Source organism: Loxodonta africana, chromosome 9, assembly GCF_030014295.1.
Source record: "Loxodonta africana isolate mLoxAfr1 chromosome 9, mLoxAfr1.hap2, whole genome shotgun sequence".
Classification (NCBI taxonomy): Eukaryota; Metazoa; Chordata; class Mammalia; order Proboscidea; family Elephantidae; genus Loxodonta; species Loxodonta africana.
This window is the reverse complement of record NC_087350.1, coordinates 116672591-117160177: the sequence shown is the minus strand read 5'-3', so window position 1 is coordinate 117160177 and position 487587 is coordinate 116672591. Positions and strand designations below refer to the sequence as shown.

Genomic DNA, 487587 nt, shown 5'->3' with positions numbered 1-487587 from the left:
CTGTTACTTTGTCTTCTAGATGGGTCGGGATCATTCACCAGACCTGGTAGCTCTCCAAGCACGTGTGATTTCTTTTTTATGGGCCTCTCCACTTGAATATGCCTCTGAAGTTTGCACATTTATGAAAAAGAGCTCATTATTCTCTTCTCCCCTCTCTAAATGTTCTCTTTAGAGTAAGTATAATACTACCCTTTTCTTATAGTCATACCTGAACTCATCATCTCAAGGTAGTAGTTTCTGATTTTCCTCTGTCTGTCTGCTTCAATGAGTCTGTGAGCTTATTTGATGTCATCGAGGTCCCAACAGGAAACAGATGGTGCACTGGAAACAGGGTAATTCGAGGTGAGTTAAAATACAAAGGATTATTTACTAAAATGTGCGTGCAGGGAGTCACAAAGACTGGTACAACAGCCTAGAGAGCAGCTGAGCTGTTCTCCTCGAAGGCGAAAGGGAAGAGAGGAAGGAGCCTTTACCAGAATCTTTAGCAAACGACAGAGCTAAAGCAGCTTTCCAGAGATGGTCAGGGAAGGCAACACCCTGACTTCCCTCCCCACCTCCAATCTTCTGCCAGTGCTGCCCCTAATGGAAACCAGCTGGCAGCCAGAGGCCATGGGAACGTAGTCATGTGGCCCATGGAGGTCAGCCTTCTAGAAAGAAGGATAAGGGAGAGCAGAGAGTGAGTATGGAGAGATAGGTGGAAGATACCTAGCACAAAGAGGGGCTTTGACTTTTCTTTTTTTATCTTTCTCTCCTCCTTGTTCCTCCCTCCCCCATGTTTCCAAAATAACTAAACCAAAGGAAAAAACCAAACCCGTTGATGTGGAGTCCATCCTGACTCCTAGCGACCCTACAGGACAGAGTAGAATTGCCCCATAGGGTTTCCAAGGCTGTAGTCTCTATGGGAGCAGATTGCCACATCTTTCTCCTGTGGAGTGACTGGTGGGCTTGAACTGCCGATCTTTCCTTTAGTGGCCAAACGCTTAACCGCTGTGTCACCGGGGCTTCTTCCATAATAACTAGTTGAGCACATATAACATGTGCTCAACAAATATTTGGAAATTGAGTCTTTTTTGTGCTTGGTAATTTCTAAATATTGTCACTATTTCCTCCATACTATTTCTCAGAATGTTCTCACTGTTCCTGGTTGTAGCTTAATCCAAGTCTTAACCATTACTTCCCTCTAAGACCATTTCTCTCATATTTTCTTGTTGGTTCATTTTCCACAGAGGAAAAAAACAAGCAAAACAACCCACGAATACAAATACTTAAAAAGAAAAAAAAATCTATAGACCACAGTGAGGGTCCCTGGATGGCACAGATAGTTTGCACTCTACTGCTAACCAAAAGGGTTCAAACCCGCCCAGTAGCACCAGAGAAAAAAGTCCTGGCTGTCTGCTTCTGTAAAGATTGTTGCTGTTGTTAGGTGCCATTGAGTTGGTTCCAACTTGTAGCAACCCTATGTACCACAGAATGAAACACTGCCCAGTCCTGTGCCATGCTCACAATAGCTTTTATGCTTAAGCCCATTGGTGCAGCCACTGTGTCTATCCATCTCTTTGAGGGTCGTCCTCTTTTCTGCTGACCCTCTACCTTACCAAGAATGATGTCCTTCTCCAGGGAATGATCCCTCCTGGCAACGTGTCCAAAGTATGTAAGACGCAGTCTCGCCATCCTTGCTTCTAAGGAGCATTCTGGTTGTACTTCTTCTAAAACAGATTTGTTCAATCTTTTGGCAGTCCATGGGATATTCAATATTCTTTGCCTACACCGCAATGCAAAGGCGTTAATTCTTCTTCAGTTTTCCCTATTCATCATCCAGCTTTCACATGCATATGATGTGATTGAAAATATATGGTTTGGGTCGGGTGCACCTTAGTCTTCAAGGTGACATCTTTGCTTTTCAACACTTTAAAGAGGTCCTTTGCAGCAAATTTGACCAACGCGTCTTTTGATTTCTCGACTTCTGCTTCCATGGGTGTTGGTTGCGGATCCAAGTAAAATGAAATCCTTGACAACTTCAATCTTTTCTCCATTTATCATGATGCTGCTTATTGGTCCAGTGGTGCGGATTTTTGTTTTTTTTATGCTGAGGTGCAATCCATGCTGAAGCTATGGTCTTTGATCTTCATTAGTGAATCCTTCAAGTCCTTTGCACTTTAAGCAAGAAAAGTTGTGTCATCTGCATAACGCAGGTTGTTAATGAATCTTCCTCCAAACCTGATACCCTGTTCTTCATATAGTCCAGCTTCTCATATTATTTGCTCAGCATAGGGACTGAATAGGTATGGTGAAGGAATACAACCCTGACACACACCTTTCCTGACTTTAAACCTTGTATCCTGCTGTACTGTCTGAACAACTGCCTCTTGGTCTATGTAAAGGTTCCTCATGAGCACAATTAAGTGTTCCAGAATTCCCACTCTTTGCAATGTTATGTATGATTTGTTATGATCCACACGGTCGAATGCCTTTGCATAGTCAGTAAAACACAGGTAAACATCCTTCTGATATTCTCTGCTTTCAGCCAGGATCCGTCTGACATCAGCAATGATATCCCTGGTTCCATGTCTTCTTCTGAATCCAATCTGAATTTTTGGCAGTTCCTTGTCAATATATGGCTGCAGCCACTTTCAAGTGATCTTCAGCAAAATTTTGCTTGCACGTGACATTAATGATATTGTTGAATAATTTCCACATTCGGTTGGATCACCTTTCTTGGGAATAGGCATAAATATGGATCTCTTCCAGTTGGTTGGCCAGGTAGCTGTTTTCCAAATTTCTTGGCATAGAAGAGTGAGCACTTCCAGCACTGCATCCGTTTGTTGAAACATCTCAATTGATATTCCCTTAATTCCTGGAGGCTTGTTTTTCGCCAATGCCTTCAGTGCAGCTTGGACTTCTCCCTTCAGTACCATCGGTTCCTATGCTACTTCTTGAAATGGGTGAACGTTGACTAATTCTTTATGGTATAATGACTCTGTGTATTCCTTCCATCTTCTTTTGATGCTTTCCCCATAGAATCCTTCACTATTGCAACTCGAGGCTTAAATTTTTTCTTTGGTTCTTTCAGCTTTAGAAATGCTGAACCTGTTCTTCCCTTTCCGTTTTCTATCTCCAGCTCTTTGCATGTGTCATTATAATACTTTACTTTGTCTTCTTGAGCCACCCTTTGAAATCCTCCGTTCAGTTCTTTTACTTTATCAATTCTTCCTTTTGTTTTAGCTGCTTGACATTCGAAAGCAAGTTTCAGAGACTCTTCTGACATCCATCTTGGTCTTTTCCTTCTTTTCTGTCTTTTCAATGACCTCTTGCTTTCTTCATGTATGATGTCCTTGATGTCATTCCACAACTTGTCTGGTTTTCGGTCATTAGTGTTCAACGTGTCAAATTTATTCTTGACATGGTCTCTAAATTCAGGTAGGATATACTCAAGTTTGTACTTTGGCTCTGGTGTACTTGTTCTAATTTTCTTCAGCTTCAACTTGGACTTGCATATGAGCAATTGATGGTCTGTTCCACAGTCGGCCCTGGCCTTGTTCGGTCTGAGAATATTGAGCTTTTCCATCATAAAGATTACAACCAAGAAAGCTCTGTGGAACAATTCTACTCTGTAACCCATGAGGTTACCATCAGTTGGAATGGACTTGATGGACATGTTTTTTGTTTGTTTCACTCTGTCTCCTTCTTTCACCTTTATATTACTTCATTACAGCTGACATCAGATTAAGATTATTTGTGGACACTTAAGTAAGGTTCCTGCCAATTTCCTTTCCAAAACTGTTACAGCTTCTGGTCTACCCTGTTTCTGACAAGTTAGTATTGTATCTTTTGAAGTCTACAATAAACTTTCAGGATTATATTTCTTTTCCAAAGATGATTGCCAAATAGGGGTATGGCTTTTGCAAGAGATGCCAATATTTGTAATGTTTTGATTACAACCAACTTAACTAAAAATAATCCCCTAAAGACTCTTGGCTTTATCGGATACTGCCTTGGCTTACTGTCAGTGGTGAGAGCGCCCACTCAGATCAAGCTCCATTTTAGGTTCGACTTATTTATACACTATTCCGCTCTGCCACCTCTGTTGCGGGCTCCTTAGAAGCTGATGGAATTTCTAGCTTATCTAGAAACAATGGGATACTCTGTATCCCATTATTGAATCATTGAGTCAATGCCGACTCCAAAGAAAACGATACAGGTTATTTTACATGATTTTACTTCACTTTTTTTTTTTTTAATTTCAGGAAGATTTTCATCTTAAAAGTTATTATTCACTTTCAAAAATAGGCATGTTTAACCATATGAAAAACCCTTTGTCAAAGACTATCTTATATATCATTTTTATTATCCACATTAACATTTCGTGTCTTTCATCAGTCTTCTACACAAATTAGTGTTCTTTCTTTCAGGGTTATTTCTTCTGGGTGAAGAACGATATCACATTTAACAAGGAGTCTATAATTATCGTGTCACAAATTTGAATCTACAAATAGGGTATTCCTGTAATGCAGATCCAATTGTCTTTGTTTTGATAATGTGTAATTTTATAATGAAGTAAAGATTGTAGTGCCAAATTAGGGTACTGAGTTCAAGTGCACTTAAGCAATTCTCTCAGAAAATAATTTTTCTATTTCTTTGTTACTTTTTTTTCCTAATCTTTGTGAAACTAGTATCCAAAGTTCACAGTAATTTTGTCTCAGTGGATTACTGCATTTTCTGGTTAATTTATCCCCCTCTTTTTTTTTTTTTTATAGCAAGAAGGAAAGAGCCTTGGTGGTTCAGTGGCTAAAATGCTCCACTGTAACCAAAAAAGGTCGGTGGTTCAAACCCACCAATCGCTCCTCAGGAGAAAGACCTGGTGATCTGCTTCTATAAATATAACAGCCTAGGAAGCCCTATGGGACAGTTCTACTCTGTCATATAGGGTTGCTATGAGTTGGAATCAACTCTATGGCACACGACAACAACATAGGAAGAAAGGAAAATAAACTATTTGAAATAAATAATTTTAAATTCAGTTTTTCTACTACATCTCAGGGTTATTTGATCCTGTTTACAATGTTTAGGGATTATACATTTCTCAAGGTCCTTTGGAAATGTTGAGGATTTGAAAAAAAAAAAAAAAAACAGTTCGAAATATGAAAAGAAAGCTGCAAATCAAAATGACCAAATATTTAATGAGGTCTACAAAACTTACCATGTTATCATTTGTAACTCAGTTCTTACTTTTGTACATTTTATGTGGAATGTGGTACATTTTAATACATTTGATATGATGTTGGATGGGAGGTCTCCAAAACCAAATTCTAGTCAGTGCTTTTACATTAAGTCAGATCTCTGAAAGCCTTAACAATGACCTTACTCTCTTTTATCGAAGAAAGTACTAGATAAAATTTCACACAGTGCTTGAAGGCAAGTGTTTTAAACATTCCACTGTAGCACATATATTTTTGTGTTCCATGTCCCTCAACATAAAAATGTTAGTAAGCAAAACAAAATCTGTGGAAAAATATTCCATGCACATAAACTCCCTCTTTTAAAACGAAAGCAAAAAAGGCATGAAAAGAGACAAGTACATGTAATCTGAATCAGTGATCTCTATTTTTTCTTCATTAGTGACTCTGGTAAGTTGGTAAAAAAATATTTATGAATGAAATAAAAATCAGTTATATGTTGCAGTGGTTGACCTAAATATTCAGAACAGTTTAAATGTAGGATTTACATATAATTTTTATCTTTTGGAGAGGAGGAAGAGTGGAGATGTCTGACATGTTTCAGTAGGAAGATATTTTTAGTATAATATATAAAACAGGAATAATAGCCCTACAGGAACCTGGGAAATGTATTTCCAGACTCTAAATAACATTTAAAAAAAAGTAGAGAGAGAGAGCAAACTTCAGAAGAATACTTTCCAACATATATTATTCACATCAATTGCTTTTTCAATTAGAATTACACTCTCACACAATTCAAATTCATTATCTTATAAAAATCTACTTAAACCCCATTGCCATGGAGTTGATTCCGACTCATAGCGACCCTATAGAACAGAGTAGTACTGCCCCATAGTGTTTCCAAGGTTGTAATCTTTTTGGAAGTGGACTGCCACGTCTTTCTCCCCAGGAGTGGCTGGTGGGTTTGAACTGCTGACGGAAAGGTCAGCAGTTGAGTGCCTAACCACTGCACCACAAGGACTCCTTAAAAAACCTACTTAGGGTTCACGAATTTCTTAAATGCTGGTAGAAATACTCACTAATTTTAACTATATAAGTAGTTCACAAAAAAACCTTCCTAATTTCCCAAAATTATTACATATCTGTTTAGTATTTTGAATAAACTCACCTAGTATTTCCTCTTTAAAAATCCATGAAAATTAGAATTTTAGAATTGAGACCACTAAGGCTGTTCAATTCTTGATTTACAAACTTGGTTTACTTATACCTCCAAAAGCCTTTAATCCTGTTACTTCAAGAGATTACTTGATTTTCTCAACGTGGTCATAGAATTCGTATCAAAGTCTCTGAAATGTTATCTCAGAATAAGGTTATATTATTCCACAGTGTCTAATATACTGGAATTCCAATAGGTGAATAGGAAAAATTTCTCCTTGATCATCTAGTTCACTTTAAACTCTCAAAAGCAAAGTCTTTTTTTGTTCGTTTGTTTAGATGCATCAGGAGCATAAAGTAGGAGGGTGCCAATCAACATTATATGGTCACGCTTAATAAATACATATTTGAAAATTTGCCAAGGATACTTTTACTATGTATTATTTTTTCCTTTGCAGTGTTGAATAAAAGTATTAAGGAAAAAGTGAGTTAATTAGGTAAGTAAATATAAAAATAAATATTTCTTTTTGTTTATTAATAATTTCTAGGGTTTAGAAGCATGTATTGTTTACATATAATGCATATGTAATGTGAATTATAATTTTGTTGACTGTAAAAAAACACCTATGTAAATAGTACCCAAACAAGTCTACACTAGCACTGTCCAGTAGAACTTTCTTTCCTGATGGAAATGCTCTGTATTTGCAGGGTCCATTTTGGTAGACACCAGCCACATAGAGCTGCTGAGCACTTACAATGTGGGTAGTGTGACTGTGGAGAAGAATTTTAAATTAATTTACAATTAAATTTTAATAGCCACCTGTGCAGAACATGTCCCTAATGCTGGGAAGCTCTCTCATGCTGCATTCTGCTAAATCCCAACCCACCACCTCCACCATCACAGGGAAATACTGAACAGAGATTGGTGCTGCCTGTTCTTGGTCTTTATATAATGGACTCACATGGTATAGGGGATATACTCTTATTGTTTGGCTCCGTATACCGAACGGAATGTGTTTGAGATTCATCCATGTAGTTGTGTGGATCACGGGTTCATTCCTTTTAATTGCTCAGTAGCATTCCGTTGTGTGAATGTATCACAGCTTGTTTATCCATCCTCTATTGAGGGGCAGTTGTTTCCAGTCATTTGGATTTAATGCCGAACACCTATATTGTGTTCGACACTCTGCATTAATTGAAGGCAAAAAGCTGCATGTACTGCTGGTGTGTGTAAAGACAATTCATCTTTGGTTTTGAGCAAAAATAGTCAACTTAATGATTCTGTTACCATCCTTCCGTGCAGGGGTAAAGTTTTAATTCCAGGTTATGTTTAAGGTTAGACATATCTCAGGACTGCTGAGTAATGAGTTATTTTATATTATTTAAAGAAAACACAATTAGCAAGATAAATCTACCAGAAAAAAAAATGCAATGCTTTCAAAACCAAAATATACTTTGTGTGGAGGCAGGCAGGGTTGGCAGAGGGCTCCAGAGAAGAGTGGCAAGTTATGGGTAGTTCTGCATTATCTTGGCCTCTGTCACCCTTTATTTTTATTAGATAATTTTCACATATCCGCAAGATTTCAGGTCCAGTAAAAGAGGTTAGTTGGTCTAATTCCACAGTGCTCTGCATATTCATAAACGCTCAGTAAAAACTGGTTGACATGAAACCACTCATTGTACATGAGAACTTAGACTCCACGTCTATCTCAGTTGAAGAAAACCAGATATTGTAACAAAATGAAAACTTTAAAGAGAGGTTTATAAAAGGATTAACCACAAATTCAGTAGTAAGTTCCCACAGAACAATAATTTTCAAAACTCTCATTCATGTAATTTTTCAAAAGCTTACCTCATGTCAGTATTTTATCTATTCATATGCAGCTTTTCCTTTTTCCAGCATTAATATTAAAATAATTTATTCTTTTTGAATTTGCAGTGTTGAATAAAAATATTAAGGAAAAAGTGAGCTAATTAGGTAAGTAAATACAATAAATATTTCTATTAATAATTTCTGGGGTTTCGAAGCATGTATTGTTTACGTACAATGCATATGTAATGTGAATTATAATTTTGCTGACGGTAAACACCTGTGTAAATAGTATCCAAACAAGTCTACACTAGCACTGTCCAGTAGCGCTTTCTGGGCTGATGGAAATGCTCTGTATTTGCACTGTATGATATCAATGCTCTAGATATGAATAGGAGGAAGTAACTTAATGGATAATACTGAAAATGAAATGTATCAATAAAGATGTGCTGAAGTAATTTATAACTGTGTAATCCATACATTACCAGGAGTTCATATTTTCCTTCAAGTGGTTTGGATATAAATATGCTAATTTGTATCGATATCTGCCGATCATGCTAATCTGAGAGCAAAAACACTCCCAAGTTCAAAGGATACAATATTTTAAATACATTGAGCATTTTACAGACAGAACTGTTTGGTCCATTTTAAGTACTCAACAAGTTATTATCGCATTGACAATTTATTCACTTTGCCAAGAAATATAAGACCTTTTTTTTAAAGTGCCTCCTGGGCCCACAGTGTACATTGCACTGTATTGTTCTTGTTAGGTGCCATCGAGTTGGTTCCGAGTCATAGTAACCCCATGTACGACAGAACAAAACACTGCCTGGTCCTGTGCCATCGTCACAATCGTTGTTAGGCTTGAGCCCATTGTTGCAGCCACTGTGTCAATCCATCTCATTGAGGGTCTTCCTCTTTTTCCCTGACCCTCTTCTTTAGCAAGTGTGATGTCCTTCTCACTGTTGCACTGTAATAGGTGATAACTATTAGGAAACTGCTGGGTCTTTTCTCTGGCTTCTCAATGAATTATTCATTTATGAAATATATGTACAAAATATGTGAAGAGCATATGCAGCTTAAAAAAAAAAAAGACCAAAAAGGAAATCCTATCAGAACTGACTTATAGGCAAAAGGATTTCTGGGTCCTTTTATAACTAACAATAGTATAAAACAATACATGCATATATAATTTAGTATGTTTTTTCACGCTATAGCTTGAACTGGTTAGTTGATTCAGTGGGGTGGTAACACTGAAAATTTCATGTTAGTCTCTTACCATGGTTAGAAGTCATATCACCAATTATCCTTAAGTAGGGGAAAATATTCAGAATCCTAACTCTTTAATAATTCACTCACAGAAATTTATCTGTTCCTAACTCAGGAATAGGCCAAACCATGGAGCAGCAAAAGAAATTGTAAGCTTTTGAAACTGATGTTACAATGTCCTCACCCAAAAAAAAAAAAAAAAAAAAAATTCACCCAAAGGTCATACACTTTTTCTAAAGCAGAGTCCCTCATAGTGCCTATTGATACCCTTGAGACAGTTTTGAACAAGCTTCATTATGTGGTTTGTTTGCCTGCAGATTAAAAGCAGTAAATTAAAAGGATGGGAAGGATAATAGAACTATGTTCACTGACAGCAGTAAGAAGCAACAGCTGATGGTAAGCGAAGGGACAGGCAAACTGTAACAGACAATGAAACTAAAAAAGCAAAGCTATTCACAGCTATGTGGTGTGAGCCAACAACCCTTCCCACCATGACAGGAATAATTGAGAACTTTATCTGTAAATGTAATGAAATGAATATTCATAATGACTACCAGTTTTCATATAGCTGGAATGCATGCATACCTTATTTCCCAAGTGTACATCAAAGTTATATGGAATTTGAAGAGTTTTAAGTGCCGCTGGTCACCACACTGTCATCTCACTCACTAGAAGGCTCTACCAGTGGGTCCTGAAACCTTGTAGTGTTAGCACTGTGCCCTGCTCATCACTGCTCACTACTGCATTATACAAAGGCAACAACGACTTTCTTTCCTACTGTTGAAATAGTTGGTTCCTAAAATGCCCTTACCTAATATTCAAGGGCACAAAGCTAGAAAATAACACCAGCTTTAGGATTCTCTTGCCTATTTTGGAAAGATCCCTGGTGGAGCAGTAGTTAAACGGTGGTTGGTAATGGAAAGGTCAATTGTTTGAACCCACCAGTTGCTCTAGGGGAGAAAGATATGGCAGTCTGCTTCCATTAAGATCTTTGTTGTTGTGTGCCCTTGAGTAGATTCCCACGAGTCTGTAAAGACTTACAGTCTTGGAAACCCTATGGGGCAGTTCTACTCTGTCCTACAGGGTTGCTAGCAGTCTAAACTGACTTAACAGCAGTGGGTTTGGTTTAATAGGGGTGTTGTGACGATTAAATGAGATAATGCATGTAAAACCCTTAGCACAGTGTTTGGGACACCGAATAAGAGCTAAGGAATAGTCGCTAGAATTATTTTTCAGCTCTGGTGAACTCCTGATGGCCCAAATCCTTTCTTTTGCAGGTGCAAAAATTAAGCCTCAAGAGAACTGACTTCCTAAGTCTGTCCTAATGGTATTGTCTCGATAAGCAGCTTAGCTGCGCGCATTAGGTATCTGGGGTATTGGCAGGGCCCGGGGGCATGAACCCGCTGACTCTGGTCTGCAGAGAACTGGACGAGGTTTGAACCGCAAGGTATTAAAGGCTGCGCTCCACCAACGGGGCTGGAGATGGCCGGTTGTGTGCTAACAGCACGCATCACAGACAGAAGCCGTTCGTCTACCTCTATTCTGCTGGAAGCAGCAAGACCCCGACACGCAGTGGGTTGTCAACTCTAGGCTGAGGGCGAGGCAAATAAGGGTTGAGCGCAAATCCCGGCTAGATCCATTTCATACTTTTATTCTTCTCCAAAGGGGTCGAGCTTCTTCTTCAGGGCTGAAGACAGCGAGGCATTAAAACCTAACGGGGTGCCTCGGGCAGGAGTAGAGTACCCCCCCGCCCCAGGCCACTGAGGCCGCCATGCGTTTTCCCGGGCTCCGGGGACGCCCATTTCTCGCTCCAAACTAGTACGAGCTCCCGGCCCTGCAGGCAGGAGTGAGGGCGGCCACGCTCGGCCCCTCACTGCTTCCCGCCACGCCGCTGTGGGACCCGCAGGCAGCCCGCTGCGCACAGCTACGGGGCTAGTCTCCCTAAGATGGCGGCGAGGCAGCCCCTTCCCGCCCGCCATCGCGCTCCTCCGCGCAGTGACCTCAAGGCACGCGCGGGACCAAGGACGGAGAGCAAGGCGCGAAGGCGGCGCGGACCCTCCGGCCCGCCGCGGGCCCAGGAGCCCTGAATCGCCCACCAGGGACGCGACAATCGAGAAGGCAGCCGCCACCCGGGACACCACCGTTTCCTCAGGAGCGAAACAGCAGCGGCACATCCGGGTCCCTCGGCTCGCCCCGCCCCGGAAGTGACGCTCAGGCAGGGGGGGCGGAGGCCTCTCTTCAAAGTGAAGCCTTCCTCCGCCATGGCTCGTCTACCTACAAAGTGTCTGGGAGCGCCCTCACTGGCTCAGCCGTTACTCTCTCGCGCTCGGGGGCTTCTTTGCGCAAAGCTGGCTGCCGGGACGCCCAGCTCTCGTCTCACAAAGGAAAAATGCCCGTCGCGCCCACCGCTACCCTGAACTCCCCGCCAGCCTCAGCAGCGCGCGTTTAGCATCCCTCCGCGGGGACGCTCCATAACCTGGGCCGCCGAGGCGCCTCTCTGCGGAACCACTCCGCGGGTCCAGCCCTCCCGCCGGGCCTGTCAGTCAGCGCCGGGCCCGCCCCTTCCGGCGGCCGCGGGCCCGCCTCCTGCCCGCTCCTCCCCGCCCCTCCCGTGCGAGTGTCTCCCTCTCCCTCTCGCTCCCTCTCTCTCTCCCTCTCTCTCTCTTTTGTGAGTTATAGCAACCGTTGCCTTGTGAATCAAGCGCCATAGTCACCGTAGTCCTGGCGACTGTTACCCATCAACAACAACTACTCCTCTCCTCCTCCTCCTCCTCCTCCTCTTCCTCCTCCTCCTCCTCCCCACCACCACCATCTCCATCACCCACCAACAACACCACAGTAATCCACAGCCGAGGTGAATATGCCGCCGTGTCTACATGTGTGTGCGGGCGCGGGGGCCGTGTGGACGCGTGTGTGTGTGTCCGTGGGGCGAGCCGAGCGCCGCGCGGGGCCGCTCCTGACGCCGGGCCCGCGGCTCGGCCGGCGTGTTTACAGCGGACCGGGCGGCGGGCACCGGGCTGCCCGGCCCCGGGGCGCCCCCAGGCCGCTGCGGCCGCGGCGCCGCCGGAGGGACGGGGCGTTCGTCCTTTCTTTCTTTGCTGCTCCTCTTTCTGCCCGCGGCGGGCTTCGTGCTCCCCTGCAAGGCGCAGGAGGCGACAGTGTGCAGGGGAGACCCGGGAGCCGGGGGGTGGTGGCGGTGCTGTCGGTCACTTGTAGGGCCTGCCGATGGGTTTTGTTATCTTCCTCCTCGTCCAGGGGTGAACTTTTCCCACCGCCCGTTGCCTGCCTGCCTTGTTGTTTTGGGGCCCCTCTTTGCCTTGTGCTCAGTGGGCTGGCTCTGCTGTGAGCATCACCAGCTTTTCCTTTTTATTTTTATTTATTTTTTATCTTTTTTAACATGTATTTTCTTTGTGCTGCTGCAAGGAGTCTTCCTATCCATGCAACTCTCTGCCCTCCCCGCCTTTCTGCCCCCCCACAGCCCGTGCACACACTGGAACCGGGGGCCTCTGGCTTGGCTGGGCTCTTCAGGCTGCGCTGGGAAAGAGGTGGCTTTTTTTTTTTTTTTGAAGTCCCTCTCTTTTTGGGGTGTGTGTGCTTGTGACTTGAACCGGATGCAGGGCATCTGTGATAGTTGGACTCGTAGCTCTTGACAGTGCTTTATCCGTGCTGGGGAGATGGGGGTGGGAGGGGTGGCCGTGAGGTTCCCACCGTGGAGTGTTGGCAATTTTCATTGTGTTTATGAGACTTTGTGCGTGGTCAACAGGGAGAGGACATGAGAACGCGTTGTGAGAACTCCGTTTACAGTGTTATTCGTGACAGTTATGGTACTTTCAGACTTTTTTCCCTCTCTCTTTCTCTTTTTTTTTCTTTTTCGTACTCTCTCTTCCTTTTCCTTTGAGAGTTGAAATTGAAGTCAAGTTGTTCATAAAGAATGTATGAAGCTTCTCAACTTGAAACGTGTGTGTATTTCACTTTCTTTGTGTCTGTTGAGATCTAGGCATGAGTGTACTTAACGTATTCTTTTTTATTTACTTTTTGATTTTCTTTGGATGGTGACTTAAACCTGCCCAGGACAGAGAACTTTTTTTTCCTTTTAAGTTTTTCTTTTAAAAAATTATTTTCCTCTGTGGGTTTGAATACCTATGAGTACGGTTTATGGTTAGAGTTAACCTCGTTTTACGGGTTTCCTAAATTTGTTCACATTGCTGTCTAATTTTTAGTTAATGGATTATCAGCAAAGCGTTTTGAAAATGAATGTGTGCTAAAACAAATACAGTGTACAGTTCTAGTTTCACATATTGAAGCTTCCAATTTGGGATTTAACAATATTAAATAGCCTTTCTAACAGCAAACATGTATTGGTTTAAGTGACAGCAGCTTTTGAATAATATGACAGTATTAATACTTTTTGAGATTGTCAGCGAGCAAGTTGGGTAATTGTAATGCTATTAAGGCTAATATTTTGTAAAATGAGAGTTTGGAGCTTTAATAAAAACTTTTAATTCGTTTCTTTACGGATGATATTTTAGACGAAGATGATATTTGTTCTGAAAGGAATCTTAGCGCATTCAGACTCCTTTATCCACTCCCTCCCCAACCGGGGTTTCCTGCAAATCTCTAATACTAACTTGTGTTTTTTTTCCTGTTCAGATGAGTGTCAAATGCCTGCACACTTTGGATGGCGAAGCTACTGGGTCCCATAAACTCTCTGAAGTTAATAAGAGTTTTGCTGTCTTGAGAGAGTTTCAGAGCTTATGCTATCTAATAGCATAACGGGCTTCTAGTTAAATAGATTATATTGTATCATGTGATTGTTTAATGTTTTTATTTGCAGCGTCCAAGAAATTTTGTGAGGCATTTCACTCATTACACACACTGCGGGTTTCCTATAAATGTAGATTTTCATTCCCAGGTTGATTTGAGGGCAGAACGTAAATGGAATTCGCTTACTTACCCGTTTTCAAAAGCATACGTGTGGGATGAAAGTTGCCGTGAAGCTGCTCTGGGAGCCAGTCGGCATTATGTATATGGATTGATTGATTAGGTAGTAACCAGAAATACTCACAAATGGTGATGGGAGAGATTAAACACAACGGCAGACAGTTAGCATTTTTCGGCATTATGTATATGGATTGATCGGCATTATGTATATGGATTGATTGATTAGGTAATAACCAGAAATACTCACAAATGGTGATGGGAGAGATTAAACACAACGGCAGACAGTTAGCATTTAGTTTATTCTTTCTTTAAATTTTTTCCTGGGAGGGACTGTATTGGGTGTCGATAATCTCCTGTGCTCTCAGTTTTGAGACTAATAGAAGTCCGTGAGAATGACCGTGCTTTGAAACTAAAACTATGAGATGGGAGTCACCTGGAACTTGTGGAGATGAGGATTGTGACTCAGTGTATGCCATGATGCCTACCTCAGTCTTTTGGGGATTGTTCTGCCTGTGAATTGAGCTAAAGGGTATAGGCACATTTATGTAACACCTTTGTGAGTGTGGAATAAACTAACATGCATTACTAGCAGTTTTTGCATTGTTGCACACTGTTTTTGTTATATGGGGCAGTTATACCTAAAAACAGTATATTATTCCTCCAGGATTCGCATAGCCTCATACTCTCCTTAGGTATGCAAACAAGCTTTATAGACTTACAAAGTTTAATATACTTTAAACAATTTTTTTTTTGCCCTAAACAAATTTAGTGTGGTAATTTTGTTTTAGCCGTTAAGAAAACCCAGTGAATCTCAAATTGAGATAGATGCAATGCTTTATTTAACTATTGATTCCTGTTACTTTTTGGTAACATTTTTCATTATTCTTGAGAAAGTTGGCAAGGTGTATGCTTTCCTCTCAGCTTTCAACTGAAAAATCAGTAAGTGGATGGTAATGATTTTTGCTATTCAAATTTTGAAGTGTGTGTGTGTGTGTGAGAGAGAGAGAGTATTTAAGAGAGTGGATATGGTATCAAATGTGTGGGAAGAGTTTAAAAAAAAAGCTTTCCTGAACAATCTAATCTGAATGTTCCTTTGTTCCTGGTGTCTGTAGTAAGAATATGTTACAAAAAATGAGACCACCAAAGGAGTAAACTTTTACACGAGGAAGAGCCTGCTAGTTATTTTGTTTTCATACTGTTAGACTAAAAAAAAAAAAAAAAAAATCCTCCAGTGACTCTGTTACTTTAAAAATAAATACTTAGTTTCCCTAACTGAATTATTTGCCTTTAACTCTGTTTGGTATATGCTCCCAGAGGCCATCACAAAAGGGATTTTAAATTCCTCTCTGTTCACAGGTGCATAGTGTTCCCATATTTTGGAAATCCAAGATGAAGTGGATGTGACTAAACCTAGCTTGTAAGGGACAGATGGCTGCTTTAACACGTGTCACTTTCGTTTCTAGTGCATTGTGTTGGCACCTCCAGTGGTTCACAAAAGGGCTCTCTAAAGCAGGTGGCATCCTTTCCTTTTGTCGTTTTAGTATAATCTACTTTTAGAGTTTATCATTTTCCTAGGAAGAGGGGCCTTTTTTTTTTTTTTTTTTTTAAGTAAAAGTTGAACTACCGAAATCAAGATTAGTCACTTAACATAACTTTTGCTTTTTAGCATCATTCTATTTTCAAGCTACATAAGCTGTGGATCTTTTTCCAAAAACACTTACTGGTTCTTAGTGGTAATGGTAAATTCTTTTCGAATCTAGAAAAAGCACCCAGGAGCACCGTATACACTCAGGAAACGAATCAAATTAATCTGAAGCAAAAAAACCAGAGCAGATTTAAATAAGCCTGAACATGCCAAGTTAACTTTTCCAATTTTTTTTTTTTTTGAACAACAGTGTTATTTTAGCTTGAATGCTATATGTGGAAAATGGGTGCTCTTTCCGTTGTTTGAATATTTGAAATATTTTCAAGCCAGAACATTTTCTTGACCCACTTCAGATGGCTGCTCTATAGTTTTTAATGGTCTTTTAAAATGAAACTTGTTTTTAAGCACAGATGTTTAAAAACATGTACTGCAGTCAATGAAACAGTGTCACCCTGTTGGTTTCTAAGGCTCGTTTTTGCTCTGTGATTCCGTCCTTTTGTGGGAATTTTATAGATCTTATCACAGATGCACCAGAGGGTGCTGTGCTGTTGGCAGCGTGAGACTATTATCACTGAGAATGTGAATTGATGAGAAGTTTTACTTAAATAAAAGTTTTTAGTTATATATGCATTCAAGCATATAATAGCCTTGTTTCTGTGGAGCTTAAAATTTAATGTCTTTATTGGAAGTTTTATATCAAGCCCTATTTCTCTCTTGTACTAATATATATTAAAAAAATATATATATTTTTTACTGATATGTATTAGCACACCATATTACAGTATCAAGATTGAGATCTGTGGCATTGTTTGAATGCTCACGCTAGTCCCTTAGGCATGTATATCGATCATCTTCTTAAGCTGGTATTTCAATCTATATCTCAAAAATTTAGTAACTTGAGAATCTTAATATTTAGGCAATAAGGCTTTGTCATCTGAGTTTATTATTGGCGCATAGCAATATCTTGTACATTCTTGTAACATTTTTATATGGCATAATTAAATGGTGATATGCTTTTTTTATGGTATAATCTAAAAACTGCACCTGAAAAGTATAGGTGGTTTTAATAGTTATTAATAAAAAGAAAATAATAAAGTTAGAGAATTTGGTTCCCAAATTGCATGTGAATGTACAGTTTGTTGTTATTAGAGTAGTTTGGTTATTTAATTTGGCTTTGTCCAGACTGTCTGCCTCGCTGTGTCATATACTTCTGCTGGGAGTGATCAGACATGGCCTCCTGAATCCGAATGATTGTTCGGTGATGGTTTATTGACGAGGACTGTTGAATCCAATCTTCTGAGCTTCTGGCATCTTTGACTTTCGTTCCTCAGCAATATGTACTCTAACAGACAAATGCTGGAACTGTGATAGTATCTTCTTTAAGTAAGCTTAGGAAAGATGGGGTTTCCCAGCTATATCATATAAACTTTTTTGTCCTGATAATGGATGTACCTATACTGTTATCCCACCCAGATTTAACTACAGTCAGCTAATGGTAATATTTTGTAAAAGTAACTTCCTGTGGAGGCATGGCACTTGGGTCGTGATGCTGCGAGCACAGCGTCACTGGAGAATAACATTATTTTGAAATACCAGTCTTGCTAAAGTAGATTAAGCATTTTTCTTTTTAAGAAAATTCCTGCTTTTCTAATATAATCCTACAGTTTATCAGGTAGTTTGTGCCATTGAGATTTTAAAAGCATGTTATGTACCAAGTTGTGTTGCTTGAAAAGCTTTACCTTGTCTTTGACGTTTTATGTTTCATGTTAAGGAACGAGATGTACTTAATGAAAATGAACCTGTTAAACAATTGAATTGTATTTAGAGTATCTGTAAGTAAGTGGGTGTACGTTTTGCTCTTTAAATGGATGGAGTAAGTATGTTAGTTAAGAACACAGGCTCTGGAGTTACATCCCAGATGGGCTTACAAACAGTGTGACCTTGGAAAAGTTATTTACCCTCACTGCACCTCAGTTTTCTCATCTGAAAAATAGGATCAGTAGTTCCTGCCTTATGGCGTTTTGTGAGGATAAAAGGAGATATTCCATGTAATGTGCTTTGCTCAGTATTTGACACAGAATACATGCTAACTACATGTTAGCTGTTATCCTTTAGGGAATACTGAGAAGATACCTGTTCTATTCTCCTTGCCACCCAGGAATCCTTTTAATATATTCCTCTGGCCATCTCCTTTCTAAATGGACTCAAAGTTTTGAAAGACTTTGCCCACTAATTTATATTCATTACGTAGTCATCCCCCACCCCCCCTTTAAAACTGTATCAAAGACTTGAAGCTATCAGTCATAGATTGGGATTACCATTTGATGTAACTGGTCTTGTGAGCACGCTGAGTTAAAAGAGTGCAAGCGCAGAGTTGTGGTTTAGTTTTATTCTGCATTATAATGGACTCCTTTTACAACTTTTGAAAAACTCGCCTGGTCCAGGGATCTCAGACCAAGAACTAATGACGCAACATTTCATAAACTCTTACACTTTCCATTGTCCCTTTCAGTGTTTAATTTACGTTTCTTTTTTCACCTCTGCTATACATGAATTACTCTGAAAACATTTTGAACCATATTTGTAAACTTTATGCTAAATGCTGTCGTATGTATATTGTATCTAATATATATACTTAGTATGTATTATATGTAATAGTCCAGTCATTTGTGTAAAAATGAGTTCATTAAGAAATTATTCAATAATTTTGTAATACACTGCTTAAACCAAAACCAAACCAAGCCCAGTGCCGTTGAGTAGATTCCAACTCCTAGCGACTCTATAGGACAGAGTAGAGCTGCCCCATAGAGTATCCAAGGAGTGCCTGGCGGATTTGAACTGCCGACCCTTTGGTTAGCAGCCGTAGCACTTAACCACTACACCAAATACACTGCTTAGAACTATTATTATTTAACCCAAAGGGTAGAAAAACACGTGAAGTTACTTCTTGTATATCTGCAGCAATAAGTAATTTTGGAATAATTTGCAAACACCAGTTTTGGGTTTTGTCAGAGAGCTTTGGGGCATTTTTTTTTAACATGCTAACATGCAGTATGAAAATAGGGAAAAGTCAACTTTGGCTCCCTTCTTTCAAGTTAAAAATGTTTAAAGGAACACTTTCATGTTGTCTATTATATCTAAAGTTGCTATTCAGTGATTTCTGTTTGTTTATGAGCATTTTGATTAAGAATGAAGTATTTTGTCCTCATTTTAGAGTGACCTGAAAAGCCCTCATCTTTCTCCAACTGGACATGTGCTCTTTGTATTTCAGCTGAAGATTGACCTGATCCTGTACATCGTGGTTTTTGCTGAGAGCGCTGTGTGTTGTACAGACTTTTAGCCTGCCTCACTCACTTTGCATGCCCCCATCCTCCCCACTCCTGTTTAGTGTTTACTGAATTATGTGACTCTCCTTACCTGATTTTTATACAGAATTACCCCCAGCATGTAAATTAAGCCAAGGCTCAGCTCAGCCATCTCCTCTGCTTCCTTTCTCCGGTGAATCTGACAAATGTTCTTAACAGTGGGTAAACCAAACAAAAGCCAAACCCAGTGCCGTCGAGTCGATTCTGACTCATAGCGACCCTATAAGGCAGAGTGGAACTGCCCTGTAGAGTTTCCAAGGAGCACCTGGCGGATTCGAACTGCCGACCCTTTGGTTAGCAGCCGTGGCACTTAACCACTACGCCAGCAGTGGGTAAGGCTGTTAAATGTGATGTAGATGATCAGGTCTGTGATACTCTTACCATTTCCAGTCATCTCTTGTTTTCTTGTGAGTTCTATCCCTCTGACTGCCCTGCGGGACGGATACAGAGCCTTGTTCCAGTAGTGATGTAACCTGAGCATGTTTTGGATCCAGAAGGTTCTCTTCCTAGTCCTGGCTTCTGACTAAGCACTTCAGGGTTAACCTTCTAGTTGAGTACAACACTGTTGTCAGTCTCATATGCCTGCTTACTGCTCATGCTTAGCTTCTGGATTGTTTTTTTCTCACTACATTCACTAGAAGCTGTAATACGTAGTCAGAACTCCTTGACTTTGCTTTACAGTGTCTGGTCAAGGTTACCCGAGGTCCCTGGTGCTTCCTGTATAGGCAGAAATGGGGGAAGGAATCACAGGAGCCAAGTCCAAGAAACCAAAGAGAGTGAGGCAGTAGGCCTGAAAATAAAAGTGTGTTAGTTGGTGAGAGAAGAGAGATGATGTGGAAGGAGAGAAGGGAACTAGCCGAGAAAGAACGGACCTCGGAAGTACTATCCAAAGGAAGATTGTTGTTGGGTGCTGTGGAGTCAATTCCAATTCATAGCGAGTCTATGTGACAGAGTAGAGCTGCCCCACAAGATTTCTTAGCTGTAATATTTACAGAGGCAGATCCCCAGGTCTTTCTTCCGCGAAACCACTGGGTAGATTCTAACTGCCAGCCTTTCAGTTAACAGCCAAGCACTTAACAGTTGCACCACCGGGGTCCTTCAAAGGAGGGTAAAGAGAAAACAAAGGTCCTGTTCTGGTACTCTGTATTCCACTAACTTTAAACCCTTAGGCTAGTCACTCGAGCTCTAAGTCTCAGGTTCTCCATCTGTGAAATGGGTCAATAGGGTTATATGACCTCCGAAACTCTTCCCAGCTCTTGTCTATGTTTCCGTGGCAAGATTGACCCCAGGGAAAGGGAAGCATGCCAGTAACACGGAGCTAGAAATTAATATTTACCGTTGGTGTCAAAGGTTAGCATGTTGCTTGCCACTTCTAACGGAAACAACAAAGAAAACCTAGAGCCTGGGTCTAGAGTAGTGGCCATCCATACCTATGACAAAGTCTCAGAAGGTTCCACCATTCCAGTGGCCCCTTTGGGGGAGCTGTGGCCAGGTGCCCTGATTTCTTCACCCATGTGGGAATTAGCTGACTGTCACAGTTGAGTTCCTGCCTGAGCCAGCTCCTCCACGTGTGTGTGCCAGACAAGTGTCTGACAGTTGGGGCTTCTGCCTGTTGCTCACTAATGAGATATTTAAAACAGGACATGATTTCCTAAGTATGTGGATATGCAGTTGGTCAGAGAGAGAGACCAAGACAACCTAGCAAGCGACTGTCTCTCACCTCAGAAACAGTCAACATTTAGGTTTATGTTGATCTCATTTGTCAACATTTCTTCCCAGTTATTAAATCCTTGACTTTTTCTCTCCCTTCATGCTCTTCAGCTGGTTTTTGAAAAGACCTGAAATCCTGCTCAGGAGTCTGAGCAAGTTCCCAGAGCCTTTGGACTCCGCTGGGGCCCTGCTCTGGGAAGGATGGCTCTGGTCCACACTCTTAGTGTTTTTCCATCAGTTACATTGTTGCTTTTCTTTCCTGAATTTCGTTTATACTCAGATAAGCATGATTTTTATTCAAGTTTGGTAGCAGAAAATTTATAGTGCCTTTTGGGCAAGAAGTAGGCATTTTCACACTAGATAGTGTTAATTTGGTAAGTTTAGACTTACCAAGGTTTTAGAGTGTGGCAGGCTAGGAGAGGAAGCCTTTTTTGCCTTAGTTCAGGATAAATTATACATTCTGCTTATCTCTGCTCTTCTAGCAGTCCACTTGGGGAGTTTATAAAACTCCCCAAATACTGTTGCTTTTTCTAATTATTTTTGAGTGATACTTTTTATTGAGTAATATATTTTCTGAGCTACCTTTCAAATGTGACTACTTGATAGCATTCATACAGTGCAGTGTAATAACCACCATCCTCAAAAATGTATCTGGTCCTCTGTAGTGATCATCACTAACATGCAAAGCCATTTGAGAAACTCTGCTTGGTAGTTCAGTTTCTTCTCTGCTTTAGTTGGGGTGGAGAGAAGGTTTGCTGGAGAAGGGCAGCAGAAGCAGACACCTTTAGAAATTGTACCCTTTTCCCATGGTAAGATGCATTGCATGCTGTCCCCAGCTCCTTCTCTTGGAATATGGATTTTTTTTTTGGGTGGGGGGAGGAGGGGAGCGAGGTGGGGGACTGGGACATGGGGATGAGAGACAGAAGTCACTCAGGTGATCGAGCCTTTGTCCAGGTCCGTTTCCTTTTGTGGTATGGAATTGTGCAGAGTACATATACTTTTGTGGGGATAGGCATATTTTACTTTATCTTTGTCAGTGATTCCTTTTCTCCTAAAGGATGAGTGTATTTCTATGTGTCCGGCCCTTATATTAGTGGCTGAGAAATCTTCTCTTTTGAGGCTCCAATTTGTAATTTAGTTATGCACAAATATTTAAAAGTAGGAGTAAAAGAAAGCAGTACTGAGAAAATCTAGTTCATATGCCAAGTAATGGAAGCAATGCCTTAATAAATCCACCTCTACGTTTTGCTTTGGGTAGATGGTTTTGTGGATATATTTTTGCAGTAGAACCTAGGTTTTTCCTCTGCTCCTATTGATGCCAACATTTTAAAGATCCAGAGAGGGTAATCTGTCAAATCCGGGCTTCACTGATTGGCATCTGATTATATCTGATGACAGTCTTAGAGATGGGTTTTAATGAAGTGTCAACTTAAGGGCCAGTAATAAAAAAGCATGTGAAAAGATATCAAGTGATCTGAAAATCAGCTGTACCATTTTAAATGTACAATATTTATTTGATGTGCCCCAATGAAAACCCAGAATGAAAAATTCACACCCAGAACGAGATAAACTTAAAGATTCTTAGGTTTGCAGCCTGCTTATATTGCATGCTTCTGAAGGGCTTTCAAAAACATTTTGTTAAAAAAGTCACCTTAACATATTCTCAGGGTGAATTTATAGTAAGAAAAATAGAATTTAGCTTAGATTTGTGTGTGTGTGTGTGTGTGTGTAGACCTTTAGAAGGTCATTCTAATTTCTGTTTTGCGTGGTGCTGTAGAATCTTCACCAGTATCATTTTGTTGACTAGTTATTGCGTTGTACATATCCTGGGACAGTACTTGGAACATTTGACATTCCTGCCCTGGTCCGGTTTTCTTTAAAGAGGGGCAGATAATTAGAGAAAATGTTTGATTCAAGTTCTGTGGATGACCTTCATGTGATTTTGGGAACAGTTTTTGATAGTCCCTCATATGATGGTTTTGAGGCCACCTTTAGTTAATAAAGACCATGAATACTGACATTGAATTAAATGTTAAAAACAAAAATCACAGTTTGTTCCAATTATAGTAGGTTAAGATTCTGTGCTCCCGGGTCAACATTTGCTCTGTTCCTTTATTTTTAGAAGTCTGCCAAGTCTGAAATATAAAACCTTTCAAATAATGTCGAATGAGTAGAGCTGGATAATAGATGTGGATTTAGGTTTCAGCCAGGGTTTGAGAGCCATATGGCTTGGAGATGAGGTGAGATTTTTCTGTCTTTGAACTTGGAAGGAGACGTGTTTCAGCGTTGTGATTGGATTAGGCTTGCCTGAGCATGTGTTGGGGTGGATGGAAGTGTGAGTGACCGTGAACAGGAGCTGCAGGTCAGTCATCGGTGAGAGAGGTTGCTGTGTGATGCTCACACTCTGCCCACCTCCAGTCCTGCTGCCTGGGGTCAGCTTTGAAGGAAATGTTTTTCTTGGGTGCTGTAAGCCTCTTGATTAAATTCTGCTTTTGTTACTGTCCATTGAACTCTTGAATTCTCCAAGCCCTATAGCATGGTCTTGTGCAAGGTGAGCTTTGGGAGTTCTGGTTTACAGACCTTGGAAAGAGTGCCAATAGATGTCACACCATGCCTAGAACAGCACCCTAATCTGAAGCAGTGGGGTAAACCCAAACCAAACTCACTGCTGTCTAGTCCATTCTGACTCATAGCCACCCTGTACGACAGAGGAGAACTATCCCGTAGGGTTTCCAAGGCTGTAATCTTTACAGAAGCAGACTGTCACATCTTTCTCCTGTGGAGCAGCTGGTGGGTTCAAACTGCCAACCTTTTGGTTGGCAACCGAGTGCTTAACCACTGTGCCACCAGGGTTCCTTGGAGGGGGGTAAGAGTGAGGGAAAATAGGGGCCCGATCAGCAAAAACAGTTAGAAAAACTGGAGTCTGAAAAGTGACTAGCATGACGTGGAGAAAACGAAGGGTCATTTTAGGGGCTGGATGAGAAAGCTTGTTCACCATAATCATATCTATAATATTACCACGACTGCCGTTAACGGCATTATTTCTAATATTTTGCTTCAAAAACATTCTGGTGGAGGCCTAAGAAATAATTGAAAACATTAGTCTATAAGCCTGTACTTTAAAAATCATTGCCCTTAAGCTTTATTTTTGAACAGAGAATTAGAAGATTTAAATCAATGTATATTTATGGCCAATACAATTTTGGTTAATTTAGGAATCTTGAAATGGCTCAGATTTTCATTGGGATTTAAGGAGTATCTTGAAAGAAAATAGAGAAAAGAGGCATTAGATACGAATCACATATTTCTAGCTATGTGGGCGTATTTTTTAAGGTTTCAAATTGTAGATGGCTACAAGAGTGACAGAGATGATATTTGTGTATCAATGAGGATAAAAAAGAAGGTAGGAAGAGATACTGAAAAATGGATTTGGGTGAAATTAGTGGAGAATTTGGAAATAAAGATAACGATGAGGTAAGGTGTTAAAGTAGACTGGTGAAATAATTTGTTGGATGATGAACCATCTTTTTCTTTCTTTCTTTTTTTAACCTTACTGTTACTTTTAACTAGTAGGGGAACCTGATGAACAGATTGTAGTTAATTCCTTTATGGGTACCCAATTTGTTCCTTTATTTGTTGGAAATATTTACAGTAAGGCTCTGGGAACTTCCACTATAGTATGTGGGGTTTGGCTATTATTAAATATATACAGGAAAACATTAAATTGAGATGTTGCAGTAGGTTTTCTTGTAGTTATTTTATTATTATAAAATAATACAATATTAGCATACAAAATAGACAAAATTGATACATTTAATTGAGATAGCTTATTGAGATAACTTATCTGTTAGCTGGAAACCCTGGTGGCATAGTGGTTAAGTGCTACAGCTGCTAACCAAAACGTCAGTAGTTTGAGTCCACCAGGCGCTCCTTGGAACCTTGATGGGGCAGTTCCACTTGTCCTACAGGGTCACTATGAGTTGGCATCAACTTGTCACACAGCATTTTAGATCAGGAAGCTTGTTCTCAGTTGCTGGTCAAGTCTTTTGTTTAATAATTCCAGGCTCGTCTACTTACTGACTTAAAAAGGGAAGCAGGCAAAAGGACAGCAGCCGATGTTTGCAGGACACAGGGCAAAACCTGGATTTGCACCTCACAGCTGAAGCGGGGTTCATCTTTGTACTTCATTGTCTTCACTTGTTTGTGGGTAAATTTAGGTAAATAGGTAAGAGCCATTTTGTGAGTTGATAAGGGAAGAGAACCAACTGGCTTCTGGAATATTCCCTTCAAAGTTAGCTATTCGGTTGGTGGGATCTACCAAAGTCATTTGTAATAAAACGTGAAGAGCAAGCCATTGGCAAGGGCTAAAAAACGATTTACAGCACCATTCAGTGCCATGGCATGTTTCCTATTCGTTATCTTCAGGGAGTAAGGAGGTGCCCTTAGTTTCTTTCTTTGATTGAGACCAGACAGGTGTGAAAGAAGCTCATGTTCAAGGCTAAAGTCTAAGGCAAAAACCAAACCCCAAAGCCCCAAACAAACCTGTATTCGTGTTGGAAACTGTTCTGTAATGAGCAAACTAATATGTATAGCAAAGAGGGATTAATGGTATTTTAATACACAACACAAGACTTAGACCAAAATATCCTTATTTAAAAGCTGGCGTTTCCTTGTTCTTTTAATCTAATTAAATGATTAAGGCATGAAGAAGTAAATACATTAAATAGGGTCTGCATTTTCTAGTTTATGCAACTTAATTGTTAAACTTACTTCTCTCTTATCCAAAAGGTTCAATAGAAATGCAAAAGTCTTCATAAAATATTTTACGGCAGTCTCTTAAAATATTTCTACTACAGGGTAACCAGCCAAACTGAGGAATATAGTGCTACAAAGGAACAAAATGATGCGCTAATTAAATGATCTTATCCCATGACTAAACCTCCATTTCTTTTCTCAAAGGGTGATATTTAATCCTTTCTGCCACTAGGAAACATCTAAGTTAAGTGATCCTGGGTATTAGACTTTCATATACTTGAGCTTTCCAGAAGTAGAGGGAAGATACAATGTATGCAAGAGAGCACCAATAGAAAGTTTAATCAGCCAGACAGTGTTTGAATAAAACATGGAAGTAACCCTGCAGAACCAAAGAGCATGGGATATACCCGCTGATTTTGATAATATCTATAGAAGATTTTGATAGAAATTGGAGCCCTAGTGGCCTCAGTCGTTAAGAGCTCGGCTGCTAACCAGAAGGTCGGCAGTTTGAATCCACCAGCTGCTCCTTGGAAACCCTATGGGGCAGTTCTACTCTGTGTTCTAGGGTCCCTGTGAGTCGGAATAGATTCGATGGCAACAGGTTGATATGAATTTAATGTGATATTAGCTTAAATGTTATTTGTGGTATTTTTTCTGTGCTTTTAGGTACCTTATACTTAAGTATACTTTTGCTTTTTACTTTCATTGTTACTACTGTGTTTTAGGTGAAGGTTTACAGCTCAAGTTAGTTTTTCATACAAAAATTTATACACACATTGTTATGAGAACCTAGTTACTATCCCTATAATGTGCCCGCACTTTCCCCCTTTCTACCCCAGATTTCCCATGTCCGTTCAGTCAGCTTCTGTCCCTTTCTGCCTTCTCATCTCGCCTCTGGACAGAGCTGCCCATTTAGTCTTGTGTATCTTCTTGAACTAAGAAGCACACTCTTCACGAGTATTATTTTATGCGTCATAGTCCGGTCTAATCTTTGTTGGAAGAGTTGGCTTCGGGAATGGTTTTAATCCTGGGTTAACAGAGCCTAGGGGCCGTGTCTTCTGGGATTCTTCCAGAATCAGTCAGACCGTTAAGTCTGGTGTTTTTACTAGAACTTCAGTTCTGCACCCCACTTTTCTCCTGCTCCGTCAGTGACTCTCTGTTGTGTTCCCTGTCAGGGCAGTCATTGGTAGCCAGGCACCGTCTAGTTCTTCTGGTCTCAGGCTGCTGCAGTCTCTGGTTTATGTGGCCTTTTCTGTCTCTTGGAAACTCTGGTGGCATAGTGGTTAAGAGATATGGCTGCTGACTGAAAAAAGGTCAGCAGTTTGGGATCCACTAGGCGCTCCTTGGAAACTCTATGGGGCAGTTCTACTCTGTCCTGTAGGGTCGCTATGAGTCGGAATTGACTCGACAGCAATGGGATTGGTTTGGTGTTTGAGTTTTGTCTCTTAGGCTAATATTTTCCTTGTGTCTTTGGTGTTGTCCGTTCTCCTTTGCTCCTGCTTTTTATTATTTTACATCCCATGTGGTATCAATAGAACCACAGGCAATTTTATTCTAACGTTTAAAAGTTGTTTCTGTTTTTTTTCAAAATAGTCTACCATGGAGTTTACGATATGGTAGAGCATAAAAACCAGCCATTTTCATTGAAAGAATGATAACATATTGGTCTACCTCTATATTGAAGTAACTCCGCAATAGCAAACAACTTAATATTCTAATTTGGAAGGACACCATCTCTTCACATGGAAAACCCGCTGCTGTAGCGACCCTACAGGACAGAGTAGAACCCCACCCCCCCACCCCGCCCCACCCCGCCCCACCCCGCCCCACCCCGCCCCACCCCGCCCCACCCCGCCCCGTAGGGTTTCCAACGCTATAATCTTTATGGAGGCAAACTGCCGCATCTTTTTCGTATGGAGCAGGTGGTGGGCCTGAACCCGTTGACCTTTTGGTTAGCAGCTGAGTGCTTAACCACTACACCACCTGAGTTCTTCGGTCTAATACTAGTATCACATTAAAGTGAGGATAAAGGTATGCTTGAATGAAGAGGTTATAACTAGTCTTCCTTTAAAGGCTCCCGTTTGTCCACTTCAGGACAGCAAAAGAGAAATGCTTAATGGTGTGGCCTCCAGGTGTACTTGAAAACTCATGTAGAATTAAAACAAACACACCCATGTTAGGGAAAAGCTACAGCATGGTAAGAAATTAGAAATCAAGAACCTTTTCATATTTTCTGTGGAGAAAAGAATTATGACACCAGTAAATCGATTTGTGGGCAGTGTTGTCGTCTTCTGGTGCTGATGTAACGAATATCACAAGTGGGAGGCTTTAACAGACAAGTTTATTTTCTCACATTTGTTTAAACCCATTGCCATTGAGTTGATTCTGATTCATAACAGTCCCCACCAGGGGTCCTTCTTCACGTGTATGTCATAATCACTATATTTAGTGGAAAAAAAATTCTTAGGCCTGGCCTGAGCCTCTTTATGTTTTTGATGAGGGTAAGGGTGGTTCTGTTCATTCTAAACCCACTGCTGTTGAGTCCATTCCGACTCATAGCGACCTTACGGGGTAGAACTGCCGCGTAGAGTTTCCAAGACTGTAAATCTTTACAGAAGCTGACTGTCACAGTTTCTTTCTTAAGATTATGGTAAAATCTATCTAGTTATTAATTTTTAAAATTTGAAACATTTGTTCCTGTGGGTCACTCTCTGGTGGGACAACCGCAGAGCACTGGCAGCAGACACAGGTGTTTACAAGCTGAGGCTTGCCCAGCTGGGCTTTAAAGAAAGGTGTTGCCGTGCTCTTAAGAGTGAGCCAGCAGAAAAGGGGCATGTGAAAGACTGCTCTTTATCCCATAACAACCAGAAGCAAGACTAGCAGCCATGCCCGTTATACCACTTCGCATTTCCTTAATCTGAGTTTTTGGAAGGAGATACTGTTTACTGATTAATAGAATGAGACTGTGCAGGAATAAGTAATCGCCACAATTTTGTCTTAATGTTTTATTTGTGTGTGTGTGTTTTAGAAGTAAACCTTTGAGGTCAAATGAGCTTAGTTTTGGTATCCTTTGTGATAAAGATGAACAGTTTGAGCACGTAGACTGTTAATTATTTGAAAGACTACATCTAGAATAGTCCAAGAAAATGACAACCACTGAACTTTCCAGTGGTAACCTGATGCTCTTGCCAGCTTCATCTGCGGTACCAAATCTGAAAGGATACATTTATATAAAACAAGAGTAGGTTTCCTATAGGGGAAAACCGTTTGTCATTTGCTCTTAACAAGGTAAATCCCCAGGGAAAAACCTTTCTTGTAAAACCGTTCCCTTTGGGTTTATCCTCACCCTCAGTAAAAATGGAGATATGATAAACAAAGGTATGATGAAATATGAGTTAGCTCTTGCGTTTTTGCCTAGAAGTTCCTCATTCTTCATGATTTATCATTTAATTTTTATTTAATGCTGCTGTTTCATTGAGTTAAAAGAGACTCAGAATACAGTGCGTTAAATTGATTTTGCTTTATGCTAATTGAAAAGTTTTTTTGTCTTAGTGGCGGAGTCAAATTAATTTACTTTTATATTAAACTATATTCCCAATATGCTGACCCATGAATATATTGGCCGATGAAATAGTATGGAAACCACAAATGCTAACAGATTGCTAAATACTTGCAAGTCTTAAATGGAGGTTTGCATACAGCTGCTGACTTCTAAGATTTGGGTACTGGAGTAACTAAATACTATGCTACCATATTTGTTGAATATAAAGAGGAAAAGCCTAAAATATTGGATATAGCCCTAATATCTTAATATCTGATGAGTTAGTAATTAAGGTACATTTTAAAGTGTTTCTAAATATGGAATAATAGAATCCTCTAAAAAGAAGTTAGTTTGGAGTTTTTCAAAGAGCCCAGCGTTCTGTATTTCTCTGGATCAGAGTCTTTCAGGATTCCTCATTGCCTATTTGGCATATTCATTTAAGAAATATTTATTGAGTTCCAAGATGTGCAACAAGACTGCCTGTAGGCTTTGCTGTCAGGAAGCCTACGGTCTGGTGTACATTCAAAGGCCCCTCACACCTACGTTTCCAAACTTCGGCTTCACCACTCTGTGACTTTTCTGTCTAGATTGTTTTCAAAAAGTATTTAATGGCATGAATTTATGAATTTTGGATATTTCTTCAAATATAGCATCATCTAGCAGGCAGTAGATTTGGGTGGATCTTTAATCAAGGTCTCTGTTCCTCTTTCTTTTTCCAATGATGTTTTCTTCCCTGTCTATGTACATGTGTTTGAATCTCATGTGTATGTATGTACATGGGAAATTCACGACTTCCTGGGATTTCCATCCTGTCTGGGAAGACTCATTTCTTAGTTTCAGAAGTTAGGGAGTGTCTTTTAAGACCCAGCACCACCTGCCTGTTTCCTAGTTGTGGCCAGGTGGGGAATTCATAATATGGCTTAATATGGGAGAGACGTGGGATGTTATGGGAGTTTTGCTTTGCGGGGGCTCCTTTGAATACCCCATGCCTCTTGACTTCTGCTGCTGCCTAACCTCCCTGTACCCACTGGGGCATCCAGGTGCAGGATCCAGACCTGGATTCCAGGGTTGCACCAAAGCAGCTAGTGGCGTCAGAGGGCAGTAGTCAAACCCGCGGTTGCGTTTGTGATACTCCGCTGATGGCCACACTGTGAAAGGCAGGGCATCCTGGTTTGATGTCCGCTCCAGAGACTTAGGAACCTTGCTGGTACAATGGTTAAGGGCTTGGCTGCTAACTGAAAGGGGGGGCAGTTCGAACCCACCAGCAACTTCACGGGGTAAAGACCTGATAATCTGCTCCCATAAAGCTTACAGCCTAGAACACCTTGGAGGGAAGTTCTCCTTTGTCACATGGGGTCACTGTGGTCGGAATCGACTTGACAGCTCACAACAGCAACAACACAGAGACTTTACCCCCAAAACCTTTGTTTTTTATATGGAGCTTTATAGATCCATTCAGCCCCCTTTTGAATGAGTGTATTTTCATTCTGTTCCATCTCTGGAGGTGGTGAGTTTGATGAATTTACTACTTATCCTGAGATAACCTAGGAGCCCTGGTGGCACAGTGGTTAAGTGCTGAGCTGCTAACCAAAAGGTCAGTGGTTCAAACCCACCAGCCTCTCTGCTGGAGAAAAAGTGGCAGTCTGCTTCTGTAAAGATTTACAGCCTTGGAAACCCTATGGAGCAGTTCTGCTCTGCCCTATAGAGTGGCTCCGAGTCCGAATTGACCCAGTGGGAGTGGGTTTGGTTTTTGTTTTTTGAAGAAGTAATCTTAACCTCATTCAAGAATGTGCCTTCAGTTTCTATGATGAGTTTTGGTGTGCAAGCTGATTTTTAATTCTTACAGTCATTCATTCACCCATTGAGCCAATGTTTGCACCTACAGCGTGGGCCAAGCAGTGAACTGCTGTAGGCGATACAACAGTGAGCAAACCCGTCCTGTCTCTGCCCGTGAGGAGCTCGTGTTCTAACAACTGGGCATGAGGGAAATGGAAGATATGAGTATGTATTGTAACAGATGGCTATAGCTGTGGAGAAAAATAAAGCAAGAGAGGGCGAGACAGGGGGCGGCTGATGGGATGGCAGGGCTTGCAGTTTTAAATAGGGTAGTTAGGAAGACCTCACAGAGAAGGTAACATTTGAACAAAGACCTGAAGGAGGTTAAGTTCTGGATATTCCTTTAAATGTAACTTTATGTATTTATAGTATAGATGCTTTGATTGATGCTAGCCTGCCTTCCATACTGAAGAAGCTGAATTTTTTCACATCTGTCCTCATATAATACATTTCTGTCTTTTTCTTTCCTCCCTTCATCATTTTTATATGCCTTTCCCTGAATATGTAACCTTTTTATCTATCTATATTTTGAGGTGCATTGACCCAAGCTATGAATTTCCTTAAGAAAACAAGCAGGTTAAGAGACCCTTTCAAAAACTACGTTTAGTTTTATTTTGAAGGGGTAGATGCGTGTTAAGTTCAAGTTCACCCTACATGTTTCTAAGTCGGAGGTACTTAGAAATACCTGTAACTGTCACTAAAACATATCCTGAGTGACTGGATTTATACATGAACTATTGAAAGTAAAAACCACGATTAATAGGCAAATAGGAGTTAGCATTTGCCAGACTGCTAGTTTGCGCCTATGGATAATTGGAGAAAATCTTCCCTCATGATGGCCTCTGCGACCACAGTGCACTTCCGTGTCTTAGCAGATGGGGCGCTGGGATGGCATTGTTTACACACCATAGGTACATCTGTCGTTATCTAGTCATCTCTAATCAGGGGTTGGTGGGTTGAATTTATTTGTGGAACTTCGTATATACAAAAAGACACAAGTGAGAGGTTATTTAGACAAATAAAAATTACTAGTGGAGGCAAATTGCCTTGAATTCTGTTATTTTGACAAATATGCTGGTATTTTTAGAACGGGGTTTTCAGTGTATTCGTGTCAAAATCATATTTTCCATTTCAATTCAGTGTCAGAAATCCAGCATTATGTGCCTGTCATCCATTATGAAATGTACAGGTTGACAGGATTTGAGGCCATTGTACTGCATTGGAATACTTCAAAAATGGAACAAAGTATAAAATACATATATATTTTTTAACATATTTAAGTTAAGGAAATAGAAACTGGTGTGGAAGCTTAAAAACAGACTTACATTTCTCTGTTTGAGCGTACAGAATTAGATATACAATACTTACTTCTAATCTTGGTTTCTATCCTTGAAGGTGGGTTGAATGATTATACTTGCAAATATGCCGAGTCGGCTGTGCCCATATTTTAGCAACCTCTAGGCCAGAGTCTCTTGAACTTGAGTAACTAGTTATTTCTGACATTTAAAAAAAAAAAATCAAACCAAATTTAGCATCATCGCTTGTTTGCTGCACCTCCATGTTTATGAAAAAATAATTGAGTTATAAGAGACTTGGTGCATGGAGCCTCCTCCACTCATGTGTCCCCCTCACCTTTTTATTAAGGAAAACATTAAACACATACAAAAAGAGAATGGTGAAATGAATTCCCATGGATCCATCACTTTGCTTTTTAATGGTTAACAACTCCTGGTCAGTCTCGTTTCCCTATTCCCCTTTACTTTACCTGCTACCTATCATTTCTCACTTTTTACCTGTGGAAAGGGACCCAGATCAAGCTGAGGGCCGAGTCAGGGTTAGCATCAGACTTCTGGTCGCTTCCTCTACAGTATTACCATGTTGCGTCTGCCCCGTCGCCCCGTGGAGGGCTAGATGAAAAAAAAATGGTCAAAGAATAAAGTTTAGTTCCCAGATAAGTATCATTTACGCTTTCAAATTGTGAACTTCAGTATTTCTGGCCTCTGATTTTGAGTTGGAATGAAACATAATCTTTCAAGTTCAGTACAGGTAGTCCCTGACTTTTGACATATCTGAGTTATGGAGTTATGGCGAACCTCACTTACGATTGTCTTTTTTTTTTTTGTACATCTTATCATTGGTAATATTGCAGTTCGTAATTTGCTGATGTTATCTTTCTCACATGTTCACTTGCAGGTGTTCAATTTTATGATTTACTGTTGAAAACACTGTCAGATTTATAAAGATACTCATAATAAAAGGCAGTAATAATGAAAACTAAAAAAAAAAAAAAAGGTATTTGACTTATGTCAGAACTGACTTAGGATGGAATTGTGGGATTGAGTCATTGAAACAGAACCCCCTCATAAGTCGGGGACTGCCTATACAGACTCCACCAAGATCCTTTCCTAGTGCTCTGTGAGAAAGTAGTTTCTTCCTTCATTAAGATGGCTTCATTTATGTCTTCTGAAGATTTCCTATGTGTTTTTCTCTTTCATCAGAAATTGTGAAATATCTATGAGTTTTGGCGTCCATGATATTATGCACCTGAAATTACCCCTGATGTTTTTGGAATAGTACTTCAAGATGCCTTTTCAGCATCCTCAAAATGCATTTGAGAAAAAAATTTTTTGATCCAATACTGATCTTTTTAAAGTTTTAAAATCTATAAAAGTGAATAATTGTAGTTAAAAATAAAATTTTTAATTTGAAAAGTTGTTTTTTAGTGTTTTTAACTGATATCACTCTTTTAGTCAGTTGCTTTATTGCTTTTAATAAATTTTAATATTAAAAAACCTAAGTGTAGACATCCTTTGTACATCAGCATCCTTTTTGACCTCGGCTAAACAAATTAGAGACATAAATTGGAAGAAACATACATTGGCAAATATCTGTCAGTAGAAAGGAGAAATTATGTTAAATTTATGAGTCTCGGTGTTTTTTTTCTTTTTTACTTGGAAAGATATGACTAATAAAGAGAGTTCTAACTTGTAAGTCATCCCTTACCAACACTGATTATGTAGTATATCAGAAAGCCTACAATTCTTGATAAAATGTTATTGAAATAAAAAAAAAATCAGAATTCAGTTTTATTCAGCAAAATTTTTTGAAGTTTTTTTTTTTAAGGCAAGTGGATATATGGAGATGAATCAAATATGATATGCAAGTCCAAGAAAACTAAAATTTGCAGCTGGAAAAGAGGCTTCACTCCTTGGGTAGATAAGGCATTCTCTGTGGCTACATAGTCTTGTCGTTTCTCTTAAGGATACTACGCTTTAAATTTCGGCGATATAGCTTTGGGGATGCCAGGGCAGGTGAACGCCAGAAGCACTCTCCAGAGACTCTTCCAGTATGGAATCGGCACCCCTGCCAGTTTTGTTTATCTTTTCCCCATTGCTTTTTAGTTAGTGCTTAACAGGATCCTTTCTACTCTGTCCTGTAGGGTCGCTAGGAGTCGGAATCGACTCGACGGCACTGGGTTTTCTGGGTTTTAACAGGATCCTAAATATTAATGTAGCAGGTTTAGAACTTTGATTCTTTCTGATCGGATTCTTCCAGCATTATTAATACACTCGACTGGTAATTGACCAAACATTAAATAACTGCATTGAATGTTAATACCATTTGCCTAACACATACCCTGTGACCCGTATACTCATAAGTAGAACCTGATTTTCATAACTTTGTTAACTTCTGTGTGTAAGTATGTGTGTGCATACTTGTTCCTGTGTCTTTTAATGCTTCGTTCTTGTTTGGAAAAAAAAAAAATTCAATTTCTTTTAAAAATATTTTCATACATTAGCCCCTACAACTTCAGAATTCAGCTAAATTTCTCTTATCCTAAAGGAGAATGGAAAACGATTCAAATTACCTCTTTGTGAAATTGAACAGAGTGAAGTCTTCAAGTTACTAGTAACTTGGTGGCTACATCCTGTCTACCAGCTTCACTGCATCTTTTAAGAAGAGCCTTCTGCCCTGAGTTGTTGCATGCCTTCTTATGGGGTAAGAGTCGAGTTTTCAAATTCCACTTGCTTCACAAAATTGTGGTGTATTTCTGATAAACTACTCTCCTCATTTGCAGGAAAGTTACATTAATTGTTGTGAATTTATGTGAATAAAGGATAATTTAATCTTTAAAGTTATGTCATTTATATCTGATAGGATAGATTTTAGATTTATAAAGTTATTGGACATACAATTTTCATGTTTTCTCTTTTTTCCTCAATGATCATGTGTCCTTCTGCAAGTATTCTTTCAGTTATTCCCTTTCTAATGGATTCCTGTTTCTCAGCGATTCTCTCTCCCTGTCCATTTTCTCCCTCTGGGATTTTTCTGTTCTGCTCTGCTCAGCTTTCCTTCCAGGGTGTTTCAGTTCTAAACCTTCTTAACCCACACATTCTCTCCTCCTCGTCCTCAGTTCTTTGGTCAGATGTTGCCTTGGCTCCTCTCAGCTGCTTCAGCTCGCCTTTATTATTGGGTTCTTTGTCCTTTTTTTGGATAGTTCTTCCACATTCCTCTGGTTGTTGCTTCTCGGTACTTTTAGAGAAACGCTTAATTCCCTGGACTCTGCTTCCTGTGGTGTGTAATGAGAAGAGGGAATGAAAGGAGCCGTGGAAGGACAGATAACCGTGGCCCTTTAAAAAAGGCTGAGGTATTGCAGTTGACAGATTACTTAAAAAAGTGCCCCAACTCAGAGGAGTTGGACAGAAGGGCTTTCGCCAACAAGGTAGAGAAAATATTCTCTGCCCCCTTTTTTTTTTTAAATTTTATTTTTAGCTTTCAAAAGTTGCAGGTAATATAAATATATCAAAGTATCTTTAGAAAGTTCTGGATGGATTTTCATAGTTAAAATGATTATTGTTTAATCATGTATTAGTTTCCTTTATCTGTAGTCTTTGATATTTTGTGGTAGAAGACAAACTTCTTTTTCTCTTAAAACACTTTACGAAAAAGGCCTGTCACATAAAAGTAAATATAATTTCATCTTTTGCAGGAGATAGAATTCTTCCCTTAACCTAGGGCCAGTTTTCAAATTCCATCTGTTTCACAAAATTGCAGTATATTTCTGATAAACTACTCTTCTCATTTACAGGAAAGTTATACTATCTAATTGTAGTGAATTTATGTGAATAAAGGATAATTTAATCTTTAAAGTTATGTCATTTACATCTGATAGGATAAATTTTAGATTTAATTAATGTAAAACCACTATTGACCAAAAGGGATGAAAAGAAAAACAAAGAGTAATCTGTTTTTATGATAAAAATTGGAATTTCTTCAGTTTCTCAAAGATTTTTTTTTTGGAGGGGGGTTGTTTTTTAGTTTTAGTAACTTCATGACTTCTGGATTTAATTTATTTTTCTATTATCAGAGTTTATATAAATACAATATGGCTTTGTTTTTTTAAAATCATAGTCGAAGGTTCTTAATACTGCTTTTTTCCTGAAACTTTCTCAGTCCAGTTATATCCATTATAACCTTTTAGGGGACTAAGAAAAAACCACTGCCGTCGAGTCAGTTCCTCATAGGGCACTATAAAGAAGTAAAAACTTGCAAAGCGTAGGTGGTATAATTGAAACGTAGGTCATAATCTGTTCTTTGTTTGTTTTACCAAATTAGTTAGGGATTCTGAGGATACTTGTTGAATATTTGTGTATGTTTAGCATTTTGTGCCTTTGTTAAAAATCTCTCAGTGTGACTTGTTTTTAATAGGATGTGTCTTGAATGTTGGGCCAATCACTCTTGAAAAGTATTAAGCCCTTTAAACATACTGGTCAGCCCCGTAGAGAGAAGCCTACAGGTTTATTAGTACTCCTTAGCCTGAAGGCACAGCATACCCTTTTAGGTTGCACGGCAACAGACTCCTAGCAACCATACGAGATTGAATCTCTAAGAGTGACCAGGCCGGATGTGATAATGAAGCAAGAGGTACAAACAGTTGTCATGGTTTTCTTTTCACAGTAAGCTGGTTTGATTTGGGGAAGCTTAGCCTTTCAAAATGGGCAAAACTTCTTATAAAAAAACTACCACTGTTTGTGCACAGGACTTCTGGCATTAAAATACCAATAATAGTACTAAATTGAAAAAGCTACAGGCTCCAAAAAATAGCAAAAAAGAAAGTATGCTCAAAATAAAACAAAACAAAAAGTTGAAAGTATGATTACATCAAGAAGTCTTCAGAGAAATAGTTTTTAAAGAGTTTATTTTTTTTAAATCAAATTCGAAATTTAGCTGTAGCAAAGTAATTATAGTGAGTGTGATTTGTAAACGGTACAAATCATAATATTTGCACGTTTTCTTTGGAATCCTCTATTTTAATTTTGCAGCAACTCCTTATAATTTTGTATATGTAATTGAACAGGGTGTTTATGTAGAACTGATGATTATAATAGATGGAAAATTTATCTAACAGAATAGGCTATTTGAATTATATGTAAACATTGCTTTTTGAAATTATGAACTAATAACTAATAGAACAGATAATTTATTTTTTAAAAAGTAATAAAATATGCAATCTTCTGCAGTGATAGTAAAAGTATCTGTGATATCCCTGAAGCTGTAGCGTTGGGCTGTAACTTCGTCAATACTTCTCATGTGTAGCCTTTAGTATATGTTTGCTGATATGACCATGAAAAGGAAATTAATTCAGATACATTCACAACCTGGAACAGGATGCCTCCATCAAAAGAAACAGATCCTCTGGTGGCTGCTCGAGTTAGGAGTAGACCTCCAGCCTTTGACAGCAGTAAGCTGTAAACACACACACGCTAATACCCTTGATTTGTTCATCTTTTGTGTCAGCATTTGGAAAAGATTGTTAAAGTGGCAGTTATAGTAAAGACTGGCAATTACAGTAAAGAGCAGAAATGAGGTATTTGTGACCTATTATATTTCATTAAAAGACTTCCTTATTAAAACAGCACTGCTTACTCTGATTACTTGACAGCTGCCCTGAACAGATTGGAAAATACACAGCTTCAGCGGAAGGTAAAATCCACCTCTTGAGCAAGCACGTGGCGTAGAACAAGTCAACAGTGTAGTATAAACTATTTTTTTTTAAGCAATAAATTTGCTTTAGGTAGAGATGTTTGGCGGTAATTCAGTGACATGCTCTTTTGTATTCCTGTAATAATTGCTTACTCACGGGGGCTTTTCCCATTGAGATATTTAGTACGCCCACCTAACGTCATACTGGCATCCTACTACCAAAATCCAAAAAAAAACCCAAACCCGTTGCTGTCAAGGCGAGTCCAGCTTGTAGCAACCCTGTAGCTCAGAGTAAAACTGCCCCATAGAGTTTTTAAGGAGCTGCTGGTGGATTTGAACTGCTGACCTTTTGGTAAGTAGCCGAGCTCTTAACTACCGTGCTTTTATTATGAGGCATAGATCCAGGAATCGGCATGTAAATACTACCTTTACCAGGTCGAACCTGAACTTTTGGAAGCTTCACCATTAGCTTAATGAATTTCTGAAATATTTTAAATGTTTTTTTTTTTTTTTTTTATCCCATAATAATGCAGTAGAGCCGTAGTGAGTTTAACACTTGAATTCAGGCGTCCCTTTGGCCACAACATAGAATTGTCAGCTTTTTTAGAGAAAAATTTATGTGCCTCTTGCTACCTTAAATATTATTTCTGAAGTTTTTACTGCTGCTGACTTTGTTCCATCTGTATTTTGCAGAGTGGCTGCGCTGCACTCTGTGGAATAGCTGTGCCTGTCAGATATTCTGTATTGTAGGTTAGCAGTGAAGCAGCCCAGCCTGCACAGTGTAATAGTTCATAGCTCTGTTCTACATCCCAAGGTGTGGGCTACATGCTGTGTAGAGTAGACCATGACTAGAATCACAAAGAGCCCTGGTGGCACAGTGGTTAAGCATTCAGCTGCTAACCAAACGGTTGGTGGTTCAAACCCCGCAGCTGCTTCGTGGGAGAAAGATGTTACAGTCTGCTGGGTAAAGATGACAGCTTTGGAAACCCTGTGGGGCAGCTCAGCTGTGTCCTACAGGGTTGCTATGAGCTGGAACTGACTGGATGGCAACGGGTTTTACGAATGAAATCACAGCTCGCCCTTGAAGACAGACACACAGGTTCAGGATGAAGCAGACTTGAGGGAAGATTACCTCCCTCATCTAGTCTTGCATGTAGATTCCTGTCAGCACCACCACAGTATTGACAGAAGGCTGTTGGCGTTGCTTGTATGGAACTGGGAAACTTCCAGAAAGACCCAAATTCTACTCTGTGAGACACTCTTATACCACATAGCTACATCACACTTATACTGCATGGCTGATTCCACATACACAGGTATCTGTGACCACTTCCTGTATCTTTAGTTTGAAAAATAAAACTACCTGGTGCAGGTTGCATGAGGTATGTCAGGCTGCAAACCTTTTAGGAATAGGTGTGACTCCTAGACTTTGGAGTAAGACAGACCTGAGTTCAAATTCTCACTGTCATTTGGTAAGTAATTATCCTTAAACAAATTCTTTAACTACTTTGATCTCTGATCCCTTATGTCAAAACAGGGATATTACCTACCATGTAGGGTTATAAAATGAGGTAGGTGGATAAAGCGAGCTTAGCACAGCAGCCTAGAATCAGCACTCAGCTTGGGGTAGCTAGTATTGTGATCATCTTTCTTGCCTAGTCCTATGGCGTGTGAGGCAGAGAGAGTGGCAGCTGAAAATAGTAACATGGAACTAGAGTTAATCAGAAACAAATCAGAAATGTTTTCAAAGAGGAATGTTACGTACTTCATATCAAGTCATTTTCAGTAGTGGTTGGTGGGTAGGATTTCTTACTTAAACTGTTAGAAAGTGATCCCTCTTCACAGATTCCATCTGGGGGCAGGATCTTTAAAGAGAACAAGGGTAATAATTGAAGGGGGAAAAAAAGCATTGACAGATTAAAATACTTAGTGCCGTGCATGAAGAGTGGACTTCAAAGAATAGAGAAAATTTAATTATTTTAGTAAGTATGTAGGGTAAGCCTGTCATTATTTAAACACTTAGTCTGTCTTCAAATCTGTCTTCCATGTAAAAGACTGTAGAAGAAGAGGTGAGTGAACTGCCAGGCTTCCGTTGTGGACCTGAGAGAACTGGAAATGAACATCCATGGCTTCTGCTGAGCAACAAGGTGACAGCGGACTCCCGTAAAAATCTGGTTACCTCTGGTTGTTTTTGTCCTCCTCCTTAAAAAATGTACACGCTCATAGATTTACAAAATATTATAGTTTAACTTTTCATATATTCTCTTGGTGCTTAAGGGATCATAAAGGCATTTAATGAGAAGAGAATATTTGTGAAGGGAGTAGAAGTGTTTTGAAATATAATAAAGGTTTGAAGTAGCTAGTGGAATTAAGCTGGTTTAGGCAATGGCTATCCTGTTTCGATTCTTTGAGGCAAGTGATGCCAGCCCAAGCTTAAGGAAAGAAATAGGTACAGAACGTGCTTAACTTTGCCTTGATATTTTAAGAGTGTGAAAAGTACCAGGCTAAAGTGACACTTCGAGACTGGGGGAATGGCTCTTAGCACTACGCAGATGAAGGCTCTCAGACAGAGCCAGTAGCTGTTACGAGCAGTTCTGCAATTTTTGAATTAATGACTTTTTTCTTGAGTACTACTTATGTGCTTATATTGCTAAACTGTTTACTGACATCAATTTAAGAGTTACATATCACCCAAAAAAGTAAACTCAGAAATTTTAAACTTCAGAGTTAAAGTAGATAACAGCTATTACTTGACCTCAGTGAATGTCTTAACTCTGACTTACCTTGTATGTAAGGTGCAACTGTCCATTTGTAGAACATCATTGTACCTCTATGCTTAGTTGAGTATTTATGTCCAGCTCAGGGAAGGTTCATTCCTACATTAGCTTCAGAAATTTTCTCGCTGCATAGAATTTTTTTCTCCTAAAAATGGAGACGTTCATACTTTGGAGTTACTGCTCTTTGCTTGATATTCTTAGCACTTGGAGCGGTTGGACCGGGGGAAAATATAATATGTATACATATGTATTTACGTATATATGTATGTGTGCACACATATACGTATGTAGTCTCAATATAAAGAATTCTGACTTTAGACTACCCTGAAAAGAAGCCCATGCTTTTGTCTTTGTGTGTGTGTGTGTGTGCTTTTGTATATGTATCATATACATATGTGCATCAGGGTTGTGTCCTTTCACCATGCTCATTCAGTCTACGCTGAGAAATGATCCGAGAAGCTGGATTATATAAAGAAGACAGCATCAGGATTGGAGGAAGACTCATTAACAATTTGCAGTATGCAGATGACACAGCCCTGTTTGCTGAAAGTGAAAAGGACTTTGAAGTACTTACTGATGAAGAGCAAAGACTTACACCCTTCAATATGGATTACATCTCAAAATAAAACCATTGCCTGTTGCTGTCAAGTCAATTCTGACTCATAGCGACCTATGGGATGGAGTAGAACTGCCCCATAGGGTTTTCAGGGAGCAGCTGGTGGATTCAAACTGCTGACATTTTGGTTAGCAGCCAAGCTCTTAAAACACTGTGCCACCAGGCTGTCTCTCCTCAATACGAAGAAAACAAAACTCCTCGCAACTGGACCAAAAAGCAACATCATGATAAATGGAGAAAATATTGAAATTGTGAAGGATTTTATTTTACTTGGATCAACAATCAACACCCATGAAAGCAGCAGTCAAGAAATCAAAGCATTGCATTGAGCAAATCTGCTGCAAAAGACCTCTTTGAAGTGTTTAAAAGCAAAGGTGTCACCTTGAAGACTAAGGCGCACCTGACCCAAGCCATGGTGTTTTCAGTTACCTCATAGGCATGTGAAACCTGGACAGTGAATAAGACTGAAGGAAAATTGACGCCTTTGAATTAGGGTATCGGCAAGGAATATTGAATATACCATGGATTGTCAGAAGAACGAACAAGCCTGTCTTGGAAGAAATTCAGCCAGAGTGCTCCCTGGAAGTGAAGATGGCGAGACTTTGTCTCATGTACTCTGGACATATTATCAAGAGGGACCAGTCCCTGGAGAAGGACATCATGCTTGGTAAACTAGAGGGTCAAGGAAAAAGAGGAAGACCCTCAACGAGATGGATTGACACAATGGCTGCAACAGTGAGCTCAACCATAGCAATGATTGTAAGGATGGTGCAGGACCAGGCAGTGTTTTTTCTCTCGTTTGTAGGGTCGCTATGAGTTGGAACTGACTCGACAGCCCCTAACAACAACAGTAACAACAACGTATTATTATCTCAAAATGAAGAATTCTAACTTCAGACTACACTGAAAAGAAGCCCATGCCTTATATGTATATATATATTCCTTTTTCTTTATACTTTTCTGTATGTGTACATATATAGAGAAAAGAGCATGGGCTTCTTCTAAAGGTAGAATTCTTGATTTTGAGATAATTGCTAGGTGAGAAAACGCTAATTAAACTATGAAACTAATCCAAGCTCTCACTGTTGGTAAGTTCTTTTAATACCAAAGTATTTTATGCAAGCTGTATACTCTGTATGAGGAGCCCTTGTAGTTCAACAATTAAGCCCTGGGCTGCTAGCCTGAAAGGTTGGTGTTTTGAAGCCACCAGCCACTCCATTGGAGAAAGCTGTGGCAATCTGCCTCTGTAAAGATTTATAGCCTTGGAAACCATATGGGGCAGTTTTACTCTGTCACATGGGTTGCCATGAGTCGAAATCGATTCAATGGCGCCCAACAAAATAACTATATGGTTCTAAAAATATGGTCAAAGGACCTCTGAGTGTTACCAACCCAACGAGGTCCTCCTTTTTTCAACTACGTAACTGTGTGAGACTGAATTTTCTTCATGTACTTCAGCCAAAACAGCCTATTGAGTGTAGAAGTAGATCTAAGAATCCAGTTGTCTTCTATTAAGCAAGACATTAAAAGAAATTTGCAAAAACTTAAAGTGATGACTCTCTTCTCATTAAATCTTTTGCCTTTTGAAAAATCTAGATATATTTCATAAAGACGTTTTTATGTTCATGTGTAATGGTTTTATTGTACTTTGAAAATTACTGAGTGTTATATTTCTGCATTTTGTTTTCTAATACGATAAATAGGGATAAATATGTCATTGTTGTTGGGGGCTATCAAGTCGATTCTGACTCATAGGACCCTATATGATGGAGTAGAACTGCACATAGGGTTTCTTAGGCTGTAGTGTTTATGGGAGCAGATCGCCAGGTCTTTTCTGGTAGGCTTGAACTGCTGACCTTTTAGTTAGCAGCCAAGCACTTAACCATTGTGCCACCAGAGCTCCTAAACATAGATAGAGCTAGTGATATTATAGAGCCTGCTCCTACCACCTTGAGAGAGCCACTTGCTTATACCATCCCAGCTCTGCCTTCAGTGATGTCATCTTGCTAGCTTGAAACTGGTCTTGCTGGAAATCGGCAGACACACAAATCTGGCCTTCTGGGGGGTGGGGTGGGGACGGGAAGGAAGCGAGTTGGTTGCTAAGCATTTACTGGCACACCGCTGAATAAAAAGTTCTTGGGGTTCTCAGTAATTTTAAGCTGTAACAGGAGCCCTGGTGGTGCAGTGGTTAAGAGTTACGGCTGCTAACCTAAAGGTTGGCAGTTTGAATCCACCAGCTGCTCCATGGAAACCCTGTGGGACAGTTGTACCCTGCCCTGTAGGTAGGGTCACTATGAGTTGGAATCGACTCCATGGCAACATTTTTTTTTTTAAATGGGTTATAAGACCCAAAATTGTTTGTTATAAAACAACTGGTGCTTAGCTTACTACTATGCAATGCAAACTTACACAAGTCTATGCGGCTGTATGGTCGAGCAGGATCTCCAGCCAGCCACTGTCTCAAGTCCCACTTCCTGTACTGCCGTCTAACAAGATGAACTCCATAAAGTGATTGGAAGTTGGAAGTCAAAGGGTATGTCTTGCCCCTTTTATGGTTCTCAACCATGCTAAGTACATAGCTTAATTACTTGCTGGCTGACTTTATTAGAGACTTTATTATGGGGATATAGAAAAGGGAAAAAAGAAAAAAAAGATTCTGTGATCAAGTAGTTAGAGAAGCCTTCAGTGAGGAAAATCTTAAATCTTCATGAGTTGGGTCTTAAAGGTTGTTTTGGAGTTATATAGGCTGTGAGCAAGGGATTAAGCACCTGCTGGAGACTGGTGCGTTCTGGCTGTGATCTCGTTGGGTGGAGTCATCAGTTTGAAGAGTTTATTGGGGAATAGTGAAGCAGATGGAGTGGAAAGGAAAATTAGGCTAGGGATTTGGAACTTATCTGGATAAAGCATAACCAGCCAGTGTGTATTTTTTAAAGTCGGTCAGATGTGAAGATGAAAATGGCCCTTTAGTGATTAACCTGGCAGATCGTGCAAGCAAGGAATGGGTCTGAAGTCGGGTAAACATGTCTTAATCATTGCAGAGAAAGTATGGGGTGAAGAACTTGGGCTTTTACTTCAGCAGGACCTTGTCTCATGTTACTTTCAATTCATCCATAAGAAGTAGATAACACCTGGCCAGTGGGGTTGTAGGCATTACAAAGAGCCTCGCATAGATGCCTGCCTGTGTGCTGGGACCCTCAGAGAGAAGTGCTTTTGCTACCACTACTGCTGTTGAAAAACCAAACCCATTGCCACTGAATCCATTCTAACTCACAGCAACTCATAGGACAGAGCCGAAGTGCCCCATAGGGTTTCCAAGAAGTAGTGGCTGGTGGATTCGAACTGCGCACCTTTTGGTTAGCAGCCAAGCTCGTATTTACTGCTACTACTATTATAATAATTATTATTGCTTGGGAGGTTATAATGAGCCTGGGGGACCATCAGTGGAAATAGGATGGGAGGCGGGCCCATCCCTAACACTAATAGAGCAAGAATACAAATGGCAACTTATTATATTTCTAAATATTTAGATGTTGCAAATCCGCTAACAAACTGTGAAATAAAACACACTCTAACCTCCTAACTTAACCAGTATACCTTTACAATAGGCTGGGTGGCGGCCGGATTTTAATTTAGGATTCTCAGATTTCTGTGGACTCGGCTTTAGAACTTAATGGCAGAGGCAGAACTGGCTCCCTCTCTCCCCTTGTCACTGTCCCGCAGCCCACTCCCTTGTCCCTGTATCCTAGATGTTTTCCCATGGCATGCCCATACGCCCACCTTCCCAGCAAGCTGGCCGCACCCCTTAGGAGCTCCCTGTAGTTCACTGCCCACCTAGGGGTGTGGCTGCCTGCACCTCCTTCTGCCCTGGGTGGGATAGCCCAGGGCTGAGCAAGGAGTTTGGGGTCCCGGAACCTCTGGAGGCAGAGTCTAGAGGTCTCGGGAAGCATGACCCTGGACCTTGAGCCATCACACATCCTGTATAAATTATGACCTGATGTATAAAAAGCAGAAGATTTTAATGTATCCAGTATGAGATCTCAGTGATTTTGCAGTAGATTTATTTTGCATGTCAGAGTTTGAGATATATTTTCCCGTTTTTTGATGGCTGATGAGTTCTTGCCTCAAGAGCAGTGCCTGTTCCAGAGAGCCCAAGTAGGCTGTCCACAGTGCAAGGACCAGGCCGGTGGCCACTCTCGCCTGGCTCTTCGGGTAGTGCTGCAGGGGCCCCTCTGAGAGGGTGACCAATCAGCAGGCCTTGTTTACTCTTGGTTGTGGGGTATGAGAAAATGGGAGTGAAGAAAATGATCAAGTACTGGGTTCCAGGAGCCTTGCAGAGCCATGGGGACAGCCTGGGAGCAGATGAGGTGGCACTCACCATTGTACCCTCCAGCACCTTGTCACCTCCCAGCATGCTGCCCAGCACAGCGTAGTGAGTCCATGCATATTGAAGGACCTGATAGGATATTTCGAATAGCAGTGCCAGAGAGGAGAAGAAAGTCATCGTAGAACGTTTCCGAAACAAGGAAAGTAAGTCCTTGTGAGGCCAGTGTCGAGCTTTGGGTATTTGGGAGGGAGCAACTTGCTCTGATTGGCATGTTAGCCTGTGAGCTACTGGTGTGTGGGGACCATGCATATTTCGTTGTGTGTGTGTGGTACCTAACATAGTAGCTGGTCTTTCTTAAATGAGTAATTGAATAAAATTAAACAGAAGCAGGCTTTTAAGAAGCTCATTGGGTTTTAAGGTCACAATGAAGGTGTAGCAAAGACAAATTTGTATCATCAGTGAACTAGCATGGTAGCTGAGGACTTGTAATAATTTGAGAAACAAGGGAGCCTGAGCAGTTGTGATGGTGTCAGAATGAAGGGGAGAGCAGGGAAGTATGTCTTCAAAGAGGAGGCTGGATTTGTAGCCTGCTTAGATGGCGAAAGCGACACAGATACCTGCTAGTTAAGCCTAAGTTTCCTAACCTGATACTCACTTCAGAACTTGGGTATAGGGGAGGGTGGTTTGAGAAGAAGGTTAGAAGTAAAACAGTAGGTAGAATTATCTTGCAAACATATTTAATTGCAGTTACGGATAGCTCGTAGTCATTTCGCACAAACTTGTTAGGATGTACTGTTCACTCATGTAGTTTATAATAATAACTGTGCATTTTATAATGCCAATAAAGCTGTCAATTTGTGAAATGACGCTAATAAGTAACAGGAAAATCTGACAATAGGGTTAAAGTCGCCAAGTTCTTTTTGAGAACTCTGGCGTGTCGCTTAGCGTAGGTGACTGCGTTTTTGCTGTGTCCGACTTGTAATCGCCCAAATAAATACGCAGCAAACGCCTGTGATTTTTGTGGTGTGCCCCATCTTGTCCTGTCAAGTAGCCCCAAGTGTGTGTGTTCAGACTCTTGCCTGTTCATGTGTACTCAGCTGTGCCTGCTTGCCTTGTTAGTTTTTTACGTGAAGTGGAACACTATAAAAATTTATAGCAACTGTCACTTCGTGTCACCTTTACCTTCAAAAAAAACCCAAAAAACCAAAACAAAAAACAGAACTAATTTATGCCAGACAGCTTTGCTGCTGTTTGTAGTTAATTAGGAAGCCCTGGTGGCACAGTGGTTGAGAGCTATGGCTACTAACCAGAAGGCCTGACTGTGGGCATTGTTATCACACCTAATAGTAATAAAAGCTGACACGCGTCTATAGAGAAAAGGGTTTCCATAGCATGCTTCTATTAAAAGTGCTTAAAAACCGGCTGCCGTCAAGTTGGTTCCGATTCATAGCAACCCTACAGGACAGAATAGAACTGCCCCATAGGGCTTCCAGGGAGCCGCTGGTGGATTTCAACTGTTGCGTTTTTGGTTAGCAGCTGAGCTCTTAACTGCTGTGCCACCAGGGCTCCTAAAGTACTTACAGGTATGTTTATTGAAGATAGTTTTAGAGGGCATTAGCCAGTAGATGTGTCGGTAGAGTCCTTCCTTTGGGAAAGAGGTGGTAGATCAGTTGGGGCCAAATTATGGAGATTCTTGAATTATGCCAAGAGAAGCAATTTCTGTATGCATCTCTCCTCCCACTGTTTTTTCCTTTCATCTGATTTCTGGGCTTTCTTTCATTTTGGCAGCATTAAAGTCCTTCATTGTATGTGAAATAAGGAAGCATTTTAGGGAGCAGGGCGGTAGGGAAGGGCAAACCTGTTTGTCGTTAAATATCGCATAGCATGTAGCACAGTAGTGATAACATACCTTACATTTACATAGGAGGCCACAGCTTACAAATTTCTTTAGTGGATCATCCTATTTAACTTTTCACAACTGTGTCAGTTGTGTGGCATAGGGTTTGTCTCTATTTTAGAATGTGGAAATAGGCTGAGAGGTTAAGAAAGACTCATGAAGTTGCACAACTAGTCAGTGGCGGATCTAGGATGTGAGCCCGTGTCTTGTGACTCTTATTCAAGTATTCTTAACCAATATGTTAGTAATTATGTCTCCCAAGCAAAGAAGTCCACCAGGCATCACCTTAGGGAATGATTGGAGGTAGAGTTGGTGGCCTGCAGGGCAGGCCCACTGTTGCCTGGTTTTCTATTGGGACTCTGAGCACTATTTCTTTGGAAGACAGGGTTTTAAAGCTGCTGTTGTCTGCTGTGTTTCTTTGTGAGAGGACTATTAGAATAGCAATCTCTACCTCTTGTTTGTATATTTTGCTAGAAGAGATGATCGAGGTTGTGTACCTCTTTTCACACAGCTGAACTCAAAAGTGGAGGTAGTGGGGTAGTCTACTCATGCCTGATTGAGAGTTGCCGTTACCCTGTGTAAACAGCGAGTATAACTAACAAGCTCCCGAGTTAACGCACGAAGCAATGCTGGAGTTTTTGGAGCCATGGAACCGAAGTCTCCGGGACCTTCTATCTGCAAGTTATTTCTCAAAGTGCGTTGTGTGGCACTTAAACATTTCTACTTCACTTATAGTGTTTTAAAAATGAAGTTTTATGAGAAATTACAGATTCTCAATAATGGGTGAGTAGAAACAGTCCCTTTGCAGATTTTAGAATTTTAAATTTGTCATTTGAAAGGAATAAAGTGTAAATTTCCGTTCAACACTAGTCTCAACTGCTTTTTGAGCAATATTTTTGTATTAAAGTGGTAACATTTGAAAGTTCACAAAACTTCATGCTTGTGATAGTTGGCATTACTTCAAATGAAAATAATTGTATTCTGCTCATAAGAATTATGCAGGCTTAATGTAAAGCATTCAGGAAATACAGAAAGGTACAAAGAAGAAGGTGAAGAAGAATCAGAATCCCACCGCGCAGCGGTTGCCACTGTTCAGATTCTGTCACAGCTCGGATTTCTCTCAGCGAGTGCCCCTGTACTCACTCTCGGTGATCTTGGGCAAGCGTGTCCTCGTGTTCTCTCTTAGACACCAAAGTACAGGCACTTGCTTAGAAAATCTGAACATACAATATGTTTTTTAATTTGACACATCCTGAATATATCCCTTCTCGTTAGTAAATAAAAATTTTATATCTTTTTGACTATATTGTTGTTGTTAGGTGCTGTTGAGTTGGTTCTGGCTCATAGCGACCCTATAGGACAGTAGAACTGCCCCCATAGGGTTTCCAAGGAGCGGCTGGTGGATTTGAACTGCCGACCTTTTGGTTAGCAGCTGAGCACTTAACCACTATGCCACCAGGGTAATGCATTATATGATAGCCCCATTATCTATTTAAGCAATTGCCCATTTAGACATTTAGGTGGTACCTTTTTCTCTCTCACAATCCCTATTTTTTTATGTGCCGATATTATAATTGTAATTGCAGCAAACCTATCTAATGAATACGAGCAATTCATCACCTTCCTCATCCACAAAATAACTTCCTATCTGAAAATACCAAATAGTACTGAAATGCCCTGTGGCGCAATGGTTAAGCATTTGGCTGCTAACCAAAAAAGTTGGCAGCTCCAATCTACCAGCCTTAACTTGGAAACCCTACTGGGCAGTTCTGCCCAGACCTATAGGGTCGCTGTAGGTTGGAGTCGACCCGACGGTGATGGTTTTTGTTTTTTTTAGTAATACCAAAATGGTATCCTGTACTTTGGTATTTTGATTAATTATTGTGTGCGCATTTTTGTGCATCGTCCAATTATTTCCTTTATGAGAAGTTTTAGGAAGTTAGTTGCTGTTTAAAGGCTGGGTGCGTTAAGCCTGTCTTTCTCGGATACCAGATTGCTCTCCAGAAAGGTTGAGCCATTTTATACTTTTGGCAGTAGTGCTCCAGTGGCTCTGTTTCTTTGCGTGCTCTCTGACACTCAGTGTGATCAATCTTTTTGATTTTTGCCAATCTGGTAGTTAAAAAAGAATCTCATTTGAATTTCTTTGAGAACTAAAGACAAAAACCAAAACTTTAGAAAGTATATTTTTAGCCATTCTGTTTATTTTGTGAATAGGCCATTTTTGTTTTTAGTATGTGGCAGGGGCTTCTCCTCCCCTTCCTTCAAGAGCTCTTTATCATGTAAGAATGTGAACTTTTGCCATTCAGTCTGCACACATTTTTGCGATTTAAAAATATTGGTTAGGGTTTTTTTTTTTTTTTTTTTTTTAAATTTAGTGAGGTTTACTTTTTTTTTGAATATAAATACATCATTTTAAAACAGTTGGCATTTCCAAAGTATAGAATGACTATTATAGCTAATATTGACTTAAATTGACTTATTAGATGAGTTAAAGATTTAGGTGCTTAAAAAAATGAAGGTAATACAGGTAGGCTTCAATAACTTTTTATAATCTTAGGGGAAGAATATCAACAGTATTTTCAGATGGGAAGCCATTTTGTGGAGAAGATGGTGATGGATTGTGCGTGTTAATCAGACATGTTCAGTGTGATTACGGCTATAGTAGCCGCATGTAAAAATAGGAATTGTGGGAGGGAAGTACTTTGATATAGTTGAAAGACTCCTGGGTTTTTAAAGACAGATAGACCTGGCTTTGTTTATTTGTTCCTTAATTTAGACATCAAATACTTGTCAAATATCTATTATACGTTGGACATTAATACTGGACTTACCACTTATTAGCTGTTTGACCACAGGCAAGTTACTTACAGTCGCCAAGTCTCAATTTGTTTATCTGTAAAAGAGGGATAGTACCTATCTTGTTTAGTTTTTGTAAGGGTTAGTGATAGTTCACCTGACACATAATTGGGCAACAACAGATTGAAGCCAGTATTAGTGTTATTATTCTTCACAGTAACAAAACATAATGTGCTTTAGCCCATTATTTATGCATAATATCATTGCCATGGTAGCAGTTTAGCATATGGAGTAATTAACTATGATTATTATAATTTTATTAACAGAGGAAATAGAGCCTAGCTAGGTTGACTATACTTAGGGCTCTTTCAGGTAAGTAATACCTCCTTATATTTGTATAGCAGTTTACAATTTTCAAAGTTCTGTCTCATTTCCTGTCTCAATTGTTCTGTACGATGTTCCTATGAGATAGATGGAGCACTGTAATTTTCCCTGTTTCACAAATGAGGAAGCTGAAGCTTGAGCGATGAGTTGACTTGTCCAAGATCATGTGGCTTGTAAGTGATTAATCCTGTTCGTCCTTCCACCTAAAATTAAGATTCTCACTGAGCCCAGGTTGACCTCAGTTAGGGTAGGAGCAGAGAATGGAATCTGACTGTAATTGTCCAGCCTTGAGTTAGCTTTGGCTATTTTGTAGTGTCTTGTGGTTGCTCCCGTTCCAGCCTTCTGAATGTTGGTAGTCGTGTTTCGGTGGTCTGTTACATGGGGGGCCTCCAGTGAACCATGCCTCTTCATCATCATGCCCTTTCGTAGCCCCTTTTAATCTGTGGTAGGCCTGTGACTTGCTTTAACCAACAGGATGCAGCAGAATTAAAGCTCTGCCAGTTTCGTGGGACCCGAGCCATCATTTAAGAAATCCAGCTACCCTGCTGAAGAGAGACTATGTGGAGAAACCATGTGGAGAAGGAGAGGCCTTGAGATTACGTGGAGAGAGAAGCCCAGTCATCCTGGTTCCCACCTGCCAGTGGAATGCAGCTGCATGCATGACCACCAACAAGATGAGCAGAAGAACTGCCTAGTTGAGCCCAGCCCAGATTGCAGAACTATGGTTGTTTTAAGCAAATAAATTTGGGGGTTGTTTGATACACAGCAGTAGGTAAGAAAAAGAAGCACAGCAATGTTCTTGAAAATAAAAGTTTCGCTAAGGAGTGTTCACTTTTCTTGGCATAGTTTGACAGTTTCAGTTTTTCCCTGGCTTGCCAACCTCAACCAACACAGAAGAGAGGTAGTAGTTACAACTCCTTTCCCTTCCCAAAACTCATTGTACTCTAACTTAGTAACTACATGGGTTTGGTGTGTGCTTGGGTGAATATGAGGTAAGCCCAATCTCTTGTACTGAGTCTGTCATGGAAGTCTCAGGAGATAGTGTGGCCTCCTATGTTGAGGTCTCTGATTCCACTTCTCTGCTCACCTTCCCAATCCCAGGCTTCTCTGGCTCTTTTTTGTCCCTGACAGTCGGAGTTGAATTGGATTTGGCCTAGGTCAGCCCAGTAAGAAAAGATGGAATGGCCTTTCTTCCTCACTTGAACTTGTTTCTGTCGTTCAGAAAAGATTTGGGTGGCCTTTTGGGGCGAAGGGTGGATCTAAGACCAAGAACCACCTTTATTTTCAGTGATTCATGTATTAGTTACCAGGAGAGATGAGCATGGCTCGGGGGCTGCATGCAGTTTATTTTTTACCCCTCCCAGATCAGTTTTAGTTTTACTTACCTTCAAATATTGCGATATAGATTTTTTAAAAAAGTTTCTACTGGAAGTACCAAGGGGGGGCGGGGAAAAAACACCAAACCCATTGCTGTGGAGTTGATTCTTACTGATTGCGACCCTATAGGACAGAGTAGAACTGCCCCGTAGAGTTTCCAGGGAGTGCCTAGTGGATTCAAACTGCTGACCTTTTGGTTAGCAGCTGTAGCACTTAACCGCTACGCCACCAGAGTTTCCAATAATTGGATTAAAAAAATCTACATGTGTAATTTAGTAATCAGATCAGGTTTTGGGGGGTAAGAGGCTTAAAATGCTTTTTTTTATTAAAAACTTCATGAATATAGGTTTAAACGTATTACGGAGCTTGACCAATTTCCAGAATGGCTGAGCAAGGACCTCGGTGAACTTGATCTCCCTCTAAAACGGCAAAACCACAAACTACAGGCAAAACAAACAACTAACTCAACCATTTCAGAATTCTGACAATTAACCAAAGCCACAAAATGAATTGAAAGTGGTCTATCCAAGAGAAACTACTGAACCTTGCTAGGGTGGTGGGGTCCGTGACATTTTAACTTGGGACTGTTCCCATCTCCTGTTCCTCCCCAGCTCAGTGGTGTAGCCAACAGCTGGCAGTATTACAGACAACAGAGAGATCTGACCACTTCTGGAGCACCAGTAAAAGCGCCGTCCCCAGAGCATAGTTAATATTTTGTCCAAGCCTGCAGCTCCCTGGGAAATCTCTATTCTCAGAGTGTAGTGGCTATTTGATTTGACTGGGGAGCTCAGCTCATCTGGGGGAAAGAAAAAGCTTACCCCGGGGCATTACCAAAACAATAGCAAACTGTTGGCAACATCTCAGCTGCTTAAGGCTGATCTCAGCTGGGGCAGAAAAGATCCTGGCCAGGAATTTAAAAGGAAATCCTGGAAAACTGGGTAACCAAAGGGTACTTTAAAAAGCTCCGATATATTTCAGGATATATAAAAGGCTGTGCAATGTCCAAAGCTGTGTGCATGCCCAGGAAAGACCTGCAAAATTAGAGGACTCCAGTCACTCACCTCTGGCTGACCTTGAGGCTCTGTGTAAGCAGAAAGTAAAGGTGTACCTTCTCACACAGACTCCTTTGGCGAAGGGTGGATGATACATAGGTGAGGCATACTGAACAGTCATTAATAACTATGGAGTTATATTGACTCAGGTGTGACTCCCAGGAAGCAGGCTTAAAAATAAAAACAAGAACTTAAAAAATAAAACATTAGCAGAGCAGTCAGTAACCACACACTGTAGGGAATACAGAATCTACCAAATTAGTTCCTGAAAGTGCTAACTAAATAAGGAGCAACAACAAACATAGCTAGAATAAGCCAGCAGCAAAAAATCTTGGGAGAGGCCTGGAGGAATCTGATGCTGGAGTGCTTACAGTATATTACTTAATACAGTGTCCAGTTTTCAACGAAAAAATTATGAGACATGCAAGTCAACAGGACCTTATGCCACATACTCTGGTTAAAAAAGCAGCCAACAGAAAAATGTCCCTGAGGGAGCCTAGATTTTGTACTTAGTAGACAAAGACCTTAAATCAGCCATTATATTGTCCAAAGAACTGAAGGAAACTATGTCTAAAGAACCAAAGGAAAGTAGGAACACAACGTCCCATGACAAAGAGAGTATCAATAAAAAGAAATTATTAAAAAGAACCCCGTAGAAATTCTGGAGTTTAAAAGTATAATAACTGAAATGAAAAATTTATTAAAGCGGCCCAATGCGAGATTTGAGCTGGCAGATGAAAAAAATCAGTAAACTTGAAGATAGGTTAACATAGATTATCCAGGCTGAGAAGCAGAACAGAAAAATAAAAATGAACAGAGCTCAGAGACCTACGGGACCCCATCAGGTGTACCGGGGGTGGGGGTGATGTTGTCGAATCATCTGACTCATGGTGACTCCGTGTGTGTCAGAAAAGACCTGTGCTCCATGGGGCTTCCAGTGACTGATTTTTCAGAAGTAGATGACTAGGCCTTCTGCGGCACCTCTGGGTGGACTTGAACCTATAACCTATGAGTAGCCTAGTGCATTAACTGCACTATCCAGGGATTTCAAGTGTACGGGCATACACATAACGGGAAGCTCAGAAGGAGAAGAGAAAGGGGCAGAAAGGATATTTGAAGAAATGATGAAAAATACTAACCTACACATTCAAGAAGCTCAACAAATTCCAAGTAGAATAAACTCAGATCCACATGTAAATGCTAATAGATTTACAAAAGTCAAGAACAAAGAGAATGTCTTGAAAGCAGCGAGAGAAAAAGGATTTATCATGTACAGGGATCCTTAGTAAGGAGCCTTTGACTTCTCTTCAGCTGACCTCAGACACCATGAAGGCCTAGGATGTCTACAAAGTGCTGAGAGAAAGACTGTCAATCAAGAATTCTGTATCTATAGAGCTAAACTCTCCTTTAAAAATAAAGGAGAAATTAAGGCATTTCCAGACAAACAAGGACTGAGAGAATTCATTGCTGGACAACCTGCCCTGTAAGAAATTATGTTAATATGGTGGAATGATTTGGAAAAGAGCAGCGAGGATGGTTGCACAACTTGAAGAATATAACCAGTGTTACTGAATTGTAGGTATAGGAATTGTTGAGATGGTGTATGTTGTGTTCTGTATATTTTTACCACAATAAAATAAAATAAGAAAGGGAGTCCTTAGGCTGAACTGAAAGGACAGTAGATGGTAACTCTAATTCCCATGAAGAAATAAAGAGCAACATAAACATATTTCTGCATAGGTATTTTGAAAGATACATATAAAAATATATATTATCTTTGTAACTCTCACCTGGTTTAAAAGACGACTATGTTTAACGGTAATTACAACACTATTGATGGGCTTTTAACATATAAAGATATAATTTGTATGACAATAATAGAAAGGAGGGGGAAGGAATGGAAGTATATTGGAGGAAGAAATTGGTGTGCATTGAAATTAAGTTAGTATTAATCCAAACTTGTTGTGTGTCATTGAGTCGATTCTGATTCATAGCGACCTTCTAGGACAGAGTGGAACTGCCCTGTAGGGTTTTCCAAGGAGCGGCTGGTGGATTTGAACTTTTAAATAAAATTTAAATTGTAATCCCCAGGACAAGAACTAAGAAAATAATTCAAAAAATGAGTAAAAGAAAGAACAAGGGAATTAAAAAGGTGCATTAGAAAATACGTATTTAGTACAAAAGAAGGCAGGAATCCAGGAGTAGGTGTTCCAGAGCCCAAAGTTACCATTCTAGAATGAGATTATGACGTGGAATTTCCGTGTTAACTAACAGAGTCATGTAATCTTTAAGGAGAAGTGTTCCCAATAGGCATATTGGTTCGTGGGTCCTCTTTGGGCTTATAATTTTATTTTATTTTGGTGGTATATCTATAAAACAGTTTGCTATTTTAACCATTTTTCAGTGCATCGGTTACATTCAAAATGTTGTACAGCTATCACCACTACTTCCAAAACTTTCCCGTCATCCCAGACAGAAATTCTGTACCTACTCAGCAATAACTCCCTATTCCCGTCTCACCAGCGGGTGGTAACTTCTAATCTGCTTTCTGTCTCTGCGAATTTTTTTTTTTTTTTTAGCACTATAGGGTCGCTATGAGTCGGGATCGACTCGACGGCACTGGGTTTGGTTTAGATATTTCATAGAATCATAGTTTGTCCCTCTCTGCTGGCGTATTTTACTTAGCATAATGTCTTCAAGATTCATCCATGCTGTAGCATGTTAGAACTTCATCTCTCTTTATGGGTGAATAATGTTCCCTTTTTTTATGTATAGATCGCATTGTGCTTATCCGTTCACCTGTGATGGACGCTTGGCTTGTTCCACCTTTTGGCTATTGTGAATAGTGCCGCTCTGAACATTGGTGTGTAGCTGTTGGTCACTGTCGGGTGCTGTTGAGTTGATTTTCGACTCATAGCGACTCCATGTGACAGAGTAGCACTGCCCGCATGTGGTTTTCTAAGCTGTAATCTTTATAGAAGCAGATTTGCAGGTCTTTCTTCCGTGGAGCCTCTGGGTGAGTTGGAACCGCCAACCTTTTGGTTAGTAGCCGAGTGCTAAACCATTGCATCACCAGGGCTCCCTATGTCTAATGGGATTGTGGGTCAGCTTTTTTGAGAAACTGCCAACCTGTTTTCCACAGTGGCCGCACTGTTTTGCACTCCCAGCAGCAGTGGGTGAGTGTTCCAGCTTCTCCGCTTCCTCGCCAACACTTCTTATTTTCCAGTCTTTGGTACTAGCTGTCCTCGGGGGTGTGAAGGGAGTGGCGTTTCACTGTGGATTTGATTTCTGTTTCCCTGATGACTAGTGATGTGGAGTATCTTTCATTTGTTTCAGTAGAGCCTTAATTTTATGATACCATTAGATATCATTCTTCAATAGATTTTAAAAATACAGAATTAGAAAAATACATCAAAGTGTCATCCGTGTGAAAAGATTCCATTGACCCTTCGTTCTTAAACTGTAACTTTGTCGTTCTGGGCATAAGACAGCACTGTGTAGAAAGGAGGGACACCCTTTATGTTTCTGAAGGTTTGGGCACCCCAAGTTTAGTCCTTTCCCTTCTGGGCTTGCTGTGATGCTGAACAGGTTTCAGAGGAGCTTCTAGACTAAGACAGATTGGGAAGAAAGGCCTGGCGATCTACTTCTCAAAAATCAGCCAGTGAAAACCCTGTGGGTCACAATAGTCTGATCCTGTTGTTTATGGGATCGCCACGAGTTGGGGCCGACTTGGCATCAGCTAACGACAATGAAAATGTGGAAGAGAAAAGATGAGCAGAAGGCTTGAGGGACTAGGGAGGAGCATGAGGAAAGGGCATCTGGAGAAAAATGCAAATAGGATGGGGCTGTCAGCAAGAGAAATGTTTTAGACAGAATATTTCAGCCGTCTTGAGGGGTATTTCTGTCTGCAGCTTCCATAATATGTGGCTTCCTGTCAGCCGTTCTCCATGGGTGTCCAGCCCAGTAGAGTTGGGATCCCATAACAAGGAATTGTTCGCTGCAATTTAGTGCTGCCACATTTAAAACATATTACGTATGCCTTCAGAAAATAAAACCCACATTTAGCTTTGTGGTGTGAAGAATGTTTAACTGTATCAGACAATATATGTGATTTCCTTGTTATGTGAAGAGTGATTAAATTGAATTTTCTTACTGATTTAAACTATAGTTCAAAAATGAGGCTCTCAGTCTTTTTTCTATCACAGCACAGTTGAAGAATATAGCACATTTGCGTCAGTAATGATGGCTCATTCAATGGGGAGCATCCCTCTGGGTGAGAATCATTCTTAAAAAAATTCTCCAAGTAATTTTAACATGGTATACCCCCTTTCATTACAAGTAACAAATTGAAATCAGATTCCTAAAATCTTATATAAATTCATATTATTAAGAGAGTACAGGGATTAAAATCGAACCTTCTTTTGTGAGACTTTTTTTTTTCCTGAAACAATTTATAGTAAGCCTTTTCAGTAATTTCTTCTTCTATTACCTTATCAGAGTTTTCAAGAGATTTTCATCCCTAGGTTCTTTTTTTTTTTTTGAACATTTTATTATGGTTTAGGTGAAAGTTTACAGAGCAAAATGGTTTCCCATTCAATAGTTTATACACAGGTTGCTTCATGACATTGGTGGCAATCCCCTCAATGTGTTAGCACTCTTCCTCCTTCCTCCCTGGGTTCCCCATTTCCATTTGTCCAGCTTTTCTGCCCCTTCTTGCCTTCTGAACTATGCTTTCGGACAAATGCTGCCCTTTTGTTCTCGCAAGGTTGGTTGTTTTGAGGAGCACCTTCCTTATGGATGTTATTGTTCCCTTTATTGACCTGTCTGTGATTTGACTGGAAGTGATCTCCAGGAATGGTTCAGTTCTCAGTATGAAGGATGTCTAAGGGCCATAGTCTTGGGGATGCCACTGGTCTCTATCAGACCGGTAAATCTGATTTTTTTATAAATTTGAATTTTGTTCTGCACTTTTTTCCAACTTTGTCCAGGGCATCTACTGTGATGTCAGAGTGCTAGGTAGTGATAACTGGGCACCATCTAATTCTTCTAGTCTCAAGCTAATGGAGATGGTGGCTCATGTGGTCCGTTAGTCCTTTGGACTAGTTGTTTCCTTGAGTCTTTGGTTTTCTTCATTCTTTGGTCTAGCCGGGAAGAGAGTGATAGTTGTATCTTATATAGCCACTCACAAGCTTTTAAGACCCCAGTCACTACACACCAGGGTAGAATGCAGAACATTGTTTTCATGGGCTGTGTTATGCCAAATGACCTAGGTGTCCCCCGAGACTATGGTTCTAAGCCCCCAATCTTAGGTGAGGTATTCGGTCATGGCTAAGAAGTTTCCATGACTGCCTCCTGTGTGCTTTGTTATATATATGGATATATATGCAGTATATAGAAATATGTATGTAGAAATGTCCACGGCCAAACCTATATGTGCTTGTAGGTGTGATCCCGTGTGTCATCCCACACCTGTTCAGCTTACATATCTGCTTATGTATCTACTAGTAAATTATTGTCTCTTATTACTATTGTGGAAACCCTGGTGGTACAGTGGTTAAGTGCAACAGCTGCTAACCAAAGGGTCAGCGGTTCGAATCCACCAGGCACTCCTTGGAAACTCCGTGGGGCAGTTCTACTCTGTCCTGTAGGGTCGCTATGAGTCGGAATCGACTCAACGGCACTGGCTTTGGTTTTTTGGTTTTATTACTGTTGTTGCAGGATTAGGTATGTAATGGTGTTACTGTTGTTGCTTATTACTCTTGCGTACCTCTCAGTGTCTTCCTTTGCCTTGGTCATGTTGTGCTGACTTCCCCCATATTGTATATTGTCTTTCTCTTCACCAAGGTACTATGTGTCTACTATTTAGTTAGTGATTTTCCCTTCCTCCTCCTCCCATCCCTGGTAACCTTCAAAGAATATTTCTTTCTGTGTGTGAACCTTTTCTTGACTTTTTATAATAGTGGCCTCATGCAATATTTGTCCTTTTGTGATTGACTTTTTTCACTCAGCATGATGTCCTCCAGGTTCATCCATGTTGTGAGACATTTCACGGATTCATCATTATTCTTTAATGTTGCGTGGTATTCCATTGTGTGTATCTGCCACAGTTTATTTATTCATTCATTCGTTGATAGACACTTAGATTGTTTCCAACTTTTTGCTGTTGTGAATAATGCTACAATGAACATGAATGTGCATATGTCTGTGTCATGGCTCTTGTTTCTCTAAGATACATACCTAGGAGTGGAATTGTTGGGTCAAATGGTATTTCTATTTCTAGCTTTGTATGGATGTGCCATACTGTTTCCCACAGCAGTTGTACCCTTTTACATTCCCACCAGCTGTGTATGAGAGTTCCAGTCTCCCCACAGCCTCTCTAGCATTTGTTGTTTTCTGATCTGTGCTGTTATTACTGGGTGAGATGGTGTCTCATTGTAGTTTTGATTTGCATCTCTCACTTTGAGTAGGAATCGACTCGATGGCAATGGGTTTTTGGGTTAATGGCTAATGATCCTGTACATCTTCATGTATTTGTTGGCCTCCTGAATATCCTCTCTGCTGAAGTGTCTGTTCATGTCCTTTGGCCATTTTTTAACTGGATTATTTGTCTTTTTGTTATTTAAGTGTTGATGTTTTCTATAGATTTTAGAGATTAGTCCCTCGTCGGATATGTCATTGCCAGAATTTTTTGCCAGTCTGTGGGTTCTCTTCTTACGCTTTTGGCGAAGTCTTTTGATGCACCTAAGTGTTTAATTTTTAGGAAGTCCTAGTTGTCTAGTTTATATTCTTCTGTTTGTGTATTTTTAATTACGCTTGATAGTCTATTTTTTGCCGTAAATTAGGGTCCATAGGTTTGCCCCTATTTTTTCTTCCATGATCTTTATATTTTAGCTTTTACATTTAGGTCTTTGATCCATTTTGAGTTAGTTTTTGTATATGGTGTGAGGTAAAGATGCTACTTCATTTGTATGCAAATGGATATCCAGTTTTGCTATCACCATTTGTTAAAGAGACTCTCTCTTCCCCATCTAAGGGACTGTGACCCTTTGTCAAAGATCAACTGTCCATAGATGGATGGATTTACTTTTGGGCTCTCGATTCTGTTCCATTGGTCTGCGTCTCTGTTGTGCCAGTACCATGCTGTTTTGACTACCATGGCTGTGTAGTAGATTCTGAGATCAGGCAGTGTGAGATCTCTTACTTTGTTCTTCTTCATTAATGCTTTGTTTATCCAGGGCCTCTTTCCTTCCCGTATAAAGTTGGTGATTAGTTTTTCCATCTTGTTAAAGAAAGCTGTTGGAATTTGGATTGGAATTGTGTTACTTATATCTGTAGGTCACTTTGGGTAGTATTGACATTTTTTGTAATGTCAAGTGTTCTTATCCATGTACATGGTGTGTTTTTCTATTTATGTAAGTCTCTTTTAGTGTCTTGCCGTAGTGTTTTGTTGTTTTCTTTGTATATATCTTTTACGTCCCTGATTAGATTTATTTCTAAGTGTTTTTCCCTTTTGGGGGCTATTGTAAATGGTATTGCTTCCTTGATTTCCTTTTTGGAGTTCTTATTGTCAGTGTAGAGGAATCCCACTGATACTTGTATGTATTCCTAGGTTTTTATTACAATGCAAACATGTTTCATTTTTAACTTCTTCTCATTTACTTCCTAAAGAAACGGAGTAGCTACTTCAGGAGGTTTTCCCATAATTTTTGCAAATCTTTATAGCTTGCTCCCTGACCTTAAACATTAGAACACTGGTTGGGCCAGTGTTCTAAACATATTAGAATGAATATATAAAACCTGACATTTGAATTCCTTCATATTTTAACATACATGGTCCATTACTGGAATTTATAAGACCCTACATGAACGCGTCGCCACCTTATTATGTAGAAATATGGCACTGTTTTTGTTTCTGCCTCTAGTTTCTAAAATGTTAAACTTGCTTTAGCGGAGTCTTCTTAATGGTGGTTGTAGCCACTGGGCTGGCTGGTCTGCTTCTCTGCTTCTGAGCAGTCCATAAGTTCCACATCTTTGGATATATCCCTTCGATGTGTACCTAATGTGTTCTTCAATTCTCTCTGAACATGGTTGTCTCCATCTCACTTATCCTACTGCATTTGCTTGTGAGTCTTACCATTTTCCACGTCTCTTGTCCAAGTGGAACTGTATTGTCATAAACATTGTTTCGGTGCTAGTAGACTAGCTAATTTGTTGTACTGTGGTGGCTTGCGGGTTGCTGTGATGCTGGAAGCTATGCCACTGGTATTTCAAATACTAGCAGGGTCACCCATGGTGGACAGGCTTCAGCAGAGCTTCCAGACTAAGACAGACTATTAAGAAAGGCCTAAAGATCTACTTCTGAAAATTAGCCAGTGAAAACCCTGTGGATCACAACAGAATATTATCCAACTCACTTGTTTTGGGCACGTCATGAGGAGGGATCACTTGCTGCGTTGCTGAAGGAGGACATCATGTCTGGTGAAATGGAGCACCAGTGAGGGAATGGGAGACCCGTGGTGAGTTGGATTTGCACAACAGCTGCAACATGGACTCGAGCATGTTAGCGATCGTGAGGGTAATGTAGGACCAGGCAGTGTTCCATTCTGTTGTGCATAAAATCGATTTGAGTTGGAGTCAGCTTCACGGCACCTAACAACAACAACACAGCTTATAGATGATGTTCATGATTGTGTTCAAGAAGACAGATTTAATGCTTGTAATCCTTCTAGTTTTGAAATCTATGTAAGTTTGAGCATTTTCTGTTTTGTAGACCTTTAGTCGATTGGGGTCCCTAGTGTTATATTGTTTCTAACATGTCTTTGACTCCTCGAAAGAACGTACTGTAATATTGTAAGATCAGAGGGGGAAAAACAAAACAAAAACACTGCCTCGGAGGCTGATTTGTATTTACGTTTTGACTCAGCCACTGTTAGCAGAATGATCTTTACTTATATTTCTTATCCTCTCTAAGCCAGAAATCTCATTTGTACCTTGGGGATAATGATACATAACCTTTGCTTTTAAAGGCTTCAATGATATTGGGAACTTGTATTTTTAGGAAGTCTTTTGCTGGTGGCGTAGTGGTTAAGTGCTACGGCAGCTAACCAAGAGGTTGGCAGTTCAAATCCTCCAGGTGCACCTTGGAAACTCTATGGGGCAGTTCTACTCTGTGCTATAGGGTCACTATGAGTCGGAATTGACTCGATGGCAGTGGGTTTGGTTTGGCAAAAAAAGGCTAGGACCTTTTGATTAGAACTGGTGTCTTTCCTTATAGTATATAGGTTTGCTTATTACAACTCTAAGTGATCTATCTTGCATAAACTTAGATGTGTAACAAATAATTTCCAGTTTTTTTTCAATGTAGATTAAAAAGTTAAGATAATAGCAAAGCGATTTTTTTTTTTTTAATTTCAGTGGTTCTCAAAGTATGGTTCTCAGACCAGCAGCATGAGCGTTGCCTCTTAAACATGCATATTCTTCAGTTTCAGCCCAGACCTGCTAAATCAGACACTGTGGGGAGAGGCCCAGCAACCTCCATCCTGAGGCCTGAGAACCACTGTTCTCTATTCATGATTTTCCTCAGTCTTCTCCATTTCTCTCACCTTTGCCTGTTTCAACAGCAAATGTTTGTAGCAACACAACTTTATCAAATCTATGCAAAGCATTTGACTTAGTTTTTATAGATGCAAGACCTTGTGTTTTTGCTTTCATGGTTTACTGTGCTTCCATGGTTTATCTAATATTAAATTAGCTAATTACCGTAGTGTTGTTGTTGCTGTCATTAGGTGCCATCGAGTCAGTTTCGACTCATGGAGAACCCACGCAACAGAGGAGAACTGCCCCATAGGGTTTTCTAGGCTGTAATCTTTATGGGAGTAGATCACCAAGTCTTTTGCCCCTGGAGCTGCTGGGTGCATTCGAACCACCAGCCTTCTCTTTGTTAGGCTGGGGAACAAATAGTACTGGTTCTTGGTGAACACAGAACTTGAGTTGGAACAGAAGTGTGAGGGATATACAGGGTGCCTACAGGCTGTGAGTTTTCTGAATGACGTGAGAGAATGGAGAGCAAGGGCTCACATAGCCACCTGAGTAAGTAAAGGTTGGTGAAAAGCACTTCTCTTGGGTATTGTTCTGTGCTGGCTTAGATCTCTCGGATCTATTCATCCTTATAGTCCCCAAACTCAATACGCATGTAATGGTATCTTAGACTTTTGTAAGTTTCTAGGTAGGCAGCCTTCTTACCTGGAGTTTGAACGCTGTGTTTCATAGCCCCCAGGCCTCTCAGGTCAGTACTGTGGAGAAAAAGAGGACCCAGCAGTTCATATGGGAGGCGCGTGTCTGTTACTGTTATCACACCACACAGAAGACTGCACAGCAGCTAGCACCTGAGTTAGAAAACAGATGGAAGTGTTCTTTCCTAGCCCCAGACTCTGCCTTTTGCCCCAGGTAGCTCATAGTGCGTTCTTTCCTAGCCCCAGACTCTGCCTTTTGCCCCAGGTAGCTCATAGTGTGTTCTTTCCTAGCCCCAGACTCTGCCTTTTGCCCCAGGTAGCTCATAGTGCGTTCTTTCCTAGCCCCAGACTCTGCCTTTTGCCCCAGGTAGCTCATAGTGCGTTCTTTCCTAGCCCCAGACTCTGCCTTTTGCCCCAGGTAGCTCATAGTGCGTTCTTTCCTAGCCCCAGACTCTGCCTTTTGCCCCAGGTAGCTCATAGTGTGTTCTTTCCTAGCCCCAGACTCTGCCTTTTGCCCCAGGTAGCTCATAGTGTGTTCTTTCCTAGCCCCAGACTCTGCCTTTTGCCCCAGGTAGCTCATAGTGTGTTCTTTCCTAGCCCCAGACTCTGCCTTTTGCCCCAGGTAGCTCATAGTGCGTTCTTTCCTAGCCCCAGACTCTGCCTTTTGCCCCAGGTAGCTCATAGTGCGTTCTTTCCTAGCCCCAGACTCTGCCTTTTGCCCCAGGTAGCTCATAGTGCGTTCTTTCCTAGCCCCAGACTCTGCCTTTTGCCCCAGGTAGCTTATAGTGCATTCTTTCCTAGCCCCAGACTCTGCCTTTTGCCCCAGGTAGCTCATAGTGCGTTCTTTCCTAGCCCCAGACTCTGCCTTTTGCCCCAGGTAGCTCATAGTGCGTTCTTTCCTAGCCCCAGACTCTGCCTTTTGCCCCAGGTAGCTTATAGTGCCTACTTTGATTTTGTGGAATCCTGTTATATGTGAGAATAATTCAATTCAGCACATCACCATGGCCATTGCCACCAAAGTGCAGGTAAAATATTTGCCCACCATTGAGATCCTTAAGGAGTTGCGTAAGTTGATCCAGAATCTGGCCTGTCGAAAGCATTGCTCTTTGCCAACATTCTGGATGGAGTTCTGATAGAGCTGCTTTTTAATGTATGTCTTAATTATTTGTGTATTTTTAATCACATTGCTAATCTCACAAAGGGAAAGGGCCCAAATAGCCTTTCTAAATTAAGTCTGGATCACCATGTTACTGCAACAGTTGGGTCCAAGTACTGCTGTGCAACATTAATAGAAAACTACCTAATGCAGAGAAAATAACTATTGCATAACAGCTTCAGGATACTGTAACAGTTGCCCAGTCAGAGCTGTGCTGGTCCCACTGGAGTTGCTCAGATATGGATGTGAGATTGCCTAGGATACATTCTTTGGAGACTCAGCAACCCTATCAGTCTACCAAAAGAATAATAGCTGCTATAAATCCGTGTATAAAATGATGAACGTTTCTTAAATGCTTAAAATAGACTGTAAGTTTTTGTTAGAGATAGGCTCTAACTCCGCATATTTGATCCACATACCATAAACTATTTCATTTTTTTAAAAGAATTTTATTGTGCTTTAAGTGAAAATTTACAAATCAGGTCAGTCTCTCACACAAAAACTTATATACACCTTGCTACATACTCCCAGTTGCTCTCTCCCTGATGAGACAGCCCACTCTCTGCCTACACTCTCTCTTTTTGTGTCCATTTCGCCAGCTTCTAACCCCCTCATCTCCCCTCCAGGGAGTCTCAACTGTCCACCTGATCCAAGAAGCTCACTCTTCACTGTCATCCCTCTCCAATGCATTGTCCAGTCCAATCCCTGTCTGAAGAGTTGGCTTTTGGGAATGGTTCCTGTCCTGGGCCAACAGAAGGTCTGGGGGCCATGAACACCAGGGTCCTTCTAGTCTCAGTCAGACCAATAAGTGTGGTCTTTCTACGAAAACCTGGGCTCTGCATCCCACTGCTCTCCTGCTCCCTCAGGGGTTCTCTGTTGTGTTCCCTGTCAGGGCAGTCATCGGTTGTAGCCAGGCACCATCTAGTTCTTCTGGTCTCAGGCTGATGTAGTCTCTGGTTTATGTGGCCATTTCTGTCTCTTGGGCATGTAGCTACCTTGTGTCCTTGGTGTTCTTCATTCTCCTTTGATCCAGGTGGGTTGAGACCAATTGACGCATCTTAGATGGCCGCTTGGTAGCGTTTAAGACCCCAGACGCCTCTCTCCAAGGTGGGATGCAGCTTGTTTTCTTAATAGATTTTATTATGCCAATTGACTTAGATGTCCCCTGAAACCATGGTCCCCAAACCCCTGTCCCTGCTATACTGGCCTTTGAAACATTCAGTTTATTCAGGAAACTTCTTTGCTTTTGGTTTAGTCCAGTTGTGCTGACCTCCCCTGTATTGTGTGTTGTCTTCCCTGTCCTATTTCATTTCTACTTTGCCACTTGGAGCAGTGTTTAGAAAATTAACGAACATCTTGGTTTCACTGGAAAACCCAAAGCCAAACCCATTGCAATCAAGTCGATTTCGACACATAGCGACCCTGTAGGACAGAGTAGAACTGCCCTCTAAGGTTTCCAAGGAGTGGCTGGTGGATTTGAACTGTCGACCTTTTGGTTAGCAGCTGAGCTCTTAACTGCTGCGCCACCAGGGCTCCAGTTTCATGCAGGACTAGAGAAAGCAAAGAATTATACTGAGAATAGTAATTACTGGATAAGCTAGTGATCTGTGTGCATTATGTCTGTCACTTTATCCTTACAGTACCCTTCTCAAAAAAACCCGTTGCCGTTGAGTTGATTCTGACTCATAGTGACCCTATAGGACAGAGTAGAACTGCCCCATAGAGTTTCCAAGGAGTGCCTGGTGGATTTGAACTTTTGATTAGCAGCCGTATCACCTAACCACTATGCCACCAAGATTTCCAGTACCTCTTTAGGGTGTTAATTATCTCTATTTTATGGATGAGAAAAGTGGGTTAAGATAGTTTGTGACTTGCCCAAGGTCATTTACCTAGTAGGTGGTGGAGTTGGGATTTGAACTGTGGTCTCTTCAGCTCTAAAGCTCATGCTTTTAACTTCGACTTTACACCTTAATATCCGGTGCTTTAATATTCCTGGCCTGCTTTCAGAAACTTCCCTCGTCCTGTCAATGCCAGAGATAACATTCAATAACTTGACAACAGTGACCTTTCTGAACAAATATAGAGTGTTACAGAACCAGATGGCCCAAGATTACATTTTATTTTTCTGGCTCAAAACAAATTGCCTGCTCTAAGACTGATAAAGTCCAGAAAAGACACTTCTGTGTCCCAGGACTTCATCAGGCCACATGGCCCAGCTAGTGCCCTTTTGCACCAGCCAGCCATGAGTGTAGTCTTACGTCTTCATCGTATAAGTAAGGGCCCAATGAAATGACGATGGGGAGCCAGTTTACGAATTGAGCTCACTGTGGCCTTTGGTAATGGCATTGCACTTGGTAGAAAGGTTCTTCTGCTGTCTCTCCTGTTCAGCGGGTGCAAACAAGGGGAAGGCTGGTTTGCAATTGGACAGATTCCTGAATTCGGCACTCTTTTTCCTGCTGGTGTTTGAGGATGATTTTTCTAACCACTTCATCCTTGATCGTTCAAAATCTGGGTGAGAATCTTCTTGACAGTCTTGAGACAAATGTCTTCAGAAAATAAATTCTATATTGGAAACAGAAGTTACTGTGTCACACATCAGCATAAAAATAATACTTCCATGGGTTCAATTACACTTCATGTGTTTCAGACTTAGAGAGACCAGGTGACACAGGGTAGGCATAGAAATTTTCAAAGGCCTGTTGAAGCCAGTTTAACCATGTCGAACTTGTGATCGACAGTAAATTACAGTGACAGAAGTAGCAGTGGACTTGAAGTCACAGGCCTGTTTGAGACTTGGCTTTGTCATTACTCTCTAAGGATTCTTGAGCAAGTGGTTTCAATTCTCTGCGTCTCAGTTTTCTTACAGGTAAAATGAGGCCCAAGTAATACTATGCACCTGGTTTCGTTGCAGGGTTGTTACGAGGGCCAAATGAGGGGGCATGTGACGGATTTACAGTGATACCTAATGGATGCTGTTATAATGGTGGCATTGAGTATATAATAAGGAATGTCCTGAGTTGAGAGCAGGACAGACGTGCCTTTGGGACTCCATGCAAGTCAGCACAATCTTTTTCAAGCCTCAGTTCTCTTATCTATATAACAGTTCACCTCTCAGAGTTGTGAGAATTATATTAGTGTAGATGCTATTGCTCAGCTTTTATAAGATAGCGATGGAGTAGGAATTACAGCGTTATTCTAAACAGGTTTCAGAAAGTTAGGAAAGAAATAACCAGAGGCTTCTTGTCTGTTCCCAAATACCACAGCAAGGTAAACGATTAGTGTGTTATTAGCGTGCTAGTGGTGGAAGACCCTTGAAGGTCATCTCTGTTGTCCACCTCATTTTAAGACCAGGATCGCTTTCTAATCATATGTTTGTCATTTTCTCCATGTTTATATGCGTGGAGGATAACACTGTCCCAAGCATCATCATCTGTAAAGGATGGCAACCATCTCTCAATCCTCACAGGTGCAGACTTCTAAAAATGTAAAGCCATGTCAAAGAAAAGCTCTGTTTGGCGATGGAATCCTGTTGTGAAAAGAACCTGGGCTTTATGGTCCAATGTTGGGATGCGATCTTGATCCTGTCACTGACTAGTTTGGGGACAATGGGAACTGGTGGTTAGCATAGTATGGCCACCTAACCATGCTATTTCTTCACCCACGACATAGACCAGGTACATCTATACCTTGACCTTGACCAACACTTCATTTTCCTGTGCGATTCTCTGAATCAGAGATGAGTTTGGCTTTTATGTTATTTATCTTCATCATTCTTGAGCTTTTCTCCCTTGTCCCAAACAGATTTAGGGCAGAGGAATTCAATAGTGATTCCTTGAGATTGTGGGGAGGGGTTGTGGAAAGTCAGAATCTTGGGGACGTGGGTCAGGTGTAGTAAGCAAAGGCTTCCCTGAAAGACTGGTTTAGAGACTGGAACAAAGAGCTGTAATTTTTAAAACTATAATTCTATTAGGCTCCATGTCACACTTTTTTTTCTTACAGTATTGATTTCGTAAGTTTGACTTTGCCTATGTTGATTTGCTCGTATTAGGGGTTACATATGTTTAAAAAATTCATTAGAAAGCTAAATGGGCAGTGTTTTCATTGTGAGATTTTTAAAATAGGGTTAACTGTATTCTTTTGAGAAGGAGCTCTTTTACAGAGAATAACAGAAAAATAATGTTTTATCATGGAAAACTCAGAGCAAATGCAAAGAATATTTATGTTCATAATCAAGAATAATGACCTTTGTGAGCTTAATACTCAGAGATTCCTTAGTTTGTGTATTGATCATAATAAGCTCGTTTTTCTTTGACTTGATTCTTTTCACCCTGATTTGATATCCTGGAAATTTAAAATTTGAAAAAAGGAAATTCAAAACCAATTAGTTGTTCAGTTTTAGATTCTCATGGGACTCGGTTGAAAAACGGAAGATTGTAGGCGAAGAGAATAACATGCAAACATAGACGCCTGCGATGCAGCGTGAATCTTGTCTCATTTTGCAACATTTTGACTTTGGAATGTGTTTTCTTTTCTCCCTGTCTTTTTGTTAATTAAATAGTTGAACAGAATTTCTGTCATGATCATCTGTGACATATTTTCATTGTGACCAATAATCTATGGGCTTTCAGCTGCATTTTTTTTTTTTTTAAGTGAATTTGTGGGAAGAGGCATTACATCTGTCTGTGTTTTGGCCACACTGACTAGAGGATGGCTATTACAAAAAAACTGGCAGTTGGTTTTTGGAAATATCCAAATGAGCTGGTTACGAGAAGGGATTCAAATGTGTAGTTTTATTATATCCTCCAACTTGTTTTTACGTTGTCCTTCAGAATATTTAATGTTTTGCAATGAAATTGTTTTTTTTTTTGCAAGGAAAAAACAATCAGACAAAAATATGAGGAATGAATGTTTTCAGTTGTCCAAGGCTAATGTTGACTTAAATAGGCCTCGTTCTTCATGGTTGACAGCTGCAGATAATTAGCTTTTTCTTCCTAACAAAGAAAGCAAATGGAGCCGCAAGACATCCATTGCCTTTTCTGTCATCGTCATAATAACGTATGTATTTAACTTCTGCGGTTCCTTAAATTGACTGAGTGCTAAGCTGCCTACATTACGGATAATCGAAGTGACAAATGAAAGCTGTAGCACATACTTGCGTGGCAAAGGGAGCAGTGATTGACAGCCAAGGTCCCCTCCACAAGAAATAGCAGTGTTCTGGAGCTTAAAAAGGGCCAGAGACATAATTCTTAAAATTGTAGTGCAGATTCACGAAATGAATTTTGAAAAGTGATTGCCACTTGGTGTATTGGAGTGTCTGTGTGCTCTTGGGTCTGGGTGAGGGGCACAGACAGACAGACTCTCACCGGACTGCTGAATATGAGGAAATTCCTTGTAAGCATATTAGTTATTTGTAATTCGAGAGTACAGCCTTGGAAACGCTATGGGGCAGTTCTTATCTGCCATATAGGGTTGCTGTGAGTCAGAATTGACTAGCGGCACACAACACTTCAAGATGAAGGCTTACAAATCATACATGAAATTATGACTTTGGACTCAGTAACTGAAAACCTCCTTTAGCTGTAACTGATTCACTTTTATTTGAACGAAGCCAAGTAATACATCTTTTCAAATGAGGACGTTAAGACCGGAAATCGAGCTACCCTTCAGTGACCAGATCCATTTTCACGTGTCATTGGAACCTGAGGAATGGTTTCTGGAAAGGTGATTCCTGTAGGGCTTGGTGGTTTCTGTTGGTCATATGGTGGCTAAGTGTGACCACCTTTCAGAAGTACTCAACCCATTCTGCCTGCCCTTTGTCCAGTGACACACGTCCAGAAGCAGTGGTTGAAAAGACACTTGGTAATTGCTGTTGCATAATGCTCTGTGATGAGCCCAGAAGGCTGGGCTTCATATGTACCTTGGAGATGCTTCTTATTTCCATGGCAGCTCTGTGTGTGTGTGTGTGTGTGTGTGTGTGTGTGTGTGTGTGTGTATGTCTCAGGGAGGGGAGACCCATGTGTCCTGTACACTGGCAACCTCTGCCGGCCACCACAAAGAGCAGCACTGATCTCTGTTCCTTCCCTTCCAGGTTGCGTGTGATTTTATTGGGCTCAGCTCTCACTTCTTTGGTCCTAACCCTTTTTGTTATCCCCTTTTTAAGATGGGTTAATCTATTGAATGTCTTAATTTATAGTTATTAATAAGCTCCTAGGTCAATGTTCTTATCAATAAACTAATATAAATGAAAGAAATTCTTTTAGAACTTGGGAGAAGTTATGAGTATAACTCTGCCTGGAGAAAGATTTCCCATCTAGGAGGTAAGCAAGACTCATTTTTTTGTGGATTTTAAAATACTTTCTCAGTTGTCTTCAGCAAGTCTTCCATGTGATCCAGAGATTAGGTTTACTTGTGACTGACAAACAGGTCTGATCTCCTGAAAGAGCGCTCGACTTAATGATACATGGAATTCAAAAATACTTATTAATTCTTTAGATTTAGGTGTGCCAGCTCTCTGAGAGTGTTCTGAAAGTAGGCATAAAATCTTACTGGGCTTTGTTATAAATATGGACACACCCTGGTTGGCTGGGGGTGGGGGGTGGTGGGGAGCTGTGTACCATTATTTGCTCTAGCCTTTAAAAATTAAAAAAAGAAAAATTTTGTGTTTGGTGTAAGAGTTGAGGTTGTTTTTTTTTTTCATATGAATATCCAGTTGTTCTTATTGAAAATATTTTCCGTTTTCTATTGGATTTCCTTTCACCTTTTTTGAAAATCAATTGACATGAACGTGTGGGTCCATTTCTGGACTCCTCTTCTGTTCCATTGATATCTGTGTTGTATACCAATACTACAACTCTCTTGGTTGTTTTCTGTTTCTCTTCTAAATTTTATTTGTTGTTGTCATTGAGAATATACACAGCAGAACATACACCAATTCAGCAGTTGCTACATGTACAGTTCAGTGACATTGATTACATTCTCGGAATTGTGCGACCATTGTTACCCTGCTTTTCTGAGTTGTTCCTCTCTCATTAACATAAACTCACTGCCCCCAAAGAGTCCTATCTATTCTTTCGAGTTGCTATTGCCAATTTGATCCCATATAGATAGTTCTTAAAAGAGTACAATTCTCAAGGTAGACCTTTTTTTTTTATTAGCTAAGGTAAACTATTCTTTGGTTTTAAGAAGACTTAGGGGATATTTTTGGTTTAAGGTTTAAAGATTATCTCAGGGCAATAGTTTCAGGGGCTTATGCAGCCCCCTTGGCTCCAGAAAGTCAGGAATCTATGAGAATTTGAAATTCTGTTCTACATTTCCACCCTTTTGGTCAGAATTCTTCTATGGAATCTTTAACCAAAATGTTCAATAATGGTAGCTGGGCACCATCCAGTTCTTCTGGTCTCATGGCAAGGAGGCAGTTGTTCACGGAGGCAATTAGCCACACGCTCTATATCCTCTTCTATTCCTGAACCTCCTTCTTCCTCTGTTACTCCAGGTGATTAGAGACCAATTGTTGTGCCTTGGATGGCTGCTTGCAAGCTTTTAAGACCCCAGGCACTATGCAGTGAACTAGGAGATAGAAAGGAAGCACTAAACACTTTACCAAGGATACCCCATTTGAAAGGGTTTTTTTTGTTTGTTTAAACATTGCAAGCTTATCTATTCAGATAAATCACAACTGTGTTTTGAATGGGTAAGTTATCAGACATTTGCACCCATGTATAAGTCTTTAACGTATATTTGACTTTTTTTTTTTAACAGCTTTGTTTAGGTATAATTTACATACAATATAATCACCAATTTTAAGCATACAGTTTGCTGCACTGACAAATGTATAGTCGTGTACTACCATCACAATAAAAATATAGAATATTTCCATCAATTTTCTTATATAAAGATATATCTGCTTTGTATCTGTATAGTTTTGCCTTTTTCTAGAATTTTGTACAAATGACATGATACAGTATATAGCTTTCTGTACTTGGCTTCTTTCAGATTGGAAACCCTGGTGGTGTAGTGGTTAAGTGCTACGGCTGCTAACCAAAAGGTCAGCAGTTCGAATCCTCCAGGCGCTTCTTGGAAACCCTATGGGGCAGTTCTACTCTGCCCTATAGAGTTGCTATGAGTCGGAATTGACTTGACGGCAGCGGGTTTGGTTTTTTTTTTTTCCTTTCTTTCAGATTGTACTTTTTGAATATATCAGTAGTTGGTTCCTTTTTGGAAACCCTGGTGGCGTAGTGGTTAAGTGCTACAGCTGCTAACCAAAAGGTTGGCAGTTTGAATCCACCAGGTGCTCCTTGGAAACTCTGTGGGCAGTCATCCTCTGTCCTGTAGGGTCACTATGAGTTGGAATGGACTCCACGGCAACGGGTACGTTCCTTTTTACTGCTGGGATAAACCCCATTTTGTGGTGATCTATTATCCTTTTTATATGTTGCTAGGTTTAATTTGTTATGGATAGTTTTGTGTCTGTATTCCTGAGAGTAGCTGGTCTGTAGTTTAATTTTCTTATAATGTCTTTGCCTTTTTTTTTTTTTTTTTTTAATCAATAATGCTGGCCTCATAAAATGAGTTGGGAAATATTCCCCCTCTCTTATTTTCTGAAGGAGTAGCACCAATTAGTTTATGAATCGAAAGCAAAGTTCGTTTCGTGCTACTGTAACAAGTTATTTTTTGTGACTGAAATAAGAACTGTTTTAACATGTAGCAGGTAAAGGCAGTTCCTCCTTTCAGATATTTTCCAAATTGTAACTTGTCCCTAAAAACAGAACAGCTCCTGCAGGGATGTTGGAAGAGGTGTTGGTGAAGCTTGATGTTCGGCTTTAAAATCTGATAACTTTGGGTTTAACTTCGATTCCAACAATAAATATCTGAAGGCATATTTCGTAGAGATGTCAATACTTAACATGACCTTGGTACATTTACAGATTTTTAAGTCTTTTGTCCTTTCTTACAAAGCCATACTTTGTTCATGCTTCAACTTCGTAATGGGCTTGTCTGTGGTAATTGTTTGTGTAGCAGTGTGGCTGATTTTTTTTTTAATCATTGGTTTAGAAGAATCTCTTTCTGATAGTACCTTTTCCTAGCATGAAACCATCCGTTGAAAGTGCACTAGTTCACAAGTTGTGTCTTTTAGGTGAGAAGCCCGGTAGATGTGTTCCAGCTGCCTCGACTCTGCCGCTTAGTCCGGCTGCTGTGACTTGATCTCACTGGACTGCTTTTCACATGTTTGGGTTTAAGCCCTTCTGTTTTCATTCAAGCCGCCTTCTCTGAATGAACTGTAGGATCAGGATGACAAATGCTATTTACTGACTAACTCAGTGTCTGATTAGATTGTTTTTGGAGGGTTGGGAAATTGGATTAGATGAAATCGATTAAGCATATGGGGCAATAAACACAAAATTTATGTTTTCCTACGAATGAAAATAGTCTGTTGTTCTCTTATGTACTTTTTTTTTTTAATAATTGTTATTAAGCTTTAAGTGAACGTTTTACTCTTAAGTACTTTTAAGAATATTAAAATGCTGACTTTGCCAAGATCTTGATAAGCATTTCCTCTGTCCTGTCTATCTAGTTTGACTACAGACCCCCTGAGGAGAGACTCTGTGCCCTATAAATCATCCAGCATGTTCTGGCTTTGATAAATACAACGTTTACTACAATAATGAGATTTCAGAACTGCCGGAAAAGTTTAAATGATACAAAATAGGATTTTATGAGGCGCTTAAACAGATCCTTTTTTTTTCTTTTCATTGTTCCTCTTTTAACAACCATGAACTCGAAATTTCTCTCCTATGTAGATTTGCTAAAAGGCTTAGTTTGCAGTAAATAACACTTGCATAAAGACATAAGAAGCAGTAGCTATAACTAACTCACCAAGCTTATTGTTGATGCTTTGTGTTTTCATATTTTATGAAGTGTCTTACCCCATGAGTTGCATTTACAATCATTTACTCTGTGGAGTAATATGAAAAAACAAACAAGATTTACTCTGCTAAAGGCAGCAGCACTGGGTGTTTTAAAGGCAGCAGCACTGGGTGTTTTAAAGGCAGCAGCGGGGCTACTACTGTAGTGTATATTTTAAACGAATATTAATGAAGAGGAAAAAAAGCAGTGTTGACCCTCAGGGTTGTTATAACTTTACTAAGAAATGTCCGATTTTGTAGATGGTGAGAACTTTCCATCTTCCCAGAAAAAGTGTTCGGTGGCCACATTGAAGACATCAAAGTAAGAACGCGATGGACACGTGGAAAGGGATTTAAAAATGTTCTCTCTCGCACGTAGAGTACAGATGGATTGATTACGTGATTGTCTAAGCATCCTTTTTTCTCACGTAGAAACAGTAGCATGTGTATTTGGAGATGAGAAGAAATTAATGAGCAGTTCTTGCAAGAAATTCTGGATTTTTTTTTGTTTCTATAGTGGGCACACATAGCTTATAACTAACTAACTGGATCATGTCTTAATGTAATTAGTGATGCAGCATATTGTTTGCGGGTGTTTTCAGCCCCTAATTTTCCTATTAAGCCTGGGGGGAAGAGAGACAAAGTAGGAACCCGGAGATTCTGTGCAATCCCACCTCAGTTAAGGTGTACGAAGAATGACATGACCGAGTGACATGTAAAGGGTTTTGTTAACTATTTCAGTTTATTCATTTAAAGTGTATGTTAAAGTTTAAAGCTCAGCAAAGTAAATTTGAATATTGAAAAATTAATGTTTTTTCTTCTTGAAAATGTTTATCTTATTTATACGATAAATGTATCTGGGAGGGGAAAACTGGGCAAGTAGCAGGTTGGTCGTTTTATTGAGTAAGAACATTTTTCTAACAATGACGGTAAATCGAACATGTGACATTCATATTAGTTTATTTCGTTTCATGCATGTGCGTGTTGAAATGTAAGAGCATTTGGGTTTTATTTGAACTCATTTAGTCCCCAGCATAAATCGGTACTGATAATTTGTGTCTCTCATTATAAGAAAATCTGGCATTTTGGTATTGTTGTTGTTGTTCTTAGGTGCCATCAAGTTGGTTCCGACTCATAGTGACCCCATGTACAACAGACCGAAACACTACCTGATCCTGGCCGTCCTCACAGTCGTCGTTATGATTGAGCCCATGGCTGCAGCCACTGTGTCAGTCCATCTCATTGAGGGTCTTCCTCTTTTTCGCTGACGCTCTACTTTACCAAGCATGATGTCCTTCTCCAGGGACTGATCCTTCCTGGTAACAGGTTGAATATAATTTAATTGATAGAGTCCAGAGGAGATTTAGCATCCTCTGTGAATGCCTGACAATTATGTGTTAGGTTTCCTCAGCCTCTGCCTTCCATTGCCTGTGTGTTACGGACTCTATGACAAAACAAATGAATTTTTACTTTCATGTCCAAATTGGGTCATGAGTCAGGGTAACGGGAGAAAGCCAGAGGAAGATAGACCAGGGTCCTTTGGTATAGAACCAGCTTTTGCAACTGTGAACTTATTATAAAAAAGTTTTTTTTTTTTCCCCTCCACTGTGTCACTGTGTAAAAACCCAATACCCATTGCCATTGAGTTGTGGTGCTGTGGTTAAGTGTTCGGCTGTTAACCAAAAGGCTAGCAGTTCGAATCCACCAGCCACTCCTTGAAAACCCTGTGGGTCAGTTCTACTACTCTGGCCTATACAGTCACTATGAGTCCGAATCGACTTCCCAGCAATAAGTTTGGTTTGATCACATTCCTGGTGGTACAATGGTTAAACGCTTGGCTGCTAAGCACAAGATCAATGATTCAAACCTACCAGCCGCGCCGCAGGAGAAAGACGTGGCAGTCAGCTTCTGTAAAGGTTACAGCCTTGGAAACCCTTTGGGGCAGTTCTACTCTGTCCTATAAGGTCATTCTGAGTCAGAATTGACTTGACAGCAACTGGCTTTATGTCACTGCATGGTTATCTGAAAACCTTTTTTTTTTTTTACTCTCTGATTATAAAAACAACACATGTACAAGAGGAAAGAAACTATTACCTGTAATCTCAACACCCATAGATAACAGGTACTACCTTCTTTAGGTTGTAATATTGAAAAAATGAAACTGTATCACAGTCGTTAGTGGAAGATGCCCTGGTTCAAACTTCTCCTGTTGAATTATAATTCATGCTGAGTAGATGGATTATAAGAAAGCAGGATGAGATGATGGATGCTTAGGGGCTGATGTCATATTTCATGGGAGGGTAGAGAATCCCCATCTAACCGTTGAAGCACAGACCAAAAAAGGGGAAAAAAAGCCAAAACAGTTTGACCTTCATGAGTGTATGTCTGTGGAAATGCAAGGCTGTATAAACCTAATGTATCATTGAACATGTTATGTATCATTTATATAGTACAGTAAACCACTTAGCGTTTTAAAAATTTATTTTGTTTTCAGTTAGATTTCTGCATCCACATGAAAAACCATGTCTTTACGATGGAGGGGTGCCTAGTAAGTGTGCCAATTTTATGCTTTTCCGCCCTTTCTGCTCAGAATTTCATCAGTAGCATCTTGTCGAGGTGTTTCTTCCACTTTTCACAGATGCAGTTGGGGTAAAAATCAGTCCTGTTTATCTGAATGAGAACCTTTTGGTAAAATTCCTTTGATTCTAAGATAACTAGATGAAATGTGTTGCATAAATCATGTCATAGCAAAGAGTTGTCACCTGGCACCGGGGCTTGATGAAATTTAAACATGTTGGCTCCTTGCCTGTAGTGTTCAGTTGCAGTTCTATAGAAAATCTGCGTGTACAGACGAAGCAGTTCTTGGTGATTCAAGATTCGTCTCTAGCGATAGAGCTTGTGTGAGTTTATTCCAGACATCCCTAGTCTCTGCTCCCAAGGCAGACTCATCAAAGCTTTGCTTTCATTTCTCATTGTTCTTCCTCTGGCTCACTTAGAAGAAGATGGAACAGACTCTCAGCTTGGTAGATCAGCATCTCCTGCAGCGTAGAAATGTTTTCAGTGATATTCCTGCAGGTAGTCAAATGTGGGCTTGAAGATGCTGCTTTTATTTGCAGCTGTTGGCTCCCTGTCAGACCTGGTCTTCACTTTCATCTGTTACCAAAGGCTCCATAGCCACCTTTTCTCATTGGCCATTTCGACAGCTCTTAGCCTTTTCATACAGCCTGGAAAAGATCTTCTCAGCATTTACAAAAAAGAGCAGTGAACCCGTGTTCTTCGACTCCTGGAGCTGTAGCCTTCGCACTGGGCCAGAATTCCTTCCAAAAAACCACTTTAGGTTTTGCCATTCTCAGACTTTAAAATCTCTGTTGCCTATGGAAGAACATACAGACTTTTTTGGACATCAAACAGGTATAAGCATACCCCGCTTAAAAATGTTTGCCCTTTGTTCCCATTTCCCATTCCCAGTGCTCTCCTGCTCCTTAGGTAACTCCTCTGTTCTTTTATCTGAATCCTCTTGTTTGTAAGTGTTCTTATGAAACACGTAGGTTTATTTTGCGTGTGCACAAATTCTGGGTATGTGCACATTCTAAGTTTGCATTGCAAGTATTATACTCTAGACATTATTTATTTTGCCCTCAGCACTGTTTCAAAGATCTATCCATGTTATTGACAGGAGCCTGGGTGGTGCAAGTGGTTTGCAACTGGCTGTTAACCTAAAAGTTGGCAGCTTGAACCCACCCGTTGGCTCCGCAGAAAAAAAGGTCTGGTAGACTGCTTCCATAACAAACCGGAACCAAACCCAGTGCCGTCAAGTCGATTCTGACTCATAGTGACCCTATAGGACAGAGTAGAACTGCCCCATAGAGTTTCCAAGGAGCGCCTGGCAGATTCGAACTGCCGACTCTTTGGTTAGCAGCTGTAGCACTTAACCACTACGCCACCAGGGCTTCCAACTGCTTCCATAAAGATGTAAAAAAAAAAAAAAAAAAAAAAAACAGCAAACCCATTGCCATCGAGCCGATTACAACTCATAGTGACCCTATAGGGCAGGGTAGAAGGTAGAACTGCCCCATAGGGTTTCCAAGGAAGAGCTGGTGGACTCGAACTGCCAACCTTTTGGTTAGCAGCCAAATGGCTTAACCACTGCACCACCAGGGCCCCTCCATAAAGATTACAGCCAAGAAAACCCTATGGAGCAGTGAGGTTGCCTTGAGTCGGGGGGCGGACTTGAGGGCAGCTAACAACGACAATCCATGTTATTGAGTATACATCTTGCTTGTTTCTTCTAACTGCTGCATGTTATTGTTAGGTGCCATCGAGTTATTACCTATGTACAACAGAACGAAACACTGCCCAGTCCCGCGCCACCCACATGATCATTGTTGTGCTTGAGCCCACTGTTGCAGTCACCGTGTCAATCTATCTCATTGAGGGTCTTCCTCTTTTTCGCTGACTCTCTACTTTACCAAGCCTTCTTGGTAAAGTGATATCCTTCTCCAGGGACCAATTCCTCCTGATAACATGTCCAAAGTATGTGAGACATAGTCTCGCCATCCTTGCTTCTAAGGAGCATTCTGGTTGTACTTCTTCCAAGACAGATTTGTTCATTCTTTTGGCGGTCCATGGTATGTATATTCAATATTCTTCACCAACACCACAATTCAAAGGCATCAATTCTTCTTCGGTCTTCCTTATTCACTGTCCAGCTTTCACGTGCACGTGAGGCCATTAAAAACACCATGGCTCGGGTCAGGCGCACCTTAGTCTTCAAGGTGACATCTTTTTAACACTTTAAAGAGGTCTTTTGCAGCAGATTTGCTGCATAGTATTCTGTAAAGAGCATCTGCTTCATTTTGTTCATCCTGGGTGTTGGACACCTAGATCACAAACCCTGTTATAGTTTATTATAAATTATAAGAAAACCCCCACTTTTTTAGGCTGTCTCTTGGAGCTACACTCCATGCATCTAAAATCAGCCACATGGAGCTAATCACTTTCGTTTGAAAATAAACATGCTTTTTCACATTACCACGCCCTTTGCCTGTGCTCTTCCCTGGGATGTTCCTGGTCTTCCAACAGCTGTTACCTGCTTGCTCCTCGAGACTCGGCTACGATGTCGTTTCTTTGATAAAGACTTCAGCAGCTCTTTCACGCTGAGCTGGTTGTTCTGTGCCCTGGGCTCATGCAGTACTTATTTTTATCTTGGTAATATGGACGCCTGTACCTTTGCTGAGAAGTCTCTGTTTCCCTCTGGATTCCTTGAGGCCTGGGACCAGATCTTAGTCATCTTTGTATCCTTTGCTCCAGTTTGGTGAATTGCACATGTCTGTCAAGCAATTAAACATTTGTTCAATGAGTAAAGCGTGTGGCAGCTCTTTAAAGAGAAATGCTGACATTGCAAGCACAAGTGATTCTTGTAAGCCAGAAAAGTTTGGGGCACAAATACAAAAGTAGTAGAAAACTGAGAGAATGGCATACGGGAGGCTGCATCCTAAAATGCACTGAGGTTTGTAAAGATTCTAAGGACTAAAACATGGTTATGTCCAGATCATGAAGAAAAACCAGAAGAAGCAGATTAGACTGCTGCTTGGGGTCAGATGGTGTCAGGCTGACGGAACGAAGGCAGAGCTATGGAACTCCTCTCCTGGGCTGGTTTCAACTTTTCTATGGAAAGTGATAGTGAAAATGATATTCAGCTTCGGAAGGGAGAATAAAGGTGGTAGCAAGAGATTGAGGTCCAGGGAAGATGAGAAAGCACTCTGATGCTTCCAACAGGCTGATGCCCCAGGGTCAGGGGACCTACAGATCTGAGTGGGTTGGTGGTTTTAAGCAGTTATGGCCAGTACCAAGGGTGTCACGAAACTAAAGATTGTGCAGATGCTGTTTTTAATTTTCAGAAAAGGGGGGGAAGTGGTGTTCTGCACTTATAAGATTGGTGAGTGTCATCTCTGTCTTGCACACTTCTTTAGCTCATCATTAGGCAGGTGGTTTGTGAGGACTTACCCAGGAAGGGGAGGAGTGTTTCCCCAGAGACCACTTGGGCTCACTAGGAACATGTCACATTAGATGTGTATAACTTTTTTTGCCATGTAAGTGGAGTAAGTTGATTTTAGCAAGACTTTGGACCCTGTGTCTCACAATATGTTTATGAAATAGATGGTCAGATTGAGGCTGGGTTGCCATGAGGTAGGTTCATTGAGTTTACTGACTGGATTGATGTCAGTTTGGAGAGGTATTTCTTGTGACATGACATGGCTCCTTCTTTCCCCCGATCCTATTAATCATTTTTATCACTGACTTGGGTGGAACAGGCCCATTGTATTTGCATATCCCATGAAGCTGGGAGCAAAGCTAATAATTTGGATGAGGGGATCAGGATTGAAAAAAAGCTCAGCCATCTGAAACGGTTGGCTGAAATTCAGATAGTCTGTAATAGGGATTAATGTAAAATTCTGCATATAGGTTTCTCAAATTACCACACTAGTCAAGAACCAAGTGGACACGTTTGAAGAGCAGGCCATGTGAAGAAGAACTGGGATTTGTGATACGCCTGTCACTGTTATGTCCGTGTCACAGACCGTTTCAATACAAGTGCAGCCTTTAGCGCTTGGAAGGTCCACTCTCTGACAGAAAATATCATGCTGTTGATTTATAGCTTCCAGGTTTTAAGAAGGGTCTGGGAATTTTGTCATAAAAGGAGTAGTCCAAAGAATCATTGACGTCCTTATTAAAATGTAATTTGTTTAAATATTTTTTTTCTTGAGGTAAATGTATACGTAACAAAACGTTTTCCATTTCAACATTTTTCACACGTACAATTCAGTGACATTAACTGTGTTTAAAAACTTAACTTTTGTTAATTATGTATTCATAAAGTCGATCACCAGAATAATAACTGCTTTCAAATTTTTAAAGACTGAAAGAGAAATTAGCCATGCCTGTATTTATTCAGGAAACCCTGGTGGCGTAGTGGTTAAGTGCTATGGCTGCTAACCAAAAGGTAAGCAGTTTGAATCCCCCAGGTGCTCCTTGGAAACCCTGTGGGCACTTCTACTCTGTCCTATAGGGTCGCTATCAGTCGAAATCCACTTGACGGCAGTGGGTTTTGGCAGCGGGGTATTTATTCAGCTTTTAAAAATATAAAATAAAATAAGGTATTGAGGACCTACTACAGGGATGGGAATTATACCAGGCACTGGGGATATACCCCAAACCAAACCCATTGCCGTGGAGTTGATTCCGACTCATAGCGACTCTATAGGACAGAGTAGAACTGCTCCATAGGGTTTTCAAGGAGCACCTGGAGGATCCGAACTGCCGACCTTTTGGTTGGCAGCTGAGCTCTTAACCACTATGCCACCAGGGTTTCCCAGTAGGGGTATAGTAGTGATTAAAAACAGAAGAACCAACTTCATCCTTACCCTTTGTGGCACTGACAGTCTGAGGAAGAAGGCAGACATTAACCACATAATTACATGAGCGCACGTAACCTGCACCCATGAGAACTGCAGTGCAGTGGAGGTACCCTGCACCCTGAGAGCATGTTGTGAGGACACTTGCCTTGGTTAGTGAGATCAGGGGAGGCCCGCTTGAGGAAGCGGTGCGGGAGGTGAGGATGAGTAGGCATGAACCAGGCGAAGAGATGAGGAAGGAGGGATTCAGGATGAGTGTCATGGTGGTTGTGAGCAACAGAAAGTCAGTCTGGTGCGTGCAGCGTGCACTCCAAACCTGAAGGTCGTGGTGAGAAGGTGATTATCTAGGAGCAGTGCAAGGGCATTTGCTGTCCTTACAGAGGGGGCTGGCTGGCTGATTTCCATTGGGGAGGATGCCTCCTGGATGGAGCGGACTGGATTGAGGCCAGAGAGGATGTGGTAAGCCACAGAGGAAAGGTGCGTGGTGCTGCAGGGTGGACGAGTCAGCGGAAGTGGGGTCCAGCTCTGCAGATCTGTGGGACAGCAGGAAGAGAGCACTGCATTCGGGCAGGAGACTGGGGTATAAGAGCCACAGCTTGCCCCTCACTAGCTTGGTGGCCTTGTGTAGATTACCCTGTTCCCCTGTCCCTGATTTAACTGTAAAATATTTTTCTCAGAGGTTTTGTCGGGAGGAGAAGATTTGGTATACACGTGAATGGTTGCGTCTATTTTTATTCTTCTGAGAGATTTGGTAAACATGAATTGATTAAAAAAAAAAAAAAGACATTTGAGCATCAATTCTAAGTGCTCGAACAGGAACCAGCTGGATCAGGTGCTGGGTTGACATCCGAGTGGGCCAGAGCGGGCTGGAGCTGATGCAAGCTGAGACTGCCAGTGACAGGAATGAGATGGCATGAGCTCCCCTTCCTCAGAGCAGTGACAGAAAGCCCTCCCCAAGCAGGCTTGCCCCCACTTCACAGATGGGGAAATCGACTATTTAGGTCGCATGGAGCATTTCCAGGAGAGCAGGACTCAGCCACTCACCTTTCCTTTCCATCGTACTGCGGGCTGAGTGACCTGGATTCCGTAGTGCTGTGAAGGACACATAGCTGAAGTTGTCTAAAACGGACCACTGTTTCTACAGATGAGCTGGGTAGCAAACTTTAGAAAGCCCAAGGCAGTAACAGCTCTTTTTTTTTTTTTTTAATTAACTCTTTACATAAACTGTTATTTTTAGAAGAGATTTAGAGTTCTAGAAAACCTGTGACTATAGCACAGAGTTCACATGTATCCCATGCTCAGTTTCCCGTATCACTAACAGCTTTCTCCACCGACAAGTTACTCTTTCCCCCTTTCCTTGCCAGAGTCAGTACGTGCAGCCAACACTTAAGGAGAGTGACGCTCCACCTCCCTGAGGATGGATGGAAAAACCAAAAAAAAAAAAAAAAAAAAACCAAACCCGTTGCCATCAAGTCGATTCCGACTCATAGTGACCCTATAGGACAGAGTAGAACTGCCCCCATAGAGTTTCCAAGGAGCCCCTGGTGAATTTGAGCTGCCTACCTTTTGCACTGGGTTACCTTTTGGTTAACAGCCGTAGCTCTTAACCACTACGCCACCAGGGTTTTCTGGATGGATGGAGAATTCACCTAAATTATTTTGGAATTCTACTCAAGAGATTTGTCTCTCATTTATTTATTTATTCAGTCATTTTTAATATAAGTATGGAGTCATGAGCCCTGGTAGCAGAGTGGTTAAAGCACTCAGCCGCTAAGCAGAAGTTTGGTGGTTCGAACGCACCAGCCACTCCGAGGGATAAAGATGTGGCAGTCTGCTTCTGTAAAGATTTACAGCTTTGGAAACCCTATGGGGGCAATTCTGCTCTGTCCTGTAGGGTCACTACGAGCTGGAGTTGACTCTACTGCAGTGGATTTTTGTTTTTTTTAGTGGAGTCACGGATATTTATTTTATGTCAGATTATACGATCCAATGCACCTTTATTTTATTGCTCAAATTGTTCCAGCTTGGCCGTTGGAAGCTCTTTCAGTTGACTCCTGTGTCTCTGACATACCCCCCCAACGTTGTGATTTTTTTTTTTTTTCTTTTTGAGTACTTCCCTATTTTCTGGCTCTGTATGATGCACCAAACCCACCTTGCATGTTTGCTGCAGTTCTAGAATCTGCCAGTTCCCCAAGGAGCCTTGCTTCCTTTTACTGGAAAACGGTATTAGAAACCAAGGTATGGGTGCCAATTATAATAGCACCTCTTTTAAAACCAAATCTTGAGCAGAAGAGACAGTTCAGCTATCCATCCAAGGGGATACTGAAATAGGGCATTGTAATATTTAGTTGGTTAATATTGTTGGAATGTAAAATGTGTCAGGTGAACTGAATGGAATGACCCTAAGAATTTTAAAGGGCAAATTCTAAGAAATATTACTTTTTAAAAAACATCTATCCTTGATGTCATTTTATTTTATTTTTGGCATCTTTCACCAGAAGCCTAGGGCAAAACTTCAAAACACAGTAATTTGAAACAGGTTGGGATTAACTCTGGGATATTTGAAAGAGTCGATACTCCATTAGGGAAATGAACAAGCTGGGAGTCCAGGAAAGGCACAGAAGTCATATTTATGTAGAGAAGGATACTTTCTTTTACATAAATTAAACATTTTATATTTGTGTATCCAACAGAATTGGAGGAGAGGATTTTTTTTCTTCCCATTTCTGAAGGAAAGAGAAAAGTAATAAGAAGAAGAACGGGAGAAAAAAAAAAAAGACCATTGGGCGTAGTTAAAAGTCTGCACAGTGGTTCTAACTGACTGACGTTGTGTCCGAGGAATTTTCCCTCTTAGAGGTCTGGCCTTTCCACAATTGAGATTTTCTTAATCTGAAGTGTTTGCAAGTCCATTAGAAACTTTTTAAAAAGGTTTTAAACTGATTTGTACGTGTGTTTTTGCAGTTTGAAAACTACAGATGAACGCTTTTTGAAAGCTTATTATTTCATTTTATTTTTGCCCCGTTTGCTAGGTATGTATTATTTCCTTTCGGTCTTCAGCATCTACCATTTCAATAAGCAAGTTGATATTTCATAGGTCATCCAGCAACCTGGTCAGTAGAATCACAGAATTCAGTAGGTGAACGTGTAACACGTATATAGAGTGTAAAAACCAAAATCATTGTCTAAACATTAACCGGATGTTTTTCCTGGGCCATACCTATTATCTGCCTAATCTCTTGTATGTTAATTTTCTGTCTCTGAGTTTAACTGTACAGAACAGCCTTTTAAATCAGTGTAAAGAGAGAAGTGTTGAATTAAACCGATAGTCTACAACGGAAATGGCTAAGAAGCATAGCACTAATGAGGAAGAGAAGCAGGCAGGTAAATACTGAAGCGAAGGTAAATGGAGCGCCCTCTGATGAATAAGCAAACGTGATTCAGTGCATCGAAAATTGAGTGAGGCAGAGATGCCCTGGGAGCCCGCCAATGAAAATAGCTGGAAAGCCTCAAGAGAAATGGAGGTGAGTGTAGACATGGGGAAAACATAAAAGAAAGGCTCAGGGCCAGGGCCGCTGTGGGCCCAAGGCTGGCAGAGGCTCCCAGGAGCATGTGATACGCTGCGCATCTTCTCCGGGATCCCTTGGACATGGTGAAGCCTATGCACAGAGGCCAGGAAACAATTTGGCCTGGGATCTGGCAGAAAGCATATTAAGTGTCCACAGTGTGCTAGGTGCTACGCTCTCAATAGTTCTTGCATCAGTTCTTTGAAGGAGAAGGATATTATGATTTTATAAGCAACCAAAATGAGGCAAGAGCAGCTTGAGAACATGCTGCAAACCACACAGCAAACTTGGTGGTGAACTCAGACCAGGGGCATCGTTTTTTATTTTTATTGTGTTTTAGGTGAAAGTTTACGGCTGAAGTTCTCATAGAAAAATTTGTACACATATTGTTACGTGACATTAGGTGTAGTCCCTTTAATGTGACAGCATACTCCTTTTCACTCCAGGTTTCTTGTGCTCCTGTCCCTTCCTGCCTTTGGACAGGAGCCGCTCATTTGGTCTTGTTTATCTGCTTAAACTAATAAGCACACTCTTTACAAGTATTATTTTATGTTTTATAGTCCAGGCTAATCTTTGTTTGAAGAGTGGTCTTCGAGAATGGTTTAAGTTCTGGGTTAACAGAGCATTTAGGGGCCATGGCCTGGGGAATTCTTCCAGTCTCAGTCAGACCATTAAGTCTGGTCTTTTTGTGTGAATTTGAGTCAGGGGTGTCATTTTTAATTTCAAAGCTGTTTAGGTATCAAGAGGGATACCAGTTCGGAGTAGCATAGGTGCAAACTCCTCTGGCCTAGGACAACCGTCAATATTTCCTGGAATTTCTGGGTAGAATTGGTTAAGAGAAAGGAGTTTAAAAGGGCGGTGGATCAGTTTAGGTAGGTTAGAGCCTGTGAACAAGGTGGATTATGGCAGCATCTGTATCTCAAGAGGCCTGAGAATGGGCGGAGGCTCACAGTGGGGAGTTCTGATGGAGCCCTGGGCCTGGGAGTTGGGTGTCGAAGGTGGAGAGGTGGCTATTTGATCCTTGTCTCACTTCACCTTCACTCTGAGCTCATCAGAATCCTTGCAGAATGAAGAAGGTGATTCATGAGTCTCCTTTTTTTTCTGGAAGAATAATATTTAGGGGTTATTCTTAGACTCTGGTAGTATGTTAGTCCATTTGTGAATGGGACAGGAGAATGACTAAAACCACTGTGAACTATAAGGACATAACATTTTAAAAATGGTGTGTGTATGTTTACAGAGTAAATCTCAAGAAGAAATTTATTTTATGTCTGCAATTCTTGAAGGTAAGTAGGTTAAATGGAGAGAAAGCATGAATTAATCTTGGTTTATTGCTGGACAGACCTCTAGACTGGCCATTGTTTTTTGTTTTAATAAAAATAGTTGTGGTTCCTTGTCTTCCCGTTAGCTCATAGTTGAGAGCTCTGTTGTCTGTGAGACGTATTAGGCTTATTGCCTGATTAAAATTATCCATGAGAGATCAAGCAGATAAAGGACTTTTAGAATAATTAAAAAAGCATCACTGGTCTTTAAAGATGAGATTTCAGAGATTTCTGAACTTACCTGTGGGAAAGTGTGTTTATGTAATTAGATTCCGGTTCTCCAGTGAACCCTTCTTACTTAATTCACACATGGCGCCCTTCCCTTTTATGGAATATTGTCTTCCCACGTAGGCGTGCAGGAAATGTTGAAAGGAGCCAGGACTTGACTGAACTAAAATGTTTCCCTGGGAAGACCCTCACGGGATAAGTTAAAAGGCCAGTCCCCTGCTTCTGTTAACCCAGTGAGGCAGGAGCAAAGTTGAAAATGGTAAATGGAAAAATCAGAACAAATTGCATACCCGGCGTTCTCAGGCTAGTCTGAGAAAAATTACAGCAGCCCTTGGCAAATAGTCTCCTTTTGTTTAATGTTCAAGGGACATCTTGGCCCAAAGTTATTTTTTTCTCTTTTCATTTTGAAGTCCCAAACGTTCCATTGCTGGGCTCTGTGAAGCTGTTTGGTTATTATCCCCATTTTACTATCAAGTTTCAGGGGAAAAAAAAAAGATTATACTTAATGTGGTTTAACATTGTGTCTTCTTTTGTCCTTCTGAAGCAAAGTCCATTGCTATAGACTATTTGAGTACTTTCCTCTATAAAATGCTTCAGTTTTTTTCCCTGGGTGTTTGTTAAAAATACATTTTAGCTCTTCTTGAGAAGGAATCTTTTCTAGCATAAAGCAAAACGTTATTGCTATAATCAGGCAGCATTTTAGAAGAAAATTACCAAGGTGTGAACGTTTTTTTTTTCTACCTACACATCTAAAGCATTAATCTCATAGATTAAGGGTTTCTGAACATGTGAACACTTCTTTAGGGAAGGCATTTTCCTCAGCGAGTAAGTAATGTTTTGTTTTCACTCAGCCGTTTGCTTTAGAACATTTCTCATGTAATTAAAATAATTTTTCCATTAGCTCAGAGTGGTTCTTGACTATTTTCATTCTGTCTTATTCTGCTTTAAAAAAAAGAAAAAGAATTAGTTCTGGCCTGGTTTTAACATAAAATAGTAGTATCCAACAGGAAAGGAGCCCTGGTGGGACAAGATTAAGCGTTCGGCTGTTACCCAGAAGGTTGGAGTCCACCAGTGGCTCCTGGGAGAAGGACCTGGTGGTCTGCTCCTGTAAGGATCACAGCCTGGGAAACCCTGTGGGGCAGTTTTACTCAGTCACGTGGGCTCACTATGAGCCCGAATTGACTCACTGGCACACAACAACAACAACATCTAAGAGGAACCCAATTGATGTCCATGCCAGCTCTAGGCAAGAGAATAAGATGATAAAAGAAACCCCTCAAACCAAAATCTGCCGTAAATCACCCCAGTTATGTTAAGATTGGTTTGAGGAACCTAATCAAACATACGCTGGAAAGGCACGAAAAGTATTTGAATTGAAACTCATAAAGAATTGAAGAGAAAGGAGCCTGAAGTTTCAATGATGGGAGTTTTTTTTGATGTCTCGTGTTATCTGCAGGAAGACAGCACTAAGCAAGGTTACATACTGAAACGATAAATCCGCGAATAGCCTTGTTTGTGGGAGGAGGTCACGAGAAGGTTATTTCTCTGGCTGTCTTCCTTGACAAGTAATCAGAGGAGTTCACAGAGATTCTAGTTTTTAGACATTTCATAATTTTGAGAATTAATTTTTGCATCAAAGTTTGTATTACCCTTACTTTTGATTAGACTGTTTTGGTCGGACTGCACAATTAAGTAGGCTTAGTAATAGTTGCTTCAATGAAGGCATTGTTTAGGATCCAATCATATAGCATTAACAAGGTTTAGTTTATGTTATAATTGTGACAACTACCATATGTCTGTCATGCACAGTACTATTTCTTTTATGTATGAAAAAAATACCATTACATTTTTCTTATCTTTGTTTCATTTCTGACACTGGCTAGTATATCTCTTTGTTTATTCACCCACCTGCCCATCATCCATCCATTTAGTCAATTAGCATTTGTTGGACCATTTCCATGTATCGCACATGGGGCTGGGGAAACAGGGATGATAACCATCTTTGAGGAGACTTTTTTTGGTAGAAAACAGACTCAACAGAGAGCTAATTACCCATATGAACAGTGATGTACATGCAAAAGAAGGTATATCTAATTGTGACTTTCGTGTGGGACCAGAGAAGACTTCCACAGAGGAGGTGATGCTTAAACTGAGTCTGGGAGGACAAAATTCATTCACCAGGCTGAAAATAAGGGGGTGGGCATGCAGGAAAGTTTGAGGACAGGAATTAGATATGCATCACATTTCTTTAAGGAGTTGCAAATTTTTTTAGTATGTTTGAAATTTAAGGGAGAATTTATTGGAAACAATGCTGGAAAAGTAGACAAGAAGGTCTCCTGTCTACCATATTGAAGAGTTTAGACTTCGCCTGTAAGGAGTTACAAGGCACTGAAGGAGCTGAAGCTGGGTGAGTAACATGAGAAAATTTACACTTTTGAAACATAAATTTGGCACAATTATAGGCCATTGTTTGGAGAGGGAAGAAAGAAAGACATGCATGCCACGGTCATTAGATGGCTTCTATTTTTTCAGGAACCAGGAAGCAGTTGTACATCATTTGGTTTTGTTCTCAGACACACTTGACTTCAGATCCTGAATCTGAAGATAACCCTAAACTTCTTCAGCTAAGAGTTTTCATCTGTAAACTGGGGGCAATAGGTGTCTTGCAGTGTTGAAAGTCCATGTGTTCAAAATGCCTTCCGTAAATTTCCAGACTGAAAATAGCCAGTTGCTGTCGAGACAGCTCCGACTAATTGTGACTCCATGTGCGTTAAGAGTAGAACTGTGCTCCATAGGGTTTTCAGTGTCTTGATTTTTTGAAAGTAAATCACCAGGCCTTTCTGCCAAGGTGATGCTGGGTAGACTTAGATTTCCAGACTTTCAGTTAGCAGCTGAGTGTGTTAACCATTTGTACCATCCAGACTTATAATAGACATTCAATTATTACTGGTTATTGAACTCTTAAGTGCTTAGAATTGAATAGTGAAAATTATAAATGCTCCCAGCACTTAAGAAATTTATAATAGTTTATCCGAAAAAATAAACAAAAAGAAACACACCTTATACAAGTCTTCTTTATTGCTTTCCTTAAGTGAAAGATAACCTCGTTGAAAATAAACAAATCATTCATCAATCCCGCTCATATGCCCCCAAGTATCTTGAACTGTTCAGAGTGTTTGGTGTTACCTGACTTTAAAGTCTGATAAATGTGATTAAATACATTTCCCCCCAAATGGAAGTGTTTGTTCTATTTTTCTAAATACTGCAGAGGTCAAGGAATCCTGTCGCCTATTCCAAGTGGAAATTTCTGGTACTAGGTACTACTTCCCTAACAGGTGATCTGTTGAGTTTCTACTTTTCTCCTTCTGTGACTGGAGAGAACTTTACCTTACAAAGCAGTCCGTTCCATATTTGGAAATCTCCAGTTGTCAGAACATTCTGCGTGCGTGGCTGACACCTCTTCCTTTTAATTTGTACTCTATAAAATCTTAACTCTCTCCTGAAGCCACATATGGTAAAACTAATGTGCCTTGTACTTTGCCTTCAGCTGTTTGCCAAAGCCCATCATTCTGCTTTTGACTCTTCCCATTTCTAGGCTTGGTGTATCCCCAGGTTTTCCAGAGTTTGTGATTGTTGATGTTGCTTTTCTTTCTTTTTTAAAAACGGTTTTGTTGAGGTATGTTTGACTTACAATAAACTGCACATATTTAAAGTATACGGTTTTATAAGTTTTAATATATGTATGTATCTGTGAAACAATCACCACAATCAAGATAGTGAATATATTATCACCTCAGAAGTTTCCTTGCGTCCCTTTATAGTATCCCTTTCCTGCCCCTACCCGCCCTCAACAACACTGACACTTCTTCTTGCAATCACTTATCTGTTCTGTCGTTATTGATTGGTTTACGTTTCCTAGAACTTTATATAAATGAAATCATACAGTGTACATTCTTTGGCTTTTTAACTCAGCATAACTATTTTGAGGTTCATCCATATTGTGTGTGAATAATAGTTCATTCTGGTTCCTGATTTTATTATTGAGTAGTATTCCACTGTATGAGTGTATCAAGATTAGTTTACCCATTCCTTGTTTATGAACATTGGATTATGTCCTGTTATTGGCTGTTATAAATAAAGCTGCATGATCATTGGTATAAAAGACTTTATATGGAGAGATGCTTTCTTTTCTCATAGATAAATACCTAGAAATAGAATGATTGCATTGTATCTTTCTCTTTTAAAGAGGCTTCCAAAGTGTTTTTCAAACAGGTTGCACCATTTTGCATTCCCACCAGCAGTGTGTGAGACTTCCAGTTCTTCTGCATCCTTGCCAATACTTGGCATGCTCAGTTTTTACATTTTAGCCATTCTGAAAATCACCATCTAGGGTCGCTATGAGTTGGATTTGACACTAGGGAAATGCAAATTAAAACCACAAAGAGATACCACTACATACCCATTAGAATGGCTAAAATGTAAAAAAAAAAAAAAAGCTGACCATACCAAATAATGCAAGGATGCAGAAGGAACTATGAGTTGGAATTGACTCGACATCAATGGGTTTTGGTTTTTTTAGTGGCCAAATACCAGCAGGTTAACCTGTGGTAGACAGATTTCAGCTGAGCTTCCAGACTAAGACAGAAAAGGAAGAAGAACCTGGCGGTCTACTTCTGAAAAAAACTAGCCAGTGCAAATCTTACGAACAGCAGCGGAACACTCTGATATAGCGCCCGAAGATGAGCCTTTCAGGTTGGAAGGCACTCAAAATACAACTGGGGAAGAGCTGCCCCCTCACAGTAGAGTCGACTGTAATGACGTGGATGGAGTAAAACTTTGGGGACCTGCACTTGCTGATGTGGCATGACTCAAAATGAGAGGAAACAGCTACAGACATCCCTTAATAATAGAAAACGTGGAATGTACGAAATATGAATATAGGAAAATTGGAAATCATCAGAAATGTAGTGGGACGCATAAACACCTCTACCCTAGGCATCAGTGAGCTGAAATGGATGACTGTTTGGCCATTTTGAATCTGATTATCATATCATCTACTATGCCAGGAATGACAAATTGAAGAGGAGTGGCATTGCATTCATTGTTAAAAAGAATATTTCAAGATCTATCCTGAAGTATAACAGTGTCAGTGATAGGATAATATTCATATGCCTACAGGGAAGATCAGTTAAAATACAACTGTTACTCAAATTTACACACCAATCACTAAGGCCAAAGATGAAGAAATTGAAGGTTTTTACCAACTTCTGCAGTCTGAAATTGATTGAACATGCAATCAGGATGCATTGGTAATTACTGGTGATTGGAATGCAAAAGCTGGAAATGAAGAAGAAGGATTGGTAGTTGGAAAATGTGACCTTGGTAATAGAAATGATGCTGGTGATTGCATGATAGAATTTTGCAAGACCAGTGACTTCTTCATTGCAAATACCTTTTTTCAACAGCTTAAACGGTGTTCTACACCTGGACCTCACTAGATGGAACACACAGGTATCAAATCACTACATCTGTGGAAAGAGACTATGGAAAAGCTCAATATCATCAGTCAGAACAAGGCCAGGGGCCGACTTCAGAAGAAACCATCAATTGCTCACATGCAAGTTCAAGTTGAAGTTGGAGAAAATTAGGACAAGTCCACAAGAGCCAAAGTATGACCTTGAGTATATCCCACTTGAATTTAGACACCATCTCAAGAATAGATTTGACACCTTGAAAACTAATGACTGAAGACTACAGGAGTTGTGGAATGACATCAAGGACGTCACAGATGAAGAAAGCAAGAGGTCATTAAAAAGACAGGAAGGAAAGAAAGAAAAGACCAAGATGGATGTCAGAAGAAACTCTGAAAGTTGCTCATTACATAGAGTAGCTAAAGCGAACGGAAAAAATTGATGAAGTGAAAGAGCTGAACAGACGATTTCAAAGGTCGGCTTGAGAAGACAAAGTGTCATAATGAATAGTGAAAAGACCTGGTGATAGAAAACCAAACGAGTATAACATGCTCGGCATTTCTCAAGCTGAAAGAACTGAAGAAAGAATTCAAGCTCGAGTTGCGATATTGAAGGATTCTACTGGGAAAATACTACAAAATGCAGGAAGCATCAAAAGAAGATGGAAAAAATACACAGAGTCACTGTACCAAAAAAATTTGTCAACACTCAGCCATTTCAGGAGGTAGCATATCATCAAGAACCAATGGTACTGAAGGAAGAGGTCCAAGCGGCACCGAAAGCATTGGTGAAAAATAAGGCTTTAGGAATTGTCAGAATACTGAGATGTTTTAACAAATGGATGCGGCACTGGAAGTGCTCACTCATCTACACCAAGACATCTGGAAGACAGCTACCTGGCCAACCACCTAGGAGATATCCGTATTTGTACCCATTCCAAAGAAGGGCGATGCAACAAAATGCGGAAATTATCAAACAGTATCATTAATATCACGCACAAGTAAAGTTTTCCTGAAGATCATTCAAAAGTGGTTGCAGCAGTACATTGACACGGAACTGCCAGAAATTCAAGCTGGATTCAGAAGAGAGTGTGGAAAAAGGGATATCATTGCTGATGTCAGATGGATCCTGGCTGAAAGCAGAGAATACCAGAAAGATGTTTACCTGGGTTTAATGACTACGCAAAGGCATTCAGCTGTGTGGATCATAACAAATTATGGATAATGTTGCAAAGAATGGGAATTTCAGAACACTTAATTGTGCTCATGAGGAACCTGTGCTTAGACCAAGAGGCAGTCATTCAAACAGAACAAGGGGATACTGTGTGTTTTAAAGTCAGGATAGGTGTGTGTCAGGGTTGTATCCTTTCACCATACTTAACCAGGTCTGTATGCTGAACAAATAACCTGAGAATCTGGACTATATGAAGAACAGGGCATCAGGATTGGAGGAAGACTCAGTAACAACCTGTGATACACAGATGACACAACCTTGTTCACTAGAAGTGAAAAGGACTTGAAGCACTTACTGATGAAGATCAAAGACCCCAGCCTTCAGTATGGCTTGCACCTCAACTTAAAGAAAACAAAAATCCTCACAACTGGACCAATAAGTAGCATCATGATGAACTGAGAAAAGGTTGAAATTGTCAAGGATTTCACTTTATTTGGATCCACTATCAACACCCATGGAAGCAGCCGTCAAGAAATCAGATGAAGCATTGCATTGGGAAAATCTGTTTCAAAGTATCTTTATAGTGTTAAGAAATAAAGATGTCACTTTGAGGACTAAGGTGCACCTGACCCAAGCCATGGTGTTTTCAGTTGCCTCATATGCGTGTGAAAGCTGGACAGTGAATAAGGAAGCCTGAAGAAGAATTGTTGCCTTTGAATTATGGTGTTGGCGAAGAATATTGAGTATACCGTAGACTACTAGACAAGGGGAAGATTAACGACAAGGACCTTCCCCCAGAGCTGACAGAGAGAGAAAGCCTTCCCCTGGAGCTGGCACCTAGAATTTGAAGTTATACCCTCCTAAACTGTGAGAAGAGTATGTTTCCACTTGTTAAAAACATCAACTTGTGGTATTTCTGTTACAGCAGCATTAGATAACTAAGAAAGGACTTCTGCATATTTATTTTATACTTTGAGTTATAATTGAGTACTTTTATTTATTTTGTTGCTCAACTCCTTCTAGCTTTGGCCATTGGGAGATCTTTCACATTGGCTCCTTTGTGCCTTTGATTGCTCTCATCTTTTTTTCCCCCTTTTTTCGGGTATCTTATTTTTTGATAGTACAAGATACCTCAGGCTAGTCATATTTTTTTTTTTTTTTTTTTTTGCCGTACTCCTGGAATCAGCCATTTGTCAAGGTACCCTCTTCCTTTTATTGGAGTATGAAGCTTAGAAACCAAGACTGAGGCACTGGGTATGCTTGTTGCTTTTAGCTACTACTGGGGTGTCACTGCATCTCAGTAATAGAATTAAAAATATATGTATGTATACTAACACAGCCATATGCCATATCTCTACACAAATAATGTACATGTTACACGTTTTTTTGCCAACTGTGCCCTCCCCATGAGAGACATTTTAGTAAGCATGCTGTGCTAATTTTTTTTACATGTTGCTGTAAAAAAGCTAGCATAGCACACTTATGAAAATATCTTGTGGACGGAGGATGTACTTGGCAAAAAATGTATAACGTGTTATTTGCGTAAATATATGCTACTTATATCTATAATTATTTCTGTATCTATTTGCGTCTGCATTTAAGCTGAATTGATGTGTCTGACTCTAATCCAGTACAACATGTTCATTCTAACACAATTCATTGTGTATCTGTGTTGTCCTTCTCTAAAGAGCCCACGTGGTACAAATGGTTAAGCTTTCGCTGCTAGTTGAAAGGTTGGCAGTTTGAACCCAACCAGCGGCTCTGTGGGAGAAAGACCTGACGATCTGCTCCCATAAGGATTGCAGCCTTGAAAACCTCATGGAGTAGCACCACTCTGTCATGTGGTGTTGCTGTCAGTCGAAATTGATTTGACAGCACCTAACAACAACGACGTCCCTCCCTGACGGTGAGAAACCTGACTCCCACCATCCACCATCCATTTACTTACTTGTTCAACTGCACTCTACACGTGAACCAGTTTCAGAATTGTTGACCTATACCCTACAATCCCTTTTGAGTAGATTTTTGGCGTGAGGTATAGGTCAAAGTTCATTTTTTAAAAAATATGGATAGCCAGTTGTTCTAGCAGTAGTTGTTAAAAAGACAATCTTTATTCCACTGAATTGCCTTTGCACTTTTGTCAAAATCAATTGTCCATTCATGTGTGGCCCAATTTTGAGACTCTGTATTCTTTTTCATTGACGTGTTTTTCTTTTCCCAGGTAGCACATTCTCTTGATATTGTAGCTTTATAAGACAGCATATGATTGGGTCTTACTTTGTTGTTGTTGTTAGGTGCTATCAAGTCATAACAAAACACTGCTCGGTCCTGCACCATCCTCATGATCATTGTTACGCTTGAGCGCATTGTTGCAGCCACTGTGTCAGTCTATCTCATTGACAGTCTTCCTCTTTTTTGTTGACCCTCTGTTTTACCAAGCATGAAGTCCTCCTACAGGGACTGATCCTTCCTGATACCATGTCCAAAGTATGTGAGATGAAGTCTCACCGTACTTGCTTCTAAGGAGCATTCTGGCTGTAGTTCTTCCAAGAGAGATTTGTTCATTCTTTGAGCAACCTGTGGTATATTCAACGTTCTTCACTAACACAGTAATTTAAAGGTGTGAATTATTCTTCAGTTTTCCTTATTCATTGTCCAGCTTTTGCACATATATCAGGCAACTGAAAACACCATGGCTGCGGTCAGGTGCACCTTACAATCTCTGCCTTTTAACTGGGATTATTTAGATTATTTACATTTAATGTGATTATTAATATGGTTTATTTTATGTCTATTATTTGCTGTTTGCTGTTTGTTTCTTTTTCCCATCTGTTCTTTTTTCATCATTTTTTCTTTTTTGCCTTCTTTGTTAGTTTACTGTTTATCTCATGGTTTCTAGACCCTTTAGCATCCTGGTTGTTCTTCTGGATATGCTTCAATTTATCTTAATATAGATATGAACATATTATGCTAGGTTTTCAAAGCTTGAATGTCTTCTGAGTTCTTTTGACAAGGGATTTATGTTGGCGTTAGGTGCCATTGAGTTGGTTCCAACTCATAGTGATCCTGTGTACAACAGAATAAAACACAGCCTGTTCCTGCACCGTATTTATAATTGTTGCTATGTTTGAGCCCATTGTTGCTGCCACTGTGTCAGTCCGTCTCTCTTTTGCTGGCCCTCTACTTTACCAAGCATAATGTTCTTCTCTAGGGACTGATCCCTCCTTATTTCATGCCCAAAGTTTGTGAGACAAAATCTTGCCATCCTTACATCTAAGGAGCATTCTAGTTGTACTTCTTCCAAGACAGATTTGTTCGTCATTCTGGCAGTCCATGGTATAGTCAATATTTTTCCTCAGCACCATAATTCAAAGGCATGGATTCTTCTTTGGTCTTTCTTAGTCACTTTCCAGCTTTTTTATGCATATGAGGCAATTGAAAATACCACTGCTTGAGTCAGATACACATTAGTCCTCAAAGTGACATTTTTGCTTTTTAACACTTACAAGAGGCCTTTTGGAGCAGATTTGCCCAATGCAATGCATCGTTTGATTTATTGACCGCTGCTTCCATGGGTGTTGATTGTGGATCCAAGTAAAATGAAATCCTTGACAACTTCAGTCTTTTCTCTGTTTATCATGATGTTGCTTATTGGTCCAGTTGCCAGGATTTTTGTTTTCTTTATGTTGAGGTATAATCCATACGGAAGGCTGTCGCCTTTGATCTTCATCAGTTAGTGCTTCAAATTCTTTTCACTTTCGGCAGTCAAGGTGTCTCATCTGCATGTTGCAGGTTTTTAATGAGTCTTCTTCCAATCTTAATGCCGTGTTCTTCTTCATATAGTCTGGCTTCTCATAATTTTTGCTCAGCATACAGATTGAGTAAGTATGGTGAAAGATACAACCCTGATGCACACAGTTTCTGATTTTAAACCGTGCTATATCCCCTTGTTCTGTTCGAAGGACTGCCTCTTGGTTTAGGTACCGGTTCTGCATGAGCACGATTACATGTTCTGAAATTCCTATTCTTTACGATGTTATCCATAATTTGTTATGATCCACACAGTTGAATGCCTTTGCATAGTTGATAACGTAGGTAACATATTTCTGGCATACCCATCTGCCATTAGCAATGATATCCCTCCTTCCACGCTTTCTTCTGAATCTGACTTGAATTTCTGGCAGGTATTTATTTATTTATTTATTCTTATTTATAGCAGTTATTATTTTACCAGTTCTAAAAAATTGATTGCTAATTTTACATTTTCCAAAGAGTTAGATTTTAAAGTATATTAATGTTTGAGTTGTTGTGGAACGATCATTTTCAAGGTCAACTAGTGGCTTCTGTAGTCTTCCCATTCCATGATGCAAGGCTGTATAAGGAGGTAGCATATTTTGGGTACCAGGGTGCTTCCTCATAAGAACCATATGGAGAGAGTCTTGGGGAAGCCAACTTGATTCCTAAGCTTAGCAGTATTTATCTGTTTTGATCTAGGATATTTTTTACAATTCATTCGGGGAGAGGGGAAAATAAAGAAAGAGATATCATTAGGCTTTTCCATCTCCATTTTCCTACCCATTCCTTCCCAGGTAGGAAGATTGGTGGGATAGTATTTTTCAAACAGTTTGGAAACATTTTTGTATCCAATTTAAAAAAAATATGTTCATTATGTGTCCAACATGGAGAGAAGGAATTGTAGGTCTTGTAATTCCTGTCAGGAAGAGAACGGTATGAGGAGAAGGGAGAAAGGAGAGGTGAGGTTAGCTATTTTATCAGATTTCAAAATAGGCAAGTAAGGATCTATATTCTGAATCTTATGAAATTGTGAGGTATGAGATCTGTGTGGGCCCCCAAGAAGTCTGTATCTGAAATAGCTCCATTCGCCTTGGCAAGAATCAAGGATAAATAACTTCTTCTTCCCCCTTTCCTGACCTTGCCTGTTTTCCTAGAGGATTTCCTTGAAGTAGCTTTGTCAGCAGAGGATTTTTGTGGAAGTAGCTCTGGTTTCTAGAAGATATGTAAATCAGGATATTCTTGTTCATTCTGTGTTCTAAGTCTAGTTCTTAAAATTTCAAAGAAATAGAAGGTGGTACATTCCTGTTACATGCAGGTGTTTTCTGCCCTGTTTACCTCAGACAGTTGGACGTCTATGGTGATGATTTGTAAGCTGATGAATGATGCCAAAATCTAAATGCTTCCTGAATATAGTGGAGCCTATAGTCTAGTCTGTGAATATTAAGGCAGCTTGCCAACTAGAGCTGGCTTAATTCTGCAAGCAGGAGCACTTTGCAGAAGGATTCATGGTAATTAACCAATTCAAAGTGCAATATTTTCCTTTCATTAATTTGGCAGAAAACAACTAAATATCTACAGCAAGAATGTTTTTGACATTTTCGTTTTCTTCTTGGAAAATAATGGATACTTTGAATTGTGCTGTAAAAGAGAACTGCTAGTATTTTGTCATTTCCATTTTAACTGCCTAACAAAAATGTTGATTTTTCAATTAGCAATTATTTTTAAAAATTAAGTAGGAAGAGTTGGCTGTAAGGGTGACCAAAATTGATTCACATTGTGAGGTGATTGTCTTGTAGGAGATTATTAGGGAGTTTATTAACTCAGACCCATTTTTTTTTTTTTGAATCCCCTTCCCGTACGTCTGAGTTAAAGAATTCCAGTTGGATGTCATAATTTCCTATCCTTCCTCTCTGTTCAACTTCATTTCTAAGCCAAATACTATGTAGCATTTCTTTCTTCCGTCTCTTTTGGGTTAAAGAAATATTTGTTACCTTAATCAACTAATTCCAAGAATTGGTAATTTTTTTACTTTTAAAAAGGCTTAAGACTGTGACCTGGCTTGAGATATTTTTGATAATTTTGGAACAAAGAGTCCAATGATGGCAGACTTTTTCCTAGAGGAATTCTAGAAGTAACTATTTGTGTTAGGATATGCTGATCTTCTTATGGAGCCCTGGTGGCAAAATCGTTAAGGGCTCAGCTGCTAACCAAAAGTTCGGCAGTTTGAATCCACCTGCCGCTTCCTGGAAACCCTATGGGGCAGTTCTTTGTCCAGTAGAGTAGCTGTGAATTGGAATTGACTCAGCGGCAGTGGTTTTGGTTTTTTGGGTTTAATCTTCATATAAATGTTCTTGTCTGTTGATAGTGTTTATCCTTTCCCTCCAAATATAACCTGCCCATTTTTTTAATACTCATACCTTTGATTACTAGTCTCTAGTGGTACAGTGGTTAAACGTTCGACTGCTAACCAAAAGATGGGCAGTTCAAATCTACCAACTAACTGCTCCTTGGAAACCATTGATGATTCCTTAATTTAACACTTTCCTCTCCTACAATTTTTATATATTTTTGACTATATTTTTGTATCTATACTGTCTTTATAAACTGGGTATATTTAGTTAGAAAGGTACTATCTTATTTGAATTTTCTTTTGGTTTTAAGTATCAGAAGCTCATTTTGATCTATCTAAAAACAGAAGTGTGGAAGGATATTATAGGATAACTCCTGAAATCCGAGAGAACATCTTGGTTGCAGGAGGAACTGGAAACCACAATTAGAAAAGCCATTAGGGACCTAGGTAGTACTCTGCTCATCTTTTTATGTTTGCTTCTATTTACATGTCTCTTCCTTCCTCCCACTTTATAGACTTGCATTCAGATGCACATGACTAAAAATAGCCAGTTGTACCAAACTCAAACCCATTGCCATGGAGTTGATTCTGACTCATAGCGACCCTATAGGACAGAGTAGAACTGCCCCATAGGGTCTCCAAGGCTGTAATCGTTACAGAAGCAGACTGCCACATCTTTCTCCCAAGAAACCACTGGTGAGTTGGAACCACCAACCTTTTACTTAGCAGCCGAGTGCTTAACCACTGCCCTTAATTCATCAGTTAGAGTGACAAGCCTAGAGAGGGAACAATGTCTCTGTCCTGTTCTAAAATCCCAGTAGAGAGAATTTGGGCCAGCTTGGGTCCAGTGTCTACCCCTGATCCAATCGTCTGTTGCTGAAGGGGCACGATCATACAGTACAAACTCGTCTAAGGCTCATGCAAATAAAAGGCCGTCTATTTAAGTTGGGGCGGATACCTCAACAGGTACGTGCATGGTAAAATTAGGATAACTAAAACCAGTGCTCTGTGTCTGTGGTGACATTTGTCCTTAAAGCACGGCTTCAAACTGGTTTCTACTGGTTCAGTCAGGGCCGATGAAGGGAAACGGGAGCGGACCCGAAACTTTACCGTTTGGGTGATACGCCACGGTACCCAGAATGGGAAAAACTACTGGTCGAAGCTATGGAATGCTAGACTCGAAAGAGGGTTAATGAGCGCCTTCAGGACCCTGACAGGTGACAGTGGATTGTTGGCAGGACTGTGGAGAGTGACACACTTTCAAAGCTGCATGGTTGCCGCCATCTTTGAGTGGAGAAGTGCTATTTCTGAATCTGCTCAAAATCTGAAGGCAAGAGATTTGGTTGCTGTGCAACATGGATGCTGTCCCTGTTTTCTAAGAGAGATACTAAGTTTCCGTCTGGGCTTTGACCTGTAATTTTTCTCATTCCAGGTACTGTGATGAGTCACCCAAATTTAAAAAATCGGGGTTTGTTCCGATGACTCTTCCTTGGCCATGACTGAACCAGTTAGAACTGGTTGTAAGCCCTGATTTAGACTTGAAGGATTAGATAAGGATGTCCTGCCAGGAAAAATAGTATGTACAAACGTCTTGAAACTGAATGAATACCCTAAACTATTGCCCTCAGGCAGTTTTAATCCTTAAACCTCAAACCACAACTTTTCCTGGAAGTCTACTTTGAATTAAACAACAGCTTAGCCTAACTGGTAAAGTAGGTCTGTGTTGAGCATTGTCTCTCTCAAAAATTTATCTATGTGGGGTCAAATTGACAACAGCATCTCAAACGTTTAGATGAGAAGGTTGGGGGGCAGTGAGTTTACGTGAATGGTGGCGGAATGCTTTGGAAAAGCACAGTGAGAACAGTTACAGAACCTGAAGAATATAGCAAGTATCGCTGAATTGTACATGTAGAATTTGTTGAAGCAGCAGTGTATTCTTCCCTGTGTGTATTTTCACAAAAAAATAAATAAAAGCCTTGAAGTGTAAGGAGCATTGAATGCTTAAGGAAGTAAAGGATGGACATGTGGGCGGGATAGAGAAGAAGAGCGTGGGCTGAATTCATCGATCTCAGCTAGCTCCTGACTGTCCACGTGGACCAAGACTGACTTAATGCAGTAACATTCATTAGAAAATCTGTCTCGTCAAAGAGACCGCTACACTTGGTCAGCTCAAATGCTAAGGTGAAGGATGAGCCCACAAAGGGTGACGCACTTAGTGGTGATATGAGGCAGAATGTGACATTCTGTTAGAAGGTTATTCTTTGTTCATTCACTCATTCCTCAAACAGATATTCGTTGAGTGCTTTATCATGTGTCAGATGTGGTCCTGGGTACTGAGGATGGACAGAGAGTAACAGAGATGAGACCTCTCTTCTCATGGAGCTTATCCTCTGACCAGCATCGTCATCAGTCACATGGGAGCTTGTTACAAATGCAGAATCTCAGGTCCCATCCAGGCCTACTGAGTCAGAATTTGGTTTAATACCCCCATGTGACTAGTAATGCACAGTAAAGTTTGAGAAGCACTGTTCTAGAGCAGGGATTGGCAAACCACCGCCTTCCTCAAATCCAGCTGTCAACCTGTTTTTGTAAATAATGTTTGACTGGAATACAGCCACGTCCATTCCTTTATGTGTTGTCTGTGGCAGCTTTGGCATTATAAGGGCAGATCTGAGTAGTGGCGACATAGCCTCTGTGGCCCACAAAGCCTGAAATATTATTGTCTGGCCTTTTATAGCCATAAGTGTGCTGAGTCTTGACTGCGTATAAATCAGTCGCTTAAAATGCATGATGGAGGGAGATTAATTTTTACTTGACTGATTGTGAAAAGCTTTATGGAATAGACAGTGTTTGAACCATTCTGAAAAGCAGCAGTTTTAACATACTTTTAGACTATAATGTGTAATCCAAATGAAATACATTGAAGTCTGACATATAAAACACATTAAAAAACTCAAATGAGTCAGACTTTGTAACTGAAATTATTATGAAAAATGGAGGAGCAGGTCGAGGAGATTTAAGGATGTTGGTGTCATTGTAAGGAAATAAAGGAACAATAATGATAGTATAAATCTATTTTTATAATTTTACTGGTTGCTTTTCAGGCATAATAGTTCATTGGATACTGACAGTATTTTGGAGATTTCTAAGGCATATGTTTATATGTCTATCTTATTTATGAGAGAACAGATTTTAAAAAGTCAAGTGTTTTGCTACTGAGTACTTCAGCAGTAGAGCTGGGCTAGGATCTAGGTCTTCTGATTAAAAGATTAAACTTTACTGAAGCCAGTGATCTGGGGATATTCCATGATTAGGTTTCTAGCATGCTATCCATCTTCCGTTCCAAGCTTCAATCCTGAGCACTCAGCTTTTACCTGTCTGAAATATTGGATTTACATGTCATATTTCCTTTGAATGTCCTTGAAAAAAAATTTTTTTTGTAACTGCCTTTTTCTATTCCTGAAAATTATTCTAGTCAATCTGGACATATAGAGCATTTCTGTTATAAAACTGTGATGATTCAAATACAGAAAATCACATGCTTGAGTGGCCATGAGTGATGAGTAATTAAGAGAACCTGGAAAAGTGAGCGACCCCGGTAACTAACCCAGCTGAGGTTTGAGACTGAGGGTTCTCAGTGTGATTATCATCTTGGCTCCGCAAATGGGCTGCAGGTTGGAAGCCACCACTTAGCTAGGAACTTGTGACTTTGTGGGCTGCTCAAAAGTGATTGAGGACTTTGAGATAGGAGGAGACACCAAGTCCACTTCTCTCTTCTAGAAAGCAAATGAAAAGCAGATGTAAAGGAGCCGTAAAGATAACATCCACTACCTGGTAGCTTAAACAGCGGCCATGGAGTTGTCTAGCTTTCCAGAATACTACCTGTGCAATGTCTTCCCAAATACTTTGCAGGTGAATGCAGTTCAGGCAGAAGAAAAAGAAATAGATCAAGATTAGGACCTCCAAGAATTTGCTAGAGGGGATAATGCCTCCCCATCTAATACAGAGAGAAATGCCTGAGACCTCATACCCTAGAATCAGACAAAGAGGTTCTGTAAGGTATTGAGGCTCCCAGTAAACCTGGAAACAGTTGTTAATTTAGATTTATATATATACACACGTGTGTATGTAAAATTCTATTTCATGACTACGTTGGTGTAAAAATGAATATATTAGTGTTGTATGTTAAATCGTTTCTTTGACCTAAGTATTCAGTTTTTTCTTCTGATTTTTTGTAAACTCCTAAAAGTATTGGGGCCTTTGGAACTGTGTGTAATGGAAGCATCAGCCTGTCTGTCTCTTATCATTTCCTTGAGTGAGCATATCTAGTATCTATATCAATTGAGAATCCCTTGCCCAGCAAAAGTATACTCTTGTTTGTGGGACTGTCCATTTTATATTGCCATTGAGTCGGGTCTGACTCACAGCAACCCTATAGGACAGAGTAGAACCGTCCCATAGAGTTTCCAAAGAATGGCTGGTGGATTTGAACTGCTGACCTTTTGGTTAGCAGCCAAGCTCTTAACCACTGCGCCACCAGGGCTCCTTTATATAATTGATTTTGAAAACTTTAGAACTTCATTATGCTTACCTTGATTTCTCATTTAAATCTCTTGTGGTTTACCTGGGGCACAGACAGACGTTTCCACAGCCTGTTAATGGAAGACCTTTACACTACTGATGGGTGTATGTGGTACTAAGAGCAGATCCAGAAATTGGTAGATGAGGACAATTATTATAACTTGAGGTTTTTCTGAATTTTCTAGTCTTCTTATTTTGACTTGAATAAAAGTAAGAAAAGATACTTCACTAAAGGAATACGAAAGGCAGTGTGATAACAAGGCATTGCTGACGTTTTGCTTATACTATTATTGTTCATGAAAAAGGAAAATAAGTATGGAAGGGAAGATTATTAAAATTAAGTTTAAAAGTTTTTTGCATTAACTTCCCAAACTATAAAACTTGTGATAATGTTAATACTTTAAAGTGTTCCATCATCATTATAAGACCTTAAAGCTCGAAGATATTTTTTGAAAATTATTCTGCATTATATATGCATTTCACTTAGGTTTGTAATTTACACAAACTTGTATGGTATGGGGTGGGGACAGAAAAAGAAATATGAATTGAGAGGAGAAAGAAGAAGAACAGTTTAAAATAACATGGCCAGGAATTTCTACTACTGGCCTTGATGGAATAACCTACTGGACTAACCAACCACCCCCTCGCCAGCTGAAACAATGATAAAACTGAGCAAAATTTATGGTACAGCTATTTTCTGACACTGGACAGCAGGCAGTCCAAGGCTGTGATCCTTGAGAGAAGGGAAAGTCATACAAAGACCTCTACATTTGCCCTGGCTCTCTGCCTAGGGACAGTTCCCTGACTGTCATGGGGACTTGAAATCCAAGCAGAGACAGTGCTACCTCTGACCTGAGAAGGGAGATGTCAGAGTTTATGGCTGCTGAGGCAGGTGGAGTGTGAGGAGCAGCTCACCAGAAAGGAGACAACTGCAAAGAAAGGGGTCCAGAATACTGAGTGTGGGTTTCTCATGAATTTTTGGTGGAGGGATGGACTGTACATGTGCAAGGTGAGACCTTTGGGCCTACCAGAGGGTATTTACTAAGAATCTGAGAATAGAAAAGATGTTAAAGCTTCCTGGGAGAAATTGGAATTCTGTCCCAGGCAAAGTAGGGAGACCTCATTAACATTCCAGACAACCAGCTGAGAACCAAAACGTCTACACCTTAGAAGGAGCACATGCTAGAGTAAGACCTACTCTAGCTTCATCCTAACAAGTCTAAAACCAGGTGTCAACAAAATCTACAAGGGAGACAAAGTATGATCCTGTCAAACTAGAAGAGCTTCAGAAACACCTTGGGCTTTCTTCAAAATCATTCCAAGAAAACATATAATATCAAGCCTGAAGAAGCTCATGGTGTTCAGCCAGTAATTGTACTGCTTGAGAAGCAAAGTCAATACTCTTCAGAGGAGCATAGCAGATTTCAGGTTCTCTACGTTGTATAATTCAGTGTCCAGTATACAATACAAAATTGCCAGGTATGCAAAGAGATAGGAAAAAATGTGACCCATAGTCAAGAAAAAATAGTCAGTAGAAGCAGACCCTGAAATGGCCTAATGTTGGATTTAGCAGAGACTTACTATGGTCTTAGTGAGCAGTTAGGGAATCTTGAAAGAGAAATGGCAAATCTAAAAAGCTGAATGGAAATTCCAAAACTGGAAGGAACAATAATTGTAATTAAAAATTCACTGGTTGAGCTTAACAGCGTATTGGAGATGATATTTAAGTCATTGAACTTGAAGGATAGCAATAAAATTCAATCTGAGAAGTAAGAGAAAAAAGATTGAATGAAAATGAACAGAGAATCAGGGACCTAAGGGACAACACCAATGGTCTAACATATGTGCAACTGGAGTCACAGAAGGAGAAAAGTATGAGAATGAGGCTGGAAAATATTTATAAATAATGCTTGGAAAATTTCCGTATTTGGTCAAAAATACAAACAGATCCAAGAAACTCAGCAAACCCGGAGCAGGATATATAGAATATAATGTGTTAACACCTAGGTGCATTACGGTTAAACTGCTACAAATTTGGTCATTATGCTGGTGGTGAGGGCACTGTCAAGGGGCTCATAGTATTCCACCACTGCTCAGGAGGGCATGTTCCTCATGGGGAAGGGTATGGTTCAGAAAGGTGGGGCTATTTTATACATTTAAAAGTATTGACTCTTAAGGTCTTTCTGCTTGTCATTGTAAAATAATTTGTTTTTCTGATTGTAAAAGTAATCGTGGTCATTGAAGAAAATATAGAACAGTATAGAAATAAAATAAAAATTGCCTGTGAGCCTGTGGCTTTTGACCCTTTCATTCTACCATCCCAATTTTTTCCCCAAATAACATGTATTTGTTACGTATAACTTATTTAGTATATATATAGCTTTCTAAAGCGAGCCTCAAACTCTGATCTCTACCTAACATTTTTACATTAAATTGGGACTAATATTATCTTCTCTGTGAGAAAAGCTCAGGAGCTCACAATGAATTTGGCAGAGTCTCTCTCTGTACACACACACACACAATTTTAGAGACATTACAACTATGAATAAGAAATTATTCACAGATTTGCAGAGAATGAAAACCTTAGTTTCTTAATACTGCTATAACAGAAATACCACAAGTGAGTGTCTTTAATGAGCAGCAATTTATTTTTCACGGGTTAGGAGTCTAAATTCAGGACACTGGTTCCAGGGAATGGCTCTTTCTTTGTCGGCTCTGGAGGAAGGTCCTTGTCTCTTTTCAGCTTCTGTTTCTTAGTTCCTTGGAGATCTTCAGGTGGTGTGGCATCTATATTTCCCCATGTGTGCTTGCTTGCTTCTGTACCTAGTCTGTTTTTATATCTCAAGAGTGATTGGGTTTAAGATGCACTGATAATGGCCTCATTAACATAACAAAGAAGACTGTCTTTATAAAACTCCAAATGGGATTATATCCACGGGTGTAGGGGTTAGTATTCCAATATATATTTTGGGGGGACATAATTGAATCCATAACACTGTTTTGTAATTTCTGCTTCTGTATTAGGAATGCATAATTTCTTATTCAGTTATTAAGACAGTTGATTAACTGGTGACAGCACTGGGTTTTGTTGGGATTAACTGGTAGAATGACTGAACTTTGATATTTACTCTCCCTCCTCCCCCATGTTTAAAAGATACTGCCCTCCTAAAATTTTCCACAGACACCTATGATACTAAAAATTTTTTTCTCATTCAAGTGATATTTGGATGAAATGAAATTGAAATGATTTTGTACCTGAAGGCCACCAAAGACAGCCTCCTATTTCTTTATGCAGAGATTTTTATCGGAGGAATATAAACTGGAATCTGCAGTGGTACTCCAGTTACAAAGTGCTGAGATCAATTAAGTCTTTTCCTACCAACATTTAATGATTAATTTTTATATGCAATTCTTAACTAAAATATTTAAAATGATGAGTCACATTAATCCTAGGGTCCTCTACTTTTAACAGGTTTCTTTTAGCAGTTTTACCATCTGTAGCTTTGTAATCTGGTTCTGAGATGTTCTATATTTGTATCATCAGAGCTATGATTTTTTGAGAACTGTGACTGAGAATAATAGTGAGAAACTTTATGGAGCAGGGGACTGCCTTTGTGGTGTCCACCATTTCCTCATCCTTTTAGACTGAACTACCTCTGATCCAGAAGTTGATGGCTCTTTGACCCAACTTCTAGTTGATTGTGGCAGATCGAATATAGAGATGGCACCGTTTTGTTTTTACCACACCTATAACTCAGTGCCATTAAATCTGGGGACATAGGTGGAGGAGGTCATTGAAATGGATATGAAGGCATTTGCAAGTTTTAAAATAAGTGCTTATAAAAATTATCTGCATAGGACAAATAAAAGATGTTCAATGAATGGGGAATTAAATTATGTCTGTGTTAACATGAGAATTAGTTGAGTCTATAGACTCAGTTGGTAAATCTGCTGCAAAAGACCCGTTTAAAGCGTTAAAAGCAAAGGTGTCACTTTGAGGACTAAGGTGCGCCTGACCTAAGCCATGGTATTTTCAGTCGCCTCACGTGTATGCAAAAGCTGGACAATGAATAAGACCGCAGAATTAGGAATAAGGAAGACACCTTTGAATTACAGTGTCAGCAAAGAATATTGCATATACCGTGATCTGCCAGAAGAACAAACAAATCTGTCGTAGAAGTACAGTCAGAACTCTCCTTAAAAGCGAGGATGGCGAGCATTCATTTCACGTACTTTGGACATGTTATCAGGAGAGACTAGTCTCTGGAGAAGGACAACATGCTTGGTAAAGTAGAGGGTCAGTGAAAGAGAAGAAGACCTTCAGCGAGATGGATTGACATAGTTTCTGCGACAATAGGCTCAAGCATAACAATGGTTGTGAGGATGGCGCAGGACCAGGCAGTGTTTCGTTCTGTTGTAGGTAGGGTCACTATGAGTTGGAACTGACTGAATGGTACCTGATGACAACAGCATAGACTTAGTTATAAATTCTAAAACCAGTTTTTGCCTTATTGATGTCTTGTAGGTTCTAGTCTATTTTCATTTGCATGAGGTGCCTTTCTCAGTTTTTGTTGCAAGGAATAAAAAATAATAATTAAAAAAAAAAAAAAAAAACTGACTCGAATGGGTTTAAGCCACAAATGAGATGGCATTAGTTCATGTAACTCAGAAGTGCAATGATAGGTTACTTCAGGAGTAATCTAGCAGCTCAGTACCTCCCATTTGTCTGTTCTGGCTCCTGCTCTTGGCTTCATTTCGATGCTCCCCTCTTCACTCTGATATGACTTCCAATAGCTCCTGAGGCTTATTTACATATTTAGCCCCATTAGGAAGAACGTAATTATCTGAGTATTTCTAACAAAATTTTTGGTATTTACTCTGATTCAACCATGGTAGGTCATATTTCCACCTCAGAACCGATTGCTCTGTCTCTCATGGTGGAAGATCCTGATTGTCCTATCCAGGATAATGTGTTCATCCCCAGACACAAGGGTGAAGTCCACTTCTTTGAAACCCTTGGACCCTTAAATGAAAGTCATAGCTTCTGGGAACAGAAACCAAACCCAAACCTATTGCTGCCATCAATTCCAACTCAAGATGACTCATGTATTATAGACTTTGCTCCTGAGGGTTTACTTAGCTGTCATCTAAATGAAAGTAGATTGCCAGGCCTTTCTTCTGTGGTACCTTTGGGTGGGTTCAAGCTATCAACCTTTAGCCTAGTAAACCCAAACCCAGTGTCCAGTGCAAACCACTTGCATCAGCTGGGGACCTTTTGGGAAAAGGAAAGAGGAGCATAAATGTGGAGGGAGACGGTTGTCATTCATTGCACATGTTATACGTAAGGTCGCTGTGAGTCTGAGCTGACTCGACAGTAACTAAGAACAATACATGCCATTGCTCTTTACATCTACCTGTAAAGGATGCCTGTAAAGACCTATGTCTTAAATAAGACATGTATGTTCCCTACTGCTTGGCAAAAAACCAAAGATCTATCTCAAATCTCAGCTTTGTTTTCTTCATACCTACCAACACTTAACCAAAAAAACCAAACCTGCTCTAGTCGAGTGGATTCTGACTCATAACAACCCTATAGGACAGAGGAGAGCTGCCCCACAGGGTCCCCAAGGAGTGACTGGTGGATTCAAACTGTCAAGCTTTGGGTTAGCAGCTGAGCTCTTAATCACGTGCCAGGTTCCACCAGCACTTAGGGAAATCTTCTTCCCCTGAATGGTAGGAAAAGCACTATTGTACTGGGAACAATTTTACATTTGCGGGCCACACAGCTTGTTATCTTTTCTGTGTCGAGAGTTTCCTCTTTGGGTTGTTAAGTAATACAACAGCATCAGAAAGTGAATCATCTAACGTATATTTTATTTTCCCATAAGGAAATCTTACCATGAGGTGGTTTATACCAATCAAAAACTCTGTATTGGATACGTTAGTGATGAATAACAATATGTTTTAAAAAGCAAAGCAGAATTTATTTAAAAAGTATTCTTAAATACCTAAATAGCAAAGACATGATACTGGTCACAACTATAAAGTTCAATAATTTGAAATCATGAAATTTTACTTCAAGTTGTATAAAAGGAAGAAAATACATTCATGTATTCATGAGCCAAGAGGGTTCAGTGTATTGAAAATTACACATATGGTACATTAAATATGTAATTTTAATGTATCAGAAATTTATCATAAAATTAATATGCTAGCTAGAATAACAATCTAGTGTTTAAATCACAGTAATCTTGCTTGTTGCCATTAGCTTTGATGAATTAATATAGGCGAAGGGCTTACAATGCTGAGAATTTCAATTGGCTGCTTTTCTGTGCAGTTACAAGCACTAGATAAAATGTTTGCTTTAAAATCTGCATACTCCTGTCATGGATTGAATTATATCCCCCCAAAAACGTGTATATCAATTTGGCCAGGCCATGATTCCCAGTATTGTGTGGTTGACCTCCATTTTGTGATTGTAATTTTATATTAAAGAGGATTAGGGTGGGATTGTCACACCCTAAGGTCATATCCCTGATCCAGGGTAACAGGAGTTTCCCTGGGGTGTGGCCTGTACCACCTTTTATCTTATGAGAGATGAAAGCAAGCGGAGAGTTGGGGACCTCATACCACCAAAAAAGCAGTGCCAGGAGCAGAGCACGTCCTTTGGACCTAGGGTTCCTGCACAGAGAGGCTCCCGGTCAAAGGGAAGACTGATGGCAAGGACCTTCCTCCAGAGCGCATGGAGAAAGCCTTCCCCTGGAGCTGGCACCCTGGATTTGGAATTGTAGCTACTGGACTGTGAGAAAATAAATTTCTCTTTGTTAAAGCCGTCCGCTTGTGGTATTTCTGTTATAGCAGCACTAGATGAGTAAGATAGCTTTAAAATCTACATACCGCTTCTGTCATATATATTCATAAAATAGACTAGAAAATGTTAACAGTGGTTTTCTCTATGGAGTTGGTTGTCTGGTGATTTAAATTTTCTTCCGTTTTCCTATATTAAAGTTTATTTTACATTTTAGCTAAAAGACTTTTCAGTCCTTTAGAAAAAAATGCTGATGAGAACATGACCTTCCTTAATACTGTCTAAGCATTTGTGCTTAATCAATGGGGATTTCTTCTCCCCTGATTTTACTGGCTTCCCCCAGGTACTCGGTTTTGATTTACTCCTCAAAACTTGGGAAGCTTTGCATTCAGAATACATTGTAAACACTTAACATGATGATGTGGGTAGAACTTCAGTGGTTCATTAATATCTTATTTTGCTGTTTTTTGTGGCACTATTCGTTTATTTTCAGTGTGTGTTCTGGCTGTCACCGAGTGTGGCTAGTCTACCGGGGGCAACCAGTCCAGGGCTACCAGACACTCCAGTGATTCTTCATTGCTGGCCTGCTTTTTATGGCAGATAGTAGGAATATTTGCCTCTGAGGTTTCCACAAGTTTCCTTACTCCTTAGGACAGATTCTGCTGTAGCCACAGAAGAGAACTATCCTATTTGTTGATTTCAGGTTTGACTCAAGAATCTTTGGCTGTGGGGATCAAAAGCTAAGGGATTTAAATGGACAAAAAATGGTTCCTGACCTCTTGGGTTGTCTGAAGAAAAGAACCAGAAATGAGAGGTGAGGAAGTGAACAAGGCGAAGGACTGGTAGAGCAGGCGGTGAGGGAGAAGTGAAGGACCAGGAATGAGAGGTGAGGAAGTGAACAAGGCGAAGGACTGGTAGAGCAGGCGGTGAGGGAGAAGTGAAGAACCAGAAATGAGAGATGAGGAAGTGAACAAGGCGAAGGACTGGCAGAGCAGGCGGTGAGGGAGAAGTGAAGGGGGGATCTGGACAGTGGCTGCTTTTCCTGGGCAGAGCCGTCCTTCCTCAGGTTGCTTCCCTTCCTTCATCTCCATGGGATACGGTGATGAAGCTGATAGACTCTGAAACCTGCATTTAGTTTTTGGGAAGATAGCAGCTCATTTCTTGCTGAGTTAATTGTTAAAGTGACCTCACGTAAGCTTGTTAGCCCTATTGCTTCAGTTTCTTCACCTACAAAATGGAGTTACTAATGAAAATACTTAACTACCTCTTCACAGTGCTGTTGTATCAAATAAGATAATACACAGAAAAATACTTCGTAAGTGGCGACACACACAGAGATGCCATCAAGTAATCTTTGACTCACGGTGACCCCATGTGTGTCAGGGTAGAACTGTGCTCCACAGAGTTTTCAGTGGCTGATTTTTCAGGTGTAGATCACTAGACCTTTCTTCCAAGGCACCTCTGGCTGGACATGAACCACCAGCCTTTCAGGTAGCTGCTGAGTGCATTAACCAACCGTTTGTGCCACCCAAGGATTCTGTAAAAGCGTTATCTAAATATTTGATAATGATATTGATGACGGCAGTCAGCCTTCAAAGCTACGTTAGCTTTCTTACTGTGCCCTGGGCTGCTTTTCTCAGGTTTCTGCTGTCTTCTTGGTGGGTGTTAGGCTTGGTGAACCATGGAATGTCCCGTTAGTATTATACTTGGGCTAGAGTTTTCCTGGCCTCGGTTACTCTCCCAAGTGGTGAAATCTGACATTTGGTGTAGTTCATCGTCAGAAACTTGGAAGATGCAGCACAAAGGCTGTGAGCACCCATCCACTGCTGGCTGAGTGAAGGATGGGTGGGTGCTGGGAGGCAGCTCACTGGAATGGTGGGACTGTAGAGCCCTGGTGGTGTGCTTCGTCTACCTAGTCCCCGCATTGCCTTCATCGTCGCCATGAAGACAAACGCGCTAGTAATTCTGGGTGTGAAGTGTGTGTGGTGTGAAGAGAAGGGAAAGGTAGTTTTACAAATGCAAAGGTGGTGGGTGAAATTTCACTCACGTTATTAAAGGCGTAGAAAGTCTAATCACCCACATAGTTCTCAAAACAGTCTAGTAAGAGTTAGTCACACAGATTTGATACTTTATTACCACACTGATTTAGGCTTGTGCCCATTCAGCCAAACTGAGGAGAGGCTTTGGGGTCAGTGTCAAAATGACAGAGCAAGCCTTACAAATAGTAATTTTTATGAAAATACGAAATTTTTTAGATGCTTAGTAAAAATACTCTGTAGGACACATAAGAGACCCTTGAGAATATTTTAATTAAAAAAAAAAAACTTGTCCTTTTGCTACTTGGAAAAAATTATAAAGTATAATCATATCAACTTGGTATTCTTTACAATTTGATAGTACAGCATCTATTTTTGTGCTTTTAGTAATGTATGCAGCGTTGAAAGCACTGAAGTTGCATAAAATAAAAAATGTGAAATGTGTTGCACATTAATTTTGTTGTTTTCTTATACCAAATGGAATTTGTTCAAGTGGGTATACTGCTGAACGCTGTCTTTTTAGCCATTTAAAAACAAATTTAGAAATAAAAGTCCTGCCTTCTAAAATATAATGCTCAAATCCATGAATTCTGGTTGAATGGGCACATAATAAGGGACGGTTGAGGGCCCCAGGACAGCCCTGACATGCAACTTCAGTCTCGTCTTGTGTCTGGTAATATTAACTTTGTCGGCTGGTCCAAAAATACTCCATGTAATAGATTAGTTTTCATTGGTTCGTTGTTTCTTGCTTTGAAAAGAAATTGCCGTAGCTTTGTTTTCACATTGGCTTTCAGATCGCTTCTAAGCTTTTTTTTTTTTTTTTTAACATTTATTAATTGGAATCAACCTGTTTTTCTGTGCTGATATCCTATTTTAATTGATGTTAACTAATTAAAAAAAAATTCAAGCCATAGTCTTGACTAATAAGCTTCAAGTAATTATAAATCAACTTTATGTAATAATAGTTGTCATTTGTTGAGCTCTTACTGGGTGTCAGGTACTACTGTAAGCCCATAAAAGGCTTTAACTTGTTACTTTTTTAATCCGTATAATCACTTGAGAAGCAGGAACCTTTTATTCCGATTTTACAGTTTATGCCCAGTTTACTGTTGAGAAAATGGAAGCGTTGGCAATTCATAACTTGCCCAAGATCATGGCACCTGGCTGTGGTGAAGGCAAGCTATGAATTCAGGAAACGTGGCTTGAGAATTCAGTACTTGTAACCATTAAGTGATGTGTACAAATATAGAATACATTCAGATAAAGCACAAAACGCTCGTGTTAATCAGGCATAGCCCAACAAGTGTACGCATCTGTTTTATAAAATCTGTATCTGGTTCTGTTAAGTGAAAATAGGCATTTAAACAACTTAGGTATTTGTAGAATGCAGCTATTAGCAGGGACTGCTCGTTTTTAAATATTTGTTATAAACTCTATTAAACAAATCATACGTGCTTCCTGGAACTGTTTCCTCTGTAAATTTTGTGAGTTTAAAAAATTTAAAAAGAGTTCTGAAACTGCTCCAGTTCTAATATTTTATGAATTTACCACCCTCTTCTATTCTAAATTTCTGATTTTGCTCGCTTGAAAATCTGTTGATTGGTCTATTTCTTTTTTTTTTTTCTTTCACTGGTATTTTGTGAGCTGTGGCATTCCACAAATTCTAATATGTTGTTTTCATTTCCTTTCATTTCAAAATAAAATTTCATAATTTCCCTTTTCATTTCTTCTTTGACCCACAGGTTGCTTGCAAGTATGTTACTCAGTTTCCAAATAAAGGGTGATTTTCCTGATTTTTTTTTTGTTACTGATTTTTTATTTAATTCTGTTGTAACCAGAGAACTTTATATGATTTGAGTTCTTTTTAATTTATTGAGATTTGTTCTGTGGCCCAGAATATGTTCTATTTTGAGAAGTGTTCCATGTGCATTTGAGAAGAATGTGTACTCTGCTGTTAGTGGTAGAGTGTTATATTGTTGCTGTTAGGTGCCCTCAAGTCCCTTCGGCCTCATAGCAACCCTACATGGTCCTGTGCCGGCACAATCATTGCTGTGCTTGAGCCCGTTGTTAAAACCACTGTGACAGTCTGTCTAATTGAGGGTCTTCCTCTTTTACCTTAACCTTCTACTTGCCCAAGCATGATGTCCTTCTTCAGGGACTGGTCCCTCCTACTAACATGTTCAAAGTACATGAGACTTGGTCTCGCTATCCTCGCTTCAAAGGAGCATTCTGATTGTACTTCTTCCAAGGCAGATGTGTTCGTTCTTCTGGCAGTTCATAGTATATTCAGTATTTTTTACCAACACCATAATTCAAATGTATCAATTCTTCTTCAGTCTTCCTTATTCATTTCCAGCTTTCACATGCGTATGAAGTGATTGAGAACACCATGGCTTGGATCAGGCGCACCCTAGTCCTCAAAGTGACATCTTTGCTTTTGAATACTTTAAAGAGGTCTTTTGCAACAGATTGCCCAGTGTTCTATAAATGTCAGTTTGGCCAGCTTGGTTAATAGGATTCAAGTTTTCTATATCCGAACTAGTTTTCTCTCTACTTGTTATATTAGTTATTGAAAGAGGGGTATTAAAATCTCCATCTGCAACAGTACATTTGACTATTTCTCTTTTTCAATTTAAGTTGTTTTTGCTTTATGTGTTTTGAAGTTCTGATAATAGGCCCATAAACATTTAAAATTGTTATGGTCTCTTGATTAATCGATCCTTTTATTATTGTGAAATGACCCCTCTGCATCCCTGGTAATAGCTCTTTGTTTGAAATCTACTTTTTCTGGTATTAATGTAGCATATCTTCTTCCATCCATTTACTTTTAACCTATCTGCATCATATTTGAAGTGTATTTCTTGTAAACAACATTGATTTCCCTCTTGCTGCTTTATATGATTTACCAATCTCTCCTTTGTGTGTTTAAGCTGTGTTGTTCGTGATTTTTGATATGGTTGGGCTTAAATCTACCATGTTGCTGTTTGTTTTCCATTTATCCCATCTATTCTTTGGTCCCCTTTTTCTCTTCTCCTGCCTTCTTTTGGATAAACAATTTTTATGACTCCATCTTAACCTTCTTTATTGACTCATTGCTTCACCTCTTTGTTTTGTTCTTTCAGTAGTTGCTGTATGGTTTACAGTGTGCTTCTTTAACTAAAGGTAACTTCACGGTATACTTTCAAGTAATATTATACCATTTCATGTATAATAGAAGGAAATCTAGTGATTCTCAGCAGTATATGGGGGGATGTGAGGGAGGGCCATATTGGAATCGTGTTGGGTGACTGTGTGGGAACTTTGAGAAACACCTCAGCTCAGATACCCTTCTCCTGGGGTATTGCCCTTCCCACAGAAACACTGATTGCCTTCTTTGTTTTTCTGAAGGAGAAAACTGAGGCTCTGGTTACAGTGACTTAAGTGGCAAAAACAGGTCCAGCAGAGCATAATGTAATGAATACTGGTCTGTAAGTCAGCTAGACCTGCGTTAGAATCCTAACATGGTTACTTACAAGACATGTCACCTTGGATGAGTTATTTAACCACTCTGAATTTCATGTCTGAAATGTGGGTAATAATCACCTCATAGAATTGTTGTTCTCTGTGCTCATAGAGTGTTTGATTTCTATCTTGGTTGTCAAAATTAAATGGCATCGTATTTATAAGCCACCTTATTAAACGTATTGCATTGGGCAAATCTGCTTTAATGAGTAGTGGTTGTGCAGAGGGTTCAGGACCCGGCATTGTTTCGTTCCGTTGTACACAGGGTCACTATGAGTCAGACTGACTCCGAGGCACCTCCTAACAACAATTAAATTGCTTGGCACAATGTGGGATTGAAATGCATGCCATTTGAGGATTATGTAAATAATTTCCTGACTTCCAAGTAAGGGCTCTTATTTTACATTCGGAGTAAATGATCTCTTCCAACTTCAGTCACTTGTTTAAACCTTAAAGCAGTTTGTGCACCAGTCAGGGAAGAAATAATTGACATAGATGAGGTTACTAGGTGGGGGTGTGATAATTAAATAGATTCAGAATTTGGGGAGATCTGGACAGTGAATGAAGCTCCAGAAAAGCAAGCAAGCGGCTAAGACCTTCAGATACATTACCTGCTGCCTTCCAGGCATCTGTAGAAAGAGAGAGGTTGAGGGCTGTAGGCGTGCTGCGAGAGGGAACTCAGCTTGGATCTCACTGAGTTGCATTTGCAAAAAGGCAGTTCATGGTATGAGACTGACACCCGTTGCTGTCAAGTTGATTCTGATTCATCGCGACCCTCTAGGACAGAGCAGAACTGCCCCATAGGGTTTCCGAGGCTGTAATCTTTATGGAAGCAGACTGCCACATCTTTTTCCCATGGTGCAGCTGGTGGGTTTGAACTGCTGACCTCTTGGCTAGCAGCTGTGCGCTTAACCAGTGAGTCACCAGGGCTCCTAGAGCCTAAGTAAATGAGAAGAAGGACCTAGGACAATAGGTTTGAAAGTCATCTCAATCTGAAAGTAAAAGTTGAAGCTGTGAAATGTGATTCAAGGGGCAGTGTGTGCAGAGAAGACCAAAGAAGGCCAGGATGCATCTGAGGGCACTCGTCATTGTTGGGGGAGAAGAAAGAAGAGGCGGTCAAGGAAATTAACACGTTCCTCACTTTGAGGTCCTTCTTAGCATCTAACAACAGCGACTTGCGTTTGCTGCTGAGAAAATATTTGTCAAATTTATGTTGGGCTTAAGTCTTGAGAGGAGCTCAGGAGGCGCAGTGATTAACCGAACAGTCAGCGTTTTGAACCCACCAGTTGATACGTGGGAGAAAGATATGGAAGTCTGCTTCTGTAAAGTTTTACATCCTTGGTAACCTTAGGAGGCAGTTCTCCTCTATCATGCAGGGTTGCTGTGAGTCGGAATCCACTCCATGGCAGTGGATTTAGGTCTTGAGCAAAATTTAGTTAAAAAAATCGATTGGGAATTGTTATTGTATTCTAAAATGTTAGTGGTAACTAATGCAGCCACCACTGGTCTATCAGTTTGTCATACTGTGGTGGCTTGTCTGTTGCTGTGATGCTGAAATCTGTGCCACCAGTATTTGAAATACAGCAAGGTCACCCATGGTGGACAGATTTCAGCAGAGTTAGAAAACCAAAAGGGAAGAACACTCTTAGCATTTCTAAAGCTGAAAGAACTCAACGAAGAATTCAGGCCTCAAGTTGCAATATTGAAGGATTCTATGGGCAAAAAATTGAATGATGCAGGAAGCTCAAAAGAAGAAGGAAGAAATTCACAGGAGTCACTGTACCAAAAACAATTGATTGACTTGGTCTCGGGGACATCTAGCTCAATTGGCATAACATAACCTATAAAGAAAATGTTCTATTTCTGACTGAGGTGAGTAGCGACTATGGTCTTAAAAGCCTGCAAGTAGCCATCAAAGATACATCTACTCGTCCCATCCCGGCTGGAGCAAAGGAGAATGAAGAAGACCAAAGACACAAAGCAGAGATTAGCCCAAAGGACTAATGGACCACAACTACCACAACCTCCACCAGACTGACCCTGGAACAACCAGATGGTGCCTGATTACCACTGCTGACTGCTTTGGCAGGGATCACAATAGAGGATCCTGGCCAGAACAGGAATAAAAATGTAGAACAAAATTCAAAATCACACACACACACACAAAGACCAGGCTTGCTGGCCTGACAGAGACTGCAGAAACCCTGAGAGTATGGCCCCCAGACACCCTTTTAACTCAGTACTGAAGTCACTCTTGAGGTTCTCATTTCACCTAAAGATTACACAGGTCTAGAGGGCCAACAATAACACATGGGAGGGATATGCTTCATAGTTCAATTGTGTATGTGAGAGTAATGGGCACACCAGACAAAAAGCAAAGATGAGAAGGCCGGAAGGGGCAGGAAAACTGGACAAACAGAAATGGGGAGCCTGGGGTGGAGAAGGGGAGAGTGTTGACACATCGTGGGGTTGGCAACCAATGTCACAAAACAATTTGTGTATTAATTATTTAGTGAGAAACTAATTTGCTCTGTAAACTTTCACCTAAATTGCAATTAACCATTTAACCATTCCAGGAGGTAGCATATGATCAAGAACTGATGGCATTGAAGGAAGACATCCAAACTTTTACTGAAGGCATTGACAAAAAACAAGGCTCCAGGAACTGACGGAATACGAATTGAGATGTTTCAACAAACCAATGAAATGCTGGAAGCACTCACTTTTCTATGCCAAGAAATTTGGAAGATAGCTACCTGGCCAATCAACCGGAAGAGGTCCATATTCCAGCTCATTTCGAAGACAAGGTGACCCAATGGAATGCGGAAATTGTCGAACAATATCATTAAAATCACATACAAATAAAATTATGCTGAAGATAATTACAAAATGTTTACAGCGGTACATTGACAGGAAACTGCCAGAAATTTGAGCTGGATTCAGAAGAGGACGTGGAACCAGGGATATCACTACTGATGCCAGATGGATCCTGGCTGAGAGCAGAGAATATCAGAAAGATGTTTACCTGTGTTTTCTTGACTATGCGAAGGCATTCGACTGTGTCAGTCATAACAAATTATGGATAGCATTGCAAAGAATGGGAATTCCAGAACACTCAATTCTGCTCACATGGAACCTGTACACCCTGTCCTGCAGGGTCCTAATGAGTTGGATTCCACTCGACGACAACGGGTTTGGTTTTGGGATTTATTTACCCTCCCATATTGAGATATCATGCAAAAAAGCATGACAAGTTTTTTCATTGCTGTCTTACTCAAAGTTGCCAAGAGAACTGCTACTCTACAGAACTTAGCTTATATTTGCTGCAGCTCTCTGGACTCTGTGAAGACGTTAAGGCAGTGAACTACGAGGTTAAAGTCCAGATTCAGCAAGCATCTGTCCCCTGTCTCCAAAGAAGAAAGGAAGCCAGGAATGAATGCTTCAGAGAAATTGTGTCCAGGATCTGCAGTGATTTTAGATATTTTTCGCTATTGAGATTCTTTTTTTTTTTGTAATTCTTCCCAAAGCCAGGATGCACATTATGAAAAAGAGTATGACCTAAGTACTGAAGGTGGCTCATTTAAAAATAAAAGAAAAAGGAAAAAGTTCACTTCTCAGCGACTTAAATTACAAACTACAATATGATATTCCTAAAATACCAATTTAAGCCCCAGGTAAAAACTAATTTGTTTATGTCTTCTTGGGAAGCAGCATCAGTCACCTCAGTTATGAATTGCTAATTATTACTGAGCTGTATTTAACAAAATAACTTACTGGGTCAGCCACGTGCACTTAAATAGTTCTACTTGGTGTATAATACATTACACTTTAGCAACCATTTTGATAACATCCTGTGACGATGTAGGTGTTTCTCTTTGGGCAAGTTGGATTAAAAAAAAAAAAGAGCTAGCGTCTTGAGAAGAAAAGGTTAAAAATGGAAAAAATTTAGATGTTGCTGTAAAATAAATTTTGAGGAAATTTCTGCACATTTTTTTAAGGAAAAGGTCTTTTTTTGTTAAACTGAGACAAAATTTTCAGTATATAAAATCTGTGTTTCAAGAACCCATTTAAGAAATGCCATTTTTAGTTTCATCGATACAAAACACATTATAATCTTATTTTTTTTAAATTGCCCTGTTCTCTGTATTTATTGATTTTTATTCAACTCACATTAAACCGTAAACACAGATTTTCAGCATTGGTGGTAGCTCTGTTAATACTCACTTTGGAAGAAAAATGAGTTTAGCGTTAGAACTGGCTAACCTCAGTGATAAAGTAAGAGCTTTGTACTTTTTTTCTGGAAGTTCGGAGATAGCCCTAAATTTGCCTCTCTTTCTGAGAACGACCTTGTAATGAGCTTGGCACGCTTAACAAATGAGCAGGCTAGTGTTGTTTTGAATGGTGAGGTAGCTTCCGTCGCAGCCACACTGCAGTCCTGGAGGTCACCTAGGGGCTCAGAGGCCTCCCTCACTCACAGAGGTTTGGAGCAACAGCTGGGAAAGTTCACAAATGCCAGCTTCACCTTTTGCACTTTTCTCTTCTGACCTTTGACCAGGGCTTCAAAATGGTTTGTTCCAGTTCAGACCCTCCTGAGAATTTGCTTTTTCATCCCAGATATACAGATCAGAATCTACAGTGTAACAAGATTCCTGGGTGATTCTTAAAAACAAACCTATTGCTGTCAAGCCGATGCTGACTTGTAGCGACCCTATAGGATGGAGTAGAACTGCCTCATAGGGTTTCCAAGGAGCAGCTGGTGGATTCAAACTGCTGACCTTGGTTAGAGCCAAGCTCTTAACCATCATACCACCAGGGCTCCAGGTGATTCCTATGTATAATAAATGTTGAGAACCACTGCTCTGCTAGTGGTTCTCAGAAGTGGTCCCTAACCAGCAGCCTTACCTTTTGTCTTTCTACTGCTAATTACTATTTATGCACTTAGAAACAAAACTAATTACCTTGAAGTCATGTTAAGAGGTAAATTTTGTAATTCATGGTATCCCTAGTGAAGTGATATGGTAGAGCTTCATTTGGAGATTCAAACAGACCATGACGCAAACTATGACTCACGGTTGTTACGTCGAAGGACCTGGTCAACCCCAGACTCTGAGAGCCTGCATTTGTTTGAACAATGCCAGGTAAAATAACGTAATACCACCTGACTGGTTCTGCCCTACAGTGCTCTTACTGTAAAGTGGTTCTACATAGTGTTCCTGAGGGTACAAGCCGGGAATATTAGCCCTGTAGATGAGATTTCACATTAAGCTTTCTTTTGAGACTCCAAATATTTTGGCCTTGCGGTATATATGTAAGTATTGAAAAATAGTTAGCTGTCATTTTTGATGTCTGAAATGCAGGGCCTGCAAGATCAAGCCCCATGTGTAAGGTCAAAATCACTTGTTAAGATGTACAAAAGTAATATGAAAGAAAAAAAAATTTGATACGATTAAGCTGCATTGCTTATTTGGCCTAAATACCTGGAGCTACTTCAAAGGGCTATTGTGTAGGCTACTATTTAACTTTGAGCCTGACTGTCTTTGTTAGGTGCTGCTGATTTTGAATCATAGTGACTTCGTGTGACAGAACAGAACTGCCGCATAGGGTCTTTACGGGAGCAGACACCAGGCCTTTCTTCCGTGGAAATGCTGGGTGGGTTCTAACTGCCAACCTTTTGCTTAGCATGTTTGCCACTAGGGCTCCTAAACCAAACAAAACCCACTGCTGCAGAGTGGATTTGGACTCAGGTCTTTGTATTTGGGAGAAAGAGGAGGAAAGAGGGAAGGGGAGAAGGGAGAAAGGGAAGATGTTTGATTCACTAGTGTGTATTTAAAAAAAAATTATTTCTGTCTTAATTGAAAAAGAATATATCATTTAGTATTGAGGAAACCTTATAAGAAAAGGATATGGAGTTTGCTATGTAAATAACCTTTCGGTTGCATTTAGAAAATACAGTCTTCGTTAATTTGATACGTGAGAAAAGTGACTCCAGGGAGCCCTGAGAGGTAATCAGCCGGTGTTCTATGTGTTTTTGCATATGGTATGTAAATGTTAGCCTACTGTATGGTACAGTAAGAAGATCATTTGTATTATGTCATCTTCAAAGAATGGCTACAGAGAAAATAATTTCTGAGTAGATTGGGAAGTGTTGGCTTCTACCTTGTTTTAATATCCTTCAGCATTGTAAACGTGCTGTTTCTATTAGGTATGTACTACTCGTGAGCTATAAAGTCCGACAGTGTGTATCAGATGATTAAAGAAATCAAACAATATGGCTGTTTTAGGAGTTACATTTGTACAGAACAACTTTTAAATCTTTTTAAAAGAAAACGTGAACGTAACATGTAAAGAGGTAATTGCAAAACATTTGAACCTGGATCAATAGTACAGGTTGTGGAAAGCTTGTAAAGGGGCCCCCAAAACTGATCACCCTTCTGGGTATCTCAGACACTTGGCAGTGAAAAGTGCACCTTGTAAAAGCTGTTAGACAAACCATTGCTTTTAAAAGGTTTCTACCTCACACCCCAAAATTACACTTATTTGCTGCAAGTAAAAATTCAGAACTTGTTCCCTGATTATTTTGTTGGTAATTTACTGTTGTGTTGTTGAATTTTCTTTTTTCCCTCCTTCCTGGCAAACCAGAAATGAGTCTTTTGCGTTTCTTTATGTTGGTGTAAACACAGTCACTTTGTGTGTTATAGTTTACATACAGAATTTATGTAATGAAATTTGAAGCCCGAATACTCAGATACTGTGTATAATAACAAAATACTAAGCCTGGAACACCCAGATGAATACTCCATGTATCTGTGATAGAAAAAGAAAAGTAAACAAACAAACAAACAAAACAAGGAAAGAAACAAAACAATTTAGTAAGACAATTCAGAATCCCTGCAGAATATAAAATCCAGTGAGCCATTTTAGTTGTTATCTCCACACACACACACACACACACACACACACACACACACACATACAAAGTTTGCCATACTTGAAATATTGTTAAACACCCAGAAACACTGCCTTATTCATTTATGTAGAAAGAAACTTGGAAACATCTAAGAGACCCTCTTATTTTAGGATTGCATTCTCCATGTTATTTCATTCTTTGTGTTGTAAGCACTTTGAGTTTCTGGCAGGCCTGCCTGCTGCTTTTTGAGTGCCTTCCTTCTTCCTTCTCCTGTAAGCCATAGTCTGATTGAAAGAGCTTTTCAGTGGGGGGCAGGGGGAGGGAGGGCAGGAGGAAGGGAGTCCTGAGTTCCAATGCCAACTCTGGCACTAACTGTTCTACCCACTTGGTTCATCGCTCTGAAGTTTGCCTGTGAAATCGGGCCCTCAGCTACGTGGTCTCCTGGATACTTTCTACCTTTAAAATGCTGTGATATTGGGAAGCAAGCCAATTATTTGAGCCCCCCTCTCCCCGGTTTACTGAATGATGAATTCCCTGAATAGACAGTTCTCCTAAAGTCATTTTGTTGAATTTGCCAGGTACTCTGATTTAAATAAATCTTGCTTAATGACCAGTTTTCCAAATCGTCAACTGCCCAATGCATGTTCCTATTAATGACATATGAAGTATATCGCAGATCATGTTGCATAGCATAGTTGCACAAGCCTTTGGTGTTTTTGGTGGGAAGTATTGATTTAGTGTCGTTTTAATTTGGCTTTAATTTTGTGACGGCAGTTTTACTCCAGACATTTGCAGCAGAAATACTTTATCAGTCCAACTGAGTTGCATGCCAAAATTATCATTTATATTTCATATACTGAATGCTTTTCAGTTACTTAATCAGAAGCAACATGTTCATCTAGTTGAATTAGTTGACAAATTTGTGAATTAAGAGAAGTACGTGATACATTTAACTGGATGGAAAACACGCTGAGAGAAATAAACCTGCTCTGCTATCATTCCTAAGGTCCCGGGTGGGGCGAACAGTTTACATTGGACTACTAACTTAGAAGCTGTCAGTTCACACCTACCCAGTGACACTGCGGAAGAAGCCTGTCGATCTGCTTTTGTAAAGAGTACGACCGGGAAAATCCTATGGAGCAGTTCTTCCCTGTAACGCATGGGGTCAGCACAAGTTGGAATTGACTTGATGCAACAGACTTGTTTTTTAGCTATCATTTATAAAAGGAAGCCCTGATGGCTCAGTGATTAAGGCACTCGGCTGCTAACTGAAAGGTTCGAGGTCCAAAACCAGCAGAGGTTCTGGGGCAGAAAGATGTGGCAGTCTGCTTCCGTAGAGACTGACAGCCTTGGAAACCCTACGGGGCCGCTATGAGTCAGAATCGGCAGCAGTGGGTTTGGTGTGGGGGCTTCTTGGTGTCGTCGATAAACTCCATGGCAGTCAGGACAGCGCAGAGCCCTTGTGATTTAAAATAAACAAATGCTGATTCTCGGAAGTCATCAGCCGGAGGATGGACAGAATCTGAGAATCCAGTTCTGTAGTTGGCCACAGTGCTTGGGCTGCAGCAGAATTTCAGGTAAATTAAAATCTCGAATGCATCAACTTAAACACCAAAGAAATCGGCAAAGACCCTTTAAAACTGTTTTATTCAATACGGATCACTCTCAACAGTAAACATGGTTAAAAGAAACAAGATTAGTGAATTGGTAAATTTACGAAAGTGGCCATTTGGCAAAATCACGTTTTACAAGTTGATTTTTGGCAGAGTCAGAAAAACCAAACCCATTGCCGTTGAGTCGATTTTGACTCATAGTGACCCGAGAGGACAGAGTAGAACTGCTCCATAGGGTTTCCAAGGAGCGGGTGGTGGATTCAGAACGCCAACTTTTTGGTTAGTAGCCGAGCTCTTAACCACTGCGCCCCCAGGGTGCCTGTCGAGTAGACCTAGTGTTGTGACACCCCCAGCACTGTCTCTGGCAGTGGTGGGGAGCAATGAGGCTTTAATGGAAGAGCTGTACTGTCTTTGGAATTAGAGTACTTTTTCCTCAGCCACATCCTATGGCCCAAGTTGGAACCGTTTGAAAGGTCTTCTGCCTCTGTGTGTTTCTGTGTGTGTGACTCTGTGTTCAACCTGACGTTTGACCCCAAAGACCCATTGTCTGTGTGTTGCAGGGTTTGCGTGAGACCTGGCTACCACAACACAGACTTTTCGAGTTATTGAAGAACTATAAGTAAAGGTTAGGGTCAGAATGGAGACATTGATTTTTATTTTTACTCTGCTCTTGTGGTCACTAGCAGAATATGTGACTGAAGCAACCAAATGAACAGGTCAAGGCGTGTGATGAATGACTTGTCTTATGCAAAGCAAAGGTGACCCTGTGCTCCAGGAAGGATACAGATGATGAGTGGACCGGGTGACTACTGTATGGTGTAGCTTTGGGGCTGCAGCTTTCCCTAAAGCTCTGTCATCTTCTCAACTATTGCACTTTACTGCAATGCCATTCGGGAGTAGAGCTAAATGTATTTCACTTTGTGGCTGTATGTAAAGGTCAGGGAGCAGCAACCCCTAACGCAGGTGCCAAAGACCCACCTGAGAGCCAGTCTTTTAGTGAATGAACTGGTTGGAACCATCTCTTCTTTTGGCTTTTGTGAAGCTTCCACCAGTCCTTCTTGTTCCTTTAGTAGTGGAGTTGATAAAGTTGAGTACCTGAGACACCAGCTCCTAGCTTTCAGAAAGAAAAGACATAGTGCTTGTGCACATCTCACTGTCGACGTTTTCGGAGCCCTGGTTCTGGTTCCAACGAGCCTATCTGTGCTGCTGCTTCGGCAAAGGCCATGTAGAGAAGTCCCGTAAGTCAGGGGTTGTAGGAGTCTTAGCAGAGATGCACGGAATAGAACGGCAGCCATCTTGTCAGGTACTCCATGTTCCTGGAGATGAAATGAAGATTTTTTTCAGAGGATAATATATCCTCTAAAACTATTAACTGAGTTAAAAAAAAATTGCAGTGTGTCCAATTCCTATAATGTGGATGATTACGAATGTAGAAAACACGGGTACTCTAGACAGGGCTGCGTCACAGTTGGTCCGTGAAACATTTAAACTGCCATAAGCCCAATACTGTATATGGCTAGGGTAAAAAAAGAAAAAGAGCAAACAAACAAAAAAAAACCCACTTGGCTCCTGGAACCTAGTAGGTGGTAGAGTATATTCAGGTCCTTACTCTGGCCATTTTTATCTGTGTGAACATGAGGCTTATACAGTTATTTAAGCTCACTGTGCTGCAGTTTTCTCACCTATAAAAAATGGAATGATACTACTACCTACCTCATAGGTCTACAGGACAGATCAAATAGTGCCTGTAAAGCCCTTACATGGCAATGTTTTAGCTAATTAGTAACATTACAACCCTATGGAGTGCGACTCTACTCTGGGGGTCACCATGATTCGGAGTCCACTGGAGGGCAACTGGTCTGGCTTTTTTGGTTAATTAGCAACTAGAGGTTTCCTAGCATACCTTTTTTTTTTTTTTTTGGTATGCAAAAAGTTTGAATGATTCTTAAGAGAACATAGAAGAATTGTCAGTTGAATGTTGCCAAGCTCAAATAAGTTTCAAGCGGTTAATTAATGGTGCAGTTAGGGCAAGTACTATTAGGCTAATTACTTATTCTTAGCAATTCAGCTATGAAAATTAAAGGTGGCTGAGTGCTTCTGTCTCATAAAAACTAAAGAAGCATACCAAGCCACCTCTTCTAAAATAACATGGTATGGTAATTAGAACAGTGGACCTAGAGTCCACAATTCTGGGACTCGGGTACACTTATTAAAAGTCAGTAAATGATGTGGCAGAAGGCTCAGAGCAGTGCCTGAAGACTCCATTTGTTCATCTGAGTTGATTTAATCCTTATCTTGTTTCTTTATATATTTATATATATATACACACAAAATCTTTTGAGATTTACAAATCTGGGAGTATGTGAGCTATAAAATCCTGGTGAAATAGAAATTGAAAGTGAAGTTAAATTAGAAAAAAAATTCTTTATAACTTGATTGGAAATGCCTATAATAGGTAATTGTATTTATACAGAATTTTTCAAGTATGGAATGTCTCTGATACAACATACTCCAATAGGGATGTTTCAGTAAGGTCTTAAACTCCCTCCCTTTGGAAACTCAACTAATTAAACGTCCTCCGTGTGTTAGGCATCATGGCACATTCAAAGGCAGTAAAGGTAAGCAAGTCCATGTGCTCATGGGGTTTATAACCTGATTGGAGAGATGCATTACACTACGATCATTCCTGTGCACTGAGTAAGGATAGGGTGCTATAGGAACACCAGAGGGACAGCAGGCCCAGACTTGGTAAGAGGAGCGGGCCGAGTGGTGGGTGGTTGACAGGCTGTCTGGAGGAAGTGTCATGGATGCTGAGACCTGAAAGATGAAGTGACGATGAGATGAGGTGTTTTAAAGCAGAGGATACCACTTCTTCGAATGCCAACTGAGGGTAGTTCTATGTGGCTGGATTGTATATACTCTTGGCAAAATATTAGACAGGAGTTTTATTTTAAAAAGCCTTATAAGCCTTGGTAAGTGGTTTACAGTTTATTCTGAGGGCACTGGGAGCCTATTGGAGGAAGCAACCTGAACTCTGGGACCTGTGTGATAAGATGGGGACATGTGGATAGATTTTTTTGAGTGATAATTAGAAAGCAGAATCATTGGGTTCAGTGATCGATTAAATTTCAGGGACGAGAGAGAAAAGAAGTCTGACTCTTACTTTTTGATCTCTTTAAGGAGAAAAAAATACCAAGATCACTGAATCCTAAGATTGCTACTTTTGTCTAATGAAATCAATAGATTTTGAATTTATGGAGAGACCATGTTTCTCCCACAGTGTGTAACAGTAGTTACTGACAGAAGGTTTATTAGGAATGATGAAAACTTAAGCTGGGCTCTGATGATTCCATTTGAACAGTTGGATTTGTAATGATGATAGGCATTGTCTTAGTTATCTAGTGCTCCTGTAACAGAAAGACCACAAGTGGATGGCTTTAACAAACAGAAATTTATTCTCTAACAGTTTAGGAGGCTAGATATCCCAATTCAGGGCACCAGCTCCAGGGGAATGCTTTCTGTCTCTGTCAGTTCTGGGGCAAGGTCCTTTGCCACCAGCCTTCCCCTGGTCTAGGAGCTTCTCAGCACAGGGACCTGGGGCCAAAGGACACGCTCCACTCCCGGCTCTTCTTTCTTGGTGGTAGTAGGTCCCCCCCCTCTCTACTTCTCTCTACTTTTATCTCTTGTAAGATAAAAGGTCTAACAGGCCACACCCCAGGGAAAGTCACCTTATATTAGATCAGGGCCCTGACCTGAGTAAGGGTATTGTATCCCACTCTAATCCTCTTTAACATAACCTAATCTTGCCTCCTTAACCACAGGTGGAGATTAGGCTTTACAATTCATAGGAAAATTACATCAGATCACAAAATGGAGAATAACCACACAATGCTGGGAATCATGGCCTAGCCAAAACCAAAAAACCCAAACCCATTGCTGTTGAGTTGATTCTGACTCATAGAGACTTTATCAGACAGAGTAGAACTGCCCCATAGAGTTTCCAAGGAGTGCCTGGTGGATTTGAACTGCCGACCTTTTGGTTAGCAGCCATAGCATTTAACCACACTACACCACCAGGCCTAGCCAAGTTGACAGATATTTTGCGGGGACACAGTTCAATCCATGACAGCTATGGAAGAAAAACAGCTCGATGGGTAGTTAAAAATCCAAAACTAGCTCAGTAGAAGGAATGGTATCGGCTGGAGTTACAGATTTGGGGGAGTTGTTCCTACATAGGCAGTAGTTATTAATAGCTAAACTCATCATCCTTCAAAACAAAGTGTTGAGAGGGCAGAAGGTTCAAAGTGAAGAAATGAAACCTTTGAGGGAAACTGGACTGCCTGGCCAGATAGGTTGGAAGGAAAGAAAAAAGAAGAAAACGTCTTAAAAGGCAAAGGGGAAGAGCTTTTGAAGAAGAAAGATTAATTTCAAGTATAATTTGATAGTACAGTGAGTCTGAAAACCAAGAAAAGGTCATAGAATTTGTGGGTTAAGAAATTGGTTCTTACTAACTTCGGGAAAGACGGCCTTCATACAGTGATGTGATGAAAACCAGGTATCAGGGCATCAGGAGTTGAGTAGATTTTGCAGAAATGGAGGTAGAGACAGTAGAGAACTCTTTTGAACAAGTTTGCTGATAAAAGTAAGGAGACTGATGAGAACCATTACTTTTAATGTACTACCAGAGTTAAAGGAAGCGTTCTCCCCCCAACTCTCAGGGGAGACCATCAACATATAATAAGAAAAAAAAAACCCAGACCCATTGCCATCAAGTCAGTTCTGACTCATAGCGACCCTATAGGACAGAGTAGGACTGTCTCATAGGGTTTCCAAGGTGCGCCTGGTGGATTTGAACTGCTGGCCTTTTGGCTAGCAGCTGTAGCTCTTAACTGCTGTGCCATCAGGGCTTCCAATGTGTAATAAGAGGAGGAGGGAAAAATGAAAATGAAGCTCCTTATGTGAAATTTCACACTTTCTGAAATATCAGAGGACAATAGCTGCTTTTCATCTTAAAGAGTTTATAGTTGATCTTAAGCATTTTAATAATCTCAGTTAGGGTAGTAACTAAAGTTATGAGATAGCCTTAGATAGCCCGCTTTAGAAGGTATAACTCTGTACACCAAGGAGTTTTTAAAGACACTATTGATTCTGGGGGAAACCCTGGTGGCATAGGCGTAAAGAGCTACAGCTGCTAAGCAAAGGTCGGCAGTTGGAATCCACCAGGTGCTCCTTGGAAACCCTATGGGGCAGTTCTGCTCTGTCCTATAGAGTCGCCATGAGTTGGAACCGATTTGATGGCAATGGGTTTTTTTTTTTTTTTTTAATTGATTCTGGAGTCAAAAAAATGCTTTAGACTCAAATTGGAAGGACACCATATACGCAGCACATCACCAATTCCCCTAAAATAAGCACCAAAGGAACACTGTTTTTAGTTCACTGTCCCTGACTTATTTCTAATATTACTGGTTTTTCCAGAGAAATAATTTTTTTCTCAAGTAGATGACAATATAAAGTTGGTCAGATTTTTCAATCTGTTTTTAATTTCACCCTTTGGCCAAGTCTTTATTCCAAGTGTGCTGTTGTTGTAGAGTGCTGTTGAGTAAGTTTTTACTCATAACGATCCCGTGTGACAGTAGGACTGCCCCGTGGAGTTTCCTAGACTGTAGTCTTTATGGGAGCAGATCAGCAGGTCTTTCTCCTGCAGAGCCACTGGGTTGGTTCGAACTGCCAACCTTTTGGCTAGCAGCCGAATGCTTAACCATTTGCCCCACCAGGGCTTCTCTTCCAAGTATATACATATGCATTTTTATAATGAAATTTTAATCAATGTAAACATTCAATTTGATCCATCACACTGTTTTACAGCAAGAATTTGTGTGTGAATATAGATTGTTTTTAAAGTCCACCTACTCCCATGTGCACATTTGCCAAAAACTGGGAGTAATGATAGTTCAGTTTTTTCAGATACTGTACATTTGAAGTGGGTTAAGTTGTTTCCATTATTAGCTGTGTTATTATACAGTATTATTTTCCCCTTTTAGATGTGTTGATCTCTTTGAATTTGTCATTAGAATAGCTAAGAGCTACAAAGGGCTCTATTCTCCCCTTTTATTAACAAATGAAAGACCAATAAAAAAGATACAGGGGAGAAAAAAGAGTGAAAAACTGCTCTGTGGGCAAGATAATCTAGGAAGAAAGTTGTCATTGGAGCCTTTCTTGGTGTGAAGAAAATGAATTCCTGATCTGGCCTTTGTTTCCTGTAAAATCCAGAGGGTGTCCTCCCCATGTTGGGGCCACATTGGTTGTTTCCTTTACGGCTCTTTGAGTAATGCTGTCTTTGAAGCTCATGGTTGCCTTCCCTTTGCTCCTGCCCCATCTAAAGTGAGACCACTTGGAAGCCCAAGAAGGCAAGATATTCTCATTTGTCAACCCAAAACAGAAAGGAGGATGGGTACTTCGGAGTGTGGCTAGAAGCACACTAGGCAGTATGGAGGAAAAAAGAGAAACACTAAGTGTTCAGGGTGTAGGAAGCATGAACAGCTGCCACTGGGGTGGATTTGGAAAGGGGATACTTGTTGGCTTGGTGGCACTGAACATCTAGATGTTCCCCACCTGGATCTTCTCCTCAGTTTGACGTCTTTGGGAAGAGGCAGCACTGATGTTGACGGTTTGTACGCGAAGGAGCAGGATTGAAATTCATGTCTTGGCTCTAGATTTGACATAGGTACCAGGCAGGGTTATAGAGAAAAAGGGTCACATTTGACATTTGGGAATATGCATTATCATAGCAGCACGAATTATAAAGGTTATAGAGCTGGTAGTGAATGGATCTATAGATACTATCTCCAGAGATATTTTTAAAACAACCTATTACATTAGAAGGGGAGCCCTGGTGGCACAACGGTTAAGTGCTTGGCTGCTGACTGACAGGTTGGCAGTTTGAACCCACCCAGTGGCTCCATGGGAGAAAGACCCTGGTGATCTGCTCCCATGAAGATTACAGCCTAGGAAACCCTATGGAACAATTCTGCTCTGTCACGTGGGGTTGTCATGAGTCAGAAGCAACTCGATGGTACACAACAACAACAATACAGCATTTCATTAGAGACATTGAAAACATTGTTTTTTAGACCCCCTTGAAAGTTTTGAGCCACATAGCAGTAGAAAGGGAGGCAGAGCTCTTGGCCTGCGATGGAACAGATCAAATCCTGTCTTTACTGCTCTCCTTGAGATCACAACGGCAATATTAGTTTACAGAATTTCAGACTGACTTTTGGGGACAGCTCCAGGGTGAGATGGGTCTCTGGAGCCCACGTTGCTTTTGACCCACAAAGCCTAGGGCAAGGTAGATGCCACACAAAATTTATGGCCATTGGCTCGGGAAGGCACATATTTCAGGAGCCATTGGGAATAATGCCCTTCCCATGGCCTGTTGTTGTTGTTAGGTGCCGTCGAGTTGGTTCCTACTCATAGTGACCCTATGCACAACAGAACCAAACACTGCCTGGTCCTGAGCCATCCTTACAATCGTTGCTATGCTTGAGCTCATTGTTGCAGCCACTGTGTCAATCCACTTCATTGAGGATCTTCCTCTTTTCCGCTGACCCCATACTCTGCCAAGCATGATGTCCTTCTCCAGGGACTGATCCTTCCTGACAACATGTCCAAAGTATGTAAGATGCAGTCTTGCCATCCTTGCTTCTAAGGAGCATTCTGGTGTACTTCTAAGACAGATTTGTTTGTTCTTTTGGCAGTCCATGGTATATTCAATATTCTTCACCAACACCACAATTGAAAGGCATCAGTTCTTCTTCAGTCTTCCTTATTCATTGTCCAGCTTTCACATGCGAATGATGCCATTGAAAATACCATGGCTTGGGTCAGGCACACCTTAGTCTTCAAGGTGACATCTTTGCTTTTCAGAACTTTAAAGAGGCCCTTTGCAGCAGATTTACCCAATGTAATGCGTGTTTTGATTTCTTAACTGCTGCTTCCATGGCTGTTGCTTGTGGATCCAAGTAAAATGAAATCTTTGATAACTTCAGTCTGTTCTCCATTTATCATGATGTTGCTCATTGGTCCAGTTGTGAGGATTTTTGTTTTCCTTATGTTGAGGTGGAATCCATACTGAAGGCCGTGGTCTTTGATCTTCATTAGTAAGTGCTTCAAATCCTCTTCACTTTCAGCAAGCAAGGTTGTGTCATCCACATAACGCACGTTGTTAATGAGTCTTCCTCCAATCCTGATGTCCCATTCTTCGTATAGGCCAGCTTCTCGGATTATTTGTTCAGCATACAGATTGAATAGGTATGGTGAAAGATTGCAGCCCTGGCGCCCACCTTTCCTGACTTTAAACCGATCAGTATCCCCTTGTTCTGTCTGAACCACTGCCTCTTGATCTATGTAAAGGTTCCTTGTGAGCACAATTAAGTGTTCTGGAATTCCCATTTTTCACAGCGTTATCCATAATTTGTTATGATCCACACAGTCGAATGCCTTTGCACAGTCAGTAAAACACAGGTAAACATCCTTCTGGTATTCTCTGCTTTCAGCCAGGATCCATCTGACATCAGCAGTGATATCCCTGGTTCCATGTCCTCTTCTGAAACCGGCCTGAATTTCTGACCCTTCCCTGTCGATATACCGCTGCAGCCGTTTTTGAATGATCTTCAGCAAAATTTTGCTTGCGTGCGATATTAATGCTATTGTTCTATAATTTCCACATTCAGTTGGATCACCTTTCCTTGGGAACAGGCATAAATATGCATCTCTTCCAATCAGTTGGCCAGGAAACCGTCTTCCATATTTCTTGGCATAGACGAGTGAGCACCTCCAGCGCTGCATTTGTTTGTTGAAACATCTCAATTGATATTCCATCAATTCCTGGAGCCTTGTTTTTCACCAATGCCTTCAGAGCAGCTTGGACTTCTTCCTTCAGCACCGTCGGTTCCTGACTATATGCCACCTCTTGAAATGGTTGAACATCGACTAATTTTTTTTGGTATAATGACTCTGTATTCCTTCCATCTTCTTTTGATGCTTCCTGCGTCGTTTAAGATTTTCCCCATGGAATCCTTCACTATTGCAACTCGGGGCTTGAGTTTTTTTTTCTTCCCATAGCCTAGTTTGTCCTAAAGAAAATCGTGGAAGAGTCAATGCATTTTAAATATATATATATATATATATATATATATATAAATTTTCTGATTCAAAATGCACTGTCATTATAGAAAGTTTATAAGGACTTATAAATGTATAAAATAGAAATTTAAAACTCTTATTATCCCACTCCTCTGAGGTAACCAGTGTTTATAGTTAGCAGCATATACCTTAAGAAGTTTTCCTAAGCTTGTCATTCTGTCTCTGTAAATAAAATTCCATCATGGGCATATATACTATTTGGCAACCTACTTTTATGCTTATGACATTGTAGGTGTTATATCATATTGGTTTTTGTAGATCTGATTCTGTATAGTATTCCATTGAAGGGATATAGACTGGAACAATATATTAGTCCCCCAATTATGGATATTTTGATTGCTTATTGTAAATGATACTTATTGCTGCTATAAATGATACTCCAGTGAACATCTTTGTGCTTGCATATACTTTACATACATGCACACTGACTTATCTGGGCCCTTTTTGTTTTCATAGGATGAATTTAAATTCTTAAGTAAATGGGTTTGTATATTATTTCCCTTTTCATCTGTAAAATATTTTATAAATACAAGGTGAGTGCAGAACACTTTTAGCCCAGTGTCTTAGTCATCTAGTGCTGCTGTAACAGAAATACCAGAAACAGAAAGTGGATGGTTTTAACAAAGAGAAGTTTATTCTCTCATAGCCTAGTAGGCTACAAGTGCAAACTCCAGATGTCAGCTCCAGGGGAAGCCTTTCTCTCTCTGTCCCGTCTGGAGGAAGATTCTTGTCATCCCCTGGTCGAGGAGCTTCTCAGGCACAGGGACCCCAGGTTCAAAGGACATGCTCTGCTCACTGCACCACTTTCTTCTTGGTACGAGATCCCCAGCTCTCTGCTTGATTGCCTTTCCTTTTATTGCTTGTAAGATAAAAGGTAGGGCGGGCCACACCCCAGGGAAACTCCCTTTACGTTGGATCAGGGATGTGGCCTTAGTAAGGGTGTTACATCCCACCCTAATCCTCTTTAACATAAAATTACAATCACGAAATGGAGGACAACCACAAAATACTGAGAATCATGGCCTAACCAAGTGGATACACCAGTTTTTGGGGGGACACAATTCATACCATGACACCCAGGACATGCTTTTTTCATGTTGTAAAAGTTACTGCTTTGATGATTTCACAATAGAGTATACTGATGACATACAGGGCACATGATGCAGATTTGTAATTCATGTGACGTTTGTGTCTAAGGGTTCAAATATACAATTCCTGCCTTTGTGTGCAAAGTTTCTGTAGATGACTGAATCTGTTTATTTTGCTAATGTGGCCTCACTGTGGCCTAGCAGGGTGATGAAGGGTCCCCCTTGTTGGAGTGAAGCCAACCTGGACTTGAATCCTGTCTTAATCTCTTAATAGATCTTCATAGTGACTCTGGGCAAATTACTTTATCCCTGGAAGTCTTACTTTCCTTTCCTTTAGGATGGGAATATCTACTTCATGGGGGAAATTAATAAGAATTAACCTATCACATAGTACATGTTCGACAAATGGTAGGTATTCTTTTTATTTCATGTATTAGTGAAGATGATAATGTTGTTGTTGTTAGGTGCCATCAAGTTGGTTCCAACTCATAGTGACCCTGGGCACAACAGAATGAAACATTGCCTGGTCCTGTCCCATCCTCACAATTGTTTTGCTTGAGCCCATTGTTGCAGCCATTGTGACAATCCATCTAGTTGAAGGCCTTCCTCTTTTTTGCTAATCCTCTACTTTACCAGGAATGAATGATGCGCGTCTCCAGGGACTGATACCTGCTGATATCATGTCCAAGGTATGTGAGACATAGTCTCAACAGCTTTGCTTTTAAGGAGCATTCTGGCAGTACTTCGAAGACAGATTTTTTCGTTCTTTTGGTAGTCCATGGCATATTCAATATTCTCCAACACCATAATTCAAAGGCATCAATTCTTCTTTGATCTTCCTTATTCATTGTCTACTTTTCGCATGTATTTGAGGTGATTGAAAACACCAAGGCTTGGGTCAAGAGCACTTCAGTCTTCAAGGTGATATATTTGCTTTTTAACACTTTGAAGAGATCTTTTGCAGCAGATTTGCGCAGTGCAATGTGTGGTTTGATTTCTTGGCTGCTGCTTCCATAGGTGTTGATTGTGGATTCAAGTAAAATGAAAGCCTTGACAAAGTCAGTCTTTCCTCCATTTATCTTGATGTTGCTTATTGGTCCAGTTATGAGGGTTTTTGTTTTATGTTGAGGTGTAATCCATGCTGAAGGCTGTAGTCTTTGATCTTCATTAGTAAGTACAGCAATTCCTCTTCATTTTCAGCAAGCAAGGTTGCATTAATAACGCAGGTTGTTAATGAGTCTTCCTCCAATACTGATGCCCCTTTCTTCTTCTTATAGTCTGGCTTCTTGGATTATTTGCTCAGTATACAGATTGAATAAATATGGTGAAAGAATATAGCCCTGACGCACACCTTTCCGGACTTTAAACACTGCTTCTTGATCTATGTACAGGTTCCTCATGAGCACAATTAAGTGTTCTGGAATTCCCATTCTTTGCAATGTTATCCACGATTCGTTAAGATCTACACAGCCGAATGCCTTTGCATAGTCTATAAAACACAGGTATACATCTTTATGGTATTCTCTGCTTTCAGCCAGGATCCATCTGACGTCAGCAATGATATCCCTGGTTCCATGTCCTCTCCTCAGCCTGGCTTGAATTTCTGGCAGTTCCCTGTCAATGTACTGCTGCAGCCATTTTCGAATGATATTCAACAAAATTTTCTTAGGGTAATATTAATGATATTGCTTGATAATTTCCGCATTGTTTTTGGATCACCTTTGTTTAGAATATGCATAACATGGATCTCTTCCAATCGGTTGTCCAGGTAGCTGTCTTCCGAATTTCTTGGTGTGGACGAGTGAGCACCTCCAGCGCTGCAGCTGCAGCCATGTGTTGGAACACCTCAGTTGGCATTCCCTCAGTCCCTGGAGACTTGTTTTTCCACAGTGCCTTCAGTGCAGGTTGGAATTTTCCTTCAGTACCGTCGATTCCTGATCACATGCTGCCTCCTGGAATGGTTGAATGTTGACCAATTCTTTTTAATATAGTGACTCTGTGTATTCCTTCCATCTTGTTTTGATGTTTTCTGTGTCATTTAATATCTTCCTTATAGAATCCTTTGATATTACAACTCGAGGCTTGAATTTTTTCTTCCGTTCTTTCGGCTTGAGAAATGGCCGGGTGTGTTCTTCCCTTTTGGCTTTCTAACTCCAGGTCTTTGTACATGTCATCATAATACTTTACTTTGTCTTCTTGAGCTGCCCTTTGAAATCTTCTGTTCAGCTCTTTTACTTCATCATTTCTTCTGTTTGCTTTAGCTACTGGATATTCAAGAGGAAGTTTCAGAGTCTCCTGACATCATTTTTGTCTTTTCTGCTTTTTTAATGACCTTTTGCTTTCATCATGTATGATGTCCTTGATATCATTCCACAACCCATCTGGTCTTTGGTCGTTAGTGTTCAGTGTGTCAAAACTGTTCTTGAGATGGCCTCTAAATTCAGGTGGGATATACTCAAGGTTGTACTTTGGCTCTGGTGGATTTGTTCTAATTTTCTTCAGCTTCAGCTTGAACTTGCTTATGAGCAATTGATGGCCTGTAATAGATCTGTGATAAAATGCTCACTGTTTATCATCTTTCAGTTCTTTGTGTTATTGTCATTAAATGCTCCATCCATTAGATTCCTGTTGTTCTCAACATTGGATTGACCAAAAGGCAAATTTATAACTTTGCCTCATAGATTTTGGTAAAGATCTTTATATCATTTTGTGGTCAGGTCCTCCTTACCGTAGTAAAAGGTGATGTTTTTGTTAGTTGTTGAATTGATTCCAACTCACGGCAACCCTGGGTGGTGCAAACAGTTAAGTGCTGGACTGCTAGCTGAAAGGTTGGCAGTTCGAACCTACCCAGAAGCACCTGGTGATCATGGAGCAGCCCTATTCTGCACACTCGGGGCCACCAATAGTAAAGGGTGTAGGGTTAGGATGCTTAAATGTTTTCTTGGTCTGTTTGTCTGGCTTTATTTTTCTTCATTTTTAGCTATTATCTGGGCATGGCCTGCTTTTAGTCTATCCCCATGATGTGCTTATTATTATTAATTCATGAATGTGAATTTATTCAGCGCAGCAGGTGACTGGACAAGAACTTAGTTCTCATTTCCATGGAATTACCCTGTACCTGATGACAACTTGTCTTGGCAGCTGGAAATAAGTAACAACAAAATAATTGTCATATCATTTCAGCACTTTGGCTCCAGTTGTGTGTTAATGGATTGTTGTGTTTTATTTTTTAAGTAATCACTCCTTTAAGATAAAACCTGCTACAGTCATTTGATTTGATTTTTCTTCTCCAAAAGAAGCAGTGTTTCATAATCTATTCTGAGTCACGGGAAGATTTAGTTAAGAGAAAACCTTTATTTGAAAAGTGAGAAAAGTTACCCAGGCAACCTCTGTGTGTTACAGTGTGCTGATTAACCATCAGCAGCAGCGTTAATCACCGTCATGGGTTATCACAGGAAGATGACGACCGCCACACAGTCTGCGCTGTGATTGTGCCACAGCTTTTCCACAGATCAGTTTAGTACAAAAGATGGACATAGGAGGGTTACAACGTCAAACCTAAATAAAAGGCAGAGCTTTTGTACTAGAGAAAAATCGGGGATTTTCTTTTTATAGCCCTTCATTTACTTGATTTATTGATTTGATAACGCTCTGTGTTTTCCGCTGAACAAACTTTTCACGGAGCTGTGTTTTAAATAACGAAGGCTTGGTGTTTGACTACAGGTTATAGCTTAACTGGTTTCTTTCATTTGTACTAGGTGTGGAAGGGGAAAAGCCAAGTCATAGTGCTTTATATTTGTAGGTAAATGAATCAACTCAGTATATCTTTGCCATACTTTAAAAAATATCCAAATTATCGCATGATTAAACAACTTCAAAATTTCTAGTATAACTCAATATTTTACGTTATGCTGTTTTCTTTGAAAGTTATTTAATATCTGTAGATTTTTTTTTTAGAAATGGAAATATTCTCTATTTTTTTAAATCATCTACTCCAAAAGAATCAGAAATATGTACATTTCATTCTAATTTTATGTTCAGGGAAGTAAGTGCTGGTATTTATTTTTTACAAAAAGTATTTCTCGTTTTAGTTGTCTAATTTTAAGAATTGGAGATTTTAAATGCTATAGGCCTTGCTTACTAATATTTATTTCAAAACATTTATTCCGAAATCCTGGTGCCTGATCACAGTATGGAAACCCTGGCAGCGTAGTGGTTAGGTGCTACGGCTCCTAACCAAAGGGTCGGCAGTTCGAATCTGCCAGGCGCTCCTTGGAAACCCTATGGGGCAGTTGTACCCTGTCCTGTTGGGTCGCTATGAGTCGCAATCGACTCGACGGCACTGGGTTTGGTTGATCACAGTATTGGTAATAAAGGTTTCATGTTTTCATCCTGTAGAATTTCATCTGTAATGATTTTGGATCTTACTCTGTGTAAAAGCACACAGGTGTTAAACTCTTTATTCCATATTTAAAAAATAATAATTTTCAATGATAAAAAATTTTCTTCCTTTACTGTAAATGGCATTCCTATGATCTTATGTTAAATGAGGTTTCCAGTCCTTTTGTAAATAATTTATTCTTGAGTAGAGTCACATTTTAGATGTGATTTATTTTTACTATACGTATTAAGTGACTGGAAACCCTGGTTGTGTAGTGGTTACATGCTACAGCTACTAATCCAAAAGTTGGCAGTTCGAATCCATCAGGTGCTCCTTGGAAACCCTATGGGGCAGTTCTACTTTGTCCTGTAGGGTTGCTATGAGTTGGAATCGACTTAATGGCAATGGGTTTTCTTTCCTTTCTTTTTTTTTTTAATTATTAAGTGACTATCATAATAGTTTTGGTTGAAGCAGGACTTGGAAGCAGCAGCTTTTGTCTTTGTATATTAAAGAAAAAGGAAGGGAAGTCTCTGCTGTACTAGAAATTAAATTACAGATATTTATTTTCTATGTGGAGTGAAAACCTGTTTCATTCTTCAGTGTCAAAAGCAATACAGTCAATGTAATGGAACCAAACTTTGTAAACTTTGTGTTTTAGGAGAGCCAATTCTGTCAAGGGAAAAGGCCCCAGTAAAATCAGGCGGCTATTACCTGTCTTTAAGCTAGCCCAGTTATGTGGTTCTGTTTGAGAAGTAATTGATGAGGCCAGGGTATTAAAGCAGCGAATCTGGCATGCACATTGTAGGTGACGAAAGGAATCCTTCTGTGAATTTGAGTGTATTTGGTCTGAGAGGACCTTCAGGAAGCTCCACAAAGGGCGTGTGAATGCCTCCAAACTTGCAATATGCATGTTTGTTCCCGACACATGGCTTTGCTAGGTTTTGCCCATCAGGTTGAAGAAATGCTAATCTTGTCGCATTCAGCAGCTGGGTTTTTGCAATATTCTTTTCCTTCTCCTAGGGGTTAATTAGCTTTCTTTCAAAAATGTGGCCTATTTAGCTGTAGATTGGAATGATTCAGCCAGAGCTGGCTGTACAAAGCAGAACCCTTAACAGGCGGGTGTGTCCAACTGCTTAATTAGCCAGAATAAAAAGGTCCTTTGTCAGACAAGCATCTGTTGCTCATGACACACCTGACAGCCACATTAGGCGAGGATGACTAGACTGAAACTCTGCATGCCTCTCCTGCAAGGATATCGGGCTCATTCACATACGGGCTGCGTCCTTGACGAGCTGCAGGGGTTTATTTAGCTTATCAGAATGGACTCATGTGACTGCAGTTGTGACTGATAAACAAATATCACTTGAAAGGAGGCTGTGAAGGAACTTAACTAACCAAATTACTCCCAAACATAAACAAAGCCCCAGAACCCACCGCTGGGTGAATGGGAGCACCTCACAGGGATACGTAAGCCATTATGCGCGGCCTAAAACAAAACGTGAAAATGAGGCATACGAAGACACTACCGTTGCTTTGCAGAAGTGTTGGAAAGCTACCAGAATACTTTGAATGTGTCAGTGGGTTTAAATGATCTGCTTAGCAAAATTTGGCAGGAAGGTTAGACTCCCCAAACATGCTTTAACATTCTAATTAATATACCATTAAATCAAGCCTTCAGAATTAATCAGGTAAAATGCCTCTGGCAAAATACTTATTAGTTGGGTTGTTTTATGGCCTCAGCAGAACGAGAGGAAGTATTTCCTCACTGTAGTGCTAGAGAGGGATGTCTGTCCATTGCTGTTGGAATTGCAGATTAAATATAGTGGATTAAGAACCCCGAAGATTTTGCTGTTCTGGATCAGCAGTTTCAGGGAGCCCTGTTGTCATTATGATACTGCAAAGCAATCTACGGTGAATTTCGTCAGAGCCAGAACTCAGTGGGACTGCCTTGTTTTTATAAAAAAAAAAAAAAAGTTTTTATAGGCCTCGTAAATTTTCCACCTTTGACAGGGTGCAGTCTTACCACTTTTCTATTGCTCTCTATTAGTGGAAAATATTTGCATTTTCCTTCTCTGGCAAGTTTCCACCTTACACACGTTCTGGCTTTCACAGGTTTTACAGTTTATAGTGGTTGACATCCTGGGCTGTAGGGCCGGACAGACCTAGGATTGAATTGACGATCTTCCCCTTACTTATAAAGCCCAAAGTCTGGCTTTGGACAAGTTACTTAATCTCTCTGTGTCTCAGCTTCTTTGTTTGTCGAGTGGGAATGATAACACCTGCGTTAGGGGGCTCTTCTGAGGAGTAAATGAGAAAATGTATTTAAAGCAGTTAGCACAGCGCCCAGCTCTTGGAAAAGGCTATTAAATGAGACACCTGGTTGTGGTTATGACCTTTAGAGCCAATCTGTGGTTGAGAGCCACCTGTTAGGGCAAAGAAAGCCACTTCCTCAAAGCCGACGAAGAGAATGGAATCGGAGGAGAATGAGATTGTGTGGATTAGTAAAAAAAATAGAGACAAAACTGAGGGGCCAAGCTCTCATCAATTGGCAGGACGCTATCCTGCAAGAGCCAAGGAGATCTGACCATTGAGCAGTAACTTGGGAGTCGACAAGTGATGTTCCAGGAAAATTACTGGTCGTCCTGGGTCAGGCTTGGTGTGCCAGTTTCCATGTGGCTGTAGATGGAACTAGAGGCTTGATGGAAGTTCTCCAGGATGCCGTAGCTTTAAGTCTGCAAGCCATTGTTTCTCACACCTTTCTTATCCGCCTGATTGATAATGTATAGATTGCTCCTGCTAAATAGTGGAGATATTTTTCCTTCCAGTTTACCATTTTCACTTTATTTCTTCTGTGCAATGTCTGTTATGAAACTCAGGACTTCCAACATGGCCTAGTATTTTCAGTGCGTGGGCGTTAGTGCTGCGTCCAAACCCCCTTTCCTGTTTCCTAGCTTCGGCTGCAGGACGTAACATCGCTGGGCCTCAGCTGACTCGTGTAAAATGAGGAAAGTCATAGTTCAGTCACTTAGTTACGCACTGCTGTTAGTGAAGTGGTCAAAGCTTGGGTGTTACTCCTCTGTATAAAATAGGTGGATCAGTCATCGTTATTGTCTTAAAACCCAAAAAAGGCATTTTCCACTTGCAGTCTGGGTTTGTAGGACTAGATTTCTCCCGAGGACTAGGCTTCTCCAAAAGGAGCCACAAACTCAAATGCCTATGGAGGCCAGGCAAGTGAATGAGTAAAAGTCACTTAGTTAAATACTTTCTATAAAAACATACGATGTATTAAAAAACCCACTGCCGTCGAGTCGATGCTGACTCATAGCGACCCGGGGTCTGTAGAACAGAGTAGAACTGCCCCATAGAGTTTCCAAGGAGTGCCTGGCAGATTCGAACTGCTGACCTCTTGGTTAGCAGCCGTAGTACTTAACCACTACGCCACCAGGGTTTCCATATGATATATAGACCCAGCCTTTCCAAGTGTTCAGAATTTTCAACAGAATATGGAAATTAGTTTTTTAACACAAAGTGTTCTGATTTCAACTGCTGGTAATTGAAAATTTTCATTTGTAATCTCTGTAAGCCAAACAAAACCTATTCGTGGAGTCTAGTAGCAGTACGTGAGAGGCCAGTTTCTATATCTGTGGCTTATATCTTCTGATAATGCTCTCTCAGGTGACTTATGGGGAGTTGTTAGGGATTGTTTTAAAAGTATGTTTAATTTTTAAAGAGGTGTTCTTTACATTCTTGCATGTGTTTGGTCTTGTAGGGTAAAAACATCACAAAGCTTAGTAAAGCAACAAGAAAATTTCATTAGGCATATATTCAGAAAATCTGAATATAATATCTTAGTATGGGTCATATACCAAAAAGGGGTGTGGATTGTGCACAACGCAGTATATGGGAAGGTTCCAAGCCAGCACGTGGGGAAGTCAGAGGAGCTGGTTTAGGGTGGGACGCCCTAGGTGGTGCAGATTGTTAAGTGTTTGACTACTAGCCAAAAGGTGGCAGTTCGAACCCATCCAGAGGCACCTAGGAAGATAGGCCTGGTGCTCTGCTTCCGAAAGGTCACAGCCTTGAAAGCCCTATGGAGCACAGTTCTACTCTGCACACATGGGGTCACCATGATTTGGAACCAACTTGATGACAATTACAAAAAGTTTCAGGATAAGTGACTTTACTCTTAGACACTTGCTCGCCCTTGACTGAGCAGTTTAAATAAGAATCCAGATAGGCAACACTGTTTTCCTCATCTATTCCTGACGAAGACCAGCAGCCATCTCGGAGTTGGAGGAGAGGCTGAGCAAGCGTCATTGAAGACCTTCTCTCTCGTCTTCTTTGTTCCTCACTCATAGGTCCTCCGCTGAAGCACAAATGACGTTGATAGTCTCTAAGTGTGTAATGACTTGAAGGGCGTTGCCTTTACTTTCTTCTTTTGGGAGGGTATTTTTTTCCCCCTCTGAAGGGATAAAGATGAAGAGGGACAGGTATGTCCTCTGCCTCAACTTTTGAGAACCATTAGTCCTCCAATAGTCTTAATTAGGCATGTTTTATGTACTGAACACTGCCATTTTCAGTCACTTCCAGGCATATATATGGTCTCAGTGCTAGTCCAAAGGATACAGTTGGGGTCCTACATGCCAGGCTGAAGCACGGATGTGTGCGTGTGTGCGTGTGTACACGTGCAAGCAAGCACATGTTCTCAGTGTGTTTTGGAGGTCAATGCTACTTTTTAAAAAAATGAGCCACCATTCAACATCTGGGAGATTGCACATAAAAGCCTGGATTTCCAGCTGCTTTTGTAAGATCAGAAGAACCGGCAGTTGCAGATTGGCCTTCCCACGTATTCACAATTGCCTGGAGCTGAACTCTACTACTCCGTGTGAGTGGGAAGTTAGCCACAGTCTCTGCGACTTTCGTTTTATCTTGTAAACCTCCTAGCCACCTTGGCTTTGTGTATCTGAGGTTTCTCATCTGGAAAATGCACTTCGTGACATGGACTTATTTATGGATTAACGTGTAAAACATTTAGAAGTGTCCATAAGGTTAGATAATCAGTACTAGCTAGCTGTTGCTGCCGTTACCTTTTTTTTTTTTAAATAACTTTTATTAAGCTTCAAGTGAACGTTTACAGATCCAATCAGTCTGTCACATATAAGTTTACATACATCTCACTCCCTACTCCCACTTACTCTCCCCGTCTTGAGTCAGCCCTTTCAGTCTCTCCTTTCTTGACAATTTTGCCGGCTTCCCTCTCTCTCTATCCTCCCATCCCCCCTCCAGACAAGAGTTGCCAACACAATCTCAAGTGTCCACCTGATATAATTAGCTCACTCTTCATCAGCATCTGTCTCCTACCCGCTGACCAGTCCCTTTCATGTCTGATGAGTTGTCTTCGGGGATGGTTCCTGTCCTGTGCCAACAGAAGGTCTGGGGAGCATGGCCGCCGGGATTCCTCCAGACCATTAAGTTTGGTCTTTTTATGAGAATTTGGGGTCTGCATCCCACTGATCTCCTGCTCCCTCAGGGGTCCTCTGCTGTGCTCCCTGTCAGGGCAGTCATCGATTGTGGCCGGGCACCAACTAGTTCTTCTGGTCTCAGGATGATGTAGGTCTCTGGTTCATGTGGCCCTTTCTGTCTCTTGGGCTCTTAGTTGTCGTGTGGCCTTGGTGTTCTTCATTTTCCTTTGCTCCAGGTGGGTTGAGACCAATTGCTGCATCTTAGATGGCCGCTTGTTAGCATTTAAGACCCCAGACGCCACATTTCAAAGTGGGATGCAGAATGATTTCATAATAGAATTATTTTGCCAATTGACTTAGAAGTCCCTGCAAACCATGTTCCCCAGACCCTCGCGCTTGCTCCGCTGACCTTTGAAGCATTCATTTTATCCCGGAAACTTCTTTGCTTTTGGTCCAGTCCAATTGAGCTGACCTTCCATGTATTGAGTGTTGTCTTTCCCTTCACCTAAAGCAGTTCTTGTCTACTGATTAATAAATAAAAAACCCTCTCCCACCCTCCCTTCCTCCCCCCTCGTAACCACAAAAGTATGTGTTCTTCTCAGGTTTACTATTTCTCAAGATCTTATAATAGTGGTCTTATACAATATTTGTCCTTTTGCCTCTGACTAATTTCGCTCAGCATAATACCTTCCAGGTTCCTCCATGTTATGAAATGTTTCAGAGATTCGTCACTGTTCTTCATCGATGCGTAGTATTCCATTGTGTGAATATACCACAATTTATTTACCCATTCATCCGTTGATGGACACCTTGGTTGCTTCCAACTTTTTGCTATTGTAAACAGAGCTGCAATAAACATGGGTGTGCATATATCTGTTTGTATGAAGGCTCTTGTATCTCTAGGGTATATTCCTAGGAGTGGGATTTCTGGGTTGTATGGTAGTTCTATTGCTAACTGTTTAAGATAACGCCAGATAGATTTCCAAAGTGGTTGTACCATTTTACATTCCCACCAGCAGTGTATGAGAGTTCCAATCTCTCCGCAGCCTCTCCAACATTTATTATTTTGTGTTTTTTGGATTAATGCCAGTCTAGTTGGAGTGAGATGGAATCTCATCGTAGTTTTAATTTGCATTTCTCTAATGGCTAATGATCGGGAGCATTTTCTCATGTATCTTTTGGCTGCCTGAATATCTTCTTTAGTGAAATGTGTGTTCATATCCTTTGCCCACTTCTTGATTGGGTTGTTTGTCTTTTTGTGGTTGCCGTTACCTTTTGTACGGGCTAAGATTTATTTTGCTGCTTTAGAGTTTGGACTTAAAAAGAAAGAAAATGCTCAGTCACTTTCAGTGAGCCCAATGTCGAGGTCTCAGAGGAAAAACGAGCACAGATTCCAAGTGAAAAGACCCAGTCCTAAGTCTCCTCGAGTGAGTCTCTGAACCTCTCTGGGCTTTCGTTTCCTCATCCCTAAAATAAGAAGAATTAGACTCAGTATCTTCAGAGGTCCATTTCTAAAATTGAATGAGATGATAGAAAAGATATGGGGGAAAATTGAAAGAGGTTGTGCTGTGACAAAGAAAACCAAACCTGTTGCAGTTGAGTTGATTCTAACTCATATGACAGAGTAGAACTGCTCCATAGGGTTTCCAAGGCTGTCATCTTTATGGAAGCAGATTGGCACATCTTTCTCCCTCAGAGCGACTGGTGGGTTGAAACCACCGACCTTTCATTTACCAGCCAAGCACTTAACCACTGCCTCACCAGGGTTCCTCAAAGATGCTGAGAGGGGTTAATTTTCTCCTTGAAAGAACTGAGCACTCTTTCAGAATTTCCTTACAGAAAATGAATGTTTACCACCCTGCTCGCGGATTTAAACCACAGTGCAGTATTTTTCTTCGACTACCAATTAAATATCGCCTTTGCCCCCAGGAAAGAAAAATTAGAATTCTGGTCACTGCACCATAACAAAGACATCCATATATATTTACTCTGTTGAATGTTTAAGTAGCAAAAGGGGATGTCAAGACCAGGAGACCGGAGGAAGCTCACCTGTTAGAGTAAATACTGCTGCCAAATGTAACCCTATGTTGGTAGGTCAGACTCAGGGGAACTGGACAAATGTGGCCTGGTGAATTGTGAATGAGAGAAAAATTTCATGTCTTTGTGTATAAAACTCCTTTATGTGTCAGTGGTTTCCCCACCTTTCAAAATATGAACCATTATTGGTACTTGGCTATCTTTGTGTTTAAGAATATAATTGAACTTTGATTTTAGTACCATATCATGCTACAGTCAGAGAAGATTCATGGACTTGATCCTTTGGCTAAGCTGTAGGGTATATCAGTTCGTTTTTGGATATGCATTTTTTTTTTTTTTAGATCACCTAATAATAAACTTTAAAGTTGAAAAGGACCTTTGAAATAATTTATGCTAAACTGTACATCTCTGGTGACATCCTGATAGCCTATAAAAGTGTCTAGAAAGTATAGTTCATCACATATTTGCCTCCAGTTAGGCTGTGTGTTCTGAGAATTAAGAGTATCTTGACATAATTTTCAGCCATAGTTTATAATGGGGTGGAAGCAATTTATATGAGGCCCAAGGAAGGCAGATTTCAGTTAAATTCAACCTTTGTAGCCCTAGGATAAGAGCTACTCATGGAGATTTTTTAAAAATGTGGATTAGTAATTTTCTCTATTCATTTAAATAGTGGCCAAAATCACTAAGATGTATGGAATATTATGGCAGTACGTTGGTGTGAGAGGTATTCAAAGGGTTGAACATTAGTCCTGGTCTAGGATGTTAAGAATAAATGTAATGAAGATAGCATATGCAAAGAGAACATTCTAAGCTTTATTTATCTTTTAATGTATTTCAGCGACCATCATGCAGACATCAGAGACTGGGTCAGACACAGGCTCGACGGTGACTTTACAAACCTCCGTGGCTAGTCAAGCAGCCGTGCCCACACAGGTGGTACAGCAAGTCCCAGTCCAACAGCAGGTAAGGAGCTGTCGCTCTCCAAGAAGGTGCTCTTGAACATGGCCATGTCCAAAGGTTCTTTGGGCTAAGCTTCCTTTCTTCATGGGGTGCTACCGTAGCATAGTCCAGCTCTTAGCTCCAGTCTTCAGATGCTTCTTGAGCATTTCCTGGGCGAGCCAGGCTCTGTGCTAGGCTGTAGGGATGCAAAAATGAATACTTAAATAGAATCCCTGTTCTCAAAGAGCCTGCCTTACCTGCCAAAGAGGATATTTTTTTCTGCCTTGACCGCCGTAATTAGGTTTTCCCTTCCTCTCCTCGCCTCTCTTTTCTTTATCATAACTTCTTACTTCTTTCATATTGAAATGTCAGCAACAATACTTTTTTAAAAAAATATAATTGGCTTGCAATAATACTTAATAAAGGAGAAGATGTGTGTACCTTCCGGGCAGGGATTTTGCCTTTGTGGTATTTTAGAAAGTGCCTTGTGCTTTCTGGTGGGTGATAATACTGTTTAATGAAAATAAAATTATCTTAAAGGTCTGGGGATCTGACTCATCCCATTTAAAAACTTGGGAATGAGTTCTGCCACTTTTATTCATACTCAGGGGAGTTGGCTTGTATTGGAAAGATGCTCAGAAAATAATGCCATTCATTCCTGTTTATGCTTCTGCTTGCGGATTGTGAACACATTGGCCTGTCATTTCTCCCAAGAGTGGTGAGAAAACAAGTGAGAAAGATCATATGTCATGTAGCATTCTCTTGAGACGCGAGATTTGCCTGTGATTTCTTAGTATCAAGGAAAATCTCAACAAATATTACTCTTCCAATTGTACATTAGTAGTTAGGGAGAAAGACATCTTTTCCTAAATGATTGCAGAGATTCAAGGTCATATTATTTTTGGGTGATAGGAGTGGGATGGACAGAGAGCGCTAGAGTCACAAAGAGCTGGACGTTTAGACTCTCACAGGTAAGTGAAGATATCTGACATATTTTTTTTAACCATTCTTGTTTTTCTTCTTCTTGTGGTAAAAATGTTTATAACACAACGTTTGCCAATTCAGCCTTTTTTACATGTACCGTTCAGTGACACCAGTTAGATTAATCATGTCTTCTATTTTCCTGGATTGCTACTGAGAGGTCCAAAGCTATTCTGATTTCTCATCCTCTGTGTGTGCCCTATGTGATTTTTTTTTCTCTGAAAGTTAATAGAATGTTTTAAATCCCAGTTTCTTGACATCTCATGATGTGCCTTGATGTGAGCCTATTTTCATACATTGTGCTGGAACCTTGATGGCCCTTTTCATTTTGGACATTCACGTTCTCTTCTGGAAATTTCCATCACTAGTATCGATCCTTTGCCACATTCTCCATCACCATTAACCATTTACTCAGTGCTTTCTAAACAACCACTCTTTTTTTCCCCCTCTCCCTTTCTGCCATTTACCATTGTTTTTTTTTCTTAACATGCTCCTCTTTCTGGTCCCTACCATACACACCTGTCCTTCTAGTTCCTCATGCTGCTGATATGTTAGGTTGAACTACATGCAATTTTGATTTGAAAAAACAACAGTTTCATATGTTTCAGTGTAGGCGTTATGTTTTAATTTTGGTAGACCAACATTCAGTGCTTTCGTTACTATGACGTTATAAATGCTTTTCCAATCTAGCCGTGTAATAAACTGTGATTACCTTCCTTTCCTGCAAAATTATCTTCCCCGGGTTGCATGATTCTGATTCTTCTTAAAGAAGTCTCGTGTCAAGCATTCTGACCCACACTGCACTCTGGATTAAATGCCCTTTGCTCAGCTGCCCTCCTGGGATTTCCCTTCACCATCATCCTGGGAATTGCCTTCCCTCCTTTCTATGTTGGCTCTCCTGTTTCCTGTATCCATGTCTTCAGCTCTTTCTTAACTCCTTTGGGGGAGCACAACTCCCAGTTACCTCCTAAGAAATGGGAAATGTTTGAGCTCTTATGTGTCTGAGAAGGAGTTTATTCTATCTTCACAGTTGTTTGGTGGTTGGGTCGAGGTAGAGCTTTGGGTTGGAAAATTTGTTTCTTTAGGATTTTGAAGGGATTGCTCTGTTGTCTTCTAGTTTCCTGGGTTGCTATTGAGAGGTCCAAAGCCATTCCGATTTCTGACCTGTTCTGTGACTTGTTGTTGTTGGTAGGTGCCTTTGAGTCAGTTCTGACTCATAGCAACCCTATGTACAACTAAGTGAAACACTACCTGGCCCTGCACCGTCCTCGCAATTGTTGCAATGGTTGAGCCAACTGTTTCAGCCACCATGTCAGTCCATCTTGTTGAGGGTCTTTCCCTTTTTTGCTGACCCTCTACTTTACCAAGCATGATGTCCTTCTCCAGGGACTGGTCCCTCCTGATAACATGTCCAAAGTTATGTAAGACTCAGTCTCGCCATCCTTGCTTCTAAGGAGCATTCTGGCTGTACTTCTTCCAAGACAGATGTGTTCATTCTTTCCTAGTATCAAGGAAAATCTTCAACAAATACTAACTTTTACAATTGTAAATAAGTAGTTAGGGGTATACGAACATGATGTATTCAATATTCTTCACCAACTTCCTAATTCAAAGGCATCAGTTCACCTTTGGTCTTCTTTATTCGCTTGCCTGTCAGTTTGTCATACTGTAGTGGCTTAAGTGTTGCTATGATGCTGGAAGCAATGCCACTTGTATTTCAAACATCAGCAGGGTCACCCGTGGTGGACAAGTTTCAGCGGAGCTTCTAGACTCAGACAGACTAGGAAGAAGGACCTGGTAATCTACTTCTGCTAAAAAAAAAAAAACAGCCAGTGAAATCCTTATAGATAGCAGCAGAACATTGTATGTGCCCTATGTGGTTTTTTTCTCCCTGAAAGTTAATAGAATGTTTTAAATCCTGGTTTCTTGAAATTCCATGATGTGCCTCGATGGGAGCCTGTTTGCATACGTGGTGCTAGAAGCTCGGTGGGCCTTTTCATTTTGGACATTCAGGCTCTCTCCCGGAAATTTTCTTCAACGTTTTCATATATGATTACCTCTGCTCTGTTTTCTCTTTCTCAACTTTCTTATTCTACTTTCGATTTCATCTTCCAACCCATCTATTACTTTTCATTTATGCTATCACATTTTTAATATTCAAGAGCTTTTAAAAATTTTTCTGTTATGTTCCTTTTCATAATATCCTGCTTTATTTCTTGGTTATAATAGCTTTCTTTTTTCTCTGAAGATATTTATTTTTTCTAATTGCTGTCACTTAGATTTTCTTCTCCTTCCATTATCTGTTTCCGTCAGGATGCTCTGTTCTGTTTGTTTCTTTTTGTCTCTGTTTTTCGTATTAAAAGCTTTTCTCAGATATCTGGTAGTTTGTCGGAATCGACTCAATGGCAGTGGCTTTGGTTTTTTATTTTGGTATCCATATTTTAAGGAGCTCTGGTGGCACAGTGGATAAGCACTTGGCTGCTAACTGGGAATTGTGGCAGTCTGAATACACCGGCCGCTCCGGTGGAGATAAGACCTTGGTGATCTGATCCTGTAAAGCTTACAGGCGAGGTAACCCTATGGTGCAGTTTTACTCTGCCCTATAGGGTCTCTATGAGTCAGAATCTACTCAGTGGCATGTAACATCAATATCCATATTTAAAATGTGAGGATAAAAAGCTGTTTTGAATACATGAGTGGGTTTTGTTGATTTCAATATAACATCATCTGACCAGGTTTTTAAATTGGGGACCCTCTGATGTTTAGTATCTTCGTTTTGCCTCTTGGGCTGGTCGTATTTTTCAAAGAAGACTCGTCCAGTTTCCTGCTTGCTGGGTGAAAGCTTGGCTGCCAGCATTCTGGATACTTAGAGGGCGGAGGAGAGTTGGGCACTTCTGGTGCTTATTTGCTTCACCATCTCTTTTCTGTATGCTGTCACCCGTGCTTGACCTCCCGCAGGGCAGCAGTTACAGCAAAGAATCAACCTCCAAACTTTCAGCAAAGGCGGAGAAGGCCAGTCACCTCCTGCGTAGAGCTGTTGGAGGGGACCTGGAGATCTAATTGTTTCTTGAATAGTATCACCTTTTATATTAAATACATATATGAAAAACAAAACTTTATATTGCTACCGCCAGTGGAAAATCAGTATCACCAGCCGTGAATAGAAGATCTCACACACACACACACACACACACACACACGCACACACACACACACTTCATTCATGTCTTCCTGTCGTCACGAGTCAAAATCAACACGGAGGCACTTAACAACAGCAACACCTGGACTGCCTTTGGAGGATGTTGTACTTTGCCATATGGCTCGCCCCCAACAGGAGTATATTCTAGTGCCTCAAGTTAGCTCTTTCCTCTGGGACTTTCTAGGCAGGTGAGACCTTATGTCACCTTACACCAAGCATAGAAGGTGAGATCTCTCATTTTCTCTTTGTGAATAAAGTGTTTTATTTCACCTAGTCGGTTCGTGTGAGATTTGCTTGGGGACTCTTCCTGTGTGGTCTTTCTAGACTTATTTGGGAGGATTCCCCCCCGCCCCCGCCCCGCCATTTTATTGTTTTTCTTTCCTTTTTATTCCCACTAGGACAGTATCATGTTTGAAGCTCTCCAGTTCATTCTGGCGGTATCTCTGGGATATAAGTTGTCTATAACAGACAAGACAAATGCTGTTAATTTCTTAGGGATGTAACATGAGCTCAGTTGTTAATATACAGCTGTCATCTCGAGTTTTCAGACTGTAGTGGAATGCCTTTAAAAGCTCCTAGGTTTTGTTACTGACTCGTGTTGAATGTTGAAATTGTGGCATTGATGTCAGAGACAGTTATTCCTGTTGATTCAACTTTGTGTTGTGCCCTTGCTTTGGCCATTTTGACATAAAGAGAAAGCCTGTAGCAATTTTTTTTTTTAATGTTGAGACACTCAATATTAAATATTTTGGAGTGTTGAGAAAACAGAAAATTTCAAGATCCTGGTATACACTGTTCAGTTTCTTCAAAGCCCTAACTGTTCTAATTTAATAAGTATGGAAGAAAATGTTGATTATAAAATTATTTCTGTGGTATTTAGTTTATTCTTTATGACCTCAAGACTCAATATGTTACCTTTCCTAAGACTCTTATGATTCAGGAATGAAGAATTTTGAGCATAGAATAGCAAAGTCTGGTTAGATTATACTTTATCCAATTTCCTATTTTATGCAGTAGTTTTTATTATTATGCAAAACATTATAGAGTTTCAACTTCCAAATATGGATGTTGTTGCCCAATTCAATAAAATCTCTAAAATATTCCAGTTGAATTGTGTAGAAACCAAAATTTTGATATTATCTGTGCTATCATCTTTATAAAAAGATGTTTTAGACTAATAAGTCTGTGTAGAATATGATTTAACTAGAAAGGGACATGCCCCGGCCCTGTCCCCCTGCCTTGAGTTACTTGTTAAGCTTCTTGTAGTTTATTCTTCAATGGGTGGTGCAGATGCTTAGGTGCATGGCTACTAACCAAAAGATTGGTGGTTGGAATCTACCCGGAGGCACCTCAGGTGAAAAGCCTGGTGGCCGTCTACTACCAAAACATCAGTTTGTGGAGCACAGGTCTGCTCTGCCACGTGTGCTTGCAGTGAGGTGGAATCGACTTGATGGCAACTGGTTTGAGCGTTTGTTTGTTTGTTTGTTTGCTCTAGAACTGAATTAAAAACCCAGGAGAGGGAAAAGGGAGAATGTCTTTATTCCATTCTCTCCCTTTAAAAAAAAAAAAAAAATTACTGTCTAGTTGATTTCGACTCATAGCAATCCTATGCCAAAAAAACCCCCCCGAAACCCCCGAAAAACCCAAACCCCTTGCCACTGAGTCTATTCTGACTCAAAACAACCCTACAGGACAGACTAGAACTGCCCCGTAGGTTTCCAAGGAGTGGCTGGTGGATTCGAACTGCTGACCTCTTAGTTGGCAGGCTAGCTCTTAACTACTGTGCCACCAGGGCTCCATAGAGACCCTATACGACAGAGTAGGACTGCCACATAGAGTTTTCAGGGAGCACCTGGTGGATTCGATCTGCTTACCTTTTGGTTAGCAGTGGTAGCTCACCATAGCTCTTAACCCCTGCACCACCAGGACACTCTCTCTTAGCCAGCCCAAATTAGGTAGAACCTAGACAGAAGTCAGATCTTTTATTCTTTGTTTTAATCTTAGTCTCCAATTATCCCATGGATGCTGCCGACCTTGAGAATGATTCCTAAATCGCTAGGAACCAGGACTCCAAGATCTTTTCCTCCCTGTCAAGTTTCCTAGTTACTTTGGGACTGGGTCCTCTTCCTCTGCCTGTCTTACCTTTTCCTTGGAGAAATGTTTTCATTTCACAAATGTTTTCCCCTCAATGTGGCAGGTATGTTGTGTCTATACAGCTTCTTCTAAACAATACCTCCTATGTACAGTGGAGCCTGGGCCTGAGAGGCTTCTGTCTGAGTTCAAAGAAGGGTTATTTTTCCCAACAAGCTTTGAACACTTCTGTTACTCAGAGACTGTGGTTTTTACCTTTTCCTGCCCAGGGGCTCAGAGGGTTTGGGTGGTGTTTGGTAAGTAACCGGGACACTGGAAACCTCTTTTTATGTGATAAAAGCTCATTCAGGATTACCGTTCAGGAAAGCACCTTTATTTTTGTATAAATCTCCTAGCAAGGCATGATTCTTTGTCTATAATGAGTTATGAAAATGGATGGTGTGGCTATGTGGCTATATTGTTTCTCTTCAGTCACTAGCAATCTATCACATGTTTAGCATTTTTCCCTAAATTATGGTCTGTTTTGCAGAATGAACATATTATTTCTGTGGCCATAGAAATAAATGATATTTTCTTTGGGGCACAGCTCCAACCAGAGTTGTCAGTTAGGTTCCAGGAAAAGGTCAGTCTTCAAGAAGGATAAACGTTAAATGAATCATCTCTAATAGATCTATTTATTATGGGTATCTCTAAAATGATGCTTCAGCCTCTAGGGAATAACTTTTAGGAATTGAAGTTTAATGCGAATCCTTCTGAGATCCTCGTATTCCTTAGACCTTATCGGATTTAGATAAATAAAAGTCCATTCCTCTCTTTCAGTGGTGAGTCATTTGCTTCCTCACTTCTGTTTACCATATTCATATCACCACAAAGAGACTGTGATAATTAGTAATATACTCATGGGGAAGTTTTTTGGTAGAAGCAAAAAAAAAAAAAAAGATTTCCTTTTGTGTGTTAAACCCATAACAGAATATTCTATTGGATCAAAAATTCGGTCAGCCATATCTAAGATGGGTCCCTTTGCTCGTTTGGGGCTCCAAGCCTGAGGTAATGCCCTATTTTGTTCTTGCCTTTTTCTTTCCTTTTTGCTCAAGGTTGAGATCTGCTTTCTGCACATCCTTGCTTGGATGGACATGAATAGAATTCTTTTCATTTGAGACCATTATCTCCTATAATCAGCAGAAACAAAGACATTTTTCCCTGGTTTGCTCTTACTTGGGACTTGATTCCCATTGGCTTGGTTCCCTGAGGGGACAATGTTCTCATAATTAAGACTGTGGCGGACATCCTAAAAGATGGGGTTACATTTTTAAATGAATTCCAGTTGAATGCTTAAAAAAAGAAAAAAAAGCAACCAAAAAAACAAAACAATGATTTTAGCTCGTGAAAAGTATATTTTTAGAACCAGAGCTGCTGATTTTTAGTATTCATTATAAAAAAGTAAGGTATTTCAAAGGAACATGGTGGTTTACAATTGAAATAAATTTTGCTGTGCCAGTCTGCTACAAAGGCCTTTGAGTTGATCATCTTTACTGAATATTTGTAAAAATAAAATATTTGTAAAAATACTGTTTAAATATTTTGAGTAGTAGTTTTCTCTGTTGAGTGATTAAAAAATTTTTTTTCCATCTGGAGTTTGATCATTGTGCTGAGTTCTATATGCCATATTTTAAGAGAAATGTGTCAGGGACAAGGAGCCCTGGTGCACAGTGGTTAAGCACTCAGCTGCTAACTGAAAGGGTGGGAGTTCGAATCCACCAGCCAATTCATTGGAGAAAAGACCTGGCAATCTGCTCTTGTAAAAATTACAGTTTAGAAAACCGTATGGGGCAGTTCTGCTCTGTCCTGTAGGGGCACTATCAGAATCAACTCCATGACAACAGATTTTTTTTTTTTGGTACCAGGGACTGTGCTAAGTACTGGGGTTTCAAAGGTAATTCAGTATGGTCCCTGATCTCAGAAAACCAGCTTTAAAAGGAAATAGATGATGTTGTTATAGAACTGGATTCAGAATGCCTCAGGAGCAGAGACGGAAATTGTTCTTGGAAGTGAGAGTCAGAGGTGTCTTCACCAAGGATACAGTAACACTTGAGTTGCATGTTGAAGGAAAGCTTGGGGTTTGCAAGAAAAATAATCGTTATTTCTGATAGAGAAAGGCATAAAAGAGCTCAATAGAAATCCGAATCTGTACAGAGCGGGGGGCCTGGGAGGTGAGGACGTGGAACAGTATTGGCCAAGGATGCCCTGTGGAGGCTGAGTCAGATGACCCATTTATTGTGCCTCCTGGTGTTCCCCTTCCCTCTTCAGCTGACTTAGCTCTCTATGTATTCTCCCACTGTCGATTTCCTGATAGAATCACACGGACTTGGCTGCTCCGTTTCCCTGTATCTGACCACTTCTTAGCTCCATGAACAATGTGAACGTTATCCACGTAACATTGATACTCTGCACTTCTGGCAAAGCCAGTTCAACCATTTTCTTAGGATCTTTTTGGATTTTTCTCTGACATTTCATACTGCTCACTGTTATCTTCTTCCATGGCTTTCGTGCTTCCTGTAAGCTAATTTTTAATACCCAGTATAAAAAAGTAAGACATTCTGCCTACTTCTTTGAGTGCCTTTTCATTAAGGGGAGCAGCAGATTTTGTAAAGATTTTGTACATAGTGTCGCTAGGAGCTGGAACCGACTCGATGACACCCAACAACAACAACATAAAGTGGGCTTCATAGTCAGAAGGTTATAGGTTCAATTCCTGGCTCCAACCCTTTCTAGTTATGTGTCTTCAGGCAAATTGTTTAACCCTTCTGATATTCCAAGTTCCACATCTATAAACTACGGGCAATATAGAGTTATAGACATTAAATAATGTATGTATGAAGTAATTCATGACAGTGGTATTATTGTTAGTTGCCGTCTACTTGGCTCCAACTCATGGTGACAGTACAGCAGAATGAAACATTGACCAGTCCTGTGCCATTTTCATGATTGCTGGCATGTTTGAGTCCATGATTATGGCTATTTGTCAGTCAGTCTCACTGAGGGTTTCTCTCGTTTTTGTTGACCTTCTACTTTATGGCATATGATGTCCTTATCTAGGGATTGATCTTTCACGGTGACATGTCCAAAGTAAGCAAGATGAAGTTTTGCGATCCTTGCTTCTAAGAGCGTTCCAGTTTTATTTCTTCTAAGACTGCTTTATGACAGTAGGGTCGCTCTGAGTCGGAATCGACTCAACGGCAATGAGCTTGGTTTTGTTTTTTTAATACATTTATTATTGTTTTTACTACTACTGTTATTAGTAGTAGTAGTGATACTAGTATACTCTGATTCTTCCAATAAAAAAATTTGGGTTTTTTTTGGCCTCTTTTTTCTGTAAGGTTTGACCTTTGGGCCTCTCTTTTTACCCTCACTGTCCAGTAACTAACTCAACCTTTGCAGCTCTTTCTTTTAATCTTAAAACCAGTGAGCCTCTCACCATCTTTACTAAGCATACACCCATGTCCCTCCCTATAGTGCACTGGATTGTGAATCAGGGAAGCTCAGGCTCCAGACTACACCAACACCAGCTTGTTCTGACTTGCAGGGGACGTTTTGGTGTCTGCTACTCTGAATTCAGGGTGGTAGCTCCAGGGGAAGGCTTTCTTTCTCGGTGACTCTGGGGGAAGGTCCTTGTTATCAGTCTTCCCCAAATTTAGGAGCTTCTCAGTTCAGGAACCCTGGGTCCAAAGGACGGACTATTCTCCTGGCACCACTTTCTTGGTGGTATGAGGTCCCTCTGTCTCTCTGCTTGCTTCTCTTTTATATCTCAAAAGAGGCTGACTTAAGACACAAGCTAATCTTATAGATTGAGTCCTGCCTCATTAATGTCATGGAGGTAGGATTTACAACACATGGGAAAATCACATCAGATGACAAAACAGTGAACAATCACACAGTACTGGGAATCATGGCCTAGCCAAGTTGACACGTATTTTGGGGGGACACAATTCAATCCATGACAGGAATACTGCTGGTATTTTATCCAGCTCATGCAATACAATTATTTTGGATGAATTGTGGTGTTGTGGTAGAATATAATGCCTTAGGAAATAAAGGTGAGAATAGTATATGAGTGTCTTAGCTAGCATGATTGGAATTCGAGTTTTCAGTTAGAAGATACGTAAACTATCCATATAGTGAAACTATGCCAAGGACGTCTCTGAAGTGAAGTGTAGGAGTTTTTTTTTCCTTAACACATCACTTAGCTGTATAGAGTTATTTTAGTTGACTCCGTGATTTTGTTCTTAGGGATATGTAATTCATTTCCCATGAATATCTAATCTGTTTATCAAACTGTCAAATTCAATATCAGTACCTTTTTCCTTGGGAAGTTCAGCTTGTCCTATAAAATTTTTCATGCAAGTGGAGAGTAGAAAACTTTAGGATAGCTGGCACTTCTGTTTAACATATAGTATGAACAATTTGAAACATAATTTAAACAGAGCACTCTTGCCAAAGCAAACAGTGGAATTCACTGTCTGTGCTAAAAATTCACTCTTAGTATTATTGTTGTTGTTAGTTGCCATCGAGTAGTTTCTGACTTAAGGCAGCCCCACATGTGCAGAATAGAATTCCATAAGGTTTTCAAGGCTGTGACTTTTCAGAAGCAGATCACCAGGCCTGTCTTCCGAGGTGCCTCTGGGTGAGTTCAGATCGTCAACCTTTCAGCTGGTAGTCGAGCACTTAACCGTTCATGCCACTGAGGGACGACTCCCAATAGATCTGAGCATATTTATCTTCAGTGTCTGAAAGAATACAGAAGCTTTAAGGCCCAAATCAACATTTTATTTATGGGCTGAGTGGGTTAAGAAAATCTTGCCAAAGAAAGTGACTTTTAAGCTAAGATTTGAAGAACAGAGGTAACCAGTGGGAGAATAAAAGGAAGTGTTTTCTGAGAGGGTGTGTGTGTGTGTGTGTGTGTGTGTGTGTGTGTGTGTGTGTGTATGAAGGCCTTGAAGTAGGAGAGAGCCTAGTGGGTTTGTGGAGCTGAAACAGGGTCCAAATAGCTGGAGAAGAGAGTGGGAGGAGGGTCAATGATGAGAGACGAGGTGTGAAGCTACGGGGCACACTAACTCAGGAGGATTCGTGGGCTTATGAATTGTTTTTCAGTCCGCAGTATAAACTATTTAAGTTTTCAGCAGTAGCTGTCATTCTGACACTGTCTAACGTTCTGCTTCTGTCAGAAATCCAGATGAAACAACTAACCGTTAAAATAGCTGCCATCTGTGGAGCACCTTGTACGCCAGGCCCCGTGGTTGATGCTTGGCTCATTATCCGTAAAGCTTGAAGCAACCTTGAGAAGTAGGTGCCATTATCTACCTTTAACGGTGAGGAAACTGAGACTCAAAGAATTTAAATAACTTGGCTTTGGATAGCAGTCACTCGGCCTTGACACTGTGCTTATACTCGAGAAACATACTCAAAGGCAGTAATTACAAAATATACGTGTATGCGGTTGATGTTGTATTTCTTTTGGGAGTGGGAGGATTTGTATCATCCTTTCAGCAAATGAATCCTTCTTAAACGTAACTTTGTGAAACCAGTAAATGCTTGAGGAACAGTAGGTGCTCAGTGTGTATTGGAAGAGTTTACTGAGGAGTATAAACGCTGAGGTGTTCTGATTGAACCATGGTGTGTGTGGATGGGGAAAGGCCTAGGCTTTGTCCCAGTAGCTGCCTCTTGTCCCTGACAGCAGCTCCTGAGATACCTTTATGGGACCTCTAGGGATATATGCCTGGTGGTGCAGTCGTTAGGCATGCAGCTGCTAACTGAAGGGTAGGTGGTTCGAACCCACCAACTGCTCTGTGAGGGATCTGCTCCATAAAGATTACAGCCTGGGAAACGCTACAGTGTAGTTCTACTCCGTCCTGTAGGGTCGCTGTGAGTTGAAATTGACTTGACAGCACACAACAACAGCAACAGCAGTGATATGGGACACAGTGTGGGCATCATCTCCTCTCCTGGATTCTTCTGTAGCCAGATGAATCGCTCATCGGGATTCTTCAAGCCATTTCCCTGTCTCACACTGGCGTATCAGAAGATTAATTTCATGGAACACATACCACATCCTTTCTATCCACGAAAAATGGTTGTTTTGCCCTTCTTTTTATACAGGGCCTGTCTTAAAAATAGACACACATGGAAGGCCTTTTTGTTTCCTCCCTCCCTCCCTTCCTTTCTTATTGTGCTTTAAGTGAAAGTTTACAAATCAAGTCAGTCTCTCATACAAAAATTTATACACACCTTGCTGTATACTCCTAGTTGCCCTCCCCCTAATGAGACAGCACACTCCTTCTCTCCACCCTGTATTCCCCATGTCCATTCATCCAGCTTCTGTCCTCCTCTGCCCTCTCATCCCCCTCCAGACAGAAGCTGCCCACATAGTCTCATGTATCTACTTGAGCCAAGAAACTCACTCCTCACCAGTATCTTTTTCTGTCTTATAGTCCAGCCCAATCCCTGTCTGAAGAGTTGGCTTTGGGAATGGTTCCAGTCTTGGGCTAACAGAAGGTCTGGGGACCATGACTTCTGGGGTCCTTCTAGCTTCAGTCAGACCATTGTCTTGTCTTTTTACGGGAATTTGTGGTCTGCATCCCACTGCTCTCCTGCTCCATCAGGGATTCTGTGTTGTGTCCCCTGTCATGGCATCATCGGTTGTAGCCAGGCACCATCTAGTTCTTCTGGTCTCAGGCTGATGCAGTCTCTGATTGATGTGGCCCTGTCTCTTGGGCTCATAATTACCTGTGTCTTTGGTGTTCTTCGTTGTCCTTTGCCCCAGGTAGGATGAGACCAATTGATGCATCTTAGATGGCCTTTTTATTTTCTTTAAAAACTTGTTGACCTCAGTCAGATCCATCATCCTGCAGAGACTCATGGCTCATTTTCCTTATAGCACTCATGGACTGATGGCCTTCCTGTTCGAAGAAAATCAGAATTGCTGTCTTTGCCATGGTTGCTAGTCGCTCAGCCTGAAATGGGATGATGGTCAACTAACATACGTGTCTTCAGCTAGGGCTTCCTTTGTAATTATCTTTTTCCTTGTCTTTCTTTATTTACTGCTTGGTGTTGTGGGTTATGAAGTGTTGCTAAGTTTTGGTCCTATTAAATCTGTGCTTTTCATTATTAGCGATTTTATCTTTTTAAAAATAGTAGGATGAAAGAAGAGAAATGAAACGAGAAAATTATGCATGAGAAAAGGTAGCACTTCAAATGTGAGAAGGTAAGGTGATTCTTACATAAAAATGAGTATTAATATAACTAGTTTTAAAGAGATAGCAACCTGCTTGTGAATTTCAAGTTCACTTTGCATCTCATTCTTAGCAGAATTAAACTACAGTTCAGACTAAAATGAGTTTTGTTGTAAACAAAGCTATAATAGCTATAAAGGGAAATGATAGAGCAAAATGATTTCTGAAATTTTTAGAAACAATAGTAAATAAAATACAGTGAAACCTGTGAGAGCTGGAACTTGGCAGGACTGCCTTGTTTTTCCAGGTCTCAAAAATTTTCCGCCTTTGACGGGATGCCGTCTTACCACTTTTCTGTCACTCGTTTTAGTGGAAAAGATTTTTGAGTTTTCCTTCCCTGACAGGTATCCATCTTACACAGGTTCCAGCTTTCAAAGGTTTTACTGTAATTTTACAAACCTAAGCTTTAGTTTCCAGAAACAGTGATTTTTAAAGAATTTTTGGGGGGACTGAACAGACCATTGATTGCAGTCCTGTGTATCACCCTTAGTTATTCTCTGCAAAGCCTTTTACCAATAATTTTGGGAATGTTTTTCTCTTGTTGCTTTTGCAGTTATTTTGTAGGCTTTGCTTTGACTTTTAGGTTCACTACGGTGCTTGTTAACTGAGTGTTCAGTGAGTTGGTAGGCAGCTACAATATTTAAAACTTATGATTACTCTTAATTTTTTTCTCAGCAATTTTATAAATACAGTTCACAAAAAGCTAGGGTTTCTATAGCTATTTAGCTTTAATTAGATATGAAAAATAAGAAAGTGCAAGAGTGTTTGAGACATTGAGGAACCCTATCTAGACAGAGTACCCCTACCCTAAGTGCTCGTATAAAAATAGCTACTCACAATGCTAATTAGATGGTCCTTAAGTAATTGTCTTAGATCCCAGGAGACAGTTTATTTCACATGTGGAAAATGTATTTAATGTTTGAGCTTATGTATTTTTAGTAAGCAGGAAATAGAATGACAATAGAATGATGTGAAATTTATTCAGTTTAAAGAATCCTCTTACCAGCTTGTGTTAAGAGGACTGAGAATTATGGGTGGCTGCTATGTGAATTCAAATCAATTTCCTAAATGCAGAGGGGCTGCAGTGTGCCACTCATGGAGCTAGACAAGATGAGGGTGCTACGGCCTGAGGTCCTTCTGGCCGGGACTCAGAATCCAGGTGGAGTGGCAGACAGGCACACAGCTCATCCCGACCCAAGCTTGACCACAAGGGTGCTGGAATGTGCGCCGGCCAGCACCCAGGGATCTGCCATTCCTTCTGACTGGGAGCTGATGAGGTTCAGAGAGGAGGCGACAGCTTTACAGGGAGATCCGTAGTAATCTGAAGTCTGCAGTGCTTTCTCTTTGGGCGTCAGATTTCCAGCATGTGGGTCATTCTTTAGTGAGCCCCTGTAGAGAGCAGGAATACCTGTTACCCCTGGATTCATTCCTTGTACCATAGGGATTAATGGTTATGATACACGTGCTACAAATAGTGTGGATATTGTATTTGTGATGAATAATGGCTTGGCAGTCTGATTTTATCTGTGAACCTTGTATCATGGCCACAATAAATTATGTAATTGTTGTTAATGTTAATTCAAGGCCTGTGGAGCTGGATGAGTCTTAAGTGTCTAGTGGGGGGAAATTATTCCCTCTTCCGTTCTCTTTCACTCACTTGAAGTAGCCAAAAGGTCAGTTAGCTGCAGTATATCTGTCATGCTTCACAAATACTTGCTGACCTTACCCCATCCTCACATCTGAGCATAAAGAAAACGACAACCAAAGATTGGGCTTCAGACTCAGAGACAAGATGTGGTAATAGCTGACTGTCCTTGTTGTGTGCCATCGAGTCTATTCAATAGCTGACTAGTAATAAATATGTTTTGATACTATTTATTTTTAGTGTTGTAACAGGAAAAAATGGAAGATGTCTTTCATTTCTTTGTGTTATAGAAGTTTTTAAAGAAATTTAGGTAAAAAGTGGGGAAGCAATTTAGGCAACCATTAACTATATAGGAACACAGGTGCTACATGGACTAGGCGTGGACGCAGGATTGCAGTGTAAGGCGATTATTTGGGAGGTAATCCCTGGAAATACCAGGAGGACATTGGGAAAGTGAGACAAGGAAGGGATTTTACAAAAAAAAAAAAAAAAAAATTTTTTTTTTTCCATTTTAAGGTCCTCTAGAGAAATAGAACCAGTGAGACGTCTGTGTGTGTGTGTCTGTCTATCTGTCTGTCTGCCTGCCTGTCTAGAGATTAAATGATTGATTGATTTGAGGAATTGCTTCACACTGTCGTGGGATACTGGGAAGTCCAAAATCTGTATGTCAGGTGACAGGATGGAGATTTCTGCACTCTTGTGTCCTCAAATCCATAAGTCGGGCAGAGTAAGAAAGTTCTGGCAAAATGTTTGTAGTCTGGAGGCAGAATTAAACCCTGGGGAGAACTTGTTTTTTGCTCTTTAAGGCCTTTAACTGATTGGACGAGGCCCACCCACATCATGGAGGGTCATCTGCTTCATTTAAGGCCAGCTGATGTAACCACATGTGACAACTTTATAACAAAGTCTAAACTAGTAGTTGATGAAACTGTTGGGCGCCGTGACCTAGCCACATTGATGCATGAAGCTAACCATCTCATTATTCAAGTTATAAATTGAGGTTCATTGGAGACTGACCATATCGGGGAAGTCTGGGAGCCAGTGTTGCACCCACATCTCAGAGTTATCCCACTGAAGGGGTGAGGAAGCCTAGGCTATTTATACACTGACCGCTGTCAGTTAGTGGCAGAGGTTACTTATGGGAGGTGGGGTGGGGGTGTAATCTCCTGGTATTACTGGCTGTTGGGCAGGGAGGCTTAGAAGACACTGGGAGTCTCAGAAATGCCTCGAAGAAGCGAAAATGCTGTAGTGAGAAACTGGGCTGGTGTTCATTGACGTGGCAGGGGTGAGGGTGGGTGGGTGTGGCGCCCACACCTGCTACCTATGTGGTAGAAGACTGATTACTTTTGGGAATTACTTCTGTGACTAACTAAACTTTTTCTGATTTTATAGCCATCTTTGTCATTAGGCTCTCAAGTCTTGAAACCACAAAGGGATTTTTTCTCTTGGAACATAAACATAGTCCTTCTAGGTGCCTTTTGAGTTTCTCTTCCCAGAGCCGTTTCTCACTGGTCAGAGTACTGAAGGTCTCTGTTCTCATAGTATTCCATCAGCTAGGCAAGTGAAGACTTATTAATTCCTGCTCCAGCCTTCTGTTCTCACTAACTGGAATTACTTTAGCCTTTCTTTCCTAATCTTTCAGTAATTTATATTATTCTTTCCTGGACTTTTTCCAACTTCTCTTCATCTCACTTAAGTTGATTAGCCTATTTTCTGTAACTGTTTTTTCAAGATAATACATTTATAGAAGTCTTATATAATTTATATTTCTGGCCCACATGTAAAACTTCATAGCTTATTAATGATTTATCTTCATTTGAATGGTAATTTAAGTGATCTTAGTCACACAAATCACTGAAATTATCCCTACTGTCGTAGCGCATCTGTATCAATTATTTGGTAGTTATCGTAATGTATTTTAGAGCTGTGTAAGTAGAAACACTGATTTAATCCTGAGTACTTTGGCCTAATACAAATAAAACGTTAAAATTAAACAGTAGGAATTAACTGTGCTGCTAAAGAAATTGAATTGGCTACATTATTTTCTAAGTATCTAAATTCATTTGCCTTATCTTATTAACTTATTGGCAAAAAAATTACTGTTAGCATGAAAAACAAGGATATCTGAATTTTTAAAAATGAAAGCCACTGCAGGTTATAAACAGGAACTTTGATGTTTAGAGAACTTACCCTTGATAACAGTAATCTCCCATTTCAGTGATATATATAAACTAGCAAATACACTAAATGGCTCAGCTTCAGATCAGTTTTCCCCTTAAGCGGTAACCCATTCAGTAGTTCCTTTGCTTCATTTTTTGAAAAAGAGCCTTCATTTCCAGTTGAAGCGCGATAATTTGAGAAATCTTTGTTTTTTAATTATATTGTTGGTCATTACTCCCACAGATGTTTTACCATACTATCACGGCCACATATCATTGAGAAACTTAATAAATTACTGCTTCCCTTTTCTGAGGGAAAACGCCCCTTGCCCAACGCACATACACATACCAGGGCTAGTCGTCTAAAAAAGTGAAAAGTAACCATCTAATCTCAGTTCGCAATTGCATTCTGTAAGTATGTTTTATGTATAAGAGAGAAGAGTAGAAATATTTTATATTCACATATATTTTGCATTTTAATTCTCATTGAGCTGTAACTTGTGTACAGTGGAATGCACAGGTCTTAGGCGATATAGTCCTGTGTATCTGAATAAGTGCTGGTAGTCATATAACCTACATGTCATTCATATAACCTACACTTCATTTGGGACATAGGAAAACTTCCTGTGCCTCTTCCCATCCCAGCCCTCCATCCCCACCCCAGAAACATCCACAGATTACATGCTAGTAAGTTTTGTCACATAACCTTTAAAAATCATGGACTTCCTATAAGAACTTGAAATGAAAGCGTTGCTAATTTATTAAATACTGTTTTGAACCACAGAGGAACTAGACGACTGCATGTTGATACTATAATTCTAAAAATCAATTGTGAAAAGTATATAGTATTTTTTAATCAGTTTGACTAAGTACTCTGTAATTTGGATTAATATTGACATTGAACCATACATATAGCCTACATGTAGTTATTGGGTAAGGAGCTTTGGGGTGAGTTAAACGTTTTGGGGGGATCATCTCAAATGCTCTAGCCAGCCATCTTGAAAAAATTAAAAAAAAAAAAAAAACTTGTCTGGAAACCTAACTGGTCATTAATTCAACCTAAAATTAATAATTAACCATTCTTTTATCTCTGTTTTTAGTTGTGTGTCCTTGTCTTCAAAACATCTTTTGCTTTTGCTAGTGCGCAGGTATCCTCCATCTAAATAACTCTCTCAACGGTTGTTAGTGCTTACGGAGCTTTATCTTCTTACTCCTCTGGGAAACAGCTCTCTCGTGGGGGTGGTTGTTACATGACGTTGAGTCAGTTCTGACTCATAGCGACCTTACGTACAGCAGAATGAAACACTACCTGGTCCTGTGCCATGCTCAAAATCATTGCTATGTTTAAGCCCATCTTTGCAGCCACTGTGTCAATCCATCTCATTAAGAATCTTCCTCTTTTTCGCTGACCATCTACTTTACCAAGCATGATGTCATTCTCCAGGGACTGGTCCCTCCTGATAACATATCCAAAGTGTGTGAGACAAAGTCTCGCCATCCTCGCTTCTAATGGTAGAAATTTAATTTCTACTCTTCCAAAGAATTTTATTTTTGTAAAATGGCACATGGGGGAGCTGTTTAAATAAGAAAAGTAAATGAAGTAAGGAAAAATAAAGCTGCTTTATTTATTTATTTTTTATTTAGGAATAGCATGAGAGATGAAGCTTTTCTGCTTCCTTTGCTATTATCATTTTCTTCTCTTTTTATCTTTCTCTCCCGATGGGCCGTTTGTCTGTATAAGTTTTTGTTCGTTGGTGGTGGCTCAGAGCTGCTCGTTGAGTTCCCATATGTGCCTGCTGTATTTCCTTCACCAAATCCTTGAGGATTTACTATGCACGAGGTGCTGCCATAGGTGGTAAAGAAGCAGCAGGCGTCGTCCCTGCCTCCGTGGAGCTTACTTAGGAAACAGGTTTCTCTCCTCATGCCAGAACCAGCACTGTCCTTGCAGGGAAGCTGTTTATACTAAGGTGTACATGGCAACACATGAAAATTACCCCCTCACCCAATCTATGGGTATAAACTACAGTGCTGAGGAACAGGCAAACCTTAGCTCAGGGAATCACTCTCCATTTTGAGGTTCTAGGCATTCTGGCAGCCAGCTGGGAAATAGATTCTGGGTGGCTGGATTTTCCCAATGACTGTCAAAATTGACCTCACACACACCTGTCTCACTAGCATGTAGGGACAGCATGGTAGTTAGATCAGTAATACTTTTTGTTTACTGAGTCAAAAACCATGGAGACAATAAAGAGAATCAATTAAGGAAATGAGATCCCTGTCCATGGTCCTGATAAGACCATCTGTCAGCGCTTCAGGACAAGCCCTGGCTCCTTGTCTATGTCTATAGCTACCGTTCTCCTTATATTCCATAGAAATTGACGTCTTGAGAAGAGTGATATTTTAGAACCAATTTCGAGCAAGGAAATCAACTTCTAAAATTCGTGTCAGCCAGTGGATGAGTAAATGTATTTTCTTTTTAATCCACTCTCATAATCTTTACTTTAACAGTTCTAACAAGTAGCTAATTATTATTCCATGTTATATCTTATTATTTTCTTATCTTTAAATTATTTCAACCCTCATCCTCTCTATTTTCTACTGTTTCTCAGATTCTAAAACTTAGTATCTTGCTCTCGGAGTCATTTTGAAATTGAAATTGTTATCTTTTATCTACTATTGGGCTTTTTTTTTTTTTCTTTTTCACCTTATTCCTTTGTTTTTAAAATTCTACAGTACTTCCTGCAACACATTTTATTAAAAGTGATTCAAATAGTATAAAAGCATGCAGATCAAAAAAACGAAGCGTCATTTATTCTTGTTCTTGTCATTCTAGTAACCTTGTAAATTTCCTTCAAACATATTTTTTAAAACATTCTCTAACTCAGATATGCATTAATTCACATTTCCCTTAACTGGTTCCAGATATGAACAATTCAGTATTTCTTAGAGTATAAAGAGTTTTAGAAATCGTATATATTATTCAATAAATTGGGTTTTACTTAAGCTAAAAACAGAAAGTAAACAGTGGACCAGTTTATGCTAGTGGGATAAAGATTGTTGATTGATTACCAAAAGATTTTATTCCCCTATAAATGTTGTAGTCACTGCATTTATGTAAATAAGATACTGAAAGAACCCTGGTTATCTTGCATATCGTGACCTCTTGGGAAATAGGTTTTGGATTTCCAGTGATTGATATTTCCTAATTTTCCTAAATTTTCTTTTAGGTGCTTTACCCAGTGGCTTTGAGACTCCTTCTTGTCTTTTGATTTTTTTTTTTCTTTTAATTTGCTCTGTACCTTGGAAATTAAAGCTTTTTGAGGAGGAATTAGCCTTTCATTTTACCGCCCAAAGCCTTCCAATTTAGGAAGAAGTAAAGATTTGGGTTGGTATGTTTGTCACTCTTAATTATGGAATACAAGCAAACAGAACAAACCCAGTGCCGTCGAGTCGATTCCAACTCATAGCGATCCTATAGGACAGAGTAGGACTGCCCCATAGAGTTTCCAAGGAGCGCCTGGTGGATTTGAACTGCTGACCCTTTGGTTAGCAGCGGTAGCACTTAACCACTACACCACCAGGGTTTCCAATTATGGATATCTGAGAATAAAAGTGAGGAAGGGGCAAAATGGCTCTGCCTGTGTTTCTTTCTCTGTGGGGAATCCTGGAAAGCCACGGAGGTGGAAAGATGGAAATAACAATTATTTCGGAGTCCAACTGGATTCATTTTCTATTGCTCATTCAGGCTATTGGCAGAATTAATTTCCTTTCTTTGGGTTGTAGGCTGGTGGTCCCTGTTTCCTTGTTGGCTGTCAGCTGAGGTCTGCTCTCTGCTCCCCAAGGCCACCCACCTTACTTTCCATGTGGCCCCCTCTACCTTCATAACAGTAGCTGCACACTTTTACTCTCTCTGGCTTCCTTTCCTGCAGTCAGCAGGAGAAGCACTCTACTTGCCAGGGTTCACGTGATGAGATCAGGCCCCCTCTATTTTAAGGTCCATTGTGCCGTCTCATATAACACGATCATGGGAGGGATAACTCATCATATTCACACATTACAGCTATTAGGGTTTCAAATCTTGGTGTGGAGGAAGCATATTAAAATTCTGCCTACCACACTATTTTGACATCTATCCATCAGTCTTCATAATAGCTCACTCATAATCAGGGAGAAGCGCATGTCAAATGCTCACCTACCTTTTTTCCCTTATATTTAGATTGGGCCATTAAACAGGCTTAAGGAGCCCTGTTGATTCAGTGGATAAGAGCTCAGCTGCTGATCAAAAGGTTAGCAGTTGGAATCCACCAGCAGCTCCTTGGAAACCCTGTGGGGTAGTTCTGCTCTGTCCTGTTGGACCACTATGAGTCGGAATCAACTAGATGGCAATGAGTTTGATTTTTGGTTTTTTAAGCAGGCTTGAATTGATTGAGATTTTTGCTCCAAAAGATACATGGTGAAATAACTGATTGGAAAGACTTAGTATTATAAAGAATTCATTTTTCCCCCAAATGAATGCCTAATTTCAGCATAATTCAACTAAAACATCCAAGAGGGGTTTCTTGAAACTTGAAAAGCAGATTCCAAAGTTCATGGAAAAGAGTATACATGAGAACAGTTATGAAGGTTTGGAAAAAAAGAATACTGGTGGAAGAAGGGCTTCTACCTAATCTCAGAAGAAACTACAAAGCGATAGTAATAAAAACTGAGTGATATCACAGCAGGAATGTACAAGCAGATCCATGTATAAATAGAAACACAGTTCATGATAGATAAATCATCTCAAGTAAAAAACGGATAAGTGCGATAAATGTTGGGGAAAATTGGATACCTGTTTAGAAAAATACTGAAGTTATACCCTGTCTCAATACCCAGAATAGATATTAGAGTTAATCAGTTTCAAAGCTATAAAGTCAATGGAAACAAATACAGGAGAATTTTTTTAAAAATAATTTTTGAAGGCTTATAGGAAGAAGGGAAACCCTGGTGGCGTAGTGGTTAAGTGCTGTGGCTGCTAACCAAAGGGTCAGCAGTTCGAATCCGCCAGGCGCTCCTTGGAAACTCTATGGGGCAGTTCTACTCTGTCCTGTAGGGTCACTATGAGTTGGAATCGACTCGACGGCACCAGGTTTGTTTTTTTGGTTTTTTTTTTTTTTTTTTTGGTTTATAGGAAAAAGATTGATACATTTTTCCAAGTAAAAATCAATAAACAGCTTAAAGTTAAAAGAAAAAGACATGATATATGGGAAGAAAAAATTCAGTATATTTAACAAGATCCTGCAAATCATGAAGGGAAGACAAACAATGCAAATAGACAAATGGGCAAAGGATATGAATAGGCTATTCACAAAAGATAAAAAGCAAACGGCCAGTAAACATACGGGGAGGATTAACTCCATAGAATGTATGACTAGAACCAAATATATTCCTTCGTTACGACACTTTTTTTTTTTAATAGAAAAAAGGTAACCTTAATGGTCATCAATAGTGGAATGACTGAGTTAAACTTTATCTATACTATGGAGTACCATACCACAGTACCATGGAACAGATAAAATAGTTGTGCGTTTGCATGCGCACGCACACACACATACACACACACACACGCACACACTTGAAAGTGTTCCAATGTGTGTTGCTACATGAAGAAAATCAAGTAGCAGGAAAACATGCGTAATAGTTCACCTGGTTCATTTAGGTACTCTCCCCCCAAAGGATACTGTATCAGAGACATAAATGCTCGCCTATTATTTTCCCATTATGTTTAGTTTGGGGCCCTGTGACACGTTCTGAATAGGAGATTGGAGCAAAAGTGACTTGTTATTTCTGATCCCAGGCATTTAAGAACTGTTATGTCACCTCTATAATCTCTCAACCCCTGCAAGGCTGTATCATGATGATACAAATACCAGCTAGTGGAGTCTTGGTTAACATGGGTCTCCATATGACCATATGGAGCAGGGTCTCCTGCTCACGCATGTTAGACAGGTAACCTGTGTGTCAATCCACTGAGATTCGGGGGTTGTCTGTTACGGCAGTTAGCATTCACACACACCTCCAAACACATACGTACGTACGGATAAATTCATCAGTAGGGAATTGGAGGAACACATACCTGTGAGTTGCCGTTACCTCCTGGAAGGGGAGAAGCAGGACATGAGTATGAGCATGTAGGAGAAGGTGATCACATTACATTCTGACTTTTTCTTCATTGTTTGAATCTTTTATGAAATTGTATTTATGTGTAAGTTTTGTTATAAAAATATTGGGATAAATAAAATGAGATGTTGCTAAAAAGTAGTTGTTACGTCAACAGTTCGCTTCAAACTTGACTACAGTACGATTATGGTTGCTACTCATTTTGTTTAGGGATTTTCTTGTTGTTAAACCCATTGGGAAAAAAACCCATTGCCGTCAAGTCAATTTTGACTCTTACCGACTCTATAGGACAGAGTAGAACTACCCCATAGGACAGAGTAGAACTGCCCTGTAGGGTTTCCGAGGAGCGGCTGGTGGATTCCAACCGCCAGCGTCTTGATTAGCAGCTGATCTCTTAACCACCGCGCCAGTTTGTTGCCATCAAGTTGGCTCTGATTCATGGCGACCTTATGTCCAACAGAAGGATAACACTGCCCAGGTCCTGTGCCATCTTCACGATTGTATGTTTGAGTCCCTTGTTGTGGCTGCTGTGTCGTTTAGGTAAACAATAAATTGATACAATGAAGTAACTATTTCCGTTTTATTTCATGTGTGAAATGTGGAAATATATTTTCCTCTAAAATGGAAAATCTTTCGGTGATACTTTTATTAATAGTATGATTTTGTAATGTGTGACAGGTAGTGCAGTATTTTCTAATGTTTGTTCTTTTGCAAACTGTCTTATAATTTTTCTGTATCTGAGGGCTGTCTATACTGTTATTTTTTTTTACTTATTAATTTTCTATAAAATGACCTAAATGCAGTAATTTGCAATGAAAACTTTTACTTCTACCTAAAATGAAAAAAAAGGCATCCCTTTCCATAAGTAGAAAATAACTATAAATTAAATACGGCCACAATGAAATAATGTTATACAATTTGGCTAGCTGTTGTTGCTTGACAAGACCCCAACAATGAGGCCTACTTTCCCCTAAAAAGTGAGATGATTTAAGTATTAGAGTTGGTGAAGACTGAGACATTCTCATTGACGTATCACAATAAAGAGAATTGAAAATGGAGTAAGTTCTTAGTATATGATTCACTGTTACTTAATGCCTTGCCTTGTCCCAGAAGAAGTACAGCCAGAATGCTCCTTAGAAGTGAGGATGGTAAGACTTTTTTTTTTTCCTCAACCTGTCCTGTCACTTAACCATGCTTTTTGTTGGCATTGCTCCTGTGGTCATAAAGTATAAACATCGTTTACCTAAAAATTACTCTGAACATTCACGGTACTTGTAGGATTCTTTCTTGGGAAAATTAATTAACTACCTGTTATAGATTGAACTGTATCCCCCCAAAATATGTGTTGGAAATCCTAACCCCCTATACCTGTCATTATAATCCTATCTGAGAGTGGGTTGTCTTTGTTATGTTAATTAGTGTAGGGCATATTTTAAATCAAATTCTTTTTTTTTTTTAGTTGTGCTTTAGGTGAAAGTTTTACAGAGCAAATTAGTTTCCCGTTCAATAGTTTATACACAAAGTGTTCTGTGGCATTGGTTACAATCCCCGTAGAGTGTCAGCACTCACGCCATCACCACCCTGAGTTCTGCATTTCCATTCATCCACTTTTCTTGTCCCTTCCAGCCTTCTCTTTGCTTTTGGGCACACGCTGCCTTTTTGGTCTTATATAGATGGTTGTTCTAAGGAGCACTTTCCTCAAGGTGTTATTGTTAACTTTATAGGCCTGTCTATTGTTTGGCTGAAAGGTGAGCTCCAGGAGCGGCTTCACTTCCACGTTAGAAGGATGTATAAGGGTCATAGTCTCTGCAGTTACTCTCTCTGAGCAGGGAATCTGGCCATTTTTGTGAATTTGTTTTACATTTTTTTTCTCACTCTGATCTGGACCTTCTGTTGTGATCCTGGTCAGTGTGGTAGGCAGTGGAAGCCAGGCACCATCTGGTTCTTCTGGTTCCATGCTAGTGGAGGCTGTGGTTCCTGTGGCCCATTAGTCCTTTGAACTAATTATTTCTTGGAGCTTTTAGTTTCTTCACTCTCCTTGCCCCAGACAGAAAGAGACCAATGGTTGTGTCTTAGATTGCTGCTCACAAGCTTTTGAGACCCTAGACACTACGCACTGGAGTACAATGTAGAACATTGTTTTTATGAACTATGATATGCCACTTAACCTAGATGTCCCCTGAGACTACGGTCCTTAGCCTTCGAGCCCAGTAACTCAGTCCCGTGGGATGTTTGGTTATGTCTAGGATGCTTCCATGACTATGCTCCCTGTGTACTCTATTATATGTATGAATGTACATGCAGCACATACAAATATGTATGTAGAAATATCCATGGCCAAACTTGTAGGTGCACATGGATGTACTCCCACATGACCTCCCACACGGAGTTCAGCATACCTATCTACCTATGTATCCACTCATAATTTCTTGTATGTTATTACTGTTGTTGCTGGATTGTATATCTTATAGTATTTACTGTTGTTACCTTTTAGTCTTGAATACCTCTCAGTGTCTTCCCTTCCTTTGGTCATGTTGTACTCACTTTCCGCCATGTTGTGTACTGCCTTTGCCTGTACCAAAGTTAACTGTGTCTACATTCTAGTTAGTGATTTTCCCTCCTTCTCCCTCCCATCCCTGGTAACCATCAAAAAATGTTGCTTTCTGTGTGTATACATTCTCTTGACTATTTATAATAGTGGTCTCATGTATTTGTCCTTTAGTGATTGGCTTATTTCACTCAGCATAAGGTCTTCCAGATTCACCCATATTGTGAGATATTTCACGGAATCATCATTATTTATTGTTGCATGGTATTCCATTGTGTACATATACCACAGTTTATTCATCCGTCAATGGGCATTTAGGTTGTTTCTGTCTCTTCGCTATTGTGAATAACGCTGCAGTGAACATGGGTGTGCGTATGTCTATTCTTGTCACAACTCTTATTTCTCTATGATATATACCTAGGATTGGAATTGCTGGATCGTATGGTGTTTCTATTTCTAGCTTTCTAAGGAAGGGCCCTATTGTTTTCCGTTGTGGTTGTACCATTTTACATTCCCACCAGCAGTGTATAAGGGTTCCAATCTCTCCACAACCTCACCAGCATTTGTTGTTTTCTGTTTTGTTTTGTTTTTTATCAGTGCCATTATTGTCAGAGTAAGGCGGTATCTCATTGTAGTTTTGATTAGCATCTCTCTAATGGCTAATGATAGAGAGCATCTCTTCATGTGTTTTTTAGCTTCCTGAATGTCCTTTATGGTGAAACGTCTGTTCATGTCATTTGCCCATTTTAAAATTGAGTTGTTTGTGATTTTGTTGTTAAGGTGTTAGAAGTTTCTGTAAGAGATTAGACCCTTGTTGAATATGCAGTAGCCAAATTTTTTTTTCCCAGTTTGTAGGTTCTCTTTTTACCTTTTGGTGAAGTCTTTTGATGGACATGAAGTGTTTAATTTTTAGGAAATCCGAGTTATATAGTTTATTTTCTACTGTTTGTGTGTGTTTTGGTTATGCTTGGTTCTCTATTTATGCCATATATTAGGACCCCTAGTATTGTCCCTACTGTTCTTCCATGCTATATATATATTTTTTTTATCGTTTTTAAGATTTACATTTAGGTCTTCGATCCATTTTGAGTTAGTTTTTATGTAAGGTGTGAGGTACAGATCTTGTTTCATTTTTCTGCAAATGGATATTTAGTTTTGCCAGCAGCATTTCAAAGACTTTCTTTTCCAGCTAATGGATTTTGACTCTTTGTCAAAGATCAACTGTCCATAGATGGATGGATTTACTTCTGGGTTCTCAATTATTTTCCGTTGGTCTATGTGTCTGTTGTTGTACCAGTATCAAGCTGTTTTGACTACCATAGCTGCATAGTAGGTTTTGAGATCAGGGAGCGTAAGGTGTCCTACTTTATTCTTTTTCTTCAATAATCCTTTGCTTATCTGGGACCTCTTTTCTTTCCATATAAAGTTGGTGATTAGTTTTTCCGTCTCATTAAAGAATGTTCTTTGAATTTGCATCAGGATTGTATTATATTTGTAGATTGCTTTGGGTAGTATGGATAGTTTCACAATGTTAAGTCTTCCTGTCCTTGAGTATGGTATATTTTTCCATTTATGTAGGTCTCTTTTGTTTTCTTGCAGTAGTGTTTTATAGTTTTCTTTGTGCAAATCTTTTATGTCTCTAGTTAGGTTTATTCCTACGTATTTTATCTTTTTGAGGTCTACTGTAAGCAGTATCATTTTCTTGATTTCCATTTTGGGTTTCTCTTTGTAGAGGGATCCAGCTCTTAAATCAATCTCTTTTGAGACAAAAAAAAAAGCACGCAAGGAGAAAACCAGAGATGGGGTAAGAGAGATGCCAAGTCACATGAAGATTGTCCAGGAGCAGGAGCTCAAAAGAGACAAGGACCTTCTGCCATAGACGACAGAGGGAGAAAACCTTCCCCTAGAGCCTGTGTCCTCAATTCCAACTTCCAGACTCCTAGACTATGAGAAAATAAATATCTGTTTGTTAAAGCCACCCACTTCTGGTATTTCTGTTATAGCAGCACTAGATAACTAAGATGATATCCTTGTGATAAATATTTTCTTTTGCTTTTAAGCAAAACTGAGAAAAATATTTTCAGGTTTATGATTTCTACTTTTATCCACCATATGTTATGCTGTGGTGGCTTATGTGTTGCTATGATTCTGGAAGCTATGCCACCGGTATTTCAAATACCAGCAGGTTCACCCATGACGGAAAGGTTTCAGTGGAGCTTCCAGACTAAGACAGACTAGGAAGAGGAACCTGGTGATCTACTTCTGAAAAATTGGCCAGTGAAAACCTTATGAACAGCCATGGAACATCATCTGATATAGTACCGGATGATGAGCCCCCTCTGGTTGGAAGCCACCCAAAATATGACTGAGGAAGAACTGCCTCTTCAAATTAGTGTTGACCTTAATGACATGGATAGAGTCAAGCTTTCAATACCTTCATTTACTGATGTGCCATGACTCAAAATGAGAAGAGACAGCTGCAAACATCCATTAATAATTGGAACGTGGAATGTACAAAGTATGAATCTAGGAAAATTGGACGTCAACAAAAAAGAAATGGAGCAAAAAAACTTGAATATCCTAGGAATTAGTCAGCTGAAATGGACTGGTATTGGCCATTTTGAATTGGACAGTCATATGGTGTACTATGCCAGCAATGATAAATTGAAGAGGAAAGGCGTATTCATCGTCAAAAAGAACATTTCAAGATCTATCCTGAAGTGATAGGATAATATCCATATGCCTACAAGGACAATCAGCTAACATGACTGTTATTCAAATTTATGTACCAGCCACTAATCCTAAAGATGAGGAAATTGAAGATTTTTTACCAACTTCTGCAGTCTGAAATTGATCAAACATGCAATCAAGATGCAGTCGTAATTACTGGTGATTGGAATGCGAGAGTTGGAAACATAAAAGATGGATCCAGAGTTGGAAATAGAAAATAGATCTATAGTTGGTGACAGAAATAATGCTGGAGATTGCATGATAGAAATTTGCTAGACCAACGACTTATTAATTGGAAATACCTTTTTTCAACAACATAAATGGAGACTATATACACATGGGCCTAGCCAGATAGAATACACAGGAATCAAATTGACTACATATGTGGAAGGAGACAATGGAAAAGCTCAATATCATCAGTCAAAACAAGGACAGAGGCCTACTGTGGAACAGACCATCAATTGTGTCAGGGTTGTATCCTTTTATCATACTTATTCAATCTGTATGCTGAGCAAATAATCCAAGAAGCTGAACTCTATGAAGAAGAACGGAGCATCAGGATTAGAGGAAGACTTGTTAACAGCCTGCCATATGCAGATGACACAACCATGCTTGCTGAAAGTGAAGAGGACTTGAAGCACTTACTGATGAAGATAGAAGACTACAGCCTTCAATATAGATTACAACTCAACATAAAACAAAAACCCTCACAACTGGACCAATAAGCAAAATCATGATAAACAGAGAAAAGATTTAAGTTGTCAAGGATTTCATTTTACTTGGATCCACAGTCAACACGCATGGAAGCAGCAGTCAAGAAATCAGAAGATGCATTCATTGGGTAAATCTGCTGCAAAGTGTTGGAAAGCAATGAAGTCATCTTGAAGGCTAAGGTGTGCCTGACCCAAGATACAGTGTTTTCAGTCATCTCATATGCATGTGAAAGCTGGATGATAAATAAGGAAGACCAAAGAAGAATTGAATTGTGGTGTCGTCAAAGAATATTGACTATATCATGGACTGCCAAAAGAACAAACTAATCTGTCTTGGAAGAAGTATGGCCAGAATGTCCTTAGAAGCAAGGGTAGCGAGACTACGTCTCACATACTTTGGACTTGTTATCAGGAGGGACTGGTCCCTGGAGAAGGACATCATGCTTGGTAAAGTAGAGTCAGCAAGAAAGAAGAAGACCTTCAACAAGATGGATCAACACAGTGGCTGCAACAATGGGCCCAAGCATAACAACAATCATGAAGGATGGCGCAGGACCTGCAGTGTTTCTTACATATGATCGCTGTGAATCAGAACCAACTCCAAGACACCTAACAACATTTCCATAACCCCTGCCTATCGTGGAGCCACTGTTGGTTTCCCTTACGCTTTTTCTGTTTTCTCATATTCACCTCCAGCGTACTCACACTGGACTCTCAACTCTTTAACTTACCTTTCCTCATTGCCTTCATTTCCCTGTGATTTTACTGGTCCAGAAATATACTATGGGTTCTACTACTTTTCTTTTCTAACAACGTAGCTTTTCTTTTTTGAAAAAATTTTGGTGTATCAAAAGAAAGGTCTGGAGATCTACTTCTGAAGAACCAGCCTTTGAAAACCCTGTGGAGCAGACTTCTGTTCTGACCCACATGGGCTGTCCTCGAGGCGGGATCCACTGGATAGCCACTGGTTTTTATATACGTGTAACAAGACATTTGACATGTCAACAGTCTTCACGCGTACAGTTCAGTGATGTTAATTATGTGCGGAACATTCAACCGTTGCTCTTTGCAGCTACTCTGGAGCTCTGACTTCCCTGCTGCTTTTTCCTTAATAGCTCTTTCTGACCGGATCTTTTTTCCTCCCACTTCTAGTCCCTAACAGCTATTTACACAAGTCCCATCTTTTTATACTGTTAAGAGCACGCTCACGTCTCCTGTGGGTCTATTAAAGCCGTCCTAATACAGATTTTGACAGTCCTCTGAACTACAGTTTGAAATGTTCGGTGCCAACCACGTATAAGGAATACTTTCTTATGAGACAGGCAGTGAAGACCTTGACATAATAACAAAGACATGAGTATTATTCTTGGCTGACTAATAAGCTTAGCAATAACAATTTCATTTTCTTTATTAGAAAAGGATTTTTTCTTTTGAAACGTACTTCCTTTTATTTTTCTTTAAGCACATCCAAAATAACATATTGTATAAATTTGTCTGCAGTCTATATTAATTAACTGTTGAGCTAGCACATTTTCCTGTGTTATGTACTTTGTTTTGGTATTCATTAATTTTATTAATAATAAAAGATTATGAAAATATGCACAAAATAAGCAAATGCTTTTGTAATACTGCATTTGAATAGTAACATAAGGTATTCCCATTTATATAAACATGTATCAAGTAAGGGAATGCTAGCTTGATTCATTTCTCTGTGTCTCCTAATGTAAATATATCATTGCATATATTTAAATTTGTTGAGATAAGGTTCCCTCCCTCCCCCACCCCCCCTTTGACAGAGAATAGATACTTTTCTGGTACTCTTTTTTTTTTTTTTTCTTTATTGCTGACAAGATTCTGATCTACCTGATAACCTTTCAAAAATTAGCCTAAGGTCATGTCTAACTTTGATGTATTTGGGTCATCTTTATTCATTGAACCGTTAATTGTAGGAATTGTTGATTATTTTTACCAGTTCCACCTTGGTCCATCTCTTTTCTGCTCATATTTTGGCCACTTCACACTTTATTAAAATTCAGAAGTGGTAGAAAAAATTTGTTCATCCTCTTAGGATAATTTTTTTTGAGAAAGACATTGAAATCAGGGAACAAAATTAATTTTCTCTACAGTTTACTTAATCATCTCCTTCTTCTCCCCTAAGGGCTTGGATGGGGTTGGCAGTAAACGCCTCAGTTTATAGATCTCAGAAAGGTGGCTGGGAAATCCAGGTACTGGGCATGGTAGTGAGATGCCTGCGGGCGCCATCTTCCCATCTCTTTTAGAAATGCTAACTGGAGCACTTCCTGCATTAAGGCGGTTGCGACTAAAATAGAAAATAAAACTTAAAATAGATAACAACTTTGTAAATATTTGAACAGAAATTAATGTTTAACAAAAGGACAATATCAAATAATATTTGAACGCATTTGAGTCACAGGTAATTGGGAAAGAGCAAATAGGAAGCTTGTTTTCACCTTAAATATGGTAGGAACGAACTTAGGAATTGAAGTCATAATATGAAAAAATAGTAAATATTTTAAAAATGCTAAAGATCACTCTTCTACCATTAAATCTGACATTTTTCTTCCCCTGTAGATACCCTTTGTCAGGTTGAGGAAATTTTCTTCTAGGGTTACCTTACCGAGAATTTTTATCATGAATGGGTATAGAATTTTGTCAAATGCTTTTTCGGCATCTTTTGACATGATCTTATGATTTTTTTTTTCGTCTTCGTTCTATAAATATGGTAGATTACTTGGACAGGTCTTCTGATATTAAACTGAGCATTCCTGAGCCAGATTCTGCCTGATTGTAGTGTATTATCCTTTAAATATACTGGATTTAATTTACTAATATTTTGTTCAAGACTTTTATATTTATGTTTGAGGTGGTAATAACTCTGCAGTTTTCTTTTAATGTTTTTTTTTTTTTCTGGTTTTTGATATGAGGGTAATGCTAGCCTCAGAAAAATAATTGGGTGATGTTCCCTTATTCTCTATTTTGTAAAATATTTTTGTTAGATTGTCATTTTTTTTTCTTGTAATGTTTGATAAAATTCATCAGTGAAGTCATCTGGGCCTGAGTTTCCTTGGTGGGAAGGGTTAGTAATTATGAATTCAACTTATTTATATATGAGCCCTGGTGGTGCAGTGGTTAAGTACTCAGCTGCTAACCAAAGGGTCAGTGATTCAAACCCACCACCTGTTCCACAGGAGAAAGATGTGGCAGTTTGCTTTCATAAAGATGACAGTCTTGAAAACCCTATGGGGCAGTTCTAGCCTGTCCTGTAGTGTCACTATCTATGAGTTGGAATCAACTTGATGGCAACGTTTCTTTTTTTTGTTTGTTTGTTTTTGTGATTCCATATAGGACCCTGGTGGCACAGTGTTAAGTGCTTGGCTGCTAATTGAAAAGTCGACAGTTCAGACCCACCAGCCACTCCCAAGGAGTAGCTGTTTCTATAAAGGTTGTTGTTAGGTGCCATCCAATTAGTTCCAATTCATAGCGACCCCACGAACAACAGAATGAAATACTGCCCCATCCGGTGCCATTCTCACAATTGTTGATATGTTTGAGCTCATTGTTGCAGCCACTGTATAAATCCATCTCTTTGAGGCTCTTCCTCTTTTTTGCTGACCCTCTAATTTACCAAGCATGATGTCCTTCTCCAGGGACTGGTCCCTCCTGAGAACATGTCCAAAGTAAGTGAAATGAAGTCTCACTATCCTTCTAAGGACCATTCTGTTTGTCCTTCTTCCAAAACAGATTTGTTTGTTCTTCCGGCAGCCCATGATGTATTCAGTATCCTTCGCCAACACTATAATTCAAAGGCGTCAATTCTTTGCTTTTCCATATTCCTTTTCCAGCTTTCGCATGCATGTGAGGTGATTGAAAATACCATGGCTTGGCTCAGGCGCATCTTAGGCTTCAAGATGGCGTTTTTGCTTTTGATCACTTTAAGGAGGTCTTTTGCAGCAGATTTGCCCAATGCAGTAATATGTCGTTTGATTTTTTGACTGCTGCTTTCATGAACGTTGATCGTGGATTCAAGTAAAACTAATTCCTTGACAACTTCAGTGTTTTCTCTGTTTATCATGATAATGCTTTTTGGTCCAGTTGTGAGGATTTTTGTTTTCTTTATGTTAAGATTCAATCCATATTGAAGGCTGTGGTCTTTGATCTTCATTAGTAAGTACTTCAAGTCCTTTTCACTTTCAGCAAACAAGGTTGTGTCATCTGCATAACACAGGTTGTTAATGACTCTTCCTCCAGTCCTGATGCTCCGTTCTTCTTTTATGTAGTCCAGCTTCTCAGATTATTTTTACTCAGCATACAGACTGAATAAGCATGGTGAAAGGCTACAACCTCGACACACGCCTTTTCTGATTTTAAACCATGCAGTATTCCCTTGTTCTGTTTGAACGACTTCCTCTTGGTCTATGTACAAATTCCACATGAGCACAATTAAGTGTTCTGGAATTCCCATCCTTTGCAGTATTATCCATAAATTATGATCCACACAGCCAAATGCCTTTGCATAGTCAGTAAAACACAAGTAAACATCGTTCTGGTGTTCTCCGCCGGAAGCACTCCCTCTGTGCAGACGACAGCCTTGGAGACCCTGTGGGCAGCTCTGCTGTGCTCTGTGGGGGAACCAGGAGTGGAATTTGATTTGACAGCAGTGATTTAGGTTTTCCGTTTTGTTTTTTAAATGAACTTGAGGCTTGGCTTTTCCATTTCTACAAGAAAGGCTGTTGAAATTGAGGTAGGGATTGTTGCATTGATTCTGCAGATGACTTCGGGTAGGATTACCATCATTACAATTTTAGGTTTTATAATCCATGAACACAGGATGTCTTCCCATTTCCATTCCTTTCACCAGCGTTTTTTACTTTTCAGTGTGCAAATCTCTCACCCCATGGGTTTAATTTATTCCTAGGTTTTTTTCTTTTGGATGCTATTGTAATTGGAATTGTTTTCATAATTTTTCATTTCAAAGTTTTGGTTACTGGTGTATGGAAGCACAAGCATTTTTTGTGTGTTGACTTTATACCTTGCAGGTTTACCATATATGTTTTTTAGCTCTAGCAGTTTTTTCTTTTGTGTGTGTGTGTGTGTGTGGATTCTTTGGAATTTTCAAAATGTAGGATCACATCACCTGCAAATAAAGATAGTTTTATCCTTCCTTTCCGATTTGGATACCTTTTATTTCTTTGTGTTGCCTAATTGCTCTAGCTGGAACTTAGAATATGCTGTTGATTAGCAGCGGTGAAAGCAGGCATCCTTGTTCCTGATTTTAATGTGTGTTGTCTTTCACCATCGAGTATGATGTTAGCCATGAGATTTTCATAAATGCCCTTAATCATTTTGAGGGAGTTCCTTTCTGTTCTTAGTTTTGTGAGTGTTTTTATTAGAAAGCACTTTTCTACCTGGTGTGCTTTTCTACCTTCAATATGTTCTCAGCTCTGCAAAACAAAACCAACCTTCAGACAGGTTAAAACAGAAAACCTGAAGTCTTTGGCAATAAGGGCTGCTCTTCGCCCCCCAGAAGCAGGGACCAAGGTCCTGCACTGAAAATGCAGGCTGCTGCCTTGGAAGCCTCTGCCTGGCTACGGAGGGGATGGGGCAAGGGCAAGTAGAAATGCTGCAAAGCTTCTGTCTTAGCCGCTAGTGCTGCTGCAACGGAAACACCACAGTGGGATGGCTTTAACCAAGAGAAATCTGTTTGCTCACAGTCTAGTAGGCTAGAAGTCCAAATTCAGGGTGTCAGCTCCAGGGGAAGGCTTTCTCTCTCTGTGGGCTCTGGAGGAAGGTCCTTCTTGTCAGTCTTCACCTGGACTGGGAGCTTCTCCACACAGGAACCCTGGGTCCTCCTCCCTGAGCTTCTTTCTTGGTGGTATGAGGTCCTCAACTCTCTGCTTGCTTCCTTTTCCTTTTATCTCTTGTAAGATAAAAGTTAGTGCAGGCCACACCCCAGGGAAACTCCCTTTACATTGGCTCAGGGATGTGACCTGAGCAAGGGTGTTATATCCCACCCTAATCCTCTTTAACATAATCTAATCTTGCCCCATTAACCACAGGCAGAGATTAGGATTTACAACACGTAGGAAAATTACATCAATCACAAAATGGAGGACAACCACACAGTACTGAGAATCACGGACTAACCAAATTGACCCATATTTTGTTGTTGTTAGGTGCCGTCGAGTTGGTTTCTACTCATAGCGACCCTATGCACAACAGAACGAAACACTTTCCTGATAACATGTCCAAAGTAAGCAAGACAAAGTCTCACCATCATTGCTGCTAAGGAGCATTCTGGCTGTGCTTCCTCCAAGACAGATTTATTTATTCGTTCTTCTGGGAGTCCATAGTATATTCACTATTCTTTACCCACACTATAATTCAAATGTGTCAGTTCTTCTGCAGTCTTCATTTTGCATTGTCTAGTTTTCTCTTGAATATGAGGCAATTGAAGATACTAGGGCTTGGGTCAGGTGCACTTTAGTCATCAAAGTGGCATGTCTGTTACCTACTCTACAATTTTCCCTGATTATCCACACACTAATTTTTATTTATGCACATAATATATGAATTTATTTTCATTTAAAGAATCCAAGGGTGATACAAGTATGCTAAATGAAAAATGCAAGTTACCTCACCCTTCCCACCTCATTTCCATGCCACTCAATGTAGTAACCATTGATAAAAATGTGCTGTGTGTTCTTCTGCCCTCCTTTCTCTGCATATGCATAGAGGTGTGTACAGATACGCAGATAGTGCATATATATATATATATATTTTTATTAACCTTTATTGAGCTTCAAGTGAACGTTTACAAATCAAGTCAGAGTGTCACATATAAGTTTATATACGCCTTACTCCGTACTCCCATTTGCTCTCCCCCTAATGAGTCAGCCCTTCCAGTCTCTCCTTTCGTGACAATTTTGCCAGCTTCCAACTCTCTCTATCCTCCCATCCCCCCTCCAGACAGGAGATGCCAACACAGTCTCAAGTGTCCACCTGATATAAATAGCTCACTCTTCATCAGCATCTCTCTCCTACCCACTGTCCAGTCCCTTTCATGTCTGATGAGTTGTCTTGGGGAATGGTTCCTGACCGCCAGGATTCCTCTAGTCTCAGTCAGACCATTAAGTCTGGTCTTTTTGTGAGAATTTGGGGTCTGCATCCCACTGATCTCCTGCTCCCTCAGGGGTTCTCTGTTGTGCTCCCTGTCAGGGCAGTCATCGGTTATGGCCGGGCACCAACTCGTTCTTCTGGTCTCAGGGTGATGTAAGTCTCTGGTTCATGTGGCCCTTTCTGTCTCTTGGGCTCTTAGTTATCGTGTGACCTTGGTGTTCTTCATTCTCCTTTGATCCAGGTGGGTTGAGACCAATTGATGCATCTTAGGTGGCCGCTTGTTAGCATTTAAGACCCCAGATGCCACATTTCAAAGTGGGATGCAGAATGTTTTCCTAACAGAATTATTTTGCCAATTGACTTAGATGTCCTCTTAAACCATAGTGCCCAAACCCCCGCCCTTGCTCCGCTGACCTTTGAAGCATTCAGTTTATCCCGGAAACTTGTTTGCTTTTAGGTCCAGTCCAGTTGAGCTGACCTTCCCTGTATTGAGTATTGTCCTTCCCTTCACCTAAAGCAGTTCTTATCTACTAATTAATCAGTAAAAAAACCCTCTCCCACCCTCTTTCCCTCCCCCCCTCGTAACCACAAAAGTATGTGTTCTTCTCAGTTTATACTATTTCTCAAGATCTTATAATAGTGATCTTATACAATATTTGTCCTTTTGCCTCTGACTAATTTCACTCAGCATAATGCCTTTCAGGTTCCTCCATGTTATGAAATGTTTCACAGATTCGTCACTGTTCTTTATCGATGCGTAGTATTCCATTGTGTGAATATACCACAATTTATTTAACCATTCATCCGTTGATGGACACCTTGGTTGCTTCCAGCTTTTTGCTATTGTAAACAGAGCTGCAATAAACATGAGTGTTCATATATCTGTTTGTGTGAAGGCTCTTATTTCTCTAGGGTATATTCCGAGGAGTGGGATTTCTGGGTTGTATGGTAGTTCTATCTCTAACTGTTTAAGATAACGCCAGATAGATTTCCAAAGTGGTTGTACCATTTTACATTCCCATCAGCAGTATATAAGAGTTCCAATCTCTCCACAGCCTCTCCAACATTTATTATTTTGTGTTTTTTGGATTAATGCCAGCCTTGCTGGAGTGAGATGGAATCTCATCGTAGTTTTAATTTGCATTTCTCTAATGACTAATGATTGAGAGCATTTTCTCATGTATCTGTTAGCTGCCTCAATGTCTTCTTTGGTGAAGTGCGTGTTCATATCCTTTGCCCACTTCTTGACTGGGTTGTTTGTCTTTTTGTGGTTGAGTTTTGACAGAATCATATAGATTTTAGAGATCAGGCGCTGGTCAGATAGTGCATGTATTTTAAACACAAATCATATTGTATGTTTTGTTTTGCAACGTACTTTCTTCATTGGATAATATGTCTTGGGGATCTTATTATTAAAGTACACATTGATCTTACTGTATTCTTTTAACATCAGGAAATGTTTTTTTTTTTTTTTTAATGTGTTCTATAGAATGACTTTCTCATAATTCATTTAATCGCTCCAGGTTTCATAGTCATTAAAGTTCCTCTCTTAACCCTATGCTCTTGAAAATTGTTTTTCTTTTTTTTTTTTTACAATGTTGTACAACTCTGTTCAAATGGTGAGTTTTCTCCAGAAGAAATTTACCAAAGTATCAAATGATAACGCCCATTTATAAATTGCCTTCCTAAAAAGGTTTATATTACACCTAAGAATGTGTAAGCATACCTATTTTGTTAAACTTTTGTCAGTGCTTGATATAACTCCTTTTATAACATTCGCAGTTCTGTAGAGTAGAAAGTATTTTGTTTTAATTTGTAGTTATCTGATTACTTTTGATATTGAGTTTTTAAAATCTGTGTTTATTATTCATTTGTCATTTAATTTTTGTGATGTGCCTGTTAATATACTTTAGCCATTTTTTCTATTTAGTTTATTTCTTTTCAATGTTGATTTAAATTGGGCTATTTACATATTCAGGATAAGAAAAAAAAAAAGAACCACCCAACTCTGTTGCCATCCAGTTGATTCTGGCTTATAGTGACCCTATAGGACAGAGTAGAACTGCCACATAGGGTTTCCAAGGCTGACCGTGTAGAACTGAGCTGAACTGCCCCATAGGGCTTCCTTGGAGCAACTGGTAGATTCAAAGCGCCCATCTTTTGGTTAATAGCTGTAGCTCTCAACCACTGTGCCACCAGGGCTCAGTATTCAGGATAGCAAACCCATTGCATGGAGTCCATTCCAACTCGTAGCAACCGTACAGGAGAGAGTAGAACTGCGCCATAGGATTTCCAAAGAACGACTGGTGGATTTGAACTGCTGACCTTTTGGTTAGCAGCCCGAGCTCTTAACCACTGTACCAACAGGGCCCCCTATTCAGGATACTAATCTTTACTAGAAGGATCCCTTGTGGAGGATTAATAGTTAAGTATGTTGCAAATTATTTACTCCAGTGCACTTCCTGCTTTGTAACTTTGTTTGTGGTGCCACTTGTGCTAGGAATAGTGTTCTCATTTGTGTGTCCAAATGTGGCTGACTCTAAGACAGCTTGCAGTTGAACTATTTTTAGGAAGGTTTTCTCCATTCCAGTATTACCAATATTTGCATGGTTTTATGTCGTTCTGTTTTTCTTTCTTTTCTGTTTTGTTTTGTTTGTTTGCTTTGTCAGCTCGTCAACTAAAGTAAAATGTGGGTGTTCACATGTGCATGTAGGACCATTTTTAAAATATGTCTGCGATTCTTTTTCTGATGAAACTGTAGAAGTTCATTTGTCTCTGTCTTGGCTTATGATAGTTTTGCAATGCAAAAACTTAAAAAAAATTCTGTAGAGAAATATATTAATTTTTATCACTTCTGAATTTCATAGCAAAGAAAGTTTTCCATAATCCTCGTAAAAAGGAATTCATTCATTTTTAAATTTTTAGGAACATGCACTACAATGGTGCCATCTCTGTGTATTGTTAAATGAAAAAAGCAAGGTTCAGAATGGTGTGTATAGTTTGCTCCTTGTTATCTTAGAAAGAGCTGTGTGTGTAAGTGTGCCTGCGTGTGTGTAAATATATATGTGTATGTATCCAGACATATACATACTGATACACACACGCATACATATTTTCTTCTATTTCTAAAAATATGTAATAGAAAGAATAGCAATGGAAGGATAAACCAAAAATTTCTGAGAATGGTCACCTGTCAGGGGAAAGAGTGAGCATGGTATAGGTGTCAGGTATGGCATTAAGATTTTCTGTCCAAATGTTCTTCTCGTTGTTGTTAGTTGCTGTTAGAAGGTTCTGACTCATGGCAAACTCGTGGGTGCAAAGTAGAAGGGTTTTCAAGGCTGTGACCTTTCAGAAGCAGATTGCTAGGCCTGTCCTCTGAGGTGCCTCTGGGTGGGTTTGAACTTCCATCCTTTTGGCTTGTAGTTGAGGGCTTAACCATTTGCACCACCCAGGGGACTCCCAAATATCTTCCAAAAAATACAAATTGAAATATTTACTGGTGATACGTATAACCCCTGGGATCACTGTTAAATACCCTTGTGAGGGAGCAAAGGAGGAGAATTGATGCCAGTTACTGAACTTGGAGGATGAGTTTTCTTTAAGTTGCCGTTGAGCTGATCCTGACTCGTGGTGACCCCGTGGGTGGCAGAGGAGAACTGTGCTTCGTGTGGTTTTCAGTAGCTAGTCTTCTGAAGTAGGGCACCAGGCCTTTCTCCCGATGGGTGATGAGCACATGGGGTTTATTATAGGAGTTTTTCTGTGTGGGAACCCTGGTGGCGCAGTAGTTGAGCGGTACAGCTGCTCACCAAAGGATCCACAGGTCAGATCCACCAGGCGCTCCTTGGAAACCCCATGAGGCAGTTCTGCTCTGTCCTATAGGGTCTCTTTGAGTCCGAATTGACGCCAGGGCAATGGGTTTATATACATATATGCCTCCAGGAAGTTGTTGAAATCTATGGTTCAGCGTAGATGCTACAGTTGTCCTGGACCCAGTATGCACTTACCCTGAAAGGACTGTGAATCTCCTGTCTCACTGGAAAGCAGTCTCACGTTTGTCAACACACCAGAGTCCCCTGAAGCTAAATCTCCCTGCGTGCGTTCGTCCTCCCAGATCAGCTTTTTACCGAGGTCGCCATATTTGTTTTGCAGGTACAGCAGGTCCAGACCGTGCAGCAGGTGCAACATGTCTACCCAGCTCAGGTGCAGTACGTGGAAGGAAGCGACACTGTCTACACCAACGGAGCAATGTGAGTTCACATGCAGGAGCCTTGAGTTCTCCCGCTCTGTCAGAGGCAGCCAGCGGGCCTTCCAACCCCGGCCGCTCTCCCGCACTTTTCAACAGCAGTCTTCACCAGGACGCCTTCGTTGGGGTTAAGGGAACGTTTCAAGTTTCATCTGTGCTCATTAGGAAGGGACGCTGATTCTCCTTCTCACTTTACCAGAGGAGAATATTTGAAGTTATTAAAATTGTTATTTCCTTTAATAGTTCCCCCTAGCTTGGGAAAGAACTTATACCTCTTGATGGTGATTTTCATAATACCTTATAGAATTTATACACTTTTTCTTTTAGTAAATAAGGTACATTTGTGTGTGCATAAATTAATAGAAACTGGTATTTGGAGAGATTTTTAATATTTATTCAATTAGGAACTCCACATAGAAGTACCTGGTGCTCAGTCTGTCTCATTTCCTATCTAAACCCTTCCAGCCACCTCACGTCCTTGGCCTCAGTGATAATGTAAATGGATGCATTTGTCTCACTTGGCCTTTCAGCCTCTTTGGATTATGATTTAGGAAGTTATTCTAAGGAAGCAGCCTAAGCCGTTGCAGATCACCGGGATTGTTTTCATTTACCATTTGGGTTTTTCTAGGGTTGCAATTTGTTGACTCTCCGTGTTGACCTGAAATGAATTCAGATTCTCTCACTGACCTTTCACCTGACCTCCCTGCAATGTTGTACCCCCGGAGGATACCTTTTGCTTTCTTTAATCTTATTACACCCACTGTTTCCTTGGATGATTTCGTTGATTCTCGTGACGTTTACCTGTATGCTCCAAGGTCCAGGAATTTTTGTCTGTTCTGTTGCTGTGATGTCTCTAATGCTAGAAGAGCATGTGACACATCGTAAGAGATCAATTATGCTGAAAATCCTGACTGAACTGCATACTAGTTTTATAATCTTGGTCAAGATACTCAACCATCCTGAAGTTTTAATATTTTTCTTGCGGGGAGGCACGAAGATAATAATCTCAGTCTTACTGAGCTTTTGTGATGATCTGATGGAGTCCCTGGGTGGTGCAAGCAGTTTAGCACTTGCTAACCAAAAAGTTGGTGGTTCAAACCCACACAGAGCCACCTTGGAAGAAAGCCCTGGCAATCTGCTTCCGAAAGACCACAGCCTTGAAAACCCTGTGGAGCAGTTCTGCTCTGCACACGTGACTCGACAGCAACAAGTCTGGTTTGGGGTTTTTGCTTTTTAGTGAGGATTTAAGAAAATATATTTAAAGTCCCTAACACAGGACCTGATTGTTTCTGTTATTGTTAGGAGTCGGTTCCGACTCATAGCAATCCTATGTACGACAGAGCAAAACACTGCCTAGTCCCGCGCCATCCTCAGGATCATTGTTATGCTTGAGCCCGTTGTTGCAGCCACTGAGTCAATCCATTTCTTGAGGGTCTTCCTCTTTTTCGCTGACCCTCTACTAAGCATGATGTCCCTCCTGATAACATGCCCAATGTATATGAGAGAAAGTCTCGCCATTCTTGCTTCTAAGGAGCGTTCTGGCTGTACTTCTTCCAAGACAGATTTATTTGTTCTTCTGGCAGTCCATGGTATATTAAATATTCTTCACCAATACCATAATTCAAATGCATAAATTCTTCTTTATTCGTTGTCCAGCTTTCCTATGCGTAGGAGGCATTTGAAAATATCATGGCTTGGGTCAGGCACACCTTAGTCCTCAAAGTGACATCTTTACTTTTTAACACTTTTAAGAGGTCTTTTGCAGCAGATTTGCCCAGTGCAATAGGTTATTTGATTTCTTGACTGCTGCTTCCATGAGCATTGATTGTGGATCCAAGTAAAATGAAATTTTTTACAACTTCAATATTTTCTCCATTTGTTATGATGTTGCTTATTGGTTCAGTTGTGAGGATTTTTGTTTCCTTTATGTTGAAGTATAATCATACTGAAGGCTGTAGTCTTCGACCTTCATCAGTAAGTACTTCAAGACCTCTTCACTTTCAGCAAGTGTAATCTGCGTAATGTACGTTGTTAGTGAGTATTCCTCCAATCCTGATGCCGTGTTGTTCTTTTAAAGTCCTCCTTTGTGACATGTCCCAGACTCTCTTCTGCAGTTAACCTACCTGCCCCTGTCAAGGACAGCACTTTGTCCTGACTTTTTAGCTTAGGCTGGGTTCTTTAGACAAGCAAAACCATTAAAGCGTGTAAATACACACACACACACACACACACACAGATTTATATCAAGGAAGTGGCTCACGCGGTTGTAAAAGCTGTAACGTCCCACGTCCGTAGGTCAGAATAGAGGTTTCTCCTGATTCACTTAGCCACAGGGTCTGGTGAACCCAAGATCGGCAGGTCAGAGAGCAGGCTCTTGCTCACAGGCTGTGAAGATCAGTGAATCCCAAGATCAGCAGGCAAGATGGCAGGTAAGCTGCTGGCCCAAGCCCCACAGAGAGAAGGTCAGACGAATAGGAGCCAGTTTTCAGGATCCAGAGCAAGAAAAAGCCACCAAGCCTTGCCAGAAAGTCCACCTATATTGGATTTAGGCCACATGCTCGCGGAAGCTCCCTTTCAAGTAATTGGCTACTCACAGCAGATCCCGTCATGGAGGTAATCACATTATATCACATTTCATCACGGAAGTGATCAAAGCATCATACAACTGCGAAACTATATCATAACTGCCAAACTGTTGAGAATCATGGTCCAGCCAAGTCAATACACAATCTTAACCATCACACTTTTACTTCTATTTTTGTACTATGAATGCTTGTTTTTGTTTCCCCTACTAGGAAGAGCTCTCCCTGGACGGGGACTGTTGTTATTTGGTTGTTGTCTTCCATGTACCGAGGTGACTGGCACATAGTAATGGCTCAGTAAGTTTCTGTTACTCAAGTGAATGTACAACTCTTTACATATTTTAGACACACTGTGAATATTTTTAAACTGCTTGTGGGTAGGAACTGGGCCTCTTATAGCCTGCTTTTGGAATCTTCATCATACAGACTACTGTTGACATTTATGTCAAATAAAAGAGATTCCTGCCAGTGAACCTTTGTGCTACATGGAAAATCACTGGGTTTCTAGACACTACTGCATGTCACCCAGTTGTCAGTTGTCATTTCATCCTTGCATCTGGTACCCCAGAGTGAAGTCACTGTAAAACCTGCCTTTGTTCAAGTGTCTACCATCTCCCATCTAGTTTGATCTCTTAGTTCAAAAACATCCTAGGTAAAGCCATACCAGACCCCCATTGGAGAGCAGAGTTACCATTCTGCTGTCTACTTCCACAGCATTTCTCTTACTTTTATTACAGAATTCTATCAGCTGATAATCCCAGAAAATGTGACAAATAGAGGTTTAAGCAAATTAGGGCTTTTATTTTTGTCAGTAGTAAGAACTCTAGAGGTAGCATATTGGGCAAATCTTTAGCTCTGTATAGTGCAAATCTAAGATACGCCTTAGTGAGAAGATCTTACAGGCTGACATATAGCTGAGGGGGCATAGCTGGACTGGATGCACCATGGAAACCACTGTAGTAGAAGGACTGTGTCCCCATGAAGTGCTGTATATTTCTAGGGAGCTGGGGCAGGAAATGTCTCGCTGGCTATGTGATATGGAAAAATGGCCTTCCTAGAAAGGAGGTTGCCTCTGGAGCTCAGCTTCTGCTATTAGTCTGTTCCTCCACTGAGCTGATTTCTGACCTGCCAAGCCAGCTCATTGCTAAGCCACCATCAGACAAAAGGAACGTGCTTCTAGAACTCTACAGAACCGTGCTTCCTCTTAGTCTGTGTCTGACATTGCTTTAGGAACGCAAGGATATAGGGTCATACTTTGCTAGCATGCTCATAGATGTATGCTTCAGTTCCAGCCATCTTATCTGCATTCCAGGCATTGAGAAGGGCAAAGGTGGCAGAAGGAATAAGAGGAAAGGAGCCCTGGTGGTGCAGTGGTTAAGCACCAGCTGTTATATAGGGTCACTACAAGTTGGAACCGACTTGAAGGCACCTGACAAAACAATGACATGTATAAGGAAGCAGACTTTCCCAGGAATTCCTAGCTGGGTTTTGCTTTCCTCCCATTGGCAAGGATTGTAGGGCACAGTAATGGCTAGCTACAGGGGAATCTGGGAATGTGAGTTTATAGGTTTCATGACTATATGGTGGAAGACAATAAGGGAAAAGAACAGCTGGAATGGTTGTTGGGAGAGTTAACCCTACAATATCTATCACAATCATTTATCGTTTTGTAGTGGTCTGAGGTGGAGTGGAGAGATTAGGCTATACTGACTACTTAGTGGAGTGTGACTTTGTGCAAGTTACCTCACTGCCTCCCTTTGCACATCTGTGATACGGGGATAATTAGCTGATCAAGAGTACTTTGCAGAGTATCTGAGAGATACTAAGCACTCTGTAAACATTAGCTATTGCTGTGATATTATGTACTATAGTTATTTGTTTACAGTTTTCTCTCCTGCCTGTGATTCTGATGTCTATATATTGTCTTGTACATTTTTGAATTACTCTATCACTAAGCTTAAGGTCTTCCACATACTAGGTAAATATGAGTTGAATAAATTCCATTCATTCAAAAAATCTTCGAGAAACAGCATCTCTAAAGTTGGCCCTTTTATGTTATAGGCTCATTTAAGTGCAGAAAGGATTCAAAGTAAATCTCCAGTGCCAGCATGTATTTTCTGTGGCCCGTTGTCTCAGTTGGATAGATCTTGACTAATGAGGTCTAGGTCAGGAGTTCATTTGACACAAAGTCCAATTAGCTTCGATCTGGTCTGTGGGCCCAGATTGTCTTCCCAGCTCTAGCCGGCCATTTCAGGAAAGTACACCCTTGGTCAAGGGAGAGAAGAGGCATTTTTAGAACACTTTGATTACCCTCAATTGTAATTTGCGATTAAAGGTTCCATACCATCATCTTTGTATTACTAAAGAAAAGTCATTGTACTGCCATGAATTACACTCAAAATTTCAGTAGCTAGAAGGCTACTAATATGTATACAGCAAAACCTGCAAAATCCAGAGCCTGTATAAGGCAGAGACCTGTCAGAGAAGAAAAACTCAAATACTTTCCACTAAAATAAATGATAGAAAAGTGTTAAGGCCATACCTTGTCAAAAGTGGAAAACTTGAGAGACCCAGAAAAACAAGGCAGCTCACACAGCTTTCAGGGCATATATTTCTCAAATATGACTTTTTTTTTTTCAGCTCAGCCTGTTCCACTCTTTCTGGAATTCTGTAGTGGTCACATTTGACTATGAACAATTTTTGTATCGACTGCTCATTTTAGGGCCTTTATTCTCCCTCTTCGTATGTGTCATACTTCTGTGTGTGTGAAGGAAAAGTATTGCATACTCTTCCACCATTCCACCACGCTGAACTAATAGCCCCTAGCGTTGGAACCCTGACTTGGATCACCAAGTCCCACCGCCGTGTGATAATAAATGCATTTTGCTAATGATTCTCCCAGAAGACAGGGACTCTGAACTTTTATCTTGAACTTTGAAGCACCCAGTACCTGTCCCTACAGCCTGGGCATGCCTAGGAAGGGCTGATTCAGTGATGCGCTTGTCACCAGCATCCCCATGCCATGTGGCCATAATGGCACGGGGTCTCACTCGAGGTGATGATGACTCTCACAGAGACGTGTCATCACTTATGACTGTGTGTAATCACTGTAATTGGATGATACCAAAGCGTTTAGCTGGTTCTTGCTGTGAGTATGGGCAATTACTATCATCCTAACAGGCTTAAAAGTGTGAGTGAGTGAGTGAGTGAGTGAGCAAGCGTGTATTTCAACCGAACGATCGAGACTCCTTGACAGGGCTGGGCAATGGAGTAGAATAGCTGTTCCCTCGAGGGAGAAGGTAACTTACTTCAGCTCTGCTGCTGCTTTATTCTACCATTGCTTCTGTAGGGACCCAGCCTACGCCATTTGTCTAATATTTCAGTGCAGCGCTTTTCCTGAAGAGAATTTGGCAAAGGCTGGGTCCTGGTCTTGCCCATTTCTGTAGCTTCTTCAGATTTATGATCTATAATCCTTTTGGGCGCTGTGGTTGAACAAGCCCGGAGACACTGCATACCGTACAGAGAGAGTCCATTCCAATCGCAAGGTCTTTGTATAGCTAAAAAATGGGAAAACTTAAATGATATTTTTTCCTTTCCCGTTCTTTTTTCTTGACTCGTACCTCTGTCATCGTCTCCTCCATTACACTAGTCAAAATGAAAGTAAAGACAACGTACCACATTATGGCCAAATAAAGAAATATTTTTTTTATATACCAGGATTTTCCTCCATCAGCCACTCTTTAGTCTTGTTCACTGCTTAGGGGTAGTCAGTGTTTTAAAATGCGGAAGTGAGCATTGCACGGGGCTCTGTTGTAATACAGTTGAGCAGCAGGAAACCTTCTCATAATCTGACCTTTTGAGTAGATTGTAAATTTCTCATTAACTCCAATAAAGTATTTCCCGAAGTGTGTTTCACACAGCATTCGTTTTGTAAGCGTTCTGTGTCTAAACGTACTGGATTCATGCGCCCTCAGGTTCCATTGGCCTTTTAAAGGCTCTGAGAAGTCTGGTAGTTAAGAAACCCAGTATTTTCAAAATGGAGCCACAGAACCCTTCTATCTGAACATTGTCTAATAACATCCCATGGTGCACTTTGATGGATGGTACATCAGTGTGTTGTCATTGAGTGGATTTATTCCAAATCCATCAGCATGTGGACAGGACTCGCATTTTTTTAAATAGTCATCTCTTGAGAAACCATACACATTTTCTGAAGCCATCCAATTATTTTTTTCTATACGTTTTTAAAATGGTTAATAAGAACCTTAAAAGCAGTGCTCTTTATGCTTTTCCTCTTTAAGTGAAGTAGTAATTTTCAGTATTTGCAGGTGGAATTAGACTTCACTAGTATGTCTCATAGCTATAGGGTCGCTAGGAGTCGGAATCGACTCGACGGCAGTGGGTTTTGGTGTATTATGTCTCAGGTGCTTTCTGCTTAGATGAAATGGTTGTATGAGATTTCTGTAATGGAGATGGAAAGGATGCTTTCTTTTATGCTTTTACTGGTCGACACACTCAAATTGCTATAGAATCTGGTTTGGGAATTCACTTGCCATTTGGATTTCAGCAAGTGTGTGTATGGCTGGTTACACTGGAAGTCCTCTTGGACAGAGAACTACCCTTTTGTAGAAAAGAGCACGGAGGTCTCTCTATAATTAGATAAGGGCTCATTTTTTTAATCACAGAAAACAATCTCTCCAGAAAAGGAAGACTTTCAAATATGGCTTCTCAGAGTATCAGAGTTAGGAATCCCATGGAGACTATTTATTCTACTCCCTTCACTTGTCAGAAGAGTAAACTGAGGTCCAGAGGTACAATAACTGGCTCACCCACTTAGTTTCTGGAGTTCACATCTACTGACCCTCAACACATAGTTCTTTCCAGTGATCATAGGTAATGGTCTTGGGATTTGGAGTTGTTTGGGGAATCTGGGGGGAAGGATTGGCTAGTTACAAAAAAATTTTTTTTAATAAATTTTATACATAATGCTATTATCATTTTAGATAATGGTTAAACTTGTGGTTTAATTTTTTTTTTTTTTTTTGGCTGATGACTTAAAGGTTAAGAGTCTTTTGTTATTCAGAGGAATCCCTTTTCATGTTTTTTAGTCCATCTTATACTTTATAGTTACGTTGATTTTGTAAATGTACAGTGTTCTTTGGATATTCATAAAGTGTATAGAAAAGTCCATACTGAGTAATTTTCCAGCTTTGGCTCTTACAGTTAAATAGCTTTCAACAGAATCGTTATTTGACTGCCCTGACTATATACCTTTTTATTTTAACCCATTTTGTCCATTAGTAGAATTAAATGATGCCACATTAAGGGTAATTTGCTCTGTAATATTTTCATATCCAGTAGATTGACATCCAGGATAGTTCTACCTGATAATCCTTGAAAGAGCACAGACAATTTTGTTTTCTCCCCTTCCCCTCAATTGCACTTTTTATAATGGGAGGAAATGGAAGAAATCCACATAAAGTTTTTTAGGTTTAGAACCAAATTGTGTTATTAATTTTTTTTAAATGAACTTCAGAGACCTATGTTTAAGTATCATTTCTTTCGTTGACTATTTGCATAACTTCAGACAAATAACTTCCTTGCCCCTGGGCTTCCTAATCTATAAAATGGGAATTTATAGTTAAAGGCATTACTTAATTATTAAGTCACGTTCAGTGCGTTGTTGTTGTTGTTAGGTCCTGTCCAGTGGTTCCGACTCATAGCGACCATACTTACAACAAAATGAAACACTGCCTGGTGCTGTGCCATCCTTACAATTGTTCTTATGCTTGAGCCCATCGTTGTGCCGCTTTGTCAGTCCATCTCATTAAGGGTCTTCCTCTTTTTTCCTGACCCTCTACTCTACCAAGTATGATGTACTTCTCCAGGGACTGATCCCTCCTGGTAACATTTTAAAAATATGTGAGGCATAGTCTCGCCATCCTTGCTTCTAAGGAGCTTTCTGGTTGTAGTTCTTCCAAAACAGATTTGTTTTTTTGGCAGTCCATGGTATATTCAGTATTCTTAGCCAGTACCACAACTAAAAGGCATCAATTCTTCTTCAGCCTTCCTTATTCCTTATCCAGTTTTTGCATGCATATGAGGCGATTGAAAACACCCTGGGTGGGGTCAAGTACACCTTAGTCCTTAAAGTGACATCTTTGCTTTTTAACACTTTAAAGAGGTCCTTTACAGCAGATTTGCCCAATGCAGTACATTGTTTGATTTCTTGACTGCTGCTTCCAAAGATGTTTATTGTGGATCCAAGTAAAATGAAATTCTTTACAACTTCAATCTTTTCTCCATTAATCATGATGTTGCTTATTGGTCCTGTTGTGAGGATTTTGGTTTTCTTTATGTTGAGGTGTAATCCATACTGAAGGCTGTGCCCTTTGATCTTCATCAGTAAGTGCTTGAAGTCCTCTTCACTTTCAGCAAGCAAGATTCTGTCATCTGCATGACGCACGTTGTAAATGCATCTTCCTCCAAACTTGATGCTCCATTCTTCTTCATAGAGTCTAGCTTCTTGGATTATTTGCTCAGCATTCAGATTGAATAGGTATGGTGGAACAACCCTGATGCACACCTTTCGAGACTTCAAACCACGCAGTATCCCCTTGTTCTGTTTGAAGGACTGCCTCTTCATCTGTGTACAGGTTCCCCGTGAGCACAATTAAGTCTTCTGGAATTCCCATTCTTTGCAATGTTATCCACGGTTTGTTATGATCTACACAGTCGAATGCCTTTGCATAGTCAGTGAAACACAGGTAAACATCTTTCTGATATTCTCTGCTTTCAGCCAGGCTCCATCTGACAGCAGCAATGATATCCCTGGTTCCGCAACCTCTTCTGAATCAGGTTTGAATTTCTGGCAGTCCCCGTTGATACACTGCTGCAGCTGCTTTTGAATGATCCTCAGCAAAATTTAATTTGTGTGTGATATCAATGATATTGTTCGATAATTTCTGCATTCAGTTGGATCACCTTTCTTGGGAATAGGCATAAATATGGATCTCTTCCAGCCAGTTGGCCAGATAGCTGTCTTCCAAATGCCTTGGCATAGACCGGTGAGCACTCCAGTGCTGCATCCATTTGTGGAAGCATCTCCGCTGATATCCTGTCAGTTCCTGGAGCCTTGTTTTTTGCCAGTGCTTTCAGTGCAGCTTGGACTTCCTTTAGTACCACCGGTTCCTGATCATATGCTACCAAATGGTTGAATGTCAACCAGTTCTTTTTCATACAAATGACTCTGTGTATTCCTTCCAGCTTCTTTTCATGCTTCCTGAGTTGTTTAATATTTTCCCTATAGAATCCTTCACTATTGTAACTTGAGGCTTGAATTTTTCTGCACTTCTTTCAGCTTGAGAAATTCTGGATGTGTTCTTCCCTTTTGGTTTTCTATCTCCAGCTCTTTGCACATGTCATGTCATTATAATACTTTGTCTTCTGGAGCTGCCCTTTGAAATCTTCGGTTCAGTTCTTTTACTTCATCATTTCTTCCTTTTGCTTTAGCTACTGGACGTTTAAGAGGAAGTTTCAGAGTCTCTTTTGACATCCATTTTGGTCTTTTCTTTCTTTCCTGTCTTTTTAATGACCTCTTGCTTTCTTCACGTGTGATGTCCTTGATGTCATTCCATAACTGTTCTGATCTTCGGTCATTAGTGTTCAACACATCCAATCTATTCTCGAGATGGTCTCTAAATTAAGGTGGGATATACTCAAGGTCATACTTTGGCTCTCATGGACTTGTTTTAATTTTCTTCGGTTTCAACTTGGACTTGCATATGAGCAATTGGTGGTCTTTTCCACAGTTGGCCCCTGGCCTTGTTCTGACAGATGATATTGAGCTTTTCCATCATCTCTTTCCACAGATGTAGTAGATTTGATTCCTGTGTATTCTATCTGGTGAGGTCCATGTATATAGTCACCATCTATGTTGGTGAAAAAAGGTATTTGCAATGAAGAAGTTGTTGGTCTTGTAAAAATTCTATCATGGACTCTATGGCATCATTTTCATCACCAAGGCTGTATTTTCCAACCAATCCTATTTCATTGCTTCCAGCTTTCATGTTCCAATCACCAGTAATTGTCAATGCATCCTGATTGCATGTTCAATCAATTTCAGGCTGCAGAAGTTGATAAAAATCTTCAATTTCTTCATCTTTTGCCTTGTGGTAAGTACGTAAATTTGAATAATAATTGTATTGACTGGTCTTCCTTGTAGGTGTATGGATATTATCCTATCACTGACAGAGTTGTATTTCAGGATAGTCAGTTTGTCATACCGTGGGGACTTGAGTCTTGCTGTGATGCTGGAAATCATGCCACTGGTATTCAGATGCCAGCAGGGTCACCCATAGTGAACAAGTTTCAGCTGAGCTTCTAGGTTAAGTCAGAATAGGAAGAAGGACCCAGCAGTTTACTTCCAAAAAGGATTAGCCAGTGAAAACCTTATGAATAGCAGTGGAACATTGTCTGATATAGTGCTGGAAGATGAGTCCCTAAGGTAGGAAGGCACTCAAAAGACAACTGGGGAAGAGCTGCCTCTTCAAGGTAGAGTCGACCTTAATGACATGGATGGAGTCAAGCTTTCGGGACCTTCATTTGCTGATGTGGCATGACTCAAAATGAGAAGAAATAGGTGCAAACATCCATTAACGTGGAATGCACGAAGTATGAATCTCAGAAAATTGGAAACCGTCGAAAATGAAATGGAACGCATAAACATCAATATCCTAGGCATTAGTGGGCTGAAATGGGCCAGTATTGGCCATTTGCATTGGACAATCATATGGTCTATTATAACAGGAATAACAAATCGAAGAGGAATAGCATTGCATTCATGGTCAAAAAGAACATTTCAAGATCTCTCCTGAAGCACAGCGTTCAGGATTGGAAGGGCGGTAATGATGGGGGAAGAACATGGGGAATTTGTATTGTCTGAAAAAGTATATTTACCTTTAGTATGGTTACTGTTTATAAAATAACCACAAAAGTAAAGCCTGATAATATCTTCTCTGCTGAAATGAATATTTAGAAGCTAGCATGGTAAGTCTTTATTGGGGGTTTTTAAAAGGCTGGGAATCACACTATTGTGCTTAAAAAAAAAAAAAGACTAAAGTCTTTTAGGGTCTGAGTTTAATCCCCCAGCTATATAAAGTCTAGGTCTAGTTCAAAAAGGGTGAACTTCTTACTGACCAGAAGGTTCTAGAGAGAATGGCAGAAATAAATCTTAGTCTCACCCTCAGAAGCCGTCAGACCAATAGACTTGCCTCCCAGCGTTGCTCTAAGGCCCCAGACTGCGTCAGTTCAGCTACCTGCCCGATTTTTGAGTCTGGGACATAATACCTGCCTGCCTGGACTAGAGTCATCTGTAACAGGGGTCTTCTTTTTATGTTCCTCTTCTCACTGAAGCCTGTCGGGATTGACCATATATTCAGAATGGCTTCCTTTCTCACGTTACAGTGAAGTTGTTCTTTTCATTGTTATCATTGATGACCTCCACTTGCTTAATCTAATAATAGACGTTCTTCTAGATTAAATTTATGTACCTTCTAGCAGTCAATCAGCTAACCCCTCTGTACTCACATCACTAGCTTCTTTTGGTTTCACTGTCTCTGTATTTTCCTGTTTTCTTCCTACCTTATTGGTACCTCCTCAGTCTTATTATCTGGCCAATATTTTTTCTATGGCCTGAGCTCCAGAATCCAATTTCTGTGTTTACTTATATCTGCACTCCAACTGTTTCTATTGGGATGGTTGCACTTTGTATCTGTTGGCTTTCCCCATGTATCTTCACATTTGTTTACTTGTCATTCTTCAGGTCTCAAGTTCAATGCTGCCTCTTTGGAGATGCCTTTCCTGACCACCTAAAATAGGGTTTTCATACTATTTTCTGACATTGGCCACATTTCATGCACAGAACTTAGGCTATCTATCATTTTCTTGTCTGTCTGTTTTCACTTACTTGTCATTTGTATTCTCCCCCTAATAGTATGTAAGCTTCATGTGGACAGGAACCTTGCTTGTTTTCCCCCCTTTCTATTTCTCACATCCAAAACAGTAGCATATGGTAGGTACTCAGTCTATATTTGTTGAATGAATTAAATGAAGAGTAGCCTTTAATGCAGTCCATAGAGAAGGACATCATGCTTGGTAAAGTAGAGGGTCAGAGAAAAAGAAGACTCTCAAAGAGATAGATTGACACAGTGGCTGCAACAACGGGCTCAACCATAGATCGTGAGGATGGCACAGGACTGGGCAGTATTTTGTTCAGTTGTACATAGGGTCGCTATGAGTTGGAATCGACTCGACAGCAATGGGTTTGGTCTTGGTTTAGCCCATAATAGTGGCTTCCAAGCTTTTTTGACTACCACTCACAATCTGAAAGCGAGACATACATTTTATACTCAGGTAAATATGTAAATATAAATACCAGGTATCAGCTCTGTATATGATAGAAATAATTCTTATCCTTACTGGGTGCAGTATGCTCTGAGGTTGTCCAACCCAATCTAGTCCAGTTGAGCCTTGCCTGTTGTTTTTTTATTTTTCAAACACTGTTGTGACCCATTAAAATCGGTTTTATGGCTGTCTACTGGGTCATGACTCAGGACTTTAAAAATATTTGTTCCCATCACCCTGCATGTTCATTTTTTACCTACTCCTTTAACCTTATGTTTTTCTGATACCCTTCTCATGTGTTAGAAACAGCCACTCCAGACTTCTCATTTCCTTCTACAAATCAGCATCTCTCCTGTGAAGAGGCTTTTGCACATGCTGGACTCTCTTCCTAATGCGTTCCTCTCCCAGTGTTCCACAGGGCTGACTCCTTGTCATTTCGTTTCCACCTTAATCTCTCTCCCTTGGGGGCACCATTCCGTGACCATTCATCTAATGTGGCCTCCTCCCATTTCTTCCGCCTTAAGGTTGTATTTTTTTTTTTCCCCTTTTGTAGCATTTAAGAAAACTTATCACTCTCTTACTTCTTTTCTTATTTTTTATAACTAACCCTTAATGGTAGAGATCACGTCTGTTTTGTTCCTTGTATCCTAGGTGCAGAGTAGATGTTTAGTAATTATTTCTTGGCTGAAAGCACAGAATCACAGAAAGATGTTTACCTGTGTTCTGTTGACTGTGCAAAAGCATTTGACTGCATGGATCATAACAAACTGTGGATAACATTGCGAAGATTGGGAATTCCAGAACAGTTGACTGTGCTCATGAGGAACCTGTACATAGACCAAGAGGCAGTCATTTGAACAGAATAAAGGGCACTGCATGGTTTAAAATCAAGAAGGATGTGCTTCAGGTTGTTTCTTTTTACCATATTTATTCAATCTGTATGCTGAGCAAAAAATGAGAGAAATTGGACTATATGAAGGAGGATGAGGCATCAGGATTGGAGAAGACTCATTGACAGCCTGTATTATGCAGATATCACAACCCTGCTTGCTGGAAACGAGGAGGACTTGAAGCACTTACTGCTGAAGATCAAAGAACACAGCCTTCAGTAGGGATTACACCTCTAAATAAAGAAAACAAAAATCCTTACAACTGGGCCAATAAACAACATGATGTAAATAGAGAAAAGATTGATGTCATCAAGGATTTCATTTTACTTAGATCCACAATAAACATCTTTGGAAACAAGGGAAATCAAACAGCATATTGCACTGAGCAAATCTGCTGCAAAAGACCTCTTTAAATTGTTCAGAAGCAAAGATGTCACTTTGAGGACAAAGGTAAGCCTGACCCATGCCATGGTGTTTTCAGTCACCTCATAACACATGCAAAAGCTGGACAATGAGTAAGGAAGACCAAAGAAGAATTGATGTCTTTGAATTACGGTGTTGGCAAAGAGTACTGAATATACCATGGACTGCCAAAAAAATGAACAAGTCTGTCTTAGAAGAAGTACAGCCAGAATGCCTCTTAGAAGCAAGGATAGTCTCATGAACTTTGGACATATTATCAGGAGGGACCAGTCCCTGGAGAAGGAAGGACATCATGCTTGGTAAAGTAGAAGGTCATTGAAAAAGAGGAAGACCCTCAATGGAAGACCCTCAATAAGATGGATTGACACAGTGGCTGCAGCAATGGGCTCAGACATAGCAATGATGATGAGGATGGCGCAGGACCAGGCAGTGTTTCATTCTGTTGTACATAAGGTCGCTATGAGTAGGAATCGACTCAACTACACCTAACAACAACAGCTATTAGTTAAAAGAAATGTTTACAGAGTGTCCTGAAAATTATAAAACCTGGGACCTAATATAAGATAGTATAATGATGACCATTGAAGATTCATTCTATCTTCATAATAAATTTTATGCTGTGAAAGTTGCCGGCTATTTTATTTCCTTACCACTTTCATACCATTGTTTGATATTACAGTTGACTAGCTTATTGGTGGAGGATACTCAAAACCTGCTTAAAGCACGAAACATACAATTTAGAGACATTATATATCTGGACTGTGGATAAGACACCTGAAGCTGAAGAAAACAGAAAACTAGTTATAACTAAGGTAAATGGACGTAATCATCCCAGTGAATAAGTAAGCAGGGAACATTCAGGGTCATGCTTAGCTGGGGCAGATACTGAGGTATGCTGGGATGCAGGCAGTACTAATTTCCTGAATTCAGTGGATCTGAGTCTTGACATTTATATAGAACCTTATAATAGAGTTTGCTGTGAAGAAGCTTCTATGTGCAAGTATGAGCGTATCTATGTGTTTACGTTCCGCACCACATGCATAATGCAGAAGCAGGGAACTATTTCCCTTCTATAGAAATAATATGATGTATTTTTTTCCACAACTTAGACAATGGAAATCAATACAGAAGAGACCAAATGAACACAGCGGCATCTTTTAAATGTGCACAGAATTGCTTGGGAATTGAGCTGTTTCGGGAATGTGCAGTCCGGAAACTGTTAGCTGCTTTCAATCGGATATGCCAAAAATTGAGTAATTTTCTAAAACATATGTTTTAGATATTTCTGTGGGAAACAGCATGCAAGCAGTGACTCTTATGAAGGATGTGTTCATTATGCAATATGAAAGACAAGCTTATCTATCAGAATCAAAGAATCCTGATTTCTAGTACCTAGTAAGGAGCTGTTTGTTTTTGCTGTTGGTGCTTCTTTTTATAATTTTTTTGGCATTTACTCAGGAGCTTAGAGCATTTTGATTCACAAACTTGGAAAAGGTTTCTGGGAGATCCCTGTGCATGGATATGCTGCTGGCTCCAGACAGGACTTCTCAAATGGGTTTACATACGCCTTCTCACCTGTAAAGAACAGTGGCTAAGGATATTATGGTCTGCCTGTTACCCAAGCCAATGTTTAAAAGTCTCTTCTGTTTATCATTGCAAGTGTCTATTTGCAGTAGCGAGACAACTCATGACACTTAAATTTCTTAGTATAATTGTGCGTGTGTTTTTTCCCTAGAAATTGTCAATCTTCACCGCAGTGTGCATTTATGTAGTAACTAAGCCTTCTCTACAGCCCCAGGGGACATGTTGAGTTATGGGGATGGTTTTGGAATCAAGCATACTCTGGTAGCTTCCTCCCTGTTCTAATCACTGCCTGGGCACGGGTGACCCTTGATTCCCCCAGAAGGATATACTTGACTTGTTTGAATAATTTCATGGGCTGGAAGGGAAATGAAACCTGTAAATTGAGGAGTGGGTGTGGTGCAGCTGGTCTGGCCAATAAGGGAACTAGCTGGGCTGGGAAGCTTTCCCTCTGGGTGGAGAGCATATCAATGAGAGCAGGGGAACTTGTGGCTAAGCCTGCAGGGCCCTGTGTGGCTCAAAGGTGCCAAGGCAACACATGGAATTTCAGAACTTAGAATATCCTTCCTTCTGCTCTTCTTTGATAAGTTTCTAGCTCATGAATCATGTGCAGCTAGATGGATATGGTAGCTTTTTGCTACCAGTTTCATATTGGCTTGAGGGCTATATTTTATGTACCTGCAATGTATATAAGAAGCCCTGGTGGCACACTGGATACAACACTGGACTACTATCCAAAAGGTCAGTGGTTTGAAACCACCAGTGGCTCCGTGGGAGAAAGATGTGGCAGTCTGCTTCTGTGGAGATTTACAGCCTTGGAACCCCCCGCCCCCGCCGTGGGGTCACTATGAGTCAGAACCAACTCGACAACAGTAGGTTTTGGGTGGGTGATGGGTATGTTTGCAGTCATTCTCTGAGAACTATTTATATAAAGGGGCCATGCCCCAAAGACTGGGTTATTTAAAGCCCTTAGCATGCTGCTTTTATGGTGGAGGTAGCAGCCTTAGTGGTCATGGAACCTGTAAAACCCAAGTGTGTGTTGGGAGGTATCGCCCAAGATGACCCTGCCTCCTCTGTCTCCTCCTCTTTACCAGTTCAAGTCCTGCTTCTGCAGATCTAGTTCTGGGTAAGAGAGGAGAGTAGCATGTTGATAGGAGACAGTCAGCTATGCTGTAAGGAGACCCCAAAGAGTAACAGAGAGTTCATGTGGCCCCATGCCACCTGTGAGGACTCTTCCCCAGTAGTCATTCACATTTATTACTGACATACATAAACAGGACCTATAGAAGTCAAGTTCTTTTTATGTAACATAATGCTTGAGAGCATGGGCTAAGTTCCGATTCGAAATCCATGATTTACCAGCTGTGTGCTTTGACAAGCTACTTAACCTATCTGTACCTTAATTTTTTACCTTATTGTGAAATAGGAATTAAAACAGTACCTACCTTTTAGAGTTCTGATGAAGATTAAACCAGTTTCTACCTGGAAAGACTGAGAATAGTGCCTGTTGCATAGTGTTATGGATTGAATTGTGTACCCCCAAATTGTGTGTCAGCTTGGCTAGGCCATGATGCCCAGTATTGTGTAATCGGCTGCCATGTTGTGATCTGATGTGGTTTTCCTGTGTGTTATAAATCCTAACCTCTACGATGTTAATGAGGCAGGATTAGAGGCAGGTATGTTAATAAGGCAGCACCCATCTACGGAATTAGGCTGTATTTTGAGCCAATCTCTTTTGAGATATAAAATAGAGAATCAAGCAGAGAGTTGAGGGACCTTCTACTGCCAAGATAGCAGAGCCAGGAGCAGAGTGCATCCTTTGGACTCAGGGTCCCTGCACTGAGAAGCTTCTAGACCGGGGGAAGATTAATGACAAGGACCTTCCTCCAGGGCTGACAGGGAGAGAAAGCCTTCTCTTGGAGCTGGCTCCCTGAATTCAGACTTCTAGCTGTCTAAACCATGATAGAATATAAAGCCATCCACTTGTGGTATTTTTGTTATAGCAGCACTAAATAACTACGACACATAGTGAATGGCCAGTAAATATTAGCTGTTGTTGTTAGGTGCTGTTGAGTTGGTTCTGACTCATAGCAACTGTGTGTATAACAACGGAATACTGCCCAATCCTGTGTCATCCTCACAATTGTTGTTCTGCTTGAGCCCATTGTTGCAGCCACTGTGTCAGTCCATATCATTGAGGATATTCCTCTTTTTCACTGACCCTCTACTTTACCAAGCATGATGTCCTTCTCCAGGGACTGTTCCCTCCAGATAACATGTCCAAAGTTAATGAGACCAAGCGTTACCATCTTTGTTTCAAAGGGGCATATGCTGTACTTTTCCTAAGACAAATTTGTTTGTTCTTATGGCAGTCCATTGTGTACTCAATATTCTTTGACAACACCATAATTCCGAGGCATCAATTATTCTTCGGTCTTCTATATTCATTGTCCAGCTTTCCCATCCATATAAGGCAATTAAAAACACGATGATTTGGGTCAGGTGCACCTTAGTCCTTCTTAAAGTGACATCTTTGCTTTTTATCACTTTAAAAAGGTTTTTTGCAGCATATTTGCCTGATGCAATACGTCTTTTCATTTCTTGACTGCTGCCCCCATGGGCATTGATTGTGGATTGATTGTGGATCCCAGTAAAATGAAATCCTTGACAACTTCAAACTTTTCTCTCATGTTGCTTATTGGTTCAGTTGTGAGGATTTTTGTTTTCTTGATGTTAAGGTGTAGTCTCAGCTCTTCATCAGTAAGTTCAAGTCCTCTACTTGAAGCAAGCAAGGGTACACATGGAACCAAAGCATAGTTCAACAGGAGTACAAAGACTTGAGAAAATTGACAATATGTGAATTGAGTGCTGTGTTTCAGGTATGCACGCGGTGTTAGGAAAGTAGAGAGAATAAAGCCAAACAGCCTCACAAGGAGTGGTTATGGAGACAAGGATGTAGAAAATAATTCTAAGATGGTGCTTGAGCTATAAGTTGAAGGATGATTAGCAGACAAAGGAAGGGGGTTGATGAAACGTGTAAAGGCCTTCCAGGCAGAGCAAACCACACGCAGTAAGGCAGGGAGACTAGTAAGCATGGTGCTTTGGGGAGACCAGCGGGCAGGCCAGCATGGTGGAGTAAAGGACGCATTTGAGGGCATGGCTAGCCCCAAGCCTGGAGGCTCTCCAGGCATCAGCCCCTGAAAGGTCTTGTAAAGCAGGACAAAGATTTTTAACTTGGTTCTGAAGGCAAGGGAGAATCATGACAAAGTTTTCAAGAAAAGTTTTATTTTCCTGTTTGCATTTTAGAAAAATTCCCCTGGGGAGCAACGTTGAAGGTAGATTGGGAGGAGCCCGATTAAAGGAAAACCAACTAGGAGGCAATTATAAAAGAAAACATTATGAGTCAAGGCAGTTAGTGTGAGAGTAGAAAGGAGGGAGTGGACTGGGGAAATATTTAGCAGGTAAAATTAACAGGACTTAGTAATTCATGTCAGTCAGAGAAAGAGAGAAGTTGGCAATAATTTCCAGAGGTGAGGGTGGGGGTGCTGGCCTCCTCTGAGTCAGGGCATGGAGGAGAAGGAGAAAGAGGAATGAGGGATTTCTTTTCAGTCGTGTGTCGAATTTTACATATGGGGCTTCCCATATGTCATAGGGTTTCCTAACAGAGATAACCAGCTGACTGTTAGAAGCAAAGATTTAAAATGCTGCAAATATAAGCAGGAAATAAAGATTGGAGATACTCAACTTATCTAAGAGTGTTTACAATGAGCATGTATTTATTTATGATCATAGTACATGATGAATATATGTGATCTAAGTAAAAATAAGGAAAAGAATAAGAGTTAAAGATAGAAACCTCAGAAAATACCAGTATTTAAGGTGCCAGAATAATGGAGATTCTAAAAGGTTCTTGAGGTAGTGGTAAAAAAAACACGAAAAGTGTGAAAAAAAAAAAGCCATGGGACTTAAGAGGCAAGAGAGGCTGAGCCAGAGGGGACTTAATACAACCACAGGAGGTTTCTGAAAACCTACACACCAGACCGTCAGGAGTGGCCAGCTCCAGGGTGTGGGCTTGTAGAGAATGGCAAAAGAACTGAGCATTTTATTTTTTTACTCTATATCCCTTGGCATCGTTTGAAATTTTTTATATAAAAATATGTTGTACCTTTCTGTACTATTTTTGAAGCTTCCTATGAGCTTATAATTATTTTTTTTTTAAAAAAAGTTAAAATGCAGGTATTTGCAATGGAAAACGAAAAACAAATCCATCAAATAAGTTTAAGCAGAACAGAAAGAGGAGGGGAAGGGCAACATGGAGTGGCTAACGGTGTCATACATCACGTAGGTCAAAAAAGATAAGGACAGACGGGAGCCTTTTAGCTTGGTATTTGGATTTGGTCACAAGTGACCTTATTAAAAGCAGTTTCAGTGAAAGGCTCAGGGCAGAAGAAGCCTGACTGCACTGTTGGGAAGTGAGGATGTGAAACCATCGCGTAGCCAGCTCGTCAGGAGGCGTGACTGTGAAGAAGGTAGTAGATTAGGAGCCAAGGTGAGTAAAACCAGTTGCTGCAGATCCTTGTGGTAGCAAGTAGCTAGCTGTCGTTGAGTTGATTCCAACTCACGGCGATGCCACGTGTGGCAGAGTAGAACTGCCCCACAGGATTTACATGGCCGTGACCTTTCAGAAGCACATCTCTGGCCATTTCTTTCAGGGTGCCCCTGGGTGCGTGCGAATTGCTAACCTTTCTGTTAGTAGCTGAGAACTTAACTCCTGGTGCCAAGAATAGATTTCAAGTCACCCAGGAATGCGAAGTAGCGTGAATAGTTGACAGTCAGCCCCAGTCATTCCAGATGCCAGCATTTCTAAGACTGAGATTTGCAGGAGTTTTTATAAGGAATTGAAACCATCACTTGGCAAACTTTTGGGGTGGAAAGAGACCCAAGTTTCTGTATATACTGGAGGTGGTGCATCAGTCGAGGCCAAGCACTCTAAAGTGTAGAAGAGTCGAGGTATTTATTAAAGGACACTTGTAATTTGGTAAGTAAACCCAACTGTTTCCGGGAGTGAAGTTTGGTACAAAATGCAAAACTTTCCGTGTTCCAAAGTCTAAAGGATCTATTTTAAATATATATCCACACTGGAAAAAATTAGATGATACACACAAGCCAGCCAATGTCTTCTTCTTTTTCTTTCCTTCTAAAGCCGAACAACAACTTATCCTTACACAGAAACGCAGATGTACAGCCAGAACACTGGAGGGAATTACTTTGATACTCAAGGGAGCTCTGCACAGGTGACCACCGTGGTCTCGTCCCACAGCATGGTGGGCACTGGCGGCATTCAGATGGGTGTCGCCGGAGGGCAACTCATCAGCAGCTCGGGAGGAACCTACCTGATCGGCAATTCCATGGAGAATTCTGGCCACACAGTGACGCACACAACTCGGGCCTCCCCGGCGACAGTAAGTGTCTGTGTTCTTATTGGGTTAATTTTGCTTCCTGGTAGGCTCTATCGTACATGCCACAGGCGGGCAAGAATGTGTTCAGCAGGGTTAGTCTTGCAGCATTCTGCAGACTATAGCATATGCAGTGCTATGCAGAATGGTTCTGCTATGTATGCCCTGTCCCAGTGACATGAACTAGGAAGCTTTAATGATAATGGGAAGTCAGGCAATTCTTACTCATTAAACGGCTGATGTTAATAGGCTTTCTTCAGTGACACCTGTAAAATGCTTGAAATTTCCACTCAAAGAACTTTACACTGATTTGTTTTTGTTGTTGTTGTTTTAATGGGAAATAAAACAGGAAGTAATATAGAAAATAAAACATAACTGAGTTTGGGAGAATGTTCCCATCTTCGAAGAGTAGTATTGATGCCAGCTCATCCCCAGAGAAGTTACCTGATCTAGAATGGTATTTCCCAAACCTCAGACATTTGAGTTTTGCCATACCCACACCACCTGTGCCATGATTTAGTATTTTTAAAATTGACTCACTTTTAATATAGAGAACCATGTGTGTCATTTTTCTAATGCACATTAAAATCAATACATAAATAGTAACATTTAGAATGTTTACTCCTGTGCCGTATGTAAAGTCATTTTGCACTTTACCAGAGACACACTTTCGGTGATTCCGATGAAACACATTTGTGTTGGCTCTGAGCAAATAATCTCAGAAACACACCTGCATGCTTGAGTTTTCAAGTTTTAAAATTTTTTTAAAATATTTCCTTTGACACAAGGTATTTTAATATGCTGAATCAGGAGTCAAAGAAAATTGTTCAGAATTTTATATCATGAACCTCTGTAACCTGAACTTTCCCCTATCCCCTTAACTAAGCATACAGAGGAAAGAATCCTTTAGAACCACCTAGCTAAAGTAGCCATGGAATTGATTTTCTAGAGGTTTCTTTAGGATGGGGATTTGAATCATGCAGATGCATCTTGTTCTTACCTCTTACCGTAGCTTGTTCTTGTAGCAAAATAGTAGAAAATAAAGAATAGAAATAAATTCAGGAGAAAGTAATTTGTATTAAAGACTTCATATTCCCTGTTTTGTGGATTTACTTCAAAATACAATAGGTACTTGGTAAGTACTTTGTATATACTTTGTGTTCATAGTAGTGCCTTTTCCATTGTCTGTGTTAAAGCCCTTTATTCTTCATTCCCTATTTGTTACTACCATCAGAACAGGTGACTATCTGTTCTGAGTGGACAAGTGGAGAGTTCTTTTTTGTACTTGTTTGTTTGTCTTATTGAACCATTTCTTACATATATTTGTCTCTTGCTTTCAAAACATTAAATGCAGTATTTCTAAGCCCTTTAGTTACACTAGTTTATTTTATGTGGATTAGAAATTAAAAGGTATTGCCTCTAGTAAATCATAGCCTCTCTGGACCTCAGCCCCTTCATCAACAAAATCAATGTTTAGTTATTCTAAATGATCACCTAACTTTCTCCAACTTTAAAATCATGTAAGACAGTATTACAAAGGAATTGCAAAATATTCTAGATATAAAAATAACTGTTTTCCAGAAAAGGAAAAGAAGTAGGAGAGGTGCCAGTACTTTCTAAGCTCTCCTGCTAAAGGCTACCCAGAAAGGGAAGCACTTGCCACTTACCAAGGCTCTAGGAAAACTGAAAAATGGGGAGAATGTGTCCTTTGCTGTCTTCACGTCGTCCATACACACACCCCCAATCCCTCTCCTACTTTGCCTTCACCAGCTGCTCCTCCTTGGCTTCACACTGATTTCTGGCTACCTATTAAACATCCTCATCAACTGGGTTCGGATTTACTAAAACTTGCTAGTTCTGTCACTGAGTTAACTAAACTGTTTATTCAAGGTCATGAAAATACAAGTGCAAGCATTAGGTGGGTAAATGCTCTAGTTTGGTTTTCTTTCCATAAGGGATACACTTCGGTTTTATATAGAACGTGCAAGATGGCATTCCTCCTTAAGTTATCCATTACTCAGATTTGGTGTGGGATTTTTATTATATTAATTGATAAATTAACAAAATAACTAAGTATCCCACTGGACATAGTGGAAAACTGAAAAAAAAAAAAAAAAAAAGAATCCGTAACGCCAATTATACATATTAACTTAGACATAAAAGCATGCGTTGTATTTGAGGCTCTGTTGTTAAAAGTGAAAATTCTTCCTGAAGCTCTTTGTTTTGTTTTCTTGTGTTTTTGCTTCACAAGAAAATTTCCTTTTTGGCAAGAGGAATATAAAATTAAAAGGATAAATTTTGTCTAAAACAAATGAAAGGCACCCTCATCAAAGCTCACTGTTTGATAGTGGCATCCTTACCTAAACACATATCGGCTAGTGTTTGTTGTATCACCTTGCACTTGATGCTGCCGTTTATACTTGTTTTGGATCACGCTTTCAGTTGTGCAGAAGATCTTCATCTGTTTAATCCAGTGAGGTTGTGGTTCTCAGCTTACAACTTCACATCAGTCACTGCAGTAGAGTAATAACATTAAAGTGCCATGAAACCTATTTTTTTTTTTTTTTTTCATTATCTGCCTCTTGCCAAACGTTAGAAATGGGTAGATTTTTGGTTGTTTTGACTTGGAGAAATCCAAAGTGTTTTAAGTAGGTGCCATATCATTAGAGGGAATTTGCTTGATTTCACTCTTTTTCATTTGCCAATAGAGCCATACCAAAGAAGGTATGTGAATGCAGGTCTTCAGCAACTTGATGGCCAAGACTCAAGCTATTTCCTTCCCAATAGTGAGCCAGAGGGTGCCATATTAGTTCAATTTTCGTGGCATTTTTTTTTAGTTTTCAACCTGTCACTTGTAACACGGCACATGAAACTGACTAGAGGAAAGGCCTGTCCCATGCCAAAATTTCTACCCAGAAATAGTCGGTTGGCTGCCCCGCAAGAGCCTTTAAAACCCATTGCTGTCAAGTGGATTCCAACTCATAGTGAGATAAGAAAATGGAATGTATAGTCAGTTATTTCAGCTGATGTGAAACTAGGTAAATTTGGGTATTGGAGAACAAAACCAACCAAACACCTTTACTCAATTCCTAGATAACAAGGTTTCCTGCTTTGGTTCTCTGAATAATTGCTTTGACACTTCCATCTGACCTATATCTATACAGAAACACTTCCATTTAAATTTATTAGGAATAATCTCCTGCCACACGGGAGAGTTGATCACAATGTGCAAATCAATTTCTAAAGATAGGCTAATGAGGGATAAAAGAATATACGGTGCTTGGAATATTTCAATATTTGATATAAAAGTATCTTATACTTGGAAGATCTCTTAATCATTTAACAGAGAATTTTTCTTTGGGGATATGATTTACTTTAGTTCTGTATCATCAAATGAAAACATTATTTTATTAAAGGGATTTTAATATTCATTTTTGGCTTTTGTATTTATAACATTTTTCAGTTTTATGGTACTTAGCAATGTTAGCATTTTTCAAAAGATTATAATGGTAACAATTTTTTTGTGATTAACATATGATGGCACAAACTGCGGATATTCAGATTTGGTCAAAATACCATTTCTTTTTGTACTTACTGTGTTCTTTGGTCAGCAGAATCCATGTGTGTTTAAATATGTATTTATTTACACACAACCGCACATACATTTAAAAGGCATTTCCTGCCGATAGTGTTAAATAGCAATTTCCAGGAAGATTTTTTAACATTTCTTATTGGACCTTCACCAGGTGTGAGTTCAGCTCAATTGCAACTTGAATAAATATTTCACATTTCGTTAAATTAATGCTAAAAAAAAAAAAAATCCTGACTCACAGCGACCCTATAGGATAGAGTAGAGCTGCCATTAATGCTAGTAATCTACTTGTTAGTATTTCAGTGGCTCATGGGCATTAAGGTAGCAGAACTGGCTACGGTCATAGCTCTGAGCTTATTGAACTTTGCTCTCCTTCTAACTACATCTTCATCATGTTTGTTTAATGCATTTGAAACTCTGTTTTTCTTTGTTATTTTTCTGTATAACCATATAGAAAAAAAATTTTTTTTTTTCAGTTTATGGAAATCGGGGACTTTGGGAAGCTGGACACAATTTGCATTGGAGGATCAGAAATCTGTGGATGTTGTTGGTTATTTTTGTGCTCATCACAATGTAGTTTATCCGCAGTAATTAGCATCTGGCTTTAAGTAGCTTTATGTAACACATTGGCGTTCTTATATTTAGACGGTTATTTGTGGTTTTTTCTTCTTGATAGCTAAATAAGGTTACATTAATAATTTCTAAGACTATGATATGACAGTTAATATTTATACCTGTATGTCTATACATTTAGAAGTTATATATGTGAAGTTGCTTTTACTAAAATTAGATTCCACCAAGGGGCTAAAGAGAAATGTGTTGGAAATAATACTGTTTATATTTCCTTTACCTCTTTTGATTGTGAGAGAAAGATGTGGCAGTTTGCCTCCTTAAAGATTATACAGCCTAGGAAACCCTATGGAGCAGTTCTACTCTGTCCTGTAGGGTGGCTACGAGTCAGAATTGACTCAACGGCAATGGTTTTTTTTTTGGAGGGGGGGGGAGTTTCTTTTGGTTAATGTAGAATATTGTAATTTTTTCAGTTATTTGGAGAGAATTTTGAGCTCCCATCTGCCGCAATGAAGTTAAAGTTTGGCCCATCTTATATAATTTATGAAAAGTTAAGAATTCATTTTAGAATTGTAGATGCTTTCATTTCTGTCTCCTGGGGTTTACTTATTTATTTTTTTTTTTTTCTTGTCTATGTGTAAGAGAGTGCTTTTTCTAAGAAGGTGAATACATTTAGCTCCCAGGAAAATAATTTTGTCGTCTGTTCCTTTACTGGGTTGGTACCGATGGCCTTTTGCTTTATTTTATTTTTAAAAATTGTTTTTATTTATATGAATTAGTTATACATTCTTAAAGTGCACATTCCAAAGGCTTAAGAAAGTGTGTAACATGCTCTCGCTCTCGCCCCGTCCCACAGTTCTCTTCCTTAGAGGCCACCGATGTTATCAGATTTTTCGGTGTCGTTGTAGAGATATTCTACATATATAACAAGCAGAACAACTCACTGTTACCGCTATGCCATTTTTAAACAAATGGCAGCAAAACGTACTGTACCTTGCTTTTTTTTTCACTTAACAGTATATTTTAGAGATTTTGTTCATATCAGTACATGAAAGGGTTCCTTCTTTTTTTGGAAAATGACTGTATTAGAACAAGCCGAACTGCCTATCTTCCCAAAGGGGGAAAATTGTTAGCATAATGTTGAATTATTGGATATAGCACTATAGAGATAGAAAAGCAATATAGTCACATGAGATGAAAACTTATGTTTAATTATCATATAAAAGGGTATGCTCGAAAGAAAATACGAGATTTTTAAGTAAGACGTGTGCATATATTATGCCTAAATCAAGGTTCTTACTTTATATTACAGAAATAATCATTTCTAGCTTAAATAATTTACTGTCTTCTGTTTAGCCTCAACAATAAAAAACACTTTCTACCCCTTACATTAGCAGAAGTCTGTGTGGCCATTAGGATCTTAGCATTTTCTGTTTTCCTGTGTCCCACTTTTCCTGGGCCAACCTGAGCCCTCAAATGACGCTCCTCAGACAGAATACCAGGAGCCATCTTCTTCCTGTGCTAACTCTTGAATTGACTGAAAGTTCTGGGGCCTCATTTTCAAAGCACTTAATAAAACAGGACTTTGAGTGAACTGTAGACTCAGTTCTTTCTTGTGTATTCCATTCAGCTGTCAGCCAGCTGTACTCTGCTCCAGCCCCAAAGTTGGTAAAATCTAGAGGCAATAATTTTACCGTTATGGCTGTGAGATATTCCACTCCTAGAAATCTTGATCAACTGCGAGGTTAAGACAAACAGAGTAACAGGGGCCTTCAGCCTTTCCTGTGTGTAGCCTGTGGGTTCCCCTGAATTTTCAAGGCAAAACAGAATTGCAAATTATTTTATTTTTAAGCTATTTCATACCAAAACACCACTTCAGACCACATGTGTGTTGTAACCTAACAGAAGTTGGCTAAATTCTATTTCATACAAAACCTAGATTGGGAATATTAAATAATGTTTTTAGTGATTATGATTCAATGATTCTATTTACGAGTATGGAAATAAGCTTTGGTCCAGGTAACCTCTCACATAGCTTTTGCTTGATCTTTTGGTATATTTACAAATCAAATTTCAAGTTAATTTACTAGATTAAAACTACTAGAAATTTTGGGGGAAAAATCACTTATTTATGTTTCCTGCATGGAGACCGGGAAATAAAATATGAAATGTATTCATGGCAAATTAAAATACACTGTAACCAAGGCCTCATCTATCCTGAGAACAGAAGAACTAGATGGTGCCCGGCTACTGCTACCAACTGTTCTGACCAGGGGCACGATAGATGGTCTCAGTTAGAATGGGAGAAAATTGTAGAACCTTACTCAGATTGTTTAAAAAAAAAAAAAATGCCTAAACTTACTGGACCAGTAGAGACTAAAGAAGCCCCTCAAGACTATCGTCCTGAGATACCCTTTACACTTTGGACTGAAACTACTCTCAGAGGCTACCCTTTAGCTAAATAACAGATTGGTTCATAAAATAAACAGTATCGCCTGTGAATACTGTGTTGCTTTAATTAAAAAAAAAAAAAGTCTGTATGAGACCAAATGGCTAACATTTACCCTGAAGCAAAGATAAAAAGGTGTATGTAGGGGGTGGGGCGGGCAGGGAACCTAGGCTAATGGAAGCGGGGACAACCAGAACAAAAATCAGAAATAATGAGAATGTTGACACAGTGTCGAAAATGTAACCAATGTCGCTGAACAATATGTTTGGAATTTGTTAAATGGGAACCTAATTTTCTGTGTAGTCTTTCACCAAAACACAATAGGGTATTTTTTTAAATAATAATAATAAAAAAGTACACTGTGGTCTATCAGTCACACATGAGTCACTATTAGACCCATAAAGCTTTAATACTGCCTCCTCCACTGGCCTGTCTCCTGATTTCATGAAGGAGTCTGCAACACAATGCCTGTGACCACTTGTCAGTGCTGGAAAGGGAAGGCTTTTCTCCACGTCCCGTTCGCGTCAGTTCGCCCCAGGGTGTGTGATTCCACAGCCGCTTTCTCCGTAAGAATAACTATGCTTGTGTTTATTGGCCGCAGAATTATCTGGTTTCTTTTAAAATCTAGCTATCGTTTGATTATAATTGCTGGTGGCAGTAAATGTCATGGGCCAGGGGTTTTGTAATCTAACTACAGATAGTTAGAAATACTTTTACACAGTTGTTTTAAATTTGCTTACAGTAAGTTTTAATGACTTTTCCATCTGCCTTGTAAGAAAGAAGGGTGTGATTTTTAATTAGACAAGAACCCCTTGCCATCGAGCCAGTTCTGACTCCTAGTGACCCTGTAGGACAGACTAGAACTGCCCCTTATGGTTTCCAAGGAGCAGCTGGTGGATTCAAATTGCCGACCTTTTGGTTAGCAGCTGAATGCTTACCCACTACGCCACCAGGGTGCCTGCCATTGAGCAAAAAGCAAACCCGTTGCCGTCAAGTAGATTCCAACTCATAGCGACCCTATAGGACAGAGTACCCAATAGGGTTTCCAAGGAGCGCCTGGTGGATTTGAACTGCCAACCTTTTGGTTAGTTGCTGTAGCTCTTACCCACTGCTCCACCAGGGTGCCAGCAATTGAACAAGAGAAGGAAATAAAATGTATACAGATAGAAAGGAGGAAAAGAGGTCAGAATTTGCAGGTGATATGATTGCATACCTGATAAAAATCATAGGGAATCAAATGAACTTTTTACGTTACAAATAATTAGATAATAAAGTAGGTACAAAATTACAAAAGCAATCAATAACTTATCTAGAAACAATGGCACATTAGAAAGTGTAATGAAAATGAAGATCTCATTTATAATAAAAACAAAAAATGTAACAAATCTGACAGTAAACTAAGTTATGTACACAACCCAGCTCCTGAATAAAACTTAAACGTTCCCAAGGAGCACAAAAGGAAACTCGAATATTTGGAAAGGCGTACCGTATTCTTGGATAAAAAGTTTCACTATCAAACATACTCAGTCTTCCTACATTAACTTAAGATATTTCAGCATGATCCTAATCAAAATACCAATGGATTTTTTTGTTTTACAGGACAGGCTGTTTATATAAATAAACATGCCAGAATAGTGGGGAACATTTTGTAAACAGAAAATAATGGTGGTAGGGATGAGGAGGGTACAGCTTTACTAGTCGTTAAAAAGTCTTATCAAATTACAGTAATTAAAGCAGAGTTGTCTAAGCACTCGAATAGACAAGAAATAAAATTGTCATTGTTGTTGAGTGCCATTTAGTCAATTCCGACTCATAGCAACCCTATAGGACAGAGTAGAACTGCCCCATAGGATTTCTTTGGCTGTAATCTTTACAGGAGCAGATCACTAGGTCTTTTCTCTCACGGAGATGATGGTGGGTTCAAACTGCAGACCTTTCATTTAGCAGCCGAGCGTTTAACCATTGTGCAACCAGGGCTCCTAATAAATAAAATAGACACCACGGTAGACCAGACTGCTGATAGGAATATCTTACGTGGTAAAGACGGTGTTGTGTGTCAGTGAAGAAATGTTGGACTGTCAGTGAACGACGTCTGGGCCAACCATTTAGAAAAGAAAATTAGACTGGTTTTATACATTACTCCTTATACCAAAGTTAATTTAACTTCAGTGGAAAAATGTGTTCTCTCATTAATTCTCTTATAGTAGAGACCTATGATACAAAATTCACAAGCTCTGCAGAATGTATCGATAAACTCAACCATTAAAAGTAGAAACATTTTGTATGACGAAACTCCAATGAACAAAGGCCTTGGTGAGACAGCAAACTGGGCCTAATGTTTTGAGACATTATATTCAAATGTCTTTAATGTATAGACCACTGTTACCTGCCCATCAGGAATAAAACACCAAAAGTAGGGACAGGCAGGCCATTGAAAAGGAAATGCAAAGTAAAGCTACGAAGCGATGCCTTTTTTTATTTTTCTTACTTGAAACAGCACAGATTTATTCTTTATCTTCCCGAGATAACGTTTTTAATCTCTCATACAAGCAAAAATGAAAAAGTAAGCCTTTGCAAGTGTGTATTAGTGCTGGGCTATTAAGCAAAAGGTTGGCAGTTGGAAAACCCACCCAGCTACTCTTCAGGAGGAAGACCGGCGATCTGCCTCCTTTAGGATTACAGCCAAGAAAACCTTGTGGGGCAGTTCTACTCTGTCACATGGGGTTGTGATGAGTTGGAAATAGACCTGGAGACACCTAACAATAGCACACATTAAGGATAACTATTTTTATGATGACTAAAATTGAACTGTCCATTTGAACCTTTTTGTTGCCTTGTTAATTTGATCACTTTTATATCATTTTCAAATAACTATAATGCTTTTATCATTCTTATTTAAACCCTTTCCTATTGAAAAGCAAATCTTGTTTGTTAACAGTAAACCAATTAGCAAGTTATCACTTTCCCCTCCTCAGAAGATAGTTTTATTTAAACAATTTGAGATATTTGGGACAGAACTGACATTTGTATTATGTTTGTATAATGGAAATCATGTTGAACTTGGGGTGAGAAATTTGGATTCCGGTCTTGTAGTTAATACCTGTGTAATCTCAAGAAAGTCCCTTGATCCCAGAGACCCTCAGTTCCCTAATCTGTAAAAAGGAGGTAATATTGCTTGCCTTGCCTATTTCACAAAGTTGCTGTGAAGATCAAACAAGAGCTTTTGTGAAAAGGCTTTGTTAAGTAGTAAAGCAGTGTCTTCTATTTTCAAATCACTTTCTTTAATAGTTTTAGAAAGGAAGTAGTTTCTACTGGGAAACCAATTTTAATTATGGTGATAGTTGAATGTATCAGTCTTGACCTTTAGGCTTACAGAAAAGATTAAAAAGCCATTTCAGAGTAAAGAGGATATCCTGTGACCGTAAGGGCAAGGAGTAAGATGATATAATTGCTCTTTTTCCTTTTATTAGCGTCTAATGTAATACTTGTTTGATATTTACATTAAGAGAAAGTTTTAGTTGTCCACACATTATGTTATTATGATATTGCGTTTGGGCCATGGCGGAGATGTGCACAAATGTGTGTACAAACCGCATGTCCAGGCTAGTCTCTTTTTGCCACAGGTCACTCAAATGGAAGAATCCGCACCTCTTCACATTTATGTCCCTGCAAGTCAAACTGAGGTTGACCTTGTTGGCTCTGTCTGCTGCCCCTAAATGAACCCTGTGCTCCAGCCAGTCTTGATTGCTTGCACCAGAAGTGTCTGGTAGTGCATAAAGTTTACTGAACGTTTTGTAGGGAGCCAAGGGTTTAGCATCACACTCTCTAAAACATAGTCACGCGAAGCCTCTTTCCACCACTTTGTTCTCCCCTGCCTGTCTGTTCCCTCTGCCAATGAGCTTTTGTCTCTGGTCTTCCCAGATCTCAGATCTTTCTACACTCTGTCATCTAGTCAATTGCAACTCATAGCGACCCTATAGGGCAAAGTAGAACTGCCCCATAGGGTTTCCAAGGCTGTAAATCTTTTATTTTTTATTGTGCTATAAGTGAAAGTTTACAATTCAAGTCAGTTTCTTATACAAAAACGTATACGCACTAGTTGCTCTCCCTACGATGTGACAGCACTCTACATCTCTCTACCCTGTATGTCCCGTATCCATTCAACCAGCTCCTGTCCCCTCTGCCTTCTCATCTCCCCTCCAGACAGGAGCTGCCCACATAGTCTCATGTGTCTACTTGAGCTAAGAATAAGAAGCACAGTCCTCATCAGTATCGTTTTCTGTATTATAGTGCAGTCTAATCTTTGTCTGAAGAGTTGGTTTTGAGAATGGTTTAAGTTTTGGGCTAACAGGGTCCGGGGGCCATGACCTCTGGGGTCCCTCCAGTCTCAGTCAGACCATTAAGTCTGGTCTTTTTACTAGAATTTGAGGTTTGCATCCCACTTTTTTTCCTGCTTTATCAGGGATTCTCTGTTGTGTTCCCTGTCAAGGCAGTCATTGGTGGTGGCTGGTCACCATCTAGTTCTTCTGGTCTTAGGCTGATGGAGTCTCCGGTTTATGTGGCCCTTTCTTTTTCTCGGGCTTATATTTTCCTTGTGTCTTTGGTGTTCTTCATTCTCCTTTGCTCCAGGTGGGTTGAGATCAGCTGATGCATCTTAGATGACTGCTTGCCAGCTTTTAAGACCCTAGATGCAAGGCTATAAACCTTTATGGAAGCAGACTGCCACATCTTTTCCTAAGGAGCAGCTGGTGGGTTCAAACTGATGACCTTTTGGTTAGCAGCCGAGCACTTACCCACTGTACCACCAGGGCCCCTTAGGATCTTTCTACCCAGAACCTAGTCTTCTCTAAATCTCTCAACCCTTCCTAAGGATTTCCGTTCCTTAGAAGGCAGTGGAGAGTTATAAATGATGGGGAAAAATACAGTTTTTTTGTATTACATTTTTTTCTTAAAAAAAAAAAAAGTTTTCTGCCCTGGGAAATATACGATACTGATCCCTTCTTTGCACGTCAGAGAAGAGAATGCCAACATGGTAGTTACTTCTGGGTATCTGGGCCCCAGTTAGCCCCTCAACTCCCCACTTCCTCCCTCTTTTCCTCAGGGGTTGGGTGAGACTTTTCTCTGAGGCCCTTTTTGGGATACTGATTCTTTACTGGTTATTATACAAGCCTTCAGATGGCCCTGGATGCTTGGGGACCGTGCACCTGTCCTTGATGGCAGCAGGGCAGCATTATACAAGCCTTCAGACGGCCCTGGATGCTTGGGGACCAGGCACCTGTCCTTGATGGCAGCAGGGCAGCATTAGCACTTCAGTGAGCAGAAAAAAGTTCCCAGCCTGAGCTCTTGGCCCATGTCTATCACATTGTGTCTCTGTCCCACATCAGGAGCTGGGTCCCTGCCCACTGCACATCCTTCCTATAGGAGTTGCTGTATCTTTTGAAGAGCTCCACTGAGCTCTATTTTTTTTTCTCTTGAAATACAGCATCTCTCTGGCCTTTTCTGAGTTTCTGATCCTAATCCCTGGGAAATCAAGGAAGGTTCCCCTCGCTGGTACAACCTGCCACAAGATGTACGTATTTGCTATTCTTGAAGCAAATGGGGGTACCTTCTACCTTATAGAGTCTATGCCTTTTTTTCCGCTTGTATCTATCCCCCAAGAAGTAAGGTCTGCTTGTTGTCACTGTGGTCATGTTTTTTATCACATGCATTACCTTGCCACTTTCTACACCAGACTTGTATTCAGTGGTGTCGTCTCTAGCCAGCACTCCAGCCTTAGCATACAGCTCTTTTTGCCCAGAGGAAGGAAACCTACTTACACCATTCCCTGAGATTCGGTCCTTTGGAATTGAGTGTTAGTTGGGGAAGCTCAGTCACACCTGAGGTACTTTAACTTTACAATTCTTAACAGGCGCACGAACCCAAACGGTAGTTCCTCATCTCAACTGGTATTACCTCCCTCTGTCTCTTCCCAGAGTAGCTTCACTCACAGTAAAAATTCAGTGAGGGGAGGGGCCTTGCACTCTCTGATGAAGTCCGTATTTCTGTGTATAGTGTTCATTGTAAACCACTCAACAAGCTGCTCCAACCCGGTCTGCTTCTTCAAATGATGCTCCTTGTTGTGATACACAACACCAGTCTTTCAAGTATTTCCCCAGGTGGAGCAAGATCATGGGCTTTCCTGCTAAGATGTGGTCAGAAGCTTCGCATGTGATCACAGGGAGTCCTCCACGCAGCCTCAGCTTTGACTCTTCACACTTGGCTCCCTAAGTCTGGGCACTGCAAACTTTGCTGGTTCTTTGCCACTTTTTGGCCCCCACAGTGCAGCATCTTGCTCTCCAGTCCTAGCAACTGCCTCTGCCTTCATGTAGCTCTGGACTAACAGCCCGCATCTTTGGGGGTAATCAAATTCAGGGTAGCTTCCCACTTTCCTGGGAACCTGTTTGAGCTAGTATATTAAAATCATCGCAAATATATTGCCAAGGGTCTTTCATATTCCAGAAAAGACTCCCATTTTTCTAGGCAATCACATGCCCCTAGAGGCTAGAAAGGGTATTGGTTTCCTACCTGCTCTTTCACATGGGGAGTTCCTAAGTCTCACCCAGCCTGCTAGTCTCCCTTAGTACTCTGTTAACCCGTCTCTCCAGGCTGAGCATCTCACCCCAAACTTGATTTCAGAGGAGTTGTCATAGCTTCTTTCTGACGTGAGGCAGTAGTCCAGGCCCACCGTGAACCAGTCTAAACTCGCCAGTACCACGTATCTTTTGTTGTGTTGTTATGTGCATTGAGTCGGTTCTGACTCATAGCGACCCTGTGCCCAACAGAACAAAACACTGCTCGGTCCTGCGCCATCCTTTCGATTGTTGTTACGCTTGAGCTCGTTGTTGCAGCCACTATGTCAATCCATCTCGTCGAGGATCTTCCTCTTTTCCGCTGACCCTGCGCTTTACCAAGCATGATATCCTTCTCCAGGGACTGATGCCTCCTGACAACATGTCCCAAGTATGTAAGATGCAGTCTTGCCATCCTTGCTTCTAAGGAGCATTCTGGTTGTACTTCGTGCAAGACAGATCTGTTCATTCTTTTGGCAGTCCATAGTATATTCAATATTCTTCGCCAACACCACAATTCAAACCTGTCAATACTTCGGTCTTATTCATTGTCCAGCTTTCACACGCATATGATGCAATTGAAAATACCATGGCTTGGGTCAGGCGCACCTTAGTCTTCAAGGTGTCATCTTTGCTTTTCAACACTTTTAAAAAATCCTTTGCAGCAGATTTACCCACTGTGTCGTTTGATTTCTTGACTGCCGCTTCCATGGGTGTTGATTGTGGATCCAAGTAAAAGGAAATCCTTGACAACTTCAATCTTTTCTCCATTTATCATAACGTTGCTTATTGGTCCTGTCGTGCGGATTTTTGTTTTCTTTATGTTGAGGTCCAATCCATACTGACGGCTGTGGTCTCTGATCTTCATTAGTAAGTGCTTGAAGTCCTCTCCACTTTCAGCAAGCAAGGTTGTGTCATCTGCATAACGCAGGTTGTTAATGAGCCTTCCTCCAATCCTGATGCCCCGTTCTTCATATAGTCCAGCGTCTCAGATTATTTGCTCGGCATACAGGTTGAATAGGTGTGGTGAAAGAATACAACCCTGGTGCACACCTTTCCTGACTTTAAATCGTGCAGTATCCCATTGTTCTGTCTGAACAACTGCCTCTCGATCTATGTAAAGGTTCCTAAATGAGCACAATTCTGTGTTCAGGAATTCCCATTCTTTGCAATGTTATCCGTAATTTGTTGTGATCCACACAGTCGAATGCCTTTGCATAGTCAATAACACACAGGTAAACATCCTTCTGGTATTCTCTGCTTTCAGCCAGGATCCATTGGACATGAGCAATGATATCCCTGGTTCCATGTCCTCTTCTGAAAGTGGCCTGAATTTCTGGCAGTTCCCTGTCTATATACTGCTGCAGCCGTTTTTGAATGATCTTCAGCAAAATTTTGCTTGCATGTAATATTAATGATATTGTTCTATAATTTCTGCATTTGGTTGGATCACCTTTCTTGGGAATAGACATAAATCCGGATCTCTTCCAGTCAGTTGGCCAGGAAGCTGTCTTCTATATTTCTTGGCATAGACGAGTGAGCACCTCCAGTGCTGCATCTGTTTGTTGAAACATCTCAATTGATATTCCATCAATTCCTGGAGCCTTGTTTTTCACCAATGCCTTCAGTGTAGCTTGGACTTCTTCCTTCAGTACCATTGGTTCCTGATCATATGCCACCTCTTGAAATGGTTGAATATCGACTAAGTCTTTTTGGTATAATGACTCTGTGTATTCCTTCCATCTTCTTCTGATGCTTTCTGCATTGTTCACTATTTTCCCCATAGAATCCTTCACTATTGCAACTCAAGTCTTGAATTTTTTCCTCAGCTCTTCCAGCTTGAGAAACGCTGAGTGTGTTCTTCCCTTTTGGTTTTCTATGTCCAGCTCTATGCACATGTCAGTTTGTCATACTGTGGGGGTTTGCGTATTGCTGTGATGCTGGAAGCTATGCCACCAGTACTCAGATACCAGCAGGGTCACCCGTGAAGGACAGGTTTCAGCTGAGCTTCCAGACTAAGACAAGCTGGGAAGAAGGACCTGGCAGCCTACCTCTGAAAAGCATTAGCCAGGGAAAACCTTATGAACAGCAGCAGAACGTTCTCCATGTATCCCAGCATTCGATAACCATAGGAAGTGTGTGTGTATTACTGGTTCAGCTCTGGGGGGATTATTTAATAAGAGACGCCACTGGCCGCTGCTTCTTAATTCAGAGAATCGGCTTTTTCAAAAATAAGCAAAGGTATACTCATAGTCAGAAGAATATACAATAATTTTGAATGAGATAAAGGAAGAAATGGAAAATGTCATGCTCACTTTTTAATTGGAAAAAAATGAATCCTTTAGTCATTTAAAAAACAATTGTTTGGCTCTGTGCCATTAAATTAAAAAAAAGGCAAAAGGACATTTATTTTTTAAAAACAAAAGATAATCTGAGAGAAAAGAAAAGAGACATGTAGGGCTAGGTAGGGGAGCAGCTCTGTGAAAGAGAGACATCACCAAGGCCTCCAATTTGTCTGGCTTTTAGCCTGTCAGGGAGCCTCTTGCCAATCTGATTTCAATACTTTGCACTGGAGTTAAAGTGTCAATAACAAATGATCAGTATTCTTGGAATAAAGATCGTGCAGCAGAGAAGTGAACAGAAAAACACTTTAGAATCTATTCATGTCAGTGTGTTTGATACGTGTGTTTGAAATGTTCTAATCACACAGAGATGAAATAAAGGCCCTTGTGTTCAAGTAAAACTAAGGCACTGCCAAGCGTTCTGCCTCACCCCACTTCTAGATCTGTGATTCCACAGGTGTGTTCATCTTCATTCCTTTTCATTCTTCTTACCAGACTCTCACCTCAATCCTAGGCTTTCACCATAGCTTCTAAGGTGGTTCTCCTGGCTCTAGATTCTCTCTTCCTACATGGTATCCCAGGTTAACAAAGGAAGTACTTTCATATCCGGCCGTTTGCCTTGCTCAAAGCTTTTCAACCATGCCTGCATTCTATTTAATCCCGGGTGCTGGCCAAGAAACTGCAGTATGCCTTTCTAAGTTGTTCACCTGTCCTTAAAGGAACCTTAGACTTCGGCCCATCTTACCCTTTCTAGTGCATCCGTGGTACCGTTTTATCTGGGCCTTCATTCGTCCTGCTTGCTCTACCTAGAATGTTCACTGACCTGCCCCAACGGAATTCCAGGCCTTATCTGTCACTTCTGTACTAAAAAGTACCTTGCCCATGTTCTACCTCTAACCAGTCCTGCAAAGTATAATTGTCACCTCCCTCTATATTCATTCTGGTAGCCTTTAATCAAATATATATATACATATGCATGCATACATACATAAACCATTATATATTATATACCATTATATATTAAATCTGTGTAATATGTATCATACTGATAGATATATATTGGAACCCTGGTGGCGCAGTAGTTAAGAGCTCGGCTGCTAACCAAAAAGTTGGCCGTTTGAATCCACCAGCCACTTCTTGGAAACCCTGTGGGGCAGTTCTGCGAGTCCTATAGGGTTGCTATGAGTTGGAATCCACACAACAACAACAGGTTTCGGTACAGATATAATTATACACAGATACAATTGCTTACAGATACTTATATATACATATATAATTAACCAATTACCTATATATACATACATATTATATACGTTGCATATTTATTATTTTATTATATATTACATATATATTATACATATATATAATTAATCATTGGCCTACATATAATGTATTAAAAGAAACCACTGCCATCGAGTCATTTCCAGCTCCTGGTAACTCCACGTGTGTCGGAGTAGAACTGCGCTCCGTAGGATTTTCAACGGCTGATTTTTCAGAAGTAGATCACCAGGCCTTTCTTCAGAGGTACCTCTCTAATCTTGTTAGCAGCCATGTGTGTTAACCATTTGCAGCACTCAGAGACCATATGTGTGTATATATATATATATAATGTATACAAGAGGCTGCAATTCCTTATGTATAAGGAGCCAGACTTCTACCAATTAGTCAGCACAGGATTTATTGTGAGCTTCAGGTTTGTTTTTTGGTTTTTTTTTCAGGTTTACAGGGTTTGGTTTGAAAATCTTTGCAGCTGTCTTTCTCTCTCTCTCTGTTTTCTTTCTTTACACAAACATACACACACACACAGAGCTAATACAGCACCTGACACGCAGTGAGGTTCTGTGTTTGTTGAAATGGAATGAAATCACATGAGACTCTGTTAGTCTAAAGACGTTCCTAACCCTCTGGGGCGTTTCTACTCTGTCCCGTAGGGTCACTGTGGAATCGACTGGACGGCAAGAGATATTATCAGTAGCAAACACTTCAATCGTTTTATACCAGGGCCAGGGGAAAGTTTTTATTTATTTTATTAAATTTTTTTGTTTGTTTGTTTAACCTACCAATACTTTAAATTTGAATGAGTTAAATTTTAACTAGCTGCTAATCTAGCTATTTTAATCATTTTCACTGCAGGAAGCGACAGTAATATAACGTCTTTGTTGAGGTTAGAAACGTGTCTTCAGGGGATATAGGAGAATATAATGCCGAAGCTTCGGGCCAGTGATCTTTTGGATCAGCGAGTCCACTTTTAAGCAAATGTCCCGTCTGTCTTACCTGATCGTCCTTTTGTAACTTAGATATGACAGCTATGGATACTATGGAATGCCATTTAGTGTTAAGCATGTTTATACGTAGGAAAATGTATCATTTTTTCTTATGGATGGAATTTAATCTTTTAAATCATCTGCTGTGAACTGGAAGTATATGACCTCATCAGTTCCCTTTGGTCTTGCTGTTTTAGATGGAAAATGCTAAAGTGTACCATCTCTTTTTTGAGATTTGGTCAGTACTCAGAGGTTTAAACAAATATTTGCTCAAATATCTAATGCACGATAATGGAAAAGTTAACACATTAATTTCATCCTGAATGAGCCCGTCTTAGTTGCCTAGTGCCGCTGCAACAGAAATTTATGTTCTCACAGTTCTGGAGGCTCAAAGTCCAATTCAGGGTCTTAGCCGTGTCGCTTCTTTCTGTGAGCCTTTCTCCTAGTTTGTGGTGTCTACCATGACTCCTCGGCATCTCTTGGTGTTCCTTGGTGTCTGTCTTCCCCCTGTGTGTGTCTTTCCCCTGGGTCTGTCTTCCCCGTATGTGTCTTTCCCCTGTGTGTGTCTTACCCCTGTGTGTGCCTTTCCCCTGTCTGTCTTCCCCCTGTGTCTGTCTTCCCCCTGTATGTATCTTTCCCCTGTGTCTGTCTTCCCCGTGTGTGTCTTTCCCCTGTGTGTGTCTTCCCCCGTGTGTGTCTTTCCCTATTGTGTGTCTTCCCCCTGTGTGTGTCTTTCCCTTGTGTCTGTCTTCCCCCGTGTCTTCCCCCGTGTGTGTCTTCCCCCTGTGTGTGTCTCTCCCCTGTGTGTGTCTCTCCCCTGTGTCTGTCTTCCCCCGTGTCTATCTCTCCCCTGTGTCTGTCTTCCCCGTGTGTGTCTTCCTCCGTGTGTGTCTTCCCCCGTGTGTGTCTCTCGCCTGTGTCTGTCTTCCCCCTGTGTCTGTCTTTCCCCTGTGTGTGTCTTCCCCCTGTGTGTGTCTTCCCCGTGTCTGTCTTCCACCTGTGTGTGTCTTCCCCCGTGTGTGTCTTTTCCCTGTGTGTGTCTTCCCCCTAAGTGTGTCTCTCCCCTGTGTCTGTCTCTCCCCTGTGTCTTTCTTCCCCCTGTGTGTGTCTTTCTCCTGTGTCTGTCTTCCCCCTGTGTCCGTCTTTCCCCTGTGTCTGTCTTCCCCCTGTATGTGTCTTTCCCCTGTGTCTGTCTTCCCCCTGTGTGTGTCTCTCCCCTGTGTCTGTCTTCCCCCTGTATGTGTCTCTCCCCTGTGTCTGTCTTTCCCCTGTGTGTGTCTTTCCCCTGTGTGTGTCTTCCCCCGTGTCTGTCTTCGCCCTGTGTGTGTCTTTCCCCTGTGTCTGTCTTCCCCGTGTGTGTCTCTCCCCTGTGTGTATCTTCCCCCTGTGTCTGTCTTTCCCCTGTGTGTGTCTTCGCCCTGTGTGTGTCTTCCCCCTGTGTGTGTCTTCCCCCGTGTGTGTCTCTCGCCTGTGTCTGTCTTCCCCCTGTGTCTGTCTTCCCCCTGTACGTGTCTCTCCCCTGTGTCTATCTTCCCCCTGTGTGTGTCTTGCCCCGTGTGTGTCTCTGTGTCTAGTCTTTGTATGACTCAGAAGTGACCAGGTTCAGGGCCCACCCTACACTGGTATGACATCATTCACATAACAAAGGCAAACCCCTTTTTCCAAACAGTCATATTGACAGGTACAGAGGTTAGGATTTAAGTAGATACATTTTGAGGGGATACAATTCAGTCCATAACAAGCCTGTAGAACTTTATCCTAATTCTCTCAAGTGTTTCATCTGGCTAATTTTCACTCTACCCTCTGTTCCCCTCTCCACTCCTACACACGTACATAGACCTCACCCTCATGAGACAATGACAAGCCCAAATCAATGGACTGATGGGTTGGAATGACTTCAGTAATTCATTTGGATTAGTATTGGAACTGATTAATCATGCATAACTGATTGACACCACAATTTGTCATCGTTTTTACTTTTCCCCCATTGTTACATTGCTTTCTTAAATTTAGCTTCTCTTTCACACTCATTTCCCTCCATCTTCATAGCATATTCCAGTCGCTGTTGATTTCTTCACCTCCTCTTCTTCCTGAAGGCTTCTACTCAGTCCACAAACACTGAATGGGGCCACTTCAGCCTTTACCTGTTGTAACCTACTGTTAGTACTATAGATCATACCTACCAAAGCCCACCTCCTGGCTTTATCTGAAAACTGACACCTTCCAGACCCACACACTTCCTTTGACATCATCACACATGACGTTGCTTCTTCCCTAACTGCCTTTTACCAAGGTCTAATTGAACCTGTGTTTCCAGCCTCACTTCCTACCTCTTTCCATGCACGTATGCACCCTACAGATAAATGGGATCCATTGCCGTCCCCCAAATATGGACACCCCTGTGCTTTCTTACCTCCTGCCTTTATTGAGGCCATTCTTCCTAGTGTACCCTTTCCGCACTTCTGCCTACTCCACCCGTGAAGGCCTTCCATCTTTTAAAGCCTGGAGTTCTGAATCTGAGGAGCCTGCAGACTGAGAAATTGAATGCGGAATTGTGTAGTTGTACTTACATGTACTTTTCCAAGCAGAGGGTTCAGTTTTCAATAATCCTCAGAAGGGAACTGAGACTCCCCAAAAACATAAAGGTGACTTTTATTTCCTTCTACCTTTCTGAAATATACTTTTATTTTTGTTGTATATAGCCTTGTTCATATAGTTATGCATTTATACATGTATATGTTTACATATTCTTTCTTACTAAATTATAACCTCCTTTTAGTTTTTATCATGGTTTCTTGCACACTACCTCTTATACAATAGGTACATACTTACTGTGTATGAATAAAACTCATCCCTTAAAAAATGGAATCAAGGCTGTGATCCTTTAAGGACATTAGAGTTCCCTTCAATGTTTTTTATTTCACGTATATGATAAATACATGTTACTATTTTTGGTGTGTGTCTCAGAAGTTCGTATCAGCCAGGCGGTAACTAAATGTTCTGGTTATCCCTTTGGACTAATTAATGAGGCTCAGAGAATTCATGGGGATTTGGAAACCTGTGGGTTTCCAGATTGGCTCCAGCATGGTTCTCTGAAGCTGGTCATCTTCCATGTGGAACTAGCTCAATGTTTATTTCTTGGCTGTCTATCCATGTTTTTCCTCCTTTCTGTTTCCTTGGGCTCCACAGATTCAGTACAGGCCAAAAGAAGTAGTCCACTTGTTACCTGTATTACAGAGTGAAGGAAAGGAGAACCGACATTCTTCAGGTCCAAGGTGTTCTAGAAAGTCAGTATACCTCTGCGCTACCCAGTTTGACCCAGTTATCTCCCTGTCCCTTTTTTGCTCCATGCAATATTCTTCAAAACTTGTCAGAATTGAGAGGGACCTTTCCTACCATCCTGGCCTTCGAGGACTGTTGTTTTGTTGTTAGGTGCCATTGAGTTTGCTCTGACTCCTAGCGACCCTGTGTACTACAGAATGAAACATTACCCAGTTCTGCACCATCCGCACAATCACTGCTATGCTTGAGCCCACCGTTGCAGTCACTGCCAGTCCCTCTCATTGAAGGTCTTCCTCTTTTTCACTGACCCTCTACCTTAGCAAGCATGATGTCCTTCTCCAGGGACTGGCCCCTCCTGATAACATGACCAAAGTATGTGAGACGAAGTCTCGCAGCCTTTGAGGGAGTTATGTGGAAGTCTAGAACCCAGAGAGCGGCAACTTCAGTAATAGAAGCAGATCCTTTTTTTTTTTTTTTAAATAATATTTTATTGTGTTTTCAGTGAAAGTTTATGCAGCAAGTTATGTTCCCATTTGACAATTTCTATGCAGATTTTTCAGTGATACTAGTTACGTTTTTCACAATGTGTCAGCATTCTCTGTGTTCTGGTTGCTCTGTTTCCAGCGCTCTAGTTTCCCTGCCCCTTTATCTTCTCATCTTTGCTTTAGAGTAATTGTTGACCTTTTGGTCTCATATAGGTGGCTTTTTCATGGAGCACCATATTCACAGATAATATCCTTTATCTTATGAGCCAATCTGTTCTTTCGCTAAAAGGAGACCTCGGGATGGCTTCAGTTCAAGGTTTATAGAGCATCTCAGGACGATAGCCTCAGGGAGTCCTCTAGTCTCAGCTGGCCCAGTAACTCAATTAAGAATTTGAGTTCTGTTCTGTGTTTTTCTCCTGTTCTATCAGGGTCCATGTATTGTAGCCCTGATGAAATAGAAGCAGACTTACACCTTTTTTCCAGAAAGAGAAAGCCTTGTTTATCCAACTTAATATTTCCCTCACAGTTGCTCATGCTTCAGGATCATTTTTATCTTTCACCTAAACCTGTACATCACAGATACAGATCGTTTCACTTTTATTTCGTAGGCTGAAATCACGCTGCAGAGTCTTCAAACTGAAACTTTAAAGAAAATGTAGGTATTTTAGGAAATTAGACTTCTGAGCAAATTCTTCCTAAAAGTGACGTGTGATCACATGGTTTTTTTCAGCCATTTTCTGATCTGTTTCCTTTTTTAAGGCAAGAGCTGTTATTGCTGCCCTTTTAAGAGATGCGATATCCAGGTCTTTTACAGTTTAACATTTGGGTAAAATGTTTGCTTCATTATTACATTTACATCACTCTTCCTATAGGTTATCATTTTCCACTTGTGCGATATCACTGTCTTTGGGTTATTTTCAAGTATAATGATAAACTGCATTTATTTCTCATCTGACGGAGAGAATGTTTCAGACACCAGTTTACTTAATTTTCCGATCTAAGAAAAGTTAACGATAGACTATGTTGTGTTACACCTTATGAATTAATTCAGTGTCTATTTTAAGAATTTTTTTTCTTTAGTTCCTTAACCCAACATATTCTTCTCAGAATTACATTTTATTAGTTTTTAGGAAGAATTAAGAGCTTTTTCCTCCCAAGTGGCAGTGTGTTCTTAAACTTAGGAGTGAAATTATTACAATTTGTGCAGTCTTCCCCATATTCTGTGATTAGAAAGTCCAAAATTGTGATCAGAACCAATGAAATATCATTACTTTTTCTGTAAACCTAAAACCTTCAGTTCATAGGAATTATGTTAACTATAAATTTTAAACAAGTGAGTTTTGCATGAAAATGGATGTTTAGGAGAGAATGAGATAATAAGTAGTGAAATTGGATAAAATAACTGAGACTAGAGATCAAAAAGTATTAGTATGCTTTTTAATATTTGAATTTTCAATCATTTAAATTTAATATTCCAAAATAACACTAAATACCTCCTTTCTTACCCATTGCTTTTCAGACGAGGTATTTTAGGGAAGAAGCAGTAACTTGGGGAAATTATATAAAGAAGTTATTATTTTCCAAGTCATTTGAAAGAAAATTTTATTTAACGTTGCTGTAATTGATTCCGAAAGTTTTACATAGTGTGCTAGTATGCCACCACCAACCAGTTGGAAACTGGAGAGAAAATAAAATGACCTTGCTGTGGATATTACCATCCATGGTTTTTTTCAGGGGATGGGGGGAGTATATTAAAATTTCTAGGCGTCATCAATTTCTATAGCCAATGTACACTATACGAAAAATAACTATTTTTAAACATACTGCTTATACTCGGTTATTGATTTGACCAGATTGTTAAAAATAGAAATAATGAAATCTGTGTTCTCTTTTAAATCATAGAATGTTATTATTTTACTTTAGTCAATATTGTTAATATAGCCCAGTAACCACATCCAAGGTACTCAGAACCTCGTGTCAGAGTCCAGGAGCTGAAAGAGATCTTTAAACATGAGGATATCAAGAGCTCATCAAATTAATTATCAGCACCTACTCCTTAATCAGTTAAGGCCTTAGGATTGCTCGTGGCATGCCGAGGTTAGGTGGAGTAGATCTTCCTATGGTGGCCCCTTTTCTTTGGCTTTGGATGATTTTTCTCTTCTCCGTTCCATTTCTGCTGTCGTTTCTGTGATCTCTGCTTCTCCTCACGTCCTGCCATACATTGTAAAGGCCTTGGTTACATGTTTGTTTGTGCTAACGACTCTCCACTTCCAAGTTTTAATATAGGACTCAGAGAGGGCCAGGCAGATTGAGTGGCTTTTTGAATATTAGCGAAGGTGACTTTGCACATTTGCATTAAAATACTAACAGAATCTGCAGCAGGAGTTTTCTTTAATGACAGAATAGAAGAGATATTAAATCCTCCTTAGGTGGAAGTTATAGAAAGATAGTGGTTTCTTTCCCACACCTGTGTCTTTGAACTGTGAAAGTAAGAATGTTTTCTCATAACTAGAAAAATCCACTGGGGTTCCTGCTTTCTGTCAGGTTCTCCATTATGACTCTAATTACACAGTGTTCAAAAAGGTTTACTTTTGTTGTTGAGCTTGTTACTAGCATGCATATTTTTATTTTATTTTCTGGGGGTGGAGGGATTAACGGGGAATACACATTTTAAGGAGCGCTATTGGTTGCCACCACTGAAGAAGAAATTGAGTTGTAAAGAATCTATCGAAATTTCTCTGGTCAGCCTTTTATCACTATCTTGTCTTGAGCCCTTTTTTTAATGACATCTATTATCAGATTGAAATGGCGATTGAGACGCTGCAAAAGTCTGACGGTCTGTCCACTCACAGAAGCTCTCTTCTCAACAGCCATGTAAGTTGCCTCTTCTTTACGTAAACTAACCTCCTGCTCGTTTTGCATGCGTTGCCTGCCTCTAAATGCTCATTTTGTTTATTTACTTATTTATTTTGCTTCTTAACCTTCTTTTCTCAGCCCTTTATGATCTCTGTGTCACTCGATGGCTGTTTTGTACAGTGGGATAGCTGAAAAACAAAGCCCCCAGGACACGGCTTTCCTAGGTTCTTGCACTGTTGGGGTACAGATGTAACATTCTTCAGTTAACAACAAGCTGCCATTGATTTATAAAATCTAAACAATGGGGAATTTTAAGTATTTCAAAACGTGTAATGTGTGTTTTTTTTTTTTTTAATTATGGAGCAGATAATTATAATCTGCATGTCTTTACCTGGGATGGAGAAATAGTCATGGCTACTTGTACGCCCAGTAATGTTAAGGGGAAAAGTGATTTGTAATGCCAAACCCACTAGAAAATGGTTTGAAAATGATGTATTTACCAGGAAGGCTGTAGAAGGTGGGCAGGTGAGCAATGAAAATGGGCCAGAAGAAGAGATCAGCCCAGAGATAAGCCATGAGTTGCTAATAGCTGAGATAAAGCAGAGTCACAGTCACTGTTTCTTGACGCCTTTTGACTGTTACCAGATGCAGCATCCCTAGGACTCTGGTAAGTGTGTGAGAAGAGTGAGACGCTTTTGTGAAATTCTAAATGTTTTCATCAACTGCTTAAAGTGGGGAACCTGCAGAAATGCTGACTTCCAGTTACTGTGTTGAGGTGATTTCGGAATACATGGAGAAATGTCAGTGGACCGTGACCTACATCCACGATCTGCTTTAATATCAGTGGCATTTTTAGGAAGAATTAAGAGCTTTTTCCTCCCGAGTGGCAGTGTGTTCTTAAACTTAGGAGTGAAATTATTACAGTTTGTGCAGTCTTCCCCATATTCTGTGATTAGAAAGTCCAAAATTGTGATCAGAACCAGTGAAATATCATTACTTTTTCTGTAAACCTGAAACCTTCAGTTCGTAGGAATTATGTTAACTATAAATTTTAAACAAGTGAGTTTTGCATGAACATGGATGTTTAGGAGAGAATGAGATGATAAGTAGTGAAATTGGATAAAATAACTGAGACTAGAGATCAAAAAATATTAGTATGCTTTTTAAATATTTGAATTTTCAATCATTTAAACTTAATATTCCAAAAGAACACTAAATACCTCCTTTCTTACCCATTGCTTTTCAGACGAGGTATTTTGTCTTATTGCTTTCCTAAGAGGGAGTTTCATGGCAAATAAAAAATAGGCTAACCAACTTGGAGAATGCCTGTAATTTTGATGAAATAGATATAAATTTTAAAAGAATATTATATATTTTGGCCGTTCTTCTTGAAGCACATGACCTTTTTGTCCCTTGACGCCTGTGTTCCGAAAAATTGTGTTCAGTATGTCATTCTTTTATATCTTTCATAAGTATATCTCTCTGTGCTGGAGTGAGTCTGTGGTTGTGTACAAAGCATGTGAAGGGGCCCTAGTGGCACACTGTTTCAGTGCTCGGCTGCTAACTTAAAAGTCAGCAGTTCATTCATACCCACCAACTGCTACGCAGGAGAAAGATGCGGCAGTCTGCTTCCTTAAAGTCGACAGCCTCGGAAACCCTATGGGGCAGTTCTACTCTGTCCTGTGGGGTCGCTGTGATTGGAATCGACTTGCCGGCAGTGGGTTTGGTTTTTGTTGGCTTGGGATTAATATGTGGGAGATGGTAACAAATTTGTCCTTGTGTTTTGAAAATGACAAGTGAAAATGTTCTTCGTTTTCCATCACAAATGTGCAGGCACAGAAGAAAAAAGACCCTGAAGTGTCCAGTAACCCTTTTTTGAACTTTGAGACTTCCAGGAAGTTGTGCTTTGATATTCAGCTCACATTTTGTTTTTATTTGAAGAATCTAGTTGTGTAAAATATGTGATATGTATAATTTTAACATTAACTTTAATTACCCACCTTAATTAGTATTTCCATAAGCAATAATGTAGGTACGAGAGCATGGTTTTTTTTTTTTTTGCATATTTTTGTGTATTTGTTGATTTGTTTGAAACTTTTTCAAATATGTTGTTTTTTTTTTAATTATTTTTCCCATAGAATTCACGAAGTGATATTTTATGTTAATGGATGTGTGAATTAAGCTACATAAACAACAGACAAATGTTTCTTACTCCAATGGCTTCATATTGTTTATTACATAGTACGGCAAATCTTCCCCAGTGTTTACAACTGCCAGAGGCTGTTCAGTATACAGAAAGAGTAGGCGCGAATGTTGGCAGTGCAGTGATAATCTTTCTCCAGCCATCTTGGTTCCTTTTCATTATACCTCTGAAATACAGCTCAGTTTATTCAGAAACAAATGTATGGCTAAGACTTTAGAAATACAAATGATTCTATGAATCCTGTGTAAACAGTGGAGAAAGACTTGCTTGTAGCATTGAAACCCCACAGAGCCCTGAGCTGATTGGTTCTGCGGGCCCCTTGTCTCCCTGAACACATAAGATCTGTTGTCTTTTTGTCCTTGGATAGTTAGTGGTTCTCCTAATTTTTATTTGATTAATCTAAACGACTGGAGTAAGCCGCTGCGTGCATTAGTTGACAGCCACCTGCTAAAGATATTTTTAATTCTGTGAACCTAACTGATTTTCAGTTTATGTAAACAATTTTTAGTTAGAGAAATTTTAGAAAAAATTTTTTCAAAAAATATTTTAAATGTCAATAAACTACATTACCTTTATCCCTCGCTACAAACCAGTGCAAGGAGCCCTGGTGGAGCAGTGGTTGAAGTGCACAGCTGCTAACCAAAAGGTTGGCAGTCCGAACCCACCAGCCATTCCGTGGCAGAAAGATGTGGCGGTCTGCTTCTGTAAAGGTTACAGCCTTGGAAACCCTGTGGGCAGTTCTGCTCTGTCCTGCGGGGTCGCTGTGAATCGGAATTGACTAGGTGGCAATGGATTTGGTTTATCCAAAAAAAAAAAAAAAAAACCAGAACCGCTTGCCACTGAGTCGCTTCTGACTGTGGCTACCCCATGTGGGCACATGTTGAAGGCCGTGTGGGGTCACCACCCCTCACTATAGGACATCAAAGAGGATGATTTGTGGTTTGTGGGATGCTTTGAAGTAAACATGGATTGAATTTTATAAGCTGATGGATCAGTTTCTAAAAAGGATCAAATTCATTGGGAAAAAAAAAAAAAAAAACTAGATTTAGGAGAAATTATTCATGAATAGTGTCTCATATTTACTAGCTTCCAAAGAGGGTTTTACTCCTTGTCATCTTAACCATGACTTTGAAGGTGACAAGTCTATTCTCACTCTATTTGGGGAGGTGGAATAGAAAGATTTCCTCATTGCCCCTTATCTATTTGATTAGTCACAATAATTCGGAAAACTCTTGGTGAGGTCAAATCAACTAAATAACCTCCCTGCAAGAGAGTGCTACCTGCCTGCTTTCCTTTTCACCTGCCTTTTTTCACACATTCAGTGGTGGAGCGCAGCCTTCAATTCTGTATCCCTTTTTTCAGCACATCCTTAAGAGCCTTTGGTACTGCTCATGTGTTTTTATCATTATCTTGCTGTTATCTGGAGTGAAGTGCCGGTATAAATTGTCTGTTGCATAGCCTGGACAGCCACACCTGTGACTGAGCACAGTTACACCGAGGGCAGCCTGTGTCCTATTCACGACATTAACATAATGGCAATTGTTTCAGTACTGGCACCTCAGAGACAGCCAGTAAATAATTGGGGACAAATGAAAATTCTGAGAGTGAAGATTTTTATATGCTTTTTTCATCGCTGCATCCCCGGAACAGAGCCTGGGGCCGAGTGGGTACTCAATAAATATTTGCTAAATGAGTGACTGCAAGAAATAAGGGATAAAAGGGAACGACCCTCACCTCACCTTCAGGATGCCTTTGCCAATCAAACGTGTGTGTTTCTATGGGGGCTTATCCAGGCACTGTATCATAGGTAACTGTGTGAGCATGGTGGCCTCCACCTTGCATGTAATTTTCGTGAACGAATACATGCTTATGATATCATTTCCCCATGCACCTTATTTGCAGCCTCCAATTTTAAGAATAGACCTTATTTTATCCTCCAATCTAACCCTTTAAAGAGTTCCAGGCAAAGGTGGCATCATTCATATTCTTGTATTTTAGATTTGTGCTTTTGTGTAATTCTGCCTATTACTATAATATTTTTTATTGAAATCATTTTAGTTGTAATTTTTTTCAATCTACAGAGCTGCTATGGATAAGTGGTTAATAGCTGCCAAAATTAAACTAAAAAAAAAAAATAGAATATCTTAATTCACTCTAACACAGACTTAAGTTTACTTCATGCTCTTTCTCAGCTATAAGCAATGTCAGTTGGCATTTTGTGGTTGTATTGTGTTCAACTTGGGATCTTTTCTATTATAAATTCAAATTCCAAAATGCTGTTAAATTAATTGTTCCCAGTGTTCACATAATGTTTTTAAGCATGTGTATTTAAAAAAAAAAAAAATCCTTTTAAAGTATATTAAAAAGCTTTAGGCTTTGTTTTATATGCCTTTTACAATCCATCAAATAATTGTTTTGTGACTTTTGCCACAGTTTTTACTGCTGAATATATTCAGCTCAAAGCAACACCTTTGCTTTGTAGTCAGTCTTCCTTGGCTTTGCTGTATTGTAAATGTAACGTATGACAGAAATAAGGTCTGTCAAAATGTATATCGTCAGTGAGCTGAACTTAAGATGAATCCTAATGGATAATAATCCCAGATGGGGGAAAATGCCAAATGTTATATTTAGACGTATACTTGGGAAATGCAATATATATATATATATATATATTTTTTTTTTTTTTTTTTTATTTGTCAATCAGTATTTCCCTTTGGGAAAAGAGGAGCTGCTCCTCATCTTTAATCTCCCCTGATTAATCTAGATTAAATGTAAAGGTTGAAAGATGTAATCACGTTAGTTTCCACTCTTAAACGAGCTTATGTTAATTCATTAGTAGAACAATCAGTTTTAAAGATAAAGGTTAAAAGTTCCTATGGTATTTTATGGGCCTTTTAATCATAAATGTAAACAAACATTTTACAAGACATTTTACAAGAGAATAAAAGAAATAATAGTTTAATTCTACAATACTAAACGTTAAGGGTGTTGAGTTCTCGCGTCCAAGTGAATTTTATTAAAGGCAAAGCTCAAGGGAATATATCTTGCAATACGCATTCTTGCCTTTTCTTGGAGTGTTTGTCTTTGGGTTACACCTAACCTCCAAGTTTCTTTTACAGTAAAGTTAACGCTCTCTTACACTGCATTTCAGACTCAAATGTCTGATTTACAGTGTCATCATTGTGTCAGAACCTAAGAGTTAAACATTAGCATATAAAATACAGATTACAATCTCCAGCTAAACCTCCAAGTGTGACCTGGCAGACCCTAAATCACTTCCCACTGACTTTCCACAGGAAGTTGCTGGGAGATCTGCCCTTGCTGGTTGAGTAGGTTGGCAGGTTTCCCAAAGGGGAGGGATGGGCTGGCCTAGTGCCACCTCCCCTCAGGGCTTTTACCTGCACTTCACTCCCTTTTGCCCCTTCAGGTGATCGCCAGCCTTCTGGGAAAGAATGAAAGTTCCTGGTGCTGCAGACGGGGTCGGAGATAAAACGAACTTTGCTACTATCAAAGTCAGAGCCACCAAAATACCAATCCTGTAGAATTTTTCCAACTAGCTAGTACTGATTATATGTATATATTTCAAATAAACTCAGCTAAAAAAACAAACTAGTTTAGAAATGAAGAGTCATTAAGAATGTCAAACCACAGTAAGAACAGTTTGCCCAGCAGTCAGTGCAGTCGTTCTGACTGGCTTAGCCACTTCAGAGAACTGCGTAGCCGATTCAGTAAAAGCCTCAGTTTCTCTAAGTTACTCACTTTAGGCATCAGGCTACTAAAGAGTGTAAGCCAACTTTTGCTATAATTATCCTACTATTCCTGTGAAAATATTTCTCGATTAAGAATTGTCTGATTACCTGTTTTGTGTGTGTAAACGTAACTTTGGACTGAAAGTATTTTATATTGAACTTTAATATTTACATTTGTTTTCCCTTTCATAAAAGGCAGTGTATGTTAGCATCCTTTGATTATTTTACTATTGGATTTTCTCGTTCATATTCTCTTATAACATTTTTATTACTTTGATTTTATAAGTCATGAGGAAGTATTCAGCTCTCATTTTCAGGTATTCGTCTTTACTTTTAAGTAAGTATTGCAGGAAGACTAGTTACACCATTAAGGCAGGCCACAGAAAGTTTTTGTTTATATCTCTGGTTAAACAAATTATTTTCATTTGCTTTATGTTTTATTAAAAGTATTTTCTATCAGGTCATTTTAATTACTCATATATCTTTGGCTATAAGGTTCATATTATAAAATTGATTATTTTCTATTTCTGAAAAAATAAATGCCCTCTTAAAAAAAAAAAATTAAGGTTTCCTATATAGCAATATGTCATCCTCATTAGCAGAGGGAGAAATATTGCTGTTTTTTTTTTTTTTCTCACCCCTGTTAAGAAATCATCTTTTGTGCTTTGGACACTTGGCATTATTTTATGGAAATGAATACATGCATACACAAACTTGTCTCTACTGCTTTTAACTTTTTGTACTTGAGTGTCCCATGCTTGTAGATGTGGGCACTTCACTAGTTCAGTTGCAAAATATTATTTTCCCCAAAAACTATTTATGGTTTTTGTATCTTTACCTTTCCAGGGATTTTTTTTTCCCTTAACGTTTCCTTATATTCCTTTGGTATCAAGGGCCTGTATTTCTTTCTGTAATAAATCAAGAAATATAAATGAGGTTTGTATTGTTGTTTGGTGCCACGGAGTTGGTTCCAACTGATAGGGACCCTGTATTCAACAGAACTAAAACTGCCCGGTCCTGTACCATCCTCACAATTGTTGCTGTGTTTGAGCCCATTGTTGAAGTCACTGTATCAATCCATCTCATTGAGAGTCTTCCTCTTTTTCCCTGACCTTACCAAGCATGATGTCCTTCTCCAGGGACTGGTCCCTCGTGATAACATGTCCAGAGTATGTGAGACAAAGCCTCAGCATCTTGCTTCCAAGGAGCACTCTGGCTGTACTTCTTCCAAGACAGACCTGTTCGTTCTTCTTGCAGTCCATGGTATATTCACTATTCACCAGCACCATAATTCAAAGGCGTAAATTCTTCTTTGGTCTTCCTTATTCAATGTCCAGCTTTCACATGCATATGAGGCGATTGAAAACACCTTGGCTGGAGGTTTGGATTACTGAATATTAAATGTAGTCTCCGTCAGTTGTGTTTATAGTCAACAAACTTTTAAAATTTTAAACACTAAAGAAACATCCTGACCCACTCTTGTAGGCAAAATAGTCGTCTGAGCCTCAAAAACTTGGATTTCTAGATCAGCTTACCACTCCACTTTTACACCAAATGAATATGTATAAGTGAACCTGTTCTCTCTGTTGTTTGTGATACTCAGAGATCCTGTCGAGACTTGTTTATGACAAGATGGTTACAAATGATTCCTAACCAAATAGTTATTTTTGACCTGTAACAGCTCCAGTCATTCTAGAAATGAATAATGTATATTCTGTGAGAGGGTTGTATGTGTTACAGAGGCAATATAAACATTTCAATAAGTATGTCCACAGGCATATGTGGTCCATAAAGAACTTCAGGTCTTCCTAATGGGAGCATTAATTTTATTTGAAAAGTCCCCTGTGTTGGCTTAGTGGCCACATCTCCTAAGCCAACAATCTGTGTGAGTTAATGACCTACACTAGTTGCATAAGCAATATGTAAGAATACTTGAACTTAAAGTAGTATTGGAAACCTCAGTTGTCATCGTTAAAGACAATAATTCTGAAAATACTGATAATGATTTTCTTATTTTAAAAGTCTGAAGGCTCAGTTTCCAAGTTTGATCGCAAATCTTAAAATATATAGGCAAGAAGGAGAAAGGCTTTAATTTATTTGAGTTTCCAAATCATCATTTTTAGGGTGTGACCATAAATTCCTAGAGGATGGGGGTCAGGTCATATTCATCTTTCCATCACTAAGTGCCCAGCACATTGCCTAGGTGGTGCTCAGTAAATGAATGTTTCACCTTCCGTTATTTGCATTTACCTTGAATTGCATTTAAATATCAACAACTCTCTATCACAGTCTCTTAAATATGGCACAGAAATTTTGTTGAGGCAAGTAATGTGAAATATTTGGCAACCTATAAACCAAAGCTTTTATTTTCCTTACGCCTGCGATGACCGCTATGGGAATAATCGGGAAACAGGAGTAGAAAACTCAAGCACTGGGTTACCATGTGATCTTAAGAAATCGTTTGTCCTTTCCTCTCCTTTTATAAATGAATAAATGAACAAATGGAATAATTTTGCTGTTGAAACTCAATAATGTTTACCCACATTAGATTTTTTTAGTACTTGGATATGATGTATGTACTCTAAAGCTTATTTTTAAAAAATACGCACATGACCACATAAAACTTGAAAAGGGGTGCCACAGACTGAGTAAATACTGCTTTGCAACTACCATCGTAATGTGCCTTCCGGGGTCATCAAAAAATGCATCTTTGAGGTAGAAAAATTCAAACAGCTGTAGTAAGTGATTCTTTTCCATTACATTGAAGTCCTTACCCAAACCAAGTGAATTTCTTTCCTTCTGGGGAAGAAATGACTGAGTTTTTCCTTTTATGCTTGAAGAATACATCCTAGTAAACCATACCGTTACATTGTGTTACCTTGTGGCAATTTCAGAAAAGTAAATTAGAATTCTGTAAAAGTGAAGAGAACCTGAACATAAAAACTTACAGGAGGCAGCCGGCTGCTCCTGTGTTGTAAGGAACCAACGCTACAGACATACGACATGCCATGCCGCCAGGCTTGGTGACGTGTTTTGATCTGTAGCGATTATAAATTTATGACCAGTTAATGGGATTATATGAATTCTTCAAAGAGGTGTTTGTCTCCAAAACAGGAATCAATACAGCAAAAATTAGTATGTTTCTACACGTACTTGAATGTTTGAAGAAATGGACGTTGTCTGAGGTCATAAGTGATATACAGCAATTTCCAGTGTTTGTGGAAGTTTTCAAAGCCAGAGCATATTGGGCTTTGAATTAGAACAATTTGTGCTATCATCAGGCTGGACGAAGAACCTCTAAGTATTTTTTTTACATAGCGTGTACAGTGTCTTGTAGAGATCTTAGTGAATTGTCTGGTTTCTCTGTGTTTATTCTGCCTTCTTTCCACCAGCTCCAGTGGCTGCTGGACAATTATGAAACGGCAGAAGGAGTGAGCCTTCCCAGAAGCACTCTGTACAACCACTACCTACGCCACTGTCAGGAGCACAAGTTGGACCCAGTCAACGCTGCCTCTTTTGGAAAACTAATACGGTCAATTTTTATGGGGCTGCGAACCAGGCGATTGGGAACTAGGTTAGTACTGAAAAATAAGATCACATCCTGATCTCTCTTTTTCGAACTACAGCAGTTTTGTATATTGTTTGGGCAAATGTACTTGATTACAGACACTATATAAAGAAAATAAATAACATGAGCGCAGCTTATAAAATCCCGCGGGATAAGGAAAGGTCATTCCTCAGTAACTACTGTGAAACCAGAGTGTTGTATTTTCTGGAACATTAGTGGAGCAAAGTGTTGAGAAAAGCCACATCTCAGACCCCATGGAGATTAGCAGACCATTCCATTAACTCAAGATTTGCAGGGGACGCTTCCAAAACTAATACATATCACGTTCTTCTTTTTGAAAATAGCCAGTGATACAGTGAATGGAAAACCATGTATCTCTTGATTCTCGCAAAGTCTCATTTAAATGCCTTTATAAATAACAGTTCTACTTGAATAGAGTAAGAAATTAAAGCTGGGTTTTTCATTTCATTCCTGGGGAGATCAATTAAAAACCATTCGGTAAACTTGCAAAATACGAGACTTTGAAGCCCTCAGGAATGACATGAGCCTATTTGCCCTGTTATCGGCCAGGTTGTTTTTGCTTTTCGCTGTGAAAGAGTACGTGTGTGCAAGTGAAAATACTATGGTGCAGCTCCATCGCATGGAAGCTAATAAAGTGACGAAGACTCAGCGCTTTTCTCAGTTTTCCTTCTTTGGAAATTGTTATGTTTTTACTAATCAAAATGTGATAAAAAGGAGACAGCGGAGCTTCATTTTTCCCATTCCATAATTTTAAAAATCAGCATCATAAAAATATTTTAAGTACCTGAGCAGAGGATATAAATGGCTTTGATTTCCTAAATCTTAGAGGGAAAAAAAAAAGTATAAAAACAGAGATGTTATACTGTGTGGCATGAGGTGATATACCTCTCATGAGTTACAAATCACAGCTTCGTAGTATTCGACTAAACAGTTTTTAGTTTTCTTAATAAAATAAACAGAGCCTTAGTAATTGACTTCATTAAAAATTTATACGGAAGAGAGAAGTAGTGTCAGTGTTGTGAGATTTCCCAGCTTTGTACGTGTTCAAAGTGTGAGTTATTCCTCCTGTCTGTTACATTTGAAGTGATTGCACGCCTTTCACGTTGCTGGAGGTTCCATTCGCCCATAAACGTATTTCCTTCTGTCTGTGCTTCAAAAGATAGCATGTCTTAAACTGGAGAATACGGTTAAGGCCATTCACACTGAAGGAACTAGTTTCAGTCCTGGAGAATATGGTTAAGGCCATTCACACCCAAGGAACTAGTTTCAGTCCCTTGAAAAAAGGTTTTTGTTGCTCTAGGTTTTTTTTTTTTTTTCCTCCAGAAATGTGAAAATCCTTATATGGAGACCTAACCTCCTGTGTCCTAGCTGATGGCATGGTAGTTATACATACGTGCCAGTATTCTGAAACTCTGGGCTTTATTTAGCATTCCAATAGCTGTGTTGTTGAGTTCCTTTTGTTACTAAAAGGGATTTCAATGGGTCCTATTTTGAGGCTCCATTCAAACCTTGAAACACATGTTTAAATTGGAAGGGACAAAATTGGGGTTGTTTGGGTTTGTGAATGAGAATCCATACTCCCTAAGTACCTATTGCAATATTGCAGCTTTTACTCTCTGACACTCTTTTTGTCTTCCCCCCCTCACTATGCAACGATTATGTCTCCTGTTCCCTTTAAAATTGTATGTAGTGTTTGCAATTAGGGACGGAAAGCGAAGCCTACGAGAACCAGGAGAAAAGCAACCCTCTGGGGAGAGTTTAAACAGACGCTGTGTTATGACGATCGCAGACCCCTAACGTAGGGAAGCTGCCGCTGGTAGGGGGAGGCCACCGCACAGGCTTCCTACTGCGGGTGAGCGTTCACTTACTGCTCCTGACCCAGGGGACAGAAGGAACACCCGCATAAATCATGAGGCAAACTCAATCAGATACTTTGTCTTCATTATTGAACTATTATTTATCCATCATTAAAATTGTTTGGGGAATCCATTGAACAAGAGCTAGACCTTTTCTCAAGTTTTTAAACTGCAGTAAAAAATAAATAAAATAAAATCACCATGCTTTTAAACGAAGGCAGGTCCCATCTTCAAATTAAGTTTGAGAATGGAAGATCATGGGACATGCTACTCTCAGTTTTCCTTTCTTTGCAAATAGATACGAGTGTTTTTACTACTCAAAGTATGATGAAAACCATACTTAGGGGAACTTTCCAGCAGACTACAAAGAACCACCCCCCCACCAACCCACCCACAATGCTGATTTGGAGGAAACAGCAAAGAAACCAGGCACCCCATCTCTTTTGCAGTCCCACAAGAGAAACATCACTTTACAGATAGTCGCCCATTTATGTCCCATGATTATAGGCTCCTCCTTCCCACCCCTACACCTACTCCCTAACCCAGAAAACCAAACCCATTGCTGTTGAGTCTATTGAGACTCAATGACCCCACAGGACAGAGTAGAACTGCCCCAAAGAGTTCCCAAGGAGTGGCTGGTGGATTCAAACTGCTCACCTTTTGGTTAGCAGCTGAGCTCTTAACCACTGTGCCACCAGGGCTCCATCTACTCCCTACCACTCTCCAGTTTGTAGAGGAAAACACTACTAACTGGGTTTGTGGTGTTTTATGTGTTGCCGTATTCTGCAGTGGGTTCTGGAGACAGGATCTAATCTCTGCAGGTGGAGTCTTTCTTTATAGGCCTCAGTCTACTTCTGGTTTATTTTGCTGACGATATACAGGCATTCAGACGCCTTGCTTTTTTTTTTTTTTTTTAACTAACACTATTATTTATATAATATGATTTTACCATCTTTTCAAGCATATGCAGTTCATCTAATGTATGCTATTTAATCTTAAAAGTAAAATTCTGCTCTATTTTTTTATGAAATAGTTAATCCATGTTCCCCTGGCATTTCTTTTTGTTAAAAAAAGGGAAGGAGTACTGATGTCTTAATATATATAGACCAATGAGAAACCACTGTTTTTTCTTAGCAAAATTTACATATTCAAAAATGTTATTTTTGCAAGGATTTGCAAATTCCATTCAGAGCAAAACATTGCCATTTCTAATGGCAAACAGAGCTTTTCTCATGAACATGGGGAAATTGTGAAATTTTTATTCCAGGGTGGAAATTCGCCATTTTCACAGAAAAACTTTCCCATGTCTGTTGTGACATTATTCAGCCTGCAAAACTAACATGAATCCATGAAAACAGAAACTATTAAACTGTGTTTCAGAAATAATAGATTAAATGCCTACTTTTTAATACTTCTAAGTCCTTTCAGGTCTCAAAATATTAAATAATGGACTTCACCACATCATCTTGCAACAATAACATCATCTTACATTGTCATCCCTGAAGTACAGAGAACCAGAAACATGTGGAACTTAGCCAAGACAATAGAATTAAGATTTTTTTCCCCTTTAAGTTTGGTTTGTGTGTCACCTCACAGCAAATTCCTGTGTAGGCTGCCACCTTTATCCTGTTCATGACTTTTCATTGACCAGAAACATTTCTCCCCGCCTTGCCTCTTCCAGACTAATATAAATTTAAAACATAAATTTGAAAATAAAATGTAATTGAGCAGGCTGAGCAGAATGTTTGACTAATATTTAAGTAAAAGCGTCTAAGGTTAAGGAACAATTCTTTTTAGGGCCCTGAGCTGATTGATCAGAATCCCGTTTTGGTTTTTCGAATGTAGCCACCATCAACGTGCGCAGGTATCAAGAACAGGTGAATCATAAACATATAACGTTATATGCTACTTTTATCTCATTTTTCCCCCAAACTTGAATTTAACTGGACATCCCATGTGATTAATATTGGTCTGACTGACTTTTTGTGTTTCCAATGTTTGTTGTTCTTATATGAAGAGGAAACTCCAAGTACCATTACTATGGGATTCGCGTCAAGCCAGAGTCCCCTCTTAATCGTCTGCAAGAAGACATGCAGTACATGGCCATGAGACAGCAGCCAATGCAGCAGAAACAAAGGTAGACTCTGGAGTTACCGCCGACATGGCAGAACTATGCATTTCTTCAGATGTTTGGGGCACCTTTTGTCTGAACAAATACCTAAGCGCACAAGGATGTCACTGTTGTTGACGTGCTTTCACTCCAGACAGTTCTCAGATATGAATTAGAATGTCAGTGATTCTGTCTAGCTCCCAAGTTCTTTAAAATCACTTATCAGTCAGCCTGTTGTCCCTTCGATGTGAAGCGTGCCATCCCACAGTGCTCAGACAGGGAAATGAAGCACAACGCATTATAAGGCATGGACCCAAGCAAGCACCACCTGGAGAAACTCACTTCAGTATTCGTGAGATTCTGGGTTGCTATTCTTCACATCCCCCACATCATTCTTTTTGATGCAGAATGAATCCCTGCAGAATGCTTGGGACTTTGTAGGTTTTCTTTGAATCCAACTTCTGTAGACAGAATTGTGGATATTAGAGCTGTAAGAGATCTCAAGCCTTCATGAATGAGTGGATGGATGGATGGATGAGTGAATAGAATCACGGGTCTTAGAACTGAAAAATAGCAGCCTAGCCTGGCCCTGCAGCCCCATGACGATCGATCAAAGCATTAACAGCCCTATTTTTCAGATGAGTCTCTTAAGAGTTTGGATGATTTCCACAGGCCCATCAGGCTTCACCTAGCCCAGGGCCGCCTCCTCCCATGTGACTTATGTCATAATTTAGAGTAAATAGAATGAAAAATTCCTCCCTCTTTGCTGGTTCAGCTCAGCCATGACTGTAGTTAGAATTTTCTTTTCCACTGAGCATGCAGTAATAGGTAGAGGACAGGAGACCTCCACATAGGTAGTCATCTGATCTGCATCAGTCTGCCCTAACGCAGCGGCCAGGGGTGATGAGTTGCCTTGGCCAGATCACCTCTACATCTGTACCGTGGCTTTTCCCAGAAGCCTCACCACTAAGTCAGTGCTGCGGAGAGAACACTGTATCCCCCATCACTTACTCAGCAAGCTATGATTGAGTCTCTACTGTGTGCTAGGCCCTGCATGCAGATAGGACAGCTCCCTAGCTTTGAGGAGTTAAGAAATTAGAAGGCGAAGTAAATGGAGAATTAAAAAAAAAAAGGTTATACAATCTGAGAAATGCTAATGTAAAGCTTTGATCAAGAAACTATTTGAATACAGAGGACTTCTCAGCACAGTCTGTTTGGAGGAGGAGGATTGGGGGCTTCAGAGAGTAGGAACTATTAGCGTAAGGGCTCAGAGGAGTCAGAAAAGGGGATCATCAGGCAGAGGGGATGCTGGAAACACAGGCACCTGGAGGGAAAAGCCATAGTGTCTTTGGTAAATGGTCCAGGATTTGGTGAAGCTTCTGTTTTAGGAGCAAGCTTGAGGAAAGGGCCAAGGAGTTGAGTGGGAAATGAGATTCCAAAGGTAACTTGGATCATAAATGAAAGGACTCGGTCATATGTGAAGCTAATACGTTTGTTTTTAGTGCGTTTGAAGCTGTGTAAGACTTTTAAAAACAGTGGCATTTCCAGATTTTTTTCTAAACAGATAACTTTTTTATTTTGGATAAGACGTCTGTAAAGGGAAGAGGTGGACATGAGGGCCCTTTCTGAGAGCCCTCATCTCCAGTGAGAGTGTTTCAGATTGAAAAGTTAGTTCAGGATTGGCTGTTACATACAGCTATCTCAACGGTTTTAGATTTTAATTCACAGATTCTCAGTCTTATTTTTTAAATGGCTGATCCATATTTTTTGATTTATAGCCACTGAAACAAGAAGGACTCTAAAAATAAAGGGAGAAATAAACCCTAGAATAGAACCTTATAAGGTTGGAGATAGAGCTTGTGGTGGGGGTCGTGTTAGGTGTCATCGAGTCGGTTCTGATTCATAGCAACCCTATGTACAACAGAACAAAATGCTGCCCAGTTTGTGTGTCGTAGTAATGAAGGGTCGTCGTCTTGTGGTGTGATTACTTCTCCCACGTTAGGGTGGCATTTATTGCTTTTACTTTCCGGTGTGGTCCCTGCCCTCATGCTTAGGAGCATCACACAGTTGAGATGATGGTGAGAACAAGAGCTAGAAAAAGAAAATGGAATTTGATTCTGAAGTAGCATAATCAAGAGCTAGAAAAAGAAAAAGGCGTTTGATGCAGAAGTAACATGTACTCAAACTTCCTTATGAACAAAACCCAGCCAATTGTATCTAAGACAGCTGAAGCCTACTTCGTTCTGTGATTCAGCTGCAAGGAATCGTCACAAGCTTTCACGGACATGGAAGCCTTACAGGGATGTTCTTGAGTACCGCAGGCTTGGGCTAAGTGACCGAGACCTAGGACACTCTACAGTCTCCTTAGGAAAGAGAATCCAGGGCCGTAAAGGTTATTAACAAGCCATAAAACCCCCTGCAGTTTGGGTGCGCTAGTAATTGCTCTTAGCAATCCGTATAATGTGGATGTAGTTAAGAAATGATATAAAAATTCTCAGGAATGGTAATTCTGCAGACTTCAGTCTCTTACAGAGTTGGCTTTCTTTGAAGTAAGAATGTTAGAGAGACAAAGTAGTACAGAAACTTCCTTCATACCTTGTTTTTTTAAACGTTCCAGGGTTTGGATTATGGGCAGTTGCAGTTGGAACGATGTCTTGCTGCCTGATTGCAGAGGGCTAGTGTTGTCAACAGCACATTGTTGGGATTCGCAGAAGGACAGACAGCAGGGGGATTCTGTTGTCTCTGCAGGAACCTATCGATTGGCAGGACTGATAGGCCTTAAGTGAGCCAGTTACCCATTATGCAGAAACACTTGGCTGGAAGAAGAAGAGTTTCTCTTCAGGGCTGTGCATGTAAGGCTCAAGTGAAGAGTATTTCTTGAAAACAGGGAAGAAAATAACTCATCGTATCATTTGCTTTATGGCTTTAAAATAAAATAAAACACGATCATTCCAAAGCTCAGATGATGCTATTCACTATATTAAAATTCACACTAGAAGGTTCTGCTGCCGTCTCGTTAAAATACAAATGACATATGGAAGATTTAACATATTTTATAATAGGTACTAGAACTGAATATTTCAGGATATCCAGATTGCCTAAGTGTCCCCCAGCTTGTTACCTGCGTCTGTGTGCACATAGCTTCCGCAGTATTGGTTTACATACGCTGATAGCGAGAGAGCTGAAGTTACGCAGTGAATTATTTGACCAAGTAAAAGGAGCTTTCAGCCTTCACTTCGTAGAACTCTCTGAGAAGTCTGGAATCGTAGTAGCTCTAGGGGTAATAGTGATTATTGTTCTGAGTGGCTTTACCGTGTTCGAAGCTCTTTTACATCCACTATCTCATTTAAAGATTTTATAAGCTGGTGGTGGAAATTTCCACTTCTCCACAAGTCCGATTCCCAGCAACAACACCATGTGCAACACAGCCGTGGGTCTGGAAATAAACGGAAGGGGTGTCTGATTGAAAATCAGATGTCACAGAGCCCGCGGTTTAGCTAATTGAAAAGATGAAGTCATCCTCAAGCCATTTAACTAAAATAGAGAAGCAGATTAAAGCCCACTTGGTTTCCAGATGATTGGAGGATGTGGCTGCTAGCAAGTGGGAACATCAGCAGCAGGGTCTTCTGTTTATTCTTAGGTTATTTGGTTCAGCAGGTGGACACACAGTGGATGGACAAGTAGACTAAGGCACTGCGGTGCCACTCCAGCGACTGTGTCCAGTCTAACCCACGTAGTAACCACTTTTCATATTGATGGCATTATGGGTAATCACGAAGGGGTAAAATACCCTGATAAAGAAAGTAGGAGAATGGGTGTCTTAAGCTGGGTTCTCTAGAGAGGCAAAACCAGTAATGTGTATAAATATATATAGAGAGATTTATATTAAGGAAACAGCTCACGCAATTGTAGGGGTGGGAACGTCCCAAGTCCTTGGATCAGGATAGAGTCCCTTCCCAATTCACAGAGCCGCAGAAGCTGGAGAACCCAAGATGAGCAGGTTGGAGAGCAGGGACCCCACTCACAGGCTGTGAAGGTTGAGGAATTCCAAGTTTGGCAGGCAAGACCGCGAGGTTTCTCCTAAGTCACTTAGCTGCAGGGGCTGGAGAACCCAAGATAGGTAGGTCGGGGAGCAGGACTCTTGCTCACAGGCTGTGAAGTTTGGTGAATCCCAAGATGGACAGGTAAGCTGCTAGCTCAAGTCCCAAGAACCAGAGGCCAGGCAAGAGACAGCTGCTGAATCCAGAACAAGCTAACGACCTTCGCAAGGTGAGCAGGAAGGAAGTAGTGGCGGAAGGCAGAGAGATGAAGGCTGAGGGGATGGTAAGCCGCCACAGGTCCACCCTTGCGGGTACCACTCAGCAGATTCCGTCATGGGGGGGATCACGTATCAGATTTCAACAGGGAATTGATCACAACATTATACAACTGCCAAAACACTGAGAGTCATGGCCCAGCCAAGGTGACACACAATCTTAACCATCACAATGGGTAACAGATTTATATATATATATGTATATATATATATATGTATATATCTTCTGTTGAAAACGCTTCGTATGAAAGTAAGTTTTGCACTTAAAAGAGGCAGTCTTCAATTTTTAAGGATATGAACTCACGGTCTAATTTGCTTACCCTAATTTAGACAATGGGTAAACTAGGTTCATGTGGAGCCAAAAGAAAATCAGTAATTTTCAACTCTGCAAACCACAAAAATGTTTCCTGTGGTTTATTTTTAATATTTAAAAGAAGTACATAGAGAGTATTGGCACGTATATTTTAGGTATTTTTCCAAAATCCTAGTAGCAAAAGTGGAGGATAGAGCCTAGTGCTTTTGACAGTGTTGCTTGGCTGTGTTTGATCCAATAGCCATTCTCAAAATATTAAACTCCTCTACAAGTACATATTAAACGCCAATTGCATAAAGACTGTATACATTACATTGGAAAAAGATGTCAGAGGGTCATAGAATGCTAGAGGTAGAGGAAGTCCAGCCCATTCTCTTGATGAGGAAACTGAGGTCCATAAAGGGTAGATAACTTATCTACAGTCATATAGCAACCAGGACAAGAACCCAGACCTCCTGTTTTATTCTAAATAATTCCACCTTCAAAGAGGTAAGATAAGCCAAAGAAACATACACATGTAATAAAATATGTACATATGAAATAAAGGCAAAAATCACATTTTAATGAGTATGTCCCCAAAAGATGAGGGACTGTGCCACTTCCTTCCTCTTTGCCTGGTTTCTCCACGAGAATTAGATTCTGTGAAAGAAGAAGTTTTGTAGCATTGAGGGCAGGGAAGTAGTCAACAGGAAAAATGGAATAGAAAGGCTACTTTTATGTTGGCTCAGATTGGTGTGAGGGAGGAAATCTAAGAACCTTTGTCACTAGAAACGCTTTCTTGATGCAGGCCTCATAGAGTAGTGGAAAGAACTTCGTACTTAGAGTTAGTAACTAAGAATTTGAGTACAGCCTGCTTTGGTACTTCTGCAGCATGTATGACTTAATTTCACTAAGCCTTAATTTCTTCATCTGCAAGGTGGAAATTAGTAATAACAAATTATTATTAGAATTATTACCATAACTATGTGCATCAGAGAAAAATATTTAGGAGTAAGGGTGTTAGAACAAGGGGATACTGCATGGTTTAAAATCAGGAAAGGTATGCATCAGGGTTAAATCTTTTCACCATACTTATTCAGTCTGTATACTGAGCAAATAATCCGAGAAGCTGGACTATATGAAGAAGAATGGGCATCAGGATTGGAGAAAGACTCATTAACAACCTGCAATATACAGATGATACAACCTTGTTTGCTGAAAGTGAAGAGGACTTGAAGCACTTCCTGATGAAGATCAAAGACTACAGCTTTCAGTATGGATTACACTTTAACATAAAACAAAAATCCTCACAACTGGACCAATAAGCAACATCATGCTGAACAGAGAAAATACTGAAATTGTCAAGGATTTTATTTTACTGGAATCCATACACAGTGCCCACAGAAACAGCAGTCAAGAAATCAAATGACATATTTCATTGAGCAAATCTGCTGCAAAGGACCTCTTTAAAGTGTTAAAGGCAAAGATGTCACTTTGAGGACTAAGGTGCACCTGACCCAAGACCCAGTCACCTCATATGTGTGCGAAAGCTGGACAATGAATGAGGAATACCGAAGAATTGATGCCTTTGAGTTATGGTGTTGGCGAAGAATACTGAATATACCATGGACTGCCAGAAGAGTAAAAAAGTCTGTCTTGAAAGAATTAGAGCCAGAATGCACCTTAGAAGCAAGATGGCAAGACTTTGTCTCATGCGCTTTGGATATGTTATCATGAGGGACCAGTCCCTGGAGAAAAACGTCATGCTTGGTAAAGTAGAGGGTCAGTGAAAAAGAGAGAGAACCTCAACGAGATGGATTGACACAGTGGCTGCAACAACGCATAGCAATTATTGTGAGGTCAGTGCAGGACTGGGCAGTGTTTTGTTCTGTTGTACATAGAGTCACTATGAGTCGGAACTGACTCAGTGGCACCTAACAACAACAAGGGTGTTCTGGAGGAAAATGAAGCCAGGTAAATGGGCAGATTTGGCTTCCCTTTTTCTCGACCTCCAAAACCAAAAAGAACCAAACCTATTGCCTTCAAGTCGATTCCGACTCATAGCGACCCTATAGGACAGAGTAGAACTGCTCCATAGAGTTACCAAGGAGAGCCTGGTGGACTTGAACTGCTGACCTTTTGGTTACCAGTAGCCTTAGCACTAAACCACTGTGCCACCAGGGTTTTTTCAGCCTCGACTGATGTTAAAGCTTACCATTCCTTTCCTAGACCAGGAGTTCCCTGGGGTCGTCACAGAGCAGAGCTTCTAGGGCAGGTCAGTTGCTCTGAGGCAGCTGAGTGTGGCAAGAGTGTTTAGTGGGAAGATGATTAGGTACCTGTGCATTTGGCTTTCAGAGACAAATACGGAATGATGGCAGCAGGGCATTTAATGTTCATTACACCACCGCCGCAGTCCCTCATGCAATGATCCTGTTTTCCATTGAAGAGAGTCACAAGTAATCATAATTCAGTAATTATCAATCTTTACAAGTCCATGTTCACTACAATAATAGCGACAGTCACCACTTACTCATCCCCTTCGTGAGCATTTATTGAATGTTTAAAATGTTCTTCAGTAAGAACATTATAGGCAGGATCTCATTTGGCAATTGTAATTTACTGATAGGGAAGTTGAAGCATATCAAATTTTGATGGACCCAAGAGGCTCACTAATTTATTTTTTTCAGATGCCCCCCTCCTTTTTTTTTTTTTTTTTCTCTTGGCATTAGGATGGAGCCAGCTTGTCACTCTTCGAATAAAAAGGGGGCCTCTCTCTCCAGAATCTCTTTAACAGGAAGGGTCGTGAAATTGTCATGCATATTGTAATAGGAACATATAAGTTTCATACAGTTAACCAGAAATTACCCCTGCCAAGAGGATTCCATGAAGGTATTCAGATTATAAACCTCATACATCAAGAAATCATGTCTTCCTTGTTCAACATGCTATCCTCAGCACCTTGGAGAGCATCAAGCATATTGTCAGTGCCCTGTAAATACTTCTTGAATGAATGAGTGATCCACTGCTCTTGTCACCAACAGCTTCAAGCTCCCTCTTTCCCTGCCCCTCTCAAATTTTCTACTAGAACTGCTGCCAGTTAACACATCCACCCCCATTTGAACTTAACTTTTTTCCTCCCTCTCCCTGCCCCATTAGAGATACAGAGTTAATCAAGAGTGAAATAGTTATTAGACCAGTACTCAGAAAGCCACCACCAAAAATTGAAGCGATAAAATAACTATCATGAGCTGACAGGGTAGAGGTTTTAAATCATTTAGATTTATTATAGACATACTCAGTGTCACAGCAGTTGGTTCTTATTCTGAAAAAGCATCTCTTTGCAATCACTATTTTCTTTTGATCCATTCATGTTTGCATCACTTGGTTCATCTCAAACATCAAGTCTAAAGACTTTGTGGGGCAGTTTTTCCAGAGAAGACTTCAGCCATTAAGGAGAATAAAAGATAGGCAACTTTAAATGTGTTAATATGGAACAGTCTCCAGGATTTAGTATTCAGAGAAAAAGCAAGATGTAAGATTTCAAGATTCAAATAGAAAATATTAGCCTCTTTTCCCGACTGTGAGCTCAACACTTTGATTTGGTCTTTCTATTTGGTGTACTTTCTAGAGTTATACTAATGACTCTATTTACACTTCATATTTTGCATGTGCATTTTTCAGCTGCTTTGAAGGCACTTTCCCAAGTGTTTCATTTAGTCCATTGAAAATCCTTCCCCGTAGTGCCGTTAGTTGAATGTGATGGCAAATATATACCATCGTTGCCTGGCAGTGAGCTGCTTTAGTATCTATGCATGTGGGGTTATTGACAGAATTAGCTATTACTCTTACAGAAGGGTTACAACTGTCCAAGTCTTAAATAGCAGCTATCACTAACCCCATGGGGGAAGATTCCTAATACTTTCCCGTGTTTTCTGTGTCTGTGACAGGTTTCTTGCATACACTCAGCTATTAAAGCATTAGAGTTTCTTTGATTTCTTAATCATTAACAACTTGCGCTCTGATTGCCCATGGAGTTGCAAGCTGTTAAAATTATCATTTATTTGCCTCTTACTAATTTTGAAACCAAGCGCTTCGATGCAGCACAGGTCTTTCTTGGCGTACACACAACTCCAGAGCACTAAGAAGCTACTCTAAGAAAATACTGGATTTGTAAATGAAATGAGGATAAAGGGGAGAAGAACACTCTTAGTTCCTAATGAGTTCAGGTTTTAAATGGATTCAACAAAGAGTTGTGGTTTGGTTTGGTTTGGTTTTAATAGAAAACATCCATGTTGTTTCCGGTGTAACGTTTATGGCGAATATTTTACGACGAGGGTAGAGAGGCAGGAAATGTAAAAGATATGTTTCAGTACTAAAAGCTAGGCCAGTTAAAATTCAATGAGAGTTGAAGGTAACGTTGGATTATCATGTAAGTCAACAGAATACAAAAATGATCTCGGAAAAATTCTGCTTATACGAAACCTTTTCAAAACCGTGGACCTACAGTAAATGTTCAGTAAAAAAAAAAAAATAAAGCTTTGTTTAATTGATTTGATGTATATTCAGATAAGTTAACGGCATGAGAAAATAAAATAAGTTACCTCGAGCATTTGTTCCATTCATTCATCCATTTAAAGATATTTATTGTACATTCCAAATGAAGTTTATTGAAAAGAAAATTTAAAAAATTGATGACATTCTATTTAAAAAGACCTCTTCTGTTAGGTTATGGATGTACTTCTGTAAGGTTGAGCTGAAGAAATCTGTGCTCCCCATTCAATGTCATTCTTATGAGGCATGTTGTTGTTGTTGTTAACTGCTGTCAAGTTAGCCCCTGACTCACGGGGACCCGTGCACAACAGACAGAAACGCTGCCCGGTCCTGCTCCATCCCCATGACTGGTTGCAGATCAGACCATTGTGACCCACAGAGTTCTCATTGCCTGATGAAATAGATTGCCAGAACTGTCTTCCTAGTCATTAGGTACAATCGTACATTGATTGTAATGCATTCTGATTTTAATTACTTAATAGGAATCTCTCTCTCACTTAAGAACGTCCACTGTCTATAATACTATCAGTGGCTCCATCATCCTAAGGAACTAGATAATTTTGCTTGCAGGCTATAGGAGGCTTGCAAAGCACTGTGCCTAGGTGAACAGCATCTGTCCTCTAAAAAGTTACAGCCTAAGAGGAATTTATGTCATTTTCTTTTTTGGTCACATCCCACTTCCCATTGATTGTATGTCTGTTAAGCACCCATAGTGTCTAGATGCTGACAGGACCAAGGAAACTTGATAAAGCCCAGCTGGACAGTCTCATCGTTTATTATCCCATATTAAAGCTTGATGTAATTCGAGTCTATAGATGCACTTCCGTTTTCTCTTCTCCAAGGTAAAACCTCCCATTTCTTTAGTCACTTTTGTTTAAATTCCACGACTCCCAGACTTCATTAACTTAAACCAAGAAACATGCCTATTTTCTAAGTGATATAAAATTTTATCACTGAAAAATGGAAGCCAAAATCAAATGAAACCTGGAATGAATGGATGTGGGCAAGAAATTTCCTTGAATGAAGTAAGAATGAAATTGCTCAAACCTGCTAGAAGAGAATAGCTAGCAACTGCTCTCCCTCACAAATCCACAGAGTACTTGCCGCACAAAGTTTCTTTGCCTCTGTAAGATGGTTCTTTAAGGAGAAAAAAAATCAGAACCCCCCCCACCCCCCCATAAATGGCACTTCTACCACATCACAATACAAACTTCTCTGGCATCTTTTGGTAGGGCCCTAATTAAAAAGTACTTTCCAGATCGCCTCTCCATTAACCAAAAGAGTAGCTTTGAGTTATTTTATAACTTTAGAAAATAGCAGCCAGCATACTGGTGATGAGGGGTCATCATCACTCACGTGATAACCAGCAGTGTGAAGTGTGTTGCCTCTTCCTTTCACCCTGCTCACCTTCTGTCTTTTCATAGTTATTTGAGAGATATCGTTAGGTGAGAAATCAGTGTGAATGTCGTTAGCTGTGACTTTGCGGTCTTCTTGAGTTCATTTATCTAAGTTAAAATTACTACTTTTCAAGATTGAGTCATTTCCTGAGGCCACCTGAGCATAAATTAGTGTGATGTCACCAGGTCCATCCAGTTGATACCCATTGCCAGGACACAGGTATCTTTGCATATGTTCTAGCCATGTGTTAGAGCTTGGTTACTCATAATAACATAATGTGAATAATACAGTTGACTTATGGTATTAGTCTAAGAGCCAAGTGGTAGATGGTGAGCATATTAGGTGGTTTTAATTATAAATATCATTAGAAATAGGAAAAAGAAGAATGGAAGGACAAACACCATAATGTCAGTCATGGTATCTCTGGATAATAAACTGATAGTAGGTTTTCATTTCCTGTCTTATACTCTTCTGCTATTTCCAAGTTTCTAAAATGAAAAAAAAAATTAATAAATGCAGCCTTAGAAAAAGAAGAGATCGTAGTTGTTACTCTCTCCTTATTTTGTATTGGCATGTTCTAGGATACTTGCCCAGGCTTTTGTTCATCTGTGGGATTCCTCTCCCATGCAGCCTTTCCCCCTTGGTCATGCTGCTGAAGCTCGTTTCTCTATCTTAGCAGTATGGAACGTGCATATCTTTGTATGACTAAAAAAAAAAAAATGACTAGTACCTAAAAATAAATGCATAACTGTAGATGACTTTGATTCTTTTTTTTTTTTTTAATCTTGATAATAAATTAGGTTTGTAGATGGATTCTTGGGTAGATTTTGCTACAAGCCTGTGCTTACGGTCTTTGTATTTGCAGATGGTAAGAGTTCAGGAAGGTGGTTAAGTTGAGACACTCAAGAGGTCTTAGATAATAAGGGAAGTAGAGTGGCAGACTTTGGAGGCTGAATCAGATTTTGGAGATATTAATTAACAGGAAGCCATTCAGCAGCATTTCTCAGGCCCTAGCTCTAGATGTTAGTTCAGATTGAAGTTCCACCTTATTTAAAATGTTTCTGCCTTGATACAATGACCATTTAAAATTACATTTAAACTGTATTAAAGCTATCATCATGGGCATCCTTGCCACTGCTGTCCAAGAAAATAACTCTTTTGGAAATTATTTTCCAGAGTGTGCATTAATTGGGCTTCTGCGATCAAAACTCTATAATGTTGACTCTCAGTAGTAGCTTCAGGTGCCAGAAAGAATTCTTATTTTCTGTCTGATGTTGCATGTGTGTACAGCCTCAGATTAGGAAACAAGTGATTATAAACTTTTAAAAAGTGATTTACTCTTTTAGCTTGATCACAGTGCTTCCGATTTTTGTAACTCTGTAGATGGTATATGTGTTTCTTGTTATTGAAAGAGTTAGGAAGTGGAACTTCCACATCTCGCATATTCCTGGATTTTCAAAAAATATCTCCATCGTAACTTTATGAGACTGTCAAAGAAAAAAAAAAAAAATCCTGCAGCTATCTTGAGATGTTAAAGAAGATAGAACAAAGTTCAATGCCTTGGGAGTTTTGAGTAGTACAAAAAAAGCAAGGAATGCTTTGGTTTACTTGTTTTTTTCCGTCTAATATTTTAGGTACAAGCCTATGCAGAAAGTGGATGGGGTTGCAGATGGTTTCACAGGAAGTGGCCAGCAGACAGGCACATCTGTTGAGCAAACTGTAATTGCCCAAAGTCAACATCATCAACAGTTTTTAGGTATGTTAAGGTGTAACGCGTATTAGTTGCTATTAGGATTTCGGAAACAGAAGAACAAAAACAGTCTCGTTCTCCAAGTGCAATGTCTGTTATAGATGTTAATTACATGGAAAGATTGTGTGTGTGTGTGCGCTGAAACTGCGCACATCATATGATAGTCCTAGTTCACGTCTACTTTCTCGTGTTCGTTAGAGCTTTTTTATTACTTTCATCTTGCGCTATTTAGGGCTTTCAAATGCATGTGCGTTAAAGGCATAGTGCTCACTGCGATAAAATTATTTTCTAGAGTATGCATTAATTGGGCTTCTGTGACCAAAACTCTATCATGTTGACTTTCAGTAGTAACTTCAGGGGCCAGAAAGAATTCTTATTTTCTGTGTCTGATGTTGCATGTGTGTACAGCCTCAGATTAGGAAACAAGTGATAATAACTTTTAAAAAATGACTTAGTCTTTTAGCTTGATCACGGTGCTTCTGATTTTTGTCATTTTGTAGATGGTATACGTGTTTCTTGCTATTGAAAGAGTTAGGAAGTGGCACTTGCCCACTGTACGTGTTCCTGCCGTAGCCAGAGGTGCGTAAATGGCACTCGAACCGACAGCTCTTCTAGAGATGAGCATGCATAATTTCCATGCGACAGACGAAGATAAGCTGAAGCCATCAGAGAGTGCGTGTGTGTACGTGTCTGCGTGTGTGTGTTTGCATCTGTGTGTACTTTCTGACAGAGACGACTACAGTGGACTCTTAGCTGGCGATAGCTACTGCCGTTGAAAACGCTATGGCAGTGGTCCCCCGACTGAAGCCCTCAGGCATGTTTTCGGGGACCTTTGAGCTCTCAGCCAGAATTTGATTTTTTTATTGTGAGTTTTTATTTCAATTATCATTTTAAAAAGACAAAAGCATCTTCTGTATCACCCAGAAGACTAGAAATGAATACCGCTCTGCCACTTTAGTGTCCACGTTCGTGTTTGAATTTATGAGCAAGTAGGCACCAAGGTGTACCGCATCAATGTCCAGAGCGAGCGAGCAAATAACAGAGAGAGACCTACTATGTAAATTTGGCCTTCATCCCAAAGGAGGGCTAAGTGATGTCCCGGCACCCTATGTCGTGTAAATAGGAAGAGTACTGGAAGAATCAGCCACCAGGCAGTGCCTCTTGGTATAGGCTTTTCAAACCCAAAAGGTTCTGTGTCGCAGCAGCCAGTCCCGTGTTCGTATCACAAGAGCTAATCTAGTTACAAGACAGTGGCAGGATCCGTCACATCAAGTGAGTGTTGTTAAGTTTAAGTTATTTTTGTAGTTTTCTTTGTATTATTTGTAGCTCTTTTGGTGTATGATTATAATAGAGGTATGAGCACAATGAGTATAAAGCTATATGTATTCATGGTATATTTGTAAGTAACATAATACTACAAATAACTAAAACTTGATACCAGCAAGTTCAAGAGCTTTTTCTTTTACTGGGAGCTCTGTTTTGAGAGACACCGGGGTATGCTATTCCCAGTATAATTGTAGTGACAGTGTAGTTTCCACAAAATTTTTAGGAACATTCTCTCTACTTGAAGAATGGCCATAAGTTGTCACTGTAGTTAGAGTTAATATTTGTGTTGCTGCTGCTGCTGCTGAGTTTCGCTTGTAAAAATACTAATATGAAAAGCCTTTGCTCTCTGGACCGCTGACCTTTAATTTTCTTTTTCCTTTTTAGTCTTCTTAAATTTTCCCTCATTAATCTGTAATTGGCACCATCCACAATCGCATTTTTCTGTTGTGTTGTCATGGTAACAGATGCATCTCGAGCGCTCCCGGAGTTTGGAGAAGTTGAGATCTCTTCTCTGCCAGATGGTACCACCTTTGAGGACATCAAGTCACTTCAGAGCCTTTATCGAGAGCACTGTGAGGTAAGTCTTTTCAAACGCTGTATGCACACACACCAAGTTTTGCCAGACGGATAAAACAGGATAACAAAGCTTATCCTTAGAGGACAGATGCAGTCAGTTCGCATTTCACTGGGCGCTAATAAATTGATTTTTCTTTTTTCTTCTTGTCTCATTGTGGAGCGGTGAGAGATGCAGGAAACAGACAGTTTTACTCTCCATCTCAGCTTATCCTGGTGTGAAGCCTTTGATTCAACAATTCCACTTGTAGATATTTATCCTACAGATATACTTACAATGGGTGAAGAGACAAGTGTGTGGGGAATTTGTTACATTATTGTTCTTAATGAGAAGTTGGTTATAACTTCAACATCTAACAGGGAACTGGGTAAATAAATTCTGGTACGTTTTGTATAGCCAAATACTATACAGCCATTAACAAGAACAACAACAAAAAGAAATGAAACCCGTTACTGTCGAGTCAATTCTGACTTGTAGGGACCCTATAGGACAGAGTAGAACTGCCCCATAAGGTTTCTAAGAAGCGGCTGGTAGATTCGCACTGCCGACCTTTTGGTTAGCAGCCAAGCTCTAAACCACTGTGCCACCAGGGCTCCTTAACAAGAACAGTCAACTCTAAATGTACTAATCCGGAACAATTTCCAGGATTTAACGTTAAGAGAAAAGAGCAAGATGCAAAACAGTGCATATCGATAGCATTCTGTCATTTGAGTGAAAAAGAACATGCATACTTCCAGGAGGAAGAGCAAGAACATGTTGACAGTGGTCGCCTTTATGTAGGAAACAGGGTGACTGGGAGTCAGGGGAGAGAGATGCAAGTTTTCAGTATTCTCTTTTTACCTTTTGCCTGTTACACCGTAAGCATGTTTCTATTAAAAAATTTCTAGAAGTAAAGCACTTTAGTTGTTCCTCCCAGGGGTCATTGAGGCTGTAGTTTTGTTTATTCTGGTTTGTATTTGTGGCTAACTAGGTTTCTTTGGAGCCCTGGTAGTGGCACAGTGTTTAAGTGCCCAGCTGCTAACCAAAAGGTCTACAGTTCAAACCCATTCAGTGGCTCCACAGGAGAGATGTCCTGGCGAGTTGCTTTCATAAAGATGACAGCACGGGAAGCCTTCTGGGGCAGCTCTACTCTGTCCCTTCCGGTCACCTGGAGTTGGAATCACCTCTGCGGGGCAGTTCTACTCTGCCCTACAGGTTGCCATGAGTTGGAATCAGCTGGATGACACACAGCAACAAGGTTTCTTGGGGTGTCTTCTATCCATCCATTTACTCCCCTCCCGTGTATTCCGTATCAGAACTGGTTGAATTGTCTCCAAGAGGTGCACTGTCCACTCCATCATGTGAAGGCACCTGTAGCTCACCTGGTGGTTGTTGGGTGCTGTGGAGACTTGGTTCTGACTCGTAGCATCCCCATGTGACAGAGTAGAACTGCCCCGTAGGGTTTTCTTGGCTGTAATCCTTATGGAAGCAGATCACCAGGTCTGTCTCCTGCGGAGCAGCAGGGTGAGTTGGAACCACCAGCCTTCCCATTAACAGCCGAGTGCTTAACTGTTGCACTACCAGGGCTCCTTGCTCAGCTGGTAGGAAGGGCAAGGAGCTGCAATAACAGTTTTCTTAAGTGTCCCCCCTTTCAAAAGAGGGTCCTCTTTAGAACTTAAACAGCTTTATTCCAGGGGTATTTATGGTCGGTCTGCTTTGGAGCCAAAGATAATCCTTTGGATCTCATGGGCAGCCCTCCTATCTGCTGACAATGCAGTGTGGCGAGACGTCTCGGCTCACATCATTCACAGGCCACCCTGTTCCAGGACTGAGAACAGCTTGAGTGAATCTGAGTGCGTGTCAAGGGTGCTAGGTTATTAACAATAAAGGGCAAGTTTTCTCCTTGACATTGACTGTGCCAAACGTGTTCCTCAATGTGTCCTGCTAGTTCGTTCTCAGTTTTTTTTTGGAATGATGAAAGCCACTTAAGATTCATTTCTCTATGCTTTTCCCAATAGTGAAGAGTGTCTGGGCAGCCCTCACATATTCAGAAAGAATTTCTTTCTTTCTACACCTACCATCATATGCGATAAAGGTGTGTCTAGACACCCTAAGCGGTTTCTTATTTCTTTCTATTAAGGTGGACCTCACTTTGAGCAAAAGCAGCCTACACACGTATAATTGGGAGCATGACAAGTGACTTTGACAAAGAATGTACAATTGAGGTTGTTCTAAGTGACAGGCTCCTCCAATAAGGTTATAATGTTCTTTAGATTACAGAATTTTCATTAACCTAACAGATTTTCAGGAATCAATAAACTCTCTATATGAAGGGATAGGGCATATGTAGGAATTCCTGTGGGAAGTGGTGCATCCTCCCTTATTGCAGAGTTCCTAGTGTTCATGTCATTTCTGGCAGGGCATACTCATATATATAAAACAGAATGCTAATTGCTTTCTCTCAGCAAACTTCCAAACTTTCCGAGTGCAAGTACCTGAGTGTCATGTCTAGTCTTGTAAATAGCCGTTTGCACTAAGGCTGCAGAATATGGGTTATTTTAACTTATGTTTGTTCATATCTTCTAGTCTGAACATATTGGAAAGTGGGTGGACAAATGATAAAATGTTTTATTCATTTGTAAAACTGTCTCAAATGAGGCTGATGTGAATGTCCTTTTCGAAAGAGCTATTTGCAGCTATTTGAATTGACTGATACTGAATTTAGGTGCACTGAAATCCTTGACTTGCATTATTTTATTTCATATTACCTCCTGATTTTTTTTTTTAAAGAAAGATTAATATACCTGGTTTGGCTATTTGGAATTTTTACGATTTGTTTATCAAAGATACTTTGTGTCACTAGTTGTGTTATGTTAAGGAACAAGTATAATTTTCTACACAAGTTGCTGAGACTGTAATTTTTTCTTTTAACAGAATGTTCAGTGCACTAACAGGTATCTCATACACAAAGCTTCTTAGGTATTAATAGTTGCTTTACCCTTCTAGGAAGCCCTGGTGGTGCAGTGGATAAAAGCTTGGCTGCTAACCAAAAGGTCGGCAGTTCAAATCCACCAGGTGCTCCTTGGAAATCCTGTGGGGCAGTTCTACTCTGTCCTATAGGGTCGCTATGAGTCTGAATTGACTCGATGGCAGTGAGGTTTGGTCACACTTACAGAGACATCTCTGGGGATGTGCCTTAGCTACAGTTGAGAAAGCAGCTATAATGATTTGCCCAATGAGAAGGTTTGGGGTTTTTGCTGGGAATTAAGGACATCGTCTGTAAGCCCTTTGGAAACCCTGGTGGTGTAGAGTTAAGAGCTACAGCTGCTAACCAAAAGGTCAGCAATTCAAATCCACCAGCACTCCTTGAGAACCCCACGGGGCAGTTCTGCTCTGCTGTAGGGCCACTATAAGTCAGAATCGACTCCGTGTCAATGAGTTTGGTTTGGTTTATAAACCCTTTATTTTCAGGGCCTGGACTTTTCATTTTTATTGTGGCCGATATTAAAGACTGAGGAACACCTTAATTGCTCCCTTCTCTCCATGGTCCTCATCCACTATGGGCAGCATTTCCTACTAGTTCCCAGAGAGTGCTCCCAAGCAGTTTGTTTAATATCTGATGTGGTCTCAGAGTGTTTTAGTATAGAGCCTTAGTCATTCTCTCTCTCCTGCACAGGGTCAGGCCCACACAGTAGGACTCAGAGATAGGAAGCTATGGCTTGCTGGCTTTGCACTCTACTGAAAACCCTCCCCTTGGCTCCCTAGCTCACCCGCAGTTCTCACTTGCCTTTCCTTCCGTGAATCGTGATCTTCACAGGGCTGTTTTACCCCTCCTCATCCTCAGTACCCACAGCATCAAAGACCGTGTACTGACCAGGTCTGTCTTTTATGCTCAAAATGAATCAGAAAATCATGCGTTGTTTGCACAGACAAGTTATTCCTGGTTTATGCCTGCTTTCATCCTAAGCTCATTTAGAAACTAATTGGGATTACCAAAAAAACCCACTGCTGTCAAGTCGATTCCGACTCATAACGACCCTATAGGACAGAGTAGAACTGCCCCGTAGAGTTTCCGAGGAGCGCCTGGTAGATTCAAACTGCCAACCTTTTGGTTAGCAGCAGTAGCACTTAACCACATAGCAGGGTGAAATTAAATGTGATCGTCGAAAATAAAGGGGGAAAGTGGCAGATTTGGCATCACCAAAAAAAAAAAAAAAGCCCTTGCTGCAGCTAAAAAATGATCCTGACCCCACTGCCATCAAGTCGATGCCAACTCATAGTGACCCTAAGGACACTTTTCACTGTTCCATAGGGTTTCCTGCCGATCGACGTGGTGGAGCAAACTCATTTATGATACTTTCTTTTCTTGGAACTAAACATCCTAAAAGCAGTCCAAGTTACAAAACTGAAAAACCCATTGCCGTTGAGTCAGTTCTGACTCTGGCAACTTACGGGACGGATAGAACTGTCCTGAAGGGTTTCCAAAGCCATGAATGTTTAAGGAAGCAGAATGCCACATCTTTGTCCTGCAGAGTGGCTGCTGGGTTCAAACTGCTGGCCTTTTGGTTAGCAGCCAAGGCTCCTTGCATGTGATCCTAAAAAAAAAAAGGAGATAAAAATTCAGGAGGAAAAGGAGGTGAGGCCCCAAGGTTAGGAAGCGCCTCTCCAAGGGAATGTGCAGAGAGAGGCTAGAGTTCTTGGAGGCTGGGTAAGATGCATTATGCAGGCAAGGAGAGCCACTTGCTATGCTGTTTCCTGCTCAGAGCAGCGCCTCCTCGAGGGCCAGTCTCACTCGTGGGAACACCCTGGAGCCTGGAGAAGTAGCCTTAATCAAAAAAGCTCCAGCCGCCACACAGGCACCGCCACAGCCTTCACTGGTGTCCTGGTTGATTGGCAGGCTGGAGGACTGGTGTGAGTGCACCGTGCTGGCTCCAAGAAAAGGGGGCCGCAGCAACCATGGAGGCAAAAGGATGCAGTGGGTAAAGGAACAAGAGAAAAGTACGAGAAGAAAATGGAGACAAAGGGAAGCAAGCATGGTAATGAGGGGTAAAACAGGGAAAAGTGAGGTTATTATGGGAAGAACACGTGTCACCCTGCTTAATCTTTCTAGAGTTTTTTTTTTCCCCCTCTCTTTTGTCCCCCCTAGCAAATATCTTGGTTTTATTCGCCTCTGCTGGCAGAATTCAGCTCAATTTCAACATGAGTTTAAATTCTGAACCCAAAGATCTTTGCCACGTGAAACCCCGTCATATTATGCTGTCTTCACACAACCCCATAAGTAAAATCGTAAGGTCGTGTCGATACCCTTTTGTTTTTCAGGCAATATTGGACGTTGTTGTGAATCTTCAGTTTAGCCTGATAGAAAAATTGTGGCAAACATTCTGGCGCTATTCTCCGTCAACTCCAGCGGACGGCACTACCATGACTGAGTCAAGGTCAGAATCAGTGTGCTTTCCCGATCCATCTTCATGGCTGAGTAGATGTCACAGTGATTAAATTAGAGATATGTATACCAGTTGTGAACCTTACCTTATAACATTAAATGAGTAGACTGATGCTTTGGCCGTCCTAGAAATGAACCACAAACTGCTCTCTTGAGGTTTCAGCGCGTGTATACAGCTCCCGTCTTTATTGATTTGGGGGAGCGTGGTAGAGCTGTTTCATCCTCATGGAATGACTGTCATATCTGCCTTTCATACCGTCAGAGATATGAACGTGCACAGGCCGCTCTGGGGGAGTGTTGTATGTGTATTTATATATATCCAGCCGCATGGCGCCAGCGCAGTGGTGGTATAGTTCTAACCTCAGTAATATTTGATAAACTAAAACTCTTTTTAAAGTCCATTTTCTTTTTTATCCTCATTTGCCATCTATTCATTTGCTACATTTATTCACACCAGCAATCTGAGTGAAATAGAAAGTCGACTTCCGAAAGCAAAGCTGATAACTCTGTGCAAACATGAGTCTATCCTGAAATGGATGTGTAACTGTGACCATGGGATGTACCAGGCTCTGGTGGAGATTCTCATCCCCGACGTGCTTAGACCCATTCCTAGTAAGTTACATGCAGACGAGTGCGGCGCTTTTCTTCTCGTACGTTCCACCCAGGAAGGTTGGGGAAGTGACTTTGCGATCTAGAGGGACTCTCATCTCATTTAGATTTGCTGAAGAGAAAACATGCAGCCCAGAGTATCGCCAATAAAAAAGCAGCCTAGAGTAACACTCTAGAAAAAGGGGGGGGAAATGTTTTCCAATCTTCCCTTTTCTTTTTGATAAGAAAGCCGACCTTTGGATGTGCCAGCCCCGGTAACTCCCAGGCCAGTCAACCATGTCAGTCGGTTCCACCCAGGACAGAGTCCCCTTCCTAAAGCCCCCAAATTATTGAAAAATCTATAATTGTGAGGCCAGCCTCTTCTGTAGTTGCTTTTGATTGGAAATGAATTGATCTTGGTTTCCAGTGAAGTTGAGTTCCCTTAAAGAAGCATTTACTTTGTCACCCACATCATGTTAAGAGACTACAAATGCAGTTTCCATGAGCAGGAATGGTTAACTGGCATTTTGAGAGAAAAATCTATGTAACTACACGAGCATTGTATTCCCCCCACGAAGTGGCTAGGAGTTACACAGATGACTTAGATTACTTTAAAAAGTGATGGAGCTTTTTAACCTACCTTGTAGCAAACACAGCTGTTTTCTGCAAGTGTCGGTATAAATGCTACTGAGGATTCCAGCATCAGAGACAGTTCAAACGATATGACACCTATGTCTTTCTGAACACACTGTACTGACCTTCACGTTTAAAGAAATAGGGTGGAGCTTCCTCTCCTCAGTGGCACTAATAAAGTGAAAGCAATCCCTTAGCTTGTGAAATTGGCAGCCATGTCCTTCGAGTATACTATTCACAGATGGCTAGTGTTAAATTATCCCAGAAACTATTTAGATATTTAGTACAAGACAAGGTGAAGACACACATCCATGTGTATGTTTATACTTTCTTTTTTCTAAATCTAAATGACAACAGTGGACAGTGTGAGTTCTTTCTTACATTCCCCAAAACTGTAAAATATATCTTCAGAACATATTTGCATATCATATCAATCAACACACACATAAATTTGTATAGAAACAGGTAAAATAACAATCCAGCTGCCATTTTCCACTCTATCTGCACTAGGTGTCCTCACTAAAGATTGATTAAAAGTGATGTTGTCATGGAAAATTTCAATGTATCAATTCTCTACTGATTTCTGATCCAGACTTTGATTTTCCTTGTTTTTTTCTCTTGCTCCCCGTGCACTGTGTGATAATCTCTAGAGAAGGTGAAGGAGGCTGCATGGGGTAGCTCATTAGCCTATGACATCTTGCCACCAACGAACAGTGTCTCTCACGAGATATGAGAAAAGATGCCAGTGAGCGCTTGCTTTCTTGAGGCAAATCAGCCACTTCGGTATTCATTAAAGAGTTCTAAACTCTCTGGCTTCTCTTCAGTGTTAGCATCGTTAAGACTGTGACCTGTGAGCTCACCGGTTCCCTCATATAAATTATGTATCAATTTTAGACGATTTAAGTTCCATGATTTTAGGGACCCAAAACACTTGAAATTTGCCTTTTGCAAATTTTTATTTTGCAACCAGTGTATTCTGTCAGGTAGTTTGTCTGTCACTTCATTAGACAGCCCAGCTTCAGGGATTTTTGGACGAGTGTCGTTTTATAGTTTCTCTGAAAGGACACGATGCGTTAATTAATTAATGGGCCATCTTACCAGGGACATTGGTTAACTTTATTCCCATTATACAAGGAGGCTTAATAACATAAAATTGGAAAAACACTTTAGAAGATAGCAGCTATCTTCTGATGATAAGCCTTTTAATGTTAATCTGAGGCAGGTTGAGGCAAGTCAGCTTTGGAACAGAGTTTAAATTCCAGACCATTCGGACAGGTTGTCAGTCAATCTTCACAATTTTCATCTTACATGAATCCCTATAGAAAGAGCAAACTGAATTTTGTTTAAAAAGAATTTATTTTCCTGGCTACTCGTATTTTACGCTACCATTTTCTGTCCAGATGGAATTCCTTTTTTTAGCCCCCCAAAAGTCTGCACATCACACTAATTTAAAGTCAGATTGAAGCTACTATATTCAAAAATATACTTATCCGAAAATTTTAGAAAATGTGAAGTGTAAAGAATTGTATAAGACTCAACTGGTAACACTTGAATATATAATGACGAGTGTAATTAAAGGTGGCCCAAAATGACATTCAGTACAAAAAAGTAAAAAATATTTAATATAAAAATCTATCTTTTTATTTTATTATCTCCTTAGTATCAAATTTATTGGGATAGAATAAGACCCAGGTGTTAAGTATTTTTGAGTCACATGTATTGGTTCTTAAGTTTTTTCAGATTAAATAATTATTATTTATGAATTACTGGAAAATGTGGATAGCCAAATTGGATCTTGAACCAAATTTTACTGCATTTCAAAAAGGGTTGTTAATTTTTTTTTTCACTCTTTTTCATTTCCATCCATGCCTGCCCTCCATGGTTCTAATACATAATACACAGAAAAAGTATTTTTCTTTCTTTTTTCTTTTTTTTGGCTAACGTGGGAAGCTTTGGAAATTTCAAAAGAAGTTTCTTTCTCAAGAAATTTCCAATAGACGATTCTTGTTGCTAAGAGTTTGCACTTGAGTGTTTTTCCTAGTGAAAATTCAGGCCATTTAATCTCTCCTCTCATTTGACCAGTTAAATCTTTTAAAAAAGAAAAGATAAGAACATTTTTTTAAATTATTAGACTAGTAAAATTGATTTATTTTGCAAATAAGTTGAATAAGCTAAATTATTTCCAGCCCAGCTCTAACAAAAGTAATAGTTGGAAAAGCATGCCAGACTCATTTGAACACAGAAAGAAAAACCAGGGAACTTAATTCTGTCATTAACAATATCCTCAGTTACCTTGGGCAATAGTGTAACTTCTCTGTTTATTTTACGGTTGACTACAGATTTTAATACTACCCAAACCAAAACAACAAACCCACTGCCATCCAGTCGATTCCGACTCAGAGCAACCCTATAGGAGGGAGTAGAACTGCCCCACAGGGTTTCCAAGACTGCAAATCTTTACAGAAGCAGGCTGCCACATCTTTCTCCCGTGAAGTGGCTGGTGGGTTCGAACCCCCTACCTTTTTGGTTCACAGCCAAGAGCTTTAACCACTGCACCACCAGGGCTGCTAATACTGCCTGCATAGGTTAGTTTTATGCTATGAGTGCTTCAAACACTTAGTTATTAAATACCCCAAACTGCTGCCTACACTGTGGAGCCACAGCACAGATGAGGTAAAGTCATTGGTTGAAGTACTTGTTGAGCTAGAGAGGAGTTTTTACTACGATAAGGTAGCCTCAGCAAGCAGGTCCCTTCCTCTAATAGTCACAGTCACCCCGATAACTGAAGGTGTTTCTCATCATCTTGTGACCGCCATAAAAATCTCTCGTGGACCTTACCCCTATTTCAGGTTTTAGCAGATGTGTGAAGACTATGGAATGGATTGTTTTAAGAATATTATTCTCTGTTAGGAATATTTTAAGACTCGTGTTCGGTGCAATAGCAATTTTATCAGACTGATCTTTTATCCACACCTGCCAAATGAAATGGAGAATAGTTATCCAGAATTTTCAGGTCAGGCTACTTTTGTTTTTACCTTGCATTTCAACAAGAGTGCGAGAGATTTTGGACTTTTTTGGTGGATAACTACTCCAGTTCATATGCTCTACTGTAAATAGAGAGATGCAAAGAGAAAGCTTTGCATTACTTTTCGGTTTAAATAAAGGAAATAGGTTAGAAGCTTGAAACAATCAAGATGAAGACTTTTCAGAGAAAATAGTCTGTAAGCATAAAACAGTTCATGAGTGTTTTATCTAAGATAGATAATTATATCGACAATCTATAAGTATATTCACAACTGGTATATGTTGCTACAATGTTTTCATTTCCCAACAATGTGAAATAAGGATCTGGAAATACAATAGCTTCAAAAACAAAAAACCCAAAATATAATTCTCGTATGCCTTCAAAATTAGGAGTGATGTTAAATCAAGTCTCATCAATCAGGACCATGGAAGTTCTGTGCTACTTCTGATGTTGTGTGTTCCTTTATTCTAGCATAAAGATTGATGTTCTTTGGTATCTTTTTCATTCTGCTTTTATTCTTTAACATTTAGGTGCCTTGACCCAAGCCATTCGAAATTTTGCAAAAAGCCTTGAAGGTTGGCTTTCCAATGCCATGAACAATATTCCACAGAGAATGATACAAACCAAGGTACCGTTTTATGCCTTTGCTTTTTCTCTTGTGTTTAGCAGATTGTTCTAAATTGTGAACTTTATCTCTTCGCCATGAAGTGTTGACATTATAATATATAGAACCTTTTAGAATTGATTTTATATATACGTATTTGTTGTGGTTGTTAATACCCTTGCAAAGATAATTTGCGTTAGAGGTGTTCGACAATGCTCTTTTCAGGCAGATTAGAGAAGCTGTTTCAGCGTGGTATATAAACAGGACTTTTTCTAAAATAAGTATTTCAGATTGCCAAGAATAGCCTAGAATGTTCGAATAGTTATCATTGGAAGAGTTTTAGATATTTTTGAGCCCCCTGCTCTATCTTCGCATTCTGAAAAGGTCATGTACTTTAAAATTCTTTCGCTTTTCAAGGTGGTTTGTATTTTTTAACAGGAGAATGCTTTTGTGAGTCAAGTCATCCTTTCTTAAGGTGAACAATCATCTCATCATTGATTGGTATATATCAGGAATGCAAGTTACTTAGTGAGAAAAATTCTAGTCTTCACTTCGTCTCCTACTAGCCATGTTTCTTTAGATGAATCTGTGAACATATTCTCATGGCAAGATTGGGCTCGTTCTGTCTGAATTTTGGTGCCCAAAATCACATTTGTGGCTTTTTGTCAGTGATTCTGTCCACTGTCAGATTCCAGCAGTGTACTTTGGTTTTCAATCTGGTGGCAAATTGGTAGATGGAAGCTCTCGTCACTGACAAGTATCTATGGGAACACAAGCAGCTCCCACTTCTTCCTGCTTTGGGCTCAAAGTTTGCAGTAAAACTTGCTATCTCTAGAGTGTAAGAACAGAGCATTTCATTGATATGCCCACCTTAGACTGTTGCTCTACAGCTGTGCTGGTCAGTATGGTTCACCGGGAACATAAACCCACCCACTGCCATTGAGTCACATGGCTATTTAAATTTGAACTTAAAATTAAAACTTAAATTTTAATTCCTCAGTCTTACTAGCTACATTTCAAGTACTCAGTATCCTCATGTGGCTAGTGGCTACCACAGCAGGCAGCACAGAGGCAGAGCACTTCCGTCATCACAGAAAGTTCTATCTGGAAGCATGGTTCTAGGGTGCCACGTTGATGTGGGCACACGAAGGAGATGCTATCTGATTATGACAGAGGAAGTCTTTCCAGCTTATGCCCATCAGCTGTATAACAGTACTTCTCATGGCTGAAAGCACTTCTCTGTCCAGTTAGTTCAAAGCGCGATCCAGCGGCAGCCTTGGTCATCTTACTGATCTCCAGAGTTGTTCCTGAGATGATTTACCTTGCTGGAGGGTACCCTCTGCTCTTCCTCTCTCCCTCATATGCAGCCTTTTATCAGTTGAGTGCTAAACCGGTGAAGACAACCTGCCCTGACAGAGGAAGCAGCATAACTAGGTTAAAACTGTGGCCCTTGGAATCAGAGTACCAGGGTTCAAGTCCCACCACTGCCAAGTAGTTTTTGTGTAATCTTGAACAAGTTACTTCGCTCTTTAAATCACAATATGTGTCTAGAAGGATTGTTGATAGACTTGAACAAGCTGATATATGTAAGGCATTTTGACACGTAGTATGTGCTTAATTAATATAAACCACAAAGTGGAAAAATGTACAGGACACTTCTTCAACCAGGGTGTGTGAGCTTTTCCCCACCTTCCACATGGTCCTAAAACGTCTCACCATCAAGATAGAGTATTCTGTGTCTCACAGACCCCCTCTGCTACTCAGCCATCTGGTGAGCCAATCACCTGCTTCATTTTTATTTTTGTTATTGAGGATATACAGCAGAATGTACACCAGTTCAACAGTTCCTGCGTGTACAAGTCAGTGACGTTGAGGACATTCTTCGAGTTGTGCAACCATGCTCAGCCTCCCTTTTTGGAGTTATTCCTCCCCTATTAACATAAACTCACTGTCCTCTAAGTTTCCTATCTAATCTTTCGAGTTGCTGTGGTCAATTTGATCCCATATAGATCGTTCTTAAAAGAGCACAAAGCTCAAGGCAGACATTCTTTTCTAGTTAAGTTTAAATATTGTTTGGTTCAAACACTTGCTTCTTAAATACTTGTATCAACTAAATGCAGTACCACCCATTGTTGTGAATATGTTAAAATGCTCATTAGCTCTACTGTGCATGTAGCAAGTTTCAATGAGATCAGAAGATTTAGATATCTACCTAGGCTTCTTTGTCCTTCTCCATTATCTACCATCTTTCAACGTAACCTGGTTCATTCAAGGTCCCATCAGGAAACAAATGGTACATTCAAAATGGGATTGCTGAGAGAGTCTAAGAAGGGTCTATTTTCCAAGCTGTGAACAGAGTTAACACCAAGGTGGGATGGCAAAGCACCCCAGGACTAGTAGTAACGGCAAGTCCTAAGCATCCAACTGTAGGAGACCTACTTCTACCTAGATCTGTGGCCTGAGGCAGAGAGGCAGGTGCTGCCAAAACCAGGATGGAGCAGAGGTCCTGGAGGAGTGAATGCTCTGACCACTGTCTCTTCTCATCCTCCAGTCTCCTCCTAGGGCCTTTGATTGGCCAAACCCAACTGACAGACGGTGGGCAAGGGAGGTGGTTAATGCTGAAGGTCAAGTCAGCCTTCCTGGGCACAGACCCGGGAGGAGAAGGATGGGAAGTAAGTAGATCTTGAGGGGCCAGTGGAGACTTCCTAGATTGCCCTTTTGCAGAAATTCAAATTCAAAAAGGCTTTTCAAGTTGCTTGTCTCTCGTAAGTTTATTAGTATACCTTTGCTAATAAAGGCTGTGAACTCTCTTGTTTCCCCTCAAAATTACCTGTTCCTATAAAGTAAAGGTAGTAAGAGTGAGTCTGAATGGCAGTGCTCTGCCAAGTCAATTTTTTATCCAATTAAAAAAATAGAAACTGTGTAGTTAGTCTTTCCAAGTAAAAAGAAAGTTTATTCGTCCAGTTTTTAGTTGACTGTCATACAAAGTAAAAAGGAATGAAAACCAACATTTTTCCTGCTTCCTTAGGGAAAGTCGTTTCTGGCTTTGGATGGGTGGTTCCTTGCAAGACTGGTTCCATTAATGCTGCTCAGATGTTGAAGAGTGTGGGTGTTTGTTTTAGTCCTGACCTCAACCTACTCAAAAGGAAAACAGTACTTGGTTTAGAGATTTAAATGCTATAATTTACATGTACACTCTCTCACCAAATGAATTTGAAGTACGTGTCAGAGGGAAGCATTTAAAACTTGGCAAGGGAAAATAAGATCAGAAGGTTGCAGAAGCCTCCTTCCCTGGAGGGAAAAGCACCACAGTGTAACTGGGCTTCTTCGCAGGTTGCTGCTGTAAGTGCCTTTGCCCAGACTCTGCGAAGATACACGTCGCTCAATCACCTGGCCCAGGCGGCCCGCGCAGTGCTCCAGAACACGTCTCAAATCAACCAGATGCTAAATGACCTCAACCGTGTCGACTTTGCCAACGTCCAGGTAACCCGCTCCCTTCGGACCGCGTCCTTTCAGGAACGGGCTGTCTTGGCTTCTTAGTGCTGCCGTAACGGGAATACCGCAGCTGGGCGGCCTCCGTGAACAGAAATTTGTTTTCTCATGATTCAGGAGGCTAGACGTCCAAGTTCAGGAGGCTAGACGTCCAAGTTCAGGGCTCCAGGTCTAGGGGAAGGCTTCTCTGTCTCTTGGCTCTGGGGTGAAGTCCTTGTCTCTTTCCAACTTCTGTGCAGTGGCATCTATCTCAGCCCATCTATGCTTCACTGCTTCTCTTTATTCTGAAAAGTGACTGGCTGAAGACACACCCAATACCGACACAGCCTCGTTAACATGACAACGAAAAACTGTGTTTCCAAATGGGGTCACATCCACAGGTATAGGGGTGAGGATTCCAAAGCATAGTTTACGACGGGGGCAAGGCACAACTCAGCCTGTAACAGGTACCCAATTTGTTCTCGAATTTCTTTTCCAAGTTTCGTATCTGTATACAGCCGGGACCTATACTCACAGTGTCCTGAAAAAGAGGAGCTGAACTCAGACATGACTTTAACATATACCTGTTTTGTTTTGTAGTGGTTAAGAGTTCAGCTGCTAACCAACAATCGGCAGTTCAAATCCACCAGCCGCTCCTTGGAAACCCTATGGGGCAGTTCTAGTCTGTCCTGTAGGGTCACTGTGAGTGGGAATCGACTCAACGGCAACCGGTTTTCGTTTTTTGGTTTTTGGTTTTGTGTTTAAAATCTGCCGAGATTCATAGTTCTGATAGCAACATAATAGATCACCAGGATTTGAAGTACAGTTAAAGGAGTAATGAACTCAGTCATTGAATTTAGACAAGAGATGAAACGCTTCCCTCTGCTAGCTGTGGACTCTTGTGCAAGTTATTTCACTGCACTGGGCTTCACTCTCCCCGTCTTGGGACGCCCATCTTAGGTTATTGCTTGTGTATTTAGTGGTGTGTGAAGGCCTTTGCAATAAATGGTAGCAATTTCCATTAGTAGTGCATCACCGTGAATGAACTAAGAAAAACTCTGTTTCAGAGTTTAAGTGCCTAAGAAACATTTGTTCATTTGATAAAAATTAGGTACAATATGTTTGGCTGTTTTGATGCATGCCACAACCTGGATGAAGCCTAAAAACATTATGCTAAGTGAAAGAAGCCGGCTACAAAGGACCACATATTGTATGAGTTCATTTGTATGAAATGTCCAGAACAGGTGGGGTAATGAAGATGTTCTAAAATTGATCGTAGTGATGGCTGCACAGCTCTGTGAATATACTAGAATGGGTAAACTGTATGGTATGTGAATTATATCTCAACATAGTTGTTATTAAAGAAAAGACATAACATCGTGTTACAATAAATTATTTATTAATTACTCCAGCTCCCAGAAATTTAAATTTCCAGTTCTGGTCTAGTTTTATAATCTAAAATATACCAAAAAGTAATATTCAGGGCTTGATCCATTTTAGGGTACAGTAAATTGTGTTGCTAGGTCCTGTCAAGTTGGGTCCGACTCATAGCAACCCTGTGTACAACAGAACGAAACACTGCTTGGTCCTGCACCATCCTCACAATCATTGCTGTGTTTGAGCCCAATTGTTGCAGCCACTGTGTCAGTCCATCTCATTGAGGGTAAATTAATAAATTAGTGAATATCATTGTGACCTTCACAGATTGCACTCAAACTTGTGATGTGTATAAAGCTTTCTATCTATCTGTAACCACACATACATGCATACATACAAATATAGCTTTTACAAGAACAAACTGTCTCAGCTTTACAAAACCATTGACTTTACATTTTCCAAAGGAATTTGCATCAGCTGATTTTAGTTGAGAATATTAAACGTTCATATTGCCTTATACTCTATTCTGTAATGTTTGTATCAAATCTTCATCTTAAAGGTAGGTTTAAAAGTACCTTAAGAAATGTTAAATTATCAAGGCAGCTTCAAATTTCAAAAAGTAATTTAAGCTCAGTACCAGAAGATAATTTTAAGAATGCTTTCTGATAGTATCAGAGAAAGGTTTGAAAGGTTCTGTTAACATTATCTTCATATATGTCCAAATGTCCGTAATCCTGTGATGGGCTTGCACACGCGAGGTCTTCTCGGTTATAGACACCAACCTCTAGGGCGTCTTTACGTATAATGGTCACCGTGTGTCTGCTCTGCTGTATCCTCTGCCCTCTGCCCTGGGTGGTGTGAACAGTTAAGCACCCAGCCGCTGACCTAAACTTTGGAGGTTCAAGTCTACCCGGAAGTGCCTTGGAAGAAAGACCTGCTGGTCTGCTTCCCCAAAAGCAGGCGCTGAAAACCCGATGGAGCGCAGCTCTGTCTGACGCACGTGGAGTTGCCATGAGTCAGTATGGACTTGGTGGCAGCTAGTTTCCTCTCAGTGATCCACCACCATGACCATTATCAGGGCTGGAAACTGTCTGGTTACTAAATATTTCTCCTCCAGAAACTCATCTTCCCTGAGAGGGTCCTGAGCACAGTGCTGGCCCTTTACGTCCTCTACATTTTTCTTCTCACCACTCTGCTCATTTTAATGAGTAATCTCTTGAGGTTGCACATTTCATCTTTCAAGTACTCTTTCTTTCCCTGTTTGTTCCAAACTTTGTTCGGCTTTCTCAGAGTCCTCTGCCTCTCATTCCGTCTTCATCACCCTTTCCTGTTCTTCATTTGGCACTTACCGCTGCAGCTGCCGGGTTAGCCTCAGTCGGACTTCCCAGTATGCAGGTGATATGCTTGTAATGAGGAAACTTTAATGTAAAAAAATGGAGTTACATGTAAGTGTCAATATTTTTATATGCTCTGAAGAGTGTGGAGGTACCAAAAAGGTCTTTTCAGGATATTCATCAATTTCCTTTCACCATTTCATTCTCCTTTCATTAAATCTTCTTTTCCTCATGCCACCAACATTCAAGATAGGTTTTCTATTGTAGTATAATTGGCTTTCTGTTTTACTTCATTGGTAGCATTATAATGGTATCATTTTCTGATTTTTTTTTTTTTCTTTCTTGTAAATGGATAGTTTTTCTTTGACACTACGGGCAAAATAAATATGTTCGGATGGACTGACCTGACATCCTAATTATCGCATGTACTTGCGTTTCTGTTTTTAGAAGTCATTCTGATTTCAAAGCCCCTGACTCCTTACCATTTTGAATATAAATTTGAAAAGCCTAAATAATATGCCATTAGGTTTTAAGTTATCATTTTCTCTTAGCAAAAACTACCTACCACGTAGACACTGAGTTTGAATTTATGGTAAGAAATGAAATTAGATTCTTCTAAGACACCAGTAAGTTCTTCATCTCACTTATCAATACACAAAACAGAATCTAAAAGAAAAAACCACCTCTCTTTTCTTTGATGCTTGCAGTTCTTCCCTGGGTACTCTCATGAACTCTTGATCAGATATAAAATTCCAGAAGTCATTTGACAGTATGTATTAGAAGATCTTAATTATTTCTTTTTTATAAACCTATCGTACAGGAGTGGAAAAGTAAGCAAAGACATAGATACAGGGTTCTTACTCCTGGCATTGATAATAGTGAACTGGAGCAGCGGTAAATATCTGATTATATGGGATTGGGCATATAAATAATGGTATATTCATTCAGTGGAACAAATTCAATCATTTAACAGTATAGATCTACATTTGCCCCCAAAGAAAGATGATTACCATGTATTGGCAAGTGAAATGAAGCAGAATGGCTAGTCATATGTAAACTATGACCCCCTCTGGTTTTAAATACCCACATCTACATAAGCATTTATTGCTTGTGAAAAGTTGGAAGCTCATTGTACTCGTCTCTTGGTGTTGGCATTTTAGGTATTCTTGATATTTTTTCCCCCTTTTTGCTGATTTCTGTTTTCAGTTTTTTCTATGATCATATTTTCATGTACTTAAAATGTTTAAAAGTGCTGTTTAGGAGGTAAAACCTGAAAGACTTGATGATTAATTAGATGAAAGAAAGAGAAGATGCTAGATGGTGTCATGGACGGAGAATATTAGGGACAAAAACAGGAGGCTTCTGCAGGGAAATGAAGTGATTTGAATGGGGCATTTTCCACCTGAAGTGCCTGCAGGTTGAAAGGTCCCTTGAACAGGGAAGATCCATAGACAAGAAGAGAAGCTGGAACTGGGGGGAGGGGGAGGGTATGGAAAAATGGAAATTCAGGATTTATTCCTTGTGTGGATGGAAGCTAAAATTGTCAATTTGGACAAACTTGTCCTCTGAGAACATATAGGATGAAAGCTAGCAACGCTCTTCAGAAAAATACACACCATATTTACAGCATTTTATATAGAGAATTAGAATCTTCATAGACACCCACTCACAATTTTTTTCAAAGTTGCCCATCTTCGAAAACTCTCTGGACACAGTGAGCCTCAACTTAAAAATTCTCGTTAAATTTTATTTCTCTAAATTTCAGCTTAGGGAATCTAAAGCCTCCAGAGATTAAAACCTTGCTTAAGATCAGTTTGGTTGATTCGGGACCTGGATTAAAATCTATGTCTTTTGACTCTCAGTCAGGTACTAAAACCAGTTATTAACATCTTGACCTTGAGAGAACAGTTTTTGTTTTTGATCTTAAAATGCAACATAATACTGGAAACACCATAAAGCTTATGGCAACCGCTGAAAAGTGGTCTTAAAGTTTCCCGTTTTCGTTGCTGTTACCAAGCACGAAACCTCCCAACCAGAACCAGAAGGAAAATTGCAGTAATTGAACTTCTTGGCAGGTAGCACGCCTACATTTTCTCAGATATGTTTTGGTTGTTGCTGGTGGTGGTGGTTTTCAGTTCTGTGAAGGAATTTGCATTCATTGCCTTGCTGTGATCGCCCTTGAGATTTCCACTCCCAACCCATAAAACCCATACAGCGTATGCTTGAACCACGTGTTTGTTTCCATTTTAATCTTCAGGGACCACTTCTGGCCAGTTGAGTCTATTTATCCATTCTGACTTACCCTAAATCCTCTCAAATGAATTGGCTTTAACGTTTTATCCAAATGGGGAGAAAAGAGAGAACTTTTAAAGGCGGCATGAAAAATGAAATAACTAGGATGAAAGAAGACTGCACACTGTAGGTTCAGGCTTCAGTTTTTCTTAAGTAATATGCTTTAGTCTTTCGCACACACTAGCTGTACCCGAGTGAGCAAGGAGAAATATTAAACCCCTGAAGTTAATACAGGAAGCAGTGGTAGAATCGCAGTGCACCTCCAGCACGGGCACCACCCGCCTGTCAGTAGAGGCTTGCGTGTTGCTGTGGTGCTGAGCAGGTTTCAGGGGAGCTTCTAGACCGAGACGGTCTAGGACGAAATGCTTGGAGAGCTCCTTCAAAAATCAGCCAGTGAAAACTCTGTGGTGCACAATAGTTCAATCCCCGTGTGTGTGAGGTCGCCATGAATCAGGCGCCGACTCGACAGCCAACAACAACAAAATTCAGAAAGGTGGTGGTCATTTTCTCGACAGCTGACAGATAGTTGGTCATGTCTTTGATTCCCTTCAGTGTCTGAAGCTCTCAGTATCATTCTCCATCCGTGCACATGGTTTGCGTGCTGCCATTCAATGGGAAGGCGCCGCGTTGAACTTTTCCTTTCCTCTCTGCGTACTTTCCCAGGAGCAGGCTTCCTGGGTGTGCCAGTGTGATGACAACATGGTCCAGAGACTAGAAACAGACTTCAAAATGACCCTTCAGCAGCAGAGCACCCTGGAGCAGTGGGCTGCCTGGCTGGACAACGTGATGATGCAAGCCCTGAAACCCTACGAGGGCAGACCCAGTTTCCCCAAAGCCGCCAGGCAATTTCTGCTAAAATGGTCTTTCTACAGGTATCACATTTATTTCTCCTCAGCTTTGTTTTTCACATTCTTGCAGATCTGTGTGTATATGTACATGCTCCTCGGACAAAAGAAGAGTGAAGACTTTGCGTTTGCGGAACCTCCCTGCTGTGATTGTCTTCAACCCAGCTCTCCTGGAGTCATACCGGGAGTTCACGGAAATCAGTTTTCTGCTAGGAAAAAATCAAAAAGCTTCTTGCTTAAAGCCCTGGAGGTCCTTAGATGGGAATACTGGTGTCTAGGGTTCTGCTCTAGATAATGTGCTCAGTAAGGGTCGGAAAGGGCTGCAGTCCTCCCTCTTCCAAACAGACCTTTTTTAAGCTTCTTTCTTTAGGCCTAGCCCCACCCTTGTTTCTGCTCTCTGACTCACTGATTCTCCAGGTGTGGCCACTGGACTAGAGACATCACACCCCTCACTTGGAAACCTGTTAGAATGCACATTGTGAGGCCCCTTCCCCAAATCTACCTGAAACAGAAACCGAGGCTAGAGCCCAGTGGTCTAAAGTTTAACCCAGCCTCCAGGTGTGCTGAGCTGTGCTCAGACCCGTCTAGTTAGTTTCCTCATTTTAACAATTATGACTCTTTTCAAAACTGGCTGCACATCAGAATTAACATTAAAAAAAATTCCTAGGTGCCTCCCCAGACCAACTGAACCAAAATCTTGGTGGTCAAGGAGTGGAGATGAGAAATGGGGGCAATTGGGAATTTCTTTCAAAAAATTCTTCTGGTAATTTGAATGCACACCCAATCTAAGGACCAGTAACCTAGAAGACATTGAGTAACATAGCTTATGAGTTAACGTCAATCACTTTTTTGACATGGATGTTTTTGTAGACATGGAAGCACCTCAGAAGAGAAAGGCTTTCTGATTACATGATACTAGGATATCAAATGTTGAGATGAGCTGGTGACTGTAGCTTTGCCACAGGGGCTAAAAACAGAGCCCATGTAAATTGGAATTTATACCATATATTTGTAGGATGGAATTGACAAATGGAGCTCCAATTTCATAAGTTAAATAAGTTGTATTTTTTTTGTGCTTTAAGTGAAAGTTTGCAATTCAAGTCAGTGTCTCATTACAAAAACTTATACACACATTATTATGTGACCTCAGCTGCTCTTCCTACAATGTGACAGCATACTCCTTCTCTCTACCCTGTGTTCCCCGTGTCCATTCAACCAGCTCCTGTCCCCCTCTGCCTTCTCATCTCACCTCCAGACAGGAGTTGCCCACATAGTCTCATGTATCTACTTGAGCCAAGAAGCTCAATCCTCACCAGTATCATTTTCTGTCTATAGTCCAGTCCAATCCCTGTCTGAAGAGTTAGCATCAGAAATGGTTCCAGTCTTGGGCTAACAGAGGGCCCAACGGCCATGACCTCTGGGTTCCCTCCAGTCTCAGTCAGACCATTAAGTCTAGACTTTTTACAAGAATTTGAGGACTGCATCCCACTCTTCTCCTGCTCCATCAGGGATTCTCCATTGTGTTCCCTGTCAGGGCAGTAATCGGTGGTAGCCAGGCACCATCTGGTTCTTCTGGTGTCAGGTTGACGGAGTCTCTGATCTGTGTGCCCCTTTCTGTCTCTTGGGCTCATATTTACCTTGTGTCTTTGGTGTTCTTCATTCTCTTCTGCTCTGGGTGGGTTGAGACCAATTGATGCATCTTAGATGGCCGCTTGCTAGCGTTTAAGACCCCAGACGCCAGTCACTAAAGTGGGATAAAGTGAGATGAAGAACGTTTTCTTAATACATTTTGTTATGCCAATTGACCTAGATGTCATGAGTTGTGTTTTTAATACTGGCATTTTTCTTCTTCTAAGGAGCCCTGGTAATGCAACAGGTAAGCACTCGGCTGCTAACCTAAAGGTTGGCAGTTGCAACCCACCCAGCAACTCTGCAGGAGAAAGACCTGGTGATCTGCTCATGTAAAGATTACAGGCTGGGAGACCCTGTGGGGCAGTTCTGCTCTGTCACATGGAGTCACCGTGAGTCAGAATTGACTCAAGGGCACCTAACAACAGTTGTTCTTCTGGTGGAGGTGGATTTTTTTTGCTTCTTTAGATAAAGGTTGATCTCATTGCTATGACCTAAAAGCCACATCTACTTTGAGGTATAGGCAGTGCCTCATCAGATCCTATGAAACCATGTGTGTATCAGAAAGTAGTGGCCATAAGCCATGCCACTGACTGTGGCTGTGGGCACACCATTGTCATCCTCAGTTTGGACATCAGTGGTGATGCCAAAGCAAGTTGTGAGAAGAGAAGATATAGGAATAAGTAACAGTGTAGGAACTAGCAGCCACTGTGCTCCCAGGAAGCCCAGACTACAGGATGTCCATGTTGTTCTGGCTACCTTTATAAAGATGGTACCAGAGATCTGTAAGTTATGATGGTAGTGACGTGGTTCTTATTATAAGTGGGAATGTCTTTCTTTCTCAACTGATTTGATCTAATCTTTTTTTCTCAATCTACAGTAGAGGTGTAGACCCATAGTGTACCTTTAATTATGAGTAAAATTGTCCCTTCCTCATGGAAATAGCATCTCGTATCTAGGCCAGGGTCAAATGCAGTGGAAGAAAACCTGCCAAAGCTTGTCGTTGATGTTTTGCTTTGTGTTTTGTAGTGGAAGTGCTCCAGAGCGCTTTCTCTCCTGTATTTAGTACCTTTCGTCCGCGTGATTTGAGACGTACCTTCTTAAGGTGTTGTCTGACTCTGTGACCCACTGACGCGCTGCAGTGAAGCCTGGGCTAGCTTTGGATCTGGGTGTTAATGAGAAGGGTGCTGGTAACAAATGGAAGTTTCTCTAGATCTGTGGGGAAAACAGCGTCAGAGCATTCGCAACATAGCTGCCCCAGCAGTCACAGTAATAGCAAAATTCAAAATTTTAATTTGGCAACGTTTAAGAACATTGCAGGTACTTACTCTCTCATTTGCTTGGGAATTGACTTTTATTCATCCATTTTCCCCATGAAAATAATATAGCTCCGTGAACGATAGCTGAAGCAGAAGGCCACCCTAGCTGGCTGTTCTGCCACCTGTACGACCGAAGGCTGGGTCCATCCATCCTCTGAATCAAAGGAAGAAAGGTGGTTTTTTTCTTTCTCCCCTACTGCGTTCTTATGTTGTTAGTGTTAGACTTGCCCTTACTCCTTCCTGTGATTTTTTTTTCCCCTATATTTAGTTGATATCATTTCAGAAATACACTCCTGGAGCCCTTGTCTCCACAGAGATCTGTTGCAGGTACCTTGAAAGGAGAGAAAATTACTTCCTTGTACCTTTTGCTCTCTGCAGATACACAAACCCAGTAGATCATCACTTGCCTGCCCTCCATCCTCCCGGAGTTGGGGATAATTGGCTTGTTATTATTAGACACTATTATGGTTATTATTTTCATTTCAAAAGGACTCGAAGGCTTACAGTTCAGGGCCAGAGAAGGAAAGGCAGAACCAGGCAGATGCAGACCTCCTGCTGGTAGGCAAAAACAATGGCTCAGGAACACAGGAGCCTTTAAAATCTGAACTGTTTTCTACTGAGGCCTGAGAACATACTCAGTAATGAAAACTGCCTTCACCAACTATAAGAGACGTAGAATTCAAGAGGGTTTTTTTTTTTCCCCACTTCTTTTTCCCAAATGTTTTTGGCATTGTCATAAGAATTTGCAGTCACATACACAGACCGTTCGTGTTCTGAAGTCAGATACCCAGTCTCACAACTCGTAAAGTTCTGTCTCTGTACTCATCTTCATGGAGACATACTTGAAGTGAGCTGGCACGGAAGTGTGATAGCGGTAGTTAGTACATTGCAGCACACACTGCCTGCTCCAGAGGGGGTTCACCTGGCTTTGAATGGCTATTATTGGCTCCCTGGGAGGTAGAAGAAAACATCGCCCCCTTTCTTGGGCAGACATGGAGAAGTCATGGGGACTTTGTGTGTTTTATGGGTGACAGAACACAGCCTTCCTCTTTGCCATCCAAAGGGTCATCCAAATATTCCACTTTTAAAGAAGAAAATTAAAGCCTTGACAATGCAATTTGAAAGAAACATAGGGAGCCCTGTTTGCCTACAAGTGGACAATTTGTAACTCTCCCAAACTGGAATTCTCACTTTAAATCAGCCGGAAGCACTGTTCAGAGAGAACTCACCTGGCGGGGACAGGTGTGGCTTCTCCCCTTTCTTCTGAGGCAAGGGGTGATGCACCCTCAAATACACAGACCAGCAGCTGAGTGTCACGTGGTAGGGTGTGTGTTTCACTTTCCACACCACGAGTTAGAAAGACAAATACACAAAGGTATTTTTCATCTGTTATAAAATAATTACTGTTTACAACTCTGATTATAAGAGGAGCTGAATTCCCGGTAACTTAGCAACATGACATTCAATGGAGTCAACTTGGCGACATATCTTACAGAGATCTGCATCGGGCAGTAGATTTCCAGTTAAACTGTTAATTGTGTCATTTCATCCTCAGCACGTAGGGCAAAGGCCCAAGACGGAGAGAATAAAGCAGACGTCGCGTTAATAATATGATGCAACTGCTGCTTTTCTAAACGTGTGGCCATAATTGCATGACAAGCTTACCAGTATTTAAATAAGAAAAAAATTACTAGATATTATAATTGAAGGTCAGGCCTTCCCCCTCCCCCCCCCCATTTTCCAACAGAATTTAGAATTACGTGTGTATTTTGTGCTGAAGGAAGGTGATTGCCCAGCCTTCCAAAAGTTTCCAAAATACTGAGAATAAACTCCGAAGGCCTCAAGGGGTCGCTAGGAGTCAGAGTAGACTTGACAGCACCCAACAGCAGAACGTGGACACATCTCAAGATAATTACCTTGAGTGAAAGAACCCAGACCCCCCCCCCAAAAAAAATCCAAAGACCTCATCAGTGCCCTACAAGACCCTCCTCAGTCTGGCTGTGAGTGACTCCCAGGCCCCGTCATGCATGCGGCTTCCCTTTGCTGACTGGCCTCCAGCCACAGGGCCTGCTTGCTGTTTTCTGAACACAGCACACATAGTTCTGCCTCGAGGCCCTCGCTGTTGCTCGCCCTTCTGCCAGGAGAACTTCACCTGTATGTTCACGGGGCTCTCTTGCCCTCTAAACTCCAGTTTCTGCTCAGGTATCACCTCCTCAGAAAGCATTTCCCCCAACTCCCTAGCCTAAGATGCCTGCACCCATCACCTCTAGCTTCTTAATCTGACTTATTTTCTTTCAAAGGATTTATCAGGACCTAACTTTATAAAAAAAAAAATTTTTTTCTTCTTTTTTTTAACTGTATATTTTATATCTACCTTGTTGATAGAGTAGGAACTCCTACTCACGGTGACGCCCTGCACCACAAAATGAAACATTGCCCAGCCCTGTGCCGTCTTCATGATCCTTGGCATGTCTGAGTTCCTGTTGCAGCCACTGTGTATTTTGAGTGCTTTACAACCTAGGAGATTCATCTTCCAGTACTGTAACAGACAGTATCCTATTGTGATCCATAGGGTTTTCATTGACTAACTTTTAGAAGTAGATCACCAGGCTTTTCTTCCTAGTCTTAGTCTGGAATTTCCACTGAAACCTGTCCATCCTGGGTGGCCCTGCTAGTATCTGAAATACTAATGGCATAGCCTCCAGAACCATAGCAACATACAAGCCACCACAGTACAACAAACGGGTGGCTCAGTAGAATGAAGAGCTCTGTGAAAACCAAAATTTTATCTGACTTGTTCTAAAAGAAGACCCTAACACAATAAGTATCTGTTGAATGAATAAATGTGAATTTTCTTGGAAAAGAAATAATCGACTTTGCATTTTTATAATGATACCAGAAAACTACTTCTCAGTATGAACATTCTTCTTAGCCATTTACATTATTTCAGGGTTATTACTTTTTAAGGAAACACTAAGGCCTAAAATTTGAATTTAGAAATATAAAAGAAATATATAAACTATTAATTCTATATCTGTGATAGTTATCCCCGCAAAGATTTATTGACATTCACCTGACCCAGGATTACCGTATTTTTACTCAAATAACATGCACCTTCTACATTTGCTTGCCAACCGCTCCCTCCCCACCCCAGAGGTATTTTCCTAAGTGAGCTACTTTTTTTTACAGCAACGTGTAAAAAAAATTGGTGTAGCAGCATTTATTAAAATACCTCTCAGAGAGAGGAAGCTGTTGGCAAACAAATGTAAAACGTGTGTATTATTTGCATAAAGATACAGTATTTCTTCGCTATTACAATGATTATCTTTTCCAACAAACATTTTTCTGATTATAAAATTAATATGTGCTCACTTCATACAATTTGGAAAATGCAAAATATATGCAAAGTATAAACTTAAATCACCCATAGTTTTAATTCCCAAAAATTACTACTAATGAGATGTTTTCTTTTAGTGCTATATAAAATGGGGGCCCAGTTGTTTGCCCTCGTTTTCATGCCTGTATTTTCCCTTAACATTTTTCATTTAACATTACATCTTGAGCATTTGTTAGTAAATGTCTTCAGAAGCATAACTTTTGATGTTCTCATAATATTTCATTATGTATATGTCTAATAAGTTATTAAAACATTCCCTTATTTTGAACACAACAGAGAACCCCTGAGGGAGCAGGAGAGCAGTGGGATACAGACCTCAAATTCTCATAAAAAGACCAGAGTTAATGGTCTGACTGAGGGTAGAAGGACCCCAGAGGTCATGGTCCCCAGACCTTCTGTTAGCCCAAGACAGGAACCATTCCCAAAGCCAACTCTTCAGACAGGGATGGGACTGGACTATGGGATAGAAACTGATACTGGTGAGGAGTGAGCTTCTTGGATCAAGTAGACACATGAGACTATGAGGGCAGCTCCTGTCTGGAGGGGAGATGAGAAAGCAGAGGGGGCCAGAAGCTGGTTGAATGGACACGGAAAGAGAGTGCAGAGGAGTGTGTTGTCTTATAAGGGGGAGAGCAGCTAGGAGTATGTAGCAAAAGGTGTATATAAATTTTTGCATGAGAGAATGACTTGATTTGTAAACGTTCACTTAAAGCACAAAAAAAAAAAGAAAAAAAATCCCTTATTTTATTCTTACACATTTAGGTGTTCTTTGGTGGTTTTGATATTACAAAAATATTGTCATGAGTATTTTTTGTACAAAGCTGTACATGTTTCTCCAGATAAATTCAGGTAAAAGGGTATGAACTTTTGAGGGTGACTAATTTTTTTTTAATACCATTTAAAGAGGTGTGCTGTCTCAGTGCTAATTCAGTAGTCCCATTTATTTAGGGCTAGGATTTTTTTTTTTTAACTGTATGAAGAGTTATGTAAGTGGGCTTATATTATTTATTTTGCTTCTGTAACCTAAGATTATATCAGAGACATCTTTCCTGTCTACCTGTTTGTCAACGTCATTTTTTTAACTATTGCATAAAACTCTGTATAAGAATCAGCCCTGATTTATTCAGTCAGCAGTCTCCTAATTGACATTTAGCTTTCCCCTTCGTTTCTCACTAGTACAAATATTAAAAATGTCTTTGCTCACTTATGTACATTTCTGGAATGAGAGTTGGTAGGCCAGAGGATTTGTGCATTTTAAGTTTTGGCAGATAGTGCCGACGTGCTGTCCACAAAGATTGCATGATTTTCCCTTACCATCTGCAGCCCTGGGTTTCTCAGCCGCTCGCATACAGTGGATAAGGTATACTTCCCTGCTGTAATGTGCGTCTTTTAATTCTGAATAAGACTAGTCACATTTTTGTGTATCTGTTAGCTCCTTGTCTTCTCCACGCTACATTTTAAATATTTGCTATCTTTCCTCAGCAAGAGAGCTGCAGTTAGGAGCAAATATTCCACCCTGCATTGTTTAATGTTTCAGGGTCGTTTTTACTTCCCGAGAGCAGATGATTAGAAAGGCTAAAAGTGTTAGGCAGCATTTCATCGTTTTTTGCTTTTGCCCTTTTTAAGGAGGCATTTCTCTACCCGTTAAAGATGTTTCATAGGAACAGAAATGTTTCATCTCAAATGGCTGTTACATTCATAGTAATTATTTTTACAAGTGGGTGATGCGTCACTTGATTTTGAGAAAGGCGTCCGTAGATTCGGAAACAGAATTTTGTCATAGATTTTGTCATAAATCACAGCAATCATCTATTTTTAGCCGTTCGCTTATAGAGTTCTAAATTCAGTCAGGCCACAATTTTGTTTTGAATATAAAAAGAGTTTCTTGTTTGTATTTTATTAATAATTATTCTTTGTAGTTTGAAGCTAATATTTGCATTTTATAAATTAAATGTTCACATTTTTCGAAGGTATGAATTCTTAATTGGTTTTACTAGCCTTCTTTCTTGTGGAAAATAACCGTAATTTAAATGGAAATCAGTAAGAAAGTAGGAATCACCTAATAAATTTGCCTGGGACCAAAACTTGCAGGGACCCTTGCACGTACTATCTATGCTCTGTGTTGCCAGTATGGGAACATGGCTTAGTGTATTTTGTAACCTTTACCTGTTGCAAATACATATTTTTTTCCAAAGTGTACCCCAAAGGGCTTTACTACTGAGAGGTGACCCAGTGTTAACGCACCATCAGTAAGATTTTCACTTTCAGTTGCTTTTTTTTATGAAGGCGATGAGCTGTCAACCTTTCAGAATCTTTATTCAATTTGTGAGTTTAGTAGAGTCGAGAGACTTGCCTCTGAGAGTGAAACAGCGTTCCCAACGCAGACCTGTTTCGCTTTAGTAAGGATCAAGCCTCAGTGAGGATCACCCCTCTGGCACCCCATTTAAACCAGCTGAACCAACCGCTTTCAGTAATGAAATTGTTTCACGGCCAACGTTGTGCCCTACCAGCCTGCTAGGCCCCCTAACTGCTCTCTAATCCCAGTTCCTCACGTCGGCTGCACGTCTGTCTTTTCTCTTGGAACAGCTCAATGGTCATCCGGGACTTAACCTTACGCAGCGCTGCTAGCTTCGGCTCCTTCCACCTGATCCGTCTCCTCTATGACGAGTATATGTTCTACTTGGTAGAGCATCGTGTTGCCCAGGCAACAGGAGAGACACCCATAGCGGTCATGGGCGAGGTAAGAGAGGCCGGGAGAGCTTGGGCCCACTGGGTTTTTCAGAGAGAGCCTGCATCACATCTCAATCTGAATATGTTAATTATCGACTAAAGTCTGGCTTCCTAACCTGTGAGTCTTAGACCCTGGAGGGGCGGTGGTGTTATTGCCAGGGGGCCACAAATCCCTCTGTTGATAATGTATTTCCCTAATCAGAGGATCCTAAAATTGTAGATTGTATCATGTGGCAGTTCATGAAATGTTTGGTACAGCATAAAGGTGTCTGTAAAAGAAAATTTGGGAACCACTAGGTGACAAGTAGCCTGCTGAGTGGAAGTAAGAGTGAGGCTTCTGATAAGGCGGAGGGCTGAGACATACAGAGGCGGGTGTGTTCTGTAGATTCTTTTTCCCAGGGCCCAAGAACAAGCGAATGTTTCTATTTCAGGGGGAAAATCATGACGATGATGGTGACGATAGCAGCTAGTACTCTGGGGGCACACACTACGTGCCTGACACAGTTCTAAGTGCTTTACATGCAGTAAAGCATTTGACGCTTCAAACAGCCCTTTGCGATAGGCACCACTTTGTTGTGTTTCACAGATGGGCATCTGAAGCTAACACAGGAAAGTGAAGCATAGAGATTATTACATAGCTAGTAAGTGGTGGAAACCGTTTTTCAACACTCAGCCTGGTTTTCAAACCCAGGCTTCTAACCATGAGGAGGAGAACGTTCTCTTCTTCAGAATTTCTGGATGGCGATCAAAATGTCTTATCTTTTGCCAAGTGTCGAAAACTAAAACTCTGAAGTTAATATAAACAGGGTTTGTTTAGTAAGAGGGATAGATGCCAATAACTGGCTCATTTTGTTAGAGTTAATTGAGCCTGTTTCATATCTTGCTGTATTATACTAAGTTAAACAATATTGCAAATTACCCAGATTGTAGTAAGCAATAAAGGTGACATTCATTTTTAGTGAAGAGTGAAAATAAATAGTATTAGATGCTTTTTCCTAGCTTAATAATTAACAAGGACAAACCAAAGCCAAAAACCAAACCCGTGGCCTTTGAGTCGATTCTAACTCATAGCAACCCTATAGGACAGAGTAGAACTGCCCCACAGGGTTTCCAGGATGCAGCTGGTGGATTCAAACTTCTGACCTTTTGTTTAGCAGCTGAGCTCTTAACCACTATGCCACCAGGGCTCAAACAATAATAAAGGTATACGTAAAAAACATATTAAAGTACTTATCACTTCAAGGGCCTCCATACATTTCCTAGTATAAATAAAATACATGTCAAACTTGTTCAGGACGTCACTTGAAATATTCTCTTTTCCCTTTCTTGAAAATTGCTTGGTGTACATACTGATCTACATGCACGTGTATGATACTATCCAGTGGTGACTGGGCCTAAGTGATGCCAAACCTGTGTGTGAGATTAAGCAAGAATCACTGTCACTCAAGTGACCCAAACAATCTGCGCTTTTAGATTGGCTTCCCCTCTTTGCCTCCTTCTTTAGTTCTTTTATAGATGCCTGGTTTCAGAATGCCCTGTTGGCTTATAGATTAAACCCATTGCCGTCGAGTTGATTGCGACCCTAACAGGCAGAGTAGAACTGCCCCACAGGGTTTCTGAGGAGCAGCTTGGTGGATTCGAACTGCCAACCTTTTGGTTAGCAGCTGAGCTCTTAACCACTGCACCACCAGGGCTCCCGGCACATGGGTTAGGTACTGTAGAATCTCTCAGCTCGGAGCTCCAGAGTACTGAAAGGACGTGCCCCTTTGGTTTGTTTAATACACCTGCCATCCACCTCATATTCTACGGGGCTTCTTAACAGGACCAACGGGGTCATGATGGCAGGGGTCCTCATTAACGCCATGGGCTAATCTTGATGAGCCCTGCTGCCTGTCTAGGGAACAAAGGCAGTGGGCCTGAGCCGGTCACACCGGGGAAAGCTCAGCTACCTCCTTGCATGCTTGTACCAGCAGCCCTGGCTCACCAGAGTTCAGGTGGGCTGCGTAGTCTGCGCTGCCGAGCGATCATCCTAATAGGCATTCTGTTTGTTAGCACATCTAAGCAATGTAAGTTCATGACAGATTGCCGCACAAGACAAAGATAAGATGTAAATAAAATCTAGATGAGAAAGAGAAGATGAGAAAACAAGGTATAAAATATAGTCTATAAAGTTTGAAGAGCTAAGCACACCTCTTGATTTCTTTGCTTACTATCCCCTAATGCAGTTTGTGGGAAAACCCTTAGAGCTGTTTGTGCTCACCCATTATTCAGCCCAAAAGGCTAATTAAGGCCAATGTTATAGGTTTGACATTGCTGCCCTGTACACCTGTTGTCCACGGGCACATCTTTCTATCTAAAAAGTCTTGATTCTTGGGAAAAGGAAAAGGAAACTCGGGAGAGAGAAAGGCTGTACACTCATGTTTGCCCCACAGTGACACCCAGCCACCCTGGAAACCAGACTGGAGGTGAGAAAGGTTTTTACTTGATGAGGCTCAGTTGCGTTCCTAGCTCACAGGGTGACTTCCTTTCCCAAACACCAAGTCCGGATGTGCCTGCTTGCACAGCTGAGCAGCCCGTCATGCCCAAGGCCATGGAAATCTGTGAAAATCACTGTTACTTTCGACCGCAGCAAGTGGTTTTCAATCATCAGTGACAACAGTAACCACAAAAACAATAATAATCTCCACTGCTTTTTGACAGCTTATTATACACTTAAAGAAAAAAACCATTGCCATTGAGTCGGTTCCAACTCACAGGGACCCTGTAGGATAGGGTAGAACTGCCCCATAGGGTCTCCAAGGCCATAATCTTTATGGAAGCTGACTGCCACATCTTTCTCCCACAGAGCAGCTGGTGAGTTCAGACCACCAACCTTTCAGTTAGCAGCGAGTGCTTAACCACTACACCACCAGGACTCTTAGCGAAATTAAATCTTTGATCTATCTACTAACAGATCTTTAACGGTAAATGGCACTACGATCCCTCCTGTTAATGAAGCTGGAAACCTGAATGTCTTCTTCATGTGTCCTTCTTAACTTGACCCCATATCCAACCAGTAGGAAGTCTGTTGCTGTTACCTCTAAAAACCTCTCAGATCACCTGTCTCTCTGTCTCCACTGCCATCATCCTGATTCTGTGCCAAATTCCTGCTCTTTTCCAAACCCCCCATAGTGCAGTGAGCATCATCTCAGGAAAATGCAGAGCTGACTGTGTTACCTCCTTCTGCAAAGTCTCGGTAGCCCTTTCCTTGGTACAACAGGCCTTGCGTGGTCTGGCCCTGCCTCTCCCATCAGCTGAGCCTCCCACTTCCTGCTCATTCTGTGATGGTCGCAGTGGCCCCTTCTCTGTTCTTACTCACCAGGCTTTTCCATCGCAGGATCCCTGCATAAGCGGTCTTTCTGCCGGGAACCTCCTGCCCACCCCCGCGTGCCTAGTCTAACGCTTCCTTGTCCTTCACGGCTTAAATATCAGTTCCGCGAGGAGACCTGGTTTCCCCAGACCACCTTAGATACCCCTGTTACGCTCACTCATTTAATAGGGTTACCTTTCATTCTAGAACCTACACAGTCGTAATTGTGTGGGCCTCTGAATGACTTGTGTAATTGAATATATAAGGCCTGGGGAAAATAGAGAACTTTGAATCAGAAGAACTGAATTTATAGTGGTAGAATCTTGGGCAAATCGTGTTCACTTAATGTTTTGTGCCACTGAGTCGATTCCGACTTCTAGTGACCTTGTAGGACAAAGTAGGACTGCCCATAGGATTTTCTGGAAGCAGACTGCCACATGTTCCGTACAGTAGCTGCTTAACCACTGCGCTATCAGGGACCCATTCACTTATGTTGTGCCCTAGATTCTGATCTCTGACATTGATTTATTTGTATAGTTTATAAATATCTGTTAAACACCTACTCTGGGCCCAACACTGTGATGGTGAGGATCTAATGATGACAAATGGATTTCGACCCAGCCTTCAGGGACCTTGCATTTTAGTATGAGACACCCGAGGAAGTGATGTTTGAGGTGATATCTGATGGACAAAAGGGGGTCCTGGAAATCTGGAGCTAGGTGTGCAGACCACTGCAGGCACCGACAGACACTGCCTGAGACAGGAGGGAGATGGCCAAGGGAGAGCTGTCCTGGGAGATCTAAGGCTCAGGTACCAGGAAGACCCACTATACACAGTCCAGTCCAGCAGACAAGAGGCAGGATTGGGTGAGGCCAAAAAAGCAAAGATTTCTAGTGATAGCTGGCATCATTCCAAGTGCTTTACGTATATTAATAACTCAAGACAACCCTATGAGCGAATGCCAGCACTATCCCTGTTCTAGAGATGACAGAATGAGACCCAGTGCCACCGAGTAAATTGCCCAAGGTCACAGAGCTAAGTTGTGAAGTCAGGTTCTGCAGCCAAGCTGTTGGGCACCAGGGTCCATGTGGTGGGCTTACGTGCCTTGTTACCTGACCCAGGACAGGGTGGGATTGGGACAGGAATGGTTCAAAAATCAGTGAGGAGAAACCAGGAAAAGAATCGAAGACTTCAGAAGGCATTTGTTTAGCTTTTATGGGTGCCTTATTTGGGGAGAAGGAGCCCTAGTGGTGCGGTGGTTAAAGTGCTCAGCTGCTAACCGAAAGGTCAGCTGTTCAAACCCTCCATCCGCTCTGTGGGAGAAAGATGTAGCAGGCTGCTTCTCTAAAGATTTACAGCCTTGGGAACCCTGTGGGGCAGTTCTACTCTGTTCTTATAGGGTCACTGTGAGTCAGAATAGACTCAGTGGCAATGGGTTTGGTTTGAGTTTATTTGGGGAGAGACATCAGAGAGCTAACAAGGTCCAGAAGCAAAGAAGGGGGGGGGGGAAAAAACAGTTGCTGTCGAGTCAATTCTGACTCAAAAGAGAGTTCCTTTTCAGGTTATTTAAGAACAATGAATGTATCTTTTTATTAATTTGAACACTAACAAATTTTAAAATTAACATTCTTTGCGTTCTTTGAGCACTCACGAGAGCCCAACACGTGTTTTACATATAAATGAAGTATACAAGCATGCAAAATACTGTACTTGCCTTCCTTTGACAGTAGCATTTAAATTGTTGCAATGAAGAATACTGTATAATGGAGACCCCCAAACTGTAAACAGCCCTGAAAACTTTTCTTCTTCTAGATGTCAGTCTGCCGCCACATTAATACTGATTAGTAAGTTATTTAAAGAATTTGCAATTCCAAATTTCCATTATTACTTTTTCGACTAGATGGTAAAAAAGAAAACTGAATTTATTTACTGCTAGAATTAACTAGGTAATTTTTTAAATTTTTATGTCTTATAAATGAGCCCACAGGCTTTCTGGCAGTGGTGAAGTTTTAAGAGTAGGAATAAAATATAAAAAACAAGTTGCATCTGTCTGCACACCTGTTAAATTAAAAAATAAAATCATAAGGCTGACTGAGCAACACTGATCAGAAGAATTAAACAAACAAAAAAAATCCTTTTATTTGGTTTTTATGGTTCTTTGGAATCTCTAATGGGGAGTTCATGGTATGTGTCCTTTATCTCTTTTAAAATATACACAGTCCATTCAGAGAGTCACTGAAACGATAAAATTTTGATTGTTTCATAAAACGATTTTTAATCTATTTAATCTACTTAAATGCAAGTTACCTCTGTAGCTAATTCTTTGAAATAAAAATAGGAACCAAAAGATGCTTTATTGTTCTGTTGTGAATATCAGATAGAAAAGAATACTTCAGTAATATCTTTAGGGAAAAAAAAAATCGAAGCACCCTTAAGAATTTACCATCAAAGGAAACACGTCTTGGACTCATCAAAAAAAGTAGAAGGGGAAAAAAATCTTCAAAACCTAAAAACCAGAGAAGAGCAGTATTAATTCAGGAGGCAGGCTTGGGGGATGAAGGTTCAGCGAAAGCGCTCCATTTGGTAGGAGTACAATTGTGGTAAATAATAAGCATGGATGTTTAAAGTACAGTCCAACCAGGGAAAAACAAATTCCAGCGAGCATTGTTCTCCTGCAGGGGGAATACACTGAAATATGCCCGTGGAATAACAGGCTTGTTACATTTTAAAAAGAGTGAATCGTATCACAAGATCCTTTGCAGGGAAAAAAATCTTCATGGAAAAGTAGCAGCTTAGAAAATACAAGGAATACTCGCCAAGAGTTATGTTGCCTATTTTATAATAGAGCTTAATTATTGCTTGCTGTGTTGATATTTTTCTGATTGAGGTCCAGCCTCATGACAATCACTGTGCTAGGTGCTTTACATTCTTATTTAATATTCACCAAAACCTTGCAAAGGATGAGTTAGTAAAAGGAAGACAAAGGTTAAAAGTTGCCCTCAATCAGAACCAGCAAGTGGTAGAACTAACTAGAACGTAGGACTATCTAACTCCAAGTAGCCAAATAGGCTTAATCAAGGTTTTAATTTTTCACCATGTATATGATTTGTACGGAAACCCTGGTAGTGTAGTGGTTAAGAGCTATGGCTGCTAACCAAAAGGTCAGCTGTTTGAATCCACCAAGGCGCCCCTTGGAAACCCTATGGGGCAATTCTGCTCTGTCCTGTAGGGTTGCTATGAGTTGGAATCGACTTGATGGCAATAGGTTTTTTTTTTTTTTGGTATATTATTTGTAGGTAATTTCAGAATAGGGACCAATTAATATTTCTCTGTACTGTACAACTCCCCCAAACCCACACATGCACACGTACTCGCAGCCATGCACAAAGCAGGAGGCTGGCCCACAAGCCTTCATTGTGTTGTCGGAGGGCCTCTTTTCTCTTCTTTACAGGATGCATTTGGTAGTCCTGCCACCCTTTCCCCTTTCCACGTTTTGTTAGCTGATGCACAGAACATGCAAACAAAGTGGAATATTAGTTTAAGCATATTGCAATTAGAAAGATGAATCTGCCAGAAAACAACAGCAGCAAAATTACACCCTTCAACTCCTCCATACCCGCCCACAGACCAGACCAGAATCAAAATTATATGCCTAGAATTTGTAGTTTGGGTTTAGCTACAACTGTGTTCCCTATATTAGCAGAATTTCTGACCCTTGAAAATCAACAAGGAAAGTGCCCCCTAGAGGAGAGAGGCAGGAGACCCTTCTCCTGCACCCAGTTCCTGGGAGTTGGCTCTATAGCTCCTCTCCCATTTTGTTCTCCTTCTGCCTGGTGTGTCATTCTGTACCTTTCTCTCCTTGCATTTGAGAAAAGAGCCTATTGGCTCAGCAGCCTAGGGCCACAGCCCCCTGGGACCCCTGCTCATTAGCTTCTCATACTTACTTTCCTTCCCTGCTCGCTCTGGGCCTTACGCTCTCCTCCCATCCCCTTCAGGGAATGGAGAGGATTTTGCATGTAACTGATCTAAACCCAGTCTCACCATAAATGGAAAAAAAAAAAAAACCCATTGCCGTAGCTCTTAACCACTATGCCATCAGGGTTTCTAGTTCCACCATAAGTGCTGGGAAAACAGTCAAGGAAAGAAGTACCAAAGAATGATGGAAGGACCAGTTACCAATCTTTTGTTTGTTTTACTGGATTCCTTTACTCAAGAAAATAGACGGAGAAGTGCACCTTCTCCCCAGAACATGCCTGTTAGTGATATCTGAGAGGACCTCTGTGTGAAGTTGGGTCTTCATAGTGTTTACTACTAGACAACAGTTTACCTAAAGAGTTTGGAAGTGGGAAAAGAGAAGAAAATAGAAGTTCAAGATTTCTTAGAGCATCTCAAGAACTAAGAGAATCACTATAGACATCAGGAGGCAAAGCTCAGCACACAGGCCCCTTCAGCAAAGTCCGCCTATAGCCTATTTGTTCAGGAAGAGATAGTCTGATAGTGCTGTGGACAGCCCCAAACGGGGAGCCTGCTGTGTGTAAAGATTCCAGGCGGGGATGAAGCGTGACAGCGCCACCTGCTGGCCCCTCAACCACACTCTGTTAGCCTGTGCCTAGTTCAGCGCTCTGGCTTTGAGATAACCTTTCAGGTGTCTGTGCCTGTGGCCCCAGGTGTAGATGGTGGTTGCCGGCTCTGCTTATAAATAGCCCTTGTTGGAGAGGTGCACGTTCCTATAGTCACAGGAATTGTTTTTTGCTTTTCTTTATACCATCCGTGTATTACACTGCTGTAAAATGAGAGGTTTCTACAAGAAATATGGGCCTTGAGCCCTGGTGGTGCAGTGGTTAAGAGCAAGGCTGCTACTTAAGAGGTCAACAGTTTGAATCCACCAGTCGCTCCTTGGAAGTCCTATGGGTGATTCTGTTCTGTCCTATGGGGTTGCTGTGAATTGGAAGTGACTCAACAGCAAACGGGATTGGGTTTTTTGGGGTGATCCTAGCACAAGCCCTTCAAAACTGATAAATGCTTGTTGTAAAGGTTTTCTTGGTACAAAGGGAACATGTTTCCACATGCGCCCCCTTCCTGCCATTGACCCTCCAGTGTGATCATCTCTCCAGTTGATGGTTTCCAAAACAGAAATGAGATCACCAAAATTAAGAAGCGAGCCCATCCTGACTGAGCTGGGAGCATCAAGGTTCCTTCTCGCCCACCCACCGGCTTACCAATCCACAGCATCTGTTGCCAGGCCCACCCTCCCGTCTGCAGGGCCCAGGGTTCCATATGTCTAAATATTGAAAAGTTACGACTCAAACTATAAATAAAATCTGTTCTACCCACCTACCTTGAAAAATAAATCTTGATGAGCTGGAAGGCCGGCTTTGAATTTAAGATGCTCAGGCCTCTCTGATTTCCGTGCCAGAAAATGGCTACATAGACAGAGGCAGCTTCTGGCCCCACACAAGCCCTCTTCTCTTCACGTCACACCCACCCCATGGCATGGATAGCCTTGTGCTCATTCTTGTGGACACCCTGCCCCATGCCATGGACAGCCTGGTGCTCCTTTTTGTGGATACCTGCCCCATGCCATGGACAGCGTGGTGCTCCTTCTTGTGGACACCCACCCCATGCCTTGGACATGCTGGTGCTCCTTCTTGTGGACACTCCGGTCCATGCCATGGACACTCTGGTGCTCCTTCTTGTGGACACCCATCCCATACCATGGACAGCCTGGTGCTCCTTCTCGTGGACACCTCAATGTCCACACTGGACACCAGTGCTCAGGTGGTGTCCGCCCCTTGCAGACAGCTGCTGTCCTTTCTTCCCCCTGAAGGGGGCGCCTGAGGAAGTAACCTGCACGGGCCTAGAGCGGAACTGGAGGCCTCCAGGCAGGGGTGCTGGGGTCTCGGCTAACAGGAGTCTGGACGGGTCAGGGCACACAGGCCCCAGGAGGGCACCTCCCCTGGATCCAGTGGACTCCTCACACCGGGGGAGCGCTGTGGCCACGGGGAGACCAGAGGCACCCTCGCTTGGACCTAAGTCGTGCAAACGTTGATGCTTTTGAAGCTCTTTCTCCTCAGAAGAATGAAGGCCTGTTTTCTTTGTCACACAAACCCTTCGCTGCCTGTGCACTCACTCCTGAGTGCTTCTCAGAGGTTGTGAAACTGATATGAAGGAACACAGCTAGCTGTGTCCCAGAGGGGGCAGAAAGGCCAGGACAGTTAGAAGCAAGATGAAAACGTGCCACCCTATTCACAGAATAGGAACTCCGGTGGAGTAGTGGCTAAGCACACAGCTGCTAACCAAAAGGTAGTGGGATTCAAACCCATCAGCTGTTCCATGAGAGAAAGAGCTGGTGATCCGCTGCTCTAAAGATCACAGCCTTGGAAACGCTGTGGGGCAGTTCTCCACCCCGTCCTGTGGGGTGGCTGTGGGGCAGTTCTCCACCCTGTCCCGTGGAGTGACTGTGGGGCAGTTCACCCTGTCCCGTGGGGTGGCTGTGGGGCAGTTCTCCACCCTGTCCTGTGGGGTGGCTGTGGGGCAGTTCTCCACCCTGTCCCATGGGGTGCCTGTGAGTCGGATCCACCCTGTCTCGTGGGGTGGCTGTGAGTCGGGTCCACCCTGTCCCGTGGGGTGGCTGTGAGTCGGATCCACCCTGTCTCGTGGGGTGGCTGTGAGTCGGGTCCACCCTGTCCCGTGGGGTGGCTGTGAGTCGGATCCACCCTGTCCCGTGGGGTGGCTGTGAGTCGGATCCACCCTGTCTCGTGGGGTGGCTGTGAGTCGGATCCACTCTGTCCCGTGGGGTGGCTGTGAGTCGGGTCCACCCTGTCCCGTGGGGTGGCTGTGAGTCGGATCCACCCTGTCCCGTGGGGTGGCTGTGAGTCGGATCCACCCTGTCTCGTGGGGTGGCTGTGAGTCGGATCCACTCTGTCCCGTGGGGTGACTGTGAGTCGGAATCGACTCGACGGCAGTGGGTTTATTTATTCACAGAAGGCCAACGGCATACCCTGCTGGGACTGCTGGCCGGCCCCAAGGAGCAGGTCCGCCAGGAACGCAGGGCAGGTCTGCCTTTGTGTGAAGCAAACTGCCAGAAATCTCAGCCTCTCAGCAGGCTGCAATAAGAGCTCTTTGGAAGTACATAGAAAAGTACACCACAGACAAAAAAAGAACTGAGGAGTACGAGGCTTTACCAAGCGGAGCGCTAGCATTGCTTACAAACTTTATAAAACCGGAAATTGCTTTAAAGACAGCAACTGTTTTCCCGCAGTTGTGAAACCCTGTACAAATGGCAACATAAAATGCTTTGGTTAATTTGAATCTCACTTGGGAGATATTTAAAGAAAAGAGTAGCCCTTAATGACAGAAATTGGAAGACATGTCCATCATCATCAAAAACAGCCACAAATAGTTGCCATGTTCTTTTTGATCGGTTCTATTAATTAAGGTTAATGGAACTGAAGTCAAAGCAGCTATGTATGATTTGTAAAATTCAGAGCACAACAAAGGTCAAACTAAGTACAGAGCATTGAGAAAATTCAGATTGGGCCCCGAAGTTCCAAATCTGCGCGTGAACGAACGATCCTCCTTCTTCTGTTGGAGAAGCCGAAAGGGCCTCACACTTTGACTGGATTCTCCAAAGAGCAGAGAGAGGAGGCACTGGTTAAGCCTGGGTCCACTTGCTGATTTTATCCTGAGCTCACCAGCTGTTTCCAGCTCTATGATCACCGCCTGTCTTAGTTCTCTAGTGCTGCAATGACAGAAATACCACAGGGGAGTGGCTTTAACACAGAGAAGTTTGTTTTCTCACAGTTTAGAGGGCTAGAAGTCCAGTTCAGAGTGCGGGCTGTAGGGGAAGGCTTTCTCTCACGGTCGGCTCTGGAGGAAGGCCCTTGTCTATTCTGAGCTTCTGCTCCTAGGCAATCTTCGTGTGGCTTGACATCTCTCTTCCCCCATCTCTTCTTGCTAGCTTGCTTTTAATCTCTTTTATATCTCAAAAGACATTTACTCCTGATACACCCTAAACTGAGCCTGCCTCATTAACATAACAAAGACAACTCATTCTTAAATGAGATTATAACCATAAGTATTTTTAAAGAACTGATTCCGACTCATAGCGACCATATAGGACAGAGTAGAACTGCCCCATAGGGTTTCCAAGGAGTGGCTGGTGGATTCAAACTGCCAGTGTTTTGGTTAGCAGCCGTAGCTCTCAACCACTGCTCCGCCAGGTTTCCGACCATAAGCGTAGAGGTTAGGATTTATAACAGATATTTGGGGGGACACAGTTCAATCCGTAATGTCACCAAGCACACAAAACACATGTATGCGCCATCCTTGCTCAGGCTAGCCCTCCTCATGGTGTTTAAAAAACAGCTGCTGTTGAGTTCATCCCAACTTACCTGACCCCGCGTGCGTCAGACTAGAACCGTGCTCTCTTGGGTTTTCAGTGGTTGATTTTTTGGGTTAGGTCACCGGCCCTTTCTTCTGGGTCTCTTCTGGGTAGACTTGAACCTCTAACTCCAGTCCTAGATCCAGTTTATGGTGTTGACAACCTTCACCTTGAGTCACAGCCTGACGCACACCTCTGTTCCCAAGCAGCACATCTCGTGACCCTGCTCTGCTGGAGGCCTTGCATTTTGAAATCACCGTCTCTTAGCCTGTAGCTCTAGGATTTCATCAGTGGCATTTACTACAGTGAGGAGCCCTGTGCCACAGTGGTTAAAGTGCTCAGCTGCCAACCAAAATGTCAATAGTTCCAACCCTCTAGCCGCTCCGTTTTCATAAAGATTGTAGCCTTGGAAACTCTATGGGGAGTTCTCTGTCCTACAGGGTTGCTTTGAGTTGAGATCGACTCGACGGCATCAGGTTTGTGTATTTACAAGTGTTTGTAAAATTGTCATTTTGAAAAGTCTGTTTTGAAATAATATGTCTTGGGTAGAAGCACTGTCTAGCTCTTTTTGCAAACACGAACACATTTAATCCTCATGGTAACCCTGTCTATTTCATGGATAAGGAAAGCTAAGCCTCAACAAGATGGATTGACACAGTGGCTGCAACAATGGGCTCAAGCATAGCAACGATTGTGAGGCTAGCTCAGGACCGGGCAGTGTTTCATTCTGTTGTGCACAGGGTTGCTGAGTTAGAGCCAACTCAATGGCACCTAACAAGAGCAAGCCTCACAGAGTGTGCCTTGTCCAGGAATACCTAGCCGGCTGGTGTAGGGCTGTGGTTCAAACCTAGGCCAGGCTGACTCCACATCTTTTGCTCTTCTCCCATGCCAACCTGCACACCTGAATTGAAATTCCATGTTCCCTGTCTCACACCTGTGCAATCTGGGCAAGTCATATATCCTCACTGAGTCCTTGTTTTCTCCTCTGCAAAATAAAAATGAAGACAGTGTCTTCAAAGGACTCTTGTGAGGGTTAAATGAGACAGGTGGGTAGGTTGCCTTCCCCTTTCCTTTAGTATATAAATAGCTGAGATTCTGTGTTTACTCAGGAAGACCATATTTGATTTGCTTCTAATTATGGACTAGGTTTTTAAAATGCATTCTGCTCTAATAATCCAAATAATTATGTATACAATTACACCTTCACTTTTTTGACCATACTAAGGTAAAGTTAGTAGTTGAAATTAATAAAACCTAAAATAAAGGCATGTAAAGGCTTTAATAATATTGTATTGCATGGAGAAAAATAGCTTATCAACAGGTTTTGAATGTTGAGTCAAACGATTCATGAAATTACAAAGACCCCAGCGGCATTCCTTGGGATGCAGCCAGAGTGGTAATCAGAGGCAAACTAATTCAGTGCTTTGAAAAACACCACCAACAAAATGGAACAAAGAAAATAAGTCAATTAGAAAGGAAAATAGCAACATTAGGGAAGAAACATAAATATGATTAATCTAACTAGACAGCCATAGCTAGACTGGAATTAAATCTTAACTAGTAAGGGCGAATGAAAGATGATATGATTCCGAAGTGGGAGAAAAGGACTATATATAGAATTTACACAAGTCAAAGGATGAAAGTAAATTCCAAAGAGACATCTTATTCCAACTGTAAGATAGAAACTACTTCAGAGATTTCTGGCTACTCTGAGTAGATAACCGACTCATCGGCACCTACCACCAGTGGGAACTATGTTAGTGCCTGTGACAGTCGTAAAGGTGGTCTTCCCTAGAGCAAATGATTCATTGGCAGAAACTGACAAAGTGTACACACACACACACACCTGTATTCTTTTCTACATGCATGTATCTAAAGCTAACGCTACTGCAAAAACTGGTTTCCGGCATGGGACCATGTTGTTGTTAGCTGCCACCAGGTTGCCCCAGCTCATGGTGACCCCATGTACAACAGAACCAAACGCTGCCCGGTCCTTTGCCATCTACATGATCAGTTCCAGATTGGACCGTTTTGATCCATAGGGTTTTCATTGACTGTTTTTTTTGGAAGTAGTTCAAGTGTTACAGCAACACGCAAGCCCCCACTGAAAGATGGATGGTAGCTGCGCGCGAGATCCGCTGGCTGGGAGTCAAACCCTGGTCTCCCACATGCAAGGCGAGAATTCCACCCGTGAACTACCAGTGCTCTCACTTTATTGTAAATCTGTGTAAAAACTGTTCCTAAAGACTAGCCGAGGCTCCCAAAGTGAGAGTTAAAGATTTTTACTATTTGGCTTATTTGCTGCTGCTGATCAGGGACCCCAGGCCAGCAGGAATGCCTGGGGTCATGAGGTCAAATTGATTTTGTGGATTCTGCTGTATATGTGACCTCGGGGTCACTTCCGTCAACCACTGCCTGCCAATACCCTAGCCTCTGACAGCATGGATCCTCCCAGGGCCATTGTGTAGTGCTAACAAATGGGGGCTTCCCAGGGTCCCCCGGGCAGCTGATGGCACAGCTGGTGGCACAGACTGACCCTCGAGAAACCATCCGAGGAGCAGGATGCGTTCCTAGACCATGGTGTGTAGCTTTAACGCTAGAGCTCATTTGGATGTCCAGCTGAGGGTCCTTCTGACCCCACCACCCAGTACACAAGTTTCTCATGTATCACTAACAAATTCCAGTGTGCCTGTGTGCACAATGAGTGTATCTGTCTGCCTGTAAGACTCACACAGAGACGTCTCGGTGTGATGTGGTCTCTGTCAGGAATATTTACCTGCCTGCCCAGCATGGCTGGTCTTTGTTAAGAGGGCAGTTACGTAAGGTCTGTTTCCCATGGCAGTCTTCCAGGGCACCAGGATAGTGGAGTCAGACTGGCTTCTGCATGTCTGCTTTTCAGTTCTTAGGAGATGATGATGGTGGTGATAATAATAACAACAACAGCTGTAATAACAGTGATCGTTTGTCACGTGCTTACTCTGCACTCAGCACTATGCAGAGTGTTTTCGTTTGCTTCCCTGGAAAGAACCACCTTACCCCTATGAGAGAACTCATTACAGATTGGCTTAAACAGGTAACCTGGCTCCGCAGGTAGAAAGGTCCCTGGGTGGCCCAAACAGTTTGTGCTCCACTGATAACTGAAAGGTTGGCAGTTCCAACCCACCCAGGAGTGCTGTGAAAGAAAAGACCTGGCAATCTGCTCCCATAAAGATTGTTGTTGTTAGGTGCCATCGAGTTGGTTCCAACTCATAGTGACCCTGTGTACCACAGAGCGAAACACTGCCCAGTCCTGCGCCATCCTCGCAAGTGTTGCTGTGCTTGAGCCCATTGTTGCGGCCACCGTGTCAGTCCACCTCATTGAGGGTCTTCCTCTTTTTCACTGACCCTCTACTTTACCAAGCATGATGTCCTTCTCCAGGGACTGGTCCCTCCTGATAACATGTCGAAAGTATGTAAGATGAAGTCTCACCATCCTTGCTTCTAGGGAGCATTCTGGCTGTACTTCTTCCAAGGCAGATTTGTTCCTTCTTCTGCCAGTCCATGCTGTATTCAATATTCTTTGCCGACACCATAACTCAAAGGCATCGATTCATCTTTGGTCTTCCTTATCCATTGCCCAGCTTTTGCGTGTATATGAGGTGATTGAGAACACCATGGCTTGGGTCTGGCGCACCTGAGTCTTCAAGGTGACGTCTTTGCTTTTTAACACTTTAAAGAGGTATTTTGCAGCAGATTTGCCCAATGCAATGCTTTGTTTGATTTCTTGACTGCTGTTTCCACGGGTGTTCATTGTAGATCCAAGCAAAATGAAATCTTTGACAACTTTAGTCTTTTCTGCATTTATCATAATGTTGCATATTGGTCCAGTTGTGAGGATTTTCGTTTTCTTTATGTTGCGGTGCAATCCGTACTGAAGGCTGTAGTCTTTGATCTTCATCAGTAAGGGTTCGAAGTCCTCTTCACTTTCAGGAAGTGAAGTTGTATCATCTGCATAACACAGGTTGTTAATGAGTCTTCCTCCAATCCTCATGCCCCGTTCTTCTTCATATAGTCCACCTTGTTGGATTATTTGCTTAGCATACAGATTGAATAGGTATGGTGAAAGGATACAACCCTGACGCACACCATTAAGTATCCCCTTGTTCTCTCTGAACAACTACCTCTTGATCTACATAAAGGTTCCTCATGAGCAGAATTAAGTGTCCTGGAATTCCCGTTCTTTGCAATGTTATCCATAATTTGTTATGATCCACACTGTCAAATGTCTTTGCATAGTCAATGAAACACAGGTAAACCAACAGCAAAAAGATGGAAGCAACCAAGGTGCCCATCAACAGAAGAATGGATAAATAAATTACGGTATATTCACACAATGGAATACTACACATCAATAAGGAACAATGATGAATCCATGAAACATTTGATAACATGGAAGAATCTGGAAGGCATTATGCTGAGTGAAATTAGTCAGTTGCAAAAGGACAAATATTGTATAAGACCACTATTATAAAAAAAAAAAAATAAGAACTCAAGAAATAGTTTAAACAAAGAAGAAAATATTCTTTGATGGTTATGAGGGTGGGGAGGGAGGGAAGGGGAAGGATATTCCCTAATTATATAGTAGACAAGAACTATTTTAGGTGAAGGGAAAGGCAACACACAATATAGAAGTGGTCAGCACAATTGGACTAAACCAAAAGCAAAGAAATTTCCTGAATAAACTGAACGCTTCAAAGGCCAGAGTAGCAGGAGTAGGGGTCTGGGGACCATGGTTTCAGGGGACATCTAAGTCAATTGGCATAATAAAATCTATTAAGAAAATATTCAGCATCCCACTTTGGTGAGTAGCGTCTGGGGTCTTAAAGGCTAGTAAGTAGCCATCTAAGATGCATCAATTGGTCTCCATCCACCTGGAGCAAAGGAGAATGAAGAACACCAAAGACACGAGGTAATTATGATCCCAAGAGACAAAAAGGGCCACATAAATCAGAGACTACATCAGCCTGAGACCAGAAGAACTAGATGGTGCCTGGCTACAACCAATGACTGCCCTGACAGGGAACACAAGAAAGAATCCCTGATGGAACAGGAGAAGGGTGGGATGCAGACCTCAAATTCTCATAAAAAGACCAGATTTAATGGTCTGACTGAGACTAGAAGGACCCCAGAGGTCATGGTCCCCAGACCTTCTCTTAGCCCAAGACTGGAACCATTCCCAAAGCCAACTCTTCAGACAGGGATTGGACTGGACTATGGGATAGAAAATGATACTGGTGAGGAGTGAGCTTCTTGGCTCAGGTAGACACATGAGACTATGTGGATAGCTCCTGTCTGAGACTATGTGGGCAGCTCCTGTCTGGAGGGGAGATGAGAAGGCAGACGGGGACAGGAACTAGCTGAATGGACACGGGGAATACAGGGTGGAGAGGAGTGTGCTGTCTCATTAGGGGGAGAGCAACTAAGAGTACATAGCAAGATGTATATAAGTTTTTGTATGAGAGACTGGCTTGATTTGTAAACTTTCACTTAAAGCACAATTAAAGGGGGGGGGCACCAGGAGGAAACACAGGTAAACATCTTTCCGGTATTCTCTGCTTTCCCCGGGATCCATCTGACATTGGCAATGATGCCCCTTGTTCCATGTCCTCTTCTGAACCTCGCTTGAATTTCTTGGCAGTTCTCTGTCAATATACTGCTGCAGCTGCTTTTGAATGGTCTTCAGCAAAATTTTACTTATGTGTGATATTAATGATATTGTTCAATAATTTCCACATTCGGTTGGATCACTTTTCTTTGGAATAGGCATAAATATGGCTCTCTTCCAGCTGGTTGGCCAGGTAGCTGTCTTCCAAATTTCTTGGCATAGATGAGTGAGTACTTCCAGTGCTTCATCCGTTTATTGAAATATCTCAACCGGTATTCCATCAATTCCCGAAGCCTTGGTTTTCGCCAGTGCCTTCATTGTGGCTTGGACTCCTTCCTTCAGTACCATTGGTTGCTGATCATATGCCACCTCCTGAAATGGTTGAGCATTAACCAATTCTTTTTCGTATAGTGACTCTGTTCCTTCCATCTTCTTTTGATGCTTCCTGCGTCCTTTAATATTTTCCCTGTAGAATCCTTCACTATTGAAACTCAGGGCTTGAATTTTTTCTTCAGTCCTTTGAGCTTGAGAAATGCCAAGTGTGTTCTTCCCTTTTGGTTTTCTATCTCCAGGTCTTTGCACGTGTCATTTTAATACTTTGCTTTGTCTTCTCAAGTTACCTTTTGAAATCTTCTGTTCAGCTCTTTTACTTCATCAATTCTTCCTTTTGCTTTAGCTGCTCGACATTGAAGAGCAAGGTTCAGAGTCTCTTCTGACATCCATCTTGGTCTTTTCTTTCTTCCCTGTCTTTTAATGACCTCTTGCCTTCTTCATGTTTGATGTCCTTGATGTCATTCCACAACTCATCTGGTTTCAGGTCGTTAGTGTTCAGTGTGTCAAATCTTTTCTTGAGACGGTCTCTAAATACAGGTGAGATATACTCAGGTTCGTACTTTGGCTCTCGTGGACTTGTTCTAATTTTCTTCAGCTTCAACTTGAACTTGCATATGTGTAATTGATGGTCTGTTCCACAGTCAGCCCCCGCCGTTGTTCTGACTGATGATATTGAGCTTTTCCATCATCTCTTTCCACAGGTGTAGATGATTTGATTCCTGTGTATTCCATCTGGAGAGGTTCAAGTGTATATTTGCCATTTATGTTGGTGACAAAAGATGTTTGCAATGAAGAAATTGTTGATTTTGCAAAAGTCTATCATCTGACCTATGGAATCATTTCTATCGCCAAGGCCATATTTTCCAGCTACCAGTCCCTCTTCTTTGTTTCCAACTTTCGCATTCCAATCACCAGTAATTATCAATGCATCCTGATCACATGTTTCATGAATTTCAGACTGCAGAAGTTGGTAAAAATCTTCAATTTCTTCATCTTTGACCTTAGTGGTCAGTGCATAAATTTGAATAGTAGTCATAGTAACTGGTCTTACTTGTAGGCGTATGGATACCGTCCTATCACTGACAGCGTACCTCAGGATAGATCTTGAAATGTTCTTTTTGAATTCAATACCATTCCTCTTCAAGTTGTCACTGCTGGCATAGTAGACTATATGATTGTCCGATTCAGAATGGCCGGTACCAGTCCATTTCAGCTCACTAATGCTTAGGATATCGATCTTTACATATTTCACTTCATTTTTTACAATTTCCAATTTTCCTAGATTCATACTTCGTATGTTCCAGGTTCCGATTATTAATGGATGTTTGCAGCTGTTTCTTCTCATTTTGAGTCGTGCCACATCAGCAGATGAAGGTCCCGAAAGCTTTACTCCATCCACGTCATTAAGGTTGACTCTAAGGAGGCAGCTCTTCCTTAGCCGTCTTTTGAGTGCCTTCCAACCTGAGGGGCTCATCTTCTGGCACTGTATCAGACAGTGTTCTGCTGCTATTCATAAGGTTTTCACTGGCTAATTCTTCTCAAAAGTAGATCACCAGGTCCTTTTTCCTAGTCTTTCTTAGTCTGGAAGCTCAGCTGAAACCTGTCTGCCATGGGTGACCCTGCTGGTATTTGAATACCTGTGATATCGCTTCCAGCGTTGAAACAACACACAAATCCCCACAGTATGAAAAACTGACAGAAACATGGGGGCCCATAAAGATTACAACCAAGGAAACTCTATGAGGCAGTTCTACTCTGTACCACATGGAGTTGCCATGAATTGGAATAGATTTGACAGCAACTAGCTTCATGCATATTAAGAACTATGGTGTCTATAATATAAATATGGTTATGCTTACTCAGCAATCCTTTCTCCTCAGGATGGGGTCAGCTCTTCCAGCAGGGAAGGTGTCCTTAAAGGTGAGGTCTTTATCCTGAGCTCTGTGCTCTTTTGCCTGTCTCTCCAGCCTTCAGTCTCTCTTGTCTACTTCTTTGGGAGCCCTTGGATCAGCATCTTTTGCTGCCTTGGCTCCCTGACTCCTCTGAGGGGTCCACTGTGCAAGAATTCTGGCAAAAGACTTCCTCACGCACTGTGACGGGTCAGCTACTGCTGCTGGAGTCTGGAGACTGGTGTGCGGTGGTCTCTTCCCATCTGGGGGCTGCCTGCCCCTTTGCTCAGCCAGTTTCCTTCCAGGATACCTATACCTAAGGGTAGGAATCGGGCCTCATAGTCCTGTAGTGAGTTGCCCCTTAGCTGTTTGTCCACCCAGTGAGGGTCACACACAAGGGGTCTCAGGTTCTGCCCACAGTTGCCCTGGCTGTGCTGCCTGTTTGTCCAGTTACGCTCAGCAGCCATTGCTGGTCTCATCATAAATTCCTGGCCTAACAGATGCCCCTGGCTGCCTCGACCAGCCAAGTTTGAGTCTGCTCTTGTGTGCTGTTGTCTAGGAGGGGCTTATTGTCAGGACTGGTCAGGACCTGGGGAAAATGCTTCCTACTAGGATAGGAAGTCTTCCTGAAAACAACAGACCTGCTTTCTCTGGATTTGAATTTCTCTGTACATGAAAGGCCTCGTGTTTCTAACCACACTGCACTTTGTTGTTGTTGAAAATAGACACTGCAAACTCAAACCAAGCCAAACCCACTGCCATCGAGTTGATTCCAACTCATAGCGACCCTGTAGGAGAAAGTAGAACTCCCCACAGGGGTTCCAAGGACCAGCTAGTGGATTCGAACTGCTAACCTTTCGGTTAGCAGCCAAGCTCTTAACCTGTGCCACCAGGGCCCGATACACAACAAAACATACACCAATTCAACTGTTTCTACACGTACAATTCAGTGATATTGATTGCATTCTTCAAGTTATACAACCATCCTCACCCTCATTTTCTGAGTTGTTCCTTCCCCATTAACATAAACTCAGTGCCGCCTAGATTTCCTGTCTAATTTTTTGAGCTGCTGTTATCGCTTTGATTCCATATAGATAGTTCTTAAAAGAGCGTACTGTTCAAGGCTGAGATTCTTTACTAGTTAAGCTAAACTACTGTTTGATTTCAAGAAGACTTCAGAGGGTATTTTTGGCTTAAGGTTTAAAGATTATCTCAGGGCAGTAGTTTTGGGGTCATTTAGCCCCTTGGCTCCAGAAAGTCTCTGGAGTCCAGGAGAATTTGAAATTCCTTCTGCATTTTCCCACTTTTGCTCAAAGATTCTCCAATAGAATCTTTGATCAAAATGTTCAGTAATGGTTGCTGGGCCCCATCCAGTTCTTCTGGTCTCATGGCAAAGGAGGCAGTTGTTCATGGAGGCAATTAGCCACATGTTCCATATTCTCCTCCTTTTTAAATCTCTTACATTCCTTCTGCCATGTCTGGAACATATGCACACACGTGCACACATGCATGCATGTACAAACACACACCCTCTTACATTCTAAACTGAGGGCTAGAATATCTGGTCTCAAATTTAACGCCACCATATTTCTTCTGTGACTTTAGACAAATCCACGCATGTTTTCATAGCTGCAAAATGAAATCAAAGCTCTCTGCCTTGCCAGATCTGTAAGTTCGTTGTGAGGTGAAATGAAGAAGCAGATTCATTCATTTGATACATATTTATGCAGGCTTTAATACATCTCAGGTGCTGTGCTAGGTTCAAGGTACAGGTATGAACTTTTCAGGTAAGGTCCCTATCCTGAGGGCACCGACCTGGTGTTTGGGAAGGCAGGTATCAGATAAGAAAACAGAGCAAACGTCGCAGGTTGTGGCTGGTGCTTTAAAGGAAGGAAGCATGGTGCCGAGACAGAGAGTAACAGGAATGGAGTATGTGGACCACCAGGGAAGCCCATTTAAGGCAGCGGTATTGAGAGAATGGTAGTTGAGGACATGATATTGGAGAGAACACCTACTACATAGGATGAGCCATGGATGTATTTTATAAGCTGTAACACACATAAATGAACAGTAGCCCCCTCCAGTGCTTTGGGCAGCCAGGGAGCCTATAAAACAATAAAGAAGACTTCAGTCTCTCAAGTCCTAGTTTCATAATAATCTCTGTACTTCCTTGCGGGCATCGGGTGGGTTTCCCAATCGTTTTTCAATCCAAATCTTTTACTTCTCCCTTCTCTCCTGATTCTGATTTGCTCTAGCCTAATCTAGGGACTTGTCACCTGTCCCCATCTGTCATACCTGCTGCCCTGTCCCCACTCAGTCTTCCTGCCACTGGTGGTGTCCTTTTGCCACTCGGACCTGCTGCTCCAGCCATAAACCTCTGTGAACACTTGCAATGGGGCCTCATTTCTAAGACCTTATTAGCCTCATGCTTCTGAAACCTTCTCTAAAGTTTGATAGACAGACAGACAGATACATGGGTACATAGATGGGTACATAGATGGGTACATCGATAGATAGCTGCCTGCTGTCCAGCCGACTCCAACTCATGGTGACCTTATGTACAATAGAATGAACGTTGCCCAGTCCTGTGTCATCCTTACAATCGCCTGCATATTTGTATCCACCTTTGTGGCTATTATGCCAGTGCCACTGAGAGTCGCCCCCACCACACTGAGGGTCCCCCTTGCCTTTTCTGGCCCTCTACTTCACCAGACATGTTGTCCTCCTCCAGCGGTTGATCCCCTCTGATGACATGTCCAAACCAAAGGGGTCAATGTGTTATTTTGTTCCATAGGGTTTTCATTGGCTAATTTTCGGAAGTAGATCATCAGACCTTTCTTCCTAGTCTGGAAAAAAAAAAAAATTTTTTTTTTTTCCAGACTAGGAAGAAAAAAAAAAAAGTCTGGAAGCTCCACTGAAAATCACATCAGCTGACAAAATGGTGAACAATCACACTATTGGGAATCATGGAGGAGCCAAGCTGACACACATTTGGGGGTGGGGGTTACACAATTCAATCCATAACACTTTCTAAGGAAAAATTTTTGTGTTAAAGAAGTTGTCATAATTCCAGGGTTAAGTAGCAACTAAAAGCAATGTTTCTTTGGAAGAAAATATTTTCAAATATGTTTAGTTTTTTTTAGCCACTTGTAGTGCTTTTATAAATCATTCATGACAGTAATAATTTAGTCACAAACAACTTGTAGAGATTTTTCAAAAATGTAATGTTCACCTTTTGTAGGTAAGAGGTAGAGTCAGGATGCATCGTTGCCAACTTGATTCCAGAGTTGGATCTTAAGTGTTCTTAAGTAATCATTTAAAATAAATAAAAATCTTAATGTGTTGTGTCACTGAGAAATGACTTATAAAAGATCCTTCAGCTTTGGGCATTCTGTGTTTATAGTTCTAAAATATTTAAATAATACCCCAAAATGAATAAACAGTCCCTGTGGTTTTGTTGTTGTTGCTTAGATTATATACTTAAATTCAAGAAATCCTACAGAATTAGAACTGTCATTTTTATTTCAAATATTACAACTGTCTGAACCACTGGATCGAGAACAACTTTAAAGAGAGAGTTCAGTGGTTGTGACTCTGTGTTTTCCCCCCAGTGGGATGTAACTGTGAAGTGACAGGACAGACTTTCAGAGAAGCACACTGGGAGCGATGTGTCCAAGAGACCCGGGGCCCCTTCACAGCGGTCCCCTAGGAAGGCTACACATTTGGTCCAGAAACGCTGCCGCGGCTCAGGATGTTGAAGAATGCCTCTTTCTGAACTGCCCAGAACGGCTAAGAAATAATGAGTAAAATGGCGCGCTAGTTTTCAAAATCCTAAATTGTGGCAAAGATGAATTTGATTGTGGTGAGAAGTCAGCAATCTTTCCAGGACCAAGTGCAGTCAAGAATAGTTGGAATACTGTTTGGAATGATGATGGAATGTAAAGTAACCAGATGGGCTTCCTCGCATGATACATGAGCTAGCTCTTGAAATTGGTTATCACAGAGGAATTCCAGAATCTTGGACTTTGGAATAAATACATAGGCCCCCAAGGCAGCTACTGTGAAGAACTCCTTTAGGTGAAGAAAAAAAAAAATTATGTGTATATGTTTGCAAAATAAGATCAGTTTTATTACTTTAGGGACATACCTTATAGATGAAAAAATACTCCTGTCATGGAACTCTTTATAAGCAAACCTCCAAATGTAAGTAGAGTTCTGTCTCATCCTTCCTAAGCCTGTTGACAAATCTGAATTTCCAATAATGACTTATTCTGAACCTTCAGCTTAAAAAAAAAAAAGTGCTGTGACCATTTAGGAAGTGGGTGCTTCAAGGCTCCACTTCACCTTTTTCCGCTTAGCTTTGTTACCTCTGCTATTTGATTTCCTTTATTTGGTATATCCATTTTTGTTCACTGTAAGCCCCCCCCCAAATGTATTTTCTCGCTGTAGAATAGTGATCAAGCTATTGAACCGAGGTAGGAAATACTGTCTAAGCTGGAGGTTATTAACTGCACCATACTGTTTTAAGCTCTTTTTGTTTGCATTGGTAATGCTCAGATGCCTTTCTTATTTAAAGTGGGACCCTGCTACCTTAGCAAATAGAGCCACTAGTTGACAAGATAAAAGCCTCAAATTAAAGATTTTGTGAAAAGTAACTCCTGTCAACCTGAGACTCTCATGTTTTTCACTTGTACTAACAAAAACTTTAAAAGCTATTCAACCAAACAGCTGAACCGTGTTTCTCAAATCTAGAGACTCCAGGTGGACTCCTGGGCCAGGCCCAGGGACCGGGGCTGACACGGCCTGCTTGATTGGAGTTTTTCCAAATGTAGTCCTCTTCCGGGGGTCCTTTGGGTAAGGCGTCCCTACTTCTTCATTGCTCAGTAGAAATAATAAAAGGTAAAATGGAGTGTGGAAATCAGGAGAAATTGTTACCCTTTTGCAAAGAGGCTGAAACAGCTAAATTGTGACATAGTTTGAACTGTTCAGATTGGACAAGTTTGATGGGAAAATCCTGTGACCCGGGTAGTCGGAATTCAGAACGGTCCTTAGTTTACGGTTTTACAAAGTCCGGCTGTGGCGCTCTCACTGTGGGCTAATAGACTGTTACTGGATTCTGCCTGATAGTAACTGTTGCACAAATGACTATTGTTTTGCAGTTCGGTGATTTAAACGCCGTGTCTCCTGGAAATCTGGATAAAGGTAAGGATTGAAAAGAGTATGAACTTCTATTTTCTTTTTTAATGGAGAAATTCTCATAGGAGAAAACGTAGTGCATGCTCCAGCGCTCTGTGTGGTGGAAGCGGCACAAAGTCCAGGTGAGGGTGACATCTGCGTTCTTTGGGAGCCTTCATTATTTCTCCTTTTTCCTCTCCGCCCCGCCTTCTTTACGTGGGGCCTACAAACTGCAGAGAATTTAATTTAAAGACGGTTTCAAACTCCTTTCGGCTTGTTGCCTGAAATTTACAACAAAAGTAACAGGAAACTTTCTGGCTCTTGCTGGAGTCCTGGAGGGAAGAGATAAAATTGGGCCTGACAGTTTTATTCAAGGTCTACCAGGTCCACCAGGTGAGGCTCTGGGCCCTGAGCCTCCCCACCTCACCAGGTCACACTCTCAGTAGGAGGAGAAGGCAGAGATGATAATGAAATGTACAGTATCCAGGCTTCCTGGAGCCACGAAGCCTGGATGAGCCCTCAGTGCTATTGCCCTGAAATCATCTGTGAACTTTAAAGCAAAAATATCCCCTGAAGTCTTCTTAAAACCAAACAATAGTTTAGCTAAGCTAGTACCGAATGTCTGCCTTGAGCATTATGCTCTTTGAAAAACTATCTATATGGGATCAGATTAATAACAGCAACTCACAAGTTTAAATAGGAAGCGTGGGGGCAGTGATTTATGTGAACGGGGGAGGAACAACTCAGAAAAGGCGGGTGAAAATGGTTGCACAACTTGAAGAATGTAGTCGATGTCACTGAATTGTACATGTAGAAACCGTTGAATTGATGTGTGTTTTGTTGTATATATGCTCAACAACAATAACAAAATAAATAAAATTAGAAAAAAGAAATTTACTGTAAAGGAAGGTCAGTAGGGGCATAGATGAAAAGGCGACATATATACCCCTTAAATTTTAATACAGACATCGCCACTCTAATATGATTCTATGACACACAGTCCTGAAGAACCTCATGGTCTTCAGAATCACGTGGTAAAAAGAACAGGGCTTGAGGGGAAACGAGGTTGGGCGGTTAAGCACTCAGCTGCTAACCAAAGTGTCAGTGGTTCAAACCCACCAGCCGCTCCGTGGGAGAAAAGACCTGGCGATCTTCCCCCATAAAGATTTCTGCCTAGGGAACCCTATGGGGCAGTTCTTTTCTGTCCTGTAGGGTCAGTATGAGTCAGAACTGACTTAATGGCACACAAGAACAACAACAGGATGTCTGTGGAATTGCAGGGGCATTAAATTTGTCCCGAGGAACTGGAGAAAGACCTTGCTTTTGGGTGATTGTTTTATATTCTACCCAAAGGAACCCTGTCTCCACAAGTGGCCCTAAGTACACTGATTGGCGCACTTAAGTTTATTTCTGACCATTATCCCACTGCTGTTTCCATCCACCACGGGGTAAATGAAAGGACTTTCCCATCCCCTGTTCCCTCTCCACCCCCTACCAGCTTGAAAACCATTTTTTTCCTTTCAGTGCTGCCTCTTGTGTTATTTTAACACTGTTTCTGAGGTGCAGGAACATTGGTAGATAAAGGTTAGGGTGATGGAGAGGCACAGAGAAGCAGGCTCCTCCCTCCCCCTGGCTCCCTGTGGTGTGGCCTGCGGGTCCTGTTCACCCCAGACACAGTGCCTCTTAACGTGTGGCCAAACAGGCACGTTTCAGAAACTAATGACTGAATGTGAACTCTCAAGAGTTTTTGAGGATTTTCTTCCACAAAATGAGAATTATTTTCTTGATGATAAAATACTGGCTGTACAGAAAAATCTCAGGTAATACTGTCATAGAGTGGGTTCTCTAGAGGAGCAAAACCAGTGAAGCCTATATAGATACATATATAGAGAGAAAATTTTACTTCAAGGAAATGGCTCACGTGTTTGGGAGAGGCTGCCAAGTCCCAAATCCATGGGTCAGACGACAGGCTAATGACCTCTGTTGGCTCTCATGGTTGCAGGAGCTGGTGAACCCAAAATCTGCAGGTCAGGCAGCAGGCCGGAGGCCTCTGCTGGCTCACACGGTTGCAGGAGCTGGTGAACCCAAAATCTGCAGGTCAGGCTGCAGGCCGGAGGCCTCTGCTGGCTCACTCCCAAGAACTAGAGGTCAGATGCCGAGAGCACAGCAGGGCGGATAGAGGTCAGATGCCCAGAGCACAGCAGGGCGGATAGTGGTCAGATGCCAAGAGCACAGCAGGGCGGATGGAGGTCAGATGCCGAGAGCACAGCAGGGTGGATAGAGCAAGCTTTGCCACAGCATTTGTTTGGATCATGAATGCAGGCCACACGCCCAGGGAAACCCCACTTCAGGCTGATTGGCTGTTCACATCAGATCACAGAAGGGGAGGTGACCGCATAGTGTCTGCCAGACCATTGAGAGTCACAGCCCAGCCACGCGGACACAGAGCACTCGCCATCACAAATACAGAGAATTAGAAACTACTGGAAAGTAAAACTGCGCAGTCACAGAGTACCACCATTAGGCTTTGGCGTGAGAACGCTTCCTGGCATTTTTTGTTTATAAACAGATGCAAGAGCAAAATAAAACCAAAAAGAATCATATAAGCATCTTTCAATTATACCCTTCTTGATAAAACCGATGTCTACCTCATGCATGGCACCCCCTGCTCCCCTTTAGCCTTTGAATGTGGAGACTTACATTAGCAAGTTCATTTTCCAGAGGCAAACCAGTAACGGCATGAAGTAGATGGGCCAAGGCATCTTTTGCCTTATCTACGAGCATTTCTTTGTTTTTCACTTAATGACGCGTTACAGACATCGTTTCCAGTCAGTACGTGTTCATCTCAACCTTTATAATCACACACACCGCTTCTCAGGAGCTGGCACAGTGCACAACCTGCACAACCGTACCTGGAGGTCCTGCTACTTCCCGTCACTGTTTGGAACCATCTTTGCCCCAGTTGATGACAGGAGAAGAGCCAGGAGCCCGTTGTGGGCAGCTGCATGAACAGCAATCCCTGCCGTGGCTGTGGCCCAGCTGGTAGAACTAGTCCGTGCACTGCTTAGAAAGAGCCCAACTTCCTCTGTGCGTGCTGTGCCAGAGAACTGAATATAACAGAGCCCTGACTCTGCTTCTGTGAATCAATGTAATAAGCCAGATCTAACCATAGGTATAGGTACATGTTTAGTTAAGTTGTTGTTGGGTGCCATCAAGTATGTTTTCAACTCGTAGCGACCCCATGTGACAGAGTAAAAGTACCCCATAGGGTTTCCTTAGTCATCTTTACTGGAGCAGATGGCTGGGTCTTTCTCCTGTGGAGCTGCTGGGTAGGTTTGAACTGCTAACATTTTGATAAGCAGCCAAGCGCTTAACTGTCGTGCCACCACGTTGATTATATGGTTTCTCCCTCTCTCTGGTAAATATGTTGAAATGTTTCCTCAGTGGTTTAAAAGGCAAAGTAAAAAGATGATTAAGACAGAAATATATTCCTCGCTTTTAAAAATTGTCACTCATGACAAGGTACCCTCTGCACGGTTCTGGGGAGACTCACGCCGTGGTAAAGCTATCCGTGGGCATTTTTTCTCCACTGCACTTTTGAATTTTAACATTGCACACTGGAAAAAATTAAATGGGATTCCATTATAATTCCATTCTAGTTAATATAAAATGTATTAAAATCGGGGGGTATCAGTGACCGCTTAATAACATAAATTTCCAGAAGCGAATACCAGCTATTAACAGTGTATATCAGCGTGGCTAGGAAGGAAAATTCATTGCACATTTTTAATTTGATACTGCCTCCTCGGTCTTCATAATTTTTTTTTAATAAAAATTAAAAAGCCAAAACCAAAACTCTTTGCCATGGAGTCAATTCGAACTCACAGCAACTCTAGAGGACAGAGTAGAACTGCCCCATAGGGCTTCCAAGAGCAGCTGGTGGATTCAAACTGTCCACCTTTTTTGATTAGCAGCCATGCTCTTAACCACTGCGCCACCAGGGCTCCTTAATACTGTGGGCTACGGCGCTGATGTGTGCCGAGAAACTGGACACCGCCCCTGCCTGTACGTGGGGTTATTTGGTGAATCTCCATTTGTTAACACCAGCGCAGATGAAATTTCCGTCCAGCGTAGACTTTTTAGGCAGTCTCAGAGAACTTTTTTGTTTTTTTTAGTTAGCATTTTCTATCTCAATACATTTCCCCGAGGCCAGCATCGTGGCCCAAAGCAACTACTTTATGATGACAGAAGTTATGCCATAATTCAACATAGTAGCTGTAAGAAATCCCAGAGGTCTTCCTAAAAGCAGTGTTGGAGGCGCCCATCACAAATTAGCCAAAAATAAATTATCTTTGCTGTGTTTGAAAGGAAGGGGCCCTGGTGGCCCAGCAGTTAAGTGCTGGGCTGCTGACCAGAAGTTTGGCTCCAAGGGAGAAAGAGCTGGTGATCCGCTTGCATAAAGATGACAGCCTGGAAAACCCTGTGGGGCAGCTCTGCTCTGTCACATGCGGCTCCTGTGAGTCGGAATCGACTGGAGGGCACCTAACGACAATGACGACGTTTTGAAAGGAATATAGGTACACCAGTAGCGCATGACACAAGTAAAATCTGTTGAAAGGAAAACCTCCGGGGGCTGGTCCCCCGAGAAGAGCTGAGAAGCTGCTGTCCTAGTGGACCGTCTGAGAGCCTTTCTGAAGCGCGTGTTGCTGGCTGTGTTCCGCTTCGCCCTCGGGTAAGAGTGTTGGTACTGTTTGTTTGTGCAGATGAAGGCAGCGAAGTGGAGAGTGACATGGATGAAGAGCTGGATGACTCTTCAGAGCCTCAAGCCAAAAGAGAGAAGACGGAGCTGACCCCGGCGTTCTCGGTGGGCTGCCTGCAGCCGGTGCTGGAGAGCAGTGTGCAGCCGAGCCTGCTGACCCCCATCCACAGCGAGCACGTTGTCGCCAGCCCCCAGACCATCCGGCAGTGCAGCACCACGGGCAACACGTACACCGCCGTCTAACGCTTCTCACGGCTTCTCCTCCCAGCTTACTTTTACCCTGTTGATAGCGGGCTTCAGTTGAAAAATGAATAAGCCTGAAGGTCGAACGTTGTCAAATTCGATCTGTGCTGAACATTACCTTTTTGGAGTTGTGGAATGGAATGGGTGTATGTATTTTGCCAGGTCTTTTTTTTTTTTTTTAATGTAAACACATTATTTGCCTCTTAATAAGAGTTTTTTTTTTTCCTTAGTTTCAGATGTCAAGAAGGAATTTTGCAACACTTAATGTCAATATTTTTGTTCTCTTATAATTAAAAGGTAATTGACATTTTAGTAGCTTCAACTATCTTATTGGTGACTGTTAGTCTTGGTTGTCTGATTTCATGTGTAAGTTTTTAACGAGATGCACTTCTGTGAAGGTCAGAGGAAATGCGTTGCTTTGATTTACACTGGAGCCCTGCCGATTCGGCAGCAGATGCAGCCAATTTGCTTTTGAAAGGTGCTTTTCCTGGGACAGAACCGTAAGACAACACTATTTTGCTAACGTTTTGGGGGACGGAGAGAAAAATACAGAGCAATTTGATTACAGTGCTAGAGGGTTGGAGGGTCGTCCGCTTTTCTCGGCAGAAAAACTGAGCTGTGCATTTATCCGTGGAGAGTAAATGCCAGCGTTGCAAGCGATTGCGCTAATATGTACGTAATGTGTGTACATAATCATTAGACCACGTTAACAACGCAAGCTTCCGTTACACCTCGAATCCTAACTCTGCCGTGCAAACCAGTTCTGCTGCAGAAAGACTACTGACTCTGTATTTGGGACCACCGCACAGATGCAGTCTGCTGGGAAGGGGGGGCTGTTGTAGTTAGATGCTGAAGCTGAAAGAGAAATGAGTTGACTTTTTTTGTTTTTTGTTTTTTAAGTGTACATGCTACTTATGCTGAGCTGGAGATACAGGAAACCATTCCATTTGGATGACTTTCTTTTATTCCAGGTCTTTTTCCTAATAGTAGTTCAATGTGCTGCTATTATAAAAGAAAATATATAGAATGCACGGAATGTAGCAACTTGCATATGGTGATTTCCTTCAAAACTATGTCCTGGTTTCTAAAGTGTGTGGATTTCAATTTTAAGCAGAACCTGAAGGCAGTGTGACTGGCACACCTCACTGTTACCGATTCCCAACTCTGTAGGATTTGGATGGGTGGCTGGATGGACCATTGCCATTGAAGATTGTACATCAGGGATCATCGTACCTCGGCTATTACATGGTGCCTTAACCCAGAACTGAAGCTAAGGTTTAGTAAGGTTTCTTTTTGTTCACGTGAATGACTCTTCCGTCCATTTGACAAGGTGTGCCTGTCATTTTCAGATCCCGAAGCTAAGGGCGGGTCACATGTTCTTCGAAGGAAGTTTAGGGAAAACAAAACCAGACAAAAACTTCCCGTTTCGAGTGACCGAGAACCTATTTTTTATTCTTCGAGCTGAATATTACTTGATTACAAACCAGATTGCTTAAAGGCGTTGGAACAGCAGGCAAGTTTTAATACCAACTTGTTGCATAAAATCGTATCTTGTTTAGACCATTCGTATCTAGTTATCATTTTAGAACATTAATAGAACAAGCAGGTACTTTTCGAAGTGCATCTTTTCAAGTCCAAATGTCTGTATGTATGTCCAGGTGTCTGTGCGTCCATGTGTACACACGAGTTCCGGCTGCAGAGTCAGAAGGTGGAGGAGCCCTTGAGCGTATACGCCGACCTGCTTCATTTACACGAAAATCCAAGGTTCTTTTAAGCACTCAATTATTAAATTTTTTTTTTTAAAGGCACATGCATTCATTTAAGTAGTTGTTTAAAAAGAAAAACAAAACAACTGATCAGCAAAAATAAAGCCAAAAATAAAGCCAGAGGGAAAGCACAACGCGGTTTACAGATTACTGATGAGGCCTATATCGAACTCAAGATGTTTCTCTTTCCAGTTTTATTGGGATGGGGGGCGGGCTTGGAAAGAAGAGCCGGCCTGTGGGGTTTAAAAATACCAAATGGCTTCTCGGGAAATACACGGCAGATTCACCCTGCTCTTGCTTGATTGCCTCAGACTACTCAAGCAACTAAAAGCAACCAAGTTTCTTAAGTAAAATTTCAATGTTTTAGATGTGATTTTTTAAAAAATTGATTCAAATTTTATATTCAACAACTCATATTCGCAAGTCTGCACTGGCATCACCTTCACCTAGATGTCATTCGAATGTTCGTCTCCATTTTTCCTCCCAAAAAGGCAATGAATTTGCATCGTCATTAAAAAATAAAAAAAGAGAGACAAAAAGCAGAACTTCTTAAGCTGCAGAGACTATGTGTTTACGTCATTGTGCATTACCGAATGTTTACAGGTAAAATTAAAATCAAAAAATGAAAAACCCACTCTTCATCACGACTCTCCTTCCAGAATTTTGTTGAGTTTTCTGTCTGTACTCGCCACCCCCAGAATTTTGCTTTGTCTGTATTGGACCAAATGTGTTTACTGATTTCATCTTGTTTAGTGCACGACTCTAAATGTATTTATTATCATTGTTTCCTTTCATTTTAATGTTGGATACATCTGTCATTAGAGGAATCTACTCGTAATGGGCAGATTTAGATTGCTGAGCATTAGGGATGGGGACCCGCCAGGATCCAGCTTTTCTTCCAGTAGTTCATGGTTTGCTGGGAATTAGGACAGATTAGAAATTAAGAAATGTTACCACGTTTCAGTTTGGCTCAGTGAAAACACTATGATCGCCCTGCAGAACACAGTTAGGAATGTTATCTCTTTGTGGCTGAGGTTAGTAGTTCTGGCCGATACACAAAATAATACCTTCCGTTCCTGTTACTTCTAGTTTTTTGTAGTTTGCAGTAAGACACACGCGCGCGCACACACACACACACTCACACACATTTTAACATATCTTGAATCTGACTTGGGAAATATTTGAAAATGAAAACAGAATAACTTTTTCATTCGAGCAAATTGAAGCAACTACACTTACTGCATTTTTTGAGCGTTTTATTCCATTTTCTTCACTCACTGCACTTGTGACTTCTAAATAATATTAGACACTAGCACTGCTCTTGGAGTAGATTTATTGACAAATGCCACGGTACACATGGTAAGAAGAACTTCGTATTTTCCAACACTGCAGTCAAACACGAGTTGTGAAAGCTGTCTCCGTAGACCAGCCGCTGTACTTTCAGTGTGGAGGAGTGTAAATAAGGTCTATTGGCTCATTTTAGATTTCAGAAAAGTGACTTCCAGATACTCAGATTTGCATCAACTTTGAGAATCATACCCAAAAGACTTGTATTCACTGAAACCAGTGAACAATGGGATGAAATGGGGGAGCCGTCTCCTGGGAACACAGGGCCTGATTTGCAGATCTTTCTCTGGATACCAAGTTGCTGGTCACCTCTTTCAGGATTTTCCTCCAAACTCTGTTTGGACCGACTGTGTAAGTCGTGCCGCCTTTTCAGAACTCCGCTTTCCTTTTTGTGCTTTTCTCTTGTACTGTATAGCATGGTTTACGCGCCTCTCTATAGATGGTATACTTTAAACAAACGTCAGTTTTATCAAACGGTTTTAACCCTGAATACCTAAACCTCGGAGCGTGAACATTGTGGCCGCCTTTGATTTGCAGTAGCTGAGAGAAAAGGAACTCGTTCTTGTAGAGTACCATAACAGTCCGTCATTCGGGAGTGGACACACCGACGCCCTCTGCTACACATGCTAACCGTGATATGGTTCCCAATTTTTTTTTAATTCTTCAAATGATGTATTTGAGATGCCTAAAAGAATGCTGTGCTTGAAATACAAGCGTAAAAGGAAAAAAATGTGTGTCACTGTGATGTCAGTCCTCCCAGCGTAGACGCAAGTAGAAAGTCAAAATTGGCAAGTCTCAATTTGAGGCAGTAGTTCCGTATAATAGAGGAAATCGACCTCTGTTGTAACCTCCCCCACCCCCTGCCAAATTCCTGGTGACAAAGTAGCAACCACCCACAGGTTGCAGTCAGAACTTTCGAGATGTGTGAGTCACACCCAATCATGGCGGACGGACCTTGGCCTGCAGTGCTGTTGAAAATTGGCCTTTTCTCTAGATCAGACTGACTTCCGTGGCTATGGTTAGAGCCAGCCAGTGAATGGAATCTTCGCGTTTCTGCAAGTTTGGTGATTTAAAGAAAACTGGAATAGAAGCATTAATTCAGTGCTTAGTTCTAGTATTAGAAAGCCCCTTTGATGTAATGCCTTGTATTAACCCTTTGAGCATTGTAAGATTTACAAGGGGGGACAAAAGCCTTTCAGATCATTTATTTAGACTAGACCGGTAAAATAGACTCTATATCCAAATGTCTAATTATGCTGGTTTGTTTTTGCTTTTATTTTTTTTTTTAACGGGGGAGGGGGGTAGGAAGAGAAAGTGTTTCCAGGCTGAACACTTGCATTTTATATACAACTCTTAATTTCCTTCAAGAGGGCTTGATATATTTATTCCCAGATATTCACTGCCATCTAAGTAAGTGTACTGTTTACAGAAAAAAGAAAAAAAAAATCAGCTTTTCTAGCATCATGTCACAACTCTCTAGAAAAGGACAAAGACACGGGCCTGTGGACCTATGTCATAACTGGTTTCTGCACATTGAAAGTACCTAGATTGCCTTTAAAAGGTATGAAAAAGGGTTACGTTTCTTTTTCTCCCCCCCCCCCTTTTTCTTTTTTCCTCCAAAACAAAAGGCCTCATTTTATTTAGCTTTAGGAAGGAGAAGTGTAGATGAAGCCTTCGGAAGAAATGAGCGGACACAGATAAGCTGAACTCTTTGGGGGCAGTTAGGCTATTTGGGGTTTGATCTCTCATAAAGCATTGTTTGGGAATTTCATTCCGAGCATAATTTTATCTATGCTCTGAACCTGTAATACTTTGTCAGAAAATTATAGATAGGATGGAGAGCAAAGCACTTAATTTTAAGCTCATCTGTCAGGAGATGCTACAACTGACTACTGCTTCTGGTGTCTATACATGTCGGTCTGCTTACACGACTGCCGATCTTGTTCCAGGGACGCGCTTCATGCACCTGGTCCCCTTGTCCCCTGCCTGACCTACACCAGGGCAGCGTGGTCTGCAGACAGATTGGCGCTGCCCTTGCTGGGGGCAAGGGCGAGCGTGACCTCTTCTGATGTCTAGTGTGACAAGGCACCCATAGCCTAGTGCGGGAATGCCGTCAGCCTTGCTTTGCAGGCAGGTGAGGAAGTCAAACCATGCAGATGACTCCCGCGGTAACATGCAATAGTCAAAGGGTTTTAATTTAACTCTCTTCTTTTGGATTCTTCATGATGGTTTACTGTAAATGCTTCTCAGTTTGCATGCCTTGATCATTGCTGCTAGTGATTTTATGTGCCAGTAGACCTGAGTTTAGTTTACCGATTTTACTTAAATAGCGAAAGCCACTTACAAAGTGACTGCCTAGGGTTTGGTTTATTTTATTTTATGTTTTTTTTCTTCCTTTCTTTCTTTGTTTTGTTTCTTTTTCTTTTTTCTTCTTTCTTTTGTTTGAAGTAATTGGTAATTTGTCTTATTCTCAAAAATATGTTTTCTTTCAGTTGGTTCTGGTACTTCTTTTATGTTCCCTCTTTGCTTTGTTTTTGAAATAAATTTATGATGTTGGGATTGGAAGCCCTGAGTAATGAAATCTTTGGTAAGAATTGTTTATGCAGCTCAATAATGTGGACAGGAAATCTTTGTTAGAAGAATTATGGTCCTAGGGAGAAAAAAAAATTTCCCATTGACTGTTGATAACCAAGTAAATTTTCCTTCAATAAATTAGTATTTTTCAACGAATGATTGCCTTGTTTTCACCTGCTAAACACAATTTCAAATGACTCGATAAAGGAGGTATTGAATTTTCTTCATTTAAAAAGCATCTTTTGTACCAAAGCAAATTTCTTCCTCTCCTCATCTCCATTCATCGATTTGGACCTTTGGTGGCGACCAATGTGTTGGTTCCGGAAACTTTAAGTGAGTGCCTTGAGAAAACGGGGAAATTGTGCCTGAGGTGGTAAACTTTTAATTAGGTTAATTGTAGTGCTTACCAATCAGTAATTCTACTATCACTCAGGGCTTTCGTACCTTCTAGGTCAAAACTCCTTTCATTGTGTTTTTTTAAGATAACTGTGTTTTTTTTTTTTAAGTGCCATCATTTGAATTTCACTTAGTAAGTGGCAGATTGCGTCGTTCAGTCCCACAAGCACAGAAACATAGTGACACTAGGAGATATTTGAACATTTATTTTACAATCGAGTGAATATATTATGTAAATGAGGTAAGCAACTTTTGTAGAGATTGTATTGCGTGAGATAATGTAATGTTCTTTTCCAGTTTTTGGACTACAGTTGAATAAACTTTTTAATTATTTAAAAACATCTTTACCGAATAACACGTGATGGTTTTTTGTATAATGTATTTGATTTTGTAAATACGTATTTCCTGATGTGATTTTTTGTGAGAAATGCTAAATCTTTTAGTATATCATGTCCTCTCAAAATTGGCAGGAGCTAAATAATAGTTTGTGGGCGATTTGTATTGTGGACTGTATAATAACTGGGGAACTTTTATAATTATAAAAATATATATTAACTTTTAGTGTGTTGTTTAAACAAATGACTGGAACATACTAAAGATATTAGTAGGATTTTTCTGAATATTTCAGACTTGAACTCAGGCTAGCTTTCTTGTGTTTTTCAAAACAAAATTGTGTCTTGTCTTTTAAAAATCAATAAATTTGTTTCCTTGTTACAAATACATTTGAAATGGCGTGGTTTCTTCACCCCCTCGAATCATCACCAGAGAGCTTGTATCACACAACTTTAGAGGGGAGTCTGTGCGCCCTTTGCCACTAGCTTAGAAATAAAATTGTTTCCCTTTTTTTGCATCAAGTGAAAATTGGCAATATTTGCACATGAACAACCCAGGAAGGGAAAAAAAAAACAAAATTATGAGCCCAGCACGGTACAAATCTTACCCTCTAAGAAAATTAGTGATTGAGTGCTGTTTAATTTCCAAAGCTGTCAACATTTCCCTTGTAGACCCAGATTTTTGGATGTTCATAGTGTGCTTGTTTTATGGCACTTAACATTGGTATATTTGGCACCCAAGTTCCCTGTGTAGATGGAAATAGCTTGTTAAAATTTGTCTCTGTACACTTTATGGGGGCAGATCACCAGGTCTTCTCTCTTGCAGACATTTTAGGGAGCCCTGGTGACATAGTGGTTAAGAGCTCAGGCTGCGAACCAAAAAGGTCAACAGTTCGAATCCACCAGCCAGTCCTATGAGGCAGTTCTACTCACTCCTATAGGATCCCCATGAGTCAGAATCAACTCGATGGCAACAGGTCTTTGGTTTTTGGTATAAAGACTCAAGGAGCCCCTGAGTGGCGCAAATGGTTAAGGGCAGGGCCACCAACCCAGGGTCAGTGGTTTGAACCTGGCGATGTGCGTCTGAAAGGCCATAGCCTTGAGAACCCTGTGAAGCAGTTCTACTCTGCACACATGGGGTCACCTTAAGCCGGAAACAGCTCGACAGCAACTAACAACACCGGTTTTCATTGACCGGAGCAGAGATTCCTAAGAGGCTTAGGTTTCAGGCGTGGTCCTCCTTGCTTCATAAAGCAATCACCCAGTTTCCTTTTGGTAACAGGTCAGCCACCAGAGCAACTCCCTTCTCTACCTGCTTACTTGGTGGCACCGGGAACCCAAAATGGTCAAAGGACAGTCTTAGGGACTACCTCAGCTTCCAGCTTAATGAATTCATGACTGGCTTTCTGGTGAAAGCATTCCTGCCTTGAATACTAAGACCTTCAAAGCCACCAAGTACAATGTTTGAGGTCCAAACGCCAGGAACCTGTTAAATGGCTTCTCTAGTGTAACGGGAGCCCTGGTGGAGCAGAGGTTAACAGCTCAACTGCTAACCAGAAGGTCGCCAATCCAAGTCCACCAGCTGCTCCTTGGAAACCACATGGGGCAGTTCTACTCTGTCCTATAGGGTCGTTATGAGTCGGCATCAACTAGACAGCAACAGATTCCAGTGTAACAGAGGGGCTCCCCCTAGCTCTATTGTTAGATTCCAGGAGCCATGCATCCTGATTTGAGAGAAACACTACCAAATATTGACTGCTGGTTTAAATCGTATACAACATTCAGTGAGACTGCCCCCCAAATTTATTATATATTGTCTCCCAACTGGCACCACAGCTGAGCCTTCACCAGGCCATTCTGTTGTTCTACAGAACGAGTTGCTTCTGGGTGATGAGACACATTGTTGTTGTTAGTTGCCGGCAAGTCGGCCCCAACTCATTGTGACTTTATGTATCACAGAATGAAATGTTGCCTGGTTCTGTGCCATCTTCAGGATCATTGGTATGTTTGAGTCCATTGTTGCGGCCACTGTGTCAATCCATCTCATTGAAGGCTTCCTCCATTTTCACTGACCCTCAACATTACCAAGCACGATGTCCTTTTCCAGCAATTAGTCTTTCCGACAGTCAGGGAGTTGAAATCTTACCATCCATGCTTCTAGGGAACATTCTGGTTGTATTTCTTCTAAAACTGATTTGTTCGTTCTGGCAGTTCACGGTATATTCAATATTCTTCACCAGCACCGCAATTTGAAGACATAAGACCACTGAATCTGTACTGGAAGCCTACATCCTTTAGTCATATAATTAGTTCCCGAATCAGAGATAGGAGCCCTGGTGGCGCAGTGGTTAAGCACTCAGCTGTTAACTGAAAGGTCTGCAGTTCCAACCAACCAGCTGCTCCCAGGGAGAAAGACCTGTCAATCTGCTTCTATAAAGATCACATCTTTGGAAACCCCACGGGGCAGTTCTACTCCATCCTATAGGGTTACTATGAGTCAGAATCAACAGCAATGGGTAATCAGAGGTGACATTGTGTGAAACTACGTGTTTATGAATAAAATACCTACAAAAACAAAAATGGTAGTGCAAGCAGGGAAGGCAAATCCAGATCTGGAATATATATTTCATTAAGGGAATTGGATCTCTCTATGATGAAAAAGAAACAATCTAATAAACCTGCCAGTTGGTCCCCGGGAGGAACACTGCCGTGTGGGGAGACTTAGCGTTGGTTTCTGCTCTTGGAAGTTGACAATCAGCAGTAGCAGTTGCCATATCAGATTTGGAGAGGGGAAGTCCATATTGTCAAGCCCATGTAGAGCCTCTTCCATGCTGCCATGGCCACTTTGTACACAGTCACATTGAGCAAATACCAATATGACTGATGAAAAAGATTGACCATCTTCCTCAGATCCTAAAAAAGAGAGAACATTTTGAAATACCTGAGTGTGCCAGGAATCAGCTAGGTTACATTTCTGCCAACCAGCAAAATGGGAGCTGGAAATAGAGATATAAAAAATACATTTTTCGCCCAGTTGAGTTTAAGGGTTGTGAAATCTATACCCAATAGAGTGAAATTCCTGGGTTGGAGCCATGACCTGGTGCTCCTGGAAGTGACATATCCTCTCTCAGCATATTTCAGCGTTTCCATTTTCTTGGCACTTGGATGTCAGATTTATTAGGAAGCTTGAAGGAAATAAATAATCTGTGGCATCAAGGCAAGTGACCGCTGGGAATACTGACCCACTAGACTTCTTGCTCAGGACTGAAGGACCAGTGGAAGGTTCTGGAGAAGCGGTCACCACCAGCCCTAACGACCCAATGACCTGGTTGGGGGCCCTTCTCTCTCTGCTCACCAGGAACAAGTATTTAGTCGTGGTCACTCTCATCTTTTACGAAAAGACTGTTCTTCAAATTTGACTTTATAATTTTTTTCTCAAACCAAGAATAAATTTGGGTATAAAGTTCAAATTGACCAAGACCTAGTTTTAACCCCACACAACACACCCCACCAAGCAAAGATCAAAATAGGAAAGTAGGTGAGTCCTGGTTCCCGATTCCTTAGACTTCAGATTAATTCCCGTAACAGAACTGTCAAGCAGCCCGGAGGCTTAAAGTGTCAAACCCCGTACAGAAATAGGAGTGAAAGTAACCAGTCCAGATGGGGAATTTATTCCAAAAGGGGGCCAACAACTTTGTACCTCGGGCTGACCAAGCCAAGAGCACGGTAGTCAGGTATCTGCTTGGAAATTGGACTGATTTGATCACCCACCAAAGGGCTTTCAGAATCAAGATATATCTGCTCTGAGAGGAGCACAGATCATAAAGTTTGGATGTTGTTTGTGACTGTGACCACTTGCTAGAACGTTTGTTATTCTCAGATACCTGCGTGGCTCACTCACACGCACGGTCTGCCTCTGCTCCAGTGTGATCTAAGAAGCCTTCCCTGACCACCTGCCTCCCTCCCAGATTTCCCCATGTCCCTCACCCTGCTTTATTTTTCCTACAGCCCTTCCTACGTCTGCCATGTTCACTTCTGCATTGTCTACCCCCTCCTGCAGAATGCAGGTTTCGGTAGGGCAGTGGTTTGAACGACTGCATAGCATCAGTGCAGAACTGCTGCCACATGGCCATCGGCAAATATCTGGTCAGGATTTGAACTGGTGAATGATCCACGTCGGCCTCAAACATAGCTATTGCCAGTTCGTAACCATTCGTACCTGCATCTCTTGCTAGTCACTTAACATGTTATGAACTCACGGTGAATGTTGGAGCATAGGCAGAGGAAAACGATACTGACTCTCAGTTCTACCCAAAGTAATGTATGAATACAACGCAATCCTGATCCAATACCAACAGCATTCTTGAAAGAGATGGAAAAACTAATCATTAACTTTATGTGGAAAGGGAAGAGTAAAGCTCTTTTGAAGAAAAAGAATAAAGTAGGAGGACTCTCACTACCTGACCTCAGAACCTACTATACAGCTACAGTAGTCCAAATAGCCTGGTACTGGTACGATGACAGATACATTGACCAATGGAACAGAACTGAGAACCCAGGTGTAAAGCTATCCATCCATGGTCACCTGATCTTTGACAAGGGGCCAAAGTCCATCAAATAGGGAAAAGACTGTCTTTTTAACAAATGGTGCTGGCAAAACTGGATGTCCATCTGCAAAAAAAAAAAGAAAGAAAGAAACAGCACCCATACCTCACACCATACACAAAAACGAATCCAAATTGGATCGAAGACCTAAATATAAAACCAAAAACTAAAGATTATAGAAGAAAAAATAGGATTAATGCTAGAGGCCCTAATAGACGGCATTAACAGGATACAAACCATAAAAACACACAAACTCCAGAAGTTAAGCTAGATAACTGGGATCTTCTAAAAATTCAACACTTAAACGCTCAGCAAAAGACTTCACCAAAAGAGTAAAAAGAGAACCTACAGACTGGAAAAAAAGGTTTTGGCTATGACAAATCTGACAAAGGTCTAATCTCTAAAATCTACAGGAAAATCCAACCCCTCTACAACAAAAAGACAAATAATCCAATTAAAAATGGACAAAGGAAATGAACAGACCCTTCACCAAAGGAGACATTCAAACAGCTAACAGACACATGAGGAAATGCTAGCAATTACTAGCCATTAAAAAAGATGCAAATCAAAACCACAATGAGATACCATCTCACCCAGACATTACTGGTACGAATCAAAAAAACAAAAAATAATAAATGTTGGTGAGGCTGTGGGGAGACTGGAAGTCTTATGCAGTGCTGGTGCGAATGCAAAATGGTACAACCATTCTTGAAAACGATGTAGTGCTTCCTTAGAAAGCTAGAAATAGAAATACCATATGATGTAACAATCCCACTCCTTGGAATATATCCTAGAGAAATAAGAGCCTTTACACAAATATATGTACACCTGTGTTCATTGCAGCACTGTTTACAACAGCAAAAAGATGGAAGCAACCAATAAGGAAGCATGAACAGATGAATGGATAAATAAATTATGGTATATTCACACGATGGAGTATTACTCAACAATAAAGAACAATGATGAATCTGTGAAGTATCTCCTAACATGGATGAACCTGGAGGGCATTATGCTGAGTGAAATAAGTCAATCACAAAAGACAAATATTGTATGAGGCTACTACTATAAAAACTCATGAAAAGAAACAATCTTTGATGGTAACAAAGGAGGGGAGCTGTGGGGAAGAAAAACACTAAATAGACAATAGATAAGTGGTAACTTTGATGAAGGGTAAGACAGTACACAAAACTGGGGAAGCCAGCACAGCTTGTCCAAGGCAAGGCCATGGAAGCTTCATAGACATATCTAAACTTCCTGAGGGACCAAATTACTGGGCTGAGGGCTGTGGGGACCGTGGTCTCAGGGAACATCTAGCTCAATAGGCATAATATAGTTTATAAAGAAAATGTTCTACATTCTACTTTGGTAAGTAGTGTCTGGGGTTTTAAAAACCTGTGAGTGGTCATCTAAGATACTTCACTGGTCTCACCCCACTGGGAGAAAGAAAGAATGCAGGAAACCAAAGACTCAAGGGAAAGATTAATCCAAAGGACAAATGGACCACAAATACCACAGCCACCACCAGGCTGAGTTCAGCACAACTAGATGGTGCCCATCTACCACCAGTGACTGCTTTGACAGGGATCACAATAGAGAGTCCGGACAGAGCTAGAGAAAAATGTATAACAAAATTCTAACTCCCCCCAAAAAAACGCCAGACTTACTGGTCTGACAGAGACTGGAGAAAGTCCAAGTGTATGGACCGGGACACCCTTTTAGCTCAATACTGGAGTCACTCCTCAGGTTCCCCCTTCAGCCAAAGATTAGACAGACCCATAAAACAAAATGAGACTGAAGGGGCATACCAGCCCAGGGCCAAGGACTAGAAGGCAGGTGGGGACAGGAAAGCTGGTGATTGGGAACCCAGTGTTGAGAAGGGAGAGTGTTGACATGTCTTGGGGTTGGTAACCAATGTCACAAAACGCTATGTGTACTAATTTTTTAATGAGAAGCTAGTTTGTTCTGTAAACCTTCATCTAAAGTACAATTAAAAACAGAAAATGATATTGACTTTGTTTTCCGCCCTCTACGGTAGCATGAGGAGTCCTGGTGGCACAATGGTTAAGCGCTCATCTGCTAACCTGAAGGTCATCGGTTTGAATCATCCCAGCAGCTCCATGGGAGAAAGACCTGGCAAGCTGCTTCTGTAAAAAATACAGCCTAGGAAACCCTCTGAGTCGGAATCGACATGAAGGCACTCGACAACATGACTGCATAATAAAAGTATTTCCAGCAAGTTCTGGACCTAAAACTTGTTTCTCTTCAATGTTAGTGATTATGGCAGAATTGAGGAGTTGAAGAGGACCCTGGGGTGCCATTTGGCCTAGTTCCTTTGTTCTCACCAAGGTCCAAGTAGATTAAACGTTCATCAAAGAAGATGAGGGAAATCGGTGAACAAACAGTGGCCAGGCTCAGGGCTAGATTCCATTTCACAGATGAGGAAACTAAAGCGTCACTAGTGCTCCCCAATCTCCTTCCTTCATGCCACGACGCGCACAGATTGTTACAGTGCAGTGTATGAGAGGGCGCTCACGGTCAGAGGCAGAGACAGGGCTCTGGCTGCCCCAGGCCTTGGCACACCGTTTGCCTTATACCAGTGAGCCGCTGTAGTGAAACAAGTTCCTGTATGTGGCCTTTTGTCTTGATTCTTTGGAAAAAGAGCTTGAGAGGTTTCCCCCTGAGATCTGGGGAGTTACTTTTGCCCTAGTTTTCTACTGCAGAAGGTTTGTTACCTTTTGTCCAGGTTGATTGACATTGCCTGAGTAAACTGTAAACAACTTGGTTTCGATACTTCTTGTCTGGACCTGGGCTGCAGCCTAGCCTGTGATCTATACGCACCTTGCAGGGATTGGTCAATGCTATGCAAATGAAGTGTCTGTGGCCTACTGGGAGGGGATTGGTCAGTTTGTGGCCCCCACTGGGAAGGCCATGCCTTAAAATTGATAAGGAGTTGTGTATTTGGAAACCCTGGTGGTATAGTGGTTAAGTGCTATGGCTGCTAACCAAAGGGTCGGCAGTTCGAATCCACCAGGCGCTCCTTGGAAACTCTATGCGGCAGTTCTACTCTGTCCTGTAGGGTCGCTGTGTTCGGAATCGACTCGACGGCACTGGGTTTTTTTGTTTTTTGTTTTAGTATATATATACAGCCAGCCCCACAGAGGTTGGTCAGACAGAAAGAAGCAGGAAGAAAGCAGAAAAAAGAAGCAGAGGGAAAGGAGGCAAAAAACTTCCTAAAAGACTGTAGCACTGATCAACGGCTGTGACACTGAAGACAGAGGCCTAGCAGCAGAGCCAATGACTGAAGACAGTGAGAGGCCTAGAGGGGGCCCAGCAGCAGAGCCAGTGGTAACAGATGGCAGGGCCAAGGGGAGCCTGTCCTGAGGAGGTCAAGGGGAGCCTATCCTCAGGGAGCCAAGAGGAGCTGGAGAGCTGTCCTACACTAAACAAAGGAGGCTTTGCGTCCTGATCCTGATACTGAATTGTAGCCGTTGAGCCGAACCCTGAGTTGTACCCTCTTCCTTAATAAACCACTAAACTGTCAGTATGGGTCTGTGAGTTCTGGGTGGCCGTTGCAACGAATGGATTATCAAACCCAGAAGACAAGTAGAGAGTGCCATGAGAAGGATAGCTGGTGTCAGAATTGGTAAAAATGTTGGACAGTGGAGGTATGTCTGACCTCCACCTCATAGGGGTCAGCCTCAGGCTGATCCTGGTCATTATCACCTCTTAAGTTCGACAGGTCCTGATGCTGCTCTTACTACTGCTCCTACCGTTTTACAGCCACCATATGCCTGTCCAGAAACCCTGGCTCAAAGGGTCGAAGTCATTTCCCAAGACAGCAAACAAGAGGCACATCTTGATTGGCATTCGGTTAGTTCAGAGCCAGTCTCTGGGTGGCACAAAGGGTTAAGCACTTGACTCCTAACTGAAATGCTGGCAGGATCAAACCCACCCAGAGGCACCTTGGCAGAAAGGCCTGGTGGTCTGCTCCCAAATGATCGCAGCCTTGAAAACCTTGAGGGGTGCAGCTCTGCCCTGACGCACATGCGTTCTTGGGCTCACCATGAGTTGGAATCGACTCGAGGGCACTAATTTGGTGGGTTTGTTTTTGTTTTTCATTTCCGAGCCAGAGCTGACCGTGGTGCTGTAGTGCCCTAAACTCATGTTCAGCATCTCTTAGGCTCCCAGGTGCTGGAGGTTTGGAGAGAAGAGATTCGCGTCTTCTCCGTTACACCCACAGCCTGCTGTTTCAGAGTGTGGCAGACGTATTTCGTGAGGAGCTCTTGCCCGCTCTCAGGGTGTAATCTGGCCCCCATGGCCCAAGCAAGGCCATCACAGAAGTTACCATTAACTTCCCAACGCCCAGGCCGTTTAGTCTTAATGCCACGAGGTGGCTATCAACCATTCAGGCTACAGCCATGTTGTTGTTAGGTGCCATCGAGTCAGTGCCAACTCGTAGGAACTCCATGTACAACAGAACGAAACACTGCTCCATCCTGTGCCATCCACACAATCATTGCTATGTTGCAGCCGTTGTGTCGGTCCATCTCGTTGAGGGTCTTCCTCCTTTTTGCTGGACCCTCTATTTACCAAGCATGACGTCCTTCTGCAGGGACTGATCCCTTCTGATAACATGTCCAAAGTATGTGAGATGAAGTCTCGCCATCCTTGCTTCTAAGGAGCGTTCTGGTTCTACTTCTTCCAAGAAGTACAAGCCATATTTGGTTGGAAAAACTTTTCTACCTCTTGCTAGAACAGTCCAGCTGGAGCTACAATGAACATAAAATCCTTAACTAGATGCTTGCCTCCAAAGCCCACGTCATCCACATTCACACTTGAAGGGAACTTCTTAGTTCAAAGCAAAACCATCGGTGCTTGTTACTTTCATTTTTGGTGCCTGAAGGGCCAACCTTGACAATTGTTCCAAAACAAATGTGATCAGATTTCAGATGTAATCCAAAAATAATCAGATGCCACTTTCAGAAGCAGAAACCAGCCAAACCAGAAAACCAAACTCACTGCTGTCAAGTTGATTCTGACTCACAGAGACACTGTAGGACGAGTAGAACCGCCCCATAGGGTTTCTAAGGCCGTGATCTTTACGGAAGCAGACTGCCACACCTCTCTCCCGTGGAGCACCTGGTGGGTTCGAACTCCCAAACTTTCAGTTAGCACTCTAGTGGTTAACCACTCTGCCAGTGGGGCTCCTAGAAACTTGTCAGGAACCCCCCAGTGGCAGACTTACCCTACATTGCAATACAAGCAAACAAACGAACAACCAACTCCTCCGTCACTGGGCACCCAGCCACACAAAATGGGGTGATGAGTTAGCTAAACAACTGCTACTTAACACCGTGTCAAATGGTGACCGGGGAAAGACGATAAACCCAGTATCCAACAATTTGGTGAAGTTCATACAATGGAGAGGAAACCCGGTGGTGTAGTAGTAAACTGCTATGGCTGCTAACCAAAAGGTTGGTGGTTTGAATCCACCAGGTGCTTCCTGCAAAGTCTATGGGGTGGTTCTACCCTGTCCTATAGGATCACTATGAGTCAGAATTGATAACAGATTTGGTTTGGTTTATACAATGGAGAATACTCGGCAAGGATTAAAAATCAAAGTTATGAAAATTATTTGCAGTTTATTATCTTAGTTACCTAGTGCTGCAGTAACAGAAATACCACAAGTGAGTGGCTTTAAAGAACAGAAATGCATTTTCTCACAGTTCTCGAGGCTGAAAGTCCAAATCTCGGGCCTCAGCCCTGACGATGCCTTCTCTGGCCCCTCTCCTAGTTTCTGGTGCCTGCTGGCGGTCTTTAGCGTTCCTTTGCTTGTAGAGGGGTGATCACACGTTGTCTGGCTTCCCCCCGTGTGTGTCCTTTGTGTCTATTCTGGCCTTTTATACCTCAGAAGTGACAGTTTAGACTCCTCCCTACTCTGGTATGACCTCATTAACATAACGAAATAAAAACCTTATTTCCAAACAGGATCATATTCAGAGGCATCAAAATTAAAACCTAACTTGTTGCCATGGAGTCAGTTCTGACTTATGGCATCCCTGTGTGTTACATGGAGACCTGGTGGTGCAGTGGTTAAGAGTTTGGCCACTAATCAAAAGGCCAGCAGTTTGAATCCACCAGCCACTCCTTGGAAACCCTATGAGGCAGTTCTACTCTGTCCTATAGGGTCACTGTGGGTCAGAATCAACTCCATGGCAACAGGTGTTTTTATGCGTTACAGAGTAGAACTATGCTCTATAGGGTTTTCTTGGCTGTAATCTTTATGGAAACAGATCACCAGGGTTTTCTTCCACAGCACCACTGGATGTGTTCAAACAGCCAACATTTAGGTTAGTAGTCTAGCACAAACCATTTGTGCCACCCAGGGACCTTTGCATGGCTACAAGGGCCAGGATTTCAACACATATTTTGGTGGGAACACAATTCAGTCTATACCATTCATGACATATTTTTGAGTTCAAATGCAGATTTTTAAAAAAAACAACAACAATTTTAAACATCTATGGATATGTGGTGGTACAGTGGCTAAGAGCTCAGCTGCTGAAAAAAGGTTGGCAGTTCGAATCCACCAACTGCTCTTTGGAAGCCCTAGGGGGCAGTTTAACTCTGTCCTATAGGGTCTCTTTGAGCTGGAATGGACTCAACAACAATAGGTTTGGTTTTTTTTTGATTGTTTGGCTTTTATGGGTGTGTACAGAAAAATATTCGGAGGGAATGCACCAAAATATCAACAATGATTATTCCCAGATGCTCGCATTAGGATTCTTATTTGTTTCATTTTGCAAGTATATAGTTTCTGCTTTTTCACAGTGCCCATGGAGTACTCATGTGATTGCTGGAAGTCAAACAAAATATATAAATAAGTAAATCCACCTACTTAATCCACCCATCCATATACCCAAGGGAAAAGCCTGCAGCCCATGTAAATATTTTGCTTGGGTGTTACCTTCAGCTGCCTGACGGAGTGTGTCACACCAGGCCAGTACTGTGCTTTGCCCCCTTTCTGTTGATGGTTGTGTCCCCTCCCCCTCCCCAAACGCCCCCACCAGCTACCGTCTCGAGCAGCCCTGGAAATTCCAGTCATTCTGACAGGACTTTCTTCCTCCTTCACTTTATTGTGAATTAATGAGTTCTCTTCTCCCTGTAGTCATACTTGCTCTTGTAGTCTCTGGGCCACACCTGACTATGTTCAGTTCTGAGCCTCTTGGTTGCCTGCAAGAGACTGGAGTTTTGAGAGAAGATTTCAGCAAGTACTTCAGGGGCCCTGGAGGTGCTGACTTAGGAAGCTGTTGAAATGCGTATGTGTGAATATGTCAGCTCTGCTCTGACTAAATAGGGAATATGGGGGAACAAGCTTCCAGTTTGTGGAGAGCAAAAACACAGGAGCAATCCAGAGGGTGAGTGAGGAGAGTCCGTTGGTGGCCCTTACCAGGGGTGAGGTGGGGTGGGTGAGCGTGAGGGGCAAAGTTTTCTGAACAGACAATTCCACCTCAGAGTGGATGTTAAGAAGGGTGTTCGCAGGAGGCTCGCCAACTCTTGAGGAAACATTGAACAAAGTGAATGGGAATGAATGAGAAGAAAGGAATTTGGGCCAATGGCATGATGAATTGCAATTGACTCGATGGCAACAGCCGGGTTTTGGGGGAGTATGGTAAGCATGCTCTTGGAATTCCTGGGTGCTAAGCACTTGACTGGCAACCAAAGATTGGCAGTTTGAATATACCCAGAGGCACCTTGGAAGAAAGCCCTGATGATCTGCTTCTGAAAAGTCGTAGCCTTGAAAACCCTGTGAAGCAGTTCTCCTCTGCACTCGTGGGTTACCACGGGTTTGCCATGAGTCGGAATGAACTAGATAGCAACTGATTTGGTGTTTTGTTTCTTTGTTTGTGTGGTTAAAAAACCTGTTGACTCTGGGTCAATTTTTGCTCAAGGGTGCTCTGATTTCACATAGCCTGGGGGCAAGGACCTGCAAAATCTCATGGTGGGGCAGTGTGGGAAGAGAATGGAATTTAAAGTCACACACATCTGGTTTTAAAGCTGGCTTTCTGATGGTCCCTAGCTTGTTAGGACCCTTGTGTGAGCCTTAGTTTCCCTATCTGGAAAAATGATGGGGGAAATAGCCCCTTGGGTAGTGGTTGTACAAATTAAAGAGGTAATGCCCGGGACTTGTCACCTCCTTATTGTTGTTGTGGACATCTAGTTGGCTGAGACTATGGTGACTTTCCATATAACAGAATAAAACAGAAGAAATGTTGTTTTAGAAGATGTGGTTCATTCAGAAGAAAACTAAAGACACAAGGGAAAGGTGAGTCCAAAGGACTAATGCGACAGCTACCACAGCCTCCACCAGACTGAGTCCAGTACATCTAGGTGGTGCCTGGCTACGACCACTGCCTACTCTGACAGTGATAGCAATAGAGGGTCCCAGACAGAGCCGGAGAAAAATGTAGAACAAAGTTCTAATTCCCAAAAAAAGACCAGACTTGCTGGCCTGATAGAGACTGGAGAAACCTGAGAGTATGGCCCCCAGACACCCTTTCAGCTCAGTACTGAAGTCACTCCTGAGGTTCACCCTCAGCCAAAGATTGGACAGGACCATAAAACAAAACCAGACTAAAGGGGCGCACCAGCCCAGGGGCAGGGAGTAGGAGGCAGGAGGGAAAAGGAAAGCTGGTAATATGGAACCCAAGGTCGAGAAGGGAGAGTGTTGACATGTCGTGGGGTTGTTAACCAATGTCATACAACGATGTGTGTACTAATTGTTTAATGAGAAGGTAGTTTGTTCTGTCAACCTTCATCTAAAATACCATAAAAAAAATTAAAAACAAAAAAAAAGATTGTAGTTCATTCAGACTTGGTGACTCCTTCAATGCAGGTGCCGAGGAACAGGGGGACACCGCACCCCAGCTCTCCCAACCCACCCTCAACCCATTTGCTGCTTCTCCTTCCATTTAGACTAAATACAGTAACTTCTGAGAGCTGTGGTGAACCCCATTACTTGGAAAGATTTCCAAAAATACCCATGCTGAGGCCCCACTGCAAAGATTCTGAATTCATAGATCTAGGGTGTAGCCCAACACCCATAGTAGTTTACGAAAGCTTTCCAGGTAATTCCAATATTTCTTATGTTCCTCAGAATTGCCAACCACTGAGGAACATAAGAAAACCAAAACCAAACCTGTTGCCCTCGAGTCAATTCCGACTCATAGTGACATCATAGGACCGAGCAGAACTGCCCCAAAGAGTTTCCAAGGAGCAGTTGGTGGATTCAAACTACCAACCTTTTGGTTAGCAGCCTGAGCTCTTAACAATTGCGCCACCAGGGCGCCACTGAGGGACACAGACTGAGGGGCACAGAGGAAGGCAAAGCAAGGACAAAAGAGCATAACAAAATCTCCTTCATCCTCTCCACCTAGAGGCTCCCAATTCCTATCTCTAGAGGGAAACACTTTTTATCAGGTTCTCTTTTATCCTTCCAGAGAGTTTTATGTATATATAAGAGCCTGTGCTTCATCTTCCTTTTTTTTGACTGGCGCAGCCATTAAAGCAATCCACTGCTAACCAAAAGGTTGGCGGTTCAAAAACACCAGCAGCTCCAAGGGAGGAGATGTGCAGTCTGCTTCCGTAGAGATTTACAGCTTTGGAAACCCTATGGGGTCGCTATGAGTCGGAATCCACCCTGTGGCACCGGGTTTTAACATATTACGAAAGATTTGAGCAGAAGATTTCAAAGGCCAGCTCAAGAAGACAAAGTAAAGTATCATAGTGAAATGTGCAAAGACCTGGAGTTAGAAAACCAAAAGGAAAAAACATGCTCAGTACTTCTCAAGCTGAAAGAACTGAAGAAAAAATTCAATCTTTGAGTTGCAATATTGGGAAAAATACTGAACCACAAAGGAAGCATCAAAAGAAGTCGGAAGGAATAAACAGAGCCTCTGTATCAAAAAGAATTGGTCAACGTTCAACCATTTCAGCAGGTAGCATGTGATCAAGAACCAATGGTATTGAAGGAAGGAGTCCAAGCTGCACTGAAGGGAGTGGTGAGAAACAAGGCTCTAGGAACTGACAGAATACCAACTGAGATGTTTCAACAAACAGATATAGCTCTGGAAGTACTCACTTGTCTATTCCAAGAAATTTGGAAGACAGCTACCTGGCCAACCGGCTGGAAGAGATCCATATTTATCCCTATTCCAAAGAAAGGTGATCCAACCGAATGTGGAAATCATTGAACAGTATCATTAATATCACATGCAAGTAAAATTTTTCCGAAGATCATTCAAAAAGCTGTCGCAGCAGCACATCAACAGGGAACTGCCAGAAACTGAAGCTGGAATCAGAAGAGGATGTGGAACCAGGGATATCATTGCTGATGTCAGGTGGATCCTGACTGAAAGCAGAGAATACCAGAAAGATGTTTACCTGTGTTTATTGAATATGCTCAGGCATTCAGCTACGTGGCTCATAACAAATTAAGGATAACATTGTGAAGAATGGGAGTTCCAGAACTTTTAACTGTGCTCATAAGGAACCTGTACGTAGACCAAGAGAGAGTCCTTCCAGCAGAATAAGGGGATACTGTGTGGTTTAAAGTCAGGAAATGTATGCATCAAGATTGAACCCTTTCACCATACTTATTCAATCTTTATGCTGAGGAAATAATCTGAGAGCTGGACTATATGAAGAAGAATGGGGCATAAGAATCAGAGGTAGATTTATTAACAACCTGCATTGTGCAGATAACACAACTTTACTTGCTGAAAGTGAAGATGACTTGAAGCACTTACTGATGAAGATCCAAGACTACAGCATTCCATATGGATTACACCTCCATATAAAGAAAACAAAAATCCTCACAACTGGACCAATAAGCAATAACATGATAAATGCAGAAAAGATTGAGGTTGTCAAGGATTTCACTTTACCTGGATCCACAATCAATGCCCGTAGAATCAGCAGTCAAGAAATCAAACGAAGCATTGCCTTGGGCAAATTTGCTGCAAAAGACCTCCTTAGAGTATTAAAAAGCAAAGATGTCACTTTGAGGGCTCAGGTTCACCTGACCCAATCCATGATATTTTCAGTCACCTTATATGCATACAAAAGCTGGACAAGGAATAAGGAAGACGAAAGAAGAAATAATGCCTTTCAATTATGGTATTGGTGAAGAATATTGAATATACTGTGCAATTCCAGAAGAACTAACAAGTCTGTCCTGGAACAAGTACAGCCTTGGAACAAGTACAGCCAGAGTGCTCCTTGGAAGTGAGGATGACAAGACTTTGTCTCACATACTTTGGACATGTCATCAGCGTGGACCAGTCCCTGAAGAACATCATTCTTAGTAAAGTAGGAGGACAGTAAAAAAGAAGACCATCAACGAGATGGATTGACACAGTGGCTGCAACAATGGGCTCAAGCATAATAATGATTGTGAGGATAGTGCGGGAACAGGCTGTGTTTCGTTCTGTTGCGCATGGGGTTGCTATGAGTCGGAACTGACTCCATGGCACCTAACAACAACAACGTATCGTGGAGATTGCTCTATAGCAGGACATTTAATCTCCCTCCTTTTTATAACAGTTACATTATATTCTGTAGTCTAGAATCTGTTCGATCCCCTTGTTAAGTTGCTTCCATCTCTTTATGCAGTGAATATCCTTGTCTATACATTTTCTGCACTTGTGACACTATGAAGTCTAGTTGCATCCAAGGTGCATTTAAGTGGTCCAACTATGTTGTTGTTGTTTATTATTGAGTACCATCAAGTTTGTTCTGACTCATTGTGATCCTATGTACAACAGACCAAAATACTGCCTGGTCCTGTGCCATCCTCACAATCTTTGCTATGTTTGATCCCATTATTAAAAGCATTGTGTCAACCTATTTCGTTTAGGGTCTTCCTCTTTTTTTGCTGATCCTGTACTTTACCAAGCATGATGTCCTTCCTCAGGGACTGATTCCTCCTGATAACACATCCAAAGTAAGTGAGACGGAGTCTCACCATCCTCTCTTCTAAGGAGCACTCTGGCTGTACTTCTTCCAAGACAGATTTGTTTGTTCTTCTGGCAGTCCATGGTAAATTCAATATTCTTCACCAACACCGAAATTCAAATATGTCAATTTTTCTTTGGCCTTCCTTATTCATTGTCCAGCTTCTGCGTGCATATGAGGCGATTGAAAATACCATGGTTCGGGTCAGGTGCATCTTAGTCCTCAAAGTGACATCTTTGTTAGTCCTCAATGGCACAAGAATTAAGCACTTGGCTGCTAACTGAAAGGCTGATGGTTCGAGCCCACCCAGAGGCTCTGTAGGAGAAAAGACCTGGCAATTTGTTCTGTAAAGTTTACAGCCTAGGAAACTCTTTGGGACAGTTCTACCCTGTCAAATGGGGTTACTATGAGTCGGAATCGACTCAGTGGCAGTTAATAACAACCTTTGTTATTAGTGAAAATTAAAAAGTTCACACAAATGTAGGAAAAGATTCATTGTTGTGTAGCCAGGACTGTTCAGTGGATTAAGAACGTGAATGCATTTTTACAAGAAAATTGATTAGTGTCAACCCCGCCCTTTTGAAACTCAGCTAATCGGGAATGACTCTCAGTCCAGTGAACATGCCTGTAAGTGCCAACCAACCAAACTCTCACCTGAGAAACCACGCTTCTACAGATGATGTCAGCCTGCTTCGAAACCAGTTACCCACAAGTGAGCTCCGACTCATGACCACCCCGTGTGTGTCAGAGCAGAACTGTCTCCACAGGATTTTCAATGGCTGGTTTTTTGAAATATATTGTCAGACCTTTCTTCTGAGGTGCCTCTGGGTGGGTTCGAACCTCCAACCTTTCAGTTAGTAGTAGAGTGTGTTCACTGTTTGCACCACCCACAGACCCTGAAGTCACCAATCTCTGAACTCCCTGCTTTCAAAAACAGACAAAAATCCTGTATATACTCAGCTGCTTGCTCTCTTCAGAGAGACTGTGCCTGACCGGCAAAGCTTCCCCTTACCATAATACTCAATAAATTAGCTTTGTTTTTTATTTCTGATAGTGTTAACAATGGTCTTCTCATGCTTTGATGTTGAAAATACTCTAAAATCATACTTTGCATATGCATTTCTGCTCATTAATATGTTTCTTAAGGAGCCCTGGTGGCACAGTGGTTAAGCACTCAGCTGCTAACCAAAAGGTCGACAGTTCAAACCCACCAGCCACTCCGAGGGAGAAAGATGTGGCCGTCTGCTTCCGTAAAGATTACAGCCTTGGAAACCCTACCAGGCAGTTCTGCTCTGCCCTGTAGGGTTGCTGGGAGTCGGAACTGACTTAAAAATGTTTCTTATATGTACATTATAATTCTAGAGTATGTTATACTTTGAGGCTGATAGAAGAGATTTCAGGGTAAATTATGGATTTTTGCTTAGATTTCTTGACCTTAAAATCTAGCCGCCTCATAAGCTTTGACTCCAGCCTATCTGCAATCCATTTTTAGAAGTGGAATTTCTGGGTGATAAGATGTGTGTATTTTGAATTTGTGTAGACACTGTTCTGCAGAGATCAGACCAGTTTACATCCATCATCAACGAACGTGATACTTATTTCTCTGTTCCTTAACTAATACAATTTTAAAAAAATGTTCCGTTATTCTACTAAGTGGGAAAAAAAAAAAAAGATTTTTCATTAGCTTTTTTAACTGGCATCTTCCAAATTGAGTGAAGCTCAGCCTGTGGCTGACGTATAAAAGACCTTTGTATTTCCTGTGTTGTCAGTTGACCTTATGGACTAAATGATTTTTAAAAATTGTCCTCAAGATTGGTTATTTCTATCAATTAGAGTAATACAAAGAAATCAGGGAAGTCATCGTAATTCAGTTTTACTTAGAGTCCATTTGCCAATAAGTGTGCTGATGTTGTCAGATCAGTTCTCATAGTGACCCTGTGTATGACAAAACGAAACACTGCCTGGTTCCGCACCATCCTCACAATCATTGCTATGTGTGAGCCCATTGTAGCAGCCACTGTGTCAGTCCATCTTGTTGAGGGTCTTCCTCTTTTTCACGGACCCTCTACTTTTCCAAGCATGATGTCCTTCTCCAGGGACTGGTCCCTCCTGATATCACATCCAAAGTACGTGAGACAAAGTCTCGCCACCCTTGCTTCTAAGGGGCATTCTGGCTGTATTTCTTCTAAGACAAATTTATTCCTTCTTCTGGCAGTCCCTGGTATATTGAATATTCTTTGCCAACACCATAATTCAAAGGCATCAATTCTTCTTCAGTCTTCCTTATTCATTGTCTAGCTTTCGTATGCATATGAGGTGATTGAAAATACCATGACTTGAGTCAGGCGCACTTTAGTCCTCAAAAGTGACATCTTTGCTTTTTAACATTTTAAGGAGGTCTTTGGCAGCAGATTTGCCCAACGTGCTATTTGACCAATTTATTTCTAATCGTCAGAAAAACGACTCATTCTTATTTGAAGGAAAAATCATAGATTGTCTGAAGACCAAAGAAGGGGAAAGCTTTGCAAGTGCTGAGGTGCGGGAGCCCCCACCGCCCCCACTTGCGTTAAGCCCACACAAGTTAAAGTGGTTTTCTATTTTTAAAGAGCAGAGATTGCAGCTGTTCTAGAGTGCAGACACTCTTGGCAGGTACCTGGGGAAGATAATTGGCAGGTAGCCGGAAGGTCAGTGCTAAGCACTCAGGAAGACCTAAGGACGCCTGTGCTCAGTGAGCCTGCAGGTGGCGCACTCACAAATGGCTGTCTGGAGCTGCTCCGACCCACAGCCAGCGGCTGAGTTCCTTCCTCCCTCGCGAAGAACACATGACGCAATGTTAATGGCATTATGCATGTAGTTCTCAGGATTACTGAGCGCTTTGGCACAAATGATTGTTATTGCCATACCGTATGCTGTAGAACTGTGCCCTCTGGGGGATGGGAACTATGTGAAATTAGCCCAAGTAAATGAAAATGAAGAAGGTAATTCTGGCCATTTCTCCTGGAGGTTAGCTTTACTGTTGCTGTTGCTAGTTCCCTTTGAGTGGATTCTGACTCATGACGGCCCCATGTTTACAGAGTAGGACTGTGCTCCATAGGGTTTTCTTGGCTGTGACCTTTTGGAAGCAGATCACCAGGCCTGTCTTCTGTGGCACCTCCAGGTGGGTTCAAACCGCCAGCCTTTTATCTAGTAGTCAGGGGCTTAACCATTTTTGCCACCCGGGGATCCTAGTTTTACTATTACCTCTCCCTGCTTTTATAAGGCAGAGCCTCTGTGTAGTGCAAATAGTTAATGCTCTCAGCTGCTAACCCAAATGTTGGAGGCTCAAGTCCACCTAGAGGTGCCTCAGAAGAAAGGCCTGGCAATCCACAGCTGAACAACCAGCCATCAACAACCCTATGGAGTAATAGTTCTCCTCTGACACACATGGGGTCATCATGAGTTGGAGCTGACTCATGGTGTTTTTCTTTGGGTTTTATAAGGCAGAGACACTTGAAGCCCAGAGAGGTTAAGGTGGACCAGCTTGTAAGTGAGAGCGAGACGGAGCCACAGACCTGCTGAATCAAACCCTGTTTCCCCCGTGATAACGAGAAAACTATAAGCCTACATACCTGAAAATATTCTCTCTTCAGCATGTTCTGAGAATGCTTTCCTTAATAGTGACGTCATTTCCCAAGTATAAAAATTCGTGGCTGAAGAAGGAGACTAGCCCCTTACTGCACAGCTGCAGAAGGTTTGGGTTTATTTGGAAAGCTTCCGAAACTAAGGCTGCACTTGACAAACAGCCCAAATACAGTGGGTTCAGTTCTGGTCTCAAGGCTTGGGAAAGCTGTCTAAAATGGCCTGCTTTGCATTCGAGTATCTGTAAAAAGTGTTTCAAGATTTATTTTTATTGTCTGCAATTAGCTCAAGTATGTTGCCTCCTTGTGCTCCTGCACCCTTGGAAACTAAGCTGCTTATTCCCCCTTCCTCCAAGAAAACACCTCTCCTAAGAGCAAAACGATACGTCTTTGTCCTATTGTGCAATTCTTATTTTTAACTTGTACAGTAAAACTGTCACACTAAAAATGTCCTCATACCAAAAATTAATTTTGATCCTTGAAAGGTAAAAATTTCTGTGCTCTGTGTGCCTCAACGCTCTTAGCAATCTAACTGAGCGCTTCTCTTTCCCCACAGACCGTTATCTTCCCTTTGACAAATGTGGCAGAGATTCTGGACTTACCCCCTCCACCCCCCCACCCACCCCACCCTACCACCCCACCACCCCACCCCCACCCCCCCACCACCCCACCCCCACCCCCCACCACCCCACCCCCACCCCCCCACCACCCCACCCCCACCCCCCCACCACCCCACCCCCACCACCCCACCACCCCACCCCCACCACCCCACCCCCGAGGCACGTTTTCTGTTAAGAAGGAGAGCTCAGAAAGAACAGACAGGGCATTTAAAGAAAGCAGATTGTGAAAAAAGGACGACCCAAGGGATTAGTGGCTCAGCCTTTTGTTTCTCATACTGGTGACCAACTCCTGAACGTGAGAGTTGTCGATCTTTGCCTTACAGTGGCACAGAGGAGCTTGAGACTGAACTGTGCCTGCTAACGCTGCATGAGTTTACAGTCAGTTCCAGTGTCACATAAAAAAACAAACACACCTCTTGCCGTTGAGTTGATTCCAACTCATAGCGACCCTATAAGGCAGAGTAGAACTGCCCCCTAGGGATTCCAAGGACCACCTGGTGGATTCAAACTGCCAACCTTTTGGTTAGCAGCCCAGCACTTAACCACTAAGCCACCAGGGTTTCCTACAGGTTCCTAATTACAGGTAGTCCCCAACTTACAAAAGATTCCCTTCTGACCACTCGGTTGGAAGTTGGCTCTGATGTAAGTCAAATACCTCTTTTTTTTTTATTTAACTTTCATTAGTATTGCCTTTGATTATCAGTATCTTTATAAATCCCATCTTTACTTGTGTTTGGGAGTTGGAAACATTAACATAAAACATCACCAAGTTACATGCTACGCCATTGTATATAGTACATACATAATACTAATGATAAGACGCCCACAAAAAAAAAAACCCTACAGACAGTCGTAAGTGAGGTTCATCAAACTTGAATATGTCGTAAGTCGGGGACTACTGGTATTAACAAAGGATCCCTAGTGGTGCAACGGTTAAGCACTCAGCTGCTAACCGAAAGGTTGGTGGTTTGAACACATCCCAGCAGCTCCACCGGAGAAAGACCTGGCGATTTGCTTCTATAAAGATTATGGCCAAGAAAACCCTGTGGGACAGTTCTAGTCTATCACATGGGGCTGCTATGAGTCGAAATCGACTTGACACCTAACAACAATAATTATTAACAATGCTTTGCTTTCCTTAATTTCTCATTTTGATCAAACCTTAGTCTGTTAGTTGCTGTCAAGTCGGCTTTGACTCATGGTGACCCTACATACAACAGAACAAAAACGTTGCCCAGCCTTGCGCCATTTTCACAATCATTGATATGCTCCAGTCTACAGTTGTGGCCACTGTGTATCCTGAGTGCTTTCCAACCTAGGGAACTCATCTTTTAGGACCGTATCGGACAGTGTTCTGATGTGATTCACAGAGTTTCTGTTACCTAATTTTTGGAAGTAGCTCACCAGCTCTTTCTTCCCAGCTTGTCTTAGTCTGGAAGCTCCAATGAAGCCCCTTCAACATCATAGCAACATGCAAGCCTCCAATGACAGACAGGCGGTGGCCATGCATGGCGTGCATTGGCTGGGAATCGAACCCGGGTCTCCCTCGTGGGAGGCAGGAATTCCACCACTGAGCCACCAGTGTCCAACACGGGCATCTCGCTAGGTCCACTTATTCAGAATCACTGGGGACAGGCCTCAGCAATCTGGATATTAACAATCTTTCTAGAGAATTTTTTTTTTTTTAAATAATTTGTTTTCGGTGAAAGTTTACACAGCAAATTAGGGTTCCATTTGACAGTTTCTACACATATTGTTTAGTGACATTAGTTACATTTTCCACAATGTATCAGCAGCATTTTCTTTAACTGCATTCTGGTTGCTCTGTTTCCAGCGCTCTAGTTTCCCTGCCCCCTTATCTTCTCATCTTTCCTTTAGAGTAATTTTTGACCTTTTGGTCTCATAGAGATGGCTTTTTAATGGAACACTGTACTCACAGATAATACCCTTTATTTTTGTGTGCCAAGCTATTATTTCATTAAAGATGACTTCAGGGGGTAGTTTTGGTTTAAGGTTTAAGGAGTATCTCAGGGCGATAGTCTTTGTGAGTCTTCTGGTCTCAACTGGTCCAGCAGGTCTGGACTTTTTAAGAATTTGAGTTCTGTTCTGCATTTTTCTCCCATTCTATCTGGATCCATCCATCGTCACCCTGATCACAACGGTTGGTAGTGGTAGGCGGGCACCATCTAGTTCTTCTGGTCTCAGGGTAGATGAGGCCATGGCTTGTGTAGGCTAATAGCTCTGTAGAATAGTTTCTTCTCTAGGACTTTGGTTTCCTTCTCTTTTGCTCCTGTTGAGTGGAGGCCAAGAGCTGTATCTTAGATGGCTACTATCCAGTTGATTCTTATGCGATAAATTATGACCAGTATTGCTCTTCAGAATGTGGACTAGTGTTAACAGTGGCCTGAAGATAGACCTGCAACCATGTGATAATTATGAATGAGTCAATATATAGAGAGCATTGAATAAATATTACCTATTTTTCCACAAACATACAATATTAGAACTGGAAGGAAATATTAAGATTAACTGGTGGAACAATTTTCTTTTAAGTATGAGGAAATTGTAAAGGGTATCAGCGCCTTAGTTAAGTATATGTTGATGCATTTTTTTGTATCATTGTCTATTTTATTCTTTCTACAATGGTAGTTAACACCTTTGGCTGCTAGCCGAAAGGTTGAAAGTTCAAGTCCATCCAGTGCCTCGGAAGAAAGGCCTGGTGATCTTCTAAAAAAAAAAAACCAGCCATTGAAAACCCTATGGAGCACAGTTCTACTCTGACACACACAGGGTCGCCATCAGTCAGAGCGGATGCAACGGCAACTGGTAACAATGTTCTGTGATAAAAGAGAAAATCAAATGCCTTCTGGTTTGTGGTCAGTTACTGGGAGAATAAAAGTGGGTCAGCTGGCTTACTAAGTCTGCCTTATAATTCCTGCTTGGAGATCAAGAACAGGCCCTTTTGAGACAGCACGCCTAAATCTCAGACAAACATCACTTCTCTGTGAAGAACTCCAGGCTGGTGTTCCACGAGATAATTTTGGTTTAACTGTCCATGGCAGGGGGTCTGGCCCTGGATTTGAATGGGGGTTGTCAGATCAATAATAATTGTTCGGTTCTTTTGAAATGCCCCTCCCACCCTCCAGCCCTCTTCTCAGCTTCCCAGCTTGTTTCCTCCCATCTGTTTCCTACCTTTGCTTTCACCTCCCTACACGCCAATCTGGAAATAGAGCTGCTGTTTGTTTGGTAGATTTACAAAACACGTCACTGTGCCTCTGGCCCAAGTACACTACCAATCACAAGCCATAAATGACAGAACAAGAAAAACAAGGACAAGCTGCTACTTACATGCCTTCATAACAAATAAGTCCTTTTATCTAGGGAAAATGGACTCATATCCTATATCCACCTCTCGTTCATTGGGTATTCACTCTGTTCTTTTTCTCTTCTCCTCCTTCTCTTTCAAGGAAAAAAGCTGACTTAATGCCAAGATGAGCTGGTTTAAAGAAAAAAAAAATTGAAATAAATATCCTAAAATAATTTCAGTGGTTGCCTTCAGAAGAAGGAAGAGGGTTAATTTAACTTTTGTCTTTTTACTTTTCCACGTGCTCTTGAATGAGTAATACTACTAATGATCAAACCAAAACCAAACCCTCTGCCATCAGGTTGATTCCAATTCATAGCACTGTAGTCACTATGTCTACCAGTTGCCCTCGAGTCAGTTCTGACTCATGGTGAGCCCCTGCGTGTCAAAGCAGAACTGTGCTCCATGTGGTTTTCAGTGGCTGATTTTTTGAAAATAGGTCGCCAGGCCTTTCTTTCAAGGCCTGTGTGGGTGGACTCAAACCTCCAACCTTTTGGTTAGCAGCTAAGAGTGTTAACCATTTGCACCACCCAGGGACTCTGATTACTGCATACTAAAAAAACCAAAGTCCTTTGGTGTAGAGTCTATTCTGACTCATAGCGACCCTATAGGACAGAGTAGAACTGCCCCATAGGGTTTCCAAGGAGTAGATGGTGGATTCGAACTGCCAAGCTTTCAGTTAGCAGCCGAGCGCTTAACCACTGCTCTACCAGGGCCCCAATTACTATGTAGTGTCATTTAATTGTCACAATAAACTTACAGGGTTATTGTGAGTTTATTGTAAGGGAGTTCATAAAATCAAAACATGTCAGTAATTTGCCTTTTTGGTTACTCAGGTAAAAAGCAGTAGCTGGGATGGGGCCCCAAGCCTGCCTCCAAAGCTTCTTCCCGTGCTCTCAGCATGGTTTGCGCTCCCAACTCTGTGGGGCTCCCTTTCACTTCTCACCAGTAACAACCTAGAGTCCTAGGCACAGACGTCTAGATAAACTGCTGCTTTCTCTGGATGGGGCCAGCAGGGGCGCCGATGGCAAGTGGCTGTGTTTCTCTTCGTCACTCTGTCTCTGTGACCCATCACCTCAGCACACCAAGCTGCAGAGGTTTATCAGACAGCCTGCACCACCTAATGGAGGCCATCAAAGGAAATGATGACCTGGGATGGGGAAACTGCATGGCAGGTGAGACCGTCCTCTGAGCTGAGGGACCCTCTCAGAATGTTCCCGGGTGCTAACTGGGCTGCTCTTATCTGTGCAAGACCAGACCTCCTTCTACGTCTGACTTTGACCACACCCGTGGCAGCTGACCCCACCCACAGGAGTTGCTTGCACCTCAGGATTCATTCTCCTTCCCCCACAAAAACCAAACTGGTCACCACCAAGTCGATTCTGACTCCAGGCGACCCCACGTGTTATACAGTAGAAGGGCTCCATGGGGCTTTCTTGGCTGTAACCTTAATGGAGGAGCCCTGGTGGTGCAGTGGTTAAGAGCTGGGCTGCAAACTAAAAGGTTGGCAATTCAAAGCCACCATCCACTCCTTGGAAACGCTATGGGGTAGTTCTCCTGTGTCCTGCAGGGTCGTTATAAGTCAGCATCGACTCGACAGCAATTTTTTTTTTTTTTAAATCTTAACGGAAGTGCATGCTGTTTGCACCCCTCGAGGGTCTTTTTTGAGTCTAGGTTATTCATATGAGAATCATGTTCCATGGGCCTCGCAGAACTGACCAAGGCAAGGTTCGGGGCTCCAAGTGCCATCGGGGAGAGCAGGATGGACAAACAGCTCTGCTTCAAGGTCACCCATCAGCGGGGGCTGTTGGTGCACCTCTATTCTTCTGATTGCCTACAGCTATGACTCAATCCATTTATTTATTTATTGCCTTTACTTGTGTGCCTCATAGAGAATTTCCTGACTTCAGAGATTACCTTTACACATGTCTTAGTTTCTATAGCAGAAGTAGCACAAGTGGGTGGCTTTAACAAACAGAAATTTAGCTCCTCACAGTTTAGGAGCCCAGAAGCCCAATTTCAGGGTGCTGGCTCTAGAGGCAGACTCTCCACATCTGCTACAAAGGAAATCCTTGTGTCAGCTTCTTGGCGTTCCTGGAAATCTCCACATGGCATCTGTCTTTCCCCAACTCATGCTGCCTTTCTCCGGTGCCTAATCTGCTCTTTTATGTCTCAAAAGTGATAGGTTTAAGACATACTCACGCTGATGTGGTCTCAATAACATAACAAAGAAAATCCTATTCTCAAATGAGATTGCATCCACAGGTATAGGGGTTAAGATTTACAACACATATTTTGAGGGGAACAAAATTCTAACTCACAAAAAAAGGCCAGAGTTACTGATCTGACAGAGACTGGAGAAACCCCGAGAGTATGGCCCCCTGACACCCTTTTCACTCAGTACTGGAGTCACTCCTGAGGGTCACCCTTCAGCCAAAGATTAGACAGGCCCATAAAACAAAACGAGACTAAATGGGCACAGCAGCCCAGGGGCAGGGATGAAGGCAGGAGGGACAGGCAAGCAGGCAATGGGAAACCCAAGGTCAAGAAGTGGAGAGTGTTGACATGTCGTGGGGTTGGCAACCAATGTCACAAAACAATATGTGTGTTAATTGTTCAATGAGACACTAACCTGCTCTGTAAACCTTCATAAACCTTCTAAAGCACAATTTTAAAAAAAAGAAAAAAAAAATACAAGAAGAAGCTCTTCTTTTATTGTCATAAATTATATGTGTTTCCTTTATCTTAAATTTTATTTCAATGGTACTTCTGCCATAAAATTTTATCCTGGTTGTAATATACTTTATGATTAACATTTTTTATACTGACCTTATTATAATTCTGCAACTAAAATGTATATATATTTAAATGCAACTTTAAAACATGTCTCCGACCATAAGGCCTATTTAACAAAAAAATTCCTTTAATTATTAATATACTTGTCTTAGTTGTCTAGTGCTGCCACAATAGAAATAGCACAAGTGGATGGCTTTAACAAAGAGAAATTTATTTCCTCACGGTAAAGTAGGCTGAAAGTCCAAGTTCAAGGTGTAGGCTCCAGGGGAGGGCTTGCTCTCTCTGTTGGCTCTGGAGGGAGGTGCTTGTCCTCAATCTTCCGCTGGTCAAGGAGCTTCTCAGGCGCAGGGAGCCTGTGTCCAAAGGACACACTCTGCTCCTGCTGCTTCTTTCTTGATGGTATGAGGTCCTCCTGTCTCTCTGCTTGCTTCTGTCTTTTATATCTCAAGAGATTGCCTCAAGACACAATCCAATCTTGTAGGCTGAGTCCTGCCTCACTAACACAACTCATTAACATCACAGAGGCAGGATTTACAACATACAGGAAAATCACACAGCTCAATTGATACACACATTTGGGGGAGGGACATAATTCAATCTCTGACAATACTTTTCATTGATAATCACGAGTGAGGTAATTGCTGTCAATAAGTTGTACACCTGTAAAAACTTAAACTGGCAAAAGTTCTGTGAGAGATATATTTACAATGACGACAAAAACAAAAGAGTAGTTGCTGAGGCTGCTTATGTATGACCAAACACCTCATGGGATCCAGTTCCTTGGTTTGGAGGTTTAGGGTCCTGGTTTCATGAGACATCTCAGTTAATTGGCCTAACAACGTGTTTAGTGCTTCTGTTCTACCTCTGAGTTCATTGGGTAGTGCCTAGGGTCTTAAAAGCTGCAAGGACCATCCAAGGCACAATGATTGGTCTCTGTCCACCTGGAAAAACAGAGGAAGGAGAGCCAGGAACAGGAGGAGGATATGGAATGTGTGGCTAACTGCCTCCATGAACAACTGCCTCCTTTGCCATGAGACCAGAAGAACTGGATGGTGCCCAGCTACTGAATAGTTCATACTGAACATGAATGAACATTTTGATCAAAGTTTCCATAGAAGAATCCTGATCAAAAGGGGGATAATACAGAACAGAATTTCAAATTCTCATGGACTCTAGACTTTCTGGAGCAATGGAAGGTAGATGAACCCCTGGAACTATTGCCCTGAGATAATCTTTAAGCCTCAAACCAAAAATATCCCCTGAAGGTTTCTTTAAACCAAACAATAGTTTAGCTTAAGTAGTAAAGTGTCTGCCTTGAGCATTATGCTCTTTTAAGAACTATCTTTATGGGATCAAATTGACAACAGCAACTTGAAAGATTAGGTAAGAAGCTTAGGGGACAATGAGTTTATGTTAATGGGGGAGGAACAACCCAGAACCAGAGGGTGAGAATGGTTGCAGAACTCAAAGAATGTCATCAATGTCACCAAATCATACATGTACAAACTGTTGAATTGGCGTATGTTTTAGCAACAACAAAATAAATAAAATTTAGAAGGGGGAAAAAAAAAAAGAATTCATGTGACAACCAGAACAGAATTAGTAAGAAAGCTGACACACTGTGAAAATGTAATCAATGTCACTGAATAATTTGTGTAGAAATTATTAAATGGGAACCTAATCTGTGTATAAAGTCTTACCGAAAACACAATAAAATATTATTTTAAAAAAAAACCACAAATGAAGATTAGCCACAAAGCTAAGGAAGCTTAAGTGTCTGGGTCCCTTGTTTGCAGAGCCCCTGTGATTGCTGAGGATCCCTGGTGGCGCAGTGGCTGCTAACCGAAAGGTCAGCAGTTGGAACCCACCGGCTGCTCCATGGAAGAATGATGTGGCCCTTCGCTTTGGTAAAGATTTACAGCCTTAGAAACCCTATGGGGCCGTTCTACCCTGCCCTATAGGGTCGCTATGAGTCAGAATCAACTAGAGAGCAGTGGGTTTGGTTTGCGGTTTGGTTTGAGGTTTCTGGGAGTTGCCAAAAATCACATAGTAATCTATCATCAAAAATTATTTTTAGTGATCTCTCAGTTGACAACTCAATTAGGACCCCCTTGGTTTTATTAAAAACAAAGCATTGGATAGCACTTGACTTTTGAAATAATGACTGTAATTTACTTTCTTTACACCTACAGGCAAGACTTTGAGTTGTCCTTTTGGTGCCCTGGAGGTTTTTATACTCCATGGCAATTAAAACTTGTTCCTGTGGAGTCATTCCGACTCATAGCAACCCTACAGGACAGAGTAGAACTACCCCATAGGGTTTCCACGGAGTGGCTGTTGGATTTGAACTGCCAACCTTTTGGTCAGCAGCCATAGCTCTCAACCACTGCGCCACCAGGGCTCCCTGTGGCAGTTAGCCATGGCAGAATTTAGGACGAGCGAGAGGTAAGCCATTCCCAGTGGAGCAAGGAGAAAGGGAAATCCTCATCTCCACTGTAGGCCTTTCTCAGGCAGAAGGATTTTAGGATAAATATATGGAAGAGTAGAGGATTGGATATTGAGTCCTCTAAAATGATCCATGCTTGGTTTTCCTATACCTCATCTTGGTGATCACTGCTGTAGTGTAATTTTTACGTCATTCTGTCTCTCTCTCACCTCTTCCTAGGCAAATTTTGTTGTTCTTACTGTTGTGTGCCATTGCACTGATTCCAACTCTTAGTGACCCCATGTGACAAAGTAGAACTGCCCCATAGGGTTTCCTGGGCTGTCATCTTTACAGGAGCAAATGGCCAGGTCTTTTTCCCACAGAGCAGCTGGTGGGTTCAAACTGCTAACATTTCGGTTAGCAGCCAAGCACTTAACCACTGCACCACCAGTGCACCTTAGGCAAATATGAAATTGCAGAAATAATATAGTTCCTTTTCTAAGGAAGAAGATAAGCATTCTTGCTAACTTTCTCCATGATGGTGCCCCTCTCTCACAATGAATCCAGACCTTTTCTATACTGGGCACGTACTTTAGTCCTTCCAGTAGTTAGTTCCTATAGCAACTTGAGTCTAGTGACTCCACCTAGTATGCCTCCCCTCCTCCCTTCTCCCCCAGCCCGGCTCTCAAACTGCCCCCAGCACCCCTGCCAGGAACAGGAAGTGGGCCCATCACCAAATCCTGTACTTCCTCACGACCATCCCCTTAGCTATACAAAGGCTCAGCTGAAGATTTAAAATGATGTCTTGTAAGCACACCCTCCTCCTGGAATGTGTGGGTGGATAAAAGGGGTGGTTTGGGTTCTTCTAATGCCCCAAGGAGTTGAGCGGTGCTCCCCACAAATATAAACCCACATCTGCATGACTGTGAACTTATTTGGAAAAAACGTCTTTGCAGATGTGATTAAGTTAAAGATCTTGAGATACAATCATCCTGGATTATCCAGATGGCCCTACATCCAATGACGAGGGTCTTTATAAGAGATGGAACAGGAGAAAACAGACACATGAAGAAGTGGAGGCAATGTGACCGAGGAGGCAAAGATTGGAGTGTTGTGGCCAAGGAAGCCAAGGAACGCGACACCCACCAGAAGCTGGGAGAGGCAAGGGAGGATTCTCCCCAGAGCCTCCAGGGGACATGTGGCATGCAGACACAGTGACTTCAGACTGCTGGTCTCCAGAGCTGTGACAGAATACGCTTCTGTTGTTTTAAGGCACCAAGTTTGTGGTAATTTGTCACAATATCCCTAGGAAACCAATGCACCTAACAACAACAAACCACTGGCTATATGACTTAAATGCACACCATAAGGGAGTCATTCTTTTGAGTTAAAGCAGGGGCTCTGAGTTTATTTTGAAAAATTATGTTGTAGATACAGAGCTCTCTGGCAAACCCCATTAAAAATGCATTTTTATTGTCAACTAACTGCCCAGTTCCTGATCATATGCCACCTCTTGAAAGGGTTGAACATTGACTAATTCTTTTTGGTATAATGACTCTGTGTATTCCTTCCATCTTCTTTTGATGCTTCCTGCGTCGTTCAATATTTTCCCCATAGAATCCTTCACTGTTGCAACCCAAGGCTTGAATTTTTTCTTCAGTGCTTTCAGCTTGAGAAATGCCGAGCGTGTTCTTCCCTTTTGGTTTTCCATCTCCAGCTCTTTGCACATGTCATCATAATACTTTACTTTGTCTTCTCGAGACGCCCTTTGAAATCTTCTGTTTAGTTCTTTTACTTCATCAATTCTTCCTTTTGCTTTAGCTGCTCGACGTTCGAGAGCAAGTTTCAGAGTCTCCTCTGACATCCATCTTGGTCTTTTCTTTCTTTCCTGTCTTTTCAGTGACTTCTTGCTTTCTTCATGGATGATGTCCTTGATGTCATTCCATAACTCATCTGGTCTTCAGTCACTAGTGTTCAATGCGTCAAATCTATTCTTCAGATGGTCTCTAAATTCAGGTGGGATATACTCAAGGTCATATTTTGGCTCTCGTGGACTTGCTCTGATTTTCTTCAGTTTCAGCTTGAACTTGCATTCAGCAATTGAGGGTCTGTTCCACAGTTGGCCCCTGGCCTTGTTCTCACTGATGATATTGAGCTTTTCCATCGTCTCTTTCCACAGATGTAGTCAATTTGATTTCTGTGTGCTCCACCTGGCGAGGTCCATGTGTATAGCCGCCGTTTATGTTGGTGAAAGAAGGTATGTGCAATGAAGAAGTCATTGGTCTTGCAAAATTCTATCATTCGATCTCTGGCATTGTTTCTATCACCAAGGCCATATTTTCCAACTACTGATCCTTCTTCTTTGTTTCCAACTTTCACATTCCAATTGCCAGTAATTATCAATGCATCTTGATTGCATGTTCGATCAATTTCAGACTACAGCAGCTGATAAAAAATTTCTATCTCTTCATCTTTGGCCCTAGCGGTTGGTGCATAAATTTGAATAATAGTCGTATTAACTGTTCTTCCTTGTAGGCATATGGATATTATCCTATCACTGACAGCGTGTACGTCAGGATAGATTTTGAAACGTTCTTTTTGACGATGAATGCAACACCATTCCTCTTCAAGTTCTCATTCCCAGCATAGTAGACTATATGATTGTCTGATTCCAAATGGCCAATACCAGTCCATTTCAGCTCATTAATGCCTAGGACATCGATGTTTATGCGTTCCATTTCATTTCTGACGATTTCCAATTTTCCTAGATTCATATTTCATACATTCCAGGTTCTGATTATTAATGGATATTTGCAGCTGTTTCCTCTTATTTTGAGTCGTGCCACATCAGCAAATGAAGGTCCCAAAAGGTTTACTCCATCCACATCATTAAGGTCGACTCTGAGGAGGCAGCTCTTCCCCAGCCATCTTTTGAGTGCCTTCCAACCTGGGGGGCTCATCTTCCAGCACTGTATCAGACAATGTTCTGCTGCTATTCATAAGGTTTTCACCAGCTAGTGCTTTTCAGAAGTAGACTGCCAGGTCCTTCTTCCTAGTCTGTCTTAGTCTGGAAGCATATGATCAGGAACTGATGGTACTGAAGGAAGAAGTCCAAGCTGCATTGAAGGCACTGATGAAAAACAAGCCTCCAGGAATCGATAGAATATCAATTGAGATGTTTCAACAAACAGATGCAGCCCTGGAGGTGCTCACTCATCTATGCCAAGAAATACGGAAGACAGCTTCCTGGCCAACTTACTGGAAGAGATCCATATTTATCCCAGCTTCCAAGAAAAGTGATCCAACCAAATGTGGAACTTATAGAACAATATCATTAATATCACACACAAGCAAAATTTTGCTGAAGATCATTCAAAAGCGGCTGCAGCAGTATATTGACAGGGAACTGCCAGAAATTCAGGCCGGTTTAAGAAGAGGACATGGAACCAGGGATATCATTGCTGATGTCAGATGGATCCTGGCTGAAAGCAGAGAATACCAGGAGGATGTTTACCTGTGTTTTAGTGACTATGCAAAGGCATTCGACTGTGTGGATCATAACAAATTATGGATAACATTGAGAAGAATGGGAATTCCAGAACACTTAATTGTGCTCATGAGGAACCTTTAGATAGATCAAGAGGTGGTTGTTTGTACAGAACAAGGGGATACTGATTGGTTTAAAGTCAGAAAAGGTGTGTGTTAGGGTTGTATTCTTTCACCATACCTATTCAATTTGTATGCTGAGCAAAGAATCCGAGAAGCTGGACTATATGAAGAAGAACAGGGCATCAGGATTGGAGGAAGACTCATTAACAACCTGTGATATGCAGATGACACAACCTTGTTTGCTGAAAGTGAAGAGGACTTGAAGCACTTGCTAATGAAGATCAAAGGCCACAGCCTTCAGTATGGATTGCACCCCCACATAAAGAAAACAAAAATCCTCACAAGTGGACCAACGAGCAACATCATGATAAATGGAGAAAAGACTGAAGTTGTCAAGGATTTCATTTTACTTGGATCCGCAATCAACAGCCATGGAAGCAGCAGTCAAGAAATCAAGAGACACATTGCATTGGGTAAAATCTGCTGCAAAGGACCTCTTTAAAATGTTGAAGAGCAAAGATGTCACCTTGAAGACTTAGGTGCACCTGACCCAAGCCATGGTATTTTCAATCGCATCACATGCATGTGAAAGCTGGACAAAGAATAAGGAAGACCGAAGAAGAGTTGGCGCCTGTGAATTGTAGGGTTGGCGAAGAATACTGAATATACCATGGACTGCCAAAAGAATGAACAAGTCTGTCTTGGAAGAAGTGCAACCAGAATGCTCCTTAGAAGCAAGGATGGTGAGACTGTGTCTTACATACTTTGGACATGTTGTCAGGAGGGATCAGTCCCTGAAGAAAGACATCACGCTTGGCAGAGTACAGGGTCAGCGGAAAAGTGGAAGACCCTCAACGAGGTGGATTGACACAGTGGCTGCAACAATGAGCTCAAGGATAACAATGATTGTAAGGATGGCGCAGGACTGGGCAGTGTTTCGTTCCGTTGTGCATAGGGTCGCTATGGGTCGGAACTGACTCTACGGCACCTAATAACAACAACAAAGTGAGGAGTAGGTGTATAACAAAAACTTGGCCATTTTAACCATTGTAAGTGTACCATTCAGTGATCTTACTTACATTCACTGTGTTGTATGACCATCACCACTATCCATTCCCAAAGGTCATTCATCACCCGCAGCAGAAACTCAGTGCCCCTTTAGCAATCACTCCCCATCCCCTTCCCCCCAGCCTCTGGTGACCACTAATAAACTTTTTTCTCTATGTATTTGCCTACTCTAGATGTTTCATATAAGTGGGATCACACACATCTTAGTATAAATCAGATTTTCTCCCCAGATTAACTTTCCAACTTCTCAGCATTTGGAGGCTGAATGGGTGTCCTATCATCTAGTGCTGCTCTACCAGAAATACCACAAGTGGATGGCTCTGACAAAGAGACGTTTATTCCCCTACAGTCCAGTAGGCTAGAAGTCCAAATTCAGGGTACCAGCTCCAGGGAGAGGCCTTCTGTCTCTGTCAGCTCTGGAGGAAGATCATCAGTCTTCCATTGGTCTGGGAGCATCTCAGCACAGGAACCTCAGGTCCAAAGGACGTGCTCTGCTCCTGGCACTGCTTTCTTGGTGGAATGAGGTACCCATGTCTCTCTGCTCGGTTCTCTCTTTTATATCTCAAAAGAGACTGACTTAAGACACTACCTAATCTTGTAGACCTCATCAGTATAACTGCCACTAATCCTTCTTATTACATCACAGTGATGGGATTTACAACACGTAGGGAAATCACATCAGATGATAAAATGGTAGACACTCATACAATACTGGGAATCTTGAACTAACCAAGTTGACAGATATTTTGGGGGGATACAATTCAATTCATGACAATGGACTTTTTCCAATGGAGGATAAAGGGATTCAAGTGCTGCCTTGGAAGGTCTTGAGTAGCATACATGTCCTGAGTGACAGCAAGGAAAGGCTTGGGGACAGTATAAAGGAATGGGGAGGGCAGACAAAGGTCTTGAGGAAATTGGAGGCAGGAGAGGCGGAATGGCAGCAAGAGTGGGGTGGGGTGTGAGGTACACTGCTGCTTTCACACCTGGACCCTCTCCATGGCTCCAACTCTTTCAGAAATATCTGACTCCCAGGGGCTTCCAGAGGCAAGAGGCAAGAGGAAGTGAGAATGATATAAAAAGAAGAAAGAACAGGGTAAAAGAACTTAGATGAGAGAGAGTCTAGAAATAGAAGGAGGCTGAGGGAAGAGAAAATGGTGGTAGAGTGAGGGGAGGAGTCAGAAGAGGAAAGGGGAGTTGTTAGGTGACGTGGAATCATTTCCAACTCATGGTGGCCCCATGTGACAGAGTAGATCTGCCCTCCGTAGGGTCATCTTGGCTGTAATGTTTATGGAATTAAGTCACCAGGCCTTTCTTCCCAGAGCGGCTGCATAGGTTCGAACCACCATCCTTTTGGTTAGCAGCCAAGCATTTAACCGTTGAGCCACCAGGGGTCCTTGGATGGGGGAGAAAGGGAGGTAAGTGAGACCATTGTTTTTGTTGTTAGGTGCCCTCAAGTTGGTTCCAACACACAGCGACCCCCCATGTATGAGAGCAAAACATCACCTTGTTTTGTGCCATCTTCATGACTGTTGGTGTTTCAGCCCATTGTTGTGGCCACTGTGTCAATCCATCTCATTAAGGGCTACTTTGTCAAATATGATATCCTTTTCTAGCCATTGATCTTTCCTGATGAGGTGACCAAAGTAAGCTATTGAGATGCCATCCCTGCTTCTAAGGAGGGTTCTGGTTGTAGTTCTTCTAAGACCGTGTTGTTTGTTCTCTTGGCAGTTCACGATATAGTAAATAATAATAAAAAAAAAATAGTAAATACTCCTCGCCAAATGACACCGGGATTTCATAAACCCATGACCGTGGCTGAGTTTAACAGGCCCAGTAGGAACCTCTAAGGTCATAGGCCCCAGGGTCTCTAGAGAAGCTGGTTCTCCCAAAGTCAGCCTGGTCAGTCAAGAAGGACGCTGTCTTCATGGACTGGAATAGATTTATAAACCTTGCTGCCTTCCTGCAATCCATCTGTCAGGGGCTCACAGACCAAAGACCAAAAAAGCTGGTTCAGAATCTGAAGAAAAGGCCCCTCAATGACTTGACGGCACTGGGTTTCGTTCGTTTCTTCATGGCACATGTGTCTCAGGGGAGGGGGACCCTTTCAAAACAAGGACTGGCTCCTTTTCTTAATCTTGGCAGCAGAAGACTAATTTGTCTGCCATTTGACTAAGAAAGTGTGGCTTGGTTCCCAAAGGTTTGGAGACCACGCCCTTGGACACTGGCCCAGTGGAAGTAGGTAGCTGCCTGGTGTCTGGAGCCCCCTTTGGGGCCAGAGTTCCTGGCTCTCCCGGCCCACTTTTGGAGAAATGGCGCACAGCGGACCAGCGAGGAAGGTTTGAACTCCCAGTGAGGTGATGGGGGGTGAGTGCGGTCATTCCAGCCCAGCCAGTTGCTAGGGGCGTCTCTGGGCACCCCCCCTCCCCCGCATTGCTGCTGTCAGGACCCTGTCGGGGAGGAAAGGAAAGGGGACTTGACCTCGCTTACACGTGGATGCCAGTAGCCCCAGACCCGCGCCGAGAGCGAGCGCCCGCCCAGCCGAGAGCCCTGGCTGGCCCAGGTGGTCCCAAACGGCCGCCCTGGGCCGCAGAACTGCCCCGGCGAACAGCAGGTGTCACCCTTCTGGTTCCAAACCCACCTCTTCCAGGTGCCTGGCGTCCTCCGTAAACTTGGGTTCCGAGCAGCGGCCCGCGGGGCGGCCGAGCCGGGTTCCGGGGAACAGAGGGGACGATGGGGCAGCGGCAGGTGTCCGCAGACCCCCGCGGAAGCCTCGGGTGTCGCAGGCCGGCCTCGCCTCGAGGTGGGGAGTGACCCGGCTCGTGGTCCCGCCCTTCCTCTCGCGGGTCCCGGACGGAGGCAGCTTCCCGGGCTCCGCTGAGGCGCTGGGACATGGGGGCAGTCCCCACTCTGGCCCGGGTCCCTGCGTGCCTGCAGCGCCGCGTGCGACTGCGCCTGGCGACCGAGGAGCAGCTGCTGGTCCCCCGGCTGCTCGCTCCCCACGACCCGAGGGCGCTGCGGCCGGACGTGCGAGCGGCGGGGACGGTGGAGACGACGGTGACCGACGGTGAGGCTGGCGCGCGTGTGCGGGGCTGCGGGGGTGTGTAAAGTACGCGTGAGGCCAGGGGTGCGGGTGGGTGTAAAGTAGGCCTGACGGGGCTCGGGGGTGCGTCCGCGCGTGTGGAGACGGGCGGCCGTGTGTATAACGCAGGCCTAAGGCCCGGCGAGCGCGTGTGGAAGGGCGAGTGTGGACAGGGGTGCGGTGTCCACTCTGAGCGCGTACAGGGGTGGGGGTGAGCGGCCGGGTACAGTGCGCGGTGTGAACGCCCCGGGCGCGCGTCCCGAAGTGCGGGTTGAGCCCTCCCGGAGCCCCCAGCAGGTGCGCGCCCCTGGCAGCTCGCGGAAGGAAAAGTGGGGCTCCCTTTCCAGTTCTGGGAGGTCCCGGTCGATCCAATTGTGTCTTAATTGCGCTCGGAGCACTTTGGAGATTGAGCAGCCAGCCTCGGGGATCTAGCGGTGGCCTCACTGTAGATGAGGAAAGTGAGGTCCCGCCCAGAGCCCGAGGAGCTCCTCGCAGGAAAGGTGGTCAGGGGCAGGTGGGGACCCCAGCCCAGGCCCGGCCCGCGTCGCTGTCGTTTTCTTTCCAAAACGGTGGGCCACCTTCCAGTGGCACCTGAAAGCTTTCCGGTGGGCGAAGTTCTGACGTGTAGGAGGGATGGAGTGGGCTGCTCTGCAGGCCAAGCTGCTGGCGTGTGGCCCGTGCGCCTTCCACTTGGCGTTACTTTTGAGTTCAAACAGTTACTTTACCAAGGAAGTGCAAGCGCCGTCCCGGGGCTCCGCTAAGGAGCTGCTCAAACTGTAGTAGGATCTGGTCACTCTTGAGAACTTGAGAAATGCCATAGACTCTGGTCCCTGAAAATGAACAAACTTGCTCACAAAATTTTGCGTGTAAATAGGAGGGTTCACGCCCCTTCCTCCCTTCCAGCTCATATTAAATCCCGGGCCACAGTGAGCATAATCAGATCACTGGGGTTTCTTTGGTCCTGGCACGTTGAGTCTACGGGGTTTAGAGTGCTCTGCGCTGGGGCTTGGCTCAGGAATGTCGGATAATCCGCAGGTACTGTGGCCGGCTCCCCGTGGTAAGTAGGCGGCGCATTCAGTGTTACCATTCCCAAAGCCTACGAACAGTGTCAGGCCCTTAGGAGGCACTCAGTGAGTACTTGTTGGAGCCCTGGTGGACCAGTGGTTAAGAGCTCAGGCTGCTAACCAAAAGGTAGGTAGTTTGACTCCACCAGCTGTTCCTTGGAAACCCAGTGCGGGCAGGCAGTTCTACTCTGTCCTGTAGGGTCACTATGAGCCGGAATCCACTGGTCCGAAATGTTTTGTTTTTTTTTTTTAATATATATAGAATGAAAGAAAGCTCTGGGACACGTCTTCCTTTGTAGGCTGAATGGGGGTTTGGATCTTTAAAAAAAAAAAGTATTAAATGGCATTTGACTAGTGTCTTAGGAAGTTTGAGGCTTGGGAAGGGATCAAAAGCCTTATTTACCAACTAATCGATTTCCGTGTTTGGATGCCAAAAAGGAAAAGGGGTAGCTTAAGTGTTTCTTCAGGCAACTCTGAACCTCAAGGAGCCGGAAAAGAGTTTGGTTTAGTTTGTATCCTGATGGTGCGGTTCTTAGCTGCTGAGAGTCAGCCCCAGCTCAGGCCCAGCTTGTGTGTAGCACAGCTATCATGTCTGGTAGTTGTAGGGTGGTAATTTTGTTTCTTCTGTAGCCATACCCACAGAGAAACAGAAGAGCAGATTTATGTATTACCTGCCAGCCTATGATTTCCTTTGCCACAAACATGTATTAAGAGAAGAAATAGCTGGGGTTCAAGCTGGTTGGAGTTGTAGACTTCCCAATACATTACGCAAAGAGGACATAATTATTCCATGGAGAGAAATAAGCTTCCTCTCGATGCAACAACCTGAGTCCAGAGATGACCTCTGTGGTCTAGATTGGACCAAAAACCTAAAACCAAGCCCTTTGCCCTCCAGTCGATTCCAACTCCTAGTGACCCTACAGGACAGAGTAGAACTGTCCCATAGGGTTTCCAAGGAGCGGCTGGTGGATTCACATTGCCAACCTTTTGGTTAGCAGCTGAGCTCTGAACTACTGTGCCGCCAGACTGATGGAAATGGGAAGGATAATTAGAGCTAAGGCAGGCCCTCATTGTCACAGATTATGGCTAAATTCCTTGGGAGAGACTCGCTAAGAATGAAGCAGAGAGCTGGCTCTTCTCACAGCTTGAGTTCTCAGACTCATTCTGTATACATTGATGCAGGTATTACAGCTCGGCGCTCCTCCGTGGAGAGCTTTGGAGAGAAACTATCCTAGGGTTTTCTTCAGGGTAGCTCATTTCACTGCATCATCAGCTAGACCTCTGTGGTTGGTAGCTAGGCAGAGCAGGCTTAAAACCCATTCTTTTTTTTTTTTCACTTTTTTAATTGTACTTTAGACAAAGGCTTACAGAACAAACTAGTTTCTCATTAAACAGTTCGCACACGTATTATTAATTACTTTGGTTGCCAACCCCAGCACATGTCAACACTCTCTCTTCTCGACCTTGGGCTCCCTATTACCAGCTTTCCTGTCCCTTCCTGACTTCTAGTCCTTGCCGCTGGGCTGGTGTGCCCCTTTGGTCTTGTTTTTTTTATGGGCCTGTCTAATCTTTGGCTTAAGGGTGAACCTGGGGAGTGACTTCATTACTGAGATAAAAGTATGTCCAGGAGCCATACTCTCAGGGTTTCTTCAGTCTCTGTTAGATACTAGGTCTGGCCTTTTTTTGTGAGTTAGAATTTTGTCCTACATTTTTCTTCAGCTCTGTCTAGAACCCTCTATTGTGATTCCTGTCAGAGCAGTCAGTGGTGGTAGCTGGGTACCATCTGGTTGTGCTGGGCTCAGTCGGGTGGAGGCCGTGGCAGTTGTGGTCCATTAGTCCTTTGGACTAACTAATGTTTCCCTTTTATCTTTAGTTTTCTTCATTCTCCCTTGTTCTGGAAGGGGTGAGACCAGGGGTGGGGCCGCTCACACGCTTTTAAGGCCCCAGACGCTACTCACCAAAGTAGAATCAGAACATTTTCTGTATAAACTATAAAAACACATTTCTTTCTAACGCTCTTTCTGGTATACTCTGGTGTTCTCAAATATTGTATGTTTAGCAGGGGGATCTTGAATGGGTAGGATTTCTCCTGGGATGAAAGTTGGCCTTATTTCTTCAGGAACGTAACCAATAAGCAGTGTACCTTTAGAAAATTATACAGTTCCTTAGCTCATATCTGGAGTTGATTGTTAAACAAGTAGACCCTGGAGGAACTGCCTGGATTCAAATCCTAGTGCTGCCACCTGCTAGCTGTGTTACGTGTAGCAAATCATCCACCCTCTGAAAACTTCAGTTTCTTCACTGTAAAATAAGGATGGTACTACAGTTATTCTGAGTGCTAAATGAAACAATTCCTGCACCATGCGTGAGACAATGCCTGGAGTGTATTAGGAGCTCAGTAAGTATTGGCTACTGTTATTAAGGAATCCCTGGGTGGTTCTGATGGTTAACGTGCTCAGCTGATAACAGAAAGGTTGGAGGTTCGAGTCTATCCAGAGGTGCCTCGAAAGAAAGGCCTGACCATCTACTTCTGAAAAATTAGCCATTGAAAACCCTACACAGCACAATTCTCCTGAGACATGTGGGGTTGCCATGAATTGAATCAGCTTGATGGCGACTGTTTTATAAAAAAAAAAATTATTCTTATTAATATTGTATTTACTTTCTATACAAAAAACAGGAGCCTTGGTGGCACAGTGCTTAAGAATTCGGCTGCTAACCAAAAGGTTGGCAGCTCGAATCCACCATCTGCTCTTTGGAAACCCTATGGGGCAGCTCTACTCTGTCCTTTAGGGTTGCTATGAGTCTGAATCAGCCAATGGCAATGGGTTTGGTTCTTGGTTTACACCAAAAACAAACAAACAGCTTCCTGAGACTGTTGTGAGGATTAGCTAGGCAGGGTTTTTATGAAGATTTTCCAAAGGAGGTGCAATTAAATCTGGTAAATAATAACTTGGAAAAATGGAATAATCTTTTAGACCCCCTTTCTCAATAGCTTGATATATAAAGAATGGAATAGAGAAACCAGTTTATTTCTATATTAAGCCCTCCACGATTGACAAAGACTTGATGACGGGAACACACTAAAGGCTCCAGCAAGCTGTGTGCTCTGGCTGGTGAACAGTCAGCCCTTCTTGTCTTTTCTCCTGCCAGGAGACTGGCTGAGAGCATGTGTAATACCTCCTCTATCTGAGCCTTCCCCCACAACCTAGTGCCCACCAACAAAGACCCACTGCTGCCCAGTTGATTGCTACTCATAGCGACCCGGTAGGACAGGGTAGAACTGCCCCATTGGGTTTCCAAGGCTGTCATCTTTAAGGAAGCGGACTGCCACATCTTCCTCCCGTGGAGGGGGCTGGTCAGTTTGAACCACCGACCTTTCAGTTAGCAATTGAGCATTTAACCACTGCTCCACCAGGGCTCCTTACTACACACTACTACACACTAGGCATCAAAAAAATGTTGCTGGAAATGACACTGGTGAAGAGTGAGCTTCTTGGATCGAGTAGATACATGAGACCATGTTGGCAGCTCCTGTCTGAGGGGAGATGAGAGCGCAGAGGGGGTCAGAAGCTGGCTGAATGGACATGAAAATAGAGGGTGGAGAGAAGGAGTGTGCTGTCTCATTAGGGGAAGCGCAACCAGGAGTATACAGCAAGGTGTATGTAAGCTTTTATGTGAGAGACTGACTTGATTTGTAAACTTTCACTTAAAGCACAATAAAAATTAAAAAAAAAAGATAACTACGATGAGCAATGTGGTCCTTAAGCTTTGGGACAGTCTCTGCTCAGTTTTTCATCTTCAGTTTTGTTGTAGATTGAATTGTGTCCCCCAAAATATGGGTTGTAAACCCTAACCTCTATGCCCTTGGTTATAATCTCATTTAGGATTGTCTTTGTTATGTTAATGAAGCAGGATTAGCATATGGTGTGTCTTGAGTCAATCTCTTTTGAGATATAAAAGAGATTAAATAAATAAGTGAGATGGGGAAAGAGACATGCCAAACCCAGGAGCAGAAGCTCAAAGAGACAAGGACCTTCCCCCAGAGCCAACAGAGAGAGAAAGCCTTCCCTAGAGCTGAGCCCTGAATTCAGACTTCTAGCCTCCTAAACTGTGAGAAAATAAACTTCTGTTTGTTAAAGCCAAAAAAAAAAAAAAAAACTAGTTTCTGGAGTGAATTAACGCTTTTAATCAAGAGTGTTTGTTTAAATCTTGCTACAATAAACTTAAAATACTGAGCGAGGGAGAATGCAGAATCAGAGCTGCCCAAAGACGAACTGGTCACTGATTTTACTCACAGTCTAAAGGGAGAGTCAGAATACAAGGAGCTCTGGTGGCGCAGTGGCTGAGCACCCAGCTGCTGCCCACAAGGTCCGTGGCTCGAACCCACCAGGTGCTCCACGGGAAAAAGATCTGGTAGTCCGCCTCTGCAGAGATTCCAGCCTTGGAGTCCCATGCTACCCCGTCCTGTAGGGCTGCTGGGAGTTGGAATCAGTTCCACGGCAACGACTAACAAGGAGATCAGTAAGTATATGGAGTCTGTGAGTGGCGCAAATAAAGGATTAAGTGCTGGACTACTAACCGAAAGGCTGGAGGTTCGAGCTCACCCACCCAGAGGTACCTTGGAAGAAATGCCTGGCAATCTGCTTCCAAAAGATCACGGCCTTGAAAACTCTATGGAGCACAGTTCTGCTCTGATACACACAGGGTCACCATCAGTCGGAATCAGTATATGCAGCGGGGGCAGTGGGTGTGTGGGGGCTTGGAGGGTAGCTGGCACATAGGAAAGGCTGCATACAGGGACTTGAGTTTAGGTGGGAGAAATACTTGACTGTTTTCAAATCTCAAGTGCGCCCAAACCAAGAACTAGAAAAGGGAGGGAAAAGAAGTATGGGGGATGGGCCTGCTTCTGCAGGCCTCCCCACCCCACCCCAAACCCTCTGTAAATCCCATGCCAGAGGGCTGGAGGAGAAAGAGATTAGGAATTCAAACTGTATTACACAAAGGCTGGGGAGAGCCTGATCTCTTGCAGAGAGGAGAGGAAAATTCTTTCCTTTCTCAGGTTAGTTTTTTTTTTTGTTTTTGTACTTTAGATGAAGGTTTGGAGAGCAAATTCATTTCTCATTAAACAATTAATACACATATTGTTTTGTGACATTGGTTAACAACCCCACGACATGTCAACACTCTCCACTTCTTGACCTTGGGTTTCCCATCACCAGCTTTCTTGTCCCCTCCTGCCTTCTCGTGCTTGCCCCTGGGCTGGTGTGCCCATTTAGTCTCATTTTGTTTTATGGGCCTGTCTGATCTTTGGCTGAAGGGTCAACTTCAGGAGTGACTTCAGTACTGTGTTAAAAGAGTGTCCAGGGGCCATATTCTTGAGGTTTCTCCAGTCTCTGTCAGACCAGCAACGCTATTCTTGTGTGTGTGTGTGTGTGTGTGTGTGTGTGTTAGAATTTGCTGTACATTTTTCTCCAGCTCTGTCGCAGACCCTCTGTTGTGATCCCTGTCAGAGCAGTCAGTGGTGGTAGCCGGGCACCATCTAGTTGCGCTGGACTCAGTCTGGTGGAGGCTGTAGTAGTTGTGGTCCATTAGTCCTTGGGACTAATCTTTCTATGTGTCTTTGGTTTTCTTCATTCCCCCTTGCTCCAGATGGGGTGAGACCAGTGAAGTATCTTAGATGGCCACTCTGAACCTATTAAGACCCCAGAAGCTACTCACCAAAGTAGAATGTAGAACATTTTCTTCATAAACTATGTGATGCCAATTGAGCTAGATGTTTCCCGAGATCATGGTCCCCACAGCCCTCAGCCCGGTAACCTGGTTCTTCAGGGAGTTTGGCTGTGTCTATGGAGCTTCCACGACCTTGCCTTGGTCAAGTTAGTCTTTTAATTAATCTGGAAGTTAGGAGAAGTGTGTAAATTAGGCACACAGATGATCAAGTGTAAAAAGGCAGTGGTTTTGGTCTCTGAGGTATTGTAAAAGCATGTTTTGTTTTTTTGTTCCCTTGTGAATACTTATCTCATTAGGCACATATTTATTGTTGGTAGCTGCCGTCAAGTCCACCCCATTCATGGTGACCCCATGCACAATGGAATGGAACAGTGCTTGGTCCCGCACCATTGCGTCATTGGTTGTGGATCAGACCATTGTGCTCCATAGGGTTTCCACTGGCTGACTTCTGGCAGCAGACGGCCAGGCCTTTCTCCCTAGTCTGTCTTGGTCTGGAAGCTTCGCTGAAACCTGTTCAGCACCATAGCAATAAGCAAACCTCCGCTGACAGACAGGTGGTGGCTGCAAATGAGGTGCAATGGCTGGGAACTGCGCATGGGTTTCCTGCATGGAAGGTGAACCACCATTGCACCCCATTAGGCAAATCAAGGGGAAAAGGGCACAAGAAAAATTAGAGAACACATTCTTGTATCACACGGGAGCACTGCTCTTCCTCCATCACATTCCATGATAACAGAGTTAATAAGGAGCCCTGGTGGTACAACGGCCAAGCACTTGACTGCAAACAGAAAGGTTAACAGTTTGAACTCACACTGTGCTTCTGTAGGAGAAAGACCTGGCGATCTGCTTCTGTAAAGATTACAGCCAGGAAAACCCTATGGGGCAGTTCTACTCTGTCACATGGGGTCGCTATGTGTTGGAGTTGACAGCACCTAACGATAACAGCAACGACAACAAAGTGGACAGGCTCCTGTGATATGAGCATCTGTTACGTTTCATCCCACAAATATTTATTGAACACATATTCTATCCCAATCACTGCGCAAGTGGTAAATGACTTAAAGGAGACTCACCCTCATGGAACTAATATTTTAGTCGGGGAGGACCGTAGCCAAAGACACAAGCAGGATAATCTCAGATCGAGGTGAGCGTTTTGAAGAAAATGCATAGAATGATGACACATAGAAGGAAGACAAAGAAGGGAGCCCACTTTAGAGAGTGTAATCAGGAAAGGTCTCTCTGAAAAAGTGATATTTGATCTGAGGCAGGAAAGACTAGAGGAGCCAGCTAAGGAAGATCTGGAGGAATAATATAGGCAGAAAGAAGAGCAGACAGAAAAGCCCTGAGGCTCTGAGGAAGGAGATGGGGCGCTTGAGATGGCCAAAGTAGCTGAAGCTTGTGGGGTTGTGGGGAGATAACATGACTTAAAGTTAGGGTTCCACTTGTTACTGCAGCATAACAAGCTCCCTCAAAACTCAATGACTTGCAATAACAATTTTATAACGCTCCCAGATTCTGTGGGTTAGGAATCAGGCGGGGCTTGGCTGGGTGGTTCTTCTGCTCTTTGCGATGTTGACCGTGGTCACTCAGTGGCACACACCTGGTGGCTAGTCTGGTCTGGACGGTCTAAGAAGGCTTCATACACCTGGGTTGGGACCTGGGTTGGAATGTGTCTTAGTCATCTAGTGCTGCTATAACAGAAATACCACAAGTGGATGGCTTTAACGAAGAGAAATTTATTCTTTCACAGGCTAGTAGGCTACAAGTCCAAATTCAGGGCATCGACTCCAGGGACAGGGACCCCGGGTTCAAAGGATGCGCTCTGCTCCTGGTGCTGCTTTCTTGGTGGTATGAGACCCCCATGTCTCTCTGCTTCCTTCTCTATATCTCAAAAGAGATTGGCATGAGACACCATCTAATCTTGTAGATCTCATCAATAGAACTGCTGCTAATCCATCTTATTAACATCATAGTGATAAGATTTACAACTCGTAGGGAAATCACATCAGATGATAAAATGGTGGACAGTCATACAATACAGGGAATCATGACCTAGCCAAGTTGACAGATATTTTGGGGGGACACAACCCAATCCATGACAGGATGATTCAAAGACGAGGACTATCAATGGAGTGCCTACACGTGTGGCCTCTCTGTGTGGTGTGGTTTTTTCACACCGTGGTTTCCTCACACCATGAACTTCTTACATGGATGCTCAGAGTTCCAAGTGTGATTTTCCCAGCAGACAAGGCAGAAGCTGCAGTGCTTTTTTTTTTTTTTTAAATGATATTGTGTTTTCAGTGAAGGTTTACACAGCAGTTTAGGTTCCCGTTCAACAATTCCCGTACAAATTGTTCAGTGACGTTGGTTACATTCATCCCAATGCGTGAACATTCTCATTATTTCCATTCTGGTTGTTCCATTTCCACTAATCTAGTTTCCCCACCCCCTTACATTTTCATCTTTGTTTTAAAGTAATTGTTGATCATTTGGTCTCACGTAAGTGATTTTTTAAAGGAGCACGGTACTCACGGGTGGTATTCTTTATTTTGCGAGCCAATCTGCTATTCAGTTACAAGGTGACCTCAGTAGTTAGTTTTGGTTCAAGGTTTGATAATGGTCTCCAGGAGTCCTCTAGTCTCAGCTGGTCCATGGTGTCTGTTTTTTGTTTTTTTTTTTTTAAATAGGAATTTGAGGTTCTGTTCCACATTTTCCTCCCATTGTGTCAGGACCCACCTATCGTGGCCCTGGTCAGCTGCACTACTTTTTGTGACGTGTTGGGGGAAATCAACCAGCATTTCACCTGTTATACTCTGTTGGTCAAAGGAGTCTTAAACTTACCTAGGTTCAAGGAGAGAGGACACAGACCCCACCTCTTTATGGAAAGAGCATTGAAGAATTTGGGAACCATGTTTTAAAGTTGCCATGGTCAGACCAACTAGGTCATGTAGGATGTAAGCGAGATACATATAAAACCAAACCCAATTGCCACTGGGTTGATTCCAGCTCATGGTGTCTATATGTTACAGGGTAGAACTGCATTCCATAGGATTTTCAAGGCTGTGACCCTTTAGAAGCAGATCTCCAGGACTTTCTTTCAAGGTGCCTCTCGGTGGGTTTGGGCTGCCACTGTTTTGGTTAGTAGTCAAACACTTGACATTTTGCACCACCCAGGACTCCAGGATATATGTGTATATGTGTATTTGTAGGTATAAGTACACACACACACACACTCAGTAGTGGGTTTTGTTGTTGTGTGCCACTGAGTTGATTCCAACTCATAGTGACCCTACAAGACAGAGTAGAACTGCCCCATTGTGTTTCCTAGGCTGTAATCTTTATGGGAGAAGATCGCCAGGTGTTTTCTCCCCCAGAGTGGCTGGTGGGTTCAGACTGGGAACCTTTCAGTTAGCAGCTGAGTGCTTAACCATTGTTCCATCAGTGCTCCTTATGGGGTTATAGAGGAACTATAATTACATCCGTCTCTATCCAGAGTTGAAAACCAGCTGAGAAATAAGACATAGGAGACAGAGAAATCAGGACTGGGATCATTACTAAAAACGCTGGCTGAGAGCCCCGATTTTGCCATGTACCATGGTGGACTTCATTATTTACTCCCAAATTGAGCGTATCCCCCTGAAAACACTGCAGACCTCCCCCTGTGGGTAAGCACCCCAGAAAACACCTCTGCAGGCAGGCAGACCAAGAGGAAGTGTGGAGGGGACTGACCTGGGTGGGCTCCCTTCCTTCTCCCAAAGGCATCGATCAGAGAAGCCTGGGAGGAGAGAGTGGCGTGGGGAGCGGGGCCTGCATTGCTACTGGGGTTCAGTATTTTTGAATAGGGGCAGAAACAGCATTAGTGCGGGGAAGTCCTTCTTCCTGAGGGGCATTGCTGCATGGTTGGCGTGCCTGCACGGTTCACAGTAAGTGCCAGCAAGACTTCTTTCCCACCTCAGTTTCTGTGACAAGGGAGCCCATGGTCAGGCATTGCTAGAAAACTCCCTTCATACGGGCACGTGAGGGAGGAAGAATCCAGAACCCCTTCCCCCAACAGTCACAGACTCAGCACTTTCCGTCAAACCATTTGAAAAACACTACATTTCTCTTGGGCACAGTGTCTGCCTCCTCTCCTCGTAAGCAGATGACTACTTATATTCTCAGTCAAATCTGACCTTGCTACCATTTAATCCCAGCAACTGTTAAATGTTACTGCCGCCCCGAAGAGCTGTTAACCAACATGAAATACTGCAGGACCCTGCCAAGCCACTCCTTTCTCCTATTGTTATTTTACCAGGAGCAGCGCTTTCATGACTTCATTGACGCTTTACCAGAAAGCTATTTAGTGTGACTGCCTTGAGATGCTCGGCTAGGTTTTGAGTTTCAGCATTATGGGATGGATGCATACCAGTCAAGAGAATGAGTTTCCTTCCTCCCTCAGACAATGATGGTATCTTGAATGGATGATGGATGGAAAACCATCCAAGGCACTGGGGTGGCTGAGTCTAAAGACACCGGAAATGAAAATAGATGAAAAGACTTGTGTTCCTGGCCAAACAAAGGCCCTTTAGGGCTTCTTTCTGTCCCTATTTTCAATGGTTATGCTAAGTGGTGGTTCTATGTTCATCGCCAGTGAATGAAGCCGGTCGTTATTGGCAATCTGCTGATTAACGTGTACAGTAAACGCCCCTTGGGAGCCAAAAGAGGCAGCGGGCTCTTGTGAATATTAATTTTAAGAGTTAGTACTTGAAACAAAGAGACAGTTGAGGCAAGACAGTTCCATATCGGTGACAAAATATTTGTGCTTTGTGTTGTGAATGGCCACAGGGCATTTGAAATAAACAATTGCTTTACAAGACAAGGCTTATAAAAATATCCCAGATTAGAACCACTCTGAAGGGGAAAATCTCTTCTCCCCCATTCTTCCCTCAAAGATGAAATGCACACGCCTCCCCCTGGCTGTTGGAAGCAAAAAGTAGGAAGTGAGCATACTTTGCAATCTGTGTCCTCATCCTGGGGTCCTGGTGGTGCTGTGTGTTTGGAAACCCTGGTGGCGTAGTGGTTACGAGCTCGGCTGCTAACCAAAAGGTTGGCAGTTTGAGTCCACCGGCTGCTCCATGGAAACCCTATGAGGCAGATGTACTCTGTCCTGTAGGTTTGCTATGAGTCGGAATCGACTTGAAAGCAAGGGGCTTTTTTTTGGTTTATCCTCTTCCTGGAGTCTCTGGGAGGTGCAAACAGTTAAGCGCTTGACTGCTAACTGCAAGGTTGGAGGTTTAAGTCTACCCAAAGGTGCCTTGGAGGAAAGGCCTGGCGACCTGCTTCTGAAAAACCAGCCATTGAAAACTTCATGGAGCACACTTCTACTCTGACACACATGGGGACACCAGGAGTCGAGGACTAATTTGATGGGAGCTAACAACAACAATGGTGGCGTAGTGGTTAAGAGCAGTTCTACTCCATCCTGTAGGGTCAATATGACTCGGAATCAATGTGGCGGCAATGGGTTTGGTTATTTTTTTTTGGTTTAACAATAACTCCCGGGCCAGCCATCTAAATAAAAGTGCACATGACTTTCTCCTTTTGTTAATTGCTTCCCACCATTTTAACTTCTGTTTTATGTTTTATGATGATTTCGCTGATGTGACGTTTGGATCAGCCATTCCGGTTCCCCATTTACTAGCTGGGTGTCCTTGGACAGGTTTACTGAACCTGCCTGAGCCTCAGTTTTCACTCCTGAAAGCAGGGGTCATGCCTACGTCCTAAGATTCTGTGAAAAATAAACAGAATAATGAGAAGTAAAAGAAAAATGCAAAATGATTTCTATTAATATTGAAAGTAAATGAAGTCAAAACCATCCGATGGAAATAATGCAAAGATATTTCGCAAGTAGTTGTGTATAGTTGTCTTTCTCATTCACAACGTGGCTGACCTTGTGAATGTCAGCCTCTCTGCTGGGGGACTTTTTATATGCTGTTCCTTCTGCTTGAAATGCTATTCCACGTGCACACTGCACCTGACTTTTTTGCATATTTGGGTCCTTCTCATTCTTTGACCAATCCTGGTGGGAAGGACAAGACTCGCTTGGGGGCACCACTGGGTTTAGACATATATGGAATCAGCCTAAATCCACGTGAGAAAGTGCTTCTCCTTCAAGAAACCAGTTGCCATTGATATGACACTCATGGCGACCCCATGTGTATCAGAGGAGAAATGTGTTCTATAGGGTTTTCAGAAGTACATTGTCAGACCTTTCTTCCAAGGTGCTTCTGGGTGGACTTGAACCTCCAACCTTTTGGTTAGCAGCCAAACACATTAACTGTTTGTGCTACCCAGGGTGGGGTCACCATGATTCAGAATCGACTGGACAGCCACGGGTTTTTTGTTTTTTTTTTTTTTGGTTTCTCATCCTTTGATTCAAAATTTGAAAGTCACATTTTCAGAAAGACCTTCTCATGCTAAACTCCCACCACCCCACTGCCTCCGCCGCAACGGATCCCGATCCTCTCCTCCCTCATAGCAGTGATCTCAACTTGTAATGAGAAGTAAAACATCCTTGATTCACCCTTGGTTCAAATGAGGTTGGAATCACAGGCCACAAATCACAGGGCCTAGTTAATGAGAAACCTTGGGAGGAAGGAAGGGACCCAAAGGCTTCTGAGAATGTGAGGGAGAAGGTGGAAGCCTGTTTTCCAATCAGAAGTGATAAACACATGAAAAATAAAGAGCCAGGCCAAGTGACAGGACTATTTAGGGTAGAGCTGTGCACGTTCTGAATCTTGTCATCATGAAATTGAGCTCCTAGCCAGGCTCTTTACTAAAAGGGGTAAAAAGGTCCCTACTGATATTTTGTTTTTAGCTATAGGACGTTTATTGTTATCTCCTAGGAAATAAAAGTCAATCCTAAGGCTGTTATGATGACCGAAAAGCTTGTTTAACATGTTTGTTATGGAAAATTGTATTGACTCACTATTTATTTGTTTTAGAAAATTACATTTGTTAGAATGTTTGTTGTAGGAAATTGAGTTTATTCTCCTAAGTTGTGTCGTACATAGCAGCACGTTGGTAAATAGTTTACTGACTTCAGTAAATCTTCTTGTATGTAAGTGACAGGAATTAATTTCATTTATTGGTTTATGCCATTCCTATGTACTGTGCATCTTCTGTGTGCCAAACACTGTCCAAGGCACTGGGAAAGTAGCAGTCTATTCCTTATCTGTTGTAGGGGCATTGGCGGTTCAGTGGTAGAATTCTCACCCTCCATGTGACGGACATGAGTTGCATTCCTGGCGAACATACCTCGTGTGCAACCACCACCCACCTGTCAGTGCAGGCTTGTGCCTTGCTATGATGCTGAGCTGGTTTTAGCAGAGCTGCCAGACTAGGACAGACCAGGAAGAAAAGCCTGGCCATCTACTTCTGAAAATCAGCCAGTGAAAACCCTGTGGATCACAACAGTCCGATCTGCTACTGATGACAGGGATGGCATAGAACCAGGCAGCGTTTTGTTCCACTGTGCATGGGGTCACCATGAGTTGGGGGTCGCCATGGGTCAGGGGCCCACTCAACGGCAGCTAACAGCAACAACAGTTATCTATTCCTGCATAACAGGTTACCACAAACATTGTGGCTTACAACAATACATCTCAACAGCTTCTGTGGATCAGGAATCTGGGAATGGGTAGCTCAGTCCCCTCTAAACGTTCATCAAAGGCTGCACTCATAGGCTGCACTGAAGGCGCCAGCTAGGGCCGGGGCCAGGCTTGACTGGGAAGGACCCCCTTCTAAGCTCACTTATGTGGTTGTTGGCTTAATTCAGTTCCCCAAAGGGTGTTGACAGAGTCTCAGTTCCTGGCTAGCTGTTCTTTGAAGGCTACCTCAGTGCCTTGGCTCATGGGTCTCCCCAACGTGGCAACGTGCTTCATCAAAGCCAGCAAGAGAAGGAGCCTGATAGCGAGGCTGAAGTCTCACCCTTGTGGAGCTGGATCACAGAAGTGACAGCCCATTACCTCTGCAGTATTCCATTAGCTAGTTACTTGGCCAGACCGCACTTGAGGGGAAAAAGTACATAAGAACATGAATATCAAGAGGTAAGGATCATTGTTGTTGTTATTAGGTGCCGTTGAGTCCATTTTTAACTCATGGCAGCCACATGTGACAGAGTAGAACTGGCCCATGGGGTTGTCTAGGCTGTCATCTTTTTTGGGGGGAGGTGGGGGTTAAAACAACATAAATTTATTATCTTACAATGCCGGAGGTCAGGAGTCCAAAATGGGCTTCACTGGGCTGAAATCAAGTTGTTGGCCTCTAGAGGCTCTAAGGGAGAACCTGTTTCCTTGTCTTTTCTGTCTTCTATAGGCTCAGTGGTTAAGAGCTTGGCTGCTAACCAAAAGGTCAGCAGTTCAAATCTACCAGCTGCTCCTTGGAAACCCTGTGGGTCAGCTCTACTCTGAATCAGAACCAACTTGGCAGCACTTAATAACAATCACAACAACATAGGCTGCCTACATTCCTTGGCTCATGTCCCCTTCCTTCATCTTCAAGTGCATCGTGTCAGTCTTTGCTTCCATCATTACATCTTCTTCTCTGGACCTGATCCTCTTGCCTCCCTCTTATAAGGACCCTTGTGGTTACATTTGGGTCAGCAGAATAATCCAGGATAGTCTCTCCATCTCAAGATCCTTAATTTAATCACATCTACAAATTCTCTTTTGCCATTTAATGTAACATATTCACAGGTTCCATGGATTAAGACCTGGATATCATTAGGCCTAGGCTGTAATCCTTCTGGAAGCAAATTGTCAGGTCTTTCTCCTGCAGAGCCGCTGGGTAGGTTTGAACTACCAACCATTTGGTTAGCAGCTGGGCGCTTAACCACCACGTCATTGGGGCCATCTTAAAGTCTGCCTGGCTCAGCAGTGAACGAAAGAAAGTTACCACTTACAGAGCTTACATTCTGGTAAATTCGAAAAGCATCAGAATCCTTTGTCATGTGTAAAACCCATTGCCGTTGAGTTTATTCCACCTCACAGCAACCCTACGGGACAGAGTAGAACTGCCCGATAGAGTTTCCAAGGAGCATCTTGTGGATTCAAACTGCCGGTGTTTTGGTTAGCAGCCATAGCATTTAACCACTACGCCACCAGGGTTTCCTTGTCATTTATATATATATAAATGATTCGTTGCTAAACACCAGCACCACATGAAGTACTCTCTTGTTTAAATTAGGAATCAGATGTAGTTCTACCTTAAGCTTCTCAAGGTGTTTGCAGTTGAATTACAGAACTAAAACATGTCCATAAAAGTGTAGGGAAATCTCCCAGCAAAGCTGCAGTGATCAATGGAACAGAAAACCAGCTGCAGTGTGACTTTGGCTCCTAGATCCTTTGCTCTGCTTTGGACAGCTGGATAGAAGAGGCCCCCATTTATGAAGACTTCTGTGTTTTACTCAGCTTTTCCTCATCACTTCTCTATTCCTTTGTCTGGAGCTTTAGCTAGCTTTTCGTCTGAACCCTTGCTGCTACTAGAATCTGGTGCACACAACTATCACCACTACTTCTCTAGGTGGATAGGTGACAGTCTGCACCACACACTTGATGACCCAAAATCAGATTCTACTCAAGAGTAGTGAATGGACTCTTAGGCTTATATATCTGGTAACAGCCCAAACCAGCTGGTAATAGGACATAAGTGATTCAAGGGCTACAACAATCAAGACAGTGCAATCTAGTAGCCCATCTACATATATTGAAAGAAAACAAAACAAGATAAGACTCAGTGAGCAAATATAGAATAAATCACTCCAATATCTTACAGATGGCTCAGAGACAGCAGTCGGTATCAAACCACATAAAGAAGCAGACCATAACTGCTTCTACAAGTCCCTAAATTAAAGAATCAAAATCTTTCCCAAATGAAGATACAATCCTGGAATTGCCAGATGCAGAATATAAAAAACTAATTTACAGAATGCTTCAAGACATCAGGGATGACCTCAGAAATGACATAAGGCAATCTACAGAAAAAGCCAAGGAACACACTGATAAAGCAGTTGAAGAACTCAAAAAGATTATTCAAGAACATAGTGGAAAAATAAGCTCCAAGAATCCATAGAGAGACAGCATTCAGAAATCCAAAAGATTAACAGTAAAATCACAGAATTAGACAACTCAATAGGAAGTCAGAGGAACAGAGTTGAGCAATTGGAATGCAGGGTGGGGGATCTGGAGGACAAGGGAATTGACACCCATACAGCTGAAGGAAAAAAAATTAGATAAAAGAATTAAAGAAATGAAGAAACCCTAAGAATCATGTGGGACTCTATCAAGAAGAATAACTTGCGTGTGATTGGAGTCCCAGAACAGGGAGGGATAACAGAAAATACAGAGAGAATAGTTGAAGATCTGTTGGCAGAAAACTTCCCGGACATCGTGAAAGACGAAAGGATATCTATCCAAGATGCTCATCGAACCCCATTTAAGATTGATCCAAAAAGAAAATCACCAAGACATATTACCATCAAACTTGCCAAAACCAAAGAGAAAGAGAAAATTTTAAAAGCAGCCAGGGATAAAAGAAAGGTCTCCTACAAAGGAGAATCAATAAGAATAAGTTCAGACTACTCAGCAGAAACCACGCAGCCAAGAAGGCAAAGGGATGACATATATAAAGCACTGAAGGAGAAAAACTGCCAGCCAAGGATCATATATCCAGCAAAACTCTCTCTCAAATATGAAGGTGAAATTAAAACATGTACAGATAAACATAAGCTTAGAGATTTTGCAAAAACCAAGCCAAAGCTACAAGAAATACTAAAGGAAATTGTTTGGTCAGAAAACTAATAATATCAGATACCAGCACAACACAAGGTCACAGAACAGAACATCCTGATATCCACTCAAATAGGGAAATCACAAAAACAAATTAAGATTAATTTAAAAAAGAAAAAAAACACTCAAAACAGGGAATCATTGAAGTCAATATGTAAAAGATCACAATAATCAAAAAGAGGGACTAAATACAGGTGGCATAGAACTGCCATATGGAGAGGGAAACAAGGTGATATACAACAATACAAGTTAGGTTTTTACTTAGAAAAATAGGGGTGAATATTAAGGTAACCACAAAGAGGTATAACAACTCCATAACTCAAAATAAAAACCAAGAAAAACATAATGACTCAGCAAATATAAAGTCAAATACTATGAAAATGAGGAACACACAATTTACAAAGAAAAACGTCTCAGCACAAAAAAGTAAGTGGAAAAATGAAATTGTCAACAACACACATAAAAAGGCATCAAAATGACAGCACTAAACACATACTTATCTATAATTACGCTGAATGTAAATGGACTAAATGCACCAATAAAGAGACAGAGAGTCTCAGACTGGATAAAGAAACACGATCCGTCTATATGCTGCCTACAAGAGACACACCTTAGACTTAGAGACGCAAACAAACTAAAACTCAAAGGATGGAAAAAAATATATCAAGCAAACAACAAGCAAACAACAAGCAAAAAAGAGCAGGAGTAGCAATATTAATTTCTGACAAAATAGACTTTAAAGTTAAATCCACCACAAAGGATAAAGAAGGACACTACATAATGATTAAAGGGACAATGGACCAGGAAGACATAACCATATTAAATATTTATGCACCCAATGACAGGGCTGCAAGATACATAAAACAAACTTCAACAGAACTGAAAAGTGAGATAGACACCTCCACAATTATAGTAGGAGACTTCAACACGCCACTCTCGGGGAAGGACAGGACTTCCAGTAAGAAGCTCAATAGAGACACGGAAGACCTAATTGCTGCAATCAACCAACGTGACCTCATAGACATATACAGAACACTCCACCCAACTGCTGCAAAGTATACTTTTTTTTCTAGCGCACATGGAACATTCTCTAGAATAGACCACATATTAGGTCATAAAACAAACCTTTGCAGAATCCAAAACATCGAAATATTACAAAGCATCTTCTCAGACCACAAGGCCATAAAAGTGGAAATCAATAACAGAAAAATTAGGGAAAAGAAATCAAATACTTGGAAACTGAATAATACCCTGCAGAAAAAAGACTGGGTTATAGAAGACATTAAGGAGGAAATAAAGAAATTCATAGAATGCAACGAGAATGAAAATACTTCCTATCAAAACCTCTGGGACACAGCAAAAGCAGTGCTCAGAGGCCAATTTATATCGATAAATGCACACATACAAAAAGAAGAAAGAGCCAAAATCAGAGAACTGTCCCTACAACTTGAACAAATAGAAAGCGAGCAACAAAAGAATGCATCAGCCACCAGAAGAAAACAAAAAATAAAAATTAGAGCTGAACTAAATGAGTTAGAGAACAGAAAAACAATTGAAAGAATTAACAAAGCCAAAAGCTGGTTCTTTGAAAAAATTAACAAAATTGATAAACCATTGGCCAGACTGACTAAAGAAATGCAGGAAAGGAAACAAATAACCCAAATAAGAAATGAGATGGGCCATATCACAACAGACCCAACTGAAATTAAAAGAATCATATCAGATTATTACAAAAAATTGTACTCTAACACATTTGCAAACCTAGAAGAAATGGATGAATTCCTAGAAAAACACTACCTACCTAAACTAACACAATCAGAAGTAGAACAACTAAATAGACCCATAACAAAAAAAGAGATTGAAAAGGTAATCAAAAAACTCCCAACAAAAAAAAGCCCTGGCCTGGACGGCTTCACTGCAGAGTTCTACCAAACTTTCAGAGAAGAGTTAACACCACTACTACTGAAGGTATTTCAAAGCATAGACAATGATGGAATACTACCTAACTCATTCTATGAAGCCACCATGTCCCTGATACCAAAACCAGATAAAGACATCACAAAAAAAGAAAATTACAGACCTATATCCCTCATGAACATAGATGCAAAAATCCTCAATGAAATTCTAGCCAATAGAATTCAACAACATATCAAAAAAATAATCCACCACGACCAAGTGGGATTTATACCAGGTGTGCAAGGCTGGTTTAATATTAGAAAAACCATTAATGTAATCCACCATATAAATAAAACAAAAGACAAAAACCACATGATCTTATCAATTGATGCAGAAAAGGCATTTGACAAAGTCCAACACCCATTTATGATAAAAACTCTCACCAAAATAGGAATTGAAGGAAAATTTCTCAACATAATAAAGGGCATCTATACAAAGCCAACAACTAACATCACTCTAAACGGAGAGAGCCTGAAAGCATTTCCCTTGAGAATGGGAACCAGACAAGGATGCCTTTTATCACCACTCTTATTCAACATTGTGCTAGAGGTCCTAGCCAGAGGAATTAGGCTAGACAAAGAAATAAAGGGCATCTGGATTGGTAAGGAGGAAGTAAAATTATCTCTATTTGGAGATGACATGATTATATACACAGAAAACCCTAAGGAATCCTCCAGAAAACTACTGAAACTAATAGAAGAGTTTGGCAGAGTCTCAGGTTATAAGATAAACATACAAAAATCACTTGGATTCCTCTACATCAACAAAAAGAACACCGAAGAGGAAATCACCAAATCAATACCTTTTACAGTAGCCCCCAAGAAGATAAAATACTTAGGAATAAATCTTACCAAAGATGTAAAAGACCTATACAAGGAAAACTACAAAGTACTAGTGCAAGAAACTAAAAAAAAAAAAAGACCTACATAAGTGGAAAAACATACCTTGCTCATAGACAGGAAGATTTAACATAGTAAAAATGTCTATTCTACCAAAAGCCATCTATACATACAATGCATTTCCGATCCAAATTCCAATGACATTTTTTAATGTGATGGAGAAACAAATCACCAACTTCATACGGAAGGGAAAGAAGCCTCGGATAAGTAAAAAGTAAAGCATTACTGAAAAAGAAGAAGAAAGTGGGAGGCCTCACTCTACCTGATTTCAGAACCTATTATACAGCCACAGTAGTCAAAACAGCCTGGTATTGGTACAACAACAGGCACATAGACCAATGGAACAGAATTGAGAACCCAGATATAAATCCATCCACATATGAGCAGCTGATATTTGACAAAGGCCCAGTGTCAGTTAATTGGGGAAAAGATAGTCTTTTTAACAAATGGTGCTGGCATAACTGGATATCCATTTGCAAAAAAATGAAACAGGACCCATACCTCACACCATGCACAAAAACTAACTCCAAGTGGATCAAAGACCTAAACATAAAGACTAAAACGATAAAGATCATGGAAGAAAAAATAGGGACAACATTAGGAGCCCTAATACAAGGCATAAACAGAATACAAAACATTACCAAAAATGAAGAAGAGAAACCCGATAACTGGGAGCTCCTAAAAATCAAACACCTATGCTCACCTAAAGACTTCACCAAGAGAGTAAAAAGACCACCTACAAATTGGGAAAGAATTTTCAGCTATGACATCTCTGACCAGCGCCTGATCTCTAAAATCTATATGATTCTGTTAAAACTCAACCACAAAAAGACAAACAACCCAATCAAGAAGTGGGCAAAGGATATGAACACGCACTTCACTAAAGAAGATATTCAGGCAGCTAACAGATACGTGAGAAAATGCTCTCGATCATTAGCCATTAGAGAAATGCAAATTAAAACTACGATGAGATTCCATCTCACTCCAACAAGGCTGGCATTAATCCAAAAAACACAAAATAATAAATGTTGGAGAGGCTGCGGAGAGATTGGAACTCTTATACACTGCTGGTGGGAATGTAAAATGGTACAACCACTTTGGAAATCTATCTGGTGTTTTCTTAAAAAGTTAGAAATAGAACTACCATACAACCCAGAAATCCCACTCCTCATAATATACCCTAGAGAAATAAGAGCCTTTACACGAACAGACATATACATACCCATGTTTATTGCAGCTCTGTTTACAATAGCAAAAAGCTGGAAGCAACCAAGGTGTCCATCAACGGATGAATGGTTAAGTAAATCGTGGTATATTCACACAATGGAATACTACGCATCGATAAAGAACAGTGATGAATCTGTGAAACATTTCATAACATGGAGGAACCTGGAAGGCATTATGCTGAGTGAAATTAGTCAGAGGCAAAAGGACAAATATTGTATAAGACCACTATTATAAGATCTTGAGAAATAGTATAAACTGAGAGGAACACATACTTTTGTGGTTACGAGGGGGGGAGGGAGGGTGGGAGAGGGTTATTTACTGATTAGTTAGTAGATAAGAACTACTTTAGGTGAAAGGAAGGACAATACTCAATACACGGAAGGTCAGCTCAACTGGCCTTGACCAAAAGCAAAGAAGTTTCCGGGATAAACCGAATGCTTCAAAGGTCAGCGGAGCAAGGGCGGGGGTTTGGGGACTATGGCTTAAGGGGCCTTCTAAGTCAATTGGCAAAATAATTCTATTAGGAAAACATTCTGCATCCCACTTTGAAATGTGGCATCTGGGGTCTTAAATGCTAATAAGCGGCCATCTAAGATGCATCAATTGGTCTCAACCCACCTGGATGAAAGGAGAATGAAGAACACCAAGGTCACACGATAACTATGAGCCCAAGAGACAGAAAGGGCCACATGAACCAGAGACTTACATCATCCTGACACCAGAAGAACTAGATGGTGCCCGGCCACAACCGATGACTGCCCTGACAGGGAGCACAACAGAGAACCCCTGAGGGAGCAGGAGATCAGTGGGATGCAGACCCCAAATTCTCATAAAAAGATCAGACTTAATGGTCTGACTGAGACTAGAAGAATCCTGGCGGTCATGGTCCCCAAACCTTCTGTTGGCCCAGGACAGGAACCATTCCCGAAGACAACTCATCAGACATGGAAGGGACTGGACAATGGGCTGGAGAGAGATGCTGATGAAGAGTGAGCTACTTGTATCAGGTGGACACTTGAGACTGTGTTGACATCTCCTGTCTGGAGGGGAGATGGGAGGGTAGAGAGCGTTAGAAACTGGCAAAATTGTCACGAAAGGAGAGGCAGGAAGGAGGGAGCGGGCTGACTCATTAGGGGGAGAGTAAGTGGGAGTATGTAGTAAGGTGTATATAAGCTTATATGTGAGAGACTGACTTGATTTGTAAACTTTCACTTAAAGCACAATAAAAATTATTAAAAAAAAAAAAAAAGCAAAGATTGATGACTATCCAAAAACTAGAACAGGGAAGAGAAAAGTGGATCTGAGTTGTGTGCACGGCTCGTAGCCTAACCAAGTCCAGATAATGACTTCCTAGATCCCACGGTATTTGTGTTGTTGTTGTGAGTCAACTCTGACTCATGGCGACTCATTTTCAACAGGACAAAATCTTGCCTGGTCCTGCATCATCCTCATAATTGTTTGCGTGTCTGAGTCTATCACTGTGGCTGTTGTGCCAATCCATCTCATTGAGGGCCTCCCTTGTCTTCTTGGGCCCAAACATGATGTCCTCCTCCAGTAACTGATACCTCCTGATGATATATCCAAAGCAAGCAAGTTGGACAATATTTTGTTGTGATCCATAAGGTTTTCATTGGCTAATTTTCCAAAGCAGATGGCCAGGCCTTTCTTCCTAGTCTTTCTTAGTCTGGAAGCTCCACTGAAATCTGCCCACCATGAGTGACCCAGCTGCTGTTTGAAATACTAGTGGCATAGCTTCTAGCACCATAGTAACACGCAAGGTGCCACAGTACAACAAACTGATAGACGGGATGTTGTTGTTGGATGTCACCGAGTAGTTTCTGACTCATAGCGAACCTGTGTACAACAGAATGAAACACTGCCTGGTCCTGCACTACCCTTGCTTCGAAGGAACATTCTGGCTGAACTTCTTCCAAGATGAATTTGTTTGTTCTTTTGGCAGTTCATGGTATATTCACTATTTTTCACCATCACTGTAATTCAAAGGCAGCCATTCTTCTTTGGTCTTTCTTATTTATTGCGTAGTTTTTACATGCATATGAAGCGATTGAAAATACCATGGCTTAGGTTAGGTGCACCTTAGTCCTCAAAGTGACATCTTTGTTTCTGAACACTTTAAAGAGGTCTTTTGCAGCAGATTTGCCCAACACAATTCATTGTTTGGTTTCTTGACTGCTGCTTTTATGGTATTGATCGTGGATCCAAGTAAAACGAAATCTTTGACAGCTTCAATTTTTTTTCCATTTATGATGATGTTCTTTATTGGTCCAGGTGTGAGGATTTTTGTTTTCTTTTAAGTTGGTGCAGTCCATACTGAAGATTGTGGTCTTTGATCTTCATCAGTAAGTGCTTCAAGTCCTCTTCACTTTCAGCAAGCAAGTCCAGCTATATGAAGACGGGTGACGAAAGGTATTTGTAGATAGTCCAAATGAATGTGAGATGCGGTTCTGCACTTGGTAAAAAGCGTCGAGGCACGGTTCAGTAAGTGGCTGACGCTGTTGGGAGAAAAGAACAGAGCTGAGATGCCAGCCAGCTGTCAGGTGTAGAGCCCGAGCTCTCATTCTGGGGCTCTGTCCTTGGAAAACAAAAGCTTTGTGTAATTGCTTCCCCAGTTTCCTTTGGATAAAGCTGATTTTTTCCTTATAAGGCAGCTCATTTCTGATTTCCTATTTTTTCTCACTCAGAGAGGGAAAGCCTATTAGCCTGTTTCCACAAGATGGCAGTTCCTCAGGATGTGAATTCCATTTCCTTAGAGTTCGGAATCTCAGGCCAGAAGAGCAGAGGATATGTCAACTAGAGGCCATGAGTATTAATTTTTTACAGCCGAGGAAACCGTATGGGGCAGTTCTATTCTGTCCTATGGAGCAGCAGTGAGTTGGAATGGACTGGACAGCACACAACAACAACAGCAGCATAAAATAATAGCATAAGAAGAGACAGTGGTTCAGAGAGGTGGCAGAAATGGACAGGTTTGCATAAAAACTAGTTACGATCAAGTTGACCCTAGCTCACGGCGACCATATGTGTGACAGAGTAGAACTGTGCTTCACTGGATTTTTTTTTTTAAATAATATTTTATTGTGTTTTTGGTGAAGGTTTACACAGCAGTTTAGGTTCCCGTTCAATGATTTCTACGCAAGCTGTTCATTGATTACGTTCTTCACAATGGGTGAATGTTCTCATTATTTCTGTTTTGGTTGTTCTGTTTCCATTAATCTAGTTTCTCTGCCTCCTTATATTCTCATCTTTGTTTTAAAGCAATTGTTGACCAGTTGGTCTTGTGTAGGTGATTTTTAAAATAATTTTTATTGTGCTTTAAGTGAAAGTTTACAAATCAAGTCAGCCTCTCACATATACACCTTACTACATACTCCCACTTACTCTCCCCCTAATGAGTCAGCCCACTCCCTCCTTCCAGTCTCTCCTTTCGTGGCCATTTTGTCAGTTTCTAACCCCCTCTACCCTCCCATCTCCCCTTCAGACAGGATGTAGGTGATTTTTTTAAAGGAGCACATTACTCACAGGCAAGAGTCTTTACTTTCTGAGCCAATTATTTAGCTACAAGGAGACCTCAGGGATTAGCTTTGGTTCAAGATTTGCAGAGTATCTCAGGGCAGTACTCTCAGGGAGTCCTCCAGGCTCCTTCAGTCCGGTAGGTCTTTGTTTGTTTGTTTTTAGGAATTTGAGGTTCTGTTCCACATTTACTCCCATTCTATCAAAGTCCATCTATTGTGGCCCTGATTCTGTAGGGTTTTCAGTGGCTGATTTTTTGCAAGTAAATTACCTGGCTGGTAGATAAAAGAGCTGGGGCTGGAGCCCAGTCTTCCCAGAGCTCAGTTCAGCCTTTTTCCCATCAGTCTCATTTGAGCATCTTTAGAATGGGTTCTCTTAACCAACTTTGTATCTCTTGACTACCACAAATAATTGTGATTTTCCTCATTCATTTACAAAGAGGACTTTTCCCCCATAAGTCATAAACTCCTTGATGTTCCAGTTAGAATGGTAATGTTTCATCTGGTGTTGAAACATGTCAATAGTGCAGATTCTCTACTTCTGAAAACTCAGCTATCGAAAACCTAATGGAGCAGAGTTCTACTCTGACGCACCTAGAGTCACCATGAGTTAGAGTTGACTCTGTGACAACTGGATGGCACAAATGGTTAACACGCTTGGCTGGTGACCCAAAGATTGGAGGTTCGAGTCCACCCAGAGATGCCTCGAATGAAAGCCCTGGTGACCTGCTTCTGAAAAACCAGCCGTTGAAAACCCTGTGGAGCCCAGTTGTATTCTGACACATGTGGGGTCAGCATGAGTCAGGATCATCTTGACAGCAGCCAGTTTTTTTTTTTACATCCTTTGCATTTCCTGAATTCTGACTCTTCACTTTCAGTTTCTCGTGACTGTGAACTTCTTGTGGTCAAGCATTCCGTCTTACTCATTTCTCCATTTCTAGGATGACACAGTAGGTCTAGGTTCTAGTGGGCATAGTTATGCAGCATCCAGTACAGAGAGCGGTATCTTTCCTTGGCAGATACGAACCTAGAATCCATACCACCTTTATCCAGGCTTTAGGACAATGAGCTCATTTATCTGTAACCTTTTTTGTAAATGAACCAGTTCTTCTTTGGTTTTCATAGTTAATTCTATTCCTTTTGGAGCAGATTCTTTTTAACCAGAATGCATGCCTGACCTTTAGAATAATAATAAGATAAACAAGGGGAACCAGTTGAGCTAATTTGCAACGTCTACTTCAAGAAAGCATCATTTAGTGTTTTGGAAATAATTTTCAGGTTTTTCCTTTTTTTTTTTCTTTTTTACCTTTTTTCTTCAATGTGTTGTTGTGCTTTTCATTAGGTCAATTCACATGGGGCAGATCATTTGCAATTTGTAAACAACACTCGCCTTTGTAAAAGGTCCTGTGATTTCTAACAAATAAAGCTCCTTAGAAAGTCAGAGAGACACTTTCTCCCTGAAGCTTTGATCTCATGCAATAGGGCCTCTATACGGCTTGGCGCAGAGCGTTAGCCTTTAAACAAACCTTTTTTAAAGTAGCATATTCTGTCATTAGCAAGTAGCAAGATTATAAAATGTCGTAATCATTTTCATTATTTCTGTTAGGAGCCTCTGTCTGATACAAACGGTTAATGCTCTTGGCTACTATTTAAAAGGCTGGAGCTTGGTGTCCACAAAGAGGCACCTGAGAACAATAGTCTGGGAATCTACTACTGAAAACCCAGCCATTGAAAGCTCTATGGAGCACAGTTCTACTCTGATACACATGGAGTTGCCATGAGTTGGGGTCAGCTCAATGGCAACTGGCTTATTCATTCATTTAAGACTATTTATAAAGTACCTTTCTATGCCTGCACCATTCTACCACTTTACCAAACCCATTGCCATTGAGTTGACTCTGACTTATAGCAACCCTACAGGACAGAGTAGAACTGCCCCACAGAGTTTCTAAGGAGTGGCTGGTGGATTTGAACTCCTGACCTTTTGGTTAGCAGCCTGAGCTCTTAACCACTGTGCCACCAGGGCTCCAGTTACTTTGTATGTCTCTTACTGTTGGAGTGGCCCCTAACAACAACAATTTACTCTTGATAATTTGACCTAACAGAGTTTGTTGTCAGTAGTTGATATGCCCCAGAGCCCCTGAATTTATGAAAAGTTACATTCTTTCCCTTACACTTCTTGGCTTGTTCCTCCACCATCTTTTAAATTCATAGAATTTAAGATATGAATAACACAATATTAATATAATAAGAGACGAGAGACATAAACCACAGAAGAACTGAGGCATGAGAGGTAGAGTAGTGAATGCTAGAAAGAACCATGAACACATATCCATCTTTTTATAAGAGTCTTGAGAGATTAATGACCAAATATCACATTTCCTACTCAGCCAAGTCTTCTATCAGGTACCTGTGTACCACGTAACCGTTCCTCAAGATTCTCTTCCTTTTTTCCACACACTTGAACCTTCAGCTAGTCAACCATTAGGAGGGTCCATCTTTTTGGACAGACCCTCAAATACATGCCCATCTTCTATGAATCTAGGATGCCCAGTTTTCCTATGAAGTTTCAAGTATAACAATGTTAGTTGTTATTGAGTTGTGTCCAACTCATGGTAATCTTATGTGTAACAGTACAGAACATCACCTGATCCTGTGCCATCCTTACAGTCTTTGCTATGTTTGAACCCGTTGTTGCAGCCACCATGTCAATCCATCTCATGGAGTAATTCCTTTATTTTTGCTGATCCTCTACTTTACCAAACATGATACTTTATGAAACATGATGTACTTTTCTAGCAATTATTTTTTCCTGATGACGTGTCCAAAGTAAACAAGTCAAAGCCTTGGCATCCTTGTTTCTAAGGAACATTCTGGCCATACTTCTTCCAAGATGGGTTTGTTCATTCTTCTGGGGGTCCATGGTATATTCAGTATTCTTTACCAACACCATAATTCAAATGCATCAATACTCGTATGTGTAAATCTAAAAAACACATACAGAACTTGCATACTGAAAACTACAGAATATTGATGGAAGCAATCAAAGAAGATCTAAAAAACTGGAGAGATAAACCACATTCATGGATTAAAAGACTTAACATAGTAAACATACTAAATCTCTCCAAATTTATATACAAGTTTAATGCAATTATGATCAAAATCCCAACAAGGATTTTTTTTTTTAAGATATTGAAAGGATTATTCAAAATTTATATGGGAAAACAAAGAAACTAGAGTGACCAAAACAATTTTCAAAAAGAACAATAAAGTTGGAAGAATGAATTTACCCCATTTCAAATTTTATTAAATTGCTTCAGCAATTAAGATTCTGTGGTATTGGTTGAGGGACAGACATATAAATCAATAAAAAAGAATAGAGACTCCGGAAATAGATCCCCACATATGTGCCCAACTGATTTTTGACAAAGATGTAAAATCATTCAATGGAGGAAAGGTAGCCTTACACCGAATGGTGCTGGAGCAATTGGACATTCATAGCCAAAAAAAAAAAACAAGGGCCACAAAAGCTCTTGACCTATGTATCACTTCTTTTATTAAAATTAACTCAAAATAGATCATGAAGCTAAATTTAAGTGTAAAACTTCTAGGGAAAAACAAACAAACAAGCCCGGAGAAAGTCTTTGGGATATAGACCTAGGCAAAATGTTCTTAGATTTGAAACCAGAATCATAATTCATAAAAGGAAAAGTTTAAAAATTTTACTTCATCGAAACTAAATACTTTTATTCTGCAAAAGACTCTGTTAAGAGGATGAAAAGCATGCTGCAGACTTGAAGGAAATAACTGCCAAACCACATATCCAACAAAGGACGTATATTTAGACCAAATGAAGATTCTCAGAACTCGACAGTGAAAAACCAAAAAACTAATTAGAAAATGGGCAAAAGACAAGAAGAGATATTTTACTGGAGAGAATATACAGATGGCAAATAAACACATGAAAACATGTTCAACATCTTTAGCCATCAAAAAATGCAAATTAAAACCATAATGACATATAGCTACACACCTCTTAGAATGACTAAAATAAAAAATAGTAACGACACCAAATGTTGGCAAGGACGCAGATAAATTGGATCATTTGTACACTGCTGATTGGAATGTAAAATAGTATAGTTACTCTGTGATATGTATTGAATTATGTCCCCCCAAAATATGTGTTCTAAATCCTTACCTCAATACTGTAGTTATAATCCCAGTTGGGAATGTGTTGTATTTTGTTATCTTAATAAAAAAGAGCTTAAGCAAGCAAGCAAGCAAGCAAGCAAAGAGTAGAGATGGGGAACGAGAGCTGCCAAGCCACTTGATGATCCCCCAGGAGCAGCAGCTCAAAGGAGACAAGGACTTTCCTCCAGAGCCGACAGAGAAAGCCTTCTGCTAGAGCCGGCACCCTGAATTCAGACTTCTAGCCTCCTAAACTGTGGGGAAATAAATTTCTGTTTGTTAAAGCCACCCACTTGTAGTGTTTCTGTTATAGCAGCGCTAGATTACTAAGACAGAATTTGGAACCAGAACAGTGGGGTGTCACTCTAACAGATACCTAAAATGTGGAAGCAGTTTTGGAATTGGGTAATGGGTAGAGGTTGGAAAAGTTTTAAAGTGCCTAATAGTAAAAGCCTAGATTGCCTTGAAGAGACCATTGGTAGAATTATGGGCATCAAAGGCAATTCTGTTAAAGGCTCAGAAGGAAGTGAGGAGAGACATAGAGAAAGCCTCCATCATCTTAGAGAATACATATGGCTCCATCAATAGAACGTTGCTAAAAGTGTGGACATTAAATGTGCTTCTGGTGAGGCTTCAAAGGAAAATAACGAACATGTGATTGGACAGTGGAGGAAGAGCGATGGTTGTAATGCAGTGGCAGATAACTCATTCAAATTATGTTCAAATGTTAGGTGGAAGGTAGGACTTGTAAGCGATGAACTTGGATATCTGGCTGATGAGATTTCTAAGCAAGATCTTAAAGGGTCCACATGGTTTCTCTTTGCCATTTGTAATAAAATGCAAGAGGAAAGAGATGGACTTAAAAAATAAACTGTGCAAAATGAAAACAGAACTTAAAAGATTTGGAAAATTCTGTTGTACAAACTAAGGACATGTGTCCTAGAATGTTCACCAAGGTTGTGACTCCACAATCTTTGTCAAAAGGCCTTTCTCCATCAGCCTATGACTGATGGATCTAACCAACTACCACAGCAGAAAACTAATCAGCTTAGACTGAAGGGGACAGAGAAAGAACAGAAGGAAAAAACACTGCCTGCCTCTTGGAATTCCACAAGCAGGAAACAGGCCAAAGGAGCTACATCTGTTGTCCTTCAAGAAAAGAAAAGGATCACCCTTGGAGTGGCTCACAGATCAACAGAACTGTTGGAAGGAGCATGGGAAGCATGGCCTTCAAGGTTTCAAAGGGTGGGGCCATGGTCTCCTGGATCTTAAAGGTGGGGCTGCAGACTCCTAGGTTTCAGAGTTGGATCTTTACCAACTTGGTTATCAAGTGTGGGGCATCCACTAAGGTCTGCCAGGGGATGGGGCCATTGCCCAGAGCTGAGGCAGGGCTGCCATGCTCAAGGGGCAGAAGAATGGGACCTGCCAGGGCTGAGGGGATAGGGTCACCGTTCAGATGGACTAGGGAAATGGGGCCATCCAAAGCCAAGGGAGCACAGTTGCCATCCCAGTGGGCCTGGAAGGCAGAGCTGAAGCCCAGGGCCAAGGTATCTCCACCCATAATCCAGAGGGAATGGCCAACACCCAGAGTCTGGAGGGCAGGGCCACTGCCTAGATGGTCTCAAAGCCTTGAGAGCTAACATAAATAGTTCTGCTAGGTTTTGGACCTGCTTGGTGCTGTTATCCCTTCTTTCCCTAAATTTTCTCCCATTTATAATGGTAATATGTACCTTGTGCCTGTTCCACCATTGTATTTTGGAAGCAGATAACCTATATTCTAGATTTCACAGATGCTAAGATGAAGAGAAATTTTGCCCCAGGATGGATATGCCTAATGTCTCACCTGTACTCGGTTTAGATGATTCTGATTTTAGATTTGGAGTTGATTTAAAACATTTGGGATGGGTGTGATGGGGTAAATGTTTTGCATGTGGCAAGGACATGAACTTTGGGGGGCCAAAAGGTGGTGTGTTATTGATTGAATTGTGTCTCCCAAAATATGTGTTCTAAATCCTAACCTCTATGCCTGTGGTTATAATCCCATTTGGGAATGCGTTGTCTTTGTTATGTTAAAGAGGCAAGTTTAGTGTAGGCTGTATCTTGAGTCAATCTCTTCTGAGATATAAAAGAGATTAAACAAGGAAGCAAAACACAGAGATGGGGGAAAAGAGATACCAAGGCGCTTGAAGATCACCTGGGAGCTGAAGCTGAAAAGAGACAAGGACCTTCTTCCAGAGCCAACAGAGAAAGCCTTGCCCTGGAGCCAGCACCTTGAATTCAGACTTCCAGCCTCCTAAACTGTGAGAAAATATATTTCTGTTTGTTAAAGCCACCCACTTATGTTTTTTCTGTTATAGCAGCACCGGGTAACTGAGACACTCTGGTAAACAGTTTGGAAGTTTCTTAAAAAATAAACACGCAACTCTCATGTGACCCAGGTATTGCACTCCTGGGCGTTTATTCTAGAGAAGTGAACACTCATATTTACACAAAGACTTGTGTATGAATGTTTATTGGAGCTTTATCTGTGAAAGTCAAAAACTGGAAACAACCCAGATGGCCATCAGGACGTGAAAGATTAAATGAACTGTAGTACATTCATACCATGAAATCCTGTTGTTGTTGCTGTGTGCTGTCGAGTTGGTTCCGACTCATAGTCACCCTATAAGACAGAGTAGAACTGCCCCACAGGGTTTCCAAGACTGTAACCTTTACAGGAGCAGACTGCAACATCTTTCTTCCCCGAAGCAGCCGGTGTATTCAAATCTCCGATCTTTCTGTTAGGAGCTGAGTACTTAGCCATGGCGCCACCATGGCTGCTTCATGGATTACTGCTCAGCAATAAAAGGAACTGGCAGTTGGTACAAGTAACAACCTGGATGGATCTTCAGAATTATGCTGTGTGTCTTTACTTGCCAATTCTTACATTTTATCAGTTTTGGGGTGGTTTTGATTGATTGATTTTTATCCTCATTATAGATCGTATTTTCCTACTTCTTTTCATGCCTGGTAATTAAAAAAAAATTAATTCTAGACTGTGAATTCCATTGATTGTGAGTTTTAACTTTGTGTGTTCTGGATATTTTTGTGTTCCTGTAAATATTCTTAAGCTTTGTTCTATAGTTTGCTTTTATAACTTGTTACCTGCAGCCAGAGCAGGGCTTAGTGTAGGACAAGTTATTACCCATTATTGAGGTTAGGGAGTCCCTGGGCGGGGGGGGGGGGGGGGGTGCAAACAGTTAAGAAGCTGGGCTACTAACTGAAAGGTTGGCAGTTTGAGTCTACCCAGGGGTGCCACAGAAGAAAGTCCTGGCAATATACTTCCGAAAATCCAGTCATTGAAAACCCCATGGAGCACAGTTCTACTCTGACACACATGGGGCCGCCCTGAGTCGAAGTCAGCTCACCAGCAATTGGTTTTGGTTTGTATTGAGGCCAAGACCCTTCTGAGTACTCTACCCGATGGCCCATGAGTTGTGAGGTTTTCTAATCTGGCCAAATGGGAATAAGCACTCCTCTTCTCCATGTGTGATTTCTGGCCACTGTTTCTTCTAAGGAAACCCTAGTGGCATAGTGATTAAGTGATATGGCTGCTAACCAAAGGGCTGGCTGTTCGAATCCACCAGGCGCTCTTGGAAACTCTATGGGGCAGTCCTACTCTGTCCTATGGGGTCGCTATGAGTCGGAATCAACTCAACAGCAGCTGGTTTCTTGTAATCCCGTTAAGTGGCTCTGCCCCTTACACACACACGAGTCACCACTGTGAACACTCAAGGGGGACTGTCTGCAGCTCTCTGGAGTGCTCTCTCTCTGGGTGTAACTCCATACTTTCTGGTAGTTGGCATTATTGACTTGAGCTGCCTTGGCCTCCTGGACTCTGAGCTCCACCTCCTCAATCGGGGCGGGGGTGGGGGTGTTTACAAGACTCTGCCGATGTCCCCACAAGATTCTGCTGATGTCCCCCTCCTTCGCTGCAGCCTAGGAACTCTCTCGGTTGGTAAGCTGGGACAACCCTGGGGCTTACCTTGTTTGTTTCCTGTAGGCCAAGCATCAGTATCCTTAACTGGCTGATGTCCAACTCCTTGAGAACTCTTGTTTAATTTGTTTTGTTTTTCAGTTGTTTTATGTGGAAGCATAAATCCAATCTCTGTAAGTCCATCTTGGCTGGAAGCAGAGTTCAACAGTTACTTATATTAAAAAAAAAAAAAAAAAAGATAAATCATGACTTTAATGGGAACACACAGTTTTTATGACTGAGGTGCCTGTAGCTTGTAACCCACCACTGGCAACAGATTATTCCTTTATTTTCTGATTTGCTTCATCTACCTTTTTCCAATGACAAGAAAATATACCGAAAACCAAACCAGGTGCTATTGTAATATGTATATTCCTATATATACATATATATATACCAAAACAAATATATGTATTGTTTTTAGATGCTGTCGAGTCCATTCCAACTCATAGTGACCGTATGTACAACAGAGCTAAACACCGCCCAGTCCTGTGCCATACTTAAAATAGTTGCTCTGTTTGAGACATTGTTGCAGCCACTGTGTCAATCCATCTCTTTAAGGGTCTTCTTTTTTGCTGACTCTCTACCAAGCATGATGTCCTTCTCCAGGGATTGGTTCCTCCTGGTAACATGTCCAAAGTACCTGAGATACGTCTCATCATTCTTGCTTCTAAAGAACGTTCTGGCTGTACTTCTTCCAAAGTAGATTTGTTTGTTCTTTTGGCAGTATAAAAATGGCTTGGGAGCAGTGCCTGAGCTCCTCCAAACCCACAAGTGGGGAAGGGAACCAGGATCAATAGCACAAGGCTGACTCAGAGCCTCCAGCCTCTGCCATCTCTATCAATTCTGACACCAATTGCTCCTCCCACAGGACACTCTACCGAGTTCGATAATCCATAGCAATGGCCACAGAGAACTCACAGACAATATGCACAGTTATGTGGTTCATTAGGGAACTAACAGCTACAATTCAGGCTCAGGAACTCTCAGGATACAGCTCCTTCATCAGGATAGCCTCTCCCCAGCTATGTTCTCAGGCACGTCTCTCCCTGATCTTGGCCTCTGCCCAAAGGCACTCAGCTTTCTCTTTCCGTGGGCAGGGGAGCCCATTGCACCATCTCCTGCTGCCAGGGCTCTGTTGCTGCATCTCTCCTCCTTTGGTGATAGTGGGCTGCTCTCTGTGCTCTGGAGTTGGCTCTCTTTTAAGGCAAAGCTGACCAATTCCCTTGGTAGGCCACAATTACCCTATCACACAGTCACCTGGGTGAAAGTTACAAACCTATGACTAGAAAGGCTACACACAAAAGTAATCGCACTTCAGGCAGCCTGTGGTATATTCACTGATCTTCTCTAGCACCATTATCCAAAGGCATCAGTTCTTCTTTGGTCCTCCTTATTCATCGTCCAGCATTAGGCAGTGGAGAACACCATGGCTTGGGTCAGGCGCACCTGGGTTGTCAAAGTGACATCTTCGCTTTTGAATAAAGAGATCTTTTGCCGCAGATTTGTGCGATGCAATATGTTGTTTGATTTCTTGACTGCTGGATGTTGATTGCGGACCCAAGTAAAATGAAATCCTTGACAACTTCAACCTTTTCTCAGTTTATCATGACGTTGCTTATCGGTCCATTTGTGAGGATTTTTGTTTTCTTTATGTTGAGGTGCAATCCATACTGAAGGCTGTGGTCTTTGATCTTCATCAGTAAGTGCTTCAAGCCCCCTTCACTTTCAGCAAGCAAGGTTATGTCATCTGCATAATGCAGGTTGTTAATGAGTCTTCCTCAATTCTGATGCCCTGTTCTTCTTCATATAGTCCAGCTTCTCGGATTATTTGCTCAGCATATAGACTAAATAAATGTGGTGAAAGGATACAACCCTGTCACACACCTTTCCTGACTTTAAACTATGCAGTATCCCTTCGTTCTGTTTGAACGACTGCCTCATCTGTGTATAGGTTAGTCATGAGCACAATTAAGTGTCCTGGAATTCCCATTCTTCACAAAGTTATCCATAATTTGTTACGATCCACACAGCTGAATGCCTTTGCATAGTCAATAAAACACAGGTAAGCATCTTTCTGGTATGCTCTGCTTTCAGCCAGGATCCACCTGACATCAGTAATGACATTCCTTGTTCCACGTTATCTTCTGAATCTGGCTTGAATTTCTGGCAGTTCCCTGTCAATGTACTGCTGCAACCGTTCTTTAATTATCTTCAGCAAAATTTTACTTGCATGTGATGTTAATGACATTGTTCCTTAATTTCTGCATTCTGTTGAATGGCCTTTCTTTGGAATGGCACAAATATGGAGCTCTTCTATTTGGTTGGCCAGGTAGCCGTCTTCCAAATTTCTGGGCATAGACAAGTGTGCATTGCATTCATTGTTGAAACACCTCAGTTGGTGTTCTGTCAGTTCCTGGAGCCTCATTTTTCGCCAGTGTCTTCAGTGTAGCTTGGACTTCTTCCTTCAATGCCATCAATTCATGATCACCTGCTACCTCCTAAAATGGTTGAAGGTCAACCAGTTCTTTTTGGTACAGTAACTCTGTGTATTCCTTTCATCTTCTTTTGATGCTTCCTGGGTCATTTAATATTTTGCTCATAGAATCTTTCAATACTGCAACTCAAGGCTTGAAGTTTTTCTTCCACTCCTTCAGCTTGAGAAATGCTGAGTGTATTCTTCCCTTTTGGGGTTTTCTAACTCCAGGTCTTTGCAAATTTCTTTACAGTACTTTACTTCATCTTCTCAAGCTGCCCTTTGAAATCTTCTGTTCAGCTCTTTTATTTTGTCATTTCTTCTGTTTGCTTTAGCTACTCTACTTTCAAGAGCAAGTTTCAGAGTCTCTTCTGACATTCATTTTTTTTTTTTTCTGCCTTTTAAATGACCTTTTGCTTTTTTCATGTGTGATATCCTCAATGTCATTCCACAACTCATCTGGTCTTCCATCATTAGTGTTCAGTGCTTCTTCACATCTATTCCTTATACTCAAGGCTGTTCTTTAGCTCGCATGGACTTGTTTTAATTTTCTTCAGCTTCAACTTAACAAGCATAGAAGTAATTGGTGGTCTGTTCTACAGTTGGCCCCGGCCTTGTTCTGACTGATGGTATTGAGCATTTCCGTCATCTCTTTCCACAGTTGTAGTTGATTTGATTCCTGTGTATTCCATCTGGTGAGGTCCGCATGTATAGTCACCGTTTATGTTGATAAAAAAAGGTATTTGCAATGAAGAAGCTGTCGGTCTTGCAAAATTCTGTCATGCAATCTCCTGCGTCGTTGCTATCACCAAAGCCATATTTTCCAACTGCCGATCCTTCTTTGTTTCCAACTTTTGCATTCCAACCACCAGAAATTATCGATGCATCTTGATTGCATGTTTGATCAATTTCTTACTGCGGAAGTTGGTAAAATTCTTTAATTTCTTCAGTTTTGGCCTCAGTGGTTTGTGTGTCACTGAGGTTCACTCTACTTTGAGAAGGCAGCTCTTCCCCAGTCATGTTTTGAGTGCCTTCCAACCTCAGGGACTCATCTTCTGGTCCTATATCTGAGAATGTTCTGCTGCTATTCATAAAGTTTTCACTGATCGATTTTTTAGAAGTAGATCAGCAGATCCTTTTCCTGATCTGTTTTAGCCAGAAAGCTCCGCTGAAACCTGGGTGACTGAGCTGGTCTTTGAAGTGCCAGTAGCAGTGCTTTCAGCATCAGAGCAACGTGCAAACCACAGGACGACAAACTGACGGACAGGTGGTGGAAATACACATATATCAAAACAAACCAAACCTGTTGCCGTGGAGTTGATTCTGACTCATGGCCTCCCTGTGTACTGCTCTATGGTATTTTCTTGGCTGGACAATGAATAAGGAAGACTGAAGAAGAATTGATGCCTTTGAATTATGGTGTTGATGAAGAATACCGAATATACTATGGACCGCCAAAAGAACGAACAAATCTGTCTTGGAGGAAGTACAACTAGAATGTCCCTTAGAAGCAAGGATAGTGAGACTATGTCTCACATACTTTGGACATGCTCCTCTATCAACCTAAAGGTTGATGGTTTGAACCAAACAAGCAGCCCCATGGAAGAAAGGCCTGGCCATCTGTTTCCGTAAAGATTACAGTCAAGAAAAGGCAATGGGGCAGTTCTACTGTGTACCACATGGTGTCGCTATGAGTCAGAATCAACTTGATGGCAATTTTTTTTTCTTATTAACTTGTTCACTTGTTTTGCTTGTTTTTAATTACTGACCCACTGTGGACTCTGATTATGCACGTCTGTCACGGACACTGTAGGTGACTAGATTCTTTTTTATTTTAACTAGAACAAATTAATTGTTGACAGTGGACAGACTTCCAAAAATGCAGCCTTCTATCTCAAATCTGTTAGTTCTGGCAGAATATCTTCTGAGTGGGTAATAGCTAAGTGTGATATATATACTCTCTATTTCGCTGCTTTCTCTTTTTAATTCTAAGCTAACTCTCCCCACCCCTTGATTTTTGCAAATTTTCTCATTCCCTAAAATTTCTCGAATGATGAACGTTTGGCCTTTCAAATGGCAGATGTTATAGTTAATATGGGGGCAGTCGTGGTTCAGTGGTAGAATTCTCCCCTTCCGTCCGGGAGATCCGGGTTCAATTCCCGGCCAATGCACCTCCACCACCGTCTATCCGTGGAAGCTTGTGTGTTGCTGTGATGCTGAACAGGTTTCAGTGGAGCTGCCAGACTAAGATGGACTAGGAAGAAAGGCCTGGTGACCTACTTCCAAATATCAGCCAAGGAAAATCCTGTGGGTGACAACAGCCCAGTCCACCACGAATTGAGGTGCTGGCACAGGACCAGGCGGTGTTTCGTTCTGTTGTCCATGGGCTCACCAAGAGTCGGAGGGCTGACTCTATGGTGGCTAACAACATGGCTCCTATGAACTAGATCTTGGGTTACGTGAAATCTTGGGCTCTAGGTAACACACTAAATTTCAAATATCTTTGAAGGAAAGTCGCCTTAACAATCAGTTTGGGTCGGCTAACACTAAGCCCACTTTTGCTGCATAATCTGATTTTTATAATCTGGTATTTTGTTTCTCTCATCTCAATCAAGTCATATCAATTTCTCCTTTTAAAACTTTGTTGTGTGAATTAAGTGCAGGCAATTATTTGATTACTGCCCCTGTGCTAGTTGGAGCCTGGTGTTTAACGTGGCTGAGGCCCACAGGCCGCAATTTGAACAATCGGGAGAGTTTGCTGCAATTACCATCAATCCTATCATTAACCACGACAGACGTTCCCTCCCACAGAGTTTTTTTTTTTTTTTTAGTACCAGTTAGCTCCTGAACTCCTCCTGAAGGCCAGATTTCACTATAGTCAAGTGGATTTCACCATCAGCTGGCAGAACATAAAGTCAGAGCCCATGTTGGAAAAACACTGAAGTCCCAGGAGGTGGAGTCTGAAGAGGTCACGCTAACTTTAAGAGATGCGCTGCTCAAACAAATACGCCACACACGCAGGCCATCTGAAAGAATAATTTGTGAAAGGATTATCTGCGAGAAGGCTGTTTAATTTTCTAACAGGGAAACAGATGGAGATCAAGATGTGAAGCATACTTATATTGTTACATTTTGGTCATTTATATAAAATACACCTGCTACCGTATGGAGCCTTCATGGGATGGAAAATATGAAAAGAGGAAATATTTTAAGAGGAATATTTATTGCCATGTTATGCCAGCTTATTATATAATAAGTACATTTTAAAATAAAGATTTAAATGTAGTCTATATTCAGGGCGCTACCACGTTAAAAACTTCACCTTCACATTTGCCCCTTCGTATGCCTGATGTTGGAAACCCTGGTGGCACAGTGGTTTAAGAACTACATCTGCTAACCAAAAGGTCAACAGTTCGAATCTACTGGGTGCTCCTTGGAAACTCTGTGGGGCAGCTCTACTCTGTCCTATACGGTTGCTGTGAGTTGGAATCAACTCGATGGCAACAGGTTTGGTTTTTGGTATGCCTGATATTAGTGTATGATGCAACAAATCTTTTCTTGAGATGGTCTCTAGATTCAGATAGGATATATTCAAGGTCGTATTTTGGCTCTTGTGGACTTGTTTTAATTTTCTTCAGCTTCAACTCAAACTCGCATGTGAGCAAGTGATGGTCTATTTTATAGTCGGCCCCTGGCATAGTTCTGACTGATGATATTGAGCTTCTCCAACATCTCTTTCCACAGATGTACTAGATTTTTGATTTCCGTGTATTGCATCCAGTAAGGTCCATGTGTATAGTCACTGTTTATGTTGTTGCAAGAACGTATGTACAATGAAGAAGTTGTTGGTCTTGCAGAATTCTATCATACGATCTCTGGCATCGTTTCTATCTCCGAGGCCATATTTTCCAACTTCTTCTTTGTCTCCAACTTTTGCATTCCAATTGCCAGTAATTATCAATGCATCTTGATTGCATGTTTGATCAATTTCAGACTGCAGAAGTTAGTAAAAATCTTCAATTTCTTCATCTTTGGTTAGTGGTTGGCATAAATTTGAATAATAGTCGTATTACTGGTCTTCCTTGTAGGCGTATGGATATTATTCTGTCACTGACATCATTGTACTTCAGGATAGATCTTGAAATGTTCTTTTTGACTGTGAATACAGCACCATTCCTCTTCAACTTGTCATTCCCAGCATAGTAGACCATGAGATTGTCCAATTCAAAAAGGTCAATACCAGTCCATTTCAGCTCACTAATGCCTAGAATATTGATATTTATGTGTTCATTTCATTTTTGATGATTTCCCATTTTCCTAGATTCATATTTTGTACATTCCACATTCTGATTGCTAATGGATGTTTGCAGCTGTTTCTTCCCGTTTTGAGTCATGCCACATCAGCAAATCAAGGCCCCAAAAGCTCGACTCCATCCATGTCATTAGGTCGACTCTGCTTTGAGGAGGTGGATCTTCCCCCAGTCATATTTTGAAGCATTGACTAAAGACCATATGAGTTGTGGATGACATCAAGGACATCATACATGAAAAAAGCAAAAGGTAGTTACAAAGACAGGAAAGAAAGGAAAGATCAAAATGGGATGTCAGAAGAGACTCTGAAACTTGTTTTTTGACGGTAAAGCAGCCAAAGCAAAAGGAAGACATGATGAAGTAAAAGAGCTGAACAGAAGATTTCAAAGGGCAGCTCGAGAAGACAAAGTATTATAATGACATGTGCAAAGACCTGGAGTTAGAAAACCCAAAAGAAAGAACACATTCAGCATTTCTCAAGTGGAAAGAACTGAAGGAAAAATTCAAACCTTGAGTTACAACATTGGAAGATTCTATGAGCAAAATATTGAACGAAGCAGTAAGCATCAAAAGAAGATGGAAGTAACACCCAGAGTCATTGTACTAAAAAGAATTGGTCGATGTTCAACCATTTTAGGAGGTAGCATATGATCAAGAACCGATGGTATTGAAAGAAGAAGTCCAAGCTGCACTGAAGGCATTGAGATGTTTCAACAAAAGGATGCAGTGCTTAAGGTGCTCACTTATCTACGCCAAGAAATTTGGAAGATGGCTACCTGGCCAACCATCTGCAAGAGATCCATGTTTGCACCCATTCCAAAGAAAGATCATCCAAGAGAATGCAGGAATTATCAAAGAATATCATTAATATCACATGCAAGTAAAATTTTTTCTGAAGATAATTAAACAACAGTTGCAGCAGTACATCGACAGGGACCTGCTAGACAGTCAAGCCAGATTCAGAAGAGGATGTGGAACCAGGGATGTCATTGTTGATGTCAGATGGATCTTGGCTGAAAGCAGAGAATACCAGAAAGATGTTTACCTGTGTTTTATTGACTATGCAAAGGCATTTGACTGTGTGGATCATAACAAATTATGGATAACATGATGAAGAATGGGAATTCCAGACAATTGTGCTCATGACGAACCTGTACACAGACCAAGAGGCAGTCGTTCAAACAGAACAGGTGGATACTGCCTGGTTTAAAATCAGGAAAGGTGTGAATCAGGGTTATATCCTTTCACCATACTTAGTCAATCTGTATGCTGAACAAATAATCCAAGAAGCTGGACTACATGAAGAAGAATGGGGCACCGGAATTGGAGGAAGACTCATTAACCCCCTGCAATATGCAGATGATACTACTTTGCTTGCTGAAAGTGAGCCAACCTTTGGTATGGATTACACCTCAACATAAAGAAAACAAAAATCCTCACAACTGGACCAATAAGCAACATCATGATAAATGGAGAAAAGATTGAAGTTGTCAAGGATTTCATTTTACTTGAATCTACAATCAACGTCCAGGGAAGCAGCAGTCAAGAAATTATGTGCCATATTGGATTGGGCAAATCTGCTGTAAAAGACCTCTTTAAAGTGTTAAAAAGCAAAGATGTCACTTTGAGGACTAAGGTGCACCTGACTCAAGCCATGGTATTTTCAGTCACCTCAATATGCATACTACAGCTGGACAACAAATAAGGAAGACCAAAGAAGAGTTGATACCTTTAATTATGGTGTTGTTGAAGAATATCGAATATACCATGGACTGCCAGAAGAAGGAACAAATCTATCTTGGAAGAAGTACAGACAGAATGCTCCTTAGATGTAAGGATGGTAAGACTTTATCTCATGTACCTTGGATATGTCATCAGGAGGGATCAGTCCCTGGAGAAGGACATCATGCTTGGTAAAGTAGAGGGTCAGTGAAAGAAAGGAAGACCTTCAACAATATGGATTGACACAGTGGCTGCAACAGTGGGCTCAAGCATAGCAATGATTGTGGGGATGGTGGTAGACCAGGCAGTGTTTCCTTCTGTTAAACGTGGGGTCACTATGAGTCAGAATTGACTCGAGGGAACCTAACAACCACAGCAATACCTGATATGTAGCCACATTTAATAGTTTATGATTTTAAATGAGATACTCTTCTTCATTGCCCACTTGGTGTTGTAACTGTTGGCTGTTGCTATAAAAGATGAGAAATTTATGTGCTTTTGCTCCTACCTTACTTCTCCTTTTGTCTGTTGATTTTGTTGTTAGCTGCCATCCAGTTTGCTCTGACTCAGGATGACCCCATGTACAACAGAGTGAAACATTGCCCAGTCCTGTGCCATCATCACAATCATTGGTATGCTCCAGCCTATCATTGTAGCCACTGTGTGTTTTGAGCGCCTTCCAACCTAGGGCATTCATCTTCCAGCACTGTATCAGACAATATTCTGTTGTGATCTATAAGGTTTTCCTTGGCTAATTTTAAGAAGGAAATTACCAAGCCTTTCTTCCTAGCCTGTCTTAGTCTAAAAGCTCTGCAGAAGCCTGTCTACCATGAGTGAGCATACTGGCACTTGAAATGGTAGTGGCCTAGCTTCCAGGGTCATAGCAACATGTACGCCACCACAGTGTGATAAACTGACATATGGGCGTTGGACTGATTTTGTTAAGTGTGTATTTTTCACGTGATTGATGTTTTTACCATTTATACCCTGTTCCACATCCCCCAGTCTCCTTTGCTTTGTCTATAAACTCAATAAAATAGCACAGGATTACGATGACGCCAAGTGGTGGTTAAGACTTGTAGAGAAAGAAATGGAATTCCCTGGGTGGTGAAAACAGTTAAAGTTCTTGGCTGCTGACTTAAAGGTTGGCAGTTCAAGTCTAACCAGAGGTATCTTGGAAGAAGGGCCTGGAGATTTACTTCCAGAAAATTGGCACTGAAAACCCTGTGGAGCACAGCTCTACTCTGACACATGTAGGTTTGCCAGGAGTTGACTCTGTGGCAACTGGTGGTGTTAGGTAGCTAGGGAGGTCAGGAAGACTGCTTCTGGGAAGAAACACTTGAGCCAAGACTGAATGGGAGCAAGAGTGAACAGTATTGCAAAACCCTGTGGCTGGCATATGGAGTAGAAAGGACTAGAAGAGGCTAGAAATGAGCGAGCAGAGCTGAGCACACATAAGAAGAGGTTGTAGAGCAGCTGATATCTGCATCTGCAGGTCCCTCTGGGCTATGCTAAGTAGCTTTTTTTTTTTTTTAATTAAATTACCCTCCTTTTTCAGTTGTTCCTCCTTAATTTGTAAAAACTTACTGCACCCCGGAAGCAGCAGTCAAGAAATCAAAAGACACATTGCATCGGGCAAATCTGCTGCAAAAGACCTCTTTAAAAAGTTAAAAAGCAACGATGTCAACTTGAAGACTAAGGTGTGCCTGGCCCAAGCCATGGTGTTTTCAGTTGCCTCATAAGCATGTGAAAGCTAGACAATGAATAAGGAAGACCGAAGAAGAATTGACAGCTTGGAATTATGGTGTTGGCGAAGAATATTTAATATACCATAGACTGCCAAAAGAATGAACAAATCTGTCCTGAAAGAATTACAGCCAGAATGCTCCTTAGAAGCAAGGATGGCGAGATTACGTCTCACATACTTTGGACGTGTTGTCAGGAGGGATCAGTCCCTGGAGAAGGACATCACGCTTGGTAAAAGCAGAGGGTCAGTGAAAAAGAGAAAGACCCTCAGCAAGATGGATTTACACAATGTCTGCAACAGTGGGCTCAAACAACAGCAATTGTGAGCATGGCACAAGATCAGGCAGTGTTTTGTTCTGTAGTACATAGGGAACTGACTTGATGGCCCCTAACATAGCAACTACCTCCCTAAGGTTCCCATCTAATCTTTAGAGTTTCTGATTTGATTCCATACAGGTAGTTCTTAAAAGAGCATAATGCTCAAGGCAGACGTTTTTCACTAGTTAAGCTAAACTATTGTTTAGTTTTAAGAAAGCTTCAGGGGATATATTTGATTTTGAAATCTAAAGATGGTCTCAGGACAATAGTTTCAGGGATTGATCCAGTCTCTATGGCTCCAGAAAGTCTAGCATTCTTAAGAATTTGAGAATCTGTTCTACACTTTCCCCCTTTTGATCAGGATTCTTCTATGGAATCTTTGATCGAAATGTTCAGTACTAGTATCCAGGCACCATCCAGCTCTTATGATGTCATGACGAAGAAGGCAGTTGTTCATGGAGTCATTAGCCACACATTCCATCTCCTCCTCCTGTTCCTGACTCTCCTTCTTCCTCTGTTGCTTCAGGCAAATAGAAACAAATTATTATGCCTTGGATGGCCCTTGCAAGCTTTTAAGACTGCAGGAACTATGCAACAAATCGGGAGGTAGAACAGAAGTACTAACCATGTAATTAGGCCACCTAACTGGAACTGGAATGTCCTATGAAACCATGACCCTAAACCTCCAAACCAAGGAACCAAATCCCATGAGATTTGGTGAAGAAACCTGAGCCACTACTCTTTTTCTTTTTTGTTTTTATGGTTGCTGTAGATTTGTCTATCACGGAGCTTTTGCCAATTCAACTTTTTACAGGTGTACAACTTATTGACAGCAATTATGTTAGTTGCCTGTGCAGCCCTACGCCTATCAATGCGATATCCCCATCACCGTAAACCAAAACTCAGTACTCCATGAGCACTCACCCTCCTTCCCCTCTCCCTATGCTAAGTAGCCTTTGTCTTAAGGTACAGACCTTTGGGACCAGCCTGCGTGGGTTTGCTTCCCGGCTGTAGCCCTTACTTGCTTTGTCACCTGGGCAATTCTTTGTGCCTCAGTGTCCTCTTCTGTAATGTGAGGATCGTACATGTTATGGGTCTGTTTAAAAAGCCTGAAGAACAGTGCCTAGCGTTGTGAATGAGTTCAGTGACAATTAAATGAGTTAGTATAAAAATCACTTGGAGCGAGACCCAGAACATTGCCCTGTGACCATCGTTAGTCGCCGTGATTACTGTAGAAATGATGCTTCCCGCTGAAGTGTGGCTTGCTGTAACTATTTACTTGTATCTCGTCTTGCCCGTATTTATTTTGGAGATATGCCTGGGAAAGACATACTATATTGGAAAGGAGACGGAGAAGGGAAATGAAAGGATTGTGTCTCTCCACTTTTCTCTTTTGAAAACTATGATTTAGGACTTAGGAAGACTTTTGATACAGTCAGGAACCTCTGTGTGGAAAGGACTACTTTCTACTTTCCATTCCTTACCCCTGTCTAAGAGCACTAAGGTCCTGTGGGTAGCATTTTGCTGCAGGTTAACAAACAGCATGCTTCAGGCGCCTAGATGCATTTATGCAGCGCCTAGATGCGCTTATTCAGCGCCTGGATGCGCTTATTCAGCGCCTGGATGCACTTATGCAGCGCCTCTTGATCCCTGATGTTGAGGTGGATGTGCACTTGCACAAATCTTGCAGATAAAAATCTGCTTTTCCAAAGCCCCGAGGACTACTTAGACCTACCTGCATAAAGGGAATGAAGGGATTTGATTTCAAGCTTCGTTGAGTTGCGAAGGTAAAGTTATATATAACTTGTTTCATTGGAACTGTTACTTGGGAGGCGTTATTGATTTTCATTGGTGAGCGCCTGTAACGTGTAACATTTCCTTCAGTGATGACTTTAATTGCAGCTGTGTTAAAACAGCTGCCAAAACACAAACACGGGAAGAGAAAGATTTCGGCCAGAACACTTCTTTATTCAGCGCCTGCCTTGTGCTATTTGGAGCAGGTGAAGCCGTGTGTGTACATGTTCATATATGTGCGTGTGTGTGCATGTGTGTACTGTGTGCTGTGCACTTGTGTGTGTACATGTGTATGTGTACCTGGGTGTGTTGTCTGTGTACATATGTACACATACATGTGTGGCTATATGTGTATATCTGTGTGCATGCAGGCACAAATGTGTACATGTGTGCATGTGTACGTGTGTCATGTGTACGTGTCATGTGTGCATGTGTCGTGTGTGCATGTGTGTGTGTCGTGTGTGTGTCATGTGTATGTGTGTGCGTGTGTACATGTGTCCGTGTGTGCGTGTGTCATGTGTGCGTGTGTCATGTGTGCGTGTGTACATGTGTCATGTGTACGTGTGTCATGTGTACGTGTGCATGTTTGCATGTTTGTGTATGAGTGTGTGTGTTTTCCACAAGTACCACCAAGTGTAGTGGCTCTTAAACGATACTATCTTCTGCATCCGTCTGCACCCTGAAACAGTGTTTCCCTTTATCTCCCTTTGTCCTTGTTAATCAGGAAACACTGCCAGATCCCTCAGCTGTGGCCTAATTTAAAAACCTGAGAACCAGATGCTTGAAAATATGATGAAATATAATAAATACCATGGCAGTTTTTAAATTACAGCTACAAAACATATTGTAGCTAATCTCTACTGATTAGGAAGGGCGTTCAGAAAGCACAGAACATTGTCAGGGGAGAACGATAGCTTTATCTGCCTAATTCAATGTAATTATCGGTCATGAGGTTTTCCTGGAGTGTGGGCGGATGGGCCAAAATGTGTTTGAAGATGGAGAATATCAGTCAGCAAACTCCCTTCTAGATTTTTGTTTCTTAATTCTGTAAAAAACACAGAAATAAGTTTAGTGTGAAGTCTTCGCTCTTCTTTTTCTTTGCGAAAGTGTCTATCGATTGATACTCCTTAGCAGCTGCAGTGATCATCCGAACGGGACTGGTGATTTTACTAGGCGTGTTGGTGCCTTGTACATACTGACGGACATAGTCTTCCTACAGATGTTAGAAAACCCAATCTTTTCCAAAGTTTTAAAAAGTTACGTAGGTGTGATGATGTTCGTTCTTGATCCCCCCTGACCTGGGCTCACGTGTCACTCTCCCAGAAGCAGCCTTCCCTGACCTCCCTAACTACCTAACGACCCCGGCTGCTGTTCAGTTGGTTCTGACTCATGGCGCCCCCTGTGTGTCAGAGTGGAACTGTGCTCCGTAGGGTTTTCAGTGGCTGATATTTTGGAAGCAAATCCCCAGGACTTTGTTCTGAGGCACCTCTAGGTAGACTCAACCCTCCTGCCTTCTGTTAGCAGCTGAGCACATTAACCATGTCCACCACCCTGGGACTCTGTATATGCTAGAGGGTGGGCAAAAGACAAAAAAGGTTGCCTTGAGTTTCCAGCATTTGTGAAAATAAAGGCAGCTAGAGAGCGAGGATGTTTTTTTCTGTCTGTTCCTTCATAGAGGAATGCCTTAAACTTGTTTTCGATCCTGTGGCTTTGCCGAAGCCTAATGTAATGATATAGGGTCGCTATGAGTTGGAACCGACTCGCTGGCACCGAACAAACAAAAAAACATCGTAATAATGCATGTCAACTTAGAAGGTGCCTTTTGGTGAAGCCCCGGTTTCTCAAGCACCGGTAGACTGAGTCCACCAGATCCCCATTGAATGATGAAAACCCCAGGAAAGAGCATTGCCAATTTTTTTTTCTTCCCAACAGACTGCCAAGTTAATAAGGGGCTAACTATAAAATAGTAGTGACACTCTGAACCAGAAAATCTGTTCTTCTCAGCTCTGATACGTTTCAAAATAGAATTGACCTGCTTAGATACTCAGAGCAGTTAATACAGTTAGTTGTCCATGGCTAGGAGCTCAACGCAGAGAAGACACCAGGAGAAAGAATTAAATGGTGCATAGGCGAGAGCAGGAGGGAAGGAAGAGGACCAGGAGGTGGGCTCAAGGAGCTCCTGGCCCCCAGGCTGGGCCCAGTGTTAGGGAAGTTATAGCCCAATGGTGAAGGCACAGACCCGGATCCTGATGATATTTACAAAAGCCTGCAGACTCGGTTCCCTTCAGCCCCATGGTTTTATGGAGGTGCTGTGCAGGCCAGGATTGGTGTGACCTGGGGGAGGTGAACAAATGGGAAGTGGGCTAAGGAGAGGCTAAACCAGCCTGCCCCGCACCCCGGCCTTTACCAGCCATCCCAGCTATTACATATATTGGAGTTCTGTGTGAGATTTTGTTAAAACATAATGAAAAAGGTTCCGCTTTGAAAACCATTAGTATTGTCACAAGAAGCCTTGGTGGCAGAATGGTCAAGTGCTCAGTTGCTAACCAGAAGGCGAAAGGTTTGAACCCACCTAGCGGCTCTGTGGGAGAAAGACCTGGCAATCTGCTCCCATTAAGATTACAGCCTAGAAAACTCTTCCAGCAGTTCTACTCTGTTACATGGGGTTGCTATGAGCTGAAATTGACTTGACAGCACCTAACCACAACGACAATTCACCATAGGTTGGAATTGACTCAACAGTAGCTTTTTTTTTAATTTTTAGTATTGAGAAAAACAGCACTGGACTGAAAATCAAAGAGCTGATTCTTAGTTTCAGTTATTCATTTAGAAATTAATCTGCTGTGCAACTTTGGTCAGGTGCCTTGACCTCTCTGTGCCACTATTTTTTCTCATCTGGGTGATGAGGGGCTCAGAGTAGAATTTCTGAGGACCTTTTCAGCTCTAACATTTTGGGAATTTTCAAGTGTATTCATCAATCTACTGCGCTATTGTGAAGGAGAATTATATGGTTGCTGTGATAGCTAACGTTGTATGTCAGCTTGGCTGGGCCATGGTTCTCAGTGGTTTGGCAGTTATGTAATGATGTAATTTGGTAGTTATGTAATCAGGTAGTTATCTTCCATTTTGTGATATAATGCAATCACCTCCATGATGTGACCAGCTAATCAGTTATAAGGGGAATTTCCTTGGGGCTGTAGCCTGCATTTAGTATATGTGGATGTTCTGGCAAAGGTTACTGGCTTTCACTCACTCCGGATCCTGCATCCGGATTGTCATCATCTGACCTCCAGTTCTTGGCACTTGAGCCAGTGGTCTGCTATATTGCCTGCCAATCTTCGGATTCGTCAGCCTCCACAGCCTGTGAACCAGGAGCCTGCCATCTGACCTGCTGATCTTGGGTTCTTCAGTCCCTGCAGCTCCCTGAGTCAGGAGAAGCCTCTAGCTCGATGCCTGACCCAAGGACTTGAGGACTTGAGACTTGCCAGCCTCTCCAACCATATGAGCCATTTCCTTGAGATAAATCTCTCTGTCTCTCCCCCTCTACGCACACAGACACACACACACTTCTCTAGTTTTGCTTCTGTAGAGAGCCCAGCCTAAGACAGTGGCCTAAGTATGTATTTATTCACAGATGAACCGCAAGGAATACCTAGGAGAGTCTAGGCTTTCAATATGAAGTTATAAGCGGTGTGAAATTCAAATGAGGTTATTTATGGAAGTTTGCAGTTCCGTGCACTCACAGTTGCTAGTGGTTTCATCCAGGCAGAATCTCGATGAACAAAGAACCGGAGCCCTAATTCATCAATTTCAGAAACTCTGGTGGTACAATGGTTAAGTGCTTAACAGCTAACCAAAAGGTCGGTGGTTCAAACCTACCCAGCGGTTCTGTGAGAGAAAGACCTGACAATCTGCTCCCGTGAACATCACAGCCAAGAAAACCCTATGGGGGCAATTCTATTCTGTCACATGGGGTCGTTATGGTCAGAATCAACTCAACGGCACCCAGTGACAACACTGCCAAGTATTCTAGTTCAGGTCTATAACTGGAGCAAGGACCGGGCCAGCCCTGCTTGGGTAGATGTGCTGAATTTTACGAGTAACTAAAAACTTCACAATGGAATGGTCAGAAAACTGTCCTTCTGACGCATTTGGTAAATGTTTATAGCTAGCTGGACACAATTGCATGGGGTACTTATTTACTTTTGTATGAATTGTTTGATTGGGCAACACTCATGATGTGACTGTGTTTCCAAGGCAAGGACTTGTGCAGCCCGATAACATTTTAAAAATTGTGTTCCGTACAGAGTTTCAAATTCTTGAGGAATGCAGACTTTCAGGAGCCATTGAGGGTGAAGGAACCCCTAAAACTATTGTCCTGAGATAGTCTTTAAACCTTAAACCAAAAATATCCCCTGAAGTCTTCTTTGAACCAGGCAGTAGTTTAGCTTTATCAGTAAAGAACGTCTGCCTTGAACATTCTGCTGTTTTAAAGAACTGTCTATACGGAATCAAATTCACAACAGCAACTTGAAAGGTTAGATAGGAACCTTAGGGGGCGGTGAGTTTATGTCAGTCGGGAGGAACAGTTCAGAAAAGGAGGGTGAGAATGGTTGCACAACTCAAGGAGCGTAATCAGCGTCACATGGGGAAATTGTTGACTTCGCGTATGTTCTGCTGGACACATTTTCAACAATGCCATCAAAGATTAAATTATTAAAAAAATCGTGTTCCTTTTTGGCCCTCTGTTCATTTTAAGTGTATTATCCCAGCTGAAGGTCCAAGCTGCTTGTTAGGGAGCAGGGCCTCTGAGTTCTGTGAGCATCTCCTCTATTTGCCTGGGTAGGTCCCTCGGCCATTCGCCAATAACTTAGAATGCTTTGCAGGATTGCTGGGTTTAGGCTAGCTCTCTGCTTATTTTGAAATATATTGGCTGGCATGCAGGTAGTTTGTTTAGAATGATCTCTGCATTAAAGGGGGAAATGAAGTGCCCCAGGAGAAGGGCAGAGTCAGCCCATCACTACACAGAGCAATTACACAGCCACGTATCCATATCGCTTCCCGTGGTCCTGAGCGTATTGACTGGTGCAGGGCGTTCATATATGGCATTCACAGAGAACTGTGGGTATGCCAGGTGCTAAACACTACACTCGGATCATTACCTGATAATGCCTTATGAGGGAGGCGTTTTTATTATTACCATCACCATTGTTATTATATCCCAAAATCATCGTAGCTGATGACATTGAGGCTTCTCGTTGTTGTTCGTAGCTGCTGCCAGGTCAGCCCCCAACTCATGGCGACCCCAAGCACAAGGGAATGAAATGCTGCCGGTCCTGCACCATCCTCATGATTGGTTGCGGATCAGACTGTTGTGATCTCTAGGGCTTTCATTGGCTGATTTTCAGAAATAGATCACCAGGCCTTTCTTCCAAGTCTTAGTCTGGAGGCTCCGCTGAAACTGTTCAGCATCCTAGCAACCCGCAAGCCTCCACTGATGGATGGGTGGTGGCTGCGCATGAGGGGCCTTGGCCGAGAATCAGACCTGGGTCTCCCTCACGGAAGGCGAGAAGCCTTAGGGGGATGATGTAACTTATCCAAAGTCTCATAAGCTGTCCTCCAGTGCTTAGCAAGCTCGCTTAGTTCACCGTACTTGGTGGTGGTTTGTAGAAATTGAAAAGACATATGGCGATATCTTCTTCCGTCGCAAGTACACTTTCCTAGTCTTATAGCCCAGATTTTTGTGTGAATATAAATTGCAACGAGACTGCATGGTTTGTATTAGATCAGTTCACTCTCAAGTCCGGTCAAGTGTCATGGACACAAGATGACCTCTGACTGTCATTTCATAAGAGCCTTTGCATTGTGGCTGTCAACTTTGCAGTTTATTGGCAACCCACCCATCACGGTGTCCAGACAAAGGGAAGCATTTCTCGACTGCAGTGGCATTGCTCCCGAATGCCTGGCCGCCGTTGTCTCAATGATATTTTGTGGTTCCTGGCTGAGAATATTCCATTTCCTTTCCTTTATCGTACCTGAAAGCAACTCAGAAGCCTGAAGTCTTTATCTTGTTCAGTGAACACACGCAGACCAGCAGCGAGAGAAAAAGATTCATTAGACATTGTCTTTCAGCCTTTCTAACAAGGGAGGAAAGCGAATAGGTGAGCTCAAGTGTCAGGTACCTGTGCCGGCTTGTTTTTCCCGCCCCACATGATTACACCTCTCAGAAGATGCCAGCACGTAAAGTAGCCTTGACTCCACACTCTTCCGGCAATCACAGTGACACAGTCAGGTAGCACAACGTTAAGGCATTGTGGCTGATGTCTGCTGAGTTCTCCTGGACGCTTCCGGGGGGGCTTGTCACCAGTTTTCCCTCTTCTGACCTCACCGAATCTTATAAACAGCCTTGAATCCTCATCAGAAGTCGACAGGGGTGTAAGCTGTAAAGGAACGCTTTCTACTCGCTGCATCCCTTCCCACTGCCCAGCCAGACTCTCTGTTTACACTGATTTCTTGCACTTTTTCTTTTACATGTTGCTTGTTAATTATTTTCATTTAATTTCACAGATGTGCAAATTGTCTAAAAGTTCTTGAGAGCGTGGAATTATTTTCATTTTTCAACATAAAGGTGTCCCCCCCCCCCCGCCCCATCTTGGCATAGAAGTACAGCAAACTCAGTACGAAAAGAAAAAAAGGCGACTGCAAAGGTGAAAGGAAGACAAACCAAAACCTGCCCGTAAGACAAGCATCATGAATACTTTGTGTTCCTGATCTTGTTGTCGTTGTTGGATGCCATCAAGTTGCTTCTGACCCATAGCGACCCCACGTGACAGAGTAGAACTGCCCCACAGGGTCTTCTTGGCTGTAATCTATATGGAAGCGGGTTGCCAGGTCTTTCTCCCACGGAGCTGCCGGATGGGTTTGAGCTGCCAACCATCTGGTTAGCAGCCGAATATGCTTAACCGTCGCACCTCCGGGTAAAACCTGCAAAAGCTGGAATCTGTATGTAAGGCAGAGAAGACAAATTCAAGTATTTTCCACTAAAATGAGTGACAGAAGAGTAGTAAGACTGTGCCCTGTCAAAGGTGGACCACTTTTTGAGACCCAGAAAAACAAAACAGGCCTGTCGTGTTCCGGCTCTCACAGGTTTCACTATAGATAAAGATTTAGATTAGATGTAGGTATATAACTTGTGTTTAGAATGTAAGAATGTAAATAAAATCGGTGTTCTGGTTTTTCATCTACCATACCATAGCATTTTTCCACATTAAGTAAAAACGCCGTAAATATCATTTTAAGTCACTGCAAGGTAACATTATGAAGAAAGAGCCAACACAGTCTTCTCTATTAAACTGGGGAAGAGGATTCTTAATATGCGCAAGGTGTCTATCTTCGCCAACAGCCTTTTTCAGAAGGATGGAATCTGAGAAGCTTCAGCCATGGGTAAGCACAGCGTAGGCACCCAGGTCAGGATGGCCAGGAGCCTTTGAGTTGGAGCAGAGACCTTGAAGCCCCCTTCTGTGCGAGGCATTAACATTTTGGGGGGCGAGAGGGAGGTTTTCTGGGAGCGTCAGGATAGTAAGTCCTTACAAGCCTTAAAGACCATACCAAGGATTCCCTGGGCAGTGCAAACAGTTAAGCACTGGACTACTAGCTCAAAGGTTGGAGGTTCAGACCTACCCAGAGTTCACTTGGGAGACAGGCCTGGTGATCTGCTTCTGAAAGGTCACATCCTAGAAGACCCTACAGGGCAGTTCTACTCTGCACACATAGGATCGCCATGATTGAAATCAACTCGACAGCAACCAGCAACAAGGCCATACCAGTCTGAGAGTCTTTGCCGTTCCACAGAAATGTGTGAACCATTGTCATCTTACCTGACGCTTTTTGAAAATATTCACTTGCCTTTTTTTTAAATTCTTTTGCTATATAAACAATATTTTGTTTTCAGTATATTATTATGGGAGGAAGTATATTTGGAAATTAAGATAATACATTGTATGATCAGACAAGCATAGATTCAAATCCTAAATCTGCTAAATGTGTTGTTTACTGTTGTCCTCCCCAGAGTTGGAATGTGTGAACTATAATTTCTATCTCATGGATTTGATTTGAGGATTAAGTGGGATAATGTATGGAAGAATTTACCACAGTGCGTGGTACATGTATGTAGTCTATAAATGCTAGCGTTTATTAATATTATTTCATCTGAAAATATTTGGAAATTGTTGTTGTTAGGTGCCATCGAGTCGGTTCTGATTTACCAAGATTCCATGTACAACAGAACAAAACGCTGCCCAGTCCTGTGCCATCCTCACAATCATTGCTATGTTTGAGTCCGTTGTTGCAGCCACTGTGCCAAGTCCACCTCGCCGACGGTATTCCCCTTTTTATCTGACCCTCTACTTTACCAAGTGTCTTAGTTATCTAGTGCTGCTATAATAGAAATACCACAAGTGGATGGCTTTAACAAACAGAAATTTATTCTCTCACAGTTTAGGAGGCTAAGAAGTAAAAAATCGGGGTACCAGCTCCAGGAGAAGCCTCTCTCTCTCTCTCTGTCGGCTCTTGTGGAAGGTCTTTGTGATCAGCCTTCCCCTTGGGTCTAGGAGCTTCTCAGCATAGGGACTCTGGGTCCCTTCTCATGGCCTTTCTTTCTTGATGGTACAATGTCACTTTCTCCTCTGCTCAATTCTCTCTTTTATATTTCAAAACAGATTGACTCAACTTACAACCTAACCCTGTAGATTGAGTCCCGCTTCATTAACATAACTGCCTCTAATCCTACGTCATTAACATTATAGAGATTAGGATTTACAACACATAGGATAATCAGATCAGATCACAAAATGGTAGACAGCCACACAATACTGGGAATCATGGCCTAGCCAAGTTGACACACATTTTTGGGGGACACAATTCAATCTATAACACTAAGCATGAAGTCCTTCTCCAGGGAATGGTTCCTCCTGATAACATGTCCAAAGTACATGAGACGAAGTCTCAACGTCCTAAGGAGACTTCTGGCTGAATTCTTCCAAGACAGATTTGTCCATTCTTCTGGCAGTCCATGATAATTCAGTGTTCTTTGCCAACACCATAATTCAAAGGCATCAATTCTTCTTCTGTCTTCCTTATTCATTGTCCAGCTTTTGTGTGCATGTGAGGCAATTAAAGCTACTGTGACAGCTCTACTGTGTCCTCTAGGGTCAGCATGGGTTGGAATCAACCCGATGGCAACAGATTTGTTTTTCGTTTTTAGTTTTTTTTGGGGGGGGGAGGGTCTGGCGCACCTTAGTCCTCAGAGTGACATCCTTGCTCATTAACACTTTGAAGATGTCTTTTGCAGCAAATTTGGAAATTAGGCATCTTAATTTTTTTCTAAGATATTATCTTTAAGATTTTAAGGTACATTCTTAAGTCTGCATTTATCTAATTATTAAAGATAAAAAATGTAATAACTTTTGACTCTTAAGGAATATAAGAAATTTTGTGTAATATTTTTCCTGTCTCCACAATTTATTCCATCAAAATTATCATGAACCTTATAATTTTTACTTGGCTTCTGGAAGCATCTTAGAAATAAGTCATGTATATCTATGATTCTGTTATATGTAGTATGTCTACTACTTATGTACAGTGTTGTTTCCCTCAAGATCCTTTTACCACTTAGGTATGATTTGAGTTTCTGAATTAATAAAAAAAAAAAAAAATTAATGCAATGTCAATAAAACTCTCAACAGAATTTGTTTAATTTCAATTTAGTAAAATGATTCTAAAATTTATTTGGAAGAATGGTTTAAAAAATGTTTTGAAAAGAAAAACGTTTAAGGAAGACTTTCCCCTACTAGCTATTTAAACTGTGTCATAAAACTCCCAAACTACAATTGTGTTGTACTCTCTAAGACTGGACAGTAGATTTGTGATATCGTAGAAAATCCAGAAACAAATTTTAGTGTTTTAAAAAATTAAATATATGATAAGATTGCCATTATAATCAGTAGGAGAAGATAGATTATATAGGTAATTTTGGTGGGATGAGTAAAGTTAGATCCTTACCTCACACCATATAGTAAAATAAATTTCAACACTAATTTAAGGGTAAACTCATTACAGTTTTTAAGTCAGTTACCATGTTTGTGATTTTCACACAGACTTTATCTTAGCCTACACCTTTCTTATAATATGCAATTGAGGTTTTTTCCTACAGTAAATCTTTGTCTTTTAGAAAGGTGACTCCTTTATTTAGGAGCATTAGCACGCTTTTCCTGTTCAGCAGAATAATTTCATAGGCCCAGGTCAGTTTTTCTTTCCTTAATTATTCTTGCAGAAAGTATAATTGTTTTATAGTAGTAGAGTAAGTTTTTAATGTTTTGAAGAGGGCTTGTAGGGTCTCTTAAGGAGAACTCTGAAGGGGCTTGTCAATGTATACCCTCAGGTGCCCATTGTTACCAAGTAGAAAGAAACCCCAGGTTTTGCTCAGCCAATAAGCGAGAGGCTGAGGTGGGAGAGTATAAAAAAAAAAAAAAAAATTTTTTTTTTTAAAGGTAACTTTATTTTGTTGCACAAGGAAAGGCAGCAATCGGGGCTCTTACTACCAAGACTGCTTCGAGAAGGTGAGGGAGAAAAGTTATTTTTAAGGAGTTTAAAAGTAGGGAGTTCATACAAGTTACATCAGCAACGTTCTTAATCATACCATGCAGGCGCCAGGATTTTCACAGGCAGGCCAAGGAATGGTACTGTAATTTTAATGCAAATTGCGTGGATGGCCAAGCAATGGAACTGGAAATGGCGAGGCCGGCCAAACAAGCTACAGTGGAATTTTCTACAGCCTGGGACCTCTGTGTTACATCATGACTTATGTCTAATTTTTTGGTTCTCTACCTCTTTAACTTTGTATACAGTAGATGCTCACTGAGTTCCTCTCACTTCAGGATTCAATTTACTATGGAGAGTATTCTACTAATTTGGATTTCTGTGGCTTCCAAATTAGGCATTTGACTTGTATATCTCATGTAACTGTTTCATCAGATAGCAACTGGAAATGCATGCGAAGATACTGACACACTTAGCATTTTAATTGTTTAATGGTAGGGCGATGTTCCCAAGATTACCCATGAACCCCGTGGCTGAGTGATTCTTTCTTTGCAATGCCCTCTTCACTTTACTGGGTTGTGCCTGTAACTTGTCGCATGGTAGGATGGCTCCACCATGAACCTTGACATTTGTCTCATCACCTAAAGATTCCCACTCTTGGTTTCTAACATGCTGGGTATATTCAGCAATTTAGCAGTCTTAGAAAATTCTAGAAGCAATTCTCAAGGTAAAATTAATGGACTTACTGTGAATAAAAAGTTCGTCAAATGGCTTCTGGGAGAAAGTAGAGAAGAGTGATGTAATTAGTGTAAAAAATAATAGGTTGGTGATCAGATAATAAACACTGATAAAGAAGTCTGATACACTGGTATCTCAAGCTTTCCCCATTGGTGTGAAACTGATGTTTGTACCTTTTTTTTTTTTTTAGTAAAGCTTGCAATAAAATCATTGTTTACTTCTCCTTTTCCCGCACTTGCTGGGAGAATTTATGGCTAGGAATACCTTTGTCTATTTTTAAACTGTGTGAGAATGCGCTTTGGAAAGATGAGTATTTTTTTCTTCTTCAAAATACTCTTGTAATAATCTTTATCTTGTGTTTGGCTGAATTTCCAACATGTTATAAAAATGATCGTATAATCAGCATTGTACAGTAAGAGTCATTGTCATATTCCTTAACCTGTTGTAACCCCACGTGTTACAGAATAGAATTGCTCTGTAGGGTTTTTTTGGCTGTAATCTTTGTGGGAGCAGATTGCCAGGCCTTTCTTCCATCGCACTGCTGAGTGGATTAGAACTGCCAACCGTTCAGTTAGTAGTACAGCACAAACTCTTTGCACTACCCAGGGTTTTTCTTTAATTAGCTACTTACTGAGAAAATTTACCTTGTATTGACTTAGGACTTTCAGGTATTATAAGCACTTGGAGTATTTATTTGGACAACATTAGGTTTTGAATGAAGGTTATTTTTTTAAGGGAATAAAATTCATTGCATCACTGCTGTGCACCACTCCCAGTGGTTTAAGATGGTAATTTAGTCCATTTGCTAACAAAGATATGATTTCAGTGTTCTATAATATGAAAGATACGTGTAACTTGTAAAATCTGTAGGAACCCATTTGTGTATTCTGAGATGGAAAATAGGCGCAGGAAGCTTTTGTCATATCTAGTAAAGATGAATTAATTAAGGTAGCCGTTGGTTTGCTAATCTGTAAACCTGTACAAATTTCCTTGTATCATGTTTCCGATTCCAAATCAGAGTGGGACTAGAGTAATTTTAGTTAATGTTCCCTTGAAATGATAAGGAACTTTTCCATGGGGACCTTCAGTTTCAGTCACTTTGTTGTGGCTGATAGGTGTCTGAGATGATCCATGAATTCATATTTGAAAGGTTGCCACCTGGCAAAGCTTTTAGAAGTCTTTGATTTTCATGCAACACTATGACTTGCATATCTGTGTGGTTTCCTCCTGTACCTTCCTTTGCAGGGTTGTGCTGATCCCACAAGGGGAGAAAACACAGGCTGTGTCCTTTTTGTACAGAGGAAACTAACTTTCACTGCGGTCTTAGTTACCTAGTGCTGCTATAACAGAAATACCACCAGTGGATGGCTTTAACAAACAGAAATTGATTCTCTCACAGTCTAGGAGGCTGGAAGTCTGAATTCAGGGCACCAGCTCCAGCTCCAGGGGAAGGCTTTCTCTCTCTGTCGACTCTGGGGGAGGGTCCTTGTCATCAGTCTTCCCCTGACCTAGGAGTTTCTCAGTGCAGAGACCCTGGGTTCAAAGGACTCACTCTGCTCCCGGCCCTTCTTTCTTGATGGTATGAGCTCTCCTCTCTGCTTGATTCTCTTTTTTATACCTCAAAAGAGATTGACTCAAAATACAACCTAATCCTCTAGATTGAGCTCTGCCTCATTAACATAACTGCCTCTAATCCGACCTCATTAACACCATAAACCATAGAGGTTAGGATTTACAGCACAGAGGATAATAGCATCAGATCACAAAACGGTGGACAGTCACACAATATTGGTAATCACGGCCTAGCCAAGTTGATACACATTTTGGGAGGATACCATTCAATCCGTAACAGATGTTTTCCCCAGAGTTACTCAGTGAAGTGGCACAGGTAAGCTTAGAATGTGTTCATAACAATTACATGATGGAATTTATATTTTATTTCTTTTTATCACTTATCTCAATACCCATCATTAGCTTCTCTATCCAGTTGGCCTATTTTGGTAGTTGACATGGCCAAAAATCCAAGCTTGACCATTCGGATGTCCTGAGCTCTTTTGGCCTATGGACAAGCTCTTAAGAACAACATATAGTACAAATGTCATGTATTGTGTCAAATATTACCATCCCTACGACAGCAGTAGCTGATGATTCACTCCTAGATAGAAATACCAGTAAGAACACATGCCAAATGTAACCTCAGACATTTTTGAATCACAGATTTTTCATGAAAAACAACTCAAAGCCAGCCAAGGAGAGCGGGACCCACTCAGCAATGTCAGATTTGAGCTGGCCTCCCTGGCTTGGAGAACCAGGGGGTCAGGCAGGTCTCGTTGTTGTACTTGTCTCCTTCATGCAGCTGTGCGATCTGCAAGGACCCCCTTCAGAAAGCCTCTTCTTCCTCTTGTTTTCTGCTTTCCTCAAATATTTTTGCTTAAATTCAGGGCTTATTCCTCCCCTCCCCCTATGTTGAAATGTTAATAAATGTAACTGTGTAACACGATTAGTTGGAAATGTGTCATGTTGAGTGCCATAGTGCATGTTATTGGTTGAACTGTCCCCCCAAAATATGCACTGAAGTCTTAACCCTTGTAAATGTGACCCTATAGAGGCTTCTTTTGTTATGTTAAAGAGGTCGTACAAGGCTATGCTGGGTCCTAAACATAATCACTCAGAAATGTCTTATAAAAAGAACAGAATAGACACAAACATATGCAAAGCGGAAAACAGATGCCACGTGAGGGTTTGTCCACAAGCCAAGGTATCCCCTGAAACCCTAGGTGCTACTGGCAAGGAAGGGCCTCCACCTAGATCCACAGCCTGAATTCAGACTTCTAACCTCTAAAAGTGTGAGAAAATAAATTTCTCTTCGTTGAAGCTACCCACTTGTGGTATTTTTTGTTACAGTTGTCCTAGGTAGCTAAGACAGTACCCAAGCATTTTCTTTGAAATAACAAAATGCGTTTTAACTGAGTACGTATTACACACTGCGCATGGTGCTAGAAATTAAGTAAGTTACACAATAACCCTACCAAGTAGATATTAATATCTCCTCTTTAGATGTGGAGAAGCCAAAGCTCAGAGAATCTAAGCCACAAGCCTACGGTCTCAGGTCCAAAATGGTTTGGGAGCCATTTTAAAGTTTAAGTTCAACCCTCTTGCACAGAGCGATGGCCGCCTCTTGGCTGTCTGCCCGTCAGGTGATTACCGTATTTTATGGAAATAATGCGCGCCTTCTGCATTTGTTTGCCAACCGCTCTCTCCCCTCTCCCCCTCCCCAGGCAATTTCATAAGTACCACTGTGCCAGTTTTTACATGTTGCTGTAAAAAAAAAAAAAAAAATTAGCATATGGAAATACCTCACGGGGGAGGGAGCTGTTGGCGAACAAGCGCGGAAGGCGTGCGTTATCTGCGTAAAAATACGGAACTTGTGATTATTAGTTGCCGTGGAGTTGGCTCTGAGTCGTGGTGTCACTGTGTACAACAGAAGGCCGTGTTGCCCACTCGTGCACCAGCTCCATGATTGTTGGTATGTCTGAGCCCATTGTTGCAGCCACTGTGTCAACCCGTCTCGTTGAGGGTTTCCTTTGCCTTCACTGGACCTCCGTGTTACCATCCTGATGCCTCCTCCAGTGACTGGTCCCTCCTGATGACGCATCATCTAAAGCAAGCAAGCCAGAATCTCAGACATGATCCATAAGGTTTTCATTGGCTAATTTTTGGAAGGAGATCACCAGTCCTTTCTTCCTAGGCTCTCTTAGCCGGGAAGCTCCACGGAAACCTGTCCACCCTGGCTAACTCTGATGGTATTTGAAATACTGGTAACACAGCTTCCGGCATCCGAGCAACATGCTGGCTACCCCAGTACTACACACTGACAGATGGGTGGTGGAGATGATTATTTATAGGACGGGAAAAGCAACCTTGCCCTCCTTCCCTCCCCCACCCCGCCAGATTAGCTGTGGATAATGGCCCAGTTACAGAGGCAATGTCACCCACTCCCACTGCCGTCGAGTCGATTCCGACTCTTAGCGACCTATAGGACAGAGGCAATGTGTGCAATGGAATTTGGGAACAGCCACTTAGGATATTATTACTTTTAAATCTTACTTCAGACTTGTCATTGCCCTAATGAACCTCAAGAAGAACTCCTGTAGGGAGGACCCCGATGCAGCAATGAGAAAGAGCAGCTAGTGTAAATTCAGTTTCCTATGAGATGGATTTCAGACATGAGGATCATGGGAGCCCATACTCCACCTAACCCCAAGAGGCTTGCTTTCATCAGCTTTATAAACCAAACATAGAAATCCCTGAGTGGTACAAATGGTTAACATGCTCAGCTGCTGACAGAAAGTTTGGAGGTTCAAGTCCCTTGAAAGGCACCTTGGAAGAAAGGCCTGGCAATCTACTTCCAAAAAATCAGCCATTGAAAACCCTGTGGAGCACAGTTCTACTCTGACACACATGAGGCCTCCAGGTGTCAGAACTGACTCGATGCCAACTGGAAAATAAACTAGAGCTGAATGGCCAGCTTGAGTTTCCTAGATGTTTGTCCCTTTTCTGTCAGGGAATAACTAAAGTCTTTTCTAAGGATCATTAAATCAGCCAGTTAGAATGTTCTGTCCCCCAAACTCTTCATAGTCTACTCTATTGTTAGGTGCCATCAAGTTGGTTCTGACTCATAGTGACCCTATGTACACTAGAACGAAACACTGCCCTGTCCTGCACCATCCAAACAATTGTTGCTATGGTTGAGCCCATTATTGTAGCCACTGTGTCAATCCATCTCCTTGAGGGTCTTCTTCTTTTTTTTTGCTAACTCTGATCACTTACAATTTATCTATTTAATTCTACAGAACCATTGTACATTCTGTTCTTTTCTGATTTAAAAGGACAAGCTTACATAACCACTTTCTTAGTTGTCTGGTGCTGCTATAACAAAAATACCGTAAGTGGGTGGCTTTTTTCAGTTTAAGAGACTAGGATTTCAAATTCAGGGCACCATCTCTGGGGGAAGGCCCTTACTCTCTGTCTACTCTGGGGAAGGTCCTCGTCTCTTTTCAGCTTATATTCCTGGGTTCCTTGGAGACCCTGTGGTATGTATCTTCCCTTCATTTGTGCTTGCTTGCTTGCTTGCTTGCTGAATCTGCTTCTTTATATCTCAAAAAAGATTGAATTAAGACATACCCTACACTAATACTGCCTCATTAACATGACAAAGAAACCCATTGCCAAATGGGTTTAGAACCACAGGTATAGGTGTCAGGATTTACAACACATATTTTGGGGGGATACAATTCAATCGGCGACAACTGCCGTCCCCCCAGATTATAGATCCGTTAATTTTTGAACATCCCAGCCAAATTGTATTCCAGACATCTTTGACAAAAGAACTCTGTGCTTGTGCTTCTTGGGCCACACTAGTACAGCATAGTGTAGTGGTTAGAGCTTGCCTCTAAAGTTAGACCACCGGGGGTGGGAGTGTGTTCTGCCACCTGCTCTCTTTGTGAGTTTGGCAGGTTACTTCATCTTCCTGTGCCTCCATTTCCTCATCTGTAAAACTGGGCTACAGTAGTACCTAACTTAGGGGATTGTTTAGGGATTGCATGGGACAGAGACTATAAAGTATCTAGAATATGCCTATCAGATGGTATGAGGTCAATGCTTGGTGGCTGTTACTGTTACACCTTGACAAGTAATGTGCTTTAGGTAGAGCTAGTGTTCAATACCCAAAACCCAAACCCACTGCCATCGAGTCAATTCTAACTCATAGTGACCACAGGGTTTCCAAGGCTGTAAATCTCTGTGGAAGCAGACGGTTGCATTTCTCTCCGGTGGAGCCACTGTGGTTTCGAACCACCAACCTTTTGGTCAGCAGTCGATTGCTTTAACCACTGTGCCACCAGGGCTCCTAGCATTCAATAGACCACTAATACGCTTTTAATAGCCATATGGAGAATGCTGTCAGGAACTATATTATGTTTTTCTCCAGATTTTTATTGCTCTTCCCTCTTTCACCCTATGTACAGGAACTAGCTAACCTGTTTAACCTCAATAAAAATTTTGTCTATAGATGTTTACATAGAGCTTGAAATTAATACTCCTAAAAAACTCAGACAGGGCAAGGAAAGGTCTCCTGTCAGAGAAAATAATATTTCCTCCTGCTGTAAAACTGGGGAGAGTTTGGCCAGTTCCTCTCTTACTTTTAACTTGATCTTAAAGACATCAAACAATTTTTGGATCGCATTCTTTTAGACAGAGAAGAAAAGTATAAGGGGTATGGTTTTATTGCCGCAAACTGGGATTGAACTCAACTGACAGCTGATTAGAGTTAGAACAAAATATGGCCCGTGTCCAAGTTCTCCTCAGCCATAATTGTGATTTTTGACTGATGTTCTGTAATATTTAATTGGTCGACGTTCAATTACTCTGTAAGAGGTCAATTCATGGTGTTACTTAGGGGCTTACTTTGCAACTAACCCAGCCTGGAGGGTTCACCAGGAAGTAACATTGCTTACAATTAATAATGCCTATTTTGAAAATTTTCCAAGATAAAAATATCACAGCTGTGCTCTGTTTGAAAAACATATGGCGCAGCCATTCTTTTTCTCCTCTGGGTGAGAATGGATTCAGAGCTGTTTCTTCAAGTACATGTTGGCTCTATCCCTGGTCCTCTTATCAACTCCTTTGGCCCACCCACATGAAGGTGGGGTGGCTTATTCTTTGAGCACGGATCCTATTTACGCTCCTCACTTTTCAATATCGAAGCGTGTAGGTCTTGTTTTTTAGGCAACACCGAATATGGGCATCCTGGTCTCTTGAGAGAGACTACAACACAACCATCTGCTACCTAGAGTTTAATTAAACTCAACATTGTAAAACAATACTCATGAGAGTAGGTATCTAAAAAAAATGAATTTCATCCTTTTCTCTAGGTAGACTAAACTTTATCTTGGATAAAACTAGGCCCTGTGTAACTGGAGAGTATTATTTTGATCACTTGTAGAATAGCTTTTCATTTTTTTATAATTTGCCATGAAACCTCAATGTCAGTTGAAAGAAATTAAGTAGTAGCTGTATTAAATGTTCCCTTGTATTCCATGTAGGGATGTTGAAAGTGTTATCTACCATAAAATTCTGAGTTCTCCTCATGAAAATCTGGAGGACAGATTTCTTTAAGTATCCCTGATTTTCAGAGCCCTGGTGGCGCAGTGGTTAAGAGCTTGTCTGCTAACCAAAAGGTCTGCAGCTCGAATCCACCAGGCACTCCTTGGAAACCCCATGGGGCAGTTCTACTCTATCCTATAGGGCCACTATGAGTTGGAATTGACTCAACGGCAATGGGTTTGTTTTATCCCTGATTTTCATAAGTAAATGATGTGTATTTATTTTCTGGACACTATACGCTGGTAATTCATTGGGTTTATCTCTTTGTGTTGGTTGATAAGAAGCTCAGATAAGTTTATAGCCCAATTCTGGCAAATGAGTAAGTCTTTGTGGAATGCATATCTGTGTACTTACCCCACCTTCAAGCAGAGAGGTGGGAGAGCCCCGCTGATTAAGAACGTGGTCTCTGAAGCTGGACAGCTTGGGCTCAACCCTCAACACCTCCATTTGCTAACTTAGTGACCCTGGGTAAGTTCATTTCTTAGTCTTTTATGTCTCAATTTCCTTCCCTGTAAAAGGGAGACAATAGTATTTACTTTCTCATTGGTATGTTGTGAGAATATGTGTTGTTATTTATGTGTAGACAATGAATAAGGAAGACTCAAGAAGAATTGATGTCTTTGAATTATAGTGTTGGTAAAGAATATTGAATATACCGTGGACTGCCAGAAGAACAAACAAATCTGTCTTGAAAGAAGTACAGCCAGAATGCCCTTTAGAAGCAAGAATGATGAGACTTCATCTCACATACTGTGGACATGTTATCAGGAGGGACCAGTCCCTGGAGAAGGACATCGTGCTTAGTATAGTACAGGGTCAGTGAAAAAAAGAAGACCCTCAGCGAGATGGATTGACACAGTGGCTCCAACGATGGGCTCAAGCATAACAAGGATTGTGAGGATGGTGCAGGACCAGGCAGTGCTTCGTTCTGTTGTACATAGGGCAGCTATGAGTTGAAACCAACTGGACAGCACCTAAAAAGTTTCTCAGAGAGTGGCCTTAGTCTGTGGGTGGCTGGATACTTGGGGGTCTCATATGTTGATTCCCGGGTTTTTCAGGGAAGTTTAATAGATCGAGATTGAGTTAAGGAAAGGAAAAAAAAAAAAAAAAGGCACCTGGTCAGGTCAGGAACGCTCATAATTCAAAATGCAGCATGGTGTTTTTAGATGCAGTGTGCTTGGAACATATGCGTGCGAACTGTACTGTTTGTGAACCTACACTCATTTCTCCGGAAACGTATATCATTTTTTAGTAAAATGTGGGAAGACAGGCAAACTCAGGCTTGATGGTCTCATTATTTATGATGCACTTAGCGAACTCTGTATGGAAATGCATTCTAACAATTCCCTCAGGTGCAAAATCAGCATTGGTTTATGCAGCCCTACTATTCATTTTCTGTGCATTTCTGTTCTGTATAACACCAAGTTCTTATTACCACTGCCAGGCATTTGAGATACATGCTATGTTTCTCCCTCTGGTTTTCTTTTTTAAATATCTTTTATTATTAAAAAAGCAAAGCATATTAATTATTGGAAAAATTTAAAAATGAAGACCAGCAAGAAAAGTATAACTCCTAATTCTACCTATGAAAAAAAAACTAAAAAATACTCTTAATACTTTAGTACATATGCTTCCAGACACTTTTCTAAGCATATCATTTTTCACCTTTAAAATTAAGGTTATGCAAAACATTTTATTCTCTTAAGAAATAAGAACAACTATCCAGTTAACATTACTTTTGGTAATTCCACGGTGTTGCTTTATGTGGATGTACAATTATCTATTTAATTCATCTCCTATTGCTTGTCATTGTTTTTTTTTTTCTGTTTTTCATAAGTACAAACAGTACCATGATGAATAGAATCGTAATTAAATCTTTCACCCACTCTTTATTACATTAAAAAAAATAAACTCACCAAACTGCATTACTGGGTCAAAGGGCATGACTATTTTAAACTGTGCTCCATAGAATTTTCTGTGGCTGGTTTTTTTTTTTTTTTTTTTTTTGGAAGATTGCTAGGCCTTTCTTCTGAGGCACCTCTGGGCAGAATTGAACTTCTAACCTTTTGGTTAGCGGATGAGCATATTAACTCTGCACCACCCAGAGACACAGTTCTATTCTAACATACATGAGGTTACCATGAGCTGTAATCGACTCAACTGCAGCTGATTTTATTTTAAAAGGTTTTGATATGTATTGCCAAATTCACATTTTAAAATAGTCTATCATTTACACTCTCATTGTATGAGTGTTCCATTTCTCTGCATCTTATTACATACTTACTACTAAGATTGAAAAAATCGTCACAAATTTGATAGATAAAAATGTTATTTATCTCTTTGTGAGTCTCTAAACATGTGCTGGTTAAAGTTGTGTGTCACCTTGGCTGGCCATGTTTCTCAGTGGCTTGGCAGTTATGATGTAGTTTGGCAGTCGTATAATGATGTAATCACCTCCATGATGAGATCTGATGTAATGTGATCACCTCCATGTTGGGATCTGCTGTGAGTAGCCAATCAGTTCAAAGGGAGTTTCCTTGGGGGTGTGACCTGCATCGAATACAAGGCTCGGGGGCTTTTGCTCACTCTGGATCCTGCAGCAGTTCTTAGGACTTGAGCTAGCAAGTTGCCTGCTGATCTTGGGATTTGTTGATCTTCAAAGCCTATGAGCAAGAGCCCTGCTCTCTGACCTGCTGATCTTGGGTTCACCAGCCCTTATGGCTAAGTGAATCAGGAGAAGCCTCTCTCCTGATCCACAGACTTGGGATGTTCCGGCCTCTACAACCACGTGAGCCATTACCTTGATATAAATCTCTCTCTATATATATTTATATGCTATACTGGTTTTGCTTCTCTAGAGAACCCAGCCTAAGACAACCCATTTGTTATATATCCCAGTATATTTTCCAGTTTCTCATTTGTCTTAGTTTGTGTGCTTTGTAAGAATACACTGTTAAATATATCTTATTCTTTCACAGATCCTGCCTTTGCTATCAAGCCTGGAAAGCTTGTACAGATATTCCACAGCTCAAGTTTATGTGGAAGTTTACCTATATTTTATTCTATTGCTTTTTGGTTCTCAATTTTTTTCAAGTAAATCTTTAATCTACTGGTAATTACATTTGGGGAGAAATAAGAGGTAAATATGTAACTATTTCTATTCCTGAACTATTTATCCAGTTGTCCCTACTCATTTGGACTATATATGTGCTTTCTAAAAAGAGCTCTGGTGGGGCAACAGTTAAGTGCTTAGCTGCTAACCTAAAGGTCAGTGGTTTGAACTTCTTCATGGGAGAAAGAGCTGGTGATTTGCTTCCCATAAAGATGACAGGAGAAAAACCCTATGGGCAATTTTCCTCTGTCATATAGGGTCACTATGAGTTGGAATCTACTCAACAGCACACAATAACAACAACACGTGCTTTCTAAAGTTAAAACGTAATTCAAATTACTTAAAAACTTGCATTGTGTCCGATAAAAACATGCTGATTTCAACATTCAAGCATCTTTCTGTGTCTGCAGTAAAAATACAAGTGCTGAATCAGATCAAGTCTTAGTGCTTTTTATAAAGATATTTTTTATTCCTTTATAAAGTGAAGCCTGGGGAGAAATGATCATTGGGTTCTTTCTTGGTCATCTAATGCTGCAATGACAGAAATACCACAAGTGGATGACTTTAACAAACTGGATATTTATTCTCTCACAGTCTAGGAGGCTAGAAGTTGGAATTCAGGGCACTAGCTTCCTCTCTCTGTCGGCTCTGGAGGAAGGTTCTTGTCATCAGTCTTCTGGTCTAGGAGCTTCTCAGTGCGTGGATCCCAGGTCCAAAGGACTCACTCTGCTCCCAGTATTGCTTCCTGGGCGGTATGAGGTCCCCATATCTCTTTTATATCTCAAAAGAGATTGGCTCAAGAAATAACCCAATCTTGTAGATTGAGTCCTGCCTCATTACCATAACTGCTGCTAATTCCACCTCATCGACATACTAGATATAGGCTTTACAACACATAGGAAAATCACATCAGATGACAAAATGGCGGACACTCACACAATACTGTGAATCATGGCCTAGCCAAATTGATACACATATTTTGGGGGGACACAATTCAATCCATAACAGACTCCCAGCGAGGCTCCTTGGTGATAGTCATCTCCTTACCCTTTCTACAAGCCTAGGATCTCTTGGGAAGTTGCAAGGCACAGGCGAGTTAAGATCTGCAGTATTATGAGAACATTAGAAAAACACTCCCTAATTGGTCTCTAAAAGTAAAAGAATGTTGAAAATGTTCTACATTCTGAAATCCCAGCTGGCTTATCTATCTAGCAATCACCTCGAAAAAGAAAACATGAGCTGCTTTTGTACTTGATAAAACAATAATGATACCATTAAGGAAAACTGGAAATGCTTCCTAGACCATTGATTATCATGAAAGCTGGTGGCACATAGAGCTGAAGTCACTCGGTAGCAAACTCTATTATTTTGTATTTTGCTATATGCACACAAAAGAGCAAAAACATTTAATGATCTACAATATTTCTTAGGGTAATTGAAGTGATCATTGAAATGAACGTAATGTAATGGTGTTAGAAATTATTTTTGAAGGGTTAGTCAAATGACTAATGGGATTTGGAGTCCTGTTGTTCATGTCTAGCAATTCTATTTTTCAAATCACGAAGTTGCTGAGAGTATAGGCTTACGTGCTTGTAAGGGATGAATGAGAAGAAGGGAATAAGAAAAGGAAATGTGCAGTATGGTGTGGTCATTAGGTGCCATCAAGTCAGTTTTGACTCACAGTAGCCCCACGTGATGGAGTATAACTGCCCCCATAGAGTTTCCTAGGCTGTAATCCTTAGATAGAAGCAGATTGCCAGGTCTTTCTCCTGCGGAGCCAATGGGTGGGTTCAAATTGCCAACCTTTCAGTTAGAGGTATGATAACCAAAAAACCCGTTGCCGTCGATTCTGATTCATAGCGACCCTATAGAACAGAGTAGAACTGCCCCATAGGGTTTCCAAGTAGCAGCTGGTGGATTTGAACTGCCGATCTTTGGGTTAGCAGCTAAACGCTTACCACTGCACCACCAGGGCTCCACAGAGGGACTTATAAAAATAGAATAGGCACCTCTCTCTTTTAGATGTTTTAGAGTGTTTCTCAAACTTTATTTTGTATCCGAATCACCTGTGATCTTGATAAAATTCACATTCTGATTCAGTACCTGGGGTAGGGCCTGAGATTCTGCGTTCTTAACACTCCCAGGTAATGCAAAGGCTGCTGATCCTTGGGCACACTCTGAAGAGCAACAATTTAGAGGAACTTCAGTTCTTTCCAGCTCTGCAATTTTAGGCCGAGCTAACAATTAAGAACACTTAATTGTGCTCATGAGGAACCTGTACCTAGGCCAAGAGGCAGTTGTTTGAACAGAACAAGGGGATACTGTGTGGTTTAAAGTCAGGAAAGGTGTGTGTCCTTTCACCATACCTATTCAATCGGTATGCTGAGCAAATAATCCAAGAAGCTGGACTGTATGAAGAAGAACAGGGCACCAGGATTGGAGGAAGACTCATTAACAACCTGCATTATGCAGATGACACAACTTTGCTTGCTGAAAGTGAAGAGGACTTGTGAAGCGCTTACTGATGAAGATCAAAGACCACAGCCTTCAGTATGGATTGCACCTCAACATAAAGAAAACAAAAATCCTCACAACTGGGCCAATGAGTAACATCGTGATAAATGGAGAAAAGATTGAAGTTGTGAAGGATTTCATTTTACTTGGATCCACAATCAACAGCCATGGAAGCAGCAGTCAAGAAATCAAAAGACGCATTGCACTGGGGTAAATCTGCCGAAAAGGACCTCTTTAAAGTGTTGAAGAGCAAAGATGTCACCTTGAAGACTAAAGTGCGCCTGACCCAGGCCACGGTGTTTTCAATCACATCATATGCATGTGAAAGCTGGACAATGAATAAGGAGGACCGAAGAAGAGTCGAGGCCTTTGAATTGCGGTGTTGCTGAAGAATTTTAAATACACCATGGACTGCCTTAAGAGCAAACAAATCTGTCTTAGAAGAAGTACAACCAGAATGCTCCTTAGAAGCCAGCACGGCGAGACTGCGTCTTACATACTTTGGACATGTTGTCAGGAGGGATCAGTCTCTGGAGAAGGACATCATGGTAAATTACAGGGTCAGTGGAAAAGAGGAAGACCCTCAATGAGGTGGATGGACCCAGTGGCTGCAACACTGGGCTCAAGAATAACAATGATTGTGAGGCTGGCACAGGACCAGGCAGTGTTTTGTTCTGTTGCGCATAGGGTTGCTATGAGTCGGAACTGACTCGACAGTACCTAACAACAACAACAATATTTACTTAATAAGGAAAGGCCTCGGGTTTAATTATCCAAATATATTTCTGTTTCAGTGGGCTGAACATCCATGCTACCATCCAGAATCTTGACCCTCAAGGAAATTACTTACTACCTAAGGGTGATAAGGAAAGCAATAGGCTGTTCTCAGATTTCTCCAGGCGGAATGGTCAAACTATAGCGTAGCCAACAGAACTTCGTCGGTGGTGAGCAAGGGAAATACTGCTACAGGGCATGCAAAAGAGACTTGTGCAGTCTTGTAGGAGGGTAGAAAAGAGCAGCCACCATAGAGTGTCCCTGCAACAAGCCACCCAAACCACAGCAGAGCTGCTTCTCACTTGTAGAACTTTCCAGAAGACCTGATCATCTTTGGTCTGTTCTCTAATCAATGATAATTGATTATTGGTGTGTGTAGAAGACATGTGGATATGAATGTGTATGTGTAAATTGGTAGATAATTTAAGGTTTTTTGCAGTTTTTTTTTTTTAAGGCAAATATAACAAACTAAATAAAATCCCAACTTTGAAGATTTCCCCTTGCAAAGAGGTTAAAGGAAAATGTTAAAGGTCTAGTCCCAGATCTGCCACTAGCTAACTGTGTGGTCTTGGACAAGTCACTTTACCCCGTGGGCCTTGGGTCCTGATTTTTAAAATGAGGGAGTTGGACTAGATGGCATGTAATGTCTTATGTAGCTTTCAAATCAATGCTGTCATAGAAATTGCTTGATATAAAGCTTCAGCTTTGGCTTGGACCCTTTCTTTTGTTTTCATAGAGAATTAAGACATTTCACATTATAGGACCAGAGAGCCTCCCTTATAAATCAAACGTATTTTATTTCTGATTCTGAAGATTGTTTTTAATTGGAACAACCTCCTTTCTTTTGGCAATGTCAGTACATTTTCACTCTTTTATAGTTGATTAGATTTTTACTCTTTGGCTGCTTTCATAAATTTTTTTCTCTTTGATTTGGTACAGGGGCAGATCACCCCATAGACAAGGTAAGCACAGGCTTACTGTGCTTATTTCCTAATCCGTAGTGAAGAATTTCACAGGTTTTTTGATCATGTGAAATTGTTCACTGCGGATTAGGAAGTAAACACAAGTAAACCTGTACTTAACATTGCTAACTGGGTCATCTCCCCTGTCGGATTGTAAATTTGAAAAGAGGCTTTGATACAATAGGAAGGAGGTGTCAGGTTGGGAGAGAGACAGATGCCAGCCATACCTAGAAGCAAGTCTTTGATGTGATAAAAAAAAATGTGAAATTCTTCACTATAGATGACCTGGTAAGCAAGGTATGTTCAGTGCTTACTTTGCCTATTGGATAATCCACCCCTGGTTTTGTATATGAAGATTCCCCAAAGGATCTAAATTTAGAATTTGTTTTACTTTACTCAGATTGTGTCTTATGCTTCCAGTGTGTGATCCACATTTTCCATCAGTTCTAGAAAATTCTCATCCATTTTCTTTTCAAATATTACTCCCCTCCATTCTCTCTAGTTTCTTCACCTAGAATTCCTATTGGCTGTATATTAGATCTTCTGGTTCTGTCTTCAGTCTCTTAACTGTTTTCCGGTGTTGTTTCTCTTTCTCTGATGCGTTCTAGAAGATTCCCTAAATTGTGTCTTCAGTTCATTAATTCTTTCTTCAGCTGTGTCTAATTTGTTTTTAAACTCTTCTGTTAGGTTTTAGTTTAAGCTTTTTTTTTCTTTTTAATTTCTAAATTTTCTCTGGTTCTATTTCAAGTCCACCTGTGTTTTCTTCATCTCTCTTGCTCTTTCCCTATTATATCTTTTTTTTATGTACTTCTTTCATAGTTAAAAAAAACATGTAAATTATGGTTGATTTCTCATTGTTGTATTTTGTGCAATCTGGACAGTTATTTCTTCCATCTGTTGCATTTGCTGATTTTCTCTCTTGACAGTTTATTAGCTTCTGCGATTCATAATTGTTTTTTGGTAAATTCATCCTAGGTGGTGACTTTTTATGTGTGTGGGAGGTGGTGGGTGGGTGGGTGTGGTGGGGAAGGGAGCTCAATGTGCTATGAGTGGTTAAACTTGTTTATACAGAGTCATTTTTGTTTGCTTCTCCTGGAATCTTAGGATTTTAAGTGGTCCTAATTGAACTTTTTGTTGTTGTTAATTCTTGGAGGTTTGTGCAACATGGGATTTTTTTCCCTTATTTATTTATTTTTGTATCCTCTTGGTAATTTTTTATAGTTTATGCCAATGGCCCTGCACAGATGAGAAGCTTCTTTACTGATTTTCCTGGTTAGTGCACAGAGTTTTTATCATTCCCTTTTAAAGGAAGCTCTAGACTTTATCTAGGTCCTCTCCTTGGTCCTGGGAAAGTCTTACACCACAGTTCAGAAGCCCCCTGTGCCTCCACCAGAGAGATGATAAGAGCCATGGAAGATAGTTTGGGAAGGTGTAACACATAACTGATTGGAGTTTCAAAAGGGAAAAAAAAGAAACAATGAGATAGGGGCCATCTACGAAAAGTAGATGTTTCGTAAATGCCAAGTCATAGCGCATTATAGCATTGAACATTTGAAACCAGTGGGGCTGATGTTACAGAATTAAAACAGCATTAGATCTGACATCAGCCATACCTTGGGGTGGATGTGGACTCTGTAATTTACCAGTTATAATCTGGCCCAGCTACTTTACCAATTTAGCCCTGATTTTCTCATCTCTAAATTAATACTAGCCTCAGGGATGGATTATCCAATAAGCAAGGGGTATACAGGCTTAGGAAACCCTGGTGGCACAAGGGTTAAGAGCTAGGGCTACTAACCAAAAGGTTGGCAGTTCAAATCCACCAGGCACTTCTTGGAAACCGTATGGGGCAGTTCAACTCTGTCCTATAGGGTGACTATGAGTTGGAATCGACTTGATGGCAGTGGGTGTTTTTTTTTTTTTTTTTTGGCTGACACAGGCTTAATTGTGCTTACTTACTAATCTGTAGTGCACAATTTCACCTCTGGTGAGTGATGCTAAAACCAGGTGAGATTGTGCACTACAATTAGTAAGTACGATGAAGCCCATGCGTGGAGCTCTGGTGGCGCAGTGGCTAAGAGCTTGGCTGATAACCAAAAGGTCAGCAATTCAAATCCACCAGCTGCTCCTTGGAAACCCTATGGAGCAGTTCTTCTCTGTCCTATAGGGTTGCTATGAGTTGGAATTGACTCTACAACAACAAGTTTGGCTTTTTGGTATTGTTGGTACCTTGATGTAGTGAAAATCATGTGAAAGGGTGCACTACAAATTAGTAAGTAAGCACAATAAGCCCATGTGTACCTTGATATAGTGAAAACCAGGTGAAATTGTGCAGTACAGATTAGTAAGTAAGCACAATCAAGCCCACGCATACCTTGCTTACCGTAAGCTGGTGCGTACCATGCTTATTGGTTAATCTGCCCCTGAGCAGCCTCATAAGGTCATCATAAGAATTAATTACTAAGATGTGTAAAGTGCTTGGCACTTATTAGGCACTCAGTTGGTGGAGATTTTTATAGTTGATGATGCTATCTGTCATCATTATTATTTACCTAATAAAGTTATAAGGGTCAGGACACCATAGGGCAGTTTTCACAATGGCCACTAGGTGGCAGAGAAATTCTAGGTGTGGCCTTTCATCTGGATAAAAAACGAAACCCGCTGCCATTGAGTGGATTCCGACTCATAGCGACCCTATAGGACAGAGTAGAACTGCCCCATAGAGTTTCCAAGCAGCGCCTGGCAGATTCGAACTGCTGACCTCTTGGTTAGCAGCCGCAGCACTTAACCACTATGCCACCAGGGTTTCCTTTCATCTGGATGGGACCATTTATTTTCCACAAAAATATCAAGGTGATTATTAGGAGGTTTTCTTCCTTTGTGTTGTTAGAATATTTTTATTTCTTTTATTTAATGGCTCTCTGAGCTTCTTGAAACTCCTCAGCTTTAGGCCAGACTGCAGCTATTGCTTTGAAAATGAGGCAGTGGCCTAGCCAGGGAAGTTGTTGCAGCGTGGGTGAGCTAGTACCTTAAAGTGGAACGAGCACAGTCTTTGGGGTAAGACTGGACAACTGGGTTCCCATCCTGGCATCTCGGCTTGAGGCAAAGCCCCTGAGTGTCCTGAGGCTCAGTATCCTTATCCACGAAACCACAAGTATCCCGAGAAGTAGGTTTTACTGTCGTTGTTGGTTGGTGTCAAGTCAGTTCTGACTCATGGTGATCCCTTGTGTGCAGAGGAGAACCGCTCCAAGAAGTTTTCAAGGCTGTGACCTTTCGGAAGCAGATTGCCAGGCCTGTCTTTCCACGCACCTCTGGGTGGGTTCAAACCCCCAACCTTTCAGTTAGTAGTTGAGCGTTTATCCGTTTGCACCCCCCAGAGACTCCTGGTTTTACTGAAGGTATTAGTTTATTCCCTGCTGCTTTTATTAAGGATTTAGGGTGATTTGCAAAGATGCAAAAAGAGCAATATGATTAAAAAAAATAAGTGAAGAGTTGAAAATGTTATTTATTCAGGATAGTAAGTTTTGATCATCCCTTTGCTCACTAAGCCTTTAGGGAGTGTAAGGTTCTATGGCTGTGCCTGAAGGTTGTCAAATAAAATGGCCAAGGAGGCAGATGTGTAAATAAAACAATCTATCATTTCAAGCTAATTTAAATATTTGCCGTAATAGAAATATAAGCAGTTTGTCCTGCCTTGAAATTGAGATCATTCTATAGAATGTGAGCCGGAAGTTGAGCAAACATAAAGAACTTCGGGAGACAGGTAAAGCATAAGCGAGTGGGGTGAGGGCTGGAAAGATAGAGGGACCCTCATGAGCCCAGACCGGGATATGGAAAGCTCCAGAATATTCTGAGAATGTTGAGCAGTTGGATATGGCTGAAATGTAAGGTGGAGAATGAGAAAGAAGCCTGAGAAGGTAGCTGCACCCAGGTTGGGAAGGGCCTTGAATGCCTCACCTAATAAAACAAGCAACCATCAATAGATCAACATTTCCCAAAATATCTCCCACCTAATTTTAATCCTGAGGAATGCTCTCTGGTAAAAGAGGTTTTTGGTTGTTATAGATGAATTGTGTCCCCTCAAAAGATATGTGTTGGAATCCTAACCACTATTCCTGTGGATCTGATCCAGCTTGGGAATGGTGTTTTCTTTGTTATGTTACTGAGGCCCCATATCAATGTAGGGTGGGTTCTAAACCTAAACACTTCTGAGTTATAAAACAGCAGATTAGGCACGGAAAAAGTACAAATGGGGGAAGATGGACACCAAGTGAAGATTGTAAAGGAACGGAGTGTGCCGGGGCTACAGAAGCTGAAAGAGACAAGGATCTTCCCCCGCAGCTGACAGGGTGAGAGCCTGCACACTTCTAGCCTCCAGACTGTGACAAAATAAAATTCTGTCCTTTAACGCTACCCACTTGTGGTGTTTCTTTTATGGCAGCATTAGCTAACTAAGACAGTGGCTAAATAAGTTTGGGAAATACTGCCTACCTGCCTCTCTCTATAGAATTACATTGTACCCTAGACTGTAAAGGCTCTGAGAAGTCCTGAAAGAACCCAGTTTAACATTACTGAATCCAGCATTCTCACGTCCATTTGTCCAAGAAACTCTTTTCTTACAAAACACTTATTAGCGTCACATGTAAATACTATTCCAAAGAACACAACGTGGAAAATACTCTGGGGGCAAAGAGGAGGTATGGAGGATGCTGGCCGTCCATTTCATCCTCAGATGGTTCTCCCAGCCTCTGTTATGGATTGAATTGTGTCCCCTAACAATAGCGTTGTAAAGCCTAAGCTCTACACTTGTAAATGTAATCCCATTTAAGAACAAGGGTGTCCTTTGTTATGTTAACGAAGCCATATTAGTGCAAGGTCAGTCTTTAGCCAATCACTTTTGAAATATAGAAGTGCAGGTTAAGCAGAGAAGAAGACAGACGCAGGGAAGACTGACACTATCTGAAGACAACGAGACAGACCAGCCTACAAGCCCAGGAACTCCAAGGAGGGCCGGCTAGAGAAGCTGAGACAAGGATCTTCTCTCAGATTGGACAGAGAGCCTTCCCCTAGAGCCAGTGCCCTGAATTCAGGCTCTAGTCTCCTGAACTGTGAAAAAAATTGCTAGTCAGTAAGAGAGGCAAGGCCCATTCTCTTGATCTGACCCCACGGTCTGTTCCATGTTCCTTTTCTACATCTGTAAAATGGAAGATCCTGGATTTCTAGGGGTGTCTTTTGAAGTTTTGCCAAGTGTGGTGAAAGGGGGTGGATGGAGGCAGAGGGGGAGGGTGGCTTCACCATCATTATGAATTTCTTTGAGAGAAACTGAGAGAGCATGTAGGTGACTGAATTCTGCGCTGTTGTGTGCCATCAAGTTGATTCCCACTCGTAGAGACCCTATAGGACAGAGTAGAACTTCCCCCACAGGGTTTCCAAGGCTGTAATCTTTACAGAAGCAGAGTGCCACATCATTCTTCCATGGAGAAGCTGGTGGGTTGAACCATCGACGTTTCGGTTAGCAGCCGAGTGTTTAACCGTTGCCCTACCGGGGCTCCTTAATTTTCCAATTGTTGTTGTTGTGTTGTGGAATCCATAGCGACCCTATGTACTTCAGAATGAAACACTGCCTGGTCATGCGCCATCCTCACAATCGTTAAATTTTCCAATAGGGATGCTTATTCATTTCTTGTTTTTTAGAGCTCATTGTGTATTGGGGATACTAAGTCTTTGTTATTTGTGTTGCACGTATTTTCCCAGCATTTCATTACCTTTCATATTTTTTAATGTATTTAAAATATTTTTTCCATGTGCAGATTTTACAATTTTGAGTAGTACTGGAACTTTCTAGATTTTATGGCATATCAAATATTTAATTTAAATAGAGACTAAAGGAGGAGGGTAAAAAAAGGGGGATCCATGGGCTGGGCAGGAGCCCTGGTGGTGCAGTGGTTAAGTGCTTGGCTGCTAACTGCAAGGTTGTGAGTTTGAATCCACCAGCTGCTCCCTACAAGAAAGATATGGCACTCTGCTTCCATAAAAATTACAGCCTTGGAAGACTTGTGGGGCAGTTCTACTCTGCACACATGGGGTCTCCAGGGGTTGGAATCAACTCAACAGCAACTAGTAACAACAACAATGCACAACAGATCTTAAAAGCCTAGAACCTTCCTTCCTTCTTCATTCTATCATCCTATTTCTAAACCATAAAAGGAACAGTTGGTAAAATACTAAAAATTCTAATCTCTTGTAAAAAAAAATATTTCTTGTGATTTCAAGAGAAAATATTTAAAAGAGGCCTGTCATAGATTGAACTGTGTCCCCCCAAAATATGTGTAGCAATTTGGCTAGGCCATGATTCCCAGTATTGTGTGATTGTCCACCATTTTTTCATCTGATGTGATAACCCTATGTGATGTAATCCCTGTCTCTGTGATGTTGATGAGATGGGATTATCAGCATTTAATGAGGCAGGACTCAATCTACAAGATTGGATTGTGTTTTGAGCTAATCTCATTTGAGATATAAAAGAGAGAAGTGAGCAGAGAGACATGGGGACCTCATACCACCAAGGAAGAAGCACTGGGAGCATAGTGTGTCCTTGGACCTGGGATCCCTGGGCTGAGAAGCTCCTCGACCAGGAAGGATTGATGGCGCGTACTTTCCTCCAGAGCTGACACAGAAGAGAAAGCCTTCCCGTGTATCTGATACCCTGAATTTGGACTTGTAGCCTGCTAGCCTGTGAAAGAATAAGCTTCTCTTTGTTAAATCAATCCACGTGTGGTACTTCTGTTACAGCAGCACTAGGTGACTAAGACAAAGCCCAAACTCCCTTTCTACATCTGTGTCCAGTTGTCTCCCTGGTGGGAGGTACAGATGCCTTTGAGATGTTAACTGGGCTGCAATAACGAAACCTGCAACTGTGTTTTTTGCCAGGAAAATATTTTCAAAACTTCTACTCTATTTAACTAGCCAAGACATTTTGTGAAAAATATTTGTGACTGTTCCTATCAAAAGGTACTCATTCATTTGAAGTAATGGATGAAAATATTAGGTCATCTTAGCTTTGTGTGTATGTGTGTGTGTTTGTTTTGAGTGTGGATAAATGCATGTGCCTATGCTCGTGTGTGGCAGAGTAGACTTTTACATATAACTGTGTTCTTAAGTCAATACACTTAATATGCTGGATTTCGTAAGGGAATATGGAAGACATGAAGAATCGGAACCGAGATCTATTTTAAAATGAGAGAAATAACAATCATCTCATATTGCCTTAATAGTATTTTAGAATTTATAAAATTATGTTACCTCTATTTTTTCAGTCTTCAAAAAAAAAAAAAGCCCATGAAGTAAACGCCAGTATTTTCATTTTATGTGATGAAAAAATGTGACTCGGGTCAGATTGAGTGATGGAAGTTTTACAGTTAGTAAAGATCAGAATTAAAACAAAATCCCAGGTTTATAGCTCTTTCCACCCCACTACAGCTGCCCCAATGCTAAAGGCCTGTCTGAGTGTGTAAGAATTTGTCAGTTAGTTCCCACTTCCGTATAGATGATTCTGGTGGGACACTAGCCTCTTACCACGGGCCCTACTTACTGAAGCTGAGTCCAGCGTTACTGCGCTTGCCGTAGCATGTTGTGGTGGAGGGAACGTGGGTTTTGGAGTCAAGCTGTTGTCGTTAGGCACTGTTGAGTCAGTTCCAACTCATAGCAACTCCATCTACATCAGAACAAAACACTGCCAAGTCCTGCGCCATCCTCATACGTATCGCTGCTTGAGCCCATTCTTGCAGCCACCGTGTCAATCCGTCCCACTGAAGGTCTTCCTCTTTTTCAATGATCCTCTACTTTACCAAGCATGGTGTCCTTCTCCAGGGACTGGCCACCCCTGACAACATGTCCATAGTATGTGAGACATAGTTTCACCATCCTTGCTTCTAAGGAGCATTCTGGCTATATTTCTTCCAAGACAAATTCGTTCATTCTTCTGGCAGTCTATGATATATTCCCCCCACCTGTCTGTCAGTTTGTCGTACTGTGGGGGCTTGTGTGTTGCTGTGACGCTGGAAGCTATGCCACCGGTATTCAGATACCAGCAGGGTCACCCATGGAGGACAGGTTTCAGCTGAGCTTCCAGACTAAGACAGACTAGGAAGAAGGACCCGGCAGTTTACTTCTGAAAAGCATTAGCCAGTGAAAACCTTATGAATAGCAGCGGAACACTGTCTGATATAGTGCTGGAAGATGAGCCCCCCCAGGTTGGAAGGCACTCAGAAGATGATTGGGGGAGAGCTGCCTCCTCAAAGTAGAGTCAACCTTAATGACATAGATGGAGTAAAGCTTCCGGGACCTTCATTTGCTGATGTGGCACGACTCAAAATGAGAAGAAATAGCTGCAAACATCCATTTAATAATTGGAACCTGGAAAGTATGAAGTATGAATCTAGGAAGACTGGAAATCGTCAAAAATGAAATGGAACACATAAACATCGATATCCTAGGCATAGTGAGCTGAAATGGACTGGTATTGGCCATTTTGAAATGGACAATCATATAGTCTACTATGCTGCAAATGACAACTCGAAGAGGAATGGTATTGCATCCATCGTCGAAAAGAACATTTCAAGATCTATCCTGAAGTACAACGCTGTCAGTGAAAGGATAATATCCGTACACCTACAAGGAAGACCAGTTAATACGACTATTATTCAAATTTATGCAACAACCACTAGGGCCAAAGATGAATAGAAGATTTTTATCAGCTGCTGCAGTCTGAAATTGATCGAACATGCAATCAAGATGCATTGATAATTACTGGTGATTGGAATGTGAAAGTTGGAAACAAAGAAGGATCAGTAGTTGGAAAATATGGCCTTGGTGATAGAAACAATGCCGGAGATCAAATGAGAGAATTTGCAAGACCAACGACTTCTTCATGACAAATACCTTCTTCCACCAACATAAACGACGACTATACACATGGACCTCCCCAGATGGAGCACACAGAAATCAAATTGACTACATCTGTGGAAAGAGACGATGGAAAAGCTCAATATCATCAGTCAGAACAAGGCCGGGGCTGACTGTCGAACAGACCATCAATTGCTCATATGCAAGTTGAAGCTGAAACTGAAGAAAATCAGAGCAAGTCCACGAGAGCCAAAATATGACCTTGAGTATATCCCACCTGAATTTAGAGACCATCTCAAGAACAGATTTGACGCATTGAACACTAGTGACTGAAGACCAGACGAGTTGTGGAATGACATGAAGGACATCATCCATGAAGAAAGCAAGAGGTCATTGAAAAGACAGGAAAGAAAGAAAAGACCAAGGTGGATGTCAAAGAAGACTCTGAAACTTGTTCTTGAGCATCGAGCAGCTAAAGTAAAAGGAAGAATTGATGAAGTAGAAGAACTGAACAGAAGATTTCGAAGGGCCTCTTGGGAAGACAAAATAGAGTATTATAATGACATGTGCAAAAAGCTGGAGATGAAAAACCAAAAGGGAAGAACACGCTCGGCGTTTCTCAAGCTGAAAGAACTGAAGAAAACATTCAAGCCTCGAGTTGCAATAGTGAAGGATTCCCTGGGGAAAATATTAAATGATGCAGGAAGCATCAAAAGAAGATGGAAGGAATACACAGAGTCATTATACCAAAAAGAATTAGTTGATATTCAACCATTTCAAGAGGCGGCATATGATCAGGAACTGATGGTACTGAAGGAGGAAGTCCAAGCTGCTCTGAAGGCATTGGTGAAAAACAAGGCTCCAGGAATTGATGGAATATCAATTGAGATGTTTCAACAAACAGATGCAGCGCTGGAGGTGCTCACTCATCTGTGCCAAGAAATATGGAAGACAGCTTCCTGGCCAACTGACTGGAAGAGATCCATATTTATGCCCATTCCCAAGAAAGGTGATCCAACTGAATGTGGAAATTATAGAACAATATGATTAATATCACATGCAAGCAAAATTCTGCTGAAGATCATTCAAAAACGGCTGCAGCAGTATATAGACAGGGAACTGCCAGAAATTCAGGCCAGTTTCAGAAGAGGACGTGGAATCAGGGATATCATTGCTGATGTCAGATGGATCCTGGCTGAAAGCAGAGAATACCAGAAGGATGTTTACTTGTGGTTTGTTGATTATGCAAAGGCATTTGACTATGTGGATCATAACAAACTATGGATAACACTGCGAAGAATGGGAATTCCAGAACACTTAATTGTGCTCATGAGGAACCTTTACATAGATCAAGAGGCAGTTGTTCAGACAGAACAAGGCGATACTGATTGGTTTAAAGTCAGGAAAGGTGTGCGTCAGGGTTGGATTCTTTCACCATGCCTATTTAATCTGTATGCTGAACAAATAATAAGAGAAACTGAACTATATGAAGAAGAACGGGACATCAGGATTGAAGGAAGACTCATTCCTCCAAGCAACCTTGCTTGCTGAAAGTGAAGAGGACTTGAAGCACTTACTAATGAAGATCAAAGACCACAGCCTTCAGTATGGATTACACCTGAACATAAAACAAAAATCCTCACAACTGGACCAGTGAGCAACATCATGATAAATGGAGAAAAGATTGAAGCTGTCAAGGATTGCATCTTACTTGGATCCACAATCAACAGCCATGGAAGCAGCAGTCAAGAAATCAAAAGACTGATTGCCTTAGGCAAATCTGCTGCAAAGGAACTCTTCAAAGCGTTGAAGAGCAAAGATGTCACCCTGAAGACTAAGGTGCGCCTGACCCAAGCCGTGGTATTTTCAATCGCATCGTATGCATGTGAAAGCTGGACAATGAATAAGGAAGACAGAAGAAGAGTTGATGCCTTTGAACTGTGGTGTTGGCGAAGAGTATTGAATATACCGTGGACTGCCGAAAGAACGAACAAATCTGTCTTAGAAGAAGTACAACCAGAATGCTCCTTAGAAACAAGGATGGCAAGACTGTGTCTTACATACTTTGGGCATGTTGTCAGAAGGGATCAGTCCCTGGAGAAGGACGTCATGCTTGGCAGAGTACAGGGTCAGCAGAAAAGAGGAAGACCCTCAACAAGGTGGATTGACACAGTGACTGCAACAATGAGCTCAAGCATAACAACAATTGTAAGGATGGCGCAGGACCAGGCAGTGTTTCGTTCTGTTGTGCACAGGGTCGCTATGAGTCGGAACTGACTCGACCACAGCTAATGACAACAACAATGATATATTCAGTATTCTTCACCAGCATCATAATTCAAATGCGTCAATTTGATTTAAATTCCAGTTCTGCCACTTGTTAGCTATGTATGTTGTTGTCGTTGGTTGCCATCGAGCAACTTCCACTCATGGAGACCAGTGTGTACAGAGTAGAACTGCTCCATAATAAGATTTTCAAGAATGTGACCTTTCCGAAACAGATCACCAGCTCTTATTTCCAAGGCACCTCTGAGTGGGTTTGAACCACCAATACTTTGGTTAGTAATCCAGCGCTTAACCACTTGCACCAGCCAGGAACTCCTTTAACTGTGTACGTTTGTGTGTGAACTTCCTGTTGTCTTCGCCTAAGAACATGGCATTTATAACACTTGCAATGGAGGTTGGTTGTGCTATCCCTGACAGATAGTAGGTGCTCAAGAATTACCCAGGGGGCATTACCTGGACTCTTCTGGCATGGTTACAAGATAGACAAACGTTGACATGGGGAATATAGGGGATGGAGGCATGGAGCCCAGGACATGGAGGCAAGGGCCAAATGAAGTCAGTTCTGAGCCCTGCATTAAGAATTAGTATATGGCCATGGTCAGATCGTGTCTATATCTGATTCTCAGGCTTACGTATGTTCTTTTGTTGTTAGGTGCTGTTGAGTCGATTTTGACTCATAGCCACTGCATATGACAGTAGAACAGCCCCTTGGCTGTGATCTTTAAGGAACCAGATCATCAGGTTTTTCTCCCATGGAGCTACTGGCTGGGTTTGAACTACCGACCTTCAGTTAGCAGCTGAGCTCTTAACCATTACACCGCCAGGGCTCCCTTACATATGTTTAAAAAAAAAAAAAATAGGGGGCATTATATCAGCTGCCAAGTGAAAAGTCAGGTGCCAAGTGAAAAGTCAGCAGTTCGTATCCACCAGCCGCTCCTTGGAAACCCTATCGGGGTCACTATGAGTTGAAAGGGACTTGGGGGCAATGGGTTTTATATTAAGAAGATAGACGGGGGGAGACTTGAGACCATGAGAGAAATATAGGAATGGTATTCATGAACATTTTTCACAGTGCACAAAATGGATTTTCCTAATTCTTTTTTTTTTTTTTTAAATATATACCCTTTATTTCTGATGGTGCCCATGCCTTTAAATGCCTACTCAGCAGAGGCACTGAATGCTGCCTTGTGGGGAAGGAGTCAGTCCTGATCACTCTGGGATACAACAGTGCTTTGCTGAGGTTTGAGTCTCATACCGGTAAGTTTTTTGTCTGTCCCATTCCCTGTCTTTTCCAATGATCTTGAACCTCCTGACTGCTAACTTTGAGCTGTTACTGATTGGTTGGCTTTCAGAAGCATGTTTCCTAATGTGAGTTGTCATTGATTGATGAAATGATTTAAAATCGGTTCTGGGGCTTACTTATTACCATGGCCACAGGCCAGTCTTTTCCTGGAGTATGAGAGCTCTTTCTGTTTGTTTTTAGCCCCACTTTTGGTCCTCCTTCATCCAAAGCTGCAGGAGATTGTCCAGTAACCATCGTTACTGATTTTCCTTGAAGTTGAGGTTGTTTGCAGAAATGTGATTTTTAGTTTGAGTGTCAATCAGAATGAATTCCTCCTGCTTTTTTCTTTGAATCATTTGTTCAGTGTTCTTGGACTGTGGACAAGAAGTGTCAGGCAAAAGGAAAATAAGCTAAGGTATGTTGTTGTTGACTCATAGTGAACTCATATGACATAGTAGAGCCGCCCCATAGGATTTCCTAGGCTATAATCTTTACAGGAGCAGATCAGCAGGCCTTTTCTCCCACAGAGCTGCTGGTGGGTTCCAACCACTGACCTTTTGGTTAGCAGCTGAGTGCTTAACTCTTGTGCCACCAGGGCTCTAAATTAAAGTATAGCTGGAAGTATTTTAAAAGGAATAAAAAGGCACAGAGGATGCATGACCCTAGATTTCCAGCCTGATAAGAAAACTAGGCCAACATTTCTTGATTTTGATGTGTTTTGGTGTGGTTCACGTGTGAGGAGTATATATGTTTATTTTAGGGGTTCGCTGAACTTTTTAGATCTGTGGGTTGGTAGTTTATATAAAATTTGAAAAAAGTTTAATCCTAGTTCTTCACATAATTTTTGTCTAGTTCTCTTCTATGGGTCTCCAATTATACATATGTTAAGCGACTCTGTAACTCCTGGTTCAGAGATGAAAAAGTACGTTACTTACAGAAAAGGAGTAGCTAGCCAGAGTGTCAGCATATTGTGTCAGTTCTCAGAGGCTCAGTTCCCATAGGGAGCTGCAGAAGGCCACACGAATGCCTGTATGTGCAGTGAGTTATACGAGAGGAACGCTGAGGTTGGAGAACCCAGCATTTTATAGCAAGCAGTAAACAAGCCTGCTGTTTGTTCCAGAGGGAGATATTACTTCATATCTCAAGGTTGCTCACTGCACATACAACCCTGAGAAATAGTCCTGGGAAGCAGTGATTAATTAAAAAAAACAAACTCGTTGCTCGAAGTCAATTCTGACTCATGGTGATTCCATGTGTTAAAGAGTAGAAGGGCTCAATGGGGTTTTCTTCTGCAACACTGCTGGGTGGGTTTGAACCACTGCCCCTTTAGTTAGTAGTTGAACCCAGACCATTTGTGCCACCTTGGCATGTTCAGGAAGACATGTACAAGTGTGAGAGACTCATGGAGGGGTGTTTCTTAACACTTTTCCTCTGAGAGGAGGAGCGGTGGAATTTCCTCATGTATAAGCATGCAGACACCCAGTGAACTGGTAGTGCAGGAAACCTCATTTTTGGGTCAAATCAAACACAGTCACAAACACATGTGAGATATGGACAAGAAAATTTGGAATTCCTTCTACCACTGGAGAAAATAATATCAGCAGTGTGGGCTCTTCCACTGGGCAATCTTCTCCACCATTCAGTTGAGACCAGCCTCTAGTTTTGGTTAATTGTAGCTTCCCTAGCTCGGTTGCAGAGAAGGCGGAACTTCAGCCCCCTGAGGTATCCTGAGAACTGTGGACGGAGACACAGCCATAAGGATCAGTAACCACCTCTCAGTACTTTCCATGCACCGGAGGGAACCAGACAGCCATTAGACAACCATAACTCAAATAGACCTGGCGATCTACTTCTGAAAAAACCAGCCACTGAAAACCCCACAGAGCACAGTTTTACTCTGACACACATGGTGTTGCCATGAGTTGGAGGCTACTAAGCAGCAATTGGTTTAATGACATCTGGATTCAATTTATTTACTTCTGCTAATTTAGGATACAGTTCTCTTTGACCTGTTTATAAAAATTTTATGCCAATCAAAAAAGCAAGGAGGAATATTTCTAAATAAGGAGCCCTTAGCTGCTCGTTCTGTTGTATGTGGGATTGCCGTGAGTCAGAACCAACTCGACGGCACCTAACAACAGCAACAATAAACAGTTTGAATCTACCAGCTGCCCCTCGGAAACTCTATGGAGCAGCTCTACTCTGTCCTGCAGGTTTGCTATGAGTCGGAATTGACTTGACAGCAATGGGTTTTTTTTTTTTTTTTTTTTTTTATGTGAAACTGATATTTCACTGTAACTTATATTTCAGGAATGAGCACAGGACCTTGCTTTAGAACGCTGGCTAAGATCTATTTGTTCTGTTTGAAGGAGAAGGATATATGCCAGGAGCTGCAGACTCTACTCGACAGTTTTCCCAAGAATCCCTCATAATTTCGTATCCTGGAGTTTATTTGTTGCATGAGCTCTGCTAAGAGTGAATCCTTGGTGGCACAACAGTAAAGCACTTGACTGCTAACCAAAAGGTTGGTGGTTTGAACCCACCCAGTGGCTCCATGGGAGAAAGACCTGGCGATCTGCTCCTGTAAAGATTACAGGCTAGAAAACCCTATGGGGGCAGCTCTACTCTGTCACATGGGGGTTGCTGTGAATCGGAGTCGACTCACAGCAACAACAACAGTAATAGTGAATCTCAGCACCGAAGGGTTTGTAGATGCAGGCATTGCCGAGTTGATGGTCCTCCTTGCTTTAACTTAACGCTAGCTTGCCAAGTCAGTGAATGTCTTTGGAGTTTGTTACCTGTCGGATTTGCCTAGCCCTGGACATGGCACAAGCCCAGCAGCGGATCCCTCGCTCTGGATCTGCCAGAACAGGTTCATGACGGGAAGGACTGAAGTTCTCAGTGGCAAGCGAGGAGCAAGCTGGCTGTGACTCGGAGGGTCCCAGATGGCCTGGGTCCCAGGTGACGGTAGGATCTTGATTGTCATTTATCAGCCTGGGTGTAGACAGAAAGCTGTCTGCTGGTGTCACTGCCCATCAGATACAATTGGGGAGATTTTGAGAAGTGCTCTGCTTTTCGAAGTAAGAGAATGTGGAGTTTGAAATGTGAGGCTGCTGGTTTATATTTAGAAGTGAGCAAACAGCTGCCAAGTATCTGTAACTTGGGTTAAAAACAAAAAAAGAAAAAGACGACCAAATCCAACTGTTGGGGGGAGATGACCTGTGTTGATAATTTGGTGGCAGTACTGGGGAAGAAATGATCAAACACCCAGATATGTCTGTGTGAGGACCTTTTCTTACCCCCTCCCTTCTGTCTTCAGGACTGTGATGCCATGACTTACGAGCTTAATTTGGTGACACATCCCATAATCTCCAAGAATCTCAAAGGCCACTGTGAAATACTAGAAACACAATAAATTTCAACTCATTCCCTTTTAGAAAGGAGCCCTGGTGGTACAGTGGTTAAGCGCCTGACTGCTAACCAAAGGGTTGGTGGTTTGGACCTACCTGCTGCTCTGTGGGAGAAAGAAAGACATGACAGTCGGCTTCCGTAAAGGTTTCAGCCTTGGAAATCCTATTGGACAGTTCTGCGCTGTCCTACAGGGTCACTGTGAGTAGGAGTTGACCTAATGGCAACAGGTTTTGATGTATTTATTTTAGAAAGAGTGGGAATATTTGATAATGGTGGAAGCCGACAAAGAAAACCATTCGAAGTGAAGAGGCTTAGATCGGTATCTGTGAAGCACGGACCGGGTACCGACCAGATGCTGGGCAAGGTTTGGTCCCCGTTCTTTCATTTAACAGATATTTATTGAGCATCTATTACATGCCAGGCACTCACTTACGTCCTGAAGAAATAGTACTGAACAAGTAGAAATCCTTATAACCATATAAGGAGCCCTAGTGGTGCAGCGGTTAAGTGCTCGGCTGCTAACCAAAAGGTCAGCAGTTTGAACCCATCCAGTGGCTCCACGGGAGAAAAGCCTGATGATCTGCTCCCGTAAAGATTATTGTTGTTGTTAACTGCTGTTGAATCAGTTCTGACTCACAGCAACCCTGTGTACAACAGAACGCAACACTGCCCAGTCACGTGCCATCCTCACAGTTGTTGCTATGTTTAAGCCGATTGTTGTAACCACTGTGTCAGTCCATCCCGTTGAGGGTTTTCCTCTTTTTCACTGACCCTCTCCTTTACCATGCATGATGCCCTTCTCCAGGAACTGGTCGCTCCTCGTAGTATGTCCAATGCACATGAAATATAGTCTCCCATCCTTGCTTCTATGCGGCGTCCTGGCTGTACTTCTTCGAAGACAAATTTTTCATTCTTCTGGCAGTCCGTGGTATATTCAGTATTACTCACCAACACCATAGTTCAAAAGTGTCAATTCTTCTTTGGTCTTCTTTATTCCTTGTCCAGCCTTTGCATGCATATGAGGTGATTGAAGATACCACGGCTTGGGTCAGGCGCATCTCAGTCCTCAAGGTGACGTTTTTGCTTTTTGACACTTAAAAGAGGTCTTTCGCAGCAGATTTGCCCAATGCAATACATCATTTGATTTCTTGATTGCTGCTTCCTTGGACCTACCATAAAAATTACAGTTCTACTCTGTCACATGTGGCGCTATGGGTCGAAATGGACTTGACGGCACCCAACAACATAACCTTAACTGACATTTTAATGGAGGAACACAGATAGTAAAGAAATAGACCTATGGTAAGTTGTGTGGGGTAAGTGCTGAAAAAGAAAAATAAACCAGGGTAAGTAGGAGAGGCGTCCCTGGATGGCGCAAATGGTTAAGCGTTTGACTCCTAACTGAAAGGTTGGTGGTTTGAACCCACCTAGAGGTGCCTTGGACTAAAGGCCTGGGGATCTGCTTCCAAAAGGTTATAGACTTAAAAACCTTATGGAGCGCAGTTCTATTCTGACACACATGAGGTCGCTGTGACTTGGAGTTAACTCGACAGCAAATGTTTTTTTTTTTTTTTGGTTTAAGAGACAGAGAGTGACTGGGATTGAGTGTGTGTAGTGTTTGCAGGTAAGGTTTCGGGGACGGCCTTACTGATAAGATGACATTTGAGTAGAGAACTGCAGTGGAGGTGGTAGGTAGTATGCGTGTGTGCGTGTGTGTGTGTTGGGCTAAGGGTGGTCCAAACAGAAGAAATGCACGAGCAAAGACCCTGTGGCTGATGTGTTCCAAGAATGGCAGTAAGGCCAAAGGGCCTGGAATGAAATGCACGAGGAGGAGAGCAGAGAGCCGGAGGCCGGATCAGCTCAGAAGCTGGAGGCCACAGGAACCGTGGGGTTTTCTTCTCAGGAAGGTGGGAAGCATTGAAGGGCTTGGTGCAGAGGCTAGACGTGGTCTGGGAATCGCCGATGGCTGCATAACTTTAAGGTTGCGTTCATACCCTCACTCGTCTCCATTCTCACAGCAGCTGGCGCGGTTGCTTTGTTGTCGCTGTTTATTTTCACTGCTAAGCGAAGACACGGAGGCTCAGAGACGTTAAGGAAAGTGCCCGTGTTAGTCATCTCGTGCTGCTGTAGTAGAAATACCACGAGCGGATGGCTTTAACGGCAGAAGTTTATTCTCTCACAGTCCAGGAGGCTAGAAGTCCGAATTAAGGGTGCCAGCTCCAGGGGAAGGCTTTCTCTGTCAGCTCTGAGGGAAGGCCCTTGTCGTCAATCTTCCCCGGTCTAGAAGTTTCTCAGCACAGGGATCCTGGATCCCAAGAACGCGCTCTGCTACCAGCTCTTCATTCTTGGTGGTAGGAGGTCCCTCTCCTCTTTACTCTATCCTTTTATATCTCAAGAGATTGACTCAAGATACAGCCTAATCCTGTAGAATGTGTCCTGCCTCATTAATATAACTGCCTCTAATTCTGCCTCATAGAGGTTAGGATGTACAACACGGAGGATAATTACATCATGTCACAAAATGGTGGACAGTCACACAATACTGGGAATCCAGGTGTAGCCAAGTTGACACACATTTTGGGGACAAAATCTGTAACAGTGCCCAAGGGACAGGAAGCATGTAAGGCCCACGCTCTTTCTACCGTTCCAGACTGCCCCATCACTCCTTATTTATTCTAGACTTTTTTCTAGAATCCTCGTATCACTACAAGATCAATACCACAAACAAGGAAAAGCCACCTTTTGTGAATGTTTCACTAATTGAGAAAAACAAAGACACTGGTGGACTTTATTCTCGGTGTCCATGCTGCAGGGGAAGATTTCTCCATCTTGGTAAAAATTTTTCAATTTGAAAAAATTTCAAACTTACAGAAAAGTTGCATAAACAGAACAGAATTTTCAAAATACTCTTTACACAGATGCATCAATTTATGATATTTTGTCAAATTTGATTTATGTCTTCCTCTGTCTAGGTGTGAGTGCGTCACTGAGCATATCCTATGAACGAGAATATTCTCTTACATAACCACACTACAGTAATCAAATCTAGGAATTTAACATCTCTACAATATTTATATTTAATCAACAATTTATAGTCCGATTTCAGAAACTGTTCCAGTAATGTTCTTATAGCATTTTTTCCTTCCTCTTTTAGTACTGAAACCAGTCCGCAATCATGTATTGCTTTCAGTGGCCGTGTCTCTTTGTTGTTGTTGTTAAGTGCCATCAAGTTGATTCCAACTCATGGGGCCCCATGTGACAGAGCAGAACTGCCCCATTGGGTTTTCTAGGTTGTAATCTTTACGGAAGCAGAACACCAAGTCTTTCTCCTGCAGAGCAGCTGGGTGGGTTCAAAATACCAACCTTCCGGTTAGCAGCTGAGTGCTTGATTGTTGTGCCATCAGGGCTCCTTCATGTCTCTTCATTCTTCTTTAATTTTGAACAGTTCCTCAGCCTTTTTCTTTCTTTCATCACACTGAGATTTTTGGAAAGTTTTTAAGGAATTTTTGAAGAATATAGACTGGTTATTTTATAGAATCCAAGTTGTTTGTTCTGATGTTTCTCTCATAAGATTCCAGTAACGTATCCTCTTTCAGAATATTCTCTAACTGATGTTGTGTCCTTCTTAGGGTGTCACATCAGGGAGCACTTGAGGGACCTACAGTACAGTATCTTGGTGGCCATTCCATGTGCACTGGAAAAGAACGTGTGTTCTGTTATTGTTGGGTGGTGTGTTCTCTAAATATCTATTAGGTCAAATTGGTTGAACTATGATGATTCTTTGTCTATTGGTTCTATCCTTAATTGAGAAAGGAAACCCTGGTGGCGTAGTGGTTAAGTGCTACGACTGCTAACCAAAAGGTCGGCAGTTCGAATCCACCAGGAGCTCCTTGGAAACTCTATGGGGCAGTTCTACTCTGTCCTTTAGGGTGGCTATGAGTCAGAATTGACTCGATGGCAGTGGGATTGGTTTTTTTGTTTTTTATTGAGACAGGAGAGTAGAATCTCCAACTGTAAGTATGGATTTGTTTACATCTTATATTTCTTTGGAGTCGCTGGGTGGCACAAACAGTTAAGCACTCAGCTACTAGCTGGAAGGTTGGTAGTTCAAACCCACCAAAGGGCACCTCAGGAGAAATGCCTGGTGGTTTGCTTCTGAAAGGTCCCAAGCCTTGAAAACCCTATGGAACACAGTTCTACTCTGCACACATGGGGTCTCCATGAGTCGGGATGGAGTTGATGGCAACTAATAACAACACCAAATACGAAAATTGAGCTTCCATGGATCCTACCTGTGATTATTCTTCAGAGAATGACTCAAGAAACCAAACAGTAAAAACTGCAAGGTTCTGGGAGCTGTTTTTCCTTTTTTATTTTCCCCTCTCCTATGGGGAAAACTCATGCTTCAGTGAAACCCAGCCAGAGCCTGGCTGCTGCATGCGGCCCTGCTCTCTGTATTTATTATGGTAAACTGTATCCTCTCGTCCTTGCCTCCTGCTGAACACATGCAAGGAACATCTGCATACTACTGAAGTATTTATGGATGAAATGACATGTTGTCCGGGATTTGCTTTAAAACATCCAACCAAAAAGCAAAAAATAAAGATGAATTAAGTTTGACAAAATCCCGTTAAGTTTTGAAGCTTGGTGATTCAGTTCTTTGTATTAATCGATCTTCTCTATGTATATCTGAAAATTCTCATAATAATAAAAGTATAGAGTGCAAGAGTCCATAAAAATAGGATTTGGGGTATCACAAGCAACTAACTTTTCTCCAGGAAACCAATCTTATTTAAATGCTGGTCAATCGACCTCCTGGCCATCTGAGGTGTATTGATCAAGAGCTTTGGAGCTGCCTTGAACGTTTCGTTCTGTTCTACGTGAGGTCGCCATGAGGTCGCCATGAGTTGGAGCCAGCTCCACAGCAGCTAAAAGCAAGCCAGGGTTTCTGAAGAGACACATAGCTCTATTTTCATGTTCTCAGTTCAGTAGCCACCTGATTCTTTTTCCCCTTTTTCTCTCTTTCCATCACAGGCATTATTGTAGGTGCCTGCTTTCATGGACAGACTCCGTTCTAGATGTATCTTCTGCATGAGCAGCAGAGAGCCCCTCTCAACTGGGGAGCATTTTTAGCTTTTGCTCAGTTTCCATTTAAGCTTTATTTTTACACTTCATCTTTGCCAAAAGGCCGAGAAGCAATATAAGGTTTATTCATTATTCTATTTGAGAAGAAAATAATACTAATACAACCGTTGTTGGCATTTTGGTTTAGTTCTTGCCGGCATTTTTCTTTTGTATGCATTTTTGAAGAGTTGTGATCGTTTTTTACAGAGTATTTTGTATCTTGCATTTTTTTTTTCATTTTACTCTCTTGTAAGCCCGTTTCCATGTTTCTTCGACTCTGTAAGCATCATTGGAAAGATATAAATAATATTCCCAGGTTAACTCCTATAGTTTACTTAGCCAAATCCTCTATTGTAGAACTTTTAGGTCATTTCTGGTTTTTTGCTGTTGTAAATAATACATCATGTTTTTGCTATTATAATTACTAATTACAACCTTTTTTTGGTTACATATAAATAAAGGTCTTTGGGTATATAGGTTTTAGATGGTTTCATTCAGCTCAGTTCCCAGAAGTTGAACAAATGTGTCAAAGGACATGAACAAAAATTTTTTTTTCTGGCTCTGATACATACTGCCAAATTATTTTCCCAAACACTTGTTCCGATTTACAGAGATACCACCAACAGTGTTGGAGAGTATCATCTCTCTGCAACCTTACCAAAAACAGGGATGTTGTAGGTTTTTTTAAAAAACAAAAGTTTTTGTTGATTGACTTGTCCCAAAGAATGTTGCCTCTTTAATTTGCATACCGTTGCTTCCTATTAGTGTGAAGCAGCAGGGGATTTTGTTAGAACAGCTGACTTTGACCAGGGGACATTGGGTGCCTTCATGTCTGACTGTGTGAGACCCTCACTCAAGCATTGGTAGTCATCAGAGCTATTCGTGAATATTCTGGTTTCCTTTCTCTAGTGGTACGGTAGGACTGCACTTCCCTGCTCCCATGACGCAGATGCGGACGTATGACTGGCTTTGGATAATGAAGGTGAGTTAGAGAGATGTAACTTCTGGCTGAAGATTTGACAAGCCAGGGTGCGAACAACCACGTTCCTGTTTTCTCACCGCCATGATCTTTCTAAGCCTGAGTCCTTGGGCGAGCAAGGGGAAGCAAAGCCCCCATGACCTGTGATGAACATGCAGCACGAATGAGCAACACCTGTCGTTCTAAGCTCCTGAGATTTGGGGATTGTGGGTTACAAAGCCCACCTACCTGTCCTACTGATGTGAGCAGTGTGCCGGGCCTCAGCCCAGGCCTCTAGACCCACTCCTTCCCCACCAAGCATTGCAGTAGGTCCTGAAGTCAGGACCAAGAAAAGACAGGGTGTGGTGGTATTTATGTCTAATTCGTTCAATTCCAGGCAACAAAGTGCGTGACAACACCATGCCATCTGCTAGCTCAAATTATTTTTGTCGTCTCAGATTAATTCTGTTTTAATATTCGCAGAGAAATGACTGGCTTTGGGCAACTGTTAAAAATTTGCTTTTCCTCCACAACAGGCTGGAAAAGCTAATAAAAAGAGCTAAAATTTATTGATATTTCATTAGTCTTAGGGACCGTGCCCAGTATCTTATCGACATGGTCTCTTATTTCTCCTCACAAGGTGACAAGGTCAGTGCTGCCATCAGCCTTGGTTTACAGATGAAGAAACTGAGGCTCAAAGTGAAGGTCGCTTGTCAAGGTCATTCGCTGGTTAGTAGCAGCACTGGGATTTGAACCATGTTCTGTGTCATTCCAGCTGCTGTGCACCAGCCACTACTCCACAAGGCCATCCTGGTTCTTCCCAGGCTTTCCATGTATCCAAGTTTGGCTCATTTTGGTTCTGCCCAGTCTTTGTCCTTTACTGGTGTTATCTTTCCCTTCCACAGGCCTTTGCCATATTGTCATCAAGGCTTTTAGCCTATGTATGATTTTATCTGGAGTCCCTGGGTAGTGCAAACAGTTAATGAACTCAGCTGCTAACCAAGAGGTTGGAGGTTTGAGTCCACCCAGAGATGCCTTGAAAACCCTATGGAGCACTGTTCTACTCTGACACAGGTGGGGCCACCATGGGCCAGAGTTGACTCAGAGTCATGTAGAACAGTGAGTGCAGAGAACTAGGTCAGAGTTAGTGATATCTTCAGGAACTGTTCCCAGCCCACGCTTTGGCACGGGCATCCTGTTCCTTGGTTACCTGGCAGGAAGCCCATGGAACTTGAGGGTGTGTGGGTGACCAGCTCCTGCCCTCTGCCGAGTCATCCCACACCCTGCCCAGGGCTTCTTTCTTGCCTGCAGGGCTCCCTCTGGCTGCTTCCTCTGGGTTCCTTTGGCTGGTCAGAGAGGAGGATCCGTCAGACCACCTCCTCTTGCAGGATCATCTGGGCATCTGGCCTGGCCCTCTCCTTCCTGCCGCCTGCCTCTGGCTGTTACCGCTCTGTTAGCATCCCTAGCAGAGGGTGGTGAGCCCCAAATCCATCGATTCTGCAACTTGTTGGCAGCTCTGCAGAGGGCTCAGCAGGAGAGGAGGCTGCTGACTTAAGACGAAATATGATTTCTGTATCAACTGTGGACCTCAGTCATCTGCAGTATGCATATTGCTTGCAAATTGGCCAAATCCGCCAATGGCTTCTTGAGCGCTCTTGATGACCTTCACAGCTACCATCAGCTCTACCTGCTCTGCCAGCCAGTGAGCCTGAGCAAGGCCAGGAGCTGCCTCACTGATTTCAGGCGTGCCCCACTGCAGCCGTGGCCTTCAGGGTGGGGTGCTGCCTAGCTCACCTGACACTTGTCACTCCATGATTTCTCTCGCCTGTGTGCCCGTCTGCCCGCACTGCTAGCTATGTATCTAGAGCAGCAGTGGTCAGCAAAGCTTTTTCTGTAAAGTTCTTGTTGCTAGGTGCCATTGAGTTGTTTTCAACTCCTAATGACCCCATGTGACAGAGTAGGACGGCCCCATATGGTTTTCTAGGCCGTAATCAACTCTGCCCTTGTGGTGTGAAAGCAACCATAGACAGGTCAAAAATGAGTGAGCTTGGCTGTGTTCCCATAAAACTTTATTTTTGGACTCTGAAATTTCTCTAATTTCCATATGTCGTGAAATATTATACCTGCTGTGATTTTTTTTTAACCGTGTAAAAATATAAAAAACTATTCTTAGCTTGTGGGCTATACAAAAACGTGTAGGGGGCTGGATTTGGCCTGGGGGCTGCAGTGTGCTGACCCCTGATCTAGAGGCAGGGTAGGATAGGGTGGTGGTTAGAGGCATGGCTTCATTGATGCAAATCCTGGTCCTGTCGCCACTCAGCCATGTGACTTAACATCGGTGACTTCATCTTTTTAAGCTTCGGTTTCTTTGTTTGTGATAATCCCAGGACGTGCTACCGAGGGCTGCTGGTTGATTGAGGTAATTAATGGGCGTAAGGTACTTTGCCCAGCACTGTAAGGCTCCACTCTGGACCAAGTGCTAGGCTAGGCACTGCGGGAAACCCAGAAATGAGCCCGGCACAGCTGCACTCGCTGGCAGCCTGGAGGCCATGGGAGGTGGCTGCATGCCTCAGGAACTGTCACATAAGGCAGAGTGGTTGTGGCCCTAAGGGAGGCACAGCAGCAACCGTTTGTCATCTGACTGTGCAGCACTGCTCCTGGGCGTTTCTGCTAATCTCCTGCCGTGCACAGCTGGGCTGTGTCATTTGAAATCCAACCTCACCATAGCCCTTGCAGCCCACCCCTCTGCTCTTCCCTCTGTTCATGTCTGTCTTAGTTTCCTGGTGCTGCTCTCACAGAAATACCCCTAGGGGGTGGCTTTAAAGGACAGAAATTTATGTTCTCACAGTTCTGGAGGCCGGAAGTCCAGATCAGGGTCTCCGCCGTGTCAGGTCCTTCCTGTCGGTAGCCCTGGGTATTCCTGGGTTCCTTGGCTTGTAGGTGATCCGCCCGTAGCGACTGCCTTCCCCTGGGTGTGCTTGCCTCTGTGTCTAATCTGCTGTTTTTATAACTCAGAAGCGATTAGGTTTAGAACCCACCCTACAAGGTATCATCTAATTAACAAAGAAAACCCTGTTTCCAAACAGGATCACATCCACAGGTATGTTGTTGTTAGTTGCCATCAAGTTGGCTCTGACTCGTGGCAGCTCTGTTAGTCATCTAGTGCTGCTATAACAGAAATAGCACAAGTGGATGGTTTTAACAAAGAGAAATTTATTTCCTCGTGGTAAAGGAGGCTAAAAGTCCAGATTCAGCGCGTCAGCTCCAGAAGGCGTTCTCTCTTTGTTGGCTCTGGAGGAAGGTCCTTGTCCTCAATCTTCCCCTGGTTGAGGAGCTTCTTGGGCGCGGGACCCTGTGTCCAAAGGACGTGCTCTGCTCCTGGTGCTTCTTTCTTGGTAGTGTGAGGCTCCCAACTCTCTGCTTGCTTCCCTTTCGTTTTATCTCCTGAGAGATAAAAGGTGGTGCAGGCCACCCCCCAGGGAAACTCCCTTTACCTTCGATCAGGGAGGTGACCTGAGTAAGGGTGGTCTTACAATCCCACCCTAATCCTTTCAACATAAAATTATAATCACAAAATGGAGGACAGCCACACAATACTGGGAATCATGCCCTAACCAAGTTGATACAAACATTTTGGCAGGGGGTGGGGGGGGGGACATAATTCAATCCATGACAGCAACCTTATGTAAAACAGAAGGAAAACGTTGCCTGAGTTTAAGCCCACTGCTGTGGCTATTGTATGTGTCAATCCATCTCATTGCGGGTTTCCCTCATTTCCTTTGGCCCTCTACTTTACCAAATGTGATGTCTTTTTCTAGCAATTGGTCTTTCGTGATGACATATCCAAGCTACCGTGTTTTTATGCAAATACTGCATACCTTCTGCGCTTATTTGCTGACTGTGCCCTCCCTCCGAGAGGTTTCCTCTTCATAGCAATGTGTGGAGTGGATCAGCATGATGGCATTTGTGAGGGTGCCTTGTGGTGGGGGAGGGTGCAGCTGGCAAACAAATGCAGAAGGCACGTGTTATTTGCATAAAAATACTGTAAGCAATTTGAAGGTTCACTGTCTTCGCTTCTAAAAAGCAGCTTGTTATATTTCTTCTAAGACTGATTTGTTTGTCCTTTTGGCAGTTCACAGTATATTCAATATCCTTCACCAACACAACAATTCAAATGCATCAATTCTTTGGTCTTCTTTTTTCATTGTCCAGCTTTTGCATGCATCTGAGTTGATTGAAAATACCATGGCTTTTTTTGGGTCAGGTGCACTTAGACATCAAAGTGACATATTTGCTTTTTAGAACTTTAAAGAGGCCTTTTGCAGCAGGTTTGCCCAGTGCAATACTTACAGAGGTCAGGGTTTCAACACATATTTGTGGGGAGTGGGAAGCACAGTTTATCCATACCACCACAGCTTGGCAGTCGAGAGGTAGACTGCTGCCTTCGTCCTTTGTCGTGGAGCCCCATGGTGCTTGTGACAGAGATCCCTTGTTCTTGGTGAATTTCTATTAAATGGAAGACATTCTCATCAAACATATGCGATTTGTTGATAAAATGATAAAATGAAAAATATATGGTAACTCATGCTTTCATGTGCTTGCATTATTTTAACTTCCGCTCAAAAAACAATCTTACCCTTGCCTCTTTGTAAGGGTTCTGATTACTTTCTTTGCCCAACCCGGCCACCAGCCAGATCCTGACTGGTCTCATTACCCAGGGTCCAGCTAGGCTATACTCCTCTTTAGTTATAGAATTCCTTGATTCAGCCCATGAAGACAAAAGATAACAAAAGGAGTCATCATCAATGACTGGGACCTCCAAACAAAAATAAATAAATAAGCCCAAATCCTGTTGCCATGGAGTCTATTCCAACTCTGCAAAGCCATGTGTTATAGAGTAGAATTGCTCCATAGGGTTTTCTTGACTTTAGTCTACAAAAGCAGATCACCAGGCCTTTTGCAATGCAAGTGGGTGGGCTCAGACCATTAACCTTTGGGTTAGTAAAACCAAAAGCCAACAAAATCCATTGCTGTCCAGTTGATTCCGACTCATGGCGACCCCATGTGTTACAGAGTAGAATTATTCCATAGAGCTTTCTTGCTGTAATCTTTGTGGAAGCAGATCACCAGGCTTTCTTTTGCACTGCCGTTGGGTGGGTTCAACCCATCAACCTTTGGTAAGTAGAACCAAAAGCCAACCAAACCCATTGCTTTCGAGCTGATTCCAAGGCATGGTGAACACATGTGTTAGAGGTTATAACTGAGCTCCATAGAGCTTTCTTGGCTGTAACTTCATAGCTTAGCCCCTGTCCACTGGGAAACCAGGCCACCTCCCTGCCCACACAGGGGACTCAGAGAGAGTGTGGGTGACTGTACACGTGAAAAATGTTAAATTGGCAAATGTTTTATTATATATATATTTTTTACTGCAATAGAAAGAAAAATTTTCCTGCTCAGAGCTTTGCTTCAGGCCATTCCCCTCCTTCCTCTCTGTCCAAATTCCTCCTTTCACCTTTGGCTCACAGTTCACCTCTCCAAGCCTCCTCCCCGATGGAATCCACAGTGCTCTGTTTCCCTGCATCTTGTGAATACCCATGACCCTGCACCATTTTGTTTGTTGCGATGCATTGCTTTGTAGTAGTTCTTGTGTGTCTCTCTCTAGTCATATATTCCTTGAGGGGGTAACCTCATTTCTAATTTTCTTTGTAGCCCCTCTCCACAGCCCCCACTACTGTGCATAGCACACAGCAGGTGATCGAAAATGCTTTTGAATAAGCAGCTGACTCACTGCCACCACTCCAGCGCCCTGAGTTCTGGTTGTTCTGAGGCGCGAAGCCTTCCAAGAAAATCTGGCTTTCTTAGTTTCCTTCCATAGTGCTGGTGTGAATTTCAGTTCTAGACCTTCAAAGAAAAAATCAGAAAGGGCCATCTTACACTTGGGTAATCGTGAAAGAAACAGATCCCAATGGAGGGGGCCTCTAGGGGTCACTTGGATGAAATTCACACCCATGTCTACTCATTTTCTTCTAGCAAAATAAAACAATCTCCAGCCTAAGCTAACGGCACTTGCTACGTGCCAGACACAAAAAGATAGATAGATAGTAGGTAGGTAGCTAGATACATAGATAAACCAAACCCAAAACCTGTTGCCATCAAGTCAATTTTGACTCATTGCAACTTTATAGGGTAGAGTAGAACTGCTCCATAGGGTTTTTAAGATTGTAATCTTTATGGAAGGAGACTGCCACATTTTCTCCTGAGGGGCAGCTGGCGGGTTCAAACCACCAACCTGTCAGTTAGCAGCCAACAGCCTAACCACTATGCCACCAGGACTTCTAGGTAGATATAAATAGATAAATGTTTGTCTATATACCTGTACTGTTTATCTGGACTCACTGGGTTGTGCAAACAGTTAACGCACTTGGCTGCTAACCAAAAGGTTGGAGGTTTGAGCTCGCCTGGAAGAATCTTGAAAGAAAGGCCCGGCAATTTATTTCTGATAAACCAGCCACTGAAAACCCTTTGAAGCACAGCTCTACTCTGACACGCATGGGGTCGCCATGAGTCAGAATCAACTTGATGATAACTGGTTTATGTCTTGTATCTATGCTTGCATCCGTATTTTTATAATTCCACAACTTCCCTAGGAGGTAGATATTATTATCATTCTCGTTTTACAAGGGATGAAATGCAGACAGAGAGAGGTGAACTTATCCACCTAAGATCACACAACTAGCAGAGGATAGAGTCAGGATTGGACTCTAGATGGGCTGCTTTCCAAAGACTGTGGTCTGGCCTCTGCACTACACTCAGTCTCCTGTACGTTATACCCCTTGGGAATAACTCGTGTCTGTGTGTGTGCATGTGTCTGGACAACCAAGGAAACAATTTTAAGGTACAAAAATATTTTATAAACTTGGCATTCTTGGTGCTTTACTGGAATATGTCATACATTGTGTAATTGATAGGTACTTAGTTTATTTAAAAAAAAATTTTTTTTTTTTTAGTTTATAAGGACAATGAGAGCTCAGCTTGTGTATTTTTTTTTAATTGTTGTTGAAAATACACATACACCAATTCAACAATTTTTACACATATAATACAGTGACGTTGATTACATTCTTCAAATTGTGCAGCTATTCTCACCCTCCTTTTTCGATTTGTTCCTCCCCTATTGACATAAATTCAGTGCCCTTCAAGCTTCCTATCTAAACTTTTCAGTTGCTGTTGTCAATTTGATCCCATGTAGAATTTTTTTAAAAAGAGCACAATGCTCATGGCAGGCATTCCTTGCTAGTTAAGCTAGACTTGTGCTTGGTTTAAAGAAGGCTTCAGGGGGATATTTCTGCTTTATGGTTTCAGGGTTAAAGATTGTCTCACGGCAGTGGTTTCAAGGGTTCAGCTAGCCTCAGTGGCTCCAGAAAGTCTGGATTTTCTGAAAATATAAGTTCTGCTCTATTTTTTCCCCCTTTTGATCACAGTTCTCCTTTAGAATCACGGATCAAAACGTTCAGTAATGGTAGCCAGGCACCATGCAATTCTTAGCTGGTGTATTTTTATACATCACTGACAATACTTTGCCAGCCTCGAGCAAGTGATAACTAGTCTTCAAAGAAAAATCTCCAGAGAAGGAAATTCTGTGGTTACCCTTCCCTGTCATGATTTTGTAACACTTGTAATCAAACCCGGTTTCTGTCTTGCCAGTCTCTACAGCTCCTGCTGAAGCCATTTCCCAGTTATTCATGTTACGTCAACACGTTACATCTTAATTTTGTCTTTGCGTCTTTTCTTCTCAGCTTTGCTTGATTAGTATTTGGACGACTGATCCCAAGTTCGAACACTCCCTGAGGGAATGCCTGTGTTTTAGAATTCCCACTTTCTGGAAATGCAGACACTAGTGCAGGAATGAACATCAGACCTGCTAGTTGGACTCTGAGGAAACTGTGCCTGTATCTCTTCCCCAGTACGTACATGGAGATCGTAACACCCGTCTGGAGTGAGGACTGAACTCAGTGAGGCCATAAATGTGAAAGCATTATAAAATAGAGCACTTCCTAAATATGTATTGCTTTTGAACCATGGCTGAGACTGGTAGCAGGAAGCAGCTCTCTTCTTCACTCCCGACTGTTCTTTTGTGTTTCTCGCCCCTCGTGCACTTTCTCCTCCAGCCTCCTCTTCTCTTTGCTTCCTGGGCAGCAGCTCCTGTGAAGACAGTGTGGCTCCCATCTGCTTCCAGCATATGGGACCAAGGCTGTTGCTTCCAAAGTTCTTGTGTGTGTTGTTCAGAGCAGGGCAGGTTATCCTGTGGAAAGTGAGGCAGAAAATTGCAGAGTGATCCCACCAGTCTTTGTTTCTTTGTCAAATCGTCCTTTAGTACTGATGGAAGAAATCGATCCATCCATCTGTCCATCCGTCCACCCGTCCATCCATCCCCCAACTTTTACCACAAAAAATTTGAGTTTCCTCATGTATCTATATAATGAAACACAAACATTAATTGACACAATTCAAGATCAGGAAAAATATAGAAAACACAGAAGGCGAGGCCAAGAGGAATTTAAAACATGAATGTCCATATTAGAAAACGAGTAGCCGTCAAATCAGTTCTAACTCATGGCGACCCATGAGTGTCAGAGTAGAACTGTGCCACAGTGTTTTCAATGACTAATTTTTCAGAAACAAATTGCCAGGCCTTTCTTCTGAGATGCCCCAAATAGATTCAAACCTCCAGCCTTTCGGTTAGCAGCTGAATGCATCAACCATTTGCACCAGCCAGGGACTCCATCCATATTACAGGACTCACGAATATTACCTCCAACTCAAATTGGCACTGAGCATCCTAGCACTCAAGCAAAAGGGGAAATACTGTCAGTTCACAAGGTTCCCAATGTCCCATAAGGCAGAGCAAATCTTCTCTTGGCACTTAGATCTAGAGAAAATTTTTCATATGGGTTCCTAATAAGATTTGGGCCATCATTCGTACTAGAGTATCAGGGGTTCCAGACCCAACACTCATTCCAGGGCTGGGCTGCAGTTAATTCTTCAGGCGTCATAGAAAGAACTGCTGGTTGTGGTTATAAAAACGTTGACTGATGACCAACATCCCTGGATTTATTTCTCCTGACTCTGGGTCCATGGTCTCCTCATTCCATAGGAGGAACACGCAAGTGGATGTTCACCAGGAAGCATAATCCAAGTGCTGCTGACCCCATTGGTGCTTTCAGAGGAATAGATGGTTGGGTCAGTTTGTTAGGGGAACATGATAATGCAGACGATGCTATGGGCATCCTTCCTGTAGTGGGATTGTTCCTCAACTGTAGAGTCCACATTCCTGAGTCCCGTAGATCATCACTGATTATGGGGGAGAGCCAGAGGAGGTAAAGGTCCAATAAAACCCCATCTTCACTGATGAAATCACACACTGGGTCAGTCAACAGTGCAAATGTGTTGTTTGGGAATGAAGCTGACTGGTTCACCTGAACTTAGCTAATCGCTCCACACTTCGAGTTTGAACCAGGCTCTTATGAGAGTCTGCACCAAAAGGACCAGTTAAGGTCATTGCCAAGACCCTCAGTGGCTCCTTGGACTGCATTCTTTTATAAGCTTGAAGTAAAACTCTTAGTTGATTGTAAGGTAGCATGATAAACTCAAATGCCTGATAGAGGTCAGGCAGGTCTTGGAAATGCACGAAGCAGACAGGTTACAAAGAGTATAGTGGCAAACCAGACAAAAAACCCATTGCTGTCCAGTTGATCCCGACTCAGCAATCCTGCGAGTAGAACTGCCTCGATAGGATTTCCAAGGAGCAGCTCATGGATTTGAACTGCTGACCTGGTTAGCAGCCATAGCTTGCCATAACTCTTAACCATTGCACCACCAGGGCTCCAGAGAATAGTGGTAGCTGGGGCAAACTAGAGATCTCATAGCCATTCAAAGGGTGGCAGCAGGCTTCTTCCCTTGTACTGGTTGTTGCCACACAGAAACTCAGACCCAGTTTTCTGGAACTGAGTCTTTGACTCCAAGTAACATGAACATGGGAGGGTCTTCACTGTGATCCACCACCCGTCTCTCAGTTTGTCGTACTGTGGTGGCTTGCGTGTTGCTGTGATGTTGGGAACTTTCTTGTGCAAATATCACAAGATGCATCTGTCTTCCTCCTTTTAACAGATGAGAAAAAGTCATGTTGCCTATTTAGGAGTTCAGAGAGTGAATAGATTTTGGCTGAAAATACATCACGGATCTAATTCGGTTTTGCCAGTGAGACCTAACTGGCAATGTTTGATTAATTAAGCTTTTCTCCTCAAGTAAGAGAGAGCAGTTGAGCCTGAATGAATTCACACACCGCTCACTGGGGAGGAAATGTCACAGAGACAAGAAATCCTTGATCCTGAGTTAATTGCTTTGGGAGAACCGGACCTGTGAGTAAGTGGAAGTGGAAAAAGGATACCAATAAATGAAGAAAAGAAAAAAAAAAAGAAAAGGCGGGGATGAATGCTTTCATTCATTCATTTAATGAATATCTACTGCATTCCTACTGTTATGGATTGAATGTGTTCACCCCAAAAGATATGTTGAGGTCCTAACCCCTGTATCTGTGGATGTGATTCTATTTGGAAACAGGGGTTTTCTTTGATTATGTCAATGAGGTCATGCCAGGGTTAGGTGGGTCCTAAACCTAATCACTTTTCAGTGGTGTCTTATAAAAATAGCAGAACATACACAGAGGCAGACACACAGGAGAGGGCAGGTATATCTACAAGTCCAGGAATGCCAAGGATTGGTGGCAGCTCCTAGAAGCTGAAAGAGACAATAAAGGCCCTTGCACCAGAGTGGATGCCCTGAATTTGGACTTCTAGGCTCTTGAACTGTGAGAAAATAAATTTCTGTTCTTTAAAGCCACCCACTTGTGGTAGTTTGTTACAGCAGCCTGAGGAAACAAAAACACCTAGTATGTGTCAGGTATTGTATTAAACAGTAGGATTTAATGGCGAATAAATCTTTTTACCCTCATGGACAGAAAACAAAAGCAACTAGACAGATAAAATTATAATTATTGTACCATACGTTATGCCTAGAACCAATGAGGGGCTGACATCGAGAAGAAGATCAAAATGGCAGGTGTTGGCGTCACCCCATCTTCTTTGAATGATGCCTGGGGATGTGATCCCCTTCTCCAGCTCTAGTCAGCTACGAAATACGGTGAATCAATGCGGTCCACCTTAAGCCAGATCCATCTTAAGGGGGGAAAAGCCCAGACCATGAGACCAGAGGGAGGAGCATGGAACGGGCGAGGGTAGGGGGGCACCTGGAGCGAGTGATCAGCATCGTTCCTTTCTGTGTTGTTGTCGTTAGCTGCCATTGAGTGACTCATGGTGACCTTCTGTACGGCAGACTGAAACATTGCCTGGTCCTGCGTCATCTTTACGGTCACCAACATGTCTGAGTTCATTGTTGTGGCTTTTGTGTCAGTCCATCTCACCAGAGGTCTCCTTCACCCTCTTTGGCCCCCTACTTCGCCAAACGTGATGTCTTCCTCCAGTGACTGGTCCGTCCTGATGATGTGTCTAAAGCAAGAGAGTCAGACAATGTTCTGTTGTGATTCAAAGTATTTTCATTGGCTAATTTTCACAAGTAGGTGTCCAGGCCTTTCTTCCTAGTCTGCCTTAGTCTGGAAGCTTCACTGAAACCTGTCCACCATGGGTGACCCTGTGGGCATTTGAAACACCAGTGGCATAGCTTCCAGTATCATGGCAACACGCTAGCCACCACAGTACAACAGAGAGGTGGCTGCTTTGTTTACTGCCTACCGTAGAAAGAAAGTTTAATTTGCCACACTTGGGCTGATAGACTAGAGAGCATTGAGATGGACCGTCTGTAAATTATTCACGAAAGCCCACAAGCAGCTCTGCAGCAGTGTTTGACATTTATGTTGTTGTTGTCGGGTGCTGTCAGGTCAATTCCGACCCATAGCAACCCTGTGCACAACAGAACAAAACACTGCCCAGTCCTGCGCCATCCTTACAATCGTTATGCTTGAGCTCATTGTTGCAGCCACTGTGTCAATCTACCTTGTTGAGGGTCTTCCTCTTTTCCGCTGACCCTGTATTCTGCCAAGCATGATGTCCTTCTCCAGGGACTGATCCCTCCTGACAACATGTCCAAAGTATGTAAGACGCAGTCTCGCCATCCTTGCTTCTAAGGTGTATTCTGGTTGTACTTCTTCCGAGACAGATTTGTTTGTTCTTCTGGCAGTCTCTGGTATATTCAATATTCTTCGCCATCACCACAATTCAAAGGCGTCAACTCTTCTTCGGTCTTCGTTATTCGTTGTCCAGCTTTCACATGCATATGATGTGATTGAAAACACCATGGCTTGGGCCAGGCGCACCTTAGTCTTCAAGGTGACATCTTTGCTTTTCAACACTTAAAGAGGTCCTTTGCATATATATGTGCATAAGCTACACAAGGTGACTATCACCCTGTCAGTTCTATATTTTCTGGTATAATTTTGGGACATGTGATCAGAATAGCTGAGGCAGTCAGGCAGGTATTACCCTCTTCTGGCATAAGAAGATGCTAGGATCTTGGTGAATAAATTCTTTGTACAGAAAGCTCCATAGACAGCATCGTTTGAAAATAGCAGCTAGTATTTAGGAGACGCAAACAAGAAAACAGATCTCTTCAATCTGGTCTTTTAGGAGCAACAGAACAGAAAGGGGATGGCACGTCTGAGTGGTCTGTATTGGTCCACGAGGATAAGGACATGCTAAAACGGAGAGGCAGTGCTTTTGTCAGAAAGGAACCAAACCAAGCCTAAGAATCAGAGGAAAATCGTGGAATCCTGGCCATGGCACGGAGCTGCTGCAGCCCAGTTAATCTGTCTATGTGAGAGAGAAAATGAAGTCTGTGTATTTGTGGTGAAAAACGACAACACATTTTTATAGCAAGGCTCTTTATGATAGTAACGGTTTCTCCAGACCCAGCTTCAGAAACTGTGTGGGCAAACGTGCCCTTGGAATGAGCTTTTTTATTATTTTAATTCTTTTTTTTTTTTAATTGTGGTGTGTGTGTATACACATGTATACATATATGTATGTGTCTGTGTGTGGATATAAAAAACTCATTGCTGTTGAGTCTATACCAACTCATAGCAACCCTATAGGACAGAGCCCCACAGGGTTCCCAAGGCTGTAATCTTTACAGGAGCAGACCGCCACATCTTTCTTCCGTGGAGCAGCTCATGGGTTTGGACTGATGACATTTCGTTTAGTAGTCAAGTGCTTAACCATTGTACCACCAGGGCTCCTTAAACACACACACAACAAAACAGTTGCCATTTCCACATTTTTTACACGTACAATTCAGTGACATTAATTACTTTTACCATGTGGGGCAATCACCGCCACTAACTTCTTCCAAATTTTTCCATCACCCTTAAGAGAAGCGCAGTATTCCCTAAGCAGAGACCCCTCCTCCCCCTCCCTCTCACCCTGGCACCACTAATAAACTTCGATCTCTATACATCTGCCTATTCTGTGACATGACTCTTCCTGTTAACCTGGGGTGGCACCTCATCCTTATCTACCCTGCCCATGGTCCTCAGGCTCCTGGGAGATCCACACAGGAACCTCTTTATTCACAGCGGTGGTTCGCACCCATGCCCTCCACCGTTTCTGCCCTGAGGAGCAGAAGGAGCCAATATGGAAGTGTGAAGTCCCCTGCTTAGACATGGCGCTCTCAACTGCTGGCCGAGTCTCCTGTCCTCTGGGAGCCATCCTGGTCCTGCCAAGCTAATGGCATCTTTCACAGAAGGGGGTCTGCAGAGCAAAAAGTTCCTCCATCCAAAACAGTGGACCCCTTGCTAAGATGCTCTCCAGAGAGAAAATTACCAGCTGGATTTTACGACCCCTTCCTTTTGGAAACCCTGGTGGTGTAGTGGTTAAGAGCTACGTGTGCTAACCATAAAGGTCAGCAGTTCAAATCCACCAGGGGCTCTTTGGAAAGTCTATGGGGCAGTTCTGCTCTGTCCTATAGGGTGGCTATGAGTTGGAATCAACTTGATGGCCATGGGGTTTTTGGGTTTTTTTTGTTCGTTTTTTCACTCTTCTTGGCACAGTGGTTAAGAGTTTGGCTGCTAACTGCAAGGTCGGCAGTTTGAATCCACCAGCGGCTCCTTGGAAACCCTATGGGGCAGTTCTACTCTGTCCTATACAGTTGCTATGAGTCGAAATGGACTCGATGGCACAGGGCTTTTTTTGTTGTTGTTGTTGTTCGTTCCTCTTACTAAAAGTCCTACTCCACCCCTACCCCGCAGTCTGGAGAATGAGGAAGAAGAAAGTGAGTGATTACTCCTTCTAGGGTCTCCAGGGAGTGTCTGTCTTTAGTGGCTACCAGGGTTCTTTCTTCTGGAAGCTGAGAGGAGGGATGAAATCAACAAATCTGCTGCTTTTCCTTTGTGTATCTTTGCATCTGTGTGTGATATATGGAAACCCAGGCACTTCCTGTCTTTGCACATGTTTGTTTAGGTAAGGGTGAAGTGTGAAGAAAACATTCTCACAGCGGCAGAGTTCACTGTAGATGGAAGCTAACTGATGACAAGTGCCAAACCTACCAGGATCCTGGTTTCCCAAAGCCTGTGGCATGTATCCTATAATTACAGCTCAGATTTGTGAGACAACAGCCCTGATTTTTTTGGTTTCTCAAAGATGGTCCACGTACCAGGATTATAAGAACTTGTGATTAGAGTGTCTGTAGGGTAATAAGCCTGGGTTTTTAAAATAGCACACACAGTCAAGCTGGCATACGCAGATCAGTATTTATCTTCTCAGGTTCTTTATGTAATCATGGATACTGGTGGAGGACGCAACTTCCTTGAAGCTTGTCTTTTACATTTTCCTATGGAGACACGTGGTGTCATACTACTTATAGTCAAAATTTTGCTTTTTTTTTTTTTTTTAAATTGTGGTAGAAATGTATATAATACAGCATTTGGCAATTCACCATTTTTTACAAGTACGATTCAATGTCACTGATTACGTTCATCATGTCGTGTAATCCTTGCTGGTTTCTGTTGTCAAATTCTCCATCCCCGTTAACAGACACTCAAGGCTTCCTAAAACTACGCTTTTCAACTTGTCACATATCCCGTTTTGCTAAGGTAGACAACCATCATTTGGGGCTGTGTTAAAAGCTCAAATTTCCCCCCAAAGGATGGGGACTGGCAACCATAGTTATACTTGTTAGGTGCTATGCAGTCGGTTCTGACTCATAGTGACCCTATGCGCAACAGGACAAAACACTGCCTGGCCCTGCGCCATCCTCGTGATTGTTGTTATGCTCGAGCCCATTGTTGCAGCCACCGTGTCAATACATCTATGTCAAGGGACTTCCTCTTTTCCACTGACCTTCTACTTAACCAAGCATAATGTACTTCTCCAGGGACTAATCTCCTGATAACACGTCCAAAGTATGTGAGACATAGTCTCGCCATCCTTCTTCTAAGGAGCATTCTGCCAGTACTCCTTCCAAGAGAGATTTGTTTGTTCTTCTGGCAGTGCAAGGTATATTCGATATTCTTTGCCAACACCATAACTCAAAGGCGTCAATTCTTCCTTGATCTTCCTTATTCATTGCCCAGTTTTCACATAAATATGAGGTGATTGAAAACACCATAGCTTGGGTCAGGCGCACTTTAGTCCTTAAACTGCCATCTTTGCTTTTTAACGTTTTAAAGAAATCTTTTGCAGCAGATTTTCCCAGTGCCATGCATCTTTGGATTTCTCGACTGCTGCTTCCCTGGGTGTTGATCATGGATCCAAGTAAAATGAAATCCTTGACAACCTCAATATTTTCTCCCTTTATCATGATATTGCTCATTGGTCCAGCTGTGAGGATTTTTGTTGTCTTTATGTTGAGGTGTAATGCATACTGAAGGCTGTGGTCTTTGATCTTCATCAGTAAGTGCTTCAAGTCCTCTTCACTTTGAGCAAGCGAGGTTGTGTCGTCTGAATTTGTAGGTTGCTAATGAGTCTTCCTCTAATCCTGATGTTGCATTCTTCTTCATATGGTCCAGCTTTTCGGATTATTTGCTCAGTGTACAGATTGAATAAGTATGGTGAAAGGATACAACCCTGACGCACACCTTTCTTGACTTTAAACCATGCAGTATCCCCTTGTTCTGTTTGAATGGCTGCCTCTTGGTCTATATAAAGGTTCCTCATGAGCACAATTAAGTGTTCTGGAATTCCCATTCTTTGTAATTGTTATCCATAACTTGTCATGATCTACACAGTCAAGTGCCTTTGCTTAGTCAATAAAACACAGGCAGACATCCTTCTGGTATTCTCTGCTTTCAGCCAGGATCCATCTGACATCAGCAGTGATAGCCCTCGTTATACATCCTCTTCTGAATCAGTTTGAATTTCTGACAGTTCGCTGGGGATATACTGCTGCAGCCACTTTTGAATGATCTTCAGTAAAATTTTACTTATGTGTGATATTAATGATATTGTTTGATAATTTCCACATTCAGTTGGATCACCTTTCTTTGGAATGGGTACAAATATGGATCTCTTCCAGTCAGTGAGCCAGGTAGCTGTCTTCCAGATTTCTTGGCATAGACGAGTGAATGCTTCCAGCGCTGAATCCTATTGTGGAAACATCTCAGTTGGTATTCTGTCAATTCTTAGAGCTTTGTATTTAGCCAATGCTTTCAGTGCAGCTTGGACCCCTTCTTCAATACCGTCAGTTCTTGACCATATGCTGTCTCCTGAAATGGATGAATGTCAACAAGTGTTTTTGGTACAGTGACTCTGTGTATTCCTTCCGTCTTCTTTTGATGCTTCCTGCATCGTTTAGTATTTTCTCCATAGAATCCTTCAATATTGTAACTCGAGGCTTGAGTTTTTCTTCAGTTCTTTCAGCTTGAGAAATGCTGAGCACTTTTTCCCCTTTTGGTTTTCTATCTCCAGGCCTTTGCACATTAAATTATAATACTTCACTTTGTCTTCTTGAGTTACCCTTTGAAATCTTCCGTTCAGCTCTTTTACTTCATCATTTTTTTGTTCACTTTAGCTACTGGACGTTCAAGAGCAAGTTTCAGATTCTATTCTGACATCCATTTTGGTCTTTTCTTTCTTTCCTGTCTTTTTAATGACCTCTTGCTTTCTTCATGTATGATGTCCTTGATGTCATTCCACAACTCGTTTGATCTTCATTCATTAATGTTCAATGCATCAAATCTATTTTTGAGATGGTCTCTGAATTCAGGTGGGATATACTCAGTGTTGTACTTTGGCTCTCATGGACTCATTCTCATTTTCTTCAGCTTCAATTTGAACTTGCATATGAGCAGTTGATGGTTTGTGCCACCCTCAGCCCCTAGCCTACTTCTGACTGATGATATTGAGCTTTTCTATTGTCTTTTTCCACAGATGTAGTTGACTTGATTCCTGTATATTTTACCTGGTAAGGTCCACACGTATAGCCAGCCTTTATGTTGTTGAAAGAAAGGTATTTGCAATGAAGAAGTCATTGGTCTTGCAAAATTCTATCATTCGGTCTCTGGCATTGTTTCTATCACCAAGGTCTTATTTTCCAACTACGGATCCTTCTTCTTTGTTTCTAACTTTCGCATTCCAATCGCCAGTGATTATCAATGCATCTCGATTGCACGTTTGATCAATTTCAGACTGTAGGAGTTGGCAGAAACCTTCAATTTCTTCATCTTTGGCCTTAGTGGTTGGTGTGTAAATTTGAATAATAGTGTCATTAACTGGTCTTCCTTTAAAAAAAAAAAAAGTTGCCATTGAGCTGATTTTGGCTCATAGTGACCCTATAGGACAGACTAGAACTGTCCCATAGGGTTTCCAAGGATGGCCTGGTGAATTCAAACTACAGACCTTTTGGTTAGCAGCTGAACTCTTAACCACTAAGCTACCAGGTTTTCCTGGTCTTCCTTTATCCGTTGCCATCACATTGATTCCGACTGATAGTGACCCTATAGGACAGAGTGAAACTGCCCCATAGAGTTTCCAAGGAGTGCCAGGTAGCTTTGAACTGCCAACCTTTTGGATATTATCCTATCACTGACTGTGTTGTACTTCAGGAACAGACCTGGAAATGTTCTTTTCGCCAGTGAACGTGATGCCGTTTCTCTTTAGTTCGTCATTCTAGGCATAGTAGACCTTATGACTGTCTGATTCACAATGGCCAGTACCAGTCCATTTCAGCTCATTAATGCCTAGGATATTGATGTTTATGTGTTCCATTCATTTTTGACGATTTCCAATTTTCCTGGATTCATATGCCATGCATTCCACGTTCCAATTATTACTGGGTGTTTGTAGCTGTTTCTCCTCATTTTGAGTCATGCCACATGGGCAAATGAAAAGTCCCAAAAGCTTGACTCCATCCACATCATTAAGGTTGACTCTACTTTGAGGAGGCAGCTCTTGCCCAGTCGTCTTCCGAGTGCCGTCCATCCTGGGGGACTCATCTTCCAGCACTATATCAGACAATGTTCTGCTGCTATTCATAAGGTTTACATTGGCTAATGCTTTTCAGAAGTAGACTGCCGGGTCCTTCTTCCTAGTCTGTCTTAGTCTGGAAGCTCAGCTGAAACCTCTCCACCATGGGTGACCCTGCTGGTATCTGAATACCGGTGGCATAGCTTCCAGCATCACAGCAACACACAAGCCCCCACAGTACAACAAACTGACAGACGTGGAGAATTCACTAAGTCAGGCAACCATTATTTGGGGCTGTAGTAAAAACTCAAGTTTTCCCCCAAAGAGTGGAGACTTGCAACCATAGAGAAAATTTAAATTTGCTGAACAAATGAATTTACCATGGATTTGAAAGCCCAAACAACTGAGATCCCCAGGACTCAAAGAACTCACAGATGGGTGGCAAAAACCACAGCTGGCAAACTGAGAACTCAGTGAGAATTGGAGCGCTGACAGGAGAATAGGAATGGGTAAATATCGTCCAGGATCTTTTTAAGAGAAAAAAATTTAGAGTATAGGAAATGGGAATTGAACAGACCTGGTATTTTTGATCCCCCCAAATTTGATAAGTAAATAATTGTTGTTGTTGTGTGCCGGCAAGTCAGTTTCTACTCATAGCAACCCCGTGTGACAAAACAGATCTGCCCCATAGGGTTTTCTTGGCTGTAATTGTTTTTTTTTCTTCTGAACTTCATTGTTTTAATATCATGAAATAAAAATACTAAATATTGTGCAAGTTTTTTACCACATGAAGAGGGAGTAGTACCTTAGTGTTTTTACCAGAATCTGTATCAGCCAGCACTAGCCACCGTACCAACAGCTTTACCCAGAGATTTTTTTTTAATGAATTCTGAGGTTTTATCATGACTTTTTTTTTTTTTTTTTTTTAATTAAAAAACCTCAGAAAAAACTTAACAGCTCTTTTCTGTTGCAGATTTACAGTTGCCGTAATATTCCTATTAAGCTGCTTTGGAGAACCGTCAATAAATATAAAATTGCCTTTAGCCAAGAGTGCTGAGTGGGTCATCTTATTTCACATTGGCCAAGGTCTCCTGTGCTGACATGGAAAAGACACCGTGCACTTATTTGGGATAAGAAAACATGTGGTCTCAATAACCTTCTTCCTGTTTAGAAAGGCAAATGACCGAGTCCTGAAAAGTTCAGATTATAATAGATAGTTGATGGTTAACTATTAATTCATGTGAACCCCATTTACATAAGACAAACCAACAGCCGCAGAGAGTCATAAAACGCCACAGGTGCTGAAGAAAACTATGTCTGGAAATATTCATAGCGTCTGTCTTTCCTACCTCTAAGCTGGTTTAACCACATCAAGTCAGAGCAACATCAGCCAAGAAGGAAAAAGTAAATGGTGCTAGTGCCCAGCATTCAGTTTGGGGCTATTGCAGCTCAGAGTTTTCTTACCACAGACAAAATACGATGAGGGCAGCATTTATTTTATAGGAAAATATAAATAAAATAAAATACTGCTAGTTTCATAAAATATTGGAAACGAATTTTGTTTTTTATAAATAAATAAAATGGTGTTTCTCTTTTTAAAAAGTTTTAATCACCATTCTTTTTGCTAAAAAAAAAAAATTCAAAGTTATGTCAATCTTTAAGGATAAATTTTGGGGTATTTAAAGTGACATGTTTGGAAAACTGAACCACATTTTTAATTGCCAGCATTATGCTTTGTTCTTGGAATAAGGACGAAGCATAACGCCGGCAATTAAAAATGTTTGTTTCTTCTTTTTACATCCCAATTACGAACGCTGGCCGTATTGATTCTGTGGCAGTAAATTGACCTGGAAGAAAGTCAACGTCTTAATAGAATCAAGATTCTTTGCGGCCGCTGGTAGGTTCTTGCGCGCCAAGGTCTGGGCCTCATCAGGATCATCTTCAAGCACTCCCTCAGCCCCCAGCCACAGCACACTGCATCCGTAGGGGAACCGAAGCTGTAAAGTACAGGTTATCTGCCAATAAGAATCTGGTCTCCAGTGAATTGGTGGACTCTTTTTTTCTTCGGCATGGACTTAAGAATTTCTAAAGTCTGCTTAATATCTGGAATCTGACCTTTTAGCCTCCTTTTCTTTTGAGCAAGATTGAGTTCCACCAGAACTTATACTTCTGGTGTTGTTCATCCAACTTCTTACTACCGTATCTTCAGTCTCATTCCCAGGCTCTGTCATGAAGGAATCTACGTCTTCCACAAACACGGCCATGGGAATCCCCCGGTGGAGCCGCCGCCTGGTCCCGTGGCCACTTATCTGAAGTCAGTGGCCACCCTTAGCAGCCGCCATCTTGGGAAATGAGTCTTAGCTGTAATCTTTACAACAGCTTATCACCAGGTCTTTCTCCCATGGAGCCACGGGGTAGGTTGAACCTCCAGCCTTTCAGTTAGCAGCCAAGCATTTAACCATTAGCCACTGGGGTTCCTTCTAAGTAAATAATTAGGTCCAGTATTTGGAGAATACACTAAAAAATCTTGTTGAAATTAAGATCTACTCTATCTCAGCCAGCCGCTCCTTGGAGACCCTATGGGGCAGTTCTACTCTGGCCTATGGGGTCGCTGTGAGTTGGAGTCGAGTCAATGGCAACAGGTTTGGTTTTTTTGGATTTTGTGTCTCAGATGTTGCCTCTGAGAATAAATTGGAGAAACAAGGGCAAAATGACAGTACAATGAAAGGAATTTGTAGCTTTATGTGTACTTGAGTGATTCAGAATAAGAAGTGTTGACACAGAAAAAGCTAACAACACAGGTTCAGTGAAAAAGCTGTTATAAAACAGCAGACTACAATCCAATCATTGTAAAAAAAAAAAAAAAATAGAGGTATAAATATACAAAGACAAATTACCGGGAGATTATATCCCAAAATGTTATTAGTGGATATTGCTGGATTTTTTTTTTTCTTCTTTTGCTTTTCTAAATTTCATATGATTAAGTTACATACAATTAGTTTTTTAATGCAAAAGAAACAAATCATGTAATATATTGATTTCAAGTTAGGAGGACGTTGTGAAGGAATGGTGTCTCTTCTACCCTAATGTAGAGTTCTTATTATATGAATGCTGGCATATTCTGTTAACTGGAATTTCCAAAACTCTCTTGTCACCAGAATAACCAGGTATGCAGTTAAAAATACAGATGTTTTCATCAAAGATTCTATAGAAGAATCCTGATCAAAAGGGAGACAATTAGGAACAGAATTTCAAATTCGCAAGGAATCCAGACTTTCTGGATCTATGGAAATTGGATGAGCCCCTTAAACTATTGCCCTGAGATAATCTTTAAACCCTAAACAAAAAACATCCCTGACGTCTTCTTTAAACCAAATAATAGTTTAGCTTAACTAGAAAAGAATGTCTGCCTCGAGCATTGTGCTCCTTTTAAGAACTCTGTGTATGGGATCAAATTGACAACAGCTACTCAGAAGGTTAGATAGGAAACTTAAGGGGCAGTGAATCTATGTTAATGGGGAAGGAACAATTCAAAAAAAAAAAGATGAGAATGGTTGTACAACTCAAAGAATATAATCAATGTCACTGAATTGTATGTGTAGAAATTGTTGAATCTGTTTACGTTCTGCTATAATATATTCTCAACAACAACCAAATAAAACAAATTATTAAAAGAAAAAAAAATACAGATGCTGGGCTTCACCATAAAGATTCTGATACAGTAGGCCTGGGATAGAGCCTGGGATTCAAACCAGAGTGAATTGGTTAAATTATGGCACATCCATAAAAGTTGAAAATATCTATCCATTAATAATAATGGGGAAGAGACTAGGTAGTGACCCAGGAAGTTATTCATAGTTGATTAAATGAAAAGAGCAGGTCATAAAACAGGATGATGAAATTTTATAAATAAGAGAAATTTGTATACATACACACAAAGATGGAAAGAACGTGCCCCAAAATATTAACAATCATTAATCGCCAGAGTAATGGGATTCTGTGTCATTTTTCTTTTCTCCTTTCTTGTTTTATTGCATTTTCTAAATTTTATACATTCCTTATGTGTTGGTTTTGTAGTTTTTTTAAAATCGCTTATACAATATACCTCATTTCCTTTATGAGGGTATAATTGTAAAAGATAAGAGTTGATAGAAAAATTTTGTATTGGAGAAAAATTTTTAACCAAAGAAGCATTCCGTTTTCATAAAAGAGAGATCTACATGGAAACACCAGCTTGATAAGGACTTTTAAATTGGAATGAGCACTTGGGAGTGGGTGAAATATTATTTGATCAGGGTACATTTTAAGACTACACTTGATTTTTATTTCCACCGAGGAGGACGCTTCTCTTTACCCATCTTCAAGTTTCTGTAGCAGGGACTGAGGTTAGGTATATTTGCATAATTATTTTCCACTGAGATCTTTTTAGGATCAATCTGCCCTCACGTGAAATAGATCCAGGCCTTCACAGGCTGCCTGGCCAACTATAAATGGTTTCATCTACCTGATTAGTCACTTGCACAAATTGATTAAATTTGCGTTTCAGACCTATTTATTCAGTGACTGCTAGTTGGTTAGTACTATGCTCTTGAGACCTAGAGATGAATAAGGCTTAACCCCCGTAAACCATACCCTAAAAGGGCTCGATTTCAGTAGAGAGATGAACATTTAAAAAAAAAATCTATAAAGTCAATGGAGCCATGGTGGCGCAGTGGTTAAATGCTTGGCTGCTAACCAAAAGGTCAGAGTTCGAATACACCAGCCATTCCTTGGAAACCCTATGGGGCAGTTCTAACATGTCCTATTGGGTCACTATGAGTTGGAATCAACTCAACTGCAGTGGGTTTATAAAGTCAGTAAATCTTAAACTGAGAGCATGAGGTCAGAGCAAAGGTCCCTGGCTACATATGAGAGTGAACTCTGGAAGCTTTTGAAAATATAGACAGTGCTCTGTCTTTACCCCCAGAAAGCTGAATTCCCAGGTGTAGGGTGAGATCCCAGCATCCACATTTTGAAAAATCTTCCCAGGTGATTCTGATGTATAGCCAGGTGTTGGGATCCACTGAATTAGAGCAGCTCCTTCTGCCTGTGGATGTCCTGGAACCCGGCACTGGAGAGATGCTAGTTGACTTGACCTTGCAGGGTATAAATAGACATTTGGTGACAAAAGATAATCTAAACCCAGGAGATCCGGGGTTCAAAGTCAAAAGGCCGGGACAGGATCAGGGAATCTGTTCTGGGAAACTTGTAAGCGGTTCAGCATGGCGGGTGTGCAGAGGGCATAGAGCAGGTCGACTACATGCAGAAGGAGGGTACGTGTGCAGGGGGCAGGGGCTGATGGGAGCATGAGTGGTGGTGTGCAGAGTGTGAGGGGCTGGGCTCATCGTGAACAAGAGTGTGTGGGCAGTGGGGATCCAAGAGTGGTCTGTAAGGGAGAGGCCTTAGGCAGTGAAGACTACGGGCAGGACTGGAGAGACATTTCTGAGGTAAAGCCACAGAATCTGACAATTCTGCCTGCGGTCTGTCAATAGTCTCACTCCTAGGGGTTTCTGAGCCTGCACTTCTGTGTTTTTCCCTCAGAAAACAGGAAGCATTCCTTCCTATTCCCATAGCCCCAGTTATTTTACCTTTTTTCCACCAGTATTTGAAATATTAGCAGGGTCACCCATGGTGTACAGTTTTCAGGGGAGCTTCCAGACTAAGACAGACTAGAAAAAAGGCCTGGTGATCTTCTTCTAAAAGTTAGTCAGTGAAACTTTATGGATGACAACAGCACACTATCTGAGTCGCTTGCTTTGGACACGTCATTAGAAGGGATCAACCACTGGAGGAAGACACTGTCTTTGGTGAAGTAGATGAACAGCAAGGGTGAAGGAGACCCTCGAGACGGATTGGCACAATAGCCACAACGGTGGACTCAAGCATGCCAGTGACTGTGAGGATGACGCAGAACAAGGCCAAAGTTGATTCTGTTACACGTAAGTTCCCCGGGAATCGGAGTCAGCTTGACGGCAGCTGTCTATCTATCTGTCCTTACGTGTGTTGTTGTCGTTGTTGTTGTTAGGTGCCATCAAGTTGGTTCCAACTCATAGTGACCCTGTTTACAACAGAACGAAACACTGCCCAGCCCTGCACCATGCTCACAATCATCGTTATGCTTGAGCCCATTGTTGCAGCCACTCTGTCAGTCCATCTCTTTGAGGGCCTCCTCTTTTTCGCTGACCCTCTCCTTTACCAAGCATGATGTCCCTCTCCAGGGACTGGTCCCTCCTGATAACATGTCCAAAGTATGTGAGACGAAGTCTCCCCATCCTTGCTTGTAAGGAACATTCTTGCTGTACTTCGTCCAAGACAGATTTGTTCATTCTTTTGGCACTTGATGGTATAGTCAAAATTCTTTGCCAACACCACAATTCAAAGGTGTCAGTTTTTCTTCGGTCTTCCTTATTATTGCCCACCTTTCACATGATTGAAAACACTATGCTTGGGTCAGGTGCACCTTAGTACTTAAGGTGACATATTTGCTTTTTAACACTTTGGAGGAGTCTTTCCTAGCAGATTTGCCCAATGCATTGCGTCTTTTTTTTCAATAATTTTTATTGTGCTTTAAGTGAAAGTTTACAAATCAAGTCAGTCTGTCACATATAAGCTTATATACACCTTACTCCATACTCCCACTTACTCTCCCCCGATAAATCAGCCCGCTCCCTCCTTTCAGTCTCTCCTTTCGTGACAATTTTGCCAGTTTCTAACCCTTCTACCCTCCTATCTCCCCGCCAGACAGGAGATGCCAACACAGTCTCAAGTGTCCACCTGATACAAGTAGCTCACTCTTTGTCAGCATCTCTCTCCAACCCATTGTCCAGTCCCTTCCATGTCTGATGAGTTGTCTTCGGGAATGGTTCCTGTCCTGGGCCAACAGAAGGTTTGGGGACCATGACCGCTGGGATTCCTCTAGTCTCAGTCAGACCATTAAGTATGGTCTTTTTATGAGAATTTGGGGTCAGTGTCCCACTGATCTCCTGCTCCCTCAGGGGTTCTCTGTTGTGCTCCCTGTCAGGGCAGTCATTAGTTGTGGCCGGGCACCAACTAGTTCTTCTGGTGTCAGGATGATGTAAGTCTCTGGTTCATGTGGCCCTTTCTGTCTCTTGGGCTCATAGTTATCGTGTGACCTTGGTGTTCTTCATTCTCCTTTGATCCAGGTGGGTTGAGACCAATTGATGCATCTTAGATGGCCTCTTGTTAGCATTTAAGACCCCAGACGCCACATTTCAAAGTGGGATGCAGAATGTTTTCCTAATAGAATTATTTTGCCAATTGACTTAGAAGGCCCCTTAAACCATAGTCCCCAAACCCCCGTCCTTGCTCCGCTGACCTTTGAAGTATTCAGTTTATCCTGGAAACTTCTTTGCTTTTGGTCCAGTCCAGTTGAGCTGACCTTCCATATATTGAGTATTGTCCTTCCCTTCACCTAAAGTAGTTCTTATCTACTAACTAATCAGTAAATAACCCTCTCCCACCCTCCCTCCCTCCCCGCCTTGTAACCACAAAAGTATGTGTTCTTCTCAGTTTATACTATTTCTCAAGATCTTATAATAGTGGTCTTATACAATATTTGTCCTTTTGCCTCTGACTAATTTCACTTAGCATAATGCCTTCCAGGTTCCTCCATGTTATGAAATGTTTCACAGATTCGTCACTGTTCTTTATCGATGCGTAGTATTCCATTGTGTGAACATACCACAATTTATTTACCCATTCATCCGTTGATGGACACCTTGGTTGCTTCCAACTTTTTGCTATTGTAAACAGAGCTGCAATAAACATGGGTGTGCATATATCTGTTCGTGTAAAGGCTCTTATTTCTCTAGGGTATATTCCGAGGAGTGGGATTTCTAGGTTGTATGGGAGTTCTAAGTTTTTAAGAAAACGCCAGATAGATTTCCAAAGTGGTTGTACCATTTTACATTCCCACCAGCAGTGTATAAGAATTCCAATCTCTCCGCAGCCTCTCCAACATTTATTATTTTGTGTTTTTGGATTAATGCCAGCCTTGTTGGAGTGAGATGGAATCTCATAGTAGTTTTAATTTGCGTTTCTCTAATGCCAAATGATCGAGAGCATTTTCTCATGTATCTGTTAGCTGCCTGAATATCTTCTTTAGTGAAGTGCATGTTAATATCCTTTGCCCACTTTTTTTTTTAATAACTTTTATTAAGCTTCAAGTGAACGTTTACAAATCCAATCAGTCTGTCACATATAAGTTTACATACATCTCACTCCCTACTCCCACTTACTCTCCCCGTCTTGAGTCAGCCCTTTCAGTCTCTCCTTTCTTGACAATTTTGCCGGCTTCCCTCTCTCTCTATCCTCCCATCCACCCTCCAGACAAGAGTTGCCAACACAATCTCAAGTGTCCACCTGATATAATTAGCTCACTCTTCATCAGCGTCTCTCTCTCACCCGCTAACCAGTCCCTTTCATTTCTGATGAGTTGTCTTCGGGGATGGTTCCTGTCCTGTGTCAACAGAAGGTCTGGAGAGCATGGCCGCCGGGATTCCTCCAGTCTCAGTCAGACCATTAAGTTTGGTCTTTTTATGAGAATTTGGGGTCTGCATCCCACTGATCTCCTGCTCCCTCAGGGGTCCTCTGCTGTGCGCCCTGTCAGGGCAGTCATCGATTGTGGCCGGGCACCAACTAGTTCTTCTGGTCTCAGGATGATGTAGGTCTCTGGTTCATGTGGTCCTTTCTGTCTCTTGGGCTCTTAGTTGTCGTGTGGGCTTGGTGTTCTTCATTTTCCTTTTGCTCCAGGTGGGTTGAGACCAATTGCTGCATCTTAGATGGCCGCTTGTTAGCATTTAAGACCCCAGACGCCACATTTCAAAGTGGGATGCAGAATGATTTCATAATAGAATTATTTTGCCAATTGACTTAGAAGTCCCGGCAAACCATGTTCCCCAGACCCCCGCGCTTGCTCCGCTGACCTTTGAAGCATTCATTTTATCCCGGAAACTTCTTTGCTTTTGGTCCAGTCCAATTGAGCTGACCTTCCATGTATTGAGTGTTGTCTTTCCCTTCACCTAAAGCAGTTCTTATCTACTGATTAATCAATAAAAAAACCCTCTCCCACCCTCCCTCCCTCCCCGCCTCGTAACCACAAAAGTATGTGTTCTTCTCAGGTTTACTATTTCTCAAGATCTTATAATAGTGGTCTTATACAATATTTGTCCTTTTGCCTCTGACTAATTTCGCTCAGCATAATGCCTTCCAGGTTCCTCCATGTTATGAAATGTTTCAGAGATTCGTCACTGTTCTTCATCGATGCGTAGTATTCCATTGTGTGAATATACCACAATTTATTTACCCATTCATCCGTTGATGGATGCCTTGGTTGCTTCCAACTTTTTGCTGTTGTAAACAGAGCTGCAATAAACATGGGTGTGCATATATCTGTTTGTATGAAGGCTCTTGTATCTCTAGGGTATATTCCTAGGAGTGGGATTTCTGGGTTGTATGGTAGTTCTATTTCTAACTGTTTAAGATAACGCCAGATAGATTTCCAAAGTGGTTGTACCATTTTACATTCCCACCAGCAGTGTATGAGAGTTCCAATCTCTCCGCAGCCTCTCCAACATTTATTATTTTGTGTTTTTTGGATTAATGCCAGCCTTGCTGGTGTGAGATGGAATCTCATCGTAGTTTTAATTTGCATTTCTCTAATGGCTAATGATCGAGAGCATTTTCTCATGTATCTGTTGGCTGCCTGAATATCTTCTCTAGAGAAATGTGTGTTCATATCCTTTGCCCACTTCTTGATTGGGTTGTTTGTCTTTTTGTGGTTTTTAACAGAATCATATAGATTTCAGAGATCAGGTGCTGGTCGGAGATGTCATAGCTGAAAATTCCTTCCCAATCTGTAGGTGGTCTTTTTACTCTTTTGGTGAAGTCTTTAGATGAGCATAGGTGTTTGATTTTTAGGAGCTCCCAGTTATCTGGTTTCTCTTCATCATTTTTGGTAATGTTTTGTATTCTGTTTATGCCTTGTATTAGGGCTCCTAACGTTGTCCCTATTTTTTCTTCCATGATCTTTATCATTTTAGTCTTTATGTTTAGGTCTTTGATCCACTTGGAGTTAGTTTTTGTGCATGGTGTGAGGTATGGGTCCTGTTTCATTTTTTTGCAAATGGATATCCAGTCATGCCAACACCATTTGTTAAAAAGACTCTCTTTTCCCCAATTAACTGACCCTGGGCCTTTGTCAAATATCAGCTTGCGTTGAGTCTTTTGATTTCTTGACTGCTGCTTCCATGGGTGTTGATTATGGATCCAAGTAAAATGAAATCCTTGACAACTTCAGTCTTTTCTCCGTTTATCATGCTGTTGCCTATTGATCCAGTTGTGAGGATTTTTGTCCGCTTTATTTTGAGGTGTAATCCATACTGGTCTTTGATCTTCATCAGTATGTGCTTTAAGTCCTCT

At 41.4% G+C, this 487587-nt stretch overlaps 1 protein-coding gene and 1 pseudogene across 16 annotated transcripts; one reads left to right on the top strand and one right to left on the bottom strand.

Moving 5' to 3' along the window:
• Positions 1 to 11991: 11991 nt before the first annotated feature.
• On the top strand, positions 11992 to 332539 carry RFX3 (regulatory factor X3). Of its 16 annotated transcripts, XM_023539429.2 has the most exons (19): positions 27689 to 35200; positions 38145 to 38185; positions 40240 to 40332; positions 148469 to 148593; positions 189364 to 189461; positions 210541 to 210799; positions 235185 to 235259; positions 244586 to 244767; positions 248656 to 248775; positions 260939 to 261060; positions 262845 to 262957; positions 268253 to 268368; positions 268834 to 268988; positions 273153 to 273250; positions 276560 to 276709; positions 282364 to 282572; positions 291477 to 291630; positions 316378 to 316420; positions 321157 to 332539. In XM_023539429.2, the coding sequence occupies exons 3-19, from the start codon at positions 40311 to 40313 to the stop codon at positions 321393 to 321395; spliced, it is 2280 nt and encodes a 759-aa protein (XP_023395197.1). In that variant the 5' UTR covers positions 27689 to 35200; positions 38145 to 38185; positions 40240 to 40310; the 3' UTR covers positions 321396 to 332539. The 16 variants fall into 16 exon arrangements, 15 of the variants coding, with proteins under 15 accessions (XP_064146651.1, XP_064146648.1, XP_064146652.1 ...); XM_064290581.1 differs by lacking the exons at positions 27689 to 35200; positions 38145 to 38185 and adding an exon at positions 11992 to 12262; XM_064290578.1 differs by adding an exon at positions 11992 to 12262 and having other exon boundaries at positions 35045 to 40332.
• A 146340-nt stretch (positions 332540 to 478879) lies between these two features.
• On the bottom strand, positions 478880 to 479450 carry LOC100671794 (prefoldin subunit 3-like; annotated as a pseudogene).
• Between the last annotated feature and the right edge of the window lie 8137 nt (positions 479451 to 487587).

Coding starts and splice junctions, on each gene's coding strand:
- RFX3 (XM_064290581.1), top strand. CDS start 40,311: ATGGCTTCTGCTGAGCAACAAG. Junction 268,369..268,833: donor ACTACCATGACTGAGTCAAG/GTCAGAATCAGT, acceptor TATTCACACCAG/CAATCTGAGTGAAATAGAAA. Junction 282,573..291,476: donor CTAAAATGGTCTTTCTACAG/GTATCACATTTA, acceptor CTCTTGGAACAG/CTCAATGGTCATCCGGGACT.